General features: G+C 42.2%; 2 protein-coding genes and 1 pseudogene across 3 annotated transcripts; 1 reads left to right on the top strand and 2 right to left on the bottom strand.

Moving 5' to 3' along the window:
* Positions 1 to 75,312: 75,312 nt before the first annotated feature.
* On the bottom strand, positions 75,313 to 157,188 carry LOC126191107 (uncharacterized). Of its 2 annotated transcripts, none has more exons than XM_049931846.1 (7): positions 156,930 to 157,188; positions 125,547 to 125,793; positions 115,558 to 115,688; positions 115,359 to 115,472; positions 86,854 to 86,972; positions 76,884 to 77,466; positions 75,313 to 76,736 (listed from the first exon to the last, which is right to left on the bottom strand). In XM_049931846.1, exons 1-7 carry the CDS (start codon positions 157,081 to 157,083, stop codon positions 75,799 to 75,801), a joined length of 2,286 nt encoding a protein of 761 aa, XP_049787803.1. In that variant the 5' UTR covers positions 157,084 to 157,188; the 3' UTR covers positions 75,313 to 75,798. The 2 variants fall into 2 exon arrangements, with proteins under 2 accessions (XP_049787803.1, XP_049787804.1); XM_049931847.1 differs by having other exon boundaries at positions 115,558 to 115,685.
* Positions 157,189 to 241,708: 84,520 nt separating this feature from the next.
* LOC126191548 (venom dipeptidyl peptidase 4-like) lies at positions 241,709 to 544,835 on the top strand. Its single transcript, XM_049932457.1, has 17 exons — positions 241,709 to 241,814; positions 295,605 to 295,728; positions 313,766 to 313,851; positions 315,870 to 315,950; positions 330,724 to 330,776; positions 338,577 to 338,764; positions 342,302 to 342,486; positions 364,093 to 364,202; positions 373,095 to 373,230; positions 423,914 to 424,131; positions 427,636 to 427,859; positions 443,926 to 444,106; positions 461,117 to 461,311; positions 493,653 to 493,813; positions 497,194 to 497,405; positions 521,340 to 522,353; positions 543,860 to 544,835. The coding sequence occupies exons 1-16, from the start codon at positions 241,779 to 241,781 to the stop codon at positions 522,231 to 522,233; spliced, it is 3,084 nt and encodes a 1,027-aa protein (XP_049788414.1). The 5' UTR covers positions 241,709 to 241,778; the 3' UTR covers positions 522,234 to 522,353; positions 543,860 to 544,835.
* Positions 508,487 to 508,604, bottom strand: LOC126089848 (5S ribosomal RNA; annotated as a pseudogene).
* Positions 544,836 to 576,716: the final 31,881 nt, after the last annotated feature.

The raw sequence follows: 576,716 nt of genomic DNA, 5'->3' as shown, positions 1-576,716 counted from the left end.
GCGGGACTCAAATTGGCGCCTGTGTGTGTGGTTTGACAGCTGATGGCCGCGTCACTTCCCAGGGTGGTCCGTAGCCTCCTGTACGGTCTAGTGGACAGGGGGTGGTGGGCTGTGCCTGCGCGTGTCTGTTGCATTATTTCATGAGAGGGTCTGTAGGCTGTGCTATGCCCTGTTTGGAAGTTTACGAGTACTGAGCGTGTCTGCACATCACTGTGCTGCATTATTTAGAAGCAGTTTGCAGATCTGTACTGAAATTATTTCGGTAAGTTAGGAGTTGTTTGGGTGTCTGCAGAGAGTTATTTAGGAGCAGTTTACAGATCTGTGGGCTGTGTGGCGTGAACCCAAGCATGTCAGAGTGTGTGTTTTGTGTCAGTGTGTAAAATATATCCATCCCTAAATAAATTGTTCCAAAATAAATAAAGTACACTCCTTCCATACTCTCTCCAGCAGCCCATTCCAGGCTGAGCCATTTTGCCCTTCCAGATCATCATCTTGGATTACGTCACAGGAGGGATGACAGCATCCTCTGGTTGCAGTATTGTCTACTAGGTCAGCTGGAGTCTAGATCTTGTGGTGGAGACACAGCCTGCAAAATAAAAACTTCTATCCAGCACAGGCAAAGTCGTTTTCCCGCCATTTCCCCCCACCATCTTGGATTACGTCATGGAACAGATGACCATGCTCTCTGGTGGTGGTACTGTGTACTAGGTCAGTTGGAGTCTGGACCTCATGACGAACATACTGGATGGTGGTGCTGCCTCTAATTGTTTAAATAAAGACTGGCACATGATTTCGATAGTTGATGATTAGCAAGCATGTTTTCAGAGTCTTTTAGATGGATTATTATTTTGGCTCTCTGGGGATAAAGGTATTGCATTATTTATGAGTGGTTTGTAGGTCTGTAGGCTGTGCAATGCGTTATTTTAAAAATTTACAATTAGCAAGTTCGTGTTCAGAGAATTATACACGAGTTACTTAGGAGTAGTCTGCAGGTCTGTATGCTGTGTGGCATGTCAGAGCATGTGTTCTGTATCACTGTGATAAATATACTCCATCCCTAAATAAATTGTTCCAAAATAAATAAAGTACACTCCTTCCTCTCTCCAGCAGCCCAGTGCAGGCTGAGTCCTTTTCCAACCAATCTCTAGGAACAGGTGGCAGTTGGGTGACTTAGGTTAGTCCAAATGCCCTTTCTTTCCCACCATTTTCTTAGGTTAGTAGAGATAGCCCAAGTGACCTTTCTTTACGACCAAAATTCAAACTTGGCACCAGTTCATAGGATGAGGTGGCGGTCAGATGACTTAGGTTAGCGAGGGTAACTCAGTTTACCTATCTTTCCCACCATTTTCTTAGATTAGTAGAGATAACCGTGGTGTGATGCATATCCTGTTGGAATTTGAACTTCCCGCCATTTTCCTGGGGGGAAGGGAGGGGGATTAGGTTAGTTGAGGTTGCCCAATTGACCTATCTTCCTGCCAAAATCTGCTATCTTGGATGACGTCACAGCCGCCATCTTGGATGAAGTCATGTGCTGTTGGCAAGTCTACATGTCGCCATCATGGATGGCGTCATCGCCACCATCTTCGATACATCTGGCAACAATGCAGAGTGCGCCAGAACCCCTGTTGCCCCAATACATACATGGAGATCGTATCTGGGCCTCACTGCAAAGCCGCAATTGCTGATGAGGGCAGCTGACTTGCGCAGCACAGATCCGAGGTGATCCACCGAACCGACGCAGCGCCTACCGCCGACAGCAGTACATGATGAACGTACATGAATAATGGTGAGACAATTCGTCCTCTCCTTCCTTTCCCTTAATACCTGAGGCTTGTCCACACTCAGTCAAATCGGCCCTGAGATTTATAGTAATGTTTTGGTTTGTGTAAACAGCACAAAAATAAATACATTTCTTTCATATTTTGATCATATAAGTAACCTTTTCTGTTCATACATGAACCCCTTAATTTTGCACACTTGTGTTTGATTTCGTGTAATTATTGATATCAATTAACAGTTGGCTCCTAACGTGGGGCAATCTCATCAGTCATCTGCTCGTCATCCCATGTCTGGCAGCTGACAGAAGAATTCACAGTTCACTACTTTTGACGCCCAACGTGGGGCGATCTGATTGGTAATTTTCATGGTATCTGATGTCACAAAATAATTTCTCGAGATCACTACACTTTGGACTATAAAGTCTAAGTACTGGAAAAATGTTCCTATTGGAGCACAAAAAAGACTAATATGCTCCTGTTTAAAAGACTCTGGCTGAAAATTGAGGTACCAGCTGTCACATTCTACCTTCCTCAGCGCCTTTAAAAATTTTCCCAAATCTTTTTGGATTCGAACGTATTTGCGCTCTTTTTAACATGCAACTTATCTCTCACTGCCAAAAGATACCCTAACTGTAACTCGCTGACACCCACTAGTCTATCGTTGCAAATAGCTCATACCTATCCACTCCCACTTTCCCATTCTCACTCATTCATTCAGCACAACTCATTGTCATTATCTCTTTGTGTCTGTCTAACTACCAGTGTCTCCTGTCTCACAGCCATAGTCTCCTTCGTTCTGTCCTACTACTACTGTATGCTCTCACTGTCCCCCCTCCCTCTTGCTCTCTCTTAGTGCTACAATCTCATTCATTCCCTCCCACTGGTGTTGTCTCTTCTCGCTGTCATTATCTTTCTCTTCCTAGATGTCACTCTCATAGATTTTGTCTTACATTGTGACTGGCTCTCACCCACTTCCAATTTCTGCTTCTCATTATTCCACTCCCATTAACACTGTACTCTTTTCCTAACACTATTCTGTCACTGTTAACTATGTTCTATTGCCACTGGGTTCCACTTTTACTGTCACAATGCCACTGTCCCTTTCGCTCTTTCTATACTACAACCAATGACTTCTGTCTTCCAGTACTAATTAATTTTCCATTTCTTTCACATTGCCACTGTCTCCTTATCTCTCAGCATAAAAAAGCGCCAGTATGTTCGGATTTCAAAATTTTTGTGAACTTTTTTAAAGGTGCTGAGGAATGTAGAACGAGGCAGCTAGTACCCCCACTTTTCAGTCAGTCTTTTGAACAGGAGAGTGTCTTTTTTGTGCTTCGCTGGGAGCATTTTTCCGCTGGCTCCCTTCTTTTCCCTGCACAGTAGACCACGTTATATGAAAAGAACTTTATATCTCAGCAAAAGTTTGATAGTCTCCTTGGTTATCGAGCTGGCATCCTACCGACCGCCTTTGCTACTTTTAAGTTTACCAGAAGGTCCTATAGAAGTCAGCCCAGTTTAAATAAGCTCTGTCATTGGGTAGTGACTCTTTCTCTATTTCGACTCTTTTTTTATAACGTATGTTCTTCTTCATAACATCAAAATATTCTTAGTAGTTTTCTTAAGGACCTCACTCCTAACAATTATACATCTAATACATGTTCTTCGCACAACGATATCAAGTCTCACGGCCATTTGACTACCAATGACGTTATGCCTGAGACAATGGGCGGGGCTTCCACTATTTAACTACCGACAGCCGAGCAGTATCTAGCAGGATCCTCCACACCTGCACAGATGGATCTACTTCAAATGGCTCTGAGCACTATGGGACTTAACATCTGTGGCCATCAGTCCCCTAGAACTTAGAACTACTTAAACCTAACTAACCTAAGGACATCACACACATCCATGCCCGAGGCAGGATTCGAACCTGCGGCCGTAGCAGTCGCATGGTTCCGGACTGATGGATCTACTGCACGCCATTGGTTCCTACGGTCTCCAACGGCACATCAGATGCGCTTTTTTACTACATCGTTTTATTTTAGTGTCCGTTTCGATTGTAGCATTACGTTTTATTCATCTTCACAGAACGTAAGATCCGAAGAGGATCTCTTAGAAGAGCGAAGTCGGTCATCTAATAATAAAAGTAAACAACTTAAATGCGATCACGACTATTGTTGTTGTTGTGGTTTTCAGTCCTGGGACTGGTTTGATGCAGCTCTCCATGCTACTCTATCCTGTGCAAGATTCTTCATCACCCAGTACTTACTGCAACCTACATCCTTCTGAATCTGCTTAGTGTATTCATATTTTGGTCTCCTTCTACGATTTTTACCCTCCACGCTTCCCTACACTGCTAAATTTGTGATCCCTTGATGCCTCAGAACATGTCCTACCAACCGGTCCCTTCTTCTTGTCAAGTTGTGCCACAAACTCCTCTTCTTCCCAATTCTATTCAATACTTCCTCATTAGTTATGTGATCTACCCATCTAATCTTCAGCATTCTTCTGTGGCGCCACATTTCGAAAGCTACAATTCTCTTCTTGTCCAAACTATTTATCGTCCATGTTTCACTTCCATACATGGCTACACTCCATAAAAATACTTTCAGAAACGACTTCCTGACACTTAAATCTATACTCGATGTTAACAAATTTCTCTTCTTCAGAAACGCTTTCCTTACCATTGCCAGTCTTCATTTTATATCCTCTCCACTTCGACCATCATCAGTTACTTTGATCCCCAAATAGCAAAACTCCTTTACTACTTTAAGTGTATCATTTCCTAATCTAATTCCCTCAGCATCACCCGACTTAATTCGACTACATTCCATTATCCTCGTTTTGCTTTTGTTGATGTTCATCTTATACTTATATCCTCCTTTCCAGACACTGTCCATTCCGTTCAACTGCTCGTCCAAGTCCTTTGCTGTCTCTGACAGAATTACAATGTCATCGGCAAACCTCAAAGTTGTTATTTCTTCTCTGTGGATTTTAATACCTACACCGAATTTTTCTTTTGTTTCCTTTGCTGCTTGCTCAATATACAGATTGAATAACGTCGGGGAGAGGTTACAACCCTGTCTCACTCCCTTCCCAACCACTGCTTCCCTTTCGTGTCCCTCGACTCTGATAACTGCCATCTGGTTTCTGTAGAAATTGTAAATAGCCTTTCGCTCCCTGTATTTTAGCCCTGCCATCTTTAGAATTTGAAAGAGAGTATTCCAGCCAACATTGTCAAAAGCTTTCTCTAAGTCTACGAATGCTAGAAACGTAGGTTTGCCTTTCCTTAATCTTTCTTCTAAGATAAGTCGTAAGGTTAGTATTGCCTCACGTGTTCCAACATTTCTACGGAATGCAAACTGATCTTCCCCGAGGTCTGCTTCTACCAGTTTTTCCATTCGTCTGTAAAGAATTCGCGTTAGTATTTTGCAGCTGTGACTTATTAAACTGATAGTTCCGTAATATTCACATCTGTCAACACCAGCTTTCTTTGGGATTGGAATTATTATATTCTTCTTGATGTCTGAGGGTATTTCGCCTGTCTCATACATCTTGCTCACCACATTGTAGAGTTTTGTCAGGACTGGCTCGCCGAAGGCCATCAGTAGTTCTAATGGAATGTTGTCTACTCCCGGGGCCTTGTTTTGACTCAGATCTTTCAGTGCTCTGTCGAACTCTTCACGCAGTATCGTATATCCCATTTCATCTTCATCTACATCCTCTTCCATTTCCATAATATTGTCTTCAAGTACATCGCCCTTGTATAGACCTTCTATATACTCCTTCCACCTTTCTGCTTTCCCTTCTTTGCTTAGAACTGGGTTTCCATCAGAGCTCTTGATATTCATATAAGTGGCTCTCTTTTCTCCAAAGGTCTCTTTCATTTTTCTCTAGGCAGTATCTATCTTACCTCTAGTGAGATAAGCCTCTACATCCTTACATTTGTCCTCTAGCCATCCCTGCGATTTTGCACTTCCTGTCGATCTCATTTTTGAGATGTTGTTATATTTTTTCGTTTCATCAATTAAATTCAATATTTCTCCTGTTACCCAAGGATTTCTACTAGCCCTCGACTTTTTACCTACTTGATCCTCTGCTGCCTTCACTACTTCATCCCTCAGAGCTTCCCATTCTTCTTCTACTGTATTTCTTTCCCCCATTCGTGTCAATTGTTCCCTTATGCTCTCCCTGAAACTCTGTACAACCCCTGGTTTGGTCAGTTTATCCAGGTCCTATCTCCTTAAATTCCCACCTTTTTGCAGTTTCTTCAGTTTTAATCTACAGTTCATAACCGATAGACTGTGGTCAGAGTCCACATCTGCCCCTGGAAATGTCTAACAGTTTAAAATCTGGTTCCTAAATCTCTGTCTTACCATTATATAATCTATCTGATACCTTCTAGTATCTCCAGGATTATTCCATTACTTCTTCGGAAGGTTAAACTTCATCAAAGCCAAATATCCGCTTGATCTGAGGTTTCCCGACTGATTATACAACGCTCCCAAAATTACGAGGCATTTTATTTGTACAGATTAGCAGACTGCCGCAAAGCACGAGCCTGCAGAGAAGAAGAATCATCGCCTGATTTCATTCTAACAAGTAAAATTTCAGAATCATTTTGAGTGACTGAGCTATGACTGTGTTTCCTATCATGAATGATTGATTGCTCTAACGAATTGAGAGCTACAGAATTACGTAGATAGGAGGAAAAATTACACATGTTAGAGCTCATCTTATTACTTCTCTTCAAATCACATTAATCATGGAATGGAAACACACAGCAACATAACGTACCAGCGTGACATCAAACACTTTGTTACAGGAAATGTTCAAAATGTCCTCCGTTAGCGAGGATACATGCGTCCACCGTCCGTCGCGTGGAATCCCTGATGCGCTGATGCAGCCCTGGACAATGGCGTATTGTATCACAGCCGTCCACAATACGAGCACGAAGTGTCTCTACATTTGGTACCGGGGTTGCGTAGACAATAGCTTTCAAATGCCCCCATAAATGAAAGACAAGAAGGTTGAGGTCAGGAGAGCGTGGAGGCCATGGAATTGGTCCGCCTCTACCAATCCATCGGTCACCGAATCTGTTGTTGAGAAGCGTACGAACACTTCGACTGAAATGTGCAGGAGCTCCATCGTGCATGAACCACTTGTTGTGTCCTACTTGTAAAGGCACATGTTCTAGCAGCACAGGTAGAGTATCCCGTATGAAATCATGATAACGTGCTCCATTGAGCGTAGGTGGACGAAACTAAAATGAGCTCTAACATGGAAATTAAGCGTTTCCGGACACATGTCCACATAACATCTTTTCTTTATTTGTGTGTGAGGAATGTTTCCTGAAATTTTGGCCGTACCTTTTTGTAACTCCCTGTATATAATCTATCTGATACCTTTTAGTATCTCCAGGGTTCTTCCATGTATACAACTTTCTTTCCTGATTCTTGAACCAAGTGTTAGCTATGATTAAGTTACGCTCTGCACAAAATTCTACCAGGCGGCTTCCTCTTTCATTTCTTACCCCCAATCCATATTCACCTACTATGCTTCCTTCTCTCCCTTTTCCTACTATCGAATTCCAGTCACCCATGACTATTAAATTTTCGTCTCCCTTCACTGTCTGAATAATTACTTTTATCTCATCATACATTTCATATTTCTTCATCATCTGGAGAGCTGGTTGGCACATAAACTTGTACTACTGTAGTAGGCATGGGCTTTGTGTCTATCTTGGCCACAATAATGCTCTTTGTAGTAGCTTACCCACACTCCAATTTTTTTATTCATTATTAAGCCTACCCCTGCATTACCCCTATTTGATTTTGTATTTATAACCCTGTATTCACCTGACCAAAAGTCTTGTTCCTCCTGCCACCGAACTTCACTAATTCCCACTATATCTAACTTTAACCTATCCATTTCCCTTTTCTAACCTACCTGCACGATTAAGGGATCTGACATTCCACACTCCGATCCGTAGAACGCCAGTTTTCTTTCTCCTGATAACGACGTCCTCTTGAGTAGTCCCCACCCGGAGATCCGAATGGGGGACTATTTTATCTCCGGAATATTTTACCCAAGAGGACGCCATCATCATTTAACCATACAGTAAAGCTGCATGCCCTCGGGAAAAATTACGGCTGTAGTTTCCCCTTGGTTTCAGCCGTTCGCAGTGGACCAGCACAGCAAGGCCGTTTTGGTTAGTGTTACAAGGCCAGATCAGTCAATCATCCAGACTGTTGCCCCTGCAACTACTGAAAAGGCTGCTGCCCCTCTACAGGAACCACACGTTTGTCTGGCCTCTCAACAGATACCGATCTTTTGTGGTTGCACCTACGGTACGGCCATCTGTATTGCTGAGGCACACAAGCCTCCCCACCAACGGCAAGGTCCATGGTTCATGTATTGAAATTAAATTATAATATTTTACAGGCCGCTGTTTTTCCTGAAACAATATTCCAAAAATTCTTCTCATTAAGCATAAAATATTTAAACAAGATTCTAATATTTATCAACTAAACACACACACACACACACAGACACACACAGGTGTGTGCGCTGATGAAATTGATCTGGAACGTTTGTAAATAGGGGCAAGCAATTCTTTTCAGCGGTCTCAGTCCAGAGTTAAGATATTTGTTATGTTTTGCGTGTCCAGAAATAAAATACATAATATTCACACATTCTTGGTCTATTGGTTGTAAATGTTACTCGTCAACCGAGTGTCTTGTTTTCAGATTAAATGTTCAGTGGTTCTCAAATTACCATATCGTAAATTTTGAGTTTCGCTAGAGTCTGAAAAACGTCAAAAAATGGTTCAAATGGCTCTGACACTATGGGTCTTAACATCTGAGGTCATCAGTCCCCTAGAACTTAGAACTACTTAAACCTAACTAACCTAAGGACATCACACACATCCATGCCCGAGGCAGGATTCAAACCTGCGACCGTAGCAGTCGCGCGGCTCCGGACTGAAGCGCCTAGAACCGCATGGCTACCACGGCCGGCTGAAAAACGTCAGGATGATGCTACATATGAATGTAATAGGCATTTGAACTGCAGTGTTACACTGGGCTAAATGCGTCCAGTAGCAAGGAATCGCAGCCTCAGAGATATCCCTGTGGCCACTGATATTGCGTCACGTGATCTCGTATTTTCCTTGACTCAGTGTAGCGAAGCAACTGAAATCACTGAATAAATGCATGCCTTCCAGTCCAGACTGTACGCAAATTAGCTTCCTTTTGGAGGATGCTAATGTAATAGTTCCGTATTTATCCGTGATATACAAGTGCTCATTCGAGAAGCGATCCGCACCCAAGCACTGAAAAATTGGAGGTCAACTCAGTGCACAAAGATGGAAGTAGAAGTTAGCGCTGAATTCCAGGTCCACAGGACTGACGTCGATTTCTATTAGGATTTTTGAACATACATTGTGTTTGAACATTATGAGTTACCTCGAAGAAAATGTTCTATAGACTCAGCCAGCACGGATTTACAAAATATTATTCACGTGAAACACAATTGACTCTTTTACTAAGTCATTAGTGCTGTCGGCAGCGGGTCTCAAATTGATTCCTTATTTCTAGATTTCCAGAAGACTTTTGACGCCATTTCTCACAAGTGGCTTCTAATCAGATTGTATGCATATAGAGTATAGTAATGCACCAAACCATCTTCAGCCCAAAAAGAAAAAAAAACGCATCACTTGTTTGTATCGCCTCAACTTATAATCGATGTTTATATGCTAGGAGAATGAAGATATTAAGTTGTTTATATAGTATTCTTAAATGACATGATAAGCAACGTGACAGCATGAATCACATTTCTGTTTTAATTTCAGCTCCAATTATTACCTCTTCTAAATAGGACATTGTTGTGACTTATCATTATTTAAAGGTAAAAACTTAAAAAGGAAAGGAAGTACTGGGTGCACTAGCACAGTGCTATAAATATCAAACGTAGCTCGGCTGTGGTTTCTCATGAAGTCCCTTTCTTTCTGGTTTTCAACACTGACTCTGTGCTGTGTCTTCTGAGTGCTCAGCTGGTACAACGCGTGACTGTTTTTACGAATGAAAGGAAAACTTTCCCTTTAGTTGGTTGTTTTTCATTACAAAAAATGGTTCAAATGGGTCTTAACATCTGAGGCCATCAGTCCCCTAACTATCCTAGGGACATCATACACATCCATGCCTGAGGCAGGATTCGAACCTGCGGTGATAGCAGCAGCGCGGTTCCGGACTGACACGCCTAGAACCGCTCGGCCACAACGGCCGGCTCCTATTTATCCCTTTGTCAGAGTATCCGTTTTGTCTGAAGGCCGTTCTCAAATGGTCGAATTCATCTTCCAAATAGTGTGGCTCACAGATTCCTTTAGCCTAGTCGCACATCGCATCAGCACAGTACTCAAAAGGCAAAGTGTTAACACAGGGAACCGCCAAATTCGTTTGTCTGATACCAAGATTTTATCAAGAGGCCACAGGAATTCAGAAACAGGAGAACAGTTTTAACAGAAAATAAGAAGGGTGGAAATTAGGTAAGTTGTGGGCCTTAGTACTAAATGAAGCTGCATAACGCACTTCGGCTTGACTCCAGTCCACTAATGCAATATTGCAGTGCCTGTGTTATTCTGCATTTTGGACATGGACGCATGTCGAAAGGAACTTTGCATCGTAAATCAGAGTAACAAAGGCGCTGCAGTATCGTATTTATCCGCCGACACCGTGCAAACGACTTTAAGTAAAATGTTTCATCTGTACAGGAATATACATAATGGATGTACGGGTAGGCTACATGTTGTAGACACATGGTTGACGACATATGGAAGTTTGGGTTTACCATGAGTCGTGCACCAATAGCCAAAAGGAAACTCGACCGCTCGTGACAAGCGGGAAATCCGGGTTATAGTCCCAATCCGGCACGAACTTTCATTGTCGTCATTCCATTCTACAGCTGATGGTCGTCGGTGTTCGCAATTGCGAATATACTTAATGTAATCCACTCCCCTAAGGTCACAGTGGTCCGACATCTGTGGATTCCGACGGCGACCGGCCTCGGCCGAAGGTGACCAATCGGCACACCATTATGTACACGGTCACAAACAAGTCGATCTTGTCACCCGACCGTACCAACCTCGGAAGACAATCTGTGAAATTCAAATCACTTTGTTTTTCTTCGTTCGTATCGGCCGACGTTTTCATACACGATATATGGACTATGAGAAACTGACAATTTTACTCCAAGAAAAAAGGAGTTTGTGACATCCTGACGATGAGAAATATCATAATCAGGGTATAGCGCTGACTCTATGGGCCGAAACTGAAGCTTCATTGGAAATCACAAGTTGGCAAAATATTTATCGGAAATTCTGATCGTAAATTATAACCTGAAAAAATAATTTGTTCAAGTGAGAAAGATGGCGTATATTAATGCCTAAAGTTACTGCAGTGGATCTTTTTTGGGTTGTGGTAGGTGGACATGAGCTGTCATAGTTATTACAGGTTTTTTGCGTTTTTAAGTCAGTGGTGAATCTGTTATTTGAGGTGGTTTACAAAAGCGGTGTGTTTCCACTTTACAGTGCTTTAAGTGGTCAAAGTATCTTACTCTGAAACCTATGTTTGCCTTTCACACATGTCCTGAATGACAGCCATTGAAGGTTACTTGACATTGTCTGTTTTTCTGAATTTGAAGTTGTGAAAAGTGGTTTTAATGTTGCTTTTCAGTGTCATCACTAATCACCTCAAGGATGTAACAGAACGTTTCTCTCTTGATCTCGTACGTTCGTAAAGCTTGTCTGGTTATTCTAATATCTGAGGACAGAGCCTACAGTATTCACCACATTCTTTTCGAGACGTCTTTTTAGTAGAAGAACATGCAAAGCAGCGTCATCCCCAAGCACAGAAGCGTCACAGCATCCACACGCCCAAAGGGCTTACAACAGATTCGAACCTCCTTGGTAAAAACGATGCTATGATAACCTTAACTCCTTTATCCCTCCAAAAGCTGACGAAGGAGAGAAGACTCACTGTGAGCAAGATGTCGGCCAATGTTATCGGGCAACCTATGGCAACGGTGTCTAGCGATCGTTGCCGGTGGCATAGTACACGGATCACGTTTTGAACGTCTTCGTTGAGAGTGACGCATTCAACGTGCTGCTTAAAGCTCACAAGGGAACCTCCCCATCGCACCCCCCTCAGATTTAGTTATAAGTTGGCACAGTGGATAGGCCTTGAAAAACTGAACACAGATCAATCGAGAAAACAGGAAGAAGTTGTGTGGAACTATGAAAAAAATTAGTAAAATATACAAACTGAGTAGTCCATGCGAAGATAGGCAACATCAACGACAATAGGAGTCTAGGAGCGCCGTGGTCCTGTGGTTAGCGAGAGCAGCTACGGAATGCGACGTCCTAGGTTCAAGTCTTCCCTCGAGTGAAAAGTTTAATTTTTTATTTTCAGTTTATGTGACAAACTCTTATGTTTTATTCACTTTTTTGCGAGTGATTATCACATCCACAAGAAAACCTAAATGGGGCAAGGTAGAAGAATCTTTTTACCCATGTACAAGTTAGGTGGGTCGACAACATATTCCTGTCATGTGACGCACATGCCGTCACCAGTGTCGTATAGAATATATCAGACGTGTTTTCCTGTGGAGGAATCGGTTGACCTATGACCTTGCGATCAAATGTTTTCGGTTCCCATTGGAGAGGCACGTCCTTTCGTCTACTAATCGCACGGTTTTGCGGTGCGGTCGCAAAACACAGACACTAAACTTATTGCAGTGAACAGAGACGTCAATGAACGAACGGACAGATCATAACTTTGCGAAAATAGAGAAAGTAACATTTTCAGTCGAGGGAAGAGTTGAACCAAGAACCTCTCGTTCCGCAACTACTCACGCTAACCACGGGACCACGGCGCTCCTGAGCTAACTTTGTCCTTGATGTTGCTTATGTTGCCATGGACTACTCAGTTTGTATATTTTACTAATTTTTTTCATAGTTCCACACAACTTCTTCCTGTTTTCTCGATTGATCTGTGTTCAGTTTTCCAAGGTCTATCCACTGTGCCAGCTTATAACTAAATCTGAGGGGGGTGCGATGGGGAGGTTCCCTTGTCAGAAACGGTGCGGCTTGTGCAAACGACGCGATCGCAGCGCGCTCCAGTGGTTCTCAGCTGTAACTGTCTCACAAATCACACTGTTTACGAAACGGGCGCGATTAAAATACCTACGTTAGCTCTATTAAAAGGAAATTTGCTCCCTTGTCCGTAAGCTCGCCTCGTTGTTTTCTCTGTAGTACAAATAAAAACTTTGATATTCATGGACATGCTATAAGGCAAAAAGGAAAGTACCATGTCCAGTCAATAATGATATCGGCTTATAAAAACACAAATTTACAATAGTTCTCCACATAAGACAAAAATTATTCCGTCATTCGGCCAAAGAGCGGCGTAGCATGCTGCTGCTGGCCTGCCTGTACCCAGGTTCGAAAATAACAATAAAGAAAAAAAAATCCGGCATTCTCACTTTCTAGTAATATCTTAAGGTCATTCGCACTTCATCACTGTTCCTTTTCATCAACAGTCTCTTTACAACATGTGAAATATAAAACTTAAAACAAGAACGCGCAAAATATCTTACTGCAAGTGGTGCAAGCTGTCATGTAAATTAAACGAATCGAAAAATCTCACTCCACAAAAAGAGTGCATTTATATTTACGTAACATGGAATATTATGGAATATACTTTTATTAAACTACAAAGAAAGTACCAGAACTTATTACAAAAGGAGAAGGTTGATAAAAAAAATAATTGAAACTACTGGGACCCGATCAGCACCTCATCTACCAATACATTCTACTCGCTGCGCCATACCGACCATGAAACTTACAACACCCATACTTCGCATCTTACAGTATTATGAAAGCTTTAATCGTCGATATGTTGTTAACTGACGTTTAATTATAACAAACTGTACCAAGAATACTGCATTTCTTATGGTTCCTCATGTGCCATTGCCTTGAAACGACGTACGTTCATAAATGTGCAAGTTACAATAATTCTTTAACCACCAATATGATGTTTCCCAACACTTTTTTACTACAAATCAGATAATTAACGTCGGGGTTTGGAGAGATTCGCTGTTGGCTGATGCTTACAAACGGCATATACAAATGTGGGCTTCAACTGAAAGTCGATATGTCGTCTCGCGACTCTGAATTGAAGAGAGATGGCGTGCGTGTGACGATGGTGGCGTTCTTCCATCTCATTAGTCTAAGTTCAAAAGCACGTTCAGAATATTTACCATGCTAGATAGTGTTTCGCACGTTCGGAAAGACTCCCAACACTCTTTCTCTACGTTAGAAACTTCACACACTCAACGCTCGATGTTCAAATGCACGGTCCGTGTGCCGACTGCTTTAGTGGGTACCTTTTCATTCACATACTGATTTCGCGGCTAGCTCTGGACGGAACTGAGCGTTTGCGTAGTATATCAGGAAAGGCAACTAATAAGACGTCCAAGTTCGTTGCGGGTCCGTATTGCCCGTCGTTCTCTTGGATCCCGTGCAGCGGTCTGATGACGTCACGAACCGACCGTTGCGTGAATAAATAAACAGTTCAGATTGCTAAGCTTGTTGAAGACTGTCGACTAGCTCATGACAGGAGATTTTTGACGGCCGCTGTGGTCGACTGGTTCTAGGCGCTTCAGTTCGGAACCGCGCTACTGCTATGGTCGCAGGTTCGAATCCTGCCTCGGGCAAGGATGTTTGTGATGTCCTTAGGTTAGTTAGGTTTTGCAGTTCTAAGTTCTAGGGGACTGACGACCTCAGATGTTAAGTCCCATAGTGGTCAGAGCCATTTGAACCATATTTTTGTACCAAGAGATTTTTTTTGACGTTTTGGACACGAAACGTGTAGCAGCAAAGTCTATTCCGAAAATGTTTTTTCGACCAAAAACGACATCGCGTAGACATCGCTCAGCAATTGCTGAATGAAGTCGACGATGCTCGATAATATCTAAAGGAAGTTATAACAAGTGACGAAACGTGTGTGGGTATGGCGCAGAAACCAAATACCAAGCGTCCCAATGGAAACTTCCTGAAGAGTCAAGACCAAAAAAAATTCGACAAGGTCCATCACATATGAAGGCTCTTCTCGCTGTTTTCTCCGATTACAACGGGATAGTGCACCACGAGTTCCTGGCTTACGGTCGTACGGTCAATAAGGAGTACGACCTGGAAGTTAAGCGCCGTTTGCGTGAAACAATCCGAAGAAAACAACCAGCATTGTGGCAAAACCACTCGTGGAAGTTGCATCACGATAACGATCCCGCTCACGGCTCAACGCCTATTCGTGATTTTTTGACAAAAAACAAAACCGTTATGTTTGCGTCAGCCATCGTATTCGTAGGACAAGGCCCACTGCGACTTCTTTCTGTTCCCGAGGCTGAATAAAGCCATGAAAGGACGTTTTGCCACCACTGACGAGATAAAAAGAGAATTGCTGAAGGAGCTGAACACCATAACGAAAAGAGAGTTCCGGAAGTGCTTCCAAGATTGGAAAAAGCGCTGGCACGAGTATATTATATCTGAGGGTGATTACTTTGAGCCGGCCGGAGTGGCCCAGCGGTTCTAGGCGCTACAGTCTGGAACCACACTACCGCTACGGTCGTAGGTTCGAATCCTGCCTCGGGCATGCATGTGTGTGATGTCCTTAGGTTAGTTAGGTTTAAGTAGTTTTTAGTTCTAGGGGACTGATGACCTCAGTAGTACCATAGTGCTCAGAGCCATTTGATTACTTTGAAGGGGGCAAAGTTGATGCTGATGAGTAAACAAATGTTCTTTAAGAAAAACAAAAATTACCGTTACTTTTTGATCACGCCTCGCATGCAAAAAAGTTATAAATGTGGTTATTTGTAGTCTTCGCCGCGATGGTTAATGTGAAGAGAGGAATGTCACCCGTATCAACTGGGTTTAGGGAGACACTGGACGACAACGGTAGGTGTGGAGGAAACAGTCATTTTGTGGACGGGGCCAGCAGTAAACACCATTATTGAGGCCGGGCGGGGCTATAAAAGGGCAGTGCGGCGACCAGGGAGGCAGCAGCGTCAGGATGAAGGCAGCCCTCACTCTCCTGCTAGCGGTTCTGGCTATCGCGGCCGTCTCGGCCACTGGCGGTTACTTCAAGCACCTGCACCGCGTCAAGGACGATGGCGACGAGAAGGCCATCAAGTGCTTCCTGAGCGACGAAGACGAACCCTGCGGCGAGGCCCTGGGCGAACTCAAGGGTGAGACAACTTCCTCTCTATGCGCACACTACACTACGGGGCATGCGAAAACAATGTACACTCTGAAACCTCCTTCCAGATTAGAACTACGTGCCGGACCGCGACTCGAACCCGGAACCTTTATCTTTTGCGGGCAAGCGCACTACCAACCTCCATTATTTTCCACTGGACCGGGAATCGAATCCGGGATCTCCTTTTTACTTCTTTTTTATTTTTTCTTGGAATTTTCGTTGTCAGACACACCGAAAAAAATATCGAATGAAAAAGAAAACACGGCTAAGAATCGAACACGGATCCGAAGTTTGGTACTCTAATACCTTGACCGATATATATGGTGGTCCATTGATCGTGACCGGTCCAAACATATCACGAAATAAGAGTCAAACGAAAAAACTACAAAGAACGTAACTTGTCTAGCTTGAATGGGGAAACCAGATGGCGCTATGGTTGGCCCGTTAGATGACGCTGCCATAGGTCAAACGGATATCAACTGCGTTTTTTTTAAATAGGAACCCCCATTTTTTATTACATATTCGTGTAGTACGTAAAGAAACATGAATGTCTTAGTTGGACCACTTTTTTCGCTTTGTGATAGATGGCGCTGTAATAGTCAACAGACATATGGCTCTCAATTTTAGACGAACAGTTGGTAACAGGTAGGTTTTTTAAATTAAAATACAGAACATAGGTACGTTTGAACATTTTATTTCCGTTGTTCCAATGCGATACATGTACCTTTGTGAACTTATCATTTCTGAGAACGCATGCTGTTACAGCTTGATTACCTGTAAATACCACATTAATGCAATAAATGCTCAAAATGATGTCCGTCAACCTCAGTGCATTTGGCAATACGTGTAACGACATTCCTCTCAAGAGCGAGTGCTTCGACGACCAATCCACCTATCATGAAATGCGCTATTCAATACCGCTGTGCCGGACATCCATCTTGTTGGAAGTACATCGCCATTCCGTCATGCAGTGAAGCATCTTGTAGTAACATCGGTAGAACATTACGTAGGAAATCAGCATACATTGCACCATTTAGATTGCCATCGATAAAATGGGGGCCAATTATCCTTCCTCCCATAATGTCTCACCATACTTTAACCAGCCAAGGTCGCTGATGTTCCACTTGTCGCAGCCATCGTGGATTTTCCGTTGCCCAATAGTGCATATTATGCCGGTTTACGTTAACGTTGTTGGTGAATGACGCTTCGTCGCTGAATAGAACACGTGCAAAAAATCTGTCATCGTCCCGTAATTTCTCTTGTGCCCAGTGGCAGAACTGTACACGACGTTCAAAGTCGTCACCATGCAATTCCTGGTGCATGGAAATATGGTACGGGTGCATTGTCAACACCGACGTTTTTGAAGATTCCCGAGTCTCGCGCAATTTGTCTGCTACTAATGTGCGGATTAGCCGCGACAGCAGTTAAAACACCTACTTGGGCATCATTATTTGTTGCAGGTTGCGGTTGACGTTTCACATGTGGCTGAACACTTCTTGTTTCCTTAAATAACGTAACTATCCGGCGAACAGTCCGCACACTTGGATGATGTCGTCCAGAATACCGAGCAGCATACGCAGCACACGCTCGTTGGGCATTTTGATCACTTTAGCCATACATCAACACGATATCGACCTTTTCCGCAATTCGTAAACGGTCCATTTTAACACGGGTAATGTATCACGAAGCAAATACCGTCCGCTCTGGAGGACTGTTACGTGATACCACGTACTTATATGTTTGTGACTGTTACAGCGCCATCTATCACAAACCGAAAAAAGTGGTCCAACTAAAATATTCATATTTCTTTACGTACTACACGAATATGTAATAAATTATGGAGGTTCCTATTTTAAAAATGTATTTGATATCCGTTTGACCTATTTTTCGTTTGACGCTTATTTCGTGAGATATTTGGCCTGGTCACTATCAATGAACCACCCTGTGTATAAACTGACCTTACGAATTACCTTAGATCATAGGTTATGGAAAGGCAAACCTAAACCTACGTTTCTAACATTTGTAGACTTAGAGAAAGCGTTTGACATTGTTAACTGGAATATTCTCTTTCAAATTCTGAAGGCGGCAGGTGTAAAATACAGGCAGCGAAAGGCTATCTACAATTTGTACAGGTACCAGATGGCAGTTATAAGAGTCGAGGGGCACGAACGGGAAGCAGTGGTCGAGAAGGGAGTGAGACATTGTTGTATCATATCTCCGATGTCATTCAATCTGTATATTGAGCAAGCAATAAAGGAAACAAAAGAAAAATTCGGAGTAAGAGTTAAAAGCCTCCGAGAAGAAATAAATACTCTGACGTTTAATGTGTGTGAAATCTTATGGGACTTAACTGCTAAGGTCATCAGTCCCTAAGCTTATACACTACTTAACTTAAATTATCCTGCGGACAAACACACACACCCATGGCTGAGGGAGGACTCGAACCTCCGCCGGGACCAGCCGCACAGTCCATGACTGTAGCGCCCTAGACCGCTCGTCTAATCCCGCGCGGCACTCTGACGTTTGCCGGAGACGCTGTAATTCTGTCAGAGACAGCAAAGGACATGGAAGAGCGAGCAGCTGGACGGAATGGACAGTGTATTGAAAGGAGGCTATAAGATGAACGTCAACAAAAGCAAAACGAAGATGATGCAATGCAGTCGAATTAAATCAGGTAATGCTGGGGGAATTAGATTAGGAAATGAGATACTTAAAGTAGTAAATGAGTTTTGCTATTTGGAATGCAAAATAACTGACGACCGTCGAAGTAGGGATGATATAAAATGCAGACTGGCTATGACAAGGAAAGCGTTTCTGTAGGAGAGGAATTTGTTAACATCGAGTATAGATTTAAGTGCCAGGAAGTCTTTTCTGAAAGTATTTGTATGGAGTGTAGCCATGTATGGAAGTGAAACATGGACGGTAACTAGTTGAGACAAAGAAAGAACAGAAGCTTTCGAAATGTGGTGCTACAGAAGAATGCTGAAGATTATGTGGGTAGATCACGTAGCTAATAGGAGGTGTACGGAATAGAATTGGGGAGAAGAGGAATTAGTGGCACAACTTGACTAGAAGAAGGGATCGGTTGGTAGGACCCGTTCTGAGGCATGAAGGAATCAAATGGGTTCAAATGGCTCTGAGCACTATGGGACTTAACTGCTGTGGCCATCAGTCCCTTGGAACTTAGAACTACTTAAACCTAACTAACCTAAGGACATCACACACATCCACGCCCGAGGCAGGATTCGAACCTGCGACCGTAGCGGTCACGCGGTTTCAGACTGTAGCGCCTAGAACCACACAGCCATTCCGGCCGGCCGAAGGAATCACGAATCTAGTATTGGAGGGAAGCGTGGAGGGTAAAAATCGTAGAGGGAGACCAAGAGATGAATGCAGATTCAAAAGGATGTAGGCTGCAGTAGTTATTCGGAGGTGAAGAGACTTGCACAGGATAGAGTAGCATAGAGAGCTACATCAAACCAGTCTCTGGACTGAAGACCACAACAATATCTCTCTCTCTCTCTCTCTCTCTCTCTCTCTCTCTCTCTGAGAGGGGGGGGGGGGGGGGGGTGAGGGTAGCGGGATGGTCTCCGGGTCGAAATGGGTCTCCGTCGCCAAACACAAAGAAATGGAAGGATTAAATTGCCACAGGGGAATATTCATTTATTTATTGACAAAAAATAAAGCCGCCTTTTCCATGACGTGTTTCTCTCGCCAAGATTTTAAAAAATACGTACATGCGGCGTCGATACTCAACGAACGTCACCTCCCTATCTTCTTGGTATGTGTTCTCGTAATGTCGTTTAGGTACCGTTATCTGTTCAATCTTCTACGTGTGAATGCCTCAAATTCATCTCCTGCTAGTTGCGTGGCGGATCGTGGAAGATGCTCCGCAACAAGTACTTAGGGTTCTTCACAATAGCACAATGACGATTGTTTAAATAGTCCAAAAACTCCATGAGACCTATGAATCGCATGACCTCTGACCCACGTGACGGCGTAGTGTTTTGTCCTCGGGTAATAAACAGCGTCCGCGTAGAGGCGGGTGCGTGAATCGGCACAAGCGGGCGACGTCCGTAAAAAGAGAGCCAAAATTTGACGCACAAAATACCGGACGTCCCCCCCGGCCCACAATGTAGCCGGCGTTCGTTTGTATCCTGAAAGTTGCCGCTCATTCGTAAAGGCGAACCGGCAAGATGGAGCTTATGACCAGCTGCGCTACCCAAGCACGTCATTGGAGCTTTACCTCCGCCACTGTCTCGTCTCCTGCCTTCAAAACTTCACATAAGTTGCGGGACTAGCAATTCAGGAAGAATGGTTATTGGGGAGACATAGCTTGACCACAGTTTGGGGAATGTATACGGAATGAATTTTTCCCTCTGTAGCGGAGTGTGCGCTGATATGGAACATCCTACCGGATTAAAACGTAGGAGAACTGTGTGCCGGCCAGGGTGGCCGAGCGGTTCTAGGCGCCTCAAGTCCGGGGCCGCGCAACTGCTACGGTCGCAGGTTCGAATCCTGCCGCGGGCATGGATATGTGTGATGTCCAGGTTTAAGTAGTTCTAAGTTCTACGGGACTGATGACCTCAGAAGTTAAGTCCTATAGTGCTCAGAGCCTTTTTTGAACTTCTGTGAAGTGTGGAAGGTAGGAGATGAGGTATTGAAGGAAGTAAAGCTGTGAGGTCTGGTCTTGAGTTGCGCTTGGGTAGCTCAGCTAACAGAACACTTTGCCGCGAAAGTTAAAGTTTATGGGTTCGAGTCTCGGTCTTGAACATAGATTTAATTTACCAGGAGGTTTCATATCATCGCATACTCCGCTGTCGAGTGAAAAATTCATCCTGGAAAGTAAACTCTCTTTGAAACTGAATATGTTTTTAATTAAAGAAGATAGAAATGGAAAGCTATTGGTGTCATTTACATTAAAGTGTCACTTTAATGTAACTTAAGTGTGGTATGTGCTCAAAAGACCACCGTCCTTAGCAGTGCACAGTCGACAGCGGCTTAGAACTGAACGATATACAAATTTTATTATTTCTAATGTGAAATAATTGCAAGCTTGCTCAAACTGCATTCTTAGATAATGCAGTATTTGTGGTTTTGTAGCGTAAACTGTATTCCTGATAGTTAAATTCTATCGAGATCGTCCTCGGTCAGAGCACGGGGAAATATCGGAATATAACTCTTCCATTTATGAGTCCGCAAACTTCCGTGAGCACTATTGTTTTTGATTCCAGTCTCGCGAAAGCATTCCCTCACAGCCTTTTTCGGGGCTTGCCTGTATCACAGCGTCAGTACTTTCGTTGTCTGTTGAACATCTCTTTTCCCCTTCTTCAAATCATCCATCTTTCTACTGACTTCACACTTGTCTTGGATTTTTGTAATTGTTATCCATGAAGGTGGTGTTCCAGATTCAACTCTCCGACGTTCTCGAATATCACAGTCTCTGTTTTCCTGTAATATTTTAGCAGCCACTTCCATTCTTTAAACAATAGCGCCATGGCTTTTTTTCTGACCTGCAACTAAACGAAGCGTTCCTAAGTTTTTCGTTGCCTTCTGATTTTTTTGTACGTTCGAATTGAGCTGCTATGGACTAAGAGTTAACAATCAACATCATTTTCCATTTTAAATCTTGTTTGCCGCCAGCTGTGGTGTCCAGCCAGTATCTCTTAAGCCCATCAATCACTGCCCTCTTCGGTCTTCTGGCGAAGTTCACGTTTTCAGTTCTTCTCCCAGGTTAAAACCCCGGTAGTTTCTCACCAGTTGTCTGAATTCCTTTCTGTCCATGATTTTGTTCCCTCCAACAGGTTTCTTTAACACCTTTACCACATTCTTGGAATTATCTCAGTTTTTTTGCCTTTCGCTTTACTGAATGCCAGATTGATTTTAAGTTTAAGTGGAAAAGAAATAGCTAGAACGTCCAAGAGAACGAAGTGTGGCCGTAGCTCTTCATATAGTTATTATCTCAAATGCAACAAGAATAGTACTGTAGTTTGTAAAGCTGTATTTAAGATAGTTTTGTATGTTACCGAGCGTCCTTTAAAAGCAGTTGTAAAGGTGTCAGATGTTGGTGCTCCTGCAGCAGAAGGTAATAGTGAGAAACACAGCAACACCCTGGATAAAGTAGCAGAAGAAATATGGGAAAAGGTCCGAAATTACTGAGACCTATTTTCTTCCAAATCACCCGCGTTATTACTGAGGAAAATCTCAAAGGAAATACTGTGACAGCCGTGACCTTAATGCTACAAAGTTATTCAAGTCTTTCCAAAATTATCTTTTCCACAATACTAATACGATATTTCACGTTAAATATTAAACGTATCGTAAACTATTTAGTATCTGCTAAAGAAAATGAATACGCATAATGTTAAACAGAATACTGACGTTAATAAACACGCAACAGATATTGAAGATCGTTTGAGAGGAAGTAATTTTGTGCTTTTTATTTGTTTACTTAATTAAAAAATGTAACTCCTTTATATTGTGAATTATATTGTTACTAATAGGTTTTTAAGAGGAATTCTACGTGTTCTGTTCGTTATTACACAAAATGACTTAAGAAATAACTTTAAAGTATCCCATTACTTTGCAAAATTCATAGTTTAATAAAAATATAATTTTCCTGGATTAAGGTCTGAGAACACAGTTTCTACTTCAATAGATCCGTTTTATTTTTTATGTCAGGCAGCAACCTATAGAAAAACAACTTTGGTTTTGTACTTCATATGCATCAGTAAGTCTTACATGTTACACTATCGCAACTTGTATTCCGAATTCACGATATTTCGTCTATATTTGACTAATATATAGTAGACATACGAGTGTCTGCTACGGATAAAAAACAAGATTTAAAATGTTTGATGTTCTTTATTTCGATTTCAATATACTTTAGTTAAGTCGTTGTTCCAGAGAACGCCTCAATTACTGTAACTTTTCAACACGACCCCTACCAGAGCGATATGTAGAAAGATTTAATGTGTTTCTAGATTCATCGTTTAAAGCTGATGCTTGAAACATTGTGAGTACCCCTACTCGTGACAGTTTGCCTCTATCTTCATGTGTCTGCCACTTCTGTTTCTTCATCAGCTGCGTGGCACTCTCCTACGAGTCAAACAAACCTGTGACCATTCGTGCTGCCATTCTCTGTATGCGTTCTTCCACAGTTCACGCTGCAGTGTCGCTAGGACGCGTCGCACAATTCACTCGAAGTTGTGGAAGGGGAAGCACGTGGACAGAGGCTATACCGAGAAGAAAGCTGAAATTAGACGTCCGAAAGTGATAGGCAAACTGAAAGAGAAAGGAAACAAACCAATACATACATACGCTCTAACACTTCCCGTGTGTGTGCTCTCAAATATTACATACTCAACAGTCAATCTTCCTACAAGAAGCGATTTTTTTTTTCTTTATTGATTTTCAGTTCTCCCCGAAGGGGGCGGGCTGGCAGCAGCTTACTACGCTGCTCTACAGCCTACAGATTGTTTTAAAAAAAAGGAAGAAGAAAGAAACAAGGAAAAACAGGCGATAAAATGGTGAATTAAAGTGTAAAATGGCGTAAAAATGCGGAAAGGTAAAACAGAAAGCAAGAGGAGTTGGCAATGTTGATAAAATACACAGGAATCAGACAAGTAACATAGGAGACACACAATTAAAAAACATGGCGACAGTCTGGTTTCTGTTCGCAAGAGATAAAAAATCACACCCAGCGACAGTATGATGGCTGTTCGCTACACTTCCCAAAAGACACAACACGGAACACTCACTGGAAAAACACACCGTAAAACACTGCACGAAAATGGCGGCACAAATATGGCACTCCCGATCCAAAGGCAGATGGGGGGGGGGGACCTGGAGAAGGGGGAAAAATAAGGAGGGAGGAGAGGAAAAAACGAAAAGGGGGGGGGACCAAGGAGGGAGAGGACTAATAAAGGGGGAGAAGGGCAGACGCGAGAGGGAATGAGAGGAGGCAGTGGAGGCAAATGTAAAAGGACTCGGGGGAGAGAAGGGGGCAAAGAGAGGGGAGGTGGGGAAGAAAGAGGATGGAAGGGGGGGGAGACGGAGCCCGGGAAAAGGACAGAGGAAAGGAGGGGGAGTGAGGATCAGAGTTGATAGGAGGGAGAGGGAGGGAGAGAGGGCATCATCCGGGAGGGGGAGTTGATGGAAGCCACCTTGGGAAAGGAGTAAGAGAAGCAACGGCTGTTTCACCCAATATAGAAATCGGAGATTATCTGGGTATGAGAACAATATAAAATACGTATACTCATTTTTCGAGCAAAGTTTACAAATTATTTGCGTAGATCCCAATACGGAATTTCGCAATAACAAGAAAAGTGACTTCAGTTTTACAGACAAGATTAACACCTAGTGTAAAACTGAAAGCACCGTTTTATTTCTTCCACTGATACGATTAACTATAGTTCCGTACAATGCTTTTAGCGATGGATGCTTTTCTCTAAAAGATTTCGTTGACCTGCGTTCGATGGAATATTCCGCGTTAGACGTTGGTCTGTTTACATCGAGTCCCTGTGGTACCATCACTAATGTCAGCGATATGATGTGCTGCCACAATATCGTTAGCACGTCCACGTAATAGGTTGCAGGGCTATTAGCTGGACGCAAGACAACACGGTTCTCCACCTGACCGCTCCACACACGTCACTGATGAGATAACATTACCAGTCACTTTATGTAGTTGTTTTATGTTGTTTAAAAATGAGAAATGTACTAAAAGAAAATTGCGTTTCTAGGTGAAAGCCTGATTACTCTCCTTCAACCCCTAAACGTTTCTGGTATATATGTGGAAACAGGTAACGCGGGGTAACTGAGTCATTTCTTAAAAACTATTGAAGCTGTTTTTTTCTGAGGAAAGCAAGTTTCTCGAGTTACCTTTCCCGGATGGAAACAGCACTTGCTCAAATTTTTTGGCCCCCGCTGCCTCGCCCACACCCTCCTGCCCTCGCGTCTCATTTGTTTTCGGCTTTAGTGACATTCTTCGCGACGCTTCATACCATCAGTTCCGTCCTTTACTTTCCCGACTGCAAATGTTGGAAGCTCCACGTTACTGTCAGAAGCCTCCGTATTTTATGCCTACTCAGCATCGACAGCAACAAAAATGTCGCTTCCAATCCTAACTCTACAACGAATGTTATCATCAATTTCATTAAATTCTGTTAAAATTTGACCTTGACTAATTTATCAAATGTTTCATGGACTTTATAATTATGCTATATGTCAGACTAACAGCTTAACAACAGATAAACAAGCACTGCCTGAATCACAACTTCTCCTATTAACGATTACCGGTTACAATCTGCGCTGCATATCGCCTTCAGGTCTGGCGCCGCCAAGTGCAGCTTGTCAACAGCGATGTAAAACTCACCATACCCCTGTTTACAAGCAGCACTTTGCGGCGCCAGACCTGAAGGTGATCTACAGCGCAGATTGAAACCGGTAATCGTTAACAGAAGTTGTGATCAAATGGTTCAAATGGCTCTAAGCACTATGGGACGTAACATCTGAGGTCATCAGTTCCCCAGGCAATTGATATTGAGTTGGCTGGACCTTTTAATAAACAACAACTGAGTGGAGGTCCGAATGTGATTCGAGGCCTCCGTCTGAACTTCACATGTGATGTACAAGCTCTGTTTGGAGGTAGTACATGGCTCACACTTGCTGTAGTGTGGGGAAACCATTGTGATTATGGTGGCCTTGAAGCCTTTCCAGATGCAAATATTTTATGTTGGAAAACTTGGAGTATAGCTGAGACAACAGGACTTTAACGTATCTAACCTAAGGACGTTACACACATCCATGACCGAGGCGGGATTTGAACCTGCGACCATTGCAACAGTGCGGTCCCGGACTGAAGCGCCTAGAACCGCTCGACCACAGCGGCCGGCTGAAGTTGCGAACCAGATGGTGTTTATTTACATACTTGCTATAGCAAAAAGATACCACGGTTCCTAAGACATGGCGTCAGTTATGAGCTTAATAATAATCAACACACAGTTTTAAATTCACTTACTTTGATCCAGGAAGGCGTCAGTAATTCACCAATATATTTTTTCAATAACATAACAGCTACCACAACAAGTTTAACTAGTAATGATGTTTATTTTGAGAGGAGTCAAAAGGACTTAATGGTAGTCAACTTCTTGTGCTCCACAGACGAATTTCTTACAAGGGAACCTCCCCATCGCACCCCCCTCAGATTTAGTTATAAGTTGGCACAGTGGATAGGCCTTGTAAAATCGAGAAAACAGGAAGAAGTTGTGTGGAACTATGAAAAAAATAAGCAAAATATACAGAGTAGTCCATGCGCAACATAGGCAACATCAAGGAGAGTATGCTATTACCAGTGCCGTGGTCCCGTGGTTAGCGTGAGCAGCTGCGGAATGAGAGGTCGTTGGTTCAAGTCTTCATTCGAGCGAAAAATTTAATTTTTTATTTCCAGACAATTATTACCTGTTCGTCCGATGCGAGGTAACTGCGCCGTAGTATAGGGACGCTACACCTAAACAAACATCGAAACACACGACGTCAGTCGACTACAGCGCACGGAAGAGAGAGCATTCCTGCTAACGAGGCTCCCTGGCTGGCAGTTGACTGTTCGCTACTTTGGACGAGAGTGCATTAAATACGTGAGATGTATTCCGTGGGCAATATGAATCCAGCAAATATAGCTCGCGACTTCAATAACAAGGTCAATGAATATTTTCCGAACCCATACTACGGCGCAGTTACCTCGCATCGGACGGACGGACGGACAGATAATAATTGTCTGAAAATAAAAAAATTTAACCGTTCACTCGAGAGGAGACTTGAACCGCGGACCTCCAGTCCGCAGCTGCTCACGCTAACCACGGGACCAGGGCGCTCCTGAGTTCACACTGTCCTTGATGTTGCCTATCTTGCACGGACTACTCAGTTTGTATATTTGCTTATTTTTGTCATAGTTCCAAATAACTTCTTCCTGTTTTCGCCATTGATCTGTGTTCAGTTTTTCAAGGCCTATCCACTATGCCAACTTATAACTAAATCTGACGGGGGTGCGATGGGGAGGTTCCCTTGTTAGTAGAATCAATTGACGTAGGTATTATTAATAATATTAGATAGCACCAGTGTTATGTAAAATCTGACTTCCGTATATCTGCAGTGCAGCAAAGTGATCGATGTAAATAAGTGTTGTAAGCCGCTTTCTGTTTGATGAAGCGTGACTACAAATGCCTAAACATTGTATTAGATATCTCAGTCCATAGATACTTACATATTAGTGATTAGTTTTGATATTCTTTCTTAAATGAAAATATTTTCCAGGAGTTTGTTTTCGCCCCCATAAGGATCATTCCACTTAGGATCTGCGGAAGGAACATTAGCGTATCTCTCCCTCTCTCTATTTTTTTTATTTATGGATGTGTGCCAGACCACTTTGGTAATGCTAACTTTGTGTGTTTGATATAGGGAAACTCCGCGGGGTCGCCTCTAGCAACTGCGGAGAATGCACAACGGAAGAGCGTGCGTCAGTCATCGAGTTCTTCAAGGATTTGTTCGTCCGGAACGAGAAAGCGGCTAAGGAAATCCAGAACAAGTACGACCCCACTGGAGAGTACCGCAAGAAGTACGGCGAAGTCTGGAGGAAGAAGGGAGTCCCCATCTACTAGCCGCTTCTCCACTCCATCAGCGTTTTGGTCTAACGGAATAAAGCTTTCGTTTCCCTTCACGTGACACGTTTCCAAAGTGCCGTCAAATTGTCACGAATTAAGAAACAAGTGAATGTCTCCGCAAACAACAGCAAGTTATACAATTTGACAAATGGCGTTTTATTGTAAGTGAGCCGATATTGCGGACGAAATGTGCTCCTGAAAATTATGGAATAATAAATTTCTTTAAAAACGCATATTGTTGCACTCTGAAGGTGTCTTTACCTGAATATGCTTGAAATTAAATACAATAAAAATAATGGTGAAATGAGTTTGTTGTTTATGAGAATAAATAACAGTTCGAGCTATTAGTTCATTTGGTCCTTACTCAATGTTTACAGAAACAGTACAAACTCAACTACAATTGCTGATTGTTTTCCTTATAGGCTGTTTCACAAGCTGCAGTTCGTTTCTCTTCATTTACCTCACTATAGCGGAAACCGATCATCAAAAGAGATTAATTTTTTTTCTTACCGTGGTGAAAACTGCACACCACCAATATACAGGGAACTGTTAAATTATGAACGGAAGTGGCTCGCCATTATGATTTTGCAAACTGTTTTAGTTTTAGTCATCTCAAATTTAACTGCAACCTTTTACAACTAGCCGCACGTACACACACACACACACACACACACACACACACACACACACACTCACACACACACACACACACAAGGATATAGTCAGCCGGCCGGAGTGGCCGAGCGGTTCTAGACGCTACAGTCTGGAACCGCGCGACCGCTACGGTCGCAGATTCGAATCCTGCCTTGAGCATGGATGTGTGTGCTGTCCTTAGGTTAGTTAGGTTTAAGTAGTTCTAAGTTCTAGGGGACTGATGACCTCAGAAGTTAAGTTCCACAGTGCTCGGAGCCATTTGAACCAAGAATATAGTTAGCGGGCGCGGAGGGATCCGGACCCCCCATCACGTAAGTGAACTCAGATATGACACCTAGTTGTTGTGTAGTGAAATGGAAAGATATTTTGATTTTCAGTCATACGACGAAAACGGGATATGTATTGTGGACAGTCAACAAGGCCATCGATAGATTTAAACTATCGATAGCACTATTTTCTATCGCTTATCCATACTTTAGCCAAGATCAACTGCTGTGCGTTGTTGCCCCTACTTGAGTTCAGTTATTGTTTTGTTAATCACTTCATTTCCTACTTGCTGTAAAATTTACTGTGAGTGCTGTCATTTATTGACTTTGAGCTGTGTGCTTTTGTGATGGTTTCTAATTATAGATAAGTTCATAACAAAAAGAAAAGGAAAACCGATTTTAATTCGACCATTAACATTTGGTAAGTTAAAAATAACGTCCGCATATTATAATAATATAGTACTTGAACCGCTATCGGGGGGCTGGTGGAACTTCGGGGTTGCAATGCTTCAGTATTTCACGAGGCAACGGAGCAGTGAACATCATTACGAATATATTACAATCAGTGCATAAAAGTACACCTGGGTTTGAGTCACCCAAAAATCGCGTCAGTCAACAAAAATATCGATAATGTTTGCATTTCTTTAAAAACAATGCTCAAAATTCTATCATTAATAGCTCAAATGGCAAAATATCGCCGAATCTATTCAGCCGGGCGGTACTTAATTATGAAATGGCTCCGAGCACTATGGGACTTAACTTCTGAGGTCATCAATCACCTAGAACTTAGAACTACTTAAACCTATCTAACCTAAGGACATCTCACACATCCATGCCCGAGGCAGGATTCGAACCTGCGACCGTAGCGGTCGCGCGGTTCCAGACTGTAGCGCCTAGAACCACTCGGACACACCGGCCGGCACTTAATTATGAAAACCAGATCCGATACGGAAGGATGGAAAAGGTTTATGGAAAGAGGAAGTGGTATGTGATGACAGTGCATTCTATAGTTCGTTTCTATAAATGTTTTTCAGTAGACGACAGAGGGATAGAGAAACAATTAAAATCGCTCAAAAGAGGAAAGGCCTCTGGACCTGATGGGATACTAATTCAATTTTACACAGAGTACGCGAAGGAACTTGCCCCCCTTCTTGCAGCGGTGTACCGTAGGTCTTTAGAAGCGCGTATCGTTCCAAAGGATTGGAAAAGGGCACAGGTCATCCCCGTTTTCAAGAAGGGACGTCGAACAGATGTGCAGAACTATAGACCTATATCTCTAACGTCGATCAGTTGTAGAATTTTGGAACACGTATTGTGTTCGAGTATAATGACTTTTCTGGAGACTAGAAATCTACTCTGTAGGAATCAGCATGGGTTTCGAAAAAGACGGTCATGTGAAACCCAGCTCGCGCTATTCGTCCACGAGACTCAGATGGCCATAGACACGGGTTCACAGGTAGATGCCGTGTTTCTTGACTTCCGCAAGGCGTTCGATACAGTTCCCCACAGTCGTTTAATGAACAAAGTAAGAGCATATGGACTATCAGACCAATTGTGTGATTGGATTGAGGAGTTCCTAGATAACAGAACGCAGCATGTCATTCTCAATGGAGAGAAGTCTTCCGAAGTAAGAGTGATTTCAGGTGTGCCGCAGGGGAGTGTCATAGGACCGTTGCTATTCACAATATACATAAATGACCTGGTGGATGACATCGGAAGTTCACTGAGGCTTTTAGCAGATGATGCTGTAGTATATCGAGAGGTTGTAACAATGGAAAATTGTACTGAAATGCAGGAGGATCTGCAGCGAATTGACGCATGGTGCAGGGAATGGCAACTGAATCTCAATGTAGACAAGTGTAATGTGCTGCGAATACACAGAAAGATAGATCCTTTATCATTTAGCTACAAAATAGCAGGTCAGCAACTGGAAGCAGTTAATACCATAAATTATCTGGGAGTACGCATTAGGAGTGATTTAAAATGGAATGATCATATAATGTTGATCGTCGGTAAAGCAGATGCCAGACTGAGATTCATTGGAAGAATCCTAAGGAAATGCAATCCGAAAACAAAGGAAGTAGGTTACAGTACGCTTGTTCGCCCACTGCTTGAATACTGCACAGCAGTGTGGGATCCGTACCAGATAGGGTTGATAGAGGAGATAGAGAAGATCCAACGGAGAGCAGCGCGCTTCGTTACAGGATCATTTAGTAATCGCGAAAGCGTTACGGAGATGATCGATAAACTCCAGTGGAAGACTGCAGGAGAGACGCTCAGTAGCTCGGTACGGGCTTTTGTCAAAGTTTCGAGAACATACCTTCACCGAAGAGTCAAGCAGTATATTGCTCCCTCCTACGTATATCTCGCGAAGAGACCATGAGGATAAAATCAGAGAGATTAGAGCCCACACAGAGGCATACCGACAATCCTTCTTTCCACGAACAATACGAGACTGGAATAGAAGGGAGAACCGATAGAGGTACTCAAGGTACCCTCCGCCACACACCGTCAGGTGGCTTGCGGAGTATGGACGTAGATGTAGATGCAGAACCGCTCGACCACCGCGGCCGGCGACACTTTGGAAATTGATGCCAACTGCGGAGAATCATGTTGAATGGCTTAAGCAAGTTGAATTTATATCATGGGGTATCGTTAGCTGTTAAATCCACTGGCAGGTTATAAGAAATTTGGATGTTTTCATCAGTTAGATGCTGCTGGATATCTTTCAATCGCCAAACATGTTTATTTCGTCGTATATACATGTCAATTACTTAAGATTTTAGTGCAGTGTTCGTTTAGCCATTGCTATCGACGTTGCTAAGAAGTGAAAAGCACTTTTGAACGTTGATCTCAGGCCATTCTAACAACAATGCTTTGTCTCCTGAAACGTCGTACTCCGTTGCCTAGCAATCACTTCTCTATTCTCTCGAGTGGTTCAAGTATCGATATGAATAAGGTCTCTGTGTAGTTGGGTAAAATAAGCTTCAGTTTGTCTTTAAAGTACAACTAAAGAAACGTTTTAATGTTCTTGTGGAACTTTGAAAATTTTGAACGAAGTGAAAGCCCAAATTCGGCGCCGAGGTGCATCGTACCCGCAAGAAGTGAGTTACACTTACTTACTGTCGCCTATTTATTTACCATATGGAAGCATCTGCAGTTAGAATATCGTATAAGTTTTTAAATGATTTTGAATGATGTGGAGAAATACTGGCAAATTGAAGTATGCGGTGGAGTGTGATGTGATTTCTGAACATGTAACTGGTAACGGCATACCAAGTGAAAAAGCCCACTGTTTTAATTTTTCACGCAGCTTCAAAGGTGAGGCGCTTGACTTGTGGAGGCAGACTTCATAACTTTGTTTTTGACAATGTTCACATGCTTTCATCATGTGTTGTTAAATTTTTTAGTTTCACAGTGACAGCGGCGCCACGAATCTTTGTTGCTTGTCGATTACACGTCGGTACTGCTGGAATTTCTTCTCCTGTCTATGAAGAAGACAATTTGTAAATTGGTGCCAACTGCGAAGTGTCATGCTGAGTTGAGATGGCACAGAAACAAAGTATTTTCTTCTCATATTGCTTAAGAAAATTCAATTAATATCTTGGAGTATAGTTAGCTGCTAAATCTATTGGTGGTTTATTAGCTATTTGGATGTTTTCATAATTTAGATACTGCTGGATATCTTTCAATAGCAAAACATGATTGTTCCGTCATATATAAAACTATATTATTTAAAAAAATTTTGCAGTGCTTGTTTCAACGTTACAATTGACATTGATAAACAGTGAAGAGCTCTTTAGTTACCGATGTTGCCGTTTAATTTTCAATTTGTCATACAGTTGCAGAGGATAAGTGCTTGACTTGTACAGACAAGACTTTACTGAGTTTTTTGCATTGTTCACATGCTGGAATCGTCTATTTTCAAACTGATTGCTTAGGTTCACATTGAAAACTGCGTCACCTATCTCTCTCGCCGTCGATTACAAATACGAGGGTTGGAACTTAAACAATGGCAACTATTTATTCACAACCGATACAAAGGAGTTACACGTTTGCACCTGTTACTGTCTTTCAAAGAAGTCATCAGCATAGTGTAGAACCCGTTGCCAGCGATGTGGCATTAATAGAGCCTGTTCTGTTGATGGTGCGATGGTGTCGAATCTCTGGAACAGTTCTGAAACGAATGCCACGAAGTGGTTCCTTCATCTTCGGATTCAAATCAAAGTCACAAGAACTTAGTTCGGGGAGTATGGTGGGTGGTACAGTACTTCCCAGTCCCATCGACCGAACAGAGCAGCCACAGCTCGCGCTGTATGCGCCCGCGCATTGTCGTGAAAAATGATGGGTGGGTTGCGCAGAAAGTGTCCCCGCTTCTTTCGCAAAGCTGGTCGCAGGTGATTCTCCAAAAAATATATATGTGATGGAATGATAAAATTTTATTTGCATATTAATGGCTTTTAGTGTTACTAAAAAGTGAAATATCAGTTTAAATGGTTCAAATGGCTCTGAGCACTGTGGGACTTAACATCGGAGGCCATCAGTCCCCTAGAACTTAGCACTACTTAAACCTAACTAACCAAAGGACATTACACACATCCATGCCCGAGGCAGGATTCGAACCTGCGACCGTAGCAGTCGCGCGGTTCCGGAATGAAGCGTCTAGAACCGCTCGGCCAGCGCGGCCGGCGAAGTATCAGTTTACCAACTCTTTCTTTAAACGTTTGGTTTCAGGTCTCCAGACGATAAGAAAGGAACAAGACATCAGCATAACTCCGGAAGCACTCCATAAACCAATCACGCCGAGAAAAACACAGAATATTAGTTATTTGTTAGTATTACTAGTTGCTCACACACGGACTAACCAGTGATGTTACTTGGATATTAAAATCAATCACTGTATACTTAATACCGATATACATAGCTCCTGATAAATTTAGCACTTCGTAACACTCGTACATGTTAGGACCAGCACAACTTCAGAATGATTAGACATGTCGGGTGTCACAAAACTAATAACTTATTTTCCAACAGGAGTATCACTTCACAGTCGATGCGTGTTTTATGGAGTTACTGCACTAATGAATGCAGTGTCACTTCAGAACGTGGTACTGGTTAATGCTCTGCTTACTGGTTTTCTGCCGAACTTTTGTTTCCATTTTGGGCACAATACTCTGACGACCGTCCCAGCCATTTTCTTCAGGTGCTGCGAGTTTTGCTGCTATGTGTACTCGCCGCCTGACTCATGGATAGAGGCATCTGTTTGTCGTGAAAATTTTTGCCCGATTTCGTCATTTTTAAAAAGTTATTTCAGTATATTTTTCGCTAGTTTTTTTTCTATTTCGTCAATAATTTCGCTAAATTTTATTTCCACTTTTCAGCAGTAAAAGGTAAAGGAAATACATTTATGGCACATTTGCAGTGAAAAATCTTTTATTTTACATAAATTAAAAAGCATAAAAATTATAAATCTTATTAAAACACAAATACCAAATCATGAAAGTTTGGAAAACATTTATCCTGTCCTAGCCTATGTACACAACACACAAGTCAGTCTGAGAAAGACAAGGATACCATGACTTCCATATTACTGGGGGTCAGAGCTGTTCTCCTGTCAGACATTACATTGCAATATCTAGAAAATGATCCCTCACTATCAACATTACTGGCTGGGATCCACAAAGCCTTCACTGCAGCTTCCACAAAAAGTCCATACTCTGTTTTCAGGGAAAGAAGAATACCATTGACATCAACATCTTTACCTTCTCTACAAGAACTAATTACTAATACCCTAAACAATGTGTATGGTATAAGAAATTCTGACGTTGGAAGTTCTTGTAGAATGGGAATTTTCTTTATCAGCTGAGAGATTTCAGCACTGTCTAAACTGCCTTTTATTATGTTTCTCGGATCAAACAATTTACCTATAGAAGAAATGACAATTTTTACTGTATCACACTCCATCAAGTGGTTCAGTTTTATAAGAATTGCTCTACCTACAGACTGGAAGAGTGATGTTAACACTGTACTTGCATGTGCTCTGGCAGTTTAAGAAGTTTTTCTGAAGTTGTCTCGAAAAAAAAAAGAAAAAAAAAAACAAAAAAACGATGCGTCCTCTAGTAACTTAAAGCTCTTTGCAAGGTCACCAAGCTTAGACTGCAGAAGATGAATTTACGGTATCTTGGAGCCCTCTAATGTCAGCAGCAAATTGCAACATTTTGAACAGTGCTCAACAAGCAAAATAGCTAGGCATTGAATTTTTTTTTTTTGCTTTAGCAGAAGTCAAAGCTTTAAAATAATTGACAGCTATACTCTCATCTTGAACAGTTTCAACAAATTCTACTATATCACAGAGATATTCTCCAAGGTACTCGACACTTTCAAACCACGAGTTCCACCTGGTGATGACAGGAATAGGGAAAAGTTTAACTTTTGTGGGTACACTTACGTATTTCTGAGCTAAGAACTGAATGTCTGCATGCTTTCTCTTTCGGGTATTAAGGAAGACGTGTTTTGTCTGCAAAATGCAATGGTTCAAATCAAAAAGTTCCACAACCCACACATTGCCAACCAAATTTAATTTATGAGCCCTGCATTGTGTGTACTAACCCTTCTGAGTCATGGAGCGTTGTCACGGTGCAGCATCCATTTATCTGCAATGTCTGGTCTCTCTCGCGTCATCCTTTTCCTAAGCCTTTGAAAGACGTCTTTGTCGAACACTTGGATAACAGTTTGTCCTGGAGGAACAAATTCCTTATATGCATGAGACGCTATTTTCAAAAAAGCAAATCAGCGTTGTTCTTATCTCTGATTTGTTCACTCGAGCTTTCTTCGGTTGAGACGTCTCAGTGCGCCACTCCTCACTTTGCCTCTTTGTCTCAGGATCGTATTAAAAAAGCCAGAGTTCATCACACGTAGTCACACGACTGAACCATTTGCGGTCACTGGCAATCCTCTCAAGAAGATCAACGCAGATGTTTCTTCGTTTGTTCTGCTCAGTTGTGAGATTTTTGGCTATTTTGGTACAAACCTTTCTGTCAGAATCTGATGTTCGATGAAAATGCTTAACACTTCACGTATTATCCTTATTGTTAAACATCAGTCCGATATCACAAGAGCACGCACACATTTGAAGTTTTCGTCTGTTTTTAAAGCTGAAAGTCTCCCATAGCGAGGTTCTTCTTCAACGCGTTCAAGTGATTTGTGCCAGCGAAAAACTTGTGCTCTTGATAACATATGTTCCCCATAGGCTTGTTTCGGTTTTTCAGAGGTCACAGTAGCACCTGACGATGATGGTGGAAATCGTTGACAGCTCGAGGCTTCACCCTGAACTTACGCGGCGAGAAGTTCGACAATGTTTGTTTCATGCGTCAGTGCCGTCGCGGAAGAATTTGTTCTCACACATCTTCACTGATGGCACTATCAATAATTGCGTGATGGCAGTACGGGGCTGAAATTCGGACTAAGCATCTGAAAGGGATGGACACACTGGTCTACACAAGTAGAACAACACAGCGTTGTCAGATCGCTCACAGTGTTGTCAGTCTCATTACTTTTCTCAAACACCTTGTATGCTATATCAACTCACGACAGTAGAATTACGTTTTTAGTTCTGAAATTTCAATTTGCTTTAGATCACTCTAGTCGCCTCCCTGACCGCCATAGGGACTCTGTGCTTCACCCTGTGGTCCGGGGTGCCGCTTACTCCACATTCAAAAGTGTCTGAGGTGCATTGTTATATTTTCAGTAACTAACTGAGACATGCTCGATGTCCTGACAGGTGGTGTACAGCTCCCTTGGTCAGAAGGAAGTGTGACAGTCTTGATACTTGGTAAGTTCTCTTCCATGTTTCTGCCGTGTTCCAGATTTCTTGTCGATGTCTATCAATGCAAGCCTTTATTTCCTTATTCAGTGTCTAGTTGCGGGCAGTTTCATCTACTAGGTGACAGGCTGCAATCCAATTAAGTAATTACATGCAATTCTGAAACATACGAAACGTCTCGATATCTGGCTGGTGATCCTTATGGAATAACACCTCAAAACAAGAAGGTATCGACCGGATGAAAGGTGGGGCAAATGGGTCACAGACTGTGGAGGCTGTGGAAACCAGGTCAAAAATGTACACAACCGAAATTTACAAGAGGTGCTTGCTTGAGGGCTTTCGTGCTTTCTCAAGGACGTTAACACCGTTCTGCTTTTGGTATGCCTAGTAGTCTCTGTTTCTCAAGATCAACTCGTACACTTTGCATTGCAACTGAGAGCTGGACTGTCCTGTCCTGTCATGATGAAAACCATTCATCTGTGGGGACGGAGTTGGGACCCTTCCCTACTCACACTATTCTCTTGAGAGTGATTGACTGTGTGGATGGTTATTTATAGTGGATGTATGTGCAGAAGAGATGAATGTACCGTATGTCATAGATGTGTAGTGTGTGTGTGTGTGTGTGTGTGTGTGTGTGTGTGTGTGTGTGTGTGTGTGTGTGTGTGTGTTGAGTGTGTGTGTGTGTGTGTGTGTGTGTGGCGTGTGTGTGCGTGTGCGTGTGTATGACTGTACACTATTCCACCTGTTTCCCCACACATTTTGTATGGAAGAAATGATAGAAATGTAAAATTTTGAAATAAGCATAAACAAAGACTGAAAGGAATATTAACTGTGTTTTGTAAAAAAAAATTGACAAAAAATCAAAAGTTAATCTGTCACAGCATTGTTATTATTTGCCGGCCGGAGTGGCCGTGCGGTTCTGGGCGCTACAGTCTGGAGCCGAGCGACCGCTCCGGTCGCAGGTTCGAATCCTGCCTCGGGCATGGATGTGTGTGATGTCCTTAGGTTAGTTAGGTTTAATTAGTTCTAAGTTCTAGGCGACTGATGACCTCAGAAGTTAAGTCGCATAGTGCTCCGAGCCATTTTTTTGTTATTATTTCCTGACTCCCTACAGACAACAACTGAGTAAACATTTTTATTTATAACAAACCACACCGTTTCCCTATGGCGCACAGCACTAGAATGAAGCCACCCACTCAAGTGTGCAGCATTAATAGAAGGAGGAGGACGGAGACCTTCAATCCCATTGGTCCAGAGGGTGACCTTCATTTCCCTGCCCAGAGACCATGTGACTAGTCCCTGGAATTCCTTATCAGTGGATCAATTAGTTCTAGGCAGTACATCAGTTACGTTGAGGTGACCTCGATTTTACAAAATGCAATTCTAGGCAGTACATCAGTTACGTTGAGGTGACCTCGATTTTACAAAATGCAATTACCATACGAGTATGTGTAACCTGATATCTCCTCTCAACGTTAAGTGTACCTCAACATGGGAAATCTGTATCAGGTGTACTGGAAGGCCTCGAGGGCAGAGGACTGGGGAAGACCTCAAACATACCTAGTGCATCGCCTCATGAGTAAGTCAATTGTAACCTGACACCAGAAATTATAAGAAGGTGCCTGGGGACAGAGGAGAGTGGGGTGACCTTGTATATAAGTTTTCCAATTTTGTAAACTGACACTGGAAGTGATGTCATCAAGTATAACCTGATACTCCCATTGTCAGTGGATTAAACCGAATGTAACCAGTTCTGTGCTCATACCAGCAGTCCCCCAAGTTGCATGAACAGGCCTGGAGGGGAGAGAGTTGACCTTGAATATGTTGTTGTTGTTGTGGTCTTCAGTCCTGAGACTGGTTTGATGCAGCTCTCCATGCTACTTTATCCTGTGCAAGCTTCTTCATCTCCCAATACGTACTGCAGCCTACATCCTTCTGAACCTGTTTAGTGTATTCATCTCTTGGTCTCCCTCTATGATTTTTACCCTCCACGCTGCCCTCCAATACTAAATTGGTGATCCCTTGATGCCTCAAAACAAGTCCTACCAACCGATCCCTTCTTCTTGTCAAGTTGTGCCACAAACTTCTCTTCTCCCCAATCCTATTCAATACCTCCTCATTAGTTATGTGATCTACCCATTTAACCTTCAGCATTCTTCTGTAGCACCACATTTCGAAAGCTTCTATTCTTTTCTTGTCCAAACTATTTAACGTCCACGTCTCACTTCCATACATGGCTACACTCCATATAAATACTTTCAGAAACGACTTTCTGACACTTAAATCTATACTCAATGTTAACAAATTTCTCTTCTTCAGAACCGCTTTCTTTGCTATTGCCAGTCTACATTTTATATCCTCTCTACTTCGACCATCATCAGTTATTTTGCTCCCCAAATAGCAAAACCCCTTTACTACTTTAAGTGTCTCATTTCCTAATCTAATTCCCTCAGCATCACCCGACTTAATTCGACTACATTCCATTATCTTCGTTTTGCTTTTGTTGATGTTCATCTTATATCCTCCTTTCAAGACACTGTCCATTCCGTTCAACTGCTCTTCCAAGTCCTCTGCTGTCTCTGACAGAATTACAATGTCATCGGCGAACCTCAAAGTTTTTATTTCTTCTCCATGGATTTTAATACCTACTCTGAATTTTTCTTTTGTTTCCTTTACTGCTTGCTCAATATACAGATTGAATAACATTGGAGAGAGGCTACAACCGTGTCTCACTCCCTTCCCAACCACTGCTTCCCTTTCATGTCCCTCGAATCTTATAACTGCCATTTGGTTTCTGTACAAATTGTAAATAGCCTTTCGCTCCATGTATTTCACCCCTGCCACCTTCAGAATTTGAAAGAGAGTATTCCGGTCAACATTGTCAAAAGCTTTCTCCAAGTCTACAAGTGCTAAAAAAGTAGGTTTGTTTTTTCTTAATCTAGCTTCTAAGATAAGTCGTAGGGTCAGTATTGCCTCACGTGTTCCCATATTTCTACGGAATCCAAACTTATCTTCCCCGAGGTCGGCTTCTACCAGTTTTTCCATTCGTCTGTAAAGAATTCGCGTGAGTATTTTGCAGCCGTGACTTATTAAACTGATAGTTCGGTAATTTTCACATCTGTCAACGCCTGCTTTCTTTGGGATTGGAATTACTATATTCTTCCTGAAGTCTGAGGGTATTTCGCCTGTCTCATACATTTTGCTCACCAGATGGTAGAGTTTTGTCAGGACTGGCTCTCCCAAGGCTGTCAGTAGTTCTAATGGAATGTTGTCTACTCCTGGGGCTTTTTTCGACTTAGGTCTTTCAGTGTATCATATCTCCCATTTCATCTTCATCTACATCCTCTTCCCTTTCTATAACATTGCCCTCAAGTACATCGCCCTTGTATAGTTCCTCTATATACTCCTTCCACCTTTCTGCTTTCCCTTCTTTGTTTAGAACTGGGTTTCCATCTGAGTTCTTGATATTCATACAAGTGGTTCTCTTTTCTCCAAAGGTCTCTTTAATTTTCCTGTAGGCAGTATCTATCTTACCCCTAGTGAGATAAGCCTCTACATCCTTACATTTGTCCTCTAGCCATCGCTGCTTAGCCATTTTGCACTTCCTGTCGATCTAATTTTTGAGACGTTTGTATTCCTTTTTGCCTGCTTCATTTACTGCATTTTTATATTTTCTCCTTTCATCAATTAAATTCAGTATTTCATCTGTCACCCAAGGATTTCTACTAGCCCTCGTCTTTTTACCTACTTGATCCTCTGCTGCCTTCACTACTTCATCCCTCAAAGCTACCCATTCTTCTTCTACTGTATTTCTTTCCCCCATTATTGTCAATTGTTCCCTTATGCTCTTCCTGAAACTCTGTACAACCTCTGGTTTAGTCAGTTTATCCAGGTCCCATCTCCTTAAATTCCCACCTTTTTGCAGTTTCTTCAGTTTTAATCTACAGTTCATAACCAATAGATTGTGGTCAGAGTCCATATCTGCCCCTAAAAATGTCTTACAATTTAAAACAAAGTTATCAGAGAAATATGGTAAAGTTGAAAGGTAATGCAGCCGGAATCAGCTATTGTGTCACGAATTCCGCCAAGAGGTGCTCTAATTCAACGCTGCATCATCAGATGCACTAAGAGTATAGGTCTACACTACTATGATAGAATTTAATTATTTCCTCATGCCCCTACTTTGTACAACACACAGGGGGTGGACAAAAATATGGAAACACCAAACCACAATACCTTACAATGCCTAAATGAGTACGAGATTTAGTTCTGCAGTGACTTTTGGAGCTGTCGTGCTCTTTGTCACAGTCCTCTTCAATAACAGCTGTAGCGATCACTCAACGAACACTTTCGTCCGCGTTTTGACTTGGCGGATGATGATTTTCTGCTTTCTCTGTAATGTGGTATAAGCCTTCGATACGGTGACTCTTGAAACACCAAACACTTCAGCTATCTTGATTATGGAAGCATCCACCGTACATGTTTTCATATCTTTGTCCAAACCTTGTACAGGCGTCTAAAGCTAGCGAAATGAGGGATGCTCAACTACCGGACCTACCGATAGATGGCTCTAGCGCGTGCCGGCAAGAGATCATATCATTGAGTGTCCACCATATCTGAATTTGGCAAAAAACGAAGTGTCAAAACACGGATGAAAATGTTTTCTTTCTGCGCCCTCATAAGTATTTTATATTGGATGTTCTAGATATCTACACATCAACATAATGAAGTGTTTCTAATCTAGCGAGAAAAAACAGTGACAGTTCTGCTATGGAATTCCTAAATTCGTGTGTGTTTTGAAAGTTTGACAAGCTGGCCTATAAATTGATTACTATTTTATGAGTGCTTTACTTATTTGCCCGTTTTAAAACACTATTTAAGATTCAATGGAGGTCAACAAATTACCTTACTTGCCGAAGCTTTTAACTACTGGTATAATTCGGAAAATCAAGTGTGGACAACAGTGAAGACGTCTTTTGAAAAAAAAGTTGACATCGTTTGCTTAGGGGTATCTTTACTGACAACAGAAATTACAACTGAACTATTAAAGTATTACTTACGTATAAACGGAAAAAATCGTTATTTTTTTCTTTATCTGAAGTGATGCATTACCGATCTGCATATTTGCTGACACTGTAATTGCAACATGCACTTACGAATTTGGCTCTCTCTTTGATCAGAAATTTAAATGCCATGATTTTGTTAGCGCCTGTACATGACACGGTGTATTTAAACTGAGTGATAAGGTAGAAGCACCAGTTTTTAACAGTGCTTACGAGATACGAGATTGATACGAGACAAGAAGTCTGGTAATAATATTATATTGGAAGCTGCAGAAGCTGGCCAGACAGGCACTCCAATGGCTGCTACAATCTGTGTAAGACAAGGGTGACATATTGTAAATTTAGTGTAAAAAGTTCCATAGTGTCTGAATTTGTCCTATACTGACAGGACATTCTAGTCCAGTCAATTTTCTTACCTGCAAAAGTACACTAGCCAATACGAGTGGCACAATGGTAGTGCCACATTACAAACTATCCGGTAGCAACAGAAGTATTGGTGGACAATGTAAACCTGAGAAATTCAAAATTGGTATGAAGAAATAGAACAGTATTTAGAAAAAGAGTAACATTTTGAAAATAACAAATGACGCAAGTAGAGTTTTCAGTTTTTATGAAAGCTCGCTTTTTTTTCGTTTTTTCCCCCTCTCTCTTCTCCATTATCAAGGGAAAAATGCGATAACATAAAAGTGCAAGAAAGTTGTGTACAATGTTGGAAATGATGAAAAAGAAAATCTCACTATGCTTCCTCCTCCATGTGAAGAGTATTCCTGTAATAATAGCTAATAGCATACCAAGAACATGAGGATGTCACAGTGGAGATTTGTTTTCTGGTACAGAAATACGGAAGCGTCCGATCCCGCCCGTATGCTTTGATCCATGACGTCACAAATATGGCGGAAACAAAAACAAACACACACACTTTCCACAAGAAGCCTAATGACACTAACGGGACAAGCGCGGGAAATGGGGTGTTTTGGGTGGGGGGCAAACTAAATATAAACAAATTTAGATGCCTTGTGTGGCTACAACGTGTAAGTGAAAACAGCCATGCATGAATACCCGCCCACCTCCCCAGGGCTCGTAACCCCTGCAACCATAGAAGATAGCTGATTAGTGTTTTTTGTCTTTAAAAAAAAATCTCAAGGGATAGAATGAACAGATCAGAAAGATAAATATAATAAACTAAAACAGAAATTGGAGGAAACAGATAATTAAAATAAGTAATAAGTGTTTTTAAATTAAAAAAAAATCTCACGAGATAGAACGAACAGATCAGAAAAGTAAATAAAATAAGATAAAACAGAACTGGAGACAGCCACACTCAAACCAAACTCCGTGCCGTCATGACATCACACATGACTACACCCTTACGTCAGGGGTCAAAGCCGACGCGTGGGATCGGACGCTTCTGTCGACCCGACATCTGATACAACTATTCCACAGCAAAACGTACTTTCAATTGGTGTGGTACCAATGCACTTCTATAGGATAACAGAATATTATGTCCTCCAGGAATCACATTGGGTTCACCACATACAGCATAAACTGTACAGCAACTACAATGCTTTGTGAGCAAGTAACAACAGTCAGTATCTTTAATTTAACAGAACTCTTGACTCCCATAATTACCTGCTTATACATGTGCTTGTACTACAGGTTATTGGTAAAGCAAATACTAATTGAATAGGTCTTCACACTTTTGATACTTAGCAGAAATTCTGAAAAAAGTAAATTGTTTTATTACTGTATCACCTCTATGGTGAATTAAGAGGTACTGACTGGTTTCTTTGAACATTTAATAGAAGCCTTCTTTTTTACCTGCTATTGATAAAGAGCCATTCCAAGTTCTGTACAGAACAATCTCCCGCATTTTTCATGAGGTTTGTTATTCTGTACACTAATATTTCTTCTTCTATATGGTAAATAATGCATTCAGACAGTGTTGGTATTAAAGGCAATTCATGAAATAAATTATATTTAAACCAGAAAATTAAAAGTTCCACATGGCACATGAAACATACCTTGCTACACACATGTATGTACAGATTCCAAAATGTCTGTGAATTTGAGTTACAAACTTTTTTAAATAGAAATATGAAGATCACAATACTTTGGGTCTGCAATAACTCAAATGTAAAATACTTTAGTTCCCTATGGGAAACTTTGTTCTTTACGTGACACGTGCAACTGCTTTCACTCTTAATGGAAAACTAAATGGTTTATGTTAAAGTTAACTAGCAAAAAGTGTAACCATTGTCACATAATTTCTGTGAAGTAAGATTCCTTAATTTTATTTCCTTCCTTTGTCATCATAACTTGATAATTTCAGTTCCGTATGGGACATATGAACTAACAAAATGAAATGCTTTTATTACTACGACCAAACAAAATCTTTTTAACATGTAGTACACAGTTCAAATCAGCAAAAAGTGTAACCGTATAATTAAGGTAAATGTTGATGAAAATTAGGCATGTGACATGAATACTGAAATTTCCTAGATTTCCAAGTGTACCTGTAATCACTGTATTCTGTACTTTGTAGTGCTAGAAAGATAATTCTAGATGATTATTTGCATTCTCTTCCACCCCCCCCCCCTCAACACAGGAAAATATAATAGAAAGACATCCTAGCAAAATAAAGACAAAATTCAGAAAATTAGGTTTTGCCGGACTCAGGCCCCCTTATTCCAGAATGGTTCTAAAGTAATAAGAATGCTTATGATCAACTGGAACATTGTGTTCATTATAGGAAGTATTAAAACAAGAATTAACAGAGTAACAATTTTATTGCGCTTATGTTGCAGAGTATCCACAAACATTACTGTTTGAAACATAGGGCCATTGCATACCCCATTAGATCACACCCATTCTGTGATTAAACTGTTTTCTTAAAGTGAAAAATTCAAGTTAACATAGTTATTGAGGGAAATATTTTCTAGGACGGAAAGCCATCTGTCAAATAAGTCTCAGAACATTTTTTTTCATTAATTTCACACAAATCACCTGTCTTTAATGCAAGTGCATATTTTGTAACACCAAACATCTTAAAATAAGCTTATATAATAAACAATTATAATTTTGTTACAATATCTACACAGGACATAAAGAGTTATTTACTTCAGTGTGATTTATCTTTTGAAGTTCATCATTACACAACAAATCTATGGACAAAATAGTTTTAAAAAATCTGTCAAAATGTCACACCCATCTGCATGGAATGTCCCATTACATAAATTTTCCAATTTGAGCACTATACATTATTAAACAATATGAGTTTATTTAACTTCTGCCTAATACTTGATTTGTTGTTTAAAATTTTCTCAGCAGGCTTTTTTTCCATATGTTTTTAAGTGTATGCAGGAGTATAGGGATGCAATCTTACAAACAAGTTGAGTCCTCAATCCTAATTTCATAATGGTAATCATGACCAAGAGCAGGAAATGGGTAATCTACAAATTTATTTTTAACACAATGCAAAATCTTGGCTTATATATATTTCTGTCGCATATCCCCAGCAATCACAAACATCTGAAACAGTTTCTGAGTATTCTACAACAGAGTACACGCAGTCACTTGTTTTAACCAGTTTTCCCTGGTTAACAAACTTTACAAATGCATTTTTATTGGTCATATTGGGAAAAGCATAGAGCATCACATTCTAATGCAGATTTAACTACTGGTGGCTTCAGTATGTAAAGACAGTCTTTGCATGTGATCTGCCTTGAAAGGCGCAATGACACATACCCTGCAATATACCGTATTTACTCGAATCTAAGCCGCACTCGAATCTAAGCCGCACCTTAAAAATATGACTCGAAATAAAGGACAAAAAAATTTCCCGAATCTAAGCCGCACCTGAAATTTGAGACTCGAAATTCAAGGGGAGAGAAAAGTTTTAGGTCGCACCTCCAAATCGAAACAAAGTTGGTCCATTGTAATATGAGACACAATTTAGGTCGAATGAATGACGATACAGCTACAATAGTTTGGTTCGAGTCGAAAGCTTAGCAGTTAAGCTTTATCAGGTAGCCATTGCTATGCGTCAGGCGCTCCGTCCGTATTTATACAGATACCCTTCCTTTTTCACGTGCTTCGTCTGGTCTGAATCGATTGCTTATTTTGCTTTAATCTGATAAGTGCCGTTTTCTATGTTATAGGTGTTTACGTCAGTCACTCTAAGCTGAAAATGCATTACTATACTGTGTCATGCATTGTTTGACGCATTCGATAGTGTGTGTTTACGGCTTGTTGCTGCTCGCGGCATGGCTTGCTTTTTGTGCGCGCTACCGCCGCCTACAATTAAAAAAAGAGAGGAATCGTCGCATTAGCAAAACAATGGCAAGAGACTGCTATTTGTTGTTACTTACACTGCTGCTTTCTTTGATAATGATCAACAAGATCCAAATAATAGACTGCATATGATAGAACATGTTCTGAACGAGAGTTTGGCGAAAATTTTTCTCCGTTTGAAAATCTTTGCGGCCGCTTCTTTATTACATCAAATTCTGCACAGAAATTAGAGTCATCTTAGATTTAAAAACTAAGTCACTTGCCGTGCTTCATTTCTGGCTGTATCACTATTAGGCATAAGAATATTACGAATATAAACATGAGACGATACGTATATTCTTCCGCGTTTGCTGTTGCCTCACTCTAGTTTCGTGGTTTATTAGGCAGACAGGATTTAAATGATATAGCAGCAAACACGAAAGAATACATGGCAAAATGTTTATATTCGTATTATTCTTATGGTGAAGAGAATACTGTATGTGATTCAAATTTCATCAGGTTCCTATTAACAACCATCTCTTCTCACAGATAGGAAAAAATTCAGAACGTAGAGTTGGCCATATTGACAAACATCCCAAACAGTCTTGCCGGTCAGATTTTCGTAGTACACTGAAATTGTGCTACATTCGAAGATGAACAATACGGAATTTGTATTTACTTCGTTGGATAATGTATGAAAATGCAGTGGTCGAAACTCGCGGCGGAGAAAAAAACCTCGTCTTCCACTTTTTTTAAAAAAATTATTTACTGACGCAGAGGTTTTGGCGCCAGTATTTATCTTTGTGCCTACAAAATTGCCTGCGTAGCGCTACATATATTCGACGGCAGAAGTTAGTTGTGGCGGCACGTACCAACATTTTTCATAACTTCCGCTTGCTTTGCACTCGATTCTAAGCCGCAGGCGGTTTTTTGGATTACGAAAACCGGAAAAAAAGTGCGGCTTAGATTCGAGTAAATACGGTAATAGGAGAGTATGTTTTACTTGTAAAATGAGAACTTAATCTTATCATCAAGAAGTGCAGACAACTACTCTACTTCATTTTCTGCAGCACTTTCATCACTTTCTACTACATGCTTTCTTGCATGAAAATCATAAACAGGTGGCAAACAACACACATTAAAATTTGAGCAATTCCCATTCATTGCAGTGACACAGTTACCCAAGAGCAACTTTCTCATGGCACATTTGAACTGGTATGCATTTGGATTGTTGTTCCAACCACCTCTGGACCGAATGTAGTAAAAAAAAAAAAAAAAAAAAGAGCTCTATGTGGTCTTGTGACAGTTTATATGTCAGCAAATACTTCAGAGGAGATTCAACATGAAGCATACTTGCCAGAGCTATGTGCCTGACTGATTGCATATTGTAAATTATCCCAAAAGCAAAAGTATTTCTTGCATGGAGCAGCAACGGAACACCAATGATTTTTAAGCTTTTGATATAATTTTCAGTGTGTCTGAAAATACCAACGTGTTGACTGGGTGTTAAGTGATGTCCTTAGGTTAGTTAGGTTTCAGTAGTTCTAAGTTCTAGTGGACTGATGACTATAGATGTTAAGTCCCATAGTGCATTTTTTTTCTTTTAAATACCAAGCCAATCAGATTTGTTGTCAAGTCTCAGGGGGCTCTTATACCCTTTACCTAATGGATTTCTGGAGTTCAGAATATCAAAAATCCTATCAATATTATACAAAAATTCTACTGTTGCTTCACTTCCTTTAAAATTTGGATCACCAACCCTCCTCAAAAACTCTATACTAGCTGCCACACTAGAACTCAAAGTCTGTGGAGCTAATGAAACATTCATTTTTCTATTTACATAACTTATATGTTGTCCTGATAGTTTGTTGGCAAATGTCATACCTTCTTCTTCTTGTACCTTGTTCAATTGCTCAATGAAATGCCATCTAATAATGCCAGTTGGAGACTCAATAGCAGATACTTCTGCTAGAGCATTTCTGGCAAACTTAATCATATGACACATGTCCAAGACACAATAAACACTGTAGCTTTTAAAATCACCCTTGGAAAAATTTGAAGTACAGCAAGTGTACATAAAGTGCTTATATTTACCTTGCAGCCATCACATGTAACACACCAAACCCTAATGCCAGGACTATGCAGCCTCTCTAAAGCAGATTTTATCAGTGTGGCCTGATTATTTGCCTGTACACCGTTGATGAAGAAGTATGCAATCGGTCATATAAATTTGACTTTAATAGAGACAAGCATAAAAACCAGAGCCTCAGATGCCTCTATTATTTCTTTTGACTGAGGCACTTCCCCACCAAACTCCAAAAAACCTGTGTATTGCTTAGTTCCTTGGTCCCAAACTACTTGCTTCCTAATTGCCATACTGTCTACAATTAGACATGAATCGCTGAACTGGTCCCTTAAAATTGGGTTCAAATCAATGTACTTAAAAACATCTTTTAAGAAGCCAGGTTCACAGTCTACACTTGCCACCCATTTGGAAATCAATGATTTATGGGGCAGAGGCATTAATTTTTGCAGGTATTCATATGCTGTTGGTGAATAAAAGTACACAGTCATCGCAAACATTTTCACATTTGTTGTGTATCTATTACCCTTTGACGAGAGAGAGTTGTTCACTAAATTGCACACTAATTCCACTTGTGTTCCTTTCTGATGACTGAGGAAGTTATGTAACTTCTTAGGAAGATGCCCCTTCTCCTACAATGAACTTATGATGTCATCCATGAAAAACACTTTCTTCTCTCTTCTTCGACGTTTTTCACGGACGCACTTCAGTTTACGTTTTAATTCGTGCACAATGTCTGAGAAAAAAATTTCAAGTTTCGGTCGCCTTGTCTTCCATTACTACTTTCGACTGTATACCACAATCAATTACTTAAGAACCAACTGCACTCTGAAATAAAGAAATAATTCCGTTATATGTGATTGAAATAACTCAAGGCTTGATGAAAAAATACTATAAGAAAACTCTGGGGGTGTGAAAACATCCTTATACTAACGTTTTCGACACAATTCGCAGCTTCTGCATTGGATAAATGGGGCATGCTTTTCACGGAAGAATTCTCATTGACAACATTCTCCACGCAATCAGTAGCTTCTGCAGTGGGCAAATCAAGCACGGATTCCAGGACAGAACGCTAAAAAGAAAAATATGGACCTGTATTACAACACTGCTTAGACCTATGTAGCCCATTTGTGTCCGTACGAAATAAATTCACAAAAGTCAAAAGCACACACATAGCAAGGAAATTAATTAGCTACCTCAAATGGAGAAGCATCGTTGTCACTCAAAATCCTAACAACATGTCGTCGTGGTTGTTTATTTGGTGGCATCAAATGTGTCGGAAAGTCAAAAACTGATGGCACTGCTTCGGGTCTGAGACGTTTCTTCCACGTTCCAGGGCTCACTACGTAATCATCTTGTCGGAAAAGGTTTCCGCAAAGAAAACTGCAAGACGTAGGATTAAAATCTTTCCGCTTCACAGAAGTAATCCACTTCTTTAGCAACTCTGGGTGCTTTAGAGGAAACCTGTTCAAAAACATCGAATTAGCAAATGCACTAAGTCTGTATTGTTATCGTATTGTATCTGTAGTCCTATTACCTGTGAAATGGTAAGTCACTTTCCTTACTCCATCGCTTCGTACAATTCAAAGCGGAACAAGAAATCACCATTTCGATAATCCTTAATTCCTTATACACCGTACAGACCGAGAGAAACTTCTTGGCAAATTCAAATATGGCGGGCAATACAGACGATAGTAATCAGCTGGTAGAGCCATCTATCGGTAGGTCCGGTAGTTGAGCATCCCTCATTTCGCTAGCTTTAGACGCCTGTAAACCTTGTAGATTTGGGGTTACCTACGATTGTTGTAAACGGATCTGTATTGCAACTTCTAACGTGTCAGAAGAAGTTTATGAAAGTGTTTGAAATGTGTCTACGTATTCGTGTTTAAGAAGAAAGCTATTGTGAAAACAAGTAAGTCAAAAGGCTTGATACAATGATGGAGCCTGACATGAGAGCCTCACTTGGCGGTGTTTCTACCTTAACAGCCTTGCCTTTCAATTTTAGCATCTTTCTCGCTCTAGTCACAGGCCCTCTAGTGGTTATCATACCTGTAGACGCTGGTTCGCCAGGTCCACCAGCCCCACTACCCCATCCCATGCGCCAGCCCCTACTGCACAGTCTGCTACCGTCACTACTCGGTCACTGTTGTAGGAGAACTCATGCAAGATAACTGCAGCGTCTGCACAGAAACGCATTCGTATCCTGAATGCTGGATGAGTCCACCTGTTCATTCCTGAAGGACAGCTGCTAGGCTGTGCACTCGTCCATCTGAAGTGGCCGTCTGTTATTTATGTACTATCTTACTGAGTAACTGATTTTCTTGTTCTGTACTGTAGCTAGAGGTTTTTGATTTTGAGCAATCATATCTGTCGAATTCTTGTTTGTGCTGGCATAGCGCGTTAAAAAGATGTTTTCAGACTCCCTATGTGTAACATAGAAGTTTTACACTATGTAAGTCTGCATGGAGACGTCATCTGTTCAACTGTATCTTCCCTGCTGCACGGTGGCTGTTCAAAATGATGCCCCCATCATCACCGATGTTCCCTCCTCTGCCGTGCTGTCTGTGCAGGTATAGGTCATGTTATTTTGTGCAGAGTCTGCTGGTTAATTTTTCGTACGCTGTGGGAAAATAACCCAACACCACCAAAGAGTTGTGCAAGATAAACGAAAGCTGGCAGTGATGTTTCTACACCTGGAATACGACGTCTACTCAAACTTCGCGCCTGTCGTATGAAGATGCAAATTAGGTTTGCTATAAATACACGCTGTAGCTGATGCTAGTAAAGACTGCCTTTAAGACGGCAAAGATGTCACTGTCAACAGCTCACCGAGTTTGTACGAGGTCGTGTAATGCGGCTAGGAGAAGCTGGATACTGGAGAAAGAGTTGATAGGAATTTAACTACTGTACATGTTCGCTGGCAGCAGTGGACCCAAAATGAAACGGTCGCCACAAGACTGGGCTCTGGATGGCCATGTGGCATTACCGACACAGAAGACCATTGTGTTACGCGCAACAGCAATTAGAGCAGGAGTTGGCACCACAGTGACACAACAAACTGTTACAAATCGGTTACTTCAAGGGTAGATCCGAGTCAGTCGCCCTGTAGCATACACTCCACTGAACCCAAACCAACGCCGCTTGCGACTTCAGTGGTATCAAGCAAGAGATAACTGGAGGGCAGGGTGGAGGTGTGTTGTGTTTTCTGATGAAAGCCGGTTCTGCCTCGGTGCCATTGACGGCAGTGCTTAAATTAACCTGTGAACTTGCAAAATTAATCACTAAAAATATGTTATACCTTGACTAAGGTTTTCCCGAAATTTCCTTACCCTACACTAATTAGGTCTTGGTACTGGGAATTTATTTTCCGTCAATGTATTTTGCTGTCTGTTAACACATACAGTTAAAGCGAATGTCTCATTACACTAATGTGAGACCGTCTATCGAATGGACACTTAAAATTTCACTTGCATAAAAGCTGTTTTGCTTGTAATGAGAAACAATCCAATGTTTTCTGTTAACACCGGGTGTCACAAAAACACGTGATGAGCAATGGCGCAACTGCAACCGGAACATTGTCCTGGCGCCCCTGACCCCCAAAAACGGGAGAAAAATAAGAAGAAACGAAAGAATTATTAAAGCAATCACTCAAGTGAAGTCTTTCTGTATGTTAAAATAAATGAAGTTGGTTTTGGAAATCATTCTGGCATAAAGATATGCCAGTCGTTCAGTCAACTATAGCTAGCAAAGAATCCTGTGCTCAGTGCCTGTAAGTATTTACAAAGACGAGGAGTTAAAAATCACAGAAATGTGTGTAGATGCTCTTCTCGGGTATGCAGTCCGATTTCATCGTCCTGACGACACGTCATGTCGACTGTCAATGTAACCGCCATCTTCAGGTGAGATTGCAGGTGCACAAACACGCCGAAACCGAGGTATCACCAGATACGGCAGCTCCTTTATACCCCAGAAACAAGCCGACATTGTTGACATTATTAATAGAGATAAAGTTGTTCCCTCTAAGCAAGATGTGGAATCCTATTTTATCAGATATAAAACAACAGCGACCTGGTTTTTAACCAGTTTCATCTTAATTTACGATTCATTGCTCTTGTTAGTTCTTGCCACCTGTGGCGCTGCGGTTCTTCTTTTCCCAGAGGGCAGCCGTTCCTCTTCTCGTGCAGGCACAGCGTTCCCAGGGTATAAGGGAGTCGTCATAGCTGATGTTACCTCAGTTCCTGCGTGATTGTGCACCTACAATCTCACCCAAAGGTAGTGGTCATTTGGACCAACGAAACATCGCATTGTCAGAACAATGAATTCTGGCTGTAAATCCGTGAAGAGCACCGACATTTATTACGCTGGGAAAATCTACATAATCACAATGGTTTATGTAGTCCGCCTGGATGACTGCGCGCTCGACACAACGGATTGCTAATTGAAGCGGTCCAGGTTCGATTTCCCGTCAGGTTGCAGATTTTCCCCGTTCAGGGACTGGATTTTGTGCTATCCTTACGTTCATATCGTTAAAAATGGCATTCCATTTTTGAAATGGATGCATGGGCACGTTCTGAAACACAACAAATATAAAAAAAATGTTGTATGTAATTGGACATGAAATGGTTTAAATTTATTTCTATGTTTAATGAAGGTATTTTTCCCAGACACTACTTAAAGCTGAGGTTGGTAGCGACTGAGAACAAGTGAATATCAGTCCGAAATCGCACAGTCTTTCTACTCCTATCGAAACTCCCATTCCCATCACCCTGATCTCCAATGAGTATTGTCAGAGTGAACAATTATACACACATCAAAAAGAGTTTTGCATTATCCCGGTTCCCGGAACTCCTGAATATAGACGCTTACTGTGGATATTATATCACAGACGCATTCCCTTTGACTGTTCAGAGACGACACTAAACCCGCCCAAAGACGTAAACAACCATGCATGAGCATCGCCTATTAGACGGAGGGGGTTCAACAACGATCAGTTCCTGTCATTCCACCAGAAAAGAGGAACACGGCTTGTGTTGTCTGTAGTTCAACCTTGCCTAGACGGTCAATACCGCAGTTAGATCGCATCCGCATTGTCACTTTGTGCCAGGAAGGGCTCTCAACAAGGGTAGTGTCCAGGCGTCTCGGAACGAACCAAATCGATGTTGTTCAGACATGGAGGTGATACAGAGAGACAGGAACTGTCGATGACATGCCTCGCTCAGGCCACCTAAGGGTTACTACTGCAGTGGATAACCGCTACCTACGGATTATGGCTCGGAGGAACCCTGACAGCAACGCTACCATGTTGAATCATGCTTTTCATGCAGTCACATGACGTCATGTTACGACTCAAACTGTGTGCAGTAGTAGGCTGCATGATGCGCACCTTCACTCCTGACGTCCATGGCGAGGTCCACTTTGCAACATGCAGCGCAGTACAGATGGGCCCAACAACATGCTGAATGGACTGCTCAGGATTGGCAGCACGTTCATTTCACCGATGAGTGTCGCATATGCTTTCAACCACAAAATAGTCGGAGACGTGTTTAGAGGCAACACAGTCAGGCTGAACGCCTTAGACACACTGTCCAGAAAGTGCAGCAGGGTGGAGGTTCCCTGCTGTTTTGAGGTGGCATTATGTGGGGCCAACGTACGCCGCTGCTGGTCATGGAAGACGCAGTAACGGCTGTACAACACATGAATGCCGTCCTCCAATCCATCGTGCAACCATATCGGCAGCATATTGGCGAGGCATTCGTCTTCATGGACGACGATTCGCGCCCCCAACGTGCACATCTTGAGAATGACATCGCTCAACAAGAGTGGCCAGCGCGTCCTCCAAGCATGAACCCTATAGATCATGCCTGGGATTGATTGAAAAGGGCTGTTTATGGACGATGTGACCCATCAGCCACTCTGAGGGATCTACACAGAATTGCCGATGAGGAGTGGGGCAATCTGGACCAACAGTGCATTCATGAACTTGTGGATAGTATGCCACAACAGATAAGGGCATGCATGCATCAATGCAAGAGGACATGGTACTGGGTATTAGAGGTACCGATGTGTACAGCAATCTGGACCACCACCTCTGAAGGTCTCACTGTATGGTGGTACAACATGCAATGTGTGTGGTTCTCATGTGCAACAAAAAGGACGGAAATGATGTTTACGTTGATCTCTATTCCAATTGTCAGGTCAGGAGGATAAGCAATCTACTTGCTTGTGGAAAGTTCCCTACTGATTAGAGGGGTAAAGACACACCAGGAAATCAAATCAGTGGTGCATATATCCTTTTGGATTACTCTGGCATGCCTCCCTCCTCAATACAAATTCTCATTGCTGCCCCAGTCTACTTTAACACTAGGAGGGTAATCTGTGCAGTCGTGCGAACCACTGTACCCTTGTGGCTAGTGCAGCTGCCTAGTAAGCAGGAGATCCGGGTTCGATTCCCGCCCTTGGTATAAATTTTCACTTGGCATTTCAGTCTTTATACATAAAAACGTATTTTTCTGTTGTAAATGGAACAGTCGTATTGGGTAATTTCATTAAAAAAAAACCCAAATTCAAAAGGCTGTTATCCCTCAAAAGGCTCAACAGACTGTCTATGTGGATCATTGCATACATATAAAATGCTCAGGAAGAAAAATTAAGTTTGTTAAGCAAACAATGACAGTTTGCATCAAGAAGGATAATTTTTAGAAGTTAACACTAGGTGTCTGCACACAGAAACTTAAATTGTTAGCTCAGCTATTAACATACAGTGCAACTCCATTTTTACATAATTAAATGGACTTTAAAAAAATGTGGGAAATGACTTTTTAAGCAGTAATGGCTACGTATAGGGTCCCCTTCCCCCTTCATTTTGTAGTTTATGTATGGTATGTGTATGGAATAGGCATCAAAATACTTGTCTGGGCTTTTTTCTTACCTAATAAAGGTTATTTAGTTTCTGTACTATGTTTAACCACTGACATTAGATTTACCAACACACTACAACAGCAAATCACACTAAGAATGACATATTTTGGGGAGAGGAAACCAAGCAACCAAGCAATGACCGTGTTGATTTGTGTGTTTGCGAAGCTAAGGTGCCATATTTGGCACATTTATACTTGCAGCTTTCGAAAAATGCGATTAAAGTGTACACTGCAGCAAAGTTCTCTTCAAAATGCATCATTTATAGTGTAACGGAAAAGTGATGTTGGCAGATGAACACAGTACTCTGAACTCGTCCAGCTATTCTAAAATTTGTAACAGAAAATGCATGGGCTATTGTTAAGTGCATTAAATATGGTGCTACACTACAGATCGATCTGTCATCACAGCCTTTATTTCATATTCACTGGCTTTTCCAAAGTAGTAACCAAACTGTCATCTTCAAATCAACCAAGACCTCAGGCTATGTACAGATCTTTCATAGCAACCAAGATTCCAGGTGGGGGTACTACATCACACTTTAGCCTTTTAAGAACACACTTGATAAAATATTACTAAATTATTTTTTTGAACTAACCTTTAATTTGAATGACCCTTGTGAGTTATATTTATGTTTTCCTGTAATATGGTTTTCCAGCTTTAACATCTACATCTACAGCATAAGTATGTGTTTCTTTTTTTGTCTTCACTGCTGCATTTACGACTGCAACTGAGGAACACCACTGTCACTATCACTTTCTACACTGTCATTGATTTCCTGTATACGGATGTGTTAGACACATTCATTTTCAACAGTGACAACATTATTATTAAAATGCTCACTCGTCTGGAGAAGAAACCCTACAACCTTACCCACAATGAAACACATTGAATTTTAGTGTCACCATTATTAATCAGATCTGATACAGTTCCTTTGTCAAGTTGAATGAATCCCACTTTTCGATAGCTTTTGGAGATTGTGGATTTTTCAGTATTCTTCAGTCTTTTCATACCTTGACAACACTGTGTAAAGCATCTAAACTGACACCTTGAAGGGTCTGGGTCTTTACATCTTCCATCAAAGTTAATGCCTTTTGCACAGTTATTTTACTGCAGTGTGTTTGGAATGCATGGATAATATGCAAATCCAGTGGCAAAGCAAATGGATTAATTGTGGGTCGGCTTACCTTATATCTATCCAGGAGATACTTGTGTCTCAAAGTTATCAATCGCATATGTTTAAACTTCTGACCACTTGTTCAACCAGTTTTTTTTCTTAATTGTGCAGAGAGAACTTAATCTATCATTTGTCATTGAATTACCAAGGAATTTTTAAAATTCTTCATACTTCTCAGGAGGAGCTTAGTGACAGGGAATGTAAGAATCAATTTGATAAGCTTTGTTACTTCATTATAAATATTTTGAAGATCATTGTCCATTACGAATTTAAGATCTGAAGGTGGTGCATATTTAAGTTTGTCAATATAAATGTTTCTTGACTCGTTTTCCATTCATTCTTTGTTGAAGAATGGTAAGTTGTGAGAAGGCCGTTCACTTCCATTGTTGAAAATTTGGTTTATAATTTCCAAACTAATTCTTATCCAGCAACTGAATAATCTGGAGCTCTCCAAAACGCATTTTGATTTGTGATATCATGTTATCTAAGATCTCATAAGATAACACCTTAATGAACTGAATGTTACAGTCTTGTACTTATTTCACAGTGAAATTTCTTACTGTAGCTTTCAATACAGGAGGTCATAGTTTCTTCCAATCTCATATCCTTTAACAAACAGATGGTCTTCTTGATTTCAGCATTGCACTCAAATCACATGCAACTTTGTCTGAAGAAGTACATAGAGACGGTCAATATACACAAATATTTTTTTGTAAAGGTAAAGAAGGGAAAGGAATTGAGTTTTACTAAAAATGCTTAACAGGCCAGAAGCACTGTTCAATGACTTTGCATGTATATTTTGGAGATGTCTTTTACCGTATTTACTCGAATCTAAGCCGCACTCGAATCTAAGCCGCACCTGAAAAATGAGACTCGAAATAAGGGAAAAAAAAATTCCCGAATCTAAGCCGCACCGGAAATTTGAGACTCGAAATTCAAGGGGAGAGTAAAGTTTTGGGCCGCACCTCCAAATCGAAACAAAGTTGGTCCATTGTAATATGAGACGCAATATAGGTCGAATGAATGACGATACAGCTACAGTAGTTTGGTTCGAGTCGTAAGCTTAGCAGTTAAGCTTTACCAGGTAGCCTTTGCTATGCGTCAGGCGCTCCGTCCGTGTTTATACGGGTACCCTTCCTTTTTCACGTGCTTCGTCTGGTTTGAATTGATTGCTTATTTTTCTTTGATCTGATAAGTGCCGTTCTCTTTGTTATTGGTGTTTGCGTCACTCTAAGCTGAAAATGCATTACTGTACTGTGTCACGCATTGTTTGTTGCATTCTATAGTGCGTGTTTACGGCCTGTCGCCGCTCGCGGCATGGCTTGCTTTTGTGCGCGCTACTGCCGCTTAAAATAAAAAAAAAAAAAAGAGAGTAATCGTCTCACTAGCGAAACAATGGCAAGAGACTGCTATTTGTTGTTACTTACACTGCTGCTTTGTTTGATAATGATCAACAAGAACCAAATAATAGGCTGCGTATGATAGAACATGTTCTGAACGAGAGTTAGGCGAAAATGTTTCTCCGTTTGAAAATCTTCTTTAGTAAATCAAATTCTGCACAGAAATTAGAGTCATCTTAGAATTAAAAATCTAGTCAGTTGCCGTGCTTCATTTCTGACTGTATCACTACTAGGCATAAGAATAATACGAATATAAACATAACACGATACGTATATTCTTCCGCGTTTGCTGTTGTCTCACTCTAGTTTCGTAGTTTATTAGGCAGGCAGGATTTAAATGAGATAGCAGCAAACACGAAAGAATACATGACAAAATGTTGATATTCGTATTATTCTTATGGTGAAGAGAATACTGCATGTGATTCACATTTCATCAGGTTCCTATTAGCAACCATCTCTTCTCATAGGTAGGAAAAAATTCAGAAAGTAGAGTTGGCCATATTGACAAACATCCCAAACAGTCTTGCATGTCGGATTTTCGTAGTACATTGAAATTCTGCTACATTCGAAGATGAACAATACGGAATTTGTATTTACTTCGTTGGATAATGTATGAAAATGCAGTGGTCGAAACTCGGGGCGGAGAAAAAAGGCTCGTCTTCCACCTTTTTTTTAAATTTATTTACTGACGCGGAGGTTTTGGCGCCAGTATTTATCTTTGCCTACAAAGCATGCCCGTGTAGCGCTACTTATATTCGACGGCAGAAGTTAGTTGTGGCGGCACCTACCAACATTTTTCAGAACTTCCACTTGCTTTGCACTCGATTCTAAGCCGCAGGCGGCTTTTTGGATTACGAAAACCGGAAAAAAAGTGCGGCTTAGATTCGAGTAAATACGGTAACTCATGGTTGAACAGCTTGTGAATTGAAATTACAGTGTGTAGTACATGTTTGAGGCAATCCGGATCCTTGATTTGGAGTTGTTTTCTCTTTGGGAACTTGCTTAAAAATGAATGGAATGCCACAAGATTGTAAAAGAAAAGACTAACTGCACTAGATGAAGTTTATGAACTCAACAGTGCAAAAATATAGCTCATGACCATTTTTGCTTAACAAAATTTTGAAAACTTCCATGTTTACATTATTACTGTGGCATCATGTTTGGCTCAATATTTTGTCAGTTATCTCCCTAAACATAAAGTGCATTGAGAACTATTTCTGATAAACCCTGAACAATTTTGTCAGTGTGAAAACCCTGGGTAACCATCTTGTGGGGTAAACTTGAGAATAATGCTCATTTATTGAGTTAACAATAACCATCCAGAATTTCACCTGCTTGTACTCCAGCCAACTCACATGACTGTAACTCTTCTTTAATGTGATTATTAACAACATCAGTAACCAAATCAATAAATTAATTTTGAATTGTGCTTGATGTTCCTTTGAACCAAGCAGTGCTCTGCAAGTGATCAATGTTCCTCTGTAAATAAAATTACCAATAATTCGAAGTAACTCCTTTTGTTATCAAAATTTTCATCTTCAAAGTGTCCTCTGAATGCAAAACTTTTGCTTGGCCAAGAAACAAACAACATCAATAAGTCTCTCAATTATGAATCTATTTTTGTTTCAGAATCACATTATGTTTTACGGCTAGAAGTTTGGCTCCTTCAGAAACTGAATGTTCAATTCACGCATGACTCAGCCATGTTTCTTCTGTCAAAATTTTTTGTCACACATACTCTGAAAGAATGTTCTTTTTTAATACCAGACCCATCAACCAAAACACATGTGTAACAATACAATTTATTTGTTACAGAGTGAGCTGTAAGCTAAGGATACTTTTTATACGAAGAAAATTGTAATTTTCTGTTTTGTTTTCCATCAACTATTTTAATGTCTAAGTGAGGTGCATATCACCTATCTTTACAAGCACACTTTGTTTCAGATGTCCAGCTTGAAAATGGTTTGTCATCCAATTCGTGAAATAAAGACACAAGTGTTCCCTCTGCACACAAACTTACGAATTATAGTACTAAAGCGAGCTTTAACATCATTAAAATAACACACAATTTCACAGCTGAGGCAAACCTTGATGCCATGCTCCTACAACACATGACCAACTGCCACCCGGCTGATTTCCATGCGGGAACAAGAGGCTATTTCTAGAAGCCGCCAGTGACCTGTTAAACTGTATATCATGGATAGCACAGTGAAATCTCAACCGAATTGTAACAGGATGGGGTATCTGGTATGATTTGTTCCACTCCATGCACGATTTGTCACTTCGCTTATGTGTGCCAACTTTACCTTACAAATATCTTGGGATCATTGTTCTTGAGTTATTTGTTGTAGTGGGCCTGTCTATTCAAGCTACTAAAATGACATAATCACTTTTGTGATAACTCTTCTGTATTATAAGTGCAATGAACAACTTCATTTACAACTGTAGCTGAACCAGATCTCCTTTAACTTGTAGCTCAAAATAGATCAGAATATGTATTGCTGTACTGATACATTGCAGACTGACAGTTCTCATGTGTAATCCTCAACTGTTCTGACGTTGACTTTTCACCCGTCCCCTTTGTTTTGTGACTTCCAAGGCACTGCCACTGGGTCTTCACAGCCAGTGGAGACGCACTTACCATCATGCATTGTTAAAGCTCTGAGCTGATGTTTTTTGCACCCATTCCCCACATAAGGCAAACCAGAGGGTACACAGTGGGATGTTCCACACTTAAAATCTACCAAGCAACATTCCCTATTTCCACGAAAATCTTTTGCTGGCCTGAGATGTTAGAAATGGAACATGTTATTCTGCAGAATCGACATGTTACGCCACAGATGCCTCCAATGAGAGGAAAAATGTTGTGTAATCAAACTTACTTGGATAATTACCAACATCATCTAACATGTGAAAATTTCAACCAAATAACCACAACTTTTAGTTTTCTCCAATTATTCTTTGTATCTCTATTTAAAGTCACTTAAGACCAAACCCCCAAGATAAATTTTACAGTTATCATCAACGCTTTCTTTAAATTCCTAACTACACACATTACAAAAGTTACCTTCACATTAACCATTCTCTTTCTTTGTGACATGTCTTGATTCATCATTTCTTACATAATCATTTTTTATCAGAATTTAAAAGAGCTTAGCTTTTCCCTCTGCATTTCCATTTAAAAAAAATGTATATCACATAATTCATCTTGCTTTAATAAAGGATAGTGTCTCCTTATTAGCCTTCTTTCATACTTAATGTTTGTTCCGAATCTTGGTGTATGCCTGTTAAACCATACAGTTGTTCATTGAATGCTATAATCTTGAAAATGCCTTCCCTTTACATATTTTATTGCTCTTTTTGTGTTGCATTTCCTTGTACTTTCTCATTTACTTCACATGCACATTGTTTCATTTTCATAGATAAAAACATGAGACACATTCGCTCTGTTTGATCAGACTATATCATTACTACAGTACTCTCAATCAAAGGTAATTGCGTTTACTTTTCTTTCAACATTCATTAGGTCTCTCTCATCAGAGATAACTGAAGTCTTTTGTATTGTTTGAGTGCAGCAGCTGTCAAACAGTTCATTAGTTCTCTTTCACCAGAGATAACAAAAGTCCAGGCTATGGCACAAAATGACTGATTCACCAAGGTGTTGCCTTTTTGCTTGCATGTTAGTATGTCATACTCCACTTACGGAATGGTTTCTTTTCCCTTCCTCTTCTATCTTAGGTTTATGTGAAATTGTAGTACTCAATATCTCTTATAGAAAAGGTTCCAAAATTCCTCATAGGAAACATACAAATTAATTGTTTCAATAGATGAAGGAAATTTTTTTACGGACATTTTCTGTTTTTACTGCACATGTTTATGACCATGCCCACATAATCACGCTTTAAAAGAAATTTTAAATCTTTATGTTGCATTGTTTTTATCACCATTGATTAATATACCGGTACTCATATGCTTTCACACTTAGATCTTAAGTAACATAATTTTATTGTTACATTACATCTTCTAAGTCTATATTTACTTCTAGGATAGGACAGTAGGAAATGGATTTAGGTTATAGAAGGCTAGAAGAAACTGCTCCTGGGCAAACGAAACGTGGAATACTGAAACAGTTAACTTGGACACCCAACAGATGTCAACATGCAAAGATCACAGATTCTGCAGGGGATATGAATACATGTCTATATTGTATAATCCATTCTTTTGAACAGTCTCCAGGTCTATAAAAAATACCGCTTTCACATGGTGTATGCCTAGCATGTTGAAGAGTGTGGAGGGAAAAAATCTTGCTGGTTTTCTTTTTCAAAACAGAAAGAGATCAAAATCCTTAACCAATACTGTCATCCACCTAGAATTGTAAATTTTCCTTCACTGTATTTTGTAATTTTCGTGCTTTAATCTCTGTTGAAGGTGGCCACTTAGATAACTATAAGGGAACACTGCATGTCCCATGCTGCCAAAGTTAAATTATCAAACTCTGTGATCCATTATCTGGGGAAGTTTATAAGTCGCCAACTTCCCACTTTCCATAATTAATGAATGTGCTTTTGTAGATATATACTGGATTAGAATTACTGCAAAAATTGTATTAAGAGGTAAGTTATGTTGTTTTTTTGCAAACTTTAATTTTTATAGCAGAATTTTGTGACTACATAACATAAAAAAGTGAAGAAAGTAGGACATTTTTATTTTTCTAGTTTCACATGTGCTGAATCTTATTCTTGGCATGCAGTGGAAATTTCATGATTCTATCTTCAATACTTCCTGAAATGATGGTCATTTATAGGGAAAAAAAGGTTCCAAGTTTTTGTTATCATAAACTTTTATACGCTTACAGTTCTAACTCTTTAATACACTCCAATTATCCTGTGTCCTCTCCAATGTCACAATCACCCAATACTTCCCCTCTTCTTTTTTTCTTGGTTCTTTTGTCATTTACTAAACAGCAAACTCTGCTCGGCATACTCGAAGCATTTAAAGTTCTCACAGACCTCTATCAGTGTTCTGCGCTAATCTCATACCTACCTTCAGTGTTTCATAGTTCCCACCATCAAAAGTTATTACAGCGTCAGACACACTAACTTCAGTCATGAGGCCAATAGAAACATTTTTGGGCACATGCACTATTATTGAAGGATTCATTCACATTCTGGGTCTTCCCATACAAACATTTCCTTAGTAGTTCTGGATTTACGAAATCATTCAATAACAGTTTGATTGCCACACTGACAATGGTAACCAGAAAATTTAGCTTCCCTTTACTTGCACCAAGCACTATGGGATGTCGTCACTTCAGACATATTATTCTGGTTATTTACACTTCCTCCACAGGTCACACATTTCTTTTTTTTACAAATTTAGGTGCAAAGACATCTGATATATCTGTTCCCCAATTTGCATTTTTTAACACACTGGAGCCTAATGGGTCGGCAATCCAGTTAATACCTGGATCCTGAGGAAATTTGCTACAATTTACAATTTTTTAATAAATTCACTAATCCACTTACCTCTTTAGGCACTATATCAGCTTAACCTTCCATCCTTACTCTTTACGAATATGTATACATTTGGCACAAATAAATTATACAGGGATTTGTAGATATTACTCTAAAGATACTGTTTTTCAGCATTTCTTTTTCCCCGAAGTGGACAAAATTTTCATAAGTCACACGAAATGGTAGGCTATTGATTTAAAATCACTTGTCAGCAGGAAATACTAAATGCTTCATTTATAGGTAAAGTGTTTTATTGTCAATTTTTTTCTCATTTTTACAATTTAGATAATGTCACTCGGGTATGAAATCTTTCAAAACACTTGGGAACACAAAGACCTGTGTTACATGGCCTACAGTAGTATCTGGTCTCTTTTCTCACTACCTTTCTTGCAGTTTTCCCTTGTTCCTTGCATCTTCTAGTTGGGTCTGTTTTCTTTTTTGTTGGAGGCAGTTTCTCAGGAAAATGATATGCTGTGAGTGTTTGCGTTTCTGCTCCTCCTTTTTGAACCAATTGCTATGCTAATTTACATATAAAATCTGCTAATGCATATGTTTTTGATATTTTGAATAATGTTGGCATTCACAACTGCCCTCATAAAAATATGGAAGAAAATCTTTTTCCAAAATTTTACAGTTTTTCGCTGGAAGGGATAGTACCTCGTCAGCTGGTCTCCTCTGTCAACACCTGTTTTAGACAATTGTAGTCTAGAACAACATCTGCCTTTACTGCCTCAACATATCCACTCCTGGATTTTACACTGACATGCGAAGCAGTCATCTTATGCTGTGATGACAACATGTGTACATCATGTTGTTCCATTTCAAGCAGAAAAGGTGTCCTTTGCGAAGAAAAGTCATTTCTCCTTTCTTTAGTTTTTGATTTATTAGGTCTCTAGGCAAACCTATTCATCACAGTTCCAAATCCCAATGTACTTCTTTCGCTTAGTTATTCAAGGACTGAAAGACTTGTATAGATCTATCCACGTACACCACATGTTCTTTTCCCAAGTAAGAGGAACATAGCCTCAGCAGCAGGCATTTGACAGAATACCTCCAGTATAAACTTCAGCACTGCACATGTAACCTGTTTGAGCATCACTTACAACATAAAATTTTAGCTCATATTTCTCTTGTTTGTCTTTCATATAAACACGGAATCCAATTCTTCTTCGAAAAGAACATACTGCTTCATCCACAGATTTTGTGATGGATGAAATACTTTTCTGCATCTTTCTGTGAAAATGTCCCAAACAGGTCTTATTTTACGCAGAGGGTCATGGCCTGGTTCTTGTTGAGTTACCCATAATGCATTATTGTTCACAGGGAGCATCCTGAATATGGCAAAGAATCTGTATTGTGATATTAGCTGAGAAGCAAATGATGAAGCATGCACAGGGTCTTCAGACCAATAATCCCTAAGTTTAGGATTCTTTACAACACACACATGCAAAACGTTTGCAAAAGATTGATATAATTCATGTGTTCTCACTGATCTCCATTTTTTCCATAAAGGTTTTGATCTGATGGTGAAGATCAGAAACAGTATCAGTGTAATATATATTTTGTCTGACTTTACTTTTAGAAACATGCTGTGATCAAAAAAATTGCAACAAACAGTCTAGTTCTGTTGATAACGTATACGCAGGAACCTGAATTCCACTTGTTTCTTCAAACAGAGGCAATTCAGGGAGTGCAACAAAATGACACCATTCATTATGCAGGGCAGGCTGTTGACAAATCTTACTAATGGAAACTTGTGCATTAGCTTCTTCATACTCATTACTATCGTTTCTATCAGCAGCACAGGTTTCCAATTCATGTGAATCATCTTCATTTTCTGAAAAATTGCCGATGTTGTCCAAAGATCATCAAGTTCTGAGACATTGTCCAAGAGTACTTCAATCTCTAAGTCTAACAAGCAATGTCTCTTAGCCATATTCATAATGAGATTTCCACTCTGCAGCGGAGTGTCCGCTGATATGAAACTTCCTGGCAGATTAAAACTGTGTGCCGGACTGAGACTCGAACTCGCCTTTCATGGGCAAGTGCTCTACCAACTGAGCTACCCAAGCACGACTGACACCCCATCCTCACAGCTTTATTTCTGCCAGTAACTCGTTTCCTACTTTCCAAACTTTACAGAAGCTCTCCTGCGAACCTTGCAGAATTAGCACTCCTGAAAGAAAGGATAGTGCGGAGACATGACTTAGCCACAGCCAGGGGGATTTTTCCAGAATGAGATTTTCACTCTGCAGCAGTGTGTGCACTGATATGAAACTTCCTGGAAGATTAAAACCGTGTGCCGGACCGAGACTCGAATTCCGAACCTTTGCCTTTCACGGGCAAGTGCTCTACCAACTGAGCTACCCAGCACGACTCACACCCTGTTCTCACTCTTTACAGAAGCTCTCCTGCGAACCTAGTTCTGCAAGGTTCGCAGGAGACCTTCTGTAAAGTTTGGAAAGTAGGAGACGAGGTACTGGCAGAAGTAAAGCTGTGAGGACGGGGCGTCAGTTGTGCTTGGGTAGCTCAGTTGGTAGAGCACTTGCCCACAAAAGGCAAAGGTCCCAAGTTCGAGTCTCGGTCTGGCACACAGTTGTAATCTGCCAGGAAGTTTCATAGCAGCGCACACTCCGCTGCAGAGTGAAAATCTCATTCTGGAAACATCCCCCAGGCTGTGGCTAAGCCATGTCTCCGCAATATCCTTTCTTTCTGGAGTGCTAGTTCTGCAAGGTTCACAGGAGAGTTTCTGTAAAGCCATATTCATGTTTTATAAGGTTTTACACACAGGAAGGATGCAAACAATAGCACAACACGGCAGCCGATAAGGAACGAAACAACCTTCAACAATATTCCGAGCAAGGGTGCAGTTCACGTACCACTGGTACATTCACGAGAGACAGGCATGTACTAACCATCAACAACGTACTTACGACAAGCTCAACAATTAGTCTTGCCAATTGCAAATGTAAAATACATAATTAAATCACAAATAAAGAAGTCAGAAGTGTGAACGTATGATGTACGTCTGTTGGATTTTATGGTTAAAACATAGTGAATATATCTAGTATGACCATCGGCTCCAATATGTTAAGCATACTTTTATGTTTAGTCATTTTATATATGTATAAAAGAGCAATATATGGAAATCCACAACAGAAATCTCTGGCTAGCACACTATTTTCATACAAACTACTGCCATAAACAAAGGACTGATTTGTTTATTTGTAATGGTAACTTCCGAGACGTAGCACTGACATCAAAACAAGACAGTTCATAGCCATCTAGACTGTATAGTTCCCACGATATGACTATTCAATTCTGTAACTATAGACGAGGTGTCAAAAATTGATGTTGCACCTCAAATTGAAAGTATTACATCTACATCGTTACTCTGGAATTCACACTAAAGTGCCTGGCAAAGGGTTCATCGATCCATTTTCATACTACTTCTCAACCATCCCACTCTCGAATGGTGTGAGGAAAAAAGAAACACCTAAATCTTTCCGTTCGAGCTCTGATTTCTCTTATTTCATTATGATGATCATTTCTCCCTACGTAGGTAGGTGTCAACAAAATATTTTCACATTTGGAAGAGAAAGTTGGTGATCGAAATTTCACAAATAAATCTCGCCGCAAAGAAAACCGCCTTTGTTTCAGTGACTGCCACCCCAACTCGCGTATCATATCAGTGGCACACTCACCCCTATAGCGTGATAACATGGAATGGGCTGCCCTTCTTAGCACTTTTTCTATGTCCTCTGTCAATCCTACCTGGTAAGGATCCCACCCCGCGCACCAATATTCCAGCAGAGGACAGACAAGTATAATGTAGGCTGTCTTTAGTGGGTCTGTCGCATCTTCTAAGTGTTCTGGTCAACAAAGCACAGACTTTTTTCCACCTTCCCCACAATATTATCTATGTGGTCTTTCCAATTTAAGTTGCTCGTAATTGTAATTCCCAGGTATTTTGTCGAATTGACAGCACTTAGATTTGTGCGATTTATCGTATACCCAAAATTTATCGGATTTCTTTTAGTACCCACGTGGATGACCTTGCACTTTTCTTTGTTTAGTGCCAATTGCCACTTTTCGCACCATACAGAAATTCTCTCTATATAATTTTGTAACTGGAATTGATCATCTGATGATTTTATTAGACGGTAAATTACAGCATCATCTGCAAACAATCTAAGGGGGCTGCCCAGATTATCACCTAGATCATTTACGTAAATCAGGAACAGCAGAGGGCCAAAGACACTACCTTGCGGAACGCCAAATATCCCTTCTGTTCTACTCGATGATTTACCGTCTATCACTACGAACTGTGACATCTCTGAGAGGAAATCACAAATCCAGTCACACTACTGAGATGATACTCCATACGCACGCAATTTGATTAATAGTTGCTTATGAGGAACGGTATCAAAAGCCTTCTGGAAATCTAGGAATATGGAATCGATCTGAGATCCCTTGTTGACAGCACTCATTACTTCATGGGAATAAAGAGCTAGCTGTGTTGCACAAGAATGATTTTTCTGAATCCGTGATGATGATGAGTTGGGTTGAGGGGGCGCTCGACATCACGGTCATCAGCGCCCTGACAAAAAATTAACATGAAATCACATGGATGGGGACGAAGGCTGTCCCCACATGCAGAGCAGTTTATAAACATACTAAAGTCTGCCGCCCTTCCCCACCAGTTGAGGGATGAGGCCTGATAGTTCACAAAATTGCACCACTCTGCTAACACTGGTATCGGAATCTGCGAGGACGGTGGGCAGATCTCCAGCGAGACCACACGTAGCCACAATATGCTGAACTGGGAGCGGCATGCTACAAACTTGACAGAAAGGTGGATCCTTGCCCCAGAGGAGGAAGCTATCTGTGAAAGGGCTATGCCCGATACGCTGTCTGGTAAGCAAAACCTCCTTCCAGTGGCGAGGCTGACACGAAGTCCACCAAGCTTTTGTGGTCGGTTTGAGTGACCGCAGTTTGTTGTCCAACAGCCGCAACCATTCAGTCTCTTGTACCCCAACATGGTCAGGTACCCAGCAAAAGATCACCTCCTTGCCATGACGTTGGAACCACTGTAAGCAGTCATAGATGAGCTGAATCAACAAGTCTACTGGATACATTTGCTGAAGCGCTTGCAGTGCACTAAGAGAGTCGGAACAGACAAGAAAACTTTTACGGTGATGTCTGTGAACCATCTCCAGTGCCATTGGAATGCCATATAACACCGCATCATAATTTGTAAATTGTTCTGGAAAACGTACTTTAAAACCCCTATCAGGGAAAATCACAGAACAACCAAGAGCATTCCCCTACTGGGATCCATTTGTATAAATAATGATAAAACTATGGTACATACTTAAAATAGACGAAAACAAAGTTGTACAAACCATATCTGGAGTACAATTTTTCGGATACTGCGTCAAGCTTAAAAGCACTTTGAGCCTCCGAAGACACCAATGCGGCAGTGCGTTCCTTCCCTGGGTGTGCATTTTCATGCCCGAGAGATCCAGATCCTTGAGGCAGGCCGTAGCGCGTATACCAAATAGGTGGGCCGCTTGGGGCCGATTCCTGAATAGTTGTTCGAAGGTGGGTTGGATCACTGAACTAAATGCCGATGACTGGGGTGACGCTGAGGTTTTCAGCGCCTGTCAAGCCAAAAGGATACGTCGCCGAATCCAGAGTGGTGGTTCACCAGCCTCTGAACTGGGCTGATCCGAAAGGCTCCAGTTGATATCTGAATGCCCGCATGGTGGACAGCATCTAACACTCGGAGGTAGGAAGGACGGGCCGATCCATAGACCACGCTGCCATAGTCTAAGTGTGATCGAACAAATGCCCTATAAAACTGTAGGACCTGTCAGCTCCCCATGTTTTTCCACCAAAGCATTTCAAAATGTTCAACAACCAGAAGCCCTTTCTTCGTAGGTCTTTCAGGTGTGGGAGCCATGTTAAATTTCGAGTCAAATAATAAACCCAAGAAGCGCACTGTCTTGAAAAAGTAAAATATGGTCCCCCATTGTAAGCTCTGGTTGGTTAAAACTTCAAGGGGCACAATTAAAATTGACACACACAGTCTTCTCAGGTGAGAACTGAAAACCAGTTGTCTGGGCCCAGATTTCCAGCCTCCTAATGGTCAGTTGTAGCTACCTCGTCGTCGTCGTAAGTTCAGAGGAACAGTGGAAGATTGCAAAGTCCTCCAAAAACAAAGAGCATTTGACAGGGCTCCTGACTGCAGAGGAAATGCCATTGATAGCGATGGCAAACAATGTAACGCTGAGGACACTGACCTGGGCCACACCATTCTCCTGAACATAGCAATCAGATATGGCATCGCCAATGCGATAACGAAAACACCTGTCCTTGAGAAAAGAATGGATCAGAAGTGGCAGGTGTCCACGTAGTTCCCATTCATGAAGTTGGCGAAGGATTTTGTACCTCCAAGTAGTGTCATATGCTTTTTTGAGGTCAAAAAACACACAAGCTAAATTGTTTTGGCGTAAGAAGGACTCCTGTATCGCCATCTCCAGTAGAATTAAGTTGTCAAGAGTGGAACGGTAGCCCCTGAAACCAGACTGGGAGCGGCTAAGGTAACCTTGGGATTCGAGCAGCCACATGAGGCGGCGGTTGACCATTGGTTCGAGTCTTACCAATACAACTAGTAAGGGCGACACTCCGATAACTGTTAGGGGCGCTCCGGTCCTTACCTGGTTTCCAGAATGGAATTAAGATTGCCTCCTTCCAAGTCGTGGGGTACTGTCCACCAAACCAAATCTGATTTCAACAAGAGAGCAGCTGACTTTCGCTTCAGGGCACAGATGACGAAGCATGGTATAATGGATCTCATCAGGTCCTGTAGCAGTGTCTTTGTCTGCAGATAAAGCTGATTCCACTTCCCACATGGAGAATGTAAGGTTGTAGAATTCTTCATTACGTGAGAAAAAATTGAGCTTCCTCATCTCTGCAGTCCGACAGAATACCTGAATAGCAGGAGCTTGTCTGGATGACTTAGTAACAGTAAAGAAGTGTTCCGCTAAAACGCTCAAGCCATCTCTTCTGGCGTGTCCACCAAGACCCCATTATTTGACAAGGACGTCTTATTGATTCCCAAACCTGCGCAGTGGAAGTGGACCGATTAATGGAAGTCATGAATTCCCTCCAGGAAGCCCTCTTCCGTTCTTTGATCACTCGCCTTGCATGTGCGCTCAGAGATCAGAAGACATGAAGATTGTCTGTAGTTGGTCACCATTTGAAGTTCTGAAGAGCTGTCCGTCTGGCCCTGATTGCCAATCGATAGTCGTCATTCCACCACAGTACAGGCTGTCGTCCAAGGTGGTTACTAGACCTGGGGATGGACTCTGCTGCAGCCCTTTGGATCTCATGAGTGATAGGGGCCACCGACTCTCGTGCACAATCCTTTTGTTCAAAAATAGCCTGTCGACTATACTGTAACCAATTTGGCTTTTGTATCATCCACCTGCATGGTCTCCTGCTGGTCACTGTCCTAGGCGGCAGACGAACCCACACTGGGAGGTGGTCACTAGAATGTAAATCTGGAGCCACTTCCCACTGAACTGAATCTGCAATAGCTGAGGAGCAAAAGCAAAGATCAATAGCTGAAAAAGACCCTGTAGCTGTGGAAAAGTGAGTCATCTGACCCACGTTCAGAAGGCAGATATCCTCAGAATGGACGAGTCGCTCGATCAGCCGACCCCTGGAGCAAGTAGTACCCGAGCCCCACAGCACATTGTGGACACTGAAGTCCTCCACAAGAGGGAATGGGCGTGGGAGTGCCTGGAAGAGGTCTGCCAGTGCGTCCGCATCCAAAGTGTCATGGGAGGGGGGGGGGGGCGGCAGCGGCGCAGGTACAAAGAACACACTGCGATAGTAAACGGTGAGAAAACTTTCACAGCAATTGCTTGGATGGTCGTGGCAAGAGGGACAGCAGAGGAGTGGTACCTGTCATCAAGGAAACTAGCCACTCCACCTTTTGCCCTGCCTACAGTAGTATTGTCTTTCCTGTATATGTGGTAGCCCCATAATGTAGGTGTGTCTGTGACTTTAAAATGCGTTTCTTGTAAGCAGATGCAGAATGGCTTATCCTGGACCAGCAGCTGCAATTCTTCCAAATGTGAGCGATATCCATTCAAATTCCACTGCAATACAGAAGTCCCCGTGGAAGCCATTGGTTAGCGATGGTGGTTCTTTCCTTTCTCCCTCGTAGGCGATGATTTACTAGGGTGGTCAGGAGGAATGATAGCTGGTTCCACGTTCTCTAGTTCTTCCGATTGGAATTCCATATCTTCAAGAGCATTGTCACCATCAGAAGGGAGAGCGCTTGTCGATCCGAAGGCTTACTTATCGCTTTCTTGTACTTAGAACTACTTTTAGAAGAACTTTTTACTTTACTTACAGGAGGAGGAGGCTGCCTGGGTTGCTGAGATGGCTTAGGTGGCTTCTGAAGTTGGGGAGTGGTATGTGGCTTAGGTGGTAAGTCTACTGCTGATGGCTTCCGAGTGACATCAGTTGCAAGTGGGGCATTTCCCCCACAGGTACAGCGACAAACTTGAAACTGTGGTCTGAGTTTGTGTGAAGGCATCACACTTAGCTATTGGTGTTTTATGGGCTCATGCAAACGAAGTTGCAAAAACCAGTGGTTGCATGGCTTTGTAAGCCTTTTAAGCTTCACCATAGGATATGCATCTCTGTACTTTCAACTCTTGAATTTCTTTTCCTCGTTGTAAACCCCACACTTTCTGCTCCACACTGGGTGATCCCCAGAGCAGTTAACACATTTCAGAGGAAGTGTACAACAAGTCACTGACCCGTGAGCGGAGCCTCCACAATTGCCACATGTAGCCTTCCCGTTACATCCCATAGTGGTATGGCCAAATCTTAAGACATTTATAGCAGCGCATTGGGTTAGGAACAAATGGGCGAACCTTAAGGTGGATATAGCCGGCAAGGATATATTCTGGTAATTCATGAGTACTAAACATTAGAATAAATGTTGCCGATTTTTCCAATTTGTCATTGGCTCTCCTCATATAATTCTGCACCTCTTTGACGCCCACATTCTTCCATTCTTCACACAACTCCGTGGGGTCCATCTCCATTATATCGGAGCAGATAACCACGCCCTTACTATAGTTAAGGGTGTTACGCAATTCAGCCTCGATTGGGTAGTCACCTAATGCATTACATCCCAGAAGCTTAGATATTTGGGTGGAATTAGCAGTTAGTCATTTTCCTCAAGGCGATTCATAATGTTCCATTACAGTATATGCTCAAAAATCCTATGGCAAATTGAAGACCTAAAAATTGTGTGTTCTTAATGTATGATACACCAAAATGTTTAGCAGAGACTAAAGTATACTACAGAATATAAAACAAACAGAAAATATCAAATTTCATCTAGTTTGACATACAATGCCCCCATTAATAAGGGTTCAGCAATGAAAGTTACTAACCTCTTCTGGGGATAAACATGTGGACTTATGAGGTACTTCACTCAAAAGAATTTGGAATTCAGGAATCAACTGAGCCTATGTGTACACTTGTGAGAACAATATGTTTCACAAAGATGTCCAGTCTCTTTCATCATTTAATATTAAATAAATAAATAAACAACAGCTATATTGCCTCAGGTAATTAGTAATAAACCCAAACAAAAAATGACATAAAGTAACAAATGTAACTAAATTTAGTTGTATACTTTTAGTAAATAAATAAAATTCATACTATATTGTGGCAGGCATGAGAAAGGTTGCATCACTACAGCTTCCAGATGTCCTGTACCCTAAATGATATAACCTCCTCCCACGTTGGGAGCATTGATCCATTTTAATTCTCCTTCTCCTATTAGTGGGACAATCAAAACGCCTCTCATTACAGAACAGAACACACCTGCCGTAAGTAGCAACCCACTATAACAAAGCTTTATTTCTTCTATGGATAGAAAGTTGAACACAATAGCTTATTCACTCCATCTTTATAATGTGAGGCTTCCTTCACCCCAGTATTGCTGATAATCACTTTCTTATTAAGTTGTCACTTGTTAATTTATAGTACTTCCCATTCTGGAATTCCTTCTGGAGTTCCACAGTTTCACCTAGAGAATTGGTGGTAGTGTTAGTATACTCAAATTTCTCTAGTACTTTTTGTACCATTAGCTCCATGAGATAATTCTCCAAATTAGTCATAAGTGTTTATGGCAGTAATTATTTCATCATATTCTTCGTTCTAATGCTTGTGCTTGGCCTTGCATACTGAGATTTGATTATGTACATTTTCCAATTCACAGGTTAAAAATTCCTGCCTTTGTTGCATCCTATCATTTACCTCTCTAAACTCTTCTTGAACTTCACTCCTGACTAAATCACATTGTTTAATTATCTTCATTTGTAACTCCTCATGCAACTTTAATAAGTTCACTTCTATCAGTACATTAGTAATTTTATCTACTTCTGTAGCTACCTTCTGTAAATCTTTTCCTGGTTTGTGATGCTATTAGAACTCTACTTTGCTCGTTTTAATGTTATTACATAACTCATCTAATTTCTTTAATATTTCTGGTAAACCGCCTTCTGTACTGGGGGTAGCAACTGGCACACAGTACTGACAAAAAATCGCTGATTGCAGAAACAACACTAGTCCAAAAAAATTATATATCAATGATTGCAGAAACACCACTAGTCATGGAGTCTGAGTTTGAAAAAAAATTGTTTGTCGGAATATTCTGTTTTCTTTGTTAGTTCAATTCTTTTTGTGAGATACATTTTCAGGTGATATCCAAACACTATTTTCAACGATGTTGTGATTAGATTATACAATGATTTTAATACTTTAAGTTGGTAGACGTGTTGTCCCTGAAATCACTTGCTTTCCACAAATATAATTCTGTGTTACTCACCGGTTTATTTTAAAATTTACTGATTTTAACAGAAAAACTGTTATAGTGAGGCTCAATATTTTCTGCACATCAACTTTATTGTTTCTCAATACCAAAACTGTTATTTTAAGTTTACTTAACAGCTTCTGAGCATCAACTTTTAACTAATAAACACAATCAATTTAATAGTAAACTTTATGAAATATTGCTTGTCCCCATGTTTCTTATTCACTATCAGGCCCTTTACTGTCTACTGAAGGCCAGTTGCAGAGTGCTAGCAATTAAGTTCCAGTGAACAGACACCTAGTGTTAACTTTAAAAAAATTACGCTTCTGGAAATAAGCTATATTGTTTGCTTAAAAAGCTTAATTTTTCTTCCCGACCATTGCATTTCATATGTATGCAGCAATCCACAGAGTTAGTCTGGTGAGCCTTTTGGGAGTTAATGGTTTTTTTTATTTGGATTTATTTTTTAATGGAATTATGCAACACAACTTTTCCACTTACAACAGAAAAATACATTTTTATGTACATAGACTGAAGCGCAACTGAAAATTTGTACCAAGCCCGGAAATCAAATCCGAGTCTCCTGCTTACTAGGCAGGTGTGCTAGCCACTAAGCCACCGTGGCACAGTGGTTCGCACAACTGCGCGGATTGCCCTGGCATGCATCTCTCCTTGTGTGTAAGGGGAAATTTAAATTAGACTGGGACAGCAGTGAGAATCTGGATTGAGGAGAAAGGCATGCCAGGGTAATATGTACAGTTGTGCAAACCTCTATGCCAAGGTAGCTTAGTGGCTAGCCCATCTATCTAGTACGCAGGAGACCTGCTTTTGATTCCCAGTTTGGTACAAATTTTCACTCGCCGCTTCAGTCCAAATACATAAAATCATATCTGTATGAGACCAGTAAAGTCTCTCGAACAATGTCATTTCATAAATATGTACTACTTCAAATTCACATGTTAGTTGAAAGCATTACCTCTCAGAGAAACATGTATATTATTCAAAAGTTGAAGCTGGTGGGATGGTCGCACAGACGGGATGGTGTAGAGTTTGACTGTTGCTGACCTACATAGTAAACTGAAAATAAAATAGGATTGAGCTGCTGATCCCTGCCAAACTGAGGATATACCATAAAACAGGATGCTCACCTCTACCATAGAGATCCTCAAAATCTTTTGCAGCAAATTGTTCAGTATGTAGAGGACTTGTAACTAAGGGTAATCTTTTCCATCACAATATAATTTTCTAAGGCTGAAAATAGAATTAAATACACCTTGCATTATGAATATCAACTACAATAAATTTCACATTTCTGACTGTTTTGTGTAATTTTCACAAATGCAAAATGTGGTTCAAAAAGCTGCTTTCAAAGCCAATGAAATACTTCTGCTAACAACTTGTACAATTATTTTTTAGAATTAGTTTGCATTTTATGGTTTATTTATGTTAAAGACAGAAAAAAACACTAATTATGATGAAACACTCACGATACTGAATTTCATTTCTATGTTTATTAACTTCTTTGACAAAAGCTAAACATGTATAATTTGTTGGAATTCCACTTTGATGGGGGAAAACACCATTAAAGAAGACTGTGGAAATTGGAAAACGAAATTTGTACAACTGAATAGTACAACAGTACATGTCTAATTCATAGATTTTCATGCATACATTACACCTACAAGACATTTATTTATTTATTATTATTAATTTTTTTCCTGTGGAACAAAATGCTTGACAATGTGTGGGACCTTCCACCAATCAGTGAAATATTCTAGAATAGTAGACATTAGCAAACACCTGCTTTTGATTGCACACAAAGAGAAAGTAATAAACAAAACGATTGTAGCCAAAAAAAAAAAAAAAGTTTTATGTAAGTTCCATAATAAATTCACAGCCTTTCAAAGTCCAATACATCAGTTTCCACCTTAAACAGAAATGCAGATCACAGGTTTTTTTTACATCGTCCATATAAGTTCATCTTGAATTTGTCGTTTCATTACTACTTGCACTATTATTGAAACTAGTTTCTGAGGAGCTGGTGCTGCAGCTGCAAACTTCACAGTTGAGTTTCTGATACTCATCCCTTCGCACACTTGATGGAACTTGCTCTCCCGAACTACAGTTTCCAGAATTAGTAGTTTCGCTTTCATGAATGTCTTTGGCTGCATCAATATCCAAGCTATTCTGATCAACTTCACTGTATTCTGATGGAGACGACACATTTCTGGCAGTTTTCCGTGCTTGGGTGATACCTCTCACTACCTCAGCAGCGGATTCATTATTGCAAGGATATAAGATATCTTCATCTGAAGAAGAAGTAGTAGGTACTGATGACATTAATGGGAATGAATTACAAGAGATTGGTGGATGCCGGACAAACAAACAGTAGTCAGAGTCATCATCAACATCTTCATCATAGCTGTCACTTGCGTACGTCATGTCAAAGTCTCCATCATCAACAATATCCCAAAATTGCTCTGTTGATCCTTCATAAGACATTCCTTCCCAGTCTACCATGCTCCCCACATGTTCATATGTATACATAGAAGCACCAAATTGTAAACGTGCAGCTTCAATTTCAAAACGAGGAACTAACACAGTGGGAAGGTTTAATACAGATACAACTAATTTGTGAATGACAGAAGGACACAGCTTATGTATTAGGTTCCAATGATCCTTTACCAAATTTGGATTTACACCACAGTATTCTTTGCTACATTCTGACAAATCAGAATTTACGTCGTCTGAACTTGATTCAAAAGTTGGACGAGCTTGTACATTGTCAGTTTCAATTAAGTCATCATCCCAATTTTCTATAGCATCTACAGCAGGCACTGTGACTGCGGTCTTCATTTCTTCTTTTGTTTCATCTTCTGCGCCTTTTAAATTAGTAAGCAATTCAAATGCCTGAGCTGAAAGAATAAATTGTACAATCACTACAATGGCATGAGTATAATACATGGGAATATCTGACATCATTTTGAACATCTAGTCATGTTACAACAATAATCTGATACATACCACAAGCAACTACAAACAGAATATAATGTAATACTTACCCAATGGTTTCTCGAATAATATATGGTGCAAGATCTGCCGGACGCACAATTGTTGCAGTCCTGCCTTTACATGTCCAAACAACAGTATACCTATTTCTTGCATTGTTATTCCCTTAAGCAGCATTTCTTGTGCATCAAATTTAGTTTCACTAGACAGCAATTTCTCCAATTCTTCAAGTACATTTGGAGTGAAAAGTTCTGAGGTGTATGTATTATCAACAACAGGGTAAACAGCACATGCCATAACTTTATTCATCAAATTAACATTGAATGGCAGAGGTCTTTCTATAGATTCCAGTCTTGAGTGTGTGAAAACTGATGAATGATTAATGTATGGAGATGACTGCTGCAACAAAGGTGCATAGAGTGCAGAAACACCATTTGAGGTCGCCTCCACTCCAAGAAGTCTGTTAGTTTGGTCTGCTGAAGGTAGTCTGTGCCACCTAGCAGCATACACTTTTGCGCGATGTCCTGGATCAGCACCTCTGTGTAATAAATCCATTGCCAACTGAGGGGAACCAGCCAGCATAGCACGCCACAATGCAGTTTCATTTGAAGAGTTCTGTGACTCTAATGAGGATATCTGAAATCATAATTTTGAACATTTGTAAGTACCTTATATAACAATGATGCATAATAAATTGTTCAAATGGCTCTGAGCACTATGGGATTTAACTGATGAGGTCATCAGTCCCCTAGAACATAGAACTACTTAAACCTAACTAACCTAAGGACATCACACACATCCATGCCTGAGGCAGGATTCGAACCTGCGACTGTAGCGGTTGCGCGGTTCCAGACTGTAGTGCCTAGAACTGCTCGGCCACCCCAGCCGGTGTGCAGTAATAACTGCAGGTAATTGACAAGAGCGGACAACAACAATATGGAAAAGATAAGACTGCTGCTCACCACACAGAGGAGGCAATGATTTGCAGGCCGGCACAATGAAAAGGACTGCAAAAATATTTAAGCTTTCAGACAAAGACCTGCTTCCAAAACAGAAAACATGCACATTTGCACAAAATATGTGGACACTGTCTCCAGCTGCTGTGTGAATGTGTGAATGTGTGTGTGTGTGTTCAAAAAATGTCCAAATGTGCGTGAAATCTTTTGGGACTTAATTGCTAAGGTCATCAGTCCCTAAGCTTACACACTACTTAACCTAAATTATCCTAAGGATGAACACACACACCCATGCCCAAGGGAGGACTCGAACCTCCGCCAGGACCAGCCGCACAGTCCAAGACTGCAGCGCCTAAGCCCGCTCGGCTAATCCCACGCGGCAGTGTGTGTGTTCTACTTTGGAAGAAGCACTTCCTCTGAAAGCTTAATTTTTTTGCAGTCTTTTTCATTGTGCCTGTCTGTGACTCATCACGTCTATTTGGTAACAATCTAGCCTTTCCATATTGTTAATATGAGTGGTTGAGGAATTTTTCAATGAGTAATGGATACAACATTTTAAACAAAAAGTAATACAGCCAAGAACAGTTTAATATCCAAATTATATTCTCAAAAATGATTACACACACACTGCATAAATTATCAGTAATACCCTTATTTACCTAAACTTTGCTGGTCCATCCAAAATGCATCCACCAAATGAAGTTACAGTAATATATACACAATTTATTGTCTTCTCTTTGAAAAGAAATAAAAATGTATGGAAAGTATGAAAATTGTACTATATTACTGATTTGTAAAACTGTACTTGTGAATACAGCAGATTTGCTAATCTGTGTGAAGTATTACACCAACAGCTTAATGACAGATTCGTATAACATTAAAGTTGCTCATGATATCATTTACGTGCAGGACAGGAGCTTAATTTGAAGACAGTTTCTATAGAGTAATTGTTTCGATGCTATGGAGAATTTTTAACATTAGTGGGGCATATACCACATGTTCAAGTATAAAATGCGGATTTCAGACAACAGATGTTGCACCAATGAAGTTTCTGCTCTAAAGTTCTGACACTGCGTCATTTTGTTATGTCATCAACAAGTGACAGATGCGTAGGAGTGATAAATATGGGAAGTGTATGATAAGTGTTGTGTTGTTGTGTTCAATATGTTGAAATTTATGTCAAACAAAGATCATCTGCAGACAGGATTAATTTTTTGTTTTTATTTGAAGAAAACTGCTGCTGAATCATTCCGATTACCTCGAGAATCTTATGGTGAACATGCTCCATCACAAGATATGGGCGAACAATGGTTTCGGCACTTCAAAAATGGTGACTATGATGTTGCAAACAAGGAACAGGGAAAACTGCCAAAAATATATGAAGATGTGGAACTGGAAGCATAGCTCAACAAAGATGATTCGCAACCACAAAAACAACTTGCTGAGCAATTGGGCATTAGTCAACAAGCTGTTTGCAATCAGCTACAAGAGATGGGAAAGGTTCAGAAGACTGGTAGGGTACTACATGAGTAGAACGACAGGCACATGGAAAAGCACAAAAAACCGTGATATTTTGCTCACTCAGTACAAAAGGACGTCTTTTTGCGTCGTATAGTTACAGAGAATGAAAAGTGGATTTATTTTGACAATTGCAAGTGCAAAAGAAAATGGGTAGACCCAGGCACACCACCCACATCAACCGCAAGACCACATTGCTTTGGCAGGAAGACGATGCCCTGTGTTTGGTGGGGCCAGAAGGGCCTGTTCTATTATGAACTGTTAAAACCTGGAGAACGGTTATTACTAAATGTTACCAACAACAACTGACCGACCTGAACCATTCGGTGCTTGAATACAGGCCACAATACTGAAACAGGCAACACAAAGTCATTTTCCTTCATGACAATGCACCTTCACATGTTGGAAGCACTCAGCTGGGAAGCTCTACCCCATGTGGCTTACTCACCACATTTTGCTCCTTCCGATTACCACTTGTTTCCATTGAAGAGTCATGCACTTGCTGAGCAGCACTTTCCTTCATATGAAGATGTGAAAAAATGGCTCAATGAATCGTTCACAGAAAAAGGGGAAATTTTTTACTGGTGTGGTAATCACAAATTGCCCAAAAGATGGGAAAAATGTTTAACAATTTTTTAAGACTTAAATCACTTAATAACAGCAAGTCTTCTGGTCCAGACTCTGTATAAAAATTACATTTCTTTCAGTGTACGCTGATGCAACAGCTCCATGCTTAACTATCATATACAACCGCTCGGTCAATGAAAGATCTGTACCCAAAGACTGGAAAGTTGCACAGGTCACACCAATATTCAAGAAAGGTGGTATGAGTAATCCATCAAATTAGAGGCCCATATCATTAACGTCAATATGGAGCATGATTTTGGAACATATATTATATTGTGTTCAAATATTATGAATTACCTCAAAGAGAATGGTCTATTGACACACAGTCACTATGGATTCAGAAAACATCATTCTTGTGAAGCACAACTAGCTCTTTACACACACGAAGTGTAGAGTGCTATTGACAAGGGATTTCAAATTGATTATGTATTTGTAGATTTCCAAAAGGCTTTCGACACTGTACCACACAAGCGGCTTGTAGTGATATTGCATACTTATGGAATATCGTCTCAATTATATGGCTGGATTCATGATTTCCTGTCAGAGAAGTCACAGTTTGTAGTAACTGACGGAAACTTGTCGAGTAAAACGGAAGTGATATCTAGAATACTACAAGGTAGTGTTATAGGCCATCTGCGTTTATTATCGATATAAATGATTTAGAACACAACTTATCAATTGTCTTAGGTTGTTTGCAGATGATGCTGGCATTTATTGTCTCGTAAATTCATCAGAAGGTCAAAACGAATTGCAAAACAATTTAGAAAAGATATCTGAATGGTACAAAAATTGGCAATTGACCCCGAATAATGAAAAGTGCAGTCATCCACCTGAGTGCCAAAAGGAATCCATTAAATTTCAGTTAAATGAGAAAGCAGTCTAATCTAAAGACCATAAATTCAACTAAATACCTAGGAATTACAATTATGAACAATTTACATTAGAAAGAAAACAGAAAATGTCATGCAGAAGGCAAACCAAAGGACTGTGTTTTATTGGCAGAAAACTTAGAAAATGTAACTGATCTACAAAAGAGACTTCATTTTGAAGGCCTCGTTGTCTTCCTTGTTCTGTCTTCGGTACATCTGTACTGCTCTATGTACTTGCCGAGGCAAAAATCCATTGTTCAAGATGACTGTATGTGTTCCAGTTTCGTTTACAGGCTATCTGTCAGCACCTGGTATGGTATGGGCTTGGTGGATCAAGGTCTTTAGAATGCCATCATTTGTATAGGATCGTGTCAGCTAGTGGATTGGTCAGTATGAGTGGCCTTTTGAAACATTGAATGCCCAATTGAGCCATTACTCTTACATTGCAGAAAGATGTCTAAAAACAGCACGGAACCATCTTTGTCCACTTCCATTGTAAATTTTATTTCATCTTTGTCCACCTCCATTGTAAATTTTATTTTTTCATGTGTGGACTTCAGATCTTGAAGGAACTTCTGGAAATTGTATAAACCATGAGGCCAAATTATAAAGTTGTCACGAACGTATTCCCAAAACATCGTTGGTTTTAAAGCAGCTCAGGTGAGTGCTCGCCCTTCAGATACTTCCATAAAAAGGTTGCTACCTTGGAAACAAAGGAGCCCCATGCTGACAGTCAGATTGTTCAAAAAACGCACTGTCAAATCAAAAGTATGTCAAGGAGAGATGCTGCTGAAACAGCACTGTAATGTCAGCTTCAAACCTATTGCCAGTGAGATGCAATGTGTCCACCAATTGTACATTTGTAAAAAGTGAAACAACATCAAAACTGACCAACAAATCGCTGATTTCTATCTTGAGTGACTGGAGTCTGCTGATAAAATAACTCGAATTTTGTATATGACGGCACTTGCCTACAATGTGTTTAAGTAAATTTTGTAAAATTGTAAGTGGCTGCTTCCAGTTCTGCTCACTATTTTTTTATCAGCAAACTCCAGTCACTCAAGCTGGAAAGCAGCGAAACCAACTGTGTTTGACGATACTTTGTTGACACTTTTATAATTTGCCCTCAAGGTTCGGACAGTCTCCAAGAGTTCCAACATCAGAACTCCATAATAGAAAAATAAAATTTGCTATGGAGGTGGAGAAAGATGGTTGTTTGTCATTTTTAGACATCTTTCTGCAACATTAGAGTGATGGCACAATCTGACATCCAGTCTTTCAAAAGGCCACTCATTCTTACCTTAATTTACAATCTACTAATTGCCACCATTGTGCACAAATGATGAGGTTCTACAGACCTTGATACACTGAGGTCGTGCCATCTCAGATGCCAACAGCCTGCAAACGGAACTGGAACACCTGCAAACTGTCTTTTTCAACAATGGATATTTGTCTCAACAAGTACATAGAGTACTACAGATGTACAAAAGATGGAACAAGGAAAAGGATGAGGCCTTCAAAATCACTCCTTGTCTATCTTTTATTGGAAATGTTTCAGCTAACATAGGCAGAACATTAAGAAGACATAAAGTTAAAGTAATCTTTTGACCGTCTTCCAAAATATCAGTGTTTGTGGGATATATTAAAGACAACTTAAGACTTGTGTGAAGCTAATGTTTACAGAATTCCATATGAATGCAGCAAATCTTACACAGGGCAAGATCCCATTGCAGAATATCAGTGGCATATTCGTCTTCTCCAAGCAAATAGGTTCACTATCAATGAACACTGTTTTTCCACTGGTCATTCGATGAAACATAACGAAACAAAAATTGTGGCCCATACATCAAACTTTTGGAGTCAATCATCACTGAATCGGTGGAAATACGACTGTCTGAATCCCTTTATGAATCGAGACAGCAGTTTTCAATAAAATTCTGCATGAGACCAGATTATAGAAAAACTTAGTGCTCTGCATAATCTGTGGGTCTTCCTGTAATCTTACCATCAGAAGACAATCATTTTGATATCGGACAGGCGAGCTTTCACGATGGAGGGCACGTGGAGCAGTGCACAGACTTACAGCAGGAGTGCATGTGCTTAAGCAGTTCTTTTGAAACTTTATAGAAAAATACAAACAGTCCCAATGCTGCTCATGCCTACAGCCATAACCTTTTGATTGGGTTACAGAGTTTACCATACACAAACTTATTCACATGTAGGAGTCTGAGATAGTCTGCGAATGAGACATTTGGTGAACAGCATGAACGTTCTACAGTTCACATTTCAAGTTCCCCCGCCCCAGTTCTACAACTGCCAGAATACTTTTGTCAGCAAGAGTGTTGCCCTGAAGGAAAATGATTGATTTTAAAAGATTTTTTTAAAGTGATGATATGCTGATGCTGATTTCTTCAAATTGGTGCACAATATTGATGAGTTTTTGTTTTCCCTTTGCAAAGTAACAAAGGAGATGAATCTCTTTTCCATTTCACACTGGTTATAACCTAAGTGGCAGGTGGAAGTGAAGTCATCTCGTTTGGTACATGGTTTCCAGATAACAACAGCTGACTTGACTGTTGTTTTGCTTCAAGTGTGCAGTGATGGAACTATGTCGTATTCAAAGCAAACAGTCATACAGATCAGTTGCATTCTCCTTGAAAAGTTCCTAACATGGCTGTGAATTTAGTTTTCACTTTTACTTTCGGCCAGAATTCAACAAATGCTGTGCCATTTTGTATAAAATGTTAATTCTCCACGTGGAACATGTACCACACTCTGATATGCCTATTGCGTCAGCTATTTCTTTCACTTTTACTGATCATTCCATACCATTTTGTGTCTTTTTCTTGATGTTTCTATCCATTGTTGGAGTTTTAAGACTTGCTTTATATGGATCATCTTCAAGAGATGCACAACACATCTGAATTCAGTTATTCATTTCATAACTGTTAAAAATAAAGAAGCAGAGTCCTTAAAACATTGAAGAAAGTTCAACAACTATGAATGATAAACTGCAAAAAAAGAAGGGGAGGGGGGGGGGGGCGAGAATTTAATGATGTACTAGTACTTCAATTTATTTAAATGAAACCCTGAAATCCATCAACTTTAAAAAAGCTTCTATTTCACACAACAAGGTTGCATCAATCTTTATTGTATAACACATACAGAGATAAGAAAGTTGTTTCATCATAGATTTTCCATTGCTTGAAAACATAAATTTCACTGATATCAGTGCCACTTCTGTACCTGGCTGACGGATTTTCATGTTTTCCTGGTACATGTGGTTTGTTTGGGTAATCCTTTGAACAATTAATCTGTACTACATTCAAAATCACATTTGCTGGATCATACTTTGATTTACAGCAGTGAAAGTCATCGATAAATGTTTTGCTATTAAAATCCAACAGAAAGCAATCAAATGGGATGATACTCACAGAACCACATCCAAAGCTTGTCACATGTGACATGCTCATAAGGACAAAGAGCAGATTTCTGGAAAAGACTATTTCACTGCAAGTTCTCCAACTGCACAAAGCATATACCATAAAGTCAAAACATGAAGAATAAGTATGTGAAATGTCCAATATTGTATGAATGTCACATCAAATGACCATTTTTGGGATGTCTTTTACGTTTTATATGACACTTCAGAGAAGTTTGAAATCATGAAAGCAGGTTGTATATGTGGAAGAGACGGTGAGATAGCTCACACAGTGGTAAGACAGATTTCGAAACCAGATTTTAAAATGCAAAACATTTTAAGGCATTGAGTGGACTCTCAGCATAATTTATGAATTGGAAATTAAAACTGAAGAGATTGCAGGAAGGTATTAATTCAAAGACATGGAACCTTGACAAGAACTGCAAGGCTGCAGAAACATACACGACTAGAAGAAAGACAGGTTCTAGCTATAGGAAAATTAGAGACAACTTTGGAAAAAAAAAGGTAGTAGCTGTATGAATACAAAGAACTCAGATCGTAAATCAAAACTAAGCAAAGAACGGAAAGCTGAAAGGAGGAAGGAATAAACAGGATGGCTATCCAAAGGAAATGAACTTGAAGGCAGTATTATAGAAATATAAGAGGAAATAAATGAAGATGATTTGGGATATACAACATGGTTAGAAGAATTTTACAAAGACCTAATTCAAAACAAGGTCTAAAGAGCAGGTGACAATCCTTCAGAATTATTAAGATTATTCCACTTGATGTGCAAGATGTATGAGAGGTGTGAATATTACCAAACCATCAGTTTAATAACTCATGGTTCCAAAATGGCGATACAAATTATTTACAGAAGAATGGAAAAATTGTTAGCAGCCAATATCGGCAAAGATCTGTTTGATTCTGGATAAAGTTAGAACACGTAGAGCGATACTGTCTCTATGACTTACCTTAGAAGATGGACTGAAGACAGGTGAACCTACATTTATAGTATTTGTAGACTTTGCAACCGCTCATGGCTCTGTTGACTCAAATACACTCTTTGAAATTCTGATGTTAGCAGGAGTAAGATACAGAGAGTGAAATATTATCTTGAGTTGAAGGGAAGAAAAGGAAAACAGCAGTCGAGGAGAGAGGGGTATAGGATTGTAACTTCTCCCTGATGTTATTCAACCTGTACATTACTGCTTGCTGAAAGGAAACCAAGGAGAAATTTGGAAAGGGAAGTAATGCTTGGTGATGAGGAATAGAAACTTTGCAGTTCGCCGATAACATTGTAACTCCATCAGAAATGACAAAGGACTTGGAAGAGTAGTTGAATGGAATGGATTGTGTCTTTAAAAGAGGTTGTTAGATAAACATCAACAATAATTTAACAATGGTAGTCAAATTAAATCAGGTCACACTGACAGAATTAATCAGGAAATGATACACTAAAAGTAGTTGATGAGTTTTGGTATTTGGGCAGAAAAATAAATGATGTCTACAACATAATTAGGCATAAAGATTTCATCTCTCTAGTGGATCTTGTTTTACTCGGGCAATTCTGTCGCACATGATTTTCTCTACTAATCAATTATGTTGTCATTTACTTCATCACTTTACAGAAATTCTGCATCCACTCTTCATTTCTAAGTGTTCTACAGTGTCCCCTATAAGAAGTATGAAATATTTATATATCATTTATGACTTTAAATTTTATGGCAAGGAAACTTCATATAGTGAATTGTGTTTGTATGAAAATAGCTGGGCGTCTCCAAAATTTGAAACACACTGTATATGTTCCTTCAGTTCCCTACTTCCAATACAGTTTCTCTCAAACCAAGATACAGCCAGCCACCTCTGGTAACCACAATATCCAGGCTGCACTGGGCTGTCAGTCTTGAAGAGTTTCATGGCAGTCTTAAATTTCAACAGATCAGAATTCATTGCAAGGCTCTGTGGGCTGAAACTGCTTCTAAAGGCTAGTTAAAAATGGGTTTTAGCAGCCAACGTCGTCATCTTTATCAGGTTTTACTGCTACAGTTTAAGATAGTTGTGGTGGCAACAGAAGTGAGTATAGTTTTCAGAGTTAGGCATTAACATAAATCACTTTGTGCAATAAGCATGTGCTGTCAAAGAATTCATCTGATTATGGATAGTCAAACAACCATCACAATGATTTTCCTTGTAGAAGATAATGTCATCTCTCTAGTTCCCTATATAGAAGCCTGCCTGGGCAATTACAATAAGGTCCTATAATATGGAGGGATAACAGGAAGAACATGACAGTGACAAGATATTAGGGAAGACATTATATCATTATTCAGCTGGGATCCATCTGACATGTGAAATGCAGACCATTCCACCTACAGAGAACGAGTTCCATTAAACATTTCAATATCCCAACAGAAATGGAAGTACATCAATAACTGAATGTTACAGTTAAGGTGCTGCTTTTTTTCATTTTTCCTTGGAAGTTTCTGTTTTTGATCCCACAGCATCCATAAGTATTAAGTGTGTATAGTGAAGCTTTCAGTAGTTGTGAAAACAATAGGGGCATACAAAGTTGCAGTATTATATTATTGACGTTCACTTAAATGAAAATATTGAGGAGCAAAGTACTCACATCAGGATTTTTGTCCCAAATTCTCTGCAGAATATCAAGAGCTGCATCACCATCAGCATATGATATTACGTCCATTAAGGGTGTAGTACCATGACCATTAGGAATGTTCAGGTTTCCACCTAAGTGAGAAAACCACCACATAAATAAAAATTGTACTGTAAAGTTTCAGTAAAATATCTGTGTTCACATGGCAGCAGAAGACAAAAATTTTAAATTTCCATGTATTAATAAAGTAAAATATCAACTTTATTCAATAATCACTCAATAGGAGTTTAACATCAATCTGATCTAGGACTTTTGGGTGATGCATCTCAATTTTTGTCGTTAAAATGGTTGTGTAGATGATTTATCATTCACAGAAAGCATGAAACGAAAGTTAGCAACTGAAATTTTTTTGCATCTTTCCAGTGTCCGCATGTTTTGTAGTACTTTTTCCTTCTTCTGCACCTTTACTCCTTTCCCACAAGATACCCTTTCCCCAGCTTTTGAGAGCTACTGCAGAATGTTTGGTTTCTGGCTGGAGCGAGTTTCTCATGTAAGACACAAAATAAAAAGTTTCTGTAACATTTTAGTTTTTGAAAAACGGTAAAAGAGACATACATCTTACTAAACTTCAAGTGAGCTATTTTGCAGAAGAGTTAATTCTGAAAATTTATGTTATCTTAAGAAAATTAATATTGTTGATCACTGTTAACAATCCAAAAATATCAATAACATTTCACTGTCAGATTTTCATGCTTTGTTTGCACTTTTTTTGGTAGAATATTTTAAAGCACCCACATATCCCCCAAATTAGTTTCCAGTGCAATATCTTTATTCTTTATTACATCTTCAAAGCAATACCATGCCTCCAGGCATTTCAAGTAAATTGTCACACCATTGAGGTTATGTCTACTTCTTAGCTTCTTTGCCTGAAATGCTCATACATACCTTCTGGGTATCTTCAGCTTCACTGGACACGCCATTTTACACTTGTTAGCATAAGAGATCATCTTTTGTTTCCTCTTCTAACGCATGTTCACTGAGAGATTCGGAGCTTTGATTATCTTTCTAGTGATTTATTTCCACTTGGAAACTTATTGTTTACATATCAGCTGTCGACCCAACATGGTACAATAATACTTTCTACAGAAATGTTTTGGTACTTGTATTGTACTGAATAAGTCAATTTTACATTGAATAGTTATTTACAGGAACAAATTTTGAAAATTGTAACCCCCCCCCCCCCCCACACACACACACAGTGCTCAATGACCTGTGACTACAGTTCTGCAGGTTGACTGCAAGGGAGGGTTGTGTCAAGTAGAGTGGGAGAGAGGAGAAAGGAAATGGGGGCCAAGAGGAGGGATTGAGGAAGGGTGGATATCAGCACAGAGGATGGCAACATTGGTATGGCATAGGAATGCAGGAGGAAGCCGCAGCAGTTATATGGGATAGGAATGTGACCTGAACATTGGCACCAACGAGTTCATGCAGCACACAATGGCAATGAGTTAGAATAGGTTGGGAAGCGGGTGACAGAACAGAGGAAGGGGAGTCTGTTAGCAAGCAGAGGAAGGAGAGTCTGCAGGGAAGCAGAGGAAGGAGGGGGGGGGGGGGATGGGGGGGGGGGGTGAGCAGAGGTGGTAGAGATTATTTCAGTGACAACATAGTAACCAGCTGAGGGGGCATCCGGGGCTGATGGGTTTATTTATTTTGAGAATCATGAAAAAGGGGTGAGTGAGGGGTCAATACCCCAATCCATCTTCCTCCCAAATAAGGCCAAGAGAGTTCATGTGTTATATCTTAACACCCCCTTGGTCCTCCCACCAATTCCAAAAACTAGCTGCAAAAGAGCACTTTCATCACCCAAGTAAGAGCACTTTCCTCATCACCCAAGTATCATCCCGGAAAATCTTCATCAGAACTTGCGCTAGCTATTATTGTGCATGGCAATGGGGAATATTCCACCCACAATCCTCCTCTCAGCTCCAAAAGCAATATCGCATTGCCCACTCAATCTAACAAAAGTCTCGGTCCATCTCTATGCCACCACCACCCCCACGTCATATGGATCATATCCCTGTGGAAGACCCAGGTGCAAGACCTGATGGATTCACCCATCTGGCACACTCCACTCCAATCCTGTCAAAAGTTTGTCCTATCCTATCAGAGACAAGGCCACATATAAAGCATCTATGTCATATCAGTTATGGTGCAATTTCTGCACAGCATTCTATGGGGGCATGACCAGCAATCATGCTGTGCACCTGAATGAGTGGCCACTGTAAAATTGCCAGCAAAGTCAAAAACTTGGTGATCGATCACACTGCTGGACACAATATGCTAGAGTTCAATGGCTGTCATCCCCCCTCTCCCACTCGAATCCAGCCAAGAGTTGTTGCAATACATCCTGCGTTCCTGTTATCTTCCATGCCTCAATCTCACTAGCCTCCTGCTCCACAACCACCTCCACCCTGCCCCAGGAAACAAATTACACTAAGCCAGCACCCACATTCTCTCCTTCTTCTGTTCTGTCACCTCCTCACAATCCACTCTTTCCCGCCATTTTCTTCATGTACTGCACAAATTCACGGTGTTGGTGTGGGTGTGTCACATTCCTAACCCACTGAAAAGGTGCAGAAATTTTGAGACTTAAAACCCTGAACTACACATCAATGTATCACACTAAAATTTCTGCCCCCTTGATGACGTATTTGAATGAGTAAACATGCAGAGTTATCATGTGATTTCTGGTACTGATTCATGCTATACGATGTTATTCTGCAAAATCATTCACTTATGTACTGTAGATATTTGTCTCTGTTTGGTTTTGTGCACGTTCTGTTTGAGGTGTTCGTTGGGCTACAGGAAATGCTGGAGAGCAGCAGCTGACGGTGTGACATTATTGCCATCTGCAACTCCAAGGAATATGCCAGACAGATGATTCCTGGAACACTAATGAACAATGCTGAAGAAGAGGCTGTCAAGCTTGGATGTATATTTTAAGCAGTCTCTTGTATGAAATCTGTAGATGGAGCTGTTTTATGATACATCACAAGAGACGTCATATGATTGGATTGAGGCTGGATAAAAAGTAATTTGTTAATGAGAACTCCAGTCTACCAGTTTAAGTAGAATAGGTAAATAGCTGTTTCATGTGGTGTACCCCAGATCAAGAGCTGTATGAGAGTACTACACAACTGTCACGGTCAAAGTTTAAGGCAGTATCACTAACAAAGTCGTGCTGTACCCCCGCACATGGCAACCATCATTCAAAGAAAAAAAGAAAAAGCAGCAAGATTACTAATGATTCACAGCAGTAAAAAAACTTATACCTCAAGATAAATACAACAAAAAATTGTTATTACAAAGAAATAACATACAAAAATAATAGAAGAGAATATTTAAATGAAGAAGATCGGCACTAATAGAGCTTTGTGTTTGTATTGCAGTATCCAAGTGCAACAACTGTAAAATGTTAAAACATCAAGAGACATTACATTAACATCTAGAAAAGTGACATAAATAAACTTTAAAATAGAATAATACAGTTTATTTGATATTCACAAAATATTTGAAAGTTAAACCGAGAATAAATTTCACTTAGCCACAAATAAACAAAATACTGCAACACAAATAAACACAGAGACATTTAACGATGACTTATGGATGGATGTTGAACTTAAAAAACTGGGAGCATTATACATTAATCTGAGGGGCTCCTATAAAAATATACGAAGAAATAAACCAGCGAATAAGAGAAGAGCTTGTGCTATGTCATTAATGTAAATCCACATCACTACAACACAACACAGCTTGCTTTATGAATAACTGAGCACAAGCCGGTAATGGGCAAGAACTAATATGAGGCGACACTTCCAGCAAGCAGCGATAACAGCTACAAGAACAAAGGTCGACATGGCACAGTGAGCTGCTACCACCTGCCAATGTCAGTTCAACGCCCTCCCTGCAATGACAGCTATGGTAGACACAACACAGCTAGCTGCCACTGCTAGCAGTTCAAGCTATGACTGACAATAGCACTACACAACGAACATCCACTAACAGCAGTACTATCCAGTGGGTACAAACGAAATTTTAATTTACAAAGTGAACTGTTGAAATTTTGTGATCATAGGCCTACAGACATTTGTACACGAGATAATTCTGTATGTTAATACTACAAAGTCATTTGCAACTGCTTATCATCAAGACATATAGTAATATACAGATAGTTATGACACACACACACACACACACACACACACACACACACACACACACACACACACACACACACACACACACACACACACACTTTACTACATTTACTTCTTTTCCACTATTTTAATGACAAATTAAATAGATTATGAACACGACTTTGGCAGGAGATAATACGGCAATCGAAAAATTTATGCAGATGGTACTAAACAAATTTTTCAAGACTGACCATAGATTTGTTCAAATAGAACACAACTTTAGCGTTATGAATAACAAATTTTTACAAACTGAATCTAGATTAGATACAGTGGAGTCCAGAAGAGGGCACGTGGGCACATCAATAAGTACTTCCATCTCCCAATTAAATCAGGATGGACAGGTAAGAGAAACGATTAGTTATGGGTTTTCAACATGTGGCAGAAACAGTAAGAGAAAAGCTAGATAGTAAACTAGAACACGTACACACACACGCACACATCTGAATAGGATACATTAATAGCAAGCATCGAAGTTTTAGAGAAAGAGATACTGGAAACTAAGAATATTTTACAAAACTACATTAATAAAAATATAAATGCTCTTTCAGTAATTATTAATCAACTGGAGCCACAATTAGGAGTGAGAGTGAGAGAACTAAAAAATAATAACAACTCAAAGAATTCATTTGAAGATAAATCTTCATCATCAATTAACACAATACCATTAGATGCAGGCATATATTACAAAATAATAATAACAATTGAGTTTACTGTAAAGGCCACACACACTAATAGTGTAAACATAGAATATACCACAAAGGAAATTAGAAAAGAATCTGAACAACTTTCAGATCAAAATTTAACACACCCTACTAGCAATGATGACTTTAATACAATATTAAAGCAACGGATCAAACTACAAATTTCCCTTTGGCAGTACATCAACTGTCTGGAGACATAAACACGATATTATTTCTAAAGTCATTCAAAGGAATGGACATATTATAACCAAATAAGATTTGTGTTACGTTTCAGCTAGAAGATTTCACAACATATCACAATTCTGAGGTAGCATTTAAGTCGAAGTATTGGAGCACGGGTGCTCACAAGGAGTTGTGGTTACTAGGCTCCAAATTACACAACAGTGGTAATTGGAAAGGATACAGAGAATTCGTAGAATGGCATCTCAACAAAGTAAAGTATTCAGATGACCTAATTAGGAAAGAACATTTACATGAAGTACTCATTAGTAGATTACCTTAGAAGGTCCAAGATAGGCGTCTACAAAAAGATTGGGGAAAAGTGTCACCATTATTAGAACACTCAAAGCATATCGTTATGTAGAACAGTTATTTGACAGATTGCAAAATAACAATGCCAATAACAGTAATGGTAAACTCAAAACCACCCTGCTTGGATGAAATCCAAAATGATGATTATTAGGAATCTGCCTTGATTGCAAATAGAAACTGGATGTTCTCAAAATCAAAAATATCTATATCTACATACATACTCCGCAAGCCACCGTAAGATGCTTGGTGGAGGGTACCCTGTGCCACTACTTGTCATTTCACTTCCTGTTCCACTCACAAATAGAGCGCGGGAAAAACGACTGACTGTACGCCTCCGTACGAGCCCTATTTCTCGTATCTTACCTTCGTGATCCTTATGCACAACGTACGTTGGCAGCAGCAGAATCGTTCAGTAGTCAGCTCCAAATGCCGGTTCTCTAAATTTTCTCAATAGTGTTTCCTGAGGAGAGCACTGTCTTCCCTCCATGGATTCACATTTGAGTTCCTGAAGCATCTCCATAACACTTACATTTCGTTCGAACCTACTGGTAACAAATCTAGCAGTCCTCCTCTGAATTGCTTCAATGTCTTCCTTCAATCCGACCTGGTACGGATTTCAAACACTTCACGAGTACTCAACAATAAGTCACACCAGCATTATATATGTGGTCTCCTTTATGGGCGAACCACTTTCCTAAAATTCTCCCAATAAACCAAGGCCAACTATTCGCCTTACCTACCACAGTTTTCACATGCTTGTCCCATCTCATATCCTTTTGCAACTTTACATCCAGGTATTTAAACAACTTGACTGTGTCAAGCAGGACACTAGGAATACCGTATCCAAACATTACAGGTTTGATCTTCTTCTCATCTGGATTGACTTACATTTTTCCACATTTAGGGCTAGCTGCCATTCATCACACCAACTGGAAATTTTGCCTAAGTTGTCTTGTATCTTCCTACGGCCACTCAACTTCGACACCTTACCGTACACCACAGCATCAACACCAAACAACTGCAGACTGCTGCCCACCCTATCTGCCAATCATTTATGTATATAGAGAACAGCAGCAGTCCTATTACACTTCCCTGGGACACTCCTGGCGATACCCTTGTCTCTGATGAACACTTATAGTTGAGGACAACATACTGGGTTCTATTATTTAAGAAGTCTTTGAGCCACTCAGTATCTGCGAACTTATTACATATGCTTGTACCTTCATTAACAGCCAGCTATGGGGCACTGTGTCAAATGGTTTCCAGAAATCTAGAAATATGGAATCTGTCTGTTGCCCTTCATCCACAGTTCTCAGTATATCATGTGAGAAAAGGGCAAGCTGAGTTTCGCACAAGCGGTGCTTTCTAAAAACATGCTGCTTCGTGGACGTAAGCTTCTTAGCCTCAAGAAAGTTTACTTATTTAAACTGAGAATGTGTTCAAGGATTTGGCAGCAAACAGAAGTTATAGTGTGTTTAAAATTAGTTACAACTTTTGACATTTGGCTGACCGCAGGGGGGACATGACGCCGTCGCCCAAGTAACACCAATAGTAAGCCAGTTTTCCCTACCACGCTGCCAGTGGATTGGCTGGTAACGTGCAACTGTTGCCACACCATCAATAAACAGTACCACATAGCTTCGCGCATTAGATGCATCAACGTTTGTCAGCTCTCGCTGTAACGTAGTGTTTTCTGGTGTTGAAGTGTTTTGTAGTCATCAGGTATTGTGAACAAGTGTTTTGCATCGGTGTTGCATTAATAATACTGCAGTACATCTGAATACTACATTCTCAATAAAAGCGTCCTCCGAAAACACGTTCATGAGTTGGGTAGATAATCTTCCGATGCAAAACATTAATCGGAATTCTACAACAGTAACTGACAAAATGGGTTACCACTCTGTTGTGATGCTTAAAGCTCCAACAATGCCGTGAAGGAAAGCGAAAATTTTGCGGGTACAAAGAAATGTTCCTTGAGATAAAGTGAACCTAGCGTGTATAAGGTGAAAATAATCAAACTTGTAGAGCTGTACAAGCCATAACTTTACGCTACTGGGTCGACAAACTGGCTAACGATAAAGGGAACAGTTTAATCAGGCTTCCTCTGTATCATGCTCATTTAAATCCAGTAGTGTATATTGGCATCGGTGAAAAGTAATATGGCAAAAACCAACAAGAAGTGAAGTTGAAATGTTGACAAATGAAGCCACTGAATATATTGCACAATAGGACTGGTCTTGATTTATCAGCAATAACAAGAAGGCGGTTCAGGGGACATTGATTCATGAAGGACTAATGAGTTTTGACGAATACATAACTTGTTGCCATGTTAAAATCTGCTTCTTTTGTCAAAACACAGCAGAGTTTAGAAATATTTTTCTCACTAACATTCTAATGCAGTTGGAATTGCGACAGAATCCTGAAATAGTGCATTCTTAAACTGACAACTGAGTGGTAATCAGGTCAATAGTCTATGAAACAGCCCATTCTTAGTATAAAAATAAACTTGTAACCTACTCACTTATATTGTCACAAAACCCACAGCAATTCTCATTTCACCAGTTATCGATGGCTCTCAATAATTACATTATTCCATTGAAAAAAAATCTGTGGTCGCTTGAATATTGCGCTAGATATGGAAGTTTCGCATATTAATCGTATGGCAAAACATTCTCGTCTTTGCGCGCTATCATTTGCCAAAATCTTGTTTGGATATCTCAAACCATTTATGAGATACGAGGAATTTATGAATATTGTATTGTAGTTTTTTCACTGACGTACAAATTCGTCACCAAGCACTTTTTATATTCATTAAATTTTCTCAAAATTGGAAACAGATGGCGATATCCTTACAAGTTTAAAGAATAATTCAATATATCATCTACATTTAATACGCACCAACATGTAACCTATCATGCACCAAATACAAATTCATAGCGATACACATTTTTCACTGGAAACTAAGAATTCCTTGCAGTAATTTACCTACTATCGAAGTATCACAATAACTATGACCATTAACGAAATGATAGCCGGTTCATCAACAAGCTGACGAATCAAACTATAAAATGTGTGAGAATTAGAGTTTATTACTGAATAACTTGTTTAAAAACATTGAACAAAGATCGCAAATCAGTCAGCTTGGATGGCGTTCTGTTCATGCAGTCAAGTGAGTGTGACAGGTTCCACGCCGAGTAGGCCTGGCATTATGAAACTGTCACCTGCCGACGCGCCCAGCACACGCTGGCAACTACGCCTCCCTCCACTCGCTCCATTCTGAACTGTAAAAAGTTGCAACATATTTTAAACGCACTATAGGGTTATTGGTCTGTGATTTTGTGGGTCCGTTCTATTACCTTCCTTATACACTGGAGTCACAAGTGCTTTTTTCCAGGCACTTGGGACTTGGCTCTGAGCGAGATATTCACGATAAATGCAAGCTAGGTAAGGGGCCAGTGCTATAGAGTACTCTTTGTAAAATTGAGGCCTGGTGATTTACTTGTTTTCAAAATCTTTAAGTTACTTCTCTACGCCAGGTATGCTTACTTCTGTCTGATGGTCAAACGGCAGTATGTTTGTATGGTTCTCCTGCACAAACGATTTCTTGATCGTGACATTTAAAACTTCAGCTTATGTTTTGCTATCTTCAACTGCGACATCGGACTGGTCAAGGGACTGAATGGAAGCATTAAACCCACTTAGCGATTTTAAATAGGACCAGAATTTTCTTGGGTTCTCTGCCAGATTTTTTGCTAATGTATGATGGTGATAGTTATTGTATGCTGCGCGCATAGATCTTTTCACGGACGCACGAATCTCAACTAACCTTAGCTTGTCGCCATTTGTGCGTCCCCTTTGAACCTAGAGTGCAACAGCCTCTGCTGCTTCAGCATCTTACGAATTTCGTTATTAAACCATGGTGGGTCTTTTCTATCCTTTATTCACTTACTAGACACACAACTCTCCAGACCACAATTTACAATCTGCTTAAACTTTGCCAACAATTCCTATACATTCATCTTACTGGTACTAAGTGATGCCAGTTCACTAAGTGAGACATTCTAGCTGCTCAAGGCAATTTTCAGAAAATGTGTTTAAAAGTATTTCACATGACTATCTGACTGTACCCTCCGCAATGAATCTATATACATCTCAGCCTATACTTGGCAGGTTAAAGTCGCCTCCAACTAGTATTTAATGTCTGAGTATTTACGCTCTGTTGAGCGTGGACTTTCTTTGAATGACTCTAGAACCACCACAGAATCAGGTGACTGATAAAAACATCCAACAATTAGCTTAGTTTCACCTACACCTCTTATACATGACCAGGCCACTTCACTGTCACACTCAACTTTGATCTTAATAGAGAAAATATTTGTGTCAGCTGCAACGAAAACTCCCCCTCCTGTGGCCTCTAATCTGTCTTTCCGATATACATTCCACTACTTACTAAATACCTCAGAGCTTTCCACTTCAGGTTTCAGTGAGCTCTCAATAATAATTTGAGTATGAGAACTTTCCTGGAGGGCAGTAGTTTCGGGAGCTTTAATATGAATACTTTGATAATTTGCTGATAATATTATGATATTCGAAGTGTCTTTATTCTGAATGGCATTTCCCTTGCTGTGAATTGACTGATGAATGTTCCTCAGAGCACCTCAAACTACCGCCTAGACTAAAAAACCCTCGTGTGCACTCCACAAGTACTCTGCTACCCGAGTAGCTGCATCATTTGTGTAGTGCACCCCTCATCTATTAGGAAGAGCCCTACAAATTCCCACATCATAATGCAGATCCAGAAATCTGCAGCCAAGACTGTGTCACACAGTCGACAAAGCCTTTGGTTGAGACCCTCCTATCAGCTCCAAACCAAAGGATTCCGATCAACTCTGGGAACGATGCGGCAAATTGCGAACTCAGCTTGCACCCCGTGGGTGAGGCCAGCAGTCTTCACCACCTCTGTCAGCCACCTGTACGAATTGATGTATGCTGGGTGAACGCAACATATCTGCGAAATGGGGTGGTGAGTGGCATATTACACCATGCTGCAATACTTGCTGTAGTAAGCAATTATTCCGTACTGCTTACGTCCCACCTAGGAGATACTCTCCAATCCACTGACTCCCCAGTGAGTAGTTGGAAACTTGGTTGTTGGCATCTCAAAGAAGGTATGTTGGTCATTTGTCAAAAGCCAGAATAAACATGAGACTTTGGACAAGGCAATTGTTTTATAACTTTGAGTATAGGCAACAGTAAAAAAGTAATGAACTCATTTGCAACAAAGTGAATACATGTATAACAAAGAGTAAGAGTCCAAAATAATTCAGCAATAACTGGTATCTGGTATTCCATAGTGACACAGGCATCACAACAGAGAAAAAGGAGTCTGAAGCCAATATACCTGGGCCACAGTACTTCTGCAACTACTTCCAAGTGGCGGAAGGTTAAGTTTATAATCTACAGTGAACATAAAACACACACAGACAGACCATCACACATATGATACATTGCATATGTGGACACCACAACAGGACGAGCGGACGTGTCTGCATCAGCAAGTAATAAAATTTGATTGAGAAGACAATAATAAATCACAACTAGAAAGAAATTATTGCTTTATGAAGAAATTTTTCTGCAGAATTGGCAGTTTTGTCCACATCAACCAGCCAACAGCTCCGATTATTACTAGCATTGCAGTTAAAACAGAAAATTCGCGAGGACTCAACTACTGAAGAGCAAATATTAATTCACAATAGCTGAGAATAAGTCTACAGTTGGGAAGATTGACCATTCCGTGTCAGCATTCTGTGTCGACATACAACCACTGGTTACGGTTTGGTCAGCCATTCACCAAGCGACAGCCTTGGGAGGAACTGTGTCACATTAGTGTCTCATCAGTCGTGCTACGTGGCAACATCATCACATACTTCTGGTGAGTGTGTTTCACTCAAACTAATTTTTGTTCTCTAACTGCGGTGCTGGGGTGTAGAGGACAGATAATCAGAGTGAAATTGTGCAATACAGTTTGTAAGTTTAAGTGTCAACACTGAGGCAGTTGGCTGCAGTGAAGGTTTGGCAGCAGAGTGTCGTCATAACTGCCGTCTGCGTCATGTCTGCTGTGCAGCGAGCTACGTTAATTAAGTATTAACTGTATTTTTCTTACTTGTCACTTCTTCTTCCTTGTGTGTTTGCTTTTAGGAAGCTTTAATTGTCGAGTGCTAGTGATAGTGTTCCATAGATTTTGTGTTCGTTTTCGATACAGTCAGAGAGAGTCCCTTTAGCCAACCATAGTGCCAGTAGTGCTAGTGTTTGCTTTCGATACAGTCCAGAAACAGGTAGTGATATTTTCATTGTTTTCTACAAGAAGTGTCTAGTAACCACAGTTTAGTCAACTATCAGCCACCTTTAGTGAATTAGCAGTCTAGTTAAAAGTTGATTAACTCTCTACAGTAAATTGATTTCTTAGGATGGAGGGGATGTGTGACTGCTGTGTACGGACACAGGAGGAGCTGGCCACTGTTCGCGAACAGCTGAACGTGTTGATGGCTGCGGTCAGCCGTCTTCATGCTGCTGCCTCGGAGTGTAGCGGCAGTGGGGAGTCTGGTGCATCGCATGGTACACCACAGGTGTTACATGCTTCACCCACTGTCCCTGCTGTCGAGATATCTTCGTGGGTACCGGGCGCGGTTGGGCCACCCTCTCCCCAAGGGCAGTGATGGGTTCAGCGCCGTTCGTGGCGGAGGGTCAATGTGGAAGCTGGTCGTGTGGCATTGCCCGCTCTGACTGTGAGTGGACATGTGGCCGCTCCTTCAGCTAGGTCCGAGCAGGCACACGGGGGTTGGGGCTTATTAGTTATTGGGAGCTCCAACATTAGGTGGGTGATGGAGCCCCTTAGGGAAATAGCGGAAAGGTTGCCAGGGCATCTCATCCAATATGTGGGGGAGGCCCTGCCGGCGGCGATAGAGCACTGGGTGCACCCGACTGCAAATTGTTGCTCATGTCGGCACCAATGACTCCTGCCGTCTGGGTTCAGAGGTCATCCTCAGTTCGTACAGGCAGTTGGTGGAGATGGTGAAGGCGGAAAGCGTCGCTCGCGGGGTGGAATCTGAGCTATTTGTAGTATCGTTCCCAGAACCGATCGCGGTCCTCTGGTTTGGAGCCGAGTAGAAGGCTTAAACCAGAGGCTCAGACTATTCTGCAGAGATCTGGGGTGCAAATTTCTCGACCTCCGCTATCGGGTGGAGAAACGTAGGAATACATGTGGAGTGCACATGTGGGTGTTTTAGGTTAGAGAATTCTTTCCCTAGGCCCGACAAGACGCCTCCTGAGACGCGCCAAGGTAGGAGTAGGCAAAATGCAACAGGGAATAACAATATTAATGTGCTAATAGTAAACTGCACGAGCGTCTATAGGTCCCAGAACTGCTCTCATTAATGAACGAACACAATTCCCACATAGTACTAGGGACAGAAAGTTGGCTGAAACCAGACGTAAACAGTAATGAAATCCTAAACTCAGATTGGAATGTATACCACAGAGACAGGCTGGACAGAGAAGGGGGAGGCGTGTTTATAGCGATAAGAAGTGCAATAGTATCGAAGGAAATTGACGGAGATCTGAAATGTGAAACAATTTGGGTGAAGGTCACGGTTAAAGCAGGCTCAGACATGGTAATTGGATGTCTATATAGGCCCCCTGGCTCAGCAGCTGTTGTGGCTGAGCACCTGAAGGATAATTTGGAAAATATTTCGAGTAGATTTCCCCACCATGTTATAGTTCTGAGTGGAGATTTTAATTTGCCGGATATAGACTGGGAGACTCAAACGTTCATAACGAGTGGCAGGGACAAAGAATCCAGTGAGATTTTTTTAAGTGCTTTAGCTGAAAACTACCTTGAGCAGTTAAACAGAGAACCGACCCGTGGTGATAACATATTTGACCTTCTGGTGACAAACAGACCCGAACTATTTGAAACAGTTAACGCAGAACAGGGAATCAGCTATCATAAAGCGGTTACTGCATCGATGATTTCAGCCGTAAATAGAAATATTAAAATAGGTAGGAAGATTTTTCTGTTTAGCAAAAGTGACAAAAAGCAGATTTCAGAGTACTTGACGGCTCAACACAAAAGTTTTGTCTCACGTACAGATAGTGTTGAGGATCAGTGGACAAAGTTCAAAACCATCGTACAATATGCGTTAGATGAGTATGTGCCAAGCAAGATCGTAAGAGATGGAAAAGAGCCACTGTGGTACAACAACCGAGTTATAAAACTGCTGCGGAAGCAAAGGGAACTTCACAGCAAACATAAACATAGCCAAAGCCTTGCAGACAAACAAAAATTATGCGAAGCGAAATGTAGTGTGAGGAGGGCTATGCGAGAGGCGTTCAATGAATTCAAAAGTAAAGTTCTATGTACTGACTTGGCAGAAAATCCTAAGAAATTTTGGTCTTATGTCAAAGCGGTAGGTGGATCAAAACAAAATGTCCAGACACTTTGTTACTAAAATGGTACTGAAACAGAGGATGACAGACTAAAGGCCAAAATACTAAATGTCTCTTTCCAAAGCTGTTTCACAGAGGAAGACTGCACTGTAGTTCCTTCTCTAGATTGTCGCACTATTGACAAAATGGTAGATATCAAAATAGACGACATAGGGATAGAGAATGCTCAAAAGAGGAAAGGCCGCTGGACCTGATGGGATACCAGTTCGATTTTACACAGAGTGCGCGAAGGAACTTGCCCCCCCTTCTTGCAGCGGTGTGCCACAGGTCTCTAGAAAAGCGTAGTGTCCCAAAGGATTGGAAGAGGGCACAGGTCATCCCCGTTTTCAAGAAGGGACGTCAAACAGATGTGCAGAACTATAGACCTATATCTCTAACGTTGATCAGTTGTAGAATTTTGGAACACGTATTATATTAGAGTATAATGACTTTTCTAGAGACTAGAAATCTACTCTGTAGGAATCAGCATGGGTTTCGAAAAAGAAGGTTGTGTGAAACCCAGCTCGCGCTATTCGTCCACGAGACTCAGAGGGCCATAGACATGGGTTCACAGGTAGATGCCGTGTTTCTTGACTTCCGCAAGGCGTTCGATACACTTCCGCACAGTCATTTAATGAACAAAGTAAGAGCATATGGACTATCAGACCAATTATGTGATTGGATTGAAGAGTTCCTAGATAACAGAACGCAGCATGTCATTCTCAATGGAGAGAAGCCTTCCGAAGTAAAGAGTGATTTCAGGTGTGCCACAGGGGAGTGTCGTAGGACTGCTGCTATTCACAATATACGTAAATGACTTTGTGGATGACACCGGAAGTTCACTGAAGCTTTTTGCGGATGATGCTGTGGTATATCGAGAGGTTGTAACAGTGCAAAATTGTACTGAAATGCAGGAGGATCTGCAGCGAATTGACGCATGGTGCAGGGAATGGCAATTGAATCTCAATGTAGACAAGTGTAATGTGCTGCGAATACATAGAAAGATCCCTTATCATTTAGTTACAATATAGCAGGTCAGCAACTGGAAGCAGTTAATTCCATAAATTATCTGGGAGTAAGTTGATCGTCGGTAAAGCAGATGCCAGACTGATATTCATTGGAAGAATCCTAAGGAAATGCAATCCGAAAACAAAGGAAGTAGGTTACAGTACACCTGTTCGCCCACTGCTTGAATACTGCTCAGCAGTGTGGGATCCGTACCTGATAGGGTCGATAGAAGAGATAGAGAAGATCCAACGGAGAGCAGCGCGCTTCGTTACAGGATCATTTAGTAATCGCGAAAACGTTACAGAGATGATAGATAAACTCCAGTGGAAGATTCTGCAGGAGAGACGCTCAGTAGCTCGGTACGGGCTTTTGTTGAAGTTTCGAGAACATACCTTCACCGAAGAGTCAAGCAGTATATTGCTCCCTCCTACGTATATCTTGCGAAGAGACCATGAGGATAAAACCAGAGAGATTAGAGCCCACACAGAGGCATACCAACAATCCTTCTTTCCACGAACAATACGAGACTGGAATAGAAGGGAGAACCGATAGAGGTACTCAAGGTACCCTCCGCCACACACCATCAGGTGGCTTGCGGAGTATGGATGTAGATGTAGATTTAGATTTGTTTTGTTTGGTGTATGGAGGTAGTCACTTGAGGTATGTCACAACCTGCACACAGTATTAAATGTGATTAGGGAGAAAATGACTTCAGAATTCAATAAGGCAGCTGAAGAATTGAATACAGAGAAAGTAAATCTTACTACTTCACTTGATACAAACATTGTAGATATTGGAACAGAACTATCTGCAATGAATATGAACTTCGAAAAACACATAAAGGAATCTAAACAAGAAAAAAAGGAAATGCAAAATACAATTTCTATCTCACAAACAACGATAATGCAAATAACAACAACTGAGTTAACTAGGAGTTGTGGTTGGAAATAACTAAACAATGAGATCTTTTAAAAAAACGAAGTTAACGGCCAATTTCAAGAGGTTAATAATGATACGGTACTGAAGTACATTAATCAATGGGAATTTAAAGCAATTCATCAACAAATCTCAAACACGGGAAACTGAATATGTGAAAACAAAATAAGGAGCTATCAGATGATCTGCCTTTGCCAATCTGAAGGAGAAAGTTAGTGACCTTTGTTTCAAGATTCTTTTTCCTCCATTGTGGATGCTTGTGTCAGTGTGGAAAATTATTTCAGATATCAGCTATTGCTGAATAATTTCGGATGCTTCTTCTTTGTTACACATGTATTCACTTTCCATTACAAACAAGTACATTGCAACTTCCTGGCACAGTAAAACTGTGTGCCGGACTGAGTCTCGAACTCAGGACCTTTGCCTTTTGTGGGCAAGTGCTCTACCATCTGAGCTACCTGAGTATGACTCACGCCCTGTTCTCACAGCTTTACTTCTGCCAGTACCTCGTCTCCTACCTTCCAAACTTCACATAAGCTCTCCTGCGAACCTTGCAGAACTAGCACTCCTGGAAGAAAGGATATTGGGTATTTATGGCTTAGCCACAGCCTGGGGGATGTTTCCAGAATGAGATTTTTCACTCTGCAGCAGAGTGTGTGCTGATATGAAACTTTCTGGCAGATTAAAACTGAGTTTCTGTGAAGTTTAGAATGTAGGAGATGACTTACTGGCAGAAGTAAAGCTGTGGGGATGGAGTATGAGTCGTGATTCGGTAGTTCAGATGGTAGGGCACTTGCCCACGAAGGCAAAGGTCCCGAGTTCGAGTCTCAGTCCGACACATAGTTTTAACCTGCCAGGAAGTTTCATATCAGTGCACACACTGCTGCAGAGAGAAAATCTCATTCTCGAGTACAATGCATTTTTACATGACTAACTTATCTTCTTAGAGACACCAACAACCAACCTTTCAACATCTTCAGGATTCTGTAGATCATAGTGCATCTCCTTGTGGCATCAAAAAGAGAACCAAGAAGACTCACGAGAGTCTCTAGTTGACCCACAAGTCACTGTTGGCTTAGTACAGGCTCTAGGTCATCTGCCTTTGGTTTCAAACATTCATGTTATCTTTCTTGTAGCTTTGCTCAAATATGTGAAACCATTAACCGTCATAGTAAAGAATCTAAATTTACACGTATTAATAGATTTCATATGGTTCTTTTCATAAGTAATCATTCCAATGAAACTCAGATCCCAAGTGATCTAAACTTAACCTCTTTGAAAGTATCAAATAATTTGTTAAATGACACTAAAATTGCCATGCACATTATACGCCTTGGTGGTAAAAGTCAGTAGACAAGTTAAATACAGCCAGTCATTATGAAACTGATGACCAAATTCTGTTATTTATTTATTTATTTCTTGTTCTGTGGGACCAAATTAAGGAGAAGTCTCCATGGTCATGGAATGAGTCAATACATGAAATTATAACACGATAATAGAAAGAGATAAAATGAAATACAAGAAACGTATTCAGGCGACAATTCGTAAGTTTAAATAAACAAAATCAACAATGTAACACTGGAATTTGCTTAATTTTTCAGCTCTTCCAGGAGCTCCTCAACAGAATAGAAGGAGTGAGCCATGAGGAAACTCTTCAGTTTAGACTTAAAAGCGTTTGGGCTACTGCTAAGATTTTTGAGTTCTTGTGGTAGCTTATTCAAAATGGATGCAGCAGAATAGTGCACTCCTTTCTGCACACAAGTCAAGGAAGTGCATTCCACATGCAGATTTGATTTCTGCCTAGTATTAACTGAGTGAAAGCTGCTAACTCTTGGGAATAAGCTAATATTGCTAACAACAAATGACATTAAAGAAAATATATACTGTGAGAGCAACGTCAGAATTCCCAGACTACTGAATAGGGGTCGACAAGAGATTCTTGAATTTACACCACATATAGCTCGAACAGCCCGTTTTTGAGCCAAAAATACCCTTTTTGAATCAGAAGAATTACACCAAAAAATAATACCATATGACATAAGCGTATGAAAATATGCGAAGTTGACTACTTTTCGTGTTGAAATGTCACTTATTTCAGATACTGCTCTAATGGTAAATAAAGCAGCATTTAGTTTCTGAACAAGATCCTGAACATGGGCTTTCCACAACAGCTTACTATCTATCCGAACGCCTGGGAACTTGAACTGTTCCGTCTCGCTTATAATATGCCCTTTCTGTCTGATCAAAATATCAGTTCTTGTTGAATTGTGAGTTAGAAACTATAAAAACTGAGTCTTACTATGATTTAGCATCAAATTATTTTCCACAAGCCACGAACTTATTTCATGAACTACATTATTTGATAATGTTTCAATATTACATACAAGATCCTTCACTACCAAGCTGGTGTCATCAGCAAACAGAAATATTTTTGAATCACCTGTAATACTAGAAGGCGTATCATTTATATAAATAAGAAACAGCAGTGGCCCCAGCACCGATCCTTGGGGAACGCCCCACTTAACAGTGCCCCATTGGGACTGAACATCACTACCACTCTCAATATTGTGGAGAATTACCTTCTGCTTTCTGTTCTTAAAGTAAGAGGTGAACCAATTGCAAGCTACTCCCCTTACTCCATAATGGGCCTAACTTCTGCAGTAATATTTTGTGGCCAACACAATCAAAAGCCTTCGTTAAATCAAAGAAAACACCTAGTGTTCGCAACCTTTTATTTAATCCGTCCAAAACCTCACAGATAAAAGAGAATATAGCATTTTCAGTTGTTAAACCATTTCTAAAACCAAACTGTACATTTGACAGCAAATTATGTGAATTTAAATGCTCCAGTAACCTTGCATATACAACCTTCTCGATAACTTTAGCAAACACCGATGGCATGGAAATAGGTCTATAATTGTCAACATTATCCCTGTCTCCCTTTTTATAAAGTGGCTTCACTACAGAGTACTTTAATCGGACAGGAAACCGACCACTCCTAAAGGAAAAGTTACAGATGTGGCTAAGTACTGGGCTAACATACATAGAACAATACTTCAGTATTCTGCTAGATACCCCGTCATATCCATAAGAGTTCTTGGTCTTTAGTGATTAAATTATTAACTCAATCTCCCTCTTGTCAGTATCATGGAGGAGCATTTCAGGTAACAGTCTCGTAACATTTTTTCTACGAGTGGTATATGATTCCCTGTTGGGACTCGGTTTCTATTTAGTTCACCTGCTATATTCAGAAACTGATTATTAAATGCTGTACATATATGCAACTTATCAGTAATGAGGACACTCCCACTACGCACTGATTCTATATCCTCGACCTGTCTCTGCAGACCAGCCACTTCCTTTATGACTGACCATATGGTTTTAATTTTATCCTGAGACTTAGCTATTCTATCTGCATACCACAAGTGTTCCAACAAATCAATTGTAACTGTGCATCACAATCAAATAATTTTTACGAAATCAACTTATTAGCAACTAGTTCTGGAGAAAGCTGCAGTGAGCGAATATTCCACTCTGCTTACATCTTGCCTAGGGGGTACGCTCTGACCTATGCAATCCTGAGGGGGTTGGAAACTTGGTTGTAGGCGTCTCTAGGAAGGTATGTTGGTCACTGGTTGAAAGCCAGAATACATGAGACAATGCACAAGGAAAATGTTTTATAACTTGGAATATAAGCAACTGTAAAAATACAATGTACTCGTTTGCAATGGAAAGTGAATACATGTGTAACAAAGAAAAAGGTTTCAAAATCATTCAGCAATAGCTGGTTTCTTAAGTAACTTTCCGTGCTGACACAGGTATCACAATGGATGAAAAGGAATCTAAAGCATATGTCACAACTTCCTCTTTTAAATTTGCAAAGGCAAATCCTGTGATAGCTGTCACCTCCAACTCCTTTCAATTGCTTTATATCATTATTAACCTCTCACTAGGCCACAGTAGTCCTGCAACAATTACAATTGCCAGACGGTAAAGTTTACAATCCACGGCAACCATAAAATACATACAAATGGAGCAATTACAGACACACGATACATCACAGTATGGTTAGTGTTAGATGCAATAACTGCAAATGAAATGATAGAAATAGAAAGAAACACACCACCCATAATTGAGGAATTATTGACTAGATCTCTGGGAGTTAAAACATAAGCGCCATGGATCTCACTGCTGGATATTGGCAAATGTCCCATAGTAAAAGATTCGAAAAATATATACACCATTTCTTTTTGGGAGGAGATACTATCAACTCAAAGTACTACTTTTCATTTTAAATGTGTCTGTGTCTGTTTTTATAGGAGCACTATAGAAAGCTATAAGACAAGACCTCAGAGAGAAAGGGTTAATCTATGACGATGGCATTATAGTTATTTCCAAAACATAGACCAAAAATTGTGAAACCTTAGAGCAACTGTTCAAGACTCGAATTGCTATGTATAACCATTAAATTGTCAAAATCTCAATTTGGCACGGAGGAAGTCAAGTTCCTAGGATATATTATTAACACATATGGACTAAAGCCTCATCGAACTCAGTTGGATGCCATAAAACTATTCCTGCACCAAGAAACAAAAAAGCAAAGTAATATTTTGGGATGATGGGCTTTTGCCTTTGGGATGATGGGTTTTTACCGTAAGTTCATGGCAAATGCAGTTTTGAATACACGAAATTTGCTAGCGTTAGTAAAACAAAATATGCCCTGGAAATGGATTCAACAATGTGAAACATAATTAAAAATATACAGGTAGTTTATTGCATGTGCAATAACTACACCATCCTCATTTTACCATCCTATTTCAGTTAGTAGCAGATACATTGGATTATGGTTTGGGTTGTCAGATTTTCCAGCAAATTAATAATGAACATAGGCCAATAGCTTTTGTGAGTAGGATATTAACACAGCAAGAAAGGAATTATACTATAACAGAGAAGGAAACATTAGCAGTAGTGTGATCTTTTAGGAAATTTAAATATTTATTAGCTGGGAGCGAGATGATATACATAGTGACCATACTGCAATATCCTTTCCATTAAGAAGCAGATTATTACATAGCAAACTAACGAATGGATTTTATTTTTACAGGAATTTAAGTTCTATAGAGAATGTAGAAGATCACAACAACATAGTACCAGATGTGTTATCATGATTACCTACAGGTATGGAAACAACCAGAAATACAATGAGGAGAGAACAGTTCATAGTCTGTTTCCTTCAAAATAATAAATACCACTGGGAGATAAGACAATTAGTGAATAATATAGTAACTAAGCAAAGAAAAGATATATTCTTAAACGTTCATACTGAGAAACTTGAAAATATACACTCACAAGAAGACGATAAGTGGAAAACACAAAACGATTTTGAAGGAAACAGACTATGAACTGTTCTCTCCTCATTGTATTTCTGGTTGTTTCCATACCTGTAGGTAATCATGATAACACATCTGGTACTATGTTGTTGTGATCTTCTACATTCTCTATAGAACTTAAATTCCTGTAAAAATAAAATCCATTCGTTAGTTTGCTATGTAATAATCTGCTTCTTAATGGAAAGGATATTGCAGTATGGTCACTATGTATATCATCTCGCTCCCAGCTAATAAATATTTAAATTTCCTAAAAGATCACACTACTGCTAATGTTTCCTTCTCTGTTATAGTATAATTCCTTTCTTGCTGTGTAAATATCCTACTCACAAAAGCTATTGGCCTATGTTCATTATTAATTTGCTGGAAAATCTGACAACCCAAACCATAATCCAATGCATCTGCTACTAACTGAAATAGGATGGTCACAAGACACATATATAGGTGTATATGCGGATGGATATGTGTGTGTGTGCGCGCGAGTGTATACCTGCCCTTTTTTCCCCCTAAGGTAAGTCTTTCCGCTCCCAGTATTGGAATGACTCCTTACCCTCTCCCTTAAAACCCACATCCTTTCGTCTTTCCCTCTCCTTCCCTCTTTCCTGACGAAGCAACCGTTGGTTGCGAAAGCTTGAATTTTGTGTGTATGTTTGTGTGTCTATCGACCTGCCAGCGCTTTTGTTTGGTAAGTCTCATCATCTTTCTTTTTAGATATATTTTTCCCACGTGGAATGTTTCCCTCTATTATATTCATATCATTAATTTGAACCCAACAATTACGTTTGTTATTGTCACTGTTATATTTCGAAGTCTTTTCTGTCGTCTTATTTCCTCCTTCTGTTGCTTTCCGCTCCCGGGATTGGAATGACCCCTACCCTCTCCCTTAAAACCCACATCCTTTCGTCTTTCCCTCTCCTTCCCTCTTTCCTGACGAAGCAACCGTTGGTTGCGAAAGCTTGAATTTTGTGTGTATGTTTGTGTGTCTATCGACCTGCCAGCGCTTTTGTTTGGTAAGTCTCATCATCTTTCTTTTTAGATATATTTTTCCCACGTGGAATGTTTCCCTCTATTATATTCATATCATTAATTTGAACCCAACAATTACGTTTGTTATTGTCACTGTTATATTTCGAAGTCTTTTCTGTCGTCTTATTTCCTCCTTCTGTTGCTTTCCGCTCCCGGGATTGGAATGACCCCTACCCTCTCCCTTAAAACCCACATCCTTTCGTCTTTCCCTCTCCTTCCCTCTTTCCTGACGAAGCAACCGTTGGTTGCGAAAGCTTGAATTTTGTGTGTACGTTTGTGTGTCTATCGACCTGCCAGCGCTTTCGTTTGGTAAGTCCCATCATCTTTGTTTTTAGATATATTTTTTTTTCCCCACGTGGAATGTTTCCTTCTATTATATTCGTATATATAATAGAGGGAAACAAAACCTTTCACCTGACTCCATCAACCTCCTGACCCCACCGACACCCTGCACCCCTACCTTCTACCTTCTTCCTAATCATCAGTAACTAAAAAATGTTTCAACCAGTTTGTTTTGGAACTCTCTTCTGCTGAAGTTTTAGAGGTTGTAGCAGGAGCAAGTCATGGTAATTCATTACTGCCATTCAAACTCTGTTCAGAAGAAACTTGTGACCGTGCTGATACCGTTTTTACTACAGCAAAAGGCAAATTGTTTTGCCCCACTGAAACTAATGAATGTACCAATGCTGAATGGTCTTTTCTCTTTTGTGTACCTTACACATGAAAAGCCTCTGGCACTAATTTTTCGCACAAAATGCTTGACAAATGCCAAGTTATAGTCCATGAGTAGTAATAATATGGCATGGGAAACATTTCAGCTAATTAGAAATTGATTTTACTCTGACTGTTCTTAACACCTTAAAAAGGAGATTGAAATTACCATAATTCTATATTAATTATTAAAAGCCTTCCAGGAAATGTCTTTCCAAACAGATGCACATTACAGAGTCAAACAGAAGTGGGTGTGGACAGTAAAGTTCTATGTACTGACGTGGCAAAAAATCCTAAGAAATTTTGGTCTTATGTCAAAGCGGTAGGTGGATCAAAACAAAATGTCCAGACACTCTGTGACCAAAATGGTACTGAAACAGAGGATGACAGACTAAAGGCCGAAATACTAAATGTCTTTTTCCAAAGTTGTTTCACAGAGGAAGATTGCACTGTAGTTCCTTCTCTAGATTGTCGCACAGATGACAAAATGGTAGATATCGAAATAGATGACAGAGGGATAGAGAAACAATTAAAATCGCTCAAAAGAGGAAAGGCCTCTAGACCTGATGGGATACCAGTTCAATTTTACACAGAGTACGTGAAGGAACTTGCCCCCCTTCTTGCAGCGGTGTACCGTAGGTCGCTAGAAGAGCGTAGCATTCCAAAGGATTGGAAAAGGGCACAGGTCATCCCCGTTTTCAAGAAGGGACGTCGAACACATGTGCAGAACTATAGACCTATATCTCTAACGTCGATCAGTTGTAGAATTTTGGAACACGTATTGTGTTCGAGTATAATGACTTTTTTGGAGACTAGAAATCTACTCTGTAGGAATCAGCATGGGTTTAGAAAAAGACGGTCATGTGAAACCCAGCTCGCGCTATTCGTCCACGAGACTCAGAGGGCCATAGACACGGGTTCACAGGTAGATGCCGTGTTTCTTGACTTCCGCAAGGCGTTCGATACAGTTCCCCACAGTCGTTTAATGAACGAAGTAAGAGCATATGGACTATCAGACCAATTGTGTGATTGGATTGAGGAGTTCCTAGATAACAGGACGCAGCATGTTATTCTCAATGGAGAGAAGTCTTCTGAAGTAAGAGTAATTTCAGGTGTGCCGCAGGGGAGTGTCATAGGACCGTTGCTATTCACAATATACATAAATGACCTGGTGGATGACATCGGAAGTTCACTGAGGCTTTTTGCAGATGATGCTGTGGTGTATCGAGAGGTTGTAACAATGGAAAATTGTACTGAAATGCAGGAGGATCTGCAGCGAATTGACGCATGGTGCAGGGAATGGCAACTGAATCTCAATGTAGACAAGTGTAATGTGCTGCGAATACACAGAAAGATAGATCCTTTATCATTTAGCTACAAAATAGCAGGTTTGCAACTGGAAGCAGTTAATACCATAAATTATCTGGGAGTACGCATTAGGAGTGATTTAAAATGGAATGATCATATAATGTTGATTGTCGGTAAAGCAGATGCCAGACTGAGATTCATTGGAAGAATCCTAAGGAAATGCAATCCGAAAACAAAGGAAGTAGGTTACAGTACGCTTGTTCGCCCACTGCTTGAATACTGCTCAGCAGTGTGGGATCCGTACCAGATAGGGTTGATACAAGACATAGAGAAGATCCAACGGAGAGCATCGCGCTTCGTTACAGGATCATTTAGTAATCGCGAAAGCGTTACGGAGATGATAGATAAACTCCAGTGGAAGACTCTGCAGGAGAGACGCTCAGTAGCTCGGTACGGGCTTTTGTCAAAGTTTCGAGAACATACCTTCACCGAAGAGTCAAGCAGTATATTGCTCCCTCCTACGTATACCGTATTTACTCGAATCTAAGACACACTCGAATCTAAGCCGCACCCGAAAAATGAGACTCGAAATCGAGGAAAAAAATTTTCCCGAATCTAAGCCGCACCTGAAATTTGAGACTCGAAATTCAAGGGGAGAGAAAAGTTTTAGGCCGCACCTCCAAATCAAAACAAAGTTGGTCCATTGTAATACGAGACACAATTTAGGTCGAATGAATGACGATACAGCTACACGAGTTTGGTTCGAGTCGTAAGCTTAACAGTTAAGTTTTACCAGGTAGCCATTGCTATACGTCAGGCGCTCCGTCCGTATTTATACGGGTACCCTTCCTTTTCACGTGCTTCGTCTGGTTTGAATCGATTGCTTATTTTGCTTTGATCTGATAAGTGCCGTTTTCTTTGTTATAGGTGTTAACGTCACTCTGAGCTGAAAATGCATTACTGTACTGTGTCATGCATTGTTTGTCTCATTCTGATAGTGCGTGTTTACGGCCTGTCGCCGCGCGTGGCATGGCTTGCTTTTGTGCGCGCTACCGCCGCTTACAATTAAAAAAAAAGAAGAGAGGAATCGTCTCACTAGCGAAACAATGGCAAGAGACTGCTATTTGTTGTTACTTACACTGCTTTCTTTGATAATGATCAACAAGAACCAAATAATAGACTGCATATGATAGAATATGTTCTGAACGAGAGTTAGGCGAAAATTTTTCTCCGTTTGAAAATCTTTGAGGCCGCTTCTCTAGTACGTCAAATTCTGCACAGGAATTAGTCATCTTAGATTTAAAAATCTAATCAGTTGCCGTGCTTAATTTCTGACTGTATCACTATTAGGCATAAGAAAAATACGAATGTAAACATGACACGATACGTATATTCTTCCGCGTTTGCTGTTGTCTCACTCTAGTTTCGTAGTTTATTAGGCAGATAGGATTTAAATGAAATAGCAGCAAACACGAAAGAATACGTGGCATAATGTTTACATTCATATTATTCTTATGGTGAAGAGAATACTGCATGTGATTCACATTTCGTCAGGTTCCTATTAGCAACCACCTCTTCTCACAGGTAGTAAAAAATTCAACACGTAGAGTTGGCCATATTGACAAACATCCCAAACAGTCTTGCCAGTCGGATTTTCGTAGTACATTGAAATTCTGCTACATTCGAAGATGAACAATACGGAATTTGTATTTACTTCGTTGGATAATGTACGAAAATGCAGTGGTCGAAACTCGGGGCGGAGAAAAAAAGCTCGTCTTCCACCTTTTTTTTTTTAATTTATTTACTGACGCAGAGATTTTGGCGCCAGTATTTATCTCTGTGCCTACAAAGCATCCCCTTGTAGCGCTACATATATTCGACGGCAGAAGTTAGTTGTGGCGGCACCTACCAACATTTTCCAGAACTTCCGCTTGCTTTGCACTCGATTCTAAGCCGCAGGCGGTTTTTTGGATTACAAAAACCGGAAAAAAAGTGCGGCTTAGATTCGAGTAAATACGGTATCTCGCGAAGAGACCATGAGGATAAAATCAGAGAGCTTAGAGCCCACACAGAGGCATACCGACAATCCTTCTTTCCACGAACAATACGAGACTGGAATAGAAGGGAGAACCGATAGAGGTACTGAAGATACCCTCCGCCACACACCGTCAGCTGGCTTGCGGAGTATGGATGTAGATGGTAGATGTAGATGTAGAATTAAAGACACAGCTGTTCTAACTGATAATCCTCCAGCAACATATGAGATGGCAATGCTATCATGGGTGGAGCTACAATCTATGTGTTATTTCTGTTATGCAATTACACCACATATATACCTCAACAAAGCCACACCTCCAAATTTTCCCATCTACACCTACCCCTCAAGATTGCCAAAACAAAATTGATTACCACCCACATGATTTCATTAGCTTTTCATCACTTTCACGATCACCTGTTAATTTTCATTATTTTTCATGACTTTCATGACCTGTAGATACCCTACACACTGCCTACTTTCTTTTTATGACAATACAATACGAAATATTACTATTCAAAGCACTGAAATCGAGATTGCAATGGGCTTTTGTCAGCTAATTATAACTCATGTCGTGTGATCTTGCCAGCCAGTGATAGCAGATATTCAAACCATAGGGCACATGATGTCATCAGCCAATAGCAACATCACTGTTACATAATATGAACACACATATAGGAAAAGTTAATGGCTTAAATTAACGTACATATAGTATGGTTACAAATAAAGCTAGTTTTCACACGTAAAATTGGTCCTTTTTCGCATGTGCTGTCTTTTAAGATATATCAAACTCAGATGTACCAGCAAAATTTTAAATAATGGCATAAATGGCTGGTCTCCTGGGCCCAACATTTTTCTATGTGGCTGGTCTCAAAGTGTTAAGTTTTGAATGATAGTCAACCGCTCTGTGATCTATGAAGTTCATCGGACATTCTCACATGTGACATACTTCATCTTGCTTAAAAGAAAATTTGCTTTGAAAGTAATTCTTCTCAAACCACCATTTGGAATATTTTCTCATGACCCATTAGAAAATGTAAACAGTTGTGACATCATGCTCATCTGAAACAATATGTTGTCACAAAGTATTGCATAATTTCTATCCTAAAGCCTTTGACACATTTTGTTGCCAGCAAACGCTTTTGTGTGTGCTGTGTTTAGTTGTAAATGGCACATTTTCTTTGCAATTTAACCTTCGTTTTGGTGTCTCTCTCTCTATTGTTTATGTTTTATTGCTGCTGTATTATTCTGCAGTAGCTGGATAAATAATCTTTGTTAGAGTATCACTTCATATCAGTCAAAATTTTTTTTAAAAAGAAGCAATACTGAAAACTAAAACAATGAAAAATTCCCAGAATTCTAAAAATTCCCAGGTTTTTTTCCAGTTTTCTCTCGGTAGAAAAAATTCCAAGGTTTTTCCTGGTTGTCCCAGACCATGTGGTGCTGGAAGGTGTGTGTATGGGGGGGGGGGGGGGGCAAGATTGTGGGCATGGGTGCACATGCATGCATGCATGCGTGTGGGCGGGGGTGGGAGAATTGTAACCAAACACTAGACTATAGAAAATATATTTTAGGGGCTATCAATTTTAATCACTAGATACACATAAAAACATTAGCATAAGATAAAAAGACAATAAAAATGACATCAAACACATCAAAAGAGTGATTTTTTAAAAACTGTCCTGCATTTTAATATAAGCAGAATAATTATTACAGTAACTAACAGCTGAAGATCCAGGATGGAATAATGACAATATAATAAAAGGATAGTGCTACTTACGATATAGTGGAGCTGCTGAATCACAGACAGGCACAAAGAAAGACTGCTAAACAAGTAAGCTTTCGGCCAAAAGGCCTTCTTCTGAATTTGACCTCTGACACACACACACACACACACACACACACACACACACACACACACTCTCTCTCTCTGCCGAGGCAGCCAGAGACAGTGGTCGTGTGTGTGTGTGTGTGTGTGTGTGTGTTACAGTCTTTTTGTTGTGCCAGTCTGTGATTCAGCATCTCCACTTTATGGTGAGCAGCCGTCTATCCTTTTCCTAAATACTGTCAATAAGTAACAGCTGCTGATCTCAAAGAGTTTAAGATGCTGAAAAAGGGAAACTGATATCAATTTTACCTGCTTCACACAATTTCAGTGCCACTTCCATATCTGGGTCATTCTCAGATAAAACAATGTGGAATAATGTAGAGTTTGCTATGCCTGTTGTTACATTAGGATCCCCACCATTAGCTGAAACATTTTAAATTTACTTATTTACAAAGAATATTACACACATGTATTTAGCACAGAGACCCAACTACTTAAAATTGTATACCTAGAAATACATCAAGGAGCATGAGGAGCTGTTCACGAAGTTCACTGGCAGATAATTTCTCTTCACCATTAAGGCCTATTGTTCGTAATGGATTAGTGATGTCCTCTTCCTCTTCTCCTGACTCTAGGCTGCTAAAAGTAGCCCCAGTTTCTTTAAAAAGTAAGCTGTAACTCACACTAAATGCTAGCACATAAAAATTTAATAAAACGAAGTAACAGCATTTCTTTAAGTCATTTTAGTAGAAATAAACTTATACAGAGAACTGAATTCTGTGAGAGTAAAATTTCAAACTGAAAAGTGCAATGAACAATATCACGCATAATGTAATTTAACAATTGCTGATAAGGAATGAATGTTAACAGGAGAACACACGCTGAATAATGATAATGCATTTATTACTAAATGCTGAAATCAAATGATATGTTTATTACACTTAGAAAGAAAAGGGTTCCAAAACGAAACTAAATTGCAAACTGATGTAAAACTTATAAGTAGGACTGAATGCCTAGTCAAGAGACACAGCACACTTAAAGGGGTGATAAGGCAATGAAAGAACAGAGTTAAAAGTGGAGGGGAGAGACAAATAGAGGTACACCAAAACATGTAGAATCAGTGTAAGCTGAGTCCATTTTTGTAGTACAGGTCAAACACTTGCTGCCAACTTCTCCCCTGAAAGTTCTCAAGTACTAGTGCTGGAAAGAACAATTCAAAGAGCTTGCATGGTGAAACTGGGCCAGAGATCCGAAATGTTCTAATGTAAACGATTATGTGTATTTACTTTCAATACACTGCCTGTGTGTGAGACTGGTAGCAACTAAGCAGCAGTTTTACAGTTGGTTCTGTCCATACATTACTGAGTACTCACATTCAAAGGACAAGTCCTGAATGTCTGAGTGAGTTTTAGGCTGCAAGTTTAGGACTGCTACGTGTCATCAACAGTGCTTTACAATAGGGTACTGTATGTTATCAACAGAGCCTATTATGCAGTTTCCTTTGCACTACCTTGGGCAATAATTTTATGTAGACATACACTTGGTAGCCAGACACTGGGAAGCCATTTTCTGTATTGCTATTTCTGCTTGTTGCTAACTTTCAGAAGCAAATTTATGTAGTGGTGAATTTATTGCATCATCCAGCTTGAGAAGTTAATCTGTGTCAATTATAAAATTATGAGACAGAATAGCTGGCCAATACTTACATTCGGGAGGCAAACTTCTTAGTACTGCCAATAGAAACACACAAAATCAAAAGTAACAGTCCCCGATTTTGAACTATTAGTTCTTTTCTTAGTAAGGAAAGTCACACAGGTAGGGGTGGTTACAAAGAAAGGGCTGGTCAGTCAGATCTCATACCCCTGGATGAGAGTGAACTACCTGTACAAGGCCCAAGAATATAAAAAACAATTAATTGAATAAAATTATTTAATTGGATAGCACAACAGTCTTATGTGTGTGTTCTGCTGCCACTTGGTGAGTAGATTTTTCATCTATCCAATTAAATAATTTTATCAATAATTAATTGTTTTCATTAATAAATTGAATAGGATGTAGAAATAAATACAAATTAAAATATAATAAAAATAATAAGGAAAAAGACAATAATAATGAAAAATGAGAGGGGGAAGGGAGGGTTAAACACAAAGAGATGTTAAAGCCCAAAAGATGTCAGGATGCAAGAATATGTTCAAAGGCAAGTTCCAATCTCTTGAGTTCACGGAAACTAATGTGAGAGATCTAACAACAACAACAACAACAACAACAAATACATGCATTAGGAGTGAGAGTTACAGGAACATAAACGGAGTGCACTCAAAACACTTTAATTTACAACAAATTTATCAATTCTGGACCATGACTGAATTGAGTGTAGCTGTCTTTTGCAGACTTATTAAATAATTTCCTGAAGCAATTAACTCCTTCCCATGGCGTACTAACATTACAGGCTATTACTGTTTTCCTTTAAATAACCAAATGAAAACAGAACACCCGTTCCAAAGTAACCACCACATGAATTAAAAAGACTCATGAATTAAAAAGACTGAGAGATGAGATGGTCAATTCCCGTTTTGTGGAACACAATTGGGTGCTGCCAGATCCACAACTGCACTCACTCCCACACTTTCTGTTCTGAACAAAACCAATCTCCATGCATGCCTTTCTTCAGCTCACCAAGGATAAGAAAATCACACAGTGAAAGTTTCAGACTGTACAGAGTATGTTGTTGAGTTTGCCAACCAAATTGCTACAGCACAGCTCTCGTCTGATTGGTATTGCGGGGGTGAACGTTATTGTGCAACAAGAGGTTACTGTCCAAGAGCATTCTTGTGTGTTTTGACTACATGGCACGTCACAGTTTCTGCAAAGTGTCTTCATAGCACTGTGCACTGATTGTGGTTCTAAGCTAGAGGAGCTCAGCGAACAGAGGGCCCTTGCAGTCGTAGAAGAGGGTCATCTTGACCTTAGCGGAAATTGTGTGAACAGCTTTGGATTTCTTTGTAGAGGGAGATGTGGGCTGTTTCCACTAATGGCTTTGGCATTTGCCTTCAGGCTGTCAGATGGAATCATCCTGTTGCATGGTAACACCCACAAGCACACTGCCAATCCGATGAAGGCTATGCTTCAGCAATGTGGTTGGGAAATGCTGGAACACCCTCTGTACAGCCCAGATCTCTCACCCTACAATTTTCACATCTTTGGCAACATGGTTTTATTGTCCCAGCTGATTGAAGCAACAAGATCATGTTTATTTCACAACAAAGAAAAAATTGAGTTTAGAGGTATGATTAAACACTTCTATTTAAAACGCCAAAAACGGATCAAAGCTGAGTTAGATCAAGTTTACAGCACATCTGTTCCTGTGTTCGCAGCTCTTAGCAATTGGGTAAATGAGTTTAAATGGGGTCGTGCAGCCACAAAAAATGAACAGCATTCGTGATGTCCCGTGGAAGTGACCAACCCTGATATGATTTACAAAATCCATGATATAGTTTTGAGTGAGTAACAAACTGAGGTGTTTGAAATAGTTTCAGGCCACAGGTATATTGCAAGATTCAGTGTTTTCAATTGTGTACAAAAGAACTGGATGTGAAAAAAATTTTGGCCTGATGGATGCTGAGTTTGCTCTCAGTGGAGAATACGCGCAACCAGGTGGTCAATGCTGAGGCTCTTTAGGTATTTGCTGTCAAAATCCCATTGGGTTTCTGCATCGATACATAACTGTCCATGAAAGATGGATACACCACTACAATCCAGAGGCTAAGGGACAGTCAAAACAGTGGTGTTTTGAGGGCAAATGGGCTCTGAAGAAAGTGAACACAGTGAGGTTGGCCAGTTAGGTGATGGCACGGTTTTTTGGGATGCACGCAGAATCATCTATGTCAATTACTTGAAAAAAGGAGCAAATAAAAACTGTGTAGTATTACGCATTGCTATTGCACCAGTGGAGTGAAGAAATCAAAGAAAAACATCTTCATCTGAAAAACAAACAGACCCTCTTCCATCAGAATGAGGCACGGGTGTACACACGCAGTTTCAATGGCTAAAATTATGGAATTAAAGTTGAATTATTGCAAAATACACTGTGTTTGTTAAGGCAAAAAGTCAAGTGCCGGCATGACAGTCCAGAACGACAAAGAAGAATAGGCTGTGAGAAGAGGTCAGCCAATCGCATGATGACCGACCTCCCTTCCAGGATGACAAAGCGATAGCAGCGGCTCCTACGTGAAGACAATATAAGCACCGCACCTGATTGGTGGCGGCCCCAGTTCCATAGCAGCTTCAAGATTAGTGACTTGGATAGCAGCATCAATGTTAGGCAGTTTGATAGCAGCTTTAACAGTAGCCACCTCGATAGCAGTTATTTCATATGCTGCCCTTTGCTTGCGACACATCTGTTTAAGTGCCAAAGTTAAGTACTGACTTTGATTACTTGTAATAAAACTCTTTAATATGAGTTGTTTGACTGTTTGTCTAGTGAACCAAGTATGCAGGATTCCTAGGCCCAACAAGACTGAAGACGGGGCTGGACGTAACAGTATTCACCGGCTTTGGCCCGCTATGGTATTTTTCGTTATTTCTGTACATGGAAAAATGGCCAAGTGGATGATAGATCACATTGAACGAGGAGGTCATTGTCCAAACAGATACCTATTTTACAACTCTACCAAAATCTTACTTTTTGGACGTTTTAAAAAAGTTGGAGATATTCGTGGAAAAACATATAGAGTTAACAGGAGACTAAGTTAAAAAATTAAAAAAATAATAAATCCTGAAATAATTAGTTTTGCTAACTGTTTCTAAGGACTTACTGAATGAGACTTGTACAAAGGCCGCCAAGCAGTCACGAAGAAAAAATGAACACAGGCAGGATAGTAATACAGAATAACATGTTGTGGAACACATACTTGTACAACAAGGGAGGATCAGAAAGTAACGCACAATAATTTTATCTCTCCTAGTATTGCAGCTGAAAAGTCAAAATTTCACAAAGATATAGTTTGAAGTGTGCACTACAAAGGGAATTTTGTTTTTATGTGCAGCTGTACCGAGAGAAGTCAGAACTATGAAACAAACATGGCGCATATGTTTCTGTTGTCAACTTGTGAAGGGCAGTGAAGAGTAGTTCAATATTTGAGGGGCCAAAGGGCACAGAGTGAAATTCACAGGGGCACGCATGGCATGTATGGGGATGACTGTATGGACCATAGCAATGTCTCCAGATGGTGTGCATTCTTCTAAGATGGCCATGTAGACCTTAGAGATTCATTATGCTCCAGGCAGCTGGTAACAGCTGCAACTCTACAGAATGTCAGACCCATTGAGGGAGCTCTTTCGAACGATCGGCATGTGCTTATCCTAGCAGTTCAACATTTCTTATCATGCAGCGTACAATACTGTTCATGACACGTTGAAATTTCATAAAGCTGGTGCTTGCTGAGTGCCTACGACCTGACTGACAACCACAATAGCACGTGAATGATGACAAGCTTGGATCACTTAACACATTACGTTGCAGAAGGGCATGACTTTCTGAAAAGAATAGTCAATGGTGACGAGTCATGGGTGTACTGCTACACATCCAAATCCAAGCACGCCTCTATGAAGTGGAAACATGCCAGTTCCCCACTATGTTCTGGGATATGTATGTGTGTTATTGGTGAACTTTGATGAGCACCAGACCACTATGAATGCTGCAGCTTACATTAAAGCATCGGTTAAGTTGCGTCATGCCCTTCATGACAAGTGCCACAACACTAATGCTGACAGTGTCAAACTTCTTCATGACAATGCTCGGCCCCATGTTGCTGCTCCTGTTCGTGAAAAATCACAAAATTTGGGTGGGAAGTGCCCCAGAATCCAAAGTACAGTCTCGACCATGCACCCACAGACTTTCATCTGCTTGGTCCCATGAAGAAATTCCTGGCTGGTGAACACTTTGCGACAGATGCGGAAGTGAAATCAGGAGTCTACAGATGTCTATACTCTGATCAAATGGATTTCTACAAGCAGGGCATTCTGAAACTGTTACCATGATGGGAGAAATGTCCTGAGAATGTTGGTGACATCTAGAAACATGAGTAAAAGGTGTAAGTCCATTTGCGATTTATTTGTTTTGTTTTGTATTAAAACTTTCTGGCAATAAAATTATTGTGCTTTACTTTTAAATCTTCGCCCACAGAGCAATCATAACTTTGATGCTAACTAAGTCATGGGAGTAACATGGAAAACTGCACTTCAAAACTTCATAGGGAAGAACTAGAACTAGTATTGCAATGCAAGCTTGGTTGTTGTCATGCACTTGGGTTCAAATAACAGGAGCCTCTGAAATTGTTTTCACTTTCAACATGGGCATTTTTCTTTTCTTTGAGTTTACTTACTTTTTCATTTTCCCTTTCAGTGTTACTGTATTGTGCAGTTTCTGTAGCATTATTTTATTTGGTTTTACTCCTCGTCTCCATCATTCTCCCAATTAATTTTTTTTGTTGCAATCTATCTCATTCCCAGTCTCTCTTCTCTTCATCTCTCAGTCGTTGATAATCCTCTCCACTACTGCTTACATTCTGCATTTCACAAACATGTTGCTGGCATTCCATTGTTGATTTCTACACTGCTCCTGTTTGACTATGCTCTCATACATTTGGTGTAATGCATGACCATTTTAGTTAACCCCCAAAAATTCGGTTATTACCAACCTTAACCCTCTCGATGGGGGAACTACCATCCTGGAAACTAATTTAATACAGTACTTTTCCTCCTCCATGTTTCTTGCTGCTGGGTTGTGCATTTCAGACTTCCACCCGCACTACTGCAGGAACTCTAAGAAAAATTGACACCTCGAGGTGTCAGGTATTCTGCCAGATATCAGCATTGACCATGCACAAAATTTCAACAATGTTCTTGTCTTCATCAGGTGCTACCTGACACTGTTAATCGAGTGGAATGTATCCAGTATTTACACCTACTGGTTCCCACCCCCCACCTACCCCCCCTTCCATCGGCCCCAGGTGTTCCATCTGCGATCTGTTCTTGCTAGAAGCATCCTCAGGGATCCTATCTTCGGCCCAGTATATGTACACGTTAGCTGGTGATCCAGTTTTCCCTGTTTGCCTCTATAGTCAGTTCTTGGCATTCCATCTAGGGTCTCTTCCCCCTAGAAATACTCTGAGACATTCTGTCTTCCACACCTGGTGTTCCATTTTTGGACCAGTACGTCTGACAGAGATCTGGCATTCTGCTCTCAGTACAGTGCTTTTGGTGCTGTGTCTGGGTTTGTTCCCCAAATCCACATTCTCACTTATTCTCTTAGTTAAGTTCTGCTGCTACCGCCATTCCGTTTTTAGAGACTCTAGAGCTTTATTCCTGGCTTTGCTGAGTTGGTACCAAGTGTAACGAATCATAAGTTTTTCCACCAACTCTATCTGTGCTGACAGTCTTATATAACTGACCCAGTCAATATCTGTGAGTCTGTGCCAGAATCTTCATTTTTCACAGATCATGTGAAGATTAAGTTCCAGAAAGTACTCGGCAATGGCTGATTTAGTTGTCTGTCTCAGTTGGATGTGCTGATGTTCTTTGCCTCTGAAGACCGTATCCTAGTTCTTTGTCCAAAGTATGATACGCCACACTGGTATGGTATATTATATATTCCTGGTTTGTGTAGACCAAGGTCATCTTTCACGTTTCCCAGTAGTCCTCTAATTTTGGTGGGTGGACAGAACATACACTTGATATTACGCTTCTTGAATCCTGGTGACTTTGGCAAAAACAGATCCCACACAGGGGCAGGTAAGCCACAGCCTTTGCTTATCTTGCACTTCTTCTCTATCGTGTGGCAGAGAGGCTTCTTAAAAAGTCTTCTGCATGTGTTTGATCGTTTTACAAGTTTTGCAGAAGACTGAGAGTAGATGCTCTATTTCTAATCTCAAACTGTCTTGGTCTGTCAAGATGTGTATCCTGTGGACCAATGTCTTTAGAAGTCAATTTTTCCCTGCAGGGTGATGGCATCTGCTAGCCTGCATGTATAAATCAGTGTGTGTAGATTTGTGATACAGACTGTGGCCCAACACCCCATCTGGTCTCCTCCTGATAAGTACACCCAGAAATGGCAACTCCACCTGTTTCCACTTCAATGGCCAACTTTATATTTTGGTGGTGTGAGTTAAGATGTTCCAGAAACTCAATGAGCCTCTCCCTATCAAGAAGCCACCTCCAAAGGTATCACATACATACCTGGAGACTGTTGCGAGTTCATATCTAGCTGCCTCTATGTCTTCATTCTCAAATTTATCGAAAAACAGATTGGCAACCGCTGGAGAATGGGGGCTACCCGTGGCTACCCTTTCTGTCTGCTCATAATATTGGTTCTCACACAGAAAATATGCTAAAGTCAGTGTACATCTGAATAGAATCATCACAGCACTGTCAAATTACTCTGTCGTCAGTTCTTGTGAGCTTTTCAGTGTACCAAGGTACACACGCAGACCACATCAAACCTGACCATTGTATCAGATTCCATGATATGTAGTAGTTCAAGATGTTGCAAGGAGTCCTCCAAGTTGTTGATGTGTTGAACACACTTCAACACATATGGGCACAGAAGTTTCTTCAAATAGTTAGCTGCTGGATATGCTGATGTGTCATGTTACTGACAATTGAGCATAATGGCACACTTCTGTATACTTTTGGCAGTCCATACAGTCTTCGTGGAACTGATGCCCTAGGTTATAGTTGTTTGTTGATGTTGTCAGGCATGCCTGTAGCTTTCAAGAGTTCCACGGCCTTTTTGTCCATTTTGTCAGTGGGAGTACATTGTTGGGTCTACCAGAAACTGAAGAACTTTCTGATCATGATCAGTCTGCTGCATAATGAGTCTGCTGCATAATGAGTCTGCTGGCAAAACCACACTGTTACAGTTTTCCTGAAGCTTCTTCATGCCAGTCTCAGCACTGGAAAAATTCAATTAAGGCGGTTTTGTCTCAGTGATCACCCTACAGGTCTCCTGGCAGATTTCTTCTGCCACATTTGGTGGAAGTGTGTTGGCAACTTGTTCCACCAAACTGATTAAACATGAAACAGCCAAATTCCTTGAAAGTTGAGGCACCATATCACATCATCCCCAGAGCAGCAAAAAAGATGAAACATAAGCAAGCATAGAATTTATGAGGGGCAGCATTAGGGATACGTGTCACAGGCTCGATTTGGTGGCCAGGGAGCATTTACAACTTTACCTTTATGTGGCAGCCTCCTTGGCAGGTAAAGACTAGGAATGTGTAAATAGTGCCATCTGGTCTCTAGCAGAATGCACCAGGAAGTATGCCTCTGTGTGCCAGTATGAAAAGTTTGCCTGTATGTGTAAAAAGGCTCAGCAGATGAAGGATACTTGCATTATGGTTAACTGAAGTGGCAAGCAGATTGACGAAACCACCTTCAAGTTACTCAGCAGGGGCTTCAATTTCACAAGTACTCCTAGGGATGTGTCCATTCCATAGTTTCATCAGTACAGTGGAGCAAGTTGCCACACATTTTCACCAAAGGTGGCACAAGAAATCTGCAGGAAGACCTGTACGACAACTACTAAGACGAGACCTCCTATTTCGAACATTTCCAGTGATGAGGGGTTGGCAATCAGGAAGCTATGGGAAGAGAGCAGCAGAATCATGACAATGGGTACCTTCTCAGCAAAGCCTGGGATTCTGCACTAGAGCTACTAAAAACCCAATGTGGCAGCAGCAGAACTCAATAACGAGAAGAACTGAGAATTTGGATACAGGGAATGAACCCCAGACAGGGCACCAGAAGCACCATGATGAGAACAGACCACCACCTCGCGGCCAGGGGCACCAGACCAAAGATGGAACATCTCAAGACACTTCCAGTGGAAGGACAATACGGGGTGGGAGGCAATAGGCAATAAATACTGGTCCCACTCTAGTCAACTAGCAGCCTTCTCAGGTAGCATGTGACAAAGACAAACAAGTCACACTGTCAACATATTATGCATGGATGACACTGATATCAATTTGTCAACAGATCACCATGAAAGCCTGAAGAATTACTAAGAAAACTTGTAATGGTATCCCACTTTTACACACTGTGTTTTTATGTTAAAGATTCCTTACTTTACTGTAGTAAATATATTAAGTGGATAAGGTGGTACAACCAGTGTAATCAGTTCTCATGTCTTCAGCCATTTTCTCCGTAATATAAAACAGTCACACTAAATATAAATTTCAATAACTACTCTCAGTGTACTGCCAATGACTGCCCTCAGTGTACTGCCAGTGACTACAACAAAATATCCTATAAACTTGAGTACTGCCAAACAGCTTGCACAGACTGATTCTAGTACCATCTAAAATGGGTATACGTTGTGACTTTTCAGCATGACAGTCCAGCACAGAGGTGCTCAAATCTGACAAAAATGTAAACACACATTATAATGTGTGTAAAGAAACTGAGTGTAGCTTTTGAAGTAACTGTTAACTCACTTACCTTGCACTCTGATCACTGGAAATGAACACGCTTTGTTGTAATACAACATCCCTTGTGCTACTAAGTAGGTTTATTAAGTATTCCATAGGACTTGGACTTGCTCGCTGAAGTTCCGAAGTTGGTATGCGTAAGTTAGGATTTGCTCCACGTTCAACTAGTAACTTTGCTAAACCCAAATGTCTTTGATGTTTTCTAAACTCTGGATCTCCTGATAGTACTAGTGCCAATGGTATTTTCACAAAAGGGCCTGAAAACAAACCAATTACTGAAGACTTCAACACTGGAGTGAAAAAACTTACAACTAACACATATTCAAATATGTAGTCACTTTCACACTTGCCGTACACCCCCTATGTGCACAGTCTTCATTCCTGAGACTGGTTTGATGCAGCTCTCCATGCTATTCTATGCTGTGCAAGCTTCTTCATCTCCCAGTACCTATTGCAACCTACATCCTTCTGAATCTGTTTAGTGTATTCATCTCTTGGTCTCCTATAAAATATTATATTGTGATCTTAGAGGGGAAAATACAAGTATCATAAAAAAGTGAAAACCATATGGAACATCACCAGAAGCAAAATGAACTGAAGCACCTTTCTTTTATAATAGGACAGATCAGAGTGATCTCTACGATTCTGATCTCCATGGGTTTTCACAAAGAATTCAATAAATCATTTCTTGTATCCCAGCTGGATCAAAATAGTTGCTCCAATACCAATGCTGTTTAATCAAAGTCCCTATATCATGCCATAGCCAATGATAGCTGGTGTGCACCTAGATTCACATGGGAAAATCAGCTGACCCCAGTTTGCCATGTCGGAAATGTACTGCACTTGGAGTATAGTAATAGAAATTGCTGTTTACTTCAAGAGACACACTGCTGGCATGGAATTTTAAGCTACATGGTTTACTGCTCAGATTACTTACTACTCTTATTATCACAAAAACACTTCACGGACTCTTCGGTTACCTGTTCTCTATCCTACCTGGGAGTAGTGTACCATAAGCACTAGTGTCACCAGATTCACTTTAATTTTGTTAACTGCTGCCAATAGTAAGAAGCTCCTAGAGCAGGAAGGTGTTTCCTGCAGCAGTGGCAAAAACCAGTTTGTAGACACATTTAGTTTAGTACCTTTCTTATACGCTTCTGAGAAGATTTGACTAACTGTTCACTTATGTGTTTTTAGCAATGTTACTGATTTGTTTCTAAGTTTTGTGTATTTTGTAATTTTTAGTGTCCTGTGATCTGACTTTGTAGTGTAAATTTCAGTGCTGGTTTTCAGTTTTCTTGTTCATGTTTTATGTGCACCAGAACTTTAGTAGAACAGATGTACTTTGCCTACAATACCACATTTAGGTAACTTGAACCCTTATTGTTGTCTGCTTGTACTTTCTCAATTAGTGTTATTGCTTGGTTGCCACAGTGCATTTTATCTTGATTTTTATGTAGTTTCTGTGTGACAGGGTTAGGTCCTGTGCTTACTGCTAGTGAATGGCAAACTGGTCACTGCCTGGAAACAGCTACAAGCTGTGTTGGCCATGGTTGACAGATTTCAGGTTGTCACAATACTCTGAAGTGATTTGGGGACACTTGTAGAGAAAGCTGTAGCACCTCTGGTACCACTGGAATCCACATTGTCACAGTGTCTTCTGATGCACAGCAGTGATGGATCTGCATAGCCCATGAGGAAGGCAAATGTGCAAACTGGTAATACAGTTACTGCCTAATGCCTCAGCAACAGCCAAGAATGAGGTGATGTCCTATTTTGTTAATACATTTCAACCATCAAAATAGTCTCATCTCCTACCAAGTCTCGACAAACACAGAGGAAGGGCATGCTGTCACTGAGAGCTTCAACGTTAGGTGAGTAGTAGAACCCACCAGAAAAATAGCAGACAGGTTGGGAAAGCACGTAAGTGTGCTGACAGTATGCTTGCAAGAGGTTTTGTCTAAGATCTGGAAAAGACTGCTGGTGTGTACTGATCACACTGTGTGCAAATCATAAATTGTGTGAGCACGAATGACACATGTTGTCTATGTTCTGAGGTCATCCTCATTTCATATAGATCGATTGTTGAATAGTAATGACAGAGAGCTTATTGCTAGGATAGGGCTGCTATCAATTAAAATGATAATCCCACACAAAAACTTTGAAAACCCTGGACATCTGAATCAAATTGGATTATTTTCCTGGACACACACACACACACACACACACACACACACACACACACACACACACAGAGAGAGAGAGAGAGAGAGAGAGAGAGAGAGAGAGAGAGAGAGAGAGAGAGAGAGAGTCTATAGATCATAAGTTGGCCGATGGCCACGGGGTACCATGGGGAGCAGGGACATGAGGGGGGGAATGTTTCCTTGCTTGCATTTCAATGCTGATAAAGCAAGCGGGCACATGCCTCATCCCATCAGATATTAATTAATATATTACAGTAATGAGGATCCGTGAAAGTGCATTATAGAGACGTTCATGTTCAAACATAGTACTAATTTGCAGCAAGGAATATGAATGTAAATTAAATCAGTTTTAATACAGATCAATGAGTAGAAAGCAAATGACATTTATACAGTATTCGGATGTCTGTCGAGTGGGGAGGTGTCACAATTCTCAATAAAAAAGCATGCAAAATACAGTGTTTTCCAAAATGATCTTTACAACTTTGATCAGACATATTTCGGAAGGGGGAGAGATAGAAACGTGCACTCTGCAGCATAATGTTCATACACAACTAAGGTTCTATTAGCTGCCTAATAGAGTTTAGTGTGTTAAGGACACCATATTATCTAGACCCAAATTTGGGACACATTAAAAAAATTTAAAATTGAAAAAAAAAATAATCTTAATTAAATGTGAAAATGTAAACTCTCACTTTAATTTGTTACAAAAAGTACAATAATATATATTTTGTTAGTACCTTCTAAGATGGAGTGGGAGCAAACATATAATATTTGTCAATGTCGTAAGTTTTCTTCAGCATGTCTATATTCTTCAATAGCATGTGAAAACATTCAACTCAAGTTTCATCACAATTCAGTTCAGTCACTAACATCGCTTCTGTAGTTTCTACAACAAACTGTGGGTTGTGGCAGCTCAATACACTTAGGGTTGCCATACCTAGCTGAGACCTCGTTGGGACACTCTGAGATGGTGTAGAAATTAAGTAAAAAAATTATTTAATACAATTACTTTTTACTTAGAAAACAATTACATGGAACTTGTTGCAGCAGAAGTAGTTAGTACACTATATTTTTCGGAAGATTTCACCTTTTTCAGCAAGTTCCTTTCCCTTTTGCATATTAATAACACTCCTTGCAAGTCAGCTTGCAGTTAAGCTGGCACTGTAAGATTGATTCCACAGTCCCTGGCAGCAATTGATTTCTTTCATCAGTCCTCTGGGCTGACATCAGCGAAAATATTTCCACAGTGGTGTTGTGTGATGCAATAGAAAACAAATACTCACATAATTTTAGCAGTTGTCATTTGTGTTCAAGGATTTTTGGTCTCCTTAAGAAAGTAAATTCACTTTTCTTCTACAGAGTGTTTACACTTCCATTCTTGTCACGCTTGGTTTCTAAAATGCTCTTCGCATACATATATTTCTGAAAACAAATGCTGCCTGAAATACTCACACTATTTTCAGTCAGGTATATAATAGTCTTTTCAATCATCACCCAATCCGGGATTTCAAATAGTATCACCCAATTAAATACTTGATATTTATTAAAAGAAATAGCCCATTTCTCTAAGTAATCAAATGCTATAGTATACAAAGGCACTGTCTCTTCCTCGAATTTAGAAATCAGATTAATTGTTACATGGTTAGGATTCACATTCCTCAATTTGTTCAAATTTATCTTGGTTTGCATGCCAATAAGACTGGCAGTCTTCCTTTCATTCACACTTCTGAATGCCGGTTGATATATTTCTTTATGCCATTATCGAGACACTATTCTTCTCCATGTTTTTTTATATTTTTTTCACACAGAGCCAAGTTTGACTGCATACACATGAAGTAAATTTCACTGATCAGATTACTGAAAAAAAAAAAAAAAAAAATACTTCAAATTATTTTAGGTGATCTATTTTCGGCATCAAAAAATTGCTTTAATGGAATCCTAAGATTAAGAATTCTCTCAACAGTGGGCATAAGCAACAGTGAGATACAAGAGGCTGATGACTGTCATCAACAAATAAGCAGAACTCTTCCAGCTTCCCTGTCCTTACTGTGTATACTGAACAGTAATTAAATATTTTCATGACTATTATTTTTATGTCGACAGTTAAAACTTCAGCTGCACTTTATATAGTATAGTGGAGAATATGGGCAGGGCATCCAATGCCTTCTATGTTTTTTCCTTGTTCTTTAATTCGGTGAAACACTTTTCTGATGGCCGCGTCGATGATGCCATCCAAAATTGATATTGGTATTGTCTCCACAAAACATGATTTATTTATCTAATGGCATTTGCAGTTGCCTTAAAGTGACTAGACAAAACTTTGCAATTGTCTCCGGTGTTTTGTTATTCAACGATCAAAATTCCAACATTACCTATTGGATTCTGTCAACTTCAGTAAAGTTTTGAACAACTAAAGGAATCATCTTTACAGCTTTGTGTACCTATGCCTTAAAATGAAACTTCTTGCAATTTTTTTGTGCATTTGGACATGGAGTGTGGTGCGTGGATATTTTAAACAATCGCTGTAGCTTTGGTCCTGGCTGTAGACTACTTTCCAGCGACTTTGGAGTCAGGACACATTGCGGCATTCAGTTTTACAGTACGGTCAAGACAACTGAAGGACAGATGTTGCTTGACAACATTTTAACCTTCTGTTAGCTCTGCAGCGGCAACGAGCAGTTGTTCCTGGTTACTTCTTTGATTGTGAATGTAGAAATTGGCTTTGATAGCGATACTGCCGCGAATCTATTTGTATGATTCTTCGTAGACATGTGATGCCTCACATCTGCCTCACCTCCGTCGAGTTATTTAGATCAAGCAGCTACAAATCTCACAACACTTCCTGGTCCGTACATCCTTTCTTGGCAAAAGACCACTCTTTTGCGTAATCATATGAAAAGTGACACTTTCTCTTTCCATCCTTTGGCATTTTCATAGGTTATGATAAGTTTATGAGATGGTTAACGGTCAACAATAACACTTTAGTTGTCAAAGTACTAGTCACTATACACTTTGCACCCTATATACCAGCAGTAAACACTTCAAACATTATGTTACTTGTTCGTATTACGTTTAGAGAGTTTAGTCCTCTCAGATCGCTTTCAAATGGGAACCGCGCGATACTTCCTCCTCGCGCTGTTTAAACCGTTCCTGTTCCGTAGTATTGGAGAGGTCTAGTATTTTTTCGCATGATGGCGCTATGTCTAGAAGCTGCTTGCATCATCAATACAGGATGCAATGTCATCTGTGAGACGACTTTGTGAATACAAACTTGTTGACATAAATAAAACTAACTGAGGCTGCATTTACATGCTGCTCTAACAGATGGTATTACTTCAGTATTTGAGCCAAGCTTGTAACAGCATGCTGCAAAATTGGGTCTTGTCGGGATGTTGGGGCAAGAAGGTGCATAGCGGAGACGGTCCCGATATATACAGACAGATGGCAACGCTACATACACAACTTATTTGAGAAAATACGCTATCAATAGCAGCATGCTAATACAGGTGAAATGGAAATCTAATTCAGGAAAAATCGTTACATAATTTCCGATAAATCCAGGAGAAATAGGTGTCCCAAATTACTTGGGAAAATATTCGAGGGCAGAGAGAGAAAAACCAAGACTGACACAAGGGGGGAAAGGGGGGGGGAGGGGATGATGACGACGATGACAGGGATGGCGGGAACAGATGTTAACCTTGATTATGTGCGCCATCTTTAGCACACAGGACATCAAAGTGATTTTCCAGTTCCATGTCTAGCCTAACATATTCTCATTAACTTGTGCTGTAGCACTATGACGTGAGCGTCCCGCCAAAGAAAAAAATGTAATGGAGTTCCACAGGACCAGCGTGTCAGATCTGGTCTGTACTAACCATTTCACACACTGTCAAAATTGGGGGAGTGGAGGGACCAGTAAAAAACTTGAATGAAAAAAAAATTAAAAACAGCCTTAGGTGTGTTTGAACATTATGAAGCAAACTGCACCTTTCTAACTATTCCCATTTCTGATATATACGTAATCAAAGAAATACAGATTATTTCGAACAACCTGTGTGTGTACAGGTCAGCGTCTAAGCGAGCTTGCCGCTTGGTTTTTAGTAGACTAAAACGAAGTAACCACCAAAGGGCCAGTTCTCATTTAAAGAATTTACCTAAGGTTTATTACAATCTATTTACTTCCAATCAAGGGAATTTGAGCAGACACGAAAAACGGTCCGGGTTTACCCGGACAGTTGTATAAAAATCCCTCCACTACGCCTCGGGAAGCCCTCCTCATTACCATGACCAATCCGGGGAAACCCAGACACACTGAAGACGTAGTTGGTGGTGCAAAACTGAACTTGATGGTTCCCTTAAGGATATATGAGGAAGAAAGCAACCTTGCCTCATTTTAGACACAGTTTGCATTCTGTTTTATAGAAAATGTGTGGTCATGTCCAAAAATTAAAAATAATTTTAATCTAGCCTGTAACCAATTATTCAACCATTTATTTGTGTGAAAGGTAAATAATTTGTACATAAAACTACATCACCGGCTACATATGTACAATTAACATCCACGCACACAATGCTGTTTATATTTCAAAATCTGCGGAGTATAAATAATCCATTAGCGGTGTAGCCGAGCTCACACCACTCTAGCACCCTGGGAGCGACAACTGGACTCATCAGAATGCAGGTGCATTCAATTCTTAGCAGAAACAACAGATCATTCTGGTGCTGTTAACTCATTATTGTTAACTGCACTCTGTTATCGCTTGCCGTCAGTAATAGTCGTTCTGATATCTGCAGTAACTTTTAGTTCAGCCCTTCGTCGTATTTATTAATAGTGTGTTCGCGTTTGGCAGCAGATAATTCAGAGGGTGTGGCATTAAATGAAAATATTAAGATATTAGGGTATGCAAATGATCTAAACATCATTAGCGATAGGAAAGAATCTGTAACAGCAACTGTGAATGCATTAATCAAGGCTAGTGAAGATGTAGGTCTAAGGATAAGTGAAGACAAAACTAAATACCTGGTTACTACTAGAATGCCAACAGCAGTAGATCAGGAAATGTTAAGAGTTGGAGACATGCAGTTTGAAAAAGTGAACACATTTAAGTATCTAGGCGTGGACATCACTTCGAGAAATGAGATTGAATCCGAACTGAAGAAGAGATTACGGGCAGGAAATGCGTGCTACTTCTCACTTGAATAGATTACTTTCATCACAGATATTGTGTAGGAATTTAAAGATGAGAATATACAAAACTATTATACTACCAGTTATGCTGTATGGGTGTGAGACTTGGTCTCTCACTGTGCAAAATGAAAAGCCGTTTCGAGTATTTGAAAACAAAATTTTGAGGAAAATTTTTGGAGCAAAGAGGGATGACATTAGCGGAGAGTGGCGAAAACTGCATAATGAAGAAGTTCACGAACTCTATTCAAGCCCTGACATAATAAGTATTATTAAATCACGTAGGCTGCAATGGGCAGGTCACGTAGCTCGAATGGGTGAGGGCAGGGCAGCGCGCAGATTACTGGTAGGGCACTTAGAGGGGAAAACGTCCTGTGGGGAGACCAAGGCGTAGATGGGAGGCCAATGTGAAGGCTGATTTGAGGAGCCTAGGTATTGAAGGTGAATGGAAGGAAATAGCCCAAGACAGGGACAGATGGCGAAAATACATTGCTGCCGCTCGCGCGTTGTACTGCGTGAGCTTTGTGTTTGCCGTCTGGAACAAAATGCCAAAATGCTCAGATGGGTGGTTTTTTTTACACAAAAACTAAAAAAGATGTTGTGGTCTGCACGATCTGTGAAAAGGAAAAATGTTTTCACGGTTCATCCGTAATCTAATGGACCACTAGGAAGCACCATCAGTTCTCAAACATTCTGTCTCTTGATAATTCATCAGAAGATGGAATTGGCAGTCAGCTCGCCCCATTCATTGCTGGCGCATGTCTACCTCTACCGTCTATACGATGTGAGGCTAGAAGTGGCAAAAAATAACTTGACCAACAAAAATAACCGGTTACTGAGAAGTAGCAGTTACTATAATAATCGCTCATCTGATCCTAGCAATTATTCTAACAAGGGAACATCCCCATCGCACCCCCCTCAGATTTAGTTATAAGCTGGCACAGTGGATAGGCCTTGAAAAACTGAACACAGATCGATCGAGAAAACAGGAAGAAGTTGTGTGGAACTATGAAATAATAAGCAAAATATACAAACTGAGTAGTCCATGCGAAAGATAGGCAACATCAAGGAGAGTGTGAGTTCAAGAGCGCCGTGGTCCCATGGTTAGCGTGAGCAGTTGCGGAACGAGAGGTCATTGGTTCAAGTCTTCCCTCGAGTGAAAAGTTTACTCTCTTTATTTTCGCAAAGTTATGATCTATCCGTTTGTTCATTGACCTCTCTGTTCACTGTAATAAGTTTAGAGTCTGTGTTTTGCGACCACACCGCAAAACCGTGCGATTAGTAGACGAAAGGATGTGCCTCTCCAATGGGAACCGAAAACATTTGATCGCAAGGTCATAGGTCAACCGATTCCTCCACAGGAAAACACGTCTGATATATTCTATACGACACTGGTGACGGCATGTGCGTCACATGACAGGAATATGTTGTCGACCCACCTAACTTGTACACTTGGCGAATGGGTAAAAAGATTCATCTACCTTGCCTGATTTAGGTTTTCTTGTAGATGTGATAATCACTCCCAAAAAAGTGATGAAAACATAAGTGTTTGTCACATAAACTGAAAAAAAAAAATTAAACTTTTCACTCGAGGGAAGACTTGAACCAAGGACCTCTCGTTCCGCAGTTGCTCACGCTAACCACGGGACCACGGCGCCCCTGCGCTCATAGTGTCGTTGATGTTGCCTATCTTTTGCATCAACTACTCAGTTTGTATACTTTGTTTAGTTTTTCATAGTTCCACACAACTTCTTCCTGTTTTCTCGATCGATCTGTGTTCAGTTTTTCAAGGCCTATCCACTGTGCCAACTTATAACTAAATCTGAGGGGGGTGCGAAGGGGATGTTCCCTTGTAAGAACTGCCAATAGTGCGTTTACCGAAGTGCGCACTATGTTTTCGCATCGCCTCAGACCGCGGATAAATGAACAGAGCTGAAGGACTTACCAAGTATTCTATAGCTCATGCAAATAGCTGACGAACTGTGCGCCATCTGCTTCTCAAACTGCGTATTTTGTTTTCATGCTACCTTACAACGCAGAGTGACCACTAGAATTCGTGCGACCATGGAAAGTGTAAGTTATTTTTCCGAGGCAGTTATCACTGTCGAGCGAGCGTGATCTATGGAAATAGTCGTCAGTGGATGAGCGTACCTGTAAGTTATTTTTCTGTGGCAGTTACTTCTCGGCCAAAATCCTTTTTCTCTGGAAGTTCGGGGCTACTACAGGTAACCTGGCAGTTGACAATCCTGTCCCGGATTCCAGTAGGTCGTAGCAGACGATATTTCCGGAGAGGGCGGATACTGGAGTTACGGTGCGTCGACACGATGCCTTTTTCGTGTTCATGCATGCGCATTTGTACCCGCGTAATTTCCTGGAAATGGTGGCCGTACATAAAGCGAACTGCTATCCACCTTCGCCAGGAATCTTTGCGCTTTTTAGCAGACGACGGGCAACTGGGGTCCATACTTGTATGTGTGTCGAGGTTATGCCATACAGCGATTAATGTTCAATAATGTCTGTTCACTGCGACGAAAGCAAGCTTAAGATGTTTATAGACGATTGCGGACTAAGAAAAAAAAGTCGTGTTTAAAGCCGCTTCTGAACATTATTTCAATAAAAATTCGAGATGTGTTGCCCTGAGCGTCACTTATTTGATAAAAAGTTCCCGATCGTATTTCTGTAAACAATCAGATATCGTAAATTTCGAAATAGGAAACTGAGATGAGAAGAATAACCTAAAAATTTATGAAAAGTGTATATGAAAACCGTGGACGAATATTCATGCTACAGCGACTTACAAGCACAACAACTGAGGAGAATGACATGTGAACAAAAGAAGTGATGGAGTATGTGTAGCTCTCAAACAAACTACTAAAAACAGAAATGAAGTACACTGACGATGCAAAAAAAACGAGACTGAAAAACACGATCACCGTTCTAGTGGATTTCTGCGTCTATGAAATTCCCAAATTCGTCACGTCCGAGGACGCTAATCTACACATATTTCATGATTAAGTACAAATGACGCATTGAAAGCAAATTCACAATTACTTAACGACTAAGAACCTCCCTTAAGTATTTCTCAGTTTCAGGAACAATCACTTTTATTTTTATTTATTCATTCATTCGTGTTCCACTGATTAAGTATGCATGGGAACTGCATGGATGTGAACTAGTCAGAATTATAAATGAGAGCAGTACACAAACAAAATATGCTAATAATTACAAGCTTAGGCATTTCCTACAGTGAAAAACAATCAAATAATAGATTACAATTATCCCACATACAAGTTAAAAATTTAATAGAGCTGAAATGGTCTGTTTTGAAAGGAGGAATAAAAATTCAAACTAGAATGTAAGTCGCCAGTTAGTAGCTAACAAAATTTTACTGCCAGCCTTATTGCTGCAGTTTCCCAAGCAGAAAATCTAAAATGTCGTCGTGACCTCCACCTGAAATTCGCATACAAAACGTTGTCACCGCTTTGAGTTTCTAGTACCCATGTTTTTTTAAAAGCTTCTTTACCTACAGTAGCTTTTGCGTTTAGTTTTTTCTGTCGTCTTTTCATCACAATAAACGTAAAGCAAGCTCACGAGCAATAAAGGAGATTCATAGCAGACTGCTTGCGCAATGACGATACGGGAACGCCCATGCGTTCTTTCCACCAATTTTTGTGCTTGCCCTTTTATTCAGTGCGTCTGCGCACGAGGAAAGAGGCATCATTTGAACATACGTAACTTTAACCCTCGGAAGGGTGCATCAGTCTGAGATACCACAGCTGACGTTAGGGGTTTCGAACGGCTGCTGGGCAAAAACTCGTTGTCAGCGCATCGTCGTTTCCCAGTCAGTAGATTTTTTTGTTACATTCTCATCCCGTTTAAACTGGGCTCCCAAAACAGGATCTCCTAAACAAATTTCCCAATTCCCTATCTGGGCAGTCACGTGAACACTTGCAAAATCGATTCCGGAAATCCGCTTCTGGTTGCCGGTTTACCAACTCCACGATCGATTTTCGCTCCCATGTAAACTCAGCAGGTTTTGGAACGTGCTTGGGCTGCCAGGTTTCGTCTTCTTTTTAAAAAAAATTCGGTTAATATGGACGGAGTGGCTTGTTGTACAGTGAAGGATAAGTAGAAATATTAGACTGAAACTGTTTACACCTAGTCGAACTGAAGAGAAATAGCGATTGTGCTTACTAATTCATAAACTGTATTATCTGTTTTCAGGCGCCATATTTAACTGGGCTGACAAATCCGCTTAACATGTAAACACGACAGCGAAAAACGGTTTCCGAAATTTGTCTTCAGGAAGATGTGTCACATGTCAACGTAGTGTCGGTCTGTGAGACCGTGTTCCTAAAATGCGCTTTCTCTTCCCGGCCTGACAGCCCTGGTGATGATGATGTTTGGTTTGTGGGGCGCTCAACTGCGCGGTTATCAGCGCCCGTGCAAATTCCAAAGCTTTTCTCAACCCAATCTCGCCACTTTCATGAATGATGATGAAATGATGAGGACAACACAAACACCCAGTCATCTCGAGGCAGGTGAAAATCCCTGACCCCGAACCCGGGACCCCGTGCTCGGGAAGCGAGAACGCAACCGCGAGACCACGAGCTGCGGACATGACAGTCCTGGTGTCACGTATTTGTTGGTATGTCTGACCGATGTTCCACTCTCCTACGAGCTCTTTTTTCTTTATCAGAACATTTGATCAATTTGATTGCAAGTTTTGCTACCATACTACGTTTGATATTTTTGTATTCACAGATGATCGAAAAACATGTTACAACTCGCGTTTTACGTTTAAATTTTAATTATTCAGTTTGTCATACCTTTGGCAAACTAGTTAGGTAATAGAAATATCCTAATTAGAAATTCTCTAAAAGAAACTTTTCCTGTTTTTCTTACAGATTCACAATGAAAGGCTCCAAATATGTTTCAATGCGGTCGAAAATAATTGTAGCTCTCGCACTTTCTCAAAATTACCTTGAAGAATCCGACTCGGAATAGAATTCAGATGAGTCAAATTCCGGATGAGGACCTTAGTATCCTACACCCTAGTAATAAAACAGATACTAACAGTGACTCTCCAGATGACGATTTCCGTGATGATGAAACTTTTGAGAAATTATTCAAGTATAAAATAGCTAATTTCACGAAGAAACCTGAAAGCAATCACAGCCTGACATGTTTTAGGTTCTAGCTCATCTAAGCGTTTGGACGATGACAATCAAGATGATAGTGTCTTCCAGTTTCTCACTACGGAAGAAACAAATTTTTCACATGGTCATCAGTTCCCATACGTGATGCGAACAGCAGCATTCAAACAACCTAAAAGTAGAGAGTGTACATAAAGTCTGGGAACACTTTCAATTATTTATTGCACAAGAATCAAACATTGTACAGATATCTATATACATATGTCGTTTTGAAGAGAAACCCTGAAAGTTTTTTTTCATGTATACCGCCATAGCGTAGTAGACCTCTGTCAGTGGATATTCCTACTTAGACATGTTGCAGCAATGGCTGATGCCTCAAATGAAATAGGACTCTTAGTTCATCTTTCAGCAGGATGGTGTTCCACCAACGCAACCTAGAAACCTGTTTCTAGGTGGCGTTGGTTCCACCCCATTTTCATCGTAGAGTTAGTGGGTACCTGAACACGGAGCTGCCACATCGATGGATCGTCCGTGCTACATAAGGGGACAGCTGTTTCATGAAATGGCCTCCCCGATCACCAGATCTCACTACGTGTGACTTTTTTCGGTGGAGACACATTAAAGATCTGATGTATGTACCGCCTCTAGCACATGATGTAGCAGAGCTGCAGGAGAGAAAACTGGAAGCGACTGCCACAGTCGACGATGCCATGCTGGGATTTACCGTATTGACGTCTGCCAAGTCACTCATGGTTTGCATATAGAATGTTCGGAAAAAATGCAATATGTATTTCTTCAAAATGTAATATGTATGACATCTGTACCATGTTTAGTTCTTGTGCACTGAATGTGTTCCCGGACTTTATGTACACACTGTATGGCTATCCAAGATATAAGGTTCTATCATGGTAGGAAAAAAACCAGTGCCAGGAGAAGTGTGCTGCCTTTTCTTTACGACAACATGACAGACGACTTTAAAACATACCAACGAAAATTTGGCGAAATTGGGTTCTGCTAATGAACTACAAGAAGGCATAGCTCACAAAGACACCACTGTAAAGGAAGTGAACGCTGTAGAGCACTTGACCACGAAAGCAAAGGTCCAAAGTTCGAGTCTCGGTGCAGCGCACAGGTTTATTCTGCTAGGAAGTTTTATATCAGTGCACATTCTACCGCATAGTCAAAATTTCATTCAATGAACAATGTTACTGAAGTCGCAGTTCTTTGCAGTATATTCAAATCTTCAAGGGAGCTTATGACCTCATTCTTTTCCACTCCGGTCTTGGGGGCCAATTATTTACACATCAATTCTGGCAGATAAGACAGGAATATTGCTTACAGCATTTCGATTCGATGAATCGGGCAGGAGGAAACAGAGGGAGAAATATGATCCAGCTGCTGCCAATATGGACATACTTGACAAGGTACAGCGAAAGGCAAAAGTCCCGAGTTTGAGACTCCCGGCACACAGTTTTAATCTGGCAGGAAGTTTCATATCAGTGCACACTCCGCTGCAGAGTGATTCTGGATACTTGACAAGTTTATTGGGAACTGCCAGCAAATTTATAGCCCTGGAACACATGTGACAAAGCTGCCACACATGAAATTAAAGTAGTGGGCCTGGCAGGTGTACTTGATGCACATATTTAGAATGCCTACACCTACTTTGGTGAAGGCTGTGACGGGGGCCACATTTTCTGTAACAGAAAAAGTTCAGCATTCCCACTGAATCTGTACTCCGTCTACCCAAAGAGCTGCACGGCGCAAACTTCACAACTTCCTTTAAATGCTCAGAAATGTAAAACTGTGATTCACAAAATGCACAAAAGTAGTCGGTTGTGCTACAATTACAATATCAAGTATTCACAATTAGAATCACACAACTCATACAAATACCTGAGTGAAATGACATTTTTAGATTCTCATATTGAGTTTTTTTAATATAGTAATGTTAATGTGTTATCACAAAAAGAAATCTCTGATTTTCTTGCAGCTTTTTTAAGTACCAGTAGTTTCTGAAGTGGTTTTCCTCCTTCATACATTTAACACTTTCATGACTGATTTCATTTAACTTATTCTTGAAACTCACTGCTGAATGTTTGGGTTCTGGCCTGAAGGAATTTCTCATGGAAGACATACATTGGGTTGTTTGCCCTTACTGTTTGTTTTTGAAAAACAGTAAGATGTAAGTCCCACTGGACTTCAATTGGGCTTTTACAGTATATTCTGAAAATTTACATTACCTAATGAACAATACATATGGTTGATCAGCAATATTTCACTTGTCTGGCAGAATATTGTCAAGCACCCACTTATGTCCTGAGCTGCTTACCAGTTGAGTGCCTTTCCTCTTGATTATATCATCACAGTATTAGTGTTGAGTGTAGCCTTGTATGAAAGTAAGACATGGACAATAAGCAGTTCTGACAAGAAGAGGACAGAAGACTTTGAAATGTGGTACAATAGAAGAAAGTTGAACATTAGATGGGTAGATCGGATTACAAACAAAACTGAGGATAAAAAAACAGAAAAGAAAAGAAAGGCACAACTAGAGCAAGAGAAGGGATCACTTGATAGCATGTGAGGTGAAAAGAAACTGTCAATTTCATGATGGAACAAATGTGTGTGTGTGTGTGGGGGGGGGGGGGGGGGGGGGGTAAAAACTGTAGAGGGACATGCAAGACCTGAATACCAAATGCATGCTCAAATAGAAGTAGGTTGTTATACTAATGCACAGATGAAGAGCTAGCATGCTAGCATGGAAAGCTCCATCCAAGTAGTCTTCGGATTGAAAACTTTACTAACAAATAACAACATCTTCAAAGTGATACTACGTGTCCAGGCAAGCTGAGCAACTTCTCAAGTTGTTAATCTTAGGCCTACTGTTTTAGTTGCTGAATCTGAAATGCTGACACAGTTCTACAGGAGATCTTCAGCCTGACTGGATGCCCTGTTTGGTAGTCTTACGACCAAAAGTTTATCCGCTATCTCCTCTTCTTATACATGTTCACTCACAGAAAGAAAGGAAATATTTTAGTAATTTTCTCATCCTTCTAGCAATTTATTTCTGTCAGAAAATCTACTTCTTACAGATAAATTGTTGGTCTATCAGAAATAGAAAAGGTACCACAATATTTTTGCTGAAGTGAACTGACACCTGTCATACAGTCAAATAAGAAATGTAATTTGGCAATGCAAGACAGTACCGTGAGATCATCATAAAACAAACACACTTTGACAGTCCACTGGTACTGACTGCCCACCACGTCATCTTCAACCCTTAGGCATCACCAGATGCGGATACGACCGGCCGCCATGTCATCCTCAACCTTTAGGCATCACCAGATGCTGATACAGAGAGGCATGTGGTCAGCATACTGCTCTCCTGGCCATTGTCAGTTTTTGGACCAGTGCTGCTACTCCCTAATTGGCCTTGCAAGGGCTGAAGTGCACCCTGCTTGCCAACAGCACTCGGCAGACCCAGACAGTGACCCATCCATGTACCAGCCAACCCCGACAGCACTTAACTTCGGCGATCCGAGGGGAACCGACGTTACCTCTGTGGCAATGCCACTGGCTGTCAGATAATCACGAATAAATAAAATTAAAAAAAGTTAAGCATATATGCAAGAAATAATTGTTTTGGTTATTGTGGTCTTCAGTCTGAACAGTGGTTTGATGTAGCTATGCACGGTACTCTATCCTGCGTGAAAAGCCTCTTCATCCCTGAATAAATATTGCAACAACCTACATTCATCCCCCCTCCCCCCCCAATGGTATCCTTACGTTGTCATGGTCGTGGGGCTTGTGTGGTCAAATGATCCTGAGAACTATGCCTGCAGTAGCTTAGCTACCGGTAGGGCCTCCAGAGTTGGACAGGTTGAAGGTGATGATCCAGACTTACCTTGGTCCTCCAGACTGGGAGTTGGGCGTGGGTCTAACAACCCCACCTCATAAAACCAGTCATGTTACGAAAGCTAGAGAGAAGCCTCTGACACAGAACAGACACCCAATACAATGGACTAAGCATAGAAAAGGGCTATGATTCGAAATATGGAATGTACAGTCCCTGTACAAACCTGGGGCAGCAATAACTTTAGTTCGAGAATTGGAAAAGCAGAACACGTCAGTGGTTGCCCTGCAGGAAGTTCGATGGGAAGGTACCGGGACACTAAACGAAGAAAATTACATAATATTCTACGGGGAAGAAGTCAAGCACAGTTTTGGAACTGGTTTCTGCGTTAACAAAGACATTGTGCCTATGGTAAAGAATTTTACTGCAGTGAACCCAAGAATCTCAGTTCTAACTTTATCAGTGAAAGCCTACCAACTTATCTTTGTGAACTGTCATGCACCAACAGAAGAAAGTGAAGATCAAGTAAAGGATATATGCTATGCTGGGCTGGAGGATGTTATGGATTCCATCCCTAAAAACAACTGCAGAATTCTCATTGATGATTTTAATGCCAAGACTGGAAAGGAGACAAGCTTTACACCCACAATAGGCCTTCATAGTCTGTATGAAAATAGCAACGACAATGGACTAAACCTAATTATCTTTGCTACGTCCAAGGGCATGTTTTACAGTAGCACTAACTTTCCAGATAGACAGGTGCACAAAGGAACATGGGTATACCCAGATGGAGAAACAGTCAACCAAATAGACCACATAGCAATCAACACAGAAGCCAGTAATTGGATTATGGATGTCAGAAATTCTCAGGGGGCTGAGTGTGGTTCGGACCATTTCTTGGTTAAAAGTCAACTCAGAGTCACCCTGAAACCAAACCAAAGAAGTAAACTAAAGAAAGTGGCATGGTTAGAAGTAGAAAAAGTAGCACAGGAAGAAACCAGAAATGAACTTCAAGTTGAGATTAGGAATCGTTTTAACAGTACTGCCAGAAACAGAGGACTCAGGTGTAAATCAGCAAAGGGAAGAAATTAGAAATGTGGTTACAAAGGCTGCAGGAGCAGTCACTGGAAAAACAGTGGCAAGGTAGAAGAAATGGTTCAATGAGGTCTGTGAACAGGGGGTCAACAGGAGAAAAGAAGCCTGTGACAAGTGGTTACAGTCAGCAACTGATCAGAGCAGTAAGGCAGAATCTGACAGTCCGAAGAAAAACACAAGCCGCTTTGCTGAGAGAAAAGAGGAAGTCTGTGAGCGGGGCTATTACAGAAGCAGAAGAAGACTTCCAGGGAAGTAGGACGAGGAACATGTACAGCAAGGTCAATTATCTGAGGAAAACCTATAAACCCACAGAGAAATTCATAAAAAATGCCAAAGGAGAGATGCTAAAAATGAATATCAAATTGCAAAGAGATGGGAAGAATATGTCAGTGACTTGTTAAATTGTGAAGACCCAATGACACTCTTTAACTTCCCCCTACCACAGACAACACACCCTGTTAATACCTACCGCCAACTGTAGAAGAGATCAGGAAGCAGATAAAACGACTTGAAAAGGACAGAAGCCCAGGAGAAGATGGCATCCATGCTGAAATAATTCAGGAATGGGGTGAATACCTTGTCACAAGGATTCACAAATTAATAGAGACCATTTGGAACACTGAAAACTTTCCAGAAGACAAAGAATGCACTAATCTGTCCCATTCACAAGAAGAGTGACCGAATGGCATGTGAAAACTAACATGGTATCGATCTGCTCAATATTTGTTATAAAAAAATTCAAACTGTCTCCTAGATTGAACCCAACAATTGGCACACACCATTATTGGAGAATATCATGGAGGATTTCGATATGGGAGATCTACTAGCGACCAAATCTTTGTCCTACGCCAGATCGTAGAAAAAAGGTGGGTGTTTGTCCAAGAACTACACATGCTGTCTATTTACTTCAGAAAAGCATACGACTGCATTCATCGGGAAAGTATGCAGAGGTGTCTGGAAGAGTTTGGTTTTGCCAAGAAACTGGGAAGCCTCACAAAGACCTGCCTGGTGTATACTACAGCAAAGGAAAAAATTGGAAATAAGGTGACTGAAGCATTCAAAATAAAAACTGAGCTATGGGAGGGTGATGAACTATCACCTGTTCTTTTCAGTCTCGCATCAGACAAGATAATGCGAGAGATGTCATCTAATGAACTCAGAGGAGTCCAGACCGGAGATGTGAACATCAAGTACCTTGGATATGCCAATGATATAGTGCTACTATCTGGGTCACAAGAAGAATTATGGGAAATGGCTGACATTCTGGAAACAACAGCAAGGAAAATTGGACTTCAAACCAATTGTGACAAGACTGAATACATGGTTCTACACCGTTGACATAAAGAAACTCAAGAACCACTTCCACCCTTACATACAACTGAAACTTTGTGTCGTCAAGTCAGGGAGTTCAAATATCTAGGCGCAGTATTTAGAGATGAACTATCCAGTAAACTGGAAATACAGGCAAGCCTACAGGCCTTAATGCTTTCCTCAAAACCAGAAGTTTGTCAAGACATTTCAAAATAAACATCTACAAAACACTCCTACAGCCAGTAGTATTATATGGATGAGCCACCTGGAGTACAACCAAGCAGGATCTGAACAGACTGATGATATTTGGAAGGAAAGTCCTTCGGAAGATTTTTGGACCATTTTATGATAAGAAGAGTGAAAAACGGAGGATTTGTCACAATACAGAGTTGTATGATATTTACAAAGAGCCAAACACCATGGCTATAATGAAGACATGATGACTCCAGTGGGCAGGGCATGTTGCTCGAATGCAGGACAATGGATGGCCGAAAACTGTACTCAACACCAAGCCAACCACCAGAAGGCATAGTTTGTACACCTATATGATAACAACGTACTAAAAAAACTTCAACATTGACATTTGACTGTGAACAAAGGTATGAATTTTTGAAAATGAGATAATTCACATTACTCTACAACTGATATTATGGCTGTTGCCTATTCATGTGTGATATTGGTGGGATATAATCAATTATTACTGAAGTAAGGTACTGAATTATATACAAAAAGTGAAACCTCTCTGAAATTTACATTTATATTATTTTGACATAGGCTACTTAAAATAAATATCTTCAATTAATGCTCTTTGAGATGCAACTGTTCCTAAACCTGGTGGTGAATGTTAAGAACACTTATTTCTCCAGACAGCTTCTGTGATATAGAATAAGACCTCCCAGTTGCTGGGGTAAGTGCAAGTGCTGAAAGTCTCCTTAAAACATTTTTCATTGGTATCCAAATTCATGGTGTGGGTTCCTGTAGTCATGTCCTAGTTCATGAACCACAGGCAACGTATGAGTGGCCAAGTAAGTGGTCCCGACAGTCGGGATACCAGTTACTTTGGAATAAGGCTGGGCATCTCGGACATATTCTGAGTCTTGGTCATCTTTGTGCTCATACGGCAAAGACTACCAAATCCACCGGTTAGTCCCTCAGCCATTAGGGGTAAAACCCAATGGGACTCGGGGCAAGTAAGGCTAGCAACCTGCTTCCCTGGTACTTTAAGTATGATGCTGGCAACAATCAGAGCAAAATGCCTCGGACCTTTGGGGGTGACGGAGTCCCACCTCTAACTGACAAACCAGGGACTCCTAAGATACGACTTGGCAAACAAATGGTAATGAGATGGGGATCTATTAATATCAATGGGAGCTACTCTGGGAAGAAGGTAGAGCTGGCAGAGGCTGCAAGTAAGATGGGGCTGGACGTTTTAGCTGTTAGTGACATTCGCTTAAGGGGTGAGAAAGAAGAGGAAGTGGGAGAATACAAGGTCTACCTGTCAGGAGTCAAAGCAGGAATAGCACAATGGGGTGTAGGGCTTTACATCAGGAAAGAAATGGAACCCAGCGTAGTTGCAATAAGGTATGTAAACGAACGACTGATGTGGATAGATTTGACAGTGTCTAGCAAGAAAATTAGGATTGTGTCAGTATATTCGCATTGTGAAGGGACAGATCAAGATAAGATGGATAGTTTTTATGAGGCACTCAGTGATGTAGTTGTTAGACTAAAGGACAAGGACAGTGTTCTGCTCATGGGTGATTTTAACGCCAGGATTGGAAATCGAACAGAAGGGTATGAAAAGGTTATGGGTAAATTTGGGGAGGATATGGAGGTCAACAGGAACAGGAAACAACTCTTGGATTTCTGTGCCAGTATGGGCTTAGTAATCACAAACCCCTTTTTTTAAACATATGAACATTCACCGGTATACTTGGGAAGGCAGGGGAACCAGATCTGTCATTGACTATATACAGGGTGTTTCAAAAATGACCGGTATATTTGAAATGGCAATAAAAACTAAACAAGCAGCGATAGAAATACACCGTTTGTTGCAATATGCTTGGGACAACAGTACATTTTCAGGCAGACAAACTTTCGAAATTACAGTAGTTACAATTTTCAACAACAGATGGCACTGCGGTCTGGGAAACTCTCTAGTATGATATTTTCCACATATCCACCATGCGTAGCAATAATATGGCGTAGTCTCTGAATGAAATTACCCGAAACCTTTGACAATGTGTCTGGCGGAATGGCTTCACATGCAGATGAGATGTACTGCTTCAGCTGTTCAATTGTTTCTGGATTCTGGCGGTACACCTGGTCTTTCAAGTGTCCCCACAGAAAGAAGTCACAGGGGTTCATGTCTGGCGAATAGGGAGGCCAATCCACGCCGCCTCCTGTATGTTTCGGATAGCCCAAAGCACTCACACGATCATCGAAATATTCATTCAGGAAATTAAAGACGTCGGCCGTGCGATGTGGCCAGGCACCATCTTGCATAAACCACGAGGTGTTCGCAGTGTCGTCTAAGGCAGTTTGTACCGCCACAAATTCACGAAGAATGTCCAGATAGCGTGATGCAGTAATCGTTTCGGATCTGAAAAATGGGCCAATGATTCCTTTGGAAGAAATGGCGGCCCAGACCAGTACTTTTTGAGGATGCAGGGACGATGGGACTGCAACATGGGGCTTTTCGGTTCCCCATATGTGCCAGTTCTGTTTATTGACGAAGCCGTCCAGGTAAAAATAAGCTTCGTCAGTAAACCAAATGCTGCCCACATGCATATCGCCGTCATCAATCCTGTGCACTATATCGTTAGCGAATGTCTCTCGTGCAGCAATGGTAGCGGCGCTGAGGGGTTGCCGCGTTTGAATTTTGTATGGATACAGGTGTAAACTCTGGCGCATGAGACGATACGTGGACGTTGGCGTCATTTGGACCGCAGCTGCAACACGGCGAACGGAAACCCGAGGCCGCTGTTGGATCACCTGCTGCACTAGCTGCGCGTTGCCCTCTGTGGTTGCCGTACGCGGTCGACCTACCTTTCCAGCATGTTCATCCGTCACGTTCCCAGTCCTTTGAAATTTTTCAAACAGATCCTTTATTGTATCGCTTTTCGGTCCTTTGGTTACATTAAACCTCCGTTGAAAACTTCGTCTTGTTGCAACAACACTGTGTTCTAGGTGGTGGAATTCCAACACCAGAAAAATCCTCTGTTCTAAGGAATAAACCATGTTGTCTACAGCACACTTGCACGTTGTGAACAGCACACGCTTACAGCACAAAGACGACGTACAGAATGGCGCACCCACAGACTGCGTTGTCTTCTATATCTTTCACATCACTTGCAGCGCCATCTGTTGTTGAAAATTGTAACTACTGTAATTTCGAAAGTTTGTCCGCCTGAAAATGTACTGTTGTCCCAAGCATATTGCAACAAACGGTGTATTTCTATCGCTGCTCGTTTAGTTTTTATTGTCGTTTCAAATATACCGGTCATTTTTGAAACACCCTGTAATAACACATCAGGAATTCAGGAAGGCTGTGAGGGACACACGTGTATTCAGGGGATTCTTTGATGACACTGATCACTATTTAATCTGCAGTGAAACTGGGATTGTGAGGCCGAAGTGCAGGAGGTCAGGTCCATATGTAGGAGGATAAGAGTGGAGAAGCTTCTGGATAAGGAAATCAGGCACAAGTACATAACAGCGATCTCAGAAAGGTACCAGTTAGTTGAAAGTAGTCAATTACAGTCATTGGAAAAGGAATGGACAAGGTACAGGGACACAGTACTAGAAGTGGCTAAATAATGTCTTGGAACAGTAGTGTGTAAAAGTAGGATGAAGCAAACAGCTTGGTGGAATGATACAGTCAAGGGAGCCTGTAAAAGGAAAAAGAAGGCGTATCAAAAATGGCTACATACTAGAACCCAGGTAGACAGAGAAAGTTATGTTGAAGAAAGAAACAAAGCCAAACAGATAATTGCAGCATCCAAGAAGAAATCGTGGGAAGACTTTGGAAACAGGTTGGAGACTATGGGTCAAGCTGCTGGAAAATGATTCTGGAGTGTAATTAGCAGTCTTCGAAAGGGAGGTAAGAAGGAAATGACAAGTATTTTGGACAGGTCAGGAAAACTGCTGGTGAATCCTGTGGATGCCTTGGGCAGATCGAGGGAATATTTTGAAGAGTTGCTCAATGTAGGTGAAAATGCGATCAGTAATGTTTCAGATTTCGAGGTAGAATGGGATAGGAATGATGATGGAAATAGGATCACATTTGAGGAAGTGGAAAAAATGGTCAATAGATTGCAGTGCAATAAAGCGGCTGGGGTGGATGAAATTAAGTCGGAACTCATCAAATACAGTGGAATGTCAGGTCTTAAATGGCTACACAGGATAACTGAAATGGCCTGGGAGTCGGGACAGGTTCCATCAGACTGGACAAAAGCAGTAATCACACCAATCTTTAAACATGGAAACAGAAAAGATTGTAACAACTACAGAGGTATCTCTTTAATCAGCGTTGTGGGTAAAATCTTCTCAGGTACTGTTGAAAGGAAAGTGCGAGTATTAGTTGAGGACCAATTGGATGAAAATCAGTGTGGATTTAGGCCTCTTAGAGGTTGTCAGGACCAGATCTTTAGCTTACGGCAAATAATGGAGAAGTGTTATGAGTGGAACAGGGAATTGTATCTATGCTTTATAGATCTAGAAAAGGCATATGACCAGGCTCCTAGGAGGAAGTTATTGTCTGTTCTACAAGATTATGGAATAGGAGGCAAACTTTTGCAAGCAATTAAAGGTCTTTACATGGATAGTCAGGCAACAGTTAGAGTTAACGGTAAATTGAGTTCATGGTTCTGAGTAGTTTCAGGGGTAAGACAAGTCTGTCTCCACTGTTGTTCATATTATTTATGGATCATATGTTGAAAACAATAGACTGGCTGGGTGAGATTAAGATATGTGAACACAGAATAAGCAGTCTTGCATATGCTGATGACTTAGTTGTGATGGCAGATTCGATTGAAAGTTAGCAAAGTAATATTTCAGAGCTAGATCAGAAATGTAAGGACTATGGTATGAAAATTAGCATCTCCAAAACGAAAAATGTCAGTGGTAAAGAAATATAAACGGACTGAGTGCCAAATAGAAGGAACAAAGTTAGAACAGGTGGATGGTTTCAAGTACTTAGAATGCATATTCTCACAGGATGGCAACATAGTGAAAGAACTGGAAGCGAGGTGTAGCAAAGCTAATGCAGTGAGCGCTCAGCTACGATCTACTCTCTTCTGCAAGAAGGAAGTCAGTACCAAGACTAAGTTATCTTTCGACCAACTTTGTCGTATGGGAGCGAAAGCTGGGTGGATTCAGGTTACCTTATCAACAAGGTTGAGGTTACGGATATGAAAGCAGCTAGGATGATTGCAGGTACTAGTAGATGGGAACAATGGCAGGAGGGTGTCCACAATGAGGAAATCAAAGAAAAACTGGGAATGAACTCTATAGATGTAGCAGTCAGGGCGAACAGGCTTAGATGGTGGGGTCATGTTACACGCATGGGAGAAGCAAGGTTACCCAAGAGACTCATGGATTCAGCAGTAGAGGGGAGGAGGAGTCAGGGCAGACCGAGGAGAAGGTACCTGGATTCGATTAAGAATGATTTTGAAGTAATAGGTTTAACATCAGAAGAGGCACCAATATTAGCACTGAATAGGGGATCATGGAGGAACTGTATAAGGGGGGCTATGCTCCAGACTGAACGCTGAAAGGCATAATCAGTCTTAAATGATGATGATGATCCAAATCATGTCACTAGGAGATTTCTTGAATGATGTTCTTGGGCCAGCAGGGTGGTGAAAATGCACAAAACATCATTGTTTTCCGAACTTATTCTTTCAACCTCTACAAGCCACCACTGTTCATCATACACACACACCACTATGCCATTCAACGTTAAAGATAGAGATGTAATTTTACTGACATAATGACCCTCATAGATTTCGGTTTTTGGAGGTACACAGAATTGAACTAAGTTTTCTGCAATGCCAAGGAATTTGTGGAAATGCCTTGTTCCTTTTATTGCTATACAGTTTTCAAATCTGGTTTGAAGTGCATATTATCCTTGCAAAAGACATACATGTCCTGTTCTGTGAGAATTTAGTCTATGGTTGGTCTTTGTAGGCTGGCTTTACTTACTTCACGTTTGGTTGTACCTTCTACTCCATCACATGCATTTTTACCATGGCAAGATGCAAAAAAGCGCCATTCAGCCTCCAAAGTCTATTTTGTGGTTGCACTGATTTGAAAAATTATTTTTGTTCTTCTACTGACTATCACTTCCATCTGAAAAGTATATCTGCTTCTCAACCTTGGGAAATTTTTCTCTTATGAAATTTATTACATACTTTTGAAACACATGTACAGCCAAAGTGTTGTGCTTCAAGTAGTCACTTACAAAGCAAATTGAAGAACTGCAAACTTCATCTTTCTCATTTTTAAAGTAGAGAATAAGTGGATGCACTGTTGCCTGGTCATTGACCCAGTGGTACCCTTGTCTTGCATCCTGAATCACAAATGTAAAATTTTCTGCAAAATCAGCTAGCACTATGCATTCAGTTTCATGAAGTTGTGCTTTTTTGTCCATCAAAAATTCAATAACTTACTTTGGATTTTAGAAACATAGTGTAGACTTTTGAGTTTTTGTAAGTTATCAATTAAAGATTGCAAGTACTCTTCCTGAGATTTAACCACTGTTGTCATTTCTGTCCTGTCAGTTGTGACCCACTGTTTGAAGGTAATACCGTCTGGCATCTCATCATCATATTCGTGAAACAATTCATTAATGGTTTCCTTACCAGTGCATTTATTACACAAACTCATCATGCAGTCATAACTGTTAGTGCCACAGACCATTGTTTTGCACTTGCAATCATCAGTTTGACATTTTGATGATATAAACAAACACATACGGAATGTGACCCTGAGGATCCAGCCAAACTACACCCCTTAGGGCAGAGGTCACAAAATTTTGACCTTCCAATTTTGCATTCAGGATGCGAATTTTTGAAAGCTACATACAGTTAATTTAAATTTGACAGCACTAGTCATTTCTGCTTTGTTACTTTAACTCCATTTGTAACAAGTCTCTTGCTATCTTTGCAACCTGGGCACATTCTACTATTTCCATCATCTTCAAAAAACTGCTGAATCTTTTTAATTGTTTCTTCACTTATACCTACTCCTTTCTTCTTTTCTAAAACTGGAAGAATGCCTTGCTCTTTCACTAATTTTCAGTTTAGTTTAACCAAACAATGAGAAATGTTGAATTCATGAACTATATTTTCTCTTGACCATGAGTCAGAGAGCAAACTTAAAAATTTAACTTTTTCCTCTTTAGATGTCACTGAACATTTAATTTTTAATTTCTCTATTAAGCTCAAATATTCAGTGTCAGATGATGCTGGTGGTAGATTTTCTTCTTATTTAGAAATAATGTTGGTATCTGTATTATTAAAGCACGATTCCAAGTCTTTTCTAATTTTGTGTGAAATTTGTTGTACCTTATTTTCAATAGCAGCTTTTCTTTTTCTGCTACTTAATTTTATTATTTTTGAAGTAGGAGATATGTCTAACTTAGAACAAGCAAAATCCATATGCTAACAGCTTCCTCATTAGGAATATAAATGTCATTAACAAGGTTAAATGATTCTGGTTCTGGATTCACAACAAATATTTTTGAGTAACAATTTGGGCACAGGGAATTTCCAGGAATCACATTACACTTCACTTGGGAAACTGTTTCACTCTCACATAAGAAGGACAACAAGTTTTTTGAAACTGAACTGTAAACTGTTTTGTGACACACTTCACTTGCTATCTGTCCAACAGAGCAGTGTTCATCCATGTTATTGCATTCCAGTTAATCTCTCAAAATTAACTACAAATTACACACAGAACAAAGCACATAACACATTCTACACTCTCGATGAAGCATGTACATCCACTGTAACAGAGGTTTCAGAACAAACTGACTACAACAATGCCACACTCAGCAATAATGTACTTCTACCATGCCACACCCAGCAATAATTAACTTCTTTATTGACAACAAACCTAAACGTAACTCGAATTTTTATTACCATAGAACAAAAGCGAAAGCTCCTATTATTTAATATTGCACTATTAAAAATAAATAAACTAAATTAATATTGGGTGATAGTGTTAACTAAATATATGTCACAATTAAATTGTATTAGAATGAAACAACAAACCATTTAAACAGGCAACAGCCATAAGATCAGTTGTAGAGTAATGTGAATTATTTCCTCATTTTCAAAAATTCATATCTTTGTTCACAGTCAGATATAAATGTTGAAATTTTTACAGTACATTGCTATCATAAAGGTGTACAAACAGCAAAAATCATAATTTTATATTCAGTCCCACCTGCGATAACTAACCCCAACTTAAGAATAAATAAAAATTTTCAAATTTCAAAAATTCATAAAAATTTAGGAAACATTTGGAAGTGTTCTTGCTCTATATGAGGCTAGTAGTGTATGATATCTTACTACAGGAAAAATATAGACTCTCATAAATCACTCCTTGTCTGTTATTTGTGGGCCTAAAAAGTGGATTTCTGAAAATTTGGACACCAAACTTGGAGGTCAATTTGACTGGTTATTTTTGAATTTAGGGTATTTTGTGTAACAAACAATGTTGTAGAGGACCAGTGCAGAGATATTCAAATTTTCGCTAATGTCTCCAGACTGAAAAATTGTCGCACGCCTACAAATAAAAATGGCTGCCATATAGTAAAGGTGCAAGATAAATTATTTTAAACAACTGTTTTGAACTTCTCAAATATAGGGTAATCACATATAAAAAATTAAAATATTTAAAAATGGTGAAGAAACCATCATTGGACCACTTCATATGGTCTAGAACTCGATGGGGTGACTGCATATCCAAAGTCCTCCAGAGAGTGGGACTGCTGGAAGGATGGCAGAAAGGAGCTGAAGACAGGCTGAAGTGGAGGCAATCTCTCCAAGCAGCGGGCGGTTCATTGGGCCTGATCATGTAAAGTATAAGTACCTACATTCATCAGAATCTGCTTACTATATTCATGTTTAGGCCATCCTCTACAATTTTTATCCCTCAGCCACATGCACCAACTTACCTCCATTACTAAAGTAATTAATATCTGATGCCTTAGAATGTCCCCTATGAACATTCCTTTCTTAAAGTCAAATTGTGCTATAATTTTCTTTTTTCCCCCAATTTGATTTAATACCTCCTCATAAGTTATTCAGTCTATGCATTAATCCATTTGGCCCCCACCAAGTGTTGTACTGTGGACTGCTGAGTAAGAATCAAGATCCAATCTTCAGCATTCTTCTTTAGCACCACATTTCAAAAGCTTCTATCCCTTCTTGTCTGACCTGCTTATTGACTATGTTTCATTTCCTTATAAGGCTACAGTAACACAAATACCTTCAGAAATACATACTGCATTTTAATTTATATTAAATGTTAACAAATTTCTCTTCTTCAGGAATGCTTTTCTTGTTATTGCCAAACAGCATTTTATATCTTTTCTAATTCAGCTATTTCACTGTCCTAATTGTATTCTTTTCGGACACTATCCCTTCTGTTCAACTACTCTTTTAAGTCCTTCTCTGTCTTTGACACAATTACAATGTCATTGGTAAACCACAAAGTTTCCAAACTTAACCTGTTTTCTTGTCCAATGTACAAATTGAATAACACTGTGTGTAGGCTACAACCCTGTCTCACTTTCTTCTGAACTACCACTTCCCTTTCACGTCCTTCAGTTCTTAAAACTGTAGTCTGATTTCTGTACAAACTGAAAATAACCTTTTACTCTCAGTATTTTATCTCCGATACCTCCAAAATGTCAAAGAGTATAGTCCAGTCAATATTGTCATAAGCTTTCTCTAATTTTATATAAGGTATGTAGATCTGGCTTTCTTCAACACGGCTTCTACAAAGGAGGCTACTTACAAAATACTTGTGCAACTTGTCTTACAATATTGTTGAAGTGTGTGGGATCCATATTAAATAGGACTAACAGGGCCATTGAATACAAACAATAGTGGGCAGCACTAATAGTGGCAAGTTTGATCACAGAAATACTGAAAAATCTGAACCATCAGATGCTTGAAACGAAGATAACACTATCCCACAAAAGTCTACTTCAAGAAGGTTCAACAACTAGCATTAAGTGAGGAACTTAGGAATATATGAGGGCTATTTATAAATTAACCTCCAACTGGTTGTAAAAAAAAAATAAAAAATAAAAAAATAAAAAAAAACTTGATAAAATTTATTTTTATGCCTGCGCAATATGTACTTAAAACCTGACATTATTTCACACAGTCACCACCCATCAGTTTCCTTATTCCTTCATCAAAGAATGGTGCCATCTGATGCTTGGGCCAGTTGCGGACTGCATTGCTGCCAGCCAGGACTTCATCTTGGGGAAGATACGTAACCTGCTTGGTACCAAGTTCGAACTATAGAGAGAATGTTGAGAAACACTCGTTTTTCCTTTGTTCAATTTACAGTATAGGGTTGCACACTGTCATACAAGAGTATGGTTCCTTTGGTAATCATCCCACACTGTTTGTTTCAGTTTGATCTTCAGAGTTTTTGAAGAACAGTTTCAAGAATACACATAAACTGCCCATGTCTCACTCTCAGTTATGATTCTGCTCAGGAATCCCTCCTCCTCTCCAAGATTTCACAATAAGAATGCCAAGACTGATGCCATTCTTTCAGCTTTTGAACATCAGTTTGACATCTTGGTGTCTGTGGAGCACAAAATTTATGTAACCTAATCTCTCTATGGCAAAACCAATAAGCAAAGAGATGACTGATGTAGCACAACCTTCAAACTCTTCATTTTCAACCACACAAGCTCCATAAAGCTGAAAGAATTTTTAATAGCCTACCAGGGGTTAGCTTATAAATAGTACTCTCTTTACAACCCCTTATAAGTCACTGCTGTAGGACAATTACAGTACACACATAAGTCTTCTGAACCATCATACACTCTTCCCATGCAAAAGCAACAATAAAAAATACCAATGTGTGTTTTAATAGGGAGCATGCTCTTCCATGCACTTCACTATGGTTTGCAAAGTACAGACGTATGAAATACCTGTCAGTCATATATCTATTGTAACCCAGCTAGTTACTCAGTTTTGCTTGATGGTAAAACAATTAAAATGACAGCAATGTGTGTTTTAATAGCAAGTATACTCTTCTGTGCACTTAGTTCGAGTCTCGGTCCAGCATACAGTTTTCATCTGCCAGGAAGTTTCATATCAGTGCGCTCTCCACTACAGAGTGAAAACTGCACTCTGGCTAATTATGTAGCTTACTTCAAAACACAATGCAATGAGAAAATCAATGAAAGGGGAAAAAGACTATATTTTCCTTTAACAGCTCCTATCTTTTATATCAAAAGTGAAGTAGGCCTACCTTCCTATCCAGCTGAAAATGAAGCTAACATCTACAAAACCTAATCATGTAGCTTATTTCAAATCACACTGCAGCACTGTGAAGCATATTTTGCTTACCTGCAGGCCAAGGAGCTGGCCATTTGACATGCCTTCACTCCCTGTTTTATGGAATTATTTTCTGGAGGAATGTAACTAAAGTAAAGAAAACTCTGATTTAGCTTTCAGTACAAGCTGTAAGTATGTTGTATACAGTACACAGCCACAAATCATAAGCTGCCCCTTAAAAGATCTAGAAAATCTCTCACTCACTTCCCAGTACAATCTTTTCTTCGCGATACTTGCTGCAACTAATAAAAAGCAGTATCAGCTGTAATGTTGTTTCCACAATCACTGTAATTTAAAAAAAAAAAAAACTTCTTTACTCTGTAGGGCTCAGAGAGGTGTTCTGTATTTTGGTGCAAATGCCTTCAGCAACAGCCAATCAGTCATAAAAAGAATAAACTGAGCATCATCATAAATTCAATAGGCGATTACAAAACTTACTTTGTTTAGCTTCATAAAACTTTGATTATCTAATATCTAGAACAGAAGATTTTTATAGCTGTATAACAAGTAGGCCTACCAATGTTTCTTTTCACATACTGCTAATTGTCGTTTTATAATAAATATCAATGTACTTAGCAATAAGTGACAATTAGAAATGACAGCTTCACGTTGATGTCATCACACTATAAACTGTATTTAAAAACCATAAAATACTTTGTATTACAATCTAAGACTAAGATGTGTCCGCGTTTACTTACAAAGCATCGTAATAACTAATATAGTTCGTACACATTAAACGTTACACAGTAGAATATAACTGGGATCTACGAAAAACCGAGCGGACATAATGTTGGGCAGTAATAGTTCCTACTCTAAATTTAAAGCCTAGCAGAAATTTGTAACAACAAAACACACTTCAACTCACAGAATACAAACTGCAAAACGGAGTGATTGTTATGTTGATCAACAAACACCAGTATGACAACAAAGTGAACTGGTTTGCATGCTATATTGATATACAAATGAGATAAGTATTTTTCAAACAATACCTTCATCAAGATAGCTGCGGTCCGTATTTTCGAGAATAAGTTGTTGGGCAAGTTTAAATTGCCCTTCTTCAAGAGCTCTCGTAATTGGAGTATCATTAATTCCAATCTGCGCGTGATAAACAGGTATGGCACGAAAAACAAAAGCGTCAACCATTTTCTCTAAAACACTACGTCTTATTCAAAGCTTTCCCAGATTACATGACACAACCACCACACTTTGTTGTTAAACTTCACTGCGGTTGCGGTATACGAAAACCAAAGATCCTCTCCAACAGTTCGCAGCTAGTACTAAACACAAAGTATCGATTATATAATTAAACGTCAAATCACATTGCAGTCAATTTTTGTGTTAAATGCGGAGATGAAACATGTATTCGTCTGATTTTCCACACACAACAAAAACTTTCACTTGCTTACTCTAATTACCCATCTGCCAGGCGACTGACTTGATTCACTGTCATACCAGCTGGCATGACAGTTCAAAAACAGTTGTAAGACATAACAGTAAAGCACTGCAAATCTCTACAGGATCCCTTTGCTGCAACATTCATTCATCTCGCTTAGCTTCTTTCTATCAATTCATCTGGTACTCCGAACCCCCATAGGATCGAAATAGGTACGTTTCAGCAGTTTATTATGTTGAAACTTCCTGGCAGATTAAAACTGTGTGCCGGACCAAGACTCGAACTCGGGACCTTTGCCGTTCGCGGCCAAGTGCTCTACCATCTGAGCTACCCAAACACGACTCACGCCCCATCCTCACTGCTTCAATTTCGCCAGTATCTCGTATCCTACCTCCCTAACGTCACAGAAGCTCTCCTGCGAACCTTGCATTCCGGAGCGGAGTGTTCGCATATGTGAAACTTTCTGGCAAGTCTTGGTCTGGCACACAGTTTTAATTTGCCCGAAAGTTTCATTTCAGTGCACACTCCGCTACAGAGTGAAAATCTCATTCTAGTATATTATGTTACTTAGCCTGTATGACGAAAACCGAATACGGCAGCAAGAACAAGTAGGGACCCTGCAGTAGCTGCGCACTATAAAAAATACTCAATATTACGAAGAAAAGTTATTAAAAATTCAAAGAACATGCTCGTAGGTCAGAAAACAGTACTTCCGACAACAGACCTGAGGCTGTATGGAATGTAGTTAAGTGAGAGACAAGACAACCAGCCACAAACCAACACAACAGCACTCTTGAATTGAATTGAATGGAAGGGCTACAATAGATGAGTCACAGGTAACAAGTAATTAATAATTATTTCTTAAACATAATAGAAAGCATAGGGACAAACAGTGCAAGAGCAAAATCATAACAGCATTGAAACTGTAACTTTCATAAAATCCAGCCAAATGAATATATCACCAACTTCTCTTTCTGAAATTAAGAAAGTTACACATTATTTCAAAAATAAAAGCTCATCTAGTTTTCCTGGTGTTGCCAGTGCAGTACTAAACATTTATTCCCTCGTAATAGGTCCAGTCTTATCTGAAATATGTAATGCATCAGTAATTCAAGGCATTTTGTCAGGTAGACTGAAATATGCCGTTGCTAAACCTGTCTTTAAGAAGGGTGATAAGCGAAATATCAATAATTACGACCTGTCTCATTTCTGACATCATTCCCCGAATTTTTTGAGAAGGCGATGTATTCTAGAATAGTATCTCACCTCTACAACAATATTAGCCTTAGGAAATTACAATTTGGGTTTCAGAAGGGTTGCTCTAAAGAGAATGCCATTTACATGTTCGATAACCAGATTTTAGAAGCACTAAATAATAAAAAAGTATTTATGGTATTTTCTGCGACCTCTCTAAGGCATTTGGCTGTGTGAATCACAATATTCTCCTAGATAAATTAACATTTTATGGAACTGATGGTATAGCCAGTCAATGGATAATGTCATATTCAGCCAAAAGAATGTAGAAAGTTGTACTTAGTAATTCAAGCAATGTAGTCCAGTCACATAATTCTGACTGGAGAGAAGGTTCCATCTTAGGTCCACTACTGTTCTTCATATGTGTAAACGATCTTCCATCTAGTACACAACAAGCAGAATTAGTTCTTTTTGCAGATGACACTAGTAATGTAATCAGTCCAAGCACACATACAGAAACAGAAGAAATGGTAAACAAATTTTTAAAACTATCTTTGATTGGTTTTCTGCAAGTGGTGTCATCCTCAATTTTAAAAACACCCAACATATTCAGTTCTGCACATTTAGAGGTACTACACCAATCATAAGTTTAACACATGGTGAGGAAATAATAAATAGGGTGGAGACTTCAAAAGTTTTAGGGATCCATATTTTTACAATTTAAACAGGAAAAAACACATTTTGGAACTTCTAAAGCAGCTTGGTTCAGCCACATTTACACTTAGAATCATTGCAAATCTTGGGAGAGACAAATCAGTAAGCTGACACATTTTGCATATTTTCATTCAATAATGTCATGCAGAATAATGTTCTGGGGTAACTCATCATTAAGAAAGAAAGTCTCTGCTATGCAAAACCATGCTGTGAGAATAACACTTGGTGCTCATCCATAATTATTTTGTACTCATCTGTTTTAGGAGTTGGGCATTCTGACCACTGCTTCAAAGTATATTTATTCCCTCATGAAGTGTATTGTAAATAATCCACTACAGTTCCAGAGGAACAATGAGGTATATAATTACAATACCAGAAGGAAAAATGACATTCTTTACTCCATGTTAAGGATGTCTTTAGCACAAAGAGGAGTGCACAATGCTGCAACAAAAATTGTTAATCATTTACCCAGTGATATAAAATGTCTGACAGATAGTAAAATTATATATATATCTGTGTGTGTGTGTGTGTGTGTGTGTGTGTGTGTGTGTGTGTGTGTGTGTGTGTGTGTGTGTGTGCTTATTGTAATAAGTATTGTAGTAGTTCTATTATATGTTTACTACCTTATAAATAAAAAACATTTTTTCTTAATTTTAGTCAGTCAGTCCATTAATGCGTTTTTAATAAATGAGTGTTTGTAAAATGATTCTTTCATATAGTGTTCATAATTTGTTTCAGTTATAAATATTTGTCATGTAGAGGGGATTATAAATGAATATCGAGGGTTTTAATGCATCATAATATTTATTATATTAAACTTACAGTTATAAATGATATGTGAAATGAAAGAGCAACTTCAACCGTTTTACCAAGAACCTTACAAATGTTCAATGTGAGGACCATTTGTCACGTGGTACACATCAAGTCTATAGCCAAGTTCTTCCCAAATGTTGACAAGTTCGTCTTCAGCGATTGTAACAACAGCTGCTTCAATCCAGTTTCTTAATTCAGGGAGGTCTGCTGGTAGCAGAGGCACATACACACGATCCTTGATGATGCCCCAAAGCAAAAAATCGCATGGCGTTAGGTCGGGTGAATGTGGAGGCCATGCAAAGCAAGCCTTGTCATTGGGCCCCTTGTGGCCTATCCAGCGCTTGGGTACAGTGAAGTTCAACCAGTTTCATACTTCGCTATGCCTGTGAGGTGGCGCACCATCTTACTGGAAAATGAAGTTCTCTGGCTCATCTTCTTGCAACTGAGGGAAGAGCCAATGCTCTAGTGTATCAAGGTAAGAAGTGCCAGTTACAGTAGGTTCATCAAAAAAGAAAGGCCCATAAACTTTCCACTGCGATACGGCACAAGAAACAGTCACTTTAGGGGAATCTCGTTGCATTTGTACCACTTCGTGAGGACTTTCTGAGTTTCAGATGCACACATAGTGAGTGTTAACATGTCCACTAAGGTGAAAGGACGATTCATCACTTAAGACAACATGAGCCAGAAAATCTTCATCATCATGAAACAACATTTCATTTGCGAAGTTCGCACATAATCCATGGTCTGCCAGATTAGAGCCTGTAATAACTGTAAATGGTAAGGGCATAGATGTACATGTTTTCGTAAAACTTTCCAAAAAGTCGACACGGAAACTTGTAATTCACGACTAGCCTTCTGGACTGATTTCTTTGGGCTACGAGTGAACGACTCTCTCACTCACTCAACAACCTCTTCACTAACTCTTGGTCGTCCTGTGCTCTTCCCTTTACAAATGCAGCCGGTATCTTCAAATTGATGATATCATCTACGAATGTTATTATCACTTGGAGGATCACAACCGAACTTCAACCATAACGCACAATAACTACAGATTCAGTCTTTGTAAACTGCAAACCACAAAACGCTTTCTGTTCACTAGACGCCATCTTCGCTACTACCGCTGTCTAGTGGATTGCGGCGGAAACATTGCGTGTTGCGCATGCGCACTGGTGCCAAACACAACTGTTTGAGTTGCTCTTTCATTTGACATATCATTTATAATTCTAAGTTTAATGTAATAAATATTATAAAGCGTTAAAACCACAATATTCATTTATAAACACCCTGTATTATTGTTTATCTGACATTTTCTACATCCTGGAGGACCTCCTCACTATGGATCAATTGGAATGAGGGTAAATGTAACCTAATGTATTACTGTAATGTGCAAAGGTGGTGGGTAGCACTTACTAACTCACATCTGTATATCTTTCTGTGAAGAAAAGGAAATGTTCAGAATGTAATCATATGTACAAATTATCGTTCCAAATCATTATGATCCATGGAACATGTTACTAAGTAACTAACTAAGACATTGGCCTCAGATTATGAAGGATGGACATTAATCATTTGACCGACCTTTCAGGAAAATAACAGGATGATTCTCTTGTCAAGCACAAGCGAACACCTATACCACAGTAAAATGATTCTTGGAAGAAGAAATTACTACTAGTATATAAGTAATTCATGCTGGCAAGATTTAGTTATTATGCTGATAAGATTTTTTGCCACTCAACAATTGCGTTCCTTAAAATATTTAGAGGCAAACTTAGTAAAAGTGACAAGATGTGAAATGTATCCACAAAAAAAAAGCCATGAACGAGGTTGTCCAAAATCGCCCTCCAGTCTCTCTCTCTCTCTCTCTCTCTCTCCCTCTCTCTCTCTCATGCATTAAAACACACACACACACACACACACACACACACACTCAAAGTATACATACACACACATTACACCCAAAATAATCCACGTCGTATCTGTCTAGAAAGAAAGAAAGTGATCAACAGTAAATAGTTCTGTATTAAACTATTCTTCCTCATCTGCCTGAGGACTGGTTACTTACAGTGTCCCACAAGGTTCCAGTCAGGCTTTCTGTTTTTTCTTGTATGTATTTAACGCCTTACCAGATTTTATATTTGAATTCTTTGCCGGCTGTATGAATATTGTGATATATAAAAAATCAAATAGTTTTCAGAACAGTTGTTAATGAAATTTTCACAGACATAGTAAACAGTTTTAGTAAATATAATGTTATTAAACGTTGACAAAATTCATTTTATGAACCTCAGAATCTGCAAGAGGTTTGACACAACATAGGAATAAAATATCAAGATTTCTAGATGGAAGAGATTAGCATTTATTGTGATTACTATTATAATAATTTAATTCAGTTGAGGGCAAACTAACACAGATATGCTGAAACATCTAGATATAGGTGCTTGAAAAACTTTGCACATTTAGCTTATTTTCTTTTCAAAATGTCATATATTGTCATATTTTGGGGGGCAATTCATTACAAAGGTAGAATTTTTCAAATCCAAAATCTTCACAATATGAATCATTTGTGACGAAAATTCAAGGAAGTGCTGCAGAAACCGTTTCAAATAATGAACTGTTTTTCAGCATGTATTTTATTTACACAAATTGGTCATACATAATGTATCTTTTCTTCCAACCAACAGATTTGTTCATGGAATCTGTGCAAGGAAAAAGAACAATTAATATAAGACTTAAAATCATTTTCTTTGTTCTTAAAGTGTCAGATACATATATTTTCAATAAACTGCTAGTAGCTATAGATGTTTAGGCACTAATAAGGTACAATTTGAAATGACTTTGAGGCATTTATTAGCGACTAATGCTAACTTTTTAGCAGAGCCTATAGATGTGTTATTATTAACTACTTTCTAACAATCTGCCCAGCTTCACATTGGTTACACCAAACTCTTACAACTGGATGACTTGTCTGCCATAGTGGTAATTATTTTATGAGCCACTGTGTAGAGTTATTATTAAAATTCCGAGAACAAAGGTTGATGATTGTTTATCCTCACTATCATATAACTTAAACACCAGAACAGTTCTAAGAATGCATGAACATTATCTGTTTCACATTTAATCGGCGTTTAGAGTGACATCTCGTAGGAATGATGGGATTTGTGAGCTACAGCACTAGTTGGGTCGCTTGAGCACAGTGTCGATCTGGCACAGCAAACTCAACTGCAAAAGAGTTCAGCAAGAGTTATGACCACTTCTGGGCACATGACTCCAGCGCCAGTCTGGTTCAAGTATATTGCCTGACAAAATAAGTGAAGTACCCTGTTTTGTGTGGTGTCAAGAGGAGGCAAACACGGCAAATGATGGATGCCCCTTAGGGAATGGTAGCAAGGGAAATGGAAAGGGGACCAGGAGCACTCAGTGTGTATACCCACTGTAAATGTTCAGAAGTGTAAAGTTGTGCACTTCACAAAACGAAAAAAATGTAGTATGCTATGACTATAATATCAGTGAGTCACTGTTGGAATCTGCCAAGATATACAAATACTTGGGTGTCACATTTTGTAGGGTTATGAAACAGAATGATGGCATAGACTCCATTGTGCGTAAATCAGATGGTAGACTTCAGATTGTTGGTGGATATTTGGGAAGTGCAATCAGCCTACAAAGGAAATTGCTTACAAATCACTCGTGCGACTGGTTCTGGAACAGAGGTTCCCAAACTTCTTTCTTCTTGTAGACCACTTTCAAAGTTTTACTGTTTTCGGTAGACCCCCTGCTGCTACATTTCTACTATATTCACAAAACTCCTAAAAATGTCATGGTCGAGTCCCAGCTCTAAATTTGGAATGATAAAAATAAAAAGAAAAATAGCACATTTTCTTGTGTCCTATTTATTAAAGTAATACTTATGATTATATACTTAATATGATTAAAAATAAACTTTGATAATGTAATAATCAACAATCGACAAAACATCAACAATCAACTCTAAAATCCAAATAAACAATTTAAAAAACAGTCATAATTTTAATGAGACATATGTATTTGATGAACTGACAGCAAATTATCAATATTTGACTGCAGTTTTGTAAGGAATAACCTCAAATCTCCCCATTCTGTGACCTCCAATCTGGTCCTTTTTTTTGTTATTAGGTTGCTAACAACACTAAAACACTTTTTGACAAGATATGACGAGGGGAACGCCATCAAAAATTTTCTCACAATTTTCCACAGCCCAGGATATTTTTGTGGTATTTCTGCCTGCAGCCAAAATGTTTGATAGCCTGTTTTAAATTTCACCTTCAGCTCCTCATTGGTGCTAAGCTCAAGTAGCTCCTCTTGTAATACCAAATTCGCCACTTCCGTTTCATCAAATGGATTTATGATCCATGCTGGTAGTTCCATCTTCAGAATATCTTCAAACCTATTTTTGAAGTCATCATGAAGAGTAATTAGATGTTGAGCATATGTCTGAATATCCTCAACTAGACATTCTGCCTGTGACAAGTTTGGAAACTGGGAGAATTCGCGCAACTAATATTTTGCTTCATAAACTTCAATTTACCAACAAAAGCCGAAATTGCACCCTTTGTTTTTATTAAATTTAGGCTGTCCCCTTGTAACTGCAAGTTAACGTCATTAAATTTGTTGAACAAATCTGTCAACTACGCTGTGTCTGCTTTAAATGTGATCAGATTTTCTTTTAAATCTGGACCTTTAGTTTCCAGAAATTGTATAGCTGATTCGAAAAGTGAGTAAAATCTTGATAAACATGCACTTTTCGACAACTAGTGTACTTCAGTATGTAAGAGCAATTGTTGAAAATCTTCATCATTTTCATAGCACACTAGTGCAACTAATGGGTATTCAATGCATTGCTTATTGTTTCCTTAACTGCATTAATCGCAAATTGAAGCGATTGGTGCAATTTATCACTCAAATTTTTTGCTACAAGGTGTTGTCAGTGGATTACACAGTGAATTGCAGTTAGTCCTGGTATCACTCTTTTAAGATGGGTTATAAACCCACGATATAGCCAAAACATGGCAGGAGCTCCATCTGCCACCACTGAAAGAATGTTTGTAGATGGAATCGATTTTTCCTTAAAAGAATATTGATTTCAAAGTTTTCGTGAATAGCACCTCTTCATGGATTTCTTCATCTGCAACAAATCGAACATATGCCAATAGTAGTGCTTCGTTATCAGGTAAAGTCGACTCATCCAGTTGAATAGAAAAATGAGGGGTTTCCAGATAATTACACAAGAAGCTTCAATATCAGAGGTCATTTCTCCAATACATCTTTGTAGTGCATTGTTACTTAAAAGAATTCTTTTGAATATGTCAAATGGAGGTTTGTGCAGAACATTTCTTAAAACTTCTTCAATACCAGGTAAAATTAACTGTTCTCTGATGGTGTGTGGTTTTCCAGATTTCGCTATAAGCAATAAGATATTGTAAGATACCCGCAAACCATCATCATTACTTAGAGATGTTGAAGCAAACATACTGTTCACTGTGGGTCTGTTTTCATATTTTTCCTTCAATGTTTGACATTATTTCAAATCCTTACCTATTTCATAAGGATGCTTCTTAGATGATCTTCGAACTTCGATGGTTTCATAGAGTCATTGCTCAAAACTTTGTTGCATAAAAGACATATGGGTAAGCGTTTGTCTGCCTTTGATGGAAGAAAACCAAATTTCAAGTAATCAACACTGTATTGTCGACATTTCTTGTTGGATTATGTCATTTTTCGTATCAGTTGTATCCTGTAAAGAAAAAATGTTTGTCTTAGTAATCATGAGGTGTTTTTAACAGGATATGGCTATTTTAACAGAATAGAATAGAATTAATTATTTAATGAAAAAACCAAAACGCCAACAGAAAAACTTTTTTAATTATTAAAAGCAATAAACTGCTAAGACCCACTGTTTAATCGTCGAAGCTTTAGCAGCCGCAAGATTAAATAGCCGATTTTTAATTAGTGATCATAGAAAATATATACCTAATTCATGAGACCAATGCCTCGTTTCATAAGCGTAGATTCTCTTTATTAGTGGACTGTATTATCATTTAGTTGAACTGCACTCAATAAGAGGAACACCTTATTGATTAGTACTGATTCTTATTGTTAATACAAACAATAAGACTGGGAAGCTAGAAAAGCTATTTATTATAAATTTACTATATCGCTAACAAATGGGCAGGTACTTACTTTTCTCAGCACTGGCAAACACTGACATCGATTCATTCACACTTTTATTCTCAAAATTCTGGAAACAAATGAGTAACGCTTTGTCCTTGGCATTTGTATTTATATTAGTGAAGCTTGCAAGCACAGCACAAGTCGTATTTTGTCCCTTTCCACGTCTAAACAAGCGTTCCGGGCGAGTGGGTGTGCGGGTTGCACTTTGCAAGTCTCTACATGTGTTTTACTGAATATCGAATATGCTTGTTTTTACAAGTAACAGTCGCTGACGTTCTTAAAATACACCAGGTACTCAAAAAAATTAAGGTGGTTAAAATTATAGTGGACTACCACTTACAACTTGTGAATCCCTTTTTTTTTTCTTCTCACGCCAACGTTAGCTCAAGTGTGTGGCACCCATAGCAAATAAGACTAAACGGGGATATTGAATGTATACGGACAAGGGCAGCATGAATGGTCACAGGTTTGTTCCAGTCTTGGGAGAGTGTTACATTGGTGCTGAAGAAATTAAGCTGGCAGAATCTTGAAGATAGACATAAACTATCCCAAGAAAGTCGCCATAGGCGTTTTAAGAACTGGCTTTAAATGGTGAATCTAGGAATATACTGGAATCCCCTACGTATCGCTCACACAGGGATTGTGAGGATAAGGCCACAATTACTATTGCCACACAGGGGCATTCAGACAATTATTTTTCCTACACTCCATATTTGAATGGAATGGGAAGGAAAGCTAATAACAGCATAACTTACTGTCAATAGGCCGCACCTGGCTGCAACTTCTGCACTCCGAAATATTGCACTGAAGCTAACCTTTTCCTATATTAAACGGTGGTGCCGCTACGTTATTCCCCCCTTCGGAAAGACCTGGTCCCCGGGTCGACCTCTAACGACTCTTAAACTTGTTTGGGTCGGCACGTACTTAGGACATATTTATTACTACACTATTGGCCATTAAAATTGCTACACCAAGAAGAAATGCAGATGATGAACAGGAATTCATTGGACAAATATATTATACTAGAACTGACATGTGGTTATATTTCCACGCAGTTTGGGCGCATAGATCCTGAGAAATCAGTACCGAGAACAACCACCTCTGGCCGTAATAACGGCCTTGATACGCCTGGGCTTTGAGTCAAACAGAGCTTGGATGGCGTGTACAGGTACAGCTGCTCAGGCAGCTTCAACATGATATCACAGTTCATCAAGAGTAATGACTGGCGTGTTGTGATAGTCAGTTGCTAGGCCACCATTGACCAGACGTTTTCAATTGGTGAGAGATCTGGAGAATGTGCTGGTCAGGTCAGCAGTCGAACATTTTCTGTATCCAGAAAGGCCGGTAAAGAACCCGCTGAAATGTAGGGTTTTGCAGGGATCGAATGAAGGGTAGAGCCTCGGGTCGTAACACATCTGAAATGTAACGTCCACTGCTCATAGTGCTGTCAATGCGAACAAGAGGTGACCGAGGCGTGTAACCAATGGCACCCAACACCATCACTCCGGGTGATACGCCAGTATGGCGATGACGAATACACGCTTCCAATGTGCATTCACCGCGATGTCTCCAAACACGGATGCGACCATCATGATGCTGTAAACAGAACCTGGATTCATCAAAAAAATTACGTTTTGCCATTCGTGCACCCAGGTTCGTCGTTGAGGACACCGTCACAGGCGCTCCTGTATGTGATGCAGCGTCAAGGGGAACTGCAGCCATAGTCTCCGAGCTGATAGTCCATGCTGCTGCAAACATCATCGAACTGTTCGTGCAGATGGTTGTTGTCTTGCAAACGTCCCCATCTGTTGACTCAGGGATCGAGACGTGGCTGCACGAGCCGTTACAGCCATGGGGATAAGATGCCTGTCGTCTCGACTGCTAGTGATACGAGGCCTCTGGGATCCAGCACGGCGTTCCGTATTACCCTCCTGAAACCACCGATTCCGTATTCTGCTAACAGTCATTGGATATCGACCAACGCGAGCCGCAATGTAGCTATACGATAAACCGCAATCGCGATAGGCTACAATCCGACATTTATAAAAGTCGGAAACGTGATGGTACGCATTTCTCCTCCTTACACGAGGCATCACAACAACGTTTCACTGGGCAACGCCGGTCAACTGCTGTTTGTGTACGAGAAATCGGCTGGAAACTTTCCTTGTGTCAGCACGTTGTAGGTGTCGCCACCGGTGCCAACCTTGTGTGAATGCTCTGAAAAGCTAATCATTTGCATATCACAGTATCTCCTTCCTGTCGGTTAAATTTTGCGTCTGTAGCACGTCATCTTCGTAGTGTAGCAATTTTAATGGCCAGTAGTGTACCCAGAGAAAACTTAGATATGGTCTAGACCTCTTAAAACACTTGACATGAGACAAAATGTAAAAATTCTTTACTAGATGACCACTCCACTTAATGCTCGATCAACCCCTTACCTACCTGTCTTACGCCCTCGGTATCCAATCCACTGGGATTTGGACTACCGTCGGTTCCCTCTTGGAATTGGCTCTCCGCTGATCAGAATGAAACCAACACACAACAAAGTTAAGGCTGCAATGGCACTTGGCACTGAGGTGCTCAAAACAATCGTTACTCGTCGCTGCCTTTCCATATTTTGAGCAACATGCTGCACAAGCTGCTCAGCTGAGATGGGCCCCTCTCGCTCTGAAATGAGCTGGTTTACGGATCTCAACAGACCTGACTCCAGAGTCTGATTTAACCAGGTCAGATTCTGCCTTGGAAAAAACTCTAAAGTTGCTTCTGGCCAGTACAGCTGTGACTGTGTAACATTCAATTGCGTGACTCCTGAAATTGGCGCTGGGAGATGGAAGGTTGGTCCTATTATGTTACACCTAGTTTCATTGATTAAAATGCCGCTCCTCTCGAGCTCTACACGTTTCGCTTCGGCAAATACTCCCTACTCAAAACAACTTGCTACTACTATAATTTTTCGTAGGTGGAGAAGATCCATTGCATCCCGACCCGTTGCAAGCTCAATTTTGGCTCCATGATGTCTCTTGGACAGTCTATTTCTTTCCTCCTGGCTCGACATACTGTTACCTTCCCTCTATAGCAGCTCCGCAATTCCTCCCTTGTCATTTCGGCGTACTGGCTGTTAACTGCCGAGATCAGCAATACCTCCTCAGTTTTTACTTCTACAAACTTTCTCAAGGCTCCACACTTCACTGGATATGGGTGGACCGCAAACCTTGCATTTTTACCCATTACTGGGAATTGGATCAAAATATACACTCGTGCACCGTTGCAAAATGGTAGGAAAACGGCAAATTTCGCTCGCTGGGCTCCATTATTAAATATACCCCTGACGGTAGCTCCGACTGCGCCTTGCGGAACCCACGTAAATATTGGTTCCGTGGTAGCAAATCGGTTCTTATCTGGCCTCGCAAAGCATGATGCAGTGCTTGTTGCAGTTTCGTTACCACTCCCTCCCTGTACATTCCACACACGATCAGCTATCCCCTGCAGAAGTCTAGTTAACATCAGTCGGCTATCTAGGACTTCCAGACTCCCCTATAAGGTTCCCAGGTTACAATCTACTACGTCTGCTGAGGCCTTAGCGTAATCCACTACCTGCCCTGCTAATGAACGGAGTAACCGTGTGTTATTCAGGACTTCCCTTCCAACGTCCCTATCTGGGTTGCGTGCCAAGCTTCCGCTGCTCTATTCCCCTCTGCAGGTAGCCTCACCGCTTCCACTGTGTTGCTCATCTCCTTTATATCGCTTTCGTCCGCGTTTCCAAAGACTATTTTCAACCCCCCCCCCCCCCCCCCTGCGTTCAGCCACCCTCGTTTCCTTCTTACCCGTGGTACCGCTTCCTCCATCCATCCTACCTGCTCCCGTAGCGGTCTCATTAGCCTCATGCAATTTCTTATACTCCCTGGCTACTTCCTTCGGCATTCCATTGCCCTCTGCACATTGCCTAAGCTCCTCAAACACTTCCTCAAGCCTCCTTGCTTCATTCCGCATTTCCTGTAAGCTCCATACCAACCATAGTGCCCACTGGTGACTTGACACCACCACATCTTCCTGCTTCGAGCACAACACACCTCCATCCATGTGCTGCACCCGCAAGGCGTCCACCCCGATGATCGAGAGATGGATTTCTGCCTACACTCACCCTCTCAGTGACCTGAGGACAGGGATCACCACCACCTCTTCAAAAGACTGCTGTCCCTAGCAGGCTCACAATACTCGAAAACACATACAACATATGAAAATACAATGCCTAATTAATCTACGCAAACCCAATGATACATAACAAGAAAATGATACATAACAAGAAAACAAACAACTACAAATACTGTACTACTTTCTGGATCGCAAAGCATACGGTACATCATGCTGTACTCTATCTTCCTGGTTTTCCCTGCGCTGAACACCTCTCTTCACTCTCTCTTTCTTCCTCTTCCCTTCCTGTGCCACGCCTGGAATCACATCTGGGCAACCCTTAAATGGCCGCAATTGCTCAGTGTGGCAGGTGAAGCTTAAAATTAACGGGGGATGTGGTTTCAACTACTTGGTATGGCCCTTGATACCTCGTGACGAACTTCTTCGTTTTCCCTTCTGGCGTATAGGGGCTGGATAGCATTACCCATTGCCCTACTCTATACTGCAGTAAACTTCCTTTCCGCTTCACTGCGTCTTCTTGCCTTTCCAAAGCCTTCGTATTCGCCTTTTGTACCCGTTTCCAAACATCCCGAATTGTTCTCGCGAATTGACGTACAGAGTCACCGGTCCTTCCTTTCTGTAGCTTCACTAAATCAAATGGTGACGGCATTTTTCGCCCGCACACTACCTCATACGGAGACAAACCGGTATTGGTATGGACTTTTGCATTTTATACGCATAAAATATGCTTCAAATACTCGTCCCACTGACGGTGATGAAAATCCATATAAAAACTCAGCGTCTTCCCGATCGTTCTGTGTACCAGTTCTGTCCTCCCGTTCGCCTGTGGATGCAACGCGCTCGTCCTCAACTTCTTTACGTTCAACAATTTACACAGTTCCTTCATTAAATCCGACATGAAGTTGGTCCCTTGGTCAGTAATTATTGTCTCCGGTACACCAAACTTCAAGATCCAGTTATTTACTAATGATTGCGCGACCATAGCTGCCTGTTGATTTGGCATAGCCACCATCTCCACATACCTCGAATAATGGGCTATTACGGTCAGAACGAATCTGTTCCCCGATGGTGTTCGACTGAAAGGTCCTCAGACATCAATTTCCAACGTAGAAAAATGGACATGTCACTTCCGGCAATCGTTGTAGCTGTATCTGTTTCCTACTTGAATCTGTTCTCTGCGTACATTGTATACAATTCTTGACATACTGATCCACATGCACTTTCCTACCTCTCCACCAATACCTCTCCACCACTCTCCTATTCCTCGCTCTGCTCCCACCATGATCAGATAACACGTGATCATGTGCTTCTCCTAAAACCTCATCTCTCAGCTTCGCTGGCACTACTACCTTTGGCTCTAACTTCGTCTCTCTGCACAGAAGACCGTAGTACATATTAAATTGTGGCTCTGTCCGATACAATTTACAATCGTTGTCCGCGTCCTATAATTCTGGGGCCGGCCGGAGTGGCCGAGCGGTTCTAGGCGCTACAGTCTGGAGCCGTGCGACCGCTACGGTCGCAGGTTCGAATCCTGCCTCGGTCATGGATGTGTGTGATGTCCTTAGGTTAGTTAGGTTTAAATAGTTCTAAGTTCTAGGGGACTGATGACCTCAGAAGTTATGTCCCATAGTGTTCAGAGCCATTTGAACCTATAATTCTTGCCGTACTGCTAGGTCATAACCTATGATTTCTACTTTTGCCACCTTTCTACTCAGTGAATCCGCATTACCGTGCTTCTTTCCAGGCTTGTGCACCACCCCGTAGTCTAATTCACTAAGCCTCACAGCCCACCTAGCGAGTCTAGTGGACGAATCCTTCAACCCCAACAACCACTTCAACTCAGCATGATCTGTCAATACCCGGAATCTTCTCCCATATAAATAACATTTAAAATATGTGATTCCATAGATTACGCTAAGCATCTACTTCTCTGTTGTTGAGTAATTCCTCTCTGCTGCATTCAACTACCTAGACACATAGGCTACAGGATGTTGTTTCCCATAAATTTCATGCCTAAGAACACACCCTAATGCTTGATTTGATGCATCGCATGCTAGAATGGATTCCTTTTCAAAATCTGGAAATACAAGAACCGGACTTGATGTTAACACTTTTTTCAATTTGTCAAACGCTTTTTGACTCTCTTCTGTCCACTCAAATTTCATAACCTTCCGTAACAATCGCGTCAATGGCTGTGCTAAATCTGCAAAACCCTTTACGAACTTTCGATAGAAATTGCAAATATCGACGATTGATTGCACATCCTAAACTGTTTTCGGCTCCCGAAAATCCCTTGCAGCCTGTACCAACCTCGGATCTGTTCGCACTCCGTCCTTACTGATGATATGACCTTAATATGTCACTTCTTCCAACGCAAAATGACACTTCTCCAGGCTCAACGTCAAACGAGCTGCTCTTAACCTCATACAGACATCCCTTAACCGCTGTCTATGCTGCTCCATACTACTTGAAAACACTATAATGTCATCCGATAGACAAGACACTGCCGTGGTTTCAAACCCCTCAACACAGTCTAACAACCTCTGAAAAGTTGCTGGAGCGTTTCTCAAACCGAATGGCATTCTGATGTACTGGTAATGGCCTCCCGGAGTATAGAAAGCAGTTTTTGCACGATCCTCTGGAGCCACCTCTAACTGATGATAACCACTTGTCAAATCCATCGTAGAAAAGTACTGGCACTGTCCTAAGTGGTCCAAAGTCTCCGATATGTTTGGAATGGGGTACGCGTATTACATCATGTGGCGCTGAGTAGGAAATTTATCTAACATATTGAATTTTTCTTTAGACTAATGTGGAGATCTCTAACAGTCACCAGTCTCGAGAAAATTGATTTTATGTAGCCTACACATTTGCGAACCTACGCCAGTGATAAAGCCACAATGAAATATCAGTAACATTCTTCATATCTCATAAATGGTTTGAGATATCGAAACGAGATTTTGGAAAATGATAGCACACAAAGGCGAGAGAGTTTTGAGATATGGTTATTATGTGAAACTTCATTAGCTGCATGTTATTCCACTAACTATAGACTTTTTCGATGAAAGAATGAAGTTTTTAATGACCATTGATAATTGCTGAAACGAGAAATACTTTGGGTTTTGGAACAACATAAGTGAAGACATTAAACACTGTTTTTTTTTTTTTAATCTAGGCCGTGCTTTTTCATAAGTTATTATCCTTTTCACAAGTTATTATCCTTACTCTGCTATGTTTTAGCAAAATAAGCCAATTTTAAAATGACAACAAGAGAAATGTAGGTTTTACTCAAAATTCTCTACTCATGACGCTTCTCTGAAACTTAATGATTAAAAAGTCAGGGGAAAATAAATCGCAGCTTTTATAGAATTTTTCAGCGGAATTCTTTTTAGATACTAACCAAAGCACATGTGACAGTAGGTCTTTTTGGATAATCACCATGCAAGTGTATGAGTGGAGAGATTCCACTTAATATTTATAAAATATATGAGTGTAGGCTTCAGTTTAGCATGACACTTCTCCTCCCATGCTTGGCATGTACCATACAGTACCTGCCTGCAACCACCCACCACTGCCATTCTTTCTATGCTTGCCCAGCCAACTGTGTATCTGCTGGCAACATCATTATGTGTACATTCTAAGGGAAGAATTCTTTTATCATAGGTTTATGATTGCGAGTGACATTTGAAAATTCATTGATACGACAAAGGGATGTTGTTTATAGTGTGAATGCAGTTATGGAGGGTCTCCACATAGGTGTCATCGAAGGTGTAATGTTCTGATGGGCAGGCAGGCCACATTGGGTCATACGTGTGGAGGGTGCGATGTTGGATGAGCATGCTGTGGATGACATCCAGCGAAAACTGATGGACACGTATGAATTTGGTTCCCAGTACTAGATCTGTCTTGTCAGTTACACATATGTCCTATTCACACGAAAAGGTTGGTTGCCAGGTGAATGATGATTGATATCATGCTGTATACCTGGTTCTTGGCATCGTTAGCTGAGCATAGGCATCAGGTCGACGTCAGTTGAAATATTGACGTGCTATTAACTGAGATGTGCTAATGTCTTACACAGTATCCACTAGAAAGTACATTTGGTTGGGGAGGTCAGGGATGAAGAGATTCCATTTGGTAGCATCAGTGTAGTGTCCTGTATTTATGCGATACCAGAGTGGTGTAGGCGGCTTTGTTCATTAGCATGAGCCAGAGTGTCTAATTTGGGACATAGTTGGCATTTGGGTAATATCTGCAGGGGCCCAGCACTTGCATGTGACATGCCTGAACTAATGATGAACTAACAGACCAAAAGTTCAACGCCAGTTGTATATTATAATGAGACATCTGCCCATTGTGAAGGCATTCGTGATTAGAACAGAGTGGCGCCGGCGGCAGGTGCCACATGGCGCTCCCTTCATTGGCCATTATGGAAGGTAGGCAAAGTTCAAGCAGTGCAGACAGCATCATCTGCTGTGATGAGCACAGAGTATTTGAGTGCTGTGTGTTAAATGGCGTGGCGATGATTGATTACCATGAACAGATGATAAGCAAGCAGGAGTCAAGTATCATTTTTCCGATGCACCACTGCCAGTTTACTGTATCCCTTGCTCCCTCAAATTGACGATTGAACACAGAATTTACGTCGCTATTAAATACTAAAGGATCGATGCTGACTTCTCCCCAAGCGTGTAACACGGATCCAGTCAAACAATGGATCTGGTCCTGGGAGTCAAGTGTCTCCTTTCTGATGCACCACTGCCAGTTTACTGTAACCCTCACACCCCCATATCGACGATTTAACACAGAAATTGCGTCGCTATTAAATAACAAATGATCCTTGCCGTTTTCTCCCCAAGCAAGTGACGCAGCTGCAGTCAACTTAAGGAACTTCTCCTGGGAGTCGAGGTTTTTTTTTTGCGATGCACCACTACAGGTTTACTGCATCCCCCGCACCCTCACAATGACGATTAAAAACAGAAATTGCGTCGCTATTACATACTAAAGGATCCATGCCGACTTCTCCACAAGCGAGTAATAACCCTACGGTCAATGTATGGATCTTCTCCTTGGAGTCAAGTATCTCTGTTCCGATGCACCACTGCTAGTTTGCTGTATCTCTCGCACCCTCACATTGACGAATTGACACAAAAACTGCGTCACTATTAAGTACTAAACGATACATGTCGACTTCTCCTCAAGTGAGTCTGAAACGTCCCCTTAGAACAATTTATACAAGACTGTGCTTAAACTGACACACAATGTTTTTAGCGCAACGCAGTCTGACTATCAAAGATCCCTGCAAAAGAATGGCCCTGAGTAACTTTAACCTATACCTTTCACAAATCACTTACCTCACAAAAATCTTCGTTACTCGAACTACTGCAATACAGCGAGCGCCACTATTGCCAGCTAAATAAAAGATTCAAACTACGGAAGGCACTAACTACTGATAGGGATAGTTAGCAAATGAAAGATATTAATAGAGAACAAACAATGTATTTACCTTAATAGTCATAATATATATAGCAGTTCATGACAAATTACAAAACTCCGCCATCTCTCTCCCCACATCCACCACTGCTGGCGGCTCACCTCCAACTGCGCAATGCTACGCGCTGTTCACATCCAGCTGCCGCTGCCCAACACTACAATGGCAGACAACAATGCAATATAGCCACAGACTGCACACAGCACAGCCAGTGATTTTTATACAGAGCGCTACGTAATGTTGCCAATAAGAAAACATAAACAGCCTACTTACATAGCCCCCATGCTCCCCACAAAAAATTTTACAAATTTTTTTGAGCAGTGGCCAATAATGATTTGATAAAATTTTTCATAATTACAATAACCAAGAAATCAAATGCACACACTTATTAATACAATGGTGGTCAAAAGCTAAAATTTTCTCACAGTCCATAAAGATAGTCCTGATCATTCATCACAGTAAAACTGCCGTTTCTTTTATCAAAGTCTGAGCAGTAAAAGACAATGCACACAGAAGTAGTGGATGTCCATGCAGTCTTGAAGAAGTAATGTTGTCCTTCCAACAGAAAGACAGTGCTGACTCTTGACATGCTGACAGGTAATGGGCCACAACATAGCAAACCCACAGCAGAGTCAGTCGAAGTTGATGAATATTGGTAGGTAGGTCTTCACAGAGTAGACCCACTGTAGTCCTGGTAGAGATTGTGGTATTGGTGGGCCACCAGAGGTGCAGACCCACTGCAGTCCTTGTAGAAATAATGGTATTGGTGAGTCAGCAAAGGTGTAGACCCACTGTGGTCCTTGTAGAAATAATGGTATTGGTGAGTCATCAAAGATGCAGACCCACTGCAGTCCTTGTAGAGATGGCCAGCAGCCATCTGTTGTGACTGTGCAGGTGCACAATCACCATTGAAGAGTCTTGCAGAGAAGATAGCAAGTCCATAAACCACCACCTGTGCACGCACAAAGTTTTTGGAATTGTCCTTAGAACCAGCAATGCTGTTATCCAGTCCCTTGCTGAATTAGTAACACATGTGCAAACACTAACAGTCCCTACTTCTCACATATTGTCCACATACTATGACCAACAGAAACGTGTGCAGTAAAATGGAACTTATAAGTTACTTAATTTGATTAACTGGTGTCAATTACAATATTATAACATGATAATACAATTACAAAGGTACAAAATACATCATTAAAGAACATAAGAATTCAGATAACATTTGTAGTACAGGCTATACAAAAGAATCGAAATAACATATACATCAGTGTTACAGGAATTATTACATGAGTACATACATAAAAGATCAGAATAACTTGCGAAACATCAACTTTACACATGAGCATTAAAACAAAACAGAATAAATAATGTCCAAGCATATTTATAAGGCAAATAACATATTATTAATGCCAATTATATTTGAGGATAACAGTATTCCTCATCATAGTGAACATAGCTTAGTATTAGAAGAAGAAAAAATTCTATGAAACTACACAGAGGCAGGAAGAAAACAAATACACAAGGGTACACAAACACATAGTGGGATAACACTAAAGGAAAGGACAGGGTTCGTTTTACTGCAGTATTTTGCATGGAGATCTCCCTTTGTTCATCATTATTCCCAAAGTCCTGTCTAAGCCTGCTTTCTGTATTCTGTTCACATCCTCTGTCAAAAATAGTTTTTCTCCACTGTACACTACTCTTTTTTTTTTTTTTTTTTTTGCCCAAACCATTTTCATATAGCTTCTCAATACGTTTCTTCCAAGTCATCATAGTTAGTTTCTTATATAGTCTATCCCTCTTAAGCTAACTTAAATCTACTGAGCTCAGATATATATACCAAGGGACGAGGCAATGCAGCATCACATAAAACAATTAATATAAACAGCAATGAAAAAAAAAGCAGATTTGCGAAGCAAGCAGCATTAAGAAATTAGCAAAGCAATTGTAATATTACAACTAATATAAGGCACTGTGCAGCAAACAAGAAAACTAAATCCGTAGTAAAACTGGCTTAACAGCGTAATACAAAGTCAAATTCAGTAACACTATGCCTGGCAAACAGCAGCACCAAATAACAAAACTTATATCTAAACATGACATCGCTCAAGCAGAAAAAATATTACAGTAAAAACAACAAGGCAGAAAAGGGAAATGTCTATTCACATCTTAATGTCTGTGTAATTAAAGTGGTGCACCACAACTTATTCTACGAAAAATATCACCAAGTAGTTGAAAAGAAAATTATGTGTGCAGTTACTGTTACTAGTCCCTTCTTATTGTTCTCTCCATTCCAAGAGCTCCTTTTTCAAAGAATGTGGATCATAAAATAATTATTTAATAGATCTGTTGACAGAAAGTGTTCACATTAGCAAATGCATCTAAGTTTATTTTATAAAACTAATGCTGCAACACAGCTGGAAAACAGGTATCAAATGAAATAAGCAATTACGCAAACCAAAGCATAAAAACATCATTCAATAGCTATGTGGCATTTCGTAAGTCAGTAGCTCTCAACTCTCGTAGAAAGACACTTGTCATAATCAGGTGTGCAGATGTACGAATCTTTCAAAGTAATGAGTGTGTCGCATTTGCAATGTTTTCTCTAAAGGAATGTCAATGGCGAGGATAATGGCCTCCCTTTTTTTTCTTTTCTACCTGAGCGTCTGAAAAGGCTTGTTCTCCAGGTGTCTGACACAGCTGTGTGCCCACGACGCACGTGCAGGTGGTCACTTAACTTTCTTATGGAAATGTTTACGACAGCAGTTTCCGCTACAGTGATAGTCTCATATAAAAATTTCACAGGTCGAGAATTTACGTTGCAAATGTGTAGAAACAAAATCCTATGAATATAACAGTGTCCAAAAATTTTCGCCGGCATTGTGATACATTCACACATTTACATACATTTCATAACTCTTAAAGTACGTTTCTTGGTTTCCAACATCCTTTTCATAAATCAGAGTCCCTAACCACTATTCATTACTCCGTACCTTACTACACATATACATATTCGTCGACACTTTTTCAATATTTCATCTTAATACATATGTAGCATAATCAAATTCCTCATATAACATCGGCTTATTGATCATAAACATACCGCAACAGCGTAATACACATCGTCGTCGTAAAAATAACATCATAACACCTCAGTCAAATCTCAAAAACGTCGTAGCTTTCTGCAATAATTTCAAAACCTAAAGAAAATTCTCTGCCCATGTCAAAAGTGTCATCTACCTCAAACGTTCTTTAAAAATCATGATCCCATACCAAATACATCATTCAAAGCTCTCATAGTATCACAATGGTTCTGAAAAAATATGAACAGTTCACAAAGTACAGACAAAATACAATTTCGTAAGTGTGAAGTTATCCAGTGGTGTAATCACGTAAACATCTGTCACTGACGTAATAAAAAAGTTTGTCTCTCTCAGTTAGATGATCAGATAGCTGTGTAATTTGTGTTAGAGAAATATGGTACCGATGTGTAAAGTTGTATAAGCAAATACCATATTAGCTAGGGCTCCTTGTGCTTGCCAAACACATGGTACACAAAGTAAGCGTGTACCCCCCTGAGGATTATTGTAATTATACCCTCAGGTGTTACAGATTACAGCAATGGAATGAAATGTATCACGGAAAACTTTCTTTGTAATTCAAAAATCTTTAAAAATAAAAGTTTTAAGTACAAAATTAATCACTCAAATACGTGTCCTGTAGCGCTAAATGTGCGTCTTGCTGTAAGATCATCTCTGTGGAAATCTCATAGTTATTGTCCTCCGAAAGCTAAGTTCTGCAGAAGTCAATGTACTTACCTCATGATAAACAAAAGTGAAATGCTTTGGGTATAGATTTCTTAGTTATTACGCTTATTGTTGTGATGAAGAAATTACTGTGCTGTAACGTATTGTTGTGCTACGGAAAAGGCTGTCTCATTGTAGCTATACCACAAAAGTTACTATTAAATATGTTTTACTTTCCAGAAGAATTCAGAAAAACCGTGCAGATATGAAACAGAAACACCGCAAAAGCAATAATATAAATTGTGTCACTCATTAGTAGCATCGTGGTATAATCGTGTAGCTGTCAAAGAAACCAAATACTAAGTCATCTTTAATCTCACAGAAAGTACTTCAAATAAAGAATGTCTTTTCAAGTAAACCAAAATGTTGCATTAAAATCTCATTAGCAGTACCAGATATGTTCTAAGTATGTGAGCCTTATAGTCATTACGTAATCGTGCAACTAACAAGCAAGAATGTACACACACAATAACACTGTGTCGTCTGTTCACAATAACAATGCATTCGTAATTTCTGTTTAAATAAGTTCTCTTGGTTCTTGACTGGATATTGAACTTCAAAACATTGTTGCATGTTAACAGTTTCTCAGTGTGACAAATTGTACAAGTAGCGTGAAGTGAAAATTGCAAAGACTAAGTTAAAAAGCAGATTATCTGTCAATAAATGGTTTTAGATGTGAAATGTGGTGTAAACCTTTATTCTTCCTAGTACGCAGAGTTTCAACTTCAACGCAATTATCATGTGGTATACGTCGGATTCTGTAAGGTCCATTGTAAACTAGAAAGAATTTGTGACTCAAGTGTTTCATGTTATGTGACAATGAATGAGCTTTAATGAGAACTTTCTGACCAATACATAATTTCTTTGCATTTGCTTTACCGTGTAGTTTTCTCCTGTTGTCTGCTGCAGATTTTATATTTTTAAGAGCCAAATCAATTATGTCTTTGTGTCGAAGTTTACGTGTATTCGGGAAAGGTACAAGCTCTCTGATTCTGTTCGGTGGTTCTTCATTCTTCAGTACAAGAGTAGGTGGTAAAGCAGTGGAGTCATGAGGCATTTCATTCAGCACGTTTTGAAATAAGTGTAAATATCTGTCCCAATGCTGATGCTTTCTGTGACAATAAAGTCTGCAAAGCTTATTGATTTCTTTCATAATCCGTTCGGAGGGGTTACAATGTGGGAAACGTCCCCTTAGGAACAATTTATACAAGACTGTGCTTAAACTGACATACAATGTTTTTAGCGCAATGCAGTCTGACTATCAAAGATCCCTGCAAAAGAATGGCCCTGAGTAACTTTAACCTATACCTTTCACAAATCACTTACCTCACAAAAATCTTCGTTACTCGAACTACTGCGAGCGCCACTATTGCCAGCTAAATAAAAGATTCAAACTACGGAAGGCACTAACTACTGATAGGGATAGTTAGCAAATGAAAGATATTAATAGAGAACAAACAATGTATTTACCTTAATAGTCATAATATATATAGCAGTTCATGACAAATTACAAAACTCCGCCATCTCTCTCCCCACATCCACCACTGCTGGCGGCTCACCTCCAACTGCGCAACGCTACGCGCTGTTCACATCCAGCTGCCGCTGCCCAACACTACAATGGCAGACAACAATGCAATATAGCCACAGACTGCACACAGCACAGCCAGTGATTTTTATACAGAGCGCTACGTAACGTTGCCAATAAGAAAACATAAACAGCCTACTTACAAGTCGTGAGGTTGTGGTCACCGTATGGATTTCCTTCTGGGAGTCAAGTATCTTTTTCCGGTGCACCACTGCTACTTCACTGTATCCCTCGCCCCGCACATTGACGATTTAACACTGAAATATCGTCGGTATCAAATACTAAAGGATCCATGCCGACTTCTCCCCAAATGAGTAACGCCTCTGTGGTAAACGTATTGATATTCACCTTGGAGTCAAGTATCTCTTTTCTGATGAACCACTGATATTCTACTGTATCCCTCGCACCCGCAAACTGAGCATTTAAAACAGAAATTGATTCGCTATTAAACAGTATGGAATCCATACCGATTTCTCCCCAAGCGAGTAACGCGGCTACGGTCAATGTATGGATCTTTTCCTGGGAGTCACGTTTGTTTTTTTTCCGGTGCATCACTGTTAGTTTACTGTATACCTCGCCCCTCACACTGACGATTTAACACAGAAATATTGTCGCTATTAAATACTAAAAGATCCATGCCGACTTCTCCTCAATCGAGAAACGCTGCTACGGTCAACATACGAATCTCCTCCTCGGAGACAAGTATCTTTTTTTCGATGGACCACTGGCAGTTTTCTGTATGCCTCTCACCTTCGCATTGAGGTATTTACACAAAAATTGCGTCGATATTAAATACTTAAAAATCCATGCCGACTTTTCCCCAAGCGAGTAACGCAGCTAGGTCAACGTATGGATCATCCCCTGTCAGTCAAGTATCTTTCTTCCGATGCACCACTGCCAGTATACTGTATCCCTCACACACTCATATTTGCGTCGCTATTAAGTACTAAATGATCCATGGCCATTCCTCCCCAAGCTGGTAACGCCGCTACAATTAACGTATGGATCCTCTCCTGGGAGTCATATATCTTTTTTTCTGATGCACCACTGCTAGTTTATTGTATACCTTGAACTTCACATTGCCGCGCGGGATTAGCCGAGCGGTCTTAGGCGCTGCAGTCATGGACTGTGCGGCTGATCCCAGCGGAGGTTCGAGTCCTCCCCCGGGCATGGGTGTGTGTGTTTGTCCTTAGAATAATTTAGGTTAAGTAGTGTGTAAGCTTAGGGACTGATGACCTTAGCAGTTAAGTCCCATAAGATTTCAAACACATTTGAACATTTTTGAACCTCATATTCACGATTTAACACAGAAATATCGTTCCTTTGGAAACTACAGGATCCACGCGTTCATCTCACCAAGCGATAAAAGTGGCTACGGTCAGCATATGGATCGTCTTCTGAGAGTCAAGTATCTTTTTCCGATGCACCAGTGCCAGTTTACTGTATCCCTCGCGCCCTCACACTGACCATTTAACACAGAAATTCATTCGCTACTAACTAGTAAAGAATCCAATCCGACTTCTCGCCATGCGAGAAACGCGGCTACGGTTAATGTATGGATCTCCTCCTCGGAGTCAAGTATGTTTTTTCCGATGCGCTACTGACAGTTTTCTTTATCCTTTGTACCCTCACATTGACCAATTAACACAGAAATATCGTCGCTATTAAATACTTAAAAATCCACGGCGACTTCTCCCATGCGTGTAACGTGGCTCCGGTCTAAGTATGGATCTTCTCCTGGGAGCCAAGCATATCTTTTCCATTGCACCACTGCCAGTTTACTGTATCCCTCACACCCTCTCATTGGCGATTTAAAACAGAAATTGTTTCGCTAATAAATAGTAAAGATTCCAAGCCGACTTATCCCTAAGCGAGTAACGCAGCTACGGTCACTGTTTGGATCATCTCCTTACAGTCAAGTATCTTTTCTTACGATGCACCACTGCCAATTTACTGTAAACATCGCACCCTCACATTGACGATTTAACACAGGAACTGTATCGGTGTTAAATACTAATGGATCTATGCCGACTTCTTCCCCAAGCGAGTAACGTGTCTTTGGTCAATGTATGGATTAACTCCTGGGAGTCAAGCTTTTTTTCCCGATACACCACTGCCAGTTTACTGTATCAATTGCATCCTCACGTTAATGATTTAACACAGAAATTGCGTCGTTATTAAATACTTAAGAATTCATGCCGATTTCTCCCCAAGAGAATAACGTGGCTACGGTCAACATATGGATCTTCTCCTGGAAGTCACGTATCTTTTTTCCAATGCACCACTGTCAGTTTACTGTATCCTTCGCACCCTCACATTGAGGAATAATTACAGAAATTGCGTCGCTATTAAATACGAAAGGATCCATGCTGAATTCTCCCCTAGCGAGTAACGCGGCTAAGGTCAATGTTTGTACAGTCTCCTGGGAGTCAAGTATATTTTTCCGATTCTCCACTACAAGTTTAATGTATCCCTAGCACCCTCACATTGACGAATCAACACTGCAATTGTATCGCTATTATATACTAGAGTATCCGTGCCGACTTCTCCCCAAGCATGTAATGCAACTACGGTCAGTGTATGGATCTTCTCCTGGGAGTCAAGTGCCTTTTTTCCGATGCGCAACTGCCAGTTTACTGTATCCCTGGCACCATCACATTGACAAATAATTACAGAAATTGCGTCGCTATTAAATGTTAAAGGATCCATGCCGACTTCTCCCCAAGTGAGTAAACTGGCTACGGTCAACGTATGGATCTATTCCTGATAGTCAAATATCTGTTTTCCGATGCACCACTGCTAGTTTACTGTATCCCACGCACCCTCACATTGACGATTTAACGCAGAAATAGCGTCGCTATTAAATACAAAAGGATCCATTTCGACTTCTGTCGAAGCGAGTAACACTGTTCCGGCTACCTTAGCTAATTAACTGCGGGTACATTTCAGTCGATGTTTGAACGAATATTAGTGTTTGATACTGTATGTATGTAGGTTATCAGTCGCAGTTAGAAATATTATCCTCGCAGCTGCAACAGAAAGCAAGCGTAACTTCGCCACAGCACTTTTCAACTAAAATGTTTACATTGTGGAATCTGTCCATTATCCTGTGAATGGTATGCCACATCCTAAAAAACCGCAGATCTACCTTTTGTTAAGTCAAAACCTGTATCTATATACTTATAAATAAATTTTTGGTTATAAATATGTTGTTGAGTGAAGAAAAAACGACAAAGAGTTAACAATACCTTTTTAGATGATATCTTATTTATATATCTAAGTAGTCACTGGTTTATATAACTAGCTTACTTACTGATAATTGAAAACACTAAGACAAATAATCTGTTTATTTTTAGTTAACACTCTCAGTAATTCCTAGTGAAATATGAAGTCAAAAACAGAAGTGAGATCTACAAAGTTTGTTCATTTGGTTTCCTTTATATTTTCTCAGCCATAATAGACAGAAAACATATAAAAATTGAGCAGTCTTTGTGTGATGAAAATTTATAATTTGTGCAACATAGCCAATCACACTTTTTTGCAGTTTTCAAGTATAATTCTCCACACTCCTTACTTTTTTTAATGGTTTGTGCCGTCATCGTGTTTCCTGGCAATAGCCTCTTTCAGTCTTTCTGGGCCACAAAGGCTATGAGGTTTGGTAAAAAGGTTTTCATTTGTAAAATGTAGACAGTTTTATTAAGCGTAAAATAAACCACATATAATTATTAATATAATAAGATATTTTACTCTAAAAATTAAAAATATAGTTTTATTTACAAAGTATGTATATGTATTTTGGGAGCAATATATATATATATCTGGGAATACTGAATAATATTGTGTATTGATAATCATGAGATTGTGTGAACACCCTAAAAATATGTGCTATGTCATTTGAATGAAAATACAGACAAAACAGAAATGTTTTCACTTATTTGAAACAGTTATTTGATTTGTGCAGCAAGTATCCCTAACGAAAAAATGTGAGCATATTATCGGATTTTATTGCAGCATGTATCCCAGTCTGTAGGGGAGAAATGCTACAGCTTATAAATTCATGACATTGATAGCCAAGATGGCCTTACTGTTAATACAACTACTCAAACATTTCGAAATATTTGACTGTTTAGCACTGACTAAGAACTAATGGTTACCCTGAAGAGGTTTTGAAGGGATAACTATAGACGTACTTAATTTGTTCCCCCATAAGTTATGTAAAACTTACTCAATCGAAACGTGAACACTTTCATTATGCCGTGGCGTCCAGTGTGCAACTGCAGTGCCAATACTCTGTGTTTGCTGGAAGGATGCACAGCCACACCACATGTGACACCTCTCCTGTATTTACCCACAAGATGTTCAGGCACGTTACCCAGCATTTTTGGCACTGCAAGGTATCACCAAGAGATGTCTTATTGCTCTTAAAAAGGAATTGGCTACTACAAGGAAAGCATATGTGGAAACCAGGGGAAATCAGAACACTAGATTGAACAATCTTAAAGGAGAAATCGCATCAATATATACAGTCACTGAAAGGCCACGAATGACATTGTAGCATTCATGATAGCAAACGGCAATATTTAGCAGACGAACTTAATATTCGAAAGTTATGCCAATTACATTCAAAGAAAAACCCTCTAAACCATGTTTCATACGAACAATATCGACTGATTTTGGTGACTAACTACACCAAAGACTTAAAATGAACTAAATAAGAGGAAGTCAGAAAGTCTTACGAGATGAAACGTTCCAAGTCCAGAAAATCTGTGATTAAGAAGGCAACCTGCATGGATTACCGGAAGAATCTTCCGCTTCCTAATATTTCAGCCAATGAAGCATATTACCGCAGGCAACTATCATTTTATTTATTCAATATTAGTTTGCTTTTTTCGTAGAAATCTGTATTTTATGCATTTGATGAAACACTTTCCAAAAAAGAACCTGATGACACATCGCTCAAACGAGTCAAATGGCAAATGAAATATAATTCCTTTACACTTTAGATTATATTCAGAATGAGTAACACAAAGACACAAGATGCCATTTTTGAGCAAACAACTTTCACGACACTAAACAATTAAAACAGATAAAGGTAATGATTTGGGGAAGCAAGGATGGTGGACATCGGTTTCAAAATGCTTGAGACACATCACAAGCTAAGTCCATTCCATTGTAATACGATCATATGTGTTGCTTGCTTCAAAATAGTGTTTAAAACATGGTTCAGGAACTTTACTTCGTGTTTCAATTGAATACGTGCAATCTTTCGCCCTAGCTAATTAGCTAGTAAAAATTAATTCATTTTACATTTACACATACACTCTTTGTCAGACGCCTAAGCTATTCACACGTGAACTAATAAACAATTTTGCAATAGCCGTTTTTGATAAGATATAATGCCAGACGGATCAGAGAAATACGAGGTTCGGTCAAATCAAAACCTTAAATGTTTTTTAAAAAATTTATTGAGCAGAAGTGGTACAAAACTATATCACTTTTCAACATAATCTCCCCCACGCTCAATGCAAGTCCTCCAGCGCTTACAAAGTGCATAATTCCTTTAGAAAAAATTCTTTTGGTAGTCCGCACAACCACTCATGCACCGTGTGGCGTACTACTTCATCAGAACTGAACTTGTTTCCTCCCATTGCGTCTTTGAGTGGTCCAAACATATGGAAATCACTTGGGGCAAGTTCTGGTGAGTATGCTGGATGAGGAAGACACTCAAAATGCAGGTCTGTGATTGTTGCAACTGCTGTACGGGCAGTGTGGGGCCTTGCATTGTCATGTTGTAAAAGGACACCTGCTGACAGCAATCCACGTCGCTTTGATTTGATTGCAGGCTGCAGATGATTTTTTAGGAGATCTGTGTATGATGCACTGTTGACAGTGGTCCATCTAGGCATGTAATGTTCCAAAATGACGCCTTTTTCGTCCCAAAAGAGAGTCAGCATAACCTTCCCTGCTGATGGTTCTGTTCGAAACTTGTTTGGTTTTGGTGATGAGGAATGGCGCCATTCCTTGCTCGCTCTCTTCGTTTCCGGTTGGTGGAAGTGAACCCAGGTTTCGACCCCAGTAACGATTCTTGCAAGGAAGCCATCACCTTCTCGTTCAAAACGCCGAAGAAGTTCTTCACAAGCATCAACACACCGTTCTCTCATTTCAGGAGTCAGCTGTCGAGGCACCCATCTTGCAGACACTATGTGAAACTGGAGCACATCATGCACTATGTGGTGTGCTGACCCATGACTAATCTGTAAACCTGCTGCAGTGTCATTCAGTGTCACTAGGCGGTCTTCCTTCACTACGGCTTCAACTGCTGCAATGTTCGGTGGAGTCACAACTCGTTGTGCCTGATCTGGACGAGGAGCATCTTCCACTGAAGTCACACCATTTGCGAAGCTCGTACTCCATTTGTAGACTTTCTACTGTGACAAACATGCATCACCGTACTGAACATTCATTCGTCGATGCATTTCAGTAGGTTTCACACCTTCACTACGCAAAAACCGAATAACAGAACGCTCTTCTTCCCTGGTACAAGTCGCAAGTGGGGCGGCCATCTTTATACTGATACTGCGACGGTATGTGTGCATCTGGAGTAGGCTGCCACCTACAGGCCATTCTGCACCAAAGACCTTGTAAAAAATAACTAGACTCACTGATGGCGCTGCAGTCGCGGGATAATTTGAACCTTCGGCTGGACGCCATTATAGTGGTGGTAGTCTGATGTGTTGTGTAGTACTGTTGTTTATGAAGACCCTGATTCAACGTTGTATATTTGTTGGGGTGTACATACAGTATTTGTTACTCGTAATTCTACTGTCTGTACGTTCCCATCAAAAGAAGTACAATGGTGAAGAGTTGTGCAGTGATTTAAGTTGTTTTGTATGTCAGTGCACTTGCTTAGTAAATGTTTTTGTAACACGGTATTAGCATAATGTGTGTGCATATATTTGCAGGTTTCCTTTCTCAAAACCACAGCTGTTACAAAAATGGTTACACGCTGTCAGGAGGCAAGATTTCCGACCGACAGAATACCATTTTATATGTTCCGATCATTTTGAAGAAAATTGTTTCCTTGAAAATTACGTAAATCGCAGAAAGCTGAAAGATGTTGCTGTTCCATCCATCTTTCGTTTTCCAGACCATATACAGCAGAAGATAAATTTTTCTTTGTGAATCACATTTTATTTTAACTATAAAAGTTGAGTTGCAAGCAACACGAAATTTGAGTTAGCAGGCTTTTTATCGTTATAAAATGCAACTGAATGTGTGTAATTGTAGTCTGATTTCACAACTTCTCTCGATGGAACAGTTGTTGAGTTTTATTTATTATATGAAAAAACCACACATATAAACTGAAGTGTACATCTACGAAAGTAAATATTGTGACTAATGCGATACTTGTTGCCTGCCTGAAGTCTTGTTTGTTGTATCTGGCTGATCGGTAGTGTTTTGATGGTCTAGGTTAGGTTGAAACTTGATAATTTGGTCCTGAGTTGCCAAAGCACTACGCCATATATAACGCACTTTCCGTCATAAAATCTAAAGCAAGGTAGAGTCAGAAAATATCTATTAACATAGTGGGCAAATCTTCGAGTATTTTGATGCATTTTGCGTACATCTATCGTAAATGAACTCCGAAAAATGCTAGGGGTCCAGTGCATAACTTTTAGCTACGGCAGATTCCATGTACTACGTAACATAGAAGCACTGGATGAAGGCAACTATGTATCTGGCATATTCCTTGACCTGTCAAAGGCCTTTGATACAGTTGACCACCAGAATCTATTACTTAAGTTAGAAGCACTAGGAGTAAGAGGGGTAATCAACAAATGGTTCCATTCATACCTAAAAAATAGAGTACAGTGGGTAGAGATCTCGCATGTCTCCAGTAGATCAAAGTTCATAGAAAAACACCTGTCAGATCCACAACATATTAATATTGGGGTCCCTCAGGGAAGTGTGCTGGGTCCGGTGTTGTTCTTGATTTATATAAATGACTTTCCACAATATATCCGACATGGAGAGAAGATATTGTTTGCCGATGACAGCAATATTATAATCAGCAGTGAGACATCAGCACAAATGTTGGAAAATTGTAATGAATCACTGAAAGATGTCTACAAATGGTCTACAGAGAATAAAGTGACCTTAAATATTAAGAAAACAAATAGCATACGCTTTAGAATAAACAGAAAAAACAGTCCCCTAAAGTTAAAGCTACATAACACCTCTGTAGACGAAGTGCCCACCACAAAATTCCTAGGGTTGCATATTGACAGCCAGCTTAGGTGGAGTGAACATGTTAAAAAACTCACAAAGAAGATATCTACAACGTGTTACGCACTTAGAGTTCTCTCCTCAGTATGCAGCGATGAATGTCTAAGAACTGTATATTTTAGCTATGTACATTCAGTCATAAGCTATGGGATAATTTTCTGGGGAAATAATGTACTCAACTTACAAACAGTTTTTAAAGTGCAGAAGAGAGCAGTGAGAATTATAACTAAAAGCAGTAAGTGGGCTCACTGCAGAGAACTATTCAAAATACTTGGTATTCTAACTGTTCCCTGTTTATTTATGTTCCACACTATAGTATATATAAAGAAAAATATAGTGAATTATAGTACAAACAGCATTTTACACAGCTATAGCACAAGAACAAGCCACTGCCTTCATCTAGATAGGAGAAATAAGCATAAGACCCAAAAAAGTTTCTTGTATCAGGGTGTAAAATTGTATAACAAGCTGCCACAGGAAATCAAAGAAATTAACAGCATGTACTGTTTCAGAAAAACTCTTAAACTGTATTTTCAGGAACACTGTTTTTACACAGTAAGTGAATATTTAAATGTAATTTAAGTGACATAATGACATTGTATTGTATATTCTGTAAATGTATAACAAGCTGCACAGGACATCAAAGAAATTAACAACATGTACTGTTACAGAAAAACCCTTAAACTGTATTTTCAGGAACACTGTTTCTAAACAATAAGTGAATATTTAATTGTATGAATGTAATTTAAGTGATAAATGTCATTGTATTTGTATACTCTGTAAATGCATATAAAAGTGTCAATGTATCTGCAAAAATCACTGTATCCAAACTGACAACATCCATACATTGCAAAATGTCTACGGATGGCTAATCAAATAAATAAATAAATAAATAAATAAATAAACAGTGACTAGTTGCTGTTTGTTCATAAATTAAAAACTATATTGTAGTAACGTATTTAAATGAGGCATTATGTTTGTGACCTAACTCTAGGGAAGTCAGTTTACAACCAAAAGCGATGTATAAACATTCGAAATCCGCGCGTCAGTTTACCACTCTAATGGCCGCCTCCCAGCTATTCAATTTGTCCGCTCTTCACAGTCGACCACTCGTGCGGTTGTGGGGGCCTGTTCTGCACGCTGTTTGTAGCACGCTTGCCAACTTACAGGATAACGGCGAAAAATTTCGATTTGTTATTACAAATGTAAGGTTTTCATTTGAATCACCCTCGTAGCTAACAAACTTCAAATTAAAGCGAGGTGGGGAGACGACTATTGAGCCACTTTGTGGGGGGTGTCGAAATGTGGCTCCGCTTTTGGGAATAATTTGGATCGACCACTGATAAAAGACCCATCGATTTCTACGGTTAGACTAACATGTGTTCCTATGAGGATATCTCTAAGATGAACAGAAGTTTTTTTAGTAGGTTGAATACCTATAACGTCCAACACGGAGGCTATGAGGAAACAAAGAAATTTTTATTGAATCGGTATGGAGGTATTAGTCGCATTATCCAGGCGCACTTCGATTATTTGGATATATAGTCAGCGTTACGTGCACCGCTGAACAGTACATTTCTGGAAAGTAACTATCGTATTCAAGCTTTGCGTGACGTAGGAGAAGATGTCGTAGCATAGGTAAGGTTCTCACTCTAAAAATTCTGCGAGTATTTCCTGCTGAAATGTGTCAGATATGGATTAATCATGCTAGAAGAACCAAAGTACCGGAAGATGGTGTACTGAATTGTTTGAAGAAGAACTTCATGGTGCTCAAACTGCAAAGAAGTTTGTGCAGCGTGTCTGTCATCCTCTCGCTACACATCCACTACAGCGAATTTTCACATAAATTAAAAGAAGCTAAAAACTCCCGAAAGTCTAAACGAGAATTACAACTTTATTGCGTATTTCGCGAAGCTCGCACTCTTTGGGCCCAAGACTGCAACATAGTGATTGACAACCAAAAACGTATCAGTAAATTAAAGCAAGGTAATCGTTGTATTTGTCCATATGAGGTCATGGGCTATAAACTGCGGCAATAAGAAGGGCAAGGTCTCGTATTGTAGGTGCAAGAAACGTCATCACAAATTTGTCTTTTCTGGCACTGATACCTCCACTTCCTCTTCTCAGCAAGTTACCACCTCTTGCCTAGGGAAAATAGACGCAAGTTCAGCAGATTTTATTATCTTCAGACAGCTCGAATTTGAGTCAGTGAGCCCGCAGGATTAAGTAGATTTGGCTGCGTTCTTTATAGCGGTAAACAGCCGACTTCATTTCTAAGTTATCATTGATCTACTGTGTTTAAGAACGATAGAACATCGCGGCCTAGCAGTCAGCGTCTTCGAAGTGCCATCTGCTACTTCAACGTGTCGTAGAATTCACTCCAAAGGGGATCTGGAAAGGACATACTCATTTTATCCGCACCAAAAAATACTCCCCGATGTAAGGAAACTAGTGCGGAGCCGGAGCCTTCAGTAAACGGATCCAAAGGTGATACGAAAGATCTTACCATCGAGATCCTTATCGGAGCAGATTGCTACTGGAAAACTGTCAGAGATTCCCCTCCAATTTGACTAACATCATCCATTGTACAGGTACCTTTCATTCTAATGCACCTTCCGATGTAAGGAAACTAGTGCGGAGCCAGAGCCTTCAGTAAGCGGACCCAAAGGATGTTATGAAAGATCTTACCAACGAGATCCTTATCGGAGCAGAATACAGGGTTATTACAAATGATTGAAGCGATTTCACAGCTCTACAATAACTTTATTATTTGAGATATTTCCACAATGCTTTGCGCACACATACAAAAACTCAAAAAGTTTTTTTAGGCATTCACAAATGTTCGATATGTGCCCTAACGTTTTTTTCGCAGAAGAAAAAGGGGCCATAAACTTTAAACCGTGAAATTGCACAAAACACGTTAACTTTTTGTGAATTGCGAATTTGCTGCACGAATGCGTGAGGATTCTCTACCGCCCAGGTTCGCACATTGTGTCTGTTCACTTCACCATTAAGAAAAAATGTTGCTTCATCACTGAAAACAAGTTTCGCACTGAACGCATCCTCTTCCATGAGCTGTTGCAACCGCGCCGAAAATTCAAAGCGTTTGACTTTGTCATCGGGTGTCAGGGCTTGTAGCAATTGTAAACGGTAAGGCTTCTGCTTTAGCCTTTCCCGTAAGATTTTCCAAACCGTCGGCTGTGGTACGTTTAGCTCCCTGCTTGCTTTATTCGTCGACTTCCGCGGGCTACGCGTGAAACTTGCCCGCACGCGTTCAACCGTTTCTTCACTCACTGCAGGCCAACCCGTTGATTTCCCCTTACAGAAGCATCCAGAAGCTTTAAACTGTGCATACCATCGCCGAATGGAGTTAACAGTAGGTGGATCTTTGTTGAACTTCGTCCTGAAGTGTCGTTGCACTGTTATGACTGACTGATGTGAGTGCATTTCAAGCACGACATACGCTTTCTCGGCTCCTGTCGCCATTTTGTCTCTGGCGGCAGAAACCTGAAGTGCGGCTTCAGCCGAACAAAACTTTATGAGTTTTTCTACATATCTGTAGTGTGTCGTGACCATATGTCAATGAATGGAGTTACAGTGAATGTCAGGGATTCCCCTTCAATTCGACTAACATCATCCATTGTACAGGTACCTTCCATTCCAGGTTGGATTCTTAGTGGGAGGCAGTCAAGCACAATGGCAAACCTTGTAATGGTGAACTACATCAGTTTGAGGTCAGCAACGCCAACGATGGCAACAGGCGATATTCTATGAGATTTCGGAAATTTATTAATCGAGGGGATCATAAAAGTCCAAACAAGAAATGCAAATCCGAAAGAATTGGCCTTATTTCAAAATCCTACTGCATCAAAGACAAAAGAAAACAGGTTTCTTTCCCCAGAAAACACAATCAAACATGTAGTGGCATATTTCATCTTGCACTTCATGCAGTAAAATAAGAAAAGTTATGTCTCATCAAATGGATGATTGCATTCAACGGTTCATCGAGTGAGGAGAATGTGCATTCATTGAGACTCTTTAGAAATGGGTCCTAATTTACACCTTGATATTCTGTCCATTTTACTGAGATTCCGTCTATAGCCTGCGACCATAATTACCGATACCAAACAAGCAAGAAAAGACAGGAATCCCATGAATTTTGTTTTGGTAGACAATAACTATTGATCCACAAGGAAACTATATTACAACTGACGAAAGTATTGCTTATCGCTTCACCCGGCTGCCTTTGCTACTTTCAGAATTTCTGCAGTCCGCTTCTTCTTACAGGCAAGCTGAAAGAACTTGCTACAACGCACACAACGGATTCTTCTCAGGACACTTATTGAAATTTTTGTATCTGATGCCATGACTAACTTGTATTACTAGCTTACAGCATGCATGGGCAGCAGCCTATCAATGGCAAAGTGGGCTACAAATTTAAGCCAGATTATTGTAGGTATAGTAAACACTACAGATGCTTGTCAATTTTTTCCGTTTATCCATAATTCCTTAGCTGCTTTGAAATTCGCGGAGGTGTATTCCGTCTTTGCTACTAAATGAAAGGTAATTTGTATTTTACTATACAAATTTTGCTACTTTTATTTGTGAAGCATCTTCAGTGGCCTGTAATACTAGTTTGTTTTATGTATGTGATAAATGCGTTATATAATAGTTACATGTGTATAACTACATTACATTTTTCTGTTGTAATTCTCTTGTTTCTCAGGTCAGAAACAACTTTTGCAGCTCAAGTTTCATGAGGATAAATTATGGTTTGGTGTTGCGAGGTGCCGGGTCAAGCAGTGTATTTAACACTAACTTCTTCTAGAATCTCCATATGTAAATGATGCTCTAAGCCCCCCCTATTCTAACTCCGACTTTTGCTATTGCACATGGATTAAAGAATATACGTGAACTGACTGTAATCAACCCTGCAAGCGGAGACCTCTTGTTCTTGCTCCGCCTGGCCTCTGCATTGCCACAATTCCCGTCATCTGCACAGTTCTGACAAAAATCTTATGCCAAACGTTTTCCCATGACCTTCTATGTTATAATAAATTTACATAACGATACATTGATGGTCTGTCATTCCAGACACTCTAATTTTAATTTTGTAGTTATTTATCTGTAGCTATCATTATGACAAAATCCTAGTGTATCTATTCTAGACATGGAAATAATTTATTTTGTCATTTGTATAGAGACCGATCTCAGTATTGTACATGGTGTGTGATAACTGATGCTATGTAATGGATGAACAACTAAATGTACGGGCCTGCACCAATATTACTATTACTTATATAGATCGACAGTAGACATGCTCAAGAATTAACTACCATATGCCAACGATCTACATTCTATGTCTTCTGAATAAATTATGTTATTATGCAGGCTGAAGTTTTACTGAGCTATAAAGAACATGCAACTATTCTACGTTCGCTCGCCGGTCGTCCCTCCATCTCGGGTCTGTGATTTGATGACCTGAAAAATAACATCCCAACAGACGCGCGCCAAACACTTGTGGTAGAAAACTCCCACAATATTAATCTAGTTATTGTTAAATCCTACAGTTTAACTTATCCTAGTATATCGTACCTTTTTTTTTACGTTATACAATACTCTTACATAATTCCTGTTACGCTGAGATGTCTCGCTGCTCGCCACTAATGACGACGACAGAGATGTGCGCGCCGTACGACATGGCCTCCGAGTTCTCACTACGCCTCACTGAAACTCCAGAGACTGGGTTAGTCATGGCTATACAAGACAATAAATTTATAGTTGCAACTTCCTTCTCTATGTGATGCGGTTTTCGCGATCGAAGCACACCTTTCCCGAGGCAATGCAATATGACCAAGCCAGGACTGGTTCCTGTTGCGGATTCAGTCGCCCAACACACGCCAGCTACAGAGTATGTCACGAATCTCCATGTATAATACCTTGGTTATTCATCTGTGACAGTCACGAGCAGCACGCTAAATCCCCAACCAGCACATTGGCATGGTAGGCTTTATGCCCGCCTTTCTACCGTCTAGGGCACTATTGGAGTCAAACGCTCACAGGTTCACCCCGACTTGCAAGACAACGATGCTGGCGCATCACTGTAAAAACTATACTGACCATATTCATCCTCGAAATCACGCAATATACCACAATCTTGCAGTGCACTGACGCGTGCCTGCAAGCATTGGTATGAACGTCTCACGAACTGGTTGTGGCCGCTATGGAGCGTATCACGACTTCTCGGAACGCTTCTAAGAGCACGTTCTTGTATGCGCCCATTTGTGCGACATCTCCTCACTCATCATTATCCCTCAACATGGACACCAGACAGGAAAGGACGAAAACATTGCTCATGGAAAGGTAGTGTCTCCAACTCCATCGACATTGGAAGTCGCGAACAGAAACAAAAAAGGATAGAGCAGTAACTTCTTATGTGAGACAATGCAGCGTGTTAATAATTTAACAATCTTAATCTATTAGTGCAACAATTATTGTTCCCTGAAGAAAGGTTCATATATTTGCCTATTCTACTATGTACATCACTTAAACTACTACTATTCCACGAACTTCTTTGTGTGAGAGATGTGGTGGAATCCTATGGACTAGCGCCAATCCCTTGTTAGACTCCCCCTCTTCTGACTTGCATTAGGATTTGCAGGTCTAATTTCAATCTCCTGGTTCTCCTGTTGTCCTTGATTTCGCTCTCTCCAATTACGGTCGCTTTGCCGTTCGTTATTCCTCCTGTCCCACATTCCTTGTCTAGATTGACCCTGTTCCCTGACGTTCTGGTTTCCGTGTCTCTGGTTTCCATAACCTTGAATAGCGTAACCTTGATTTCCGTAACCCTGGTTTCCTAACTGACGAGTGCGATTTTGCGATCTGTTGTCGTCTTCCCTTGCTGGCCCGTGGTATTTGTTATTTTGCGCCTTCTTCCTGTCCTTTGCGTCTTGTTTATCGAAGACTACTTCGAGTTCGCGCAATAGACTCTTGAATGCTTCTATGTCAGATCCACACTTCCCGACAAGTGTCTGTTGATACCTAACAGGCAATTTGGAAAAGCAAAATTTAATGATTTCTCCGTTGCTATATGGACTATCTAAAAACTGATTCTTCTTGAGTAAATCATCAAAAAATTTGGTTGCGTTCCTATGCCCGGACACTTCCAGTTCAGGACAAAATATTATTTCCTCCTTAATCCTGTCTTGCGTTTCCTTTGACCAGTAGGTCCGCAGGAATGCACCAACAAATTCCTGATAAGTCCGACACGTCGCTGTCACACCCCGCATCTTTTCCGCGGCTTGGCCTTCGATGTGTCCACACATGAATTCTAATTTTGCCTGGGTTGGCCGTGATGACGGTAATGAATTTGTAAACTGCGTCACCCAGCTCTTCGGATGCATCGACCCTCCATTATCTTTGAACTTCTGGAATTTTAGTATCGACAGGAAGTGATTGTGATCAAAATCCTGTCCGATCCTCGCACTTCTGTTGTCACTCGTTTCCGGTACTTGCACGTCTGCTGAGTGTCCTGATCTATCTTGCTGATAACTGTGATTTGCTACCTCTGTATTACAGTGGACGTGGCATTCAGCATTCACTCTTCTAAGTGGGCTGCAATTATTGGAGCTATTACTCTCTGTTTCTGCGTGTGAATTGTTAGTTCCGCACTCTGTCACTGGGCTAGAGCACGGCGGACTTTTCCTCGGAGACACAATTCTGTGTACTCCATCATTGGTATCCGAACGCGCAGTGCTCGTGTGCCCGTTTCGCTCTAGTTTTGCTATCCGACTCTCTACTTCTTTCATTCGTTTCGTGATGTTCGTAACCACAATATTACCTTGAGTCTTTAAGACTGCTAGGGATTTTGAGTGGGCTTGTGTCGCACGTCGCAAGCGCCCTGCGAGTTGAGAAGTTGCTTTTGCGATTTTCATTGCCCCTGTTGCTGCCGTTTTGGCTAGGCCTGCTACTTTTTGTGCTACTATTGATATTTGTTTTGCTTCTCCACATTCTTTCTTTATTGTTAGTAATTCCCCACGAATTTCCCCTATATGCGAAATTATTGCCTCAGTGTCCTTTTTACGCTGTTCGTCAGCTTCTTCCTTCTCCTTCTTACGTTGTTTCTCCTCTTCTTCCTTCTCCTTCTTATGTTGTTCGTCAGCTTCTTCTTTCATTGATCATAGGAAGCTCAGTATTGGGTTTACGTCATCTTTTTGATCCTCTTCAAACGTGAAAGATGTAACTCTGGACACCTGGGCGCTAGAGCTCTGACGTGGCCGAGCTAGCCCCTGTCTGCTCTCGTTCGTTTGATTATAAACTTCTGCTACCGTCTCGACCTGTGTGCCTGTCTCTGTTTCAGCCTCTACTTCACTATCATAATCACGGCCGCAACGCTGCTCTGAGATCGCGTCCAAATCACCTTCCTCATCAATGACCCTGGCGTCCTGTCCTGCTAAAAATGTGCCCATCTCATCTCCGAACCTATTCCCGTCGGTAAACTGCCCCTTATCCATTATGCTATCCTCTTTTGTTTTAGCATCGCTCGATTATAGTCGTGCCTTACTTCTCGTTATCATTCATGAAAAACAAATTTATCTAAAATGCACAATAAAATTAACCTATTCCATATATTTTTACACATAGACATAAAATTTCAACAACGCTGCTCCAACGCTGTAATTATACGCACGATTTGTTGTGGTACAGAAACCGCACACAAACCCAACAAAGTGTGATGTGATACGGACACACCATTAAAGGAACACAAAAACAATGAACAAAAAAATATATACACTGAAAACAAAAACTGTAATCATGCGCCGCTACTTAAAACTAAACGCGGAACTACCAGAAAAAAAACTTGGGTATTAATCAATAAAAAATTAAGCAAAAAAAATTCTGAGTGTCCCTACTGATAATACCGCTTGCTTATCAGCGATTCACAGGGAAGATCCGAGGCTAAGGGTCGCCATTTTATGCGAGGTGCTGGAGCAAGCAGTGTATTTAACACTAACTTCTTCTATAATCTCCATATGTAAATGATGCTCTAAGCCCCCCCTATTCTAACTCCGACTTTTGCTGTTGCACATGGATTAAAGAATATACGCGAACTGACTGTAATCAACCCTGCAAGCGGAGTAGAAAAGAGTTTGGCACCTGCAATAATTTAATTTGATAAATAAGTTAAATAAAGGAAGGTTTCATTAACGTAGTGAGAAATGATGGGTTGCTCTACCGATTAACAGAATGAAAGTTCTGTCCAAAATAACAATATGATTTATTAAGACTAAACACAAAATAATAAACAAAAACACATGAAACATTTATGATACATCAAATTGGCTCAAATTGGATACTCAAACAAACGCTATGAAGGTGAAGTTGTCCCTAAACTAGATTGTGAGGGTTAAGACGAAGTGGTATGTGGAGCCAATTCCTTGCCACTCAAATCTTAAGAGAGACACACAGCTAACCCAACGTTAATTGTTGCTGCTCAAGACAGAACAAAGTTAGAAAAAGACGAACAGGCGTGCTCTGCTGAGCTCTGATTATCACCTAGGAAAATCCCTATCTGCCGGTGCTGCGGACATACATTACCAAACTGTCTTCTTAACTGCCAGAACACGATCTGGCGTACCGAAGGCGATGGCTGGTTGCTTCGACGTCCTCGACTGAAAGGCGAGAGCCGACTACCTAGAGCACCCGTACAGGCTGAACACACAACATTCCCGCCCCCATGACAGTGGCCGTGGTTAAACGTTCCAATCAGCAACTCGAAAACCGGAGGAAAATTCCACTCTATTGCAGGAGCACTACCATTCCACCAATGGAGATTCTTGGCGCCAATTTCTGCGCTGATTTTGCTACGTCACGGAGCTATGCCCTGAGCAAGCCAATCACAGTTACTATTTTGCAGAAAGCGCGGGAATTTTCCCGCCACAACTGCCTGGGTACACAAGTCATTACCACGCCTCGCTGGTAGCCCGCCAGAAAGTGTTTTCGCTAAGTTTCTGCGAAGTAACGGAACCTCTAGCCCAGCCGCTACTTCAGACCACTCCTGGCGTGTCTTTTGACAATGTCGGCGTCTGCAAAGCATTCACTCGACTTCCTCACACCCGTCGGCTTAATGCTTTCCAGATCAGCAGAGCCCGCCTGTCACCGGACCACCCGGGTGACGAGAGACGCTGCGTGGGAAGTCTGCGTGTGAAGGAATAGCGACTTTTCACTGCATGCAATTAGAGAGGAAAATCGTAAGATAGAAATATGAGAGGGGGCTCATGCCACCTCTCAGTGTTACGACTTCTGATGTTGTTAATCCATGTGGCCGTGCTGGAGAGGTATTCACTCGCTCTGCATACTCCACTTGGTCGATTTTCGGCTTTTTTTTTTACCAGATTTATTTCAACACTTCACTTCCACTGTGTACGAATGTGTGTGTTTATGTGTAGTGTTGCCAACAGTCACTGTGTCATTATCCTTTGTTTTTTGTTATTGTTGTGTTGTGTATGTGCAGTTTGACATTTGTTTTGCGTGCGTGCTTGTATAGTGTGTGTGTGTAATCAATGAGTTATTGCTTATATTGATAGGGCCACTAATTTTTGATTTTGTAGGTGGTTGGATGTGGTGTGTATAATTGTATCTATTGCTGTCGGCTTTCTGAAAATGTCAAATGTGTGTTTTTATCTGTCCTTACTGTTGTATTCAAGAAATGTATTTGCTTTTGTGTTTCTTTTTCTCCCCCTCCCCCCCCCCCTCTCACTCACTCACATAACAAATGAACAGATATCAGACCACACATACACAACAGAAGAAAAACAAAGGACGAAGGAATGACACACTGACAGTTGGCGACACTACGCACTGTAATCACACACCTTCAATATAGAGTGAAAAGTGAAAGTGAAGAGTTGAAATAAATGTCGAAAAGCCGTCGAAAATCGGACATCTGGAGAAAGCAGACCGAATAAATACATCTCCAGGACAACACATGTGGATTAACAACATCGGAAATCGTAAGTAACCCTGAACGATAATTTAATCTCATGCAACTTGTACTGAAAACGTTGTTTCTAACTTGAAAAATAAGGGAATAACAAGAGAAAACGTAATCCACTGGAATACGCAGACTGATGGCTGGTTCAAATGGCTCTGAGCACTATGCGACTTAACTTCTAAGGTCATCAGTCGCCTAGAACTTAGAACTAATTAAACCTAACTAACCTAAGGACATCACACACATCCATGCCCGAGGCAGGATTCGAACCTGCGACCGTAGCGGTCGCTCGGTTCCAGACTGTAGCGCCTAGAACCGCACGGCCACTCCGGCCGGCTACATAGACTGATACTCTTGGTGTTGTTTTGTAACAATTTCATCGGCAATATCACAGCTCGTCCTGCGACAAAGCTAGAAGGACTTCAAAGGACTACCATATTCTATGGCTCATTGGGTCTACTGTCACCTCTGCCCCTCACTGCAGAAATACTTGAATGTGATAACCTCTTACCTCTAAATCTTGGCAAATGTAGACAAACATGGATAACAAGTTTGGCATCATGTTTGCACACACAAATGCCCTGATGGACTGGTGTTTCTGAAGACATTGTATCAGATATCCATGTGTTTTCGACGCATCACAAAAGGTCTATGGAGCTGTTCTTAGTGTACTATGCACCATTTTAAATGGACTAGCCTCCATCAAGAGGGTAACTCTCTCACTGCTGGAACTTCTAGCAACATTTCTTAGGTCAAGATTACTTCATCATTTCTGTAAGGCCACAAGCTACGACGGAAGTTGTGCAACATCGTGGACTGATTCAATTGTAGCCTTAGGATGGATACTACTTGATTCTGATCGATGGAAGACCTTTGTCTGAAACTGTGTTACAGAAATAGAAAGACTGAGGAATCCATCACAGTGGAGTCACTGCTCTGGTGAGAAAAAGCCAGTTGATTTAATCTCCAGAGGTACCACAGCAGACAAACTTCAGCATGCTACTATATGCTTCCACGGGCCTCCTTGGTTTGCCATGATTTATGCATACAACACATCATTGGCTGCGAGAAATGAAGAAATAAACAGACCAAGTCTTCATGACAAAAAAGGAAAAACACTCCATATTTTAAAAGCTACATTGTAGAGTAAGTAATACAAACAGTTCTTCTTCTTCTTCTTCTCAGTATGTCGATGACATCCATTTAAATGAAGTGTAGTGCCTCAGCAAGGTGCACTGCTTTTGATCTTCCTGATGAAAGATCCTCTTGCGTCATGATGCGTGAGGAGATGATGTAGATAGGGCAGTGAGGGAAGTTCATCATCGTCTGCTCACATCACAGTCACACAGGACACATCTTGGTTATTGCCTAGCCCCCATTTTAACATGGCTGTTTTACTTCGGCAAATGCCCAAGTGAAGATTAAGTGATGTCCAGTTTGGCCATACTAGGCTGTTTTCTGGGATCAGCTCCACTTTTGATGGCATGCAATCGCTTTTAACTCTTTTCTGCCAGCGTTAAAGCTGACTTTGACTTCACTAAGGTAGAGGTGCTTGAGATGAAGCTTTTCCTGCTGAAAAGACGTCGAGCAACAGGTTCATGCCCGTGAGATGGGTGTCTGTTATTGGTTGACTTGGCTTCTATCGGATTTTGCTGTTACTATCCACCTGATATCAGGTGGATCTATTCCGGCCAGAACCTGGATCTTCTCGATTGAGGTTGGTGTCATGCTTTCTATCATCTGGCGGAAGTTTACTGAAGACCAATATCAACCTGTTTCGAGTGGCAGGACTGATACCACAAAGGACAAAGGAGAAACCGAATAGCAAAAGGCGAGAGCCGATGTCTGAAGTACATGTGGACCTACTCCCCCCACCTTGTGCCTTTGAGTTTGTTAAGATATTATCTCGTGCTGCAACGTTCATTCTGACACTGTCACAATGTTGCCTGAATGTCAGACTCTTATCAAGAAGAACCCTAAGGTATTTAGGGGTACAGCTGTGACTGAGAGCAGTTCCCAGCCAAGAGACTTTTAACCTGTAGTTAGCATATTTGTTATGGAGATGGGGAGCCTTGAATACTGTTTCCCTTGGATTTGGCTTCAGGCTGTTGGCCTCGTACTTTCCCATAGCGTCAAGAGCAGACGAAAGTTGTCTTTCAACGCCTTCAGATGTTTTAGCTGGGTAGAGAGGATCAGATCGTTGGCATAAATAAATGATGTACAAGCCTTGTTCTTGGTGAGTTGCTGTGTACAATTAAATAGTGTGGGAGGAAGAACACTTCCTTGCGGAAGACTATTCTTTGTTTGGCGCCACCGAGTTGTGGTGTTTTGAAAACTAACATAGAATTTTCTGCTGCCGTGCAGTTCTGCAGTGATCTTCAGAAAGCCGTAATCTTTAGCTGAGTTTTACATTTTTGGGAGAAGTTTCCTGATATTTACCGTATCGTAGGTCTCACTCATATCAACAAAGCAACACCGGTTCAGCCGGCCATTGTGACCGAGCGGTTCTAGGCGTTTCAGTCCGGAACCGCGCTGCTGCTACGGTCGCAGGTTCGAATCCTGCCTCGGGCATGGATGTGTGTGATGTCCTTAGGTTAGTTAGGTTTAAGTAGTTCTAAGTCTAGGGGACTAATGACCTCAGATGTTAAGTCCCATAGTGGTCAGAGCCACTTCATTTCAACACCGGTTCAAATGGTTCAAATGGCTCTGAGCACTATGGCACTTAAACACCTGAGGTCATCAGTCCCCTAGACTTAGAACAACTTAAACCTAACTAACCTAAGGACAACACACACATCCATCCGCGAGGCAGGATTCGAACCTGCGACTGTAGCAGCAGCGCGGTTTCGGACTGAAGCGCCTAGAACCGCGCGGCCACAGCGGCCGGCACAGCACTGGTGACAAGACCTACCTCGAAGCCGTCCTGGATATCCTGGGTAAGATTCAGTAGCTGCGCTGTGCAAGACCACTCAGGCGAAAGCCGGTTTGTTCTCTAATGAGCTTATCTTCTATGAGTGGTGTGAGCCGGGCTAGAGGAATTCGTTCAAATAGCTTGAACAGATGGCAGAGTAAAGATACTGACTGAAAATTTTTCAGTCGTCTAGTGATTTTCTGGGCTTAATCAGAGTGACAACATGAGCTTATCGCCAGAGCTTCGGAATGTTGAACGTTTCCAGGCAGTTGATGAACATTTGGCGGAGCCAGTCATTACCCTTTTCGCCAGGGTGTTTTAGCAATTCTGCATGTACAGTGTCTCTCCCAACAGCTTTGCCATTTTTCAGAGCTCGGACACCATTAGTGATTTCTTCTGATATGATGGGGAATTAATTCTGTCAGTTTCTGATATTGTATCACATGCTGTCTCACCAGTAGTCTTCAGACGATTCCTGCTGCACTTCCGATTAAATAGAAGTTGATGAACGATTCCATTTGCAGTGATATGGCTAAGTCGTAAAAGCACGTGAGGGTCATTGGATAACAGTTGGATAACACTAAAAACAGTTAAGAGCCACAGAATGGGTACTTCGCTTTAAATTGCAGTTAATAAAAGAAAATATGATGTCCGGAAAAGTGACAGACAGTAACCACTTACTGGATTCAGTTTCAACGACAACATTTTGTAGTTGAACTGCATGCTCTGTACAACAACTCGCCTCTGATATGAAATTCTAAGATAACTTATTTCAACCTGTTCTTGGATAACGCTCATATTCGTCTCTGTGGGCATATCCAGTTCTCAGAATTATCTGAGCTCCACTCAGTTCTTCTCAATGGACAACATAATTTCACCCATTTACTGATCTGGCAGACTTACATTCACTTGCACTACTTTGGAGTAAACATAGTATTATCTTAACTGAGCACAGAATTCTGGAATGATACAGCTCGACAGACAATGAACACGTTCTGCACCGCTGCGTGCTACACAAGATGGTGAAATTTCACTTTGTTCAACAAACCAAGGCACTGTTACCAGTTGAATGATACCACTGAAACTATCTGAAGTCAAAAGCATTGACTTTGCTGGCACATTACACGTCAGACAAGGACATATTACAAGGAAGACATGTATTGCTCTATTCGCATGTACAGCAACACGAGCATTACACCTAGATCTAGGCTCAGATATGTCAACTGATAGATTTCTTGATGTCCTAGAAAGGTCTGTAGGAAGACGAGGAGTGCCTAACACGATTTACAGTGACAATGCTACTGCCTTCCATTCCAGGAACAGAGCTGAAGGACCTATGGCAGGCCCTCATGGGAAGCAAGACGCACAAGTACCTCGCCCAGAAAGCTGTCATACGGAAATGCACCACCCCACACGTGCCTTGGTTGGGAGGATTCTTTGGATGAAGAAGGTCTGAACGCAATCCCGGTCAGCGTAGAAGCAGAGATAAATTCAAGAACAATTACACAAGAGAGGAATCTGAGCCACTCACGCTTGCACATTTCCTTGTAGGTGATCGGCTCACAAAACCGCCCACAAGTGCAGAACCACCAGTCAAAAAAGGTTTATTCAAGTAGTTTCAGCGGCTGCTGAAGGTGGTGGAACACTTTTGGAACAGGTGGAAGAAAGAGTACCTGATCTTGCTCAGTAGCTTGCACCAAGCTCATCAACCAAGGGCAGGTACAGGAAGACTCCAGCTGGGTTATGTCATTCTTCTGCAGGAGGATGTTCGTCCATTACACATGTGGAGGAAGGCGTGGGTGAAAGACCTTCATGAGTGAAAAGATGGGAAGATATGAATTGCAATCCTAAAAACTTCTGAAGAGTCCACAATCTCATTCCCCATTCAACTCCTCATTTCTCTGAAAGCTGATCCAGGTGAGTAGTAAGCTGTAGGTTGATATTTACAGTCACAGACATTCTGGCAATACTGATTATCCATGACTGCATCTGTTGTCTATTCCGTGATGCACGTTCCTCTGTGAGAAATAAAAATGTGGGTACCACTAAAAGAACTGTTTCTAAACGTTTGGAAGAGCACAAGGGAAATTTTAGAAGAGGAGAAACGGAACGATCAGCTGTTGCGGAGCATGCTTTCCAGCCAGGGAACCAATATATTCGTTTCGAGGAGACGCAAGTACTTGCGGCCACGAGCGGATATTACGAAAGGCTCTACAGGGAGGCAATCGAAATCGCTAAACACCCAAATAATTTCAACCGAAAGGAGGAGGGCGTCAAATTAAACGGTATATGGATGCCGGTGTTAAAGAAGATGTGTACCACCCGTCCACTACTGGGTGATGGCAACGGCGATCGACGGCGACGGACAGCGGCCAATTGCACTGACGTTTTCAAAACACGTGACGTCACTCCGCGGGGGCGCGCGGACACGGAATTTAGCGGCAGTCAGTAGCGAGCCAGTGTGTGTGTTGGACCTTCCATCGAGCTACGGACCCCCTTGAAGATGTCTCCCGCAGTCGGAGACGAAACGTTGGGAATCACCACAGAATTCATCAACCGACCACGGCATAACAGCCCGGATAATTATAATGGACAAATAAAACAGTGTTATATTAGAATCACAGTGGTGTGTGTCCGTAATAGACGTCAAAGAGGCGGCCTGTCTTGCGATGTTTCTTAAAGAACTATTGTTACTTCTGCTTGAGGGAGACCACCCACGTATGTTTAAGTAATTAAACACAGGCTGCATTATACTAGCTGTTCCTTTCTGTGTTTTAATCAACTGCCTTGTTAAACAAAAATGGAAGTGTCTATCACTTAGATGTGCAGAAACCTTTTATATTTAATTAAAAGACCAAATTAATACATGGTAATGGAATAATTCAAGATAATGTGAGTTTTCATTATAGGTTAGACCTAGTAAATAGTCTGTATAAGTGGTGTCTGGTCCTTCGGACGTGTCAGAAAGAACAGACACTATTCCTGTGTTTAATCCCATGGCCAGATATAGAATATGTTCAGAAAGGAGAAACTGCGACCTCTGCCGCATCTGGGCAGTGAAAGGATTAATTGGCGACAAATGAACATTTGTAGGAAGGCCGGGATTTGAACCCAGGCCTCCAGCTTACCGGGCAGGTGCACTAACCATCTACGGTCTCTTGGCACAATGGTCAGACAAAATTGCACGGACTGCCCAAGCAAGCTTCGCCTTGAGTGCAAATTTCCATTTGCCGCATACTGCCAAAGTAGGGTCCCCTAGCCCTTTTCCTTCGGTCTGCACGTCGCGTCATGCGAAGTCCCGACTGGCATAAAAAATTCTTGGAAGCTGGTTCCACATGGAAAGGGAAGAGCACTGGCCGGCCACGCACACCTGATGAAAATGTCGAGTGTATCCGAGATGCGTTCACACACGCCTGCATACGAAGCCTTACAATCTTTTCTGACAAGTCGACGTTTCGTCTATTGCGTGAGGTAAACCGCCATAATAAAAGAATTTGGGGAGGGGGGGGGGGGAGGTCACAAAATCCTGGCGTCGTCGTCGAACATGAAAGAGACTCATTGAAACTGAATATTTTTGTGCTCTTTCTGTTCAGAAAGTTTAAGGACCTTTCCTTTTTGTGGAAAATTGTGACAGGAATGCCCTACTTGGACATGCTGCCAAACTATTAGTTTCCTCCACCTCACGAAGATTCCAATGATTTCAATTTTGTGCACGATGGCGCTCACCTCGCTTTCATCTTGAGGAGTGGGGTTATCTTAACAACACCATCCCAAAATGATGGACTTTGGAAGAAGGACAACAAGATCTTGTTAATTGCTTTTGGCCTTCCAGGTCACCAGACTTCACGTCATACGATTTTTTTCTGTGGGGAAGCATAAAGGACAGAATCTTTGTATCAACTATGGCACCTGCTCTCCAAGAATTGAGAAATCAATTTGTTGAAGCTGTCGATTCAATAAACAGGTACCTGTTGACCCGTGTCTGGAATGAAATGGACTACTATCTCGATGTTTCTCGAACAATGCATGGTGTTCTTGTCGAGTGCCGATGTACTGTCTGTGCGAACACAAAACTTTGAACCTTCCTATATCCAGTGACATGCGCAATGTGTTTCTATCTTACATTGTCTGTAACAAACAATGAAATCTGTAATTTCTATGTTATTTTAACAACATTATATAATGAGTAAACCTAAGCAACTGATGAATTACTATGAAATGAAGTTCAATTTAATCTTGCCAGCAACTATGAAGCACAACGCAATTCCTCCAAACGTATTTCACTGTAACGATATCAGCATTACAATCCAAAGATAATAACGCACAACAACGATGTTAATAATTAACTAGCACTAAATTACTTCTTTAACGACACACTGTAACATAACAGGTGAAACTATGCATCTAATATGGAGCCACTCACAAATAAATAAAGCTCTTAGCCTTTGCAAGGGTAGTTAGTACCGATACATCATTTTCTATGTTCATTTAATAATAATTAGCCCGCATCTCGTGGTCGTGCGGTAACGTTCTCGCTTCCCACGCCCGGGTTCCTGGGTTCGATTCCAGGCGGGGTCAGGGATTTTCTCTGCCTCGTGATGGCTGGGTGTTGCGTGATGTCCTTAGGTTAGTTAGGTTTAAGTAGTTCTAAGTTCTAGGGGACTGATGACCATAGATGTTAAGTCCCATAGTGCTCAGAGCCATTTGAACCATAATAATAATTTTGTGTATTAATATTTGTAGAAGAATTTGAATACCATAATGCAAAACGGGGAAGAAAGAATTAATAGTTGTTTTGACGAGCGATTGCTGTCCTGGTGCATGTAATATGTTAAATTAAAAATAACTGCAATGAGAAAATATAATCGTATGTGGTAGAGTAAGTGTGTGCAGTACTGTGTAGTGTATCTGGTTTAAGTTTTTATATATTGTGAAAAGTGTTTGTAAACGAATGGAATATGGATGTTAATTCGACTAGAGCAATGTATCACGTGACAAGACGCAGAACAGAGACGCAAAGCGGAGATCGTTGTCTTTAGGTGTTTGGAAACCGTGCGGGTAAGGTGGACTAGAACGGCCTGGGGCCACACGAGTTTTGATTCCGATCCAGGATCAGGCTATAGGATTGTTCAGAAGCTAGTCTTCGGTTTATAAGTTTGTGAGCTGTGAACATAGTGGAATTACAGTGACTGATGTAGTTTGTGAACTGTTTATTGCCTGTCACTGGCCGTGCTAAAACTGATTAAAATTCGATTGAACCATTCTGCTAGGTGTTGTGGACTGACAAGACAGCCAGTCCACAGTGACGGGTAACCGAAAGGCACGCGTTTACACACGCCGGCTGGCGTTAGTTCTGAAACAGGATACGTAATGAATGCTATAAAGAAAAGTACGTAGCTGCTGGAATACTTAACTTTAATCCATCATTTGTATACAGCATTCTGGATGATACAAGTGAGACTCTCTCTTGAAATGGTTAATGGCGCCTTGCTAGGTCGTAGCCATGGACTTAGCTGAAGGCTATTCTAACTGTCTCTCGGCAAATGAGAGAAAGGCTTCGTCAGTGTAGTCGCTAGCAAAGTCGTCATACAACTGGGCCGAGTGCTAGAACGTCTCTAGACCTGCCGTGTGGTGGCGCTCGGTCTGCAATTATTGACAGTGGCGACACGCGGGTCCGACATGTACTAATGGACCGCGGCCGATTTAAAGCTACCACCTAGCAAGTGTGGTGTCTGGCGGTGACACCACATTCCTCCCCCGCAAATCGGCGAACGGTTGTATTATAAGGCTTCCGCCCGCCGTGGGGAGGGCCCCATGTTGACCTATGCGATGAGATGGGGAGCCTAACAACAGGCGAGGCTGTGCCACCCGCACCCGGCCATTCGGTCCGAGGGGAGCTAGGAAACGCCTGGAAACCTAGTCCAGGGTGCACGTCAACATGCGGTGTATGCGCCCGTAAAGAGACAGGAGGGAACGAAGGGTCGACCTCCATTGCGTCGGGGTATCCGACGCGCGATGACGCCATGTGGTCCGGAGCGGGCAAGAGTTCCATGGCGAAGGATAGCTGGTCACGGGAAGCGATCGGCGGCGCGTGACCCAGGGAGGCGCCCGGCGGTTGTAGCGACGCGTCCACTGCGGGCGGCGCCGGCGGCGGCTGCGGCGGCGGCGGCGGCGGCGGCGGCGCGACGCCATGGGCCAAGATGGAAGGCATCGTCGGGAACACCTGGGGATGAGGCGAGCCAGTAGATGGGTCCCCAGGGCGCTGACCGGACGGCACCGTCGCTGAAAGCAGACGGGGAGCGGCAGAACCCGTGCGACGACAGAGGCGCAGCTGATTGAGATGCCGACGCACCTCACCAGAGGCCCCCAAAACCAAATACATCGCGCGGCCGAGGCAGCGAAGAATGCGCCCTGCGAGCCAATGTCGTGAACCGCGATAGTTGCGAAAGAATACAACGTCGCCTGGCAAAAGCAGGAGTCAGCCCCTGCACAGAAAACCTGATGCGGCGGATGCAGCAAAGACATCAAGGTTCGATGAGGACGACCATGGAGCAACTCAGCCGGCGAGCGACCATCGCGGGGCTGAGAGCGATACGAGGACAAAAAGAGCAATAACGCGTCCTCCCGAGAATGCGACTCGTTCAACTTCAACATCCGTGACTTGAAAGTCCGGACCAATCGTTCAGCAACACCGTTTGACTGAGGCGAAAACGGCGCGGACGTCAGATGTTGAAAACCATTGGCCTTGCAGAATGACTGAAATTCTGCGGACATGAATTGTGGGCCATTGTCGGAAACAATAGTCTGTGGAAGACCTTCAATGCAAAAGATAGCGGACAACCCTTGGATGGTGGCAGATGACGTCGTGGAAGACATCCGGACAACAAAAGGAAAATTACTGAAGGAATCGACCACAACCAACCATCGAGCATTCCAGAATGGACCAGCAAAATCTATGTGTAAGCGTTGCCAAGGGGAAGTGGCTTTCGGCCATGCAAAGAATTTCCGCGGCGGTGCGGATTGTTGTTCGGCACACGCCATGCAAGAAGAGCACATATTCGTAATCGCAGCAGCGATTCCGAACCAAGTACAGTGCTGACGAGCAAGTTGTTTCGTATGTGCTATACCCCAATGTCCTTGGTGGAGAAGCTTTAAGACAGAGGACTGTAACGAACGTGGGACCACGACCCTAGACTGATCATCATCAGAACACAACAGCAAAACACCACGTCGAACAAAAAGTCTCTCCTTGTGAGCAAAAAATCGGCGAACCAACGGATCCTCGATCCGTGACTTTGACAAGGGCCTTTGCGTAGCAACAAAACGCAAAACGGTAGCAAGGACAGGGTCAGCTGCTGTGGCTGTAGCTACACGACGAAAATCAGTCGGAAACGATTCGACCACGTCATCAGTTTCCGCATCAATGAACATGCAAGCAAGTTCGGAAGAATCGAATGCTTTATCCTCAGCAACAGGCAAACGGGACAACGCATCGGCGTTTCCGTGCTTAGCAGTGGACCGATACAAGATATCGTAGCGGTACTGCGAGAGGAAAATAGACCAGCGAATGAATTTCTGCGCTGTACGCGGAGGTACAGGCTTGTTTGGATGAAAAAGCGATGTCAAAGGTTTTTCTTGTTGATGGTAAAGTGACGACCATACAAGAAATCGTGAAACTTTGTAACACCAAACACGAGAGCCAAAACTTCTTTCTCTATCTGGGAATAATGTCTTTGCGCAGACGACAGCAATTTGGACGCAAAGGCAATAGGGCGATCATGCGAACCATCTTTGTGCGCAAGCACAGCACCGATCCCGAAATCCGATGCATCTACCATCAACAAAAGGGGTTTCTGGGGATCGAATGGCGTAAGGCAAGTATTAGAAAGCAACGCCGATTTCAACTGTCGAAAGGCGCGTTCGCATTCCGCCGTCCAGACGAACGGAACACCTTTACGGCGTAAGCGATGAAGCGGAGCTGCAATGGAAGAGGCATGGACGATATAACGGTTCTAATAATTAATTTTTCCCAGCACACTCTGTAGCTGCTTCAAATTCTGCGGCAAAGGCAAGTCTTGTATGGCACGGAGGTGCTCGGGACTGGGATGTATGCCTTGGGCATTGAGTACATGTCCCAGATATGGCAAGTCACGAGCAAAAAACACACATTTGTCCTTCCTCAAGCGAAGACCATTCTGTCGCAAGACCTGAAATAATGTTCGTAGATTGATTAAATGGTCTTCTGCTGTCTTTCCGGAGATCACAATATCGTCCAGATAGTGTGCTGCAGTAGGGACCGACGCACAAACAGTTTGTAAATATTGCTGAAACAATGCCGGGGCGGATGCACACCCGAATGGCAGTCTTTTGAATCGGTACAAACCAAGATGCGTGTTAACCACCAATACGTGCTGGGATTCTGCGTCCACCGGTATTTGCAAGTACGCATCAGCTAGGTCCAACTTTGAAAAATATTTACCCGGGCACAGTTTGTCAAAAAGATCTTCTGGGCGGGGCAAAGGAAAAGTTGCAGTCACAAGTTGTGGATTCACAGTTGCCTTGAAGTCCACACAAAGTCTCAATTTTCCGGAAGGTTTTTGCAAAATTACTAAGGGTGAGGCCCAAAGAGAAGCCTGCACACATTCAATTACACCTTGTGATTCTAAATCATTTAATGTTCTTGCGACCTCATCACGCAATGCGTGGGGAACATTGCGCGCTCTGAAAAATTTCGGTTGCGCGTTGACTTTGAGTTCCAAATGTGCTTCATAGTTCTTAGCGCAACCAAGGCCCGGTGCAAAAATGTCTGCAAATTCTTCACATAGACGAGCAACACTGGCTGAAGGCACAGTCTGGTTCACTGATAGGACCTGATTTACGATAGACAAATTAAACAACTGAAATAAATCTAAACCAAACAAGTTCACTGCAGAAGAAGAACGAAGAACGTAAAATGACACAAGTTGTGTTTGTCCCTTGTATGTTGCATGAAGGCTGCACTGTCCTAACACAGGGATAAGCTGTCCGGAATAACTATGTAACTTAACATTTGGGGCACGCAACGGAGGTGCGCCCAGTTGTTTGTACGTGTCGTGATTGAGTAGTGAAACTGCAGCTCCGGTATCGAGCTGGAACGGGATCATGTTGCCATTAATTTCCAAGTCTACAAAAAGTTTATTGTCCTGCTGACGACAAGAGCGACTGTCTCGTGCAACGTGAACTGTTTCTGGGACAGAAGCACTGACGACTTGACGGGATTTCCGTCGACGTCGACACACACTTTTTGTGGGACGAACACAGTCACTGTTAGAGAGAGTAGCACTGGACGGTGTGGAATTAACTACATGAATGTCCATGGGCGAAGGTTCACGAGCCTGAGTGTCCTTAGTTCGATTCCGGCATGAAGCAAAGGGCCTGGAATGGTTGTGAGTGTCCGATCTAAGCTTTTGCTGGCAAACACTTTGAACATGTCCTTTTTTATTACAGAAAAAGCAAATAGCTTGACGTGACGGGCAATTCTCACGCGAATGTCTAGTTGCACACCGCAGGCATGATTTCACTGGATTTGCTTGCTTGCGCGGGACACGTGGCTGCGCGGATGTGCGCGAGGGCTGTTTACAGTTCCGTGCAGCTCGCCCGGCAGGCCGGTTAATGTGACACGCGGCTGGCGAAGTTTCAAATGATTCCTGAGCAAAGTCAAGTGTGTCTTGCCGATCCAATATGTCTATCACTTGTTGAAGGGAGGGATTGACTAGTTTCAAAATCTGTTCCCATATGCGAACATCAGAAACGTTCTGTGCAATTGCATCACGCACCATAGAATCCGAATAAGGGAGTCCACATGCACACTCAAAAGCACAATCCCTTGTAAGGCCTTGCAATGTTGCAACCCACTCCCGATTAGTCTGACCGGCCGTACGTTTTGTACGAAAGCACGTATACCTTTTTGCAACAACATTAACTGTTTCCTTGAAATAGGCATCTAAAGCAGACTAAATTTCTTCGCAGGACAGAGTTGCGACGTCGCGTCGGGGAAACAATTTCACTATCACACGGTAGGTGGACACACCTACACACGAGAAGCAAAAACGGCTGCCGCTCATTACCTTGAATTCTGTAGGCGGCGAGATGGAATCCAAATTGGCGTGACCACTCCGTCCATGATTCCGTTTCTGAATCAAAAGGCCGAAACTGGGGTGCAACTGCGTGTTGTGGCTGCGGTAGCGATGAAGCGGCGGCGGCCGCATCGTTTTGCAGTGCACGTTGACCCTGGACGAGCTGTCCAAGGCCATCCAATAACGCCTGCGTCTGCTGATTCTGCAAGCGATGAAATTCGGACAGTATACCTGGAGAATGTGGCGAAGCCATGACACAAATAAATCAGAGCAATACGAACGCGAAAGCTTCTTTTAAGACTCGTCGCCAAACTGTTGTGCACTGACAAGACAGCCAGTCCACAGTGACGGGTAACCGAAAGGCACGCGTTTACACACGTCGGCTGGCGTTAGTTCTGAAACAGGATACGTAATGAATGCTATAAAGAAAAGTACGTAGCTGCTGGAATACTTAACTTTAATCCATCATTTGTATACAGCATTCTGGATGATACAAGTGAGACTCTCTCTTGAAATGGTTAATGGCGCCTTGCTAGGTCGTAGCCATGGACTTAGCTGAAGGCTATTCTAACTGTCTCTCGGCAAATGAGAGAAAGGCTTCGTCAGTGTAGTCGCTAGCAAAGTCGTCGTACAACTGGGCCGAGTGCTAGTACGTCTCTCTAGACCTGCCGTGTGGTGGCGCTCGGTCTGCAATTACTGACAGTGGTGACACGCGGGTCCGACATGTACTAATGGACCGCGGCCGATTTAAAGCTACCACCTAGCAAGTGTGGTGTCTGGCGGTGACACCACACTAGGGCCATCATTCATAGCTAAGCAAATTTCTGTGAATAAAGCAACGATATAAATCTAAAGTGCACTAAACATACATTAATATCCTTAATTTTCTATTTACTGTTATATGTCTGTATTTCACTGACTGACCTCATAGGCCACCTTGTCGTTTATGTAAGGGCATAAAGCAACGGTGTGCAACGAAACCAGTGTGCAGACGAGGCGTTTAACAGGTTGTGCCACTCGCCCTCTTCTGTATGGCAAGCGACAGTAGTTAGCAGTAGTTATCGTTTCAACACTTATTTATTTTATTCATTAACACTGCATTTGTGAATTGTAACGTGAAATGTTGAAAGCGAATAGATCTATGGTTCCAGGTGGAGGTTTGAAATCGCGCGCTTCGACACAGTGAACAAAGCAATGTACAGTAAATAGTGCTGGGGGAATAAGGCGGCTACAGTGGACCATAGCGAGTGACAGACAACTAGCTGTAGAAATACTTGAATGTGATAACCTCTTACCTCTTAATCTTGGCAAATGTAGACAAACATGGATAACAAGTTTGGCATCATGTCTGCACACACAAGTGCCCTGATGGACTGGTGTTTCTGAAGACATTGTATCAGATATCCATGTGTTTTCGACGCATCACAAAAGGTCTATGGAGCTGTTCTTAATGTACTATGCACCATTTTAAATGGACTAGCCTCCATCAACAGGATAACTCTCTCACTGCTGGAACTTCTAGCAACTAGCTGTAGATTCAGAAGATCATAGCTGCGTACTGTCACAATTATTGCCCAAATTTTCGAGCGGGATCGATTGCTGGGTCTGATACCTCGCGTGTGTTCATGTTTCTCATTAAATATGAGGTCAAGTAGGTGATGTCTTCTTGTCAGATACCAAGTCCCTTGCCTTCTAGTTAGTATCTCGGTCCAAGCACTTGTAGCCATGTGCAATTAGTTTCAGTTTTAAATAATTTTTTCTGCAGTATTTAGTTTTCGTAACTAGACTCTCTACGCTGCTTCAAAGTTGTACGCCCTATCAGCTTGACGGACAATTTCGTATAAGGATACGAACTTCCACATTAGGCAGCAAACGTTATAATGTTCAAAACAGATAAATCTTAGTACATGAGAATATAGACTTTCAAGGTCTATACTATTGACGACATCTCGCGTTGAAATTCAACGACGTTTCGATGAGAGTGGCAAATCATTGAAACGAAACAGAATTTCAATCCGGATGGAAGTCTGAAATGATTTCATCAGATAACTCCAAAGTTCTAGGTATTGCAATTACTCCGAAGCTAGTAATCGGATTTTGAAGGGTGGACGCTGCTCATTTTTTCTTTTTAATTTATTTGCTTTCGGGACGTGTTCATACAGCCATCTCAACACGAAAATGCTATACTACAGTATCTTTTGACCATTCAGAGCGTGCATTAGTTTACGTCGCACCATGGTATTAAGTTACATATGCTTAACAAAGGTCAGATTCCTATATAAAACAAATTTTACATCCACAGTATACTGAAACGAGTTAACAAGACGATAATGTAACACAGAATGCACAAAGGGAGAATACTATAAAAAAATCCTTCGGTGACAAAAATGAGAAATGATGAATTGCCGTTGGTACACATTTCGGATATTCCTAATTCAAGCCATATTAATGACTATTATCCAAATTAGCAATAATATGTTCTTTTGTATGTTTTGTAAGAATTGTTTCAAAAGCTGCGCATAGAGAATTGAATATGTGCCCAGATTTATGAGTACCATCTCGACAGAACATGAGAACAGTATACTAGAACCATATTTGGGTATTATCGCGATGTGTATAGATACACCTGTACGCAGACACATACATACAGGAGATGCATAGTGACATATGTACAGGCAGAACGTTCCACATCCTGCTGAGCATAACTTGAGAACATAGTCAGTTAATTGCTCTTTGGTCTTCACCTGGCCTTCTAATTACCAAGAGCAGTAGATTAGCAGTGCAGAGAGCTGTACCGGAATGTTGACACTGTTAAGAAACTTGTACAGGATTTTGTATGTTGCTATGTCGTTGGATACTGACAAGTATTGGAGTCGGCTTGGGAACTGATGACCAAGAACTCGAAGATTGCTTCCGTGTACGTTTATGTGGTACACATTCCGAAGACATTGTAGGAGTATGTGGTTTAAATCTTCTTCGTCTCCGAAAACACATAAACGGGTGGTGCTTAAGTTAAGGCGTTAGAGGTGTTTGTTGAACTTCCAATGATTAAATTTGAGCCATGCTATGACTGTCATGAAACTTCTCAATGTTTGTGTCTTATTGTACCATGGTACTCTTACAAGGGAACCTCCCCATCGCACCCCCCTCAGATTTAGTTATAAGTTGGCACAGTGGATAGGCCTTGAAAAACTGAACACAGATCAATCGGGAAAGCAGGAAGAAGTTGTGTGGAACTATGAAAAAATAAGCAAAATATACAATCTGAGTAGTCCATGCGCAAGATACGCAACATCAAGGATAATGTGGGCTCAGTAGCGCCGTGGTCCCGTGGTCCCGTGGTTAGCGTGAGCAGCTGCGGAACGAAAGGTCCTTGGTTCAAGTCTTCCCACGCGTGAAAAGTTTAATTTTTTATTTTCAGACAATTATCAAAGTTCAGGTACTCACACATAATCAACTTCGCTCTCCAAAATTCCAGGACATGGTCAGATTTGCTTGGACATATGCAGGATTTGACAGTCTACACACGGAAAATTTGAAAACGTTAAAAACATATGTTTTGACAGAGCACAGGAAAAACTGTGCGACTGTGAAACTGTTGCATTCATTTGTTGTAGTTTATGTGACAAACTCTTATGTTTTCATCACTTTTTTGGGAGTGATTATCACATCCACAAGAAAACCTAAATCGGGCAAGGTAGAAGAATCTTTTCACCCATTCGCCAAGTGTACAAGTTAGGTGGGTCGACAACATATTCCTGTCATGTGACGCACATGCCGTCACCAGTGTCGTATAGAATATACCAGACGTGTTTTCCTGTGGAGGAATCGGTTGACCTATGACCTTGCGATCAAATGTTTTCGGTTCCCGTTGGAGAGGCACGTCCTCTCGTCTACTAATCGCACGGTTTTGCGGTGCGGTCGCAAAACACGGACACTAAACTTATTACAGTGAACAGAGACGTCAATGAACGCACGGACAGATCATAACTTTGCGAAAATAAAGAAAGTAAAAATTTTCGCTCGAGAGAAGACTTGAACCAAGGACCTTTCATTCCGCAGTTGCTCGCGCTAACCACGGGACCATGGCGCTCGTGAACTCACACTGTCCTTGATGTTGCTTATCTTCCGCATGGACTACTCAGTTTGTATATTTTGCTTATTTTTTTCATAGTTCCACACAACTTCTTCCTGTTATCTCGAGTGATCTGTGTTCAGTTTCTCAAGGCCTATCCACTGTGCCAACTCATAACTAAATCTGAGGGGGGTGCGATGGGGAGGTTCCCTTGTTAGAATCATGGGATAAATGAGTGCATAGTGACTACCTTTGATTTTATACATCCTCGACAGTGCCTCTTGTCAATCCGATGACAACCACTTTTTGAGTGTGAGTATCATATCTCTAAGAAAGAGCTGATCATTTAATGGTTTCAAGTATACATGTTTGCTTTGCCAGCACATCTATCAGACTCCTCAGCAGGCCTTTACAAGGAAGAACAAGGGAGACTTGTGCAAAAGGAGACACCACTCGTTAATGCACATCTGAATTACAATTTATTAAGATTACAAAATTCCACATAAATCAGAAGACTTAAAACGATGGCCCTCAAAACCAACGAGTGCGGTTACTAATTTCTCAATTAAAAGCACTGCGAGTCAAAGGTTTAGGTACTATGAAAGTTACCAAATATGCTTTCATCAATGAGAATTTGAGTGTAAATTTATTCGTACATAATCTTAACAGTATACGCATTAAAATAAAATCAAACAACTCTTAAAAGGCTTTAGTAGTGCGTGAAACAATGTACATGAACTCACAGTAACACCCAAATGAATCTTAATTGGTAGCCTCAAGTGACATTTAAATCAATTTAAGAATTTTTTAAAAACTGACGTACACAACAACAGTAATAAGAAATTTGTAGGTGAAACTTTTATAAAATATTCGGAGTAACCTTTGGTATTGCCAGCGGTTCGCACCGAGCGACAGAACCCATGACACTCCACAAAAACGCGGCCCAGCAGCCTAAATTAACTGTTTCTAGAACACACAAGTCACAAACACAATAAAATTAACATGCATAATATAGTGTGACAACAAACAGCTGAACCTTACCCACTGTGTATTAGATTTAGGGATTAGCTGCACCCTTCCTACAATACTACTCTGTTTTACAAAATAAGAAAGGACAAGTAAAAGAAATTCCCAGTCCCAGGTGATATAACAGAGAACTACAATAAGTTATCATAATTTTTGTTAATTTGCAAGGAGTAGGATTTTTTTTGGTTGCAAGACAAGCACTACCGGTCTTAAATAGATAATTCTATTAATGCTAAGAGAGCCCAGTGCGGGTCAACTCCACAACGCTGGCTGCTAGAACACAGATGGTACATTAAAAGTTACAATAAACTTTACGCTGTTCACAGTGACAAAATTTACTGAATGTCAGATTGTACGTATTATCCAGTTATGTCACCAGAGGACCAGTGCAATAAACAGCAAACATGTAACTAAAAAGAAGTTTTACCATGGGAAGCTCAACCTTGTGAAACGAATCAAATGATTTAAATAGCAAGATGATAAAACAGCTGGTATTGGCTTCTCTAAGAGGTCCGCCCAGTTAACGAGTATTAATGCGCTGTATTACTGGTTCCATCAAATCACCCCCATGCCACTGGTTACCAGTACTGAGTCACAGCCCTCCACCTCACTTAAGGCGGAAACAAGCTCTACTGAGGGAGGCTAAGAAAATCTCTGTATCACCCTCTCTACCACTGCACCAGGAATTCTGTCATTCGCCACAGCAACGATTGCGATCAAGAAGACCAGCAAGTGTTACTGCAGGACAACTCATTGCGGTTGGTTTTGATCTAAATGAAAGCTGGAAGCATGAATGGTCAACAAAAATATTGGGTACAAGACCTCATCACCTTGATCCCACAAAGAAGCCAAAAGGTTTTGACCTACTGAGGAACCTTTGGTGCATCCTCAACAGGTTAAGGACTGGACATGGTTGTTGAAGGTACTTCAGGTACAAATGGGGCTGGATCAGTTCGCCAATGTGTGAATGTAATCAAGAAGAGCAGACAATTGAACGTTTTGTCCAACGCTGTCCACTTCATTCATACCCTGGAATTCCCGATGACTTGTTCACTCTCACACCCAGCTAAATTAACTGGTTGAAAAACATGGATTTTAAGGTTTAATCTTGTCTAATATCATATTTATATTGTATAAAATCGTTTGCCTTATATCAACTGTATATTGTATAAAATCACCATACGATTCAATAAATAACCAAATTATTCAGCTGGTGTAATGTGTCGTAACTGCAGTAACAATGCTACTGCACTGTTAAATGTGAGCAACAACTTTACGCTTGAGAGAGGACAAGTTACTCTCTCACCTATTTTTCGCACACGGAAAATTATTAAAGATTTCATTACAACGTGACGCACCTTGAGCGAGACTCTAGAAAGTTAATGGCCTGAGCAGATGTTGATGGAGCCTGGTAGGGCGCTAAAAGCATGAGGTATTTTTATGGTTCTTAGCTCACAAAAATGGCATATTGAGAGATGAAAGCAATTGGCGGCGAGCCCATCCCCTAGTACGAGGTGCATTCAAGTTCTAAGGCCCCCGATTTTTTTTCTAATTAACTACTCACCCGAAATCGATGAAACTGGCGTTACTTCTCCACGTAATCGCCCTGCAGACGTACACATTTTTCACAACGCTGACGCCATGATTCCATGGCAGCGGCGAAGGCTTCTTTAGGAGTCTGTTTTGACCACTGGAAAATCGCTGAGGCAATAGCAGCACGGCTGGTGAATGTGCGGCCACGGAGAGTGTCTTTCATTGTTGGAAAAAGCCAAAAGTCACTAGGAGCCAGGTCAGGTGAGTAGGGAGCATGAGGAATCACTTCAAAGTTGTTATCACGAAGAAACTGTTGCGTAACGTTAGCTCGATGTGCGGGTGCGTTGTCTTGGTGAAACAGCACACGCGCAGCCCTTCCCGGACGTTTTTGTTGCAGTGCAGGAAGGAATTTGTTCTTCAAAACATTTTCGTAGGATGCACCTGTTACCGTAGTGCCCTTTGGAACGCGATGGGTAAGGATTACGCCCTCGCTGTCCCAGAACATGGACATCATCATTTTTTCAGCATTGGTGGTTACCCGAAATTTTTTTGGTGGCGGTGAATCTGTGTGCTTCCATTGAGCTGACTGGCGCTTTGTTTCTGGATTGAAAAATGGCATCCACGTCTCATCCATTGTCACAACCGACGAAAAGAAAGCCCCATTCATGCTGTCGTTGCGAGTCAACATTGCTTGGCAACATGCCACACGGGCAGCCGTGTGGTCGTCCGTCAGCATTCGTGGCACCCACCTGGATGACACTTTTCGCATTTTCAGGTCGTCGTGCAGGATTGTGTGCACAGAACCCACAGAAATGCCAACTCTCTCCACTTTCTCGATCATGTCGTCAGACCGGCTTGTGCGAGCCCGAGGTTGTTTCGGTTTGTTGTCACACGATGTTCTGCCTTCATTAAACTGTCGCACCCACGAACGCACTTTCGACACATCCATAACTCCATCACCACATGTCTCCTTCAACTGTCGATGAATTTCAATTGGTTTCACACCACGCAAATTCAGAAAACGAATGATTGCACGCTGTTCAAGTAAGGAAAACGTCGCCATTTTAAGTATTTAAAACAGTTCTCATCCTCGCCGCTGGCGGTAAAATTCCATCTGCCGTATGGTGCTGCCATCTCTGGGACGTATTGACAATGAACGTGGCCTCATTTTAAAACAATGCGCATGTTTCTATCTCTTTCCAGTCCGGAGAAAAAAAATCGGAGGCCTTAGAACTTGAATGCACCTCGTAAATCTTGTTGGCCAGGCCCACACCCATACAGGGCAGACAGGGCAGCCCTTTGTCGAGACAGGTCTCCAGCAAAACAATGGTGTGATACCAGCTGTGGCGCCAGTGGAAGCCTGGGCTGGGACGACGGTCTGAAGGAAAGCGTCTACACAGTGGAGTCGTAAACCAGGCATTGTATGCAGAGCCACATGGCCAATGTTGTTAGTATACTACAATTATGCCAACACAATCACTCATTTATACAGTTCCCACAAGAGTTACCTTCAAAGTTCCTTACAGGGTAATAAAAGGAGAGACGCAAACGTGCAGCTTGCGGTCCAGTGGCGGCACGTAGATTATAACTCTGTCACAGATGGCTGGTTGCAGCACCAGTCCTTAGGCCATGGTGGAAAAGGCCCCTGTTCCCGCAACACGACTAACTACAGAGGAAAGTGCCCCACACGCCCACCGTTAAAAGCACAGCCGACAAGCCCAGACCACCAGATGCTCCACACGTCGCATGAGCTTTGCAGCTAACAACCACCTGCCCCGCGGACTGTCTGAGAGAGCGAGTTCGCCAGAGACCTCTTAGAAGCCGCCCATGGACACCCTCTTGTACGTGCACATGAAAGCCTGGCGCGATAGTTCGATTCGCAAAATGGCTCAGCCTCCTCTCCCCCCCCCCCCCCCCCGCCCGACCTCCTCCCCACATAAACTCAACCCCTGAAGTAGGATTAACAAAATGCAAAAAACGAAAACTAATCATTATCGCTCGCCTTCATCAGGCTGAGCTGTACACTTTGAAAGTGACCTGTCTCCACGTTCCAAACTCTGACAGGACTGTCCAGCTCTAAGACGCGCCATGGACTTGTAAAATGAGGCACCAGCTTGGCTGGAGCCTTGCTTCCAACGTCTCGCCCCCTGAAGTTCCTGATGAAAACTAAGTCAACCACCTTGATCTTAGCAGGCAACAGACCACAGTTGTACTGCGCCATTTCTCTTTTATGAACCCTTTCTATGTTACTCCTAGCCCTGTACCAGTTATCCTTGATAGACTCTGGGGATACTTCTCCAGCAACAAGTCTGAAAGTGACCACAGGTTGAATAAAGGGGAGTTCAAAGGGGAGGCGAACATGAGTGCCGCCGGAATTGCGTAGTTATTTTCGTGTTTTGCAGTATTGAACGGCAAATTAAGCCATGGCAAGGAGCTACCTCACTTAGTTTGGGCTTCTGCATGGTGTATAATCAGTGCGGCCCTGACCTTTCTGTTAAACCTTTTCGCAAAGGATGGCTGGGGATAGTAAGGTGTTGTCGGTACATAGTTAATTCCTTGTTGAAAACGATACTCCCAAAACTCCCTAGAAGTAAATTCTTGAGTATTATCGCTCACCAGAAACTTAGGAGGACCAAACAGTGAAAATATGTTGCCCAGATGCCATCACCCCTTTACTCGGCAGTAATCACACAAATCGGGTACAGGAATCCCACAAAGATGTTTCTGTGACCTGACTGAGTGCGAGGCTGTGGTCCCACAGTCAATGAATAAACGCCCCATTGGCCACTCGGCTCGGGTAGACTGGAGCAACCCCCTTTGTCAGAATCAGGTTTAGCACTCTTTAAATCCCGGCACTCACCCACCATTTTTTGTACATCCTTAGCATGCGAATTTTTAATTGTCCGCCCCATTTAGTACACAGACAGAGGATGCCTGTCCTTAGTTGATACCCTCGTACATCCTCACCAGATTTTAGATGATCCTTAATGAACTTGGGCTCAGGATCTTGTTCCTGCTGTTCCTCAAAGAGGCTCGGCACCTTGGCAACTGCTGCACAAACACCTCTCCCCTGCCTGGGTCCTCAGAAGAAGAGGACTCTTCCTCCTCGAACATCCGACTAAGGTCGTCCACTACCACATTCTCCCATCTTCTAATATGCTTGACAGAGAACTTGAATCCTGATATTTGGACTGCAGTGGGCAGTATGCCTGATTTTCTGGGGATGCGCCAGCACCGAAGTGAGGGCTTAGTTGTCCAATTCGAGGGTAAATTCACGATGCTCGACGTAGAATTTTAATTTTTCAGTGACGAACAACACAGCAAGGGCCTCAAGCTCAAAGGTGGAATATATACACTCACTAGGAGTTAACGAGCGCAAGGCATAGGCAACAGTTCGACGCTCACCATTCCTCTCTTGTAACAATACAGGTGCAACCTGGAGATGACACATCCATCTGTACAATAGAAGGGTCACAATCTGGTCAGCCAACATCATAGCGTTAATTAAAGTGGGCTTCAGGCCATCAAAGGCTGCTTGCAGGCTCTCAGTCCATTTAAAAGATTGACTCTTTCGACATAACAAATTCAAAGGAACAAAAAAGTTTCTCAAACCTAGGAATGAACTTACGAAGAAAGATTATCATGCCCACAAACCAGGCTACTCCTTTCTTGGTCTTTGGTGGTCAGAATTTGTGTATAGCCTTAGTTTGTGAATGATCAATCCTTACGTCACTGACTGAGACCAAATACCTCAGAGAGGAAATTTCTTGACGTGCCAGGTTAACCTTGGAAGGTTTCACTGTGAGTCCCGCCTCCGCTAGCCATGACAGAACCTGACGAAGGTGTTCCAGGTGTTCGGGAAATGACTTACAATAGACCACGATATCATTCAGATAATTCTATATGAATGTGAACTTAATATCACCCAACACTGAATCGAGAAGCCTAGATAGAAAGGCTTCTCCGGTTGACAACCCAAAAGGCACCCTGTTAATCTCAAATAAGTCTCAATCCGTAGTAAATGCTGTTGCTGTGTTGGATTCGTCTGCCAGGGAGATCTGCCAATAAGCTTTGCTCAGGTCCAGCTTGGTAAAATACCGAGCTCCTGCTAAACAAGTGAAACTCTGATGTAATTCAGGCAAGGGTACGGACTCCAAAACTACCTTACGATTCAGACCCCTACAATCGACTGTGGGCCTGAACCCGCTTCCGTTATTTCTTGCGACCAAAAATATAGGAGAGGCGCAAGGGGAAGTAGAAGGGCGGATGACGCATTCACTCAACATGTTCCTAATTATCTCCCTCAACACTTTCATTTTCAGGATGAGAGCCTGTAAGGTGATTGTCTGACACTTCATCCGACAAGCGGATACGATATACTGTTTTACTGGTGACAGTTAATTTATCTGTCAAGACCCCCAGAAACTGTCACAACAACTCGAGTAACACTTGAGCTTCTTCCAGGGACAAGTGGTCCACATCAAAGCCACCATGATCACCTAATACAGAATAAACACCCTACAAATCACCATGCCGACATAACTGTAACTTTACCGAAGGACAAAACTTGAAATAGAAAACCCCACGCGAATAATTCAGAATTAACCCAGTATTTTTCACAAAATCGCAGCCTAACAAAAAAATCAGTACCCAGAGCCTTCATTACTAACACCTGCAAGGTCAAGGAAAACTCTCCAACCCTACAAGAGGCGCGCGACGATCCTGTCAGAACTAACTGTTGGCCATTGGCAGCAGTGCAGGTCCTGATGATGGGTTGGAACTCAGGATATTTACAACTTGATCGGTACCTAACGTATCGTCTGTGATTCAATAGTGAAATACTACTGCCTGAGTCTAGTAATGCACACACTGGTTCATGATTCAGATTAGCTTACACAAATGGTAAAGAGTTACTAGTAATTTCCCTAACCTTATTACAGGCTCTCCACAGTTCGCGAGACAGAAACTGCCTGCCGTTTTCTTGGCGTTAGGTGTTCAACTATTTCTCCCATCAGACTTGACAATCACGAGGAAGGTGGCCTGGCTGTCCACAGCTTTCCCTTAATGCGCTGACATGGTAAAAGGAAACATCCTTGGGAGCAGGATAGTCACTCAGTCTAACAGGGCTCTCTTCCCATCCTCGCCACGTGTTGCCTTGTGTAATTCCTTCTATGCTGTTAATCAAACGGATCTAAATCTCTATAGGAGGATGGTTTCTCCGCGAACAGAACACGAGAGCGGTCCTCCGGTAGCACACCCTGCACTATAGAGGCCACTACTTCCGACTCTGACAGCTGAACGTCCGTGGCAAGGACGGCCATACAAACCTCTCGTATCAGTCATATTTATTCCGTCAACGGCACCACCTGACACTGAACACGGGATAAATACCGACTGACCATGTCATTATTTCTCCTAGCTCACAACGTCTCCCTTAAAATCCTGCTGGCAACTCCCTTAGACTCCCCTGCTCTGACAGCCCAACGCGAACACATTGGGCAATGGAACCGCAAAACAGTGGGTATGACGTATGAAATACTACGCCCCCCAACCCCTCGCGGAACTCTAAACACGTTAACCTACCTCTCTAAATTTACAGTAAACCACAAAAATTGCAACAATTGCTGCATCGTATCAACAGTAAGGTATTCCATACCTTTCAAAGTACTAGAAAGGGTATTGGGTAACTTGGCAGACTGACATAACTCGCTATCTGCACTCGATCTTCCTACACTGGACGAATCTCGTGAATTTTTTAATAACGGTGTACTGCCACCTGGTTCCCCACCCAATTCTAAGGCACTCAGTTTTATCCGCAGCTGCATGACTTGTGTTCTTAATTCATTAATCTTAGTCACAGCTTAAGGGTCTGAGGCTACCCGCGCTGCGGAAGCAAAGGGAACTTCACAGCAAACATAAACATAGCCAAAGCCTTGCAGACAAACAAAAATTACGCGAAGCGAAATGTAGTGTGAGGAGGGCTATGCGAGAGGCGTTCAATGAATTCGAAAGTAAAGTTCTATGTACTGACTTGGCAGAAAATCCTAAGAAATTTTGGTCTTATGTCAAATTGGTAGGTGGATCAAAACAAAATGTCCAGACACTCTGTGACCAAAATGGTACTGAAACAGAGGATGACAGACTAAAGGCCGAAATACTAAATGTCTTTTTTTCCAATGCTGTTTCACAGAGGAAGACTGCACTGTAGTTCCTTCTCTAGATTGTCGCACATATGACAAAATGGTAGATATCGAAATAGACGACAGAGGGATAGAGAAACAATTAAAATCGCTCAAAAGAGGAAAGGCCGCTGGACCTGATGGGATACCAGTTCGATTTTACACAGAGTACGCGAAGTAACCTGCCCCCCTTCTTGCAACGGTGTACCGCAGGTCTCTAGAAGAGCGTAGCGTTCCGAAGGATTGGAAAAGGGCACAGGTCATCCCCGTTTTCAAGAAGGGACGTCGAACAGATGTGCAGAACTATAGACTTATATCTCTAACGTCGATCAGTTATAGAATTTTGGAACACATATTATGTTCGAGTATAATGACTTTTCTGGAGACTAGAAATCTACTCTGTAGGAATCAGCATGGGTTTCGAAAAAGACGGTCGTGTGAAACCCAGCTCGCGCTATTCGTCCACGAGACTCAGAGGGCCATAGACACGGGTTCACAGGTAGATGCCGTGTTCCTTGACTTCCGCAAGGCGTTCGATACAGTTCCCCACAGTCGTTTAATGAACAAAGTAAGAGCTTATGGACTGTCAGACCAATTGTGTGATTGGATTGAAAAGTTCCTAGATAACAGAACGCAGCATGTCATTCTCAATGGAGAGAAGTCTTCCGAAGTAAGAGTGATTTCAGGTGTGCCGCAGGGGAGTGTCGTAGGACCGTTGCTATTCAAAATATACATAAATGACCTTGTGGATGACATCGGAAGTTCACTGAGGCTTTTTGCGGATGATGCTGTGGTACATCGAGAGGTTGTAACATTGGAAAATTGTACTGAAATGCAGGAGGATCTGCAGCGAATTGACGCATGTTGCAGGGAATGGCAATTGAATCTCAATGTAGACAAGTGTAATGTGCTGCGAATAAATAGAAAGATAGATCCCTTATCATTTAGCTACAATATAGCAGGTCAGCAACTGGAAGCAGTTAATTCCATAAATTATCTGGGAGTATGCATTAGGAGTGATTTAAAATGGAATGATCATATAAAGTTGATCGTCGGTAAAGCAGATGCCAGACATATTCATTGGAAGAATCCTAAGGAGATGCAATCCGAAAACAAAGGAAGTAGGTTACAGTACGCTTGTTCGCCCACTGCCTGAATACTGCTCAGCAGTGTGGGATCCGTACCCGATAGTGTTAATACAAGAGATAGAGAAGATCCAACGGAGAGCAGCGCGTTTCGTTACAGGATCGTTTAGTAATCGCGAAAGCGTTACAGAGATGATAGATAAACTCCAGTGGAAGACTCTGCAGGAGAGACGCTCAGTAGCTCGGTACGGGCTTTTGTTGAAGTTTCGAGAACATACCTTCACCGAAGAGGCAAGCAGTAAATTGCTCCCTCCTACGTATATCTCGCGAAGAGACCATGAGGATAAAATCAGAGAGATTAGAGCCCACACAGAAGCATACCGACAATCCTTCTTTCCACGAGCAATACGGGACTGGAATAGAAGGGAGAACCGATAGAGGTACTCAAGGTACCCTCCGCCACACACCGTCAGGTGGCTTGCGGAGTATGGATATAGATGTAGATGTAGATGTAGACCTTCAACACGGCTGAAAAATGGGTCATTTGACACTGCAGTCGATATATTTGGGCTCTGGAGGGGCAACTACCTTCTGAGAACACCGTATTTTTCTCCATTCAGACAGAGAAGCGGCGCAGCGCACGAGGGCACTACTCACAGAACCAGTGCATTCCCCAGTCACCTGAACCGGAAGGGCGGCTGTCCCACGGAGACGCACTCCCAGTTCTGCTGCGTCGCCTTCCTCCACTTGGCCCCGAATGCGCAATTCATCCTTCTTCAAACAGCCAACCTCCGTTGCCGGTCGAGACTCCATCTTGCCTCCAAGTTCGTCTGAGAACCGCAAAACGAGTCGATTCTAACAAAACAACAATCTTACTGCAATTGCTGACTGTACCCAATAGGTAACGAAAGACGTTCAATCGCAAGTCCTACCACCAAAGCGGACCACGCTCTAGTTACCAATTATGAGACGCCTCAATACACCTCTACAAGGAGGAACAAGGAAGACCTGGATAAGTGTGGTCTGATCATCATTCGTTAATGTACATTTGAATTACATTTTATTAAGATTACAAAATTCCACACAAATCAGCAAACTTAAAAAGTCCGCCCCAAAACCAAAGGGTATAGTCATAGTTACAATTTCTAAATTAACATTACTTCAAGGCAAATATTTACCAAATATTCTTTACATCAGTGTGTATTTGAAAGTAAAATTACATAATCTTATCAGTATAGGCTTTCGATGAAATCAAACAGCCCTTAAAAGCTTTTAGCAGTGCGTGAAATAATGCACACCAACTCACACTAACATCCAACTGAGCCTTACTGGACGCATCCAATGTAATTTAAATCAATTTAAAGAATGTTCTAAGAAAAGACGTACACAACAACTGTCATAAGAAATGTGAAGGTGATATTTTTATCTTAACAACAACTGTAATAAGAAAGTAGAAGGTGAAATTTTTGCTTGTACAGCAACTATAACAAGAAATTTGAAGGTGAAACTTTTGCTTATACAACAATTGTAATAGGAAATTTGAAGGTGAAACTTTTACAAAATATTCGCAGCAACCTTTTGGTTTTGCAAGCGGTTCGCACTGGGCTGTAGAACCCGTGACACTCCACAAGAACGCGGCCCAGGAGGCCAAATTAATTGGTTCTAAAACATACACAATATTGTTATTACAAACACAATAAAAACAACATGCGCAGTACAGCGTGGCAACAAATAGCTGAATCCCACACTCTGGGGATTAGTTTCAGGGATTAGCTACACCCTTTCCTTCAATAGCACCCAGTTTTACAATATAAGAAAGAACAAGTAAAATAAAAAAAGTCCATTTGCCAGGTGATATGACAGAGAACTACAATAAGTTAACATAATTTTTCTCCGTATACAAGAAGTAGACACTTTTTTTGTTGCAAGATCCGGACTACCAGTCTTAAATAGACAATTCCATCAACAACAAAGAGAGCCCAGGCTGGCCTCAAGAACACAGATGGAGCATTAAAAGTCACACCAAACCTTAACTCTGTTCACAACGGCAAAATTTACTGAACGTCGGATTGTATGTATTATCCAGTTCTGTCACCAAAGGACCAAGCAATAAACAGCAAACATGTAATTAAAAGGAAGTTTTACCACAGAGGCTGAACTTTGTGAAACAAATCAAGTGATTTAAATAGAAAGCTGATAATTAGAAGCCGGCCGCTGTGGCCGAGCAGTTTTAGGCGCTTCAGTCCATAACCACTCTGCTGCTACGGTCGCAGGTTCGATTCCTGCCTCGGGCATGGATGCGTCTGATGTCCTTAGGTTAGTTAGGTTTAAGAAGTTCTAAGTCTAGGGAACTGATAAGAAGATGTTAAGTCCCATAGTGCTTAGAGCCTTTTTTCTTTTTTTTTTTTTATTTTTTTTTTATTTATTAGAAGGTATCGGGGCTTCTCTCAGAGGTCCACCCAGTTTACGAGCATTACGCAAGTTAGCGAGCCTTGCAAGACATTGGGACGGTGCCGAATTGCAGGGACAGCGCTGCTGCACTGCTAAATAATAGCAACAGCTTCAAGGTCCTCACGGGGTATTAAAGGAGAGACGTAAACATGCAGCTTGCGGACCTGTGGCGGCACGTAGAGTAGAACTCTTGCACAAACGGCGGTTTGCAGCACCAGTCCTTAAGACGTCGGCACGTGGACCGAGCATCCGAACGTCGAGCGTGTCGAGTTCCTGACGTCATAACGCGGAGTAGCACGTTGGGGAGTCTTTCCGAACGTGTAGAGTAATATCTAGCAAGCCAGATATCCTGAACGTGCGTTTTAATGTGACCAGTGACACGGCAGAACGCCTCCTACGTCACGTGCACGCCGTTTCCCTTCGGTGCTGTGTTGCGAGGCGCCATATTGACTTGTAGTTGAAGCCCCTATGCCGTTTCTGAGCACCAGCGAACTGCTGAGCTCTCGAAAACTCGCCGTTAATTGAATGATACATTGTAATAAAATGAAGAGAAGCGTCGTATTCGTGGTAAAAGAATTATTGTAACTTGCGTACATGCCATTTGATGGCGACGGCATGTTGACGATCTATTAAAAGAACATTGTTCTTGGTACAATTTATTGTAATTAAATTTAAATGAGTGATACAGGTACGATTAAAGCTTTCAGGACATGGTAACAAGCTGGATAAGTGCGACCTATAGTAGTGGTCGCCTTAGCTTAATCACTCGGCTCTCAGCCGTGGTAGCGTGCGGGACTGTACCGCGCGCCAGCGAGTGCTCCGGGGAGTAGTTTACTTCCGTGTCGCGGTATTTGTAAAAAATGAGTCCATTACCAATGGCGCACCCTTACCGCCGTGCGGCGATCAAAGTAACCTTACAGGCCGAACATCCACGACCAAGAGCCTTTGAAGATGAACAGTTCATACGAGAGGATCTGCATTTGAACCCCCTGGACTTGAACGAAATATATTTTCCCGTCACAGGAAGTGTTGTACCCGTCAAGATGTCGACGTTGACGCTATGTGCTGAAGTTGTCCAACAACGTGTCGCCAGACTAAAATTTAAACACTCTGATGAACTTGTAGGTGCAGTGACTGTGGACCATGCAGAATTCGGTCTCTGAACACTGCAGGTGTTTGAGGGCTCATTCCAGGTGCCCCAGGAATAGTCATTGGAGCTTTCCAATCATATGACAATGCCTTGCATCACCTCGTGGAGAAGTGGCAAATACTTACGACCTACCCAGTGTTAAATGGAGTTTGGCAGATCAAAATTGAGCTGACGAAACGCATTCCACCATACCTGATGATTGGCAGAGTGTGGGCCATCGTCATGTAGGATAGCCAGCCTCGAAAGTGCCCAGGATGTGGCCAGGAAGGACATGTTTGGTCCAAATGTTTTGATACAGATACCACTGGGTAAAGTGAACCGACATCAACGTTCATGCCCCTATCCATCACCTACGCAATGGTAGCACAGAATCCTGCCACGCCATTTCAGGATACGCCTGAAGTCTCGTCAGTGCCACCCACTGCATTACAACACGTCGACGAGACCACCGTGGCATCAAACCCAGTGCTCGTACTGGGACCATCCAATCTCAGGACCTTGACGGACAGCCGTTCTTCAACCTTGGACTTCGAACTGGATGTCGTGCCGACTTCTGCCTTTATCCATACGGGTATAACATCGGATGATGGGCGACCACATTCTGATTCGGAACAAGACATTAGGAAACAGTGGTCGCCGACGAACACTCTCTGACGACACCCTCCTTCAGGTGGCCTCACGAGATGATGACCGGATGTGTGATGGTGACCTTCTATATTGCGTCCAGTCACATGCTGAGACCAGTCCTGACGCCTGTCCTGTGACAGATCCCCTCACAATCCAGAACACGTACTCTATGTTGCCAGTACACGAGGACGACATATCCCACACAGTTTTTGTCGCAGCATCTGCTTCCCCTGGTCTGACATTAAACGACTGTCACATGTCTTCGACCTCAGCATCCTGGGCTGATGATATTGAAGAAGAAATGGACCAGACCACCAGCATGTCTGAGTGAGAGCATCCCATGGAGGCGCCTGAGCCAGTACCTTGCTAGTTATCATGATCACTGTGGCACACCTGGTGGGTGTACACCTGCAGGATGATTCCATCACGCATTCTGCATCGACTGCAAGGGACTGTACATAGCAATATCATATGACCACAACGAATCTTGCCACCATCCGAGCCCTCACAAACCGGCCATGTTCCGAGGCCCCATTTACTCTGCAGATGTTGACATTGCACTCCTACAGGAGGTGTACATTGCTGACTTTCAAGTGCTCACCGGGTACGCTGCCCATGTTTCTCACCCCTCCGATACTGGTAGCAGGGTCGCCATCCTTTTACATGACGGGTTCCCTTCAGAAGATGTCACATACCTCCCCACTGCACGGGGTACGGCCCTCACCCTATTTGGCGTCCATATCATTAACATCTACGCACCATCTGGCTCTAGCCGGCGTCATGACCGACATACATTCTTCAAATGGTTCAAATGGCTCTGAGCACTATGGGACTTAACATCTGAGGTCATCAGTCCCCTAGAACTTTGAACTACTTAAACCTAACTAACCTAAGGACATCACACACATCCATGCCCGAGGCAGGATTCGAACCTGCGACCGTAGCGGTCTCGCGGTTCCAAACTGACGCGCCAAGAACCGCTTGGCCAAACCGGCCGGCGACATACATTCTTCGCTGAGTCGGTCACACCGCTCTTCACAGGCCCACAAGACGATTTGGTGCTTGTTGGAGACTTCAACTTGACACAAGGGCCCACTGACCAACTCCCACACCATCCACCTTGTGTGGCTCTCTTGGTGGTCATCGATCTCCTGCAACTCATTGAAACCGGGATCAACCTCCATGGAACCCTACTTGGTTACACATTTTACACCACACACCCATCAGACCACATAGATTCCATCTTTGTCATCCACACACTTGCTGATGGCACCCACCATGCAGAAGTCTGTCCCCTGGTCTTTTCAGAACATGAAGCATACATCTGCGATGTCACTCTTGCCCGACAGAATGTATGGCATAGTTGCCGTCTGTGGAAATTCAGTTTCGCCCAGCTGACCTCCGCAGACTGTCGCCATATGGTCGAAGATGTATGGGACGTCAGTGTGACGCCTATGACTCCACCTTATCTTGGGACTCTAGTGTGCAATGCTGCCCTTCTGTAAAACATTGATGAGCTATAGTAAGGAAGCCAAGGCATGGCATACTAATGGCTTGAACTTTTATTATTACATCCTTCATGACTGTGCGATGCTGCCTTTTCACCAGTCAGGCAGACAGTGGTACAAGGAAGAAAGGCACAGTTCTCCTTGATCTTGTGCTATCACCTAGAAGGCACTGTAGTCTGATCTCGGATCTCTAACAGTATTCCTCAAGAACTTCCATCGATGTACCACCTCCTCCAGGAAAGACAACGACGATGCAGGGCTGTGGTCCATGTCCTCACTGATGCGGAAGGCTACCGCCATGAGACCCAAAACACCATCGGCCAAGCTCTCCATTTTCATTTCGCCGGACTGTATGACGCAGCTGAACCGCATTCCGTGGAACTGATCACAGAGGTCACATGACTTACTGCAATCGCTCTCCTGGTGGAGGTAGCGAGTGAACTCCAGGAATATATGATCACTGATGAAGTACTCGTTGCTATCAAGGCAGGATCTGATAACAGATTTCCAGGGCCCAATGGTATCCCCCTCTAATTTTACAAAAGTTTTAACTCCTTGTTGGCTTCCAAATGGACAGCCACTGCACGAGAGCTGATGTTCCTGATGACATTGGTCCCTAACACCTTTCGTGTTGGCATCATTATCCCCATTCACAAACCGCAGGGGCGATCTAGCGTCCATGATTATCGACCAATCACGCTGCTCAACAGCGATATGACCATATTTGCATGGCTGCTGGCATCACGACTCAAGAAGGTCGCACTTTACATCACCTCCTGCGGCAAGACTTTTGCCTAGGAGGCGACAACAATAACCGTATATCCTTTGCCATTACCGAGATGTGATAGCATTTGTTCGTCACCAACGTCTCTCTGGTGCCCTGGCATTGCTGGACTCCAGCCAGAACTTCGATGGTATAGACCCCTCCTGTTTGTGGATAATTCTTCAACACATGGGTTTCTCCGGCGGTTTTGTCTCGGTAATTTTGCGCCTTTTGAGCAGCGCGGCCTCCAGAATCCAGTACAACGGCCGCCTCACACCGCCCCTGGTCATAGCACGACCTGGCCGGCAAGGCTGTGACCTTTCCACGATTTTATATGCTTTCGCTTTGGAACCCCTGCTTCAGGGACTGCGCCAAAGTTTGGAAGGTATGACGTTGCATGGGCATCGTTTCTGTTGCATGGGCTATGCAGACGACCGAGTCCTTTATCTGCACAGTGAGGATGAAGTTCGAGCAGTCCTGACATGGGTGGCGACTTATGGCGAACCATGGGGCAGCTCCCTCAACGTGTCCAAATACAAGGTTTTGCTCGCTGGTGAAGGCCTACCGCTAAGAAACGTCCCCGTCTCCCCCCCTCCCCCCTTTGCATCGCCACCATCATTTGATGTCTTTACACTGAATTCACAGCCAATCTCCGTCGCTCAGCGGCCATTAACGGTAGTCGTTTGCTACAGACCATCAGAGCTAGCCTTACAGATCACTGGCTACGAGCCCTCGATATTATCCAGTGCGCCTAGTATGTGAACATCTATCACGCCTCCCATACACCACATGTGGCTCAGGCCTGTTGATGCCACTGGGCTCCTTCGCCAGCTCAGGGACGTTATTCGCAGTCCCGTGGGACCGTGGTGGGGTGGGCCTAATAGATGTGCTGACCAGAGTGATGGCGCTGTACGTCAACTCCCAACTCAAACTCCGGGATCGTTGCCCACAGAGCCACACTGGACTCCTCTTCCAATACTTTGCGCCAGCCTCTTTGTTCCGGGACTTCAGTTATGTCTACCAGTCTTTACGAATTACACGTTTGTTTCGGATGAAAACAGTTTACAAAGCGTTAGAACGGTGCCGCCCGCCCAATTCCATCGACATTAAGTATCCCTAGCGTGTGTGGTGGCACGTATGGAAAGCTGTCCATGTCCGTTTTTTCGAATCGGACGTCCAATCAGTGTGGTATATCACAGTGAATGGCAAACAAATTAACCGACATCCACTGCATCGCATTCCTCTAGCCGACTCGCTCCTCTGCACCCACTGTGGAGTGGGCGACACAGACGACTATCGATTCCACTTTGGTCCAGCGTAAGACGTCTGGACACTTGATCCGCGCTTGGTAGCCGCGCGGTCTAGGGCGTCTTGTCACGGTCCGCGCTGCCTAGTGCATCTTGTCACGGTCCGCGCGGATCCCCCTGTCGGAGGTTCGAGTATTTCCTTGGGCATGGGTGTGTGTGTTGTCCTTAGCGTAAGTTAGTTTAAGTTAGATTATGTAGTGCGTAAGCTTAGGGACCGATGACCTCAGCAATTTGGTCCTATAAGACCTTACCACAAATTTCCAAATTTCTGGACACTTGAGCGGCGTATTTTGGCGTTTCTTACACGCCAAACACCCGCTCAGATCGCCACCCACACACTTTTATTCATGTAGGGGACTTTTTACGCCACCACCAAAACTCAGTCTGTGAACTGGATCTGTGGCCACACGATCCGTTACCTTTTTGATTCTGGTCATAAGTCAGGGCTAGTATATTGGAGTTATTTCAACGAACGACACAGCGTCCTAACACGCAACCCACGCTATCAGCATTACTTCTCCAATTTCTTAGGGAGCACCTTTAATGTCTGCCTCGCAGCTGGAACGTCCAAACCATGAGAAGTTGAAAACTGATGTGAACCTGAAACTTCCTGGCAGATTAAAACTGTGTGCCCGACCGAGACTCGAACTCGGGACCTTTGCCTTTCGCGGGCAAGTGCTCTACCTTCTGAGCTACCGAAGCACGACTCACGCCCGGTACTCACAGCTTTACTTCTGCCAGTATCTCGTCTCCTACCTTCCAAACTTTACAGAAGCTCTTCTGCGAACCTTGCAGAACTAGCACTCCTGAAAGAAAGGATACTGCGGAGACATGGCTTAGCCACAGCCTGGGGGATGTTTCCAGAATGAGATTCTCACTCTGCAGCGGAGTGTGCGATGACATGAAAGTTCCTGGCAGATTAAAACTGTGTGCCCAACCGAGACTCGAACTCGGGACCTTTGCCTTTCGCAGGCAAATGCTCTACCATCTGAGCTACCAAAGCACGACTCACGCCCGGTACTCACAGCTTTACTTCTACCAGTATCTCGTCTCCTACCTTTCGAGTCTCGGTCGGGCATACAGTTTTAATCTGCCAGGAAGTTTCATATCAGCGCACACTCCGCTGCAGAGTGAGAATCTCATTCTTTGATCTGAACCTATCCGAACCGAACAGAGCCGATAACGGAATCTACGCCCACTCAACGGAAGACACGCTTGGACCTGCTGGCCGTCGCAGGAACCGCTGCTCAAGGTGCTCATATATAAAACAAAAATAATAAAAAATAAATAAATGAAAATAAAAAATAAAATAAAATAGAAAATTAATTATGTTTAATTTTCACGAGTCCTCTGCGGTTTCCTTCCCTTTATTCTTTTCGTCCCTTCATGCCTGTAGGTTAGTTATCTGGGAGTAGGATTACATAGGGGACAACACCTGAAGTGGTGGTTTGCTTTTTTTTATGGCAAAAGTGGTGGTGGCAATTTTCCTTGGTTTTTTAAATCCCTTTCGTACTCCCCCGGAGAAAATCTAAAAAAAAACGATGTTATGTAAATATAAGTGCACTATTTTCCAAGCGTGAGTTTAATCTACAACTTTCACTACTTGCAGTAAGATATTTTGTCCTTTTTTCTTTTAAGTTTTGTAATTCATATGCTGTAGAGATTCAGCTACTGAGCAGGATCAGTGATCAAGGAAGAATGACCTTAGGGCTTTACTAAAAAGTGAAAATGATGAAATAATTCTTATCTTGTATGGAGAACTATTGTGAATTTGTATCGTACTATTTGTATTGGAACTTTTGAATATAAGCCAATGTCCGCATTGACTGGTCATGTACTTTCCTTTTAGCCTTATAATATTTGCACGGATGTTGAAGTTTTTACTTATGGGTACTGCAGACAGAAAAACCTGACTAGCCGGCCGCGGTGGTCGAGCGGTTCTAGGAGCTTCAGTCCGGAACCGCGTGACTGCTACGGTCCAGGTTCAAATCCTGCCTCGGGCATGCATATCTGTGATGTCCTTAGGTTAGTTAGGTTTAAGTAGTTCTAACTTCTAGGGGACAAGTCAGATGTTAACTCCCACAGTGCTCAGAGCCATTTGAAACCTGACTAGCACATGGTCAAGGGAGGAAAGTACGTTTTAATTGAGCCAATATAGGACATTTACGCCCGTCCAATTCATAAACAGTGTGATTTACGAGACAGATACCACCACTGGAGCGCGTTGCGATCGAGTATATGACGTTTGGGCCCACGTACCGTGTGCACAAGTCGCATCGTTCGATGAGCGCTCAGCAGCACGTTGAGCTCGGCACGCTCAACGTTCGACAGCAATGAGCGTGTGTCGATGGCTTTAGGCCGCGGTGGAAAAGGCCCCTGCTCCCGCGATAGTACATACTAACTGCGGAGAAACGCGGGCCCACACGGCCGCCGTCGACAGCACAGAATGGCCTGGCGCGACAGGTCGATTCTGGCACCCTTCAATCTACATCATGCTCATAAATTAAGAATAATTGAAGAATGTGATGCCACACAACATGACACTACACAAAACTGGCGCTAGCCACACAACATGACGCTATACAAAACTGGCGCTAATACCATAGGGACGTAGGGAACACACACGACACAGATCTGTAAGTCCACGGTATTAGTGATAAGTTGAGAAAACCGTCACGAAACACATGTGCTACAAAACGTCACTGTTTCCTGCGCATGTACCCCGACATCAATATGGGATATGCTCACGATGCACACGTACACAGGCCGCACAACGGGTTGGCATACTCTGGATCAGGTGGTCGAACAACTGTTGGGGTATAGCCTCCCATTCTTGCACCAGTGCCTGTCCGAGCTCCTAAAGTGTGCTAGGGGTTTGAAGACGTGCAGCGATACGTCGACCGAGAGCATCCCAGACGTGCTCGATGGGGTTTAGGTCTGGAGAACAGGCAGGCCACTCCATTCGCCTGATATCTTCTGTTTCAAGGTACTCCTCCAGAATGGCAGCTCGGTGGGGCCGTGCGTTATCATCCATCAGGAGGAAGGTTGGACCCACTGCAAAATGACGTCCGGATATACCTGTCCTGTTACAGTTCCTCTGTAAAAGACATGCAGGGGTGTACGTGCCCCAACCATGATATCCCACCTCACACAATCAAACCATGACCTCCATATAGGTCCCTTTCAAGGACATTAAGGGGTTGGTATCTGGTTCCTGGTTCACGCCAGATGAAAACTCGGCGAGAATCACTGTTCAGACTATACCTGGACTCGTCCGTGAACATAACCTGGGACCACTGTTCCAATGACCATGTACTGTGTTCTTGACACCAGGCTTCACGGGCTCTTCTGTGACCAGGGGTCAGTGGAATGCACCTTCCAGGTCTCTGGGCGAATAAACCATGTCTGTTCAGTCGTCTGTAGACTATGTCTGCAGACAACTGTTCCAGTGGCTGCAGTAAGGTCCCGAGAAAGGCTACCTGCAGTACTCGGAGGCCGTCTGCGGGCGCTGATGGTGAAATATCGGTCTTCTTGTGGTGTTGTACACTATGGACCTCCCGTACTGTAGCGCCTGGACGTTTCCTGTCTGTTGGAATCGTTGCCATAATCTTGAGATCAAACTTTGTCGCACACGGAGGGCCCGTGCTACGACCTGCTGTTTGACCAGCCTCCAGTCGTCGTAGTATTCTATCCCTCATAACGACATAACTATGTGTTCTTTGAGCCATTTTCAACACACAGTCACCATTAGCACGTCTGAAAACGTCTGCACACTTACTCGCTGCACCGTACCTCTGACATGCACCAACACACCTCTGCATATGTGGACTGCTGCCAGCGCCACCGTGCGACGAACGCAGGTCAAATGCACCGCATGGTCATACCCGTAGGTGATATAAACCCGCAAACCGCCCACCAGAGCTTTTTTTCGCCATGTATCAGCATTATCCTTAATTTATGAGCATGAGTGTATATGTTCGCTTCCAGGTATCTCAAAATGGCCTTTCATCCATACCATAATACTTTGTGATAGTTCCTCTGCACCCGATTCAAGACGTCAGTAATTACTGCAACTATGGAGTTCGTACAACTATTAAGATGAGTTCTAATCAGTTGTATGGCTGACATACTGTCAGGAATTATGGCTATTATGTCTTCTATGATCGTCTATGCGAATAGCAGCGCTTCCAGAATGGCTATCAGCTCGGCTATCATAATTGTGGAGTGTTGATCCAGTTTGTAGATATGCCTTGTCGTTTGCTTCAGCTTATCCAACAAACGCGACCATTGCCGTCACTTGGTCCCATCTGTGCACACCACGCACGCATCGGGGTAATGAGATACCAATTTCATTGCCGTTGCATTAACTGGGTCCGAGTTTTGACGCGTTAAGCTGGTCCTGCCATCAATCTGCAGAGGCGATATTTCGTTAAGGCCTGTTGTAATGCGGCGTAAGAGAACTTTTCCACACCTTGTGACTTAACGGCCTGGATCTCCATATATTGAGACATGACGGCTAGAAGTAGTGTATTTGGGCAAGATCTTTCGCACACAGTAGTGTGTTAATACCCGAATTTTTTCGTCATTGTGCCCATATTTGTCGAAAGAGAGCCACAAGAAGAATTTTTTTCCAGAGGACTACTATTCGTCGCAGCTTTAAAGCTGGTTGATTCGCTTTAGCTAGTAATGTGTTAGTGGTGACTGACATGAACTATACGCAAGTCTTTGTATTGCATACTGTCGAGTCTTTGGAGCAAGCTGTCTGATACTGATCCATAGCACATGTGCTCATAATCAAAATGTGCCCTTGTCAGGGACCGGTATAAAGTTATCGCTGTCCGCCGGTCAGTGCCCCACCATACTACAGTCGTAGCTCTGATGGAATTGCAGGCTTTTTCACGTCTAGTAATAATATGACGGATATGATGAGCGTACATTAGTATATCATCGATAATCATCCCACGATAGTGTGCTGCCGGCCGCTGTGGCCGAACGGTTCTAAACGCTTCAGTGCGGAACCGCGATGCTGCTACGGTCGCAGGTTCGAATCCTGCCTCGGGCATGAATGTGTGTGTTGTCCTTAGGTTAGTTAGGTTTAAGTAGTTCTAAGTCTGGGGGACTGATAACCTCCGATGTTAAGTCTGATAGTGCTTAGAGCCATTTGAACCATTTTTGATAGTGTGCTGTTTTCGCAATTGGAAAATTGTGTTGTCCCAGTTACATATTTTAGGGAAGTGGAATCCTGTGGCGAGTAAAGATCGTAAGAGTAGACTTGCTGTCAGAGGTTTCGAAGCCAATTTCTGTACACTACCCGTGCACACGTACGAGAGCGATGTGCATTTTCAAATGACAGGACTGAAAAGTACTCACTTCAGAATATATCCATATGTGGTCTGCGTATATTATATTTGGATGTCACTGGCAAACACGTCCTGAACGTCTGCAGTATAGAGACTGAATAACTAGAGAAGCAAGACTGATCCCTGCAGGAATCCTCTGCTAGATTCTCTGTGTCCGAATGTGGTCTGTGTTGCAAAATGATTGTCTTCCTACTGCTTAGGCAGCACACAGTATTACGAACGAGTCATTTTGTGATCTGAAGATTCTGCAATTTGTTTCCCTATGGTTGACAAGTGAAATGCAGTTAAATCCGTCTCTTTTAAAACGTTTTAGTAGCAGTGGAACTTGTTATTTCTTCATTTGAAAAAGTAAAGTCGGCACAAATATCTATGTACTTAGTATATAGCTACGAAAGAGAAAATACGTCATTTTGTGAGGATTTACTCACTAGTCATCTGGGTGAAAACATTATTACGACGTCTTAAACGGTTCCGGAAATATTTGAGGCTCAATCAGCCTATGTAACAACTGGTTCCATCTAGTGATACAACAGGCCCCATTGTAGGATAAGTTGTTACAATGTGCAGAAACGGAAATAATATCGAATGCTTGATATCTCGGGTGGCTGAACATAAGAAAAAAAATGAGATAAATTTATAATACTGGTGCCATTAAAAGGTGTGTCACGTCAAAACAGATCTAAAGCTATCTTGTACAAAACGTTACTGAAAAAACTATAACAACTAGACCTAGTCGGCACTACAACCACGATGACAGAATGAAACAACACAACCAAAACGAGATGCTGAAGGTACACTTCTGTACCAAAATGGGGATCCTGCTCATGCAGAGCAGCGTTCCCCACTCGGTATCATTTTCGTCCTCGGATTTCGAGGAAGCCGTGACAGTCTGTCCCGGCAGATAGTGAGCACGCCCTCGCTCGCTTCCTTTCTGCGGAGGAAGAATACGCAACTGCTGCCGAGTAAGGACTTTCACAGCAGAAGATTCCCAGCTCGCCAATCACAGTTAGCAGAGACAAGGGGAGGAGGAGCGTGTGAAACATTGGAAACTGTGGAACGACACCAAAGTCGCCTGTGCGTGAAGACATCGCACAGTCTTCATCAAGACATGTTCGCGGGATGCAGTGTAGGCCTTGTGCGTGTGGTAAGTCTCAGCATTAGCTACCGTCTTCATTTATCAGGCCCCTAATCCCTACCTAAATCACAAACACAATTCTCATCTGGCAGTAAAACACTGTTTTCAAGATAAAAAAATACACAGAGCTTTCTTTTCGGTGAATGAAACTGGTCAAATGGTTTCCAGTGAGCAAATTCCGTGCCTTAACTGTGACTCTGGGAAGTCTTTCAAACACCTGTCTACGGCTGTTATCAACTCTACATTGCATTTAAAACTTTCTCTATACTCCGTTCATCATAAGAATAAACTTCATGTAGACATTATACTATGTATTCTTCCTCGTTCGCTGGAGCCTCATCGGATTTCGTTTCATGTGGAGCGTAAGCGAAACTGTGTCGAGTACTGTCCAGTACGATAATGAGGTTACGTTTAATGCTGTGCTTTATGCGTACATCGATTCAGTGATAATTCGGGACAACAACAGTTACTGGCGCATTAAACTTTACAGCAGTGGCCAGCCACCTGGACCACCTAACCTGCAGTGATATGAACGACTGCAGGAAGGCCGTACAAAGGGACGAGCACAGAACAATGCAGCTTTAAATGTCATTTAATTTTTAAACAGAAAGAAATAATGGTAAAACTCAGGCGAGACGCTTCTTAAGTTATCTGATGGAAAACATAACATGCTCCTAATCATAGCTAACATAGTATTGTACACTACTGGCCATTAAAATTGCTACACCACGAAGGTGGCGTGCTACAGACGCGAAATTTAACCGACAGGAAGAAGATGCTGTGATATGCAAATGATTAGCTTTCCAGAGCATTCACACAAGGTTGGCGCCGGTGGCGACACCTACAACGTGCTGACATGAAGAAAGTTTCCAACCGATTTCTCATACACAAACAGCAGTTGACCGGCGTTGCCTGGTGAAACATTGTTGTGATGCCTCGTGTAAGGAGGAGAAATATGTACCATCACGTTTCCGACTTTGATAAAGGTCGGATTGTAGCCTATCGCGATTGGGGTTTATCGTATCGCGACATTGCTGCTCGCGTTGATCGAGATCCAATGACTGTTAGCAGAATATGGAATCGGTGGATTCAGGAGGGTAATACGGAACGCCGCGCTGGATCCGAACGGCTTCGTATCACTAGCAGTCGAGATGACAGGCATCTTATCCGCATGGCTGTAACGGATCGTGCAGCCACGTCTCGATCCCTGAGTCAACATATGGGGACGTTTGCAACACAACAACCATCTGCATCAACAGTTCGACGACGTTTGCAGCAGCATGGACTATCAGATCGGAGACCATGGCTGCGGTTACCCTTGACGCTGCATCACAGACAGGAGCGCCTGCGATGGTGTACTCAACGATGAACCTGGGTGCACGAATGACAAAACGTCTATTTTTCGGATGAATCCAGGTTCTGTTTACAGCATCATGATGGTCACATCCGTGTTTGACGACATCGCGGTGAACGCACATTGGAAGCGTGTATTCGTCATCGCCGTACTGGCGTATCACTCGGCGTGATTGTATGGGGTGCTATTGGTTACACGTGTCGGTCACCTCTTGTTCGCATTGACGGCACTTTGAACAGTGGACGTTGCATTTCAGATGTGTTACGACCCGTGGCTCTACCCTTCATTCGATCCCTACGAAACCCTACATTTCAGCAGGATAATGCACGACCGCATGTTGCAGGTCCTGTACGGGCCTTTCTGGATACAGAAAATGTTCGACTGCTGCCCTGGCCAGCACATTCTCCAGATCTCTCACCAATTGAAAACGTCTGGTCAGTGGTGGCCGAGCAATTGGCTCGTCACAATACGCCAGCCACTACTCTTGATGAACTGTGGTATCGTGTTGAAGCTGCAAAGGCAGCTGTACCTGTACATGCCATCCAAGCTCTGTTTGACTCAATGCCCAGTCGTATCAAGGCCGTTATTACGACCAGAGGTGGTTGTTCTGGGTACTGATTTCTCAGGATTTATGCACCGAAATAGCGTGAAAATGTAATCACATGCCAGTTCTAGTATAATATATTTGTGTAATGAATACCCGTTTATCATCTGCATTTTGCTTGATGTAGGGATTTTAATGGCCAGTAGTGTAATTAAAATCGATAGTGATGAAAATTCCTGACTTTAACAAGGATAGTTTTTCTGCATAAGCTACGAGCGGAGTAAAACAGCACTGCTGGGATTTCACCATGCAGTTAAATATTGACGCCACTAAAGGTACTCGTACTATAGTCAGTAGTCTGGTAATCTCTCAACTCCTTCCATATCGGACTCCGAGGAATACATTTCGGTAGTGCTACATTGATAACGAGGCGATCGGCAACGAAGTCTCAAGCAACCAAGAATTCCCCATTTCTTCCCCCTCTTTTATGGCGAGCTGTTCTGCATTTCGCCATCGTTCGGCAGTGGCATGTCACAAAACTTCGTGCATTAGTTCCAGTACCTTTGGCAGTTTAAATGCCTTGTTATTTCTCGCGACATATCCTTAACTTGGTTCTAGATCAATTCTGTGAGCTCAGATTTCAGTGTTAAGGTGACAACTGTAAAAATGCATAATTTGTACAGTGTGCTCGACGCCATAAAAATTAATGTTTACCATGTTTCTGCGACGCTTATCACTCTGGTTCGTGTGAGATCACATCTGTCCTACAAAACAATGGGCATATTCAAACAAACAGTATTTGATTTTTCATTTTTCTCCAAAAAATTTAACTGAGTAATGTTTTCTTAATTTCAACTATCTTTAAAAATCTCTTATAAAATATCAATAACTAAGACTGTGTATTTGCAATGAGACCAGTATTTGCGTGCGATATGTAATTAGAAAGGCTCGACCGTAGTAAATAGGTTTAAATGAATGTGGGTTACAGTGATGACGAGACTTGCGCCGAGCAGACTAGATCAAACCAGTTACTGGACTGAAGACCACGACAACAGTATTCCTTTCTGAGATATGTATCGCCTTCCCTTTGTTGTTGGTGACCGACTGCTACCGCTCACTACAGAGATTGCTGTTTAGTTTAGGGTGTGAAGTGGTGGACACACAAACCATCCACTGAAAAAACTTTGGACACGAAATCAGTGGAATTCACTTTTAAAACGATAAAAATTGGGGTTAAGAAATCAGCCAAACTCTGGTTTATGGTTGAATCCTTTTATTTGGTAAGCAGTGAGACTTTACTAAGGTAACATTTGGCATATGAAACGCACTTGGTTTATGGACTTACGTAAACCTTCTTGCGGATTTGTAAGGAATAATCACAAGATAGCGGGGCCACTACGCGCAACAAGACACTTCCTGTTTAAACAACAGCAATATAGGTCACTTGTTTCGACCAGCAGTCGCTCTCCGATCTAAATTCAGTACCAAAAATAATGTTGTCCATAGAGAACGAATATTCAGATTTTTGAAAGCTGTGGAACACTGCAGAAAAACTCTTTGGAGTTGTCGAAATATTCGTTGTTACATTAGTTTGTGGTCAATATTCATCAAATGCGGCATCCATCCTGTGAAACATTTCCTCCTAGGGAGTTCTCAGTGTGAAATGCACCGTACTCTATCGTCTGATTGGTCTACCGTGCAATGATAATCACGACCAGTGTTTTGCTTCTGTTAACGATTCTTGGCTGTAATGCCACGCTCGATGTGTAAAAATATTTGCTAATGTATCGCCCCCGTCTATGTTGAAGTTATCAGAGTTGCACCTCTGAGGATGTCTCCCGCAGGTTGGGACGAACCATCTGTAAACAGTTTTATACCACGGCCTCTCAGCTTGGAAGTTTCAACAGATGTCTCTGTTTCACTTTCTTGATTTGAAACCTGTGGATACAGTTTACGGTGATGATCTTGAATACAGGGATGACTACGTCTCAATACAGCTATCTCTATTCCTAACCGTCGAAAATGAAGTCCTAAAGTCGTTATTAACATTTCCGAAATGGAAATATTTTCTTCCGAAACTAGGAATTTTCTATGAGAACGGTATTCTAGTTTACCTGTTTCAATGAAACACAGCCAGCACAAGTAATTTCAAAAACTGCATGAAGAAAACCGCTCTATAAAGGAAATTTAAATAATCACTATGTTAGTCAAGAACTAATTGCATTAATGATTAAAACATTGATTATGGTCAATGAAATCAAACTAATTCCATTATTTTCCAAGGACGATTAGCAATATTTATACGAAATTAGCTTAACGCCCGCTGTTTCGCTCGTGTATGGCCTGTAGATATTTTTGTTTTTGTTTTTATTACATCGAATTTTTATGTTGTTGACAAATTGCAATACCTTCTAAGCTTTTCACGCTACTTAAGGCCATATAAGAATGGTTTTCTCCGAATGTACTTCTGACCAAAAATCGATTCTGATAGCTGAAGTCCAAAGTTTTTGTTAAACATGCCGTTTGCGCTCTTGTGGAGTTATTTCCATAGCAACTTTCATCCCCTCACAAATATTTCTTTATATCTAACCGAGAAGTGAAATACCAGCTTTCATAAATTTAACTTTAAAATTTTTGTAATGTAACGAAATATTTACTTAAAAACTTCCATCCCCTGTTACACTCCTTTAGAGGTTGAATTCCCAGAATCCCTGAAACACATTTTTTTATTTCTAACCAAGAAGTCAAATACCAAGCCCCACAGATGTAGCCTTAAGAAAAAAGGTTTAAATGCCTCTAAGCACTATGGGACTTAACATCTGAGGTCATCAGTCCCCTAGACTTAGAACTACTTAAACCTAATTAACCTAAGGACATCACACACATCCATGCCCGAGGCAGGATTCGAACCAGCGACCGTAGCAGCAGCACGGCTCCGGACTGAAGCGCCTAGAACCGCTCGGTCACAGTGGCCGCCTAGCCTTAAGAATACTTCAGTAGTTCTTTGGTAATTGTTTATTTCCAATCTTTTCGCCCACTATTTTACGTCCTTAGTGACTGAATTTCCAAAAATTGCTGAAACACGTATTTTTTTACTTCTGACTGAGAAACCAAATACCAGTCTTCGTAGTTCTGGCTCTGGAATTCGTTTAATAGCAACATTCTTTAAAAAGCTTCTCATCCCCTGTTTCACCCCTTTGGAGTGGAGTTTAGGACAACCCCTTTAAAAATCCCTAGTGGTTTGGCCTGGGCGATGATGAGCCAGTGAATTTCTAAAAACAGTGAAACACTATTTTTTTCATCTCTAAAAGCGTATCCAAACAGCCACTTCCAAAGATTTAGCTTCAGAAATGTTTTAGCACTGAAATATTTTTATAAAACATTTCACCCCCTTTAGGGGTTGAATTTCCAAATGCAGTGACAGGCGTATGTTTTATTTCTTACAGAGACGCCAAATAAAAATTTTCATAGTAGCTTCAAAAATGCTTGCATAAAGAAATATTTCACAAATACTTTCGTTCCCCGTTACACACCCTTGGGGTTGGATTCCCAAGATCAGTGAAACATGTGTTTGGTTATTTCTAATTGAGAAACCAAATTTAAATTCTCATAGATTTAGCTTTAAAAATGCTTTTATAATAAAATATTTTCATAAAAAATCTCATCCCCTATTTCACCTGAATTCCCATAAACACTGGAACGCGTATTTTTTTATTTGTAACCGAGAAGTCAAATACCCATGTTCATAGATGGAGCTTTAAAAATACTTAAGCAGTTCGTTACTAGTCGTATATTAAAAAAAAATGCTTTCACCCACTATTTCACCGCAATAGGTTTAAATTTCTAAAAAATGCTGAAACACGTATTTCTTTATTTCTGACCGAGAGCCAAATACCAATTTTCGTAGGCCTAACTTAAAAATAGCCTTAAAGCGACATTTTTTCAAAAAACCCTTCATCCCATATTTCACCCCCGTAGGGTTGGAATTTCGAAAAATCCCTTCTTAAACGACACCTGCAATATAAGATCCACACCTTCCCCAAATTTCAAGTTTCTGTCCTTAGTGGTTTTGGCTGGGCTATGATGAGTCAGTCAGTGAGTCAGGACACTGCCTTTTAGATATAGAGACTGAAGTTACATTTTTATGTGTTGACATCCAGGAACCATATACCGAGCGGGGTGGCGCAGAGGTTAGACACTGGACTCGCATTCGGGAGGACGACGGTTCAATCCCGCGTCCGGCCATCCTGATTTAGGTTTTCCGTGATTTCCCTAAATCACTTCAGGCAAATGCCGGGATGGTTCCTCTGAAAGGGCACGGCCGACTTCCTTCCCAATCCTTCCCTAATCCGATGAGACCGATGACCACGCTGTCTGGTCTCCTTCCCTAAAACCAACCAACCAACCAACCGAACCATATAAGTGGAAGAGATTCACTGCTGCGCATTTACTTCTACAGCCATAGCCGGCCGCGGTGGTCTAGCGGTTCTGGCGCTGCAGTCCGGAACCGCGGGACTGCTACGGTCGCAGGTTCGAATCCTGCCTCGGGCATGGGTGTGTGTGGTGTCCTTAGGTTAGTTAGGTTTAAGTAGTTCTAAGTTCTAGGGGACTTATGACCTAAGATGTTGAGTCCCATAGTGCTCAGAGCCATTTGAACCATCTACAGCCATACTCCGCAAGCCATTTTACTATGTTTGGCGGAATACACTTCTGATGTCACTATCGTTTCCTCATTCCCCGTTCCAAGGCGCGTAGGAAGAATGATTGCTCTGTATTCATTGCAAATCATCGAATTTTCTCCTTGTGATCATTGCGCGATCACGTGTGAGAGGAAATAATATGATGTCATTTCTTCCTCGAAAATACTATTTAAATAGTATGAAATGAAATGAAATGATAGTGTGGCATTGCTGGTCGGGGCACCCTATCTGGGGAATCCCGCCGTCTGGCGCAACTCATTTTCGTTGGCAGCGCTGCGGTCATTTTCGCGTCGACGATGAGCGCAACACAGCACCCAGTCCCTGAGTGGATTAAATTCCAACCCGGCCGGGATTCGAACCCGGGCCCCATGCATGGCAGTCAGCCGCACGCACTGACCACTCGGCTATGGAAGCGTAAAGTAAGTCTCTGCTTGACACAACGAGTGTTCCGTAGCGTCTGCCTTATGGAGTTTGACGAACGTCTCCGTAATACGTCGGCGCCTGCTAAACGATCCCATCAAGAAACACCCCGTCCTTTGTTAGATTTCATCAATTTCCTTTATTAGTCCAACCCGGTAAGGATCTCAGACTGATGAGTAATACTCAATAATCAATCGAACAAGTATTCTGTAAGCCACATCTTTCGTGGCTGAATTACATTTCCGTAGCATTCTTTGGGTGAATCTCAGTCTGGCGTCTCGTTTTCCTACAATTTGTTTCATCTGAACATTGACTTAGGTCGCTCCAGATGGTTACTTATTTACTGTACGGACAGTATACTAGGATTTCGCTATCGATCTCCGTCTTTTCGCCTGCCAATGAAAGGTTTCAATGATGTTCTCCGTCTCATGTAAAACCACCGGGTATTTATTGTATATACAATGGTTAGTGAAAATTTAAAAAGATTGAAACAACTCAATATTGTGCACACTTTTAGAATAATTCTGAAACCTCCCCTTCGAATCTAAAGAAAGACTGTGCTGGTAAACTACGTTATTTGATACAGAAACAGCTGAGTAAAACTGAACGTACTCATTCAGTTTTCTCTTTAGTGATTCTGATCATTGCTAAACTGACACACAATATTTTTGCGCAACGCAATCTGACTTTCAGTAATCCCTACAAAAGAATAGCCCTGACTAACAATAACCTATATCCTTCATGAATCACTTACCTCACAAAAATCTTTGTTACTCGAACTACTGCAATACAGCGAGCGCCAATACTGCCAGCTAAATAAAAGATCCTAACTACTGAAGGCACTAACTACTGATAGGCATATAGTTAGCAAATGAAAGATTTTGATAGAGAACAAACAATGTATTTACCTTAACAGTGTTCAAAAGTCATAACATATTTATAAATTTTTGACATTTATTTTGACAAATTTCCTTTTCTGACGAACACATATCCAAATCGTCCTCTTATATTAACATTTCAAAACTCTGGCGTCTGTCTCCCCACATCCACCATTGCAGGCGGCTCACCTCCATCAGCCCAACGCTACGCGCTGTTCACATCCAGCTGCCCAACAACACTCCACTAGCGAATATTCCAACAATGAGCCCAACCAGCCACAGACTGCTCACAGCACAGTCAGTGATTTTCATACAGAGCGCTACGCGGCGTCACCAACATAAAAACCTAAACAGCCCACTTACAATTCAAATAAGAAACATGAACCGTGCAACATTAAAGGATCAGACTCACACGAGTAAAAGTATTACTCAGCCACACACAAGTTAACGACTAATGAATTTATTTTAAGAATGGTCGTAAGTATAAATTAAGTGTATTACGTAGCATTAATAGCACCTCTTGAACACTCACATAGCAAAGGTGATTAATGTACAAGCACCCTTCCGAAAGTACCACCAGAAAGAAAGTGTGCTTGAAATCAAAATAATAACAGATTCAAGTTTTCCAGAAAACTATAATCACCTTTTCTCACAAGCAAACCCTTCGAGTGCGAGGTTGCAAAAGGCCAGTGATGTCCACGGCATTCGACGCCCCACATCTTGTCTGCCATGGAACCACAACTCTGGATGCCAACGGCCACGGGGGGAGGGGCAGGAAGTATCCAATGTTGAACACCATATGAGCGTAGGAAGCGTCATCGAACTGTTTAGTAGACGAGTAACAACAGTGCTACAGTGCTAGTGGCGTTGATACAAAGCAGAAAAATGGCAACGGTAAACAAAGCAAACATTGCATTGTATCTACAACAACAGTTGCCGAAGCTGAAATTTCATCGGAAAGGAACCCAAGAAATCTTGCAGAGTCAGAAAAATGTGGCAGATGTAATATTAGCGTTTGTGCAAGATGAATCAGTGGAATGTGTGGTGTCGTACACGCTTCACTGTGCGGGCAATGTACATAAGGAGTACAATGATGACGATACGCGCTTAACAAGTGAAAGTGATACTGAAACAGGTGTCGAGCTCTCCAATTCATCATTCCGTCGGACAGAAAGCCACAAATCTCGTTTCCTGTGAAACGTAGTAAAGGACAATCGCTGTCGAACGTGCGGATAATAAATATAATTACGTACATGGAAGATCGTCCGCAGCATAGCAAAAAATAAATTATCAACAGATTCTGAATAAGTCTGCAGCGGTATGACCGTGTAGGGCATAAGAAAAACTATGAATATTCAGGGGAGGACAAGACGCACTTGTTACAAAAACTGGTGCTTGGGCGTTTCAAGGATGCTTGATACAGTTTACAAAACGTGCATGATAGTGGTCTTCGACGTTATGCACAGCAAACCCGGCGCGCGCTGTGTATTACAATGATTTCAAGGAGAGCAGTGTGTGGTTGCGCAACTTCAAACAATGCTACAGAATTGAAAGATGTAAGATAACTAAATTTCAAACAAAGCGTCAGGTTGACGATGCACAGCAGACTGCTGAAACGCCAACAAAATTTGTAGATAAGATAAACAAAATTATTCCATCGTTTAGTAAGGAATCTGTTTACAACTCCGACCAACCGGGATTTGAAGAAGAAATGCATTTCAAAGCAATACTGGACTTAGAGAGTTGTATCGTGATCAATTAGCATCATATACAATTATACTGACTGTTAATCTCTGTGCTAAATTGGCTAGAAAATTATTTATTGTGCTGCGAGAAGTTTGAGGTGCTCTGTCCCCTATTATTCTTTCTCGTGTGCGTAATTTTGCAAGGGCTGCAGTGAATATTTACTACAGAGCAAGCAAGAGTGGGAAAATAGGCGTAAGAGAACTGCAACTGTGGTATGAGCATTGATTTTGGCCAATATATCAGGTCAAAATAATTTTCTTTTGCTTGATTTCTGGTCGGCGTATAAAAATCACACTCATTTAGAGCAAGCTATCCCTCCGGAAAAGCGCGCAATTCATACCACAAATTCAGCCTATTGATGTCTGTATTTTCCGTGTCAATAAAGCATATTATCGCACTATCTGCAACTACGCCTCAAAGCATAGCCAGTTTCACCATAAGCTCCACGACTAACTGTTATGCATTCGGTTGCATGCCATTACATTCCATCAGTTCTCATGATCCCGTTACACCAATATCATTCTGTATGCATTATTTAACAGTGGATACCTAGCTGAGCATCCTGCACGGTTTGTAACTGCCAAGGAGTTTGTCTTAGATCTTGATGGTGCGAACCTTTGTGTGTTCACTATCGTGAACCATTTTTCATTCGGCGTTCATGGTACTAGTTAATGGTTTGTTTTGAAAATTTCTTTATTGTCGACGATGTCCATTTTGTGAAGTGTATTACTAGGGCTGGAACTTTAATAGTGGCAACTATTTATTTACAGATCGTACAGCATAGATACGTGTTTCAAAGTTTTACTCACCTTTAAAGTAGTCACCAGCATTGTGTATAACCTTTTGCAAGCGATGTGGAAGTCGTAGGATACTCTTAGCAGTGCCAGTTGTGTTGACAGTTCGAGCGGCGCGGTCTACTGCCCGACGAATTTGTAGCAGTTCTGAAGCGAATGACGTGAAGTGTTTCCTTCAGTATTGAAATCGAGTTGAACTCACGAGGGCTTAAGTCAGGGGAGTGCAGTAGGTGGTATAGCACTTAGCAGCCCCATCAGTCAAGCAAATCAGTAACAGCTTGCACTGTACGTGCTTGAGCGTTTTCCTGCAAAAAAAATAATGGCAAAGTCCTGCAGAAAGTGTCATCACTTCTGTCTCTATGCTGTTTATTTTTGGAACACAAACTACGAGCAGCTTAGATACAGAAGTGATGATACTTTCTGCAGGACCTGACCATCATTTTGCAGGACAATGCTCAAGCACGTACAGTGCAAGCTGTAACTGATTTGTTTGACTGATGCGGCTGCTAAGTGCTATACCACCTGCACTTAGGTTTTTATGTTGGTAACGCCACGTAGCGCTCTGTATTAAAATCTCTGACTGCCCTGTGTGAATTCTGTGGCTGGTTGGACTCGTTGTCGGAAGTTATTCGCCAGTGTAGTGATGGGCAGTTGGATGTGAACAGCCCGTAGCGTTGGGTTGTTGGAGGTGAGCAGCCAGCAGTGGTGGATGTGGGGAGAGAGATGCCAGAGTTCTGAGATGTTAATGTGAGCAGACGATCTGGACGTGTGTCCGTCAGAAAAAGGAAATTTGTTAAACTGGTTGTCAAGAATTTATATATACTATAACTTTTGAACACTATTAAAGCAAATACATTGTTTGTTCCCTATCAAAATCTTTCATTTGCTAATTATATGCCTATCAGTAGTTAGTGCCTTCCGTAGTTAGAATCTTTTATTTAGCTGGCAGTATTGGCGCTCGCTGTATAGCAGTAGTTCGAGTAACGAAGATTTTTGTGAGGTAAGTAATTCATGAAGGGTATAGGTTATTGTTAGTCAGGGCTATTCTTTTGTAGGGATTATTAAAAGCCTGATTGCGTTGCGCTAAAATATTGTGTGTCAGTTTAGAAATGATCAGAATAAGTAAAGAGAAAACAGTCTCAGTAAGTTCAGTTTCACTCTGGAGTTTGAAAATCAAGTAACGTACAAGTTTTACCAGCACAGTCATTCTTTACATTCAAAGGGGAAGTTTCACACCTACTGCACTCCTCTGACTTAAGCCCTCGTAAGTTCAACTCGATTTCTAAACTGAAGGAAACACTTCACGGCATTTACTTCAGAACTGCAACAAATTCGTCGGGCAATAGACTGCGACGCTCGAAATGTCAACAAACTGGCACTGCTAAGAGTATCCTACGACTTCCACATCGCTGGCAGCGGGTTATACACAATGCTGGTGACTTCTCTGAAGGTGAGTAAAACTTTGAAACTCGTATCTATTTTGTACGAGCTGTAAATATATAGTTGCCACTATTGAAGTTCCAGCCCTCGTACATATATCCCGTAGAAGTTTTATCTCTGCACCTCCTATACACTAATTTTCTGTCGCCTTCCTGAAGTGCATGGTGAATCATTAGAAGCTAATATTTTTTCTGCCATAATTGTCGACACAACGCTTTCAGATGAGCCTCACTAAAGATTGAACTTGCGACCTTGCACTCAAGGGGTTCCTTGTTAGATCAATCCTGATACAATATAACACTACACAAGAATCACTAAAAGCACACTAATCTAATAATGATATCTGATGAAAGTGTTGATAGAATAGTAAATCACTGTTTTGTCTCATTCACATGTCTTGGTACCGGATACATATAACTCGGTATAGCAGTAAAACTAAACCCTTTGTAAACGAGTGAACTTCGTGTACTATGCCTAAAGCAGCTCTATATTGGACACTGGGTAAACAAATGTTTTAGACTGTTATTTATTGTTTTGATGTTGTCTTTTGAAATCAAATTTGTGGACATGAACATTTAATAACACTGCACTACTATATCACACCTGATAATATTAATTGTATCAACATTTAAGTGTCATTTCAGTAGGTTCTAAACGACTATAAATCGAAATAAACGATCAGTATCTATCTTTTCCAACACTCTTTCTTTCTCTCCTGATTAATCATCTTTCTGTTTGTATTTCAAAATAAATTTCCATATGTACACTGAAAAAGTTCTGTACTAGTGGCAAAGAAATGATAGAACGGAATTTCCTTACATTTATTACGAACTGTCAGAGATAGTTCTTGGGAGAGCAGAACTTTACGGACTTAATGACCAAAATTTTCAGTTCCTATCACAGTTGCCAGCTATTGCACAACTGGCAGTTATGGTATTCCTTCTTTTCCCTCTTTTCGTTTTGATACCTTATTTCTTTTGTATGAACAGTTCGTAATATTTTTAATTTATTTATCACATATAAATTACATAGTTGTGTGCCGTGTCGCCTCTGATTTTGTACTTGGGCAACTGTAACAATAAAATACTTCGTTGGTCCTCTACGAATATGGTTCTGGGAGCATAAAATTCTTTTGTGTTACTAAGCAACTGTATAACGAACAACTTAAATTGGAATATTATGGGGAAGGCGAAACAAAGATTGCGCTTTGTTGACAGAACACTTAGAAGATGCGGCAAACCCACTAAAGAGACAGCCTACATTACACTTGTCCGTCCTCTGCTGGAATATTGCTGCGCGGTATTGGATCCTTACCAGGTAGGATTGACGGAGGACATCGAAAAAGTGCAAAGAAGGGCAGCTCGTTTCTTGTTATAGAGCAATAGGGGTGAGAGTGTCACTGATATGATACGCGAGTTGGGGTGGCAGTCACTGAAACAAAGGCGGGTTTCTTTGCAGCGAGATCTATTTACGAAATTTCAGTCACCAACTTTCTCTTCCGAATGCGTAAATATTTTGTTGACGCCCACCTACGTAGGAAGAAATGATCATCATAATAAAATAAGAGAACTCAGAGCTCGAACGGAAAGATTTAGGTGTTCCGTTTTCCCACGCGCCATTCGAGAGTGGAACGGTAGAGAGGTAGTATGAAACTGGTTCGATGAACCCTCTGCCAGGCACTTAAGTGTGAATTGCAGAGTAACCATGTAGATGAAGATGTAGAACACATAGAAGACATAGAAAGGGTGGCCAACTATCCTGTATATCCCGAGAAATTCTGTATGTTAACTTAATTTGGACGAAAATCCCGAGTCCCATATTTTTTAGATATTCCCATATTTTCAGAATTCCCGCTATTCATTAACTTAGAAAATGATTGCTTTGATTTTCTTTGTCACTTCTTTTTTTTTCTTGTACTCCCCTGTCCAATCGATGAATTTTTGGCTCGACAATATGACTTCCGGTGTTGTGTCGGCCCGATGTGTGACAAGTACTGTATTGCTCTTTCACTATCCTCAATTTTTGTAGTCGTGTTTTGAGAGGGCAACGTGTACCAGTTAGGCATTGAAATATTTTGTAAAGAGTTAAAGAGGAGTGAAGCACGTGGAGAAGAAAACTCACCAAGGAAGAAAATAAAAAAGTTATTTGTGTATTGCACTAATTGGGAGGAAACATACTGGTGGATTGCACATGTAAAGAATAATCGTCATAAAGCATATTGCTCTTTATGCAAGAAGGATTTTAGTATAGGACAAGGTGGGGCAATACAGACTGATTTCCAAATTCGAAAACGTTGGGTAAGTGGTATAAATTATAGGCTTGTAGTCATTATTTATTTCATGTTATTCATTTCGTAATCTAGGAAATGCATCAGGGACTGAGCACTTATTTTTAATTCTCGATAGGCCCCAAAGAGAGGGAAAGGAAAGTCAAGGAGATAAATATTTATGGCTATTTTTGCATTTCTGCAAAGAACAGGGATTCTCCTAAATCATTTTTTGAATATGTAGGAATGGAATGGAATGCAATTCTGACACATTCCTACCAGGTAGTTAACCGAGCTGTTGAAAGAATAATTAAAAACTGGGAACTCATAAGAAGTTATTTTAGAAGCAGCAATGACTGTCACGAAGTATTGGACAAATATTTCAGTGACTGCAGTGACTCAGAAAAGGAGCTAATATTACAGTCATATTTACTGTTTTTTTTTTCATATTACTACTACTACTACTACGTGATCAGGCGCAGTGGACCGCACGCATCTACAAGTTTCCTCCTCCAGTGTATCCTGTCCATTGCTGCTATCCGCCATTCGTCCACATCTATTGACATTTGTTTTAAATCTTCATGGAGTCCATCCCTCCAACGCTTCTGGGGTCTCCCTGGCGGTCTCTTTCCTGTAGATGTGAGATCCAGGAGCTTTGGCCGGCCCACTGCATTCGTTTGGCTTTGACAGTTCCTGCTATGTTGGGCTGCTGGTATAGTTCCTCAAGCTCTTGGTTGTATCTGATCCTCATAAGATATTTTTTTTTATAAGAAGTTATTTTTATGTAAGAAGTTATATCATATAAGAAGTTATTTTTATAAGCAGCAATGACTGTCACGAAGTATTGGACAAATATTGGTAACGTGATAATGAAATACTTAAATAAACTAGAATGTACTAATGTGAGTATAAAAAAGCTTTTGAAATATTAAAAACTGTAATTGGTAAAATAAATCAAAGAATATGTCAAATTTTTTAGTGGTACTACAAACAAAATGGTAAATGAATTGACTTGTTCCAGGGCAGTTATCGAGAGAGACTATAGATTTATATTCCACTTTACTTGAATATGTCGACGAGCATTTCAAATTTGGTGGTACTTGGTAGAATGTTGCATACCATTTACTTTAGTATCTGAACTTAAATTTAAGTTCATTCACAAACTTGTGGAACTTCTTCAGGTTGAAGTTAATGAAGATGCTCTGTGTGGTATTTACCAGTTCCTATGATGTTTTAAAAATGCCATCTCTCACATCTCTTAGGAAGGAAATGATTATAAAAATAGGTTTATGTTTCCACTTCTTTAAAAAATAGAAATGTCAATTTACCCCATCCTTTAAAGGTATCTGGATTTGTTTTCAGTGCACCTGGATCAAATGCAGGTACAGAAAGAATTTATTCGGTAATGAATAATAAATGGAGTGACTCACGAAAAAAGAGCAGTGTACATCTAATAAAAGCAAAACACCAGGTTAGTGTAAATTTTGAATATAGTTGTCAGGAATTTTTCACAGAAAGAGGCATGATGTGGTGCCAGAAAGCCATCAGTAATGAAAAGACAAGGATTTACGAGGGCTGGGTCGTGAAATAAAAACCACAGTGAAAATTAAAAATTTTTTATTCGCTACAGTCAGCCAAACCTTCGAACTATCTCTCTAAATAGTCACCACTCCGACTTAGACATTTTTCGTGGCGTTGTAAAACTTCCCAGTACCATTGTCACAGAAAGCACCACCTGTGCTTTCCGCCAGTGCTCTACGCTGGTCTGCCTTTCGTTGTTTGCGCCAAAATGTTGATTCCATAGCCAGCGGTTCATGTGAGACAGGTGAACAACGGACGGAACCAATTAAGGGCTGTATCGTGGGAGATCAAACACTTCCCATCGAAAACGCTTCAGGAGCGCCCATGCAGAATGCGACTGCGATTTGTGTTGAAGAAAGAAACACATAACATTTATGTTATGCTGGCTGCATTGCTGCAGGCAAAATCTCTCACCAGATCCACATACTTGCCGGGAGACACTGTTGTTTTAGGCATTTCTACTTGATCACTTTGCGCTCTGAACTGTAAAGAACGACGTGAAGCGACCGATAGGCACACTAAAGACACTGCACAACACATCTGTGCAAAGTTCCATCGGATTTTCACAGTGGTTTCCATTTCGCGCATAATCGGACCTTACTTTCCGAATACGCCTCATAAATTCCTGTAGGTGTAATTCGTTAAGTGTTGACCCTGTGTTCCAGTGCGTTTTTTTCTTTATTTTTTTGTATTGCAGGCATGCATGTAATCAGCCTTTTCAGTAGTTGCAGGGGCAGCAGTCTGGATGTGATGTGGTCTTGTAACATCAACCGATATGCCCTTGCTGTTCAAAAAATGGTTCAAATGGCTCTGAGCACTATGGGACTCAACTTCTGAGGTCATTAGTCCCCTAGAACTTAGAACTAGTTAAACCTAACTAACCTAAGGACATCACACACATCCATGCCCGAGGCAGAATTCGAACCTGCGACCGTAGCGGTCTCGCGGTTCCAGACTGCAGAGCCTAGAACCGCACGGCCACTTCGGCCGACGCCCTTGCTGTGCTGGCACTGCGAACAGCTGAAAGCTAGGGATACTGCAACTGTAATTTTTCCCGAGGGCATCCAACTCTATTCTATGGCTAAAGGTTGATGGATTCCTCTTGGGTAAAATATTCCGGAAGTAAAATAACCATTGATCTGGATCTGCGGGCAGGGACTACTCAGGAGGATGTCTAAATCAGGAAAAACAAAACTGGCGTTCTACGTATCGGAGTGTGGAATGTTAGATACCTTAATCGAGAAGGTAGGTTAGAAAATTTAAAAAGGGAAATGGACAGGTTGAAGTAGATAAAGTAGTGATTAGTGAAGTTCGGTGGCAGCCGGAAAAGGTCTTTAGGTAAGGAGAAATTAGTGTTATACGTACAAAACCAAATAGGGATAATGCAGGAGTAGGTTTAATAATGAATAAGAAAAGAAGAATGCAGGTAAGCTGCTATGAACTGCGTAGTAAATGCGTTTTCGTAGCCAAGATAGACACGAGTCCCATATCCATCACAGCAGTACAAGCTTATATGCCTACTAGCTCCACAGATGATGAAGACATTGAAGAAATGTGTGATGAGATAAAAGAAATTATTCAGACATTTAAGGGAGACGAAAATTTAATTGTGATGGAAGACTGGGATTCTATAGTAGGAAAAGGAAGAGAAGGAAAAATTGTAGGTGAATATGGACTGGGAAAGGAATGAAAGATGAAGCCGCCTGGTAGAATTTTGCACAGAGCATAATTTAATCATCGCTGACATGTGGTTTAAGAAGCACGAAAGGAGACTGTGTTTGTGGAAGAGACCTGTAGACACCGGAAGGTCTCAGATTGTTATTTAATAGTAAGACAGAGATTTCAGAAGCAGATTTTAAATTGTTAGACATTTCCAGGGGCAGGTGTCGACTATGTCCACAATTCATCGATTATGAACTGTAGATTAAAACTAAAGAAATCGCAAAACGTTAGGAAATTACGGACATGGGACGTAGATAAGTTGAAAGAACCAGAGATTTTGCGGGTTTCAGAGGGAGGATCAGGCAACGATTGACCAGATTAGGGGAAAGGAATACCACAGAAGCTTTAAGAGACGAAATAGTGAAGACAGCAGAGGATCAAATAGGTTAATAGACAAGGCCTAGTAGAAGTCCTTGGATAACACAGGAGATATCGAATTTAATTGATGAAAGGAGAAAATATAAAAATGCAGAAAATGAAAAGGCAAAAGGGAATACAAATGTTAAAAAATGAGACTGACAGGAAGTGCAGCATAGGTAAGCAGGAAAGGCTAGAGGACAAATGAATGGATATAAAAGGATATAGCACTAAACCACTAGGGTAAGATAGATATCGCCTACAGGAAAATTAAGAAAATCTGTGGAGAAAAGGGAAGAAGCAGCTATATGAATATCATGACCCCAGATGGAAACCAGAGACGTAATACAGCCAGAAGAATTTGATGGGAACCATAGACATGATACAGCCAGAAGAATTTGATAGAGCACTGGAAGACCTAAGTCGAAACAAGGCCGCGAGATTAGATGACATTCCGTCAGACCTGTAGATAGCCTCGGGAGAGCCAGCCATGACAAAACTTTTCCGTCTGGTGTGGAATACCCTCAGGTTCAAGAAGAGTACAATAATTCCAATATCAAAGAAAACATGTGCTGGCAGGTTGTAACCTCCCCCTCACTTACCGACCTTAATGACAGTGAAAGATGAAACCGCGTGTACCTAATGGGAGTTTTGGAAAAGCAATCGTCACCGAAGTTAAGCTGTCGGTAAAGAGGGAGGAAAGGGTTACATCTAAATGAAAGGAAATGTGCTAATGAAACTGGTGGAAATTAATTTTGAAAAGGGGTAAAGTTAATAAAGAAAGTAAATGTGCAGCCGTTACGTTAACAATTAACTAGCGGTAATTAGGTATTTGAGATTTGGGGGAAATCACGGTCGCCAGTCCTAAGGACAATTACTATAGTAACTGAAAAAGAAAGGTTATTACACATATGATTAGCACTAGAAGCGTGGCAACTGAAGGTTGACACGTGTAGTGTGAAAACTGAAAGTTTGTCAGAAGTAATAAATTTCGCTACACCCTGACTTAATTTAGCAAAGAATTAATAAAACCGGAAAATCGAAAGTTAATTTAGTGACTGAAGTTAATAGTGAGCTTTCTTTCTGAAGCACATCGAAATTCAGTAAAATACGGTTAGTCTTGGACTACCTCAACAATCATTTCAAAAAACTACTTGAATCTACGCAATTTGGAAATAAGAGATTTAACTTTGAACTTGAATTAAATGATTCTGAACAATTAACAATAGTAAAATTTAGTACGTACCAAGCTGAGCTGCAATCACAGGTAAGCTAAAATACGATAACAAAACTCGCACTCTTAATTTGTGCTTGTGTAATCTGAATATTGTAGCCAGCTAACTGAACTTTGAAATAAAAGCAGTGAAATAGAATTAGCTATATTACTTTAGTGCTGGCGTTTAAATTTCAATGACACTCGGGTTCATTTCGGAAAAGGAAGGGACCCTGCTTGGTAATGCAATTGGGACAATGAGCAACAAAGGTTCATGCTAAGTTGCTGTTATTATAGTTACGAAAATGGTACAGTTTGAAAAGCTGAGGTCTGCCATACAGTTCTAAAACTTTACTTGCTTCCAGTCTTCCTTGATGGTTGATTGAAGGTTTGAAGCCGTCGATCGAGGAGGTGGCGACAGTCACTCATTGTCGGCCGTCGCTGTTGCAGAAGCTGGATGTTGGCGCGCCTTCTTCTCGACACGGTCACCAGACGAAACGGGCTCTTGATGTGCGCTAGTTAATGTTTCCCGTCCGCGACACCATGTCAGAAACTATCATCGCAAGTCGAGCGCAATTACATGCTGCCAAACCCCGAAAGCGCGGCAACTCGCGGGAGCGTCACACAACACACCTGCTCCACTCGCTGCTCCCGCCAGACACCTTCCCTCAGCCCGCGCTCCACGCGGCAGAGTTAACACTACCAAAGATCCTACACACTTTGATTCTTCACACGACCTATCGACGTAATCGTTCGATAGCAGTTTTCCCTAGGCAAGACCCAGCGTAAAAATACAAATAATATTTACGAAACAAACCAATTATACATCGACATAAATGCATAAATATACAAATAGTAAAACAATTACAATATACAAAGAGACAGAAATGTCATATCTTGAGGTAACAAAGCAAGGAAAAAAATAGTACAATAGATGGAAATAGGAGGATATGCATTTCCGGCGTTACACGTGCCCCACATTGTCTGAGGATGTTCGTGTAACGTAAACAGACTCAGAAAATGTCCCAAAAAAGAAACAGTGGAAATGCATATGCTCAAAACATCAAAAAAATTTAGCATTCGTCTAATTAACCATAAACCAATTTTTAGACAATAATAATTGAGTGGAGACACTCCTAATCTTATTCCACTCTGTCATCTTGCACAAAATAAAACAGGTTGACAACATATCAAAATTCATAAAAAACATAGAAAATGGTTTAGCTATTCCAAAATCATTAAAATTCGTAACACTATAAGAAATGGAATACTATTTGCAAAATTGATCAGAGTACATGGTCATAAAAAACAGGTATATCAAAATACGCAAACTAATAATTAATTACATAGAATACACAATTTTATGTAACCTTTTCATAATTAATATTCTCGTCATGTCCAATTAACGCTAAACAAGAAAATAATATACAGCAGATAAAATAAAACATAAATATTGACAGCAGAATCCTTTCACATCAGCTGTCCGGGAAGAAAAGCGACTCCACATTCCGTACTCGCGAGTACAAAGAATGCCGACAGCGGAACAAGAGCCGACAGCGACACAAGAGCCGACAGCGGCTCGGTCTTTCCATTATTGTTGCACCCGCCGGTGCGGCACGCTTGATCTCACTCCCCCTTGTAACGGCGTTTCCAGAACGTCCGTTTGACTGAATTCTTTCGGAAAAACTCACTCCCGAGTAATCTCAAGGAGTCCATAAACACTATCACAGCGGATAACTCAACACTGTCCATCATGACACGCATGTACTAGCCTGAAACTTAAAACAGCGTCTAAGTACATCGGCAATGACTAATGAAACACACATTCATGAAATCTGACAGCTAGTTACAAAAGCATATTTACTTTCCTTAATCTACTGTGACTCAGCTGAAAACTGGCAGCTTGGATTTTTAAATTGATTAATATTCAGTAACTCCTAAATAATTTAATCAACATCAATTACTTATTAATTACAACTTCTTTAATGACCTCTAGGTCAGGCAAAAGCATCGTAACATGGCACATCCTTAAATCTTACACTCTATATTTACATACTGTACAAGTTACCCATTGTGTGGTATTAATCGATCCTAGGTTGGTACAATTTCAAGTCTACAATATTCCGTATACCTAATCGTTTTCCAGAGCTTGGATACTCTAAGCAATAAGCATTTGTGTGAGGTATACCAATGACTTTATATGGTCCATTATAAACAAACTTAAATTTAGAGATTTCATTGTCTATCTCGCTCGATTTCTCATGAGCTTTTACAAGTACTAAGTCTCCGATTGCAAACTTAGCAAAACGCGCTTTAGCGTCATGACGACGTATGCGAGCATCGGCTTTTAGCTTCATTACTTCTCGCAAACGATCTTTTTTCACACCAATACTAATGTCAATCCGTGGAGGGAATTTGATTATCTCTTCCACTAAACTTTTACTTCTGTCAATGCCGAAATTCCTCACGTTACGGCAGTTCAAATTCATTCCTATGTCAATGTCATCCGGCCAGTTAACAATGTGTATAGGCTGGTATTGCCTATGCACACCGTCTCCTGCCTCGTCAAAGCTAACTACTATTGTTTTATCTTGTGACATACATGTCAAAGTTTTACTTTCGCAATTAATCACTGCACGGTACTTTAATAGCCAATCTAACCCGATAATTACTTCCGTAGTCAAGTCTGGCACGACGACAAACTCTTGTTCAAATCGTGCCCCACATATTTCGAAGTTGACAAAAATCTGTTTTGTGACCGGTTTACTGGCCTTCCCAGTAGCACCGATAATTTTCACTCCTGCTACTGGCATAACTACGATGTCAGGTCTGTCTTTCAGTAACTCAAATATTTTCCCAGATACAGCACTCAATTCTGCACCGGTGTCAATCAACACGTTTAGTTGTAGGTCATGCATATTAACAGACACTACTATCTGTCTACACTTGTCCTCGGCTGTCTCTTTATTTTCCCACAGTAAATCCTCGTCTATATCCAGGTCATTCCAGAAAAAACCATCCGGCTTTGACCCTAAATCCGGCTTATCTGGCGGCTTTTTCAGCCTCTGTTCACATACAGTTTTAATTTCAACACGTTTGTCCTGAGGCTTAGCCTGTAGCTTCGCCTCTAATACCGAAACCTTTTCCTGTAACTCGTCAACTAGTGAGTGTTGCTTTGCTATCAATTCATTAATCGTCACCTTCGTTGATTCCACTTTGGTCAGATTAATCTCATCCGCCAATCTACCTGGAGGAATGTGTCCAGTAGTTTCTGCAATTACTTCCGCTAGATCTGCGCAACCCACACTGCTATCGTCTGACCGTATAATGTCAGCTCTAACCTCATACACGTTGTAATCTATGTGCTTTTCTACCAATCGTGTCCGGCTATCACTAAAATTTTCGCAATCTTTCTCCTTAATACTCTCGCAATGTTTAAACTGGAGGTTTGCGTCGGATGGGTCGGTTACTTCTACCACTGAAACTTTCGGTAAGGTCTGCCGGTTAGGGCCAGAACTTTCCGTTACTACTTCAACATCTAACTCCTGCGGGACGAAACACGACGAATCTTGCTCGTGCTCCCCCTTAACATCAACTATTTCTAGTAAAGTCTGCCGATTAGGGCCAGAACTTTCTATCATTTCACAAACACTATCTTCCTGCGGGACGAGACGCGGAAAATCCTGCACGCTCTCCCCATAAACACTTCTCCCATACAGACCCCTATAATCTCTTAGTTCGTCGTATAAGCGACCGAACTGCCTTAACCAGACCTCATCCCTCTCTGCATCCCCTCGCTCGATGACGGACGTGTTATCCGACATCTGATCTTCTCTCAACAATTGCGAATCATTCTTAAACTCAATCTCCAGTTCCGCTGTGGGTATTACAGCTGCCACTTTATGATCGATTTCCGGAACACTACTTAATTTGTTCTCACTGACAGCGAATGTATTTTCTACTGCCGTGTATACAGCTGATCTACTACTTGTGGGCGCACTCTTTTCTCTTAACACTGGCACACTCTCCCGCCGTTGATTATTCCATACGGAATTTTCATAACGGCGACACCTGGGTTTTCTCTTGTTATTGGGCCGCCAAAATTTCTCCACGCCCGCTCGGCCCCTCACCGGCGCGGCTAATGGTTTCCCTGTCTCGTCCCAGCAGATACGCTCCCCGGATGCTGCTGAGGCGGCTGATCACACCCTCTGGCGTTATTACTATTCTGTGAAGCCCGTATCACGTTAGTATGATACTGGTTTCTGTCATTCCTGTTATTATTTGCATTGTACCGATTGTTATTACGGTCCGAACCATTATTGTTATTGCTGCGGTATGCATTATTCCCATGGTTATCATTGTTGTGGTTGCTGTGGTACTCGTTGTTGTTACCACGGCCTCTACCACTGTCGCGATTATTGCGCCAATTGACCTCGTCCTCAACTCTTTCCAGGAAATCATTCACTGTCCTATAATTGCTTCCTACGTAGCGTTTTGTATCATCTGGAAGCTTCTTGTAGAGTTCCCAGACTATTTCGGATTCCGTGCGGCGATCACGCAAATATTCCAACTTGCGGATCCAGCCCTCACAAAACTCCTTCATCGAGCCGCGCGAATTCGCATCGAAAGGCCTCGATCCGACAAATTCGCGCCAAACACTTTGCTGTTTTTGCTCTGACCAGTATTCAGCCAGAAACAAATTTTTAAACTCGTCAAAAGTCAGGTTCGTAATGTTGAGGTTTAAGCCCCAACGCTTGGCATCACCAGCCAGCACATCAATAACCGCATTAATTTTTCTCTCATTAGTCCATGATCTGGGTAAAACTCTTTCACAATTTTTAATGAAATCCGTCGCGTGTATACCGCCTTTTTTCAAGGGGTCGAACCGCTCCTCTTTCGTCAACAATTCCGAACTATGTGCACAGATTGGCACATAGCTCTGTTTTTCGTCAAGTTTCTTTTCTAATTCCGACACTCTCGTAATTACTTGGCAAGTGGTTGTCGCAAGCGTTTCCACTTCCCTCTTTTTCTCTTCGCAGGTATTAGCCTGCTCCCTCACTTTAGTGTCTACTTCGGACACTAAAGCCTTTAAAGTTTCCACCTTCTGTTGATCCTCTTTTTTCACTAATTGAATTTGTTCCGTCACCTTATTCTCGATGATCGGAGCAACTGCTTCTCCTACACTTTTCTCGATTCTGCTAATTTCGGAATCAAAACGAGTATTTATGCTCGCAATTTCCGCCTGAACGCCTATCATTTCCTGTTTAAGATTACCGATTTCGGTATTAATTACAACAATATCTTCTTTGATTTTATCAACTTTTGTATTAACAACTCCAACATTGTTGTTAACAACGTTAATAGCTTTGTTCTGATTGTCTAGCTTGGCCGATTGACTCTTGATTTCGTTAATCAAAACATTCAATAAATCAGTTAAATTCCCGGAAACTACCGGTTCCACTTACATAGCGGCTTCCTCTTTAATTGTCCCCCCGTATTCGTCATAAAGGGATTCAGGTTTGATTTTCACTTCCGATTCCGAAACATTTTCTAAAGTTTGGAATTCCATTTCTGCTCTTTGTTGCGTTTCGGCGGTCGCGTCTTTCATGCTAGCCGCCTGCCCCTGAACAATGGGTACCGCGGTGCGCGTTTCCCACTGTTCGACCGATTGTTCCGTATCCAAGTCTACCAAATTTTGGCAATTGTTGCCTTCACTCATTTTAATAATTTTCAATATAAATGCCAAATCTCAAATATAATTAGGATTACTCCCACTACTTATTCTCGCTGACGTAACGGCCTGTACGTAACCAATACTTTGTTACGAGATTTGCACAATGCAAAATTCGTGTCCAGAACAACCTCAAATCTGAAGATTGTCCTGTCACCAGGTCGCCACGTGTAACCTTCCCCTCACTTACCGACCTTAATGACAGTGAAAGATGAAACCGCGTGTACCTAATGGGAGTTTTGGAAAAGCAATCGTCACCGAAGTTAAGCTGTCGGTAAAGAGGGAGGAAAGGGTTACATCTAAATGAAAGGAAATGTGCTAATGAAACTGGTGGAAATTAATTTTGAAAAGGGGTAAAGTTAATAAAGAAAGTAAATGTGCAGCCGTTACGTTAACAATTAACTAGCGGTAATTAGGTATTTGAGATTTGGGGGAAATCACGGTCGCCAGTCCTAAGGACAATTACTATAGTAACTGAAAAAGAAAGGTTATTACACATATGATTAGCACTAGAAGCGTGGCAACTGAAGGTTGACACGTGTAGTGTGAAAACTGAAAGTTTGTCAGAAGTAATAAATTTCGCTACACCCTGACTTAATTTAGCAAAGAATTAATAAAACCGGAAAATCGAAAGTTAATTTAGTGACTGAAGTTAATAGTGAGCTTTCTTTCTGAAGCACATCGAAATTCAGTAAAATACGGTTAGTCTTGGACTACCTCAACAATCATTTCAAAAAACTACTTGAATCTACGCAATTTGGAAATAAGAGATTTAACTTTGAACTTGAATTAAATGATTCTGAACAATTAACAATAGTAAAATTTAGTACGTACCAAGCTGAGCTGCAGTCACAGGTAAGCTAAAATACGATAACAAAACTCGCACTCTTAATTTGTGCTTGTGTAATCTGAATATTGTAGCCAGCTAACTGAACTTTGAAATAAAAGCAGTGAAATAGAATTAGCTATATTACTTTAGTGCTGGCGTTTAAATTTCAATGACACTCGGGTTCATTTCGGAAAAGGAAGGGACCCTGCTTGGTAATGCAATTGGGACAATGAGCTATATTACTTTAGTGCTGGCGTTTAAATTTCAATGACACTCGGGTTCATTTCGGAAAAGGAAGGGACCCTGCTTGGTAATGCAATTGGGACAATGAGCAACAAAGGTTCATGCTAAGTTGCTGTTATTATAGTTACGAAAATGGTACAGTTTGAAAAGCTGAGGTCTGCCATACAGTTCTAAAACTTTACTTGCTTCCAGTCTTCCTTGATGGTTGATTGAAGGTTTGAAGCCGTCGATCGAGGAGGTGGCGACAGTCACTCATTGTCGGCCGTCGCTGTTGCAGAAGCTGGATGTTGGCGCGCCTTCTTCTCGACACGGTCACCAGACGAAACGGGCTCTTGATGTGCGCTAGTTAATGTTTCCCGTCCGCGACACCATGTCAGAAACTATCATCGCAAGTCGAGCGCAATTACATGCTGCCAAACCCCGAAAGCGCGGCAACTCGCGGGAGCGTCACACAACACACCTGCTCCACTCGCTGCTCCCGCCAGACACCTTCCCTCAGCCCGCGCTCCACGCGGCAGAGTTAACACTACCAAAGATCCTACACACTTTGATTCTTCACACGACCTATCGACGTAATCGTTCGATAGCAGTTTTCCCTAGGCAAGACCCAGCGTAAAAATACAAATAATATTTACGAAACAAACCAATTATACATCGACATAAATGCATAAATATACAAATAGTAAAACAATTACACTATACAAAGAGACAGAAATGTCATATCTTGAGGTAACAAAGCAAGGAAAAAAATAGTACAATAGATGGAAATAGGAGGATATGCATTTCCGGCGTTACAAGGTGTAAATATTAGAAAATTATCAGTTTAATAAGTCATGGTTGCAAAATACTAACACGAATTCCTTACACAAGGATGGAAAAACTGTTAGAAGCCTACCTCGGGGGAGATCAGTTTGGATTCCGGAGAAATGTGGGCAGTACTGACCCTACGACTTATCTCAAAAGATAAGTAAAGGAAAGGTGAATCTAAGTTTACAGCATTTGTAGACTAAGAGAAAGCTTTTGACAATATTGACTGGAATACTCTCATTCAAATTCTGAAGGTAGCAGGGGAAAAATACAGGGAGCGAAAGGGTATTTACAACTTGTATAGAGACCAGACGGCAGTTGTAAGAGTCGAGGGCCATGAAAGGGAAGCAGTGGTTCAAATTGGAGTGAGGCAGGGGTGTAGCCTATCCCCCATGTTATTCAATCTGTACGAGTAAGCAGTAAGGGAAACGAACGAAAAATTTGAAGAAGGAATTAAAGTTGAGGGAGAAGAAATGAAACTTGGAGGTTTGCGGATGACATTGTAATTCTCTCAGAGGTAGCAAAGGACTTAGAAGAGCAGCTGAACGGGACGGACAATGTCTTGTGAGTGTAACTTGAACACAAAAGAAGGAAGACAAGGATAATCGAATGTAGTTGAATTAAATGAGCTGACGCTGAGGAAATTAGATTAGGAAACGAGACAGTTAAAATAATAGATGCATTTTGCTATTTGGGCAGTAAAATAACTGACGATGGGCGATCTAGATAGGATATAAAATGTAGACTATTTGTGTGGAATGTAGCCATGTATGGAAGTGAAACATTGACGATAAGCAGTTTAGAGAAGAGCTTTTGTACGTCCATCCTTTTAGCAGGAGGTCTCTGGGACGACAGCCGTTTACCATCGTGACAAATAAATAAAAACACCTACAGCCCACCTTATGATTTTATTTTATTTTGTCGCTATCAGTTTCAGCACTTCAGTGCGTCATCTTCAGGCTGTTTTTGATGCGATACAGGTTGATGTGATCTCCATGCGTAACACATCAGTTGCCAGCATTACTGGTTACGCAAATAATGAGTCAGCACTCCAACCATCACCCATCATTCCAGTTTATGGTTGGAGTGCTGATACATTATCTGCGTATCCAGTAATGCTGGCAACTGATGTGTTATGGCATGGTGATCGTATCAACTTGTATCGCATCAAAAACAGCCTGAAGATGCTGCACTGAAGCGTTAATTCCCCAATTACTTGTCCTCGCGTGGCAGCCGTTGAAATGGAGGGGTTACGATATGAAATGCATGGTGCACAATACGGCTGTTTTCCCTTATGGTAGTCAGACGTGACCGACCAGAACCTTGATGATCAGTATGCCTGTCCTCAAGCTACCAAGCAATACAAAATCGGGCCACAATGACCCACAAATCTGGATATTGCACGATCCCACCAGTTGGCTAATTGAAGTACCACAATGAGGCCTCTTTCAAATTCTTTCAGGTGCTGATATGCTGTCTCACACAGTATGTGGCATCTCCGTGTCATTCACGGCGATCACTTAATATCTGACACTGTCCACACCCCGGGGGCCTTGAAACGACGGAGAGGCTCCGTCCCCGCCACAGCCGCAGTGGTCCACAACCCCACGACGACTACCGCAGTCCATTTCACCCTTCCGCCGCCCCACACCGAACCACTCTTTCAGGGTTATTGTGTGGTTCGGCCCCCGGTGCCCCCCCCCCCCCCCACGCAGGGAACGTGTCACACCAGACCAGTGTAACCCCTATGTTTGCGTGGTAGAGTAATGGTGGTATACCCGTACGTGGAGAACTTGTTTGCGCAGCAATCGCTGACATAGTGTAGCGGAGGCGAAATAAGGGGAACCAGCCCGCATTCGCCGAGGCAGATTGGAAACCGCTTAAAAACCATCCACAGACTGTCCGGCTCACCGGACCTCGACACAAGTCCGCCGGGCGGATTCGTGCCGGGGACCAGGTACTCCTTCCCAACCCGGAAAGCCGTGCGGGAGACCGAACGGCTAACTGGGCGGGCATCAGTGTACATCCTGGCCGTTGGTATGTACGTGTGCGAAGTTACATTGACATCTGACCGTGTCTTCTGGGTACTTCAGTTTTTTGCCAGGGTGTATACAGAAATAATAATAATAATAATAGTAATTTCGTATGGCTCAGTGGTCTAATCCAAGTATTGCTACTGGACGCCAGCTCGGTGACTTGCGCATCCCAATTCTACCACAGTTATTCAACTGGAAATAGGGGGCCTACCGTTTAATGGGCATCTGAACCACGTGTCGTTTCTGGAGAAATTCCACCTCATTGAGAGGTGAATGCTAGGTTAAAAGGCTGATGAAAAATCCTTGGTCCGGTATAGATTGGATTGTACAAGATTTCAGTTCCGGGGCAAACACTTTACCACTGTACCATCTGGCCCGACAACATACAAAAAGACGAAAAACAAATAATTCAAATGTGAGAAACTTACAAATCAGTTTTATGTAAAAGGAACATTATTTTTTTCGTCTTTTAGAATTAAAACAGGAAAAGTAAAAAGTAAAACGAAAGCAATAATACGTTTAAAACACAGTGTAAAAAACTATGATCTTTAAAATGACGCACTGCACTGTCTCTAAAAGCTGAAGCATCTTCCGTGAGAGAAATGTTCTGTTTTTGGAAGGAAAAAAATAAAGTGTTTACTGCTGTGGCACTGATAGATAGTATCGATGGAGGAGTGGAACTTGTATAGGCTGGTGGGATGGTGTAATTGCGGGTGTCTGTAATGAATCCTTTTTCGCTCTGGCTCTATATAAAACAAAACTTTTCACATTTTCTCTCTGTTACAATACGCGTAGATTACAAGTTTTCTCATAATGAATAAAATTTACCAATTTATGATCGCATCATGTCCTTTCCAAATCAAAACAGTTTACGTGTTATAAAACACAAATTTGATCTCCGAATCCTTTTTCCGTAGATCGACCACAGTAAAAAAAAAAAAAAAAAAAAAAAAAAGGTTCAAATGCTCTGAGCACTATGGGACTTAACATCTGAGGTCACCAGTCCCTTAGATCTTAGAACTACTTAAACCTAACTAGCCTAAGGACATCACACACATCCATGCTCGAGACAGGGTTCGAATCTGCGACCGTAGCGGTCACGCGGTTCCAGACTGAAGCGCCTTTAATCGCACGGCCACCATCAGCGTCACCTGACAATGATTGATAAGTGTAGCTTAGCAGTTGTACCACTTAACCAGAGACGGTGCGCCCACCCAGTCAGATATCCGTGCGTAAGTTCACTTCTAACACAGTTCATTGATACATTTTATTCTGGAAAAGCGATATTCGTCCGCAGGCTTTGCGTCTGATGTTAAGTCCGGAACCTCGCGTCACCGGTGATAACGGATGCATGCGGAACTCTTCCACCTCTCTGTATCCTGCTACATCGGAAAGAAATGATGTCCATTCGAACTATCAATTACATCATACTAAGTACAAAAATAATGACACCTTGACATAAGCCAGTGACAGCACATTTTTACAATCACTATAGGTCGTTCTTTTTCCAAAACTGGAAATGCATAATTGCGAAAAAAAAATGAGTAACTTAATACCGCAATGCCTCGTTGCACGGTGTACGGTTTCGTGGAGTCCTTACACAGAAGAAATTTTCTATGCAAAACCTGCCAAGGCTTAATCGGACTGACTGTTATCAGATAAAAGTGACAGAAAAAACAATTTAGTGCGTTGGATCAAACATCTAATGTATTTTACAATATTTTCCCCTTCTTTACCAGTGACATCCTGACACCCTCCCTGCCCCATTCCACCTTTCCATCCCCCCTCCCGACTCACGCACGCACACACAAACACACAAACACACACACACACACACACACACACACATCCACACATAAAATAAAAAAGTATTTTACTAAGCCAGTCGTAACGCGGAACATTTACATTCAGTTTGCCACCATGCCGTATGCAGAAATAAGATTGCCCTTTGTATTTGCTGTATGACATGATAGAACTCACATTGTTCGTCGCTCGTATTCCCTATTTCTTGTGGAGCAAGGCCACTACGTGTCCCGAGGCTCTCACGAGTTCAGTCTGAGTCAACACGAATAATTTTCGTTCTTGCTGGCACTACTTTCGCAGGCACCTCACAGCCACAACGTCATATGAAACATAAGAAAATTTTCCGCGATTATTCCTTTCTGAACAAGCTCTAAAACATTAAGATCAAAGTTTCATACGTCTAAACATCTTCTAATATCGTTCTTATATTAGTTACTGCAGGACTTCGAGTTGTGTGCTCTCTCTCTCTCTCTCCCCCACCCCGCTCTCTCTCCCTGTTTACTTCGGTTGGAGGGCCATGCCCTCTCATTCACTGTCTGCTTGCCTGATCCACTTAACCGATCTTTGGCGACGTCACTGACAGCTGTTATTGCACGAAATAGCTCTTATATATGTGTGCAGTCAACGCCGTCATTACGCTTCCATACAATAGTATTATCATTAGAGATGGGATTATATGCATCATAAAAACCTTAAAACATTGATGCAAATATGCATGAAAAATCCTTAAAATGCATGAAAAGTGTTGAAAGATGCAAGATCAAATAATAATAAAAACATGGTAGCTATTGCCTGCATTATATCTCGAAGTCGAACCTGTGCATATCAATGACAAGGAAGAGCGCCGGCCACGCGAAAAATCGGTGTAGTTAGAACGTTGATATCGTTTTCTGAATACTTTCTGGTAGAGGTTAGGAAGGGGCCTTTCTGGGCTTATTTTCTAAAAATTTGCAAAATGGGGATGCGTACCGTGTTTTAAGAATTGTTCCTTCTTTGCTATTGTTGTCGGTAACAAACGGATGCGATGCGAGTGAGTCGTAGGAAAACAGTCGATATGTGCAGGACCAACTTCGAGATATATCGCACGCACAGAGGCACGCTCAAAAACTTCGTAATGTTTTATTTTTAAAAACAACAAACAATCATGAATTTTTTTGAATAGCACTAACTTTTAATTAATATTATTGGACCAAAGCATCATTTACATTTTATTTTGATTTTTGTACTAGTGTAAAGATAAACGACCAAGTACTGTTCCAAATGTTTGGTAGTAAGATTGTGTCTACGATCACTCAAAACATTTTTATAACCAGAAGGGGACTGTTCTACATCAACTGAGGTGACTGGGCAGTATTTGAATTTGGGGTGCTATGTTGGCACTTACTGTTTCTGGTAAAAGTTCACCCGTCCCGTGAATAAATCTATCACTTTGGTACAAGGGTTCAAAGCCTTGGTTATTGTTTAAAATGTTTTCAAACTTTTCTTTAAGTTTTCTTGGGAATACCTCCGGCAATGAAGAGTTCATTAGAATAATTTTATTCACTAACTGAATAGATTCATTCAATGCTAAACCTTGATTTTCAAGCTTTTCAATACTTGCAGGAATATTGGAAAAAGAGTGATAATCACCGCAATGTCTTTTTTAATGCCGGAATCATTAAAAGCTTCCTTTCACTGGCAAACTGCCAAAGCCTCTGCACCGTCGAAGTCGTTTACTACCCCTCTAATGGTTTCGAAATGTACACTGTAAAACAACACAGCATCGACCCACGTACCCCAACGAGTTACCACTCGTTCAGGAGGTAAAGGCACATTTGGTAGTTTTTCTTTGTACGTCTTGATGCGAGCAGGAGCCTTTAGAAACACTTCCTTTGTGGATGAAATCACTTTATTTACATTCTTCACCAAGGCGATGTACTCCATTATCAAAGCACGTCACATGAATCAAGTTGGGATAAAATACTCAGAGTGCTTTTCCTAATTTGATGATATACGGAGCAGCATATGAAATAAACACAAACATCCTTTCATCTGCAGAATATTCTGGAAATATTTTTCTAATATTCTCATTCACACACCTGACGTTTGTAGAAGATTTACTTTTTCACGTTCTTTACAGGCCGCTAAATAGGAAGAAGCACCAACAATTAAATTTGAAATGTAACGGCCAGAAGTGTCTGTAGTTTCGTCAAATCCAGATAATGCTAATCTTGAGTTCATTGCGTATTTGTTCCAGAACATTTACGTCAATTGACGTTATGTAATTTTTACGCAATGTTGATTTAAGCAATATTTGTGCGGGAAGCCTTTGAGGATAGGATTTGTAAGTTTGTGAAGAGGAATATTGCTTGCAATGAATGATTCACATAGATCCATGTTAAACCGACTTTGGACAAATCGCTGCTACTGCAACTTGCTGTTGTCAGAAGTTGTTGTCATGGTCCTTTCTTCTGCATTCCTGAGATATGAAGACTTGTCTTGGCAGGCTGGTCTCTTTGAAACTTTTCTTGCACGAAACGTTTTTCCCGCAAACTCGACAATATAAAACAATTCCGTCATATGTAAATGTTCCAGGATGGCAGCTATCCACGAAACGACGTTTCTTATTTTGGGCGGCATGGCGCACAACACGTTACACACTACACGTCGTAAACTCGTTCAACTATGTACAAGTAAATAGAAAACTAAACTGAAACAATGGACTTGCGACTAAAAGCTTGCGTAGTTTAATTGTTGCCGACACGTACGAGGTGACAGCGGAGGGGATTAACAGGGGGCGCGGAAGCAGGAGCATTATCTGTGCCTGTTCCTGTTCCTCTTGTGTAATGATTTCGCTAGGAAGTCGTCTCTCGCTTAACGACTGCACGCAGTTCTTGGTCGCGGTCAATCTGTGGAACATCAAAACTAAATAGACCTATAGACCGCCTATCTAAATTTTTAAAATACTATAAACATAGAGCGAAAATATGCATCGTCACTAGTTTTTAGTTAAAATATACAATAGCTGGTGAAAGGCGACAAATATGCAAATGCATATAATCCGGTCTCTAGTTATCACAATAGTATTATTTATTGTTACATTTACTAGTTATACTGTGTCCAGATTCACTCCATTTACCGTAAATGTAGGATTATTCGTTAGTACCTCTGGGGTTTCAGAAGATAGCGAATACCGCGAGACACACAGAAAACCGACTCATACCACTGGATAGACAATCTATCCAAATCTTAACTCACATTACAGGTGTTCAATATGGGCACCGTTTGTGGCATGGCAGACGTCAATATATATGTGTTCTACATCCCGTGTGTTAGGGCCGACACAAGTTACACAAAGAGTTTCCTTCTCACTGGCAAAACCACAAGCGTGCCTGACATTATTCCATAAAACGGAGTTTTTTTATTTGCTGTACTATGTCTCTTTGGATTATGTGAGCCATAATTTCCAGTATTTTGTTCTCTATTGTTTGCACCAGCCAAATCTGGCGCGCTTCAGCAGGACCTTCAATTCTTGTACATCATTCTTCCTCTCATCGATAAGTGCCTTGATGTATCTGGTGACCATTTCAGGACCTGTTAGTGTTTTCCTGTTCGACCCAGCAACCTGAGTGAACTGACAATTACCAGTGAAGCAGTTCTAGCTTTCTCCTGATCGGCCAGCAGATGTCTCTGAATAACTACGGCAGACTCTCCTTGGAAAAAGAGTCTTCTTTTTGTATTGAACTTTTCTGTAGGCATTTTCGACTTCGAAAAGGGGGGGGGGCAGAGAGGGAAGGCTAGTGGTCCACCGACCACTGCCCACGCCACACCATTTGTTGCTAACAACCGTACGATGATAGTTAGATCGTAGAGTAGAAAGAAGGTAGTGCGTTTGTGTGGCAGCCATTTTTCTATCTTGTAGCTAGTTTTGGACTTAGTTGTGACGACTCTTTGTTGGTCGGAGGTGCCTCAGATGTATATGATGGATACTGTTTATTTCCTATCGAACTTGGAGTTTCAATTGTTGTAATGAACACAGTCAGGAACTCCAATTCCGTACCGAGTTCTCTGAATTGAACGATTGTTTTGATCACGTTATGTTAGACGTGATAGAATGTGACTTCCCTCGCGATACACAGGGTGTAACAAAATTTAACCGACAAACCTATCCCTTCGGCAGCAAACGGGGTTTGATACGCTGACGCATCGTAGTGGGCGTAATGGTGCTTCGTTAGCTGGGGTCTGAAGAGAAACAGTTATACCAGCCACTCAAACGACACCCAGTGTTTAGCTATTACATTTACCAATCTGGCCCGTTAGTTTAGAATACTTAGCCACATCGTAGAAGCACTACTAATACTGGATAGCTCGCCTTACAAATAACTTGCAAGGGAACCTCCCCATCGCACCCCCCTCAGATTTAGGTATAATTTGGCACAGTGGATAGGCCTTGAAAAACTGAACACAGATCAATCGAGAAAACAGGAAGAAGTTGTGTGGAACTATAAAAAAATAAGCAAAATATACAAACTGAGTAGTCCATGCCAAGATAAGCAACATCAAGGAGAATGTGACACCAGTAGCGCCGTGGTACCGTGGTTAGCGTGAGCAGCTGCGGAACAAGAGGTCCAAGGTTCAAGTCTTCCCTCCAGTAAACAGTTTTAAACTTTTATTTTCAGACAATTATCAGAGTTCAGGCACTCACACATAATCAGTTTCGCTCTCCAAAATTCCAGGACATGTTCAGATTTGCTTGGACGTATGCAGGATTTGACGGTCTACACACGGAAAAATTTGAAAACGTTAAAAACATATGTTTTGACAGAGCACAGAGGAAACTGTGCGACTGTGAAACTGTTGCATTCATTTGTTGCAGTTTATGTGACACACTCTTATGTTTTCATCACTTTTTTGTGAGTGATTGTCACATCCACAAGAAAACCTAAATCGGGCAAGGTAGAAGAATCTTTTTACCCATTCACCAAGTGTGCAAGTTAGGTGGGTCGACAACATATTCCTGTCAAGTGACGCACATGCCGTCACCAGTGTCGTATAGAGTATATCAGACGTGTTTTCCTGGACCAAATGTTTTCAGTTCCCATTGGAGAGGCACGTCCTTTCGTCTACTAATCGCACGGTTTTGCGGTGCAGTTGACGGACGTATAGTGGGCATGCGGGAGGCCGGGTGGACGTACCGCCGAATTGCTCAACACGTGGGGCGTGAGGTCTCCACAGTACATCGATGTTGTCGCCAGTGGTCGGCGGAAGGTGCACGTGCCCGTCGACCTGGGACCGGACCGCAGCGACGCACGGATGCACGCCAAGACCGTAGGATCCTACGCAGTGCCGTAGGGGACCGCACCGCCACTTCCCAGCAAATTAGGGACACTGTTGCTCCTGGGGTATCGCCGAGGACCATTCGCAACCGTCTCCATGAAGCTGGGCTACGGTCCCGCACACCGTTAGGCCATCTTCCGCTCACGCCCCAACATCGTGCAGCCCGCCTCCAGTGGTGTCGCGACAGGCGTGAATGGAGGGACGAATGGAGACGTGTCGTCTTCAGCGATGAGAGTCGCTTCTGCCTTGGTGCCAATGATGGTCGTATGCGTGTTTGGCGCCGTGCAGGTGAGCGCCACAATCAGGACTACATACGACCGAGGCACACAGGGCCAACACCCGGAATCATGGTGTGGGGAGCGATCTCCTACACTTGCCGTACACCACTGGTGATCGTCGAGGGGACACTGAATAGTGCACGGTACATCCAAACCGTCATCGAACCCATCGTTCTACCATTCCTAGACCGGCAAGGGAACTTGCTGTTCCAACAGGACAATGCACGTCCGCATGTATCCCGTGCCACCCAACGTGCTCTAGAAGGTGTAAGTCAACTACCCTGGCCAGCAAGATCTCCGGATCTGTCCCCCATTGAGCATGTTTGGGACTGGATGAAGCGTCGTCTCACGCGGTCTGCACGTCCAGCACGAACGCTGGTCCAACTGAGGCGCCAGGTGGAAATGGCATGGCAAGCCGTTCCACAGGACTACATCCAGCATCTCTACGATCGTCTCCATGGGAGAATAGCAGCCTGCATTGCTGCAAAAGGTGGATATACACTGTACTAGTGCCGACATTGTGCATGCTCTGTTGCCTGTGTCTATGTACCTGTGGTTCTGTCAGTGTGATCATGTGATGTATCTGACCCCAGGAATGTGTCAATAAAGTTTCCCCTTCCTGGGACAATGAATTCACGGTGTTCTTATTTCAATTTCCAGGAGTGTAGAAAGACCTACTGGTCCAACAGAACCGCCTCTGGCACTCGCTCCCACAAAACTGACCCTTTGCTGCTGGAGTTGCACACCCCGTCACGCCACGCTACGAAGAGAGACTGCCAAGCCACCATAGCGCGACTTTTATATGAATGCGAGATGTCTCATCTTTTGGATAAGTCCGACACAACAGACACCACGCTGTGATTCATTGTATGTAAATTGAGGGTGGAGAGGGGGAGAAAGGAAAGGAAAGGGAGGGTATCACTGTTGTCAGCTGCATCGGGACATTATGCGGAATCAGCGACAACGAGTGAAAATGTGTATCTGGCTGGGATTCGCACTCAGGATCTCCTGCTTACTAAGCAGGTCCGGTAGCCACTGCATCATCTGAGACGCACTGTTATCACCACTGCGCGGAATATCTCGGCACGGCTGTGGCTGATTCCCATTCCCATCGAGTGCCACCTATCTGCAGTCCTGTCTGTTTCCTCCATATTCATTACTCTGAGATTCTGTAGTATTACGGGAAAGTGTGCATGGCCTCACTCTGCATTGTTGCTAAATTTATTCAAGATGGGGATCCAAGATGACTGCCACATATGCCACAACGTCGCAGTGGCGTCAAGGGCAGTAGTTCAAATTTTGGTAGGAAAATAGGTTCAAAATGGTTCAAATGGCTCTGAGCACTATGGGACTCAACTGCTGTGGTCATAAGTCCCCTAGAACTTAGAACTACTTAAACCTAACTAACCTAAGGACAGCACACAACACCCAGCCATCACGAGGCAGAGAAAATCCCTGACCCCGCCGGGAATCGAACCCGGGAACCCGGGTGTGGGAAGCGAGAACGCTACCGCACGACCACGAGATGCGGGCAGGAAAATAGGTCATTTGGGTTAGCTCCACTAACCTAACGCCCCGCCTCCCCCCTCCTCTCCACCAGCTGGAAATTGGCGGCAAAAGGACTCTGTGCTTGGCTGCTAGTTAAGAAAGATGTAAGTATGTATTGTTTATGCAAACAATTTGAGTTGTCATACACAGCAGCGCCATCTAGTGTGTTCACCGTGACGTCCAGAATCCAACTGACCTAGTTCACAACACCGCCATCAGAGCCCGCTGTCGGCCCTCCCCCCTCCCCTCCCATGACATAATCCAACATCGCGGTCTAGGGAGAAAATGGCGGGAAAAGGACTGTCAATGTCTAGCTGTTGGACTGTGAGGACAAACGTAATTGTTTCGTGTGTTCAATGGATGAGATGTCCACGCTGGAGAAGGAGAAAGTTAGGTGTAGCCTTGCAACTGAAGACTGTCAATAGCAGTGATATTTGGTGAAAACGAATACGCTTCATTAAATAATGAAAATGCGTCAGGATGGGACTAAGTTACACTTCACAACTTATACTGATAATTGCATGTGCTGTAACTATAGATCATTTGATAAAAGTCCAGTCAGTCGGTCTTCTGAAGTGCAAGAGGCAAGTTGTTCACCCACACTGTCATGTCACCTCAGGAACGGAGACTTGGGCAGGAAATGCGCCAACTCAAGACACGACAAGGCAGTAGCCGCGGGGCTGCGTGCTAAGCACTTCCTGTCCCATTGGAAATACCCACGACACTCTTCCTCCTTCCCGTCCCTGGCACAATGATACCCTTTGTTGTTGAACATGAACTGTTTCAGGAGTTAATAATTTGGTGTTGTGGAATACTGTCACATACATAACGTGAAGATGTACCACTGCACAAAGAGAGAGCGAAAGAGAGAGATAGCTTTGCAGATGACACGAGAATGTTTAAACAATTACACGTTTTATTCCGAGGAAGACGACCACCACAGTACTTGAACACAGACTCTAAAAAGATCGCGACACACTTGCGAAACCGTCCCTGAGAAACTTAGCGCTTTTGTGTGAAATACCCTTGTATTTGAGCACGAGTTTCTTCAGGAGTTACTAAATCCAATCGAATATGTCTCTAAATGCACTTTCAAAAAGATCGATGCACATTAGTTTGCTTCAATTCCGCGATGTATACACCCCACGCGTGAACAAGGACTCTAAAAAAAGACCAGTGCACACTTGTGAAACCTCCCTGAGACCCTACACACGCTGTTGTGGGAAATAGATCGCGATATCAGCCGCAATTTCTGATGTTACATCCCAAAACGATGATGTTTGGAAATCGAAATGAATATCTCTGTAGCCGGCCGGTGTGGCCGAGAGGTTCTTGGCGCTTCAGTCTGGAACCGCGCGACCGCTACGGTCGCAGGTTCGAATCCTGCATCGGGCATGGATTTGTGTGAAGTCTACAGGCTAATTAGGTTTAAGTAGTTCTAAGTTCTAGGGACTGATGACCTCAGATGTTAAGTACCATAGTGCTCAGAGCCATTTGAGCCAATATCTCTGTAACTATAAACAGGACGCTCGCTGCTTTTCGAGTTTTAGCTGCTTGTTTGAAGGCAGAGAAAAATTTGTAAGTCCTACAGCTGCTGTGGTGTTCATCACTTTTCTGATGCGACAGGGGAATGGAGTACATCGCATAAATCTTAGTTCGTTTAGAGGAATGTGTCGAAATAGGATTGTTATGTTTCATCAACAAGAGATGGAAGTTCTCTGATGAGCGGGAGGTTTGCTGACAACGATCGCCAAGTAGACAGTGCTCTAAGACACACACAGAACACGCGGCCGTATATGAGTCGAAGACAGGCTATGCCACACAACTGACGCATCCTGACAGAACAACGGAAAACCGGCTTCGATTCGCCCGCATCTCGTGGTCGTGCGGTAGCGTTCTCGCTTCCCACGCCCGGGTTCCCGGGTTCGATTCCCGGCGGGGTCAGGGATTTTCTCTGCCTCGTGATGGCTGGGTGTTGTGTGCTGTCCTTAGGTTAGTTAGGTTTAAGTAGTTCTAAGTTCTAGGGGACTTATGACCACAGCAGTTGAGTCCCATAGTGCTCAGAGCCAGCCGGGTTCGATTCCCGGCGGGGTCAGGGATTTTCTCTGCCTCGTGATGACTGGGTGTTGTGTGACGTCCTTAGGTTAGTTAGGTTTAAGTAGTTCTAAGTTCTAGGGGACTGATGACCATAGATGTTAAGTCCCATAGTGCTCAGAGCCATTTGAACCAACAACGGAAAAAATGGTTAAATGACCTGCAGCAACATCTCTCTCTCCCTCTAGAACGCATTATGAGTCTACCATTAAATGACACCTCGTTACAACTCCATCTCAACCGATCACTCCATCCAATTTCTGTCATTTTTAACGCGTATACAGGTAAGTTTATAGGCAGATGGTTCCCTTTTTTTCCAGGGAAGCATTAAAGACACCAATAATCTCGTGGATATCACTATTACCTCAATAGACATACAGTAGAATGTCGCCATACAGCAACTGTTTGTTAACTGGCACCGCAAGGTTGTGATTGGTGGAGAGTTCAAAATGTTCAAATGTGTGTGAAATCTTATGGGACTTAACTGTCAAGGTCATCAGTCCCTAAGCTTACACACTACTTAATCTAAATTATCCTAAGGACAAACACACACACCCATGCCCGAGGGAGGACTCTAAACTCCGCCGGGACTGGTGGGGAGTACAGAGAAGCACATTGTAAATACTGTTTGTTGGAGTTTAAAACACCTAATCAGTCCTGCACAGTGTCAAACACGCGACCTGTTTGGTAGTAGCATACTGCAGTCCCACAACGCTCTTTAGCTAAGGACGCATAACTTTCCACGGTTCGGCGGCCGGTGACACGCGTAGGCTGCCGGGCCGCGCCACACGTTCAGGGCGCGCGTTCGGGCATGCGACAGTCCTAAAGCCGTCGGCTCACGGACCGTGCGTCCGAAAGTTGAGCGTGCCGAGTCTCTGACGTCATAGCGCGGAACAGCACGTTCGGGAGTGTTCCTGAACGGGCAGGGCAATATCTAGCAGGTCAGATATTCTGAGCGTGCATCTGAGCCTTGACCAATGAGATGGCACAACGCCACCTACGTCACATGCACGCCATCTCCCTTCAGCACAGAGTTGTGAGGTGCCATATTGGCATTCATTTCAAACCTATACGTATACATGCCGTTTCTGAGCGCCAGCAAATTGAGAATCACTCGAAAACCCGTTGTTAACTGTGTGATTCGTTGTAAAAAATAACGAGAAACATCTTATTCGTGGCAAAAGTATTATTGTACCTTGCGTGTTATGAGAGTATACCATTTGAAGGCAAACGACACACTGAGGATCCACCAAAAACGCATTTTTCTTGGTACAATTTGTTGTAATTAAATTTCAATTAGTAACATAGCTACGATTAAAACGTTTAGCAACTGGCAATACCCTAGCTAGATATGGGTGCACTACGTTTGTTGTTAGTTTAGCACAGTGAGTAGCGTTACCGACTTCAACTGCTATGTACAGGGTGTTTCAAAAATGATCGGTATATTTGAAACGGCAATAAAAACTAAACGAGCAGCGATAGAAATACACCGTTTGTTGCAATATGCTTGGGACAACAGTACATTTTCAGGCGGACAAACTTTCGAAATTACAGTAGTTACAATTTTCAACAACAGATGGCGCTGCAAGTGATGTGAAAGATATAGAAGACAACGCAGTCTGTGGGTGCGCCATTCTGTATGTCGTCTTTCTCCTGTAAGCGTGTGCTGTTCACAACGTGCAAGTGTGCTGTAGACAACATGGTTTATTCCTTAGAACAGAGGATTTTTCTGGTGTTGGAATTCCACCGCCTAGAACACAGTGGTGTTGCAACAAGACGAAGTTTTCAACGGAGGTTTAATGTAACCAAAGGACCGAAAAGCGATACAATAAAGGATCTGTTTGAAAAATTTCAACGGACTGGGAACGTGACGGATGAACATGCTGGAATGGTAGGGCGACCGCGTACGGCAACCACAGAGGGCAACGCGCAGCTAGTGCAGCAGCTGATCCGACAGCGGCCTCGGGTTTCCGTTCGCCGTGTTGCAGCTGCGGTCCAAATGACGCCGACGTCGACGTATCGTCTCATGCGCCAGAGTTTACACCTCTAGCCGTACAAAATTCAAACGCGGCAACCCCTCAGCGCCGCTACGATTGCTGCACGAGAAACATTCGCTAACGATGTAGTGCACAGGATTGATGACGGCGATATGCATGTGGGCAGCATTTGGTTTACTGACGAAGCTTATTTGTACCTGGACGGCTTCGTCAATAAACAGAACTGGCGCATATGGGGAACCGAAAAGCCCCATGTTGCAGTCCCATCGTCCCTGCATCCTCAAAAAGTACTGGTCTGGGCCGCCATTTCTTCCAAAGGAATCATTGGCCCATTTTTCAGATCCGAAACGATTACTGCATCACGCTATCTGGACATTCTTCGTGAATTTGTGGCGGTACAAACTGCCTAAGACGACACTGCGAACACCTCGTGGTTTATGCGAGATGGTGCCCGGCCACATCGCACGGCCGACGTCTTTAATTTCCAGAATGAATATTTCGATGATCGTGTGATTGCTTTGGGCTATGCGAAACATACAGGAGGCGGCGTGGATTGGCCTCCCTATTCGCCAGACATGAACCCCTGTGACTTCTTTCTGTGGGGACACTTGAAAGACCAGGTGTATCGCCAGAATCCAGAAACAATTGAACAGCTGAAGCAGTACATCTCACCTGCATGTGAAGCCATTCCGCCAGACACGTTGTCAAAGGTTTCGGGTAATTTCATTCAGAGACTACGCCATATTATTACTACGCATGGTGGATATGTGGAAAATATCGTACTATAGAGTTTCCCAGACCGCAGCGCCATCTGTTGTTGAAAATTGTAACTACTGTAATTTCGAAAGTTTGTCTGCCTGAAAATGTACTGTTGTCCCAAGCATATTGCAACAAACGGTGTATTTCTATCGCTGCTCGTTTAGTTTTTATTGCCGTTTCAAATATACCGGACATTTTTGAAACACCCTGTATGAAATGCCGATGGTTCACGTCTCGCCACCTCTCTTTCTTTTCCCCGTAACATTCGCGTAATAGGTTCTCACGCATTATTAGTTTAATATAAGTATGTACTATAGTAATTGATGTTATGTAAATACGAATTCACCTTTTTATGAGGAGTGAGTTTGTTCGATTGGCTTAATCTACGGTACAGCTTCCGCTACTTGTACGAGGGCTGTCCAGAAAGTAAGTTACGATCGGTCGCGAAATGGAAACGACTATGAAAATCCGATAAAGTTTTGCAAAGATGTGTTGGGCAGTGTCCCTAGTATGACTCTAGGTAGAATTATGTCGCTCTTTTCATTCCTGAGCTCTTAGTGAGCGCGTAAAGATGTTATAGAAAATAGTGTCTCCCGCCAAGTACGAGGGGCTGGCGAGAATTTTCCCCTGAAGCTATGCAACCAATATTACATAACTGTCGTGCGGTTTCTTCTTCAAGACAATTCTCAGCCTCATTCTGCAGGGGCAATGAAGATGTTCCTGCATCGTTTCAATTGGAAATGTTTGGTTACCCACAATACAGCCCGTAATTGTCTCCCACTGAGTTTCATCTCTGCTCAAACGAATCGCTGGCTATGAAGACAACATTTTGGCACAGACAACGAGCTTTAGGCCAGCGTAGAGAATTGGCGGAAAGCACTGGCGACTGCCTTCTATGATGAGGGTATTGGAAAGTTGGTACAACGCTAGGACGAATGTCTGAATCAGAACGGCGACTACGTAGAGAAGTAGCTGAAAGGTGTAGCTAACTGTTACAAATGAAACATTTCTGATTTTCATTGTGATTTTAATTTCGCGATCAATCGTAACTTACTTTCTGGACAGCCCTCGTATAACGATATTTTGCTCCTTTTTCTTTTACGTTTCCTAATTCATGTTGCAAAAATTCTGCTACTGGGTAGAAACAGTGATCAAGTAAGAATGACGTTAGGGTTTTACTAAAATGTGGGAATGGTGAAATAATGCTTATCTTATGTGGAAAACTATCGTAAATTTGAATCGCACTGTTTGTAATGGAACTTTTATAAGCCTGTGTCCTTACTTATTGCACATGGTACTTTCCTTTTCGTCTTAAAACATGTACATGGATATTGCAGTTTTTATTTGTGTGTATTACATATAGAACAACGTGACTAGCCTATAGGCAATGGAGGGAAAGTGCGTTTTGGTAGAGTTAATGTGGGAATTTTACGCGCACCGGTTTAGTAAACAGTGCGATTTACGAGCTAGAAACATACCCCAACTGCCGCTGGAGTGCGTTGTGATCGCTTATACCACGCTGGGGCCCACGTACCGTATGCACAAGTCCCATCGTTCCTGAGTGTTTAGCAGCACGTTGAACTCAGCACACTCAACGTTGACGTTCGACAGCACGGTCCGTGTGCCGACGGCTTAAGCGCACTTCCTGTGTCTCGGGAAATACCTCAGCCTTCCTTCTCTGTGACCACGTGAAGGCGACAACAGACTTGAAGCCACTCTGACTTCCTCCGTGAATCATCCGTCACACACAAACCTACAGAAAACATAGCAAATGCACTGCAACTGCGTTCGAGTACAGTGCTGTACTATACCATCCGACCAGAAAAAAAATTGTTCATTTGCACTGAGTGTGACGACTATACTACATATACACTCAATTTTAGAATACGTGGCGATAAGTGATGTCATGATGGCGTAGCCAGAAGTGACATGAAATTACAAAAACATCGACGAAAAATCTACGTATAAATTAAGGGAGAAAATACGCCGAAATGCGGGAATACTTCCATGTCTTCTGCTTGGTGTACGACATTTCTTATATGTGGCAGTAATTCAAGAATTAACAATGAATAGACGTACTGCACAGCCATCTGTCTGCTGTGAAGGAAGAAACTGGTACACCTGCCTGATACCGTATAGGGTCCCCACGAGCATGCAGAAGTGTCGCAACACGACATGACATGGACTCGACTAATGTCCGTAGTAGTGCTGGAGGGAATTCACACAATGAATCCTACAGGGCTGTCCATAAATCTGTAAGAGTACGAGGGGGTGGAGATCTCTGCTGAACACCACGTTGCAAGGCCTCCCGGATATGCACAATAATGTTCATCTCTGGGGAGTTTGGTGGGCGTCAGAAGTCTTTAAACTCAGAAGAGTTTTCCTGGCGACACTCTGTAGCAATTGTGGACGTGTGGGATGTCGCATTGTCCTGCTGGAATTGCCTAAGTCCGTCGGAATGCACAGAGGACATGAATGGATGCAGGTGATCAGACATGATGCTTACGTACGTGTCACCTATCAGAGTCGTATCTAGAAGTATCAGGGGTCCCATATCACTCCAACTGCACCCCCCCCCCCCATACCATTACAGATCCTCCTCCAGCTTGAACAGTTCCCTGCTGACATGCAGGGTCCAAGGATTCATGAGGTTGTTTCCATACTCGTACACGTCCGTCCCCTCGATACAGTTTGAAACGAGACTCGTCTGACCTGACGACTTATTTCCAGTCATCAACAGTCCAACGTCGGTGTTGACGGGCCCAGGCGAGGCGTAAAGCTTTGTGTCGTGCAGTCATCAAGGGTACACGAGTGGGCCTTCGGCTCTGAAAGACCATGTCGGTGATGTTTCGTGGAATGGCTCGCACGCTGACACTTGTTGATTGCCCAGCGCTGAAATCTGCAGCAATTTGCGGAAGGGTTGCGCTTCTGTCATGTTGAACGATTCTCTTCAGTCATCGCAGGTGCCGTTCTTGCAGGATGCCACAGCGATGTCGTAGATTTGATGTTCTACCAGGTTCCTGACATTCACAGTACACTCGTGAAATGGTAGTATGGGAAAATGCCCACCTCATCGCTACCTCGGAGATGTTGTGTCCCATAGATCGTGCGCTGCCTATAACACCACGTTCAAACTCACTTAGATCTTGATAATCTGCCATTGTAGCAGCAGTAACCGATCTAACAACTGCGCTACATACTTGTTGTCTTACATGGGCGTTGGCGACAGCAGCAGCCGGCCGTGGTGGCCGAGCGGTTCTTGGTGCTTCAGTCTGGAACCGCACGACTGCTACGGTCGCTGGTTCGAATCCTGCCTTGGGCATGGATGTGTGTGATGTCCTTTGGTTAGTTAGGTTTAAGTAGTTCTAAGTTTTAGGGGACTGATGACCTCAGATGTTAAGTCCCATAGTGCTCAGAGCCATTTGAACCATTTCTTTGCGCGACCGCAGTGCTGTATTCTGCCTATTTACATATCTCTGTATTTGAATGTGCACACCTATACCAGTTTCTTTCACGTTTCATTGTACACTCGCAATCTATTTTATGGTAGTCACAAACTAGAGGAGGTGATGATACAGAAATTGGGATTTGAGATGGAGTAAGAGTCTTTGTGGAGGGACAACACCTTCCGAAGATGGTGATTTCATACATAACTGCAATATCAGGAATCAGTCGAAACGGAGCACCGACCCATCTACTAGCCTGTCACTGGGAAGGATGAGTTTAAACGTAGAGGTCGTCAATCATCTACACGTAGCTGTTTGAAAACGCTCCACAATGCAGCAAAACTCCACGTGTATATATATATATATATATATATATATATATATATATATATATATATATATATATCGGAAGACAGGAACAGGGTGATATCTTATTGAGTTACCTACTGTATGATGTTAGTGGAGTTTTTTTATAGTTTGTAGTTTTTATTCTGTGTTGGATGGTTCAAAATAGTGATGATGGAGAGAATGTTTGGGTGAAAAGAGTGAATGTACCCTGAGGGACGGAGCTCTCCATCTGACTGCAGTACCTGTATGTAGTTTGCAGACGCATTGCAGTGCGACCTTCTTCCAGTTCCCATACTGTACTTTTCTGCTACTGCCTCATGTTGCAGGAGAAAGCTTCGTTTTGTCGCTGGCCTTACACATAGTACACAGTTGGGGGATCTACAACAATGTGCTCCCATTTACACCGAGTGGTGAAAAAGGGCGGTCTTGTCGTAAATCGAAGGAGGTGACTCATTTAGAGTTATGAGAGTTGGTTCAAATGGCTCTGAGCACTATGGGACTTAACTTCTAAGGTCATCAGTCCCCTAGAACTTAGAACTACTTAAACCTAACTAACCTAAGGACATCACACACATCCATGCCCGAGGCAGGATTCGAACCTGCGACCGTAGCGGCCACGCGGTTCCAGACTGTAGCGCCTTTAACCGCTTGGCCACACCGGCCGGCCAGTTATGAGAGTGCCACGAATATGATTCACTAGTGGCTGTAATTAAAAGACATCTCCACAGGACCTAACGCTGGTATGTGGTTGAATGGAAAGACTTAATTCCAAATCGGAGACAACATTTCTACCAGAAGACGTAACACTATAGATCTAAAAAACCAGTGTACATTTCTTACAACCTCAATCTGGTGTTGCATTTTTTTAATTCGCATAGCATAGCATACCATCTACTGTATGTGGTCATTCTCAATCAACCATCGTCTATAACCCAGTGGATACATCACAGAACCTGTGACATGCCATCAGTATAGAATGTGTTACAAATACTAGAGAAATATCTAGCACTGGCATGAGGGAGCTGCAAATACTGGCTTCATACCACGTCCTTTAGCCGAATCACTTTCTAAATTCGGTCCTTTTATTACGAGCTTACACCGCTGGCGACGTCCTCACGCATTTTCCGTCTGCTACAAGACGCCCCACAATCACCTTCTATATTCAATGTCGCTATATTTGTGTGGAAAACCACTTCATTCTGAAGCAATACCATATCTCGATTTATAAAGCTTGTATAGTTTTTAACATAGATATCGTTAACGATACTTGTGTGTGCCTGTAGAACCAAGAACGCTCTGACAGTAACATAATCGTTGCGATCGTGCTTTTGGCATCTGGTGGTTTGTAAGACGATTACGTCTGTCTTCCTAAGACACACTGGTACCACTCGCAAGAAAAATAAATGTGACATGTCGATCCATGGCGGATTTTCGCTCAATATTCTTAAATGTCACGAGCATTCAGTTATTGGCGAAGTATTGTAGTTAGTAGGGGATGTATAGTAGATTTGCTGTGATCAGTAGGCTTATAAAGTATGTCTGTGTTCTGACATGTACAAAGTTAATGGCTTTATCCTGTCATAATGAAGGTATGGATTTGATGTGGAAAAATACGACAGTCGTAAGGGGAATGAAAGATGTTTTTACATGTAAAACTATGTCCAGTCATAAGAATGATACTGTTTTTGATGTTTCCAGAGCCACAGTCATCAGGAGGGGGTATTTCCGATACTTTCCTGATTGTTGACTGTCGCCAGATTGAAGCAGCAGTCATAATATTTAATTGAAAGTACAAGGATAAAATATATGTGGCTTGTTTCTTAGGTGGCAGGTATGCAGGAGCGCGCATTCCAGCACGAGCCTGTGGCCAGAACGATTGACATTTATGGCTTATGGCGAGATCCATCTAGACTGTCGAATCCAGCTAGCATACAGGAATGCAGCTGACCTGACTGTGTCGCCTTCTAGGCACCTGAATAATGAACTAGTATTCAACAGGTGTTGCACATCCTTCGTGATCGCATTTGTTCTCCATGGAAATTTGAGTAGATTCAATCTGGGCGTGTGACTGCACTGGACAGTTACTCCCTGCCATGTAAATTGTCCAGTTGACTGCTGCTACGTCTTTCCCATCTTGATTTGGTTGAGAGAACATCGACTGTGGTGTGTGTTGTATGCCTCTGGATGGTGAAAGACGGGTGGAAGAAATGTATGCCAGTTCTCTAGACATGAAAAACCCCTTGGTTGACTTTGTAAAGTACAAGGATGATTTAAAATCTGTTATATCATTGACAACGGGTTTCGTTAAAAATGTGGGGTGGAACTACCATTTTCTTCTGTTTTTCCAAATTTTCACGTAAAGATCTTCACAGACGACAGAAGTTACTAGTTACTTAGTGGTTTGCAGCACGTTCCACCTCGCTGCATCTCGCTAAAGTTTCGGGTTTCTAGAGATATAATTTGCGCACTTTATTTTCGGATTTATATTGCTTAAGCGATCGACAGCTATGTGCATGATATCGAGAACTATCGCGTAAATGGCCAGATATTCTGGCAAACCATGTGAGAATACATATGTTCTTGTAATCCCAGAGTCTGCAGGTAGCTGCAGAAAGCATGGCAGCAAGCAAAAAAGCAGGTTGGGGCCAGGAACAGTAACGTCTTTGTGCCAAGGGGAACCAACCCAACCTTTGGACACCAGTTCGGAGAGTGACCACCGTGCTCTGAGGGCGCTGCGATCTCGTGTCTGGGCAGCGTGAGCAGGGGCAGTTGACTTGTGACTGTTGGCCGCGATGGATGATCGTCCGACCTCACCAGAAGTAGCTAGTGCTGCGACAACTATCTAGCATGCTCTTATATGTACAAGAGTCTGGTGGTCGAAAGCTATCTGCAGGATGTAGAAGTGATGATTTTGTATGGTGCAGGATACGAATTGTGTTTACTACATCGACATGATATATGATGCTCGAGCCAAGGCGGAGATTGGTTTCATGCTGAAAAATTCAAGCTTTTCTCGACAGTAGCAGATAAGTGTAATTGGGGACGTGTCTTTGGCGATAGTTCCCGTATTTCCTGATCTGTAGACCAATTTTGAATTGTTGAACTGTCTGTGTAATATGAGTGCTGCGTGTTTTTTTGTCGATTTGTAAAAAATAGCTTTGCTGTTGAAAGTCTCGTAATTTATCTGTATGTAGAAAAAAGAGCAGACAGTGCTCCCACATCGACAGGAGTTTGGCGGGTTTCCCATCGAAAAATTCAAACATTCCTAGACAGTAGCAGAGCAGTGTAATTGGGGAAGTGTCTTTGGCGATAGTTTTCGTAGTTCATGATCTGTGGATCAGTTTTCTAGGGTTTAACTGTCAGTGCCATGTGACTGTTGTATGTTTTTTTTCGATCTGTACAAAATAATTTTGCCAGTGAATGGCTCGTCTATAGAACATGGCGGACTGTGCTCCCACACCACCAGCAGCAGCAGCAGTAAGAGCCAAACAGACTGCTCCATTTACAAGACATCCATTGTGCGGGGCATAGGGGCCTCTACACACTGGTTCGAACAAGATGGGTGCAAGGTATCTACGGAAAGCTCTGAGAGTCACGTGATGTCTTATTCGTTTGAGTGTTCAGAGACAAGTCCTAGCAGACCATCCTCCTCTGGTTCGGTCAAGTGGAATGATGTCCCTCAGTCGCCATTGTGGCTTTCGAGCATGTCTAGACCAGCAGCTGTAGGACATCGAAAATTCACAAATTACAGCCATTTTTCTCGTCTGTAGGACAGTGCTTCGAATTCTCGTTGTGTAATTGTTCTGATTTTCCCGTCTGTGCCTAGACGTCAATGTGCTTCGAGAAGTGTGGAAAATAACGTCCCTGACTCCAGCAGCAGTAAATGTTAACTAAGCCCACTCACCGTTTCAGAAAAGTGATGAACACCACAGCAGATGTAGGACTCAGAAATTCTTTTCTCTGCCTTCAAACAAGCAACTAAAACTACAAAAACGGTGAGCTTCCTGTTTAGAGTTACAGAGGCTATTTTGACTTCTAAATATCATATTTTGGTGCGTGAAATGATATATTGCAGCCGATATGGGTTTCGGGATCTATTTCCCAGAAAAGAGTGTATAGTGCCTCAGGGAGATTTCACAACGGTGTACCGATTCTTAGAGTCCTTGTTCGCGTGGGTGTGTATACATCACAAAATTGACGCAAAGTACTGTGCAGCGATCTTGTTTGAGTGTGTCTATTTAGAGGCATTTTCAGCTGAATTTAGTAACTCCTGAAGCGGCCGCTGCTCAAAGACAGCGGTATTTCCCACAAAAACGCGCGAAGTGATTCAGGGATAGTTTCACAAGTGTGTCGCGATCTTTTTAGAGTGCGTGTTCAAGTGTGGCAGTATACACCGCGAAAGTGAAGCAAACAACTGTGCATCGATCTTTTTGAAAGCGCATTTAGAGACATATTCAGTGGGATTTAGTAAGTCCTGAAGCAGCTTGTGCTCAAAGACAAGGGTATTTCCCATAAAAACGGGGGGTGTCTTTGGGACGGTTTCACAAGTGTGTCGCGATCTTTTTAGAGTCTGTGTTCAAAGTGTTGCGGTGGTGGTATTCCTCGGAATAAAACGTGTAATAGTTTAAATATTCTCGCATCATCTGCAAAGCTCTCTTTCTTTGTGCAATGGGACATTTAGTCCCTGTGAGATCTTCAAGTTATGTATGTGACAACATTCCACAACAACAGATGTAATAACTCCTGAATCAGTTTATGTTCAACAACAAAGGTATATTTACACTGGGGTGGGAAGGAGGTGGAGCGCCGCGCCTATAAGCAATGGCACAGAAAGTGTTTAGCAGGCAGCCCTGCGGCTACCATGTGGCCGTGCCATGAGCCGACGTACTTCCTGCCCGAGTCCCTGTGCCTGTTGGACGAGGCCAAACACCAGAGTGGGTGAACATCTTGCCTCTTGCGCTTCAGAAGACAGACTGACTGGACTTTTATCGAATGATCAACAATAACGCCACACACATTTATCAGTATGACCTGTGAAGTGTAACTTAGTCCCATCCTGCTGCATTATCATTGTTTCATGAAGCGTATTCGTCTTCACCAAATGTCATCGCTATTGACACAGTCCTCACGTGCATGGCTACAGTTAACATACTCCTCTTTCCCCAGAGTGGACATCTCATCCATTGGACACACCAAATTATTATGTCTGTCCTCCCAGTCCAGCAGGTACACATTGACCGAGTCCTTTTCCCGCCATTTTATCCTCGGACCGCGATCTTGGATTATGTCACAGGAGAGGAGAGGGGGAGGGCAGACAGCGCCCTCTAATGGTGGTGCTGTGAACTAGGTCAGTTGTACTGTGGATCTCATGGTGAACACACCAGATAGAGTTACTGTCTATGACAACTCAAATTGTTGAAATAAACAACGCATACTTACATCCATCCTATCTGGCAGCCCAGTACAGACTGAGCCATTTTCCCATCAATAAAGACTTACCTCCATCCTACTTGCAGCCCAGCGCAAACTGAGTCCTTTTTCTGCCAATTTCCAGATGGTGGAGGAGATGGGATGGGGGGGGGGGGGAGGAGGAGGGTTAGGTTCGTGAAGGTTGCCCAATTGACACATTTTCACTTCAAAATTTGAACTTTCCAGGTGGGGGAAGGGGAGGAGATAGGAACAATATATACAAAATAAAGACTTACCTCCATCCTACTTGCAGCCCAGCGCAAACTGAGTCCTTTTCCTGCCAATTTCCAGATGGTGGAGAAGATGGGATGAGGGGGGAGGAGGAGGGTTAGGTTCGTGAAGGTAGCCCAATTGACACATTTTCCCTTCAAAATTTGAACTTCCCACCATGACGTCACTTCGACGTTGCCCGAGGCCCACGAGAAAAATGTGCATCACGAAGGTAGGCCTGAGCTCGCTCGCTAGCTCAGCTTAGCAGACAAAATGCGTCTCTAGACCTGTTTACTCGTGGCTGAGCGCGTACATAGTAACGAGAATTGCATCTTCTACTGGAATCTGGTATTATGAAGTCTTACTGATTACTAATTGTACAACAAACCTTAAAATCAGTTCTCGACATAAATGGTATAACGGCTTGTTTGTAGTATTTACTCCCTTCTGCTTAACAGTCCTCGTTTTATACAAGATGTGATGCCTTATGCTACTGATAATCATTCTGAAATGATTTTAATTTCGTTGTACCCCAGTACAGCCTTGATAAATTATTAGTAGGCCTATGTACTCTCTATCATTGTAGGACTACTAACAGAAAGACTCCATAATAGCGGATTCTAGAAGAACATTCTCGTACATACACACCTAGCTATGAGTTAATAGGTGTAGAAACGTAGTTTGTCTGCTCAGCTGAGCGAGCGAGCAAGCTCAAGCCTACCTTCGTAACATAAGCGCCTGGCCTGTCTGTCTTGTGAGCCTTGGATGTTGCCGCATCTATCGCCACCTTCTTCAATCCGCCATCTTGAACGAATTTGGCAACAATGCAGAATGGGCCGTGCCCACTTTGCCCTACTACTGGGGATCACTGCTGTCAGCTTCATTAGGACGTTACATGGACTTAGTGGCGATGAGTGAAAATATGTATCTGATCAGGACTTGCACCTGGGATCTCCTGATTACTAGGCAGGTGCGGTAATCACTGTGCCATCCGAGGCACACCGTAATTGCAACTGTGCGGACCATCTCAGCACCCCTATGGTCGATTCCCATTCCCATTGAGCGCCGTCTGTCTGCAGTCCCTGTCCATTTTCTCCATGTTCGCTAGTCTGAGATTCCCACAGGAGGTCGGACGTATTTGTGTTTCACACTGAAGAAGGTGAATCAATCATATGAATGCATAGTGTCTGTTCCTTTGGACATGTCTGACCTCCTGTGAGCATATCATAGTATCGAACACGAAGGAAATGGACAGGGTCTGCAGATATGTACCTCCTGTGAGCATATCATAGTATCGAACACGAAGGAAATGGACAGGGTCTGCAGATATGTGGTGCTCGACGGGAATGGGAATTGGTTGTGAGACGTGCTGAGATAGTCCATGGTACTGCAATAATGCTGTGTCCCGGCTGGGGCAGCGGTAACACACCTGCCTAGTCAGAAGGAGATCCCAGGCTAGAATCCTGGTCTTTTACACAATTTCACTCGTCGCCGCTGATTCCGCCTAATGTCTCAATGCAGCTGACAGTAGTGATCCCCTTCCTTTCCTTTCCTTCCCTTTCTCCTCCTCTCTACCTTCAGTTTACGCCTAGAACACGTTTTCTCAGCCAAGAATGCTCACAAGACAACACCAAAGAAATGGCACTGCATTCCATAAACTCTGCGATTCAGACTGCCGGACGGATGAACATCCAACACATATCTGACAGATAAAATTTCGTCTAGCACTAAAACGTTTCCATACCAAATCTAGAATTAAGCGGGATTTCATCAGTCAAAACAGAACAATGAGCAATAAAAAGAAAATAATTTATCTATGGACAACCTTGTTCAGAACGTTAGGTAATCTGTCATGTTTCTCTCGTTCCAGGTTGGATGCCTAATGGTTGTGCATACTGCTGCTGCCTTTCCAGTCCAGAAAGAGCCTTTTGGACTGGAGGAATCGATATCCAGTGACTACACTGCACGGACATATTACGCTCAATGGATAAGTGGTGAGCATTGTCATTTATTTGTGGAGAGAAAATGCTGTTTGGTAAGACTTAATCGTGAACGTCTTGAGCTCAGCACTTTGCTTAAACATTTAGTGGTAATTCTGAGAAGCGAGGTGAAATGAAACTAATGTAAAAACTGCGTTTACGTATGCTGACGGAATGTTTACAATTATTAGATGAGTTCTGGAAATGGGGAAACAAATGATATATTCGAGACGGTGGAGCGAGAAATTTGAGAGTATTAATCCAGCTCTTGTAGTGTTTCTCAAGTAAGCATCACAGCAGAAACTGAATTCGGGGCTGTAACATATCAGCACAGCCCTTACTAAAACTCTGTAGAGATACTTGGGGAAGTGACATGGGAATGTTTGGGGAAAAGACGACTTTGTTTTCACGAAAGCCTGTTGGGTAAATTTAGGAACTTATTTTAGAGTATGGTTATGCAACATTTCTGCAGAGGAATACATTACATGACCAAAAACATGCGGACACCTGTTAGTGAACATTAATGTGGAATGTGTCCATATTTCACCTTCTTCATGGCTTTAACTTCACAGGGGTCAATGTAGTGCCAATGTCGGTAGGGGAATGACAGCCAATGAATTCTCAAAAGCTGAAACCAGAGAAGGTTGTAATGTCGGACGCTGTGGTCTGGAGTGAAGTCGACGTTCTAATTCATCCAAAAGGTGCTCCATTGGGTTCATATCGGAACTGTGGGCATGCCAGTCTTTTCAGGGATGTTATTGTCCACAAATGGTTCAAATGGCACTTAACATCAGAGGTCATCAGTCCCCTAGACTTAGAACCACTTGAACTTAAGTATCCTAAGAATGTCACACACATCCATGCCCGAGGCAGGATTCGAATCTGCTACCATAGCAGCAGCGCAGTTCTGGGCTGAAGCGCCTAGAACCACTCGGCCACAGCGGCCGGCTATTGTCCACAAACTATTGCCTCACAGATGCTATTTTATGGCAGGGTGCATTGACAGGCAATTGTGCAAAGAAGTGGGAATAGAGCTCCTCAGTGGTATGGCCACATACAGTAAATGCAACAAGGACGATGGCCAAAAGCAGTGCCGGAATGGTCGTCCATGGGACGGAAGTAGTGTGGACGGCTGTGAGTAACATGGATAGCTGGAGTAATTGGAATGATGAGGGAGAGAGATCTGCAAGAAAGACAACCATGCTCGTGAAATCTGGCGAATGGGAAAACAGGGCAACTGCTGAAGATTGGAGACGCCCTTAAAACTAAGTAAGTAAGGAAGCACCGTCGTGTTGATAAAAAGAATCATCGTCTGTGTAGTGTCCCGCAGTCGGTAGGAAAGAACTAATGATCAAATTTGAACACGCTTTATTGAACTAAAACGCCTTCTTCACGGGCACTAATTTCCAAACTCAAGAACAACAAGAAACACCATAATTCTTGTGGTGGTCAAAGCCAGATAAAAGAACAACAAGAAACACCATAATTATTGTGGTGGTCAAAGCCAGATAAAAGTTACAAGACAATGAAAAGAAATAATAACAACCAAAATACTACGCTACATAAGTGGCGTTATGCCCAACAAGGTCCACATTTCTACAGAAGACTGTGGCGAGTGTCTACTGGGCTAGAGCCAGCATAGCTATTGGCCAGAGCTGTCCTAGCTGTAGGTACACACTGCTGGTTTGACTCTGCTGGCATGATTATAACACTGATTCTGCAGAGTGCTACACTTAGTAACATTGTCGGATCTCTGTCACATGGCTTTTCATGAGGTAGTGCCGTGTTTATGCGGAAGGTCTGTTGATGTTTACATTCACTGACGAGGTTTTGATATGAGCTCTTGAAGGGAGGTTGGCAGCCTACCTTGCTTGTCTGTTGTGCAGGCCCTCTAACGGACAAGGGGCCACTACAACAGTCTCCGAACTATTTCTCTACTGTACACACTACATAATGCTGTAAAATGTGTTCATATCCTTCCACATTTACCGTTTTTAAAAGAGCAATAAGGAGACCACACACTAACCACGAAAAAAACTCCCATACTATAACACCACCTTCTGTCCGCCCCTGGTAGATGAGTGGTCAGCGCGACGGAATGTCATACCTAACGGCCTGAGTTCGCTTTCCGGCTGGGTCGGAGATTTTCTCCACTCAGGAACTGGGTGTTGTGTTGTCCTTATCATCACCATTTCATCCCCATCGACACGCAAGCCACCGAAGTGGTGTCAACTCGAAAGACTTGCACCAAGTGAATGGTCTATCCGACGGGAGGCGTTAGCCACACGGCATTTCCATTTCCACCACCTTCTCGTGTACTTTGCTGTTGCTACATGACAGCAGGTAGCGTTCTCCAAGCATCCACCAAACCCAAATCCTCCTATCGGATTACCACAGAGTATAACGTGATTCATCACTCGTTTTCAGCCATCTATTATCCAGTGGCCTCGTTCTTTACACCACCTCAAACGTCATTTAGCATTGACTACAGAAGTGAATGGCTTATGAGGAGCTGCTCGATCATAGTACCCCATTATTTTTAACTCCTTGCAGTCATTATGCTATCTGGACCGCTGACACCACTTTCAAACACACGAGTGATTCCTTCCACTGATGTAATGCAAGGACCCTTGCCCATCAGTGCACGAGGTCTGCTTGGCCTTAGTGTAACTGTGGTTGTTCGTTGCGTTTTCACTTCACAGTCACCTCACAAACAGTCAACTTGGGCAGCTTTAGAAGGGTGGATATCGTTCTGGTGGAGCTGGTAGTCAGTTCTTCGAAGTCACTGAGCTCTCCTGAACAACTCACTCTGCTGTTGTTGCTTCTCTACTGACAACACAATACTGACCAGTTCCTTTTACACTGGCGGATCCGCCTCTCGTGGAGATAACTTGTTGTTTTCGCATTGCATAGGGGTGCCCGAGTACTCTGGTTCCGACAGAGTGTAGTGCCTAGCTCCATATATGATTAGAATAGGACTGAAAATCGCTAATATTGGTATGAGGCACATTACACCCGCATTGCACTGCAAGGTGGCTTGCGTGGCGTTATGGAGGCGTAGAAGAATGGAATGTTCTTTGGAAAAGTATCTGTTCGTTTTGTACTCAAAACATGGTTCAGAAAATGACAAGTTCGTTGACACCCACTAAATTTCCTCGCAAAGACACTCCACTCGCTCGTACTGACTGAAAAAGCGTTTGTAGCCCCAGGCATCAAAGATACTGAATATAGTAGATGAAAAGCGCTAGTTTGCATTTATTCTACAGTTTTATTTTTATTTTCTTAACACACAAACCAATTAAAAGAAAGAATTGTCAGTGTAACTATAGAATATATGAAGAACTTACGCAATATCAATAAGATAAACAGAAATGAATAAATGTAGGAAACTGGAGGAGTGTGAGGGAACATGCAGAAAATTCCATCTTTGAGAGTGTGAAGGTACTGCAGTTTAAAAAGTAAAAAGTTGAAAAAAAAAAGTGTGTGAAATCTTATGGGACTTAACTGCTAAGGTCATCAGTCCCTAAGCTTACACATTTCTTAACCTAAATTATCCTAGGGACAAACACACACACCCATGCCTGAGGGAGGACTCGAACCTCCGCTGGGACCAGCCGCACAGTCCATGACTGCAGCGCCTGAGACCGCTCGGCTAATCCCGCGCGGCATAAAAAGTTGAACAATATACAAATATGAGAGGAGCAAACAGGGAAAACATCAACACTATACTCAAAACTGTGCCTATTTAACAGTTTGCAGTACATTAGTGAACAAAGTAAAATAATAACAGTACTAGATAAGACCACTTCAAGAGGTTTAAACATGGAAAGTAATATAAGTACAGTTAAAATAGTGACTTAACAATTGTAACTACAGTCTATATGGATTACATAGGCAATTTCAATAAAATAAAAGAACTCAGTGGGAGGAGTATCTAGGAATAGACAGTCCGGGAAGCGATGAGAAACAGAGAGGATTATGTGAAGTTTAGGTGAGGGGAAGCGTTAAACTCTCTCCGATCATCTAAGATTAGGTCTGGACTGTGAGCTAGATGTTTGTTAACTTCCAGAGCTTCCAGCAGATTGAGTTTCTGGCCTTTGTTTGCTTAGTGAAGGACGTGGGACTCTGGCTGGTGGATGTGGCCCTGACTCAGAAAATGCTCAGCAAATGTGGAGTCAGAATTATGCAACCTCCACCTGCGTTCATTTGCAGCCAGCTTAGTTGCTGTGTCTCTGCCTGACTGACCAATGTAAAACTTGCCACAATCAGAACAGGTAATTCCGTATACCTTCTGTTGGCTAGTAACTACTGAATATAAGTACCCTTGAAGAACATTTTATTCAGTGTGAGAAGAACAGCATTCTAAATTACACCAAAGGAGAAAAGAATCTACATTAGACGAAAGTCAGCATGCGAGCGCCGTTGGCTGAGGCGAATAAGTTGTACTAATCGGTGCAGGCGCCCACGTTCGCTGCAATGGTTTCGATCATCCTTCCCGAGGTTGATATGTCAGCCCGGTCACAGACCAATAGCGTGAGCACGAATTTCATCCCCTTGATAGTGCATCTGTAAAGCAATCACTACATTCACTTGTCCAGTCAACGAAGGAAAGCTAGGGCAAGAATCGTGTAGTCGGAAATTTTTGTGTAGTGGTAGGAGGGAGTGTTATGAACAATATATTAAAAATCCTGACCGGTGGGGGTGCCCGTAGGGGTGGCAGTGGGTTGGGGGGGGGGAGGGCGTTTAAATGTAATTCTATCTGTTTTTCTTGAATAGCTCTGGTGCTGTGGCTTCTACCGAAAATGTTTCCCAGTGCAAAAACTGAACTACATTACATTTCCTACAAAAAAGGTACTTCTCTTTGTTTCTCTAGGATTAGTAGTATCCACGTTGCAGGGGATGGAAAATTACAAGATTTTTAAAAATTGTGATTTAATGGTTTAAAGTAATGGTGTTGTTAAGTGGGTTAAGGACAAATACTAAATGTTCTGTACCACATTCTCGCCTCTCCGGAGAGAATGCTACAACTGCTACACAGGATGCTTAAGAAACAATTTCACCTCTACCAGTACAGAACAGTGTGCAGAGATTTACGTCGAATCTATGCGTAAGTGTTTCTTGTGCTGATGTTAATAATAACTCGTATCTGCAATACATATAATGTTAACGAACTTCGAGGAAAATTTACACCCCTGAGCATGTCTGTGCACTGTGTAGCCAGTGACTCATAAGGTGCACTGTGGAGGGGTCGGTATAGCCTTACAAAAGATCCTGTAATAGTGTGTATATAGACTGAGGCGGCGAGTGAAAATTTGTACCAAGGCCGGAAATCGAAGCCGGGTCTTCTGTTTACTAGGCAGGTGCGTTAGCCACTAAGCCACCTTGGCACAGCGTTTCAAACAAAATCACAGATTATCTTGGTATGCCTCCCTCCTCGACCCAAATTCCCACTGCCGCTCCAGTCTACTTGAAATTCATCCTTACACAACGAACAGAACTGTCGAGGCTCTCTATATTCTGGAATAGCACCCCAGCGTCGAACGTAATTGGGAGATCCAGCCCGAAACCCAGGAGCATGTGCTTATACAAATGAAGTGACTCAGCTTCAGAGACTTCACTGGTCTCATACTGATATGAGTCTATGTACGTACAAACGCAAAAAATCATATTTGTGTGAGACCAGTAAAGCGTCTGGCCAACGGTGTTGCCGCAGTGGTAACACCGGTTCCCGTCAAATCGCCGAAGTTAAGCGCTGTCGGGTTAGGCTAGCACTTGGATGGGTGACCATCCGGTCTGCCGAGCGCTATTGGCAAGCGGTGTGCACTCAGCCCTTTTGACGCAAACTGAGGAGCTACTTGAGTGAGAAGTAGCGGCTCCGGTCTCGTAAACTGACATACGGCCGGGAGAGCGGTGTGCTGTCCACATGCCCCTCCATATTCGCAACAATCGACGCCTGTCGGCTGAGGATGACACGGCGCCCGGTCAGTACCTTTTGGCCTTCATGGCCTGTTCGGACGGAGTAAAGTGTCTGAAACTGTGTCATTTCACCCTGTAATTACTTCTCGCTACATAGTTTGGTAGAGAGAGCGAGGAATCGCCTGATTAGTCTTCAGCTAGCGACCAACCTTCCTTCACGCTTCTACCCACCACCGTCTCCCGCGCCCTGTAACATACCCCGAACACAATCTATTCCTTAATACGTCTCTACTGCACCTATATATGGTAAAAACACTTATTATTGGTCCTTAACCTCGTTCTTTAACGATAATCATTTTTTATACCACTAAAATACAATTTTAATAATGTTCAATTTTTCCATCCCCTGCACCGTGAAAACTATTAGTTCTACAGAAAAAACGAATAGAACTTTTAATTTAATGTAGTTTAATTTTGTACTGGAAAATATTTTCGCTAGAAGCAGCACTTTTCGAATTATTCAAGACCAACATGAAAAAGTGACGCCATAAACGCTTTCCCCTGCCCACCCCCCTTTCTACGTTCACACCCTACCAATTAGTATTTTTAGTATGTTGTTCACGGCACTCTCCCGTGACAATGTGTAAAAATTTGTGACCACACGAATTCTTTCCCCTGTTCGATCTTCTTTGGTCTTCGGTGACTGGACTAACGTTGGCAAAGTTGCACATAGTATCGACAGCCCCAAATTGCTGCAAATATATCACAACAAGAGCAGCGCAAAATACAGCAAGCTGTGTGTCTAAACGCCCATCACTGCCAATATCGCCACTGAGAGTAAAAACCAAGCAAATAAACAGGTACATGAAAGGGCAGGTCAGAAGTCGTTTCCACCTAAGGTGTAATACAACAGGGCCCAGCTCAAATCAGTCTGTTAAGGAAACAATCGTCCGAAGTGGAGGACGTAAGTTGTTGTGCTCCTGCATTTTACATCGTTTTTGTGAGATGTACGAACGCTACTTTGTTCATCTTTGTCACGCTAGTATAAAAGGCAACAAGATATCAGCTAAGTGCAAAATCCGTGCGTTGAGCCGAGTTCCGGTATTTATACGTGTGGGAGTGAAATAACGTATATGAACGTGAATGAATGTACGGATTTTAGGAATTTCGAAAGTTACGAGAGTTGTACGAAACTTCTATGGTAATAAATCGGAATTTGCGAATTAGTTACTGTAGCACATATTATAACTAACGTGCCTGTAGTTATCGTGAACTAACGCTATTTTTGAGTTTGTTACCGACTATAACGTCAAAGAAAGTTTCAGGAAATGAGTAACTTTCATTCAAGGTTTTCCTGTTGCATTAATAGACATCTCGTTCTGTGCTCTAATTACTTCATTTTTGAAGGGAACTGATAATACTTTTAGCTTAAAAGATTCAGAAATTAAAAGAAACAATGCAGGCTTATTTTAAAGTTGTTTGTTTCCTGTCCTGTTAACGAATACATCAGCCACAATATAGCCCAACCGTGAATGATTTTCTCGACCACAGGATGAGCAATTGATGCTCGTAAGCAGCTGAAAATCGCATTGACTACTTTCAAACAATCGGGTGGGTTGTGGGTGTGCTGGGAGAGCTCCCAGGAACCATGCACCAGAGATACCGAAGGTACGTGAAGTACTATTCTCTCCTGTGGATCGCAACTCCTCTACAGGAAGTCGACTTCTATCGATACTCGTCGACTTGACTGTCAGTTGTGTGCCAGTGGTAGGGCCAGGCATCCTGTACAAGGACGACAGGGACCAGGGAGGACTCAGTGCGTTACACCAGTCCCTCTAACCAACAAGTTCAAAGTTTTGCCATCCAGTGAAACTGAAACAGAGCCAATGGGACTCACTGCACTTTTTGGGAAACCTGCTGTGTCCTGCGTCAAGAGGAAGCAAATACGAAGGTATAGGGGTCTATTAATCTTTGGAGTTCAATTGTACGGCTAATAATGATAGCCATGAGTAAAATGGCAGCAAAGGATGGTAAGGAACTCCAGGCGTATTCAATGTGTGCACCTGGGGTCTCATCCAGTACGTTGGGGAGGCTATTCCGACAGACACTGGGGGAACGGGTTCCAACCAACTTCATATTATAGCGCACTTTGAAACAAATGATTCCTTTCGTCTGGGCTCCGAGTCATACTCGAATTACTACAGAGATTGCCAGAGGAGGTTAAGAAAATCCTTGATCACAGAGTATCAACGACGCTCACAATTTTCAGCATTGTGCCCATAACCTGTCGTGGCCCTCTGGTTCTGATTCGAGTTGAAGGATTGAACCAGAGAATTCGAAGGTCTTGTGACAAGCTAGGACGCGAATTCCTGGACTTGTGCCATAGTGATGAGAACTGTAGAGTTCTTCTAAATGGGTGAAGTGTGCACTACGCAACAGAGGCTGCTACCTCTTTGTTTTTTGTTTGTTTGTTTTGCAAATAATTAGAATCGTACATCATTCAGTGTTAGTCCATTGTTTATTTTATATTCTTACAGAATATAAATTGCATTTTATAAGTAATAAAAATTAGTTGATCGCTTAACTTCTGCACTTCTATGTAACCAAAGTAATTACTTTTGATGCAAGTACGGTTTACATGCACAAACATAAAAATGTATAATTATTGTTATTTTTTACTCAGTAGAACGTTCTTCATCATGATCGAAGTCAAGAGCTTCTTGTTATTATGAATAAATGCGAAATTTGTTTGTGATTAACAGAAACATGTTTTACATGACTTCGACGAAATATTGAACAGATGTTTGATATATTGTTGTTTTACATTCTTTTTTCATTTTGCTTTTTTTAGGGAAATTGTGCTTCGTAGCTATATATGATAAATCTGTATTTTTTTAAATTTTTAGTACAACAGCCACCTGTTCCACGTTGCAAATCAACAACTTTCGAATAAAAGCTGAATTACAGATTGACACTTTCAATTTTGTTTATCGTTACATAAGAGACAGGAGGATAACGATGTAGAACAAAAACGCTACGCAGGTTATGTGGCCCTTTTTTATATCCTCGTTCAGTTTCTAGACGGTTCATCGCTTCCGGTTTCTAGGGGAATCTAGTAAAGCATTGATCTCAGACGTAAAGAAGCGACCGTTATGAGAAAACACCCGATATGTATGCAACCCACCTAACGAACAGGTAACGCGGGTATGACCTTAACTGACCAAAGGTACTACAAAAGTTTACTTATGACAGTCTAGGATAGCCCTTAGTAGTTTTATAACTCTCATTACAGCAAATGTGCTGACGGAAGAAACGTAGCGTTCTCGTCATAAAATAAGAAAATGCACGTGGAACTGTTAACACAGCAATAGAAATAATGAACAAAAACCCACTGAATATAGCACATAAAGCACTGAAAGATGCTTGAGCGAAACAAACCGTGCCTAGCATAAGGCGAAAACTCTCTTTAATTTTCTTCAGTTTTTATCGATACATTAACAGTGTTACCTGATGAGTACTAAGGCATGGGATACACGTGAGAGTATTTTGCTCTCATACAGTTTGGTACTATCAGATAGTACTCGCGGAATTGTTTACATAGGGAGCATATTTTCGCTGATAGTTACTGTCCGAGAGTTCTTCGCGAGTGGATTCTGTAAATGTCTGAGAGTATTGTGAGAGCAGATGTTGATGTGAGAGCTGCAAGATAACTCCCCGCGAGATTTTCCTGTAGTAGTTCCATGCCTGAAGGAAGAGCTTGCGACGGAAGAGCATCTAGTTGCAGCTGCACTTTTAATACTTTTAATGTCAAAAACGAAACGTGAACGGCAGTGTTCGTGTTAGATAAAAGAGCATATCAGGAAGCAGAATGTGTCTGGAGCATGCAAAAATTCATTGTAGAGCTTGTGATGCAAAAACCACAACATTATCGAAACTATACGAGAATGAAAGCGATGGAGATGGAAGGAATAGTCTTTATGATGAGATCCAAAATTGCCAGCCTAGATATTATTATGGGCAAATCCATTAGCGTTAAAGACAGACTGCTGTGACACTAATATTTATGGAATCAGCTACGTTTATTCTCATTAACATTTGGTAAACATTACACAAATTTCATCTTGATACCCACAGACTTTCAAGAGCCAAATATGGCGGATATCTGATACATTAAGACCAGGTTCTCATTAAAATGGGCAAAAAATAGGCGAAGTATGGATTTTTTTTTGGGAAAATAAAAAGACATACAAAGGATCTGTTCGGGATTGTGACTGATCGTACTTTGAACTTTATTTCAGATTTTCAATTAGGAAAACAAAATGGCGCCCTAAATAATGGTTCTGATCAAGGGCCCATCAAGTTTGAAGTACGCAGACTGAGTGCAATGTAGCTCCTTAGGAGTTATGTGAAATCAAAAATGGATGACATCAGTCGATACTGCATTAAATTTATGAGAGCTTACACCTAACCACAACCAAATAACCTTAAATTTAACGATATGGTGCTAACTCGAACTTTCAGTTCGATTTACGTTTTTTTTCAGTCTTTACAAAAAAAGTTAATGTTAACAAATTTCAAACATTTTAGGTATAAACTATCAAGAAAAGCGTTTACTTTTCGGAGGTTAAAGGTAGAAGTTAATAGGTTGAACTGTTTTTATTTTATACTACACACAGTGTTGAAAAATCGTTTCCGGGGAAAAACCCGTTTAAAGTTTAGGGAAAACTTTTATGTGTATTACTAGCTCGATTTACATAAACACTACAGGTCATTTTATATTTCTTATGTCGCTGAACACATGTCTGAAGCTAGATTTTCAAACTTCAAAACTGGCGCTCGGAAAATTATGTTTCGACCAACTTTAAATAAATTTTGACCAAAGGAGTGTTTTCGTTACCTATGTTTAGTCTGCAATTCCAGGACTGTATATCAACCCTTCCTCTAACTCGAATTGTTCCTGGAGACCAATTACCTTATTCTTCTTGGTGAGAAAAGCCGATTTGGCTGAACTGGATATGCTTCGTTCGGCAGCCTGTAGACGTTGTTCGTCAGCCTCGTCGGCGAATATGTTTGCCTGCGTACTGCAATATAAATCAGTTTGTGAAACTACGTCACGGCACGACAAGTTTTCTACCTGAGCCGGGTGTCTGCGGCTGAGAGCTCCCCACGACGGCCTCGACACTGTAGAAACTTTCGTAATTCACGGATTACAAAACCTTTTCGACAAAACATTCTGGACACATACGTCTTTCAAAAACGGCGATAAAAGTCGAATTCTCGACCATTTTGTATGACAATCTAACCTTAAGCATTTTTGGAAATAAATTTATTTCAACGTTTTTACTTGTATTGACTTATGAAACTACTCTTAAATTCCTGAAAGTCTGTTCCTCAACACCCAATATAATAATATAATCAATAAATACCACGCCATATGAAATTATAGATACAGCTATGTGACTTGACGTTAAATGACAGCTTTCCTCGTTACAAAACGATTACTTTCAAACAATATTTCACTTGTCCACAAAATTTCGGGTGTGCAGCCGCATAAATTTGACTTCTTCCTCTAATATTTCGACTGAATACCGTCCAGCCATCTTCAGAGTGAGCCAAGGTGACTGACGCTTCAGCTTTTTTTCTTTGTTATTTTCATACCTTTACAATAAAGGTAGGTCGGCAGCGGCCTATCCACGCCGCTCTTCATACATACAGAAAACAGAAAGACAGAAAAACAAACAAACATGGTGGATAAAAATGGGAGACAGACGTAGTAAAATAAATGACTCCATTCACGGGCGCACTGTTTGGATAAAAAAAGTTCATCACTGTACACAACGGAGAAGACAGAGGTCACACACGTGAACAGAGGAGCACAAATAGAGAGACACTGAAGCACCGACGCGAAGACAAACACGAGCACTGGCGACGATCTCCAGCGCACGAAGATGCACCATTCACAGGAAAAAGCTGGGGGCCTGCCAGAGGGAAGAGGTGAGGGTAGGAGGGAGTGGGGAGGGGTTAGATGCCAGTGGGAGAGAAGAAGGGAGGGGGAGGGGAGAGGGTAGGAGGGGTGTGTGGAAGCCTGGGGAGGAGGAAGGGGGGAGGAAGAGAGGAGGGAGAGAAGGGAAAGGAGGTGCCCTGTAGGAAAAACACAGAGGGAGGAAGGGAAGGATCAAAGTTGGTAGGAGGGGAAGATGGAGGGGATGAGGGCATCATCAAGGAGGGGGAGTTGGCGGATGCCACCTTGGTCAAGGGTATGGAGTGTGGAGAGATGGAGAGTGGGTGGGATGTGGGAGTACAGGTGCAGCAGCAGATGGGGGTGGGAAAGGATGGGAGAGACAAGCGGGTGAGGGGGATCAAGTTTGTGGGAGGTGTAAAGGATCCATATCTGTTCAAGGAAAAGGAGGAGGTGTTGGAAAGGAATTAAGTCGTAGAGGATCCACGTGGGGGAGGGGAGGCTGATGCGATAGGCGAGGTGGAGCACATGGCATTCCAGGATTTGAAGGGATTTGTAGAAGACAGGAGGGGCGGCGATCCAGGTGGGATGGGCATAAGAGAGGATAGTGCAGATGAGGGATTTATAGGTGTGGAGGACGGTGAAGAGGTCCAGATCCCATGTGTGACTAGAAAGGAGCTTGAGGAGGCGGAGTCAGGAGCGTGCCTTCACTTGGATCATCTGGAGATGGGGGGTCCAGGTGAGGCGACGGTCTAGGGTGACGCCAAGGTGCTTGAGGGTGGGGGTGAGATTGATAGGACGGCTGTAGATAGTGGAATAGGAATCGAGGAGACAGAAGGAAAGGGTGGTTTTGCCTACAATGATCGCCTGGGGCTTGGAAGGATTGACCTTGAGCAGCCACTGGCTACACCAAGTGGTGAACCGGTCAAGATGGGATTCGAGAAGGTGCTGGGAGCATTGCAGGGTGGGGGCGAGGGCAAGGAAGGCGGTGTCATCAGCGTACTGGAGAAGGTGTAAGGGGGGTGAAGGTGGCGGCATGTCCGCCGTGTAAAGAAGGTAGAGAAGAGGGGAGAGGACTGAACCATACGTGCTGTAGCGTTCTCGCTTCCCACGCCCGGGTTCCTGGGTTCGATTCCCGGCGGGGTCAGGGATTTTCTCTGCCTCGTGATGACTGGGTGTTGTGTGATGTTCTTAGGTTAGTTAGGTTTAAGTAGTTCTAAGTTCTAGGGGACTGATGACCATAGATGTTAAGTCCCATAGTGCTCAGAGCCATTTGAACCATTTGACAGAACCTTGGGGCACACTGGCGGAGGGGTAGAAGTTGTAGGAATCCGTGTTATGGATGGTGACATAGGAAGGATGGTGGGAAAGAAAGGGGGCGATCAGACAGACGTTGTTAATAGGAAGGGCGAAGGTTTCGAACGAAGAGGAGACAGGAATGCCATACACAGTCGTAGACACGTTCAAGATCGAGGGTGAGGAAGATGGCGGAGCGAAGGGAGTTGAGTTTTTCGGTAAGGAGGTGAGTGAGGTGAAGGAGAAGGTCATCGGCAGAGAAGGACGGCCGTAAGCCACATTGGGTAGCGGTAAGGAGTCGGTGCTGGTGCAGATGCTGGTGGATGCGTCAGGTGAGGATGGGTTCCAGGATCTTGCTGAAGACTAAGGTAAGGCTGATGGGACGGTAGCAGGAGGCAGCCGATGGCGGTTTGTCAGGTTTGTGGAACATCAGGATCTGGGAGGTTTTCCACAAGTCGGGGTAGAAGCTGGTGGACAAGACCACATTATAGAGTCTGGTCAGGGTGGAGAGGAAGGAGGCAGGAGCTTCACAGAGGTGACGATAGGTAACACGGTCTTGACCGGGAGCGGTGTTGCGTTTTGTGCAGAGCGTAGATATGATATCTTGAGTAGTGATCGGGGCATTGAGTTTGGTGTGTGTAATGTTGTCCAAGTACTGGGAGCCAAGAGCGAGTGGAGGGGCAGAGGTGTCAGTTCGATCGCGGACATCAGGGAAGAGGGAGTAATCGAACTGGGGATTGTCAGGGAGAGTAAAGATATCGGAGAGGTAAGAAGAAAAATGGTTGGCCTTACTAAGGTTATCAGGAAAGGGGTGGTCATCATGAAAGAGAGGATAGTAGGGGGTGGGGGGGTTAGATCCGGTAAGGCGGCAGAAGGCTGACCAGTACTTAGACGAGTTGATAGGCAGGGTAGCATTAAGACAGGTGCATGTCTGTCGCCAGTACCGTTGTTTCTTGGCCGCGAGCAAGTTTCGGACGTGCGTTGGAGTTGCTGGTGGCGTCGTAGTGTGTCCCAGTCACGCGTGTGGAGGAAGGCACGGTAGAGACGGCGGGATTCACGGAGGAGGAGGACGGCCTGTGGGAGTAAAGTGGGGCGGTGCGGGTGGGTGGCGACGGTAGGGATGTGGACGCTCCAGCACTTGCTCCGTCCTTTTAAAGCCGTGGACCGCACCACTGCGCATGCGGCCACAGATACACAAAGCGCTAGAGACGTTAATCGGCGGCTAAGACGTATGGCATATGCATGGAAATAGATCCATGACTGCGCAGTCAATCCACACGGTGATATCGATGTATCACTGCGAGCTGCGCCGTCGCTACGTGTTTGTGATTATATTACAGAAATTACCGGATTCCAAGGTTTGTCCAAGCTGAAGCCGCTATCTCTATTAATTAAATTCGTCACCAAGCGAATTTCAATTGCTTCCTTCACAATTGAGTCCCAGAAGTATGAAGTAGAGGCTAAAATTTCGACGTTATCGTACACCATAGAGTGCCCAGTGTCAATACAGTGCTCGGCCACTGCAGATTTATTAGGTTGTAGGAGTCGGGTGTGCCTGCGGTGCTCTGTGAATCTCTCCTGGATAGTATGTGTCGTCTGTCCGATGTATGAACGGCCGCACTCACATGGGATCTTGTAAACCCCAAGCTTCCGAAGCATCTGTGGCCGCATGCGCAGTGGTGCGGTCCACGGCTTTAAAAAGGACGGAGCAAGTGCTGGAGCGTCAGTCACCTCGGCTCATTCTGAAGATGGCTGGACGGTATTCAGCCGAAATATTAGAAGAAGAAGACAAATTTACGCGGATGCACGCCCGAAATTTTATGGGTCAGTATTTGCACCGCGAAAATATGAAGATGCACAATATTTCCCTTGTTTCTCTACGTTAATTAATCGATGCTATAAAACACTTTGTCTGATTCCTTAAATTGTGGATAGTCTGGTAAATTTCTTTTGGGGAGGTGATACAAACTGTAGCCATTTCAGGTAACAAATATTGCTTCTTATCCTAGTTCCTGTCATCCAGTCACTGTACATTTCGTAACGCTGACCTTTTCTCGTACACACTCACTAAATGCCCAACTTCGTCCTGAGTCCACTTTCTCGCAGCTTTCTTCATTACTTCTTTTGCTAACACGTCGCTGACGTTCACTCACAGCAGTCGCAAGTGTCTCGACAATGCCGGTATACAATTATTGTGCAACTTATGGCAGTGTTGATGTGGCACAGTGGGTAGCGTGCAAGACTTTCGTTCACACTATCATAATAAGGTTGGATCGAGTCTCATGAGACCAAGGTTTTTTATTTTCATTTCTTAATTCTGCATAAAATGTCTACGATGTTTTGGCAAGTTATTTGCCTGCGCAGCATTGTTTTAGTCTAGAACTTCCGACATTGGCTGAGTGCTCGTGCTGTTCGTTTAGGATGTAAAACGAGCGATTTCTTCGTGGGTGCTTCTGTTTAGTGTGTGCGTGAGTATGGCAAAATATATTACCAAGATGTGGTAGTTTATAAACAGTGAAATATGGCACAAATTTGGGACGCAATATGGGAGCTCAGTACTCTCAGAGTAAGCTCTCCCTAGAATGCCTGTATAGTTTTTCTTGTCCTGGAGCTACAGTGAACAGCTCCCGAAAGATGGAGTGTGCCGCCTACGTGAGAGGTCTAAACTGGCAGAGTGCAGCTATCTGAGATCTTGCCACACTGTCGGTCACACCCAGTGAGTTAACTCTCCTCGCTGTTTATGCGACACGTATTACTCGCAAAAGTTCTCTGAGAACGAGACCTCTCACGTGAATATCTAGCTTAACATCTGCACTGCGTGAACCTCTTGCTGAAATACTGTGGACTTCTATGGTTGGTAGCTTTTAAGGGGCCTGCACATGTTCAACACTTATTAACAATACTAGTTTGTCAGACCTTCAATACATTGAAGCGACCTCACACTATCAATAACATCGGCAAAAATTGTCAGTTGACAATGCGATTTTACAGGGATAAGGTATCGAATTCTCAAAAGAAAATGTGTGCTGCAGTTATAAGGGTTATAGCCTGCAAGCAAAAGAAAACAATACAAAGGAGGAAATGGTCCGAGATTTGTTGAAAAAAAAAAAAAGAGTAACTGTTCATATGTTAATTTGTTGACTGAAATGAGGTTCATGGACCCGAAAGATTTCAAAAATTAATTTCCGATTACTTCTGCATAATATAAGTTGTTGGTCTTGATACAAAATAGAGAAGCAAAATACGCTAATCACATTCGACAAGGTATTAGGAATAACTTCAAGATGTCCGGCTATAGACAGGTCATTCTAAAACTTGAAGTTTAGTTCTGTAAGATCAGGAAGCACAATTAGTAAAATTCTATGGGTACCTATGAGGCAAATGTATCTGCTTGGCAAGGACCTGTTCAAACAATTACCGTAAAACATTTTTTACGCTTTGTGATAATTTGGTGAAACTGAGTTGCAGTTCGCAGTCTTCTTACCAGTGACAGCATATACAGGGTGTTACAAAAAGGTACGGCCAAACTCTCAGGAAACATTCCTCACACACAAATAAAGAAAAGATGTTATGTGGACATGTGTCCGGAAACGCTTAATTTCCATGTTAGAGCTCATTTTAGTTTCGTCACTACGTACTGTACTTCCTCGATTCACCGCAATGATTTCGTACGGGATACTCTACTTGTGCTGCTAGAACATGTGCCTTTACAAGTACGACACAACAAGTGGTTAATGCACGATGGAGCTCCTGCACATTTCAGTCGAAGTGTTCGTACGCTTCTCAACGACAGATTCGGTGGCCGATGGATCGGTAGAGGCGGACCAATTCCATGGCCTTCACGCTCTCCTGACCTCAACCCTCTTGACTTTCATTTATGGGGGCATTTGAAAGCTCTTGTCTACGCAACCCCGGTACCAAATGTAGAGACTCTTCGTGCTCGTATTGTGGACGGCTGTGATACAATACGCCATTCTCCAGGGCTGCATCAGCGCATCAGGGATTCCATGCGACGGAGGGTGGATGCATGTATCCTCGCTAACGGAGGACATTTTGAACATTTCCTGTAACAAAGTGTTTGAAGTCACGCTGGTACGTTCTGTTGCTGTGTGTTTCCATTCCATGATGAATGTGATTTGAAGAGAAGTAATAAAATGAGCTCTAACATGCAAAGTAAGCATTTCCGGTTACATGTCTACATAACATATTTTCTTTCTTTGTGTGTGAGGAATGTTTCCTGAAAGTTTGGCCGTACCTTTTTGGAACACCCTGTATGTATGACGCATTTTTCGAAATAGGAGCGTTTTTCAAAACTGTTATGTAACAATATTCTATACTATATTTTCAAATTAATGAAGTGAGCAGTGTCATAAAGAATCCTCCGTTAACCATTCAAAGTGGGATATACAACTATCATCCTTGCCTACGACTTTTATAATTCTTTTGTGTTAAGAAACTCCTTAAAAATTCAGTCTGAGGTATGATATGCGCAATGGCAAATTGAAAAAATAAACAATGTACACTAATACCTCGTTGTTAGTTCTGCAGCACTGTGAATATCTGAATGGAGAATATTGTCACACCGTGGAAATTTGATCTCACACGTTCATTATGTATTGACAATACTGAGAATATTTTGAGGTCCATAAATACTGCTCATCAATATTTCTAGTACTGGCAATACGTCAATACGAGCCCTCAGACGGTCTACATATTGACAGTATCACTATATTATTGAACGCGTGAGGACCTCTTTATTCCTCGTTGGGTCCCTCTCTCCATCTCTTGGTGTTTCAGCTTCTGCAATACCCAATTACTGTTTGTGCATGTAAATATACAAAGGCTTCGACGACGTAGCACTTGCAACATTTTCTGTTACAGACACGGCGCTGCTTTACGTGGACGAGGACAGGTTGTTCTATTACGACCTCGATACAGTGCAGCACACAACGTTGGTGCCAAAGGAGGCAAGTGTTGCCTCAGTTATTACTTACAAATAAATTGTTAAGGTTAAGTAAAGCGACTGCAGTCCAAAGGAACTAATTTAATTCAAGATTCCTTCTAGCATAACAAACTGAACTAATCGCCAGGAATTCGCCTTCGTCCATGTGACAAAAGTCTGTAAGTTTCAGAAGAGGGAATATTCGACATGAAGATTGTACTGACATGTGCGAGGTCAACTGGATACGAACAGTGCAGTAATTCATGGTAAAAATCTGTTGGGAGTAATACGTCTCCGTAATTCAGTGGTCAGTATATGTGGCTGCTACGCGAAGCATTCGGGTTAAATTCGTGGTACTGTGAGAAATATTTCCTAGATGTGCCTGTGTGTGTGTATGGGTGAGGGTGAGGGGGGGGGGGAGGGGGGGAGGGAGAGACTGGACCGGGGTGTGTTCAGCCTGATCAGGCCTACAGAAGAACTACGTGAACGAAAAGTAGTGGCTCTATCGTCAAGAAAACTGACAATGGCTGGGAAAGCGGTGTACTGACCCCGTGCCCCTAATACGGCATCCCATGACGCCAATACAAGAGGACGACACGGCGGTCGGTCGGCTCCCATTGGCTCACCAGGGCCACAACGCAAAGCTTTGCTGTGCCTGCCGTTGGGGAATAGTATTTCCTGCATTTCACTGTTTATATCATATTTGTGCAGGAACTTTACAGCGAAACTAATACCGTCGTCACAAGTTATTTTTCTCTGGTACGCCTCACTGCTAAGAGCCCATGATTTCTTCGGTTTATAGTCTCTGAGATTTGATCAGCAAATATTTACAGTTTCAGTTTACAACACTTGAGCCACAGACTTACAGTTACTCATCCATACCGGTTCCCTTCAGTTCTATATATTTGCTTTTATACTTATTTCTGACGCCGGCCGGAGTGGCCGAGCGGTTCTAGGCGCTTCAGTCTCGAACTGCGCGACCGCTACGGTCGCAGGTTCGAATCCTGCCTCGGGCATGGATGTGTGTGATGTCCTTAGGTTAGTTAGTTTAAGTAGTTCTAAGTTCTAGGGGACTGATGACCATAGATGTTAAGTCCCATAGTGCTCAGAGCCATTTGAACCATTTTTGAACTTGTTTCTGACGATTGTGTATTGCATCTCCACAGAGTAATGGCTCCAAGTAAACAAAATGACTAAAAATTGTCTGTAGAAGGCTTAAGTGGCACAGGGAGGAAAAGTAAAAAACTGTCGAATCAAAACATCTTCAGCCGTATCAATTTCCAGTTGTTATTTTATTTGGGCAACCAGTTTCAGTGCTACATTACACCTTCTTTAGGTCTCCTGACCGTCGTGTAGGAAGAATCCCACCTCTGGCCCAGACAAAACAGTTTCCAGCATTCAGTGAGTGACTGGTATCCGTCGATTTTTGGAACAGTGATCCCTTTGATCAATACTTGCAGGTGACGATCGAAGAGATCGTTGTGTCAAAAATCTACGGATACATCACTGAATGCTGGCTCCTGTTTTGACTGGACCAGAGGTGAGAATCTTCCTACAAGTTGGTCAGGGGGCCTGAAGATGGCGTAATGTAGCACTGACACTGGTTGTTCAAATAAAACAACAACTGGATATTGAGACGGCTGAAGATGTTTTGATTCGAGATTTTATACTGAACAGCCGAGGCTCCGCAACCATTTGTGGAAAGATGGACGTACACAAGAAAGAAAAGTATTTGTAAGCTACGCCGCGCGGGGTAGCCGTGCGGTTTATGGCGCCTTGCCACGGTTCCCGCGGCTCCCTCCGTCGGAGGGCCGAGTCCTCTCTCGGGCATGGGTGTGTGTGTTGTTGTTAGCGTAAGTTAGTTTAAGTTAGATTAAGTAGTGTGTAAGCCTAGGGACCGATGACCTCAGCAGTTTGGTCCCATAGAAACTGACCACAAATTTCCAAAAAATGTTTGGAAGCTGCGCTCCCCAAAGCCATAACTACACATGTCATACAATATTAGAGTCACTTTTAAAAATAATGTTTTTTTTTTCTTTTCAGGTGTACTCTTATTTTAGCCCAGTAAAAAGAGCGCTGTCAAACGACTGGAGTTTCGTCCTTCTCGGTTATGACGCAGAGAAGGTAGGTCTCCCGTGCTATAAGTCAGTCTGCTTTATTATTTTATGTAGTCTTTTGGGTTGTAACTGTCTTTCTCATATCATCCCTAAAGTACTGTTGTATATTATCTTCGTAAGTCTTGCAAATTTAGTATCACTCAAACCAGGATAGAAGATGAATCGTAAGGCTACCTGGAAAAAAAAGAACTGAGCTGGAACACGCAACTTATATGTTCTTACCGCCTCGTTAAGTGTAGACCAGATGTGGCTTAAATTCAAAGAAATAGTATAGGCAGAAATTGAGAGATTTATATCAAATAAATTAACAAACGACGGAGCTAATCCTCCTTGGTACACAAAACGGGTAAGAACACTGTTGCAGAAACAACGAAACAAACATGCCAATTTCAAACAGACCCAAAATCCCCAATATTGGCGATCTTTTACAGAAGCTCGAAATTTAGCGCGGGCTTCAATGTGAGATGCCTCTAACAGTTTCCACAACGAAACTTTGTCTCGAAACCTGGCAGAAAATCCAAAGAGAGACTGGTCGTATGTGAAGTATGTTAGCGGCAAGAAACAATCAGTCTTCTCTGCGCGATAGCAATGGAGATACTATCGAAGACAGGGCTGCCAAAGCAGAGTTACTAAATACAGTCTTCCGAAATGAATTCACAAAAGAAGATGAAGTAAATATTCCAGAATTCGAATCGAGAACAGCTGCCAACATGAGTAACGTAGAAGTAAATATACTCGGTGTAGTGAAGCAACTTAAATCACAATAAAAGCAAATATTCTGGTCCAGACTGTATACCAATTAGGTTCCTTTCGGAGTATGCTGATGCATTAGCTCCATACTTAACAATCATATACAACCGCTCTCTCGACGAAAGATCCGTACTCAAAGACTCGAAAGTTGAACAGGTCACACCAATATTCAAGAAAGATAGTAGGAGTAATCCACTAAATTACAGGCCCATATCGTTAACGTCGATATGCAGCAGGGTTTTAGAACATGTATTGTATTAGAACATTATGAATTACCTCGAAGAAAACCGTCTATTGACACACAGTCAACATGGGTTTAGAAAACATCGTTCCTGTGAAACACAACTTTATTCAAATGACGTGTTGAGTGCTATTGACAAGGTATTTCAGATCGATTCCGTATTTCTGGATCTCCGGAAGGCTTTTGACACTGTACCACACAAGCGGCTGGTAGTGAAATTGCGTGCTTATGGAATATCGTCTCAGTTATGTGACTGGATTTGTGATTTCCTGTCAGAGAGGTCACTGTTCGTAGTAATTGACGGAAAGTCATCGAGTACAACAGAAATGATTTCTGGCGTTCCCCAATGTAGTGTTATACGCCCTCTGCTGCTCCTTATTTATATAAACGATTTTGGAGACAATCTGAGCAGCCGTCTTCGGTTGTTTACAGATGACTCTGTCGTTTATCGACTAATAAAGTCATCAGAAGATCAAAACAAACTGCAAAACGATTTAGAAAAGATACCTGAATGGTGCGAAAAGTTGCAGTTGACCCTAAATAACGAAAAGTGTGAGGTCATCCACATGAGTGCTAAAACGAAGTCGTTAAACTTCGGTTACACGATAAATCAGTCTAATCTAAAAGCCATAAATTCAACTAAATACTTAGCTATTATAATTACGAACGACTTAAATTTGAAGGAACACACAGAAAATGATGTGGGGAAGGCTAACCAAAGACTGCGTTTTATTGGCAGGACACTTGGAAAATGTAACAGACCTATTAAGGAGACTGCCTACGCTACGCTTGTCCGTCCTCTTTTAGAATACTGCTGCGCGGTGTGGGATCCTTACCAGATAGGACTGACGGAGTACATCGAAAAAGTTCAAAGAAAGGCAGCACGTTTTGTATTATCGCGAAATATGGGAGAGAGTGTCACAGAAATGACACCGGATTTGGGCTGGAAATCATTAAAAGATAGGCGTTGTTCGTTGCGACGGAATCTTCTCACGAAATTCCAATCACCAACTTTCTCCTCCGAATGCGAAAATATTTTGTTGACACCGACCTACATTGGGAGGAACGATCACCACGATAAAATAAGGGAAATCAGAGCTCGTACGGAAAGATATAGGTGTTCATTCTTTCCTCGCGCTATACGAGAGTGGAATAATACAGAATTGTGAAGGTGGTTCGTTGAACCGTCTGCCAGGCACCTGAATGTGATTTGCAGAGTATCCATGCAGATGTAGACGAAGATGTGTTTTTTCTTGAACACCCACCTCCCTTGTGATACGTCAATGACAGGCTTCATTAATAATACAGGGTTATTACAAATGATTGAAGCGATTTCATAAATTCACTGTAGCTCCATTCATTGACATATGGTCACGACACACTACAGATACGTAGATACGTAGATACTTCAGGTTTCTGCCGCCAGAGCGCTCGAGAGCACAGTGAGACAAAATGGCGACAGGAGCCGAGAAAGCGTATGTCGTGCTTGAAATGAACTCACATCAGTCAGTCATAACAGTGCAACGACACTTCAGGACGAAGTTCAACAAAGATCCACCAACTGCTAACTCCATTCGGCGATGGTATGCGCAGTTTAAAGCTTCTGGATGCCTCTATAAGGGGAAATCAACAGGTCGGCCTGCAGTGAGCGAAGAAACGATTGAACGCGTGCGTGCAAGTTTCACGCGTAGCCCGCGGAAAATTGGCTCATGCCACAACTGGAGACCGACAGCGCCGACTTCATCTTTCAACAGGATGGTGCTCCACCGCACTTCCATCATAATGTTCGGCATTTCTTAAACAGGAAATTGGAAAACCGATGGATCGGTCGTGGTGGAGATCATGATCAGCAATTCATGTCATGGCCTCCACGCTCTCCCGACTTAACCCCATGCGATTTCTTTCTGTGGGGTTATGTGAAAGATTCAGTGTTTAAACCTCCTCTACCAAGAAACGTGCCAGAACTGCATCAACGATGCTTTCGAACTCATTGATGGGGACATGCTGCGCCGAGTGTGGGAGGAACTTGATTATCGGCTTGATGTCTGCCGAATCACTAAAGGGGCACATATCGAACATTTGTGAATGCCTAAAAAAACTTTTTGAGTTTTTGTACGTGTGTGCAAAGCATTTTGAAAATATCTCAAATAATAAAGTTATTGTAGAGCTGTGAAATCGCTTCAATCATTTGTAATAACCCTGTACTGTCAACCAGATCTAGATTCTCTGTGTACAACGTATATCTATACAAGTAAGAAGTTAAAGTTCTCGCCGCGTTTCTCTGTCTGTATCTGAAGATGAAACTCAGGAAATACAGTAGTGATTTTGATGGGGTTTTCACTAATAGAGAAACTGATTCACGTGGAAGGTATGTAGGTATCACCATCACCACATATAATAAACAAGCCGTCTGGCCGCATCTACTAAGTGCTACTCGCGTGAATCCGGGAGAGGTCGATAGTGTGTTATACAGGGCGTTTGTTTCAACTTTAGGCAACTAAATATCTCCAAAACGACGAAGGGTCCAAAAAAAGTTCTAGGTGAAAAGCTAACATCAGTGAAGGGGACGTTTGTCTCTCATACAGCTGACCACCTCCTTACCACCTCTCCTGCTTAGGCGGGGTCAGCCTTGTATTTTCAAATGGGAAACCCACACTTTTATTGTATACTCGGATTCTGTACCAAAAAATACGTACGGTTTACTCGAAGCATTGTTTCCCATTCGTGGTAGATGGAGCTGTAAACGACAAATACCATGTGCGCATTCTTTTGCAATTAAGAACTTGCGCTTTTAGTTCTACATTTCATTTACGATTTAAATCTAAACCTATGTGATGAAATGAAATAATTTCTGACTCAGCTGAAACTAAGTACTTCAATAATCTAAATAATTTATTTCATTTGGTTCAAATAGCTCTGAGCACTATGGGACTCAACTGCTGTGGTCATAAGTCCCCTAGAACTTAGAACTACCTAAACCTAACTAACCTAAGGACATCACACACATCCACGCCCGAGGCAGGATTCGAACTCTTCTCATTCTCAAGGGATATTTTTGGCTCAGAAACGGGCACTTCGGCCTATAAGTGGGGTAAGTTTGCGAACCTCTTGTCGACCCCTGTTCAAAAAATAGCCTGGGTATTCTGACATTGGCTTCTCAATATATATATTCTTTACTGTCGTTTCTTGTTATCAGTATCAGCTTATCCCAAGAATTACCAGCTTTCACTCAGTTAATACTAGCCAGAAATCCAGTCTGCATCTGGATCGCACTTCCACGACTCTTTTGCAGAAAGGTGTGTAGTATACCGCTGCATCCGTTGTCAATAAGCTACCAAAGGAATTCAAAAATCTTAGCAGTAATCTACGTGATTTCAAATCGAAGCTCAAGAGTTTCCTCATGGGTCCAGTTTGGCAGTGTGTGGGGTGTAGAAAAGTTCCTGCCTTCCACTATTATTTTAGTACTACACACTAACGTCATGGTGTCAGATTCCTCTTAGGCGATGTTGTAGTGTGCAGATAATAATTTCTTTTTAACACACTTAAGCACCAGGTTAGTGCACATCTGATCGATGCTAAGTATTAATTTCCAAGCCATATTAGATTGGCAATTGTTTGAATGTGTTATCATTTAAATAATATGCTATGGTAATTGTTGAGCATTTAAAGTAATACGATCTCACAAAGTGGGTATCACGGTAAATCACCAAAATACATTCCATTTGCGGACAGTTGCAAGAAAAAGAAAAAAACGAAGTTGCATAAAATGTAGAGACATATGGTGGAACAAAAGTTGGGAGTCTGTGTGGTGATTAGTCACGAAGCTTCCTCTACAGTGAACTATAGTGAACAGAACACAATTGACGAGTCAGTCTGATGGCTAATGAGACCTCAGAAATGGTTGAGCAAATGCTTATTTTTTGGTAAAATTAAATCATTATACACTACTGGCCATTAAAATGCTACACCAAGAAGAAATGCAGATGATAAACGGGTATTCATTGGACAAATATACTAGAACTGACAATTGATTACGTTTTAACGCAATATGGGTGCAAGATCCTGAGAAATCAGTACCCAGAACAATCACCTCTGGCCATAATAACGGCCTTGATACGCCTGGGCATTAAGTCAAACAGAGCTTGGATGGCGTGTACAGGTACACCTGCCCATGCAGCTTCAACACGATACCACAGTTCATCAAGAGTAGCGACTGGCGTATTGTGATGAGCCAGTTGCTCGGTCACCATTGACCAGACATTTTCTATTGGTGATGGATCTGGAGAATGAGTTGACCAGTGCAGCAGCCGAACATTTTATGTATCCAGAAAGGCCCGTACAGCACCTGCAATATGCAGTCATGCATTATCCTGCTGAAATGTAGGGTTTTGCAAGGATCGAATGAAGGGTAGAGCCACGGGTCGTAACACACCTGAAATGTAATGTCCACTGTTCAAAGTGCTGTCAATGCGAACAAGAGGTAACCGAGACGCGTAACCAATGGCACCCCATACCATCACGTCAGGTGATACGCCAGTATGGCGATGACGAATACACGCCTTCAATGTGCGTTCACCGCGATGTGGCAAAACACGAAAGCGACCATCATGATGCTGTAAACAGAACCTGGATTCATCCAAATAAATGACGTTTTGCCATTCGTGCACCCAGGTTCGTCGTTGAGTACACCATCGCAGGCACTCCTGTCTGTGATGCAGCGGGGTAACCGCATCCACGGTCTCTGAGCTGATAGTTCATGCTGCTGCAAACGTCGTCGAACTGTTCGTGCAGATGGTTGTTGTCTTCCAAACGTCCCCATCTGTTGACTCAGGGATCAAGATGGCTGCACGATCCGTTACAGCCATGCGGATAAGATGCCTGTCATCTCAACTGCTAGTGATACAAGTACATTGGGATCCAGATCGGCGTTCCCTATTACCCTCCTGAACCCACCGATCCCATATTCTGCTAACAGTCATTGGATCTCGACCAATGCGAGTAGCAATGTCGCGATACGATAAACCCCAATCGCGATAGGCTACAATCCGACCTTTATCACAGTCGGAAGCGTGATGGTATGGATTTTCCCTCCTTACACGAGGCATCTCCACAACATTTCACCAGGCAACGCCAGTCAACTGCTGTTTGTGTATGAGAAATCGGTTGGAAACTTTCCTCATGTCAGTACATTGTAGGTGACGCCACCGCCGCCAACCTTGTGTGAATGCTCTGAAACGCTAATCATTTCCATATCACAGCATCTTTTTCCTGTCGGTTAAATTTTGCGTGTGTAGCATGTCATCTTTGTGGTGTAGCAATTTTAATAGCCAGTAGTGTAATTGGGTTACCAGTATAGATAATAGTGACAACACGGACAAATCATTAATAATGGTGATGAAAGTTATACATCATTAATTAAACTAATTGGACAATACATTATGACATGTCATTAATAAAAGTAGTTGGGCCAAGTGACTGTCTTGCAGAGAATAATGGACTCCTTGTCTCTGTGAGGACATTGACTCATGATCTTGAAGATAAGGACAACTGGCTCAGAGCAGAGCACAGTGACTTTTGATCTTAGAGGTAAGAAGGTGACCTTGACCTAGATCATTTTGATTGTCCCAGGACCGGCTTTGACCCGCTACTCATGGTCTCTTATGTCGATATCTGTCTTTCAAGTTCATGTGAAAGTCTGGAGGAGAAACTACTGTCCTACAGGGGTTGGTCAAAAATATGGAAACACTACGAGAAAAGAATGTGTGATCATAAACGCAGGTGCTAGCCAAGGCTACTGTATTTGGCCGCGAGCGGCGGTGTCCTCAATATGTTGCAAGTGTCAATTACAGTCAGAGCAGTGTTCTTTGTAGTTGTGAATGCATTACGTCAGAGCTAAGTGAATTCGAATGTGGACAGATTGTTGCTGCTCTTATGTTGGATGCTACCATAACCAAGATAGTTGAGGTCTTTGGTGTTTCAACAAGCATTGTATTGAAGACTTATACCGCATGCAGGGAAAGTGGGAAAACATCACCTGCTAGGTCACAATGTGGACGAAACCATGTGTTGAGTGATCGTGACAGACTGTCTTTGAAGACGACTGTCACAAAAAACAAGAGATGACAGCTGTAAAAGTCTCTGCAGAACCGAATGTTACACTCATGAAACCTGTCAGCACCAAAACAACACGAAGGGAACTCTAGAAGCAAGGAATTGCAGGTCTAGCTGGAATCCAAAAGAACACATGTACGATGCAAATGCCCAAAACAGGAGAACGTGGTGTCGAGGCTATAAAACCCAGGCCATGCAGTAGTTAAGCAAAGTCATTTGGTCGGATGAGTCTTGTTGCACATTGTTTCCAACTTCTGACGAAGTATACACCCCAAGAGCGAAACATGGAGATGGTTTGGTGATAAAATTTGGGGCAGCCATTTCATGGTATTACATGGCCCCATGATTGCATTACATCCAAGGATTATGTGACCAGTCTGGCTTATCAGGATCAGCCCATGGTACGATGCTTGTTCCACAGTTGTGATTATGTGCTCCAAGGCTACAAGGCCCCGTTCACACAACCTGCATCGTCCAGGACTTGTCGTGTGAGCACGAGGAGGAATTGTGGCACCTACCCTGGCCACTACAGTCACAGATCTCAATATTATTGAACCTTTATGATCTACTTTGAAGAGAAGAGTGCGTGAACGCTATCCGTTGTCGTCATCGGTACCTAAACTTGCTACTATTTTCGGCAAGAGTGGTCTAAGATCAGGTATTTATCTTTTACGAGACGATTGGAAACTGGTTTGAGTGCCAGCGGGTTTTCCTACACGGTATTGGGCGTGGCAGTGTGTTGTCTTTTTGGTGTTTTCCCATGTTTGTTCAACCCCAGTAACGTGCTTAGTGAAACAGTTGGGAAAAAGACGTTAAGTATTTAGGTTTTTTTCTGTCATCCTCCGTTTTGGCACCATTATGGACACCGAGCGTCTGGACAGATGGCTTAGATTTGTTTACTAGTTTAACATCAGATAGATACTTTCTATGATTTTGTGTCAAGTGGATAGGGAGAATTTGACTTAAGAAGTAAGGGGTGGCTCTCCTTGCGCTAGTTTTGGATTCGTTCAGTTTTTGGTTGTGAGGTTTTTGTCGTGTTTAAATTTGCAGCGAAGCTGTCTTTGCTTCACAGTGAGATGACAATAGTCACTGGGTACCTCCTAATATCGTGTCGGGCCTTCTCTTCGCCCGCGTTTTTCAGCAACTGGACGTGACATGGACTCCACAAGTCAACGGAAGCGCCTGCAGAAATATTGACCGAAGCTGCACTACAGCCGTGTATAACTGCGAAGGTGTTGCCGGTACAGGAGTCTCTACAAGAACTGACTTCTCGATTATGTCCCATATCGGGCGATCTGCGTGGCGAAATCATTCGCTTGAATTGTCCAGAATATTCTTCAAACCAATCGCGAACAACTGTGACCCTATGACAATGCGCATTGTCATCTCTAAAAAAATGGTTCAAATGGCTCTGAGCACTATGCAACTTAACTTCTGATGTCATCAGTCGCCTAGTACTTAGAACTAATTAAACCTAACTAACCTAAGGACATCACACACATCCATGCCCGAGGCAGGATTCGAACCTGCGACCGTAGCGGTCGCTAGGCTCCAGACTGTAGCGCCTAGAACTGCACGGCCACTCCGGCCGGCCATCTCTAAAAATTCCACGGTTGTTTGGGAACATGAAGTCCATGAAGGGCTGCAGATCCTCTCCAAGTAACCGAACAAAACCATTCCAGCCAACAATCGGTTCAGCTGGACCAGAGGTCACAGTCCATTCCACGTAAATGCTGCCTACACTATTATGGTGTTACCACCAACTTGCACAGTGCCTTGTTGACAAGGTGAGCCATGGCTTCGTGGGGTTTTCACAACACTCGAATCCTATAATTAGGTCTTACCAACTGAAACCGGGACTTACCTGACCAGCGCACGGATCTCCAGTCGTCTAGGGTCCAAACGATATGGTAACAGGACCAGGACAGGTGCTGCAGGCGATGCCGTGCTCGTAACAATAGCATTCGTTTCGGTCCTCTGCTGCCATAGTCGATTAACGCCAGTTTCACCGCACTGACCTACCGTATAGGATCGTCGTACATCCTGTTATGTATGAGGCGGAACTATGGGCCTCATGGAAAAAGTGTGACCCGGCTGAGTCACGCAATTTCACTCTTAATGTGATCACAAGGTGTGGCCATTAATTGCACACGTTGATCAGGTAGGCTGAAGTGAGGATCAATGAACTATACTTGACGGGATGTATCTAGAACATCTTAGGTGATTCGAACGTTAGTAGACAGGAATACTATTAAAAACTTAGTTTTAATTCAGCATCGGCGGTGAACGTCGATCTTGATGGTTCAAATGGTTCAAATGGCTTTGAGCACTATGGGACTTAACATCTGAGGTCATCAGTCCCCTAGAACTTAGAACTACTTAAACCTAACTAACCTAGGGACATCACACACATCCATGCCTGAGGCAGGATTCGTACCTGCGACTGTAGCAGTCGCGCAGTTCCGGACTGAAGCGCCTAGAACCGCTCGGCCGAACGTCGATCTTGACTTTGTACAATAATATTTACAAGTGCAGTTATAGACTGAACTGCGAATACTTCTTAACAATTCTGATTGCCTCACACATGTAGCTCAATTGTCAACGCATAAACTGTATGTGGCGCCTGGCTAGGTCGTAGCTACTGACTTAGCTGAAAGCTATGCTAACTAGCGTCTCTGCAACTGAGATCTCTGAAGCTATAAAGAGTGAACCATTCCTATTAAAGTCGGCTGTAGAACTGGCCAGCGCGCTAGCTTGTCTCGTGAGACCAGCCGAGTGGCGGCGCTCGGTCTGCTAGCGTCGGCAGTGGCGACTCGCGGGTCCGATGTGTACTGACGGACCGCGGCCGATCTGAAGCCTACAACCTAGCAAGTGTGGTGCCTTGCGGTGACACCACACATTCCACATTGATTTCTGTGGTTATTTCACGCAGTGCTGCTTGTCTTTCAGCGCTGACAAATCCACGCAAATGCTGCTGCTCTCGGTCGTTAAGTGAAGGCTGTCGGCCATTGCGTTGTCCGTAATGAGAGGTAATGCCTGAAATTCGGTATTCTTGGTACTCTGTTGACAACTGTGGATCTCGGAAAGTGGAATTCCTAGACGATTTACGAAATGGAATGTCCCATGCGTCTAGCTCCAACTACCACTACGCCTTCAAAGTCTGTTAATTCCGTCGTGCGACCATTACCGCATCGGAAAGCTTTTCACATGAATCATCTGATTACAACTGACAACTTCGCCGATCCACTGCCCTTTTATATCTTGTGTACACGATATTTCCACCATCCGTATATATGCTTATCGCTATCCCATGACTTTTGTCGTCTCAGTGTAGCAGCAGCTTTCGAACACGGCTGTCGAATCACAGAGGGTTTCTCTTATCCCCCACAACTTTGCTCAGCACATTCGTGTCTAAAGCGTATTCTACAGTATTCTTTCTCCATTGGTGCTCAACACTGTCATTGCTGTAGATGAAGTTTTCCTGTTGTTCATTCAGGTAATATGGACTCTTGTTTCTCGTCGCTCTTGCTAATCAGAAATATGTTCCTACGTTTCTTTATGGTTCTACTTACAGCCGTATTTAGTGACGCTGTAACGGCCTTATGGTCTCAGATACTCTGTTCTACGTTGGCTGAGTCACAATTTCTGTCCTGTTGGTGACTAGGAGATCTAATATGTTATTTTCGAGAGTCGAATCTCTGATTCAATAAGGTGTTTAGAACTATTTCACATGGTCCCCTGGCCGTTCACATGAGTCTCCACATCTATGGCTAGTAAGTGGAAACATCCACGAAATATTATAAAATGGCAAGAACATTTACACGAAATATTCTCCAAGCTTCCCCTCGAACGTTCCGTTACTGCCGCTCATGAGGCAAGGGACCTATAAAAGTATCCGATGGTCATGTTTGATCCACCTATAACACTCAACTTCACCCAAATTGTAACGCATGCAGAAGCTGCACTAACCTCACTAGATATTATCCGTATTTTTATTTTATTTTATTTTATTTTTTTTACGGCTAAAGACACGCCTCCACTGCCTGCGTTCAACCTATCTTTTCGATACATATTCCAGTCGGAGATTGGAATTTCATCGCTATTAACATATGATGTCTGCCCAGCTTCCTGTCCCTTATTCTTTGTGGGCATTGTTACTATTCATAAGTGAGTCTAGTTCAGGGACCCTTCTATACACGCTCCTGCACTTAACTAAAACTACAACAACATTTTCATTCTCCAATCTGTCATGACGAATACTACTTTGTTTAATTAACTGGTGTCATATTCCTCTCTGTCTGAAATCAGAACGTACCTTATCTGGTCTGTAGAGGGATTTCTCTATGTTGAAAAAACGCATATGTGTACGACATACATACACCGCTGCTGTATTAGAGTTTTCTGTTCTGTTGTGCATCTTCATGTCTTTCCTTTTACTGTTGTAATTACATATGCAGTTTTCCACACTTTTATACAATTCACTCTCACCAGTATTCAAATTGTCATTCATTTTCAGGATCCCGTGCCTTACTTGACAAAACGGAACCTTTATAGGAACACTGTGTTGTCCGTCTGCCCGTCTGTCTTTTGTCATTACAAACTTAGAATACATTCGTAATCAGTCAAAACTGTCAGGAACTTGTAACACTACCGCCCTGTCGGACGTGCGTTAGCTCAATAAAGCCTGTACTGTAATAAGTTCACGGGCTTCACCTTGTAAACAAGGATTTAGTACATAAGTTGACCGCGTGTACCTAATGGAAGCAAGATCGAACCTATACTCAGTTAGTAACTACAGTGATGCGTCAAGCTAATGTAAAGTATAATTACGCGTTCGCATGGACAAGAAGTACACACAGTAGATATTACCAATGATTAATAATTCGGTCGCCAGCCTAATTAGGCATTGAGTGAGTTTTTCCTTGTACAAGTGTGTGCATGTACAAGCATAATAACACGTAGTACTGTTGCGTTATATGACAAAGTTTGGAACCAGAAAGAATCTACTGAACTAAAGTTTTCTTCCTTTGTACTAATTTGGACAAGCTAAAAATACACAACACCACACAGCAATGATTACTACGAACTGCATTTGTATATTGATCAGACTGAAATCGGGCATAGATTACCCTAGAATTAGTAATTTTGAAAACACACATACAATGTCACTATTACAATTGGAAAAAACACTAAGACACTTAGGTTAAATATAGAACTTAACTTTGCTGTTCAAATCTGATCAGTACACTTCAAGATGTGAAAGAATGGGCAAGAGAAGGAGGGGGGCCCTGAAACTGTTATGGTCGTTATACTGAAACTATTAAGTCCTGAAGGTAAATTAACACTCTAAATTATCAATCTGTGGATAACTACTCTTTTCTCTTATTTTTGAATTAATTAGTTATCATTCTTTCTGTCTCAAATTAATTAAATAACATCGCTAGCTCAATTCAAAATTTATCTTTCAACTTAATCAAACTGTTGTTCTTTACTAACATTTGCATTAACACACATAACTTTAAACGTCTTTATAGCATAGATTGGTCTGCAGATAATTTAATACTAACTGTAAACTTTCAATTCAGGATACTCGGGTTGCACAATATGTGGTAAGGACCCTATCTAGGTCAGTGATAAGGATGAGTAACGGCTAAGGCAATTGTGGTAAAAGTCACGTTATTATTGAACAGTTAGAACAGTTTCGACACTGGTCCACACAGATACACTTCTAAAGATGAAGTAAAGGTTTGACCTGTTCAAGTCGGTGCGGCGGTTGGCGGGCGGCGAGATAGCGGGCAGCACAGCACACATACAAGCACGGCTAAGGCTCTCACAGTATCGGCACTTTCCTTCTTCTTAGCGTCGTAATCTCTCCAATTTTGTGCCCGAGAATATAGCCATGCCAAGTAGTCGTCGGAATCGGCCCATCCGAGGCTTAATGGAATTCACTTTTCCTGAATAACCTCCTCAGTACGGTACATGTTCCTCCGACCGATACCCAACTCCGACTGTAATCCTGAGCCCGTTGTGCCGAACCGCGCCAGTGTGCGTTTTCCCGCGCTCGCCTGCATCCACCTTTTCCCGCTCCCCTACAGGTAGGGTATTCACCACAGGTTTTCTACTACACATATTCTAATGCATTACCTACGTATGGACCAAGTGTTTAAATTACAATTTTCACATTTTACAATAGTTTTAACATACATTTCCCTTTGGTTATCAAATTGCTTGAAATTTAACATAAATAATAACATTCATTTCAAAAGTCGTTTACAGTTTTCTTTAACATGACACGAAAAGAAAAAGAAATTCACAACATTACTTATATTACTTTACATAAATTCAGAAAGAAAAATTCATCTAAATTCATAAAGAAAAAATTATTATAGGTACATTATTGTTACAAACTGCCCCAGAGATTTTGATGCGATTTTCAGTAATTGGAAGACCGATTTACGAGAAATGTTTGTGTATATAATTCTCAAATATTTCGTGTTAATTGGCTGATCTATGATGCAATGACGTCCCCTGCCACTGTGCAAGTGATGCCTTTGGCATTTAGTGGTAATAGGTATATTAGGCTGTCCGACTACCTTGTCATGCCATCGCTAGCATCACAGGTCTTTTACGAACTGATCATTCTACATTCAAACATTCCTTGTCAGTCTATACCTATTACATGTAAAGCATCTGTAATGTTTCAAAGTAAAGTAATACTGGCAACTGGTGCAGGAATGCACTTGCACTGTTTGGAATGGGGTTCCGATATTCCATAAAGTACCCGTTGAACCATTCCACAGAACAATTTTATTTGAGCGTAACAACAGTAGCCCTGTGGCCACGTTTTTAGAGACTTCTGTCAAATGTTTCCAGTAATGGCAGCAGGGATCAGAGCAACAACGTCAACACATCTGCAGTTGCGTGTCATCATAGTATGTTCATATAACTCCAGAATTAATAAAAGAAATGAAGAAATACAATAACGAATGCGGAATTACACAAGAAATTTAAAAATTAAAATTAAAATATTTTCCAAAGTCTTAGAATTATTGGAAACGATATTTTGCCAGCATCGATATCGTTAACAGGCAAAAATCGTTGAGATTATCGATTCCTGGTATGGATAAACTTTATACATACATAATTAAGTTTTTATGGAACCCTCGGACCGCAAGACCTGCTCGCACTTGTCTGGTTTCTTTTTATCCTAAAACGAGATTTAGGAGAACACTTATGTCGCCATTGCCTTGGAGAAACGCTACGTTTTTATCACCACTCAGCTGTTCATCAGTTTGTGTCATAATTTTGATGAAGTATGTTACTATTATTGTTTCTCTTTAAGACATGATAACGCCCAACAAGAAAAATCTGCAGTTCCACTTTTTGGCACCCTGAAAGTCATTAGTCGATTTTTTTTAGATCGAACCTGTCAGACGTAATATTACGTGCGCGAATGAACAGACTAAGCAATACAACTAGTAGGAGAAAGAGCATTTTGTTCTTAAGTGCTAAAAACATAAGAGCAGCTATGAAGATTGCTAAATTTTTAAGAACAGAACTTTTCGAACAATTTTTTTGCAACAGGTTCGTTTTCACTACACTTTTTACAATACTGCTCATATCTTACTAATTTCCTTCGGCTGATTGCGATGTTCATTTTGTTTTCTTACATTTTTAGGTTGTCGGAAACGCGGCTGTTGCACGTTATGTGGTCTACAGTGTTAAAGACAAGTAAGTGATTACTGCCGGAGACTTTCAGAACTTTTGTGTCTTCACAAAATTTGTTATTGTCTTGCAGCTAGCAGAGAACTCAAATGATTTTCATTTTTACTACATTTTTCGTTACCTCTTTGTAAACTACATTGATATGTGTTGAGAGCTTCTTCATTTTATACATGTACAATATCTATCTTTGTCATTGGTCTGTTTTTTTTTGTTCCCACTTAATACTACCCAAGAAAATTTTTCTGTCTTTATTTTGAGTGTTACCGAAACACACAAAGGCAGGATGCATACGCCATAAGGTCCCCTTGTGTATATCCAGTCCAATAAGATGTTTCAAACGACCGACACTTGGGCGCAGGCCAATTCGTGCAGTGGAGAAGCTACATGTAACAAGTGTGTATTATCAACTTATGAATCTGAATGATTGCTGCTGCATAAGCGCAAGAACCGTTCAAGTAAAGAGGCTGTTTACAGTATGGAAAGCACAGAAATGCCAAGGTAAAGAAAATGCAAACGTTAGAGATAACAAGGAAAATATATTAAGGCAATGCAGCCACGTAGCCTTTTGCGATTTCTGTCAGTTGCGAACGCCGGAATGATTTCTTTGAAGAGATGCGGTCGATTTCCTTCCCCACTCTTCGACACTCCGAGTTCGTGCAGTGTCTCGTCAACGGGAAGTTAAACAATAGTCTCCAATTTCAAATTTCCATCTACCTTTGCTTCTTCTTAAACAGCAAACGTCAAAAAAAGGCCGTTTAACACGAACGCAATAACTCTGTACCAAAAAATTAACGAGAGTGGATCAAATGCATGCTTATCGAAGTGGGTCTGCCAGGAAAAACGAGGATTTTATGCATGTGACTGGAACTGTCGTGGGTCGGGGTTGCAATGACAGCTGCTGGGTGATGGCAGCCATCTCCAGGAGGCGTTTCACTCCCACATTGGGTGTCCTGGGTTCGTTTGCGAGGGAGACATGAGTGCATTGTGGATGTTGCAATGAAACAATCCGTGAACGTAACAGTTCTTTTAACATTCGACGAACTGGCAAACAATCATGCGTGTGCCCCCTCTTACTCGACGCAGCTTGTAGTGTCCGCGCTTCGGTGCAGCAGGTGCGGCGGTTGTCCTTGCGGAGTATGCATAAAAATGCGGGGCAGTGAGCTTGCTTGTTGGGTGAATGCCGGCCCTCCGGATGCTGAATGCGACGGCGGTCGCAGCGCTCGACTGAACTGGCACCCAGCAACAACCACGCGAAAGCTTCTTGCATGTTACGGGGAGCGTTCAATAACTCATGCAACACTTTTTCTCGGCCACTTTAGGCTGAAAAAATGTGTCTTACAGGACGTTGTAGAATATTCCCGTTTCAGCCCCTATAGTTTCATGAAGTACCGATAGGTGGAAGCGCTGTACGTAGCCTTCGAAATGGCGTCTGTTACTGTTATGCGTTCCAAGCAGACCGCTGTCATTCAGTTTCTTTTGGCATCGCATCGCAGATATTCATAGGCGCTGCAGAATGTCTACGAAGACCTGGCAGTGAACAAAAGCACGAGAAGTCGTTGGACAAGGCGTCCGTCATCACAGCAACAAGCCGCACACAGCTGTGACTCCTGTAACCTTGGAACGTGCGGACACTCTCATTCGATGTCATCGACGTATCACAGTCAAACACCTCGCTGTTCAACTGGACATCTCTGTTGGTAATGGTGACACATTCGTGTACTAGTTGGGGCACTCAAAGGTGTGCACCCGCTAAGTCCCTCGCTGCCTAACAGAAGACTGTGAAGAGCAATGAAGGACCATGTGTGCGGAAATGCTTGCGCGTTACAGGACTGATTGTGACAATTTTCTCTCGAACATCGTCAAAGGTAATGATACATGGGTTCATCACTTCGAAACGCGAACAAAACGGCAAACAGCAGAGTGGCACCACGCCACCTCTCCTCCGAAGAAAAAGTTCAAAGTCACCCCCTCAGCCGGTAAAGTCATGCTGACGATATTGTGGGACCCAGAAGGAATCATTCTGTTTCATGTTCTCCCTCATAGTGCATCGACCAACTCTGAAACGTATTGTTCTACCCTCAGGATACAGTTCCGCACTGTCGCCTGATAAACAAACTAAGAGCCTACGGAATATCAGACCAGCTGTGTGGCTTGATTGAAGAGTTTTTAGCAAACAGAACACAGCATGTTGTTCTCAATGGAGAGAAGTCTACAGACGTTAAAGTAACCTCTGGCGTGCCACGGGGAGTGTTATGGGACCATTGCTTTTCACAATATATATAAATTACCTAGTAGATAGTGTCGGAAGTTCCATGCAGCTTTTCGCGGACGATGCTGTAGTATACAGAGAAGTTGCAGCATTAGAAAATTGCAGCGAAATGCAGGAAGATCTGCAGCGGATAGGCAGTTTGTGCAGGTTGGAGTGGCAACTGACCCCTAACATAGACAAATGTAATGTATTGCGAATACATGGAAAGAAGGATCCTTTATTGTATGATTATATGATACCGGAACAAACACTGGTAGCGGTTACTTCTGTAAAATATCTGGGAGTATGCGTACGGAACGATTTGAAGTGGAATGATTATATAAAATTAATTGTTGGTAAGGCGGGTGCCAAGTTGAGATTGATTGAGAGAGTCCTTAGAAAACGTAGTCCATCAACAAAGGAGGTGGCTTACAAAACACTCGTTCGACCTATACTTGAGTATTGCTCACCAGTGTGGGATCCGTACCAGATCAGGTTGACAGAGGAGATAGAGAAGATCCAAAGAAGAGCGGCGCGTTTCGTCACAGGGTTATTTGGTAAGCGTGATAGCGTTCCGGAGATGTTTAGCAAACTCAAGTGGCAGACTCTGCAAGAGAGGCGCTCTGCATCGCGGTGTAGCTTACTGTCCAGGTTTCGAGAGGGTGCGTTTCTGGATGAGGTATCGAATATATTGCTTCCCCCTACGTATACCTCCCGAGAAGATCATGAATGTAAAATTAGAGAGATTCGAGCGCGCACGGAGGCTTTCCGGCAGTCGTTCTTCCCGCGACTGGAACAGGAAAGGGAGGTAATGACAGTGGCACGTAAAGTGCCTACGCACCGTTGGGTGGCTTGCGGAGTGTGGGTGTAGATGTAGACGTAGATGTAGGATATTGAAGAAGCGACCTCAGCGTGTTGGTTGCCACAAAAATGAAAATGAAATTCATCCGAGAGAAGCTTACAGAAGTTCATTGTGCTGTTCTCCCAAATCTATCTTGCACCCTGGTTGTCGCACCTACTGACTTCCATCTGTATGTCCCCATGAAGGATGCACACCATGGAAAGCAGTACGATGATGACAGGAAGGTTATTGATATGGCACGTCCATGACTATGACGTCGACCAGCAGTATGGTACCATGCGAGCAAACAGATCCTCCCAGTAAGACGGCGTAAGGCTGTCGCACTGAACGGATATTACTTTGAAAAATGGGGTTTTATAGCCAAAAGAGAGGGGATTAATATAATGTACTGGAATCTTGAATAAAACCAACCCAATTGCAGTAAAAAAGTGTTGAATTTCTTATTGGACTCAGGTACAAGAATCTACGCTCTCGATAATATTGTGTGACTGGCTGTCTTACGCACGTTGTGTTCTCGGCAATGGACACAACCAGAGATGGCGCTCTGAGACAGTATCCACCTGGCGTTGGCGAACGACAGTGCTAGTACGGAATTCTAGGACTGCTGTTCGTAATTACAATTCGTAGTAGAGATCAGCCCACAAAGTCTACAATTGGAATCGCCTATAGCCTTCGCTTAGGGACAAGTGTTTACTACAGTGATTGGCAATGTAGCGCCCAGGATGGACATAGTCTTGTCGACCTTGCATTCACTTGCTCTACAGCTTTTGTTAAGTATTGCAGTGCAAGAAAGTGTATATTTGTGTAAAACAAAAAGTGGTAGCCAAGATCGCAGGAATTCTTTTTATTCCATGATTACCGATTTCGGCGAAACTAAAGCCACAATTGTCGGATCTTAGGACACATACAGGTTACAACATCAAGGCGAACAATGGTGATACTGTATGGCAATATTTCATATGGGGTGCATTCCAAATAGGGATATTTAAGATCGTAAATCCAAAAAGCAGATCAAAGAACATATATTATACAAGACAACCAGTCACATAATATTACGGAGACTTTCGATTCTTGTACCTAACACGAAAAAACATTCTGCAGTACATGTTTTAAATGTGTCGTCTCTCTGCTATCTCTGTGATGTACATAATGAAACAGGACACTGTCTCTGGATCTGCAACTCTCTTTCTATAGTTTTAAAACTAGAAGTACTCTCAATGAAATGTTCACTTAGAATCTGACTTCATAAACTACAAAACTGGCAAACAGGTGAGAGCGTGCGTGAAGCCATAGACTGTAGCTGTCAGTCACTTATGTATATCATCTATTTACTCAAGACTGGAAAGATGTGCGGCTCTCCAAACAGCTTTGAAAATAATTTATATATGTTAGCTACATTTTGTACGCAGATGAAATGCACCAACAGTAAACTGACCACACTGACTATATTTCTCACGCGTAATTGCCAAATTTAGTGATAACTATGGACCACAACATAAAGAGAGCCAGTTCATTCTCAAGTTGTGATGTGAGACTATAAGATCGGACAGAATCAATTTTTTTATCGAAGACTTTCATCAAAAACAAATGGGAAAAATCTGATAGTGGAGAACGCATCCAAAAACAGTTTAAAATTTTTATATGAAATTAAACGTTTTATTGAGAAACTGACAGCAGAGACAGATGTAGCTTTCTTTTGTTTACCTAAAATAATTTTTAGAGCATAACTGATGAGTCGATATTAGCGAAATCAAATGAATCGTCGTGGAAAAACCTTGTAATACTCTACGTTTGGCTTGTACAATTTTCGGCACAAAGACAGTAAAATGCTGATATTCCGCGGATTCGGATGTAATGCGGTGTAAAAAGCTTGTTACGGTCAGGATTTCTGTAGCATCATTTACTACTCCAACTTCCAAGCCCTAAAAATAATAACCGAAAGGGATGTGAGTAATTAAACTCAGTCTGGGATTTGTCTCATTATCATCATATCTGGGCTGTCGTTGGACGTTTCCAATGTTGAAAACATGGCACGTATCCTTTGACTTGCATATTTGGAGTAATGTATTTTCTTTGGTAATATTTGAGATTATCAGCGTAAAGAATTCTTTCTCATTTTTCGTTTACAGACTTTAATGTCTTCTTTTCCACAGGTTTCCGGTCGTTTACACGCTAGTGCTCTCCCTATTCCTACTCCATTGGTTTTATAATAATTCAGTATACGTAGAATCCTATAACATCTGTTTCTCAGAGTTTGTGCGAAGTATTTCAGTGATCACCCTTTCACACAATTCTCCATGTCTGCCACATGCATGATGCAAACCATACCTGTAATAGCAAACCCGTGTTCACATTCTTGTTTTATTAACGATATTAATAAACCGTTCAGTCGAAGATGACGCCGAAGAAGAATGAGGAGATGGAGAGAAGAAGAAATATAAAGCGTAGATATCCACAAAATAGATAAAATGACCTCCAAAAACTACCTAAATGACTTACAGCAGTGGAAAAATGAACTTAACTAGTTTGCAGTCAGCGCTATAAACAGTCGTTTGGAACTGCTGTAGTGTTATTATTGGCTAGCCGTTAGAGCAAAGTTCATTTAAATGCTGTGTTTGCTAAGCTTTTAAAAATATTTTTCTTTTGGTGTACTTTAAATTTAAATGCCATACAATATAGAGCACAGTATAACATCACATTAAGTGTTTTTCCAAACATTCCATGCACAGTTAGTCATTTTACAGTTCACTATCGTTATACCGCGATTATGCTGTAATCGCAATATATTAGACTTCTTCTGCAAGTGTTCTATTACGCAGTGCGTTGAACAAGTAACGCAACACATTTTTTTCGTGGCAGTGTCGGTTGAAGAAATGCGAAATTTGTTGTGTGACATCGTGGAATACTTCAGCCTCTATAGTTTCATGAAGCTCCTATACGTGTAGGCGTTATGTGTAGACTTAAAAATGATGTCTATAATGGAGGTGTATTGCAAGCAGATAGCTGTCATTGAATTTCATTTGGCGGAAAACTAGAGCATCTCAGATATTCATAGGCTCTTGAAGAATTTCTACGACACCGAGCTATGAACAAAAGCACGATGAGTCGTTGGGCGATGCGTCTGTCATAATTGCAACAAGGTCCCACAAACCTGTCCGATCTCCCACGCGCAGCACATAGCTGTGACGTCTGCAAAGTTGGAACGTGCAGACACTCTCATTCGAGGTCATCGACGTATCACAATCAAACACCTCGCTGCAAAACTGTACGTCTCTGTTGGAAGTGCTGAGACACTCGTCCACCAGTCAGGGTACTCAACAGTGCGTGCTCACTGGGCTCTTCACTGCCTAATGCAATACTGTACAGAGTAACGAAGACCATCTGTGCGGAATGGCTTGCGCGTTACGAGCCTGACAGTGACAATTTTTTTCTCTAGCGTCGTCACAGGCGACGAACAGACGAACATAGGTTCATCGCTTCAAACCAGAAACAAAACAGCAATCCACTTCTCCTCTGAAGAGAAAGTTCAAAGCCGCATTCTCTGCTGGTAATGAAATGGCGATGGTCTGCTAGGACTGTGAACAGGTTTTGATGTCCTTCCTCAAGGCTCATGGTGTAACGATCAACTCTGGAAGAGTACTGTGTTACGCTCAGGAGATTGAACATACGACATCAGCCTGTTCGTCACACGAAAATGCAAATGAACCTCTCCTTATCCATGAGAATGCAAGGCCTCACACAAATCTGCACACCCAAGACAAGCTCATAGAATTTCATTGGACTGTTCTTCCTTATCCATCCTACAGCGTGGATTTTGCACCTTCAGACTTCCATCTGTCTGGCCCAATGAAGGATGTGCTCTGCAGGAATCAGTACATGGATGATGGGGAGGTTATTAATGCAGCAAGGTGTTGGCTCCAACGTCGACCAGCAGAGTGGCACTGTGCTGCCGTAAGCTGTCGCCAGCACTCTGATCGGCAAAGAGGCTGCGAGAAGTTGATATTTAGCACCAGAGCAAGTGAGCCTATCAGGAGAAGGGTAAAGACAAACTCGCAAGAAACGCGCCGCCAACACCCTCTCGACTGCCATTATTTAGATCGCCTCCGAAGATTGGAGGCCCCAGTCAGTCTCCCACTCAGTCGCAGAAAGTCGCAGGTCTCAGTCTCAGGCAGCACATAGCGACCAGAGGAGTGAGCACAGTGGGACGTGTACTTCACCAGCAGTGAGGCTAACGTGGACTAGTGCAGAAGAGCTTGTACCACATGGACTAGCTTAAGATAAATAACTTCTTTTTATGGTTAATTAAGAACCCTGTTAATCCATGCATACAGTGGTGTTATAGAAAGAAGATACCGGCCACCAAACAACGTCCTCTCCTTCCTTCCCCTGATACAAGCCTACAGTGACAACGAGACAACACAGAAGGTACCATGCAGGTGTGTGTTTTGTAACGAAAAGAGGGCGTCATAATATGGTGTTTGGAATCCTGAATAAAACCAACCTGCATTCAGAAAAAAATGTTGCATTGGGTACTGAATGTCAGTCCTATAACATCTGGTTGAAATTACGTGTGTATCTAGCATGACAGTCTTGCGCTTTTCTGCTAAATTTACTTATCATCAGAAAATTGAGCCACCTACATAAGGTGACAGTGTGAGAACTGAGTCTTTACTTGCCTTTCTGCTTCCGCCCGCAGCACCACAATACACATCGGCGAGGGCAAGCGGCTGCAACTGGCCAAGTGGGGGCCAGGCAACAGGCTGGCCTACGTGTACGAGAACGAGATCTACTACCTGCCCGAACCCACCGCCGAGCCGCTGCAGGTCACTACGGATGGCGTGCCGATGGCAGTCTATAACGGCATCGTCGACGACTACGGACATTGTAAGCATAATGCACTATCCTTACATTTAACGATTTTAGGTAGCTGAAATGAAAACAATATGTTTACACGTCTGGTGGTCAACAGATGGTTTTCAAGAAATTAAGAAAATACGCCTTCTTTCTTCTTGTTCCTGGCCTCTATCTCGTATCTTCACGGGGTCGGCATGTTAATTGTCGGATTTGGCAAAGCTATTGACAGAGGATGGCCATATACCCTTCCTGTCGCGATCCCTTACCGCCACCCTGGGACGGAATTTATGCAACCCTAGCTGCCTGCGTCTAATGTTCTTCCATGCGGAAGTGTGCAAACTTTTTTAGATGGTTGCGAAACATGTAACTGAGTAGGAATGTTGGTACCAATCTGGTACTCACTTAGTGGGGCATAGGAAACGGTAAAATACCATATCCCGACCGGCCAGCACACCACACCGGCTCTCGTCATTAATCCTCGCTATTTAGACTGACGTTAGTAGCTTCGTGGGCTAGTTTTAGACTCCAAAAAGAAAAACAATTTGAAAATTATTTACGTCTATGTTCCTCTAAACCGTTGTTAAAGAATCAATAAAAGAAAGGTTTCTATTAATGAAAAATAAATTTTTATTAAAAACGAGAATGTAACCCAACCAACAGTTAAATGATAATTAGTTGAAACCCTGAACTGCCGACAGGTGTTGTTGATATACGTCGATGGGGTCAGCTGGAAATGTGTGCCCCGACCGGGACTCTAACCCGGGATCTCGTGCTTACACGGCAGACGCTCTAACAATCTGATCCACCGCGGATACAGATGAATATTTAGTTAAGGGCTACCAGGCCATTGACCTTCGTCTGTGCGAATGCGCACAGGTTGGCCGAACTTTTGCGGGAATCGTCACCTTAGTGTGCTCGAGTAATGAGTTCATGGGCAAATATCTATTAGGTACATTACGTATGTAGATTGTGGATAGTTGGGAATGTGGGTCTCACGGGAAGCATGCAAGGGATAAGTCCCTGCAGTCGCGCTATTCCGCTTTGTCGTCGGTGGCTCATCTGGATAGAGCGTCTGCCATGTAAGCAGGAGATCCCAGGTTCGAGTCCCAGTCGGGGCACACATTTTCAGCTCTCCCCATCGAGGTATATCAACAACACCTGTCGGCAGCTGTGGGTTTCAACTAATTATCATTTATTCTAGAGAAGCTGCACGGTCATCAATGGTATCTGTTCTTTGCCGGCCGGTGTGGCCTAGCGGTTCTAGGCGCTTCAGTCTGGAACCGCGCGACCGCTACGGTCGCAGGTTCGAATCCTGCCTCGGACATGGATGTGTGTAATGCCCTTAGGTTAGTTAGGTTTAAGTAGTTCTAAGTCTAGGGGACTGATGACCTCAGATGTTAAGTCCGATAGTGCTTAGAGCCATTTGAACCATTTGACAATGAAAATCTATGCCGGCCTGTAATTGTAATCAACTTAAAAACCAAAGAAAATCTACTTCAACAATGTTTTGAGATCAAATAACGATCAATTAAGTAAAGTACAAGAAAGAAATAAACAATACCTTCAATACAAAAAATGACTAGGTACATGTAGAAATCAATTGAGCACTTAATTTCGTTCATTACAGTCAATACTTATCTTTCGTCAACCGAATACATTTTGCCCACTTGTTTTTGGCATTTAGCACATAGTACGACTGCATAGCCGCTAAACAGATTACATAGAAGTGGTACGATAACGTTGTAATAGGGACGGAATTGTAAAGAAAATAGTGACCAGTGGGGCAATAAATTACTCCACGAATGTGGTTAAGGGCTAATCTGTCCGGTGGATTCGATCCAGGGTTGGCGCATCTCCCCGAATCCCTGAAGCGGCCTGCCAATGCGCTCGACTACCCGAGCGGTCAAGTTAAGAAAATCTCTTTCAAAAAAATGGGGATACAACGTACTGCTCCAGTAGCAAAACAATAAACTCTATTTCACAAGCAGCAAAAATACTCTCATTCATTGTCAGATGTATGATACAATGCAAAATTTAATTAGAACTTGAAAAGACTCATTTGGGTGTTAGACCAAAAACAGGGACACGAGGCGTCATAATAGGACTCCAGAGCGTGCTAGTAAGAAGATTGGAATTGAATAGGGATATTCAAATAGCATCTATTGCTTTTCAAAAATCTTCATAATATTGAAGATGCGCGATTACACTGGAAAGGTAGAAGAATAATGTAAACAATAAATGAAAACCAGTTTTTGTAGACAGAGAGCCGGCCGAAGTGGCCGAGCGGTTCTAGGCGCTACAGTTCGGAACCGCGCGACCGCTACGGTCGCAGGTTCGAATCCTGCGTCGGGCATGGATGTGTGTGATGTCCTTAGGTTATTTAGGCTTAAGCAGTTCTAAGTTCTAGGGGACTGATGACCTCAGCAGTTAAGTCCCATAGTGCTCAGAGCCATTTGAACCATTATGAAGACAGAGATAAACTGAGAGCAACGGGAAGCTACAATTAGAAAAGGTATCAGAGAAAGATTGTCGTTGTCACCATATACCCTTTTCATTAAAAAAAAACTATGAACATATTAACAGAAAAAACACCTGGAGTTGTAGTGGGCGGAATTCCTACTCAATGCATAACATTTGAGCATAGTGGTGCGTTAATATATACAGAATGAAAGTATATTCTAAATTTGTAAGAGTTATGAAAGAGCTTGAATTTATAATTGACAGAAACAAAACAAAAATTGTGATAGTAAACAAATAAAAATTGAGGACGAAACCTGACTACAAAATTCAAAGAAATAGAACAAGAACAGTTGACAAATTAGGTTATTTCGGTACCTTAATCACGGAAAATAACAGATCCAGCCAGGGAATAACAAAAATAATTTCAATAAGTAAACGCGCCTTCAGCATAACAACATACCTGTTGGAGAACAACTCGTTTAATATAGAAAAGAAAAAATTAAGAAAAAAATATTATCAAGTCGTTCATCAGGAGTGAAAGCTCCACATTGCTGAAAACGAATAGAAGACGCTTGGAAGCGATGGAAATGTGGCTTTGGAGAAGAATAATGAGAACCGTCCGGACAGAAAGAAAAGCCGATGAAGATGTTTTGAAAGGGATCAGTGAGCAAAGAAACGTCATAGCAAATATCCAGAAAAGGAAAACGATATTTTTTGGATATTTTGTTGGATATTTATTTAGACCCAATAACTTTTTGACAAATGTATTGCAAGGAAACATTTTGGGAAAGAACCCTAAGGGGAGGCCACGAAAGAAAATAGCAGAAGCCCTTTTGAAGGTAACTAAATCCGCCTTTCAACAGTGTTTAGCCATCTGAAAAACATCTAAGGGTGATTTTGGCAGTAAGGGTAGAATATCGAGTTGAAGAAGAAATAGGACAATATTTTACTTCTACTGTTTCGTCTGGGATTACACTGAGATGATGTTTGTGTACAGTCGTAGTGTGAAACTTCTGTTTTCATTACCACTATACTGTGCACCTGACATTGCTAGATGATTTTCGTTTCCTGGCAACACTTTTGTCTGATGACAGAATCATGTTCTAGTGTCGCAGTCTGCCTCAAACACGGTGGGCAGGGCAAACATGCTGCTGTGGTCCCCGGACGGCCGACGAATCGCCTACGGACAGTACAACGCCTCAGACGTGTACTACACCGCCTTCGAGTACTACGACTCAGCTGGGGGTGGAGAGTACCAGTACACGAGGTTCCTGAAGTTCCGCTATTCGAAGGTACTGTGCTCTCTGCATCCGAGTTGCCACGTGCGAAACCGTTATAGCAATAGTAGAAGAAATAACAATAACTGTTTCAGTTCGTGCTTTGCTAGTATACAAATGATATGGGTGTGGTACACAGACTGTGTGGAAAGTAATATTGAGTAACAGTAGCTACGTCACTACCATTCACAGAAGCTGCATGTCAGAGCACTACCGAGGTGACTCTGCGCCTCTGGCAGAACTGCCGAAGCTGCGCCTCCTATTTCCACACCCACTCTTATTTCTGTAAAACACGTTTCAGCAATTTTTTCTACGCAGATCTAACAAATTTTATAATTTTGTAAATAAGTTTCATAACAATAAAGGATGACTGTAAAATACGCACATCAAAAAAGTTTTGCATCACCACGGTTCCCAGAACTCCTGAAGACAGACGTTGACTGTGAATATTGTATCACAGACACAGTCCCTTTGGACTGATGACCATAGATGTTAAGTCCCATAGTGCTCAGGGCCATTTGAACCATTTGAACACAGTCCCTTTGACTGTTCAGAGATGTCACTAAACCCGCTCAAAGATGTAAACAACCACGCATGAACAGCGTCTATTAGACGGAGGGGTCCGACAGCCGATCAGTTCCAGTCAATCCACCAGGAAGAAGTCACACGGCTCGTGTTGTCTGCAGTCCAACCATGCCTAGACGGTCATTACCGCTGTTCGATCGCGTTCTCATTGTTACTTTGTGCCAGGAAGGGCTCTCAACGAGGGAAGTGTCCAGGCGTCTCGGAGTGAACCAAAGAATGTTGATCGGACACGGAGGAGATAGAGAGAGACAGGTACTGTCGATGACATGCCTCGCTCAGTCCGCTCAACGGCTACTACTGCAGTGGATGACCGCTACCTGCGGATTATGGCTCGGAGATACCCTGACAGCAACGCCACCATGTTGAATAATGCTGTTCGTGGAGCCACAGGACGTCGTGTTGCAACTCAAACTATGTGCAATATGCTGCATGATGCGCAACTTCACTCCCGACGTCCATGGCGAGGTCCATCTTTGCAACCAAGACACCATGCAGCGCCGTACACATGGACCCAACAATACGCCGAATGGACCGGTCAGAATTGGCATCACGTTCTCTTCACCGATGAGTGTCGCATATGCCTTCAACCAGACAATCGTCGGATACGTGTTTGGAGACAACCCGGTCAGGCTAAACGCCTTAGACACACTGTCCAGCGAGTGCAGCAAGGTGCAGGTTCCCTGCTGTTTTCGGGTGGGGTTATGTGGGGCCGATGTACGCCGCTGGTGTTGATGGAAGGCGCCGTAACGGCTGTGCGATACGTGAATGCCTTCCTCCAACCGATAGTGCAACCTTATCGGTAGCATATTGGTGAGGCATTCGTCTTCATGGACGACAATTCGCGCCCCTATCGTGCACATCTTGTGAATGACTTCCTTCAGGATAACAACATCACTCGACTAGAAAGTCCAGCATGTTCTCCAGACATGAACCCTATCTAACATGCCTGGGATACATTGAAAAGGGCTGTTTATGGACGACGTGACCTACCAACCACTCTGAGGGATCTACACAAAATAGCCGTCGAGGAGTGGGACAATTTGGACCAAGAGTGCCTTGATGAACTTGTGGATAGCAAGCCACGACGAATACAGGCATGCATCGATGCAAGAGGACGTGCTACTGGGTATTCGACGTACCGGTGTGTACAGCAATCTGGACCACCACCTTTGAAGGTCTCGTTGTATGGTGGTACAACAAGCAATATGTGGCTTTCATGAGCAATAAAAAGGGCGGAAATGATGTTTATGTTCATCCAATTTTGTTCCAGTTTAGTGTACAGGTACCGAGACTCTCGAAACCGAGGTGATACAAAATATTTTTTGATGTGTGTATGTATTAAATGTGCCATATTGACGAAAAATGCACCTTGTAGAAAATAAATTCCTAACTGTATGATTCCGCTTAAAGGCAGAACTTAAGAACTTATCCCAATTAATTCTTAAATCATCTTTCTTTCTTGTTTACTTTTTTTTTCTTCTCTCCAGTTTTCGCCTCTCTACCCCCGCCACCTTCTTCCCCTTCTCGATACGGCATAATGCGAGTAAGTTAAGCTCCATCTGATTTCGATTCTTGCAATCTGTGTAGTAGCGCAATATGGTCAACCATTTTCCTGCTTACGCATCTGTTTTAACAGATGGAGCGCTCAGTAGTCACAATAATCATGCAAGGACAGTTGCGAGTCCGTACTCTACACTAGAGAAGAACTGTCTGCCCCCCGCAGAGATTCAGTGAACATCTAGGAAGACATAGTCAATGACTGAAGACTAGAAATTCAATACGGAGTAAGTACCAAAATGACTTTTTCGAGATACTGAAAGGAGAATGCCTTGATACAAATAATACGTTAGTAAGTGTGGTGTGTGTACTGTAAGACCTTCAGTACACACACCATCAGATTATTTGACTTGTCGATCTAACGAAGTAGGCGAGTGTCAGCAATATGTCTTGTGGTCTTATCGTGGCGTGCTTATCTTCTGCTGTTAGGTCAGACGATAGAAATGCCACTTGCACGCTTAGAGTAGCAGATTGACGGTGACCAAATTTAAACATAACTTGATTAATTTTCACACACATTTATTAAAATAATAACAAGCATAAAAATTACTTAACTTGGTTCTGGACACTATTTACATTTGACAATCTGAAGTTCCTGTGGTATTGGTACGTTAATCTTATTCTCACATATATCTCTGATACTTGACAAAAGTGTCTATACATTTATCTTCATGGCTATGTACAGGAATATGGTAATCTTATTAGGCGTAGACTGAAACTTTACTATACACTGGTACAGACAAATGCAGACTGGTACAGACAAATGCAGACTGGTACAGACAAATGCAGACTGGTACAGACAAATGCAGACTGACTAATCGGAGGTCTGTACACTTGTTATAATAACTCGCGCGTTCAAGTATCACTGAGTGTGATCCGTGAGGAGAAAAGGTTCGACGTTAGCAGCAATCTCATTGGCTGCGTTACGTATTAATACACGGATCGGCGGAAGCAGAATTTGGTCCGTCTCTATGGCAGCGCCATCTCGTAGTGCGAAGACGGACGAGCGCTGCGCCTGCGCTGTTGTGCTTAGTGGGGCGCGCTCTAGTGGGAAAGTTGTGCACGCGCTGACTACACGGAACTATGTACACAACATTAAGTCACACTGCAGGAAGCTGTGATCTGGTAAGTTACTCAGAGAAGAACTAGTCCACCCGTAGTATCACAAAGAAAATGACAATCTAGAAAAGGACGAAGACCATTGTTTTTGTGTTGTTTCTGCAATGATTACATTAGCAAAAATGTTCAAATGCGTGTGAAATCTTATGGGACTTAACTGCTACGACCATCAGTCCCTAAGCTTACACACTACTTAACCTAAATTATGCTAAGGACAAACACACACACCCATGTCCAAGGGAGGACTTTAACCTCTGCCGGGACCTTACATTAGCAAGACGAGGCGGAATAAGAATACCAAACACCATCTTGTACATTTTACACGCATTTAACCACACACGTCCTGGTAAAACTTCCTGTGTTCTTGTGGTACATATGGTACCACACTTCACAGGTCCTTCTTCTTCTCTCGCGATAAGCACTGGCGGTAGTCAACTTGCTTTAGTTCCATATTTTTGAAGTCAGAGACTGATTTGCCGTTCTTCAGGACACTTAATGTTGTCTGCCCTTCCTGCTCGTTAAAGGTTCTTCGTATTTTGACCTCTCCAGGGGCAGATAATTGAATCCACGATTCAGTTGATATCAAGAATTGTTGGTGGTGATCAGGTTTTCTGCTGTTGTGTAAAATTCAAGACAGAGCGAGTCATATATTTCAGAACTTTGAATGGCTTTGGACGAGGTGATGAACTCACCGGCAACGAAATATTTCACTGTCTTCTTTCTCTTTTCAGTGGTTGCAAAATCTCGATCAAATTCGAGATAGCTGTAGCCAGATGTGAGATACACTCCTGGAAATTGAAATAAGAACACCGTGAATTCATTGTCCCAGGAAGGGGAAACTTTATTGACACATTCCTGGGGTCAGATACATCACATGATCACACTGACAGAACCACAGGCACATAGACACAGGCAACAGAGCATGCACAATGTCGGCACTAGTACAGTGTATATCCACCTTTCGCAGCAATGCAGGCTGCTATTCTCCCATGGAGACGATCGTACAGATGCTGGATGTAGTCCTGTGGAACGATTTGCCATGCCATTTCCACCTGGCGCCTCAGTTGGACCAGCGTTCGTGCTGGACGTGCAGACCGCGTGAGACGACGCTTCATCCAGTCCCAAACATGCTCAATGGGGGACAGATCCGGAGATCTTGCTGGCCAGGGTAGTTGACTTACACCTTCTAGAGCACGTTGGGTGGCACGGGATACATGCGGACGTGCATTGTCCTGTTGGAACAGCAAGTTCCCTTGCCGGTCTAGGAATGGTAGAACGATGGGTTCGATGACGGTTTGGATGTACCGTGCACTATTCAGTGTCCCCTCGACGATCACCAGTGGTGTACGGCCAGTGTAGGAGATCGCTCCCCACACCATGATGCCGGGTGTTGGCCCTGTGTGCCTCGGTCGTGTGCAGTCCTGATTGTGGCGCTCACCTGCACGGCGCCAAACACGCATACGACCATCATTGGCACCAAGGCAGAAGCGACTCTCATCGCTGAAGACGACACGTCTCCATTCGTCCCTCCATTCACGCCTGTCGCGACACCACTGGAGGCGGGCTGCACGATGTTGGGGCGTGAGCGGAAGACGGCCTAACGGTGTGCGGGACCGTAGCCCAGCTTCATGGAGACGGTTGCGAATGGTCCTCGCCGATACCCCAGGAGCAACAGTGTCCCTAATTTGCTGGGAAGTGGCGGTGCGGTCCCCTACGGCACTGCGTAGGATCCTACGGTCTTGGCGTGCATCCGTGCGTCGCTGCGGTCCGGTCCCAGGTCGACGGGCACGTGCACCTTCCGCCGACCACTGGCGACAACATCGATGTACTGTGGAGACCTCACGCCCCACGTGTTGAGCAATTCGGCGGTACGTCCACGCGGCCTCCCGCATGCCCACTATACGCCCTCGCTCAAAGTCCGTCAACTGCACATACGGTTCACATCCACGCTGTCGCGGCATGCTACCAGTGTTAAAGACTGCGATGGAGCTCCGTATGCTACGGCAAACTGGCTGACACTGACGGCGGCGGTGCACAAATGCTGCGCAGCTAGCGCCATTCGACGGCCAACACCGCGGTTCCTGGTGTGTCCGCTGTGCCGTGCGTGTGATCATTGCTTGTACAGCCCTCTCGCAGTGTCCGGAGCAAGTATGGTGGGTCTGACACACCGGTGTCAATGTGTTCTTTTTTCCATTTCCGGGAGTGTATTTATGGTCAGCATATTCAAACATATCACAACACGCTAGAAACTTGAACATGAATAGACGGATTTCGTGTTTATTTTGCCCGCAGCAGTTGTCACTCCATACACACTGTTTTTTCTTCATTTTGATACTAGGTACTTGATGTAAATAAACAGGATGCGATTTCATTGGCTCCCCTACCACCTTCCGTCTCATTCCACACACACATTGTTGCATCACCAGTGTCATGCATATGTACACCAGAATTGTAACATGAGAGTTGCTGCTAAAGGAAATGTACGAACATAACCTGTTGGAGATCTATGTGTAGCGTGCAAGCTTGCAAATATTACTGTTTGGTAACGTTGCAACAAGTGCATCACTTCTTAAGTGTGATGCTGCCCTTTAGGCTTTGTGATGGTGCAATTCGAGTTCTTTCTTAGCTTTGACAGCAGTCTGGTGGTTTGTCTTAAATTCTGGAACTAACCAGTCACATTTTCTGCTTGTATCTGACAGTGGCTTTCTGATAGATACGTGCTTAACATCTACAGGGAGAACTTTTCTGTAAAATTTATAAGTTAATACTGAGATCGGGGCTTAAGTAGTCCTTCGTTGTACGCTTTCTGCTATAGTGACTCACATCTCTAGGCAACATGTGAATGTGGACCCGAGAGCTGCCCAATCTGCTGATCTTCATCTGCGAAAGTCCGCCCCGATAGCTGAGTCGTCAGCGTGACGGATTGCCGTCCTACAGGCCAGGGTTCGATTTCCGGCTGGGTCGGAGTTTTTCTCCGCTCAGGGACTGAGTGTTGTGTTGTCTTCATCATCATTTCATCCCCATCCGGCGGGCAGGTCGCCCAACGTGGCATCGAATGTAATAAGACCTGCACCAAGGCGGCCGGACCTGAATGCTCTACCTCTTTTGTCTTTGAAAACATTATCACCTGTCTTTTTCTTCTGTGCTATGATCTCTATTTTTTTCTGTGAAATACCGAAATCATCCAGAAGGGTCTTCTTACATTCCTGTTTATGTGCACCCTCACTAGCAGGAACTGCGAAAATCAATGTACACTGGCGGCTACTTTCCGTGGAATCTGCGTACTTTCCATTTCGCCGGCGTTGTCCTGGAATAATATCCACGAGCCTCATTAAGAACGTACGTTGTGCCTGCTCACTTTGCTGGTAGAACGTAGTAAACAAATTCGTGTTATGTTCGCTCAAGAGGACTGACAATAGTACATTTGTTGGTAACCTGAAACCAAATATTGTGACACGTTATAGTATTACAATACTGTTGTAAGTAGGCTGTTTAGGTTTTTATGTTAGTAACGTCGCGTAGAGCTCTGTATGAAAATCGCTGGCTGTGCTGTGTGCAGTCTGTGGCTGGTTGGCATTGTTGGAATATTCGCTATTGTAGTGTTGGGCAGTTGGATGTGAACAGCGCGTAGCGTTGCGCAATTGGAGGTGAACCGCCAGCAGTGGTGGATGTGGGGGGAGAGATGGCAGAGTTTTGAGAGCGGACGATCTGGAAGTGTGTCCGCCAGAAAAAGGAAATTTGGAAGACTGGATGTCATGAACTGATACATAATTATGACTTTTGAACACTATCAAGATAAATACATTGTTTGTTCTCCATCAAAATCTTTCATTTGCTAACTATGCCTATCAGTAGTTAGTGCCTTCAGTAGTTAGAATCTTTTATTTAGCTGGCAGTATTGGGGCTACCTGTATTGTAGTAAATAGAACAACGAAGATTTTTGTGAGGTGAGTGAGTCATGAAAGGTATACGTTATTGTTAGTCAGGGCCATTCTTTTGTAGGGATTATTGAAAGTCAGATTGCGTTGCGCTAAAAAAAAAAGTATTGTGTGTCAGTTTAGTGATGATCAGAATAAGTAAAGAGAAAACTGTTTGAGTACGTTGAGTTTTGCTCAGCTGTTTGAAAATCAAATAAAGTAAGAGGTTTTCCAGCACTGTCATTTATAAAATTTTCTAAGGGGTCGTTTTACTGTTACTTGTTTTCAATCATAAGAGTCTCACGTAGATACTCTTATTGTGAAGCATTAACGTTTAATGTACTGACGCCATACCTGTGTGTTTGGCTGTTGTTTGGGCAGTCTTTCTTTTTCTTTCCCTGTCTTGTATGATGAACCATACACTCTGCTTTTCTCCTCCACCACTCTCTTACTTACACTTTCACACTGCCTCGTCATTGCTTTTGGACCATCACTGTATTCAGACTCACAACACATCATAACATCAGACATCTTCATTAACAAGTGTCGACTGATGAACAGCAGAGCGCTAATGGTAGAAGGTGGACTTAGCGCATATCGACATTCCTCATGGATTTAATGCCAGCTACGAGCGGTCATAGAAATGTAACGGGAGAACGTACGGACATAGCACCTCTCGTCAGATAATGAGCTTGACACGTACCTCCTATCGACAGCAAAATTTCGTTTTTCACAAAAATGGTGTATAGCTCTTTTGAATTTCTAGTCTTCGTTTGCTTAACAGGGCCATACCTACATCCTCCCCCCTTGAGGATCGCTCTTTATACTATGTTTCTGAGACGCAGAATATACAGCACATGATCTTTCTTCATGTGTGTCATTCTAATATAATGGAACCCTGCTCACACTGCACATCTTATGCGTGTACTAGTGAGCATCTACTTCAGCTGTTCCCTCAAAGACGGACAGAAAGAACAATCTGTCTCGTTTCGTGTTCAGGCCTTTCACACGATCCTGCACCATTTATTCCTTGGGTTAATGGAGACTACGCTTTGCATGTCAACGTTTAGTAGAAGATTTCTATAAGTAGCTTTAAGTAATATGCGAGGGCATTCAATAATTAATGCTACACCTTTTTTGTCGGTCAGTTTCGATTGAAAAAAATGCGGAATTTGTTGTGGGACATCGTGGAATATTCCAGCTTCAGCCCTATGGTTTCGTGAAGTTCCAACATGTGGCTGCGCTATGTTGTTGTTGTTGTGGTCTTCAGTCCTGAGACTGGTTTGATGCAGCTCTCCATGCTACTCTATCCTGTGCAAGCTTCTTCATCTCCCAGTACTTACTGCAACCTACATCCTTCTGAATCTGCTTAGTGTATTCATCTCTTGGTCTCCCTCTACGATTTTTACCCTCCACGCTGCCCTCCAATGATAATTTGTGATCCCTTGATGCCTCAGAACATGTCCTACCAACCGATCCCTTCTTCTAGTCAAGTTGTGCCACAAACTTCTCTTCTCCCCAATCCTATTCAATACCTCCTCATTAGATACGTGATCTACCCACCTTATCTTCAGCATTCTTCTGTAGCACCACATTTCGATAGCTTCTATTCTCTTTTTGTCGAAACTATTTATCGTCCATGTTTCACTTCCATACATGGCTACACTCCATACAAATACTTTCAGAAACGACTTCCTGACACTTAAATCTATACTCGATGTTAACAAATTTCTCTTCTTCAGAAACGCTTTCCTTGCCATTGCCAGTCTACATTTTATATCCTCTCTACTTCGACCATCATCAGTTATTTTACTCCCTAAATAGCAAAACTCCTTTACTACTTTAAGTGTCTCATTTCCTAATCTAATCCCCTCAGCATCACCCGATTTAATTTGACTACATTCCATTATCCTCGTTCTGCTTTTGTTGATGTTCATCTTATATCCTCCTTTCAAGACACTGTCCATTCCGTTCAACTGCTCTTCCAAGTCCTTTGCTGTCTCTGACAGAATTACAATGTCATCGGCGAACCTCAGAGTTTTTACTTCTTCTCCATGAATTTTAATACCTACTTCGAATTTTGTCTTTTGTTTCCTTTACTGCTTGCTCAATATACAGATTGAATAACATCGGGGAGAGGCTACAACCCTGTCTCACTCCTTTCCCAACCACTGCTTCCCTTTCATGCCCCTCGACTCTTATAACTGCTATCTGGTTTCTGTACAAATTGTAAATAGCCTTTCGCTCCTTGTATTTTACCCCTGCCACCTTCAGAATTTGAAAGAGAGTATTCCAGTCAACATTGTCAAAAGCTTTCTCTAAGTCTACAAATGCTAGAAACGTAGGTTTGCCTTTCCTTAGTCTAGCTCCTAAGATAAGTCGTAGGGTCAGTATTGCCTCACGTGTTCCAACATTTCTACGGAATCCAAACTGATCTTCCCCGAGGTCAGCTTCTACCAGTTTTTCCATTCGTCTGTAAAGAATTCGCGTTAGTATTTTGCAGCTGTGACTTATTAAACTGATAGTTCGGTAATTTTCACATCTGTCAACACTTGCTTTCTTTGGGATTGGAATTATTATATTCTTCTTGAAGTCTGTGGGTATTTCGCCTGTCTCTTACATCTTGCTCACCAGATGGTAGAGTTTTGTCATGACTGGCTCTCCCAAGGCCATCAGTATTTCTAATGGAATGTTGTCTACTCCCGGGGCCTTGTTTCGACTCAGGTCTTTCAGTGCTCTGTCAAACTCTTCACGCAGTATCTTATCTCCCATTTAAGTAACGCTTAAAATGGCGTCTGCAATGGATGTGTGTGCCAAGCAGGAAGCTGTAATTGAGATTCTTTTGGCGGAAAACCATTGCATCACAGATATTCATAGGCGCTTGAAGAATATCTACGGAGACCTGGCAGTAAACAAAGGCACGGTGAGTCGTTGTACGAGGCGCCCGTCATCACAGCAACAAGGTCGCGCAAACCTGTGCGATCTCCAACGTGCCGCACACTGCTGCAGTCTTGGAACGTGCTGACACTCTTATTCGAGGTGATCAAGGTATCACAATCAAACTCCACAAAATGCAAACAAATTTCTCCTTCTCCATGACAACGCAAGCCCTCACACAAGCTGTGTACCTGAGAGGTGCTCACAAGACTTCATTGGACTGTTCTTCCTTATTTGCACCTACCGCCATCCATCTGTTTGGCCCAATGGAGGATGCACTCCACAGGAAGCAGTACATGGATGGAGCAGCAAGACGTTGCCTCCGACATCGACCAGATGAGTGGTGTCATGCTGTCACACAGACCCTGACTGTAGGGTAGCATAAGGCTGTCGCACTGAATGGAGTTTATGTTGAAAAATTGGTTTTCGTAGCCGAAAGAGTGGGGAATAATATAGTGCATTTGAATCCTGAATAAAGCCAAACCTGCTTTCAGAAAAAAATATGTTGGATTATTTATTGAACGCCCCTCGTACAAAATTATTGCGAAGCTTTTACCAAAAATAACTTTTAACTGCAACTCGCCTAATGAAGCAGCGACTTTGTTAATGTCACGCTAAACTGCCTTAAATGGTTAAATGGGAATATCTCGAGCTGTGGACACCAATTGTATGTTGAAAACTTTGTATACTGCAGTGCAGCAACACACGTTTGAGGCTTGTTCTCTCTGAAAAGCTAACTTTTGTTCCAAGTGCAATGTGGAGGCCTAAAATAAATTATAATATCAGTGCAAACTGCCAGATGCAGTGCAGCATGATTCTGATGAATAATTTTGACCACTCAATCCGGCTTTAAAGTAGTTATAATTTCGCACCTTACAAGCATCCATCCACATACTTTGCCATGCTCTACAAACACAATTAGGTATCATGTGATAGGTTATACATCGTATATATCAATATATATAAAGGAGACTGACATTGTCACATATGCCTTGTAAATAATTGTTAACGCTTATTGCATGAAAGGTGACGGAGTGTCTTTATTATCAGAATGGCGTAATGAATGATTGCCTATACTAGTAGAGGCGGGAACGACAGTGGAAATGAAACGGCAGGCGGAACTCAAGCCCTGGGTGGAAGGCCCACACAGGTGTGGTGGTCCAGCTCCACACAGGAAGTGCCATGGAAGACAGTCTGGGCACCTGAGTGCCAAGACAATACAGGGGCGACCGGCCGCTATCGGCCGCTATTGTAGTAGGACCGCAAGGATAACCGGATAATTCTTCCGAACTCTGCAAATCTTGGATGAGTATGAGACGAAGGAAGAAGCGGCACCTCAGAAATCACGCAGGATGGGTTATTTCCAAGGATTTTTACTCAGAAGCGTACCATTGTACGAGTATAGGTTTTTCATCGCAAACTTCCCGCACTGGACGACAAAAGACTAAAATATGGTTGGTCGGCGTTCGGAAGAATCTGTAGAGAGGGATAATATTCCGTGGTTTCGGGGATATGATTCGCTTTCGGAATTACGATGGCGGGGAGCTGAGCTTTGCTGGGAAGCCAGCGGTGGAGAGATGAGGTCTTCGTTGTGAGCACCCGTGCGTGACGGTCGCTCGATATCAGCTTTGTTGGTACAGACGGACTTGCTGTCTTTGCTCTCAGGAGAGTTTATAGTTAGAACAGTTGGGCACTGTACTGTTGCGAACCTATACGATTCTGGACTTCACCTCCGGGCTGGAAGTCGTCGTTGAGTATGCAGCGTTCAGTAATTCAGAGCACTTCCTCTGCCTATACTTACGTTGAGACGTTATCTCAACTCCGTCCTTGTGGCTGGGCGTTCGCCTTTCTCGGCAGTAGAACACAGAAAGGAGAAGACAGTATTAGAGTATATTAGTCAGAGGACCGCCTTCTGCCGTCCTAGTGTTTGAAAGAGTTTATTTGTGGCTGGAGTTCTTCCATCGTCGCAGACGAGTACGAGAACCATCACTTCGACGCACCGGACGCAGTATATGCGGTGATATCGCAAATTGCTTCGGCTTATTTGGGCTATAAAAGCTAAACAACTGTGATCACGTTAGTTTATGTTCACTGGGGTTCCACGCCATCGTAGATAGTCTTTGACAGTAGTGTCTTCTAGTGTTTGATACGTAGATGATGTCAGTCATTTCGCGTTATTGATATTAGACCTCGCAGTCATAATAAGGGGCAGAGTTGGGCAATTAGTATTTTTACTTACGAAATGTAAACTTCGTAATATAAAGTTTTTTTTAATCTACAGTAAATATGTAAGCAGGAACAATATCATTTAGTAGGATTAGTTGCCTTCATCATTCATTTATGTTTAGATTGTAATTTATGGAATTAAGAGATCCTAAGATCTGCTTCAGGGGGTAGTCAGACAGGGCCAAATCTTCATTTTAGCGTTTATTATTTTCCGTTGCGCACATTCATTTTACACCCGCCTGGAGTAGCATCTTGGAAGGCAAGGAAGTTATAATATCTGATTTATTAAATAAACACTTCAAATACGAGAATAATAATGGGCCATAATTTTTACTAGTATCCAGGACAGAAGAACCGATTTCAGACTGGGACAAAATATTTCAAGTGGAAGCACAAAGTTAATGTTTATCGCCATCACTATATTCTGAAACTAAGCGTGTGCGAAGTTTTAGAGTCGTCAGTTTACAAGCTGAGCATGCCCTAACTGCACCACAGCAGTTCACCATATCTATACGGTATAAAGTAATGGGCGTATAACACTTCCCTGAGTCACCACTGAAGTATGTGACGTAAATAGCTGTATCTTCAGATTGCCTTGACTTAGAAACTTACATTTTTTACACCACCAAGGGATCGTAGACCTTAGTTTTTGATATACATTTCAAGGGAAAAGCTCTACTAGTTCCTGAGAAAAAGAGGTAACAGTTGGACAGACAGACAGATGACAAAATTATCCTATAATGATTCCGTTTTTACCGACTGATATACAGAACACTAAAAAGACTAGATTTTTGTAAGTAATACTAGTATCTTATTACGTATGTTTTATACATTGTGCAAAACAATGCACCATCCTTAAAAGTACAATCATTCTTTTGCTATATGAACCACACTTAGGTCAATTTTTAATACTATAGCTCTGCTTACATCATGATCTGAATACTTCTTTCAAAAAATTGAGACATTAAAGAAACAAATTCACTGCCGAAACATACAATTTTCAGGAAAGGGTCTGTACAATACCAACATTTGTCGATGTAGGCAGTCTTCTGCATTGTTATAAAACACCACTTTATTCCCTGCAAGGTCTGTGCTACACAGTCCCATCTCATCTGTTTGCAATGTGAGTAGCACACCATTCGAATCCAATTAAAGGATTCTGGAAGGAGACCAGCCCACACTTACAAACAGCAGTATACAGAGGTTGTAATAAGAATCTGCAGCAGTAGCTGCGTGCACTAGATGTGAGAGACGAGAGGGATGACACCACATATCTATATTTAAATAGGGACAAGCTTATACATTCTAGAGACATGATGCCAAGACGAAACTACCATTTCCCCTACACAGGAGGAATACCTCGGCAGCAAGAGTCAAACTGGAAAAAATTGCAATGAAGCACTGGAAAGAATTTCGATGATATATAAAATTCATACTGATTACCATATAAAGTGGAACTGGTCGACATTGAAATAGATATTTCAGTGGACCAACTGTGTGGGCCACTCCAAAAGCTTCGTGTAGACTGCTATTAGCTTATGGATGTCGGTATAATTGTAGATTTTACTGGGATTTTTAACAAAATGTGAAGTTGACTACCTAACATCGAACCATAACCTCTTTCTGCCAGAAGGAGACTACCAAGGAAATGGAGCCGTTCTGTTTAACAGAATGAGTAAAGATATATCACAAATTTACGTGTCAAAACACAAACCCATGAGTAAACGAAATTACCGTTAACCAGTTTATCAGTTTTGTGCAGTGACCTGATACTCATCTCCTAGAAAGCTTTACATCTTCCCAGGCTAAAGAACACGGTACTAACAGACTGGAAGCTACGATTGATAACTGTGGTATGGAGGCTTAGCTTACAGAACTGCTGCGTTTTGTAAATCGTCTATTGGGGCAATAAAAACACTGCAAGATGACTAATGTGTAAGTAAACCTTTCAGACAATGAAGATCAAGAAAAGATTATAAACTATGTGTTGTCGGCCAGTAGTTTTAATTATTTACGTATAAACTATGTAGAAATTCGTAACAGATTCCAACAAAAACGACGTAAATGTTATATGGAAGTGTTATATTAAAGCAGGAGAAAGATTTTTCCACAGTGAACACTGTTCACCGCAATACTATCTGTTGTGTCTAGACAAGACAGCCTCGACACAATGAGAGGGAGCCGAAAGGCACGCGCTTAAACTCACGCAGGCTGGCGTGAGGTCTGAAACAGGATACGTAATGAATGCTATAAAGAAAAGTACGTAGCTTCTGGAATACTTAACTTTAATCCACATTTGTAGAACATCGCTCTTGATGATACATTAATAGAATCTCAATATCTATACTGGGAATGGCGCCTTGCTAGGTCGTAGCAAATGTAGCTGAAGGCTATGCTAACTATCGTCTCGGCAAATGAGAGCGTAATTCTCAGTGAACCATGGCTAGCAACGTCGGCTGTACAACTGGGCTGAGTGCTAGGATCTGTTTCTAGACCTGCCGTGTGGCGGCGCTCGGTCTGCAATTACTGACAGTGGCGACACGCGGGTCCGTCGTATACTAGCGGACCGCGGCCGATTTAAAAGCTACCACCTAGCAAGTGTGGTGTCTGGCGGTGACACCACACTATCACTTATAGATGTTACCGAATTAGGACTGTCTCCTACAGTGCTATGCCACAGTTCTTGAGAGAAATAACCAGTGTATCGAACAGACTTTAACCATTCCCTATTAAAGATTTCGAGGATTACAACACATTTGTAGCCTTACTGTTGTGACTGAGTTGTTCTATAGCAGTAAAAAATACATATAGCTAATGGACACCATTGGGGTGATGATTGATAGCATGTGTACCATGGCAAGCATACTGTATGCAGCCTCTCTTTAGTATACTTGTTACATCTTCTGCGTAGCATGGGAAGCATACTATATGCAGCATCTCTTTAGTACATTATTACATATTCTAAGTGTTCCGGCAATAAAATGTGGTGCTATGTGACAGATGGCAGTACACTTTACTTTACATCATACTTTGGACATGAGTGACATAGAAGATAAGTAGACGTTTTGATGTTGTGCATTGTCTGCACTGCATTAGAGATAAGCAGCCACAAACACTGTGGCAGAGTTAGCAGTAACAGCTGTATAGTTATGTATGTCCAAAGGATGTAGCTGTTTTTCGTAAAGGAAATCGCACGTCAGCATTCTGCACTAAGATTTCTAATATCTAGATAGTTCAGCTCTTAATATAACGGCTATGATTGCATCATGATCTTAATGCTTCCTTCGAAAAAACTGATATACACCACACAGTTCTGTATCAGCCGTAAACAAGTGCTTTGCAACCTGGGAATAAGGTGCCAGAGACAACGTGCCCACTCCATTAAGTCAGCGACTTAATGCTCTATCAGGGTGTATTGTATGGAAAAATATTCGATTCCGTTGTCACACAAACTACCTGTAACATAGCATTTATAATTCGTTTCTAGATCCATATGTGATATTACTTCAATAGCATCACAGTGATTTATAGACACTCGCATATAGAACAGTATACACAGAAGTAATAGCTTTTTGCAACAAAAGCTTGGTAGCTACTTTGCAGCGACCTGAAGTAGAATGAGAACATAAAGCTATAGCAGACGCTAGGCTGAGGGAAATCTTAAAGAAACGTAATTCATCCAAAAAAAGGAGTGGTTTACAAAACACTACTAATGGTAAAATTGCGTTACGTAATTGGTGGTGACTAACCGCACCGGTATAAATGAACCAGAGAGTAGCGTTAGAAGCTCTATGTCACTGCTAGCAACTTACCAGGTTGCTATACCTCGGAAAAAGACTACGTATTTATCTGGAAACACTATTGGGTAAATTCAATGAAACTGTATTCAACGCAGTGTGTGATATACAGTGCAATCACCATCGTACGTCTCTTGTAGTGATCATAAGAATAAGATAAGACAGAGATTACTGGCACGTAAAGAGGCATATAAACAGTCCTTTTTTTACTCCGTGAGTGCATGAAAAGAAATCGTTAATACTGCGCACGAAGACCTGCGGAGGATGGACGATTGGTACAGAGAGGAGATACATGTAAATATCGCTTTTGCTCATAAACGGGCGAAGAGATCCAGCATTGTATGATTACGCTATTGGCGGAAACAGTGACTATCTTAAGATACTTTAGAGCAAGCACGAGGAGCGACATAAAGTCGAATGACAAATAGGGATGTGTAACTCATCTAAGAAAGAAGGGGTTCACAATACACTTAATTGACTGATTTTTTGTGAGTATTTCTCTTCAGCTTGCTGTATAGTGTTATAATATGCACATTTGTTTGGTTTCTAGTTACAGCAAATTAAATGTTATAGGGTTTCTGACGTGGCGGTGCGTTATAGTTACACCTATGTTGGGTATGTAATCCTTTTGTTGCACTTGTTTTTGTCATGTAGCAATTATACAATGAATATGTCTTATAATTAGATCTACCGCCATGTGCATTTGCACTGGCCACGTAGGATGTACAGGAGTGACAGCAGTGATAGCAGGCTACTCTCCGTATCGTGGCAGTGTTTAAACAGAGGTCTTTGGTTAAACGATAGACTGGTACTATTACTTCACGATCTGAGTCACCGAGAATATTACGAAAGCCATAGATTAGCTCTTGAATATAACAGAGAGATGAAAATCCAGCCCCAGGAATTACATAGGTCGGTACCAAAACGTCGGAGAGCTGCAATAAACTGCAGAGGATAGGTAGCTGTTAAATTGACCTGGACGCACGTAAATGAAACTTATTGCAAGTAGGCGGGCACACATGATGCCGAGGTTGTTGCGACTATGCTGCTGACCTTTCGCTGGGAAGCCCTGACACATCCTCCGTACAGTCCCCATCTCTGGCCGTATTTTTGGAGCTCTTAACAAAGACATTCGCGGCCGTTGATTTGTTGTGGACGATGAGGGGCACGCCTGGGTACAACCCTTGTTCTTTAGGCAACCGAAAACATTTTTCCATGAATGCATTGACTGCCTTGTCTCACAGTGGGGTAAACGTGTTAATAATTGTGGGGTTACTTCTGAAATAATAAACACTTTACTTACCTCGTACATCCATAGTTGAAATGGAGGACAGTGGGACGTCAGCTGGTATAAATGTATATTAAAAATGAAGAAATTCCTCCAGCTGTATTTAAGGTGTCGATTTTATTTTGGCAACTGTTTAACGTTGTAACAACGTCATCTTCAGGCCCATACACTTGTTGACGTCAACTGCGTGCGGCTGATACTAGAAGTCAGCTAGTTACTAGCCACCTTCCACACGGAGCACGTCCCTATCTCACCACTGACTTCTAGTATCAGCCGCACGCAGTTGACGTCAACAAGTGTGTGGACCTGAAAATGATGTTTTTACAACGTTGAAACTAGTTGCCAAAATAAAATCGACACCTTAAACACAGCTGGAGGAATTTCTTCATTTTGAAGGGAGGTAGGACGTCAAACGGGCCGACTTGGAGCGGGAGAGGCACCACAGGACATTTTAATTTCCACTGTCTGTAGTTTTACAAGTAAATTCATAAAACTTTGTCAGCATGACCAGGAAGGATTCAGGATTCACACTCGTAGCAGCGGACGTTCAAAAACATAATAAAATAATTTTTTACGTGTGAAATTTCATCATTTTTCACTTACTATTGGCTGCATTTGTTGCTATAGGTACACTTTTCTTCATAAGTAAGAGAGACTGTTCGATGAATTTTGCACAGCATACAAACCATACTTACAGGTGTCTGAAACTGTAGAATCTATTTAATTTATGAAAAAATGAATGAGCTGTTACGTTTTATACTTTATGTTTAGAAAAAATCAAATTTCGTAGTTAATTATCTCAATTTTTACCACAGTTTTTAATAGATTTGGAAAATTCTAGAGTTTCACACCTGTAAGTATGGTTTGTATGCTGTGCAAAATTCATCAGAGAATCTCTCTTACTTGTGAAGTAAAATGTAGCATAGCAACAAATGCAGCCAACAGTAAGTGAAAAAATGATAAAATTTCATATCTAAAAAAATTTATTTTTTATGTTTTTGCACTTCCACTGCTATGAGTGTGAATCCTAAATCCTTCCTGGTCATGCTGACGAAGTTTTATGAATTTATTTGTAAAAGTATAGACAGTAGAAAATAAAATGTCCTGTGGTGCCTCTCCTGCTCCAAGTCGGCTCGTTTGACGTCCTACCCCCCTTAATATAAGTTAACCTACTGATTTGACTGCCTCTTATACATCTACAGCATCAGCTAAAAAATTTATGGGGAGTACTTCAGTTGTATGGAGAACATAACCCCAGTTTAAGATTGAAATTTAGCTTATCATTAACGGCTTTCGTGATTTTGGCAATAAGTAAATCATTTCTGAACAGAGAAAGCAAACAAACAAACACTGTCAGAACATGCCGTGAAGGCCCCGTGGTACCGACTCGTCCGCCGTGTCATCCTCAGCCCTTACGCAGCATCTGATGCGGATACGGAGCGGCATGTGGTCAGCACACCACTCTCCCGGCCGTATGTCAGTTTCCGAGACTGGAGCCGCTACATCTCAGTCAACTAGCTCCTCAAGAGACCTCATACGGGCTGAGTGCACCCCACCAGCCAACAACTCTGGGCAACCTGAACGGTGACCCATTCAAGTGCTAGCCAAGCCCGACAGCGTTTAACTTCGGTGGTCTGACGAGAATTGGTGTTACCATTGCTGAACAAGGTATAGGAAATTGTGATCATAAACAGGAACCAGGCATCACTCAACTGGAAACATCGTCCTTCATGCAACATCCCGACGCTCTTTTCCACAGCAGTACGACGGACTAAATCAAATTGTTGTCTTATTACAAGACTTGCCGCCACGTGACAAGATATAGGTCTAATTACAAACACTGTAGCTTCAATTTCCGAAGGAACAAAATATAGACGAGATTTTGTGTTAATGAGCTTTCACTTATCAACAGTACCAAACTGTGGTAACTGTTCACTGCTGCTGATAAAGCTTCGATCGAAAAGAACATCGTGCTTTCAGTCTCTATGCATAAGAGGCAACGTCCTGAGTGACTGACTGACTCATCATCGCCCAGCCCAAATCGCTAAGGATAGAAGCTTGAAATTTATAGAATCTGTGGATCTTATACGAGGTGCATTCAAGTTCTAAGGCCTCCGATTTTTTTTCTCCGGACTGGAAAGTGATAGAAACATGCGCATTGTTTTAAAATGAGGCCGCGTTCATTGTCAATACGTCCCAGAGATGGCAGCACCGTACGGCAGATGGAACTTTACCGCCAGCGGCGAGAATGAGAACTGTTTTAAATACTTAAAATGGCGACGTTTTCCTTACTTGAACAGCGTGCAATCATTCGTTTTCTGAATTTGCGTGATGTGAAATCAATTGAAATTCATTGACAGTTGAAGGAGACATGTGGTAATGGAGTTATGGATGTGTCGAAAGTGCATTCGTGGGTGCGACAGTTTAATGAAGGCAGAACATCGTGTGACAACAAACCGAAACAACCTCGGGCTCGCACAAGCTGGTCTGACGACATGATCGAGAAAGTGGAGAGAATTGTTTTGGGGGATCGCCGAATGACTGTTGAACAGATCGCCTCCAGAGTTGGCATTTCTGTGGTTTCTGTGCACACAATCCTGCATGACGACCTGAAAATGCGAAAAGTGTCATCCAGGTGGGTGCCACGAATGCTTATGGACGACCACACGGCTGCCCGTGTGGCATGTTGCCAAGCAATGTTGACGCACGACGACAGCATGAATGGGACTTTCTTTTCGTCGGTTGTGACTATGGATGAGACGTGGATGCCATTTTTCAATCCAGAAACAAAGCGCCAGTCAGCTCAATGGAAGCACACAGATTCACCGCCCCCAAAAAAATTTCGGTTAACCGCCAGTGCTGAAAAAATGATGGTGTCCGTGTTCTGGGACAGCGAGGGCGTAATCCTTACCCATTGCGTTCCAAAGGGCACTACGGTAACATCTGCATCCTACGAAAATGTTTTGAAGAACAAATTCCTTCCTGCACTGCAACAAAAACGTCCGGGAAGGGCTGCGCGTGTGCTGTTTCACCAAGACAACGCACCCGCACATCGAGCTAACGTTACGCAACAGTTTCTTCGTGATAACTTTGAAGTGATTCCTCATGCTCCCTACTCACCTGACCTGGCTCCTAGTAACTTTTAGCTTTTTCCAACAATGAAAGACACTCTCCGTGGCCGCACATTCACCAGCCGTGCTGCTATTGCCTCAGCGATTTTCCAGTGGTCAAAACAGACTCCTAAAGAAGCCTTCGCCGCTGCCATGGAATCATGGCGTCAGCGTTGTGAAAAATGTGTACGTCTGCAGGGCGATTACGTCGAGAAGTAACGCCAGTTTCATCGATTTCGGGTGAGTAGTTAATCAGAAAAAAAATCGGAGGCCTTAGAACTTGAATGCACCTCGTACAGTAGGCTTCATTTAAGAAGTAACTGGCTGAAATTCCACACCTAAGGGGGTGAAATAGGGGATGAAAGGCTTTTTGAAAGTATGTCGCTATTAAGGGAACTTTGAAGATAGAACTATGAAAACTGGTATTTTGCTTCTCAGAGAGAAAATAAAAAATAATTGTGTCACAATTTTTGGAAATTCGACCACTAAGGGGGTAAAACAGTGGGCGAAAGCTTTTTTGAAAGTAAATATACTGAGGAACTACTAAAAGATTTTTAAGCCTACATATATGATAACTGGTATTTGACTCTAGAAACAAAAAAAAACAAAAAATACGTGTTTTAGCGTTTCTGGGAATTCAGTCCCGAAGGGAGTGCAATAGGGAATGAAAATTTTTCAAGAAAACGTCTGTTACATTAAAAAATATTGCGGCTAAATTTAAGAAAGCTGATATTTTACTTCTCGGTTAGATGTTAAGAAATATTTGTTAGGAGGTGAAAGTCGCTATGGAAATATCTCCAGAAGGACCCAAAAGGCATGGTTAACTAAAACTTTCGACTGCACCTACCAGAATACCCTTTTGGTCAGAAGTACATTCGGGGAAGATCATGCTTATATGGCCTTAATTAGCGCGAAAAGCTTAGAAGGTGTTGCAATTTGTGAACATAAAAATTCGATTAAATAAAAACAAAAAATCTTCGCAGGCCATAATAGTCTAAGCGAGCGAAGCAGCGGGCGCTAAGTTAGTCATATATTAATTGCGTACATTTCCTGTACGTCTGACATAAACAATATGGATGTTCCAGCCAGGGACGCCCGTAGCCACTGTTCATCTCAGGGTCGCCACTTTGCCGTCCGACAGATCGACCCCAGTTGCCTTCCAAGAGCTGTTGGCACCAACAGACGTCGTCGGACAGTAAGTAACTCCTTTTTATGTTCAACTGTTAGTTAATACATTTCATGGTCACACAGCCACTGTAACTCTCGGAAGCCGATCGGCCGTAACGACGAAACCCTGAACAACCTCGCATTTTTTATTCCACAACTCTTATGATTTATACCTGTAATTAAGACACCACTGTGATTCTGTAAGAGAGAGGGATGAAAGAAATGTGCAAACTGTCGACTGCATTTTCATTGACGTCCTAAGTTTTCGGACACTTCCTTTGTTTTACATTTCGTGTCCTTAAATCAGTTTTCATAAGGATTTCATTCAATGTTGCAAAAGAACAACAATCATAAAACTATTTCTACTCCATGATTTATTGCCAAATATAGGAGAATTATGTATCACTGAAGTTTTCTTATAAAGAGCTACTGTTATCGAGTCGAGAATCATTCCCTTTGAAAGTAAAAATGCAGACCTAATAGCCTTATTTCACCAGTCAAGGTCACAGGAAGACTTTGGTCACTATTATTTGGCCATTGTAAGTAATCGTCTATGTTAAGGTAGAATATTTGTTCAAGCTAGCTACTTATTTTATTTTATTTAACTGAAAACCAAGGAAATAATTTACAAGGATGATAAATGACATCAACTGAATTATTATCCACAAAGGAGCATAAAACTTTTATTTTGGCTGGAAGTCAGAAACGTATCTGTCAGTCAAAACAGAAATGTTCACTTTGCAGAGCAGTTACAATATTCTGTACAGTTCTGATCGCGGTAAGCTTAGATGTGCTCTGGTCACATCAGAATAAGAATTACAGTGGTACGATAGAGTTCAATGCTTCTGTTCTTGAGCACATGGTTCACTTCATTTGCTCATTCACTTACAAACATCCCTCAATTGTGGACAGCTGTCACGAAAGCGACATTTTCACTCCAAAAAGTCCATGAAGGAAGAGCTGCTGCATCATCAGGGTGGAATGGGATACAGTTCACTCCAAGGGAGGTGGTTGTACCGAATGAAACAGTCGGGCCATGTTTGTATGCTGTAATAAGACAGGACTCAACTTCTATTCAGAAATCTTGGGTAAACATTATCGCCTTCAGTAAAATCATTTTCTTTATTCTAATAGTCTGTTAACATTAGTGCCAGGATGCCAGGTCTTACACTTGACGAGGCATTCTTCTTCACAGTTTAACGATACTCTGAATGTGACTCCAGCAATAAAGTTCATTTTTTGATCAGACAAAATGTCGATATAATGTGCAGCAGGAAAGTAATTCATGGAAAGCTTTATCCAAGTTATCCAAATTATTTCTGGCGCTTTTGTTGTAATCATCACACAGTTTGGACAAAATTGTAGTTGGCTGAACAGGCTCTTGTTTCATCAAAGGTGGCACAATCTGACTGTTTTTCCAATGGCTGCAGTAATTACACAATATGTAGTCATGGTGTATCTCTTGGAAAACGAGCAGTCAGTTGTTTGTAATTCATCAGCGATCTCAACGAGATATTCTGTAGGTCTTAAAATTTTAACACCACGAAGATGACATGCAACATATGTCAATTTGGCATTGAGTGTAGTATGTGGTTGGATAAGTAAATGATGGGCATTTCAGTGCAACTACGAAAAGTCGGTAAGAGCGACGCCATCTACATTCAGTACGCAGGGGTCTCTCCTAAGAGTCGTCAGGTGCATTTTCTCTGGCGTTTCAGCAGATATTTGCAATTTCGTTTGTGAATTGCGAAGCTGGGTCAGCTCAAACAAGTACCCCTCATCACGTCTTTCATAGGACGACCAGTGTTGATGAGAACGTCGGTTCGTTTCTAGTTACCAGCAAAATGATTAAAAAAAAAAAGGTTCAAATGGCTCTGAGCACTATGGGACTTAACTTCTGAAGTCATTAGTCCCCTAGAACTTAGATCTACTTATACCTAACTAACCTAAGGACATCACACACATCCATGCCCGAGGCAGGATTCCAACCTGATACCGTAGCGCTCGCACGGTTCCAGACTGTAGCGCCTAGAACCGCTCGGTCACCCCGGCCGGCAAAATGATTTTCAAACCGAAATTTTACTTGCTCAGTCGATAGAGAGGTCCCAGATTAATCCATTGCGATAATTATTTTATCGATATGTATTAACAGGGCAGTAAAGGTCGATAAATAACCAGTAGGGCTTACTCCAGCAGCGATAGCACTGTGCTTATCCGCGCTGACTGCTACCGCCAAGCGTGCAGCCCTACTGAATCGCTGCTGAATTTCTTTTTATACCTTGTGTTTTACTGCCCCTGTTAATATATATTGCTAAAACAAATATATCGGATTAGAATAATGTGGGAGCACTCTATCGAATACCCATGTAAAATTTCGATTTAAAATAATTTCGTTTTTAATGGGAATCAAACCGTAGCTTTCTGTTGACACTAGATGTCGTATGAAAGAGGTCACGAGGGGTAATTGTTTTTGCTGAATATAGGTACACAACGCAAAAACGAAAATGCAAATGCTTGCCGAAACACCAAACAAAATACGCCTGACGACTCTTAGGAGAGACACGGGTTATAATAAAAGATAAAGCAGTGGGTTTCCCATTCAGGGATCGCATTTGAGTGTTCGTTGTTTGCAAAAAGATTATACTGTAGCTCGTGTAACAAAAGTAATATACACTGAAGAGCCAAAGAAACTAGTACCTCTGCCTAATATCGTGTAGGGCCTCCGCGAGCACGCAGAAGTGCCGCAACACGACGTGGCATGGACTGGACTAATGTCTGAAGTAATGCTGGAGGGAACTGACACCATGAATCCTGCAGTACTGTTCATAAATCAGTAAGACTACGAGGGGGTGGAGATCTCTTCTGAACAGCATGTTGCAAAGCATCCTAAATTTTCACAGTAATGTTCATGTCTGGGGAGTTTAGTGGACAACGGAAGTGTTTAAACTCAGAAGAGTGTCCCTGGAGCCGCTATGTAGCAATTTTGGACGTGTGGGATGTCATATTGTCCTGCTGGAATTTCCCAAGTCCTTCGAAACGCACAATGGACATGAATGGGTGTAGTATGCTTACATGCGTGTCACCTGTCAGAGTCGTATCTAGACATATCAAGGGTATCCAACTGCACACGCCCCACACCATTACAGAGCCCCCATCAGCTTGAACAGCCCCTGCTTACATGCAGGGTCCACGGATTCATGAGGTTTTCTCCGCACCCTTACACGTCCATACGCCTCGATACAATTTGTAACGAGACTCGTCCGACCAGGCAACAAGTTTCAGTCATCAACAGTCCAACGTCGGTGTTGACAGGCCCAGGCGAGGCATAAAGCTTTGTGTCGCGCAATCGCCGGCCACGGTGGCCGAGCGGTTCTAGGCGCTGCAGTCTGGAACCGCAAGACCGCTATGGTCGCAAGTTCGAATCCTGCCTCGGGCATGGATGTGTGTGATGTCCTTAGGTTAGTTTGGTTTAATTAGTTCTAAGCCTAGGGGCCTGATGACCTCAGCAGTCAAGTCCCATAGCGCTCAGAGCCATTTGTCGCGCAATCATCACGGGTACACGAGTGGGCCGTTGGCTCCAAAAGCGCATATCGATAATGTTTAGTTGAATGATTCGTATGCTGACACTTATTGATGTCCCAGCATTGAAATCTGCAGCAATTTGCGGAGGGCTTGCACCTCTGTCACATCTCTTTAGTCATCGTCTGTCCCGTTCTTGCAGGATCTTTTTCCGGCTGAAGCGATGCCGGGGATTTGATATTTGACCGAATTATTGATATTCATGGTACACTCGTGAAATGGTCATACTGCCTCGGAGATGCTGTGTCCCATCGCTCGTGCGCCGACTGTAACACCACGTTCAAACTCACCTAAATCTTGATAAACTGTCATTATAGCAGCAGTAACCGATCTAACAACTGCGCCAGACACTTGTTGTCTTATATAGACGGTGCCGACCCCAGCGCCATGTATCTGTGTATTTGAATACGCATGTCTATGCCAGTTTCTTTGGCGCTTCAGTGTAGTACGTCTAGAAATTCGACAGTGGAAGGTTGTGACCTTCCGAGACTGTGGTTTTTCATTTCGTGATACTGTCGCTTACATTGATCGGGATCCCATGACTGCCGTGTGAATATGGAATTGATGGGTTCAGGAGGGCCATACTCAACGCTGTGCAGGACCTCGATGACTCCTGCGACTAGAGCCCGAGAGGACAGTCGTATTGTTCACTTGGCTGTTCACTTTGTATACCCGCATCATCTACTTTGATTCAGAAAATAGCTGGACAAGTGTCCATACAAACGATACGACATATGTAGCATCACGGACTCTCAGCATGGCGACTATTGTTGAAGATTGACTTGGCGTGGCAGCAGGGAGATCTGCGCCGGCGATGATGCGCCAAAGCACGACACTGGACACACGAGCACCACCACGTCGTCTTTTCAGAAGCGCTTCGCTTCTGCTTACAACATCGTGGTAGACATATCCGCGTGTAGAAGTGCAGAGAGGAGCAAACGTTCTTAGACTGCATTCATCATTGCCATACAGACCCCTCATTTGGTGTGATGGTATGGGTTGCCATTTGGTACAGAATCTCTGGTTCGTACAGCCGATAATCTGGACAGAAGCCGTTACGTTTATGATGTGTTTAGGACGGTGGCTGTGTCACAGCTTTGAAGTCTCCGTGATGTTTATCTTTCAACAAGGTGAGGCAAGACCACATGGTGGTTGTGCTATTCTGGCCTATCTCGATACAGAGGGCTTTCTACTATTGCCTTGGCCAGCAAGTTCTCCGGATGTATCACCCATGGAAAACATTTGGTTCTGGTTTGCGGAGAGACAGTCGTGCCACTACTCGCCGGCCTCTACCACTCATCAAATTTGGCATCGAGTTGAAGCTACATGGAATGCCACAATCGTTTCTTTATTGGAGCTTAATTTGACTTTATGCCCATCCGAGCTAGAGACTCTGCTGCTGCCAGAAATGGCGTGCTGTACACAAGCAAATACATTGTCCTGTCATATTAATGATGGTGGTGAGTTCCTATGGGACTAAACTGCTGAGGTCATCAAAAATGGTTCAAATGGCTCCAAGCACTATGGGACTTAACATCTGAGGCCATCAGTTCCCTAGACTTAGAACTACTTAAACCTAACTATCCTAAGGATATCACACACATGCATGCCCGAGGCAGGATTCGAACCTCCGACCGTATCAGCCGCGTGGTTCCGGGATGAAGCGCCTAGAACCGCTCGGCCGCAGCGGCCGGCCTCAGGCATCGGTCTCTAGGCTTACACACTACTGAGTCTAACTTAAACTGACTTACGCTAAGCACAACACACACACACACACACACACACACACACACACACACACACACACACACACCCATGCCCGAGGGAGAACTCGAACCTCCGACGGGGCGAACCGCGCGAACCGTGGCGAGACGCCTCATTGATGGGACTACCTATCAAAAACCTGAATAATAGCCTTTGAAACGCGGGCCGCTGCGAGACGTGCTGAAAGAGAGTCAGTGACGTTCTTCAAGGTACCGACAGGGTTGTGGAACCACGGCGATTCCAGTGCAATAGCCAGCCAGGTTTCTGGGTTGTGGATCCATGACGCCACCGCCCGATCGAGGTGGTCCCACATATTCTCGATTGGATTTAAGTCCGGTGACTTTGGCGGCCAGAAGAATACGGTAACAGCACACGGTAACCACACTCGTACACTGCGAGCGGTGTGACACGTTGCATTGTCCTGCTGGTAGATGCCATCGTGCTGAGGAAAAGTAAACTACCTATAAGGGTGCGCAAGGTCCCCAAGGATAGATGCACAATTGTGCTGATCTATTGTACCATCTAGAATGATGAGATCACCCCAAAAATACCACGAAAACATTTCCCAAACCATAAAGCTCCCGCCTCCGGCCTGGACCCTTCGAACGATGTTGAAAGGCGTTTGCTTTCAGATGCTTCATGCCGTACATGCCAACGGCCACCTGTCCGATGGAGCATAAAATGTGATTCATCTCGAAAGGCCACCTATCGCCACTCAGTGGACGTCTAGCTGCTATACTGGCGTCCAACTTTCAGCCTTCGTCGCTGACGAACAGCAGTGAGCATGCGTGCATGAACCAGGCAACTAATGCAGAGGAGTGTACGCAGCAACTTTAGCGAAACGGTCGTTGAGGAGACACTGTTGGGACCCCTTGGCTTATCTGGGTGGTCCGTTGCTCAACAGCTGCATGCACATTCGCCCGTACACCTCTCTGCAGCCGTCGTTCACCCCTCATCTATGGTCCGTGCTGCACCACAATTACCACAGCCCTGTTTTGGATAGCGCTATTTTGCGATACACAGTATACTTACACCACAGGTGCACACAAACAGTTTACAAACCTAGCCCTTTCGGAAATGCTTCCACTCCTGGCCCGACAGCCAATGATCACGCCCTTTTGGGCGCCAGGAAAAACGTTCCGTTTCCGCGCAGCATTACGACAACAATTGCACTGAATGAGATTTTCACTCTGCAGCGCAGTGTGCGCTGATAGTTTCTGGCAGCTTAAAACTGTATGCCGGACCGAGACTCGAACTCGGGACCTTTGCCTTTCGCGGTCAAGTGCTCTACCATCTGAGCTACCCAAACACGACTCACGCCCCCTCCTCAAAGCTTAACTTCAGCCAGTACGGTTGTGTTGGCAGAAGAGCCAACACCGTGTTACTAGAGGAGGCCGAAATGCACGCGTTTTAGCTCACGCAGGCTGGCGTGAGGAGGGAAGAACTATACTGACGCGAGGTCTGGAACATGACAAGGAATCAGAATTCAGAAGGCGGACGTAATTAGTTTCATACTTAACTTTAATCCATTAATGATGAACGTCGCTCTTGACGGTACATGATTCACAATATTATCTGTTCAGAAGACATAGTAACTGAATATGGCGCCTTGCTAGGTCGTAGCAAATGACGTAGCTGAAGGCTATGCTAAACTGTCGTCTCTGCAAAAGAGAGCGTATGTAGACAGTGAACCATCGTTAGCAAAGTCGGCTGTCCAACTGGGGCGAGTCCTAGTGAGTCTCTCTAGACTAGACCTGCCGTGTGGCGGCGCTCGGTCTGCAATCACTGATAGTGGCGACCCGCGGGTCCGACGTATACTAACGGACCGCGGCCGATTTAAAGGCTACCACCTAGCAAGTGTGGTGTCTGGCGGTGACACCACAAGTACCTCGTCTCCTAGGTACGAGACGAGATAGGAGACGAGGTACTGGCAGAAGTTAAGCTGTGAGGAGGGGGGCGTGAGTCGTGCTTAGGTAGCTCAGATGGTAGAACACTTTCCAGCGAAAGGCAAAGGTCCCGGGTTCGAGTTTCGGTCCGGCACACAGTTTTAATCTGCCAGGAAGTTTCAACAATTGCACTATTTTTGCGTCCCCCAAACACGCTTTATACATCCCTCCACTGCTAGTGCTGCCAGCTGACGTCTGTGAGTGGCTATAGCACCTTGCCGTCGAACATAGGCGGTGTTCACATTAATGTGATTGGACCGTGTATAATCATCTATCTTCATTGCTGTGCTATATACAGAAAATAAGTAAAATTCTGTTACTTGTCTCTTAATGGTCAGCATCGTATAAAACCACTTTCCAACGAGTTCGCAGATTAAAATCTTCATGTAATTTGGCATGAGAGTGCCAGCCGTTGGAAAACCACTATAATATCTGATGGGAAGACTTGCCTCGTTCTCCTTACAGCCAGGACCTTCCGTCACTAGGCTACGATCCTTCACGGCCAGTGTCGCTGTGAAGTTATACAGACACTACAGTCGGCTGCTGAGCATAATGTATGTTTCAGGGATGCGGCAGCAAGTCTTGCCAGCATTCTGATGCACTCTAGAGCAGGCTACTATGCTCCGTTTCAAAAACTTTTTCATGAATGCTGTGACCTCACGAAGTTCGAACGACGAAATATATTAACCCCTCTCACCTCTTCGGTGGACTGCGATCAGTGCGACTGTCTGCAGTGCTGGACGTCCGGGTTCGATTCCCGACTGGGTCAAAGATTTTATCCGTTCGGAGACTGGCTGTTGTGTTGACTTCATGATCATTTCATCGTCATTGAAGTGCAAGTCGCCTGACTGTCATCAAATAAAAAAAATACTTTAGCTAGGCGACTGAAGAACCTCAGACGGGTCTCCCGGTCAATAATGCTATAAGATCAGTTACCGCAGTAATATCGACCAAATTCATCATTCTTGCATACATGTTATCAGCAGCTGCTGTACAATCATTTATAGACGCTGGTTGCTACGCATGCAAGTATTAAAATGCCTTAGTTCGTGACGATACGTGCTTTCTAGTGCATGGCAGCACGTACGTTTTACTAAAATTTTATTTTTTGCCACTCTTGCTGTACATAAAAAATAAAAGAAATTACGAGCCCAAGGCTGACAATGAAGACTATTAATAAGGCAATATTTGTATGTAACACAGGCCTTTTGTGACCATAGGTCGGATTGGAATGAGGAGAAGGGCTGTATCCCAGCTCCACATCTCACCCTTGCAGGCATTCTTTGACCTGCACGCTGTAAAAAAATTCCCCGTGATAAACGCTGAAGAAAAGAGGCAGCGAATTTAACCGTTGTCAAACGTGAATAGTAACATTCGAAAGAGACAAAATAATGCAGATAACTGACGTGTTAGCTATAAAGGTTGTGACGTTGTGCTGTGTATATTTGAGACATTTTTCTTGTGGATTAAAAGAGAGACAAATTTGGAGGCTTTGCGTTCTGACTGACCCTCGTATTAAATGATAAAAGACCAAGTTTGACAGCTGCTAACAGCTATATTCAAAGAGGCTAGTATAACGAAGAAAACGTATGAGTGTTTGCGTCTCTGAATGGAAAACTGATTTTTTACAGTGACCACAACCTCGAAGATATAGTATGGACCGACAACGACATTTTAATGGCTTCGTGGAAAAATAGAGTTGAAAACATCAACCAGATTGTCAGCTACAATACTTCCAAAAAGATGGGGCGTCTTCGTGGACAGAAGGTAAATGCTGCTCTCTATCATTGGTTATTGTCTGCAAAAAGAAGATAATGAAGTATTTAACTTGAATATATGGCATTTTATTAATCGCCTTCTGTGAATCTTCTAATAGATTTTAGTTTAAATATGTACTAAGTGTTCAATTAATAGAAAATTTTTACCTGGAAATGTTCGCAGTATCTTATTTATATTTGTGGGTCGTTAGTGTGTTATTTTTGTGAGCTCATAAACAGAGTGTAACTCACTTAAATTTGTCTGAATGCTTTTGGAGTTTAATCGTAAACATTTCTTGCATGTCTTTGTAGTTTAGTCTTTTATCGTCTGTAGTATCAATAGCAACTGTGAATGCTGTGCTGGGATGCTAGCTGAGTTGGTTACCCTTCGCTCACGGCTTCAGATGGTGTTGGCTTCCGTCAGGCAGCTTGAGACTGTTGCCAATGGATATCACTTTGGGGGACGGGACGTGAGGATCTGAGGGATCACCAGCATGTCAACTACCCAGGCCATCCCTGTTACTGCCCACAGTGAGGTTAATACGTCAGCTGTGGCTGAGTGGGAGGTTGTTTCAACGTGTGACAGGCAGTCAAAGATTTTCGAGGGGCCGATCCAAAAGCCTCCTCGCTTCGTTTGACAAACAGGTTCCAGTTACTACCTGTGACTACCACTGATAAAGATTCTGATCTCTGTTGACTGCTGGTAGTTGGAAGCTGCAATGTTAGGCGCGTAATGGGGCCCCTTAGAGTTATGGATGCCAGGGAGCAGAACAAGTCCAGTGTATCCTTTGTGTGGATGCTCAGAGGAGTCATCCAACATGTGGCACGGATCCTTCTGGAAGCCAGGAAGAACTCAAGGCGCAGTCAACTGCAGGTGATGGCTCATGTCGGTACTAAGAATATGTGTCACTTCAGATCGGATGAGAGTCTCTCTGGTTGCCCTGATTTCCGGTGGTTGTCTGAAGTTGTGAAGGCTTCCAGCTTTGTTTGCGAGATGAAGGCGGGAGTCACCATCTTTGGCGTCATCGGCAGGACCGATTGCAGACTTTTGGAACAGAGCCGAGTCAAGGGTGTGAATCAGAGGCTCAGATGGTTCTGCGACCATGAAGGTTGCAGATTCCTCGAACTGCGACATAGTGTTGTGGAGTTTTAGGTTCTGCTTAATAAGTTAGGGGTTCATTACACGCAGGAGCTGGCTGTGAGGTTAGTGGGGGACGCGTGGACTGAACTGGACGGATTTTTAGGTTAGAGAGTCTCAGGAAAGTGAAAAAAGAGCTTCAGTCTCAAAAGGTACAGGGCAAACACAGGACGAGGGCAGAGCTTGGAACAGTCGTTATTATAGTTGTAAATTGTTGTAACTGTGTTGGGAAAGAACCAATATATCCATATATCAATAGCAACTGTGAATGCTGTGCTGGGATGCTAGCTGAGTTGGTTACCCTTCGCTCACGGCTTCAGATGGTGTTGGCTTCCGTCAGGCAGCTTGAGACTGTTGCCAATGGATATCACTTTGGGGGACGGGACGTGAGGATCTGAGGGATCACCAGCATGTCAACTACCCAGGCCATCCCTGTTACTGCCCACAGTGAGGTTAATACGTCAGCGTATTACGCGTTTAAAGTCTGTGGTAGGCATAAAACGAAATTATACTAAATGCTTGCTCCGAAAACTGTTTTGAGCAAATAAAGGAGCCCACTTGGAGTGTAAATGGTTGCGAAAATATGCTTGACCTCTAAGTAACAAATAAGCATGAGCAAATGGGAGCGTCATGGTTAATACAAGGATTAGTGAACACAAGATTATAAGAGACTGAATACTGTAATATCCATATCCTGCTCAAAGCGCTAGTAGAAAGCAGCGAGGCTCAAATCGTTACGGGTACTGAAAGCTGGCTAAAACTAGATAAGTTCACCCGAAATTTTTGTAAAGCGAAGGGTAGTTTAAATACAGTTGGTGGTGGCGTCTTTGTTGTTGTTAGAAGTAGTTTATCCTGTACTGAAACTGAATTTGCTGTGACAAACTAACAATTGGTTCCTTTTTACCGACCCCCTGACTGAGATGATACAGTTCTTTAAAGTTTCATAGAAAACCTTTCATCTCAAATAGGTGTCCCACTCATGCAGATGACTTCATTTTGCACTCAACATGTTGGCAAAAATACGCGTTTAAAGTCTGTGGTAGGCATAAAACGAAATTATACTAAATGCTTGCTCCGAAAACTGTTTTGAGCAAATAAAGGAGCCCACTTGGAGTGTAAATGGTTGCGAAAATATGCTTGACCTCTAAGTAACAAATAAGCATGAGCAAATGGGAGCGTCATGGTTAATACAAGGATTAGTGAACACAAGATTATAAGAGACTGAATACTGTAATATCCATATCCTGCAAAAATAAAAGCAAAATATATCTGTTTAAAAAAGGAGATGAAAATTCGCTTGATGCATTCATAAGAGGCAACGAACTAACGATGTAGTTGTAGACCCGATGTGGCTTAAATTCATAGACATAGTACCGAAGGTAGTTGAGAAATTTATAGCAAATAATAAGAGGAGGAACCGATGATACAGAAAACAGGTCAGAACATTGTTGCGAAAGTAACGAGAAAAGCATGTCAGATTTAAGAGGACCCAATATCTGCAAGACTGGCGAAGTTTTACGAAAACTCGAAATTTAGGGAAGACTTCAGTGCGAGATGCTTTTAATACTCATAGTTTCCACAACGAAATTCTGTCTGGAAATCTGACAGAAAATACAAAGAGATTCTGGTCGTGTGTAAAGTACACCAACGGCAAGACAATCAATGCCTTCACCGCGCGATAGCAGTGGAAATGTTGCCGATGACAATGCCACTAAAGCGGAGATACTAAATATGGCTTTTAGAAATTTCTTCAACAAACAAGACGAAGTGAACATTCCAGAATTCGACTCAAGAACTGCTGTCAGCATGAGGACTTAGAAGCACATGTACTCGGTGTAGTGAAGCAATTCTTCCTCTTTAGAACGTGTGCCAATTACGTTCCTTTCAGAGTGGCTGATCAAATAGCCTCGTTCTTAGCAGTCATACACATATGGTTGCTTGACTAAAGGTACGTACCTAAGGACTGGAAAGTAGCACAAACCACACCAGTAATCCGGGAAGGAATTAATACCACGCTGAATTGCAGACTCATATCGAGGACGCTGAATTGAAATAGACTTTTGGAATATACGGAGGGATCCAAAAAATGTATCCACGGTTTAAAAGTCCACAACTTGCAAACTGATTGACAGAGTTGTCTCATTTTTGGTGAAAGTGTAGCTTAAAGTCAAACTTAAAGATATCACTGTAGGTGTTCGAAATGGTCACCATTAACATCCACACACAAACGATGCCGCCGAACTGCAGCACGAACTACTGACTGCAACGTGTTCAGTTGGATATTTGCACATGAATGTACGATGGATTCTCGAAGTTCATCCAATGTGCGTGGCTTTTGTCGACAAACGACGTCCTTTAGTGTTCCCCACAGGTAAAAGTCCAGAGGAATTAGGTTTGGGGAACGTGACGGACACTCCACAGCACCTCTACGGCCTATCCATCTTACTGGTAGATTTTCGTCGAGATACGCCCTAACATGATTTTGGTAGTGGGCTGGGGCACCATCTTGTTGAAAGTAAACTCTTCCGTCTCCATACAAGTCTCGGATGGCAGGTAAAATGGACGTCTGCAGCTTCTGAAGATACACCTCACCTTTAACTGTGCCGTCAAAGAACAATGGCCCAATCAAGCCCTGATAAGACAACCAACACCACACATTTAGTCCTGGCAAATTCACGGCTTTGTCTACATGGACGTTCGGATTTTCGGCGGCCCAATAGATGCAATTGTGGCGATTTGCTGTACCACTGAGTTTGAACTGTGCCTCATCAGACCACACAATCATCTCTGCAAACCCTTCATCGTGGCGCACCATGTTAGTAAACCACTCGCAGTACTACATTCTACGATTTGGGTCGTCCTCGTTCATGGGTGTAGCAATCGTGGGATGTAGCACTTCCACTTTGCTGTCTTCAAAATTCGTCGAACACTTGAGCGTCTCACTCCAGTTTCACGGGCACACTCTCACAGACTTCTGTGGTGAGCGAGTGAATTGTTGTAACACACGACGGGAGTTAGCTGGACTTGTTACTGTTACACGTCGTCCAGATCGTTGTTTGCGTACATCTTTAACACAGCCTTCGGCTTCAAATTTGTCTCGAATGCGACGAATCGTTAAACGTGTCGGTGGCTCTGTTCCATATTCATTTCGCCATTGTCGTTGAACCTCATTAATGTTTTCGTACTCAAAATACCACTTCAAAACTGACTTCCTTTCATCGAATGTCAGCCTTGCGCCAGCCATGTTTACTCGAGTAACTAGGTGCAACTAAAAACAAAACATTGACTATCTGGCGACTGTCATCTGACAAAACAAAACAACGCAATACAACGCTTGTGTGGCGATTGCCGGAACTACAAAGTATCACACTACCAAAGATGAGACAACTCCATCAATTAGTTTGCCAGTTATGGATTTTTAAACAGTGGATATATTTTTTTGGACCTCTCTATATATTGTGTTCGAAAGTATAAATTACTTCGAAGAAACCGATTTAATGACATATAATCATCAGGGATATAGGAAGTATCGTTCTTGTGGACCACACGAAGTAATGAGAGATATTGACAGGGGATCTCACATTGATTCCATATTTATAGATTTCCAGAAGGATTTTGACACAGTCTCTCACAAGTGACTTCTAATCAAATTGCGTGACTAAGGAGTATCGTCTCAGTTGTACGACTGGATTCGTGATTTCCAGCCACGAAGGCCACAGTTCATAGTAGCAGATGGAAAGTCATCGAGCAGAAAAGAACTCATATCAGGCGTTCCCCAACGAAGTGATGTAGGCCCTCTGCTGTTCTTAATCTATATAAAAGATTTAGAAGACAATCGGAGCAGCACTCTTAGGCTGTTTGCAGATGACGCTGTCGTTTAGCGTCTAGCAAAGTCGTCAGACGCTCAAAACCAATTGCAAAATGATTTACGCAAGATATCTGTTTGGTGCGAAAAGTGGTAATTGACTCCAAATAGTGGAAAGTGTGAGGTCATACACACGAGCACTAACAGGAATCCATCAAATTTCGGTCACACGCTAAATTACACAAATTTATGACTATCAGTTCAACGATATACCTAGGGATTACGATTACGAACAACTTCAATCGGAACGATCACGTAGATAATATTGTGTGGATGGCGAGCAAAAGACTCTACTTTATTGACAGAACACTTAAAGGAGAGTGCCTATACTACGCTTGTTCGTCCTCTTCCGGAATTTCGCAGCGCGGCGTGCTGGTATGGGGTGCCCATTAGTTACACGTCTCGGTCGCCTCTTGTTCGCATTGACGGCACTTTGAACAGTGGACGTTACATTTCAGATGTGTTACGACCCGTGGCTCTACCCTTCACTCGATCCCTGCGAAACCCTACATTTCAGCAGGATAATGCACGACTGCATGTTGCAGGTCCTGTATGGTCCTTTCTGGATATAGAAAATGTTCAACTGCTGCCCTGGCCAGCACATTTTCCAGATCTCTCACCAATTGAAAACGTCTGGTCAATGGTGGCCGATCAACTGACTCGTCACAGTACGCCAGTTATTACCCTTGATGAACTGTGGTATCGTGTTGAAGCTGCATGGGCAGCTGCACCTGTACACGCCATCCAAGCTCTGTTTGACTCAATGCCCAGGCGCATGAAGGCCGTTATTACGGCCAGAGGTGGTTGTTCTGGGTACTGATTTCTCAGAATCTATGCATCCAAATTGCGTGAAAATGAAATCACGCGTCAGTTCTAGTATAATGTATTTGTCCAATGAATACCCGTTTATCATCTGCATTTCTTCTTGGTGTAGCAATTATAATGGCCAGTAGTGTAGGTTATGAGACACACGAGTTTTAAATTATATTCATCACAATGTTCCTGTTTATGGTAGCAGGTAAAGAGGAAGATTGGTGATCGTCTACATCTACATCCACACTTCGCAAACTAACTTACGGTGTGAAGTGGTGGAGCGTACCACTCTTACCCCTCCCCCACCGCCCCCACAGCCTCCTTTGCCGTTGCAGCACGGGAGGAACGACTGTTGGTAGACTTCTGTAAGACCACCAGTCTTGATAATTTTGGCTTTATGGTGGTTTCGCAGGAAGGAATACGTTTCCTCACTCTTCTCCGAATTATATGAGTAAACCATACCGTGATGTACAACTCCTCTGTTGTAACTTCCTCACAATGTAGCTGGAAGAACAAGTAAACAACTCTATCCGCATCTCTTACAAGCTAAATCGTGCTACTTAATTCCTTCCCTTTCGCAGCTAACGAACGTCACTCCATTTACCATTCATTATTGTGATACTTCTTATTTAGGACTAGACATGAACCAGATATGTTTATTTAAAATGAATCTTGCAAATCATGCACTCTGGCATTTATTCATACTACACTCATTCTCGGAAAAGCAGAACACCTTGAAAGATTAGAGGTAGGACGTTCATATTCACAGGGCATGTACAGTCGTGGACAAAACGAGCGAGACCCCTCGCCTTTTCGTTATGCTGATCCGCACGGCTTTAAAGTCTGCTACACAGCATAACAGGCAAGGCGACGAAGTGCTACCAACATACTATGCACTTGCGTGAAATTGACAAACTATCTGAACTTTTTTAGGCTGTTTTCAATAATTTGTAAGACTATATTAATGCTGATTAGTGTGTTAAATACAACACGTAAATATAAGACAGAACTGAAAGAAGAAACGCTAATTGGTATGAACTGTATCAATAAAAATGAATTTCAACTTATCGAGATAACATAATTGTTTTAGTAAGACAAAGAACGCCGGATCGTTACGAATTAGCAAAATATTATCCGCTTTCGGCCGCGAAACGGTCTGTGTCAACGTTCAGACCAGTCATACTGGATTACCGTTGCTGACCTACCATGAAAGTGTGCAAATTTAACAATGCGTGAAGATTCATAACGAAATTCAGTTAAAAATCATTCAGTGCCACACTTAAGTCAAATCCATTATTGACAGAAGCGGAAAAAGTAGGCAGTAACATGTATGAAATTCTACAAGAGTGTCATATTGACATGCACAGGGCGCCAGTACAGAATAAAGGTAGCGATAAAACGTATTGGGGCCGCGAGAATTTCTTAAAATTGCTTTACTGATATTCTACCTGCCTCCATCGAGATTAGAACCGAAAACAAACCAGACCTTCCTTTCACTACGCTAGCAGACAACCCATGCAAACCTCTATTATTACCCCAGACATGAATAAGCCACCAATTTCGCAATGAAAATGGCATATTGATCTGCAGTTTCTGTTGCATAGAGCTTTCTGGACTCAAAAACATAAATTTTCTTCCTTTATGTCACCGCTTATGTGACAACCATTCGGGATGTTTATCGAAATAGCAAAATACTGTTATTAGAGAGTAAATTTAGTAGGATATTTCTGCACCACCCCAGGAAATAAACGGCTCCACAGCTGCCAAACGTATTCTACACAATTTCGAATTCTCCACTAGACTCGCCACAGCCGCAAAACGTTCATTAGCCTCAGTGTTTCTTAAGCTAGCTAGCAATGGGAATGTTGGCACTTCTAAAACGCGGTAGCATTAATACTGGGATGTGAACTACCACGTGTATAGGCCAATGGATTCTATTTGCATTCCTGTAAACGTGATTTGGATCGAAAGCGTAGCTACGATTAATATGCTGATGTATCGACTGCAACTAGAACATTTCGAATAAAGAGTAGGGGGTGTTATTTATGCAGCCCTCATCTTCAGTATCTGTCGTAGCTGTTTTCGTTGTTAGGATTTCGTCACCTAAACCGGTAAAAACGGAACCCTACAAGTCTCACTTTCTTGACCGTCTATCGGTCTACCCAAACTTTAAAACCCGTTTACCTCCAGAACGGGTAGACATAATAAGCGGAAATGTATCGCACTTCTTGTGGTAACCGGTCCCTTGGTGGTGTAAAAAAGTGAGCTTCTATGTCAACGCAATCTAAAGATACGGCCGTTTATGAAAAAAAAATTTACGTGAACGGTCAAAAAATGGCTCCAAGAACTATGCGACCAAACTGCTTACGTCATCAGTCCCTAGCCCTATAACTACTTAAACCAACCTAACTTAACACACATCCATGCCCGGGGAAGGATTCGAACTGACGGCGCAAGCAGACGTGCGATCCGCGATATGACGCCGTTGAAAGCACGGCTAACCCGCGCCGGAAAGCTGTTAATATCATCTGAAGTTGCTAACAAGTTATTTACTTCTGGTGAATGATTTTCTGCGCAGTTCATTTAAGATAGAATAACTAAAATATATTTGATGTTACGGAAGACGAAGGACGCCTAATTCATTTCCCTCTCTTTACTTATTATGTTACATTCGCAATCTGAGCACACGTATCATCCATAACCACACTTTAGCGCCACACAGATACGTGAATGAAACACATTGGAGTACAGTTTTAGACATAAAAGCTGACCGCCGGCCGACTGCCACAGAGACTAAGTCCGAGTCTATTCACTTAACGTAGCCAATAAAACTGACCGGCCATCTGCACAATCTGGCAACACTGTAAGATGCGGAAGCGTTAGGAGGAAGTGTTGTCTACTTCCGAGATGTTCTCGGATTGTGTGAGCCCGTGGTCTAGTGCTAGCCGGCACGGTAGCTCAGCGTGTTCGGTCAGAGAGCCGGTTGGCCTCTGTAATAAAAAAACTGAGTGGAAGGATCAACCACCGAACTTGAACAGGATGTCCTGCGACGTCCGCAACGACCAAACACAACGATCAATAATGAACAATAAGAAAAAAAAAGAAAAGAAAAAATGGTAATCGTCATGCATTCTAAGCTTATGGTCTCCTGTTCGTGTCCAACAATTTTTTTTTTACCACATTTCGGTCTAAAGTTATGATTCTGATTGAGCATCGAAGATAATTCGCTTAACATTCTACCCACCAGCAATGACAAGTATTCCAGAAACAACTCCGCAGGACAGCTTGTGGCTGCGCCGCGATCATAACAGCTTACGCTCGAGCGTTTCCTCACACTGCAGCGGCTACCGGCCACCGGCCAGACGCCACCCGCCGCCTGAAATCCGGCGCCGCCCATGTGAACGCGGCGCCACGCTGTCAGTGTATGTATCAACCGTCATTTTCGAATTTGTAGTTATCATCTTGGAGTTAAACATTCGATTTTGCATACTTGAAAATCATGAACTACAGTTAAGCATTGTAAAATTGAGTCGCAAGTGGATAAAGGTGTAACACCTGAAACACAACGTTTATTTTTGGTATAACAGAGGGGTGAATGCAGAGGAGGCAGCTAGAAAGATTTGAACTATGTTTAGAGCGAGTGCTTTTGGTAAAAATACGCCAGAAAAAGATATTCGTGTTTCAACAAAGATCGTTCTGGCATGAATGATTTTCCACATTAAGGAAGTCTCGACTACTGATATATGTGATAGATTACCATTTAACCATCATGCGACATTTGCAATCAACAGGCAAAGTTCAGAAGTCTGGTGTAGGAGTACTGCATGCTCTAATTCGAAACAACAAAAATCAACGGCGTGACTGTTATTGAACGTCATCAGGTCACTCATCGAGCATTCCTTTCGGTCGAAGTGTAAGAAAATCGAGCAACAAAACTACATCACCTGTGCTACTGTATGATAACGCACTATGTTGATTTGAGAAACAAAACAATCCAGGAGATTGATAGAAAAGTCGTCTGTCAGGCACTTGTATTGATAGGGAAGTCCTCTCTCAAGCACTTGTCCCTCTCGTCATATATTTGTAAAATTTTACCTTTCCCGCTCTTGATCGATCAACCGTCAAGGCAATTCATTTCTAGACGGAAATACTCTTAAAACTACTCTGGTTTAATGACATCGTTAGAACCAGTAGGTTTCTACAGGCGTAGAATTTGTAAACAACTTTAGCATTGTCAGATCGTTTTAGATATCGTGAAAGAAAATTCTGCTGCTGATTAATTTCTCTTTGATAATTACTGTTGCGTTTAGTAAACTAATGGAAAATGCAATTAAAATATTCACTGTACTAATATAAATTAAATTCAGCTTACTACAGAAACATCACGACGGCAGTCTATCTTAATAAAGCATTATGTGTCTGTGAGGCGATTGAACCTATTTTAACACGAATTAGTAGGATATTACCAACTTTTGACTTCGAAAAGATCTGTATTTATTTCATTTCCTGTACCATTCGCAAGTATTATGAAAATGTGACATTTCATAGGTAAAATTATGTATTCACAACAACAAAAAATATGTCGGCAGAAAACAAAAGTGGCATTATGAATTTGGCAGTACCGTAAGGTTTTCGCTCTGACACTAAGAGTTACTGAAAGTAGCAAGACGAATTTTGCTCGAGCGTTGTCTTACGATTCCCTTATTGAGTTTTTATCAGCCTGCTTGTAGCTGTGCTACAAAAGAATTAAAAATCTGGCTTTCAGCGAGTCGCGAATGGCGAACGAAAGCAGCTTGCACCTGTTAGCTAAGCATGTTACCTGGGAACTGGTTTTTTCCTAAACTGGGAAGACGTCCTTTTGTGGTTGAATTGTTGGCAAATGTCAGTCAGACGTGTGCCGTTGGTCTAAGTGTTACGGTGTGTTGAATTTGTGCCAATGATTTTTCTACAGGTTTCTTCTGTCCCAAATAGAGAGTTGGAGTATCCCTCTAGTATTTCAACGTCATCCTGGTGAATTTTGCTCATAGTATTTTCGACTTGGTTCCAAAATTTTTCGACATTTTCGGAGTTTTCTTATTTTCGATGTTGGTGGGGACACGTGCATTGATGAGTGTATATTTTTTACTGTGGCTCTGAATGAGCATAGTCATAAGTCGCTTGTTGATGGGCCGGCCACGGTGGCCGAGCGGTTCTAGGCGCTTCAGTTCGGAACCGCGCGACTGCTACGGTCGATGGTTCGAATCCAGCCACGGGCATGGAAGTGTGTGATGTCCTTAGGTTAAGTTAGGTTTAATTAGTTCTAAGTTCCAGGGGACTGATGACTTCCGGTGTTAAGTCCCATAGTGCTCAGAGTCATTTGAACCTTTTCATTGTTGATGGGTGTGATTTCTTTGACAGAGTTGAAGATAGATCTGTGTTCGAGAAATGCAATGCCGAAGATTGGTTCGCCTTTCGCTACCTTTTGTTGTATTTTGCTTTTGAAGACGCAATGGTTTCCCTAATGCAAGGTTTCATTGTCAGTTAGTCGCGGTTCTTGAAGAGCAAGGATGAGAATTTTTTGTCGGCCGATTTCTTTTGTGAGATTATTTAGTTTTCGTGTTTGGATCAGTGTATCGATGTTTACTTTTAAATGTATGTTTCTTCCTTGTAGGGAAATTTACCAGAGATCTTCGATATTCTCTGCCGTGCTAACCTGGACTCCCCAGAATCCGAAAATCAAACTGCCGCCTGTCGACAGCCGGGTTGTGTACCACCTGGGGTAAAGTTGACTTTGCTTGCATAGTTCATGTTTGCTTGTGTTTCATTGGTTTGGCTTGGGTGATACGAGGACCGGACAGGACCAGAGGGTGTTGAAGCCTTTGAAAGCAAATATTTTCAGCCAAGCTCATTGAGCTAAGAGACGGTGACCAGAGTAGCGGTGAATTTCACTCAGACGTGTCTGGATTTTGGGTTCAACGGATTTGGTAGCCGTTCAGGATTGTGTTAGTATTTGGTTCACCCCTAGTATTTGATTTCCTCGGTACCACCCATATGGGGGAGGGTTTCCCCTATCCGCCACACGCGATTATTATTATTATTATTATTATTATTATTGTCATTATGTCATCAGCAAATCCGATATGGTGTATCTTCCCACCACTGAAATAGATGTGTATTGTTCGATTCAGTATTTCCATCACATAAATGTGGGTTATAATTACGTTACATTGCTGCTAGAAGACATATTTCTCACTTTTTCTTAGCCAGTTGCTACCTGTTACTCCATCATAGGAATTTATGTGCGCAGCATTGTTGCAATACAGACGTTCAAATTATCCGATTTCTGTAATTTCGTTTCGATACCAGATAGTTCTAATCGGATTCAGCTAGGCAGTCTTAATGTGGATATCTGACTACGACTCTCATCATGTGATAGACTGGGCAAATCACATTCTTAATCGGACTGTTGAATATAGATCACTTATCTCTGACAGGGCCTGAATTCTTAAACACTGTGGAAAATAATAATCCAATGTGCTTATTACAAATACGTTATTTAAATATAAATACATGGACTAACGAGATAATAGTTTATTTACAGGAGCAGAGCCCCATCCATCATAGCAGAGCAGTGCGTGATTGGTTTCAGGCCCAAGAGAGGATAAAGCTGTTGCCGTTTGTTCCACGATCACCAAACATCAACCAGATAGAGAATATGTGGGCAGAGGTAACAAGGCCATTGCCACGTGGATCTACAAAAGCAAGCGGCCTTTGGACAAATATAGAAAACATATGTTGGGAAGTAAACCATCACGCTACACTGTCGACGACTTAATGAAATCAATTCCCTAAGCCTTCCAGAAATCTTACGTAATGATCGTGGGTGGGTTGGTTACTAAAAGTATAAAAAAATGTTCAAATGTGTGTGAAGTCTTATGGGACTCAACTGCTAAGGTCATCAGTACCTAAGCTTACACACTACTTAACCTAAATTATCCTAAGGACAAACACACACACTCATGCCCGAGGGAGGACTCGAACCTCCGCCGGGATCAGCCACGCAGCCCATGACTGCAGCGCCCTAGACCGCTCGGCTAATCCCGCGCGGCTACTTAAAGTATACTCGTCCACAAAACCCATGTGGACAATTATCTGATAATCGGTCAAGATTTGCTTTGTGGCAGCTCTTTACCATACAAGACCATTTACTTTCAGGCTCCTCCTTACAATTCTTGCAGTGCAAGGTAATTGAAAAAACTCATCCACTCGACGCCAACTGAGGAACTGACTGGTGCATGTGTTGTTCAACACACAGTAGTTGTCAGCCTCACTAGAATCAATGACTGTGTGTGTGTGTGTGTGTGTGTGTGTGTGTGTGTGTGTGTGTGTGTGTGTGTGTGTGTGTGTGGGTGTTTTCGTTTTCATGCACAATCTGAATCAATACTATTAATATTAGAGAGAAAACCAACAATAAATAATTCATCAAATATGACTGTAAAGTATTTTAATGCGATGGGAAGTTACTAACTGAATTTTCACCCAACCCACGTCCTGCATATTACGTTAAGTAAGATGTATTAACTCCATAGTATCGTTAGCAGAGACAGTGCGCTCTTGTTGTCGAGGCTCGTGACAAGCGCAGCGATCAGCAGTGCCCAATGCCGCCGCGATTTGTTTATGTTGGCTGAGCGTGGACACTGCAGCAGATGCTTCGCCATAAACAGAAAGAAATCACCTTGTCTCTGACCGCAGTGAGCGGATATCACTGCCTGCGTGTTCTTATAGTAACCAACGTGAGACTCTACTCACAGGAGCCATGGAGCAATTGCAATGGGTATCATGTCATTAGTCATCAGAATATTAACCAGTGATGAAATGTCCACTCTATTTGAATCCCAAGAAAATAGGAACCTTCTCACAAAGGAATGTGAGGTGATATCAAAATTTATCCAACATACAAAAATTAACTGCATGGCTTTCATGTATGCAGTAGTAGCACACAAGGAAATATTATGTCTTGGAAGCGTATATTTCATTTCTTCTTCTCATTTTAACGCCCTTGTTTTAGTATGAAGTGGGAAAATAAACACGAAAAACTCAAGTTCCTGAGAAGCATATAAGTCAATTCCTCTTCTCATATCATAACTTTTGTTTCAGTATGAGGTAAAAAAATAAACAGTTTAGGGTTCTGAAACATAATATGACACCAGATTCTTATCGTAGGCGCTATCGGAAACGCAAAAAGCAGGGAGCTGTCCATTGTTTTGTCCAAAAGTCTGTTTCCTTTCATGCATTACTCACGTTAGGAGATTCTTATTTAAGGACTTGTGGGCATCAAGTTCTTCAGCAGAACAAGCCTTATGTTATTGTGCTAATTACGGTATGGAAAAAATGCAACAAAGACGAGTTCCCCTGGAGCACATGTCTGTATTCAGCAATGACCGCCAGCTGCCACAACACTTCACAGAATCCTTGCGGCGGGCAACACAACTGTGCGTGCACTTCAGACTTCATTCAGTAAGACGTCAGGAGATGGATGGAAACGTCAAATTAACGTTTCTTTCCGACTCGTATTCAACCCAGAATGAGGTGTTATTAAGGTAGTTGAACGTTCTAGCAATTACACTTATATAATTCCAATATGAGTATTCAGATAGCCAAAAGAACCCGTTAGTGCGAAACCATCTGGAACTGCATTAACATCAAACTGCAAGAACTTGAGACAATACGTGGACTCTTCTCTTCGCTAGGTGACCTATTACTGATATTTAGGATTCTCACCTGCCTAGGCGTAATGGAAACGGAACTTCAGAGGCGCTTTCCGCTATTCTTGACAAACATGAGAAACTTGTAATCACTGCGAGTTACAACTGCGTGATGATAATGGTTCAGGTTGTCAGTAGTTGTGGTGGTGTTATGCTGTCAAACTGCTTACGGCAACGTTAATAGTGGCGCACATAATTTAGCGCTGACTACCTACCTAAGTAAAGATAGTGTTGTGGCGTCGTCGCTTGTCTTTATTTGGCCTCAGCTTGAGTAATCCGATTTAACGAACATAGTACTACATTCGCGGGCTGCTAATGATACAGTATGACTACAGAGATCATCGTGCGGGTATTACATTAATTCTGCAATGAATTGCTTAAAAAATGTTACCCTCAGCTATGCAGCTGGAATGACTCATTACACAGGTACTCTATGTTGCACTTGGTTAAGTGATCAGTTCGCTGCAATCCTGCTTCTTCTGTTTGTAAATGCTTGTATACGTCAAAAATGGTTCAAATGGTTCTGAGTGCTATGGGACTTAACATCTGAGGTGGTCACTCCGCTAGAACTTAGAACTACTTAAACCTAACTAACCTAAGGACATCAGACACATCCATGTCGGAGACTGGAGTCGAACCTGAGACCGTAGCTCTCGCGCGGTTCCAGACTGTAGCGCCTAGAACCGCTCGGCCACCCTGGCCGGCATACTTGTATACTGACCACTCGTTATTTGACTAAATATGAACTACAATCTAATTCGCATGTATATGGCATGGGTTAGCTCCGGCACGAAGGTATGACTAAGGATTGGTTTCCGTTGGAGTCCCGTTATTTTGATGGCAAGACTAATGTTCGCAAATCACCTCTATTGCCTCAAAAAACAATTGCATCTTAAATATCGAAGGACCGACGTCCGCACTGTCACAGCGCGTTGAAATACAGCAACGACAGCAGATGAAAATTTGTGACCGACTGAGCTTCGAACCTAGACCTGCTGCTTACTAGACAGACGTTCTGACCACTGCACTATTACTTTTTTTTAAAGTTTGAGAAGAATTTCAGCACCAGGTAGGCGGAGGCAAAGAGGGCAGGGGTCGAAAATCCGAGGCCTGGCCACAGTGCCTCCCCCATACCTGTCACTGAGCAGCTGCATTATTCACATGTATTCCATGTTTGCACTCATATATTCCTTTAAATTGTTGAACAAAATTGAAGTAGTAATTAAGGTAAAATAAATTACAGATTGTCGCCTCCAATCGCGTGCGATCCTTGTGGAACATAACTTATAACAGTGAACAGGGTGACGGAAAAATAAATAACAACCATTCATTCAGAAATATATTCACAATTTAAGTTATTATGCACTGGATGCATATGAAGTCTGTAAGGAAGCCATATATTTTTCAACAAATGGAAGAAGTTTCGGAGCCGGAGGGGGTTTGCCAAATTAGAACAGTTGTGATTTAAGAACCGACGTAAAAGAATATTCCAGAAATAAAAAAAAGTGAAAGAATAGTATTCTGCTTCTAATCAATAAAACTGTCCATCTCTTTGTAGCCCACATAAAGCAATAGATAAAAATTTTTTAAAACATTCCTTATATTTGTTATTCTTCTTCAGCTTAAAATGTTCTTCTGCAATATAAAACATGCACTCTTCTAAGTTCTAAGTTTTGTTTATTACGACGTACAACACAAACTGTCCCAGAAGCCACGAATAACTGTTATTCTTTGAGGACGGGTAACATTTCCAGTCAGGTTTAAAGCTTCAGTTATCGGTATATGACTTTCTGCGGTTCTGTGGATAGTGCTAATTTCTTCCTAGAACAGAAAACTTTAGATGAGCCGCGGAGACCCAAATAATTATACAGGAAGTTTCAGGAGGAATAATAAATATTGTAGGAGGTGGTAGTATAGACAAATTGCAGAAAAAATGCCATATTACACGTGTCCAATTTTTATTTCGTACATACAGCTGGGTTCAATGCATTTATGTTTCGTATGTTGGTCCTCACAGGACCCAGTTGTCTACATTTCCTTGAAAATGACTTCCAGCGTTATTGGAAGAGGTTTATTTGGCTACAGGAATGCCTATGTTCCTCCAGCATGACGGGGCTCCTGCAAATTCTAGGCGTCAGGTGACACATTATCCAAACCTAACATTTTCTGGAAGATGGATCATTAGATATGGGTACTTTTCTTGGCCTTCAAGGTCCCTGGACGTTCTCTCTTTGGATTTTTGCCTGTGGGGATGGTTAAAGGCGAAGTCTACAAAGAAAAAGTAAACCCAAGAGCCGATATGATCGTTCGGATTATGAATAGTGCAGCCCTCATAAAAGAACGCAAAGACGACCTCAGAAGATCTAGACGTGGTGTTATCAAGAGAAGTCAAATGTGCATTGAAGTTGGTGGGGAAATTTTTGAAAATCAACTTTTAACGTCCTCATTTGCCTTTTATTTGAGTTTGTTAGGGTTACGTACACTCTTTGCCATAAAACTCGACCGGCGGCCGGCCGCTTCAGAGGCTAACTCCGCGCCGATCGCGACATGGGACAAAAAAACTGGCCAACTCGCTAATTCTCTAAGTCCGGTTATCTGCACAATCTGGCAACACTGTAGACTGCGGAACTTCCTGGAGGAAAACTTGTCCCAAGATAGAGAGACTCTAGGCTGATTACGCCTGTGGTCTAGCGGTAGCGTGCGTTGTTTCTGTTCATAATGTCAGTGGATCGAGAGCAGCTGACATAAAATATTTTTATAGCCTCTTCTGTCTGAATGATGAAGACGTGAATGTAATGGTAGCGCAGATTCAATCTACTTCGCTTTATGACACACCGATATCAAAATTTTATCTAGTAACGATTTTGCGGCAGATTTCCTGCAGACTGTCCTCCTCTGGACGCCGTATGCGGCAAAGCTCCGGGATCCATTTGCTGGCTACTGGCAGCGGCCGTGGCGACAGCAGCGGCGCTGCACTCCCCCGTTCTTTATCGAAAGCGCCTGCTACCGCTCATCGCTTTTGATGATTTAAAACGCTTTATTATTAAATGTTGCTCCACAGAAAATTTCTACAATTTCCATTCACGCTCAAAAGCAACGGAGACAGACGCCCTGATTAGTAGGCGGGTAATCGGCAAGAGCTGAGTATGGCCCGAAATTAATTTTATAGACTGGGACGAAATTAAACCACCTCACTACATTCGATGAATTTATAAATGCTTCATACCTCGTTTCTTTTCCTTTCAAACTTAATTATTTGTGCAACTTTTGGTCAATGTTTGGATGTTTTCGTCAAGCCAGAGTGAGCGTCTGTGGTGTAAAGCGTATTACAGCTCTTGTTTCATTCCTTATGGTAAGTCTATGCGATAAACTGTGTGAATACCTTGCAATGCATGCTCTGTAGCAGTGCAGGCACACTGCACATTTGGAGTTCCATGTACGGGTTCATGAAGTATTTATTGTTGATCGGAAGTGATAGTTAAGGTCATCAGATTTCAACCAGAAAAATTTGTCGTTTTGTAGGTTTCAGAGAACGGAAAGGAATTGCTAACGCCGGTGTTAGAAAACGTCTACAGTTAAATGCTATTGCAAAAATTTAGAAGATGGGAACTATATTAATGAACAGGTGCACTTCATAAACAACCTTCCGACATGTTAGACCTATATGACGAACAAAGCTCAAATGTATATCGTTGACAGTCGGTTGAATCTTTTCAGGACCTATTTTACAGTGAAGCACCTTGGAATTTGCAAAGCAGAAATCCATGATATTAACTTAATTTACTAAGTCGAAATCGGACGAAGATTGATGTTTAAAGGCATTCTTCAGATTTCGCATAAGAAATTTTTACTAGCAGTTTGCAACTCCATTAATTAAAATGGAAAATAAAAGGTTGTAGTCAGCGGCTTCTACCGTGATTCGAACTTATAGTACAAGCACTGCAACGCACAAGGGAACCTCTGCGCTAACGACACACTGGCGGCCAGAGGCGGACTATAGTCACTGCGATGTTGCCTGAGCCTCAAAACGCAACCTTAAACACACAAACAGAGGAGGTGGAGATTACTGTTTTAACATCCCGTCGACCACGATGTCATTAGAGACGGAGCACAAGCTCGGATTAGGGAAGGATGGGGAAGGAAATCGGCCGTGCCCTTCCTAAGGAACCATCCCGGCATTTTCCTGAAGCGATTTAGGGAAATCATTGAAAACCTAAATCAGGATGGCCGGCCGTGGGATTGCACCGTCGTCCTCCCGAATGCACACACAAACAGGTGTTACTTATGTGAAGAACGCCGTTCTTGGAGTCCAGAAATTAAATATACTTTCTAATTGTGTCATCTTGCAGTGGATTATATCGTACGAGTCTTCGATGTGAAAAACGAATGTCAAGTGAATTTAGCGAGGTAACGCCGACCTACACCCGGAAGTAAATGCACTATCAGAGTGTTGACAAATACTTGCTACGATGCTGTCATTTCTCGGCTCTCTGACAAGGCAGCTCTTCAGCGAAATGCTTGCCGTGAATCTCCGATACGGTTCTTCAGAGTGGAGACGCGCGCGCACGTTTGGTTTTTATGCGGCGTTCTCCCCTGATGGTTTCTGACGTCGCCTTGTGGGCTATGTATACATATGAGACATTCAATTATCATTAATACAGAATGATACAAGTTTCAGCTTCCGGCCTGGAAGAAGGCTGTTGACGCCGACATTATATCATTTCAACGTAGGGAAAGCAAAACGGATCATACAATGTTTCTCATTCAACATAAAGCATGTGAGATAAATTTCCGTAACGTTCATAATCATCTAAAAATACAAACGAAGTAAAAATACACCGGAAGCTTATTCGAATTAAATATAATGTAAGATACCAAACGCTTTGCACCTCGATGTCGAATTTGTCCACTTGCAATCGTTTGCAGCATGCACATAGAATGTCATGATTACCACGAGAATGAAGAAATATGTTGGTAAGGATGGAAGCAAGAAGAGACGCAGTCAACAAATATTCTATTCCTCATGGCATTCATTTCATTTGACACGTAAGAAGAGGTAAAGCGGGAATTTACTTTCGTTAACACGAAAGATATGCCGCACATATTGATAACGAGGAAGTCTGCGTCTTCATACGTTTCCTCCTTGAAATCTGTATGCTCTATTATATACTAAGTATCCCGATCATTGTTTCAGTAATGTTACTCTCTTGTTTGACCCCGTAACGATGAACAGATTCCAAATGCATGTCTCTGCGTGAAAGTAGCTGTTCGAACCCTTCCTGGGTTGTTTTTTGTGTTTTATTGCTTGGAATTCCTGAAGCAGACCACTGTGCCTTCCCCCCTCGTGGGTTAGGTCTCAAAACTAAACCGCTTTGTATCCAATGGCATAATTTATTCATACAGCATCAGCATAAGACTCTTCCGAGTGAGAGAATGACAATAACAATCGTAACAAGAACAAGCAAATAATGAATGATGTTTATTCCAACGCAGAACGAGAATGGCTTTAAATATAAAAATCTATATCTATATCCATATCTATTGATCTTTGAGTTGGCACAATGCAAATATATTCTTAGCATTTAGTTACTGAATTTAGTTCTGGATGTTTGCAGAGAAAAGGAAAAGTCGGTACTTCTCGCTAGTGTAATATAATGTGAACACGACTCAAGCAGGTCCTCAAGCAGGCACTGCTGCATTCTGTTCCCTGACATTGCTCTGATGACGGTTAATGCAGATAGTTCCGATTATGAAATACAAAACGTATTGTAGGTTAGTTCCTAGGATAGTAACATTGAATTTGCGTTGTAGATGGCACATGAACGTGATGACTATCCATATCACTCATCAATATAAACAGCCAATATTTTGGGAATTTAGTAGGATTACTCAAAATGAATTCTGAAATTGGGTGACTGACCGCACAGGTGCTAAACGTCGTCAAGAGTATACGATGTCCTAATCGCATTAGGAATATGAAGATCGTCTTCGACAGCTCGCCACTTTCACATTGCTATCTCCACCCTACTCCAGACAGCTCTCGGTGGAGTTGCACTACGTTGCCGATGTTATGGAAGGCCTTCAAACCGACAACAGACCACATATTGAAAAATACAAGCGAATTCTCTTGCAGCGTAAGCTTATTGTAACTAATCTAAAAATTATTGGAGAGGAACATTGTCCTATTCAAAAAAAGTACAATGTTACACACTATTGACGTCAAACGGACATTATCTATGTCCTGTCTTGTGTCCTACTCATCTATAATATCAAGTGTACTATGAAAATGATTATATATAATGGATTATAAGGTAATGCATTGATACCAGATGGTGGGGGCCGGCCGATGTGGCCGTGCGGTTCTAGGCGCTTCAGTCTGGAACCGCGTGACCGCTACGGTCGCAGGTTCGAATCCTGCCTCGGGCATGGATGAGTGTGATGTCCTTAGGTTAGTTAGGTTTAAGTAGTTCTAAGTTCTAGGGGACTGATGACCTTAGAAGTTAAGTCCCATAGTGCTCAGAGCCATTTGAACCATTTGAACTATTTAACACAAAATGACATTAAAAATTTAAGTTATTCACGAGCAGCTAGTTGAGAATATGTATGAACATTAAATGACACGACGAACCGTCTTGTTCTGCATATGGATTCAAACCCAGCTCATGCAGACTAAGCAAAGATTTCGTGACTGACGGAAACTAACAGTCATTCCTGATTAGACATACAGAGAGTGATATACCTCGATTTCAGACAGTATCAGTTAGCAAATATCAACTTTAAATTGCATAATGCAAACACTTTTAACAGACGTGAATTCCTACCCAGCATCTATTGTCCCTGTTAACGAACTACGAGAGATGTTAAATATTGCTTCTTCACAAGTAACTTACTTGAAATGCCGTGAGGTAAAGCTGTGTGTTGGACACGGATTCGAACCCGGAACCTAATCGGATTGCCATCGAAGCACAGTCAAATGTGACATATCGGAATTTCGCGGCAGTAACTAGATGTTTTAACTGAAATGAAGAGACGAAACATTAATTTTTTCCTTCCCAGGACTCCAACCCGGCACCTATCGCTGTTATATTCTAGAGAAAACTAACGTTAAATATGGGTTTGTTGCACCAGCAGTGACATGCGAGCATGTTTGAACTGAAATAATATGACGAAGAGTTCAGCGCTCACTGTGAATAGAGTCCCACACATATCGTTGTTGACTACACACAAAGAGACGTCAGCTACCGAATTTTTCTCCACCAGCTGCTCAGAATAGCATCTTGAACTTACAGTCATCTCGCAAATAGTTCTGTGTCTCACTGGGAGTTGAAAACGTCGGATATCGTTAGTGTTGACAGCGAATGAAAATACATTAAAAATCAAAATTATTATCCACCAGCAGATAGGTGTTCTCATGCTAGAGCTTGATAATACATAATTAAATCTTTAGTGCCGGGCCAGGATTCGATCCCATTCACGCATAATATGTGAAGGTGTTGAGGAATCTGCAGTTTTGAACAAACAACAAATTGTAGTCGAGCTGTATTGCCACGAAGGGATCAAATTCCGCGTTAAGGGCGGTCTGAGTTGCATTCCCAGTTCAGAACCAATTTTATCGACATACAGAAGCCCAAATAAAAGATGGAATAAGTGTCCTGTGACCATACATAGCGTTTGTGTCATCACTTGAAATAAATAACTAGTATAAGAAAGGTTACTGGTGATAGAGTTTCTACATGTCGCCACTCCAGACTTTATTGTGGTTCAACCTACCATCTACTTGGTAAAGAAGGAATATCATCTTTAATGTGAATTTTCAGACCACGCAGCCATTATATCTCCTTCACTTGGTGTAGCCAGGAGAGAATGGAATCTGTCTCTCCCTATCTAAAATCATTGACAGAAGTGGGAATCGAACCCAGACCATAGGTATAACAACCTACCATCCGTCCAACAGACCACGAAATCCTCTTCTCTGCGAGTCATTTTTCTATCGTAACGCAGTTGCGCCACACTGGATGAGAATTCTGACACACAGGCTCCCTGTAGTAATTTGCAGCATGTTCAGTAAATTCATTTACTTGGTTGACCGAATCACCATGAACTAGCTGCCTCGGCTACCCAGTGCATACATTCGACTATTTTGTAATCACAGAAATAAAATCACGTTACTGCCACCTACACACAACTGCCAACATTGTAGGATGCAGAAGTTTAAATAGGAAGTGTTCCTTTCCACTTGAGCTATTCTATTGCGCTATCTGTTACTAGAAAACGTCGTTCAGTCCAAAAGAAAAGCTGTAACTGTTTGTCTCTCAGAAGTCAAGACCTGGCCATATGCATAATCTCACAGTGCTGTGGAATCCAAAAGTTCTGGAGGAATAGTTGCCGAGCTCTGGAGCTGTTGTAGCTACGTGTCAGCTTGTAGCATAGATAAGATGTCGCGAGTTCGAATACATGCAGTACTATATTTTTTAAAACGCAATTCTGCTCTCTGCTGAAGTTATCAATCTAATGGAACTTTGAACATAATTCCCTTCACTTCTCAACCCAAAGTAGTCGCATGTGGAAAAAGGACTAACTACTGTGACATTTTGTTCTATTCAGGTTTAATAGACAGCAGGCAGCAGATGCATCTCGAAGATGTGCAGGGAGAGCGCATCGTGCCATAATATGTCAGAAAAGTATTTTCTACATTAGCCGTCGTGTGGTAGTGATATTTGATTCTTCTTCAAACTTTGATTGACAGCTTTAGCTCAGAACAAATTTTCTACATGCATGTAATCAATAAACTGCATGTGCATTGTCAGACTGTCATAGGTAACATCAGAGAATTCGCATATATCGTTGATGATTAATTTCTCTCTCATATTTACTATTGTTTTAACAACACTAAAGGAAACCTTACGAAAATTGTGCACTGTATTATAAGAAATGAAATAAAACTAACCATGATAACCTTACGACGAAAGTATCTGTACACAAGCATGCCTCTATCGACACGAATTAATAAAATTCTACTCACTTAGATTTTGATTGGGTCTGTGTTTAATTGGTATGCTGTGTCATACTCAAGAGGTATGCAAATGTGGCATTTCATAAATATAGTTACGTATTCCTAGAAACCCAAAATTCGCTTGTCAGCAGCGGAAAGAGGCGTTACCTGTTGTGCAGCATTGTAAGTTTTTCAACATTGCACTACGAGCTGAAGGCATTTTCTTGCGATTTCCTTATTGATGTTTGATCTGCCTGCTTGTAGCTCTTTCACAGAAGGGATAAAAACGTTTCAGTCAGTGAGACTGGAACTGCGAACCGTAACAGACGCTGTTTCACAGGTCAGCACGTTACCACAGAGCTGGCGAGGAGGTATGGGTCTCAGCTTCCTATTACGACGGCAATAGTAACTAGAACTCGTAAACCACTATTTAAAGGTCGAGATTAGTTGCGATTTCCACCTGCAACGACTTTCCTGGGCTGAAAACCGTAAATTTTCAATCTTTTGTTACCCTTCAAGCTATAATAACTCAGATTATTCAATGGAAATTACAGGTAAAATCAAGTGAACTTTGACGCTTAATTCCGTGCACACCAGGAAGTAACTCGTCGATCACAGAGTTGCCAAACATACGTTGCCTTGTTGCCAAATCTCAGTTACAGTACCAGCAGGAAGAAGACGAACCGATGTGATCCTACAGCGGTCTGGGAAGTGACCATAGCTGGTGTCTCCAAGTCGCGGCTGCTACGGCCTGGAATACGTAATGCGTCTGATTCGCTTTCTGTAACTACGTTTAGGGACTGGAGCGTAATTACTAATAATACTCAGAACTGACTGAAAACTGAGCATCATAAATCAGTAACTCTCATTATTGTTTTTATATTTCTTTCGTAAGTGCATTCAAAACTAAGAAAGTCATTCACAGGCGTTTTCGTGCCTCGCCGATAGTCGAGCACAACATACAAATAAAAATAAAAAAGAATGTGTGTGTGTGTGTGTGTGTGTGTGTGTGTGTGTGTGTGAGAGAGAGAGAGAGAGAGAGAGAGAGAGAGAGAGAAATAAAAAGCAATGAGTGAGAGTGTAAAAAATTGTTGTAAAGAAATTGAATCATGGTATTTAAAGAAATCTTTCATTAAAATCACACGTTCCACATCATTACGAAATGTCGTATTCATGATCTATGGAACAAGAGTTAATCTAATGTAATCTAATCTAATCTAATCACATCATATTGATGATTAGCCATGAAGAGTCATGAATTACCGAAAGCTTTGCCAATACCAGTAACCAAATCTAAACTTGAAAATAAAAGACGACAATTTTTGTAATAAACCGTGACTCCTATCAAGACCCTTTCATCCCTGTTATCTAACCACGAAAGATGTCTGATATACCTCCATTCTGAAGTAACAAAGTGTGCATGCATTTAAAGATGAAGTGCATGATGTGAAGTTCTGTGACGGAGATACGAACCCAACACGTAATCCGATTGTTAACTAAGAAAAATCAAATGTTACGTATCGGTTTTTCTTACGAGCCGCTAGGTGTCTGAATCTAAAATAAGGATACAAACTTTTGTGCCTAAGCGACAATCGAACTGCACACCTACCGTGCATCCACGAATATAGCTTAAGTATCAGTTGCTTACTCATGAACAGTAAGATGTGTGCGTGTTTGACCAGAAATAACGACACCTGTTGCGATTGTTGGCAACACATGAACAGACATTGAAATTGCGCGTTAATTTTCACTAGCAGGTGGGTGTGCACTTGATAAAGCTAGAAATGAAATTATGAATATTTTTGTACTGGATCAGGTTTCAGACCCACATACTTACCTTTGGAGGAGACCTAGAGAAGATTGCAGTCTTGGGAAAAGGAACGAAATGACTGAACTATACTGTTCCGAGAGATTCAGATCCTCGAAAGAGGAGATACGAATTCGAATCACAGTCCAGCACCAAATTTTTAAACGTCTCTAGTTCAATCAAGTACAAGTAAAATAAGAGCCCTGTCCCTTTAAATGGCTATCGGTTCATCAGATAAAATAAAATTTTCTAATGTAAGTAAGCTTACTGGCGACTGTATTTCTTTTTACCATGACTTCCGCTGTGTCATTTCCCAACGTAAACCGGCTCTGCCCAGTTGGTAATGAAGGAACGTGATGTTTAATGCGGATTCTGGATTATAACGTCTTTCTCTTGAGGTTACCAGAGGTAAAATAAATCTGTTTGTGCCTCTTAAAAGTAAATGCCTGAACCCACGCATTGCGCCTGTGATAGCTCGTTCCACCAGACCATTGTGGCCACATTACCCAGCCCCAGGAGTGTGCTGTAACGGATGATGTGCTTAGCTTACAAAATTAGTCACGGTGGAAAAAATGCGAGTCTATTAAATGGTCAAGTAGAAGCAAGCTTCTGACGCAGAGATTATGCTATTCTCATGTCAGCAGGATGTAAAGACTCTTCTAGGCATCATAGGCTGGATGTGAAGCCATTTTGATTTTCCACAAATTCAGCAAATTTCTTAGTTCGAGAAAATCCACTGTGAAGTGTGAAGTTGCCGGATAATCCGATTATTACTGTTATTATTAATATCATTTTATTCATACCGCTGATGGAACACGACCGTAGTCTTGAGGTAAAACGCGAGACCAGCTAATATGACGTCTGGCGACCGAAAGCACTTATCGACAACATTTTTATCGCCCCTTTCCTCTCGGTGCTGAAGCTATGAGTGTAATTCAAGCGAATCTACAATATCATGTTAGCTGGTCTCGCGTTTAACCTCAAGACTACGGTCGTAGTCAAGAGTAATGTACTAAGACTGGAGTCAAGACTTCCTCTGGGAAGTGCCGCAGTCTACATGTTGCTAGATCGAGCATATTGCCAGACATAGAATTCTGAGAGGAGCATGGCTGTATTGTCCACCTTACGTGAACGACTCGGCGGTCAATTTTTTGGTCTGAGACTGTATCTACAACACATATTGCACGCTTAAGACCCAGAAGAATTTAAAAAAAAAGTAGTTTATGAGAGCAACGTTAACCATAGCGTTCGAAGTATTCATAGTATTGTATACGTGTGTGTAAACGCCTTCCAATGACCACTCAAGAAAGACAAGGATACACAGTCTAGCTTCAATATTATAAATACGCCTCAGTTTGTGGATGAACTCAGACTTAAGTTGATAATAATTTTGAAAATATAGCAGCACTGTACCCATTGGTGTTAAACTCGTTTTCAACCAATGATTCCCACAGCTACAGGGATACTACTTGTGATACCTCCTAGACAAAATACTTAAGCAGTGTTATCAGACGAAAAGATCAACCTGACACAAACTGTGGGAAGTTTGTTTTACAACCTTCGTACCTGGATATTCAGCTTTTTACTATTTGAGATATCTGTGAACGTTGCTGCTTAAGACGATTTAAGCATAAACTAGTTTCCCTCAGCTTCGACAATGTTTAAAGAAATCGTCTTATCGGCACTAAATCGTGGTTTGTGAATTGTTTACCGGCCGTACTCTTCCGTATTTTGCCGGTTGGAAGGCGAAAGCTTACTGACAAATTTCACACAGAAATTACTGTTACAGTGTACTTATGGAGCCAAATGAGTCAATTGCGTATTTTCCGGTGAGAAAGAGCACTGGCAAACAGTCTTCGCTACATTAGGTTATTTAAACTGGTGTCACTCTAAGCTAGAATTTATGGTCAGCGACTAAGTGTAAGGTCAACGTTTCGAATGCGAGTTTTGCGACTGTGAAATACTTTTATACATTATAGAAGCGAATATTAAATTTGCACAAATATTGCGAAAATTTTGTACTTGGACAGCTTAGAATGAAAATACTTCTGTTTATTGCAAAGGGAAACAATAGATTTTCTAAAACACTGTCTGTCATACACTACTTGAAACAGGTCATGTCAACAAAATCATGTGGAAGAACTAACAGCAACGTATATCGGAAGGCAGTAAGATCTCTTGCCTTTTGGTTTGTCAGTACTCGATAGCCATTTCTAGGCGAAAGTGAATGAAAAAAGGCAGTGCGTTTTTTTTACCAAGTAACGTCTTCGTCAATTACTTTAGTTTTAATGTAATCTACGAGTAATTGCTGGTGTTTGATATTAACATGAAAAGGATTCCGTAGACAGGGAAAGAACCTGTGTTTGGGAAACTACTTCTATAGTGACCAAAAGGCACTAAATGATGTTCAAGCACTTGTGTTACAGCAGCAGTATGAATAAAATGATATTAATAATAACAGTAATAATGGAATTATCCGGCAACTTCACACTTCACAGTGGATTTTCTCGAACTAAGAAATTTGCTGAATTTGTGGAAAATCAAAATGGCTTCACATCCAGCCTATGATGCCTAGAAGAGTCTTTACATCCTGCTGACATGAGAATAGCATAATCTCTGCGTCAGAAGCTTGCTTCTACTTGACCATTTAATAGACTCGCATTTTTTCCACCGTGACTAATTTTGTAAGCTAAGCACATCATCCGTTACAGCACACTCCTGGGGCTGGGTAATGTGGCCACAGTGGTCTGGTGGAACGAGCTATCACAGGTGCAATGCGTGGGTTCAGGCATTTACTTTTAAGAGGCACAAACAGATTTATTTTACCTCTGGTAACCTCAAGAGAAAGACGTTATAATCCAGAATCCGCATTAAACATCACGTTCCTTCATTACCAACTGGGCAGAGCCGGTTTACGTTGGGAAATGACACAGCGGAAGTCATGGTAAAAAGAAATACAGTCGCCAGTAAGCTTACTTACATTAGAAAATTTTATTTTATTTGATGAACCGATAGCCATTTAAAGGGACAGGGCTCTTATTTTACTTGTACTTGATTGAACTAGAGACGTTTAAAAATTTGGTGCTGGACTGTGATTCGAATTCGTATCTCCTCTTTCGAGGATCTGAATCTCTCGGAACAGTATAGTTCAGTCATTTCGTTCCTTTTCCCAAGACTGCAATCTTCTCTAGGTCTCCTCCAAAGGTAAGTATGTGGGTCTGAAACCTGATCCAGTACAAAAATATTCATAATTTCATTTCTAGCTTTATCAAGTGCACACCCACCTGCTAGTGAAAATTAACGCGCAATTTCAATGTCTGTTCATGTGTTGCCAACAATCGCAACAGGTGTCGTTATTTCTGGTCAAACACGCACACATCTTACTGTTCATGAGTAAGCAACTGATACTTAAGCTATATTCGTGGATGCACGGTAGGTGTGCAGTTCGATTGTCGCTTAGGCACAAAAGTTTGTATCCTTATTTTAGATTCAGACACCTAGCGGCTCGTAAGAAAAACCGATACGTAACATTTGATTTTTCTTAGTTAACAATCGGATTACGTGTTGGGTTCGTATCTTCGTCACAGAACTTCACATCATGCACTTCATCTTTAAATGCATGCACACTTTGTTACTTCAGAATGGAGGTATATCAGACATCTTTCGTGGTTAGATAACAGGGATGAAAGGGTCTTGATAGGAGTCACGGTTTATTACAAAAATTGTCGTCTTTTATTTTCAAGTTTAGATTTGGTTACTGGTATTGACAAAACTTTCGGTAATTCATGACTCTTCATGGCTAATCATCAATATGATGTGATTAGATTAGATTAGATTACGTTAGATTAACTCTTGTTCCATAGATCATGAATACGACATTTCGTAATGATGTGGAAGGTGTCATTTTAATGAAAGATTTCTTTAAATATCATGATTCAATTTCTTTACAACAATTTTTTACACTCTCACTCATTGCTTTTTATTTCTCTCTCTCTCTCTCTCTCTCTCTCTCTCTCTCTCTCACACACACACACACACACACACACACACACACACACACACATTCTTTTTTATTTTTATTTGTATGTTGTGCTCGACTATCGGCGAGGCACGAAAACGCCTGTGAATGACTTTCTTAGTTTTGAGTGCACTTACGAAAGAAATATAAAAACAATAATGAGAGTTACTGATTTATGATGCTCAGTTTGCAGTCAGTTCTGAGTATTATTAGTAACTACGCTCCAGTCCCTAAACGTAGTTACAGAAAGCGAATCAGACGCATTACGTATTCCAGGCCGTAGCAGCCGCGACTTGGAGACACCAGCTATGGTCACTTCCCAGACCGCTGTAGGATCACATCGGTTCGTCTTCTTCCTGCTGGTACTGTAACTGAGATTTGGCAACAAGGCAACGTATGTTTGGCAACTCTGTGATCGACGAGTTACTTCCTGGTGTGCACGGAATTAAGCCTCAAAGTTCACTTGATTTTACCTGTAATTTCCATTGAATAATCTGAGTTATTATAGCTTGAAGGGTAACAAAAGATTGAAAATTTACGGTTTTCAGCCCAGGAAAGTCGTTGCAGGTGGAAATCGCAACTAATCTCGACCTTTAAATAGTGGTTTACGAGTTCTAGTTACTATTGCCGTCGTAATAGGAAGCTGAGACCCATACCTCCTCGCCAGCTCTGTGGTAACGTGTTGACCTGTGAAACAGCGTCTGTTACGGTTCGCAGTTCCAGTCTCACTGACTGAAACGTTTTTATCCCTTCTGTGAAAGAGCTACAAGCAGGCAGATCAAACATCAATAAGGAAATCGCAAGAAAATGCCTTCAGCTCATAGTGCAATGTTGAAAAACTTACAATGCTGCACAACAGGTAACGCCTCTTTCCGCTGCTGACAAGCGAATTTTGGGTTTCTAGGAATACGTAACTATATTTATGAAATGCCACATTTGCATACCTCTTGAGTATGACACAGCATACCAATTAAACACAGACCCAATCAAAATCTAAGTGAGTAGAATTTTATTAATTCGTGTCGATAGAGGCATGCTTGTCTACAGATACTTTCGTCGTAAGGTTATCATGGTTAGTTTTATTTCATTTCTTATAATACAGTGCACAATTTTCGTAAGGTTTCCTTTAGTGTTGTTAAAACAATAGAAAATATGAGAGAGAAATTGATTATCAACGATATATGCGAATTCTCTGATGTTACCTATGACAGTCTGACAATGCACATGCAGTTTATTGATTACATGCATGTAGAAAATTTGTTCTGAGTTAAAGCTGTCAATCAAAGTTTGAAGAAGAATCAAATATCACTACCACACGACGGCTAATGTAGAAAATACTTTTCTGACATATTATGGCACGATGCGCTCTCCCTGCACATCTTCGAGATGCATCTGCTGCCTGCTGTCTATTAAACCTGAATAGAACAAAATGTCACAGTAGTTAGTCCTTTTTCCACATGCGACTACTTTGGGTTGAGAAGTGAAGGGAATTATGTTCAAAGTTCCATTAGATTGATAACTTCAGCAGAGAGCAGAATTGCGTTTTAAAAAATATAGTACTGCATGTATTCGAACTCGCGACATCTTATCTATGCTACAAGCTGACACGTAGCTACAACAGCTCCAGAGCTCGGCAACTATTCCTCCAGAACTTTTGGATTCCACAGCACTGTGAGATTATGCATATGGCCAGGTCTTGACTTCTGAGAGACAAACAGTTACAGCTTTTCTTTTGGACTGAACGACGTTTTCTAGTAACAGATAGCGCAATAGAATAGCTCAAGTGGAAAGGAACACTTCCTATTTAAACTTCTGCATCCTACAATGTTGGCAGTTGTGTGTAGGTGGCAGTAACGTGATTTTATTTCTGTGATTACAAAATAGTCGAATGTATGCACTGGGTAGCCGAGGCAGCTAGTTCATGGTGATTCGGTCAACCAAGTAAATGAATTTACTGAACATGCTGCAAATTACTACAGGGAGCCTGTGTGTCAGAATTCTCATCCACTGTGGCGCAACTGCGTTACGATAGAAAAATGACTCGCAGAGAAGAGGATTTCGTGGTCTGTTGGACGGATGGTAGGTTGTTATACCTATGGTCTGGGTTCGATTCCCACTTCTGTCAATGATTTTAGATAGGGAGAGACAGATTCCATTCTCTCCTGGCTACACCAAGTGAAGGAGATATAATGGCTGCGTGGTCTGAAAATTCACATTAAAGATGATATTCCTTCTTTACCAAGTAGACGGTAGGTTGAACCACAATAAAGTCTGGAGTGGCGACATGTAGAAACTCTATCACCAGTAACCTTTCTTATACTAGTTATTTATTTCAAGTGACGACACAAACGCTATGTATGGTCACAGGACACTTATTCCATCTTTTATTTGGGCTTCTGTATGTCGATAAAATTGGTTCTGAACTGGGAATGCAACTCAGACCGCCCTTAACGCGGAATTTGATCCCTTCGTGGCAATACAGCTCGACTACAATTTGTTGTTTGTTCAAAACTGCAGATTCCTCAACACCTTCACATATTATGCGTGAATGGGATCGAATCCTGGCCCGGCACTAAAGATTTAATTATGTATTATCAAGCTCTAGCATGAGAACACCTATCTGCTGGTGGATAATAATTTTGATTTTTAATGTATTTTCATTCGCTGTCAACACTAACGATATCCGACGTTTTCAACTCCCAGTGAGACACAGAACTATTTGCGAGATGACTGTAAGTTCAAGATGCTATTCTGAGCAGCTGGTGGAGAAAAATTCGGTAGCTGACGTCTCTTTGTGTGTAGTCAACAACGATATGTGTGGGACTCTATTCACAGTGAGCGCTGAACTCTTCGTCATATTATTTCAGTTCAAACATGCTCGCATGTCACTGCTGGTGCAACAAACCCATATTTAACGTTAGTTTTCTCTAGAATATAACAGCGATAGGTGCCGGGTTGGAGTCCTGGGAAGGAAAAAATTAATGTTTCGTCTCTTCATTTCAGTTAAAACATCTAGTTACTGCCGCGAAATTCCGATATGTCACATTTGACTGTGCTTCGATTGCAATCCGATTAGGTTCCGGGTTCGAATCCGTGTCCAACACACAGCTTTACCTCACGGCATTTCAAGTAAGTTACTTGTGAAGAAGCAATATTTAACATCTCTCGTAGTTCGTTAACAGGGACAATAGATGCTGGGTAGGAATTCACGTCTGTTAAAAGTGTTTGCGTTATGCAAATTAAAGTTGATATTTGCTAACTGATACTGTCTGAAATCGAGGTATATCACTCTCTGTATGCCTAATCAGGAATGACTGTTAGTTTCCGTCAGTCACGAAATCTTTGCTTAGTCTGCATGAGCTGGGTTTGAATCCATATGCAGAACAAGACGGTTCGTCGTGTCATTTAATGTTCATACATATTCTCAACTAGCTGCTCGTGAATAACTTAAATTTTTAATGTCATTTTGTGTTAAATAGTTCAAATGGTTCAAATGGCTCTGAGCACTATGGGACTTAACTTCTAAGGTCATCAGTCCCCTAGAACTTAGAACTACTTAAACCTAACTAACCTAAGGACATCACACACATCCATGCCCGAGGCAGGATTCGAACCTGCGACCGTAGCGGTCACGCGGTTCCAGACTGAAGAGCCTAGAACCGCACGGCCACATCGGCCGGCCCCCACCATCTGGTATCAATGCATTACCTTATAATCCATTATATATAATCATTTTCATAGTACACTTGATATTATAGATGAGTAGGACACAAGACAGGACATATATAATGTCCGTTTGACGTCAATAGTGTGTAACATTGTACTGTTTTTGAATAGGACAATGTTCCTCTCCAATAATTTTTAGATTAGTTACAATAAGCTTACGCTGCAAGAGAATTCGCTTGTATTTTTCAATATGTGGTCTGTTATCGGTTTGAAGGCCTTCCACAACATCGGCAACGTAGTGCAACTCCACCGAGAGCTGTCTGGAGTAGGGTGGAGATAGCAATGTGAAAGTGGCGAGCTGTCGAAGACGATCTTCATATTCCTAATGCGATTAGGACATCGTATACTCTTGACGACGTTTAGCACCTGTGCGGTCAGTCACCCAATTTCAGAATTCATTTTGAGTAATCCCGCTAAATACCCAAAATATTGTCTTTTTATATTGATGAATAATATGGATAGTCATCACGTTCATGTGCCATCTACAACGCAAATTCAATGTTACTATCCTAGGAACTAACCTGCAATACGTTTTGTATTTCATAATCGGAACTATCTGCATTAACCGTCATCAGAGCAATGTCAGGGAACAGAATGCAGCAGTGCCTGCTTGAGGACTTGCTTGAGTCGTGTTCTAAGGAAAGGGTAGTTGCTGGTTCACTTTATATTACACTAGCGAGAAGTACCGACTTTTCCTTTTCTCTGCAAACATCCAGAACTAAATTCAGTAACTAATTGCTAAGAATATATTTGCATTGTGCCAACTCAAAGATCAATAGATATGGATATAGATATAGATTTTTATATTTAAAGCCATTCTCGTTCTGCGTTGGAATAAACATCATTCATTATTTGCTTGTTCTTGTTACGATTGTTATTGTCATTCTCTCACTCGGAAGAGTCTTATGCTGTTGCTGTATGAATAAATTATGCCATTGGATACAAAGCGGTTTAGTTTTGAGACCTAACCCACGAGGGGGGAAGGCACAGTGGTCTGCCTCAGGAATTCCAAGCAATAAAACACAAAAAACAACCCAGGAAGGGTTCGAACAGCTACTTTCACGCAGAGACATGCATTTGGAATCTGATCATCGTTACGGGGTCAAACAAGAAGGTAACATTACTGAGACAATGATCGGGCTACTTAGTATATAATAGAGCATACAGATTTCAAGGAGGAAACGTATGAAGACGCAGACTTCCTCGTTATCAATACGTGCGGCATATCTTTCGTGTTAACGAAAGTAAATTCCCGCTTTACCTCTTCTTACGTGTCAAATGAAATGAATGCCATGAGGAATAGAATATTTGTTGACTGCGTCTCTTCTTGCTTCCATCCTTACCAACATATTTCTTCATTCTCGTGGTAATCATGACATTCTATGTGCATGCTGCAAACGATTGCAAGTGGACAAATTCGACATCGAGGTGCAAAGCGTTTGGTATCTTACATTATATTCAATTCGAATAAGCTTCCGGTGTATTTTTACTTCGTTTGTATTTTTAGATGATTATGAACGTTACGGAAATTTATCTCACATGCTTTATGTTGAATGAGAACCATTGTATGATCCGTTTTGCTTTCCCTACGTTGAAATGATATAATGTCGGCGTCAACAGCCTTCTTCCACGCCGGAAGCTGAAACTTGTATCATTCTGGATTAATGATAATTGAATGTCTCATATGTATACATAGCCCACAAGGCGACGTCAGAAACCATCAGGGGAGAACGCCGCATAAAAACCAAACGTGCGCGCGCGTCTCCACTCTGAAGAACTGTATCGGAGAATCACGGCAAGCATTTCGCTGAAGAGCTGCCTCGTCAGAGAGCCGAGAAATGGCAGCGTCGTAGCAAGTATTTGTCAACACTCTGATAGTGCATTTACTTCCGGGTGTAGGTCGGCGTTACCTCGCTAAATTCACTTGACATTCGTTTTTCACATCGAAGACTCGTACGATATAATCCACTGCAAGATGACACAATTAGAAAGTATATTTAATTTCTGGACTCCAAGAACGGCGTTCTTCACATAAGTAACACCAGTTTGTGTGTGCATTCGGGAGGACGACGGTGCAATCCCGCGGCCGGCCATCCTGATTTAGGTTTTCAATGATTTCCCTAAATCGCTTCAGGAAAATGCCGGGATGGTTCCTTAGGAAGGGCACGGCCGATTTCCTTCCCCATCCTTCCCTAATCCGAGCTTGTGCTCCGTCTCTAATGACATCGTGGTCGACGGGATGTTAAAACAGTAATCTCCACCTCCTCTGTTTGTGTGTTTAAGGTTGCGTTTTGAGGCTCAGGCAACATCGCAGTGACTATAGTCCGCCTCTGGCCGCCAGTGTGTCGTTAGCGCAGAGGTTCCCTTGTGCGTTGCAGTGCTTGTACTATAAGTTCGAATCACGGTAGAAGCCGCTGACTACAACCTTTTATTTTTCATTTTAATTAATGGAGTTGCAAACTGCTAGTAAAAATTTCTTATACGAAATCTAAAGAATGCCTTTAAACATCAATCTTCGTCCGATTTCGACTTAGTAAATTAAGTTAATATCATGGATTTCTGCTTTGCAAATTCCAAGGTGCTTCACTGTAAAATAGGTCCTGAAAAGATTCAACCGACTGTCAACGATATACATTTGAGCTTTGTTCGTCATATAGGTCTAACATGTCGGAAGGTTGTTTATGAAGTGCACCTGTTCATTAATATAGTTCCCATCTTCTAAATTTTTGCAATAGCATTTAACTGTAGACGTTTTCTAACACCGGCGTTAGCAATTCCTTTCCGTTCTCTGAAACCTACAAAACGACAAATTTTTCTGGTTGAAATCTGATGACCTTAACTATCACTTCCGATCAACAATAAATACTTCATGAACCCGTACATGGAACTCCAAATGTGCAGTGTGCCTGCACTGCTACAGAGCATGCATTGCAAGGTATTCACACAGTTTATCGCATAGACTTACCATAAGGAATGAGACAAGAACTGTAATACGCTTTACACCACAGACGCTCACTCTGGCTTGACGAAAACATCCAAACATTGACCAAAAGTTTCACAAATAATTAAGTTTGAAAGGAAAAGAAACGAGGTATAAAGCATTTATAAATTCATCGAATGTAGTGAGGTGGTTTAATTTCGTCCCAGTCTATAAAATTAATTTCGGGCCATACTCAGCTCTTGCCGATTACCCGCCTACTAATCAGGGTGTCTGTCTCCGTTGCTTTTGAGCGTGAATGAAAATTGTAGAAATTTTCTGTGGAGCAACATTTAATAATAAAGCGTTTTAAATCATCAAAAGCGATGAGCGGTAGCAGGCGCTTTCGATAAAGAACGGGGGAGTGCAGCGCCGCTGCTGTCGCCACGGCCGCTGCCAGTAGCCAGCAAATGGATCCCGGAGCTTTGCCGCATACGGCGTCCAGAGGAGGACAGTCTGCAGGAAATATGCCGCAAAATCGTTACTAGATAAAATTTTGATATCAGTGTGTCACAAAGCGAAATAGATTGAATCTGCGCTACCATTACATTCACGTCTTCAGCATTCAGACAGAAGAGGCTATAAAAATATTTTATGCCAGCTGCTCTCGATCCACTGACATTATGAACAGAAACAACGCACGCTACCGCTAGACCACAGGCGTAATCAGCCTAGAGTCTCTCTATCTTGGGACAAGTTTTCCTCCAGGGAGTGCCGAGTCTACAGTGTTGCCAGATTGTGCAGATAACCGGACTTAGAGAATTAGCGAGTTGGCCAGTTTTTTTGTCCCATGTCGCGATCGGCGCGGACTTAGCCTCTGAAGCGGCTGGCCGCCGGTCGAGTTTTATGTCAAAGATTGTACTAACAGCTGTATCTCTGTCCTCAATAAAAAGTGGACTCATTTATATGGATTTTTTTATGCATTTCGTCTGTACTACCACCTGCTAAAATATCTACTATTCCTCCTGAAACACCCTGTATATGGATATATGTGTGATGTCTGTTCTTTCGGACACGTCCGAAAGAAAATGTTTCATGGCATTCTGCAACGACCTTCGATCTAGTTGTACGGGCTGATAGAGATTTCAGAGCTGCTTGGCTGTCTGAATAAAAGTGGATGCTACGATTTTTGTAGGGTCTACTCTAATTCTCCTCCATGCATTTGCTGATAGAAGATGTCATGTAATACTGTGGCCATCTTCCCTAAAGAGATTCTAGGCAGTACACCAGACCCGGTACATTCATTCTTCCACTGCTCCCTGCCTCCAACTGTTACATGGCAGGGTTTATTGAAACAGCTACAAGTTATTGTATAGTTAGTCGGCATTTCCAGAGCCAGCGCCATACTAATTTGGGATTCCGTATATTCTAACTATATCCAGCTATTTCCAATTTTTAGCCTTTATGTCCCTGCCGCTGTCTCCATTTTAAGCCACAGGTGTAAGGCTGGCATGTCTAGCGTAATATCAATCCCAAGAGTGGATGTCCTGCTAATTCCATCTGTTTGTGAAAGCAGATCAGTCTCTGCACTTTGCCAGACTCCCTAGCAGCCACCTTCTGTTCGACTTTGTTCATATTATAGGCCTATAAATTACCAATGGTCTTTTTACAGAGGTGTATATCCAGTAAGTACTGGGTTTAGACCCAATTTTACCCTACAGCAGCTTCTAGTGCTTATAAGATTGTCTTTCGCAGTGGAACAAATTATTTATGTGAGGTGTTCATAATATTTTTCCATCTAGGGCTACCTCTAGATACATTACAACCCAGCTATATGTATGTTCAATAAAAATTGGACACATGTTATATGTCATTGTTTCTGCAATTTGTCTATACTACCATCTCCTACAATAATTACTATTTCTCCTGAAACATCCTGTATAATTATTTGGCTCTCGACGGGTCATCTAAAGTTTTCAGTGCTAGACGCACGGCATCGTCCGAACCCTGACGCACGACATCGTCCGAACCCTCGCGGGAATACAGTGTGGCCGCGAGCGAGTGGAATAATGGTCGGTGAGGAGGGGGGTGGGGGAGGGAGGGGGGAGTACCGCACATGTGGTATACGGCAAAGATGGGAATTCGCGTCTGATGAGGAGCGTGTGTAGATATGTGCTGCAGAGAGGTTGGTTGCTGTGTCCCGACAGTGCCCACCGTCGGAGCTTCGAGTCCTCCCTCCGGCATTGTCCATAGTTTAAGTTAGATTAAGTAGTGTGTAAGCTTACTTGGTCCCATACGTTCTCACCACAAATTTACAAAATTTTAAATCCAAAATACTGCATCTCGGTTCCTACAATAGTGCAATAAGTGCGCACTGGTTAGATGTAACTGAAGTGAGTCTCCATCTCGGATTGTGGTTGAGGGCGAACCCCAAGCGAATGGCCACGAACAGTTGGGAGCGGAAACTTAATGTCATCGGAACCGTGTTGAAGGACCATGATATGCGATCGTTAGAGTGACTGCAGAAAGTTCAGTTTATAAATACATACATACGTAGCAAAATTTATCATGTCACAGCTGTCTTACCGATACTGAAGGTCACTGCACATAAAATATTAGCTGTAGCCTCTTGGTATGTGTGGAAACAAAATATCTTCAAAGTACCCATCCACACGGCGACTTTGCACAGGCAAAACAGAGGACTTGGAATTAAAGACGTGCCTTTAAACTAATACATGCCACTAAGACAAGCATCACGAAACTTCTCTTCCTCTCGCTAGATCCTGGAGATAGGAAAGCTCCTGTTAATGTAGCACGCCAGCCTAGATTACGTCCGAAAGTACTATGGCGATTGGAGCTGTATAAGACTTCCACCAGCACAAACCAACACTAGAACCGTCTATGATTATATTACCAGACATCGTCTACACAAACCAATTCCGGTGAATTAACCTACAAAAAACTGGAGAAACGTCTGGAAAAATATCAACAATAAAATTATACCAACTAGAGTCAGTGCCGTATGGTGCGACGTTGTAAACGAAACCATACCCTCAGCGGAACGATTATGAAAAATCAAATTGAGACCATCTTCATACTGCGACAAATGTGGGCTTCTAGAAACTGTAGCGCACATCTTCTTATGTGAAAATAGAATCAGAATTTGGAACTGAACTACGAAGAAATTAGCACTATCCACAGAACCGCAGAAAGTCATATACCGATAACTGAAGCTTTAAACCTGACTGGAAATGTTACCCGTCCTCAAAGAATAACAGTTATTCGTGGCTTCTGGGACAGTTTGTGTTGTACGTCGTAATAAACAAAACTTAGAACTTAGAAGAGTGCATGTTTTATATTGCAGAAGAACATTTTAAGCTGAAGAAGAATAACAAATATAAGGAATGTTTTAAAAAATTTTTATCTATTGCTTTATGTGGGCTACAAAGAGATGGACAGTTTTATTGATTAGAAGCAGAATACTATTCTTTCACTTTTTTTTATTTCTGGAATATTCTTTTACGTCGGTTCTTAAATCACAACTGTTCTAATTTGGCAAACCCCCTCCGGCTCCGAAACTTCTTCCATTTGTTGAAAAATATATGGCTTCCTTACAGACTTCATATGCATCCAGTGCATAATAACTTAAATTGTGAATATATTTCTGAATGAATGGTTGTTATTTATTTTTCCGTCACCCTGTTCACTGTTATAAGTTATGTTCCACAAGGATCGCACGCGATTGGAGGCGACAATCTGTAATTTATTTTACCTTAATTACTACTTCAATTTTGTTCAACAATTTAAAGGAATATATGAGTGCAAACATGGAATACATGTGAATAATGCAGCTGCTCAGTGACAGGTATGGGGGAGGCACTGTGGCCAGGCCTCGGATTTTCGACCCCTGCCCTCTTTGCCTCCGCCTACCTGGTGCTGAAATTCTTCTCAAACTTTAAAAAAAAGTAATAGTGCAGTGGTCAGAACGTCTGTCTAGTAAGCAGCAGGTCTAGGTTCGAAGCTCAGTCGGTCACAAATTTTCATCTGCTGTCGTTGCTGTATTTCAACGCGCTGTGACAGTGCGGACGTCGGTCCTTCGATATTTAAGATGCAATTGTTTTTTGAGGCAATAGAGGTGATTTGCGAACATTAGTCTTGCCATCAAAATAACGGGACTCCAACGGAAACCAATCCTTAGTCATACCTTCGTGCCGGAGCTAACCCATGCCATATACATGCGAATTAGATTGTAGTTCATATTTAGTCAAATAACGAGTGGTCAGTATACAAGTATGCCGGCCAGGGTGGCCGAGCGGTTCTAGGCGCTACAGTCTGGAACCGCGCGAGAGCTACGGTCTCAGGTTCGACTCCAGTCTCCGACATGGATGTGTCTGATGTCCTTAGGTTAGTTAGGTTTAAGTAGTTCTAAGTTCTAGCGGAGTGACCACCTCAGATGTTAAGTCCCATAGCACTCAGAACCATTTGAACCATTTTTGACGTATACAAGCATTTACAAACAGAAGAAGCAGGATTGCAGCGAACTGATCACTTAACCAAGTGCAACATAGAGTACCTGTGTAATGAGTCATTCCAGCTGCATAGCTGAGGGTAACATTTTTTAAGCAATTCATTGCAGAATTAATGTAATACCCGCACGATGATCTCTGTAGTCATACTGTATCATTAGCAGCCCGCGAATGTAGTACTATGTTCGTTAAATCGGATTACTCAAGCTGAGGCCAAATAAAGACAAGCGACGACCCCACAACACTATCTTTACTTCGGTAGGTAGTCAGCGCTAAATTATGTGCGCCACCATTAACGTTGCCGTAAGCAGTTTGACAGCATAACACCACCACAACTACTGACAACCTGAACCATTATCATCACGCAGTTGTAACTCGCAGTGATTACAAGTTTCTCATGTTTGTCAAGAATAGCGGAAAGCGCCTCTGAAGTTCCGTTTCCATTACGCCTAGGCAGGTGAGAATCCTAAATATCAGTAATAGGTCACCTAGCGAAGAGAAGAGTCCACGTATTGTCTCAAGTTCTTGCAGTTTGATGTTAATGCAGTTCCAGATGGTTTCGCACTAACGGGTTCTTTTGGCTATCTGAATACTCATATTGGAATTATATAAGTGTAATTGCTAGAACGTTCAACTACCTTAATAACACCTCATTCTGGGTTGAATACGAGTCGGAAAGAAACGTTAATTTGACGTTTCCATCCATCTCCTGACGTCTTACTGAATGAAGTCTGAAGTGCACGCACAGTTGTGTTGCCCGCCGCAAGGATTCTGTGAAGTGTTGTGGCAGCTGGCGGTCATTGCTGAATACAGACATGTGCTCCAGGGGAACTCGTCTTTGTTGCATTTTTTCCATACCGTAATTAGCACAATAACATAAGGCTTGTTCTGCTGAAGAACTTGATGCCCACAAGTCCTTAAATAAGAATCTCCTAACGTGAGTAATGCATGAAAGGAAACAGACTTTTGGACAAAACAATGGACAGCTCCCTGCTTTTTGCGTTTCCGATAGCGCCTACGATAAGAATCTGGTGTCATATTATGTTTCAGAACCCTAAACTGTTTATTTTTTTACCTCATACTAAAACAAAAGTTATGATATGAGAAGAGGAAATGACTTATATGCATCTCAGGAACTTGAGTTTTTCGTGTTTATTTTCCCACTTCATACTAAAACAAGGGCGTTAAAATGAGAAGAGGAAATGAAATATACGCTTCCAAGACATAATATTTCCTTGTGTGCTACTACTGCATACATGAAAGCCATGCAGTTAATTTTTGTATGTTGGATAAATTTTGATATCACCTCACATTCCTTTGTGAGAAGGTTCCTATTTTCTTGGGATTCATATAGAGTGGACATTTCATCACTGGTTAATATTCTGATGACTAATGACATGATACCCATTGCAATTGCTCCATGGCTCCTGTGAGTAGAGTCTCACGTTGGTTACTATAAGAACACGCAGGCAGTGATATCCGCTCACTGCGGTCAGAGACAAGGTGATTTCTTTCTGTTTATGGCGAAGCGTCTGCTGCAGTGTCCACGCTCAGCCAACATAAACAAATCGCGACGGCATTGGGCACTGCTGATCGCTGCGCTTGTCGCGAGCCTCGACAACAAGAGCGCACTGTCTCTGCTAACGATACTATGGAGTTAATACATCTTACTTAACGTAATATGCAGGACGTGGGTTGGGTGAAAATTCAGTTAGTAACTTCCCATCGCATTAAAATACTTTACAGTCATATTTGATGAATTATTTATTGTTGGTTTTCTCTCTAATGTTAATAGTATTGATTCAGATTGTGCATGAAAACGAAAACACCCACACCCACACACACACACACACACACACACACACACACACAGTCACACAGTCATTGATTCTAGTGAGGCTGACAACTACTGTGTGTTGAACAACACATGCACCAGTCAGTTCCTCAGTTGGCGTCGAGTGGATGGGATTTTTCAATTACCTTGCATTGCAAGAATTGTAAGGAGGAGCCTGAAAGTAAATTGACTTGTATGCTAAAGAGCTGCGACAAAGCGAAGCCTGACCGATTATCAGATAATTGTCCACATGGGTTTCGTGGACGAGTATACTTTTAGTAGCCGCGCGGGATTAGCCGAGCGGTCTGGGGCACTCCAGTCATGGGCTGTGTGGCTGATCCCGGCGGAGGTTCGAGTCCTCCCTCAGGCATGAGTTTGTGTGTTTGTCCTTAGGATAATTTAGGTTAAGTAGTGTGTAAGCTTAGGTACTATGCTCCTTCAGAGCCCCAGTAAAAAATATACACTCATCAATGCACGTGTCCCCACCAACATCGAAAATAAGAAAATCACCGAAAATGTCGAAAAATTCTGGTTCAAAATGGTTCAAATGGCTCTGAGCACTATGCGACTTAACTTATGAGGTCATCAGTCGCCTAGAACTTAGAACTACATAAGCCTAACTAACCTCAGGACATCACACTCATCCATACCCGAGGCAGGATTCGAACCTGCGACCGTAGCGGTCGCTCGGTTCCAGACTGTAGCGCTTAGAAGTGCATGGGAAAAATTCTGGAACCAAGTCGAAAATACTATGAGCAAAATTCACCAGGATGACGTGAAAATACTAATGGGAAACTTCAACTCTCTATTTGGGCAGAAAAAACCTGTAGAAAAATCTTTGGTACAAATTCAACACACCGAAACGCTTAGACCAACGGCACACGTCTGACTGACATTTGCCAACAATTCAACCACAAATGGACGTCTTCCCAGTTTAGGAAAAAACCAGTTCCCAGGTAACATGCTTATCTAACAGGTGCAAGCTGCTTTCGTTCGCCATTCGCGACTCGCTGAAAGCCAGATTTTTAATTCTTTTGTAGCACAGCTACAAGCAGGCTGATAAAAACTCAATAAGGGAATCGTAAGACAACGCTCGAGCAAAATTCGTCTTGCTACTTTCAGTAACTCTTAGTGTCAGAGCGAAAACCTTACGGTACTGCCAAATTCATAATGCCACTTTTGTTTTCTACCGACATATTTTTTGTTGTTGTGAATACATAATTTTACCTATGAAATGTCACATTTTCATAATACTTGCGAATGGTACAGGAAATGAAATAAATACAGATCTTTTCGAAGTCAAAAGTTGGTAATATCCTACTAATTCGTGTTAAAATAGGTTTAATCGTCTCACAGACACTTAATGCTTTATTAAGATAGACTGCCGTCGTGATGTTTCTGTAGTAAGCTGAATTTAATTTGTATTAGTACAGTGAATATTTTAATTGCATTTTCCATTAGTTTACTAAACGCAACAGTAATTATCAAAGAGAAATTAATCAGCAGCAGAATTTTCTTTCACGATATCTAAAACGATCTGACAATGCTAAAATTGTTTACAAATTCTACGCCTGTAGAAACCTACTGGATCTAACGATGTCATTAAACCAGAGTAGTTTTAGGAGTATTTCCGTCTAGAAATGAATTGCCTTGACGGTTGATCGATCAAGAGCGGGAAAGGTAAAATTTTACAAATATATGACGAGAGGGACAAGTGCTTGAGAGAGGACTTCCCTATCAATACAAGTGCCTGACAGACGACTTTTCTATCAATCTCCTGGATTGTTTTGTTTCTCAAATCAACATAGTGCGTTATCATACAGTAGCACAGGTGATGTAGTTTTGTTGCTCGATTTTCTTACACTTCGGCCGAAAGGAATGCTCGATGAGTGACCTGATGACGTTCAATAATAGTCACTCCGTTGATTTTTGTTGTTTCGAATTAGAGCATGCAGTACTCCTACACCAGGCTTCTGAACTTTGCCTGTTGAATGCAAATGTCGCATGATGGTTAAATGGTAATCTATCACATATATCAGTAGTCGAGACTTCCTTAATGTGGAAAATCATTCATGCCAGAACGATCTTTGTTGAAACACGAATATCTTTTTCTGGCGTATTTTTACCAAAAGCACTCGCTCTAAACATAGTTCAAATCTTTCTAGCTGCCTCCTCTGCATTCACCCCTCTGTTATACCAAAAATAAACGTTGTGTTTCAGGTGTTACACCTTTATCCACTTGCGACTCAATTTTACAATGCTTAACTGTAGTTCATGATTTTCAAGTATGCAAAATCGAATGTTTAACTCCAAGATGATAACTACAAATTCGAAAATGACGGTTGATACATACACTGACAGCGTGGCGCCGCGTTCACATGGGCGGCGCCGGATTTCAGGCGGCGGGTGGCGTCTGGCCGGTGGCCGGTAGCCGCTGCAGTGTGAGGAAACGCTCGAGCGTAAGCTGTTATGATCGCGGCGCAGCCACGAGCTGTCCTGCGGAATTGTTTCTGGAATACTTGTCGTTGCTGGTGGGTAGAATGTTAAGCGAATTATCTTCGATGCTCAATCAGAATCATAACTTTAGACCGAAATGTGGTAAAAAAAAAATAGTTAGACACGAACAGGAGACCATAAGCTTAGAGTGCATGACGATTACCATTTTTTCTTTTCTTTTTTTTTCTTATTGTTCATTATTGATCGTTGTGTTTGGTCGTTGCGGACGTCGCAGGACATCCTGTTCAAGTTCGGTGGTTGATCCTTCCACTCAGTTTTTTTATTACAGAGGCCAACCGGCTCTCTGACCGAACACGCTGAGCTACCGTGCCGGCTAGCACTAGACCACGGGCTCACACAATCCGAGAACATCTCGGAAGTAGACAACACTTCCTCCTAACGCTTCCGCATCTTACAGTGTTGCCAGATTGTGCAGATGGCCGGTCAGTTTTATTGGCTACGTTAAGTGAATAGACTCGGACTTAGTCTCTGTGGCAGTCGGCCGGCGGTCAGCTTTTATGTCTAAAACTGTACTCCAATGTGTTTCATTCACGTATCTGTGTGGCGCTAAAGTGTGGTTATGGATAATACGTATGCTCAGATTGCGAATGTAACATCATAAGTAAAGAGAGGGAAATGAATTAGGCGTCCTTCGTCTTCCGTAACATCAAATATATTTTAGTTATTCTATCTTAAATGAACTGCGCAGAAAATCATTCACCAGAAGTAAATAACTTGTTAGCAACTTCAGATGATATTAACAGCTTTCCGGCGCGGGTTAGCCGTGCTTTCAACGGCGTCATATCGCGGATCGCACGTCTGCTTGCGCCGTCAGTTCGAATCCTTCCCCGGGCATGGATGTGTGTTAAGTTAGGTTGGTTTAAGTAGTTATAGGGCTAGGGACTGATGACGTAAGCAGTTTGGTCGCATAGTTCTTGGAGCCATTTTTTGACCGTTCACGTAAATTTTTTTTTCATAAACGGCCGTATCTTTAGATTGCGTTGACATAGAAGCTCACTTTTTTACACCACCAAGGGACCGGTTACCACAAGAAGTGCGATACATTTCCGCTTATTATGTCTACCCGTTCTGGAGGTAAACGGGTTTTAAAGTTTGGGTAGACCGATAGACGGTCAAGAAAGTGAGACTTGTAGGGTTCCGTTTTTACCGGTTTAGGTGACGAAATCCTAACAACGAAAACAGCTACGACAGATACTGAAGATGAGGGCTGCATAAATAACACCCCCTACTCTTTATTCGAAATGTTCTAGTTGCAGTCGATACATCAGCATATTAATCGTAGCTACGCTTTCGATCCAAATCACGTTTACAGGAATGCAAATAGAATCCATTTGCCTATACACGTAGTAGTTCACATCCCAGTATTAATGCTACCGCGTTTTAGAAGTGCCAACATTCCCATTGCTAGCTAGCTTAAGAAACACTGAGGCTAATGAACGTTTTCTGGCTGTGGCGAGTCTAGTGGAGAATTCGAAACAGTGTAGAATATGTTTGGCAGCTATGTAGCCGTTTATTTCCTGAGGTGGTGCAGAATTAACCCACTAAATTTACCCTCTAATAAGAGTATTTTGTTATTTCGATAAACATCCCGAATGATTATCACATAAGCGGTGACATAAAGGAAGAAAATTTATGTTTTTGAGCCCAGAAAGCTCTATGGAACAGAATCTGTAGATCATTTTACCATTTTCATTGCGAAATTGCCGGCTTATTCATGTCTGGGGTAATAATAGAGGGCTGTTTGCCTGGGTTGTCTGCTAGCGTAGTGAAAGGAAGATCTGGTTTGTTTTCGGTTCTAATGTCGATTAAGGCAGGTAGAATATCAGTAAAGCAATTTTAAGAAATTCTCGCGCCCTCAATACTTTTTATCGCTACCTTTATTCTGTATTGGCGCCCTGTGCATGTCAATATGACACTCTTGTAGAATTTCATACATGTTACTGCCTACTTTTTCCGCTTCTGTCAATAATGGATTTGACTTAAGTGTGGCACTGAATGATTTTTAACTGAATTTCGTTATGAATCTTCACGCATTGTTAAATTTGCACACTTTCATGGTAGGTCAGCAACGGTAATCCAGTATGACTGGTCTGAACGTTGACACAGACCGTTTCGCGGCCGAAAGCGGATAATATTTTGCTAATTCGTAACGATCCGGCGTTCTTTGTCTTACTAAAACAATTATGTTATCTCGATAAGTTGAAATTCATTTTTATTGATACAGTTCATACCAATTAGCGTTTCTTCTTTCAGTTCTGTCTTATATTTACGTGTTGTATTTAACACACTAATCAGCATTAATATAGTCTTACAAATTATTGAAAACAGCCTAAAAAAGTTCAGATAGTTTGTCAATTTCACGCAAGTGCATAGTATGTTGGTAGCACTTCGTCGCCTTGCCTGTTATGCTGTGTAGCAGACTTTAAAGCCGTGCGGATCAGCATAACGAAAAGGCGAGGGGTCTCGCTCGTTTTGTCCACGACTGTACATTAGCTAAGTTCTGCAGAAGTTATTACCATTTTAGTCAACTCGGTTCAGCATGTGTCCTGTTGCCTAGTAGGCACAGGATCTGTCATGGACCCTCATAACTTATTCCATGTGTAATGGCATCGACGCCTGTAAGGAGTGAATGGCGTCCTGTGGTACAGCCATCCATGCTGCATTCACCCGGTTCCAAAGTTCATCTTGTGGTGGTTGGCGTTAGGTCACAGCACTGCACCCATTGTTCCATCATATCCCACACATTTTCGATTGGCGACAAGTCTGGTGATCCGGCGGGTCAGGGCAAGAGGCTGACATCCTGTGACACCAAGAAGGGATGTGTTCATACAGCAACAAGTGGTCGGGCATTGTCTTGCTGAAAAATGGCGTCCGAGGTGGTGTGCAGAAAGGGTATGGCTACAGGTCGCAGAATGTAATTCACGTGCGTCGCACTGGTTACAGTGCTCTGGACACACACCAGCTGTGATTTTTAGTTGTACCCAACAGCACCCCACACCATAAGGCCTTGAGATGGCGCTGTATGTCTTGTGCGAGTGCAGTCACTGTGATGTTGCTACCCCTGTCTCTGCAGCGAACCAAAATGCGGCCATTATTTTCAAACAAACAGAACCTGGACTCGTCCGAACCACTCTTTGATGCCATACCTGACCCCTGTGACATCGATCTTTACACCATGACCGTGTAGCATTCTTCTGCACGTTAGTCAAAGGTATGCGTAGAAGTCGAAGCCGAGAACATACACTACTGGCCATTAAAATTTCTACACCAAGAAGAAATGCAGGTGACAAACGGGTATTCATTGGACAAATATATTATACTAGAACTGACATGTGATTACATTTTCACGCAATTTGAGTGCATAGATTCTGAGTAATCAGTACCCAGAACAATCACCTCTGGCCGTAATAACGGCCTTGATACGCTTGGGCATTGAGTCAAAAAGAGCTTCAGCTGCCCATGTATCTTCAACACGATACCACAGTTCATCAAGAGTAGTGACTGGCGTATTGTGACGAGCCAGTTGCTCGGCCACCATTGACCAGACGTTTTCAATTGGTGAGAGATCTGGAGAATGTGCTGGCTAGAGCAGCAGTTGAACATTTTCTGTATCCAGAAAGGCCCGTACAGGTCCTGCAACATGCGGTCGTGCATTATCCTACTGAAATGTAGGATTTCGCAGGGATCGAATGATGGGTAGAGCCACGGGTGGTAACACGAATGGCACCCCATACAATCACGCCGGGTGATACGCCAGTATGGCGATGACGAATACACGCTTCCAATGTGCGTTCACCGCGATGTCGCCAAACACGGATGCGACCATCATGATGCTGTAAACAGAACCTGGATTCATCCGAAAAAATGACGTTTTGCCATTCGTGCACCCAGGTTTCTCTATACGAAACAGCATCATCCGTGAACAGCCTCATGGAGCCTGCGACATTAATCACTATAACGTTTGTGTACATTGTGAACATGAGTGTTCTTAAATCACTCTATTTGGAGAGGCCAGATTCTATCTTTACGTCAGAAGACTGATGATGATTTTCACTGTGTTCTGTCCGCTAGGAACTCTTGAGTTCTGCCAAAAGTCCCGTCTGACACGCGACACACTCGTATTTTATTCAATAGCGTGGAGTTGTGTCGAACGCCTTCTGGAATTCAAGGAAGACGGCATCAACGTGGGTGTCATTATCTACAGCCTTTGGTTTCTCGTGTACGAACACAGCGAGCGGAGTTTCACAATATTGATTCCTACAGAGGAATTTTTCGAGTCCCGGAAAGGTCGTAACAAGCGAGTATGAAACCCAAAATTCTCCGAGAGATTGACGTCAGCGATAGTGATCAACAGTTGTGTGCATCTGCTTGACGACATAATGAAAACGGATATGACCTGCACATGTCTTCTATCACTTGGAAAGCTTCGTTCTTCCAGTGATCTTCGATAGACTCATGCTAGAAGAATCATATATCCCATTAGGTCTAGGAGTCTTCTCTCTGCTGCACAATTTCCATTCACTTTGTATCCCACTGTTACTTTTCTCGATATCTGTGTTTTGATGTTCGTGTGACAATTTCAAAGAGCTGTCGAAGTACAATATTCCTCGCTATCCATCACGCAGTGCGTAGGCTGGTGACGAAAGTACATAATCTGTCTTATATTTAACATCAGTAGTCAGGGTGTCAAACTGTCAGTAACCACCTGCTGGAAGCTTCTCATGGTACTTCAGCCATACAGATTCCTGTCTGATCCAGAGTCAATGGTATTACATCCGGTTTTCCAAACCCATCGTGGAACTGACCTTCATTGATCAGCCATGTCCCGCAAATCCGTTCAAGATTTGTGTAAAGCAACAAATTCTTACGGCTCTTTATGTGAAACAAGTTTCAGTGCGACCCAAAGAAGGAATCAGCTATCATACTGGATGGCTAAGCGGTCCAGAGTTACGTATGTTCTTTTGGAGTTGAAGAGTACATTACGAAGACGCACAGTAAGCTACAGAGCGAAACGCCAAGAGAGAAAGGTCGTGCATCATGAATCTAGCCTCAAAATTTGGGGACACCTCGCTCCAGTATTGTTTCAGTAATATAATACTTTCCAGAAAGGGCACTTGCCCGCGAAAGGCAAAGGTTCCGAGTTCGAGTCTCGGTCCGGCACACAGTTTTAATCTGCCAGGAAGTTTCATATCAGCGCACACTCCGCTGCAGAGTGAAAATCTCATTCTGAAAACATCCCCCAGGCTGTGGCTAAGCCATGTCTCCGCAATATCCTTTCTTTCAGGAGTGCTAATTCTGCAAGGTTTGCAGGAGAGCTTCTGTAAAGTTTGGAATGTAGGAGACGAGGCACTGGCAGAAGTAAAGCTGTGAGGACGGCGCGTGAGTCATGCTTGGGTAGCTCAGTTGGTAGAGCACTTGCCCGCGAAAGGCAAAAGTCCCGAGTTCGAGTCTCGGCCCGGCACACAGTTTTAATCTGCCAGGAAGTTTTATATAATACTTTGTCCAGTATACGTCTCGAATAATAAGCACGACACTGAAATCAGAGAAATTCAAGCTTTGACACAGAATTACCGACAATTGTTCTTCCCGAAACCCCTCCATGAATGGAATAAGAAAGAGGGGTGTGATTCTGGCACAAGGTGCGTCACTCAACTGAACGATGCCTTGCGAAGTAAGAAAGTAGATGGGAATGGAGACAAGCGTGTGAACTTCAGATGGATGTAATGTACTGGTTCTTTGAGACTTTCTTTAGTGTAAGGTGCTGCTGTTGTCAACTGACGCACTGTTCTGTCGTAGGGCCTGAAACTAGAGAGAAAGGACGGCTGGGTGGACTACAAGCAGTTAATGCCTGGATATCACAACCCTTCAACTTATCTGATTATCGACTGGGAGCCGCAAGGCGAAGCTGGCAGCTTCCCACATGTGGTCAAAGTGACGGATACGTCGAGGACACCCATCACTTCTGGGGAGTTCACAGTTACCGACATATATGGATGGGATGATAATGGTGTAGTGTAAGTACCTTACTGAGGTATTGGCAATGGTTCCATGTGAGCAATCGTGATCCAAAATATTCATCTGATGTACCGTCTGAATTTCATGAATTTTTGTATCTTTCTTTTCACATGTTTCAACTGTTTTTTTGCTATGGTGGTTCCCTTGCCTGAGCTCTGCAGTTTAGTGTCAGGTTTGGATGCTAGCGAGTGATGGTCCCAAATGGTTACATGTCTACTTTGACCAGAATGTAGAAGAGAGCAACAGTTTCCTTTCCTTTGCAAAAATGTTTTGTTAATAATGTAAGTAGGCTGTTTAGGTTTTTATGTTGGTAAAGCCACATAACGCTCTGTATGAAAATCACTGACTGTGCTGTGTGCAGTCTGTGGCTGATTTTCATTGTTGGAATATTCGCTATTGTAGTGTTGGGCAGTTGGATGTGAACAGCGCATAGCGTTGCGTAGTTGGAGGTGAGCCGCCAGCAGTGGTGGATGTGGGGAGAGGGATGGCGGAGTTTTGAGAGCGGATGATCTGCACGTGTGTCCATCAGAGACAGTAAATTTGTAAGACTGGATGTCATGAACTCATATATATATATATATATATATATATATATATATATATATATATATATATATATATATATATTATGTCTTTTGAACACTATTAAGGTAAATACATTGTTTTCTATCAAAATCTTACATTTGCTAACTATGCCTATCAGTAGTTACTTTCAGTAGTTATAATCTTTTATTTAGCTGGCAGTATTGGCACTCGCTGCATTGCAGTAGTTCGAGTAACGAAGATTTTTGTGAGGTAAGTGATTCATGAAAGGTATAGGCTATTGTTAGTCAGGGCCATACTTTTGAAGGGATTATTGAAAGTCAGACTGCATTGCGCTAAAAATATTGTGTCAGTTTAGTGATGATGAGGATAAGTAAAGAGAGAAATGTCTGGGTACATCCAGTTTTGCTCAGCTGTTTGAAAATCAAATAACGTAAGAGGTTTACCAGCACAGTAATTCTTAATTTTTCTATGGGGACGTTTCAGAATAAGAACAAGTGTTCATCATCTGCAAGAAAATCTGGAACGGTGCACTGACCTCTACCAGAAGGTGACTGATGATCGAATGTTATGTAGATGTTGCTGGTGATATCTAGCAAGGAGGGGTAACACACAAAAGAGTTCTCGAAGGAACTCACGAGTTTTGGCGAATGAGATACAGGAGAAGCGGCAGTAATGATGTGTGTGGAATCCTGGAAGAGAAGTGGTGTGGGTTAGCATTAATCTGAAAGCAATCGTAGAGTTAGAAAAAGACGAAGATTGGTAAAATAATCAGATAGATTGGCTCGACTTAGGTGCAACGAAATAATTAAACCAACTCCTGACGAGCTGAAGTATCATGATGTCCCCACGCTGGAGACGTCTGGTTCCTTGTACTCATTGACAAACATTTCAACCTACAATGACGCACAGTAACTGTTGATTACGCAACTCACAGCCACAGAACGATTAACTAAATGTAAATCCGCTGAAGACTGTGCGCTCAATAGCGTACCCAATGAAGGGCAGGAGAATGCAGATGTGTCTTCTCCTCCATCCTTTGCTAAAGGAGTTTCGCGTTCTGCCTCGACAGACAAACATATCAACGCAAAATCAGTTTGGAGAAAACCGAGTAAGTGCGCGCAGGACTCACGGGCCGATGGTTCTGCACAAACTTAATTATGTACGAGTACATAGGTAGTTCATCTACCTGGGGAATTTTTGCCTGTTATTGATATCGATACTGGCGAGATACCAAAATATGTGACATAAATGGTCGCATATGTTGATTGCATTGACGTAAAAGCTTACATGCTGTAAACCGCAAACGGACAGTAGAGTTTAGTATGTTACAAAAATTTCAACTTCATGTCCACTCGTTTATGAGAAGAAGGGGTCTTAACAGGTGGACAGGCAGACAGTCAGATAATCAATTAAAAAAAATTTTTTTTCGTTTGAGACAACTATAACTTAACAAATTTCGGATATTTTCCTTTACTTTTACTGCGAAAGCTTACTGCCTGCAAAATTTCATGATTCCAGGTCAACAGGATGTGCCCTATAGATTCTGATGAGTGAGATTGCGAATATCAAAATATGTGACACAAATGGCCGTATGTTTTGATTACATTTACTTAGAAGCTTCAATTTTTACATCGCCAAGGCACTGTAGATCGTAGTTCGTGATATAAATTTCAACTTGATACGCCTGTCCATTCCTGAGGAATGGTCAGAGAAAGAGACAGACAGACAGACAGACAGACAGACAACAAAGAGATCCTGGGAGGGTTCCATTTTTACCGATTCAGGTACGAAACCCTAAAAAACTGGAACATGTGCTGGATAATGACCAGCAGCAAGTGTAGACAGCTTCACAGTATTTTGTACTCAATGCTAAACCAACATGAGTTCTCCCCTCTTCCTTAGCTCCTACCCTGAGCACGCTCCTGCATGTACTGCAGTGTCATGCTCTTCCAACGTTGTCACTGGATGCACCGTGGATGGGCATGTGATCAGTAGAACCCTCTTCGAAACATTGTGGGCTTTCTGCCCTTGAGACGCTACTTCTTATTCACGTCGATTTTTCCATTTGGCCTCAAGAGGCTACGTGCACGCCATTACAGTCCTCCCAACAAGGAAAATACATGGAAGTGACAAGAATCGAACCTGGGTACTCCACGTGGAAATCAGATACACTGACAACTCAGCCCATGCTGAAAGTAGTTTCCACTCTGCCTAAATCCGTGTGCCATGTATGAACCCAATGTGGAATGCCAATCCGAAAATTACGCAAGCCTTGTACCGGTTCCCAAATATTTTTGTTGTGACAAACTCAGTACAAAGTTTAATGTTATATTTGTGGCTCCAAGAAGTAACTTGTTCGACAAAATCTGTATTTCCAACAAAATCATATTGGATGGCAGTTGTCTGGTTACCATTGAAACGTATTTCGCAACATGGCTATGTACGGTAATAATGCATTTTTTGTGTGGCAGTACGCTCAAGAGACGATCTAATTTATGTTACATTTAACGAACATGAAGCGACCCGGTTTAATTGTTTATATTACATTTATTGCCCTTGAAAAACTGTCATCCATTAATTGTAAGTTCTTACCTTCATGTAACGTAAATAAATGCCTTAAATATATTTATTCACTTATTTATTGCTCTAAAGGAAGAACCCCAGGTGAGAAAAGTCGCCATAGCAGCTGCAAATGTTCTTCAAACTAGGTAATATTAGCTTCAAACATTCCAGTAGATAAACTGTTTCACAAAACAAATAGATTTGCTTTTAGTTTAGTAAGCAAGGCTGTTAAAACGTTTTTTCTCCCTCCTGAACACTTTGTCAGTCGCGAGTTGTTCCCTTTTCAAAATAAATAAATAAATAAATCAATTCAATTAAGATTCCGTGAGCAGTGCTTTTTTTGCCACCGCAGTAGTTGGAGTGAGAAGGGTGGCGGGCGCCGTCTGCCTTTGCAGGTACTACCAGGCGACAGAGGAGGGGCAGCCGTCGCACCGGCAGGTGTACGCCGTGCAGGAGGGGGCATCCCCGCGCTGCCTCAGCTGTGACGTTTACAGTACCGAGGGGAACCCCTGTCAGCGAGCCAGCGCCGATTTCAGCTCCGACTTCACATGGTCGATCTTCACGTGTCACGGCCCGGATCCACCAGTCCTGTCTGTGCGTTACACGGCCCAATTCGCAGGTGAGAAATTTGCTCTCGCTCCTTTCCTGTCTTGACATCGTGACTTGTGAAGTTATACATTTTATTGGCGTTATCTCTCGATCAGTCTTTCTTAAACCGCCACTATTATTCATTGTTACCTGTTGTAAGATTAACGGACTATCGCATACTTGCCTGTAGAGGACATAACAAAACGGCACCGACAAACGTCAAGGGAATGTTGAGGGTGTCTTGAGGAACAAACAAATTTAGGATACGAATATATCTCCAGTAACATCATCCATGAGCGAGCAATAAAGGAAACAAAAATTTGGAGTGGGAATTAAAACCCAGGGAGAAGAAATAAAAACGTGGAGGTTTGCCGATGGTATTGCAATTCTATGAGAGACAGCAAAGGACTTGCAAGAGAAGTTGAACGAAATGGACAGTGCCTTGAAAAGAAGTTATAGGATGAACATCAAGAAAACCAAAATAAGGCTAATGGAATGTAGTCGAATTAAATCAGGTTATGCAGAGGGAATTAGATTAGGAAATGATACAATTAAGGTAGTAGACGAGTTTTGCTATTTGGGCATCAAAATAACTGATGATGGTCGATAAAATGTAGACTGACGGGAGTAAGGAAAGAATTTCCGAAGAAGAGAAATTTGTTAACGTTGAGTATAGATTTAAGTGTCAGGAAGTCTTTCGTGAAAGTACTTGTACAGAGTGTAGCCGTCTATGGAAGTCGAACATGGATGATAAACAATTTAGACAAGAAGAGAATAGAAGGTTTTGAAATGTAATGCTACTGAAGAATGTTGAAGATTAGATGGGTAGATCACGTAACTAATGAGGAAGTCCTGGATAGAATCTGGGAGAAGAGGAATTTATGGCACAACTTGACTAAAAGAAGGATCGGTTAATAGAATACGTTCTGAGAAATCAAGGGATCACAAATTTAGTAATTGAGGAAAGTGTGGAGGGTAAAAATCTTAGAGGGAGACCAAGAGATGAATACAGTAAACAGATTCTGAAGGATGTGGGGTGCAGTGGTTACTTGGAGACGAAGAGTCTCGCACAGGATAGAGTAGCATGGAGAACTGTATCGAACCAGTCTTTGGACTGAAGATCACAACAACATCATCCAATTATGTTACGGAAGGTGCGTAAGTCCACCACCCCCACCCCAACCCCCATCCCCATCCCTTCCCCAGTCAAGGAAAATTTTTTTTATTATTCGAATTTGGTGAACTCAGGACCATATGAAAAAGCCGATTTTTCCCATTGTTTTTGGTTTCACAATACTTCATACTTGCATTCTGTCGCTCTTTTTTTTCTTCTTCTGTCTTCTGTCCATGTTCCTTCTATCTTCTTTTATCTTTCGTATTGGGGAACTTTGACGTTTTATGCGTTTTCCCTCTGTTTTCTGAATCTGCCTGTTATGTCCAGCTTCTGTAAATTTAATCTGTTTTTTTCGATTTTCTCGAAAAAGGAGAGTATTTTGTGTCAGCCTTTCGTTGTGCATTATTTTTAAGTGGTCAGCACTCCGTCTTCAGGCCAGAAGTGGCCCATCGGGACCATCCGACCGCCGTATCATCCTCAGTTGAGGATGCGGATAGGAGAGGCGTGTGGTCAGCACACCGCTCTCCTGGTCGTTATGATGGTATTCTTGACCGAAGCCGCTACTATTCGGTCGAGTAGCTCCTCAATTGGCATCTCGAGGCTGAGTGCAGCCCGAAAAATGGCAACAGCGCATGACGGCCTGGATGGTCACCCACCCAAGTGCCGACCACACCAGACAGCGCTTAACATCGGTGATCTCACTGGAACCGGTGTATCCACTGAGGCAAGGCCGTTGCCTATTTTTAAGTGGTCATGAAATATAATATTTCCACTTTCTCATATTTATTACACAGTAAGTCAAGAGGAAAGGTAGTGTTAGTGATTCTGAATGAAAACATTCGGAAGAATGCATACTCCATTGTGAATGGTTTCCGAATGGAAATTGTTATTTAATTCCTGTATTATTTACAAAATGTTGTTTACAATGTACCACAACAGTGTATACACCACATCCCAAAGATGTTCAGGCTCACATGCGGTTCATCTTCGTCAAAATGTCTTGGCGAAAACTTATCTAAGTAGCCTTGCACCAATGTGTTTCCTGATAAATAAAGAACAAAAGTAACTATTATGCACTAAACTTTACAACAAATATTCTATTACCTAATGATTCAATAAGTTGTCATGCTGTCATCGTTCAATGTGTTTTGTGTGGAGGAAATGATCTGATGCTTAACTGAAAATACTGATAATTTAAATTTACTATATATTTTAAACAAATAAAGTTACAGAGTTCATATTTACAACATTTGTCATTTTAAAGATGCATTTTTAATGAAATGTCGATCGTTAAGATCGACCAAAGCGTTCAGATTTTTGCATTCCGGTCTTTGTTACAAAACTTGTTGATTTCACAACAGTAAATCCTAAACTATTATACACATGGTCAATATTAAAGTTTTATTGGGATCACCATGAAAATTTAAGAAAGGCGGTAGATTAAAATTACTGTGGCTTACTACAGACTTAAATAGTTTTCATAAATGTTTCCCTTTATGGCCGATCTTATATCCGCCATGTTTAACAGTGCTACGCCTCCCTGGTCACAAACAGCTCCTACGGATTTTCCTATGACGTAGGTTCTCGTCTGTCTCACTCGCACAGTACAACGCTTGGACCTGATCAGTCTGGCCTCATTGAGCACAATAGACGCCTATAGACTTTCCCCATCTCGTGACGAATCTGCGCTCGTTGTGGCACATTGTCCTGGACGACAGGATTCGTTTCACAATTCTATTAAGGCTGCCTCTTTCGGCCGTATACTAAAATGAGAGCGAAATGCTCGCTAATACACGAACTTAAAGAAGATAGGTTAACCGTTGTTCGTTGCAGTAACACAGATGGTACACACAAGCTTCCACTGTTCGTTATTGGCAAATGTAAGAAAACTAGGGCACTGAAGAACATTCCTGACTTGTCTTGCTTGTCAGTTTATTATCGCAATCAAAAATCTATTTGGATGGACCGCAATCATTTGAAATCTTGGTTTTTCGAAGAGTTCGTTCCATCTTTTGCAAAAGACTGAAAGAAAAACAGCTCCCTTTGCGTGCTCTATTTCTGTTGGATAACGCACCATCACATCCATTTGAGAAGAATTTAATGAAAGGGGACACAAAAGCTATCTTCCTTTCACCAAATGTCACATCAGTTATCCAATGGATCAAGGAGTGACAAAATGGTTAAAAAAGTGGTATCACAGGAAGTACATCAACTTTACTTTATAAAAGTCAGAAGGAGATTGCAACGTGCCTGAAGCTATGAAATCCCACAACGTCAAAGGTGTTATCTATACTACTGCTGATTCATGGGACGGATTACAAACTGACAAGCTGCGAAAATCTTGGCGTAAGCTGTGGACGGAAGTTGTAACTGAAGGTGACCAGATCGGATGCATGCAGGAGAACGTTAAAGATATACAAACTGTACAATCGAATGTCCCTGCAAGTGAAGTCGAGGAGTGGATTGCCCAGTGCGACAATGACTGTGAAACCAGTGAAGATCTCAGTGACAACCAGATTATTGTGGATGTTTTGGAAAAGAAGAGTGAAGAAACTGTGAACGAGGACACGGACGGTGAAGACGACGAACCCCTTACACAGATTTGACACCAAGAACGCTTTTGATAGCGCCGTTCAGTACATCGAGCAGAACTCAACCGCATCACCTAAGGACACTGTGTGGTCCAAGGAATAGAGAAACGCTGCAGCTAAGTCTAGAGTTTCATCTGTAATTGGCTTTCTTCGTAAGTAAGTATTTAACAGTAACAGCTTTTGTGCGATTTATTGCACTGTTTTTACTGTAGGGGTTAGTATACATATCTGCAGTAATCATTTCTGAGTTCAGAGATTGTTTATTTTAATGTAAATCCGCATTTTTCTGTGCTTTCTGATAATCCAAACCTTAATAAAATATCACACTGACTTTACGTATGTTCTCCATTCACACTCTCAGTCTCAGCAAAACGCACAACCGAAACATAAAAAAAATATTTTCCAATGTACTGTTAATTACGTCTGAAATCTGTGGCAATGAAACTAAAGAACAGAAAATTAGATTATGTAAACGAATGCTCTCGGTTGTTGTCCAGTTGAAACTACAGAAGAAGACATTCCAGTAACTACCTGTGTTTCAAAGTATCAGCATGGTTATTATGTGTTTTAGGTAAAAATTTATATCTCCGAAAATACTGAGGTTATTGATTCGAAATTTTAGCAGTATGGTTCTGTTATCTGTAGAATTTGGTACACTACGTAAGAAAAAGATCGACTGATATTTAACAGTGGTTCTTCAGATTCATAGAGAAATCAGCTGTCCTCGCGGCTCCACTGCAAGCTACGCCTTCAATGCAAGACGCCAGCTCGTTATAATCTGCTACGTTATAAGCGGACGATTTATATGCATCAACTCAGCTGGTTTATGAACACAAAAATGTTGCATCGACCCGCTGCCATGTTTGAAAGTTGGTCCACTTAGAAAATCGTTCTGAATTTGCCTTTGCTTCACTTCACGCAAGAATTTGTTCACGAAACAACTAACAAACACTTCATAGGTAGCAAATGAAGCACACATTATATTTGCCCGTTGACTGTGCATCGCTCTCTACTCTAGAGTGTGAGAGATGCAGATGTCTATGCCAAAGCTGGGGTACTCACAGTCGCTGAAGATGCTAACGGTGGCCTGCATTGCCGTAGCTGCCTCTGCTACTCCCGCCGCCATCAAAATCACTGCCATTGGTTGCTGCAGACTGGAATTGCGCACACATCTTCATAGATTCTTCTACTTTCTTGAAAAAAAAAATGGTTCAAATAGCTCTGAGCACTATGGGACTTAACATCTGAGGTCATCAGTCCCCTAGAACTTAGAACTAATTAAACCTAACTAACCTAAGGACATCACACACATCCATGCCCGAGGCAGGATTGGAACCTGTCACCATAGCGGTCGCGCGGTTCCAGACTGAAGCACCTAGAACCGCTCGTCCACTCCGTCCGGCTTCTTTCTTGAAGTTCCACACCTAACTTGCCTACTCGTAATTACTCTCATCGAGTCTCCTGCACTCAACTGTTGCACATATCTTGTGCTCTGAGCCTCCAAGCAAACTACCTATCATGCAAGGTTTGGGACCTGCACCGCAGAATATTGTGAAGCGTTAGAATTATAATTACCATTATAAATGGATTAGATTCATATTCTAAACGAAAAAATTTCAATTGTAACTTTACCTGCGCTTACTTGAACATAGGTAAGGCGGCTAAACATAGCTCTGTTTAAAAGAATGGCCCAATTTTGCCATAAGGCTAGTACCTCGAAGAAAACGATTTATTGACACAGTCACCACGGATTCAGAAAATATAGTTCTTGTGAAACACCACTAGCTCTTTATACTCATGAAGTAATACGTGTTATCGACAGGGGATGTCAAATTGAATCCATATTTTTAGATTTCCAGAAGGATTTCGACACCGTTCCTCACAAGCGTATTCTAAACAAACTGCGAGCATACGGAGTATCGCCTCAGTTGTGCGACTGGATTCGTGATTTCCTGTCAGAAAGGTCACAGTTCGTAGTAATAGACGGAATGTCAACGAGTAAAACAGAAGTAATATCTGGCGTTCCCCAAGGAAGTGTTATAGGCCCTCTATTGTTCCTGATCTACACTCCTGGAAATTGAAATAAGAACACCGTGAATTCATTGTCCCAGGAAGGGGAAACTTTATTGACACATTCCTGGGGTCAGATACATCACATGATCACACTGACAGAACCACAGGCACATAGACACAGGCAACAGAGCATGCACAATGTCGGCACTAGTACAGTGTATATCCACCTTTCGCAGCAATGCAGGCTGCTATTCTCCCATGGAGACGATCGTAGAGATGCTGGATGTAGTCCTGTGGAACGACTTGCCATGCCATTTCCACCTGGCGCCTCAGTTGGACCAACGTTCGTGCTGGACGTGCAGACCGCGTGAGACGACGCTTCAGCCAGTCTCAAACATGCTCAATGGGGGACAGATCCGGAGGTCTTGCTGGCCAGGGTAGTTGACTTACACCTTCTAGAGCACGTTGGGTGGCACGGGATACATGCGGACGTGCAGTGTCCTGTTGGAACAGCAAGTTCCCTTGCCGGTCTAGGAATGGTAGAACGATGGGTTCGATGACGGTTTGGATGTACCGTGCACTATTCAGTGTCCCCTCGACGATCACCAGTGGTGTACGGCCAGTGTAGGAGATCGCTCCCCACACCATGATGCCGGGTGTTGGACCTGTGTGCCTCGGTCGTATGCAAGTCCTGATTGTGGCGCTCACCTGCACGGTGCCAAACACGCATACGACCATCATTGGCACCAAGGCATAAGCGACTCTCATCGCTGAAGACGACACGTCTCCATTCGTCCCTCCATTCACGCCTGTCGCGACACCACTGGAGGCGGGCTGCACGATGTTGGGGCGTGAGCGGAAGACGGCCTAACGGTGTGCGGGACCGCAGCCCAGCTTCATGGAGACGGTTGCGAATGGTCCTCGCCGATACCCCAGGAGCAACAGTGTCCCTAATTTGCTGGGAAGTGGCGGTGCGGTCCCCTACGGCACTGCGTAGGATCCTACGGTCTTCGCGTGCATCCGTGCGTCGCTGCGGTCCGGTCCCAGGTCGACGGGCACATGCACCTTCCGCCGACCACTGGCGACAACATCGATGTACTGTGGAGACCTCACGCCCCATGTGTTGAGCAATTCGGTGGTACGTCCACCCGGCCACCCGCATGCCCACTATACGCCCTCGCTCAAAGTCCGTCAACTGCACATACGGTTCACGTCCACGCTGTCGCGGCATGCTACCAGTGTTAAAGACTGCGATGGAGCTCCGTATGCCACGGCAAACTGGCTGACACTGACGGCGGCGGTGCACAAATGCTGCGCAGCTAGCGCCATTCGACGGCCAACACCGCGGTTCCTGGTGTGTCCGCTGTGCCGTGCGTGTGATCATTGCTTGTACAGCCCTCTCGCAGTGTCCGGAGCAAGTATGGTGGGTCTGACACACCGGTGTCAATGTGTTCTTTTTTCCATTTCCAGGAGTGTATATGAACGACATGGGAGACAATCTGAGTAGGAGTCTTAGATTGTTTGCAAATGATGCTGTCATTTAGCGTCTTGTAAAGTCATCCGATGATCCAACCGACTTGCAAAATGATGTAGATAAGATATCCGTATGGTGCGAAAAGTGGCAACTGACCCTGAATAAAGAATAGTGCGAAGTTATTCACATGAGTACTAAAAGAAATCAGCTAAATTTCGATTACGCGGTAAGTCACACAAATCTGAAGTCTATAAATTCAGCTAAATACTTAGAGATTACAATTACAAATAACCTAAATTGGAACGATCATATAGATAATATTGTGGGTAGAGCAAACCAAAGACTGCGATTCATCGGCAGAACACTTAGAAGATGCAACAGGTCTACTAAAGAGACTGCTTACACCACGCTTGTCCGCCCTACTCTGGAGTATTGCTGTGCGGTGTGGGATCCGCATCAGGTGGGACTGACGGATGACATCGAAAAAGTACACAGAAGGGCAGCTCGTTTTGTATTATCGCGAAATAGGGGAGATAGTGTCACAGACATGATACGTGAATTGGAGTGGCAATCATTAAAACAAAGGCGTTTTTCGTTGCGACGGGATCTTCTCATGAAATTTCAATCACCAGTTTTCTCCTCCGATTGCGAAAACATTCTGTTGCCACCCACTTACATAGGGAGAAATGATCATCTCGATAAAATAAGAGAAATCAGGGCTCGCACAGAAAAATTTAAGTGCTCGTTTTTCCCGCATGCCGTTCGAGAGTGGAACGGTAGAGAGACAGCTTGAAGGTGGTTCATTGAACCCTCTGCCAGGCACTTTATTGTGAATAGCAGAGTAATCACGTAGCTGTAGATGTAGATAAGGTCTAGTTTTGCATATCTGCTTTCATGCCCACCAACTAACTCGCTGCAAATAATTTATAGCCGTGATCTTGCAATGTGTGCGCTGATTAAAATTGTGAATTAAAAAATCAGAAATATTAAATAAAAGATAAATGATTAATTAACAAAAGGGTTCCGCTGCAACATCTAAATGTAACTAGACGACACTAGAGAATTATGTTGAATGATGTTTATCCAAGCAAGCCATCTCAAATAAATGGAAAGTCCTCCTACAGTTACCAGTTATAAAACAGTCAGATGATAACCTTCTGAAAATGCAATAAAACTGTTAACTATGGTATAAGTATGGTAGCAGGATCCCAAAGCTAAATAGTCATCCAAGATGTGTGAGAAACGAAGTCCATTTAATGATCACAGTACACGAATTATTCGCCAGCTCAAAATAATTCATAGTTCAGCATGATGATTTACACATCAAAACGTGAAAGTCAAAGAGTAGACACTCATACTTGGCTTAGCCTCGATTTTTTAATGTGAGTAGAAAAGTTAAAGTTCAGACCCCAGAAAAGTAGTTCAGAGCCTAGAAAAGTAAAGTCCCTTCAAAAGTTAAAGTATTCTAGAAGCCATTCACCACCCAGAGTCTATCAGTTATGTGACTGAATCTCACACGATACCTCTGCCAGTCTTCCTTCTTGCAGATCTAAGATAATTGCTGCTAAAGTACTATCCCCTTCCTCCATAAATTGCGTCAGTGTTAGCACGAAATATTAAAATTATGAAGAGCACACCATTACACAGCCACACTCAGCCACTGCTTGCAGGCTGCCTTTCTCCCTCTTCAGACTATCTGCTGTAATCCTCGTTCCAAAGGAAAGGCGTTGCGAATCCTACACCAACTGTGTCCACAGTGGTATATTACTGCACATTTTCTACAGTAGAAAAAAAAAAGCGTTCCAGAAACGAAAATGACCAGAGAAAAAAAGCTTGGCAATTTCGTCAGCTGAATAACACTCCTTTCGTTGTAATAAATTATTGGTTCCTCAGGAAGAGACTTTGGAATGTTATTTATATTTTGAACTGCAGTTTCCTTAACCTTTAATATAAAGGGAGTGGAAGGACTTGACCCATACAGTGACCATTTCAGTTCAACATATTTATTTGCATCATAGATAAATCATTAAGAGAATTACAATTATAAATCAGATAATAATTTCTTTAAGAAATGCCATTCAGGCAAACTTTACAAACTGCTTGTTATATAAAACCACAAATCAATTAATCTCTTTAAAAGCATTTAAAAACCCACCACTCAGGCTAATTTTACAAACTGCTTGTTATATGAAACCACAAGGGAATTAATCTCTTTGCAAGGATTTAAAAAACCGCCCCTCGGGCCAAGTAAATCATTTAAAATAAACTTTACATCAAATAACCAGGAAATCAATTATTATTTCCACAGAGATTGAAAACCGCCCCTCCCGGGCGAGATACTACCAAACAACTTTACAAGGTTATAGACAGTTTGATCAATAATAACCTAGTTATTTCCCCATCAAAATTGACTTACGCCACTAAGGCTAAATTGCACCGCAATTTTAGAAAACGGTTTCAATTAGGACACATTCTTCTAGAAATCCCTCAAAATTCTCAAGACAAATATTTTAAACATTTAACCCGGGCAACCTTGCCACCACAAATTTCAGAAAACTACAGCTTGTACAATAACTGAGGCCCGAGATTGTGAGGCCGCGACTTGGCCACGAACGGTGGAGGGGACTGAACGCTTATCTTCGATTTAAGATGTGGACTCCGTTTGTACTTCCACCCCGTTCAGAACACCGAAATCGGAATCAAACAGCACACGCGAGCTCAGGCGAAGTCACCGCCTGTACGCCCGCTGGTAATTTAAAAGGGGAGGTTCTGCACTTCGGTGGCCCACTGCTTCCCATCTCTGAAACATAAATCAGAAGCGACAACAGGGAAAAAAACAACCCTTCCTTCACCTTAATACTCAAACTTATACAGAAAACTACTTCATTAAAATTGACAATGCACGAATGATGCAAACGGAACTGGCTCATTAAAACCCAAGCATCACATCGAGCACCTTACGTAGGTCTGTAAGGTACCACACGGCAATCTTTAGACACGGAATATAGATCGTTCGGTAAGGCTGCGTACACGTATCAATGTTTCAGACACTTGCCAGCTGAAGTAAGAAGAATACTATTAAGGAGCGAAGCACACACTCAATAAGAGGCGTGAAATATCACATCACAGTCCTTGAAACGCTTTGCTGCCTCAAGAGCAATCATCATCATATTTCACTAATCGTTGGTAGGACTTTAATTACTTATCTTGATGCCAGCTGCTGGATCGATGTGGCGAAGACGCCAGACGTTGCTTAGTCCGATAGTAACAGCGTGTTCCTTCACGGAAGAGAGCACATGCATAGCTTCACGAGGTTGCCAAGAAGCCACAGCGCGGGCCCGCTGTTACTGACCCCAGTACGATCAAGCGCCAACTGCCGCCCGTACTCAGGCTCGCTGTCGTCTCTCCAACGTCTCGCTAATCGCACACTTCCGCGTGCCGTGCCCAACGTTGTTGTCCCTTTCCACTTTTTTTTTCCTTTATTGTAATTTTAAACACCTATACAGGCGGGCTGGCAGCAGCACAGTACGCTGCTCTTCAGCCTTAAGTGGAAACAATAACATGACATAGAGGTGATACAGACAATACAAAAAACGGCGGGCAAAAAATGGAGATACAAAAAAAACAATAAACATGAAGCCGTTCACGTTGGACGATAAAAACACTAACACTTGTGGACACGGCGCACAAAACACGGAGAACGGCGATGGCACATGTGAACAGTGGGGTCGTAACTGCACGAAACAAAAAACGAAGCACACACACGAGATACTGATGGCGATGATCTCCGGCGCGCGAATGTTCACTATGCGTGTACGAGTCCGGGGACCTGCCAAGAGAGGAGGAGGAGGAAGGGGAGTGGGAGAGCGAGAGGGGAGAGCAGAGATGCCACGGGCAGGGGAGATAGGGGGGAGGGAGGAAGGGGGAGGGGAAGCCCGGGGGAAGAGGGGTGGAGGGAGGGGATGGGGGAAAAGGAAAAAGAAGGGAAGAGAAGAGAAGGGAGGGAGGGTGCCGAAAGGAAAGGACACCGGAAGTGGGGGGGGGGGTCCCTTTCCACTCCGCACTGCCCGCTGTATCCTGAGCCGGCCCAGGCTCCAAAGACAAATTTCTGCCAGAGAGAATCGATAGTGCCTTAAGCCAAAGATATCCCTGGCGCCAGTCCCGCCACGGCTCAGACGTGACTTCACAACTACTCGTATGACCGTTTTAAATACATAAATGGATAGTGTATAATTTCGTTGCATTTTCCATAAGTGATAATAGAGACTCCAATCATCAATAATAATCATTATTTATAACAGTCTGCCAACGCTTTGATAACATTTCGATTCCGCGACTGTAGAGACCAAGTGGTTTTGAGGCGAAGAACTAATCGAGCTGTATTGAGAACGGATTTTCATCTGGAAAGGAAGTTCCTGGAAGGTTGTTCGATAGAGAGCGGAAAAAATGAAATTCGAAGGCACAAGATCAGATGAATAAGGTGGGTGTGGAATGACTTCCCAATCCAACTCTTATATAGTATCTTTTTATCAGCCTAGCGGAATGTGGACGAGCATTATAGTGGAGTAGCATCGCTTCACGCAGTCTTCCTGGTCGTTGTTCTTGGACTACGTCTGCAAAACGTCTCGGTTGTTGACTGTAAATGTCAGCACTGATAGTTACACATCGGAGAAGCAATTCCTAGCGTACCATGGATGCGCGCAGGTCCTTGTAAAGGGAGTTGCTGCTTTGTTTGGGCTCAACCATTCCTTTCTTTTCCTTATTTTACACTACTGGCCATGAAAATTGCTACACCAAGAAGAAATGCAGATAATTTACAAAGGTACATGTATCACATTGGAACAACCGAAATAAAATGTTCAAACGTACCTACGTTCTTTATTTTAATTTAGAAAAGCCTATCTGTTACCAACTGTTCGTCTAAAATTGTGAGCCATATGTTTGTCACTATTACAACGCCATCTATCACAAAGCGAAAAAAGTGTTCCAACTAAAACATTCATATTTCTTTACGTACTATACGAATATGTAATAAAAATGGGGGCTCGTATTTTAAAAAACGCAGTTGATATCCGTCCGACCTATGGCAGCGTCATCTAGCGGGACAACTATAGCGCCATCTGGTTTCCCCCTTCAAGCTAGACAAGTTTCGTTCTTTGTAGATTTTTTCGTTTGACGCTTATTTGGTGAGATTTTGGCCCGGTCACGATCAATGGACCATCCTGTAAATAATCTTTTTCCTTGCCACAGAACCCCTAACTTGAGCCTATCAGCGCTCAGTGCAGTTTAAATGACAGTGATAAGTAGAAATAGAATAAAAAGCATTTAGTTTAAGTAATTGTTAAATTGATGAAAATGATAATACTAACTAAAATGAGAGCATTAATATTATTGTACTAACTTCATCAGTGCATGCAGGATGCTATCTTTGCGTAAAAATATTTCTATAATAGCGCTCGCAAAAAACCATTGTGTCTTTGATTCTCCTTCACCTCCCCCCCCCCCCCCCCATGGACCAGTGCGGCTATCTCCTGTGGCACCCCTCCCACCACATTCAGATTATGTCACATGGAAAGGCACTCTTTGCGCCTGCAGAATATGCCACACTGCGCGGACAAGCGCACTGCGTCCGAGAAACAGCTGGGATCGGTTGATGCCCAGCCCATACCATTCGACTCATTAAAACATCAGTCAAATAGTTACAATGAGCGGTCGAAAAATTTCCGTTTGAAGGCGTTGCTGCAGCGTATATTCAGTGTAGTACAACTCCGATGCACGTGTGTAAGCACTGACATGTAGCTGAGGGCTTAGTGTGGCATTCGTGTCCTTCGGACGTGCGGGCGTTAAACGTGAACTATGGGGACGTTATTACCAAATGCGTCCAAAGAAGACCACCTTGGTGTTATTCTTGGTTGCTGAAGGTCAAACACGGACACATATCCGTCAGAGAATGAAGAATGTGTATGAGAGCAGCACGTCTGTCGAATACCACCACTGTGAAATGATACATCAAGTCCTCTGCTGCTTCATGATAGCGCCCGCCCCCGTATCACAAATATTGTAACGCCAACTAGGGTGGGAGACGCTGTAATACCTACCCTTTAGACCTGATCTGTCTCCATACGATTATCACGCCTTCGGTCCCTTAAAAATGGTGTTGTAGGGTCGAAGATTCCTGTTGGACGAGGCCGTGCAGCAGGCAGTTGCAGACGTCTTCATACAGTACAGTGGTACACGGTCTTTTACGAAACGGATATTTTCAAGTTGGTGCGTCGTTGATATGATTGCCTCAATACTCACAGAGATTTTGCCTCTTTAGCATACCGATTCTGAACTAAACGGCCTTCGAACGGAAACTTTTATTTTAATAGCGCTGTAGCCCTAGTGCATATGTGTCGCCTCTACAGAAATTATTTTTGACTGCTATGGGCGTACAGTCCTGCGAACGAGAACGGAAAGTGGCAGGGACGCTGCTGGCCACAGTTACGGTGGTCTACAGCACAAACTGAAGCCGGCCGACAAAACTCTGCGTGAGGGAACATTGGCGTCCCTCCGCTTGAGTGGGGGTAAAGCGCATCTTGGCGCTGGCAGCCAGTAGAGTCTTAGCACTCACAGCAATGAGCTGTAAAGTAGCAGGGGGTGGTTGCTAACACTGACGGAAAAGAGCCGATGGCACAAAATAGAGACGCACCCACATCGGAACCTGGAGAAGATCAACCAGGAGGTCACCCAAACACTGGCAGACAAGCATGGCGAGCTAGAGAATGCAGCAAAGGGCGCAAAACACCAATGGAAAAACCCAAAAAAGAGGATATTAGAGTCGAAGTAATTCGGATTCACCATTGCTAAATTTTATAGCAGCGGCCCCAGAGATGGCTTTCAGACATTTGGCTTGACTGTCAGGAGACACTGGTAGCCATCCCATACAGTCCTTTTTTTTCTGTCTCATAGCTGGAGTAGCGGGTTGTTAGATTCTCCACAGCAGATTCTCGGGTGAGCGAAATTAAAGTAAATCATGTGACTACATAGGCTTTCCCAGCGTAACAGCCGGCCGGGGTGGCCGAGCGGTTCTAGGCGCTACAGTCTGGAACCGCACGTCCGCTACGGTCGCAGGTTCGAATCCTGCCTCGGGTGTGGATGTGTGTGATGTCCTTAGGTTAGTTAGGTTTAAGTAGTTCTAAGTTCTAGGGGCCTGATGACCTCAGAAGTCAAGTCCCGTAGTGCTCAGAGCCATTTTGAACCAGAGTAATAATTCTTAATAAACTCCTCGGGTATGGTGCCGGATCCTAAAATCACTTGGTTCGATATTTCAGCGATCCACCTGTCCGTCATCTTCAGGAGAACGCTGCTGCTGCTGACTGATGCTGAAAAATAACGCCAGGACTGAAAATCGTCCCCCTATATAGGTCTCCGTGCAATATACAGCTCACGCGCCGCCTGTGACCGTTTCTGTCCACCAAGACACGGTAGGTGATCCCGGCCTTAGTAGAACACCGGCGGAAACGATATATCGTCCTCAAAGACTATTTTCCAACCGAAGAATATTGAGATTAATGCGGTATAGTACATGTATCCACGCCCTGCAATGAGGAAAACCGTTGCCTCTATTCATCAAATTGTCTGCCAGCCTAATTTCAATTGCCTCTTTATAAAAACTGTTTTAGAAACCAGAAATACTGGAAACTACCACAGTCTCGCCAAATTTCATCCCTATTCTGCCTTCAGATGATGTTTAACTACCACCTATTTTTCAGTGGTTGTAATCTCGTGTGACGGCGATGTTCCATGCAGCTGTCCTAAACTGTGCGAATCGAATGGTCGATGTAAATCTTTCGAAACTGATATTGAGTTTTTATATGCCAAGTTTCCTACGTCCGAAATTATCTTTCGCAGAGCCGAGTTGTACTCTAATGTTAGAAGGTGAACAGAACGTATTCTTAACGTTAAAACTCCTCAAAATTCTTCCAGTCTTAAGCGATATGCTCCCAGCATAAGGAATAAAGGCCACAGATTTATGCCCCTCTTCATCTATCTCTAGGGAGGGTTGATGCTGTGCAGTCACACGGTTACACTTTGCCGAGACAGCTCTAAAGATATATAACAATCAAAACATTATTTCCAAAGATATAACTATCAACTCTCGCTTCACCAAATTTAATTATGCCAGTCAACTTTAAATAAAAGAAGGTATGAAAATAATCCAACAGACTCAATACAACCGTCAACTCAGAAGCTCAGTAAGCCTGCAAAGTATTATAGGTGGCAGCAAAGCTGAATAAAAGTTTTTAATGTTTATTTTCTGTTTCTCCAAGCTGAGAAATATTAATGTACAGTATCTTTTTTCTGGCTATTTGACATGCTTTCCAGTAGGATTTCTTTTTGCATTTCACATTTTCATAATTTTCAGTGTCATACGAATTTTAATGATATATAATATTTTTGTATATAGCTAGTTGGATGCCTCCGACTTAAATTCAATAACATGTAATTTCAGATCGTCAAATGAAAAAGGTGGCACACACATAAAAAGATACGCATTGTACATGCTAATGGAATGCGTCTAACAGTTAGCTATCAAGATACCCTACTTTGAAAATTATGAGTATACACACATCAATCATTTAAGATACGATAAGTTTTGGAACGTCCTGCCTACTGTTAGTTTTGGGGCAAGATACATTGTGAAATTCACTCAGCCAGTTATACCAAAAGCGCAAATTTTAGAATATCACCTGCACTTCGATTAATTTCTGCTGATATTCCTGGACATAGTCCACCATATTTGTTTCTTGCTCTGCCAAAAAATTTTGTGATCTTATTTATAGATTTGTAGTCCACCTTCCTTACTAACCAGCTTAGTTGAAAATAGATGTGCCACAAGTGTTTTCCTTTGTGCGTTTTGTAGACGTCAGCAAAGATGTGGTGTTAAACATGGACCTGCGGAGGTCGCTGTCCCTCAAGCAGCTGCCTCAACGCTTGGACGACTGGGTGGAAGTGGGAGACGGAATGCGTGCACAGGTTCGCATGTGGCTCCCGCCGGGGCTCGACCCAGAGGGCTCCGAGAAGAGGCCCGCCATCGTCGATGTGTGAGTACAGGCAGCCCTCCACTGGTCTGAAACTATATCGCCGGCAACAACACCTTACAGGCTCGTCCTTTCCCAAGTATTCGACAGACTATTCCCCAATGGAGCCAGTTGGTCGGGTGCCAAAGTTGGTCGGGTGCCAAGGCAAGGCACAGGGTAATGTGATTTCACAGTGTAATCCTTGCAGGGTAGACTACATGCCGGCACCAACATTTACCGTCAGCAATTTATCAGTATCATCAACAATAAAAAAAAACACGCTACGCTCTACAAGCACTCATTAGCATCATCTACACAATACAGTTATCTTCAAGGGACCTGAGACGAAAGCAGCCTCAGCTGTGACGCAACAGTAACAAACTGCGTTTAACTTCGGGAAAACAGCGGTTCATATCCCCACCCAGCTCTCTCGATTTCGCGTAGTGTGCATTATACACTGAAGTGATAAATGTCATGGTATAGTAGGAGGGTGAGTCAAATAAAAACCTTAAAATTTTTAAAAATATTATTTATTGTGCAGAAGTGGTACAAAGCTGTATCACTTTTCGACATAATCTCCCCCACGCTCAATGCAAGACCTCCAGCGCTTACAAAGTCCATAAATTCGTTTGGTAGTCCGCGCAACCACTCATGCACCGCGAGGCGTACCTCTTCATCAGAATGGAACTTCTTTCCTCCCATTGCGTCTTTGAGTGGTCCAAACATATGGAAATCACTTGGGGCAAGGTCTGGTGAGTATGGTGGATGAGGAAGACACTCGAAATGCAGGTCTGTGACAACTGCTGTACGGGCAGTGTGGGGTCTTGCAATGTCATGTTGCAAAAGGACACCTGCTGACAGCAATCCACGTCACTTTGATTTGATTGCAGGCTGCAGATGATATTTTAGGAGATCTGTGTATGATGCACTGGTGACAGTGGGTCCCTCTAGGCATGTAATGCTCCAAAATGACGCCTTTTTCGTCCCAAAAGAGAGTCAGCATAACCTTCCCTGCTGATGGTTCTGTTCGAAACTTCTTTGGTTTTGGTGATGAGAAATGGCGCCATTCCTTGCTCGCTCTCTTCGTTTCCGTTTGGTGGAAGTGAATCCAGGTTTCATCCCCAGTAACGATTCTTGCAAGGAAGCCATCACCTTCTCGTTCAAAGCGCCGAAGGAGTTCTTCACAAGCATCAACACGTCGTTCTCTCATTTCAGGAGCCAGCTGCCCTGGCACCCATCTTGCAGATACTTTGTAAAACTGGAGCACATCATGTACAATGTGGTGTGCTGACCCATGACTAATCTGTAAACATGCTGCAATGTCATTCAGTGCCACTCGGCTGTTTTCCTTCACCATGGCTTCAATTGCTGCAATGTTCTGGGGAGTCACAACTCGTTGTGCCTGAACTGGACGAGGAGCATCTTCCACTGAAGTCACACTATTTGCGAACTTCCTACTCCATTAATAGGCTTGCTGCTGTGACAAACATGCATCACCGTACTTAAACTTCATTCGTCGATGAATTTCAATAGGTTTCACACCTTCACTTAGCAAAAACCGAATAACATAACGCTGTTCTTCCCTGGTGCAAGTCGCAAGTGGGGTGGCCATATTTTTACTGATACTGCGATGGTATGTGTGCGTCTGCACTATGCTGCCACCTACAGGCCATTCTGCACGCTGTTTGTAGCACGCTTACGCTTAACAACTTACAGGATAACGGCGCGAAATTTCGATTTGTTATTACAAATTTAAGGTTTTCATTTGACTCACCCTCGTAGTATACACATATGCATGTTACGGCAGTAACGAGAACACAAGGTATAAAAGGACACTGAGTTGGCGGAGCTGTAATTTGCGCTCAGGTGATTCACGTGAAAAGGTTTCCGACGTGATTACGGCCGCACGACGGGAATTAACAGACTTTGACAGTGGAATGCCAGTTGGAGCTAGACAGATGGAACGTTTCATTTCGTAAATCGTTGGGGAATTCAGTATTTCGAGATCCACAACGCCAAGATTGAACCAAGAATACCAAATTTAAGGCATTACCTCTGACCATGGACAGCGCCGACGGCCTTCGCTTAACGACTGAGAGCAGCAGCGTTAGAGTTGTCAGTGCTAACAGACAAGCAACACTGATGAAATAACCGCAGTACTCAATCTGGGACGTAACGTAATAAAATTGGACATAATCAGGAGGAATGCACTAACAGCACTTGAATAATATGAGATGACTGACTCCCAAGTTAAATACTCAAAGCCGGCCGAAGTGGCCGTGCGGTTAAAGGCGCTGCAGTCTGGAACCGCAAGACCGTTACGGTCGCAGGTTCGAATCCTGCCTCGGGCATGGATGTTTGTGATGTCCTTAGGTTAGTTAGGTTTAACTAGTTCTAAGTTCTAGGGGACTAATGACCTCAGCAGTTGAGTCCCATAGTGCTCAGAACCATTTGAACCAACCAAATACTCAAAGCTTAGAAATCCGCTATCAAATAGCTATAAACGTCAACATATATAAACACTTTATGTAATTATTATGATTATTACGGACTTCTTAAAAAGATAGGCAACGATAAACAGTTATTTGTAGTTTGTTTTTGTAATGCATGTTCCAAAGATGATTTTGAATGAATGATTGATATATGATAGGATTTTCTTTGCTACATGTTGTAATAGATAAATCTTTGTTCTTGTTCAGTACGAGCATGACGTCCGGGTTATGTACATGTTGAGTTAGCATGGAGATTGAACTTCACTGTATTGGGAAGTGAAATAACTAAAAATATATCTATTCGGCAACAGAAACTTAGCCATTGTTTGTATAATTTAAGAAAATGAAGCCGAGCATCCCCTAGATCAGTATATGAAGTTGCATTTCAGACTCTAGTATGGATATAGATCACGAGCCTATAACTTACGACAACAATGAAGAATAATAATAGATGAGAATAATGAAAACTGTTTATTTAAATTCTTTTGTTGCTACTTCTCTCTCTGCAGCGTGTCACTGTCTCAGCGTGCCAAGTGCTGTGAAATTTTGACCGGTCGCCCAAATTTAAATTTATTTCAAAATTAATGATTCGATTTTGGATTATAAGAGGGTGGTGACGGTTTGAGTAAGTCGAACGTATCCTTTAGGACAGTGCTGCAAAATGTGGCGTCAGCGGGCTATGGCAGCACACGACCGACGCGGGTGCCTTTGCTAACAGCACGACATAGCCTGCAACGCCTCTTCTGTGCTCGTGACCACATGGGTTGGACCCTATATACGACTACAAAACTGTGGCTTGGTCAGGTGAGCCCCGTTTTCAGTTAGTAAGAGCTGATGGTATGGTTCGAGTGGCGTAGACCCCACGAATCCATGGCCGCAAGTTGTCAACAAGACATCTACATCTACATATATACTCCGCTAGCCATCAGGCGGTATGTGTTGGAGGGCACAATTCGCTCCAAAGTCATATTCCCCCCCCCCCCCCCCCCCCCCTCTGTTCGACTCGCGGATCGCGCGAGGGAAAAACGACTGTCTCAACGCCTCAGTACGAGCTCTTATTTCCCTTATCTTTGAATGGTGATCATTGCGCGATTTGAAAGTTGGTGGTAATAATATATGCTCTACAACCTCGGTGAAGATCGGATTTCCGAATTTACTGAGCAGCCCCTTCCGTTTAGCGCGCCGTCTATCTGCAAGTGTGTCCCACCTCAAACTTTCTATGAGATTTGTAGCGCTCTCGCGATGGCAAAATGTACCAGTCACGAATCTTGCCGCTCTTCTTTGGACCTTCTCAATCTCTTGAATCAGACCCAGCTGGCAAGAGTCCCGTACAGACGAACAATACTCTAAGACTGGACGAACTAACGTATTGTAAGCTATTTCCTTTGTTGAAGGTCTGCATCGCTTCAGGATTCTACCAATAAAACGCAACCTAGAGTTTGCCTTACCCGTTACTTGTGTAATCTGATCATTCCATTTGAGAGCATTTCGAATAGTCACACCCAGATACTTGACGGATGTTACCTCTTCCAAAGACTGGGCATTTATTTTGTACTCGTACATTAATGGGGATTTTCGCCTTGTTATATCCAGTAGGTTACACTTATTAATATTGAGAGATAGCTGCCAGTCATTACATCGCACATTAATTTTCTGCAAATCCTCATTGATTTGTTCACAACTTTCGTGTGATACTACTTTCCTGTAAACTACAGCATCATCGGCAAACAGTCTAATGTCGCTGTCAATACCATCAACCAGATCGTTTATTTAAATCGTAAAGAGCAGCGGACCTATTATGCTGCCCTGCGGCACACCTGAAGTTACGCTTGTTTCTGTTGAAGTCACCCCGTTCAGGACGACATACTGCTCCCTGTCTGTTATAAAACTTTCTATTCAACCGCATATGTCATCGGACCGTAAGCGCGCACTTTGTGGAGCAAGCGACAATGCGAAACTGAGTCGAACGCGTTTCGAAAGTCGAGAAATATGGCATCAACCTGGGAGCCGGTATCTAGCGCTTGTTGTATATCATGCACAAAGAGGGCCAGCTGTATCTAGCATGACCGCTGTTTCCTAAAACCGTGCTGGTTTCTGCAGATGAGCTTTTCAGAGTCTAGAAAGGTCATTGTGTCTGAACACAAAATATGTTCCATGATACTACAACAAACCGATGTCAGAGAAATTGGCCGGTAATTATGTACATCCGATTTTCTACCCTCTTTATAGACTGCTACGACCTGGGTCTTCTTCCAGTCCCGTGGAACTTTCCGCTGTTACAATGATCTCTGATAGATGATGGATAAGAATGATACTATATTTATAGCATAGTCAACATATAATATTATGGGGATATCGTCTGGGCCCGATGCCTTCTTGGCGTCTAAGGATCTTAACTGTTTTACAATCCCAGATACACTAAACACTATGTCAGCCATCCTTGCGTTTGTTCGATAATTGAAAGGGTGCTGCAGTCCTCTATCGTAAACGAGTTTTTCAAAGCTAGGTTTAGAATTTCGGCCTTTTGTTTATCATCATTAGTTACATTACCCGTACTGTCAACAGAGAAGGTCATGGTTCTATAATGGTGTGATCTGTGATTACATGAAATGGACTGGGTCCTCCGGTCCAACGGAACCGATCGTTGACTGGAAATTCGGTTACTTGGAGACTATTTGTAGCCATTCATGGGCTTCATGTACCCGAACCAAAATGTGCCATGTCACCGGGCCACAACTGTTCGCGACCGGTTTCAAGAACATTCTGGACAATTCGAACGAATGATTTGGGCATTCATATCGCCCGACATGAATACCATGCAAAATTTAAGGCACATAATCGAGAGGTCAGTTGGTGAACAAAATTCTGCACCGGCAAACTTCGGTGATTATGGACGGCTATAGAGGAAAGAAATGGTTCAAATGGCTCTGAGCACTATGGGACTCAACATCTTAGGTCATAAGTCCCCTAGAACTTAGAACTACTTAAACCTAACTAACCTAAGGACATCACACACGCCCATGCCCGAGGCAGGATTCGAACCTGCGACCGTAGCAGTCCCGCGGTTCCGGAATGCAGCGCCAGAACCGCACGGCCACCGCGGCCGGCCCCTATAGAGGCAGCATGGCTCAATATTTCTGCTGGGGGCTTCCATCGGCTTGTTGAGTCGATGCCACGTCGAAGCGCTACACTACGCCGGTAAAAAGGAGTTCTGACGCGATGTTAGGAGGTATTACGTGACTTTTGTCATCTCAGTGCACAACACGGCCGCAAACTGGAGCAAATTTTTTTCGTTTATGCCACCTGGGGCTACGAGAGCTTTACCACACAGTTTAGGTGCATTACGACATACAGTGTTCGAAAACTTTACGGTGAAAATAAATGGTAGACGATCTTAAACTGGGTGCCTTCGGACAAGAAACTAGTTATTTTTGTGCAATATAAACTCACATCTTATAACAACAATTAAACTCATATCAAATACTCAAAGTGACGAACATTAGTCAATGTAAGTGTTATGTGTCGACAGAAGTGCCGACACAGTGTTATTATGATGGGCCGAATAGGCACGCTATCAGCTCACCCAGAATATCGTGAAGTCTGAAACAGGATGCTCAATGAATGCTAATAAGAAAAGAACGGAGCTTCTCGTATACTTAACTTTATTCTCTTGTGTGGTACATCTCTATGATGAATACAAGTAAGACTATCTCCAGATATGGTTAACTGCGCCTTGCTAGGTCGTAGCTATGGACTTAGCTGAAGGCTATTCTAACTGTCTCTCGGCAAATGAGAGGAAGGCTTCGTACGTCTAGTCGCTAGCAATGTCGTCCGTACAACTGGGGCGAGTGCTAGTCCGTCTTTCTAGACCTGCCATGTGGTGGCGCTAGGTCTGCAAGTACTGATGGCGGCGACACGCGGGTCCGACATGTACTAATGGACCGCGGCCGATTTAAGCTACCACCTAGCAAGTGTGGTGTCTGGCGGTGACACCACAGTAAGCATTGGAATGATGCATAAAATATTCCCACTTTGTCTTGTACACTCCTGGAAATTGAAATAAGAACACCGTGAATTCATTGTCCCAGGAAGGGGAAACTTTATTGACACATTCCTGGGGTCAGATACATCACATGATCACACTGACAGAACCACAGGCACATAGACACAGGCAACAGAGCATGCACAATGTCGGCACTACTACAGTGTATATCCACCTTTCGCAGCAATGCAGGCTGCTATTCTCCCATGGAGACGATCGTAGAGATGCTGGATGTAGTCCTGTGGAACGGCTTGCCATGCCATTTCCACCTGGCGCCTCAGTTGGACCAGCGTTCGTGCTGGACGTGCAGACCGCGTGAGACGACGCTTCATCCAGTCCCAAACATGCTCAATGGGGGACAGATCCGGAGATCTTGCTGGCCAGGGTAGTTGACTTACACCTTCTAGAGCACGTTGGGTGGCACGGGATACATGCGGACGTGCATTGTCCTGTTAGAACAGCAAGTTCCCTTGCCGGTCTAGGAATGGTAGAACGATGGGTTCGATGACGGTTTGGATGTACCGTGCACTATTCAGTGTCCCCTCGACGATCACCAGTGGTGTACGGCCAGTGTAGGAGATCGCTCCCCACACCATGATGCCGGGTGTTGGCCCTGTGTGCCTCGGTCGTATGCAGTCCTGATTGTGGCGCTCACCTGCACGGCGCCAAACACGCATACGACCATCATTGGCACCAAGGCAGAAGCGACTCTCATCGCTGAAGACGACACGTCTCCATTCGTCCCTCCATTCACGCCTGTCGCGACACCACTGGAGGCGGGCTGCACGATGTTGGGGCGTGAGCGGAAGACGGCCTAACGGTGTGCGGGACCGTAGCCCAGCTTCATGGAGACGGTTGCGAATGGTCCTCGCCGATACCCCAGGAGCAACAGTGTCCCTAATTTGCTGGGAAGTGGCGGTGCGGTCCCCTACGGCACTGCGTAGGATCCTACGGTCTTGGCGGCATCCGTGCGTCGCTGCGGTCCGGTCCCAGGTCGACGGGCACGTGCACCTTCCGCCGACCACTGGCGACAACATCGATGTACTGTGGAGACCTCACGCCCCACGTGTTGAGCAATTCGGCGGTACGTCCACCCGGCCTCCCGCATGCCCACTATACGCCCTCGCTCAAAGTCCGTCAACTGCACATACGGTTCACGTCCACGCTGTCGCGGCATGCTACCAGTGTTAAAGACTGCGATGGAGCTCCGTATGCCACGGCAAACTGGCTGACACTGACGGCGGCGGTGCACAAATGCTGCGCAGCTAGCGCCATTCGACGGCCGACACCGCGGTTCCTGGTGTGTCCGCTGTGCCGTGCGTGTGATCATTGCTTGTACAGCCCTCTCGCAGTGTCCGGAGCAAGTATGGTGGGTCTGACACACCGGTGTCAATGTGTTCTTTTTTCCATTTCCAGGAGTGTATGTCACTGTCATCTGTTGTACAGTGAGTCAGGCAGCTAGCAGGTTTCCAGCCAGTCCGATTTCAGGTTTTGCTGGAGTATCATACATCAGCGACTTCAAGAAATCCCATAGCAAGAAATCCATTAAAGCGGGAATCGGACTATCACTCTGGCCATGATACAGGACATACCTCTTCAATCCAGTGATGAGGGTAACTGCAGTCAGTAATATGGAAGTGGTATGGTGCACCGTCGCGTTAAAACCACTTAACTAATCTTATGCAACAATACCAGTGCACACACTGATAGCAATTATTTTTTGGTTAGCTGAGCTAGCTAGGCACAAGGATTTTCATCATTCCACGTACGCCTACTGCGCGAAAGACGCCTCATCCGTGAACAGTGCTATAGCGACTATATGGTATTAGAGGACGCTGTCGTTACGATGGACTATGATTTCCCTCTTCCTTTGCCGCTTTGTCCCAACGTCACATTGCTCTTCCGCCCAGTCCCATGGTCTTCGAGTTGCATTAATCAGCAGCGACGGCAATGTCACACAGCGTATATCGGAGATGCTAGTCATTGAAATACATGGTGTACCAAATTCCAATGGAGAGGCGGTTACGATTCAGTGCGTCCTAATAAGTACCCTAGAACAAAACACACTCAGTTCAAGAGTGAACCACTGGCAGCTGGGATCCAAAACACTCTGGAAATCCAGCAGGACGTTGTACGCATACGAGAAACGATAATCTCACTTGCAAGTAGGTCAAGCGCCTGCTCAAACTCGTGGTAAGAATAATACCTTCAGCCACGTCTTGCTTACATATTAGGTTGGTGCTTAAGTTAGTACCGATTTTGCTTTGGTTCAAATAGCTCTGAGCACTATGAGACTCAACATCTATGGTCATCAGTCCCCTAGAACTTAGAACTAATTAAACCTAACTAACCTAAGGACATCACACAACACCCAGTCATCACGAGGCAGAGAAAATCCCTGACCCCGCCGGGAATCGAACCCGGGAACCCGAGCGCGGGAAGCGAGAACGCTAACGCACGACCACGAGCTGCGGACGACTTTGCTTTGCATGTTTGTATTCCGCTTGCTGTGGCTTTATTTATCGACTGTCATTTTTTTATTTGTAGATCACTATTGCTATGTGTGCTAACATATTGCCATTTGGAGATAGGGAGTGGAGCTGTGGACACTAGAAAATGGAGTGAGAAGCGGAGAAATCAGAACACATCCTACATATTCTTCTGTTTGATTTCAGTAGAAGGGTGACAGCAGTGGAGGCAGCCATAAACATTTTCTCCGTGTATGGGGATAACGCCATTGGACAGAGTGTCCAAGGAATAGAAAAGCAACTGGAATCACTCAACAGAGGGAAGTCCACTGGACCTGACGGGATACCAATTCGATTCTACACAGAGTACGCGAAAGAACTTGCCCCCCTTCTAACAGCCGTGTACCGCAAGTCTCTAGAGGAACGGAAGGTTCCAAATGATTGGAAAAGAGCACAGGTAGTCCCAGTCTTCAAGAAGGGTCGTCGAGCAGATGCGCAAAACTATAGACCTATATCTCTGACGTCGATCTGTTGTAGAATTTTGGAAGATGTGTTTTGCTCGAGTATCATGTCGTTTTTGGAAACTCATAATCTACTATGTAGGAATCAACATGGATTCCGGAAACAGCGATCGTGTGAAACCCAACTCGCTTTATTTGTTCATGAGACCCAGAAAATATTAGATACAGGCTCCCAGGTAGATGCTATTTTTCTTGACTTCCGGAAGGCGTTCGATACAGTTCCGCACTGTCGCCTGATAAACAAAGTAAGAGCCTACGGAATATCAGACCAGCTGTGTGGCTGGATTGAAGAGTTTTTAGCAAACAGAACACAGCATGTTGTTATCAACGGAGAGACGTCTACAGACATTAAAGTAACCTCTGGCGTGCCACAGGGGAGTGTTATGGGACCATTGCTTTTCACAATATATATAATTGACCTAGTAGATAGTGTCGGAAGTTCCATGTGGCTTTTCGCGGATGATGCTGTAGTATACAGAGAAGTTGCAGCATTAGAAAATTGTAGCGAAATGCAGGAAGATCTGCAGCGGATAGGCACTTGGTGCAGGGAGTGGCAACTGACCCTTAACATAGACAAATGTAATGTATTGCGAATACATAGAAAGAAGGATCCTTTATTGTATGATTATATGATAGCGGAACAAACACTGGTAGCAGTTACTTCTGTAAAATATCTGGGAGTATGCGTGCGGAACGATTTGAAGTGGAATGATCATATAAAATTAATTGTTGGTAAGGCGGGTACCAGGTTGAGATTCATTGGGAGAGTCCTTAGAAAATGTAGTCCATCAACAAAGGAGGTGGCTTACAAAACACTCGTTCGACCTATACTTGAGTATTGCTCATCAGTGTGGGATCCGTACCAGATCGGGTTGACGGAGGAGATAGAGAAAATCCAAAGAAGAGCGGCGCGTTTCGTCACAGGGTTATTTGGTAAGCGTGATAGCGTTACGGAGATGTTTAACAAACTCAAGTGGCAGACTCTGCAAGAGAGGCGCTCTGCATCGCGGTGTAGCTTGCTCGCCAGGTTTCGAGAGGGTGCGTTTCTGGATGAGGTATCGAATATATTGCTTCCCCCTACTTATACATCCCGAGGAGATCACGAATGTAAAATTAGAGAGATTAGAGCGCGCACAGAGGCTTTCAGACAGTCGTTCTTCCCGCGAACCATACGCGACTGGAACAGGAAAGGGAGATAATGACAGTGGCACGTAAAGTGCCCTCCGCCACACACCGTTGGGTGGCTTGCGGAGTATAAATGTAGATGTAGATGTAGCACAGCAAATTGTTTTATCTTTTCAAGGAGGATCGTTTTGACATCAGTTACTCTCCACGTTCAGGAAGACCTTCGGGGTTTGGTGAAGATCGTTTATAAGCATTACACGTCAGTGTACTCGAGAAGTTTCAAATGTAATGAACTGTAATCATTCCACCATCGTGCGACATTTGCATGCATTGGGGAAGGTTCAAGACTCGGGTCTGTGGGTGCTGTATGCTCTAAGCACAAAATCATAAAAATCAACAGGTGACCAAATGTACATGTCTGCTTGCTCGTCATCAATTGTCTCGTGGACAACATCTACCATTCCTGTACTGCATCTTTACTGGTGACGAGAAATGGTGTCTTTATGCTAAGGGAATGATATAGCTCAAACAAAGCAGCAGCTCCCCGTTCAAAGATCTGCGCGCATCGGCACTAGATAACGTTATGATCCTGGTGGAACAGCGACGGTGTGGTGTGCTACGAATTGCTTCCCCGAAGTGTAACCATCACTGCTGACATTCACTGTCAACAACTGAGACGTCTTGCAGACGCATTCCAAGAACAACGACCAGGAAACCTGTCTAAAGTGGTGCTACTCCACGATAACGCCTGCCCGCATTATGCTAGACTGACAGAAACACTATACAGGAGTTGAGTTGGGAAGTCTTTCCACACCCACCTTATTCACCTGATCTTTCGCCCTCAGGTTTCACTTTTTTTTCTGCTCTCTCTCGAACGACCTTCAAGGAACCAAGGAAAATGTCCTCCGAATATGGCTCGACGAATCCTTTGCCTCCAAACCCAGTGATTTCTACTGTCGCAGACTGCTGTAAATAGTGAAGGAGAATACATTATTGATGGCTAAAGTCTCTGTTATGTGTACTTGAACTTACGCACCAACCCAAAATCATCATAGTTCACGGTCATTAACCTCGCGTAGAAATTGTACGACTGTTGGCGACTTCAGCGCACTCAGTCTATGTCTAAGTATTTTGCAACGTTCTCTAGGAAGAAATTTGTTGTACGCCACCCTGTGAAGTACCTCTATGACATCATAGTAACCGGAACCAATGCACTCGGCGATATGGTCAGCATTTAGCAAATATTCTCACTGTTGAATCAGAAAGTAGACATTACTACTCTCAGAATGGCCGAAAGTCGAATAATTGGGGTACGTGTTAGATTAACATGAATACTGTAAAAGAAGTAACTTTTTACAGATTACAACCTTGGATTGGACGGGGCCTCGAACCCAGGTAATGCTGTTACCGACAGAGCATCCGAGACCAACTCAAGTTCCACAGTAAGAGCTACAATTCTGGCAGTACCTCTATGTTACTTTCCTAACTTCATTTTACTGTTGACGCAATGTGTTGTGCCTGAAGGGTATGGAAGGGAGACGGTAGTTGACATGATAATGTGACCAGGTTGTGGCATACCCGCCTAGCTAATCAATCTGAACATTGAGCAAGCAGTAAGAGAAGCCAAGTAAAAATTTGAATTCAGTTTGATTTCATAGGAAGAATTAATGATTACCAAGGGCGTGGAATCAGTTTAACCAAATGGATAATGTGATGAAAAGAGATTGCAAGTTGAAGAACAACACTAAAGCAAGGATAATGCTGTGTAATAGAATTACATCAGACTATGCTGAGGGAATCGGTGTGAGAGATGAGATGCTAGAAGTAGTTTTGTTATTTGGGCAGCAAAACAAATAACGACGACAGAAGTAAAAAGAGTATGAAGTGCATACTGGCAATATGATATGTTGTCCTAAACATGATAAATATTTTAACAGTAATACAAAAAAGGTTTGTGAAGTCTTTGCTGAAACTGTTTGTCTAGTGTGTAGCCTTATGTGAAAGTGAAAGCTGGAGGATAACCAGGACAAATTAGAAGATAATAGAAGCTTTAGAATCGAGGTGGTAGTGAAGATGTCGAACATGAATGTGTGGATCAGCAAACTAATGAAGATGTGGAATTTTCAATCTGCTGCGGCGTGTTTTTCCTGGCATATTTAAACTGTGTGCCGGACTGGTACTCGAAACCGGGGCCTTTGCTTTTCGCGGGCAAATGCTCTACTAACTGATCCAACCAAGCTCGACATGTCCACAGAAGTTTCATTCCTGTAATACCTCATCTCCTACTTTCGAAACTTCACAGACCTCTGTGAAACCTGCAGGGTAGCATCCCATGATGGCATCCCACCTGGAACTGTCAGTTTTTCTTTATTTATTGCCGTGTTCTAAAATTTCGATCTTAGACTATTTTAAAGTATGTGGACATTTTTAAGCAATACGATTTTAAAACATCTGTGAGGACATATTATGTCGTTCTAGTCCCTTGCATATGTTGTATTTGGAGAGTGCCCACAGCTAGCGAGTGCAAATTATAACGTCTCCGTAAGTAGCAGAATGGGGAAACAAACTTTTCTTTAAGTAACGTTTGAATTTGCATTTAAGATATGTGGGGCGGAAACGTTATAATTAGCAGACCCGTTACGTAAGTTCAAAGTACCTAATTTGGTTCGAGTTAGACACAGGATTGCTTAAATTCAAAATGATTCCTCAACTGATTACTTTCAGTGAAAGTTAGAATGAAATCTCTCTGTACTTTTTATCCAGCTATGCCTGACTGGGCGTAAAATACATTGTTGGCGGTGCATCAATAATTGACTACGCGCGGGAAAATTTAACTGCCGCGCCGTATGATCATTGACTTGGGAAACATGTGATTATTATCTACAGCACAAAAAGTAAATATACTTTTTAAACAGGATTTATACTTTAAAAAAGTTCGATCTATTGCTGCAGACGTCTCACCGAATATTCTACTCAGCGTAATGCTACCAAATACTGAAGAGATACCAAGAGATTGTTGTTAACATTTATCAATACTCCTTGAAATAAAACAAGTTATTATATGAATTAATTATATTCAATTAATGAAATTACACTAGTGGATTAAGGCAGATACTTACATACCTGGCTCAAGAACGAAGGGTCGGCAACAATTGTCGGTAGTCACTTTTTATCGTCCATCAGAGATATTATAGAGTTCACTGATACTAGATCCATCACATTCTTCATTTGATTTTCATAGAATTACAATTCGTGTTTGGGAAAAATGATAAAACTAATAATTATTACTATCCAATGCAGTATTCATAAACAATGATTTTACAGAGAAATTTCTAAGTCCATTCCCGTGCGCAGAATCACTCCCTCCGTGAGTCGTCCAGGCCATTTGCACTTGATGGACTCACGTAGGCTATGGAGTGTCTCACAGTGCACGTCACTCACTGTTAATGGTTTGTCCATGCTCGATGAATTCAATAAGTATCGGACCTCAGGGCACGAGGGTACAGATTTGAATTTTTAAGGGGGAGGTGACAACACGTCATGCTTCCATTGCTTAGATGTCTCACTACATGACCCCAAAGCGGCAATTTGCAAATTTGAACCGGTTTGGTTGTTACAAAGTTTCGTTTCTTTTCGTTTGAATATTCCTTGTAGCATCATATTCTACTTATACTTAGAAATACAATAGCTGCTCTCACACTTTACATACAACATGAACAAGATATCCTACTGCAATCACTGATTTTTGGCTAATGTTCTCTGGGAATCGCCTAAAGCAGAGATTTTGGAATAGTTGTACTAATAAAGTAAAACTGATAATTTCAGGTGAGAGGCATCCATTTTATTTGTTTGTTACACCTATGGACCCTAGTTCAATAATACCTTTTGGCGCAATCTCTTTAGCAAAGGGATCGGCTTGTAGAATATATAGTGAGGTGTCGAGAACTAGTTTGGTAATGGTGTGGACTGGTTTTGGGAAAAAGAAGGGGGAGAGGGTGGAGTGAAGCCAAGGCTTGACAGCAGTAAGCAGATTGAAATGGATTGGACTGTAGTAGTTATGCGGAGGTAAGGGATTCAGGCCCGTATGAAATATATCTATGATGAAAGCCATTTGATGAAATCTTTGCCATTGTAATAGGGAAGCTTTGATAAAAGATTTCTTTGATCAAATATCTTCGTTCAAAGTTAGATCGTAGGGCTAGCTTCGATCAATGTTCGCCATACTGTATACTTGTTTTATATGCTTCATTATATTCAAATCTGAAAATGAGTTCAAAGTTTACTTCGTGTGGGTACCACCACATTGATAATTTACAAGTATGAAAAAGGCGACAGTCTTCATAACACCAAACACAATGATTCTAAAAACCTCAGCCAGCAGTTTGATTCTCATAAAGAAATAGCTGCAGCCATCAGCTGTATTCGAAGTGGCTGCGCTGTGGATGATGTGAGGAAGAAAATAAAGCGAATACAGGTGTCTATGGGAACTGGAAATAAAAGTGTTGTCACTAAAGTGTACGTAAGTTAAATGCGTTTGTTACTCTAAATAACACATTCTAACCTTCATATATTCCTCCTTAAGTGATTTATGTATTCTATCACATTTATTTGGAATAATACGTGAAATTTTACACTGTTGGATGCGAATAGGTTTCGCTTGTTGCTAAAAATCTTGACATAACCATCAGACGATCTGTAGCAGAAATCACTTTTCTTAAATAAGTCTGTTTTTTCAAATAGGGACCACTTTCATAAGGACAGATTGAAATGTTTGTTCAATCCATTCTCAAATCTACATCTGTTTACCTACAGTTTCGTAGCTGTTTGTATCCTCGCACAATAGCTCACGAAAGAAATTCTGCTGAACATTTCGAGCTCGTCTTCTCTCCATCCATGGTTTTACACACAATCCGTTTCTATTTCTTTTCAAACAAATCGTTCGTTACCAGTATTACACTATGGAAAAATTTGACGATATTGTAATAGCTCCAGTGAAATACTTCATCAAAGGAATTTGAAAACAAACTTTCATTGTTGTCGGTTCCAAGCGACTGTTGCGGTACGCTTTAAAGTTGATGAAAGCGTATATTCAAAAAGTTACATTTCTCGCTTGTTTATGTACAATTTGTCGCTTAGGCTGGAATTACACTATCAAATTTCTTTAGATTTTCTCAAAGATGTGATCAAATATTCGTCAAATATATTTGACAAAGATTTTTGACGTGGCGCTAAAAAGGGGTATTACACCGTCGTCATATTTTTCGTCGAAGTTCAAGATGACTGACAACAACAACTTGTTATTAACCGCAACAGTTGCATGTACCACAATTGCACTGTTTGCACATTCGGAAGAGAAGCGGGGGAAAAAAAAGAAACGTAGCTGGGTGAAGCCGTGGGTTTTACGACGACACAATAAAAGCATTCAACAAAATTTGTTACGTGAGTTTATAGTGGAGGACGTCAAGTCGTACATCAATTACTTAAAAAGGTTTGAACGTACATTTCATTATGTGCTCAGTGAAGTGTATCCTCATATCACAAAGCACAATACTCACTTAAAGAACTGCTATATCTGCAGAAGACAGGCTCACTGTAACACTTCGATTCCTTGCTACAGGAGAGAGCTATGTTAGGTGAGGTCTCCAATCTTCTTAATCTATTTTTGTATTCAGGGTGCGTCACGCTGTAAAGCTCCTCATCAGCTTCATACATCTCTATTAATTTTGTAGTTGTCGGTACACACCAATTGTATTTACCGGCAATGTTTATAAAAACACTACAGATAGACAGAACGCTCGGCGATGCTAGCGCTTCACGTGGTAACATGTCACATTGCAGTGAACAGAAGGCAAGCGACTCCTGTGATCGAATCTACATCGAGGCCCTAGAATTGATCAAGTATTTGACGACATTTGACAAATTTCCCTATAACACCATCTAATTTCTTTCACAAAGATATTGGACAAAGAAATTTGATAGTGTAATACCGGCCTTACTACCAACTTCAGCCGTGACAACTCTCAACAAACGGAACAAAAATTCGCTAAATAACTCTCCCAGACCACGTTTAACGCACCACGTTTAACTCTCGCATTGACTACCATATTAGCAGCAGAGCGCCCAGAACAGTACTGGACATTCATTGGCTGTCGGAGAGGGTGTGACGTAGGTTCGCAGAACAAACCTAAATTCAACCGCTATCGTTCGTGACTCCAGCTATAGCGTGGAGAGGTGCACTAAACCTGTCTCTGGATTGAAGACAACAGCGTCAGGAGCACTTGTTCACGAATGCAAGCGGGAGAGTTGCATTTAAGCTCAGCGGGGTGTGGGTACATTTTGGTGGTTGGAATGACGCCCATGACGGCAGGCTTTTTTTTTTCCGGCAGGTACGCAGGTCCAGGTTCGCAGCACATAGACGACTCTTTCGAGGTGGGTCTGCACAGCTACTTCGCGACGACGCGGCGCTACGTGTATGTGCTCATTGATGGCCGCGGATCTGCCTGCAAGGGCGACCGGGTGCTCTTCTCCGTCTACCGCAGGCTGGGCGGCGTAGAGGTCCAGGACCAGATAGACGTCACAAAGTAAGACTGACAACTGCCTCTCTTCTTATAAACCTTGCAGAGAATTATGGCCCTTAACAGTGTGTTTTACTGTTCGAAATCTTCGCGAGAACATTTGGGATCTGAAAGAAGTACGAGGATCACTCCAAAGGAAATGCACACTATTTTTGTAAAAATACAGTTTTCATTCTGCATGTGTGAAAGTTTTACAGTGTGTAGATACATCCTTCCCGCTTGTTTTCAAACTTAGTTCAACCAGTTCCCGTGAGTGGCGCCGTCACAGCATGTCTTCAAGATGGCTGCTACACATGACGTTCGTCACAAGCAACGTGCTGTCATAGGATTCCTGTGCTGTGAAAACGAGACAGTGGGAAACATCCACAAGAGGTTGAAAAAGGTGTATGGAGATGCTGCTGTCGATCGCAGTACAGTTAGTCGGTGGGCAAGCAGGCCCCTTTTTTTTTTTTTTTTTTTTTTTACAAAACGTTTGTGGAATTTTATTTAAACAAATCTGTAGGAAATGTCAGCTGTCAATCGCAGTTTGTTTTTACTTTTCAGATCTACCTAGGTTTCGGCCACTGAGTAGCCAGTCTCAAAGCGTTTAATATGTGCTTACATCTAGCGTGCAAGTAGTATTGTCAAACAAAAGTGCCGGTCAGAGTGTAATTGTTGCTCATGCAAGCGGAGACAGGTGTTTCATGGCTCAAAAACCAAAGCGTCCGACTATCACTCTGAAATAGATAGCAAAAATTTTCAAAAATACATCGAAACCCAACTTATGCCAGGCTTATTAGCAATGTCTTTATCCCTTGTAATTACTCGCAGCGTATTTACCCATTCGGAATACTTCTTGTCATTGTTGGTGTTGGACATATTTGGCTGTAGTAATGTTCAACCATTTTTTGTCCATAATGCAGGAAGAATAAAACACTCGGGAACTGCCATTGAAGGGCTTAACAAAATTGGTTCAGGCTTAACATGTAACCGTAGTATCGAACATTGCATTCGAATTTCCAAATTAGATTTCGTCTTTTGCAAAATTAGTTGTGAGTAAACGCACGGCGCGTAACAGGCTCGCAGCGCTCCACTCATAAGAATATGGGTGTGTGTACTGTGTACTAGAGTTGTGGCGATTCGTGAATGAGTCGTTCATTTGAACGACTCTAAATAAAGAATCGTAAGAATCGAATCGTGATAAGGACGAATCGTCGTTCAAAAGAATCGTAAGAACGATTGCGTGTTTCCGAGTCGTGACGATTACAAGTTCCAAAGATTCATCGATTCTTAGTACGCTATGCTTTGAAGGCAACTTCCGAATCATGCCGAGTCGTACCGAATGATTACGACCGCCAGATGGCAGTCAAGTGGAGGATGCGTGTGAACAAAGGAAGCAATTTTGCACCACCTTTCGCACAAATCGACTCCTCTTTCCTCGCATACTGAAATAAAACAATAGATGCAATCAAATCAAACGTGACCTTCCATCAATCAAGGCATTACACGTATAAATCGAGAATCACACTTGTAACGTTAAATGCATGTTTACTCATAAATTATTTCTGGCATATCTTATCATGACACAGTTAGATTCTAACACCATTGAAAATTTCAGACATGTCCTGCCATCTGTGAGTAAGATGTAGAACTTTTTGCATTCCGTAAGAATCGTGCCATTGCAGACTAGAATGAATCGTGAAAGAATCGTGAACGAATCGTAGGAATCGATTCGCAGTGTGAGATTGAATCGTAGGAATCGAATCGGGAAAAAGAATCGTGATGCCCAACTCTACTGTGTACGGCTGTACGCCAGACTGCTTCCCCCTCTCTGTTCCTCCGGCGTAAACACGACGGTGCTGCCACAGTGGCGAGGAAGAAATTAGTCCTCCTCCCTCCCCTTGTTCAACAGGGGCGACCGGCAGGTAATCGAGGCGCCATGCCACTGTTCCCGAAGCCGCTCCCTCAGAGGTTTGGTTTCGAATCCCCTCTTGGGCATGAATGTTGAGTTTGTCCTAAATAAAAAAAAGGGGGGATGGGGGGGGGCGGCAAATTTGCCGCCCCTCGGAAAGTGCCGCCCCGTGTGGTCGCACTTTTCGCACGTGCCTTGCGGCGGCCCTGGTGATGAAAGCGGGCACAGCAATATTGAGGATTGTCCTCGCAGCGGCAGGCCTCGTACTGCACACACTCCAGACAATGTGCAGAGAGTAAACGAATTGGTGACTGCTGACAGATGCATCACAGTGAATGAAATGTCACGCTACGTTGGGATAGGGGGAGGAAGTATTGGCAGAATACTGAAAGTGTTGGCGTTAAAAAAAGGTTTGTGCCAGGTGGTTTCCCAGGATGTTGACAGTGACTCACAAAGAAACAAGAAAAACGGTATGCAGCGAACTTTTGGAACAGTACGAGATGGTGGAGATGAATTTCTTGGAAGAATTGTGACAGGTGATGAAACATGGCTCCATCATTTTTCACCAGAGACGAAGAGGCAATCAGTTAAGTGGCATCATGCAAATTCAAACGAGAAAAAAAATTTAAAATCACACCTTCTGCTAGAAAAGTTATGGCTTTATGGCTACGGTGTTTTTCGATTTCGAAGGACTCTTGCTTGTGGACATCATGCCAAGTGGAACCACCATAAATTCTGATGCATATGTGACGACACTGAAGAAACTTCAAGCTCGACTGAGTCGTGTTCGACCACATCGGCAAAAGCAGGGTGTTTTGCTGTTGTACGACAATGCACGGCCACATGTCAGTCAAAAAACCATGAAAGCGATCACAAAACTCGGATGGACAACGCTGAAACACCCGCCTTACAGTCCTGACCTGACTCCATGTGACTATCATCTCTTTGGGAAACTAAAAGACTCTCTTCGTGGAACAAGGTTTGAAGATGATGACTCCCTTGTGCATGCTGCCAAACAGTGGCTCCAGCAGGTTGGTTCAGAATTTTACCGTGCGTGTATACTGGCGCTGGTTCCAAGATGGCGTAAGGCAGTTGAGAGTGATGGAAATTATGTGGAGAAATGAAAATATTGCTCCTAAAGGATGTATCTATACACTGTAAAACTTTCAAACATGTAGAACAAAAGATAGATAAAAAATAGTGTGCATTTCTTTTGGAGTGACCCTCGTATTAGAAACTAAAATTTAATTGTGAAAGGCAGTTTATCTTTATTCACGGGAAGTAATGGGTGCTGTCGGCATGGGATTTTCAGCTGACTGCATGTTTCTAGATTGCCAGGAGGCTTTTGGTGCCGTCCCTCACAACTGGCGCCTAATTAAATCGCGTGTCTACTGAATATTGTCTGAACTGTGCCACTGCATTCGAGATTTTCTGCTAGGACGATCAGGTTCGTAAGTAGTATACCCGTATACTGAGGTGACAAACCTCATGGGATAGACAAGAGTGCACTTTATTTCCAGTTTTGCTGTTTCATATACGGGAAGTGAATGTATCAGCGCTACAGTTCATACGGAGTAAGGAGCGAGCGGTAGGTACCCACACTGGCTAGCAGAGGCGGTTGGCCATCTGGCGCTTTCACAGCCAGTGGGGTGAGGTGCTGATGCAGAAATCACTCGTGACGTCAGCAGATACACCAGGGAAAGTACATTTATTCTGGCGCTAATCAAGTAATTGTTATTAATAAATGTTTGCTAACAAAAGTAGCTTTTCAGCAATTTTACAAAGCCATAAAACGTTGATGTTAATAAATAAATGAAAAACTTTGACATAAACGAAGATGTGCGATGTTATGCGAACTATAATGATTGTACGCTCAAATCGCAGACTGTGCACCATAGTCAGCTGTCGTCGATAAGGAGCCTTTCGATCTAATCATGCAGCAGACCATGCTCTCGTATCATTAATAGTTAGCTTATAATCAGTGTGAAGAATTCCATTTACGGTGTTTCTCAAATAACGCACCATAATGCCATCCTGAGTAAAAATTATTTGCACAAAAAAGGCTTCTCCCCTCTTCCTACTCAAGGGTAAATCTAACTTTGGCTCAGAAAGGGGTAAATCATGCTGCCACAAAAGTCTTTGGTCGCTTACCTAATAGCATCAAAAGTCTGACAGATTACCATATAGCGTTTAAAAGGAAATTAAAAGAATTTCTAAATGGCAACTCCTACTAGTCAGATGAATTTTTGGATATAGTAAGTGGGTAATTTCCCCACCCCCCACGCAAAAAAATATAAAAATAGTAAGTGTCATTTAATATTTTGTGTAATGTAATATCTTGTATAGACACCTTTTATTAACCTGACACGTTCCACATCCTTACGAAGTGTCGTATTCATGATCTATGGAACAAGTACTAATCTAATCCAATCTAAAACATGGTAGTATTGCACCTTTAGAATCTGACGGCGCTGCTACGGCTCTGCAAGGGGGCATAAAACTACGACAGCATCTACACATAACAGGTAGGGAGAATTCCTGCGCGGTAACTCACCAAGTCAGTTCAAGGACGGAATGGCTAAATTATCGCAAAACTCGTGTGGGAAAGCGTGGCCAGTTATACTGTACACCCCTTATACCACCATCTACCGACTTACCGGCTAAACGTTGACATTTCTGGAGGTTTAGTACGAGTCGGGGGGGGGGGGGGGGGTAGATGTTTCTTGCAATGGCGAAATGCACGTGTACAGATGGCACTAGTATCGCATACACACGGTATGAGAGGGCAGTGCATTGCTGGAACTGTCGCTTGTACTCATTCATGTAAAAACGTATCCGACATGATTATGGCCGCACGTTGGGAATAACAGGCCTTGAACGCGTAATGTTAGTTGGAACCAGCGTATGGGACATACAATCTGGAAGTCGTTAGGGAATTCAGTATTTCTAGACCCGCAGTGTCAAGAGTGTGACGAGAACACCAAATTTCAGGAGTTATGTCTCATCACGGACAACGCATTGGCTGTTGACTTATTGAACGACCGAGAGAAGCGGCGTTTGCGTTGATTTGTCAGTGTTAGCAGACAAGCAACACTGTGTGAAATAACAGAAGAAAACAATGTGGGACGTTCGATGAACGTATCCAATGTAGAGGCAGCATAGCTCATTATTTCTGCAGGGGACTTCCAACGACTTGTTTTTGTATGATTTCCCTAAACCGCTTAAGGCAAACGCCGGGATGGTTCCTCTGAAAAGGGCACGGTCGAATTCCTTCTTCTTCCTTCCCTAAAGCCGGGGCCACACGAGCGGAATAGCTGCGGAACGTCAGATGCGCGGAAATGACCGCACCGCTATGGCGCATGGGGTAGATGCAGCAGTCCACACGGGGCGGGACGGTGGTGGTGGTGGTTAGTGTTTAACGTCCCGTCGACAACGAGGTCATTAGAGACGGAGCGCAAGCTCGGGTTAGGGAAGGATTGGGAAGGAAATCGGCCGTGCCCTTTGAAAGGGGGGCGGAACGTCTGCGGCTGCGGGATTTTGCCGCTTGCCAGCCACATCGCCCATAGCGAGGCGGAAAACCCGCTGCGGCACACGCAGCGCTATGGGTCATGAGAATCAATTGGGCGATGCGACAGGTGTGCGGAGAAGGGCCGAGTGGCCGTTTGCAGCAGGCAGTTGCGTGCTCCGTTCCGTGTGACTACAAAGTCACTTCCACGATGTGCCCACTAGACATTGAGAAAATAGATATGGAGATTCTGATAATGGAAGTGGAAAAAAGGACTTGTATTTGGGATGTAAGGACCGTGGAATACAAGGACAGAAATAAGAAGGATGCAGCATGGCATGAAATCTGCTGTGCATTATTCGATGATTTCGCAGATCATTGAAGCACAGAGAAAAAATCCGATGGTAAGTTTTTCGTCCACTATTATAAGAATACAATGGGTTAAAAGATCACTCTGAATTGCAACATAGTTAGCGAATTAGTTTTCTCGAACTCGTTAAGTATTTTTGTTTAGAGATTGCTGAACAATGATAAGTGTTGAGAAAGTCCTGCATTTCTATTATTGTTGACATGTTACACATTGATAATGTAACAACAATGCACAAATATAACAATAGAAAAGAACAGCATATTTGGACAATAATATGTAAGAATTGGCAATAATGGTATCGATTCTTTTGCATCGCATGAATTAAGCCACATGATGTAAGATGTAAGAATTGGCAATAATGGTATCGATACTTTTGCATCGCATGAATTAAGCCACATGATCGCCTTGGATAATTACAATATTGGATAGAGTGATAAATCACTAAAAATAGAACATTAAACAAACCAGGTTCAGTAAGCACTGCTCTCAAACGAGTTTCTGGATAGTGTATGAAAGAGTCGACAATAGCTGATTAGTTAGTTTTATTAAGTCTCAGGTGAATTTACAGGTGTAATTACCGATAATAACAAACTATAGCAATAAAATTAATAATACTGTAAATATTAAGGAAAATGCATAAAGAAGTTCATTTTCTGCTCTATGTAACACCTCAGTTTTTGCTGTCCTGCCAAGGCACTTTACCAGCCTCACTTACAAAATAATTTGCCATTACATCTCTGTTTCTTATTGCTGACACACTTCTTCTTCTTTCATCCAAGTTTGTTGCAGTCTCAAATCCATTCGCAATAAATGTGTCTTCAATTTGGTGCCCATCTCTCTCGCACACATAATTATGCAGAACACAACATGCTTTTGTTATGTCAACAGCAAAATCCAATTTCACATTCATGGCTCGCTGGAACACGCGCCATTTGTTCGACAATATGCCGAAGGAACATTCAACGTATCTACAAGCCCGTGACAAACGGTAGTTGAAAATTCACTTCTCGCGTGTCAACATTTTACCACCATATGGTCGTAGTACGTGTTCTGAGAGTCCAAATGCTTCGTCACCAACAAACACATACGGTGTAACTATCCCGTGGCATTTGGTAAGCCAGAGGGCTCTAGTATACACAATGTATTTCCGTTCAGACGTTTCCACATGGTAGATTTTTAAAAAATTGTGCTGTCTGAATCTTTTCCAAACGGGCCAATGTCAACAAAAACGAATCTTTAATCTGAGTCTGCCACTGCTAAAAGAACAATGGAAAAGAAGTCCTTATAATATAAAACAGTGAACCACTCGTCTTAGGTTTGACCAACCGAATGTGTTTACCATCGATTGCCCCTATGCAATTTGGGGAATTTGCACGGATTTGGAATCCATTGGCAATATTCTTCCACTCCTCCTCTGTCGGCTGAGGCAGACACTTGTCACGCAGGCAGGCAGCCCCAAATCGCACAGCACACATTCTTCACTATGTCACTGGCTGTTGACTTGCCTATTCTGTATGTATAGTGCAGATCAACTAAGTGACAACCAGTAGCCAAATATCTAAAACCAAAGATATAAATGCATAAAAATTACGTTCAATATTTGGTCATTATTTAATGACGTTAAAGATTTTAAAGTTACGTTAAATTTCCGTTTCTTTTTTTCTCCTTTGTAGGCCAGAAGGCAGAACAAAAGTGGCGTAACATTAGGGACTATTATCGGAAATATGTAAGGAAAGTGAAGAAATCTGGTTCAGAAGCAGTAAGAATATTAAAATTCGTGTACGCTGACCAGCTGGGGTTCTTGGCACCTGTTTTATAAACAAGAGATTCAGTTTCAAGTCTACAGGAAGACGAAATTCAGCACTTGGAACATCCTTTGGAATTTTCCCTGGCAGAAGACGACACCGACAATCGAGTAACATCAGTTGACGCCTCAACACCTGAGCAGATTTCAGTAGGCTCATCAGTTCCACAAAAGAAAACGAAAGTGAGAAGCGTGAAAACAGATCTTGAACCTAAATTATGCAAATTTCTGGATAGTCCTCCAATTAGTTCTCCGTCCGCTGAGGACGAAGACAAATCGTTTTTTGATTTCTTGTTGCCCACGCCGCGTAAGTTTGATTTAGATCAAAAACTAGAATTCCGTATGGAAGTTTTACGCCTACTTCAGCGCATCCGAAACGCAAAATCGCAACCATTTCATGGCTGTTATGCAGCGTGTCAGCAACCTATGCAACATGCACCAACGCATGCAGTAAGCCCAGGACATTTCCAAACATTATATGCACAAGGAAATTGTACAACCAGCGTGCAGCTCCTCAGCTAGTGCACATGCACTCACAACAGTATCGAGCTGAAAGAATTCTAACGCCTAGAGAACAATCGCCTTCTATTTCACCAGAGTTTATTGATTCTGACTCTCGAGTAGAGGGTTTTTGCAGAAAAGTGAATTAAAAGGAGATACTTTCCCTTTTTGCGTGTCCATTCTGTTAATTTCATTTACAGTTAATTGATGTTTCTTATCCTCAAAAGACAGATTTACATGTAACATTTCATTCAATACCAATAAAGAAAAGAGAATTAAACTTGTTCGTTTATTGACCTAATTATTATCTTTTTTTTTTTTTAAATTGAAATGAAAGTGTTGTTAAAACTAGTGATAGACATTACTGGGTTTCTTTAATTTTAGCTGAGATAATTTTTGGCTGAGACAGGATACTTACACATTAGAATTCACTTACCTTAAAGTTATAGCCAGCATTTCCATTGAAGGTATAGCGAGTCTCATGTTCGTGTCTTGCTTCTGTAAAGCGTTTCTAAGCGTGTGATGTAATTCATCGAAGCTTGAGAAAGACATTTGGAAATAGTTGAAAAATTTCATTTCATCCTCTCATAGCTCGTTAAATATAACGTAAAACGCTCCTTGCAACAACCGACTACTCACTACTGGATGCACCCAGTACTTTCGGTGTATTTTTCTCTTTTTCAGTATTTTTAACCCTACGTATGCCACTACTGCACAGTGTCGAGCATCCATCGCGACTACCAGCTAAAAAAGAGAAGGAGAGAACAATTCAGTCTATTTGCTTGGCCTACTCGCGGCTACGAAGCGAACTATCTTCATTCTAACAAGGTAACCTCCCCATCGCACCCCCCCTCAGATTTATTTATAAGTTGGCACAGTGGATAGGCCTTGAAAAACTGAACACAGATCAATCGAGAAAACAGGAAGAAGTTGTGTGGAACTATTAAAAAATAAGCAAAATATACAAACTGAGTAGTCCATGTGGAAGATAGGCAACATCAAGAAGAGTGTGAGCTTAGGAGCGCCGTGGTCCTGTGGTTAGCGAGAGCAGCATGCGGAGCCAGAGGTCTTCGGTTCAAGTCTTCACTCGAGTGAAACGTTTACTTTCTTTATTTTCGCAAAGTTATGATCAGTCCGTTCGTTGATTGACGTCTCTGTTCACTGTAATAAGTTTAGTGTCTGTGTTTTGCGACCGCACCGCAAAACCGTGCGATTAGTAGACGGAAGGACGTGCCTCTCCAATGGGAACCGAAAACATTTGATCGCAAGGTCATAGGTCAACCGATTCCTCCACAGGAAAACACGTCTGATATATTCTATACGACACTGGGGACGGCATGTGCGTCACATGACAGGAATATGTTGTCGACCCTCCTAACTTGTACACTAGGCGAATGGGTAAAAAGATTCTTCTACTTTGCCCGATTTAGATTTTCTTGCGGATGTGATAATCACTCCCAAACAAAGTGATGAAAACGTAAGAGTTTGTCACATAAACTGAAAATAAAAAATTAAACTTTTCACTCCAGGGAAGATTTGAACCAAGGACCTGTCGTTCCATGGCTGCTTACGCTTACCACGAGACCACGGCGCTCTTGTTGCCACATAGTACTTGATGTTGCATATATTGGACATGAACTACTCAGTTTGTATATTTTGCTTAATTTTTGATAGTTCCACACAACGTCTTCCTGTTTTCTCGATTGATCTGTGTTCAGTTTTTCAAGGCCTATCCACTGTGCCAACTTATACCTAAATCTGAGGGGGGTGCGATGGGGAGGTTCCCCTGTAAGAACATTTCGCGCTGTCATTTAATCGCAAGGTAAACAGTTACCGGGTTGACTTTACTTACTTTCTTAAAAATTGTGTTGATAATAGTTATTTAATGTTTCGTGAATGAAACAGTGTAGACAAGAAAAAATGACACATACAGCAAATAGCTAACTCTGCACCTGAATCTGCAAATGTCTTTTTCTACTTTTTAAAATGATGAACCTCTTAAAGATGCAACGTTAACATAAAGTGTGACTGTAAATGCCTTCATAGACGACATGCGGAAAATAAACACGGCACAGCTCTGCATTGTGAGCGAGAATAGCCTCGAGCGTGGCGCGCCGTAGGCAGCTGCGGCCAAGCGCCAATATATATCACTCGATTACTCGAGACTGGAAAGAGATATGGCTCTCCTTCCAGTGTTAAAAACAATTTCGATATCTTAGCTACAATTCGTACGCAGCATTATATGACCTCAAATGCACCAAACGCAAAGTAGCTAGCGACGACATTTTTTACTGCAAACTTTTCAAAATATGCGCTGTATTTTACTTAATTATGAAGTATCACGACAACCATATGCAGCAGCGAAAAGAAAACCAGTTCATTATCAAGCTGTGATATCAGGCTATAACATGCGTAAAAATAAATTTTTTTCGTCGAATAGTTTCCTCACAATCGAATGAGAGAGATTGCGTAGCGCAGAACACAGACGAACAGTGGTTTTTAATTTTTTACACGAAAAGTATAAGTTGCAATGAGAAACTAACTACATGGATGGATGTAGCTTCCCTTCGTTTACATGAAACTATTTTTTTTGAGACAAAGTAGATGACTAGATATTTGGCTCTCCGCACGAACATTCCGCAGCTAGCCGCATGGCTACAGGACTCTGCGTGTAGCCGCAGGCCTTCAACCGTTGCGGAAACAATCCGCTCGTGTGGCCCCGGCCTAATCCGTGCTTGTGCTCTAATGACTTCGTTGTCGATGGAACGTTAAACGCTAAGGCCGGTATTACACTATCAAATTTCTTTGCCAAATATCTTTGTCAAAAATCTTTGTCAAAGAAATTTGATGGTGTAATAGGAACTTTGTCAAATGTCGTCCAATATTTGACAAATCTAGGACCTCGCTGAAGATTTGATCAAAGAAATTGCTTGTCTTCTGTTCACTGCAATGTGACATGTTACCACATGGAGCGCTAGCTTCGCTGCAGCGTTCTGTCGTCTGTAGTGGTTTTAGAAACATTGCCGGTAAATACAATTGGTGTGTGCCGAGAACTACAAAATTAATAGAGATGTATGAAGCTGATGAGACGCTTTACAACGTGAGGCACCATGAATACAAAAATAGATTAAGAGAACTGTAGATCTGACCTGACCTAACCTAATCTAACATAACCCTCTCCTGTAGCAAGGAATTGGAGTGTTACAGTGAGCCTGTCTTCTGAATATGTAGCAATTCTTAAGTGAATATTATGCTTTGTGATATGAGGATACACTTTACTGAACACATAGAGAAATGTATGCTCATCCATTTTTAAGTAATTGATGTACGACTCGACGTCTTCCACTGTAAGCTCACGTAACAAGTTTTGTTGAATGCTTTTATTCTGTCGTCATGGTAAAATCCATGGCTTCACCCAGGTAAGATTAGTTTTTCGTTCCATAGATCTGTGCTGAGGAGATCCTCGTCGATGTGGAACATGTCATTTTTTTTAAAAGCTGAAATAACAATACTAATAGTATGAATAAATACAATACATCATTTGTTTGTATTAAAAATTTCGTTAATGGAGTAGAATGAGTTGGCCACTAGTAAGTCTTTCACGCTCCTTTTAAACTGATCTTTATTTGTAACTAAATTTTTTATGTTTGCTGGCAAATTATTGAAGATGAGTGTTTCTGAGTAGTGGACCCCTTTTTGAACTAAATTAAGTGCTTTTAAGTCCTTGTGCAGATCATTTTTGTTCCTGGTATTGTATGTATGAACTGAGTAGTTTGTTGGAAAAAGAGATATATTGTTTAGGGCAAATTTCATTAAGGAGTAAATATACTGAGAGCCAGTAGTTAGTATACCTAGTTCTTTGAAGAGGTTTCTGCAGGACGTCCGTGAATTTACTCCACAAATACACGTATTACACGCTTTTGGACTCTGAAAACTTTTGTTTGGTTTGAAGATTTACCCCAAAATATTATACCATATGACATTGTGGAATGAAAGTAGGCAAAGTGTGCAAGCTTTTTCATTTTTATGTTGCCTATGTCTGCTATTGACTGCTACGGTCGCAGGTTCGAATCCTGCCTCGGGCTTGGGTGTGTGTGACGTCCTTAGGTTAGTTAGGTTTAAGTAGTTCTAAGTTCTAGGGGACTTATGACCTAAGATGTTGAGTCCCATAGTGCTCAGAGCCATTTTGAACCTATGTCTGCTAACACTCGAATTGCAAATACAGATTTGTTAAGGCGTTTCTGCAGTTCTGTGATGTGCTCCTCCAAACTGAATTTATTATCAAGTTGTAATCACAGGAATTTAAGACTGTCAACCTCGTATGTATGGTTCCTTTTTTCCCCCACTTCTTTTTCGCATGTGCACACAATGCAATTGCGGTACGTCCAACTGCTGCAGTTAATAACAAGTTGTAGTCAGCCATCTTGAACTTTGACGAAAAATTTGATGACAGTGTAATACCCCTTCTAGCGCTACGTCAAAGATCTTTGTCAAATATATTTGACGGAATATTTGATCACATCTTTGATCAAATCTTTGACAAAGAAAATTCATAGTGTAATACCGGCCTAATCTCCTCCTCCCTTCCCCCCCCCCCCCCACCCCCCGCCCCCAGCGACTTGCGGAGTCCATGCAACGTCGAGTTGTTGCACTCCTCCGGGCGAATGGAGTTCCGACACGATATTCAGAGATATAGAGATATCCAGCAACTTTTGTCACTTCATTGTCTTTGGTTTTCGCCAAGGAAGCGTTACAGGCCATACCATGTTCTTAGTCTATATAAACAACATAGAAGACACTGTGAGCAGCCTGCTTATTGTGTTAACAGAAGATGCCCTCATATGCAGTCTAGTAGAATCACCAAAAAAGATGAGAAGGAAGAATAGCAAAATGATTTAGACAAGATATCTGCGTAGAGGGAATAATATGAGTTGACCCTGTACGAGAAAAGATGTGTGGCTCCCCGCATGACTTCTAAAATTATTCGGTTACATTTTGGTTACACGATAAATCATACACACATATTTAAGAATTTTCGGTTCAGCTACATATGCAGAGATTACAATTACGAACAATTTAAACAGCAAAGGAAAATGTTGTGAGGAAGGCTAACCAAAGACTGAATTTTATTGGGGGAACACTTGTAACGTGCAACAAATCTGCTAAAGAGACCGACAACACTGCATTCATTTACCCGTTTCTGAACTATCGCCGCATGATGTGGGATTCTTACGAGATAACATTGACGGAGGACATCAGATAAGTTCAATGACATACAGCTCATGTTGTATTATCGCGAAACAGGGAGAAGAGTGTCACGGATATGATAACAGAATTATGGCGGAAATCAATAAGGTGTTTTTCTTTACTTTGGACATAAATACTTTCGTTGGGTCTTCTACCATGTTAAGTTCAATAGTATATTCTTGTCTTTGTCGATAAATTTGCTTTGTTATACTCCTAATAACGCGTTTCGTTTTACCAGCATCATCAGATACATCTGTTGCACAAAGAACTACCATTAAAATGGATGAACAGACTTTTATTTAAAAAAAAACTACGTTTAGAGTCATTGTGGTGATGCGTAATTTGTGTTACAGACCTTATGGAGGCATGAAATCTAGTCAGGTAACATATTAACAGCATCACGGACCAAACTGGCTCTCGTCGTGCGGTGCTTTACAAAATAAACAAATTCGGCCACCAAATCGCTGAAGTAAATGGGGTATATTGCATATTATTTCCCGTATTATGTTAATATGAAGCAATTATTCTCACCACAAGTATTACAATTACAAGCTATTCATAGTACATTATAAAACACGTTATTACTGTACAGTAAACGTTATCGTGCGTAAAAAAGTATTTACTAAAATTACAATTAGTACATGTGCAGTAGAAAACATATTACTACAGTATTAATAGCATAAACCGTAGCTAATCGTGTTGGATGGACAGAGGAGAAGGGAAATTTATTTTGAGGTCGGGAGAAGAGAAGAAAGGACCCTATATATGACATCCTAAATAGAGGACCATATAAAAAACATTAATGACAGCACTAACTGAATGATACTGAACGGTACACACATGCTACTACACATTGTAACACAACTGTAGATATTGTCTTCAGTCTAACATTTTTTGAGATTTATGTACAGTAAACCACTTACCGATACTCGTGTAGCAGCGCTTTCTTCTGCATTATTTCATTTCAATGATACGTAATGACGGTCGCGTATGTCACGTGGGACTGGGGATTTACGTTCCTGTAATCGCGCACCTAGTATGGCGCAGCGCACATACTGTCGATGCACTGTTTTTGTTTTCATGGAATACCTGGGCAAAGCTACGTAATTACATTACACATATTTTATGTTAAGCGTTAGTAACTGGTTTATTGCACACTATTGTATTACTGTAAACATTGTTCTTTTTTTTTTAAGTCTGTTCATGCATCTCTTCGTACTACACATTTACATGCTGTTAAAATGGAATGTGCAAAAAGGATTGTAATAAAAGAATTTAGCTGATCAAGACCTAAGTAAATTATTGAGAAAGGTGTTTTTCGTTGCGGTGAGATCTTTTCACGAAATTTGAATTCCGAACTTCCTTCTTCGAAAGCCAAAGTGTTTTGTTGAGTCCCACGTATGTAGAGGAGAAACCATCGTGATAAACTAACAGAAGTAAGAGCTCGCACAGAAAGATTTAGATATACATTTCTCTCACGTGCTATTCGAGTTGAATGATAGATAAATAGTCTGAAAGTGGTACTATACAACTTCTGTCAAACACTTATCTGTAAACTACAGAATAATTACTAAATTTTGATCTCTTTGTGTGAATCCTGTATCTTGTAAAGGGAAACTGTTGGAATTTGCGCAGCTGAATAAGTATTAAGGAGAAAAAAGGACATTTTACTAATAACTATATTTGCACATTCAAGAACAAATAAAAATTTACAGCGAACACAACAGAATAATTAGCGCACACAAAGAGTGTTAGACAATGCCAAAGAGGTCTATTTTACACAGTGCACTTTGCGCCGTCACACACGAAATATATTGTTCACACAATTCCAACACCCCTCCTTGAAGTTATATTTTGTGTGTTGCTTCCACAAGATAAACCAAATAGTCCCACAATCTTCTCAAACTTCTCCCTTTCCAAGGGTTTGGTCAGAAGGTCAGCTAACATGTCTTCTGTGCGCAGATAGTCCACGGCAATGTTCTGTCGCTCTGTGTGGTTCCGAATGAAATGGTGCCGTATATCAATATGCTTTGTCCTAGCACTAGTAACATCATTTTTAGCTAGGTTTATGGCTCCCTTATTGTCACAGAAGATGGTTGTAGGTTCCTCAATTAAATTGGGTTCTATTTCACTTATTAATGTTCGTAGCCATAATGCTTCCTGTGTGGTGTAAGATAGTGCCATATACTCGGTCTCTAAGGTGCTCAATGCAACAATTTTTTGCTTTTGACAGGACCATGATGTGAGGCTCCCCATTAATTTAAAACAGCAGCCAGTGGTGGAGTATCTGTCTCCCAATTCACTCCCTCAGTCCACATCGCTATATCCCTCTAGTTTTGCGTTACCATCTCTATAGTATTTTAAATCATAGTTTGAAGTTCCTCTTAGGTGTCGGAATATCCTCTTTACAGCTTTCCAGTGTTTTTCCTTTTGGTCTCTGCAATATCTCCTCACTGCATTGGTGCCAAAAGCAATGTCGGATCGTGACGTTTGAGACAAATATAACAGACTCCCTACTGCTTCTAAATAAGGAACATTCTTCTCACATTCCACATCAGTCTCATTTACACTTAACTTCACTCCTACTTCCATTGGAGTACTTATGAGTTTGCAATCACTCATGCCAAATTTCTTTAATATTTTTTCCGTGTATGATGATTGACTTATGCTTAATTCTTGTCTTTCTTCATCCTTAGTAATCTGCATACCTAAATTACGTTTGACTTCTCCCAAATCATGCACCTTAAACTTGGTTTGCAGCTGTTTCTTGAAAATTCTCATTTGGCCTTCACTTACAGTCAGGATAAAGAAATCGTCCACCCATATCGCCATTATTATTATTTCTTCTTTTCTCCCTTTATAGCAAATGCTGGGATCTGCCTTGGATTGCTTCATATTCATATTTATTAGAGTTTCATGTAGACATCGATTCCAGCAACGCCCACTTTGTTTAAGTCCATAAATACTTTTTCTCAGACGTCAAATCTTTTTACTTTCTGACCTGGTTTTTATGGCTTCCCTTGGTGGAATGACATATATTTCCTCCTCCATTTAAATACGCCGTTTTAACATCCATATGATGAATTATTAAATTTCGTTTTACTGCCAAGGCTAAAAGATATCTCAATGATGCATACTTGACTACAGGTGAAAAAGTTTCTCCGTAATCTACCCCTTGTTTTTGTGAATATCCTTTTACCACAAGTCTTGCTTTGTATTTTGGTGATGAGCTTTCAGGGTTCTTCAAATTGAATACCCATCTTGCCTGCAGTGGTTTCTTATCTCCTGGCATATCTACCCATTCAAAGGTTTCGTTCTGATATAAAGATTCTAATTCTCTCTTCATCGCTTCTTTTCATTCTTGAGAGTTTGGGCCACTCATTGCTTCTTCTGCTGTTCTTGGCTCATCATTAAAAGACTGTGCTGTATACATCTCAAAATTCGGATTTTCCTTCGGTTTTGGTACACGAGAAGAACGTCTTACATTGTTTTCTTCATTTTTTCATCCTCTAACTCATTGTCATCATAATTTGTATCCATTTGTCCTTGGCTGTCGTCTTCCTCTTCTTCACTTTCTATTTCCTCACACAAGGTTTCACCTTCTGAAATAGGTGCAGTTGACTTAGTGGTTTTGCTCTTTTTTGATTCCTTTCTATTTTCAAAGAATATTACATCTCTACTTGTGACAATCTTTTTAGTCAATGGATCCGTTAATCGGTAGCCCTTTGAATTTTAACAATAGCCTACAAAAATATACTTTTTAGCTTTCGGATCCCATTTTCCTCTTAGCTGTTTTGGAATATGTGCCATTGCATCACACCCAAAAACCCTTATATTGCTTAGATCAGGTTTCTTTCCTATCCATATCTCATAAGGGGTTCTATTCTTTAATGCTTTTGTAGGTGATCTATTGTTCAAATATACAGCTGTTGACACTGCCTCTGCCCAAAAATCTTTGGATAATTCAGCGTCAGTCATCATGCTCCTTGCTTTCTCAACAATGGTCCTATTAGCCCTCTCGGCAACCCCATTTTGAGATGGGCTGTACCTTATGGTAGTTTGATGCCTGATTCACTTTTCTGCCAGAAGTTTCTTCAATTTATGGTTAATATATTCTCTCCCATTGTCAGAACTGATGATCTTGATCTTCTTTCCCGTCCACCTTTCAACCATATTGCAATATTCCTCAAAGGTATCTCTCACTTGGTCTTTAGAACTAAGAAAATAAACATGAGTATATCGTGAGTAATCATCAATAAACGTAAGAAAATAATTACTCCCACCTATGGATTCACACTCCATCGGGCCACATACATCTGTGTGGATTAACTGTAAGACTTCTGTGGATTTACTCTTACTAGTCTTGAAGGGTAACCTTGCTTGTTTTCCCTTTATACATGTCTCACAAGGACCCTCGGACACACTAAAATTCTGTATTCCCTTTACCATATCCTTTATTGTAGACATACTCTTTCTATTTAGATGTCCAAGCCTCCGGTGCCATAAAAAACCTTCTGCTGAGTATACTGAATCACTAACATTTTTATGTTTACTGTCAATGGTATCCAACTTAAAAATACCCCTTTCGTTACTTGCTGTAGCTATAACTTCACCACTTTCACTGATTACTCTTGCACCCTGCATGTCAAAAGTGACTGTATTTCCTTTCTTGACAATTTTCCCTACAGACAGCAGGTTAGTTGCCACATTTTTCACATAATGAACATTGTGTGCTGTAACCATATCTGATTCACCATTTACACTTACATGTAGATCTAGTTTCCCAGCCAGGTGACACTGGAGCTTGTTGCCATCAACAGTAGATATTCCCATATGAGTCTTATCTTTAATGTCATAAAGAAGTGATTTATCTTTAACAATATGCACAGATGCACCTGAGTCTAAAATCCATTCCATATCACGATTACTCATCCCACCAAAAGAATAAAAACATGAGAGGGCCTTACCTTTGTTATTGGTCCTTCTCTCTGGGCTCTCAGTAAGATGCCTCTTTTGCTGAGTGTCTGATCTTGGGCTTACTTTTTCTTTGCACTGAGACGCAATATGTCCCATCTTCTGACATTTATAGCACCTCACCGATTTCTTCTTTTTGTTTTTTGAGTAGAGAGCAGACGCACCTTCCTTCTCCAATGTACAACAGCTTGGAGCACTCTTTACGTCCTGCAGGATTTTCACCTTAACACTGTCGCCTGTGATTGGTATACCCGAGCTTTCAAGTCCCATAATCATAGGTGCATACCTTTCGGGCAGTCCTGCCAACAGCAATGTTCCTATCCATTCGTCAGCGATCTCGAATCTGATGTTTCTCAGTCGGTTCGACGTGGTTATTATTTTGTTAACGTATTCGTCTACACTCTTACATTTGCCCAGACGAGTGGTAATTAACTCGCGTAATAATCCTACTTTTCTCGTAAGACCACCATCCTCGAATGCACTTCGTAAATTGTCCCAGACTTCTTTCGCTGTAGCAGCTTTTTCAACGTGAACATAATTCACCGAATCAATCAGTAATATCAATTTTGATTTTGCTTTCCCATCCTTATTTGAATAATTCTGATCTGTGGATTTCATTGTCCCATCTACCACGTCCCATAGGTCGTCTAAACGTAAATACGCTTCTACTGCGAACTTCCAGGTTGCATAGTTTTCGCGACCTATAAGTCTTTCAATCTGTGGAATTTGTGCCACACTCATTCTTAACGGTAACTTGCTTTTTATTGCCGTAAAGAACACCGAAAAATAATGCGGAAAAAAATTGCGATCGTCTTGTAAGGATAACTCGCACTTCACGTAAATTGGAACTTTTCCAATACTTTCTCCCTACTATTTTATTCATATACTTATTCCAAATGCAGCCTGGGCCCATAACCTATTGGAATCTGCGCAACTGAATAAGTATTAAGGAGAAAAAAGGACATTTTACTAATAACTATGTTTGCACATTCAAGAACAAATAACAATTTACAGCGAACACAACAGAATAATTAGCGCACACAAAGAGTGTTAGACAATGCCAAAGAGGTCTATTTTACACAGTGCACTTTGCGCCGTCACACACGAAATGTATTGTTCACACAATTCCAACAGAAACAAATCAGGCAATACAATTTTATTTCGTTAGTACCGTTTTTGTACCTACCTGAAAATTAGGCGTATTGAGCGTGTAATCGGTCGACTGCATCACTTTGATTACTCTACCAAGGGTAACGGTTTTGTACGCTAGGAAAGAAAGTACTTTACGCTCCCTGGTTGATCTCCTGTAGTCCATTCTGCGCAGGGAAAATTCGATAAAGAAGGCATGTCACGGATGCTTCGCTCGTCTGCTAAGACCAATCATGTAACTCCATTTTATTTTCGTTTCTGTGGCAACTCATCAGCGTTGCCACAATTCTACGACAATATGGCTGTCAGCCATTGTTTCGGCAACCTTTTTTTACGCTTTGCGGCAACAGCGCTGAATGCTTTCAAGGATCTCCACTCGCCGAATGGAGTATAGGACACTTTATATGCGTTAGGTGCAACATGGTTCACCGATCCTTATCCCGCAGCCAGACAAAGATTACTACCCCATAACACGAATTGTAGACCTGGCTACTTTGACGGCACCGTCGTATTTAAGCTCGAGAAGGAGGGAAGACGCTAGAAGCATACTCTCCATTATTCTTTACAGTAGAACACAGCCACATGCTGCATTTTTGTACGTGTCACTGTATTAAGTGGCCACTGAGAAGAATATGTGATATGGGACGCACAGTATATTTCTCCTATGCTGTTCACGACGCTTCGCCGGCAGTTTCTGTAGAACCACATTTCCCAGTGATGTCGCTATCTTACTCAGCTTGGAGTGTCGGTACGTTGTATGGTGCCACAATCGAGGACGATGATGTCGAGAGAATGTTAATATTTAGTTCCCCCTTCCGTCAAAGTATCTCTCGTCCAGAAGTCATTACACAATTTTTTGATTTGACAACCCGCTTTTCCACAGTCTTATAACATAACAGTACTTGTAGTTGATGCCACGGAGATGCTCATGCTCCAGTGATGCTGGCACGATAGCTCAGAGTGCTCGGTCAGAAGGTGAACTGTCCTCTGTAATAAAAAAAAAAAAATATGAGTGAACGGATCAACAGTGAATTTGAATGGATGTACTCGGATGTCGCCCTGAAGAAATGCAGCCAGCCATAACGAACAAAATGAGATTTTTTTTAAGTGTTTAGCACTTGCGGCCAATGCGGAAATCAGACTTTTTTGGGGTGGAAAGGCCTCGTGCGCCGGGTGAGAAGTTGTCCTGTCGAAATTTAACATATTGAGCACCGTGTCTGTAGTATAATAATTATAAGGCTTTATCTTTCGAACTATCTATGAAATTTATCATGTAAACAACAACAATAACGTCACAAGAATGGTTTTAAAAAGTTTGTTTAATTCAAACCTGTAGCGGTTTCGGATGTATTACAAATTCATCCTCAGACGGCTGGGTGCTGGTTAAATTAGAAACCTTACAAATGAGAAGCTGACTTCTCATATCACTAAAGTGGCGTCACATCCACAGACCAGCACCAGTCTGGCTGACAACTGACTTTTATCAGGAGGAGCAAAAGCATCAACCGTTATTTCTGTTCAGCTCTGAGAGCACGATGGTTGACGCATTACTGATTCGGATCCTTCGCGAGACTACAGACCAGTTCCATAGCTCTACAGGATATGGTGGCGGTAGGAGGGGAACCATTTCCTTATTCCACCCAGCAGTGTGAGCTTGGATCCCACGCTTATGTTAACAGTAATTCACAATGCACGTACAATTAATTGCCGTTTCTCCGTCACCTGACCGTTCTGACCTCCCACACTATATTTAATGCTTCGAATTAATTATTTAAATTCTGTGTCTGCTGATTTTCAGAACATATAATTCGTCCTTCGTAACAGCACACTGAAGAAACAGGGTAGAAAGCTCAGAAATGTAGATTGAATAACATAATTGCTCCGTAGCTGGTAAAATTCTTTTTCGTTGTTTCTCGTGATTCACGTTTAGGGGTGTTCTTTCTCGCTTTCCTGAAGAATATTGACAAAATACACACATCAAAAAAGTTTTGCATTACCCCGGCTCCCAGAACTCCTGAAGATAGACGTTGACTGTAGATATTGTATCACAGACACAGTCCCCTTGACCGTTCAGATATGTCACTAAAACCGCCCAAAGATGTAAACAACCATGCATGAGCAGCACCTATAAGACGAAGCGGGTCCGACAGCCGATCAGTTCCAGTCATTCCACCAGGAAGGAGGTACAGGGCTCGTGTTGTCTGCAGTTCAACCATGACTAGACGGTCAATACCGCGGTTCGATCGCGTCTTCTTGTTCCAAGAAGGGCTCTCAACAAAGGAAATGTCCAGGCGTCTCGGAGTGAACCAAAGTGATGTAGTTCGGACATGAAGGAGATCCAGAGAGACAAGAACTATCGATGACATGCCTCGCTCATGCCGCCCAAGGGCTACTACTGCACTGGATGACCGCTACAAACGGTTTATGGCTCGGAGGAACCTTGACAACAACGTCACCATGTTGAATAATGCTTTTCGTGCAGCCACAGGACGTCGTGTTACGACTCAAACTGTGCGCAATAGGCTGCACGATGCGCAACTTCACTCCCGATGTCCATGGCGACGTCCATCTTTGCAACCTTGACACCATGCAGAGTGGTACAGATGGGCCCAACAACATGCCGAAAGGACCGCTCAGGATTGGCATCACATTCTCATCACTGATGAGTATCGCAAATGCCTTCAGCCAGACAATCCTCGGAGACGAGTTTGGAGGAAACCCGGTCAAGACTGAACGCCTTAGACACAGTGTCCAGCGAGTGCAGCAAGGTGGAGGTTCCCTGCTGTTTTGGGGTGCCATTATGCGGGGCCGACGTACACCGCTGGTGCCTATGGAAGGCGCCGTAACGGCTGTACGATACGTGAATGCCATCCTCCGACCAATAGTGCAACCATATCGGCAGCACATTGGCGAGGTATTCGTCTTCATAGACGACAATTCGCTCCCCCACCGTGCACATCTTGTGAATGACTTCCTTCAGGATAACAATAGACTATCGCTCTACCAGAGCGGCCAGCATGTTCTCCAGACATGAACCCTATCGAACATGGCTGGGATAGATTAAAAAGGTCTGTTTATGGACGACATGACGCACCAACCACTCTGAGGGATCTACGCCGATACGCCGTTGAGGAGTGGGACGATCTGGACCAACAGTGCCTTGATGAACGACGAATACCGACATGCATAAGTGCAAGAGAACGTGCTACTGGGTATTAGAGGTACCGGTTCAAAAATGGCTCTGAGCACTATGGGACTTAACATCTGAGGTCGTCAGTCCCCTAGAACTTAGAACTAATTAAACCTAACTAACCTAAGGACATCACACACATCCATGCCTGAGGCAGGATTCGAACCTGCGACCCTAGCGGTCGCGAGGTTCCAGACTGAAGCGCCTAGAACCGCTCGGCCATACTGGCCGGCAGAGGTACCGGTGTGTACAGCAATGTGGACCACCACCTCTGAAAGTCTCACTGTATGATGGTACAACATGCAACGTGTGTTTTCATGAGCAATAAAAAGGGCGGGAATGATGTTTGTGTTGAACTCTATTCCAATTTTCTGTACAAGTTTCGGAACTCTCGGAACCGAGGTGATGCAAAACTTCTTTTGATGTGTGTATTTGGATTTGCAAGAGTTCGCGGGTTTGACTTGTATCAGTTATAGTCAAAACAATGAACATGTTTCAGTTTTCACTTTGTTGACAAACTCTTGAAATCACTCACAAACTTTAAATATCACTTTTTCTTTGTGGTTCACAGGTGCAAAAATACGCTTTTGAGCATAGTTATTTAGACACTCGCCCAACTTTGACCATATGTGGTCAGACGCACTTTCTATCGACGAGCTACTCCAAGTAACTCCTTAACATTACCCACTGGTAGTCCATAGACTGTTAAATACAAACACAACAGACACACATTGGTCAAAGATTACTAAATTTCTCCAGGCTTACGTACCTCTCTGACATGTACATTCATCCAAATAATCAAGACTTTTTTTATAAGAAATATGTAGAAAGTTTATGACAATTAAAAGGGGTATCACAAAATACATGATAAAACATATTGTGTCAGAAATTACACTTGGTACGTAGTACATGATGTAATAAGATCAGTTTTATTTCAACATGCACCCGAAAAATTGTTTCGGCATCAATTAGGGGCTCCTGCATAGGACGGAGAAGACCCTTCATACTCTGTAGTTCACTCACACCACCTGAAGACAGCACTACGTTTGAAGCTCGCCATTTGTTTCGACGAAACTTTCGCTTGCCGCCACAGCTTCGTTGCACAGAAATTGGATAACGGAATTCTCCACTTGCTTGGAAGTATACACCACATACTTCTGCTGTTACAATAGGTGTTATTCCTGGCTTTACTCTTGAACGATCCTTCACTCTCGATCTACACACTCCAAAAGCTTGGAGGCTATTTAACTGTTTTTGCTATATCACTTGAAATCGCCGACCAACGCCCGCTGGTTCTGCACATGTACAGCACCCTTCAACCAGCGTTGCAGACTTCTCGGGAGGGTACAGCCGTCCTTAACTGGTTCAGTCCAACATTTCTGAAGGAATTCAGCCGCTCTAGAGTAACTAAGGGAACTGTGGTTCCTTGATGATTACTTGTGGCTTAATTTCGTCCTGGTACCATCACCCCTTGTCTTTGGAATCATTACGGTCTTATTCCTACCCTCTCTTTATCTTTCTTTAGTCCTCTACTGCCGGATAATATGACTGGTACTAATTTCTGATTAATTATTATGCGCCCTACGCTACTGTGTTAATACCTTTGATGTATGCCAGAAGGAGGCTTACAGCAACTGACAATAACAACTAATTCCAATGTACTCGCCTCACTGCCTAAATGAACAAATTATTAACGTTTAAAGTTCTGTCGCACATGTTTCTTACAAAAGTAGCTTGCAGTGCTACAATTTGACACGCAGTACTGGAGCTTACCTCAAACTGGTGCACTTTTAACTTGATTCAGTCTAACTAAAATAGGTCAATGTTGTGCTGATACTTCTGCATGAACCACTCGCTTTTAGCCTCGCTCCTACCTTGATCCTGGATCGGCGATGTAGACGCTTACTCAAAATGTATGTACACAAATGTATATCATGATAGCTTTAAATTTACGACTGCTAAAACTATCAATTTTTTTTCTCTAGAAATCGTCGTTGTGTGTAAGCATATTTGACACCTCTTACATGGCGTGAAGTCGAGGAAACGTAACCAAAATTGAGCTGTTAATGCGTATGAAAGTGTAGAGTTTCACAAAAACTAAGTTACTGAATTATAAATAGATGTGCCTGGTAGAAATTTGTAAAATCGCTTCCGTGTAAAAACTTGCATTCAAAACTAATATAATATAAAAGGTATATATTTTGCTACTTCTAATCTATGCCATAGTATCTTGCAGCTTTATTCTAGTTCTTACTAAGTATATGTGAATCTATTCTTTCTTTTATTATGTATGAACGTATTTAGAGAACATAAATACTTCAGTAATTACAATTTCAGTTGTCGTCGTACATTATAGTAAAATGCATTTTACATGTAAGTACAGATTTTTTCACAGTCCTTTTAAGCGATACTGTAATATTTTCTATCTGCGTAACAGTTCTGAAATTACAGTAGACTGAGATGAATCGAATTCTGATCGTTTCTTTAGTTACTTTATTATTTTCAGAATTTGCTAAATGCCTACGTGATAGCCTGAATGATGTTGTATCCACTTGATGCAAAGCAATGCTTAGCTCAGTGGAAAAATCATTTGAACAATTACTTGTCTCACCTATTGTCGTCGCTACGTTAGATAATCTCTGGTGCCGACGTGCCACAGATGTTTGATGATCACTGCCCAAGACATCTGCCACTGTTCTTGCATTATTATTATTATTATTATTAAGGAAAAACGGAGACGAAAAACAAAAAGAATAATAGAAGACTTTGGGTGGAGAAATGGATGCGGGGCCATACATGTTACAATTTTTAAAGAACGATTTATTAATTTCTTGCCACTACTGAGTCAGCATTTTATGAATTTCACTGGTCTACAGGCATTTCTCACTTTTTCGACACATATATTCTGAAAGTTTGAGAAAAACTTCCATCAACTGGCCAATTCGACAAGTAATTGCAGCAAGGTGCAAGAAACTGTCCCCACTAACTTCTGGAAGCTACACTGGTGTCCAAAATTAAAGTACAAAAGGGAAATTCTGCAAGGTTGCTTCTATTTTGCCACGAAACAGTATAAACAGATGATAGTAAAGTAGAAACAATGCAAATAATTCAGAACATAAACAAATGCAACATGCATAGCGCTAGACAAAACTGTTCTTCGTTTTTACCAACTTAACGGATTTGCAAACACATTAAAAAAAAAGGTTCAAATGGCTCTGAGCACTATGGGACTTAACTTCTAAGGTCATCAGTCCCCTGGAACTTAGAACTACTTAAACCTAACGAACCTAAGGACATCACACACATCCATGCCCGAGGCAGGATTCGAACCTGCGGCCGTAGCGGTCGCACGGTCCCAGACTGTAGCGCCTAGAACCGCTCGGCCACCGCGGCCGGCACACATCCAACAACTGGTTAATGTGCTAAGAATTGAGTGTGAGCCCCTCTGGAAGCAATACAGGCGTGACAACGATAACATGCTGTGAATGTTGTCACCAGTCTCATGGTGAGGCAATAAAGCCCATTCTTCCTGCAGAGCTGCTCCCAATCTTGGAGAGTGGTTGGTGGATGCTAACGTAATGCAAGCCATTTCTCTAGTGCATCCCAGACATGCTCAATGCGATTCAAATCGGGAGAGCGTGCAGGCCGCGCCATGCGTGCAGTATCTTCCATTTCCAAGAAAAAATAACCACCTGTGCTCTATAAGGTCGAGCATTATCGTTTATCAATACGAAGTCTGGGCCCACAACACCTCGAAAAAACCTCAAATGAAGTCCCAAGATCTCGTCACCATACATGACAGCAGATAAACCTTGCCGATTCACACATACAATTTCATGTTTAGCGGTTCGAGTGGTGAACATAATCTCTTTCCACACGATCAGGGATCCTCCTCGATATCTGTCTCTTTGGGTCCCTAAATCGTGTTACACGTTCCGTCCTGATGCGAATCCATCTAGAATCACTTTTCAGATTAAATTGGGACTCATCTGTGAAAACAACATTGGCCCACTGTTCGACCGCCTAGTTGACATGTTGATGACTCCACCCTAGACGTTCCCTTCCATCAAGATACATCAGAGATAGACATACAGCAGGTATCTGCCAATAAAGACCACTCTGCCGAAGCTTTCTGCACACTGTTTCCCTCGATGCAACATGTGCAGAGGATGCTGCGTGGTCACATACCAGTTTGCCTTGCAGTACTAAGGCGGTACTGTCGTGCCCTTACAGCCAAATGACGTATCTCTCTGCCGAAGTCACACGTAATCGGCCCTGCCTTGGTCTTTCGGATACAGTTAAGGTATCTACACTCCTGGAAATGGAAAAAAGAACACATTGACACCGGTGTGTCAGACCCACCATACTTGCTCCGGACACTGCGAAGGGCTGAACAAGCAATGATCACACGCACGGCACAGCGGACACACCAGGAACCGCGGTGTTGGCCGTCGAATGACGCTAGCTGCGCAGCATTTGTGCACCGCCGCCGTCAGTGTCAGCCAGTTTGCCGTGGCATACGGAGCTCCATCGCAGTCTTTAACACTGGTAGCATGCCGCGACAGCGTGGACGTGAACCGTATGTGCAGTTGACGGACTTTGAGCGAGGGCGTATAGTGGGCATGCGGGAGGCCGGGTGGACGTACCGCCGAATTGCTCAACACGTGGGGCGTGAGGTCTCCACAGTACATCGATGTTGTCGCCAGTGGTCGGCGGAAGGTGCACGTGCCCGTCGACCTGGGACCGGACCGCAACGACGCACGGATGCACGCCAAGACCGTAGGATCCTACGCAGTGCCGTAGGGGGCCGCACCGCCACTTCCCAGCAAATTAGGGACACTGTTGCTCCTGGGGTATCGGCGAGGACCATTCGCAACCGTCTCCATGAAGCTGGGCTACGGTCCCGCACGCCGTTAGGCCGTCTTCCGCTCACACCCCAACATCGTGCAGCCCGCCTCCAGTGGTGTCGCGACAGGCGTGAATGGAGGGACGAATGGAGACGTGTCGTCTTCAGCGATGAGAGTCGCTTCTGCCTTGGTGCCAATGATGGTCGTATGCGTGTTTGGCGCCGTGCAGGTGAGCGCCACAATCAGGACTGCATACGACCGAGGCACACAGGGCCAACACCCGGCATCATGGTGTGGGGAGCGATCTCCTACACTGGCCGTACACCACTGGTGATCGTCGAGGGGACACTGAATAGTGCACGGTACATCCAAACCGTCATCGAACCCATCGTTCTACCATTCCTAGACCGGCAAGGGAACTTGCTGTTCCAACAGGACAATGCACGTCCGCATGTACCCGTGCCACCCAACGTGCTCTAGAAGGTGTAAGTCAACTACCCTGGCCAGCAAGATCTCCGGATCTGTCCCCCATTGAGCATGTTTGGGACTGGATGAAGCGTCGTCTCACGCGGTCTGCACGTCCAGCACGAACGCTGGTCCAACTGAGGCGCCAGGTGGAAATGGCATGGCAAGCCGTTCCACAGGACTACATCCAGCATCTCTACGATCGTCTCCATGGGAGAATAGCAGCCTGCATTGCTGCGAAAGGTGGATATACACTGTACTAGTGCCGACATTGTGCATGCTCTGTTGCCTGTGTCTATGTGCCTGTGGTTCTGTCGGTGTGATCATGTGATGTATCTGACCCCAGGAATGTGTCAATAAAGTTTCCCCTTCCTGGGACAATGAATTCACGGTGTTCTTATTTCAATTTCCAGGAGTGTATAAACGGTCGCCACATCCGAGAAGCAACAGAACGACACACTAAACCATCGGACATCAGTTTGCGACTGTCCTGCTCCCATTCTCTATATGGCTCTCCACCGCAGAGAGTCTGGTAGACGTCTTCCCTGTGCCATTACGACAAGTTGAAAGAGAGAGAGAGAGAGAGAGAGAGAGAGAGAGAGAGAGAGAGAGAGAGAGAGAGAGACAGAAGTGATATATATGTATGTATGATAAATATCTTTCCTCAAAAGTATTTCTCTTCTTCATAACTCCTCTGTGTTACCACAGATAACGTGTCACTGATCTCATGTGTACTAAGATTGCAGTATTTGCTTCCACCGCCCAAGTTGAATGCAGAAGTTCTAATAAAAGTTCACCAACCTGCAGTCTTCTACAGTTGATGTTCCTTGGGCAGAAAACATCACGTAGGTCGTGAATCCGTGATCTTGAGGCTGTAAGAAACTCTTAGCAAGGAACTGTTGTTTTAGAAATGGTTCAATTCCCGATCAGTTTGTTTATACGTGATGCCACTCGCATTTTATTGATAGAACACAAGAAACTGCACAATTACAGTCCACTTTAGAATCACAAATACTTTACATTCTTCGACAAAATAACTAATTGTGTATTTCTGTAATTACAATCACACTCTTCCCAACTAGACATTGCAAATTAAGTCTCAGCTGACACCGAGGCAGAAAATATGTCTCTGCTCCGAGGCTTCCCAACCAGCTCTTATATTTAAAAACTAGACATTGAAAATTAAGTCTTAACTGATACCGCGGCCGACAACATACCCGTCCTCCGAGACAGCCGAACGATCTCTGATCTTACAGCTGCACCACTTCAAAAATGGTTCAAATGGCTCTGAGCACTATGGGACTTAACATCTATGGTCATCAGTCCCCTAGAACGTAGAGCTACTTAAACCTAACTAACCTAAGGACAGCACACAACACCCAGTCATCGCGAGGCAGAGAAAATCCCTAACCCCGCCGGGAAACGAACCCGGGAACCCGGGCGTGGGAAGCGAGAACGCTACCGCACGACCACGAGCTGCTGCACCACTTCGCCCGCCATCCCAGTTAGGGAAGATCATCGAAGTGCATCGTCTGCCTTTTCGTTTTGCAGTTCTTTATTATTCTGCTGGTTATTAGTAACTGTGAAATAATGGAGTGATACCACGCTACTGAAACATTCTTTAAATATGAAATGCCAGTAAATATGCAGTTTAGTTTGCCTAATATTACCATTTTGGCGCGCAACTTCCGAACGCCGCAGCCAATCGCGGAGAAGGGCCACAATTTAGGTGGTCTTTCTCACGATACCCGTACCGAACAAACCATCTGTCATTGGTGCTTCACGCCCCATTTCGTCATCGTGCCACAGCTGCCTTCTCAACTGCTTTAAAAAGAGATTCTTGTAGCAGAATACGATAGCTGCGCAGCCAGAAATATTACAGCATACTGCACCGTTTGTGACTGTGTAACCAGCGATTGTGGATATGGGACTACCGGGCAAACTCTATCCCGTTTGATAGATGCCCTGACTTCATCGTAGGCGAGGATGTCCGCTGACCGGAACGCCATCTTCCGTGTAGGGCACGATCGTACAGACATTTGGTTAACAGTTTGTATGATTATATCGTGCATTAGACACAGGGCGGGGAAATAGCGGTTTCTTGATTTGATTTTGAATGCTATTGTAGTTCTGGAAGTTGACTAAACTTGAGGAAGTAGACTTGCTGGGTGTGTTTCCACATCTAAAAATTTGGAGAAGTAGCTTCCACAAGTCCTAAGGCAGTAGAGTAGTGCGAGATGACGAATTCGGAAGAATGCAGGGGAGCAGAGAGAAGCGATATTGACGGTGGGAGTGATGGCGAGAAGAGGGTGGTGTAGCGCGGCTGAAGACCATCTGCTTGAGGTGGCTGGCCAAAGAGAAACTGACCTACACAAGCACTGTGGCCAGTTATACTGGTATCCAGGTATCCACTTCAAGTCTGTTAGTTCCTTTTTTTCTCTGCCTCTAACAGAGTTCTCGCAAACACGTCACACAATTTACTGTCTGATGTTTTTTGCATGGTCATAGCTGCATCACTAAGTGGACTACCCCTGTCAGTATAGACTAACCGTTTTGCATCTATGTGTCCACACTTCAGTACCTGACGTGCTGCCCAGGGGAAAACAAACATTCATGGCTTGCGTATACCTCACGTACTTGGAGGTATTAACCAACCTAAAAACATACCACCCGTAATAGCAATAGTCATTAGTTTGCAAATGAAGTAATTACTGATGTAATGTTGTTAAGTATACTGTCCTCAGAAACCAAAAAATATCTACACTTATACCTGTAGCAACCTGTGCATCTGTATCTACATCTACATTTACATCTACGTGATTACTCTGCTATTCACAATAAAGTGCCAGGCAGAGGGTTCAATGAACCACCTTCAATCTGTCTCTCTACCATTCCACTCTCGAACAGCACGCGGGAAAAATGAGCACTTCAATTTTTCTGTGCGAGCCCTGATTTCTCTTATTTTATCGTGATGATCATTTCTCCCTATGTAGGTGGGTGCCAACAGATGTTTTCGCAATCGGAGGAGAAAACTGGTGATTGAAATTTCATGAGAAGATCCCGTCGCAACGAAAAGCGTCTTTGGTTTAATGACTGCCACTCCAATTCACGTATCATGTCTGTGACACTATCTCCCCTATTTCGCGAATTTACAAAACGATCTGCGCTTCTTTGTACTTTTTCGATGTCATCCGTCAGTCCCACCTGTTGCGGATCCCACACCGCACAGCAATACTCCAGAATAGGGCGGACAAGCGTGGTGTAAGCAGTCTCTTTAGTAGACTTGTTGCAAGTGTTCTGACAATGAATCGCAGTCTTTGGTTTGCTCTACCCACTATATTATCTATGTCATCGATCCAATTTAGGTTATTTGTAATTGTAATTCCTAAGTATTTAGTTGAATTTACAGCGTTCAGATCTGTGTGACTTATCACGTAATCGAAATTTAGCTGATTTCTTTTAGTTCAAAAAATGGTTCAAATGGCTCTGAGCACTATGGGACTTAACTTCTGAGGTCATCAGTCCCCTAGAACTTAAAACTACTTAAACCTAACTAACCTAAGGACATCACAGACATCCAAACCCGAGGCAGAATTCGAACCTGCAATCGTAGCGCTCGTGCGGTTCCGGACTGAAGCGCCTAGAACCGCTCGGTCACTTCGGCCGGCTTTCTTTTAGTACTCATGTGAATAATTTCACACTTTTCCTTACTCAGGGTCAATTGCCACTTTTCGCACCATACAGATATCTAAATCATTTTGCAACTCGTTTTGATCATCTGATGACTTTACGAGACGGTAAATGACAGCATCATCTGCAAACAATCTAAGACGGTTACTCAGATTGTCTCCTATGTCGTTAACATAGATCAGGAACAATAGAGGGCCTATAACACTTCCTTGTGGAACCACGGATATTACTTCTGTTTTACTCGATGACTTTGCGTCTATTACTACGAACTGTGACCTTTCTGACAAGAAATCACGAATCCAGTCACACAACTGAGGCGACACTTCGTAGTTGTCCAGATGGTGGAATTGATTCACAGAGCCGGCCAGAGTGGCCGAGCGGTTCTAGGCGCTACAGGTCGCAGGTTGGAATCCTGCCTCGGGCATGGATGTTTGTGATGTCCTTATGTTAGTTATGTTTAAGTATTTCTACGTTCTAGGGGACTGATGACCTCAGAAATTAAGTCCCATAGTACACAGATCCATTTGAACCAATTTCTCTTTTGTTTTGTTTGACAGATGGGCGTAGTTAACGCCGTTTGTGACGGAGTCGCGAAACCTACGATATCCTTGGTCTCGAATTCGATGCGTCTTCGTCTATTGACAAACATACAAAATACACGATACCGAGCAGGCTGTTGCACAACCGATTCCTTTTTGTATTCCTTTTACGCAGGCGGCTAGCGGAGAAGTACCGCTTCATCGACAGCTCGCGCGTCGCCATCTGGGGCTGGAGCTACGGCGGCTACGTGACGGCCATGGCTCTGGCGCGCGACCACGAGGGCGTCTTCAGGTGCGGCGCCTCGGTGGCCCCCGTCGCCGACTGGTTGTACTACGGTAAGTAGCTTTGTCAGGGGAAGCGGTGCCCGGGGATAGGCGTAGGTGTTACTCGCGTTTCACTAGCATTTTCTCTTCTGTTACTGCACTTCATCACCTGAACATAATAATATGTAAAAAGAAAACGTTGTAAGTGTACGAAGATAATATCTGTTCTTTCGGACATGTCCGGAAGAACAGATAACATCGGTGACCATGCATCCCGTTAGAATAAAATTACAATGAAATGAACATCCTTAGCTGCTTACAGGCGTTGACATACGTCGACGGGGACAGATGAAAATGTGTGCCCCGACTGGGACTCAAACCTGGTATCTCCTGCTTACATGGCAGACGCTCTATCGATCTGAGCCACCGAGGAGACAGAAGATAGTCTACTACAAGGATTTATCTCTAGCACGCCTCCCGCGAAACCCACATTCTCAACGTATTGTCCCGCACTACGATCGTAGTGCCCCCGCCCATTATACTCATTACTCGCTGCGCGTTGCCGATTCCCGTGAAAGTTTAAGCACTGTTTGTGCATCCGCACAGAAGAAGAAGATGGTGAAGTGGCCGATGAGCCTTATGTGGTGTCGCCGCCAGACACCACACTTGCTAGGTGGTAGCCTTTAAATCGGCCGCGGTCCGTTAGTATACGTCGGACCCGCGTGTCGCCACTATCAGTGATTGCAGACCGAGCGCCGCTACACGGCAGGTCTAGAGAGACTTCCTAGCACTCGCCCCAGTTGTACAGCCGACTTTGCTAGCGACGGTTCACTGACAAATTACGCTCTCATTTGCCGAGACGATAGTTAGCATAGCCTTCAGCTACGTCATTTGCTACGACCTAGCAAGGCGCCATTACCAGTTACTATTGATGCTGTAAAACATGTACCGTCAAGAGCGATGTTCACCATTTATGGATTAAAGTTAAGTATTCCACAGCTACGTCCTTTTTTGCTAGTCTAATTTCCTTGACCTATTCCAGACCTCACGCCAGCCTGCGTGAGCTAAAACGCGTGCCTTTCGGCTTCCGCTAATAACACGGGGTTGGCTCTCCTGCCAATCCACAACACCTTAACTATGTATATACGAAGATGGTATCATGTCCGAAAGAACAGATACCATCGGTCACCATGCAGCTCGTTAGAATGAAATTACAATGAAATGAAAACCCTTGGCTGCTTACGGGCGTTGACATAGCAGTTGGTTCAGATGGATAGAGCATCTGCCATGTAAGCAGGAGATCCCGGGTTCGAGTCTCGATCGGGGCACACGTTTTCATCTGTCCCCGTTGACGTATGTCAACGCCTGTAAGCCGCTAAGGGTTTTCATTTCGTTGTAATTTCAAACGTTGTAAGTGCTTGTATGGGTCATATTAGCATTGTCTTTGTAGATTCTCCCACAATATTTGCCAGAGTTTACATGAGTAATATTATTGTAAGACATGTAATATTGGAAGCAGGTCTACCTGCTCTCAATTATGGGCTAAACATCTTAAGATAACAATCAACTTCATTGTATACTAATATTGTTCCTAAGCAGTAATATGGCCATAATTTTTCTTAAAAAATTAACTGCAATTGATCTGATGCAACAGTTCTTCAATCCGCCGCTTGTGACTCACATGGGACCTCATCTATATTCTATATCCACTGCTTTCCGACGCAACGTGCCTTTATCAACCCAAGTGACTGCATTGTTGATATTGCCCTTGTACATGTGACATTGTTTTCCTTGTCAGTTCCACTCATCCGTATTAAGGAATGGTTAATGCTGCTAGAAGGGTAGCGAAATATATTACATGCTCGTACATATACCATCAGCATTAATTTTCTGCAGTAACTACAGTCGATAGAAGTCCCTTTGTAATATCGTATAGGGGCTTCATATTTTCTGTGAGGCCCTTTTCAGAGACTTCTGGGGTAACAGCTATAAAGACTCTCATGCGTGTTACGAGTTGATTAGTATAATACCTTATACAAGGTGATTCAGCTGCCCCTCCACTTTTGTACGTTTTTCTTCAGTAATTCGAAAAATACAGCCTCCAGTGAAAAGGTATGCCAGTACAAAATTAAACTAAATTAAATTCCCTACAGAAAGTTCTTGTTCATTTTTTCTGTAGGACTAACAGTTTGCACATATAAAGCGAGAAAATATGAAAATCTTCCACATGGCAATTGAAGGTGTTGCAGGTTGCATAAAACCTATAGGCAGGGGCCGCTGAATCATCCCCTATACACAGGACCTGTTTTCATGATGTTTCATTTTCCTACCTACAACGTACGCAACATTTCTTTGCAAAACTGCGGTTCTGAAGTGTGTCTCTAGCTGTATGATAAATATTCAATATACTGTTATACAAATTGTGTTAAAACGGAAAACTCCAGTTATCTGCACAATACCAGAAAAATTTTTTTGTGCTTGGTCCTCGAAATATGCCACAGGTAGGGATTAATTGGTCTGAACATCATGTTATTGCGTTGTAGACCTGAAAAAGAAGTGTGGTGCAAGTGTATTACATTGTTGTTGCGGTCTTCAGTCTGAAAACTCGTTTCATGCAACGCTCCACGCTGTGAAAGAGTTTTCATCTGTGCAAAGTTACTGTAGCCTACATTTACTGACTTACTGTAGTCAACAATCACCGTCTGATCTCCATGTACGGTTTTTATCTCTCACATTTTCCTCCACTTATAAACTAACTGTTCGTTGATGGCTTATGATGTGTTCTGTTACTCTCTCCCTTCATTTAATCAAGTTGCGTCAGAAAACTCTTTCTTCGCCATTTCGTTTTAGTAAATCTTCATTAGTTACTCGATCTACACTTCAGCTTCACCAGGCTTCTGTAACGCAACATTTGAAAGGTATCTATTCTCGTTTCTAGCATTAATCATCCATGTTTCACTTCCATATAAGGCTACACTATACTTCTTCTCAGAATAGACTTACTGACTTATAAATTTGCATATCATAACACACTTTTTTCACAAAAACTTTCCTTTATATTGATAGTCTGTACTTTATCTTGTCTTTCCTTTCGCCATCGCCCGTTTCTTCAATGCCGAAATACACTGCCTGTCAAAAAAAGTAACAACACTACACTCGAACAGTGCTAAATTCACTCTGGTGGTCGTCACACCTGTCACAGAGAATTACAACTTTGATCATTTACATATCCGTCTGTGTACTAAGTTTTATTGATATCCGATCATATCTTATGGATGCTTCACTTTCTTTGTCGAGCAGTGTAGCAGAACTCGTCCATTACTTTTATGTCATACATCCAAATCCAGTATCGTCATATGGTGTAATTAGTATCGGTTATTAAGTACAGAAAATTTGCAGTCGCTTCTACTTGCTATGTGCTGTAAGCACGGTGACGCTGCGTCTCTCGACAGATGCTAAATATACGGAGAAATACATGGGGCTGCCCGCTCCAGAGGACAACAAGGCAGGTTACGGTGCCAGTGACGTCACGCGACTGGCTGACCGCTTCGCCAACAAGATGTTCCTGTTGATCCACGGGACGGCGGATGACAACGTCCTTTACCAGAACTCTATGATGCTGGCACGCGCCCTCGAGGAGGCGGGCGTTCTCTTCAGGCAGCAGGTATATAGGCAGGCAAATAAAAAGATACATCTTTCCTTCGTACCATACATCCATCCTCAAGGATGTAGAAACTGCAAAAAAGGACATACACTCCTGGAAATTGAAATAAGAACACCGTGAATTCATTGTCCCAGGAAGGGGAAACTTTATTGACACATTCCTGGGGTCAGATACATCACATGATCACACTGACAGAACCACAGGCACATAGACACAGGCAACAGAGCATGCACAATGTCGGCACTAGTACAGTGTATATCCACCTTTCGCAGCAATGCAGGCTGCTATTCTCCCATGGAGACGATCGTAGAGATGCTGGATGTAGTCCTGTGGAACGGCTTGCCATGCCATTTCCACCTGGCGCCTCAGTTACACCAGCGTTCGTGCTGGACGTGCAGACCGCATGAGACGACGCTTCATCCAGTCCCAAATATGCTCAATGGGGGACAGATCCGGAGATCTTGCTGGCCAGGGTAGTTGACTTACACCTTCTAGAGCACGTTGGGTGGCACGGGATACATGCGGACGTGCATTGTCCTGTTGGAACAGCAAGTTCCCTTGCCGGTCTAGGAATGGTAGAACGATGGGTTCGATGACGGTTTGGATGTACCGTGCACTATTCAGTGTCCCCTCGACGATCACCAGTGGTGTACGGCCAGTGTAGGAGATCGCTCCCCACACCATGATGCCGGGTGTTGGCCCTGTGTGCCTCGGTCGTATGCAGTCCTGATTGTGGCGCTCACCTGCACGGCGCCAAACACGCATACGACCATCACTGGCACCAAGGCAGAAGCGACTCTCATCGCTGAAGACGACACGTCTCCATTCGTCCCTCCATTCACGCCTGTCGCGACACCACTGGAGGCGGGCTGCACGATGTTGGGGCGTGAGCGGAAGACGGCCTAACGGTGTGCGGGACCGTAGCCCAGCTTCATGGAGACGGTTGCGAATGGTCCTCGCCGATACCCCAGGAGCAACAGTGTCCCTAATTTTCTGGGAAGTGGCGGTGCGGTCCCCTACGGCACTGCGTAGGATCCTACGGTCTTGGCGTGCATCCGTGCGTCGCTGCGGTCCGGTCCCAGGTCGACGGGCACGTGCACCTTCCGCCGACCACTGGCGACAACATCGATGTACTGTGGAGACCTCACGCCCCACGTGTTGAGCAATTCGGCGGTCCGTCCACCCGGCCTCCCGCATGCCCACTATACGCCCTCGCTCAAAGTCCGTCAACTGCACATACGGTTCACGTCCACGCTGTCGCGGCATGCTACCAGTGTTAAAGACTGCGATGGAGCTCCGTATGCCACGGCAAACTGGCTGACACTGACGGCGGCGGTGCACAAATGCTGCGCAGCTAGCGCCATTCGACGGCCAACACCGAGGTTCCTGGTGTGTCCGCTGTGCCGTGCGTGTGATCAATGCTTGTACAGCCCTCTCGCAGTGTCCGGAGCAAGTATGGTGGGTCTGACACACCGGTGTCAATGTGTTCTTTTTTCCATTTCCAGGAGTGTATTTACAAAGAACGATGTATGATAATGTTCCTTCACAGATTATAAGTGAAATTGTCTTCAAGGAAGTGTAATAAGTATATTTCCATTTAAAAGTTAACACCAAACTTGTTACAAACACATAAATGCGTAGGACTACTTCTGGTCATACTGGCTACATTTTGGAACCGTGACTGTGTGGAATAATTGGTTATTTGTATTTTCTTCTACCAGTCACTTTATTTGTTTTGTATTTAATTTAACATGACGCAAAGCATTCTGAGCGTTTTCTGTCCATCTTGAGGCGTTTATGCGTACACTCCTGAAGATGGGCAGATGATGCTCGAAACGTGTTGTATTACGTTAAATTAAACATAAAACAAATAATGTGACTGGTAGCAGAAAAAAATAAATAAGCACAAAAGGCGTAAAACTAAGTTTCTCATATTGTTAAAGGCGATATGCTAGTCGAAACTGGACAACTAGTCCTGTAAACATCTCTGAAACAAACAGTTGTTGAGATATGGATTATTTTATTTGTGTCGAGAGTTGTAAGTACTCGGTGGTATAGCTTCGTTGCTCTTTCCTTATTTGTTACGTTTGCCTCCGTATACCATAAGGAGTAGAAGACGATCCTAAATCAGGTGTGTGAAAAACTGGTTCTGCTGAATATATAAACCATGTTCTTGAGCGGTTAATACTGTACGAGCAGTTACTTTATTCATAACAAACTAGGCGAACAAGAGCGGCATTAGGTAGGGCATAGTTTTATATGCATAACAAGTAGCGCTTGTAGATCCCGTCTGGCGAGATATCAGCTTCGGTGCACGCTGGCCTTCTTACTCGAGGTAGTCTGTTGTAGTACCTACGAGGGTAATCCCAAAAGTAAGGTCCCCTATTTTTTTTATAAGTATAGAACTGTGTTTGTGTGGCATTTGGTCACACTGTTACGAAAAGTGCTTCACGCGCTGTGTGTAAACATGCGCACGCCTCGCTGAGGCGCTCAGTCTTGACTTGGCAGCCGTCGGATGACAACGTTGGATGCTACCGCCAAGTGCGAATTGCGCTCAGTTATTCGGTTTTTGAACGCAAAGGACACTGCGCCGGTTGAAATCCATCGCCAATTGACAGAAGTGTATGGTGAGTCGCGCATGAATGTCAAAAATGTTCGTAAGTGGTGTAGACAGTTTGCAGCTGATCGGACCGAAATTCACGACGAACAAAGGAGCGGGAGACCGTCAATTTCTGAGGAGACAGTGTTGAAGGTTGAGGAAAGCATGCATGAAGATCGGCGGATCACCCTGGATGATCTCTGCAAGTTGGTTCCTGAGGTTTTCCGAAGCACCGCTCACAGAATTTTAATGGATAGATTGAACTACCAGAAGGTGTGCGCAAGATGAGTGCCACGCATGCTGACTTAGGACCGCATGCGGCAACGAGTTGATGCTTCCCATGCATTTCTTCACCACCTTGCAACAGAACGGGGCAACTTTCTGGACTCAATTGTCACGGGTGACAAAACCTGGGCACACCACTTTACACCTGAGACCAAGCAACAATAACGCCAGTGGCGCCATCCTTCTTCGCCAAAGCCGCGAAAATTGAAACAAACAGTCTGCTGGTAAGGTCATGACAACCGCTTTTTGGGATCAGAAAGAGATATTGTTGGTCGACTTTATGCCCACTGGGATCACAATTAACGCTGACAGGAGTAGTGGGGCAAGGGTGAAATCACCCCACTCTCCATTGTTGCCAAATTTATTCAAGATGGCGGGATGTAGACTTGGCAACAGCGCATGACGTCATCCAAGATGGCGGCTTTTGGTGGGAAAATAGGTCAATTGGGCTACGTCCACTAATCTAACCCTCCAGAAGGAAAAAAGACGGGAAGTTTAAATTCCAGCAGGATAATGGCGGGCTTCTCTTTATTATTATTATTATTATTATTATTTATTATCATTTATGCTCATTTATTATCATTTATTATTATTTAAGTTCTTTTATTGTCATTTATTATTATTTATGTTCATTTATTACGATTTATCATTATTTATATTCATTTATTATCATTTATTATTATTTATTATTATTATTAGCGTACCTACACTAACATAGAAAATCGTGCCAAGTTCAATCATTTATTGTTATTTATTCAATATGCCTGATTTTGGCGGCAAGAAAGCCATTTCCGTTACAACTGTAACAAAAAATAGCTCACAAGTTCAAATTCCAGCATGATAATCGGTCACACATACGAAATAGGCCACCTCATCCTACTAAGCTTGAATTTTTTTGCGGTCCCTTATTGTTTCACTTGTAAGCTATCAAAATCGCGTCAAATAATAATAATAAACTGCACTTCCACTAAGCTAAGTCCCCTCCTATGAATTCGTGGGAAATGGACTCAAGTCTTTATTTCAAACAGTACAGTCATCACTTGTTCTGCAACATACTTAGTACACATCTTCGAGATCGCAGCAGCACTGTGCTCGCTACGAGGTCTGGAGTTCAACTGTGTCTTAGTTCGTATCTCAGCCACCGCGACGTCATTTAAGATGGCGGGATGAAAGCCAATTGGGCCACGTCCACCAAGTTTGAATTTTCGTGGTCACTTATGTTTTCACTGCTAAATTATTAAAATCGTGTCACTTGTACTAACCAAAGTCACAAATTGCGAAAAGGACTCTTTATTTCAAGCATTACGGTCATGCAGGTCTGCTCCAACTGACTTAGTACACATCTTCGAGATGGTCACACCACGAACTCCAGAGCCCAAATGGTTTAGTTCACGTCGTCGCCTGCAGAGGGACCTACCCCCCGGCCCCACCGGTCAGCGGTAGCCCACACCCGCCCCAGGTCCAACGAGCAAACCGCCGCTGACGTCACAGGTGCCACTCAGCCTGCATAAGCATCGGTCGGTCGGTTCGCGATCCACCAGACGGTTTTGTGGGACAAGCAACGCTCCACCACACGTTTGTCGCCAAAGTTGTTTGTTCGAAAGTGGGATCTGCCCTGACGTCACACCCATCGATAGGCCACTCGCAACCTGCTTTGCTGGACAGTCGAATCTGGCCACGTATTTCTAAATCAGCACCCGGACATACATTATTAAAATCTCGTCACTTGTACTACGCAAAGACACAAGGTGGGGAAAAGGACTCTTTATTTCAGGCATTACGGCCATGCAGGTGTGTCCTAACTGACTTTGCGATCCTCACACAACGAACTGCAGAGCGCGGCTGATGTATGCACGGCCTACCCTGTTCGGCTATTGCGCGGGACTCTCTTCGAAGGCCCCGGGTGGCAGGTAGGCGCCGACCGGCGTCCCAGCCCGCTCTAGCCACTGCTCCAGAGGCCGCTACGTAAACATCCTGTCGCGCCCGCTAGCACTTAACGCTGGACAGGAGGGAAAATGTCGACACGTGCCGGAGAAAGGACACGTTCTACTCCAAATTTATTTTTCTGAACAGGTTCGAACCTGCCGATACCTACCTCACACAACCGCCCGAGATGTTTGGAAAGTGACCCACTAAAAGCTATTCTTTATTATTATTCATTATCATTTATTATTATTATTCATTATCACTCATTATCATTTATCATCATTCATTATCATTTATTATTATTATGATTATTATCGGACCGAGATCGCCGTGCTACACTATCGGTGCAAAAGTTTGCTCAACAGTTAAATCCGACATGAATGTACAAGAACACGTTTGCGTCACGATACCCCTCGCTAAGTTAGTTGACTCTCTCTCGTGCGCGCGTTATAACCAGACACGCGCCCCGCGGACGTCCAACCGCTTACGTCACACACCCTCGATTGCCCCCCTCGATACACGCGACGGACATAGTCTTCTGTAAATATGCTAGCACCCACATCGCCTATCTAACCTATCAATTACCTAAGTACTTAATTCCATTTCAATTTTAATCATATTAAATAATTCAATTTACAATTTCATATATGTATGCGAAGGTGCTCAACTACCTACTTTCAACTACTTTTAGAGGACCGCCGCCTCTTCCCAGGAACCCTCGCCGAGTTTGAGTTCTGTCAGTAAAGAAACCTTACTTGCGCTTACTCTACCAACCTCAGAAAATTGCGCCTAAAGAAAGGACACTTCTACTAACCTCATCCACCCGACCACCACTTCCTCCTACGATCAGGCACCAAGTGTGAAATCTGCCAGTAAACAAAGCTCACTTGCGTCTTCGCTACCAATGTGAGAAAATTGCTGAAAACATTGCTTACCACCACAACCACTTCCTAGGGGGCAGTTGGTAAAAGCTCTCAGCCCGCACTAGGCTGATGGAAGGAGGAAGGAGTTTACTTTATTTATTGGGAGCAATTTATTTACGGATGGAGTATATGTATCACGGAACACACACGCTCTGACATGCCCCACACCATACAGACCTGCAAACCATTCCCAAACAACTCATTTATAATGTTCTAGACACACGCTTGCTAATTGTAAACAGTTAAAAATAACTCATCCATAGCACAGCCTACAGACATGCGAACCGCTCGTAAATAACGCAAAACATTTACCTCCAAGTACCCAAACAACTCCTAATTTTCGTAAATAATTGCAGTCCAGACTCGTAAACTGCTCCTAAATAATCACCATAAGTGACGATAGACCGACGCTTCACCGCACGCGCTACAACCCCCGCGAAGTGAGGCAGCCACAGCTCGCACCCTCCAGCCGCCGCCACCGAACACCGGTGAAAGTTGCATTCCAAGCAGCGCACACACCAGTCTCATATTCGAGGCATCTCCAGGTGCCGCTCGTCTCTGCTGTTGAATGCAAGGCGTGTTGACACACACACACACACACACACACACACACACACGGTCATTCTCTCTACTCATCCCATAACATAAGCAATACTAACTATACAATCCAATATACTGTATACAAAGCCTACACAATGTAAGCCACAGTAACTTTGACAATGCCGACTACATGCCCCAATGCTCTCCACCCCTAAGGAAGCACTGTGAATCTGCTCTTTCTTTCTATACACGCGACACTCAGCGGTAATCAGCCCTTCTACATCAACGGACGGAAGTCCCTCTCAGAACTGTTCCACAAATTGGGTGATCGCTTCCTCTCAACACAAATGCGTTACTGTCTCTTCTTCCTTGACTGCTCACTTTTTTTTTCTACAAACATTTCCAGACTCATAGCGGTTACCTCGTTCTATTTCAAATATACATTTGGTAATTAATGGCGGCAACGCAAGTAATATTCAAGATTTCACTTTTATTCATGATTTCTGGTTCCTTGCAAGAGACTTGACCAAAGTTCTTCCATATTTATAGCTTTACTTAACTCAGTTCACTGAATTATGCAAAATTTTATGGTGCGAAAGTTTCTTCGCATTTACATTTACATGAACCGACTGACACTGGGACTGCACCCCGACCGTCATCATTGACCGCTCATCTCTGACTGCTCTGCTTCTCACGTAATTCTGTTGGCGCGAATCGTTACGCATTGGAAGCCCAGCGATTGTCGTATCCACCAGAAACAGTTGTTAATAATCGGTGACTTCGTTAGGGTATCGACAACAGTACCCTTACAAGTTGATACACTGTCTGCAACTTCAGCAGCTCACCGACACGCCTATATAACCATCAAGTAACTTACGATCAAACGGCAACATTTCCCAGGTGACACAGAAGTATGGCTTCGATTATGGGAGCATTTCAGAGTGCTAGGGTTCTCTCCTTCTTGAAGCAATCTTGTTTCTCGTTTAAGAGGAACCCCGCCTCCCACCATGCCTTTCCTCTGAAATGGTTACTAATATGTAATAACAGGCACTGTTAGGATTACAAATAGAGTTTATTATCCTAGTTACAAGTCGGTTTAACTTCCAATAGGCAATAATACAAACAGACTCTCCCTATAGTTTTGAGCTAAATTCGGTTCTGTGCTATACACGGAACTCCCTAGCTACTGAGCCCCACGATCACGAAACTTTGCCATTTATAAAGCTCCATGGTACGTGGCTGTGATGTGCAGACGCTGAGCCCCAGCCTGGTCTGACGTCACGAGTTGCCTTCCGACGCCCCCAGAGTAACTCAAACATAAATTACCTCCACATCAGTCAGGTCAGAACCTAATTTCCCCCCACGTGTGACTATTGTTCCTGAAAATTAATCTTTCGCAAGTGAACAGTCAACCTTATATACAGGGTGGTCCATTTATCGTGACCGGACCAAATATCTCACGAAATAAGCGTCAAACGAAAAACCTACAAAGAACGAAACTTGTCTAGCTTGAAGGGGGAAACCAGATGCCACTATGGTTGGCCCGCTAGATGGCACTGACGTAGGTCAAACGGATATCAACTGCGTTTTTTTAGAACCCCAATTTTTTATTACATATTCGTGTAGTAAAGAAATATGAATGTTTTAGTTGGACCACTTTTATCGCATTGTGATAGAAGGCGCTGTAATAGTCACAAACGTACACTCCTGGAAATTGAAATAAGAACACCGTGAATTCATTGCCCCAGGAAGGGGAAACTTTATTGACACATTCCTGGGGTCAGATACATCACATGATCACACTGACAGAACCACAGGCACATAGACACAGGCAACAGAGCATGCACAATGTCGGCACTAGTACAGTGTATATCCACCTTTCGCAGCAATGCAGGCTGCTATTCTCCCATGGAGACGATCGTAGAGATGCTGGATGTAGTCCTGTGGAACGGCTTGCCACACCATTTCTACCTGGCGCCTCAGTTGGACCAGCGTTCGTGCTGGACGTGCAGACCGCGTGAGACGACGCTTCATCCAGTCCCAAACATGCTCAATGGGGGACAGATCCGGAGATCATGCTGGCCAGGGTAGTTGACTTACACCTTCTAGAGCACGTTGGGTGGCACGGGATACATGCGGACGTGCATTGTCCTGTTGGAACAGCAAGTTCCCTTGCCGGTCTAGGAATGGTAGAACGATGGGTTCGATGACGGTTTGGATGTACCGTGCACTATTCAGTGTCCCCTCGACGATCACCAGTGGTGTACGGCCAGTGTAGGAGATCGCTCCCCACACCATGATGCCGGGTGTTGGCCCTGTGTGCCTCGGTCGTATGCAGTCCTGATTGTGGCGCTCACCTGCACGGCGCCAAACACGCATACGACCATCATTGGCACCAAGGCAGAAGCGACTCTCATCGCTGAAGACGACACGTCTCCATTCGTCCCTCCATTCACGCCTGTCGCGACACCACTGGAGGCGGGCTGCACGATGTTGGGGCGTGAGCGGAAGACGGCCTAACGGTGTGCGGGACCGTAGCCCAGCTTCATGGAGACGGTTGCGAATGGTCCTCGCCGATACCCCAGGAGCAACAGTGTCCCTAATTTGCTGGGAAGTGGCGGTGCGGTCCCCTACGGCACTGCGTAGGATCCTACGGTCTTGGCGTGCATCCGTGCGTCGCTGCGGTCCGGTCCCAGGTCGACGGGCACGTGCACCTTCCGCCGACCACTGGCGACAACATCGATGTACTGTGGAGACCTCACGCCCCACGTGTTGAGCAATTCGGCGGTACGTCCACCCGGCCTCCCGCATGCCCACTATACGCCCTCGCTCAAAGTCCGTCAACTGCACATACGGTTCACGTCCACGCTGTCGCGGCATGCTACCAGTGTTAAAGACTGCGATGGAGCTCCGTATGCCACGGCAAACTGGCTGACACTGACGGCGGCGGTGCACAAATGCTGCGCAGCCAGCGCCATTCGACGGCCAACACCGCGGTTCCTGGTGTATCCGCTGTGCCGTGCGTGTGATTATTGCTTGTACAGCCCTCTCGCAGTGTCCGGAGCAAGTATGGTGGGTCTGACACACCGGTGTCAATGTGTTCTTTTTTCCATTTCCAGGAGTGTATAAGTACGTGGTATCACGTAACATTCCGCCAGTGCGGACGGTATTTGCTTCGTGATACATTACCCGTGTTAAAATGCAGTTGATATCTGTTTGACCTATGGCAGTGTTGTGTCTAGACAAGACAGTCTAGACACAAGGCGAGGAAGCCGAAAGGGCACGCGTCAACTCACGCCGGCTTGCGTTAAGTCTGAAACAGGATACGTTATGAATGCTATAAAGAAAAGTACATAGCTGCTGGAATACTTAACTTTAATCCATCATTTGTATACAGCATTCTTGATGATACAAGTGAGGCTCTCTCTAGAAATGGTTAATGGCGCCTTGCTAGGTCGTAGCCATGGACTTAGCTGAAGGCTATTCTAACTGTCTCTCGGCAAATGAGAGAAAGGCTTCGTCAGTGTAGTCGCTAGCAAAGTCGTCGTACAACTGGGGCGAGTGCTAGTACGTCTCTCTAGACCTGCCGTGTGGTGGCGCTCGGTCTGCAATTACTGACAGTGGCGACACGCGGGTCCGACATGTACTAATGGACCGCGGCCGATTTAAAGCTACCACCTAGCAAGTGTGGTGTCTGGCGGTGTGGCGGTGACACCACAGGCAGCGCCATCTAGCGGGCTAACCATAGCGCCATCTGGTTTCCCCCTTCAAGCTAGACTAGTTTCGTTCTTTGTAGTTTTTTCGTTTGACGCTTATTTCGTGAGATATTTGGCGCGGTCACTATCAATGGACCATCCTATATATGACCAAGAACACAAACGATCTCGCAATCTCAGTTCAGCACTAAGGATGTACATCAGCAATACCCATTTACCACCCTCCTTACAACAGCTTCCATGCGTTTTCGGTGTTATCGGCTATGGATAAGGACATATTCCTCTGTGGACATCTAGATGGAGAACCCAAGGATTTGATCGATGGGAGTGCTGTTACAGCTGACACATATGAACAAACAAAGCAAATTTTGAACTCTAAACACGCAGATTAAAACATTGTTATCCAAAGCTAGTTTCATTTGTTGGAAAAATTTAACGTTTTTACCTCACGCGGTCCAGAGGCTCCAAACGTCACCTGCATTGGCAGCCGTAAGCGGATCAAAGTGCTACAAGCACGGGGAGTGGATGTGGGTTTTTGCAGGAGTGTGCTTGCCCTTTTTGTGCTATGTGTGTTCCTAGAAGAAACATACTGGCAGTGGCTTATCCAAGCAGGAGGGCAAAAGATCCAAAAGAGAATTTTACACACCTTAAGGTACTTTTTCGTAGCTGCGGGAATTTCCCACAACGTGCTGCGTAAAACGCGAGCGAGACCGCGCTCCCCTCTCGCACAGTGCAAAAATGGCAGACCGTTTTCCCAGGGTGCGGACAACGCAGCGCGCTGCGGGCTCAATCAGTGGGGAACGCTAGCTTGCTTCGGGAAGAGTCTGTCCCGCACGCACGTTGCAGCGATGTCTTCGGTTGGAGGAGTGGGGGAAGTCGTAGAGGTAAAAAGCACTCCGTTTTCAGGCCACGAGTGGCCTACCGTGACCATCCGACCGCCGTGTCATCCTCAGTGGAGGATGAGGATAGGAGGGGCGTGGGGTCAGCGCACCACTCTCCCGGTCGTTATGATGGTATTCTTGACCGAAGCCGCTACTATTCCGTCGAGTAGCTCCTCAATTGGCATCACGAGGCTGAGTGCACCCCGAAAAATGGCAACAGCACATGGCGACCTGGATGGTCACCCATCCAAGTGCCGACCACGCCCGACAGCGCTTAACTTCGGTGATGACACGGGAACCGGTGTATCCACTGCGGCAAGGCCGTTGCCGGAAGTCGAAGAGGTGCAACGAAATGCTAGCTGACAACTGCAGTATTTCTTTCGGGGGCATGGGCAGCAAGAGAGTAGGCAAGTCCTTCGATCTAATGATTGAAACATTCATCAGAAATGTCGGCTCACCGCTTCTCTGCCTCAGAGGATTATCAGATAATCGCGTTGGTATTGGTACACCACATTTGGTGGAACATGGCTGATGCCAACCTGAAAAAGCAAAGGCGAAAGGAGTTAATTTGGGCAGAAATCGGAAAAAAATGAGTGAAACATCTAAGAAGAAATGTTTTTGATTATGCTCAGTGTAATACATCTGTAAATATAGTTGTACTGAGCCTCTAACCACGATTATAATGAATTGGATGTTGTTGTTTTTATGATCAACGTCGTGACGACGATTACAATTCGGCCTGTTGAAGTAATCAATGATTCCGCTCCTCACAGTGTATCTTCAGTTATGTCGTAACCGCCGAGATGTGCCAAGCGTAGGGTCTAACGTTTTGTCCATGAATTTCTGATACATATGCGTTATAAGTCGGTGGGAACTGGCATTCCTCCGCATCGTCGAGCAACGGTTCTTTTACTCAAATGTTACACGCTCGTTCTTATTCACGGTGTAAGAACCTTTGTGTACCTGCTTAGCGCTTCATGAGTACTCTTCCCAATAATATACCGTCTTCCTCCTCCTCCCTAACTTCCATGTGCCAAAATTAATAGATTTTTAAATCGATCACTGTCCTGCATGTTCCTTGCAGCGCCCTGGAACTCGCGCCGAATCTATGAGCCACACAATGCTGTTCTCGTCTAGGGGGAACTGTAGCACTTACCGACTTCCAACAAACTGCAAAAATAAATTCAAACCTTTCCGAAGCTTCCTCTCGCTTTGATCCCCGCAAAAAACGTAAAGGGAAAAAGTTGATCGCTGGCTTCATTTCGGATGTTGCTTTGGTAAAAGTTTCGCGTAATACGTGAATTTTTATTTATTGCTTCACTGCTACTGCCTCTATTGGTCAAAAGGTTGCACACGTTAACGATATGTACTGGTGAAGCCAACTATAAAATTATGTTGGTGTATGACACATAGCCCGCCCGGTTGGCCGTGCGGTCAAACGCACGGCTTTCCGGGCATGAAGGAGCGCCTGGTCCCCGGAACCAATCCACCCGGCGGACTTGTGTCGAGGTCCGGTGAACCGGCCAGTCTGTGGATGGTTTTTAGGCAGTTTTCCATCTGCCTCGACGAATGCGGGCTGGTTCCCCTTACTCCGCCTCAGTTACACTATATCGGCGATTGCTACGCAAACAAGTTCTCCACGTACGCGTACACCACCACTACTCTACCACGCAAACATAGAGGTTACACTCGTCTGGTGTGAGACGTTCCCCGGGGGGTCCACCGGGGGCCGAACCGCCCAGAAACCCTGGGTTCGGTGTGGGGCGGCGGAGGGGTGCAGTGGACTGCGGTAGTCGTCGTGGAGTTGTGGACCACTGCGGCTGCGGCGGGGACGGAGCCTCTCCGTCGTTTCTAGGCCCCCAGTTAACATACGATACGATACCATACGACACATAATTTAGAAGATATGGCGTAATAAATACAGAGTAGCGCGAAAAATCAACTTTTCTTAAAAGCTTGAATATTTCTCTATTTCAATACGACAAAATTTTCATTGAATAAAAAAAAGTGCTAGAGGTGGTTTTCGCATCACTCTCTCATGCACAGTTGTCAAATTATGAAAAATGTTTCCGGCCAGCATCTGATAGCGGAAGACGTAAGCATTTTCTGCAGCACGCTGTGATAAATTTCCGCACCTATTAAAACTTAGCCCTATGGAGTTTTTAAACGAAGAGGTGGAGGGAGCCATCACCACAAGCAAGACACGTGGAAATACTGTGCCACTTGAGAATGTTGTGTACACACGGCACCTAGTTTTCATGCGAAGGTTAAAGCGAAGGGCGACGAGAACAGAAAGAACCAAAATTCAGACCGTTTTTGCGTATACTGCGAAGGGAGAGAGCAATGGGGCAAAGCCTACCGAAGGGATGTAAGCTCAAAAACTTGAAAAAAAAACATCCTGAAGGAAACTAACAATTGCGTCTCATGTCTTAGACATGGCCACAACAAAATGAAAGTTTTAAACGGGCAAGGGATCCTGTGCAAAGTGATAGGGTAAGCACCACATTTCCATCTGCAATAGGCACCTCACGACAGTGAACAATGCCGAAATAGCGACTTCCAATACATACACTTGCAAATTGCTCTTGAGTATCAGAGGACCAAGTGGTAAGAGTAAACTGACACGTGCAATCCTTGACACAGGAAACCATTTTCTGATTGAATATCTTCAACTCAGTGTCCCTGGAACAACAACTCTGGAGATAACGACTTCTGAGTCAACCTGCACTTCATACCTCTCAAGGAGAAGCGCCCGGATGTCAGCTGCAGCTTTAGAATGCAGCTGTAAGTTTTCACAATAACCGACAGTAGCACAAGTTGTTGAAGATACGACCTTGAGGCAGGAGACATGGCTGGCGGATCTGAGATAGGACTCTGAAGATGTCCCTATTTGTATCCTGATCGGATCAGATTCCTGTCGGAACACTGTCACCTTGGGACAACCGATTAAAGTATGATCTTCATTGGTTCTTCTTCCCATAATCTTCAGTTACCCTCTCACTGGAAACAGAGTTGGTACAGCAGCTAACCAGGCAACTGTTAACTTCATTGAGGGTAGCTGTCATGGAATGTCTGATTAGGCAGGGCACTGCTTTTGGGATTTGGAGCCAACTGACATAACAGAGTACCAAGAGGACGAGTGACACCTATGTACAGTTTTGTTTCCCAGAAATTCCAAGAGACGTACCGAATTGAGAATGAATGCAGAATTGTACCTCTGCCTCAGAAGCAGGATATTCTTTTCTTCAGGAGCTGCTCTACTGCTGAAACACTTCTTTGCCTCTTACAAAAGAAGCTGCAAGTGAAAGGAGGAATGAAGCTCATTTATCATGAGAACATGTCAAACTACATTAAGAGGGATCAGGTAGAAGCTGCACCTATGAGCTGTACATGTGGAAACATTTTACCTGCGTTATCATATAGTGAAAAAAAAGTGCCGTGGAAGTATCAGTTCATAATTGTGTTAATTGTTTCACCACATCAAAAAGACTCTCCATCTTTGGGTGTCACCCTAGAAACAGGACTTAATTTACTGCCAATCATCGATGCAACCTTGTTACAATTTCGAAAACTTCCAACAGAACCAGTGTCTGATGTTGCCCAAGCTTTTTGCAGTTGATCTTCAAAGACGTGAACAGAGATGTGGCTAGGTTCTTGTTGTATCATATCGGACTAACAAGAGAATGGCGCCTGCACCGCAATGAATGATACAATAACATATCATGTTAACACAATCTTCCGTCGGTTCTTGGTAGAACAACTTTATAATAAATAAAAAGCACCAGTTTGCTTTTGTTTTACAATATTACTTTTATTGTTAACCAGTTTTCGGCTTACAAATGTCTGAAGATGGCCTTGTAAGCCGAAAACCGGTTAACAATAAACGTAATATTGTAGAACAAAAGCAAATTGTTGCTTTTCATTTACAATTACATATCGTTTCATGGGTTTGCCATTTGGACTCGCAGCAAGCCCATTCCTTTTGTCAGAAACCAGAAGGGAAATAGTCGCACTTAATAGCGATAAATATCCGCGAAACATTATACACCACAGAAAAGCATTCATTTATCCCGAACAGATGTCATCATTTCTGATCAAGCCTACGCATGTAAGACTTCATCATCTCGGTGCACGCACTGTGCTGGGAGAACTCCGAGAAGGATTTTGGATTTTGTGAGCAAAAGTTGTCAGGTGAGTTCTTCACTCTTGCCCGCCCTGCATGATAATACACAGTCTTCGAAATGACAAAATGTAGGCTCCACTACCACTGGACAGAGTTCGTACCATAAGACAATTATTGACAGCCACTGAATTCTATATGCTAAAATTAGCCCTATGCACATGCGTCACAATATATATAGTTCTATTGCGCCTGTCAGTGACATATCCAACAATGGATATCTGATTGCCGTGCAACATTCTGCAGGACGGAGAAGCCTAGCACTCACGTTTTATTCTGCCAATGTTCCAATATTCCATGCAGTAACAATGAACTGTCAAAGGTATTCAAAACAATCCAGTACACTGAAATACAGTACTCCGCGCCAATCAAGGAATCACCCGGAAGTAGATACAACACAGGCAGCTTTGAGTGTAGGCTGATGGAAACTTATGATAGGCTCCACAGTTGCTGCTTGAGGAAGGTAGTTCGTCGCTCTCATGTGAATGAAGAGAGCCTCAACTCTGTTTTAGTAGTAACCGAAGCCACTATGAATTGAAGATCTATAACTCAAGAAGAGAGTGATAGAGGTTGACAGCAACCGGCTTCCTAAAAGGTGGAAAACATGTCCATGTGGGCCAGAACGGATTGGGAAGGAACTTGACAACGAGTTCCGACTGAGGAAAAAGGTTAATGAAGACCTTTGGCGTAAATTAAAAACTGCATATCTGAAACTGCTAAGATACTGTGATGAGATGAAAGGGTATTCACCAAAAAGTAGACCCAGAATTGGAGGAGTGTTTCTACTTCAGGAGGATATCAAACCACAACACTTGTGCATGAGAGCAATGGTGGAATGGATATGGCATGGGAGAGGAAACAAATCAGGTGCATCATTCTCTGCCAGCCAGCTGGAACGAAGATCAGTCGGCTGGCCCAGCTCGCCATCCCCCTTGAGATTTTCCAAGGACGGAGGGTGTTGGGAAGTTAGAAGAGACAACTAAAGTAATCAGTTACCATTTTCTAATAAACGGTAGAATGTTTGTTGGTTGATTTGGGGGAGGGGGCCAGACAGCAAGGTCATTGGCCCCATCGGATTAGGGAAGGATTGGGAAGGAAGTCGGCTTTGGCCTTTCAAGGAAACTATCCCGGCATTTTCCTGAAGTGGCGACGATGAGTTAAAATGTGTACCAGACCAGGATTCGAACACGGGATCTTCAGCTTACTCGACAGGTAAGTTAACCACTGTGCCATCAGGGACACAGTGGTATCATAACTATGCAGACTATCTTGGAAAGCCTCACAGCCAATCCACATTGCCACCGAGTACCACCTATCTGCAGTCCCTGTCCATTTCCTCCTTGCTCGCTGCTCTGAGATTCCTGCAGGAGGTCGGACGAACTTGTGCATCTGGACTGAAGCAGATGGATCCATTGCCCATCTAGGCTTATTAATTATATTAATGCGTGGTGTCTATTCTTTCGTCATGTCCAAAAGAACAGAGATCACCTATTCATATAAATCTTGGAAGTAAATTTGCGCCGGCCGCGGTGGTCGTGCGGTTCTAGGCGCTCCAGTCCGGAGCCGCGCTGCTGCTACGGTCGCAGGTTCTAATCCTGCCTCGGGCATGGATGTGTGTGATGACCTTAGGTTAGTTAGGTTTAAGTAGTTCTAAGTTCTAGGGGACTGATGACCACAGCAGTTGAGTCCCATAGTGCTCAGAGCCATTTGAACCATTTGAGTAAATTTCCCCACTATTAGTAAGATCAAAAACAAAACTTTAGATGTCTAAAAACAGCAATGGGACCTTTCGGAGACAGGGAGAAGAGTGTTCTAGCTCTTCCCCAACTCCAGGATAAGACTTAAGAAACACATCAAACTGTCGCAAGGCATCATACATTTTCTCAGCAGTCATACAGAGCCCCTATCCAGTCTACCCTCATGAAACAGGTCAAATGTCAACGGCATAATGTGGGCATGACGTACCTATCAGCACACCTGAGCAAGTGGTACTTGAGTGCTCAGATTTTGCACAAATTGCGTCTGTGGACAGATAGATGCTAGCGACGACTGACATTATCAAGGTCTTCCATGAAAACCAGTAATTTAATACGTAAGCTAGGCTGGTTAATAAGGGACAATGACAAGCACAACAAGATTACTGTGGACAATGAACAATCAGAACAGACTTATATCTCAGATGCGTCAAAGATGTATTGGCATCTAAAAGGCAGCCATGACAGAATGAAGAACGTAATGGGTGAACCATCGACAGTGTACTGACTGGCCCTCAAACCAGACCGCTACTAGTAGAAGTAAACTAGATGTGGAAGGAATCTTTGAGTGTCAATCTCGTTGGTGGCTGCTTCCTCTCTAAGTCAGATCAAAATCACAACTGTGAAAACAATATGTGCAACCAAGCATACCTTAAAGACCAAAATGGACTGTTGATAAAGAAAACCAGTAAAAACAACCTGTTGCACAGTCAGCACTTTGTAGTTGATGTAGACAGTTAACGTAGAGTAGATCTTTCAGTAAGAGTGGTAGAAGTAGAAATAATAAACTTAGCCATGACAGTTGGTGGCAGGTAGTTGAGGCCCAGCTCCTCATGACAGGAATGGTAACTTCCCAAGATTAGCCAATGAGGCTAAGACGCCAATATGTAATGGAACTTATTTAGTTGTAAAGCGTTGTGAAGTATCATACACTCTCATAGAAATTGAATGACCTTTGTCTAGGTCTCACTAAGAGTCCATTTAAATTGTATTAGGTAGCAGGCTAGTATAAAACCTTAAATGTCTAAAATTTACACTGTGAGATTACACTTCATGCAATCTGTGCAACACTGGTGTCAGCGAAATTGATCTAGAGGTGACTGAATCAAGGCAATCAAACCCGAGCAGCGGTACTTTCTGAGCCAAATGATGCATTTCCACCCCTGGAAGCCACAAAAGATCCGGCTGCATACAGGTAGTGGCTGTCGTCATGGCGACTGGTCTTGCATCGAGGATTCCATTTGTTGCTGACAGGTCCGCTGATATGCTCAACGAGTAGGTCTGGCCTGACCTGCTCGGCTGTGTGTGGTTGATGGACTCGCAGTTGGGTTCATGGCCAGAGTGCATCGGTTCCACCAACAAGCTATTACCTGCTTACACTGACCGCTACCTGCGAGCCCATACTCCATCGTGCACAACGTGTAAGAGACGGGCAAGCGATTTCCAGCAGTTACACACAGCTGAATGGGTCACATTTATAGAAGGGGTGGTTCATGAGCATGGTTCAACCAACCAACTCGGCTGTGAATGGACGCTTTTAGATGCAATCAGGTTTGCTGCACTGTACGAAGATTACAGGGAAACTGCTCCCATAGATTTTCTGCTGCCACCCTTGTTACTTCTTGTATAAGGCGACGACATCCTTCTGGTACAATCAATATTGAGCCTTGCTACTATAACAGCAGTTGCTGCTGTTCTTGTAAGTTGCGATTCTGCATCTGCCATTGACGTTGCAACAATTGTAACCGGACCCTGAACTGCTCTAAACTCGCGTCTGATGATGCATGTCGTCGATGTTCATGTCTTATGGATTGTTGCTACGTGCATCTCGCAGATATCCGGCTTTCATATCTCGCGATTTCTGGTATATGTTGTCACCGCTTGTGGGATTCAAATACGATTAGATGACCTTTGGTAGCAAAGAGTTTTATTTGCATATCTGTATATAGAACAGTGTTTGCAAAGTTGTAGACTGTCATTCTTACGACAGGTAGCCTGCTTTAGTACCCTTTAAATCCCTGCAGTGATGTTGCCGGTCCCCCAGACGAGGATCGCGGGGACTGCCGAATACTTACAGCCTGTGCAAGCCCTGATGCCACAAGACCATCATTGCTGTATTCCAGGACTAGTTCAATGTAGATACGTTACAGGAGCATGTTGCCAAATGCAGGCAGCCAAGCGTGTTTTCATGAATGTTCAAATGGCTCTAAGCACTATGGGACTTAACATCTAAGGTCATCAGTCCCCTAGACTTAGAACTACTTAAACCTAACTAACCTAAGGACATCACACACAGCCATGCCCGAGGCAGGATTCGAACCTGCGACCGCAGCAACAACGCGGTTCCGGACTGAAGCGCCTCGAACCGCTCGGCCACAGAGGCCGGCTGTTTGCATGAGTTCCTGATTCTTTGAGGAGAAGGCTGAGGACTGTGTAACAATGAGTGGCAGCCACACTGTGCACCTTATGTAGTGTCAGTGGATAGATACTTATCAAACGATGGGGTGGTCCATATCTCAGAGGAAGTATTTTTTCCAGTCATTTGTTTATATGGCACTTTTTGCTATTTTTGGACATTACTGTCGCTTTTAAGAAAATATTTTTAAACTTATGTTATAATTAATAAGACCAGCGCAACTGTATTATTATACATTTATTGGGTTACGATTGGTTTCGTTCATTGTACATCGTCGGGTTGCCGAGTTGTACTAAAGTCGTGACATAAATCGTCTGGTTGTCATATACCAAATCCAGACTGTCTAGGACAGCATTTTTATTGATCATTGACATTAGTGTCAGCTGTCTTGCTCAACATGATCAGGATATTGTTAAACATCCTGTATTTACCTTCGTCCCAACGGCCTTGCCGCAGTGGTAAAACCGGTTCCTCCCAGATCACCGAAGTTAAGTGCTGTCGGGCTTGGGTAGCACTTGGATGGGTGACCGTCTGGGTCTGCGAGAGCTGTTGGCAAGCGGGGTGCACTCAGACCTTGTGAGGCCAATTGAGGAGCTACTTGACTGAGAAGTAGCGGCTCCGGTCACGAAAACCGACAAAGGCAGTGTGCTGATCGCGTGCCCCTCCATATCTGCATCCAGTGACGTCTATCGGCTGAGGACGATGGCGGTCGGTCGGCACCGTTGGGCCTTCCTAGACCTATTTCGGAAGAGTATTTGCAGTGGAAAGCATGAAATAACTGTATGACACTTACTTACATGACCTACAAGTGACCAGACTGGTGCCTTATACAGAAAGTGTGGAACAAGATGTTACTGCGTCTGACCAATTCGGCATTACTGGCAACACTGTCCAACACCTGTTGCGATATGTGGAAATAGCCTGGAAACCTTATCTGTTGAGATGATTTACGATTCCTCTGTGAATGTCTCTATGCATGATTACATTGTCAAGGTTTTGGTCATACAGCATATTCATGCGTTTTATTTGCGTGAGGGTGTATTAAACTGTGAGAAGCTTCATTATGGGCTATTAGCCAAAGCTGTATCAGAAAACCAAAGGCTGCTGTGAAGCATGCAGCCTGCAGAAGTTGGACCTGACCATCTGTCACTTAAGGAGGGCTGAGTGAGAGAAATGATCTTCACATTCGAGGACGTGGCACGGAGATGGTCCAATTTCCAACTGCAAAAATAGTTGGCTTTAATAAGCAGTGATTTACTAGGACCAAGGGGAAGACCTAACCAAAGATCATTATTGTTATAGCATATTAAACAGTGCCAATTTGTATCACGTCTGACTAATTATCGTTCAGAGTCAGCCAAGCACTTTCAAAGTGTGTGAGGAGGCATTTACCTTGCTGCACCTAAGCGGAGCACATTTTCCATTTCACTTGGTGCTGAGATTAAGTTCAGGTCGTATCTTCAAACTATGGGTCGTAAATATTCCATGAAATATACGTGTTGATAATGTGCGTATCAGTACAGGTTACACAGAGTTTTGATAATTTTTTTGGTTTCCATTTGTTGCAGATCATTGAGTTAACAAGATCGCAGCTCCAATTAGATTTTCTAAATAGCATCCCAGTTTTCTAAAACCTTTAATCAATTTGACACACTGCACATAGATAAGCCACCAATTCCTGTCAAAATATGCAACGCCACATCCCTGTACAGGGATGAGGAGAGATGGATACTGGTATTGTGATGACTGAAATCTGGCAGCAGCTCAGACACCTATTGGCACCCCATGATACAAGCCTGCTTGGTAGCTTCATGGCGGTGTGAGCACAGCCAATGGATACATGCAGTTGATTTGTTCAGGTCAAGCTGTACGGGAAGCTCGCAGTATTAATTCTGCCATGCCTAGTATGGGTTGAACAAGAAACTAGATGCTTTATCCATTACTGTAAGCAGGCATATGATCTTGTTATTATGATCACGCATGCATAGGAGCCGCTGGTCCATGTACGATAATGCCCAGTACCAATATATTCCAAAACACCGCACGCGAAAATGTACTTTTCAGGGAGTCATCACGTAGGTTCTAAGGTAGTCTGGATACCCCATGTCCTAGCAACCATTTGTATACCTATCAGAAGAACGGGTATACTGTATCTATCCTATAGTACATGGTCAAAATTTAAAAACCCATCCGAGGCAGATTGAGCAAATCTGTTGGTTCTTTTCCATTAGTTATGGTCTATGGTGGGCCTGAGGGGATTATAAAAGCACGATATGTACATGGACAGTTCGTGAGAAAGCCACGAAAAACCATGATTTTTGGATACCAAAAGTAAGAAATATGGGACTGGCCCCTTAGTTAATTTCTATTCATGGAAGTTCGTCGAATTTTTTAGCATATAGTCTTAAGATGATGTTACCAGGGCACCTCGTAACGTTTTCCGATATCATTATCTGTTGCCGAGATCCAGAGGTTCAATGCTACCGTACTGATGTACGTAATCTGCGATCTGAGGCGTAAATATAGTTTCAACTGACGTAATGGACACACGGAGGGGTTCTGAGGTCACTGAAGTATATTTTTAGTCACCATTTTTGCACCAACTTCATGTCTCTGTATAACGACAACTTAACACCTATACAGGTTCTCTTGACTCATTTCTTCGATATGCCACCTGCCAGCGTAGGCACCTTACAAAAAATCATTTTGTCGTGAGAAATTATTTCAACTTCTAAATCAAATACCGCAGTATTTGATATGCTGCAGGTGTAGCCTAAAAATACTGTACATTTTTATGTAAAGTAAGCTTGCGTTGGATGGGAGACGATATTCTGTTCACTTTGTATTATGTGTACTAAAATGCCATGTGGCTAGGGCCTCCCGTCGGGTAGACCGTTCATCTGGTGCAAGTCTTTCTAGTTGACGCCACTTCGGCAACTTGGGCGTCGATGGGGATGAAATGATGATAAGGACAACACAACACCCAATCCCGGAGCGGAGAAAATCTCCGACCCAGCCGAGAATCGAACCCGGGCCGTTAGGTATGATATTCCGTCGCGCTGATCACTCAGCTACCAGGGGCGGACTATGTGTATTTATTTGTCGTTTATATGTGCCAAAGTATATAAATGTGTCGAAGTATTTAAACAAACTCTCATAACTTTACTGACCTACAGAATTCGTTTTATATAAGCAGCATACCCCGCTGTAGCAGGGAAAAGAAGGGAACTAGTTGAAGTAGGCTTCTGTCAGAACACAAAAAAGCAAATATGCTCCTTAAAAGGCTAACAGGAAAGTGGGGTAGCAGCTGCCTCAAACCTAATTCTGGTATCCTCACCAAAATTTTTGGTATTGGAACATATTCACGATTTTTTATGCTGAGAAATAGTAGCAGAGAGACAGTGACAGCAGAAGAAAGAGGAGAATGTGCTAGTGGGAGAGAGGGGAGGCAGTGATGGTGGGAGAGAAAAAAGTGGCATTGAAAGAGAAAGAGAAATGGATGAAGACAATAGCAGTGAGATCAAAAGACAGATGAGACATTGGAAATGAAAAATAGAGATGAATGGAGACCATACACAGCCTTGGGGGGGGGGGGGGGGGGGTCTCCTCCACCCTGCCAGACCAGCGAACTTCAACACTAAAACATTTGCCCACTTTCCCCCAAGCCTATACCCACGTGTTAAAGTTCACGTCTAGGTATCAAAACCCGAGTAAACCATCGCCAAAGACGTGTGTGGAGAGGAGGCAATTGTGGTTGAAGAGATAGAGAGCAAACAAATAAAAAATGAGAGTGTGGCAATGGAACAGAAAGATTGTGGGAGAAAGACAATGAAGGTGGCAGAGAAGGGGGCAATGGGAAGGAAGAGAGATATAAAGGAATGAACACTGTGACAATGAGAGAGACAGACAGGAGAAAGTGCCAATGGGAGAAAAAAGGGGACAGTGGGAGAGGGACATATATAGGCAGTGGCAGTGAGAGATTCAAATGGCTCTGAGTACTATAGGACTTAACATCTGAGGTCATCAGTCCCCTACAACTTAGAACTACTTAAACCTAACTAACCTAAGGACATCACACACACCTCCATGCCTGAGGCAGGATTCGAACCTGCGACCGTAGTGGTCGCACGGTTCCAGACTGAAGCGCCTAGAGCCGCTCGGCCGAGAGTGAGTGGGACTGCTGTTTATGATCACAGCAAAGAGAGATTGGGTAAAAGGATTTAGAATATTCTGTATTAAAAGAGCGCAGTATTTGCACTGCAAAATTTTTGGTGGGGATGCAGAATGAGGTTTGAGGCAGCTGGTTCCCCACTCTTGTGTCAAAGTCTTTTAAGGAAGAGCATATTAGCGTTTTTGTGCTCTAACAGCAGGATTTGGCAAATTGCATAATATATGAAAGAAAAACTCAATCTAAGGTCATAGCTTTCATTTTCTATTGGCTTATTTTACATAACTTAATACACTGAATATCTAGACATTGAATGAATTTGTCTGGAATGCGTCGAATTTTGATGTGTTGCTGGTATCTGGATAACTCCATGGTATCATGGACCAACAATGCGAGTGAAACATGCCTACAGTTTGGTTAATTGGCACAGCTTGACATGTATAATGATGTAGTCCTTAATCATCTGTGCAATATGTTAATTCTCGATTTCACTCTCACTAACAGACTGGAACTGTTTTTAATGCAAAGTAATTATTTTGTTCACAGACTTACCCAGATGAATATCACTGGATAAACGGATTGAGGACTCACTTGTATCATACTATTGATGCCTTCTTCACTGAGTGCTTTGATGAACAATCCCCATCTCCTCTTATGAAGATCACTCAATCCCCATCCCCTCTTGTGAAGACTACTGAGTCCCCATCTGCTACTGTGAAGACCACTTATTCCCCATCTCCTACTGAGAAGGCCACTGAGTCCCCAGCTCCTATTGAGAAGACCACTCAGTCCCCATCTCCTGCTGAGAAGACCGCTCAATCCCCATCTCCTGCTCAGAAGACCACTCAGTCCCCATCTGCTGCTGAGAAGACCACTCAGTCCCCATCTGCTGCTGAGAAGACCACTCAGTCCCCATCTGCTGCTAAGAAGACCACTCAGTCCCCATCTCCTGCTGAGAAGACCACTCAGTCCCCATCTCCTGCTGAGAAGACCACTCAGTCCCCATCTCCTGCTGAGAAGACCGCTCAGTCCCCATCTCCTGCTGAGAAGACCGCTCAGTCCCCATCTGCTGCTGAGAAGACCACTCAGTCCCCATCTCCTGCTGAGAAGACCACTCAGTCCCCATCTCCTGCTGAGAAGACCGCTCAGTCCCCATCAGCTGCTGAGAAGACCACTCAGTCCCCATCAGCTGCTGAGAAGACCACTCAGTCCCCATCAGCTGCTGAGAAGACCACTCAGTCCCCATCTGCTGCTGAGAAGACCACTCAGTCCCCATCTGCTGCTGAGAAGACCTCTCAATTCCCATCTTCTGCTGTGAAGACCTCTCAATTCTCATCTTCTGCTGTGAAGACCAATCAAACTCCATCTAGTGCTGTGAAGACTGCTGGGAGGCTGATGGCAGTAGTGGTTGCAACATTGGCCAGCCTGCATTTTCTGTAAGAGAAAGAGTTCAATTCTTCTATCTGTGACATCTGCTTCATTGGTGAGAGCCACATGTTAATATGTACAACATTGGTACATAATAATTGGCCAATTTTGCAAAGAAGAAGAAACATTTGGGTAAGTGGGCAGAAACTGTTCATTTGGCATAGTAAATGCCTTTGGTAACACAGTACATTTTCAATACAATATTGCTTTTACCACTAGTGCAAGTAGTATGAGCAATTAAATTGTACAAGAGAGCTGTAAGTGGTGAAATATTAGAAACTCTGTATAAGTCAGTCTTAGTGATAAAAAAAGTGGTGGCAGGATGTAGAACCCCATGGTTTTGTGTTTTTGCATGCTTCCAGTGATAAAGTGTGGGAGAACCCCATCCAGCAAGGAGTAGGATCGCAATATGTTCACCAGCAGATGCTGTTTCTTGTGCAGTTTCTGGTGATGCAAGTACAGCAGAACAAGGTACACCACATCTGCAGTTATTATTCTTAATGTTAATGTGCTACAAAATTGCCAATAACAGCACACAAACTACAGTTTATACTGAAGCTGGTTGGGGTTGCACACTGAATTCTCTAGTTCGAATGTGCTCACCAGTGTTGAAAATAATAGGAGGATGGTGCAGGGTTGCGTCGTTTGAACGTAACGTATTTTGCTCGACATGCTGCTCTTTAGGAACTATATGTAATGTCGGTAGACAGTTGCTTTTTCCCTTGCTCATAGCTGTTATAGTACGTATTACAAATGAAGGTGTCTCTGCACCGAGAAAGACAGCAATAGGGAAGTATCGAGGGGGAGGTTTGCTCACTTGTGGTAGCAGAGAGTGGGCAAACAACTTCCATGTTGCCATGTCTTACAATGTGTTGCTGATGACAACAATAAATAAATCTGTATCGCTCACTTGTGGTAGCAGAGAGTGGGCAAACAACTTCCCTGTTGCCATGTCTTATAATGTGTTGCTGATGACAACAATAAATAAATCTGTATCGCCACTGAAATGTGGCTACTTTATACTCTGTAGGATAGTATTTATCGCCGTACAGCGTTACTTATGGTAAGATATACAGAGCAGACTAATGAGTAAATATCATTGATTCCAGGGATTAGTAGAGGGGAAGGGCTAAGTAATGCGCAGAACGCATAAATGGGCAGCTTTTCGACGTGCTACGTCCTATACTTTCTTATAACTGTCTGGACATGTTCTAACAGTCTGCCACTAATCCAACGAACTATTAACATTGGTTTCCTTTCCTCTTACGTTTTCTATCGAAAACTATTCAATAGTTTTCTTCAGACTCGTGAATGAAGTTCATAACAGCAACACAAAATCCTACTGTGTATCTACAGATACTCTGTCGTTAGGTTTATGAGCTGCGCTTTGTCCCCTGGGCAACTTTTTCTAATGTCATAATATCTACTTAAAGTATCGTGTGGGTGAGCTAAGTGGCTTAGTCGTGAGACACTGATCTCGCATTTGTGTGGATGGCAGCTCAAATCCCAGTCTAGCCACCAAGTTTCAGGTTTCTATGATTTCTTTAAATCGCTTGGGACAACTTCTGGAAAATAACTCAAGCAATTCCTTCTTTCCAAAGCCTTCGCTTCATCTTTTATGAGTCCATCATCAACATTACGTTACTGAATAAATTCACAAAAGAAAAATATAGTTACTGAAATTTCAAAATTGGACCTGTGTAAAATATCAGTACATATGATACAAACAATTTATTATTGTGATTAAACTTTTTCTTGTATATGAGTATTGATGGGTAGTTATAGCTACAATGCAGAAGATCACTGTAGTAATACTGCTATTTCCTTCAAACTGTAAACTTTTTCTTGTATAAGAGTATTGATGGGTAGTTATAGCTACAATGCAGAAGATCACTGTAGTAATACTGCTATTTCCTTCAAACTGTTGGATGAAATATTTAAGAGTGACCTATGTATTTTTATGGAGTCATGTTATCTAGTCAATGTATACTAATTTGTTCAAGTTATATTTCTTAAAACTCTTATTTATTTTCTCATCTGCCTTTTTATTAGATTTAGTTACATTAATATTTCCATAAAATCAAAATATACACATTTTACAGTGGTCAGTGTAAAATAGCGTTGTAAATAAAGTTTGTCAAAATGTTGAGTTCATATAAAACATGAAGCATGATGTGTATTTATCGATACTGACACTACTAGAACATAAATTTCACTGACATTAACATATCAGACACACCTTGCGTGAATTCCAAAGCATTTGCCTCTTGTACAGCACTCTGATTGTCTTTTTGTCTCCAGAATACATAAAAATGTGTTTTAGACTTATAATATATGTATTTCAGATTTCTAAAACAATACCTTATTATCTATAGTTCATAATTGGAGGTGTTAGTTGATACAGTTACTTCTAAATATGGTAAATAAAACATCTCTCTGTATTTGCATTTCCCCATGCGTAACAAATTATCATTAGTTAAATATGAGAAAAAGAAAGCTATTTACAAACCTTTATCCCCTATACAAAATGATTTATATCTACATATAGATACATATCCGCCATGAAAGCTAATACAATCATTCGCAGAACACTCTTCGCCTGACCACATGTGAGACTTCGAGTGATGCCATTAGCGAAAAGAAGAAAAAGGTCTAGGGGATGCTACTTTGATAGTGTGTGGCAAATGGCAATTTGGATTGAACAGGACGACACACTTGGGTAGTCCGTGCGATTGTGTCTATCCATTGTACCAAGGTGGCGTAGATGGTTAAATCATCTGCGTAGTAATCAAGAGACCCATGTCCGAATAGCGGCATCAGTATAATTTTTCATTTGTTGCAAGTGAATTCTTTCACTGTCGGAATGCGACAGAGATCGGAATTTCTCCTTTCTGAAAAAAAACTATCATCTAATTGATGGATGTGTGTAAAGAATTGATCTTTTACTGGGAGGTATTTTATCAAAAAAATTTTATACTGAACACTCCAGTCATCAGTGGTGCTATAACTGTGAACCACTATACTATTCTATCCCCAGTGTAGCAGATTCACCTCAGTATCCGCCAAAATAGGTACTGAAAATAGTTTTATGTGCTTCAATTACAATTTCAGTTCCCATCAAAAGCAATTAATATGCAGTAAGATGAGATTAATGTAAAAGAGATGGTCAAGTCTGAGTAGAACTCACGCACTGAGGGTTCTGTACGAGCATGATTATGATAGACATTTCACCCATTCCAGGAACCAAGAATCAAAAAAATGTTCAAATGTGTGTGAAATCTTATGGCACTTAACTGCTAAGGTCATCAGTCCCTAAGCTTGCACACTACTTAATCTAAATTATCCTAAGGACAAACACACACACCCATGCCCGAGGGAGGACTCGAATCTCCACCGGGACCAAATCAAGAATCTATTAGCAAAAACGTGACTACAACTTACAGTTCATGTCTGCATGCTGTAATAACTTTCTGTTATTCTTTTGACGGATGATGAATGCAATATAAGTTCTAATGGCAAAAATGGATTGTTTGTGTGATATAATTGCATTTTAACAATTTTTGGATTTTTTCCTTTACTTGTAATGTGAAACCTTGCTTCTTGCACAAACGTAATGACTCCAAGTCAGCGGGATCCACGCTACTGATTTTGATGAGTGAGTTGGCAACTATTTAAATATGTGATATAAATGGCCATATCTTTTGACTGCATTGACTCAGAAGCTTAAATATTATACACCGCTGAGGGACCATAGACCTTAGAATGCGACAGAAATTTCAGTGTGACACATATGCCAGTTCCTGAAAAAAGGATTCTTAGCAGGCAGACAGACAGACTCGCCAGCCTAGCTATCCTATAAGGGTTCCGTTTTTACCGATTGAGGTACAGAACCCTAAAAATCAGAAGTCATGAATTGCTTTGTGCCATTTATAGTATATTCATTTAATAAAAGTATTAGAGCTTATATTAATTAATGCATTAACACAATTTACACTTCTCTACAAAAACATTAAGGTATGTTTCATTTGGACTATGTTTATATAATCAGCGTTCTACCGATTATCATGCGTAATGCTTTTCTCTAACGCTAATGTTAAGTCACAGATGTTTTCTGTACTACCTTCTTTTACTTTCTACTCTTTTTGGGTTGGGTTGGGTTGTTTGAGAGAAGAGACCAAACTGCGAGGTCATCGGTCTCATTAGATTACGGAAGGATGGGGAAGGAAGTCGGCAATGCCCTTTCAAAGGAACCATCCTGCATTTGCCTGGAGCGATTTAGGGAAATCACGGAATACCTAAATTAGGATGGCCGGACGCGGGAGTGAACCGTCGTCCTCCCGAATGCGAGTCCAGTGCTAACCACTGCGTCACCTCGCTCGGTCTACTCTTTTACATCACGTCATTCTTTTACTTCATTTCTGTCGTTCCCAGACATTTTGCGCTTGTGTTCATGATATGTGTATTCAGCTGTGGTCTGTTCTGTGTTGTTGTTGTTGTTGTTGTGGTCTTCAGTCCTGAGACTGGTTTGATGCAGCTCTCCATGCTACTCTATGCTGTGCAAGCTGCTTCACCTCCCAGTACGTACTGCAGCCTACATCCTTCTGAATCTGCTTAGTGTATTCATCTCTTGGTCTCCCTCTACGATTTTTACCCTCCACGCTGCCCTCCAATACTAAATTTGTGATCCCTTGATGCCTCAGAACATGTCCTACCAACCGGTCCCTTCTTCTTGTCACGTTGTGCCACAAACTCCTCCCCAATCCTTTTCAGTTCCTCCTCATCAGTTATGTGACCTACCCATCCAATCTTCAGCATTCTTCTGTAGCACCACATTTCGAAAGCTTCTATTCTCTTCTTGTCCAAACTATTTATCGTCCATGTTTCACTTCCATACGTGGCTACACTCCATACAAATACTTTCAGAAACAACTTCCTGACCCTTAAATCTATACTCGATGTTAACAAATTTCTCTTCTTCAGAAACGTTTTCCTTGCCATTGCCAGTCTACATTTTATATCCTCTCCACTTCGACGATCATCAGTTATTTTTCTCCCCCAATAGCAGAACTCCTTTACTACTTTAAGTGTCTCACTTCCTAATCTAATTCCCTCAGAATCACCCGACTTAATTCGACTACAGTCAATTACCCTCGTTTAGCTTTTGTTGATGTTCATCTTATATCCTCCTTTCAAGACACTGTCCATTCCGCTCAACTGCTCTTCCAAATCCTTTGCTGTCTCTGACAGAATTACAATGTCATCGGCGAACCTCAAGGTTTTTATTTCTTCTCCATGGATTTTAATACCTACTCCGAATTTTTCTTTTGTTTCCTTTACTGCTTGCTCAATATACAGATTGAATAACATCGGGGAGAGGCTACAACCCTGTCTCAGTGCCTTCCCAATCGCTGCTTCCCTTTCATGTCCCTCGACTCTTATAACTGCCATCAGGTCTCTGTACAAATTGTAAATAGCCTTTCGATCCCTGTATTTTACCCCTGACAAATTTAGAATCTGAAAGAGAGTATTCCAGTCAACAGTGTCAAAAGCTTTCTCTAAGTCTACAAATGCTTGAAATGTAGGTTTGCCTTTCCTTAATCTTTCTTCTAAGATAAGTCGTAAGGTCAGTATTGCCTCACGTGTTCCAGTATTTCTACGGAATCCAAATTGATCTTCCCCGAGGTCGGCTTCTACTAGTTTTTCCATTCGTCTGTAAAGAATTGGTGTTAGTATTTTGCAGCTATGACTTATTAAACTGATTGTTCGGTAATTTTCACATCTGTCAACACCTGCTTTCTTTGGGCTTGGAATTATTATATTCTTCTTGAAGTCTGAGGGTATTTCGCCTGTTTCATAAATCTTGCTCATCAGATGGTAGAGTTTTGTCAGGACTGGCTCTCCCAAGGCCGTCATTAGTTCCAATGGAATGTTGTCTGCTCCGGGGGCCTTGTTTCGACTCAGGTCTTTCAGTGCGCTGTCAAACTCTTCACGCAGTATCTTATCTCCCATTTCATCTTCATCTACATCCTCTTCCATTTCCATAATATTGTCCTGAAGTACATCGCCCTTGTATAAACCCTCTATATACTCCTTCCACCTTTCTGCTTTCCCTTCTTTGCTTAGAACTTGGTTGCCATCTGAGCTCTTGATATTCATACAAGTGGTACTCTTTTCTCCAAATGTCTCTTTAATTTTCCTGTAGGCAGTATCTATCTTACCCCTAGTGAGATAAGCCTCTACATCCTTACATTTGTCCTCTAGCCATCCCTGCTTAGCCATTTTGCACTTCCTGTCGATCTCATTTTTGAGACTTTTGTATTCCTTTTTGCCTGCTTCATTAACTGCATTTTTATATTTTCTCCTTTCATCAATTAAATTCAATATTTCTTCTGTTACCCAAGGATTTCTACTAGCCCTTGTCTTTTTACCTACTTGATCCTCTGCTGGCTTCACTACTTCATCCCTCAAAGCTACCCATTCTTCTTCTACTGTATTTCTTTCCCACATTCCTGTCAATTGTTCCCTTATGCTCTCCCTGAAACTCTGTACAACCCATGGGTCGTAACACATCTGAAATGTAACGTCCACTGATCAAAGTGCCGTGAATCCGAACAAGAGGTGACCGAGACTTGTAACCAATGGCACCCCGTACCATCACGCTGGGTGATATGCCAGTATGGCGGTGACGAATACACGCTTCCAATGTGCGTTCACCGCGATGTCGCCAAACACGGATGCCACCATCATGATGCTGTACACAGAACCTGGATTCATCCGAAAAAATGACGTTTTGCCATTCGTGCAACCAGGTTCCTCGTTGAGTGCACCATCGCAGGCGCTCCTGTCTGTGATGCAGCGTCAAGGGTAACCACAGCCATGGTTTCCGAGCTGATAGTCCATGCTGCTGCAAACGTCGTCGAATTGTTCGTGCAGATGGTTGTTGTCTTGCAATCGTCCCCATCTGTTGACTCAGGGATCGAGACGTGGCTGCACGATCCGCTACAGCCATGCCGATAAGATGCCTGTCATCTCGACTGCTAGTGATACGAGGCCGTTGGGATCCAGCACGGCGTTCCGTATTACCATCCTGAACCCACCGATTCCATATTCTGCTAACAGTCATTGGATCTCGACCAACGCGAGCAGCAATGCCGCGATACGATAAACCGCAATCGCGATAGGCTACAATCCGACCTTTATCAAAGTCGGAAACGTGATGGTACGCATTTCTCCGCCTTACACGAGGCATCACAACAACGTGTCACCAGGCAACGCTCGTCAACTGCTGTTTTTTGTATGAGAAATCGGTTGGAAACTCTCCTCATGTCAGCTCGTTGTAGGTGTCGCCACCGGCGCCAACCTAGTGTGAATGCTCTGAAAAGCTAATCATTTGCATATCACAGCATCTTCTTCCTGTCGGTTAAATTTCACGTCTGTAGCATGTCATCTTCGTGGTGTAGCAATTTTAATGGCCAGTAGTGTATTTTATACACAGTACGATATGGCTTGGGGCTGTGCTTGTTGCGAGCGAACACAAGGAGAATTGGCTGCTGTTCGTAAATAGGTGGAAGCTGCGTTAACTACCGTCGACAAGCTTCTAGCTAATGCTCAACGTTGCGGTGACATCGGGACGCCAGTGACGAGACCTACGACACCTTTGGTGCCACTGGAATCCCCTGGTGACCCAGACGTCGCTGCGGCTTCCTATATGCGACATCGGACCGGTCCGTCCTCACTCCAGAGTGGGTGGCAGACAGTGGTGGGTTCGCGTGTCACTGGGCGGAAGGCGAAAGAAGGAGTAGGCCCTGCGGCTGGCTCCCTACGTCTTAGCAACAGGTACGAGGTGCTACCCAGTGTTGATGACAACTTGGAGCCAGCACAGGATGCCTCCCCTGTTGGGTCGATTTTCCTGCCCAGTACGGACAAGTACAGTGGGTGGGTATGCTTGTCATTGGGAGCTTCAATGTTAGGCGGGTGATGGAACCACTCAGGGAGATGGTAGGCAAGGTGGGTAAGATTCCAGTGTGCATTCAGTATGTTGGCTGGGAGGTCTCATCCATGATGTGTAGGGGGGCCTGCCGGCGGCTATCGAGCGCACTGGGTGCAACCGGCTGCTGGTAGTGGCATATGTCGGCACGAATGACGCCTGCCGCTTGGTTTCTGAGGCCATCCTCGGCACCCTTCGGCGGTTGGCTTATTTGGCGAAGGCAACCATCAACTCACACAGGGTGCCGGCTAAGCTGTCTATTTGTAGCATCTTACCCAGGGTTAATCGCGGTCCCCTGGTTTGGAGAAGAGTGGAAAGTCTAAACCAGAGGTTGCGACGGTATCGGATGCGAATTTCTCGACATCCGCTATCGGGTGCAGAATTGTAGGGTTCCCCTTAATGGGTCAGGCGCCCCCTACACACAGCAAGCGGCTACTAGGATAGCGGAGTACCTGAGGCGTGCACATGGGGCTTTTTTAGGTTAGGGAACTCCTCCCCTGACAGCCACAGTGACCTCAGAGAATCTTGGTCCTCGCAGATCAGAGATAGAAAAGATTAATATGATTTTATTGAACTGCAGGAGCATCCGAGTAGTGGTCCCAGAATTAGTATCGCTTACTGAAGGTTATACGGCTGAAAGCAAGGTGAAACCACGGCCGTAATTTTTCCCGAGGGCATGTAGCTTTACTGTATGGTTAAATGATGATGGCGTCCTCTTGGGTAAAATATTCCGGAGGTAAAATAGTCCCCCATTCGGATCTCCGGGCGGGGACTACTCAAGAGGACGTCGTTATCAGGAGAAAGAAAACTGGAGTTCTACGGATCGGAGCGTGGAATGTCAGATCCCTTAATCGGGCAGGCAGGTTAGAAAATTTAAAAAAAGAAATGGATAGGTTGAAGTTAGATATAGTGGGAATTAGTGAAGCTCGGTGGCAGGAGGAACAAGACTTTTGGTCAGGCGAATACAGGGTTACAAATACAAAGTCAAGTAGGGGTAATGCAGGAGTAGGCTTAATAATAAATAAAAAATAGGAGTGCGGGTAAGTCACTACAAACAGCATAGTGAACGCATTATAGTGGCCAAGATAGACACGAAGCCCATGCCTACTACAGTAGTACAAGATTATATGCCAACTAGCTCTGCAGATGATGAAATTGATAAAATGTATGATGAGATCAAAGAAATTATTGAGGTAGTGAAGGTAGATGACAATTTAATAGTCATGGGTGACTGGAATTCGAGAGTAGGAAAAGGGAGAGAAGGAAACATAGTGGGTGAATATGGATTGGGGAAGAGAAATGAAAGTGTAACAGGGTTGGAGGGATCAGATAGTAGTACCGAAAGTACCCTCCGCCATACACCATTAGGTAGCTTGTGGAGTGCGATGTAGATGTAGATGTAGATATTGTCGTTAGTCCAGGCTTCGAAGATGATGGACTACAGAAGCGAAACACTCAAACAGAACCTTTCGTGTGTGTGGTCAGCGCTTTTCAATAACTGTCCGTTACGCTGTTCCTGTCATGATAATTTGTAACTTCAACCTATCCATTTCCCTTTTTAAATTCTCTAACTTGTCTATCCCATCATGATTCTAACGTTTGCGCAGGTCATCGTTTCCAGAAGTCAGCTACAGGCTGCCCACGATGAATTAATTAATGGATGAGGACTTTCATCTCTCGCATAGTTGCTGTCATCATACGAGACCACGCTGTAGGTGCAAATTGTAGAATAAGCAGGACTCAGACAAACCAGAAATAATATTCACAAGGTCAAATCTTCTTCTACTTAAATATATTTCTTCAATAGTAGACCCTTTTCGCTAACAAGTAGTAGACGTATGGATAATTTTGACGTATAATGTTGAATTAACTTCTTGGGAAAAGTTCGCAATGTTGTGAAAGAAACGAAGATTACATACAGCGATGTTCCCACAACACGTTAATCTTCGGTGACAATTTCCTCTTTCATACCCTTTTATTATGACGATCTTTAAAGCACCTGTTGAATACGTAAGCGGTAGACTATCGCACTTCAAGTGATATCTTTCTTAACTAGAGTTTAAATTACAGTATTTACGCCAGCTATGAATCGAAGTCAGAGATAACACGGTTTCTGATAATCGAAATAATGCATGATGAAATATCACTCCGTTATTGGTTATGACTGGCTTTTAAGGTACCAGTGCTGCTACAAAAGTAAGCTAGGTGCCGTTAATAATTCTATTCAGTTCACTCAGCGAAACTCACATGCACTGAATTCACAACCGTCATAATACAGTTCATTTATTCTCATGTTATTTTAACTAAACGAGCATTATCAGTTCGTAAAGCTTGCTTAAAGTGCCATACGCATTGATTATGAAAGAGGAAATTAATCAGTCAAAATCTTCTCAGTATGAACTGTAAGAGCTATTGCTACACTTCGATCCTACACAATGTGTCAGATCATAACTTTACTGTCATTTAAACCTCAATTTAAACTTTCATTTACTTTCTCTGAGCTAAAAGACTCTCATTTCAAAGTTGCTTAGCAAATCTTACTTCAGCTCGAAAGTCTCAGAATTAAAGGTTGTCCTATTAAGTAGTTCTCACAACTGGGATATCTTTAATGTATCTTCCCAGCAACTCGTATGTTCAGTCTATCACCAACGTATACATATCTGATATATCACAACTTCTTAATGTTCAACTCGGACCTCAGATATAAAAGTGAATGTAGTACATTATTTCATTAATTATCGAGATAATTATCTTTGATAATTAAAATTCAGTTCCAACTAAGTCGTCTGCAGCCCGCTGGCAGTCGGTTGGGCTTCAACAGCGTCCGGTAAACTGCTGGCGCATCGCCTGGAACACCTTGCCGAACTCGATCGTGGATCGTGAAACAAATACAGAACGAATATTTTTAGTACACAAATTAATATGAAATCTGTAAGACAAAGTTATAACACATATTCCTACTTGCCTGGCATTACTCAGAGGAACCTGTCAGTGTTTCCAAGATTCTTCGTAAACACTACACTTTCCACACTTTGGTCTGTAGAACGCCTGCTGATTTTTTTCCTCTCCACTTGAGAAGGAGTTTCTGCGATTAATATTTATTTCTCCACGAATATTTCTACTCTGTGAGTCGCGCCACGTAGACTAATAGATGAATAATGCTTTTGTAACACCGCTGGTGCCTTACAGATTCTGATGTTAGAATCTATAGGGTATGGATATGGAAATATTTGCTTAACTATACTGACTTTTGCACACCGCAGTAAACTGCCATACAATATGAAATATTATTTGTCTTTGTAAAAACTGTGAGTTAAACAAGTCATTCTGCATTTTACACTCGACCCTCTCAAGCTAAGCCAATATTTAATACAACATCCTTGAAATACTGAAATAATAAACAGCTAAAGAAGAGCAGAAAAGAAAAAGAGACATGTACTATAATAGAAAGATACTTATAGATCCACAGTAAAAATTAATTGTGGACTCCTTACTTTTAGAGAGACTTGCCTTCTTGTTGTTGTGATCTTCAGGCCGAAGACTAGTATGGTGCAGCTCTTTTCGTTCATCCATCCTGTGTGTTGCCCTCCTGTATAGGCCCATTACTTTAACCCTTCAGCTTCGCCTTCTTTTCTCAGCACTAGCATTGCATCTGAGTTCTTGATATTCAATAGTTTCCTTCTTTCTTTGGAAAGGCCTGTTAATTTTCCTATGAGCGGCATATATATTGCTGTTAGTCATGCATGCTTCTGAATTCTTACGTTTGTCCTCTAGCCATTCCTGCTTAGCCATTTTGCACTTTCCGTCAGTTCATTCTTAGACGTCTGCACTCCCTTTTATCTGCTATACTGCCTGCATTTTTATGTTTTCTACTTTCGCCAGTTAAACAGAATCTTTCATGTGTTATCCAAGTATTTCTACTGGGGCTGGTCTTTTTGCTATTTCATATTCTCCTTCCTTCACTAGTTCATCTCTCGAACCAACCCATTCGTTATCAGTTGTATTCCATCCATCTATTTGAGACTGTCGTTACCTAATGCTTCATCTGAAGCTCTCAACAACCTCTTGTTCATTCAATTTACGCATGTCCTCCCTTAATTTCCTTTCTTTCAACAATTTCGTCAGTTTTAATCTACGGATATTAACCAATAATTGTGAACAGAGTCCTCATCGGGCTGTGGAAAAATATTACAATTCAAAACCTGATTTCGAAATACTTGTTTCACTATTGTATAATCCCTCTATAACCTTTCATTGTCTCCAGGTCTCTTCTATGAATACAGCCTCTTTAGTCGATTCTTAAAATGACAGTTTTTGATGATTAAATTACGATCTAAACAAAACTATATCAAGTTAATTACCTTTACATTCCTTTTCCGCAGATCATGTTATTTTACTATTTTTTCTTCTCTTCCTTCCCCTACTATCGAATTTCACTCCCCCATCACAACTGAATATTCGCCTACCTGAACTATCATAAATTCTTTCAATCGCTTCGCTAGCAATCGATTAAGTTTGTACAACTGTGATAGCTGTTGATTTCTTTTCTGTGTTGACTACGATAATGCCTACAGTATGCCCTTCATAGATATTCCTGGTATACCAGTTTTCATATTCGTTATTAGACGTATTCATGCATGAGTGCAATTTGTTTTTCTACTTATGAGAATGTACTCACCTGACCGGAAATCCTGTCGTCCCTTCCACCTTGCTTCACTGATTCCCACCATATTGTGATGCCTCTTTTGTAAAAGCGATATGCAAATTCCACATGCTGGGCGCCAAAACCGTGTAATTTCAAAATTTAGTATGCAGATGGGCAACATTAAATGTAGTTCCTCTTAACTGGAAGTCAGGTCAGCTCATTCTCGATCAAACTGAAAGTTACCTTTATAGGGGACATGCATTGAACGTCGAATTGACTGAGAGTTGAACACAAAATTTGTAATGAAAAGCAGTTTATTGAAAAAGTACAGAAAACAAGCACGTCGTTAATATATGATCTCAGGGTCGCTTTGCATAGGCAGACACGCCACGGATGCGTTATCAAAGGATCGGCGACTTTACCAGTACCTTGAATCATCTTTCGGCAGTTGTGGCGCGGACTGGTAACACGTGTGGCTTTCCATGGCACGGATGACAGAGGGCGGTGGTGAATGGCCTCGTCTCTTTCTTGTGTGTCGGTGGGATTAGTAATTTACCTTATTGTTGTTGTTGATGATGATGATATTGTTGTTGTGGTCTTCAGTCTGAAGACCAGTGTGATGCTGTCTTCTGACAGTCACTACCAAATCTGTGCATCCTCCTCCGGTAACTCGTTATGAGGAATTTATTCCCTAACTGTGCTGTGAGCGGCCGTATTACACAGATGACACCTAAGTAATCGAATTCAAGATACAAATCGGTATCGGGAATTAAACTGCAAAAGTAGCGTCAGATGAGGAACGGAAGCCTGGCTCCAGAAAAGGGAAGAGAGTAACAAAGCTGGGTGTAGGTGAGTATCGGATTGTAAGCGAATTCCAGCAATGGCTGGAAAAGGATGTATAATGTCACGAAAGAAGCGACAGCTATCAAAGAATTAGATCCGCAGCAAGGGCGGGTGCACATGAAATCCTGATCAACAAATCTTTAGGTAAAGTCGTCTAGGGTAAGAGTCTTTGACTAGTTAAAAAGGAAGTCCTCAGTTCGGGGTTCGAAACCTGCTTAAATTGTGAATAAAAATCTTTTGCAATGACAGTCCAAGGCTTGCGGCATAAGAAGTCACCCTCGTTCTGCCAAAAGCCTTTTCAAAGAGTGCGGGGAAGCCGAGAGAGGGTCATCGTACTCTCTTGCCCTTCAGTTGGGAAACTGCCCACAACGGGTGGAAGAATAAACAATGATAAACGGCATGACGATGCAGAAAGCAAGAGAAGCCCCTACATTATAGACACATAATGTTTATCCACATAACGTGTGGCCTGTAACTAAATAAGCGTCATGATCTCTCCATCAGCAAAAGATTCCAGACCAGTCCCACATTCGTATCTCTGGTACTGCTGAGGGGTAGGTGACCGTGAGAAAAAGATTGGATAACCAAAGGTAGAGTATCGTTCTACGAGTCGCAGCGTCAAATGCTAGGAGTTTAAACGTGGTAGGGAAGCAACAACTCTGTAATGGGAACTGCTAAGGCTCAATATAGATATAGTGAGCACCAGTGAAGTGAAATGGAAAGAAGAAAAGGATTTCTAGTCAGATGAGGGTACGGTAACATCAAGAACAGCAGAAAACGATGTAACCAGAATGGGTTCGTTATGAATAGGAAAGTAGAGCAGGGAGCCAGTTACTGTGAACAGTTCAGGAACAGAGGTATTCACATCAGGATCGATCGTAAACCAGCACCGACAACAATAGTTCAGGTATACATGCCGACGCCACAAGAGGAAGATCAAGAGATAGAGAATGTATATAATGATATTGAGGGGGTGATTCAGTATGTAAAGGGAGATGAAAATCTAACAGTCACGTGGGATTGGAATGCGGTTGTTGGGGAAGAAGTAGAGGAAAGGGTTACGTGAGAATGTGGGCGTGGCAGTAGGAATGACAGAGCAGAAACACTAATTCGTTTCTACAACAAATTTCAGATGGCAATGGCGAATACTCCCTTCAAGAATCATAAGAAGAGAAGGTATACTTGGATAAGGCTGTGATATATGGGAAGATTCCAGTTAGACAGCCGCCCGCTGTGGCTGAGCGGTTCAAGGCGCCTCAGTCCGGAACCGCGCTGCTGCTACAGTCGCAGGTTCGAAACCTGCCTCGGGCAAGGATGTATGTGATGTCCTTAGGTTAGTTAGGTTTAATTATTTATAAGTCTGGGGACTGATAACCTCAGATGTTACGTCCCATAGAGCTTAGAGCCATTTGAACCATTTTGACCCAGTTAGACATCATGGTCAGGCAGAGATTCGGAAATCAGATATTGGATTCTAAGGCATACCCAGGAGCAGATGTAGACTCAAATCACAATTTATTGATGATGAACAGTGGTCTGACGTTTAAGACACTAGTCAGGAAGAATCAATGAGCAAAGAAGTGGAAAATTGTCTATTAAGGAATGAAGAGATACGCTTGAAGTTGTCTGAGGCTATAGATGCTGCGGTAATGAAAAGCACATTAGGCAGCTCAGATGAAGAGAAATGGACATTTCTGATAAGGACAGTCACAGAAGTTAGAAAGAAAAACATAGATACAACGAAGGTAACTACGAAGAAACCCTGGGTAACAGAAGAAATAGTTCAGCTGACCCGACGAAAGAATGACGTACAAAAATGTCCAGAGACATTCAGAAGTACAGAAATGCAATTCACATAGGAATAAAATAAGTAGTAAGTGTAGGGACGCTAAGGCCAAGTGGCTGTATGGTGTCTCACCATATAGAAAAGTCAAAACTATATTTGGTGAAATTAAAAGTAAGGGCTGTAATAGTAAGCGTGCAATGGAAATTTCACTGTTAAATGCAGAGAAGAGTGTGGATACGTGGAAAGAGTACATTGAAGGCGTCTATAAGGGGGAGAATTTGTCTGAGGACGTGGCAGAGGAACAAACTAGAGTCGACAGGGAAGATGTAAGATTTATGAGTCTGGCGACATACTACTTTCGTTAAAATATCATGTAAACAATTCCGAAGCTAGCGAGAGCCAACTAATGCGAAAATTATCGCACAATCACCTTAATAGTTCATACAATCAAGTTGCTGAAAAGAATAATTTATAGAAGAATGGAAAGGGAAGTTGAGAATCTGCTAGATGAGCAGATTAGTTTCAGGAAAGGTTAAGGCACCAAAGAAACATTTCTGACGTTGTAGTTGATAATGGAAGGAGGCCTGAAGAAATATCAATACACATTCATAGGATTTGTCTACCTGCAAAAAGCGTTCGACAACGTAAAATGGCTCAAAATGTTCGAAATTCTGAGAAGAATAGGGGTAAGCTATAAGGAAAGTCGGGTAACAAAGAATATGTACAAGAACTAAGAGGGAACAATAAATGTGGAGGACTATGTGTGGAGTGCTAGTATTAAAAAGGTTGTAAGGCAGGGATACAGTTGTCACCGCTACTGCTCAATCTATACATCGAAGAAGCAATGGTGGAAATAAAAGGAATGTTTGATTTAAGAGTGGGATTAATATTCAGAGTTACAGGATGTCAGTGATAAGGATCGCTGATGACAGTGACATTCTCAGGGAAAGTGAAGAAGAATTGCAGTATTTGTCGAATGGAATGGTCTGATGAGTACAGAATATGGGATTGAGAATAAACCGAAGAAAGATGAAAGTAATGAGAAGTTGCAGAAATGAGAACGGCGAGAAACTTAACATCATAATTGTGGAGCAAGAAGTAGACGAAGATAAATAATTCTGCTAACTAGGATGCAAAAAACCCATGATGGACGGAAAAAGGAGGTCACAAATAGTATACAAGCACTGGCAAAATGGGCATTCCTGACGAAGAGAAGTCTACTAGTGTCAAACATAGGCCTTAGTTTGAGGAAGAAATTTATGATAACGCACGTTTGGAGCACAGCAATATACGTTAGTGAAACATGGACAGTAGGAAAACCATGGCAGAACAGAATCGAAGTACATCTGTTAAGATATCAATGAATATTCTCCATGGTGCTAGAGAGAGCTGTAAAGGGTAACAATTGTAGACGAAGACATAGATTGAAATACACCTAACAAATAATTGAGGACATAAGTTTCAACTGATACTCTAAGATGAAAAGGTTGGCACAGGAGAGGAATTCTTGGCGTGACGCATCAGGCCATTCAGAAGACTGAAAAAAAGAAAAATTTTTACTTAACGTTCTTAGTGCTTCAGATAAGATTTTCACGCTGACCGCTCAGCTAATCTGAAATCTGACAGATAATCTGAAATCTGTTACCTGTCGGTCTTACTAAGCAGAAATATGTTCCTGCCTTTATCTGTACTCCTATTTACAGCTGTATTCAACAATACTGCAACGACCTTGTGATCAGATTCCCTTTTCTATGCTAACTGAGTCGATATGTTACCATCAAGAGTCAGTTATCTAAGTAACCGCTCAAGGCATTATTCGGGTGAGATATTTAGAACAATCTGATACGATTCCCCGTCCCTACTAGGTGCCCTAATCACTTGTGTGTTCCTGTTTATAGATGGTAACCTGATATCTTCACCTGATCATACACCGTGACCAGGAAACTTACGCGAAATATTCTCCAAGTTTCTCCTCAAAATGTTCCGCTGCTACTGTTCCTGAGAGAGGGGTCTATTGAAGCATCCGATGGTCATGTTTGCTTCACCTTTAACACTTGTCTCTACCCAAATTATTTCACATTCGGAGTCTGTACTAATTTCACTAGATGTTATCGTACTTTTATTGCTATAAATCAACCTCCACCACCAGTGTTCAACCTGTATTTGCGATATACATTCTAATACGAGTTTAGAATTTCATTGCCGTTGACATCTGGCTCCAACCAGCTTTCAGTCCCAAGTACTATGCCGGCATTGTCTCCATTTATAAGCGAGATTAGTTCTGAGAGCTTTCCATAGATGCCTTCAAAGTTAACCAGTATTGCATTAACATTTTCTTTCTCTAAACTTGTAGGACGAATGTACCCTGTTTGGAATCAGAACGCAACTTATTGGGCTGTGGAGGGATTTGTCCGTACTAAAAAATCCACACATGCACACCATACGCATTCCGCTATCGTAGTAGCCGCTTCCTGTTTGTAGTGCACACCTAACCTGTTAAGGGGAGTCCTAGGAGCGCTATTCTGAAAGTAAGATTCGATTGCGGGCGAAATGGAAACCACAGTGAAAATCCGATGAAAATTTGCACAGATGTGTTGGGTAGTATCTCTAATGTGCGAGTCGGTGGCGTCACGTCATTCTTTTCAGTTCTGCGAGCACAGTGACCGCATAAAGATGCTCAGAAAATCGTGCCTCCCGCCAAGTATGAGTACCTGGTGAGAGATTTCGCATGACGTCATGCAGTCCACATAACGTAACGGTCGTGCATTTTCTTCTTCATGACAATTCTCGTCTGCACTCTGCAGGGGCAATGAGCACGCTCCTGCAGTCTTTTCGACGGGAAGTGTTTGATCACCCACCATACAGCCTGTAACTGGCTCCCTCTGAGTTTCACCTCTGTTCACATGAATCACTGGCTATGAAGATAGCACTTTGGCTCAGACAACGAGCTGAAGACCAGCATAGAGAATAGGAGGAAAGCACAGTTCGCTGTCTTCTAAGACGAGAGTATTGGAAAGGTGGTCGAACGCTGCGACAAATGAGCCGGCCGAAGTGGCCAAGCGATTCTAGGCGCTACAGCCTGGAACCGCGCGACCGCTACGGTCGCAGGTTCGAATCCTGCTTCGGGCATGGATGTTTGTGATGGCCTTAGGTTAGTTAGGTTTAAGTAGTTCTACGTTCTAGGGGACTGATAACTGCAGTAGTTAAGTCCCACAGTGCTCAGAGCCATTTGAACCATTTTTTTTGAGCTGCGACAAATGTAATTCGGAGCGGCGAGTATGTATAGAAAAAATGGTTCAAATGGCTCTGAGCACTATGGGACTTAACATCTTAGGTCATAAGTCTCCTAGAATTGAGAACTACTTAAACCTAACTAACCTAAGGACATCACATACATCCATGCCCCAGGCAGGATTCGAACCTGCCACCGTGGCAGTCCCGCGGTTCCGGACTGCAGCGCCTACAACCGCACGGCCACCGCGGCCGGCAGTATGTATAGAAGATAGCTGGAAGATACAGGTAACATTTTTAATTTTCACAGTGGCTTTGATTTCGCGATTGATTACACCTTACTTTCTGATTAGCCCTCGTAGAATTCTCCACGCGATAGCGCAGGTCGAAAAATTCGCATCGAGATCGTCACACAATCGTCTGAGCCTCTGATTTAAGTCTTCACTTGTTATAGACTAGAGGGCTGTGATCGATTCTGCGAAAGATGCCGCAAAACTATAGCTCGAGGATAGCTGTCTTCATCAAATCTGTCAGCCTCTTGTAGGATGTGAGACCAGGTGACAGGTATCATTCGTGCTGACAAGAGCTACGATTTGCAGCTGGCTACACCCATTACGCTCAATAGTTGCCGGCAGGGCTTCCTTCACATCTCTGATGAGGGCCCCAGCAAGCGTAATGAGAGAACACTGACCTTCTTTCTCGACATGCCTGGTATTACCCTGACGCGCCCCATCACCAGCCCAATACTGGAGAAGCCACGGACAAGCAACCTCTGCATCTGTCCGGACATCTGTGGAAGATCGGCAACATTCCCAACGAAAGTACCTCAAACCTGTTTTTAGGATGTAAGGACTATGGTATGAAGATTAGCATCTCCAAAACGAAAGTAATGTCAGCGGGAAAGAAATATAAACGGATTGAGTGTCAAATAGGAGGAACAAAGTTAGAACAGGTGGACGGTTTCAAGTAGTGAGGATGCATATTCTCACAGGATGGCAACATAGTGAAAGAACTGGAAGCGAGGTGTAGCAAAGCTAATGCAGTGAGCGCCGAGCTACGATCTACTCTCTTCTGCAAGAAGGAAGTCAGTACCAAGACTAAGTTATCTGTGCACCGTTCAATCTTTCGACCAACTTTGTTGTATGGGAGCGAAAGCTGGGTGGATTCAGGTTACCTTATCAACAAAGTTGAGGTTACGGATATGAAAGTAGCTAGGATGATCGCAGGTACTAGTAGATGGGAACAATGGCAGAAGGGTGTCCACAGTGAGGAAATCAAAGAAAAACTGGAAATGAACTCTATAGATGTAGCAGTCAGGGCGAACAGGCTTAGAGGGTGGGGTCATGTTACACGCATGGGAGAAGCAAGGTTACCCAAGAGACTAATGGGTTCAGCAGTAGAGGGTAGGAGGAGTCCAGGCAGACCAAGGAGAAGGTACCTGGATTCGGTTAAGAATGATTTTGATGTAATAGGTTTAACATCAGAAGAGGCACCAATGTTAGCACTGAATAGGGGATCATGGAGGGATTTTATAAGGGGGGGCTATGCTCCAGACTGAACGCTGAAAGGTATAATCAGTCTTAAATGATGATGATAATGATGATGAGGAAGATAGTCGTGCAGTTTGTAACCTTCTGCACAGAGATATGCGATCCTCCTGCTGTTCGTCAATCAGCGTCAGGTTAATGTCGACCGGCTTGGACTGGGACTTGAGAATCAAAAGCGCAGTGGCATCAGGGAACCCAGGCGACAGTATAGTCTCCAGACGTAGGTACCAAAACAATTGCCTCAGGCGCCGCAGTACCACCATCGACGAGGACAGCAGCCTCAACTGCGTCGACCATGGTCAACACAGATTCCAACTATTTACAGACAGTGGAAAGTTCCCCCTGCTTCTGTACACAACAGATGCTGTTCCTACCCATCTTCAATCAGTTTATGTCTTTACTACAGGGCCGGCTGCTGTGGCCGATCGGTTCTAGGCACTTCAGTCCGGAACCGCGCTGCTGCTGCGGTCACAGATTCGAATCCTGCCTCGGGCATGGATGTGTGCGACGTCCTTAGGTTAGTTAGGTTTAAGTAGTTCTAAGTCTAGGGGACTGATGACCTCAGATGTTAAGTCCCATAGTGCTCAGAGCCATTTGAACCATTTTTGCGCTTCAGGTAATGTAAATGTAACCCCTCTACACAAACGATTGAAAAATACGAAAATTCTTACAACAAAATAAATAGACCTAAAAAAAATAACATATGAATAAGCAGCTACTGTTCATGCTTCCCCAGCTGTACGAGGAACATTCAATAAGGAATGCAACACACTTTTTTCTGAAAGCAGGTTGGTTTTATTCAGGATTCCAATACACCACTTTATTCCCCTGTCTTTTGGCTACAAAACGCTATTTTTCAACATAATCTCTACCCAATGCGACGGACTTACGCCACCTTGCTGGGAGGGCCTGTATGCCTCCATGGTACCACTCTACTGGTCAACGTCTGAACCAACGTCTTGCTGCATCAGTAACCTCCCGATCATCCATGTACTGCTTCCTGCGGATTGCATCCTTCATTAGGCCAACAGATGGAAAATGCGAGATCCAGGTTATAGGCTGTATGAGGAAGCACTGTCCAATGAAGTTTTCTGAGCTCCTCTCAAAAGCGTAGACTCGTGTGAGGCCTGCGTTGTCATGGAGAAGGAGTAGTTTGTATTTTTTTGCACCCAGCGTGCACACGGGAGATCGAACAGGTTGGTGCATCCTTGTTGTGATAATGGCAGACGGCTCGCCCAAAGACTCGTGCTTTTGTTCACTGCCAGTTCTCCGCAGCTGTTCTGCAGGCTCCTATCACCATGGTCTGGTTTCCCACCAAAAGAAACACCATGACAGCCCTCTGCTTGGAACGCGCCATTTTGAAGGCTACGTCTATCGACGCCACCTATCTGAACTTCATGAAACTATAGGGGCTGAAGCAAGAACATTCAGCGATGTCCCACAAGAAGTTCCGCATTGTTTCAACCGAAATTTTTCGAAAATTGCACTAAACGATGTATATAATCTGTGTACAAGCTGCTGCTGAACTGAAACTCTGTTCTGAGACTGTGGCTCTACCCCCAGAATCACCTTAATTTCAATTTTTGTTTTTCATTGCAGAAGAGGTAGAGTTATTACTGATTTCGATCCATCTTAAAAGGATTAATAGTCGCCTGGATTATCAACAATGTCGGAAGACAACAATGACCTCTGCACAAGGGCATGTGTACTAGTGGCATGACAAATAACGTTACATCACAATTTGGAAGAAATGCATAAGAATTATTCGTTTCACATTGTTGGACTGAGGATACTAAAAGGTGGGGCCATGATGCCTCAGAGGGTTTCGGTAGCACCCCACCAGTCACATACATTCAGTATTTTATTATTTATGTACCTACGAGGAGGCAGTTGTGCGGGCATCTCTTTCCGGAACAGATGGATCATTTCAGTCATTTTACAAGAAGTTTAAAAGTTTTTAATAAACATTACTTTAACGATCTGTTACGAGTGAGTTCGCAAAGGGCCAGAACAACAGACAGAGCTTGTCTGGAACGCACTCGTCAATCGTCAGTATTGAGCTAAGTGGAAATGGTTGCTTAGATGGTCTTCTCGCCGATCTACACACAATGAAGATTTATTTTTAAGTACAGGACTCTTAATTGTCTGGCTCTGTAAATAGTATCTTATTGCTGCGAATTAGTTGTGGACTGCTGATGACAATTTAGAGTGATCATTATTACTATGTGAAGTCACATTTTCATAACTTACATGCAGTTATTGTTTTCAAATATGGTCCTATTGTGCTTTAAAGGTGGCTAATGTCTTGTCCAATAAAAGTGTATTGGCATCCCAACTATTTCGTAAGATGTAATAGTCATAATCATTTAAATACGATTTTTTCTTCCTTTAACGATCCCAGTTCCGTCAAATGTGAGTCTTAAACAAAGGTGCAAGCCTGCCCAATGTGCAGTATGAAGGAGATCCTATAGAAGACAGAAGGGGAAGGCTTTAAAATTTTTTGATTGTAACACTATTATCGATATGACCTGTAATTGTTTTATTTATCTTCTGTGTTTCTTTTTACTTAATACGACTTCTGTATAACCATGTTCTTTGATGTAGCAACTATGTAAATGTTTCATACATTATTTATGCTAATTTATGTAATTTTAGTAAATCTATGGATGTAATTTCAAAAGTTGTGTACTGCAAAAGCATGAAACTGTTAAAATATTATTTGTAATATTGGTTTGTGTATGTTGCATGAAGGTCTGTAATCATGGGAAACATAGAGGGAAGAACCTCTGCAACGAAACTGGCTTGGCAGGAATAAAAAAGATGAAATTGACGGTCCAACGATGGGCCCACTTTGTGGCAGGAGTCAGCCGGTGGCTGGCAGCCAACGTGTTCGCACCTTGTCAGCTGAACGAGGCAAGAAGAACTGCCAGATTGTGTAACGTAGCCACAGATGTGGAAGTAATTTGCCTTATTATTCATGGCATACTTCGACTGGCTCTGTATTACAGAAATCCGATCCTAGTAACAGAATTTTCAGAGCTAGCTTCACAGCAAGGGCCGTGTATACCTTCGCCTCATGTTTTGAATAGCCACAGCAGATCGACACTGCCACTATCTTCATCACAAATTATCAGTTGAGTACTCTATAATTACGTGGACATGTTATATGGTTTCTTTTTCAGGAATAAATTTATGTTCTGAAAACTTTGTGTTGAACACCTTTATTCTAACCTTAGTCATTTACCTGGACAGATTCCTGTCCCAGTTCTACTGAAAGTATCTAACCAAAATTAGGAGGGTTAGCTGACAAATCTAGGTCATTGTCCGGTTGTTGTTGTTTACGCGATTTTGAGGAACTGCGTAATTGTACTTTATCACCCTGTCGATTTGTTTTGGACATCTTGAGGGAGACAATATGGCGGACAAAATCTCAAAATGGTCGTAATTCACAAGACGATATTTTGTACACAAGAATTAGAATGGACACATAAAATCAGTATAAGCAAAAGCTAGAGATAAAAGAAATATTTGCAAGCATAGCAACTAACTCAATATTATATAAATAGCAATGCCGCACACAGCTGAAACAGTGGTGTAGCAGCAAACGCAATATTATGCAATTAGCAATGCAGCGCACAGCTGAAACAGTGGTGGCGAAAGGAATGCTCTAAAACAAAGTCCACAGTTACGGAAAATATATCCAAGAACGTCACCACAGAGGATGTCACCAAGTGAAAGTATCTAATCAAAATTGTATTCTTTTTTATTTGTGAAAGTATCAATGATAAAATTGATTCAAATTAATTATTCAACAAACCTGGATCTGACTGCGTCTGCGAACTTGTTCCTTGCACTCCTCCATTTTGCCAGTAATGAAACATGTATTTGACTCAGCAATCAATGCAGCGGCATTAAGACGGTACTGGAAAATTAACTCTTGGCCCTGATATTTACTTAATGCAATTATATCTTGACTTGAATAATGCCACTTGTGGAATGGCATAAAATTTGTTATTTGAAATAACTTTGCTCTGATAACTTTAGTTATACCAAAATCGATTTCAAACTATGAACTGCACATATATATTGCATAGAGGACTTATTTTTTTTACATTCTTTCATTGGTGGGTAACTTTACTTTACTACTCATTGTCACATTCAGTACAAGCAAAGAATGTGGATAATGATTCAGGCTGTTAGATTTAAACACAATGTTGATCTCAGTACATATATTTTTAAGATTTTAAGTCATACACAAAACCTACCATTTCAAACATCTTTGTAGCACGAATCACTCTTACAAAATAATTTACAAAACGCTTACTGTGTCAAACCTTGGACATACAATTCCTAACTCTGAACATAATCTAACAAAAACCATTTTGAAATCATTATATATCTTCTCTCATTTACGTGCTAAAGTTTGCTTAGGGTAAATGCGCAGCGAGTGTGACTCCTGCCTTAAAGCTGTCTGCACACGTCTGCTTCCTCTGGGCACCTAGCTGTGACTCCTCGGTTTTTCTACTGCACTCGCCCGGCTCTCTTAAAAGATCCTCCTACTCAAAGATATTATCCTCATTCCACCTTGTGCTTGACAACTACCGACTTCATTTTCTGTATCTACCCTGATCAGACCTTAGCACATAGCTTTCATAACTCCCTGGTCCGGTGGACCAGAATTTTGTGGGGAGATCTGTGCAGTTAGCACAGATTTCCCCACGAAATTCGTGAAAGATATACAATGTAAGATACATAGTATTCCAATTGAAAGAGTATTACACAGCAATAAAATTCACCAACAGAAACATAGAATGTGAAGTAAAATGCATAATATCATTAGATTGTCAAATTGCAGTGAATCAAAGAACATCAAAATGTACAAAACAGTATCACATAAATATAGGGCAAAGACATCAGACATTTAGATTATTAAGAGAAGTGCATCGAATAGTATTAAAAGTTACAAAATAGAAGCATAATAATGTGAGGTAAAATATCTCAAATAACATCAAACTTTACCAAACAATACAGAATGTAAGGTAAAATACATAAAATAGTCAAATATCTGCCAGAACTTAATGATATAAATGGAAATGTGTATAAATGTCTCATAAAGAACTCCTAATGCCAGTGAAATAATGTAATAAGATACTTTTAGTAATAGTAGGATTAAATATAAAATATGTGTCACATCAGGTGACAGCATATACGAGATTGAATTTCAGTTACAATCATTATCTTGTAGTAGACCTAGAGTACATGCTGTGTTACATTGACAATAGTAAGTTAAGAGGACATGTCATGTTAGGTGACAGTTTACATTGAATCTAAATGTAAACTGCAGCAATTTGTGGGGCCTCAGGTGATGAAACACACTGAGCCACAAATAATGTCGATTGCACAATAGATGTCACACCAGGTGATAGGACACACTGACTTTAATAGGGATCAGTAGTACAATAAGGTTGTAGAAGAGTGGGCATCAGGTGATGGGACACACTGAGCCATGGTAGTATCGATCGTAAAATATATGTCAAGTCAGGAGACAACACTAACTGACCTTCAGTTACAATTATGATATTCTACCAGTCATGGAACACACGTTATGTCAGGTGGTAGCTAACACTGATGGACACTTAAAGTCATGATATTCAATTTGTTATAGGAAACCTTTTATGTGAGAAGGTAGCTCACACTGACTATCATTATATACTTGTAGACTCAGACCAGTTATTATGTCAGGAGACAGTTCAGTCTGAGTTTCACTTATATTTACATAGAATCAGGCTACTCGTCATGTCAGGTGGTAGTCCACTCTGACTCTTAAACACAATCATGAGATTCTCGCAGATGCAGAATGTATGTCCTGTCAGGCGACAGCTTAGCCTGATGCTAAGCTAAAAACATTTACAAAAGGACGTTTGTTATAGTGACAGAAACGTAATCTTAGTTACATTGATACTATTATTGTGCAAGAAATTAATATTAAAAGTAATATACAATAACTGTATGCAGTGAACATTTGCTGCAAAAATTTTTATATATCTTGAAGGTAACGATAATGTCACATACTCTGCAGCAATAACAGTAATTAGTTTTATAGAATCTATGTACAAAAAAATTCCTACTAAAGGTAGTATACCATAATAATAACACTATGCAGCGGACATTTGTTACAAAATAAATGAATATATGCCTTTAAGGTGAATAGAACCTCACATGGCCAGTAACAATGCTGTAGTGAAAGCATCATTTACTCTATTTACAAGTGAATATTAATGATTACAATAACCTGCACAACTGCAGTAGTCATTTTACGCCTTCACATACTATGTAACAATGCTGTATTGAAATCGTCAAAAAGACTCTATTTACAAAGGATTCATAGTCATATCTATAATATTAATGATTACTATAACCTGCAAAATCACAGTAGTCATTTTAGTATTAACTTTTCATTAAGTATTGACAGGTAATGCCATAACAAATTTTATACAACCTTCTTAAATAAGAGCTTCGATAAAGTCTGAATAAGTATTTTAACTTCACAGTATAAATATTATTTCTTTTCATCTACATCTACATCCATACTCCGCAAGCCACCTGACGGTTTGTGGCGGAGGGTACCTTGAGGACCTCTATCGGTTCTCCCTTCTATTCCAGTCTCGTATTGTTCGTGGAAAGAAGGATTGTCGGTATGCCTCTGTGTGGGATATAATCTCTCTGATTTTATTCTCATGGTCTCTTCGCGAGATATACGTAGGAGGGAGCAATATACTGCTTGACTCTTCGGTGTAGGTATGTTCTCGAAACTTTGACAAAAGCCCGTACCGAGCTACTGAGCGTCTCTCCTGTAGAGTCTTCCACTGGAGTTTATCTATCATCTCCGTAACGCTTTCGCAATTACTAAATGATCCTGTAACGAAGCGCGCTGCTCTCCGTTGGATCTTCTCTATATCTTCTACCAATCCTATCCGGTACGGATCCCACACTTCTGGCAGTATTCAAGCAGTGGGCGAACAAGCGTACTGTAACCTACTTCCTTTGTTTTCGGATTGCATTTCCTTAGGATTCTTCCAATGAATCTCAGTCTGGCATCTGCTTTACCGAGGATCAACATGATATGATCATTCCATTTTAAATCACTCCTAATGCGTACTCCCAGATAATTTATGGTATTAACTGCTTCCAGTTGCTGACCTGCTATTTTGTAGCTAAATGATAAGGGATCTATCTTTCTGTGTATTCGCAGCACATTACACTTGTCTACATTGAGATTCAATTGCCATTCCCTGCATCATGCGTCAATTCGCTGCAGATCCTCCTGCATTTCAGTACAATTTTCCATTGTTACAACCTCTCGATACACCACAGCATCATCTGCAAAAAGCCTCAGTGAACTTCCGATGTCATCCACCAGGTCATTTATGTATATTGTGAATAGCAACGGTCCTATGACACTCCCCTGCGGCACACCTGAAATCACTCTTACTTCGGAAGACTTCTCTCCATTGAGAATGACATGCTGCGTCCTGTTATCTAGGAACTCCTCAATCCAATCACACAATTGGTCTGATAGTCCATATGCTCTTACTTTGTTCATTAAACGACTGTGGGGAACTGTATCGAACGCCTTGCGGAAGTCAAGAAACACAGCATCTACCTGTGAACCCGTGTCTATGGCCCTCTGAGTCTCTTGGACGAATAGAGCGAGCTGGGTTTCACACGACCGTCTTTTTCGAAACCCACGCTGATTCCTACAGAGTAGATTTCTAGTCTCCAGAAAAGTCATTATACTCGAACACAATACGTGTTCCAAAATTCTACAACTGATCGACGTTAGAGATATAGGTCTATAGTTCTGCACATGTGTTCGACGTCCCTTCTTGAAAACGGGGATGACCTGTGCCCTTTTCCAATCCTTTGGAACGCTACGCTCTTCTAGAGACCTACGGTACACCGCTGCAAGAAGGGGGGCAAGTTCATTCGCGTACTCTGTGTAAAATTGAACTGGTATCCCATCAGGTCCAGAGGCCTTTCCTCTTTTGAGCGATTTTTTTGTTTCTCTATCCATCTGTCGTCTATTTCGATATCTACCATTTTGTCATCTGTGCGACAATCTAGAGAAGGAACTACAGTGCAATCTTCCTCTGTGAAACAACTTTGGAAAAAGACATTTAGTATTTCGGCCTTTAGTCTGTCATCCTCTGTTTCAGTACCATTTTGGTCACAGAGTGTCTGGACATTTTGTTTTGATCCACCTACCGCTTTGACATAAGACCAAAATTTCTTAGGATTTTCTGCCAAGTCAGTACATAGAACTTTACTTTCGAATTCATTGAACGCCTCTCGCATAGCCCTCCTCACACTACATTTCGCTTCGCGTAATTTTTGTTTGTCTGCAAGGCTTTGGCTATGTTTATGTTTGCTGTGAAGTTCCCTTTGCTTCCGCAGCAGTTTTCTAACTCGGTTGTTGTACCACGGTGGCTCTTTTCCATCTCTTACGATCTTGCTTGGCACATACTCATCTAACGCATAATGTACGACGGTTTTGAACTTTGTCCACTGATCCTCAACACTGTCTGTACTTGAGACAAAACTTTTGTGTTGAGCCAACAGGTACTCTGAAATCTGCTTTTTGTCACTTTTTCTAAACAGAAAAATCTTCCTACCCTTTTTAATATTTCTATTTACGGCTGAAATCATCGATGCCGTAACCGCTTTATGATCGCTGATTCCCTGTTCTGCGTTAACTTTTTCAAATAGTTCGGGTCTGTTTGTCACCAGAAGGTCTAATATGTTATCGCCACGAGTCGGTTCTCTGTTTAACTGCTCAAGGTAGTTTTCAGATAAAGCACTTAAAAGAATTTCACTGGATTATTTGTCCCTGCCACCCGTTATGAACGTTTGAGTCTCCCAGTCTATATCCGGCAAATTAAAATCTCCACCCAGAACTATAACATGGTGGGGAAATCTACTCGAAATATTTTCCAAATTATCCTTCAGGTGCTCAGCCACAACAGCTGCTGAGCCAGGGGGCCTATAGAGACATCCAATTACCATGTCTGAGCCTGCTTTAACCGTGACCTTCACCCAAATCATTTCACATTTCGGATCTCCGTCAATTTCCTTCGATACTATTGCACTTCTTATCGCTATAAACACGCCTCCCCCTTCACTGTACAGCCTGTCTCTGCGGTATACATTCCAATCTGAGTTTAGGATTTCATTACTGTTTACGTCTGGTTTCAGCCAACTTTCTGTCTCTAGTACTATATGGGCATTGTGACCGTTTATTAATGAGAGCAGTCCTGGGACCTTTCTATAGACGCTCGTGCAGTTTACTATTAGCACATTAATATTGTTATTCCCTGTTGCATTTTGCCTACTCCTACCTTGCCGCGTCTCAGGAGGCGTCTTGTCGGGCCTAGGGAGGGGATTCTCTAACCTAAAAAACCTCCATGTGCACTCGACACGTACTCCGCTACCCTTGTAGCCGCTTCCGGCGTGTAGTGCACGCCTGACCTATTCAGGGGGACCCTACATTTCTCCACCCGATAGCGGAGGTCGAGAAATTTGCACCCCAGATCTCCGCAGAATCGTCTGAGCCTCTGGTTTAAGCCTTCCACTCGGCTCCAAACCAGAGGACCGCGATCGTTTCTGGGAACGATACTACAAATAGTTAGCTCTGATTCTACCCCGCGAGCGAGGCTTTCCGCCTTCACCAATTCCGCCAACCGGATGTACGAACTGAGGATGACGTCTGAACCCAGACGGCAGGAGTCACTGGTGCCGACATGAGCAACAATTTGCAGTCGGGTGCACCCAGTGCTCTCTATCGCCGCCGGTAGGGCCTCCTCCACATCTCGGATGAGAACCCCCGGCAAGCAGACAGAGTGAACACTGGCCTTCTTCCCCGACCTTCCCGCTATTTCCCTAAGGGGCTCCATCACCCGCCTAACGTTGGAGCTCCCAATAACTAATAAACCCCTCCCCCCGTGTGCATGCTCGGACCTTGCTGAAGGAGCAGCCACATGTCCACTCACAGGCAGAGCGGGCGATGCCACACGGCCAGCCTCCACATTGACCCTCCGCCTCGTGCGCCGCGAACGCCCCTGAACCCGCCACTCCTCTTGGGGAGAGGGTGGCCCAACCGCGCCCGGTACCCGCGAAGATGTCTCGACAGCAGGGACAGTGGGTGAAACATGAAATTCAGTACAATTATTAAAAAAAGTTATGTACCTATCAGAGGACAGTTACACAGATATCTTAGAAAAATAAGAAAAATATTTAGAACAGAAAAAAGAGTAGACTGAGAACTCAGAGGGGAAGAATGAGTTCTACAGAGCTCAATGATATGGAGCACCAACGCCACATGGTGTGTCAGTTAAAGAATAACCAGTTAAAGAATAACCAGTCCTCTACCCCATTAGTTTTTTTGTGTAGACCACAAGGATAATCTGTTATCAAGTGTTGAAATAATGTCAATAATGGAAATTATTTGTGAGAAAAAGAGTAAACAAATTTACTTAAATAAACAATAGACAGTGTCAATAAAGAGGATACTAATTACTGTAGCTGAAAATGATGGTGGTTATGGTACACCAAAAACGTAATTGTCATAGAAACAAAACACAATAATGTTATATTAATGTAGAATGAAAATACTGTCACACTTAGGGAATAGGCATTAGGAATGGACAAAATGCAGAGCTCAGCCAAGGAGAGGTACTGGCATGTCTCGGGAAATAATAGTGTGACAAATCAAAAGTGTGCATAAATAGAACAATATATGTATAGTAAGTGGCAACATAATTAGCATCACTAAGCACAAAGGCAAAAACATTGTTTAAAAGATCCATAATCAGTCTAGCATAAACAAAAAGTAATAAGCATTCAGAGAAAGTCCAGAAATAGCTGTAACAAAAAGTAACATGTTGACTTCAGATAATAAAGCAAAAATAGCATGCCAACACAAAACAAAACTTGTAACTGAAAGCCTAGACCATAACATTATTTTAATCCGGAAATAGGTAACACTACCAGAAAATTAAAGTGTAGACACCTAAAGCAAAGCATAGTACAAGTGATAAACAATGAAATAATAACAATGATCATATCTCTACGCGAAAAACACGTGAAACGAGAAAAAGTCAACATAGAAGGTAGCACAGAGACATTATAAAAGGTAAGAATTATGATACTTGTGGTGCTGTAGGTGTAAGAAAAAAATGATTAAAGAATGCTTGTAATACGTCATGAAGTTATTCCTGAGTGGATCCTCAACAGCGAGTCCAAAAACAATCCCAATTGGACTCTAGTAACCCCAAGTCATCATTTCATTAACGGCATCTGAAAAATAGTTGATAATTAATAGACAGTATATAATCAGAGACAAAATGTTAGGTTTCCAGAGAAGAGTATTAGCTTATTATAAAAACTAAAAGGTCAGAAATGAAAATTACTTGGTACATCATAAAATAGTTGATACTTGTTCTTAAAAGCTGCAGCGAAAATTAATTGTTAAATGGTATTAAAGTTAATTATGAAACTCGTCAGAAAATCACCATTGACATTTCTGGAAAATGTAGAACAACATCGCTCACACTTCATGTTGCTATGGTCCTAACTTCAGCATAGAGTATTTGCTAATCATCACCTGTAGTATCCAAGATTCCAAAGTCTCAAAAAAAAAGGAACTTAAAACTAACAATATTTCATTCTGCTCATAAGTTTCAAATATCATCTTAAAAACTCGTATGAACACTCCCTTTCTTCAAATATCTTAAAACAATCAAAATCATTAGTCACATCTTCTTATACACATTGTCAATACTCACATTACATCCTTTAGCACGAAAACCCTAACTAAACTTCAGGAAAATTGGTGTCACTAGCTTAACATCAACATACGAAGTGGCCTTCGTTCCTACAAAATCTTGTTACAGTTAGTGTCATTATGTCATATAAACATAGTTCAGTCTAGTCATCGCAAAGTAACAGAGGTGATCATCCCACAAAAAATAGGAGCAAAGATATCATGTAGAAAGTATCAAAATCAATTTGATGACCGAAATTCTCAACTGTAATGTCAACTTCAAATGCCAGTATGAAAAGAGTTTCACAGAAAACAATAATTTAATTCATCAGCAATAATCCCAGGTTATTACAATAAGTAAGAAACCTATAAAGCTCTGGAATGAAAGTAGGTAATACTACTAAGCTGTCTCCAGAAAAATATGTCTTTATTTAATGCCAGAACAGAACACAGGTGGTGTTATTTGGAGCTTTTACATAGGGAAATATTCTGAATGTTTGAACGCTGAAAAAGAAATGCGCGCGACCCAGGCCTAATAACGCGAAAAACGTCCGTCCCACCAGCGGCGCGTGTTGTATCCATTGTGGTCTACCGCCAGCTGTGACGGGAATTTGTGCCACACAGGCCCTTAGGAGAGTTCCAGGCTACAGCCACAGAGGCGCTACACGTCCGCAAAACATGCCTGGGACAGGGAGAAATAATATAAATAAAATAGCTGGACATACATAGCCGGGATTTACTGTAATAAAGTGAACCCTAAATTTTACCAACGAAAACCGTACTGTCTATTCAATGAAATGTTTGCACTTTGTGATATGACGTACACCACGTGATTTTTTTGTATGTAATGTTTGGATTTCAAATGCGTTAGGATGTGCTATACGGACTACTCGATATGGAACATTATATAACAGAAAGAATTTTTGACATAGATTTCGGGCTTTATGGGATAGCGTGTGGGAGCGGACCAGACCTTTGTCTCCAACTAAAAAATAAATATTCCTCTTTTGTGACTTCATTTGGTGGTGCCGTTGGTCAGCAACTCGCTTAATATTGTGTAATGCAATTTGAAAAATCTCGTGATGCCATAGGCAGCGAGACTTCAGGAAACGTATGATTTCTTTAATCTTGTCAGGCAGGTGTTGATTCTTTAAAACAAGATGTGGAGACAACTGTGTGGAAGTATTTGGTACTGAATTCATTACATCCTGAAACATGTGAAGGTATTTGTCCCAGTCATTGTGTTTTGTATGACAAAAGATCTTAAATAATTACACCAATTCCATCATTAATGTATCTGCGGGATTCGATGAAGCATGGTACCTGGATATATTAATGGGGAAAATTTTGTGAGTCTGAAGAGTACGTCGCCAAGTGTGCGAACGGAACTGCGGCCCGTTGTCGGAGATTACTGATGTTACATGACCCACTTCTTTCAGGAAATGTTTAGTAAAAGCACATGAAACAGTGCAGGCCGCAGCTCTACGTAATGGGGTGAAAGTGACGAAGTTTGAACTTAATTTCACACAGACAAAAACATAGGCATAACCTCTCTTTGTAGTGGGAATTGGGCCAAATAAATCAGTGGCCGCTAGCTGGCGAAGACGTAAAAGGATGATGGGGAATGTCTGAGCAGCAAAGGATACAGTGAGTGGTTTTGCTTCTTGACAAAGTCTGCATTTTGAGAGGAATTGGCGAATACGTTTTTCCATGTTGAAAAAGTAAGATGTTTGTTTGAGCAACTGAAAACATTTCCGCGGTCCATAATGCGCGTAGCTAAGGTGAACGTGCCATATGAGTTTGTTAATTAGCTCTTCTGGGATACAAACCGGCCAAATTGTCATATCAGGTTTGATACTGCAGAATAGAAGATTGTTATTTATTAAGTAATACTGTCGGAGACTGGTGTTATTAACATCGTGCCATTGTTGTTTCACGCCTTTCCAGATGGAATCCTTATCCTGTTCTGAAACAATCTTGTGCAAGGCATCCGAAACAAAGTTTTCATATGCGACCTCGCGCATGTATAGCAAACTGAAATTGTTATGGCGAAAGGTGTTGGCTGGATCAGTATTGTCGGTATCTAAAGTGCGTGACAAAGCATCAGCAACGACATTTTGAGGTCCTGGTACATACACAATGGAAAAAGAGAATTCTTGTAACAAGAGAGCGCATCTCGCTAAACGACCATGAGATAGTTTAGCTGAAATCAAAAATTCTAGTGCTCTATGATCTGTGTATACTGTAGTGTGTCTACCAAAATGAAAAGGTCTAAATTTGAAAAATGCCCATACAATAGCCAGAGCTTCTAATTCAGTGATGGAATAGTTTCTTTCTGAAGAAGACAGTACTCGACTAACAAATGCGATGTTTTTTTGTACCTTAGTTTCACCTTCAATCAACTCTTGAAAGATATCAAGTTCAAGGGCCGTGTTTGAGGAGTCTGTTGAGATGCAAAAACCAATAGTAAGATCGGGGTGAGATAACAGTGGTGTGTGTATAAGAGACTGTTTTAATGTCTCAAATTCCTTTTGAGCAGTATTATCCCAAATGCAGACAGAATTTTTTCCTGTTATTTTACATAAAGTTGGCGTATCTAAAGCTTTTCTGTTAATAAACCTGCGAAAAAAGTTTATCATTCCAAGAAAACTGCGAAGTTGCTTTTTAGTGCGTGGAACCTGGATGTCATGGATTGCTTTTAGCTTATCAGGGTCTGGTTGAATTTCGGATGATTAATAAGATGGCCTAAAAATTTGATTTGAGCTTGTCCAAAATGAGATTTTTCTAAATTTACTGTAACACCGAAGCTAGAGAACGAGTGAAGTAGTTGAGACAATATTTCATTATGCTGTTGCCAGGAAGAAACGGCAATGAGAATATCGTCCACGTAAGTGGTAATCCTGTCTTTCAAATGAAGTGGTAGCACAGTATTTAGTCGACGGATAAAGGCTGCAGATGAGATTGTTAACCCAAAGGGAAGTCTACAAAATTGGTAGCACTGACCAAAACAGAGAAAAGCTGTGTATTTGCGGCAGTTGGGGTGTAGTTCTATTTGGTAAAAACTGGACCAAAGATCTAAGGAGGGTCGGCCGCTGCCGCCGAACGGTTCTAGGCGCTACAGTCCGGAACCGCGCTGCTGCTACGGTCGCAGGTTCGAATCCTGCCTCGGGCATAGATGTGTGAGATGTCCTTAGGTTAGTTAGGTTTAAGTAGTTATAAGTCTAGGGGACTGATGACCTCAGATGTTCAGTCCCATAGTGCTTAGAGCCATTTGAACCATTTTTGATCTAAGAAAACGCCGTGAAACTGTTGTAAGATTTCATCCAAAGTTAGTGGCTTATCCGTCTCTGGTATGATGATCGTATTGATCTGCCTTGAATCCAAAACGAGACGAATTGAACTATCCCGTTTAGGCACAACATGTATTGGGGAACTGTATGGACTGGTAGCAGTTTCAATAATATTGTGGGCTTCCATAGATTGGATTTCCTGTTTGACTTTGTCACGGTGAACTAGCGGTATCGGATAAGGTGGAACAACAAAAGGGGTATGGGGTTTTACTTGAAATTCATATAAAAATGTTTAATTGTGCCTGGAGCCGTGTCAAAAACATGGGAAAACTCAGTTAAAATGGCATGTAAATCTTCCATTTCTTGAACTGAAGCTGAATCAACTACCTTGATTTTATCCTGAATAATGTTACTAATGTCTGGTGTCAAATCGTCATTGACAATGTTTGGGGAAGGAACAACAAATGACGTCAGTGTTTCGGCCGACGGGAGATGAGACTGAATGAAATTAATTTTGTTAAGGTCTTGTTCTGCTTGCGACAAAGGTTTGTGAAAGTCCAAAAAGAAGCAAACTCCATCATCACAGAGACGAATTCAATGATCTTCAAAATCTAAAATTGCTTTATATTTGTTCAAAAAATCGATCCCCAGAATGACGTCTGCAGTGATATGCGAACTATTAAGAATGTAGCATATAAAAGATGTGTATCGACTTGAAATTGCAGATAATTTTTCTGTTTAATATCTTCACTTTTGCCAGGAACAGCACCACTGACCTTAGTATGCGAAAGCGGAAGTGTTGGAATGCTAGAAACAGTGGAGCATTTTTTAAAAGCGGCTTCACTAATAACAGAAATGGGAGAACCCGAATCAAGGACTGCAGAGAATTTGTGTGTGCCTATCGAAATATTAATGAGGGGATGATGAACAATTGGTTGTAGTTCGATTTTTTCCAGCAGAAGGTCCTCTCGTATATCGTCACAACAGATAACGTGCGATGTAAAATTTTCAGAAGAAACATGGTACCGCTCGCGCTGCAGCAAGCTCGCGGTCTGCAGAGCTGTTAGTTGCTATTGTTGGTGTTCTGTCTCACGCTGATGATCTCCATTGTTTCGTGGATTTGGTGGACGAACTTCTACTAACTGTACTGTTATACCTGATGAATTATTGAAATCACATCTGGGGTGGAAACGGGAATCAGGCTGATGAAATGGTACTCGTCTGTCATTGCCATAATTCTGTTGGCTGTCATTGTTTTGTCTCTGGTTATGACTTAGATAATTATCATTACGATTTGAAAAATTCTTTTGACTGTACTGATGAGAGGGTGGGCGATAAAAGGTTTGTCGTCGTTGGTGGTAATGATTGGTTCCATATGGTTGATGGCGGTTCTGGTGCCACATATGGTTTCTTTGTACAAAAGAAGTGTTGGAATTATTCCGCTGATTCACCCATTTTCTCTGGTTGTTTCTGCACCGCCGATTATTTTGTGGGGTATTGCCATATTGACCATTGCGGAACGACATTGATGGAAGGGGATGATAATTTTGATTCCTGGATGGGTAGGTACTCACAACGTTCTGCTGATACTGGGGTTGTGGAAACAAGCGTCTTGCACTTCCATATTGAGGTCTATTATTCGGAAACTGCCTGCCGTTATTACGGAAACGGCTGTCTCTATTCTTTTGTGTTTCTGAGAAAGAGTGTTGACTAGATCGTGGATTGTGTGTTTCATACAGTTCAAGAAGCTGTAAAACATCACGAAAAATGTTCAGTTTTTCTGTGCGATTTCCTGTCATCAACGGAACTCTCAATGATCTAGGTTATTTTGAAATACAAAGCTGAATGAGACCGGACGGGCTGTAAGATTCAGTTAAATGTTGATTCCGTTGAATCATGTGGTCAAAATATTGTGTCAAAGCGCCAAATTGTGAGTTATAAAAAGGTGGCATATTTAGCAACTCATCTTCCACAGCACGCTGTGAAGTGGGATTCCAGTAAGCATCAAGAAATTGTTGTTGCAATGACTGGAAAGATAAACATTGCCGTGCAATGTATCTCATTCGCGTTGCAGGTTCACCCTCCAAGAAACTGCAGACAAGTTCTAATTGATGTGCCACTGGCCAATTTGAAGGAAAAGCGAATGTAAATTGCTGAATTCTCTCAAGAGGATGTAAATCACTCGGGTTATTCCGGAACGTTTTAAATTTCTTGATTGACAGGAAGTGTTTGTAACCTACATTGTCTTGAAGTGGAAAAGAAGGAGCATCATGGGGCAAAGGAAGATTGCCTGGGAAGGTACTACTTTGTACAGGGTAATCTTGTGCAAATGAAGCCTGTGAAGATAAGAATGGGGGCTGTTGTTCTGATATGCAAACGGATTTTCCTGCTGTTCTGGGACAAAATTACAAGGCGTGCTGTCGTCCTGTACTTGTTGCTGAATATCGGAAAGTTTACTATGAATTGAGTTGAGTTCTCGTTTTTGTTGTTCATTAATAGTGATTTATTTACTGTTAAATTTAGCCAGAGCGGGTATTCAGTTGTCTCTGAAAACGGAACTGGGGTTGTATGATCTAATTCATTTTCTGCTTGAGTTTCCAAAGCGGCTACTCTTTCCGTTATGTTTTCTAATTGTGAGTGGAATTGCTCACCCTGTTCACTTTCCTTTGTTTTAAGGTGAGTGACGTCAGATATCAGGGATTCGGTACATGATTGTAAGGCCTGTATGTGCTCAGAATGAGCAGCAGAAGTTTGTTGTAACTTTTCAATAGGCTTAGGTGTAAGTACTGCATTGATTCTGTCCCTAAGGGCAGTAACGTCGCGCTTATGCGTTTCAATGACATCCTGTAATTTATTGTCAGTTACTTCTTTAAATGTGTCGATAGCTTGGGTTAATTTCTGAATGTTACCGGTGAGGTATTCATCACGTTTAGCATTGTCTGCACGGTATTGAGCAAATTGTTCATCACGTTTAGGATTGTCTGCACGGTATTGAGCAAATTGTTCATCACGTTTAGCATTGTCTGCACGGTAATGAGCAAATTGTTCATCACGTTTAGCATTGTCTGCACGGTATTGAGCAAATTGTTCATCACGTTTAGCATTGCCTGCACGGTATTGAGCAAATTGTTCATCATGTTTAGCATTGTCTGCACGGTATTGAGCAAATTGTTCATCATGTTTAGCATTGTCTGCACTGTATTGAGCAAATTGTTCATCACGTTTAGCACTGTCTGCACGGTATTGAGCAAATTGTTCATCACGTTACCATTGTCTGCACGGTATTGAGCAAATTGTTCATCACGTTTAGCATTGTCTGCACGGTATTGAGCAAATTGTTCATCACGTTTAGCATTGTCTGCACGGTATTGAGCAAATTGTTCATCACGTTTAGCATTGTCTGCACGGTAATGAGCAAATTGTTCATCACGTTTAGCATTGTCTGCACGGTATTGAGCAAATTGTTCATCACGTTTAGCATTGCCTGCACGGTATTGAGCAAATTGTTCATCATGTTTAGCATTGTCTGCACGGTATTGAGCAAATTGTTCATCACGTTTAGCATTGTCTGCACTGTATTGAGCAAATTGTTCATCACGTTTAGCACTGTCTGCACGGTATTGAGCAAATTGTTCATCACGTTACCATTGTCTGCACGGTATTGAGCAAATTGTTCATCACGTTTAGCATTGTCTGCACGGTATTGAGCAAATTGTTCATCACGTTTAGCATTGTCTGCACGGTATTGAGCAAATTGTTCATCACGTTTTGCATTGTCTGCACGGTATTGAGCAAATTGTTTATCACGCTTTGTGTCATGTTCATTCAGTAGTCGAAGAAAATAATCTAATTTATCTCCAACTAGAGCTAGGAATGTCACCTCGGGATTTGGGTGTTGCAACTCATATTTCTGGGAAGGGTTGCTAAAAACTATTTGAGAATTCTCAGATGAAGCAATTTCTCAGTGTGTGAAAGAATATTGCAAGAGAAATTGGCTGTCGGAATCAAGCACATGGCTTTGTGAAGGTTGAATTAACATGAACGAGTCATAGAAAATGTTTCTAATTGGCTTACTACGTTCTGAGAATCCAAAGGCAGAAGAGGAAGCGCTACGGAATTTTGTGACTCTGTGGCGTCATTACTTCCCACAGCATTGTTGTCAAATTACTGATCACTTTGTGAAGTAGGAGGGTTAGCTGACAAAACTAGGTCATTTTCCAATTGTTGTTGCTTACACGATTTTGAGGAACTGTGTAATTGTATTTTATCATCCTGTCGGTGTGTTTTTGACATTGTGAGGGAGACAATATGGCGGACAAAGTCTCAAAATAGTCGTCATTCACAAGACGATATTTTCTACACAAAAAGTAAAAGAATTAGAATGGACACATAAAATCAGCATAAGCAGAAGCTAGAGGTAAAAGAAATATTCACAAGCGTAGCAGCAAACTCAATATTACACAACTAGCAATACCACACACAGCTGAAACAGTGGTGCAGCAGCAAACGCAATATTATGCAACTAGCAATGCAGCGCACAGCTGAAACAGTGGTGTAGCAGCAAACACAATCTTACGCAACTTGCAATGGAGCGCACAGCTGAAACAGTGGTGGAGAAAGGAATGTTCGAAAACAGAGTCCACAGTTACGGAAACTATATCCAAGAACGTCACCACAGAGGATGTCACCAAGTGAAAGTATCTAACCAAAATTGTATCCTTTTTTATTGGTGAAAGTACCAATAATAAAATTGTTCCAAATTAATTATTCAACAATCCTGCATCTGACTGCGACTGCAAACTTGTTTCTTACACTCCTCCATTTTCCCAATAATGAAATATGTATTTGACTCAGCAATCAAGTTTAAGAGAATAATGCCATTTGTGCAATGGCATTAAGATGGTACTGAAAAGTTAACTCTTGGCCCTGATGTTTACTTAATGAAATTATATCTTGACTTGAATAATGCCAGTTGTGCAATGGCATAAAATTTGTTATTTGAAATAACTTTGCTCTGATAACTTTAGTTATATCAAAATCGATTTCAAACTATGAACTGCACATATATATTGCATAGAGGCCTCATTTTTTTACGTTCTTTGATTGGTGTGTAACTTTACTTTACTACTCTTTTTCACATCCAGCACAAGCAAAGGATGTGGATTATGATTCAGGCTGTTAGATTTAAACACAATGTTGATCTCAATACATCTATTGTTAAAGTTTTAAGTCATTCACAAAACCTACCATTTCCAACATCTTTGCGGCATGAATCACTCTTACAAAATAATGTACAAAACGCTTACTGTGTCAAACCTTGGACATACAAATTCTAACTCTGAAAATTATCTAACAAAAACCATTTTGAAATCATCATATATCTTCTCTCATTTACGTGCTAAAGTTTGCTTAGGGTAACTGCGCAGCGAGTGTGACACCTGCCTTAAAGCTGTCCGCACACGTCTGCTTCCTCCGGGCACCTAGCTGCGACTCTCGAGTTTTTTACTGCGCCCACCCTGCTCTCTTAACCATCAAAGATCATCCTACTCAAAGATATTATACTCATTCCACCTTGCAGCTGGCAATTGCCGACTTTATTTTCTGGATCTGCCCTGATCAAACCTTAGCACATACCTTTCACTACGATACTTCCGAGCGTCCTGTTTTATTGAACTAAAAAGTCACTTCAGTAAACTTCCACTATAGTCAATAAACTTTGTGGAGTAGTAAATTTCTCAATTATTCAGCGAGCATAAGTTTTGAAGTATTCAACGTATTTGTTATAAAAGTATAAAGTTTCAATGAAGTTCAGTTGCCAAGAAAAGATGTATAAGTAGTAAGCTTAAATATAGTTCTTTTTGAAATATCTGTACGGAATTACAGTTACATGCAAAAACGATGATGATCCAGAACAGCTACTGGCCAATAGACTTCAAAGGGCCAGCAAAATAATTAATTATTGTGCAGGTTTGGAAGTAACAGTGTTCATCATTTCTTGTGTATATATAATTAATAGTTTTTCTCATACTGTGTTGTGAGAGAAATATTCAGCCTAGATCTAAGTCTACTGATAAATTATTTTCTGGGCCCCCTTGATGACTGTTAAGCCAGTTTCGTTTTACAATTACAGTGTTAATGAAGTGCACATTCTGGCTACCTAACATTTGTGTTCTATAACAAGCAACTGGCTACTTGCCAGCTATCTAACACTTGTGTGTTATAATGAGCAACTGGCTACAACTATTCAAATTATACTAGATCTAGGTACCACATGATCCATTCGAGATAAATAGTATAAGAATGTGAACGCTCCTTGAGAATACAAACAATAATAGAATAGAGAATGTAATTACCTGACATGCAGTTCAAGTACAGTATTTTACAATAATTAAGTTAATATTCCTCCACCATTGTTTTTCCGCTTTAATACACAGACAGTAAGGTTTATTGAGAAGCAGTTGTTGCAAAAACGGTTAACATTCCTTCTGTGTTGTTAATGCCAAACTACTGTTACATTACTTGATATATTGGGCTAGTGCTTGGTATCTTATTTGGAAAACATAATTTCTGTATCAAGTAATGTCACTCCCAATAGTTAGCTTTCTTTATAAACCATGCTGGAATAACTTTGCCTAATTACACTGGCGACCGGTTCCTTTTATGTAAATACAGTTTACCTAATTACTATTAGAACTATCGTTCCATTCCCGTTTGTTCTGCTATTGCTTCCTTTCAATAGAAATCTTTAGAGAAGCAAAAATAGTCCTATACCTTAACCATTATATGCACGATCATGGTCAGATTCATAGGAGTAACATTATTGGTGTGTTGCTAATTTGGTAGTTGCCGGTAGTGTTATAGGCTATGTGATGATGCTCACAAACGACGTCCTGCGAAAACTGCCAAGTGTTAATCACCAAGTACACTCTCAAATCATTGACAGTAACAAGAGAGAGAGATGCCTAGCGAGGTGGCCCAGTGGTTAGCACAATGGCCTCGGACTCGACAGTGCGATGGTTCAAACCGCCAACCAGTCACCCACAACGTTTTCCTTGATTTCCCTAAAGCGCTTAAGGCAACTGCTATGATGTTTCATTTGAAAAGGGCACCACCGATTTGCTTTCCCAACCTTTCCTAAAGTGGGTTGTGCTCCGTCGCTGCTGACTTCATTGTTGACGGGACGTGAAACACTTATGTTCCTCCATGAATCTTACTTTGCTTCATTGTGAATAAAGTGTTCTCGTCCACCTTCCACACCAATAAGACGAGCTAACTCTCTTGCTTGCATAAATAACCATGATAGAAGAAATGTTACACGGACGGCAGAGGTACACACAACCAAAGCGCCCATTGTGAAGAACGCTCTGTCCAACTATTACCAATACCATTGGCACATTTTATCAATGTTAAAACCATCAAGGGTACTTTAGTGGTTTTCCTGAAAACCAAATGCCAGAAAGATGAAACAGATGTGAAAATCTGGGCCTTGCGGTAGTCCATAATGTGGCTTATCTGAATAAAGTCCTCTAGCTAATAAACTAACGGACTTCAGTCGAAATCCATCGTCAGCCAAATAATTCCTTAACAAAACTTTGGAAATTTGTGGTAAGGTCTTCAGGGACAAAGCTGCTGAGGTCATCGGTCCCTAAGCTTACACACTACTTAATCCAATTTAAACTAACTTGCGCTAAGGACGACACACACACCCATGTCCGAGGCAGGACTCGAACCTCCGACAGAGGGAGTCGCGTGGATCGTGGCAAGACGCCACAGACCGCGCGGCTACCCAGCGCAGCATTCCTTAACAGCTGTAAGGTATGAGGCACATTGCGAAAAACCCAAACTTTTCTGTTTTGATATGATGTATTTTTTAGTCCTGAGTTGTGAACTACACTCCTGGAAATTGAAATAAGAACACCGTGAATTCATTGTCCCAGGAAGGGGAAACTTTATTGACACATTCCTGGGGTCAGATACATCACATGATCACACTGAGAGAACCACAGGCACATAGACAGAGGCAACAGAGCATGCACAATGTCGGCACTAGTACAGTGTATATCCACCTTTCGCAGCAATGCAGGCTGCTATTCTCCCATGGACACGATCGTAGAGATGCTGGATGTAGTCCTGTGGAACGGCTTGCCATGCCATTTCCACCTGGCGCCTCAGTTGGACCAGCGTTCGTGCTGGACGTGCAGACTGCGTGAGACGACGCTTCATACAGTCCCAAACATGCTCAATGGGGGACAGGTCCGGAGATCTTGCTGGCCAGGGTAGTTGACTTACACCTTCTAGAGCACGTTGGGTGGCACGGGATACATGCGGACGTGCACTGTCCTGTTGGAACAGCAAGTTCCCTTGCCGGTCTAGGAATGGTAGAACGATGGGTTCGATGACGGTTTGGACGTACCGTGCACTATTCAGTGTCCCCTCGACGATCACCAGTGGTGTACGGCCAGTGTAGGAGATCGCTCCCCACACCATGATGCCGGGTGTTGGCCCTGTGTGCCTCGGTCGTATGCAGTCCTGATTGTGGCGCTCACCTGCACGGCGCCAAACACGCATACGACCATCATTGGCACCAAGGCAGAAGCGACTCTCATCGCTGAAGACGACACGTCTCCATTCGTCCCTCCATTCACGCCTGTCGCGACACCACTGGAGGCGGGCTGCACGATGTTGGGGCGTGAGCGGAAGACGGCCTAACGGTGTGCGGGACCGTAGCCCAGCTTCATGGAGACGGTTGAGAATGGTCCTCGCCGATACCCCAGGAGCAGCAGTGTCCCTAATTTGCTGGGAAGTGGCGGTGCGGTCCCCTACGGCACTGCGTAGGATCCTACGGTCTTGGCGTGCATCCGTGCGTCGCTGCGGTCCGGTCCCAGGTCGACGGGCACGTGCACCTTCCGCCGACCACTGGCGACAACATCGATGTACTGTGGAGACCTCACGCCCCACGTGTTGAGCAATTCGGCGGTACGTCTACCCGGCCTCCCGCATGCCCACTATACGCCCTCGCTCAAAGTCCGTCAACTGCACATACGGTTCACGTCCACGCTGTCGCGGCATGCTACCAGTGTTAAAGACTGCGATGGAGCTCCGTATGCCACGGCAAACTGGCTGACACTGACGGCGGCGGTGCACAAATGCTGCGCAGCTAGCGCCATTCGACGGCCAACACCGCGGTTCCTGGTGTGTCCGCTGTGCCGTGCGTGTGATCATTGCTTGTACAGCCCTCTCGCAGTGTCCGGAGCAAGTATGGTGGGTCTGACACACCGGTGTCAATGTGGTCTTTTTTCCATTTCCAGGAGTGTACAAACGTCAGATTCTATATAAATCTCGTATTTGAATTATCCCTGTCACGTACACATGCTCTCACTCTGAATTACTTTCAATGACTTGAATCGTTTCAGTAACAAGTCCTTAAGAATGGTCGTGTCAGAATTAAAGTAAATATGTGCATACATTTTCCTACTAAACTTCTGATGATCGTAACTTGAAAATTATCATGGGGTGCCTTGACGGCGTCCCCTACCTGATCAAAACATAAGTCAAATTTAACTTTCATTTCATCAACTATAGTAAGTACGTCTTCTAATTTAGTTAGTACCTTTGACTGTGTTTTGCTGATTGTCAATAAAACCTGGTGGAATACGATGCTGCCTGAGTCTTCTTGTAACAGTGATGCACTAGAAAGAGGATATTTCAATACATCCCTGAGATTTGTAAGATATAAAACCTGAAGTTGAACCCCTGCAGTAGCTTCAGATGACCACTTAGCACACCGTCCTTCTGTAACCACTAGTTGTTGACAGTAAGAAAAAGAACACTCAACGACTTTTTGAAAATGTTTTATTTTAAGTAACTCGCCTTTACTGCGCAAGAGAGTAGTTTTGTATTCTTCTCACTATGTTATTTTAATCCTTCTTCCATAATTTCTGTCCGTCGATACTCTGTTGCATTAACACCATTGTTTCTTTTCACAGTTAAGGTTTTCTCTTCTAATACTTTCTCTTTTATTTCACAATATACTTACCTGTAAAATCTCTCCTACTTCTTTACGGTAACTTCGTTCTTGTGCCCACTCATTATTAGGTTTAGTACTAGCTCATAAATCAATTACAGAGGATGGAAGAAATAGAGTTGGACCAGTGTTAGGCATCAGCTTCCGTTTTGGAGGAAGGTTCAACAGTTCGCTTTTCAAATTCGGTTCATAGTCACAATGAGCAAAATGTATTGAGTACAACCAAGCATTGGCAACTGAAAACGAATCGGCACATTTACATGCATTGTTGTTTCATCTTTTTATACTTAAGAAATACATACATTTAATTCCTAACTTTATTATTATCAGCAGTGGTTAATAAAAGAATCATAGCACATAAAACCTGATTTTGCACTGCAAATAATTGAATACATATCCCCAAAATCCCTCAATACGCTGAGAACTGTAACGTAACTATGGCTTCACTCGGTTGGCTGTGACGTCAGCGTCGCAACATGCTACTGCGGATACACACCGTGATCCCTACCGTGTATTCAAGTCGCTGTGAGTCCAAATGATACGGACAGTAGAGGATCATAAACAGCATTTTGGTTTTTTATTCTCCTTATGTTACTCCGTCGATGTTGCTGGTGGTACCTCGAAAAACAATACAAAATTGTTTCTGATGTCCCCACGGTCCATTTTTTTTCCCTATGGAATTACAGGAAATCGTTCGTGAAGTGGGAACTGAAAGTCACTGATTGATAAGACCAGGTGATTGGAATATTTCAGGCTGTAGCGAACTTTTATGCTCTGTGGCAATGAATAGTGGTCCAGAATGAGATTTTCACTCTGCAGCGGAGTGTGCGCTGATATGAAACTTCCTGGCAGATTAAAACCGTGTGCCCGACCGAGACTCGAACTCGGGACCTTTGCCTTTCGCGGGCAAGTGCTCTACCAACTGAGCTACCGAAGCACGACTCACGCCCGGTACTCACAGCTTTACTTCTGCCAGTACCTCGTCTCCTACCTTCCAAACTTTACAGAAGCTCTCCTGCGAACCTAGCAGAACTAGCACTCCTGAAAGAAAGGATATGCGGAGACATGGCTTAGCCACAGCCTGGGGGATGTTTCCAGGATGAGATTTTCACTCTGCAGCGGAGTGTGCTCTGATATGAAACTTCCTGGCAGATTAAAACCGTGTGCCCGACCGAGACTCGAACTCGGGACCTTTGCCTTTCGCGGGCAAGTGCTCTACCAACTGAGCTACCGAAGCACGACTCACGCCCGGTACTCACAGCTTTACTACTGCCAGTACCTCGTCTCCTACCTTCCAAACTTTACAGAAGCTCTCCTGCGAACCTAGCAGAACTAGCACTCCTGAAAGAAAGGATATGCGGAGACATGGCTTAGCCACAGCCTGGGGGATGTTTCCAGAATGAGATTTTCACTCTGCAGCGGAGTGTGCGCTGATATGAAACTTCCTGGCAGATTAAAACCGTGTGCCCCACCGAGACTCGAACTCGGGACCTTTGCCTTTCGCGGGCAAGTGCTCTACCAACTGAGCTACCGAAGCACGACTCACGCCCGGTACTCACAGCTTTACTTCTGCCAGTACCTCGTCTCCTACCTTCCAAACTTTACAGAAGCTCTCCTGCGAGTCGTGCTTCGGTAGCTCAGTTGGTAGAGCACTTGCCCGCGAAAGGCAAAGGTCCCGAGTTCGAGTCTCGGTCGGGCACACGGTTTTAATCTGCCAGGAAGTTTCAATGAATAGTGGTGTTAGTCAGTCCGAAGAGTTGCTAGGAGACTACGCTATTGCTGTTATTGCTGTAAGTTGTTACCATATTAATGTAAATAGAAAACTAAACGTTCTCGTCTGTTGTCAAAGAAGACTAAAACAAAAGACCAAATACCATTCGAACCGGTCATGAAGGCTAAGCCGTACCGACCGGCCGCCGTGTCATCCTCAACCCTTGGGCATCACCAGATGTGGATACAGAGGGGCATTGGGTCAGCACACTGCTGTCCTGGCCATTGTCAGTTTTTGTGACCGGTGCCGCTACTTCTCAACCTACTTCTCGGTCAAGAAGTTCCTCAACTCTCACAACGACTGAGTGCACCCCACTTGCTAACAGTACTCGACAGACCCGGACAGAGACCCATCCGAGTGCTAGTCAAGCCCGACAGTGCTTAACTTCGGTGATTTGACGGGAGTTAGCGTCACCACTGCGACAAGGCCATTAAAACTGCGCTACGAAGAAGGATAAGTACTAACGAAATTTTACTTAGTGTGTATATACAGTATGGTAGGGGAAATATGTGATTACATTTGTTAGTAATTTGGGGTACACATGTTGGCAAAACTAATACACAAACCTTTCATTTCTGGCAGCAACAAAGTCTCTAACCCGACTCTGCTTCGAGTTGAACTGAGCGCAGATGTCACTTAAGGGGCTCCGGAACGCTCTATACTTGCAATGTTAAAATAACGCTTATAAATTACATCTTTCCTCACAAAGTATTTGAGGTAGGAAGTTGAACTTTTTACAGATTATTTATTGGAATATGGGCTACAACTTAACACAGGGATTTTACAAAATTTTAGTTCAGTCATTAAAGATGATTTTTTTTCAATTGTAATGAAAATTCACAACATTTTTTGGCAATTTTTTATTTATATATTCAAAAATATACAGTTTTTTGGAAAAAGGATGTGTTAAATTATGCAGAAGGTACTGCGTAACATTTACTGAAAGTTTGAAACAAATATGTTTGGAAGATCCTTAGAAAACATGTAATTAGTATGAGAAAATAAAAGTTTTGGGAATCGAGCGACAAAGATTGGATTAACTTTTTAGTGCATTCCAGGTCCATAGGATGGATTATCTTCATCCTCTGCAAACTCCTCCTCCAGCTTCCTCATGTTCCTCCTCCTGTTTACTCTTGCTTGTATTTCTAGACTCTTTACAGCCCTGTCTGCAGCCCGAAGGCGTTCCTTGTCTAAAGCAAGCATCGCTCGTACCATGTTAGAATGTTATTATTTACAGTAATAACACATACCTTTGGCTTTCCAACATTTCTCCTTTTCTTAAAAGCCTTCAGAGGATTTCTAATAACTTTACTTTTACTCATTATTATACTTCAACAAAACAGAGACTCAAGAAACAGAATTAATTACGAATATTTTCCAGATAACGACAGAGTAAATAAACATGAAACAATCGACAATCACACCAGCGATGTATATTGAACCATCACAGGTTAGCCACAACACATACTTTATCTCACATCACTAAAATGTACCTGATGAACACGGACGTTAATAATAACACCATTTGACAGCAGTTTAACAGCGCCACAGTGGGTCACGCCCATGTAGAACACATTTCAAAAAAAATTTAAAAATAGTTGTAGTCTTCGGAATTGAATAAATTATATATCTATTAAAAGGTAATAGTCTGCAGATTCAGAAAACGCAAAAAAGTAAAAATTGAACTTTTCATGATTTTGAGCCTTTCCGGAGCCCTTTAAGGATATTTCGTTCTGTGTAGCTTCAACTCTATGACTGAGTTTATTAACAGTCATGCTGGTCTCCTGCTAACCCAACACCAGACGTTTTCAGTGGGTTAAACATGAACAGAACGCACTAGCCGGGGCATCACTCAGACAATCTGTCTATCGAGGCGTTCGAAATAGAGCAGACAACATATGCTCCTGCTTTATCTTACTGAAAGGTAACAGCATGAAGACCTCGAAGACAAGACACAGCCACCGGCCTTAACACGTCAGCAATGTAACGCCTGCTGTTTAAATTACCGGCTGAGTGTCCCATTCCTGATCGCGTTGTGGATTCAGTGCAGCCCGTGCCGTCACAGCAAGTACTGGGCCCATACGACGAATGGAACTCGGCAACGTCCGTTCTCTTTGGGGCCATCACACATGGCTACATCCATCTTGATACTGTATGCGGAACCAGGTCTCCCCTGAAACGACAACGTGGTACCACGCCGGTGTCCAGGTCGCAGCAGTGTCTGCGCTACTCTCTGCGTCGCCACATCACCAGAAGCTACAACAATTATCACCGTGCTAACAATCCGTGGTGCATCCAGACTCCGTTACACATTCTGCGTGCATGCCTGTCTTGCTGAAAACAGGTCCATTTCCTGCCGCACGGAACGTGGCATGACAACGATCATGCTCCACCAAGCGAACAATATCTGCCTTTCGGGCACTAGTCGTGTGGGGCGATTGAGACCTTGAGCTTCATTGATAATGCCCCTCCTGACCTATCGATTTTATGATGGCACAGCAGTCGTGGGACACCAAGCAACGCGAGTAGAAATACTGAGGAATGATAGGCCTTATTCTCAATAGCTTACGATCTTACTGCAATCGAATTCTGAGAAGTTCTGCTCGCTTTCTTCCATGAGGCATAACACAATGTTCTCAGAACAACTGCCAAGATGAGAAACATAGAAGTAGGTATCCTCGGTGTAACAAAGCAGCTTAAATCACTTTATAAAGGCAAGGCCTCCGGTCCAGATTGTATACCAGTCAGGTTCCTCTCAGAGTATGCTGATAAAATAGCTCTATATTTAGCAATTATATACAACCACTCGTTCACAGAAAAATAGGTACCTAAAGACTGGAAAATTTCTCAAGTCACGCCAATACCCAAAAAGGGAAGTAGGAGTAATCCGCTGAATTACAGACCTATATCACTAACGTCGATTTGCAGTAGGGTTTTAGAACATCTACTGTATTCTAACATTATGAAGTAACTCGAAGGAAACAATTTATGGACATATAGTCAGCACGGATTCAGAAAACATCGTTCTTGTGAAACACAACTAGCTCTTTATACTCGTGAAGTAATAAGTGCTATCGACAGGGTATGTAAAATTGATCCCATATTTTTAGATTTCCAGAAGGCTTTCGACACCGTTCCTCACAAGCGTCTTCTAATGAAACTGCGTGCCTGCGGGGTATCGCCTCAGTTGTGCGACTGGATTCGTGATTTCCTGTCTGAAAGATCACAGTTCGTAGTAATAGACGGAAAGTCATCGAGTAAAACAGAAGTAATATCCGGCGTTCTCCAAGGAAGTGTTATAGGCCCTCTATTGTTCTTGACATATATTAACGACATAGGAGACAATCTCAGTTGTCGTCTTAGATTGTTTGCAGATGGTGTTGTCATTTACCGTCTTGTAAAGTCATCAGATGTTCAAAACCACTTGCAAAATGATTTATATAAGATAACTCTATGGTGCCAAAAGTGGCAATTGACCCTGAATAAAGAAAAGTGCGAAGTTATTCACGTGAGTACTAAAAGAAATCAGCTAACTTTCGATAACGCGATAAGTCACACAAATCTGAGGGCTGTAAATTCAACTAAATACTTAGGGATTACAATTACAAATAACCTAAATTGGAACGATTACATAGACAATATTGTGGGTAGAGCAAACCAAAGATTACGATTCATTGGCAGGACGCTTAGAAGGTGCAACAGGTCTGCCAAAGAGACTGCTTACACTACGCTTGCCCGCCCTGTTCTGCAGTATTGCTGTGCGATGTGGGATCCGCATCATGTGGGACTGATGGATGACACCGAAAAAGTACAAAGAAGGGCACCTCGTTTTGCATTATCGCGAAATAGGTGAGATAGTATCACAGATATGATACGTGAATTGGAGCGGAAATCATTAAAACAAAGGCGTTTTTCGTTTCGACGGGATCTTCAATCACCAGTTTTCTCCTCCGATTGCGAAAACATTCTGTTGGCACCCACCTACATAGGGAGAAATGATCATGGCGATAAAATAAGAGAGATCAGGGCTCGCACGGAAAAATTTAAGTGCTCGTTTTTCCCGCTTGCTGTTCGAGAGTGGAACGGCAGAGAGACAGCATGAGGCTGGTTCATTGAATCCTCTGCCAGGCACTTTATTGTGAATAGCAGCGTAATCAATAGATGTAGATGTAGATGTAAACTTCTAACGCTGTTTCTAAATGAGAAATCGCTGCATAATCTTTGCTTGTATGCAGAATATAGGAGCCGTTGCTCCATCTGCTTTGTGGTGTTAATCATTTACGTGTTTAAACACGCACCCATTGGTGCTGCAATTCAAATGGGAAACACTGTACTTTTACACTTACTCTATTCTGATTTGAACTTACTATAACCGTAGTCCTTTTACGAGAACTCTGTCAGTTACAAAATTAACACGTTTCATACAAACTGAAGCAGAATCAGGAAGAGTCAATTCTAAATGGTTCAAATGGCTCTGAGCACTATGGGACTTAACATCTGTGGTCATCAGTCCCCAAGGACTTAGAACTACTTAAACCTAACTAACCTAAGGACATCACACACATCCACGCCCGAGGCAGGATTCGAACCTGCGACCGTAGTAAAGAGTCAATTCTCTTCCTGCTTCTGCTTCTGTTTTGCTCGTCAGATTCAGATAGCTTTATTAGTAAATGCTACCTTTTCTTCTCATGTCCTTTCGCCTTTTTCGACTGCGTTTCCAACTGCTGTTGTCTTAAAATTTCTGGACTGGAGTAGTAGTTAGATGGTAATGCAAAATAGTGCATGAACATGACCCAACAGAAGTGGGTAAATGTGCCCCATCACCATGTTTGAATTAGTTTCGAATCTGCACTAATAACTTTCAGACGAGCAAGGACTGAAGGGAAAGAAATTTATAAAAGGAAGAATAAGGAAAAATATGAATAGGTTTACTTCTGATGTCATCTTTAGTGTTCTGCCGAAAGACAGGTTTTCACACAGTTACTCTCCATGCTCCTCTTCCAATTCCTGTCATTTCCGCTTCCTTTATGTCGTATGCCATTTTGTACCTCCTCCTTCCTCTCAATCTCCTCTCACAATCTAGTCCTTCCAGAACGTCTGTTATAAATTACTCATGTCGCAACCAATGCCACATCCAGTTCTTCTTCCTTTCTCTCATAACCTGCAGCAGTCTGACGAATATGGTGGAATTTGCCTATGTATTTATTGTTTGAACTGTATAACCAGTCGAAAAGGAATGAAGAATGGATACAGGGTCTTGGATGTAAAAGGAGGGTTTATGACGATTGTGCCACAGCAAAGACATCATTTTTTTGTGTGCATAATTTACAATTCGGGCAATGGCATTTAATTAACATTCAAACTTCTAGGTAGGCCCTATTATGCTAACACACGGAAGTTGGCAAACAATTTCCTTATTGCTAGTAACATTTATCATGTCAGCAAAGGACTTGGAATAGCAGTTGAACGGAATGGACAGGGTCTTGAAAGGAGGATATAAGATGAACATCAACAAAAGCAAAACGAGGATAATGGAATGTAGTCAAATTAAATCGGGTGATGCTGAGGGGATTAGATTAGGAAATGAGACACCTAAAGTAGTAAAGGAGTTTTGCTATTTAGGAAGTAAAATAACTGATGATGGTCGAAGTAGAGAGGATATAAAATGTAGACTGGCAATGGCAAGGAAAGCGTTTCTGAAGAAGAGAAATTTGTTAACATCGAGTATAGATTTAAGTGTCAGGAAGTCGTTTCTGAAAGTATTTGTATGGAGTGTAGCCATGTATGGAAGTGAAACATGGACGATAACCAGTTTGGACAAGAAGAGAATAGAAGCTTTCGAAATGTGGTGCTACAGAAGAATGCTGAAGATAAGGTGGGTAGATCACGTAACTAACGAGGAGGTACTGAATAGGATTGGGGAGAAGAGAAGTTTGTGGCACAACTTGACTAGAAGAAGGGATCGGTTGGTAGGACATGTTTTGAGGCATCAAGGGATCACAAATTTAGCATTGGAGGGCAGCGTGGAGGGTAAAAATCGTAGAGGGAGACCAAGAGATGAATACACTAAGCAGATTCTGAAGGATGTAGGTTGCAGTAGGTACTGGGAGATGAAGAGGCTTGCACAGGATAGAGTAGCATGGAGAGCTGCATCAAACCAGTCTCAGGACTGAAGACCACAACAACAACAACACCATATTAATTGGTGTAAATAAGTTCTTAATTTTGCATAGTGCCAATAAAAATACTATATTTTGAAAAATTTAGTAGTGTATTTCGTTTATTCATTATTGTGTGCTATGCTCCCAGTGGTGTGTAAACCTGCCCCTTATCCGGGGCACGTTTAGCCACTCAGCTTCAGTCTTTATAAAATTTTCTTGCAATCTTAAATGTAATGTTGAGTTAGAAGAACGCGTAACAAGTTTACTTTAATAACGATGTTATAAGACTGTGCAATTTTAAACATGATAAATATAACCAAAAAGTTTAAAAATCCCGAAAAAATGTCCGCAAAACTGTGCCCCAATGTCCCTGTAACGTCGCGAGTTAATACTCTATAACATTCGTTGCTATACAGCCCGCAGTACTGGAGCCGGAGGCTGTGAAAGAAACCGCCAATTGTGTCTTAGCCAATGAGTCATGTACACCTGCTACTACAGCAGAGTAAGAACGGCTCCTGTGTCACTTCTTAGCTACCACGCATTCACCACCTATAACAACCTAAATAAATGGTATTAAATATTATTCAATCATTTTCAGCGTCGGTACACTACCTTTTGACATTCAGGAGAAGAGTGTATCCAAATTTCAGCTTTATAACTATCATAGTTTCAGAGATAGAAAAAATTGCTAAAAAAGTCAAAAACCGACGCTTAGGAAATTAAATTCCGTTAGGAAATATAATAGTTTATATTTTGGTATTATCTAAAATCATAAACAGAATTCTCAGTGTGCAGGAATAATTAATTGAGATTTTACATTAAATCTTTAATTATTTTTCGTTTTTGTAACTTAAAAATCAGACAAAATATTTATTGGTGTCTAATATTGTTGTGGGAGTAAATGTAAGTGAATGAGAGTGTGTACGTGGGACATTCGTCAGATTGTAATGTTGCGTTATATACCATCTTAAGTAACCTGCAAGAGTTACGCAAGCCTGTCATGGGAAAATGATCATAGGGAATTAACCGCTTTGCTGATGATGTAACTCAAGGTGTAGCTTGTACAACACAAGGAAATGCACGCTACGCCGTATCCAGATGAAAATGTTATATGGATTATAAGATTCTCGTTCGAGACAGGATCTGTCTATGCATATTTAAATTTTCTGTTGATGCCTCATAACACTTACAACAACAGGAGGGATGGTTCATTCGGAAAGGACACTTCCGATTTCCTTTCCTATCCATATCCTTGCCTTGTTTGTGGTCCCTCCCTCATGATATCATGAGGTCACGTCGTCCATAAAAAGCCCTTTTCAATCTATCCCAGGAATCTGCGATAGGGTTTATGTCCGGAGAACATGCTGGCCACTCTAGTTGAGCGATGTCGTT

The sequence above is a fragment of the Schistocerca cancellata genome, chromosome 6, assembly GCF_023864275.1.
Source record: "Schistocerca cancellata isolate TAMUIC-IGC-003103 chromosome 6, iqSchCanc2.1, whole genome shotgun sequence".
NCBI classification, from domain to species: Eukaryota; Metazoa; Arthropoda; class Insecta; order Orthoptera; family Acrididae; genus Schistocerca; species Schistocerca cancellata.
This window is presented reverse-complemented; position numbering and strand designations above follow the sequence as displayed.

What these genes read in the sequence shown, in the direction of transcription:
- LOC126191107 (XM_049931846.1), bottom strand. Translation starts at nt 157,083, where the DNA reads ATGGTTGACGCTTTTGTTTTTCGTGCCATACCTGTTTATCACGCGCAG. An exon ending in TCCAGTGATCAGAGTGCAAG is followed by an intron (nt 115,689 to 125,546) that starts GTAAGTGAGTTA and finishes GGCTACTTTTAG; the next exon opens with CAGCCTAGAGTCAGGAGAAG. An exon ending in GCTCCTTGATGTATTTCTAG is followed by an intron (nt 115,473 to 115,557) that starts GTATACAATTTT and finishes AAAATGTTTCAG; the next exon opens with CTAATGGTGGGGATCCTAAT.
- LOC126191548 (XM_049932457.1), top strand. Translation starts at nt 241,779, where the DNA reads ATGTTCGCGGGATGCAGTGTAGGCCTTGTGCGTGTG. An exon ending in TTACACGGCCCAATTCGCAG is followed by an intron (nt 427,860 to 443,925) that starts GTGAGAAATTTG and finishes TGCGTTTTGTAG; the next exon opens with ACGTCAGCAAAGATGTGGTG. An exon ending in GACCAGATAGACGTCACAAA is followed by an intron (nt 461,312 to 493,652) that starts GTAAGACTGACA and finishes CCTTTTACGCAG; the next exon opens with GCGGCTAGCGGAGAAGTACC.